The sequence below is a fragment of the Pezoporus wallicus genome, unplaced genomic scaffold (genome assembly GCF_028554395.1).
Source record: "Pezoporus wallicus isolate ANWC-B61680 ecotype Strahan unplaced genomic scaffold, APGP_CSIRO_Pwel_v1 contig_4816, whole genome shotgun sequence".
NCBI lineage: Eukaryota > Metazoa > Chordata > Aves > Psittaciformes > Psittacidae > Pezoporus > Pezoporus wallicus.
Window position 1 is genome coordinate 3,729,336 of NW_026640990.1, and position 508,720 is coordinate 4,238,055.

At 39.6% G+C, this 508,720-nt stretch overlaps 4 protein-coding genes across 10 annotated transcripts in view; 1 reads left to right on the forward strand and 3 right to left on the reverse strand.

Annotated features, from left to right (window-relative positions):
* SLC16A9 (solute carrier family 16 member 9) overlaps positions 1-14,511 on the reverse strand; it is a 17,159-nt gene extending 2,648 nt beyond the window's left edge. The window contains exons 1-5 of the mRNA XM_057421490.1: positions 14,455-14,511; positions 11,063-11,120; positions 9,772-10,000; positions 1,666-1,809; positions 693-788 (exon numbers count right to left, since the gene is read on the reverse strand). Coding sequence (XP_057277473.1) covers positions 693-788; positions 1,666-1,809; positions 9,772-9,967 — 436 coding nt within the window. The 5' untranslated portion in view covers positions 9,968-10,000; positions 11,063-11,120; positions 14,455-14,511. The remainder of the gene's footprint in view (positions 1-692; positions 789-1,665; positions 1,810-9,771; positions 10,001-11,062; positions 11,121-14,454) is intronic.
* Positions 14,512-34,773: 20,262 nt separating this feature from the next.
* Positions 34,774-82,589, reverse strand: CCDC6 (coiled-coil domain containing 6). Its single transcript, XM_057421491.1, has 9 exons — positions 82,287-82,589; positions 62,972-63,121; positions 55,245-55,373; positions 50,289-50,392; positions 48,914-49,074; positions 46,934-47,090; positions 43,645-43,745; positions 39,731-39,855; positions 34,774-37,427 (listed from the first exon to the last, which is right to left on the reverse strand). Exons 1-9 carry the CDS (start codon positions 82,587-82,589, stop codon positions 37,236-37,238), a joined length of 1,422 nt encoding a protein of 473 aa, XP_057277474.1. The 3' UTR covers positions 34,774-37,235.
* Positions 82,590-90,182: 7,593 nt separating this feature from the next.
* On the reverse strand, positions 90,183-468,363 carry ANK3 (ankyrin 3). Of its 7 annotated transcripts, XM_057421483.1 has the most exons (49): positions 468,256-468,363; positions 420,658-420,696; positions 236,318-236,419; positions 235,778-235,876; positions 235,288-235,386; positions 230,374-230,472; positions 225,652-225,837; positions 225,073-225,096; positions 223,764-223,862; positions 210,439-210,537; positions 202,508-202,606; positions 198,184-198,381; positions 195,764-195,862; positions 194,697-194,795; positions 193,315-193,413; positions 191,014-191,211; positions 190,393-190,491; positions 189,565-189,663; positions 185,802-185,999; positions 183,629-183,727; positions 173,916-174,014; positions 173,729-173,827; positions 173,245-173,340; positions 170,448-170,520; positions 170,185-170,247; positions 162,798-162,921; positions 159,770-159,872; positions 153,883-153,989; positions 146,172-146,396; positions 142,995-143,149; positions 136,438-136,649; positions 134,460-134,667; positions 133,740-133,836; positions 132,371-132,599; positions 131,673-131,798; positions 130,799-130,921; positions 130,284-130,310; positions 128,453-128,534; positions 116,799-124,499; positions 116,086-116,160; positions 115,085-115,216; positions 113,908-114,051; positions 110,929-111,601; positions 108,638-109,016; positions 104,905-105,003; positions 96,738-96,821; positions 96,553-96,612; positions 94,640-94,732; positions 90,183-91,569 (listed from the first exon to the last, which is right to left on the reverse strand). In XM_057421483.1, exons 1-48 carry the CDS (start codon positions 468,304-468,306, stop codon positions 94,664-94,666), a joined length of 13,848 nt encoding a protein of 4,615 aa, XP_057277466.1. In that variant the 5' UTR covers positions 468,307-468,363; the 3' UTR covers positions 90,183-91,569; positions 94,640-94,663. The 7 variants fall into 7 exon arrangements, with proteins under 7 accessions (XP_057277466.1, XP_057277467.1, XP_057277469.1 ...); XM_057421484.1 differs by lacking the exons at positions 104,905-105,003; positions 420,658-420,696; positions 468,256-468,363 and adding exons at positions 149,927-149,959; positions 297,980-298,418; XM_057421486.1 differs by lacking the exons at positions 104,905-105,003; positions 170,185-170,247; positions 420,658-420,696; positions 468,256-468,363 and adding exons at positions 149,927-149,959; positions 297,980-298,418.
* Positions 468,364-475,726: 7,363 nt separating this feature from the next.
* CDK1 (cyclin dependent kinase 1) lies at positions 475,727-484,445 on the forward strand. The gene is made up of 8 exons (XM_057421578.1): positions 475,727-475,785; positions 476,955-477,005; positions 478,362-478,518; positions 479,605-479,728; positions 480,087-480,257; positions 480,834-480,997; positions 481,127-481,268; positions 484,101-484,445. Exons 2-8 carry the CDS (start codon positions 476,969-476,971, stop codon positions 484,212-484,214), a joined length of 909 nt encoding a protein of 302 aa, XP_057277561.1. The 5' UTR covers positions 475,727-475,785; positions 476,955-476,968; the 3' UTR covers positions 484,215-484,445.
* The last annotated feature ends 24,275 nt before the right edge of the window (positions 484,446-508,720 follow it).

A 508,720-nucleotide genomic window follows, 5' to 3' on the forward strand; every position in this document is an offset into this window, starting at 1 on the left:
GAATGGAACAACAGCCTTCTTTAACAGTTCCTACTTGGTCCATTAATTTAGCAATTTCTGTGGGTGCAAAGCACAACATCACACAATGAACCAGGGAGAGAATGAGAAAGAGTTTTCAGCATCCAAGAATTTTCCTTGCATTATCAGAGGTTTGTTTTCCCAGGATCCATTTAACATAGGTGGACAAAAGCTGGGATGAACTTTTGAAATATTTCATAATTTAGTCTCCTTTTAGATTGGAAATGAAAAAATATTTAAATATTAGCCCAAACTTCACCTACTCCTTTAAAAGTATAGTTAATGTGAGGTTATGGTGATCCACCACTTATATCCTGCATCTCCAATCTTTTTCACTTATCTTGTGCAAGAAAGAAAAGAAAAAAGAGAGCTCTATGTAAAGTTTCCCCTCTTATTACCCATGGCATTAAGCCCAAGCTACCCATGAGTCTTTCATTTTAGTGAATACCTCTTTCTCATCCATATGGATAACCCATACCATACACCTGCATGGGTAGTTACTATTTTATCTGATGCCTGATTTTATCTGTTCATTGCCACCAACATTTTGACTTAAGTACTATTTCAGGAAACTGAAGGTAACTCAGAAAAATATAATCTGTTTTTTCTTGCCCTGGCAACAGTAGCTGTATCAGAGTTGAGAAGTTAGAGAGAATGACAATTAGAAGTCATACCTGTTGAAATCAGACCAAGTGCAAGGCCTCTGCGTTTGTCAAAATAGTGGCAAGTGATGGTAACTGTTGCAGTATACAAAAGGCCACATCCAAGCCCTTGAGAAAAATAGAAGTAAAACATGCAACATGCTATGGGAAATTTTGTATTCCCCAGATAATACAGTAGTGTATCCTGGGCACAGAGGTACCTTCTAACTCTGGATCAGCATGAGCCACTGTGGCCTCACACTGACAGGGCCATTAGGATGCCTGCACTGTCCCACCTCTCTCTCCCTCTCCCATTCCTGGCTGCAGAACCTGCGTGGAGCAGGCTGGGTTTGAGGAGTTCAACAGCTCAGGCTCCATGCTGTGTGGAAGGGTTACATGGCTTTCAGTCCAGGGGCTGGTTTCAGAAAACAGCAGAGCTGCATCCATACAGCACTGTGCCTGGGCCAGCAACATGCCTGGATTCCTGACACCAGGAATATGATAAAACATCCACAGCAGCCCTCTGCAACACAGGGGCAGGTCACCTGCAAGGACAACAGCACTTTCATGATTCTAGCACAGTGCTTTCGGTTCAATCCTGTTATGCAGAGAACAACATTGCTCCCTAATGATCTTGAATTTACCAAATTAGAATGAGCACATGACAAAATTCCACAAAAATTGTTATTCCTTTAAGACTGGCACTTCATTCATGCCTGCAGAAGACCTTAATTCCACCCCTTAGGAAAAACCTCAGCTTTTCTATCTCTAACAATCATGTCAAAGGAGGACAAACTGCTTTCAAACCCTGATGAACATATACATTGCTTTTCTCTATCCCTACATGGCAAAAGTCTATTTCTGACACCCCTCCCCACCCCAAAATATTCGTTGATAAATCAAGTCCCTATTTCTGCGAATCAGTTTCTCCTTTCAGATTCATTAACCAAGTCTCAATACAATAAAGATTAAGTAAGTCTCTATATGAAGGAAAGGTTTTTCTTACCAACAACAATCCCATATGAAATATACAGAAAGTATATGTTAGGGGCAAAACTGCTCATCATGAGGCCCCCAGCCACCATAAAGCCACTGAAGATTGCCACTGGTCTTGCTCCAAAAGAAGATACACATATACTGCAGACAGGACCTAGTGGAAAAGCAGGAAAAACATTCCTAGTAACTATAAGCATCAGGAAGAACTTCCAAAAAATATCAGTCTATGGAAATGTTTCTTACAATAATTATACAATTCAGAATACTCATTTTTCCAGGCTCTTTAAAAGAGTCAGTTATAAAAACATACAAGATCAGGCTTGCAAGATTTTTGCTCAAGGAGAAACTGACATGAAGACCTCAGAATGGTACCAGGGCTAGGATGGAGAGAGCTAGCAAAACATTCTTTAAACATAGGATGATACACACATACTAGACTACAGCACTGTCACTACACACCGAAGGACTTGTACAAAGATTCTGAAAGAGTCATCTTTAGGTACCAAAAAAAGTTAGACCATCAGCCAGGCTTTAACCAAGCAGGTATTTTTTTGACAAAAGCCAAAAACCATGCTTCAGAAAGACACTATCTGTATTCATCTTCATATAAAATAAGGTTTATAATACTGAAATGGAAAATAGTAACTTTTGAACATAACCATGGTAAGAATGCCACCTGGTGCTTACATAGAGGAAAAATCTGCTGATATAATAGATAAAGACAAACACTATGCCTCCCTGATTTTCTAGGGAATTAAACACCTGTTAATCAGTATTTTACAAAAATAACTGTTTACTACCTAGCTTGGTTTCTGCTGCAAAATGACAGAAAATAAAACGCATTTATTGAGAAAATCCAGAGCAATATTAATGAAGTTCAGAAGTTTCTCCTTTTCTTTACCCCCCCAATACTTCTTGGCTGGTTAGTTCTTCAAAACAAGAACAAAGTGCAGGCAACATTTGTACTCTGACTCTACTCAGCCAGTTCTCCCCTCACAGAAGTGGTAGAACAAGCACTTATTTTCAGTTGTGTGACCTGGAATACACCTTTTAGTCTGAAGCAGCATGCAAGCTTGGTTTCATGCATAAATAAGCAACCAGGAAGGGACATGGCTTGCAAAGGCAATCTCTCATCTGAAACCCTGCAGTTCCAAACACTCATACATCGACTTGTATATTAGCCCCAAGATCCTAAACTCAGCAGCTCTGAAATTAGAAGTTAGACACAGACAAATTAAATTATTTAAACACCAATAACAACAAAAACCCCACCTCACCACTTTTGTGTCTAATTCACAGCAATATACACTCCATAGTCAATACAATCTGCAAAAGCAGTAACTTTGAAGTCTGCCATTTGTTAAGGTTAGTCCTCCCTGACTCACCGAGATTCCCAGCAGATGGGAAGTGAGCCCAGAGAAGTGATAGGTAGTGGACAACAGCTGGAGCTGAGGACGGTGCTTGCCTAGGTTTGCAGATAGGAGCTAGCAGCTGGGAATGCAGGCAAGGTTGTTAAGTGAAACAATTCTCCACAGAAAGGCAGGGCATAACTTTTGCCCTACATAAGAGCTATCTGCCTAGGGAACATGAAGGGAAGCAAGTCGGCATTGGGGCTCATGCAGGCAAAGAGTCAGAGTCAAAGAAGAATCGAGAAAAAACTTATGGGGAAGCAGGGTTTATTTGGATTTTGGAAACAATGAAAAATGAAGATATAAGCATTTACTTCTTCTCAAGAGTCAGCATGCTGTGGAAATGAAAGCTGGCCAGAATAAGTTGGGCAGAGTAACTTGGCAAGAACAAAAGCTAAGATTGTTGCTGATTCTAGAACTAATTACTAGAACTTGCAAATTAAGATTGGTATGTTTCCTAAACTATGAGATTTAAAAATAAACAAAGGATTGAATTCATATCACATAAAATATTCTTCTACACTAAAAGAACATTAGGTAGCGATAACATAATTCAGTTAAGGAATTCACACTCTTTCTGTTCTTTATTTCTGACCCACTACCTTGTTAAACAGTATGTCCCTTCCACCTGCTGTCTGTGTTTTGACACAGCTACTTTCAAGAAGGTCTTTGTCTAACCTGGAGTGATGGTATTGGTACAGAGTACACTGCCTGCTACTAGCAGATCTGAAATGAAGCTAGACCCTCTGACCCCCAAGCCAGAACAAGGGAGACGCAGAGCTGAAAAAACATGTCTTCATAATCTGACAAGGACACTCTCCTCTGGAACACCATCAAAAGCATCCCTGGCAGGGTCCAAGGTGATACTCTTCCAGCTTCTCCCACTTAGAAAAATAATCCCAAAGGAGAACAAAAAGTACAAAGAGATCTTTTAGCTCTGACATGGAAAACAACCTGTGCAAAACTGAAAAACCTGATCCAATAACTCAGTATTAATGTGCCATCTCACACAGCAAGAGATCTGGCCACTCAGCAATGGCTCTGTTTATAAGAAAGAGTGCCAGTATAAGTATTAAAATAGTTATTATGGGTCTCTGGGATGAGAAGAAAAACAGCTCCATCTTCCCCTTCACAATAGGCCCTACTTTCACACTTCCCTCATCATACTGCTAGAAAATAAAAGTCACAAAAGAAAACCCCTGTGACAGCCAGCATCTCTGTTTTTTTCCCTGCCTTGCATTCCTTCTCTTTCTCTGTTTCCCAAAGAGATGGCATTTTTTCTTTTTTCCACCAGGCACAGTACCTTTCTTTATTACCATGGTATTTGCTCAAGAGTTCACTGTACACAAACATGTTATTCTCTACAAGTATTCATTTAAGCACAATGGGTTCGAGGCAGTTAAGTCTAGTTGAATATCCAACTTTCCCAGAATGGGACTGAGACTTACTCTGTGACTCCTGCCCTGTGGATTTTGTTCAAAGTGGACATTCTGAAGAATGTAGGAGCCTATGTACAGGCAGCATAAGGCTTTTCATTAGCTGACTCTCAGAAAGATCCTTCCACTGATAATGTATTTCTCATTGTAATGTGAACAATATAAAAATAAAATCCCAGTGGCAATCCTCAATAGTAAGCATGGCAAATGGCTTTTAAAGTCAGCATTTTGTTCAGTTTACCAAGCAAGTCCAGGGGATACCACTGGTATTAGAATAATATTTAAAGGCATTGATAAACACTTACATCTTTTACAAACAAAAATCCCTTGGTTGCTTTTTTCTTTTTCTTCCAAATGATGTATCTTAAAACTAGACCAAATTCTACAAAAAAAAAAAAAAAAAGAAAGTACCAGCCCATTCTACAAGAATGGCAGCTAACCCTAGGTAGAAAGACTTAGAGGCCAGCACAGGGACAGCCATTGCTCTTCTGCACACAGACTGTCAAGACTTGGCATTCAGTAATATCAGGCTCTGCAGGGAAGCAGTCAAGAAGATCCCTAGACAAGATGGGAAGAAGTAGCAGAAAGAGATGTGCTGTTCATGGCCATGTAAGATCTTCATGCAGAGACCAAAAAGCGAGAACTCCCAGTTGGAATCATTTGTATATTGATATTTTCATGAAGATTGATTTTTTTTTTAAATAAAAGACTACCCTCAGTGAGACCCGGCTATAACAGCAAATGCTTCCTGAGATGTGAAAACCAGCTATCTGCTGCTCTCAGAGGAACTTCATAACTATCGCAATCTTCTGATCCCCTGACAAGCACAAAGTTGTTTTGTTTAACTGGCATTAACAACCAACACTCTCTTCCTCAATCTTCCCACAGGAAGAAAAGAATTTTGCAAACTAGCACTCCCTGTCTCCACTTGCTCATCTCAGGGGTCCTCCCTCCTTCACCTCATACACACATAAAACCTTTTGCTAAACAAACAGCACTTGACAACAGAGTTCTTTTTCTTATCACCTTAATCTGACCCATTCTACTTGTTGGTATCTGTCCGAGCCTGTTGAATCTGTAGAGTAGAAGCAATGCTCATGGACTGTACCTAAAATCCACTGGACAGAACATAAGAATATTTGATGCATATTAAATGCATTGCTAAAATCTGATCATAATAAATATAATAGTCTCCAAATGTTTGTACTTTGGATAAGACTATAGGTCAGAAAAAGCCTTTTTACACTGAGCAGCAACCCATTCCCAACTGCCTGAAAAGACTGCTCCTTTCTGATAACATTATTAACAGAACTGGGCTCCTCTTCAGAGGAATCTTTGGGACACCTCCTCCCCTTCCCACAAATTATGTATACCTTCCATAGTTTACAGTGGGGGTTACCTATGCATGAGGGTTTTGTCTGAAAATGTGTAGATGCTGCAAAGGATTTTTTTTTAAGTTGTAAAAATATTGCTTAAAAAAAAATAAAAATAAGCTTTTAAAATATTTACCTGAATGTCTCAGATCAGCAGAAACACCCCGTTAATTTATCAAGACATGCCTTTCAAGAGCGAATCTTACCTTTGTTCTTTCTCCATTAATAAAGGGGAGTAGGAATGGGGAACATTCTGCTGGTGTCTCCTCCTATGTGAAATACTCTGAAATCAACTCTTACTATAAACAGAGGTAATGGCAATTACAGGCACCAAGGTCTTTATCTGTTTTGCTTTTAACTAGTGTAACATGGATTAAATTTAATTTCAGGCTCCAAATGGACATAAAATTAAGAACACTTGGTGCAGGAGAAACACATGATCTTGAAAAACAAAATAAATATCCTCCTCTGGACTGTCTTAGTAGGGGAAACATGCTAAGGTCTTTCATTTTCTTCCTATGCAACAAGCCCTACATAATCCATCAAGCCACGTGCCCCATCTACTATAGCCTGATCAGTGTTATGCCACCTGATATTGCAGAGGTCTCACCGCTGCCCTGTACAAGAACACTAATGCTTTTCTTTCACTGTTTTAGGAACATTTCTTCCGACACACTTTAAGGTCACATCACAGGAAATTATAACTCAAGTCATTCTGCAAGGAAGAGATCAACCAGGTCTCCGTCTTGTTCCCTTTTCCAGCTGAACAGTCCAGCTCAGGGATGACCACTGGCCTTAGCAACGCTGTCTGTGCTGTGAGCAAGAGGACAGAAATCAAACACCAGACAGCTAGGAAATTAATCTCAATAAACAAGGTGCTGTACTGGGTTTCCATGCCTTGAGTCTAAGTTTAGCTCTCACAGAAGTCAGAAGTAAACACTGGAGAAAGGATATCAATACAGCAAATGTGAAAGGACTCAGCGTCACCAGCTACCTCAGAAAATGTACAGAGGGAAGGGGAGAAGACACACAGAATCTTTTCCTGTGCCAGCTGGCATACATGTAAGGACATTTTCTTCTTTTTGGTGAAATTACAGTACTCATAAAGCAAAGCCACTGGACCTACCTTCCACTTGCTACAGAAGCTAGCTAATACGATTTCCAGTGCTATCAATGACAAAAGTCTTCCTTAAGAAAATGGACACTTATTTTGTGTGCAGAGCTGCAAATCTACCAAAACTGCCATTCTAAGTTGGACAGAGCTCATAGAAGAGCCTTAATTAAGAGTGGAAATCTCTTGTCTCAATGGCAAAAAGACCATATCATGATACAGGCTTAAAAGAAAATCTCGAATTAATTAGACTGCAGTCTCTAGGCATACACCATGCTAATTCAAGGGCACTTCAAAAATATACCACGGAAAGATAACATTATTCACCAGCTGAAAACTAAAGCTAAGCAACTTGTATCATAATATCAAATACTTTGAAGGAAGAAATTAACTACTGAGAAAAGTTACGAGAGAGAGAATGCGCTAAACAAACATATTCTAATCAGTATTTTCTGCATACAACACGTACTGCTTTAAGAGTACCAATATTTGAAATATGTCTTTGGATAACTATATCAGAGACTGGAAACTGAAATAGAGGAGAAAGGAAAGAGCAAGACTAAAAGAGTCAAGTTAAGAACACTAAAAGGCAAGGAGTGTACAGAAAAGCTTTGGGGTAAAGCTGTCCGGTTACTAGCATTCACACAAGCAAAACTGCTGCTGAAATCAGCTTGCTTGGGGAGATTGCAAAATTGTTAGGTTATAGATAATATCTTTTCACATACATAAAAATATGCTAATTAAGAAAAATTCAATTAGCTTGTTCATCTACTTTACATATGCTGTGACACACAACCTGACCGATAATGCTACAACCTGCAATAACAGAAATAAGAACAGAAGCAAGTTCTCTTTCCCTATGCTCTTGAAAAGTGTGTAACTTTGCAATGTGTTGCACCAATACATTTGCACTGAAAACATATATGTTCATTACACTAGTGACTAGGTCTGAAAAAGGCTTGCTATGAACTGCATGAAAAAATTATAACTTGTCAAGAGCATTTTAGTTTGATGTAGATGTTCTGATACTTACAGTGTCCCTTCAATGAGTTTACCTTAAGTTGAGTTATTATTAAGGTCAGATCCCAGTTTGGCAAGACAGTGGGATCTTCCATTCCAGGTAAAGCAGGGAACTTACATTTTGGTTTTAGTCTACTCTGATAACATCAATGCAATTAAAAGGCTCTCACTGTACTTCTTTGAAGGCATTAAATATAGGAATGTCTAAACTAATCCCAAACGGCAAGAATAAAAGTCCACCTGACAGACAACAGTTTTCCTAGACTGTCAAAATTTCAAAAAATTTTGCAATTCTATACCAAAATCTATTACAATAGCAGTTTTTATATGTATTATTCAGTCACAGAAGTTCCTATTTGCTGTAAAGCACACTACTGGCAGTTGCTTACAGTGGCAAGACAGAGGGCACTGGGAAATCTGGAAACTAGCATGGTGCTGACATACAAGAAAGTAAGCTGAGGCTTTTGTCAGAAAGTGAGCCAGAGACTTTTGTCTCCAGGGAGAGGGTTTGCCTTCACCCCTTCTCTTGCAATTCCCTTCTGCCTAGTTTTAATTCAGTAACTTTCTTGTTTTTCTTCTTTCCCTCCCACCTCATTCTCTCTCTCAAGTTCATTTAGGTCTTGATTTGCTAATAACAGGAGTCTATGCCCTTAAACAGGAAAATAAAAAAGTAATAATAAAGAGCAGTCTATAGTCCTTTACCCACTTAAACCCTGGGACTGAATATAGTCTTCTTGTGGTTAATGTGCCACATGCTTTTATCCATTTCTGTTCTGCCTAGTGATACAAAACCTAACATGAAAGCGAGACCAGTACTTGGCTAGTTACAGTGTCTTACAAAGCAGTGGTCTTCATTCAGGCCTGTATCGCTATTTGAACGTCACCTTTCTTTTAAGGAGAAATTTCCTTGGAATCCTGAACTGCATTTTGTCCATTAAGCAACATAATTGTTTTCACCATAGCAACTGCTCTGTTGACAAGCATTTTTTTTCCATATTCAGTGAAAAGATAATAGTTCCCATGGAGAATCTTTGAAAAACAGAAGTTAGTGATATAGTGATATTACCCAGTACAATACATATGCTCAATGTTAAAACAGCAACAACAACAAAACAGACCTATGGACTTTCAAAGTTTTTATTTCCCTAGAACTCTAGTGTTACTCTCAAAGTGACAATGCCTTACTAAAGAAAACATTCCAGTAAAGCTGTTTTCTTTAATGTCACAGTTATCCACAACTTTCCAGGCTTCAAAGGGATAAATTTCCTCAAACAAACAGTGGAAAAAAGCCCGCCCTAAATGGTGGGCTTACTTCTAGAGCTGAAAAATCAATCACTAGTTTATTAATTGACTTCTTATTTAATTGAAATAATTTTTAATCAGTTCAGACTGTTTGCTCTGACTTTTAAAGATACTAATGCAAATATCACATTTAAAGCCTCATTAAAAAAAAGCAAATCCCGTCAGCAAAATTACCATCCAGTTTCCCAGAGATTTTCTGTTTTTTTTCAAATACAGTAATTTTTAATTTTCTAAGGGTAATATTTTTATTGCTTTTTTTACCATTATATTGTTTTGGTTTACATATAGAAGTTCTACAACTATAAATGTACTCTTCCTACTCATCCTCACCTAAAACAAAAATGCAGCATCCTTATTCTATCATTTACAGCTGTCTTTAATACAATTCCAAAAGCACATACAGATGAAAGCGTTTACTAGAAAGAAATGTTCTGATTTAAGATAAGATACTGCTTCTACACTTACTGGCAAGCAATCCGATTCCATTTGCCAGAGATCCAACCCAAGCAGTCTTGCCTTTCCCTTCTCCAAAAACATCCAGCCATTCTAAATACAAGACTCCCACTGCCAGTGGTGATCCGTAACATAAGAACTGAGTAAAGAAGGAAACGACAACAATCACCCAGCCCCAGCCGCCATCCGGTGGTTTCCGAAATACCATCTTGTCAGATGAGTGCAGATGTGAAGGCAGAACCTTTTATAAACAAAAACCAAACAGAACAGAGCATTAGAAATGTGACTGATCTAGGTTTAGAGCATTAGAAATGTGATTGATCTAGGTTTACTAGTACAAGTGAGCTGTACAGAGTAGCACATATTCAAACACAGGCTTATTTCATCCTTCAAGAAATACATGCAGCACAGCATACAGACAATGAAAATGAGTTACTACTTGCTACTTCTACCTCTCCTAAATAACACAGGAATAGTATGCAAAGCCTTAATAAGTCATACACACATCATCAGCACTGTATTACAGAAAGGGGGAACATTTCATTTTGTCAGTGTTAAACAGGCTTTGAGAGGACCTCGGGCTTTAATATTTGCCCTAGTTCAAAGAGAGAACCACATGGCCACCTGCTGTTAAGACCTCAGATATCCCGAGTGAAGCATATAGGCTTGAAGGATAAGAAAAGCTACAAGTACAAAACAATCCAAATAAATACTTTAGGATTAAGAAAAAAAATATAAATATTAGTTCAAGGTTAAAAAAAAAAAGTTTACCAAATTGTAATCTCAGCATAGCACTTTGCAGTTTAGCGAAGTGTCTCAGTGCAGTTTGCACACATCACCCTTCCTGGAACTGGCGATCACTTCTTGACTCCATAAGCACCTTACAATCCCTTGCATGGCAAGATCCACCACCTGTGTATTTATGGCTATAAATAACTTACTGTCCTCACACCTTCTCAAGACTGCTTTGTGAATACAGGGACAGATACCTCTAAAATCTAGAAAAGGATTTAGAGGTTTCCCAGCCTAAATTGCTCCGCAGTTTGGATGACTCCAGTGATACTGTGTCCTGTGCATAGTTAACCTGCCTTCTCTCAGTACAGGGAGCAATCTGCCTGTGATAATTGCAAAACCCATGTCCTGTTTCTGGCTCTGTCACTAACCAGACGTGTGATTTTTTTTCCCTTTACCCTGTAAGATAGAAAGCTACAGTACAGAATTTTGAGGATTAAATACTATAAAGACATGAAAAAGCCCAGCTATAGTTTACATGTGTAATGTTACTTTGAGGGTAGATACTTACAGATGATGACAAAAGATCTTCAGTTTCCTACGAACGTAACTTCACGTGATAAACCTACCTGCAGAGAAACAGAAGCAAAGCAAGTTTTCAGCCAAAGTATCACTGCAACAGGGAGCACAACTCTGAAAAACTGGTGTCTTCATATTAAATCTCTTCTTTTTCATACCTTTTCAGTGGAACTTCAGATGTAATAAAGTTATCTCAGTGGAGAAATACTGGTCCCCCCTCAATTAATTAACAGCTGACAGCAGCCTTGAGCCCCAAAATAACAAAAACATTGCCTACTAATGTAAAAAAAATGTTTGACATTCTAGGTCCTTTAGGAGTGATTTACAGTTTTAACATACCGACAGTCCTTCAAGATACAGTATCTCCAGTTACAATTGTTACGAAGCTGTATGTTTCATTTATACATGTAAGCTCTAGCAAGTGTCCCTTAAATACAGGAGATGCAAGAGTGACAGCTGGGATAGACAGAAATACCATGCCATAAAATATCAAAGTGTTAAAAAGCTGCTTATAGATATTTTCCCACAGCAATAACCTTTATACAAAAGGGGATCCCCATATTTCTACGCAAAATATTTAAACTATTTGAATGCAGTCACCAAAAAAGCTGACACATGCATCTCTGCATAAGTATCACTTGGCTTGTTTCATCCCTGACTGGAGTAAAAATAGTGGAAAATAAGTAACAGCTTCAATGAAAGACACACTGGGACAAAGCAAGGAAGTTTTCAGAAAACCACTAAAATAATGAAAACAGACAGTGAATAAGCCCAACTTATACTTGTTTAAAAAGTAATCTTTAGAAAACAAATGTTTTTGAAGTTATATTGATTTCCACTGCATTGATGCCCTAGAATTTGGCACAGAGACAACTCTGAGTTCAGTTCTGCTATTCTAAACATTTGATGGGGAGGAAGGGAGGGCAGGGCAAGAAAGAAAAAAGTTCTCATAGTCTTAGGTCACGTAGTATTTTCTAAAAGAAAGGCTAAAAAAAGCCTCTGAATCAGTTCCTCATCTGCTGCAAGTCTGCACAAGGTTACTGACTTTAACCAACCGCTTCCAACTTATGGCAGCAAAAGAGCTGACCTTCTCCATCCTGATTTCTCCTATTTTGCACCACAGATCTCTTCCACGTTTTAGATAAATAGCAGAATTTTAGGTACCAAAGCCATCTATTTTCCAAAAACTTCAAACCATTTACAGTCTGCAATTGTCAAACAAGAAGTGAAAAACACTGTCATTTTTCTCCCAGAAATCATCCTCAAAGTGAAAAATTATCTATGAAGTTTGCTTTTAGGAGCCAACATGACCTGACTTATCCTTCCCCTCCTTGCAGGTTGCTCCTTCACCTCACACTACTGTGTATCTTCTACCTAAAATAAGGTGTATTTTCTAACCTCCCTGAAGGCGTGAAGTCCTCAAGAGAGCCCAAGAGCTGAGAGCCCTGTGTGAGGAGCTCGTTCCCCAAAGCCCCCTGTTATGATACACGGTTAAAGATGTCCCAGTCTGGGACTGTGGATATCAATTAATCTTTTGTTGGTACATTATTTAATGCTTCCCTGAAAATGACAAGTTGTAGTATAAGAGCTCAGTAGCACGGACAAGAGCTGACAGTAGAAGCTAAACCTTCGCTACTCCCAGCACTGCCTGCATGGGCATCAAGTCTGAGAATCGACTTGGGAGAGATCCAGAGTGCCTTTTACTATTTTCTATCTGTGCAGAAGGATGGCACAGACTGCACAGATAAACATGATCATCAAAAATAAAGAAACAGAAGCCCACACAGAAGAGAGTGCTCAATATTTTGCTCTCCCTTGGAACCAATCAGGAAAACTGGTTGATCCTGGAAACAGACAAATGAACAACCACGAGTTTAAGATTCAGGTGGGAACCATTTCACAAACCTTATTGTTCACACAATAAAATGCTTCAGACTCCAGGAAACCTAGCTACATCAAAACAAGTGAAATGGAGAAATGAAGCATAAAGAATTAAACAGTAACTTGAGGTTTGGTCAGAAAAAGCTTTTCAGTGTGTTGTACTCACTGAGAATAAGAATCAGAGGAAGAGAGCTGCCTGATGAAAGCCTTTACCAACAACAACAACAAGAAAGCCTAGAGAACCAACTGAACAGTTTTAATGTGGAAAGAGGAAAGAAAGGGGCATCTGGCAGCAACAGTTTTCTTTTACCTAAGCAGCTTTATCACAAGACTGAGCTCTTTCTCTAAAAGAAATCTTAAAATTTGGCTTAAAGATGACAGAGGAGCACAAAAAACATAATTTGTCTAAACACCATGAGTACAACTGAAATGCAAGCCCTCAGCACAGAACCTAGTATTAATCTGAGGCAAAGGGAATCTTGAGAAAGACAGTAGCAATAAGATTGCTTCCAGATTGTTATTTGTGCAACTGGAGTCTGGTTAAGAACGCTGCTTTCTGCAAGCAGCACATGGCTGTGAAGAAAGCCAATGTCAGCAGAATCACCGTGTGATTTACACTAGGCTATTCCAGTTCTGCAAGGCACTGGTACAAATTAAGACACTACCAACCAGAACACTAACATACTCATCTTAAGTAAAATTAGATTTCACATAAATTTCTATTCATTTTTCAGACAACCTCACTGCAATTATCATCTGAAGCTTCTGCTACCCTTAGCGTGCAAGCAACACCTAAAGCATTAGGGTGAAAGTGATACATTAGACTTATTTTTAACATAACTCATTGCATCCAAACACCTACATATGTACTGACATGACAGTGTCAGCACTGTATTAAATGCACCAAAAAAGATGCATCTGTACTTTGACGGCATCAGACTTCAACTGATGTTCTAACTACAGCAGCTCCCACATTTAAACAGTCGTCTTTAAGTTCTTCCACACTGAATTCCTTTCACACTTCTATTTCCCTCAATTCTCAGCATTTGGGTCTACCTATTTCTCATGCTTTTCCACTTTCCCTTTCGTAAGTTATACAAGAGGCTCATCAACATAAATATTTCCTTTTATTTCTGCTTGATAAGGAAGAAACATGAAGAAACAAAACAAAATACCAGAACAAAGCTTACTAACAACACAATAATGCTTTTCCACTGTGCAAAATAAGTTCACATAAAGAAGCATCAACTAGGGCAGCACATAAACCAACCAGCTTTGTACAAATCTGTCAGCCCAGCAGAACCAGTCCTACCTGTTTCCAGAGCCTCACTGCCCCACGAAGGGATGGAACACCGACTTCCCCACCACCAACACAACTGCCCGTCAGACATCCACACAGATAGATGTAAGCCAATGCTGCTATACAACAACCATCCAACAACATTTATCAGAGAATAACCCTGCAAAACAGAAATGCGGTGTATGCTCCTTACACATCCCAACCTGTAAGTGCTCCCCGTTGTGTTCACTCTCTCAACCGGTCTGTGTCCCTTGGCCAAGTCCTCTGGGGGGATGGATGGGCTCTTATAGTCCCGGCTCACCTCACCTCTCTCCACACCCTCAGGGGCCAGCCCACCCCTGCTCCAGAGGTCTGTTACACATTGACACCTACCACCTCCAGCTCAGTTTCAATGGGAAGCACTCATCCACGCGGCGAAGCGCTCCAAGAGGTGACCAAAGGTCGCCCGTGCCAGCCTCATGTCACACACATGGCGAGTCAGGGTCACGCTAGGTTACCCTGCTCCGGAGCAGCCGCGGCCTCCGGAACGCCAAAGAGCTCCTTGCATTGAGCCCGCACCGATGCCGATAGGTGCCCGCTACCGTGTGCCCACAGCGGGCACTGACTCCACTACAATGTTCAGCGCCCGCTGGATATCAACAGGCACCTACAAGGGACACCAGGAGGCAGGTACCTGCAGGCAACACCAAGGGGTGCTCCCAGCGGGCACCGATGGATAGACGCCGATCGGCACCACGAGGGACGTGGCTGTCCCAGGGAGCACCCGCGGGCGACTGCAGGTCCTGGCCCGGCTCCTTTCCCCGAAGCCCAGACGTAGCGGAGGCTCCTCAGGGCCATTGGGGCCTGGCCCGGCCGCCCCCCGTACCGACAGCCGTCCCTCCGGAGACCCGAGCTGAACCGAGCGGCGGCCCCTCCTGACCGCCTCCCCCGGCTCCCGCCGGCTCAGGCCAGCCCCTCATGGCCCGGCCGAAGCCGCGTCCCCCCGAGTCAGCGGCGTCCCCGTTACCTGCGCCCAGCGCCGGCAGCGGCGGGCGGCCTGTGGGGCGAGGGCAGCAGATGGGGCGGGGGGCAGGAGCCGCCCCCGGCGGGCCGGGGCAGCCCCGCATCCCCGGTGCGGCGCGGCGGGGCGGGCCGCTGCCGGCACGAACCGGTTGTAACTCGGGCGAGGGGAGGAGCCGCGGGGGCCGCCACCGCCTCCGCCAGCAGCCCCGGAGGGGGGGAGCTGCCCCGGCCCCGACCCTGACCCTCGGCCCCGCCCCTCCGGGCAGGCGTGGGGCGGCCGCTCGGCGTAACCTCCGCCGCCGACCCTTGTTCTGCGCCCGCTCCTGGCTCCGCGGGCAAACCCCGGGCTCGCAGCCCCCGCCCCGCTCTCGCCGGGCGCAGGCGGACACCGGTCTCCCCAGCCCGGGGTCGGGCGGCAGCAGCAGCAGAGCCGGGGAGGAGCCGCCCTCCCTCCCTGCGCAGCGCCGGGATAGCGGCACTCACCGTGGTGCCCCGCTCCGCCCGTCCCCAGCCCTACCGGGCGGCGTGAGCGCCTGACTCCAAGGCACACAAACCACACTTGCCCCCATCCTCTGCTCCTTTTATTCGCATGCCACGCTGCCGCCCGGAAGGCAGAAGCGGGACCGCAGCTCTTCCAGGCTCACCGCAGCGGCTCGGGTACCAAAGGCAGTGTAACCGCTGCAGGCCGGGGATGAGCCCTGGCTCCCCGCCACCATCATTGCCCAAAGGTCTCAAACTTGCACTGCAGTGCGGGTAGCGTACATACAGTACTGCTACCTGAGCCTGCTAGCTCAGGTAAGAGCCACTGCCACTAGTTTCATGAAAGCCCTAGGTCATATCAACATGCATGGCACATAGAGGGCTGTTAGATGAATGACAAGGTAGTTGTCAATTCATGCAAGTTCAGCCACCGCCAGCTTTCACCCTGCAGACTGCAAAATCTGTTGCAGAAGCTCTTTGAATACTCCAGGTATGAGGCTCTACCCGCTGCTGTGTGTTTGAAGTGACAGCACTGCTGCTGTCTGTGCCCAACTTGGTCAGCTCAGGTATCCACACAAACTGCATGTAGAAATACAAATATTTCCAGGGTTGAGTGAAATTCGGAGAGTTGAAATATTCCTACAGTTGAAATTCTGAAGCAGTCTCAGATGCTTAGAGCCTGTTACAGTATAACTCCCCATTCGGACCCACAGTCTGCATTAACTCCTCCATGCAATATTTAGGAAGGTTCATGAAGTTCAAGTATCTTTTAAAGTGCCTAGATCCACCTCACAGTGTTCAGGTAAATATTAAAATTAATACTTGCTACTTGAAGAACTGACACAAGAATGATACAAACTCAAGACTCACTTTAAGACATCTCTGAAGTGAGAAGACCTCAGCTGGCATACGGTTCAATTTGGGGTATCTCATGTCAAAAAGGGCAGCCAACTGAAACAGATGGGTGGGGGAGAACAGGAACTATAAGAGCTCTAGAAAATTGGTCCAGGGAGAACTGAAGTAAATGACATCTCGCCTAGAGAGAAGGCAGGGGGGGAAACATAACGTTCTCCAAGAACTCTAAGAAATTACTGTAAAAAGAAAGGAATTAATAGCTCTGCATACACTTTAGGTAAGTAAAAGAAGTGAGTGGGCTTAAACTCCATCAGGAGATACTGCTTTTGATATTAGGAAAAGCAAGGCTAGCTTGGTACTGGCAAGTACTTCTTTGGGAGATGACAGCATTTGGGGAACACATATGCACTACATTGCTGAAGTGAATGACTGAAGACAGCTCCCCAGATAGTAAAAACTCCCTGTTTACTTTCATAATTTCTTGGGCTCCTGGACACAAGCTGAAATCAAAAGGCTAACTGAATTTTTTCCATAGCTTCAGAAGAAATGGCTGGAAAGTGACCATTCTGAAAACAGCCATACAAGATGTGCTGCTTCCTACACTCCTTAGGTTCTAATAAACATGGTAAAACCTGTTTGTATACAAGTAACATATAAAGCTCCAGTTCCCATTGCAGCACTTGATGTGTTTTGCTTTTTGAATTCTACAGAAGCTTAAAAAACAATGTGGACAAAATTAAGCACAGAACATTCACTCTAGCATCTGTAAAACCAGAAATGAAAAATATTTGTGTATTCACAAGTACTCATTAGAGTACTGCTACAAGGAGATTGGAGTTCACAATGGGATATCTCTACAGGAATATTCAGAAGAGTTAAGGAGTATCAGTTACAGTGGACATTGAAATACACTGGATCTTTATGCAAAGGAAGAGGTTCTAGTCAGATGCAAAACAACTTCAGATCACAGGCATTGTTAGACCTGAACAAGAAACCCCACCTGAGAATAAAAAATGCACTTTAAATGAATACATATTGATCCTAATTGCTTTGCTTTATCTTCTCTGGATGCCCTCCTGATGACGAGTCCTTGCCTTTAATTAGCTCTGCTTTTCATATGAATATGTCCGTCATCCCAAATTTTGAGAGGTCAACCTGTCTGGAAGGAATCAGGCCCATGAAAACAAGCCACAGAAACAAAACACTAGAGAAAAAAAGTCCCTTCTCTGTGTCTCCTTTGTCTTTGGTTTCATAATAAGCAATGCAGCTCCCTCCAGCTCTTAAGTTTCTGCTCACTTGACCTGCAGTATTTTGGCAACTGCCATTTGGCTTAGGTTTCAAATCACTGGTTAATCCGATTTCTTCACTTCGGAAACACTTCCTACAGGGCCTTCAAAGGCAAATGAATTATAGCGTGCCACAGTCGCATCTTTCACAACCACATTTCTGCCCCACACATCACCAGAAGAATTCTTAGAGCCTCACTTTAAAATAGAAAAATAAGTAAAACACTGAATAAAGCCTATAAATCCCTCCCTCCCCCAACCTCTGAGGTTGAAGAATCCAAAGGATAACAGTACTCAGTTGGCACGGCCAGAGATGAGAGCAGCACCTAGTTAAAAAGTTACCTTATTTTTGGTAAGCCGTGGTGGCAGGATGTGTGGTTCTAGGTTAATAGCAGCTATATCAGCATACAGATAGTCTAGAAATATTCTCAACTCTGCAGACAATGCAGCAGCAGCAGCTCCTGAGGGTGCAGAGCCAAAATTTAGAGGGTACTCATATAGCATCCTGGATGTGGCTCTTCTGACAAGGAATGCGGCTGATGTGCTCAACACTTAAAACTGAGGATGTCACCCTCGGTGGTGGGGAGTTTGAGGGTTTTTGGTTGGTTGTTTTTTATCTTTGATTTTGTTGTGGGTTTTCAGTTGGTTGGCTGGTTGGTTTGTTGGTGGTTTTGTGGTTTTTTTTTTAAGGAAGTACATAACCTGCAATGGAGAAAAATCTCAAAACATAAAACAATTAAACAATTTAAGTATCTGATCAACTACTGACCTGTAAATTGTCATTCAGATTGGGAAGCATTCTTTTGTACACTTGCAGTCTTTACGCAATCCGTGTAGGAGGAAAGACTCCGGAATGAAAGGGACAAACTTCAGAAGTTTGTCCAAAGTTCACTGTCTTCTCAGGTGTTCTGTTAACTTGTTTGTAGAAAACGTCCATTAATGTTTGAAGGAGAAAAAAGGGTTGGAAAGCAGTCAGTAGTTTGACTAGAGTTTCATTTAAGCAGATCTATTAAATATATGTGGACTTCCAGAGTCTAAAGAGCACTCATTTGTCTCCAACAACCTTAAAAGGCAGTACTTCAGTAGTTATAATTTAACCCTTTATGCGAGAGGCAGAAAGAGTGAGGCTTGTCAAGTGCGATTGACCACATTAAGCAGGATCATTTTACCTTCTCTCAGATCTCTCTGAAAGGGGGTAAGATCACTTAAGCTGCAAAGAATACAGATTTCTTCCAAGATGCCAATAAATTGCCACAAACCCCGCTGCCAGCATCACAACTATGCTGACAGGTAACTGAGCCTACATTGTTTGGGGAGATGCAGATCTAGCAGCAGAACTGCCTCCCACAACGTGTAGCAGTCACTTAGGTTGAAAAATTACAATCTATAGCCTCTTTTTTTTTTTTTTACTTTTACATGATTGAAAGGTATTGTTTTGTTTTGGTTTTTTATTCTTAGACTACCCATATAGGTAACGAGGATATAAAAAGATTGTGGGAAAAAGTTATCTAAGAAAAGTAATTTTAGCTACTAATGTAGTTGCAGGGAATGTTCTGGATTTGGTTTGTTCTGGGTTTGTTTTTTTTTTAAGATTTCAGAATTAAACTTGCCTAGTACAAGTTTGTTGTAACAAACTAGGGACTATGACAATTTTTACGAAATGTAATCTTCTGAATCTGCCGTATATGTTTGCGTTCTCTAAACTGATAAAGGAACCATTTGGGTTTAATAATGATGATTTATGTATTAAAGCTTTAAGAAAAAAAAACCCACAGTAATTTAAATCTGTTTTTAACATCACATGTACCTCAACTAACATACAATAGTGTACATGAAATGACAAATAAGTGCTGGCATGAACTGCATCTGCTAAGAGTGTGAATTGCAAATAAAATTAGTCTTGCGTCTCTAAGCAAAGCGATTTATCAGTTCCATTTTTCTATAATATCCACTTTCAGGGAATATAAAGCAGTACATTTTTTTACAGCATAGGTCTCTCATGACCTCTAGGTTTGCCATAAATTCACCAAGATCAGTGCCAGTGCAGACCACAAGTGCTGTTTTTTTAGTGAGATGATACAAATTTTCTGCTGTTCAACCCCATCTTCCCATGCAGCATTGACCTCGTTAACTGTTCCTCACAGTTAAGCCAAAACCCAGTTAACATGGTGCATGTCATACTAGGACAGCTCAAAATGCACTCACTGTTTTAGGGAAAAGATTCAAGTTTCTTTACAGATAGAAAGAAGGTTACTTACAGAAGGCAGGCAAAGGTCAGAGCCATCTTATATAGGAGTGAATCTTGCATATACAAGCAGGTATGTTTACGTTAGAGAGCCAGATTCCAGTGAAAATACCAGCATATTAAAAAAACTCACAAAACATATAAAATCCAATTACTTTGCAGAAAATAACTTAATAAAATATCTTTCCCCTTTCACATCTCTTTCTGAGCTATTGTATATAGAGCACATAAGGTGATTGCTCAGCTAGAGGGAGGAAGCCTGGTTTATGCAACCTCTGCTTTATTCTTTTTAATCAGGACTATCAGATCTCTAAGTCTTATTTTCTATTAATTAGCTTCATGCCTTAAGAGGCTAGCATAACCATCTTTATTAAAGAATATGATGTAAATTGGTTAAACACAGTTTTACTATCAGCAGTGGACGGACAGAAAATAAAGAAGAACTGGACCCTTAGTATTGCTGAAAAGCAGCATGAACTTGACCAAAGCAAGTACCAGAATGTTTCCTCTAGTCCCAGTTTACAAATTTCTGAGTGAAGGCTGCACTAATCAGAGCTGTAGGAGAGGGCATGATGAGGTGGCAAAAATGCATTGAAGGATGTTCTTTAAGAACATAATGACTCATTTGTTACACTGAATTATCTCCAGCTTCTGCCTGTGGAGCACATGACATGGAGAGGGCTGTTAGCAACCACATCATATGCCTGTTAATTTCCCAGTGGGATTTAGATCATACAATACTGTGTCAGTAGTGTGCTCTAGAAATCCTCAGTTCCCCTCCAGTGGATAGTTTTTAGTCTTTGTAAAGACTGGGTAAAATATGCTTTGCAAATGTAGGACAAAGTAGATGACTTCATCTCAGAAAAAAAGATTACAGTCTCAGCATATCAAAGGCAAGTATTTTTGCTGAGGTAGTCAGCAGGTGAAGCAGGAATACTGGAGAAGGCTCCTCAGAAGTACTGTTTGCCTATTCCCCGCTGACAATTCAGCTATTTGCCAGTAGAGAATACTGAGTTCTAATGGCACGTATTTATCAGGGCAGGAATTAGCATAATGCATTCTTGTGAGACTCTGCAGAGTACAGGTATACACTTTCCATCTTGCTTGAGTAGTAAGTTCATTTAATAGAGTTGAGTTAGCTTTCCCCTCCCTTACTTAACTACACTAAAATACTGAGGAAGGTATTTATTTTGTGTCAATGGAGAGGCTAATAGTAGCCGTACGAAACAGCAAGCGACCTAAATTCATCTCTGTGCAACCTCATTTCAATGCAAATGTTGTCATTTTTTTTTTCTGTATAATGCAGTTCTGTCAGTTAAGATGTAGCCTTATTTCCAGTACTGCCCCTGGCCTAGTCTGGGGTCTTCACAGGCTGAGACTGGGATTACAAATTACACTGCATTTTTGTAGGTGTGCTTATGCACCGATCTGTTGGCAATATAGCACATGCTAAAGCAGTTCAGAGTTTGTCCCCAGATGGCTGTAAGATGTCCCAAAAAGCCCACATATATTAATTTTGTACAGCCAAGACAAACTCAGTGAGTGAAGGGACAAAAGGGAAAGGAAGATTTCACAATGGAAGAGGTATATTTTAAGCGTACATTAAGCTGCCACCAAGGCTTGTCTAAATATAGATTTGTCCACAGTAAACACCCTTAGTCTGCATTTAGTGCAGACACACGCAGAGTTACTCAGCAAAGGCAAGCAGGCTTTACACTCACACCCAGGCCCACAATAATTCTCAATCACAACCAATTCCTGAAGAAAGAGTTTGTAAGAGGGTTTTTTATCCAAAGGCAAACATTAACCAAGAAAGGCTTACCTCCTCCTGTTGGCATCATGCCTTTGTCATCTAAGCTTTCAAGGTGAGAAGCAAGCTCACCAAGGGGCTGTAGCTTTCAGACCTAGCTCTTCAACTCACCATAGCTTGCAAAGCAGAGGCAGTGCAGACACATTTCTTGAGCTTCTGCAGCGGCTCACACACGACAAGGCAGAAAACAGCCTGTGCTGGCCAGGTGTGGGTCATTGTTCTGCCACTCAGAAATTCTGGCATCTGTACCTTGGTTTCCTGCTAACTCCTGTCCTCCATTTGTTAATGCTTGCTCTGCCTCCAAAACACTAATCCTTGTATTCTGCAGCATAAATACTGTGCTATACTGAAAGCATGTATCTGAAGTACTGGTAATCTCACCACATCTGCAAACGGCTTGGACAATTTACGACCAATAAATTAGTTTAAAATGTACTTGCTCTGACAACTACAATGTCAATGTATCTGATGTGTTCCACCACTGCAATGCGATACTCTCTCCAAGTTCATGTGAATCATTCCCCCAATGACTGTGAAGAGAACTGAAAACCACTGTCTGTTTACTGATTATTTCAGCTTGTTTACCAAAAAGGTACAAATACAAAAAGTTATGTCATGTCTTCACTGGAACTCCTCCATAACTTCCCTGTAAACCAGAGACAAATGTATAACTGTACCTGCGTTAAAACTTCATTGGGATTTTGGGCTTTGCTACTTACAGAGTATATGGCAAAGCCTGTCAGATGAAAGGATCAACATGCTGCATTTCAGTAGGCTAGCAGCCCAAGATCTGCCAGTGCTGTGTTCTTGTGCTGACCCAGAGTCCGAGTTGTGCAGCATCAGCATTTGGGATAATTCCAGACTTAGTGTAGCAGCTGAACCTAAAGGGGCTTTCATCTCTGACATACATCATCTACCAACTAACTTACGTAATAAGATCTATCTTCGAATAAGGGGTGCTTGTAAAACTTACAAGAGGTACAACAGGCCAAAAAGATACATATGAATGAGGAACAAGAGAACAGCCCCCTGCAAGGATACGAAGCACAGAATAAGCGCATCTATCGTGTGTCAGTTTCCTTTAACCTATTTGGACTCAGAAACTGTGGATGAAACAGTCATGCATACGAGCAAGGCATCAAACAGCAAATTGTCTACCAGTTTGTTTCAGACTAGGCAATTTCACCGTGACAGTGAGATCAAGAGAAAGGCTAAAACCACCTGCTCACTGACCTCAATCTTAGAAAACCCAATGCTATGACATACATAAATAGAAGTCCAACTGATTGATTTAGGTGACATTCAGAAATGTCACTGGAGAACACTGAAGTATAGTCTAGTAGGCATAAACACGTCTACCTTGGAAATCCTGCAGCATGTTCACATCCAATCTAAATTAATTTGGAGAGTTTCTGGCTAGAGGTTGCTTTGATCCTCTTTCCCCTTACAATAGCTAATAAAACCTGAGAAGCTTTCGCCTGATCAGTTACAAATAAAATCACACTTTACATCTAAAATGCAGAGTGAAGTCTCTACCTCGAATTCAAAAGGCTTGGAGGTATTTTTCTCCAAAACAAACTCATGAATTAAAGACAAAGAACGCCCACTTTCAGCATAAATCTAGAATGCTTCCTGAAAGGAGGCAGTCCTACCTTGAACTGTGGGATTGCACCAGTCAGACCCATGACTGTGACATGAGACTCGGGGCCAAGCCAAGACTCCGCAGTGAGGTACAGTTCAAGTAGGTGAAGGCTGGGCTTGGAGTCAGCTCTTCAGAATCTTTTCTACGGGTTAAGGATGAGCCTTGGCTGAGAGAAAGGCTCTTTCTCCATATATTCATGAGGCTTACTTTTAGGTAATGAGAAATCCCTCAGAAGAGGCATAATATCTGCAAGGATGTTAAAAGGATTTGAGAGTCAGGCAAATTAAAAAGCTTTCATTTGACAAAAAAAAACAACAAACCAAAACCAAAACCAAAACCCCAGCCTTATTTGGCAATACTTACTTTTGTATTTTGGAAATAGTTGAGACATTGGAGAAAGTTTGTTTCAGATATCTCTACTCGGGCTTGGAATTCATCACACAAAGCATTCCTATACAGCTAATAGGTGTGCGAACTGAAACATGAGTTTCTCTTTTTATTTTCCTCCTAAATTACTGTTCTCTCCCCACCCCACCCCCTGTGTAGTCATTAAAAGAAGTCTCTATAATTTGCCTAAGAAACCAACTGGCACAGACTTCATATGCAACTAGACAGCATCCCAAATACAGGCCCAGGGTCTTCACAGACAATGCCACTCCTTTAAGTTGTAGAAATACATACTTATTTATTTTAAGTACTATTTTACATATCTGCCACAAAGGAGAATAACCTTACAGCATAACCTTAGAATAACCGAGTTGAGAGTTGAGGTAAAACAGGTAAAAAGAGGTTAATTTTAAATTTGAATAGGTCAACAGTGAATGAAAGCTGCATTTGCAGTAAGTAAGTATTTTCCTTAATGGGAACTTTTCTGCTTTATGGTAGGCTGACAAACCACCTTAAGTTTTTCCAGTTCAGAGATGGAAAACATCCTTAATGGCTTCCTTTAACCTACCTTTGAAGTCCTGCACTAATTATGTAACTGCTCTGGAAACAGAAGAGGCACAGCCAGGAACCCTGCCTCTCAGCAGAGCACTTGGGAGGGGAAAACAAAACAGTCTTTGCTGAATCCTTGCTCTTTACCTAGACTTCCCCCCACCTCAGCCTTAGGCCAACTTGGATGGGAAAGCTGCAGCAAGTGTCAGGCTTTTACTGTCAGCTCTATTTTTTTTGGCTTTATTGTAGAGGAAGAAAGCAAAGCCTGAGCATCTTGTGCACAACTTTAATATCAGGGCATAAACGCAGTGGGAACAGTGCCCTGACTCCTTTTGCTCCTGTGGGAGTTATGCTGTTGTGTCTTTCACTGAACTGTGAGACCTGAGGCTTGGAGGAAGTGTTTGGTTTACAGACTACTGCAAAATGTTCTGGAAGCTGCAGAGGATGTCAAAGCTAATTTTGAAGTCCACTCATCCAGTTGGAATTTGCAACCAAACTCACTTCTCATTTCTGCTTGTCTAAGTACAAAATAACCTGTCTTTATTTATTCATCAGTGTAAACAGGAACAACAGCTCACCCCAATATCTAGATAAGTGTCAATTAAAGCCCTTAAAAATCCAAGTATTTTGGGCAACTGATCAAAGATTCATTGATGTTTGCCAAATTAGACTTAAAAGATTCCTTGCATTAATAGATTTTAAATAGGGTGGCAATTCTTAAATGTAAGTGACAGTGCCTTAAAAAGGCCCAGATCATTACAAACTCTTCTTTCCAGAACAGTTTTTAAAAACATAATGTGAAAGACTGAAAAGCATGTCAGAATATGGGATTTGTACTGTCAGCAGCAGACAAGACTACAACAGCGTAACAGCTAAGCTTGGTAAGATCACAGTCATCTGTACATTACAGGGCATTAGTATTATTAAAGAAAAAAATACCTCTAAAATAAAGTTCTGCAGTGGTAAAGGAAAGCTGCCACAGTGATTATAGGAGATTGGTAAAATGCAGCACAGATCAAACAGCAAGATTTGCAAGAGAAGCAAGCAGCAGGCAAATAAACCCAGCAGCATGTTAACCAAACCAAACCCAAACCAAAACCACTCAAATCAAACAAAGGCAAGAGATTTAAATGCATTTTCATTACACCACACACACAAAAAAAGCAGGCTATCATTTTGGCTGCTTGTGCCAGTACATACTATTCAGGATGTGAATACTGTAACCTGAAAGACTGCCTCAGTCACAATCAGTTCCAACAGTGTATAGTTTATTCAGCATTTAATGGCTTGACCTAGTAAATCCAGCAAATTTGATTACTACCATGAGGCATCCTGACTCTGATCAATTAACCATTAGGACTCTTTGGGACAGAATCTAGATTACTTTTACAGTTTCCTTCAAAGAGGTAACCCAGGAAAATGGAGATACCTGAAACAGGAACCTGAAACAGAGAAAAAGTTGCAAAGTATTTAAAATATTTCAAAAGAACAGTTCTGTAAAGACTGAGTAAAATGAAAATAATTGGAAACCCCAGGTTATTTAATAAAACTAGCAAATCTGGTCTGTTTCCTGTTGGAAAACAAGCTGGATTTCCCCCTCACTCAAATATTAGGCAATGCAAAGCCAAGTATTCTGTTGACATTGTGCCCTCTTCGCCCTTGTTATTCCCCTGGAGCATCCAAATGGTTTTCACGTATTGCACATAATGATTTGTTTCATTATTCAAATCAACGTTCTGTAAAATGGACGGTGGTTAAGTTAAACTGTTGAACACCAGAACAGAAACGAAGTCTTTCTTTCCTTGCCTGACAGTCTTGCCCTGGAAACAGTAGTCCATGTTGAATTTTAAAAGTTCAAAGTGTAAAAACCCTCCAGGGGTTTTTGCTCTTGGTAGACACGGGAAATGGTGTGCACAGAAGCCAATTGTTTCCTTCATGTTTTTCTTTCCATTTTCCTTTAGTACAACTCTCCCTCGGACCACTTGCACACAAACATAGGAACAAGCCTGAACCAGTTTAACTCTGAAATGAGAGCCTATCACGAGCAGTCTCCACGCTGGTCTCCTGCTTGCATGCTGGCAATGCTAAAAATGTGCTATAGCATTCAATCCAAAATGGGTTTGATTTTACCTTTCTCTTAAAGGTCAGTCAGATGAGTAAAGTTAAGACAGGTGGTAAAACTGGCAGGACATTAGTGATACTTCTAACCACATTAGTACATACATGCATACTTCCCCTGTAACATCTCTCTCTAGAAAAAAAAAATATAAAATCATTATGTTCAAAACAAGCTTAGAAGGGTTATTGCTGCCAAGAGTCCATGTTTTCCCAACAATCTAGGTAAGATTTGGGCTGAAATTACAGTTACCATGAATTTTAGGGCAAAGGGCTGTAATTCCAATTAAGGAGATTTCTAAAGTATATCACAAAACAGAAGTCAAAGTTTTGTCACGCAATTTTGACTCACACAAATTGTTCTTGCAATATATCATCCCTTAAATCATGGAGTCTGCTGGAACATGGGTACAACATTGCCAGAGCATCTCTGGGAAGCTCTTGGGTGTTCCAGCTAAAAAGACAGTTTCCTCGCTTAATTCAGATATTCATTTCAGCTACACAGAAACAATATAGATACACTCTAAAGGAGGAGATGCTTTAGTCTATACAGAACATTTTTAAAGAAACTTAATGATATTTCACAATACGAAACAGTTAACTTGAAATTCCTTAGTTACCTTCAGGAACTAACAGCAGGAAAAGCGTCCTTAATTAAACATTCAAGGCAACAGCCAGACTAATCCTGGAGTTTCTTAATAGTGTGAGGAATGCAGAAAGTTTTAACAGGTTTAATTCCTTGGTATGCTGTCATAGCTAGCACTTGTTCTGGAAAGAAAACTCAGGAAAATGAATTTAAATCAAACTCATGCCAGTTACAGTTCACTCAGTTTGCTCAAGAATCTCTGCACAGGAAAAGTGAAGAGGTGATTTTAGAACTATACAGAAATATGTCCTGACAAGCAAAAGCAACATGAGAGTATATTGTGTTTAAAAGCTTTGATCATTTTAGTCAGCCATGCACAGAAACTCATTTCTAGCTACTGTTTCTGTGAAAATTAAGATTCTGCCGATATGTAATGCTGCAGCTAAGGATTTGATCATATTTAGGAGCTTCAATTCCTCTCCTGCCAAGGCTATCCTATATTTTTTTATTTACATTGGAGCAGAGACAATTGATAGATTAGTTCAAGAGGTAGCACTAGATAAACAAGACATGTAACAGCAAGAGAGATGGTGGTCCCAAACCTCACTGTCGGTCTTTTCTTTCCCCCATTTGCTAAAATACACACTGATACATACATTATGACTTAGTTCAGCTAAAGATGCTTCATTGTCAAGGGTCATATGCAGCCTTTGGCACGTCAGAAATGATGTCCTGCGTTCTCATGTCCAGGAGTGGGGGAGGCCTCCAACACTTAAAGAGTACCCCAAACCCGGTGGGCTAACAGCATGCTTGTTTACAAATCCAAGAGCTGCAAACCAACCTCAGCCTGCGCTGCATGGGAAGACTCCAATGGCCTCCACATCTTTGGATCCACCCCACTATGCAGCATGAAACACCTGAAGGCTAAGAAGGTCCTGAGGTCATCAGCCTCCCTTGGGGTAATTGAGCATGATGCAACTGTCCCAGTGCAGTCAGGTATACAGAAAGGAAGTAACAACTCCTAAGGGCAGCTATTAAGAAAGTAACCATCCAACCCTTACCATATCACAACAACTGCAAAAATTCGCATACAAGTGATCCAAACCAATTTGCATTATTTGGTGCTGCAGATTAGCAAATCTGCATATTGTAAAGAAAGTCAGGTACCAATCTCAGATGAACTGCAAAATTACTTCATATTAGTAACCTTTCTTTGTTCCCTCACTAGGAAATAAGCAAAAGTAAATAGCATGTGCTGCAGATCAACCAACCAGGATGATCACAGCAAATAGAAAGATAAAGTACTCATTATTGGCCTCTTCACCATTTATTTTTTGGCTGTTGACAGCCAAGACAGTGTTAAGATTCACTATGGAGTTACAACCTGCTCCATTCAGCAGTAACTGTCAAAATGCACTCAGATCCAGAATGGCAAGAGCACAGTTCACAACACTGTTTTTTCATACTGGATCAAAGAGGCCTTTGGTTACTGGAGAAAAGCAGAATGTTAACTATAAAGACTGAGGGGAAAAAAAAGGTAGGAGCAGCGTACTTCCGAAGTTCAGCCCCAAAAATACATTAAAAATACAGCTGGCTACACACAGATGCTCTGTGAGGTTCCAGTAGTTTCTCCAACTCATCTCTAGTATGACACAAAAAAGCATTCACACTGTCTAGTTTAAATTGGTCCCATTAGACATCAGTGTTTCCCTCCTTGATAGGAAGCATGGAGATGGTCACACAACAGATACTCGACATTCCCACAGATCATTGTTCTGTGCCAGATTTTGCTGAAGCCTTAGAGGAAAACAATATGGGGCATACTGTACAGCATCTTCACTAATGCAAAGGATTTGAAACTAAACTTGTTCCACTCTGCAAACACAAGACGTATCTTGCATCCACTTTTCATTCTTCCTTGTAAATACTCCCAACTCTTGCTCTGTACCACCCAAAGGAAAAAAAGTTGGCCAGTTCACTGGTTCACAGGAGGAGACTATTCCCCATAGGCAAGTAAAGAAAAGCCATAAGCCGATTTTCATGAAGAGCCCTGACGCTCAAAGGCAAGGTTCCCATCTCAGTCTCCCCCCCAGTACCTGTATTTAGTGTTTCCTGCATTCAAGTGAACAAATTGTCAGTACATACCTTCAGTGTCAACCTGGGAAACACAGGACTGACTTCAGCCTCCTATTGCTCCTGGGCTGAAGAATATACTGTATACCTTGAAAGGTATGAAATGGCCTCAAAAGCACATGAAACTGATATCCAAGCCAGCATCTTTACATACTGGGAAGAATTAGGCTCATTAAAATTGCTTGCTTTGCAATGCATCATTCTTTCTCCTGCTCAGCAGTTTACCAGAGTTTCTAATTTAACTCCTGCAATGCTGGGAACTTGCTTTCCCAGCACCAGAAGAAACACAAAGGAACCATCTAAAGGGGAAATCACCTTGACAGTACAACCTGAAATGAAACCAACCACATGCCTAATTTTTCCCTTGTCATCTGGTCTTATGAAAACATTAAGCAACAGACTTCTGTTCAAACAAATGTAGGAAAGAAAACACATGACATGCATGAAGACAGACAGCATCAACAGAACTTATTCATCCAGTTCACAGACCCACTGGCTATGTCATCCAGAGACAGGAACAACTACTGATTGCTCAGCATTTGCAGCACTGGAAAGAGAAGAATCATAGAATGGAAGGGACCTTAAAGATCATCCAGTTCTAACACCCTGCCAAGGGCAGGGACACCTTGCACTAGACCAGGTTGCTCAAACCCCTGTCCTACCTGGCCTTGAACACTGCTAGAGATGGGGCAGCCACAGCTTCTCTGTGCTGTGTGGGCAAACTGATCTAGCATCTCACCACCCTGACAGTGAAGAGCTTCTACCTAGTTTGTAATCTAAATCAACCCTCTTTCAGTTAAAAGCCATCTGCAATGCAGGCTTTGAAGATAAAGACATTTTAGAAACTCTGTATGTGCTCTAGAAACATAGTAACATGGGTCAGCTATATCAGCATTCATTGAAGTATTTATGTGGCCTGGTGCCCAAGAACTTGCAGTCACCATAACGCTGTGATTTTACTGGTCAAAACGGAATAGCATGCTTTACATTGCATGCAGAGGTCTGTGCTGACTATAGCAGAGCATGCAATCACACAGATATGCCCGAGTGGCAACTGAACAACAAGACAAAGAGAAGTGTATTCAACCAGTGAGTTTAGCAAGACTCAAACGCTGAATACTCAAATGCTGAATACAGGATAAGCACAAATAAGTGCTACTGAGACTAAGATCTAACTCCAGAAACTTGGTAATACAGCCAGATACAGTAAGTAATACTTAAAAAAACCTACGGAGTATGTCACACAGGTGAGCTCTGTGCTAAGTTGACAAATGAACGCATACAATAAGAGGTTACAAAACCAGAGATTTCACAAGGGATAATATAACACATTACACAGGATTTTCACGAATGCATACCATCACCTTTAGGCATCTGAAGTGTACAATTCAATTGCCAAGTTTATAATTATATTATAAAGTTTATAATTCAACTATAACACTGTAGTTATAGTACACAATGCCTCCTTTTCTCCTTTCTGTCCAAAGACAGTTAATATGATATCCCACTATCAAGAAAGCACTTACTGCAATTAACAAAAACATCCACAAATTTACATTGGTTAAGGGTTTAATATTGACTATTAAATGCAATAGTTGCTTAATGTTTAAATAAGAAAATATTGCAAAAAACTAGGTATCAAGGTGGATTCTCAAGACAAACCTTCATTAGAAAATGACTGAATCCATCAACAGTAGAAACTATTTCACTGTAATTAGGTTTGGTTACAGGAAAAGCTGAAGTAGACCATCAGATACCGTAACCTTTACTAGTAAAAAGAAATAGCAAAAGCACTCTTTTCTGAACTATAAAATAAACAGCATGCACACAGGCAAGAAAGCATTTTTTTCCTTCTCCTCACTACCTACAGAAAAGCAGCTGTACTGCTGCATACTGCTTTAGACTCAAACACATAGGTTTTCCTGTAACTTTGCACACATACATCTCTGCCCCTGTGAGCTTAGAAAAACTGGAGGAAAAAAAACAAAAACAAAATCTACTACTCCCCAATCATCAGAAAGTACCCTCAAGGTAAGCAGGCACAGTAAGATCAAAAGATACTGCAGTCCTTGCTGTAGCCCTAACTCCCCCTGGAAGGCAGCTGTAAAAGGTTAAACATACATGTTTCATTCAGGGGGAGAGAGATACTCAGGAATTTTCCCACAATAACAGCTCAAGAAATGTAGCTACATTCTTCCAAGACAGAAGCAAAACTGGTAAGTCAAGCATGCATGATTATACTGTGAATAGTCACCTAATCTGAAGTGAGAAGCACCTCTCATACAAACCTTATTATGCCACTCTGATAATCCCCAGGTTCCCCACTCAGCCATTTAAGGGAAAATACCAGCAATAGCCCAACTACAATTAAAGACAGCAAAAATAAAGAAAAGCACAAATCTTTCTCCGATTCCTAGATCTCATCTTCCTCCTCTTCTTCCCAGTGATGGCAGATGAACAGATAGAAGGAAATATACATCCACCCCACAGTCTTTCATACAAGTAAATACAAAAAAATCAAGTGTTTATTGGAAATCTGCGTGAAGGCACAGATGAGCTTGATTACAGACACACCGTAACAATTACAAATATATGTAAACACCTTCAGATATACAACAAAGCAGTAAAACAGCTAATACAGGAATAAAACGTAACCTGCTTCAAAAAAATAACAAAATAAAACCAAATTTCTTTGTATCTGAGGTTCTTTCAACGGTAAGATCCGATTCACACCAACACAGTGTAATGCTTCTGAAGTCACCACGGGGATCCATGCGCAACAAAACTGCATGTTGGCCACTTGTTAACCAGTGGATTTAAATATTTTATCCAAATTTGATCAGGCTTTCTTCACGCCGAAGAGGAAAACACAGGAATAACCAGCTAGCCAACCAACCAACCTGTAATGAGGCTTTGTAGATTTTCTAAAAACACAGGAGCAAGCACCAAGGTACTGAAATGAAATATAAGCTTCAGAAAAGCTCAAGGACGCTTGTTCCGTTTTCACCTGCATTTGAGGAAATTGCTGTATTTCTGCAGGAAAGGAACAGTCCACATCTGTCAGGTGATTTATTTTTTATTTTTCCTTCCTCCACAGGAGGCTTGGATTTCATCTGAAACACCTGCCAAAACAAAAGTCAGCAATCACAAACTAAAGTGCCTCAGACAGCTTAGGTTTCACTACTAGAATAAGATACCCTCGTTCATAGATACAGCATTAATTTCTATCATGAGAAAACCTGCCTTTGCACAAAGAAGACTACTTCCAATATTCCTGTGGGAAAGGGAATTGTTCTTTTTTTTGTTTGTTTGGGGGCTTTTGGTTTGTGGTTTTTTTTTTCCTTTTCTCCAATGCCAGGAACTTAAGAACTGCATCATAGCTTTTTTTGAAAGGAAAACATACAGAAAAATAAGCGTAGTTTTAGTGGAGGCAATCCCCAGGCCAAGCCAAAGAGTACTTTGAGAAGCAATTTAATACAGGGACACAGAGTTTTCTCCAACTCAACCTTCAGCCATCTGTCCTAACTCCCCAGCCCTCCTCCATAAAAGCTTTATAACCTCCGGAGCCCTGTTCCAGTGAGGAAAGTCTCCTATCCAGGTAATAAATGCAGAACAAAACCTAACACAGCTACAACGTTTCTGATGACCCTGCGGCCACATCATCCCAACCTATGTATGAGGTAGGTACTTTTCTTTGGAGCCTAACCAGTCAAATAGGAACAAGCTCTATTCTCCCTAATGTAGCAGCTGTCTGTCAATGCAGTACTAAGCTCCATAGTTTTATCTCTTTTTCAGAGCACACTACTAACGTAAAAACAGCAACAGCTGCTTAAAAACTATATAAGCACACTTGTATTACAACTGCATCATAAAGGCCACAGTCTGCTATATTCAGTGACTTCCTCCAGTCCACAAAGTGGCATTGACTCTTAGCTTCTATTTGTACTGGGACTAGTGGTTATTACCCAAAAGGAACATGAAGGGTATCCTGAGTACTTATTACAGTGAGAGGTGGAACTAAAAACAAACAAACAAACAAACAAAACCAAAACAACAACAACAAAAAAAAAAAAAGGCAAAAACCCCAAACAACAACAACAAAAAAACATTAAGAACTCTAGTCCAAATCCAAAAAGGGCTGGGAGAGGAACTCAGCTCTCTCAGGGAACTGAGGAAACCAGATTGTCTCTATGCATACAGGTCATTTGGTAATTAGGGGCTCTGTTTTCTCTTTTCAAGAGGACAGATCTTCCCCTTCAAGGGGGTTGTTGTAACATATGCACGTATTATAATTTTATAGCTTAGACTCATAAACCTTCTAGTTTCTTATGAGATGGCTTGAAACATGCTCTGCATAGTCCATGCTCTGTAGACTCCCAACGATCAAAAAGAAATTGATTGCCATGACTGAAACAAATAGGAAACATCAAAAAGAGTTGAACAGTATCAGAACTCATGCTGCTTGTAAAATGAAGCATTAGGATTAGAAAAAGCACTACAAGACTTAAACAAGGCCCCTGGATGCATCCTCTTAGTAAGCAATAATCAATGCTGAGGATGAATGAATGAGCTTTTCTGACTGACAAAGTATTTGAAGCTCTTTTATTTGTCTCCATGATCAGTTTCTATTTATTAACAAAATATAGTCTATATTGTCTCCTGTCAGCAGTGCAACTTGCACAGATCCCAGGACACTTTCTCATTGCTCCCAAGACCGCGTTTTTCATCCAGCTGAAGTGTACAAGAATTCTACCCAGGCAGGTGGATTCCCGAATGTGAACATTTTAACAGGAAAGGAATCCTGTTCTGTTCAGCTCTGGAACAGTGACTGGCAATAGAAAAGCACTGACACGTTCTTGAAAAAACTTTGATAGCCCTTTCTGCCCTTGGGAATATGCTCTCAGAGGAGTACATGTAATTAAAACAATCTTCTCAGGCTGTCAGCTGGAATACTATTTCCGAGCAGTCCCACTTCTTCTTCCAAAGAACTTCTCTGGAACAAACCATGGATAAAACACTCAACGCTTTACAGAGTATCAGCTGCATTCCAATCTCAGAGATGGATGCCTTGAGAAAAAAAAAAGTAAAAAGAAAGCTGCTCGATTGTCAGAGAGGACAGCACTGCTGGAACAGCTATAAGATGTGTTGTTTTTTAACCTTTAGCTGTAAAGGGGTACACTCACAAAATGCTCATCACAGCTAAATGTTCTGTGGCCTTACACAACTAGTGATGCAGTGCGCAACTGATAAGCATTAGTAATGAAAAAGATAACAGAAACCCACCCAGGTGCTTCTGCACTAAAGAAGCCAAGCACTTAAGCCTACATAGTAAGCTGGACCTCACTGTCAAGTGAGTTTCTCCAGTTTACAGAAGACTGGATAAAATCACAGCTGCAGAGTTGTAATTCATGAATATAATTCACAAGGAAAACTGAAAATCCATTTACATTTATTAGGAGATGGTTGTGCACAATGTCTCATCTTATTCAAAAAGTCTACAAATAGAGTTTAACACTTCTGATTGCAAGCAAATGTTTGTTCAATGTTCTCAGGTAAGGCCAACTTAGTGCCTTGTTACACTTTCAAGATTTAATATACATTTGTCAGTTCTTTATTTTCCTCTGGTAACAGTCCCACTGAATAATAAGGAGAGTTCATTAAGACACTTTATAGCAGCTGAACTTGGGTTACACAAATTCAGTTTTGGAATATGCTTCAAATGTAAATTATTCTAGGCAATTTTCCATTTTAAGATCTTAAAACGACACTCTCAAACCTCTCCTCCCTCCCCCTGCACTTATACTACCACCACTGAACTTCCACTCTGTAGAGTATGTCCAAGAATCTCAAAGCACTTCAGAAAGGGGGCACCATTTCAAACAGTAGTATGTTTGAGCTAGAATCCTACTTATAAAAGAATATATTTTTTTATTCATCTTATGTTTACAAAAGGACAAGCGGAAAACTAGATCAATCTTATCCTGACCTTAGTCCCACCTCTGACTGCCTGTAATTTTCTCACATGTAATCCTATCACTGATTCAGGAGTTCTATTTAATTACAATGCTCACAGCTGAATTACCTCTCTGGAAAGGTGAGCATCTGCTAGTCAATGATTTTCAGATGGAAGCACTGGTCAAATTTTAGGTAAGTAACAATCTTGAGAATCACTTGTTTAGGGAGTCACTACCATAACTAATGTGATTTGATAATGCACTTGATCCCATATTGGTTGAAGAAGTGTAATAGACTTGATATGCATTTCTCTAAATCCTCTCGGAGCTGAAACTACATAGCTACCATGAAGAAATTCTAGTCTTGCCTTAAGCGTAGCCTTCTGCAACGTTAAGTTACTATTTTGATTTAGAGCACTAATTTTAATAAAGATTTTCAGTTTTCAATTCTTATTGAATAGGTGAGCGGCAAACATGAAAATATATGTACAAGTGTTAGTATACCACCAGAATGCTGTACTTCCTTCTTAAAAATGTCCTTAATAAAGCACTAGGCATGTCAAACAAACTTTTGTAAACAAAAGATAAATTACTCATGTTCTGCTCTGATTATAGCCACATACATATTCTCATAAAATAAACATTCTCTTGTCATTTTCCATGGCCCACATATCCATACATATATGAGGTAAACCACTTCAAATCATCAATAATGCATAAACCTCAGTACTCCACAGGAACCTCAGAAAAAATGTAACCGAGTAAGATGTCAATATCAAGAAGTGACACTTTGTTCCACTGCAAAGTGAAACCAATTTATTTGTGCTAAATGAATGGAAAGAATGTATTCAGAATACATTTCTTTTATACATTGTACCGGCTTAGGCTGCTAAAGAAGCATTCATTAGTGCCATGTTGTGCTACTTTCTTGTACTCTGTTTCTACCAAGCAATACAACATTTTGGCTGTTACGCCAATATATTCCTATATGCTCGTATCTTATTTTCTAACAGACTTTTGAACATTTAAAATACCTGTTCAAACTTTGCTTCAGGGGAATCACAATTAATATATTTTAACAAGGAAAAAAATATCATCAGCTGTTCTCTACAATCACGTTGCCTTCTGCAGCAAAAAAATCAAAGAGCACACTTTAATCAGCTATCAGTAACCTGTGGGCAGGACCACACTTACCGAAGTTAATTGTGACAGATCACACAGTATGGGCAGCTTACAGGTTAACGTAAATGTCAAGTGAAATCATCAAATCTTAAGGTCCACGAATTGTACATTCCACAGACTCCAACAAGCCAGTTCCCTCACTGTAAAATTTTCTGACTGTACCATACATTTGAGGTGCTTGTAACAGAAGTATGGATGTGTCCTGTGTGCTGAATTAAGCTTATTTACTACACAATAAAATGTGTCTTGGGCACTGATTAGGGTGTCTGACTCACTTTTGCACTAGAAGCTGTTACGAAATGTAGTGCTGATTTTCCGTAAGCTTGGTAAACACTGTAATGTCTCAGAATTTATCATAGAGCCCATCATGCCTTTAGTTTTCTGCAAATTGTCATGAAAAAATATAAAAAGGTATCCCTTTAATTTTACAAACCTAAAAGCCAGGAAAATGAAGCTTTGGAGCCAAGCAAAACGACATAATGCCGTATTACCAAACAGAGTAGCAAATGTTCCAGCCAGAGAATGGACATACATGTAGTTCAAGTAAACACTGATGGAAAACTTTGTTAAGTTAGTGTTGTAGACCCACAACACTGGCTGCATTTTATACAAACGTTTACAACACAATTAACAGTGAAGCCTATATAACCTCAGTGCAAATAAGTCAAATCCAAATATGCCAAGTAAGCCTTTGGCTTTTAGTAAACTGCTCCATGTTATGAGTCCACTTCTGACATAAAGACTGCTGAGCACATGCACTAAGGCTGAGAGGAGGGATGCACTGAATGTTGAAAAGTGGCTGACTGCGGTGCTGCGGATTGGACCGTAGGTTGCGCAGGTGGCGGAGGTGGTGGCGGAGGTGGCTGCACTGGGGTCTGCGTGTTTGGAGAAGGAGGAGGAGTGGGACGTTTAAATTTGTCAGGGCTGTTACTTCTTCGTGGTGAAGGCCTCTGCGGAACAAATATTGAAATTATGTTTAACACACTCCTGAACAACATTAGGTGCAAGTCCTCTAATCAATTTATTGAGCTCAGTAAAGGAAAAAACAAGACAAAACAACAAAAAAATAACAAAAATCTGAGCAATTCTGTGGGAAGACTCCATTTCAAAACATTGCAAGAATCACAATACAATTGTTAAATAAAATAAATGCTACTCTGAAATGGAATAGCAAAAGAAAGAGGAAGTACTTCTGACATCAAATGGAACGCCCATTCCTTCCTGCCAGCTTGCAGGAAATGAACATAAGGCATATATGTCCTGAAGATACATTTACCTATGATGACCAGCAACCTAAAAAGAAATGAGAGATGAAGTAGAGACATCACCTCCCAGTTGTGCTTTCCCAACCAGTAGGTGCTGATGAACCTTTTTATGCTGCTGGCATACGAAGTCCAACTATGTGGCACCTGAGCGTGGGTGGAAGTGTTTCAAATGCCAGGAAGCCTGTCCAGAATCAATAGCTTTCTGAAAGACTTTTAGCCTGCACACTGGAGCAAGACCAAAACATAACACGAGTTGTTCTTTGGAGAACAAAAAGTATTGGAGAACAACCCTTTGAGCTGCAGGAGTAAAGCAGTTAGAGAGCTCCCCTCAACAGAAACCACAGATTTTCAACAACCTGCACAAAGACTTAAAACCCATTATTATCTTTACAAACCAGTGGCAGGGGGAGGAGATGTGCTTTAATGTTAGCAATGTAAAAATATAAACTACACTATACAACACTAATTTCTGTGCTTTTGAAACCAAAACACTCACTACTTACCTACAGTTAGCATTAATCAAGAACCGCATGGCATGACAAACCACCCACCCACAATTAGTGACCAACCACAGATGATCAGCTCTGTCGAAAAACATGATTATAGTGCTATACGGAATGTACTACAAGTAAAGACAATTTATTCTGTAATGGAGATTAAAAAAAAAAGTCAAGAATCAAACTGCAGTTTAGTCAAATAATGTACATAACATCTATTTTTCTGTGTAACTATGCGTATAAACGCTCTATGTGAAAAGCCAAGGGATTCTTGACAACTGATTGATGTCTCTGAAACATTTAAAGTCATTTATTGCGTTTGCGTACATCTAATAATACGAAGAGATCCAGTTTCAGTATTGAGACAAAGCCAAAAGCTACTTACCAAAACCCTTCTCAAAACAGTTAGTATTTTGTCCTGAAGACGTTCTTTTTCATAGCAACTCAGTGTGACACCAATTAATTTACAGTTTCAAGAAGAGTACTATTTCACAAAGACTTAACAGAACAAATTCCTTGAAAGCCCTATTTATAAAATTAGGTGCCACGTTTTCCAGAAGCACAAAGACCTTGTGACTAACTCACATGACACAGACTGGGATTCCACCTTACTGCTGAACTCCAGCTTCCTTCCTGTTCTAACCACTACTGTAGAGTTCCAAACAATCTTTGCTAAATGAAACCAACAATCATTCTTGCACATTCGCCTAAGCAATTTTAGAAGCAGTAATATTGTAGCTTTCTACTAAAAATTCTATTGAAACATGTTTTCATATCTAAGAATGACAAGTATATGTAAAAACCCTGCAGGATAGTTACATACTACCATACCTGTTGAGAAAAATAAAACGGTCTTGATACAACTATAAGGTATTTTGCTAAATAGTTAATATTTAGGCTCTGTTCGCTCACTGAGCTCCACAAATACTTAGAATTAACATGATTAAGTAGAAATGCATCAAACATCACAGGTAAAAAGAAATCATTCCAGTTGAAAGGAGAAATTGCCCTAACAAATGCTTATATTATGAGAACAGAAAGTAAGAGTTAACTGCCTGTTACAGTGACATGATGGTAGCATTGTGTCATCCTGAAGAAAACCTGAGCTTGGAGCAACCTCAGATGACTCATCCGTCAGATGGTGGAGACTAGGAGAAAAATGAAAGCAATGCTTTTACTTCCCGGGATAGGCTTAGTAGTTTAGAACATCACTTCTCACACCCTGCCTGCTGAGCCATAAGATGATACCTATTTACTGTCCTTAAGATGATTATACATCCTATTCTTTTGCAGAAAATAAGGTTCTCCAAAAAGAATCAGTTTCTGAGGGGTGAAGAGGAAAATCAGGATTGAAGAAAGCAGCAATAGATATCTTGGAGTAAGGAGACAAAAACAAACATTTACAAAAATGTTCTGTAAAAAAGCTTAAGGACAAGCAATTATAACTTTTAGAAAACAAACTGACAAGTATTTACTATTTTAAATACTTACTGTAATACCATGGGATGGTCCCATATGTTGTACATGGAGGCCGGGGGAATTGTAGTAAGACATTCCAGCTCTAGTCAGTGAAGTTGGTGGTGTGAAACCAACTGTGTGACTTGCATATGACAGACCTAGAAATTGTTAAAACAAGCTAACATCAACATTCTTGTTTATATTACAAACCAATTTGTGAAGGTTTTTTAAATGTTTTAATTTAAAATTAAATCAATGACAGGTTAAGAAATGGTAACCACCACCAGATCAGACATCTAAAAATACTCATTGAACTGAAAACTGTGATGTAGAATTAATTTCTTCTTCTGTAGGTTTACTACGATATGTTACAAAACATACATTACACAATGTTAAACACAATTTTTCACTTAACATAAATGATGTAAGGCTCCCTTGGTAGCTTGGTTTTAGTCTACAAGCATTTCCATCCAGCCTTCTCCTCAGAGGAAATGGCTCCCTGAACACATACAGCCTGAAGAAGTAGAGAGGTGGTGCCTTGAGAAGCCATCTAGCACTGGGGTACTACAAGCTTCCACAAAGAAACTGGATGTAGGTGGCTCCTCCAAGACATACCAGATGCACACCCAGGCTCCCTCCTGTTTTGCCTTGGTGTTTACAGGCAGGGACCCAAAGATCTTCGGGGCTGTGAAGCTAAACCATTCCGGGATTAGTTGCTAGCTGGACTAGGCTAGCAACTAACATTGAAAATTCATTTTATCCACATTACGGAAATCCTAGTATTCAAAAGTGCAAATATCTAATTCTTCCACCTAAATATTTCCGTTCTCTAAGAACTAATTTACAAAAAAGCAGATAAACAGAAACAGCAACTGCTAAGTGTTCAAAGTTCAGACCTGTTCTGAACATTTTGAGTATTTCTCAAAATAGCACATTTTCAAAACCTCTAGCTCATTATTGTCTTCTGATAAAAATATCAGTAAGGTAGGAGACTTTTCCCAGCTGTTCTGTATTAGACACTAGCAACTGCTTTAGAGAACTATGACCAAGAAAAATGTTTAATGGTGTATTAAACTTCTACAGCAGCACACTGGATTTAACAGTTTTTACACTTCAAAATTGAATCAATGTAAAACAATGCCATTGCGGCTACACTACGCACCAACACCCACCTTTGTCCTTAACTACATGTATCCGTGTTTCTGCCTACAACTGATGAGGCGAGATCTTGGAGGATGGGCGAAAAACCAAGCCTCAGGTCACTAATAAAGTCATCTAAGAAAACATACTCCCCTTGCTTAATCAATTCAAAGTTTGATTCTGCTACATCTACAATGCATGCCAGGTGCAAATTACAAGCAACTCCAATATAATCACTGGCCCTTTAGAGTAGTTAAACAATACAAATTAACAAAATTAATCTGATTTTTTTGACTATACAATCTAATCGTATGTACAGCACACGTTTTATTAATAAAGTGTTTTTGTAAGGGCAAGGACAGAAACAAAATAATGTTCAGGGAGGTGACAATCTGTTGCAAGTCAGAGACAAGAGCCCAAGAGAGTAAAAGGCAAAAAATACACTTCAAGTCACCTTCACAACACTACAATTTTAGACTGCTTTGGGATAAACCAGCTCCAAAAGTTTTACAAATGCAAGTCTAGGTAGCAGTCAAAGAAACAATAACAGAGTACTGCATGTAGATCCAAGGTAGCTTTATCTCTGCAGCCCAAAATCTCTACCTAGCCTAGCTGAAGAAGCAAAGCATAAACAGTTTAACTACACTAAAGACTAAGTGGTAATTAGAGTAACTAATTGCCAGCGGCCTAGAGCAGCAATACTTCCACAGTCTTTGAAGTTCCATAACTGTGCTAGAAATCTTATCAGTATCTCAGCTTGAAAGAGTCCTCAAAAGCAGCATCTCAAGCCACACAAGCGCAAAGGACTCTGGAGTTTTCAGGAGTCAGAATCTTCCCCACTACACCTGACCAGCTATCCATATGAAATGACAGCATTTCTAATTGGTTTCAAATTATGTTTTCACAAATTCAGGCACATTATTCCCCAAAAGAAACATGACAAGTCATACAACTACTAGGTGCAAAATACAACTGTTGTATTAATATGTGCTGACACTTTTGATAGTGTCTTACAGTATTAATTCAACTATCAAGTAGTCTCAAACCCTATGTTTTCATCCTTTACTGCATTCATGTATACCAGACAGCTGTACAAAATTCCCCATTGATCTCATTAGGTCTCTAAAAAGATACTGCTTCTACCCGTCTGAAGTCTGACACTTCCAAACTATGGGTATTAATTTATCAGATGTGAATAATAACATAGCTGCCTGTGCAGAAGTGCTAGCCTGGAACCTTTACTGTACCAACATTACCAAAACTGTGAACTCTGTTAGAAACGATCATTTCAGCTGTGTTATTTTTAACTGCTTCAGAATGTGTTTCAGCTTTGTGTTTGACTTTTTCTTCCCTTGTCTGTGGGATGTAATTCCCACTAGAATAAAGCACTGTTCTATCAACTACTGATGGGAAGTCCACAGGCAACAAGGAATGTGCCTTAGCCTCAGTGCAGGAACAAATCAGCAGAGTAACCCTGTACTGACACATCAGAATCTAAATTGGGTCAATTTCTAGGTAATCTAGTGTGCAAGTCTATAAATGACCAGATAGTATTTCCTACACATAACTTTAATTATAACCACTGTGAGGACTGCAGATACAATATGCAGTTGAATACTGTATTATTATGAAGGCTGCACATGTATAACCATGAACGCCCACAGTAGTTACTCCAGAACACTTGTTAGCATAACCATGTTTCTGTACATGCAGTTACAGGACAAAGAAAATATGTATCATTTCCTCGGCAACATACCTTGCAGAACATCGAAAAAATGTTAATCTCTAACAATGTAACGTGGTTTATGACCACAGCTAGTTTTTACATATGCTTAGTCTTTTTGCAACACCTGGATAAAAACTGTTTTGAGTCCTTCTGAAAAACTAAAGTCAATCTTGAAAACTACAGTTTAAATACATTTTGTATGTTCTAGCAGACCTGTGCAATAAAATATCTCAATCCCACCTTGCAGAATGTGTCAATACAGAGCACATCTCATTTGCCCTTACTGTAGGACTCTGTCCAACAGGTTCTAAACGTGAACTTGGGAAAGCAGGGCATGTGGGATTCACTTCTTTACATCCAAGTGAGTTTGTGATAGACATACAACATCCATGGCCATCAACTTTTAACGAATGTCCAAGAGCAATTTTAAGAGATTTTAAATTTGTCAGTAAATGTTAGTAACAAAAATACATTTCCTTTGAGTTAAAAAAAAATATATATATACTAAGTAAGTAAAAATTCAGAAAAGGTTAGTTGCCTTTATTTTATATAAAGTACTAGGGACAGGAATTCTTAATTTTATAGTTACTGTTTTACAATAGAAAATAGAAGCACAAAAGCCACTTCTCTACTAAAGAGAAATGGAAATTGACTTTTTTTTCCAAACACATTTACGATTACACTTCTATAAGAAGTTTTGATTCAGAGCACAACAGCATCCTCATTACTAGCTCATCAAACTCCAGAAATCTGTATGAACTATGCAATCTGCTGGGCAACTTCAGGGGATGGGGGAGAGGAGGAAGAAGAAAGAAAGAATAGGAGAGAAAAAGAGAGAAAAGAAATAAAACTTCAAGTGATAGCTACTTAACCGATGTTTAGTATCTGTTCACAGTGCAAAATAGAACCATCTGAAAACATGCTGCACTAGAAGACATCTAAAGCAAAACTATTCTTACATTTATGATAATTTCTTTTTTCCCCCAGACTAGCTTTGAAAGGCTACTGACCTAAACATATTAATAGGGCTCATTACTGTGTGATGCATACAATAATTTTAGAAACTGGGTTAAATATTTACCAGGTGATATAGGTCTGCTAGAACTTGGTGAGGGTGTATAAGGGATAGGACTGGACACAGTGCGAGGTCTTAATCCTTGTGCAGACATCTCATTAAAATATCTAACAAAAAAAGGTAAAGAATGATTAGATCAAAGCTTTTAAAATGTACCATGTTTTAAATGTTTCACTGATTTTTTCAATTCCCATAAAAATCACATTAGATGAACGAAGGACCAGTCACCTTTACGAAGTCATGACAGGAGCTCTCATCGCTGTTGAAGGCTCAGCTACTAGCTTAACTTCCAATAGAAAAAGCTGGACATACCTTAGTCATTTGCAGTTAAAACTGTACGAGTTGTGTATGATTACAATAGTACATATTAAAGGCCAGAGGTATAAATCATGTCATCCGATCTGACTTTAACTACATTTTTGCACTTTACATGTAATTTCTACATTGAACTATTCAATAGCTTGTCTGGCTGAAGTGTATTTTCCAAGAAGGGCATTCAACACTAATCTGAAATCATGAAAAGGGATGCAAAAAAAATCATTAAAGTATTGATAATTTGTTCCAACAGCTTATCAGCCTCACACTTAAAAAAACCTGTCTGTTCCCTGCTTTAATACCTCTGGTGTATACGTTTAGCCATTTGCTCATCATGCTCATCTCATCAATGGAACAGACAAAAGTTTTGAATCCTAGACTTCCTCTCACTAAAGGTTGTGTTGTAAGACACCTACCACTCTTACAGTCATAAACTGAACAGATCAGAACCTCAGGCAAGGCATTTTTCCCCACCTGTAATAATTCCAGTGGTATTTATTTGAACTTTACTCACTGAATACAGTGAAACTTCACAGCCATCAAGTGCTTTCTAAAAGAAGGTAAAAATCATAGCAATTGCTCCCACTTGCCACTTAGTTTTTATCTCAATAGTAATTTTATGTATTTTTTCCCAAAGCACTAGCCTAGCAGCTTTGAGGTTGACTTGCTTATGCAAGACTCTCCACCTAGATTTTTCAGTCATTGCCTAGATAAGAGGCTCCCCTCCTCACCATCTCCTGCACATCTGGTTGCAAATCAGTGCATCAGGGTTTATATTATTACATTTAACTGTGTTTTCTTTACTGTACTTCGTAGAGCAGCAGGCAAAATTAGCTATCTAACAGCCCTCTGACTTGTCTCCCCTTCTAACACTATGTTCTCAGAAATTCTTAGTAGCTACATTTATTTCCCAATCACAGACAAAAAACCCGCAACATGAAGCAGCATTAAAAATATTCCTATTCAGTGGAACTCACAGTGATGACTACTTCAGGGTCTGTAAGCCATTTCATAAACTATTTGAAACATATTTTGCTACTGTATCTTACTTTTCAAACCAGGATATTACTAAGCCACACAACCTAACATAGGCAGTACACTGCAGTGATACCAAAACTGGTTGAAGTTTGGGTGGATCAGGTAATACAAGTGGCTGCAATAGAGAACACCACAAAATTACCAAACTGGCAAATTAAAGTTTAATAAAATTTAAGTTTTCTGAAGAGCTACCAGTGGCAAGGTTAGCAAAATTGAACTGACTGGACCACCTCTGCAACACTGAATAACTCGTAATGCAGACAGTACGTGTATTAAAGCAAGGCAGTTGTCTTCGTCATTTTATCATATTCATCATATTTTATTCTACATAAAGACAATTTTCTGTAAGTCATCTTAATACCTGGATCAGGTGATATGGAACAGCAGCACATCATTTGCATGCTTCCTGTTTTCAGGTATTTCCCTACTACTCCAGAGAACAGGATGGAGGATTGAGAAGACAAAGTTATTGCTAGTCAGGAGGAGGAAGTTTAGGGAGAGCTGTATTTTGCATTCAGTAAAATAGCTAATCTACCCCCACCTACAAAAAATAAGTACCATCAGCTAACAGAATGAAACTGAAAAACAGATATCTAATCCATCACCACCATCATTTTTAGGATGACAATGTAAGCTGACAAAAACTTATTTTAAAATAATTACTGCACATAGTTCCATAGTTATTTTGTCTACAGAGTTCTCCTAAGACTATCCACTCTAATACCTGCTTTGTCCTTCCCTTTGCTTTGTATTACTTACACTGTGAATGCCTGTTTTGGAGTGAGTCTGTCACGCTTTTGTAGTACCAAGAAAACCAACACAACAATGAAATTTCTTGGAAGTACAGAACAGTTAATCAAATTTTACTGCATTTTATTGATTACCACTACCTACAAGAAATTGACAAAAAAAAAAATAGGATACTCTGCAATTTTGGATTAATACTGATAATTCACATAGATTCAGATTTTAACTGTATTTACATTACAATTTAAATACTGTAAATGCAGTATTTACATTACACAAACACAAGAATCCTGTGTTTCCATCAATTTATACAGCATCCACTACATCTTAATACCAGATGCTACTGCAATATGTGTTAGTTGCCTAGTATTTCATTGAAATGAAAACAGTACCTTGAACTTTCAGTGTGCTCCTTGAAACAAAATATCTGATACTTTGTTTCTGGTAGATTATGGCTTATATCAAATATACTGATGACTCAAGAAGAAATAGCTCAGTATCAGAAGAATACACAGCACAGGGTAACTTTTAACCTTTCTTTTTAAGGGACCAGTATAAATCCAAAATAGTGTAAAACAGTACAACAAAAAAATGAGTATTTGGTAAGAAATAAGAATGTTCTAGTCAGTGTACTGAAAAACCTCTTTCAAGTTACAACACTCATATGATTATGAAGTGAGAAAATACTAAAAGGCATTATGAAGAAAAACTCAAGACTAATCCTGTAAGCAATGCAGCTTGCAGTAGAGGAAAAAAAAAAATTAAAAAAAAAAAATCAAGGATATTATGGTTTGGAAATCAAACACTTCTGCAAAGGACTAGTTAGCCCTAAGTAAGGATGTTGTGCCTAGCTCACGGAATTCCTACCAGTTAGGAACAAAACAAAGGTACTATAATTGACTTATCCTGAATCTCAACTACACAGCTATATTTATTTCAATATGTATTATCAAAACCCTAAGCAATTCTCAGGTACAATATGTCCTTTCTCATTGTTAAAAATAATGCCATTTCTATACAGGTGTGACACAATTCTACTAAAAATATTCCTGGGCCATGGCGAAATCTGATATGTAGATGAAACCCACATACAGGTTATTTCTATAAATACTTATTCTATAATATTCAAAAATAAGTATGACTATTGATTAAGAAGCTGAATGCCAACATATCTGGATCACTAGAAAATACAAACCTTTCGTCATCCATTTCTAAGCTGGATTCACTTTCTGACAGTTGCCTGCAGAGTGCTTCCCTACGTTCCATTTCCCTCTGTAATTTTCTTTGAAGTCTCAAGTTTTCTTCTCTCATATGCCGCTCCTCTTCTAAATATTGTGCCATCTTCTCTGAATCTGAAATTCCAAATTTTGTTAAAATTTGACTGAAATTCACAAACAGGTAAATACATTGTGCCTAATTTTACTCCAGTACTTCAAGAATGAGGGTGTAAAAATGCTTAGGATGGGCCACTCAAAATTCAAATCTCTAAGTCAATAGTTCAATGCCCAATTCGGAACAGTAGCTACTAAAATAAATTACCGATTTTGGAAATAAAAGGTTAAAAGCAAAACGAGTATTAAGTATTTACCTAAATGAATTTGAAAAAAGAAGAGGAAAAAAAAAAAGTAATGAAGAAAATAATAAAACCAAAACCACAAAGAAGGACGACAATGATTTATGCTCCATTAAGATAATGTGGTTCCATGGTTGCAAAGATTTTACTGCAACACGTGGAAGAAATTATTTTAAAGGTGTATTTCCTTTTCAAAGGAGGAAGCACAAAACAAGTTCTGAAACCCAAACCACTCAAATTTGTATTAAATTGCTACCTTATTATGTATGCTATAGCATTCTTTCAATTACACGTTTTTATCATAGAGATTGGCCAACAGGACGTGTACTGATATTAAAAGCCAACAAGTGGTTTACTATGCACACCAAAGTGCAATTTGAGTTTGTAATTCTAAACAAGTTCAGCAAATATCACTTAAACAGTCTTCAATCAAAAGAATATTTGTTTTAGAATATTGCTCCCAAACTATCAACAATACATGATTTCTCTCTCTACTGTGGAAGTATCACTGCTAAATGTAACAGCATCACTTATTTAAAACTACTATTTATCGAAACTGTTCCTAGACTAAAAGTGTTTCAGGAAGACAAAATGTAATTCCAATATCAGAATTCACTAAGCAGATTTTATTAAGTACTTATGAATAATACTAGAGATTCTCTAATGAAAACATATTGCAAACATGAAACTGAAAATGCATTTCGGTTTCACCTGGTTGCCAGCTAGCACATCCACTATTTCTATCAGTATTGCTATTCATATTGAAGCTTGGTTTAATCTGCTCATGCACAGAAGGTACTTTAAAACCTAGATTTTATTTTCAATGAGAATTTGAATTCAAATGCTTCTAAATTTTTACTCTAAATCACAGAAATTCAAAGATAAATCACTTAATAAAGAACACTTGAAATGAAATAATGCTAAATTTGTACAGAGTACTTTGAATCTAAGGCCTTGCTCTCCTCCTGAAGTTCAGCAAGTGAAGGCTGCAGTGCAGAATTGGCAGGTACAAAGATAAGCAGCCCTTATCTTCTTTTAACTGACACAAATTATTAATACCACAAACTTCTGCACAAGGCCTCTGCAAAATCCCATCATCTCTGTATTTAAGGAAGGTGACTGCCTCTGGCAAGCTATTTCTCCTAAACAGCAGTAGAAATATTGCAGTTAGCCTGTCAAGATCAGCACACTAGAGGGGGAAAACACTTCTCATTCCCCACTTACCCAAACTCTTCTGTTGTGGTTAGGTATCTACTCACTTATTAATTGAAATATAATGCCACTGACTCAGAACTAGGCACTAGACAATGAGAACTGATGAAATCCAGATAGAAATTTCTTAAAAAAGATAAACACATTTCTTCTGGCCCAAGATATTAAAGAAAAAATTGATTCTTCCAGACACCTTTTTAGTAAAGCTAAAAACCCCTAAACTGCACCTGAATACATCAAGAAGCAATAATACTGCAATTACGAAAATATTTGAATCCCAAATGCCCTATTTTTTCTACTTCTACCTTAAATTCAAACTCATTGAAGTATATATATATAAATCTTGCATTTCACAAACCTAAAAAGATTTAAACCAAGTTGTTTACTCACGCTGTAACTGTGCAGCCCTCAGTTGTTTCTTCAACCTCTCCACTTCATTCTTTAAAAATCTGATATGTCTCATCATATTTTCTGGAGAATCTATCTCCATTGATATGTCTCTGGGTGATGGTGGAGCAGATACTGGCTGGTCTAATTTCTCCTGCAAAATTCTGCATGAAAAATAGTTCAAACTTCACCTTCAGTTCTACTGAAAATAAACCTTCTTAAAACCCCCAGAAACCCACTGCAAGGATTCTGACAAGTATATAAGGGTTACTTTAACTACTGTCACTGGGGAGAGAATTTTGGGAGGATTTATAAAGTCTTCTTTTTTAACTCAAGAATAAAAAAAGGTAAAATTTGTTGTCTAAGCACAGACAAATTTTCTGAAATATTCAGATACGACACTTCCAAAGGTTTTCTGTTCAGGAAAAACAAATTCTGAACTATATAGGTTATGTCAGTTTTATAATCAAACAGTACTTATTCCACAAAATAATTTCTAATCAAATTAATTTAATCTCTTGTGAATTTTTGTATTTACATTCTTAGAGGAAGAACACATATCCAAGATGAAAACATGAGTAAAGTATGTCTAGGGTGAAACACAAGCTTTTCTGTGTTTCACCGTAAAAGAGGAAACATCACAGACATTTTCTGAAGCATAGTCACACTGTCTTTTTTTTTTTTTAAATCTCCAAACTAAAAGGTATTCCATATAGTCAAGGGTTCAAATACCTAAAAGCTGAAATAACTGACTGTAAATTCAGGAGTAATGAACTTCTCTTATAATAACAATATGGTAGATATTCATTGCTCCAAATGATTACTTTTGGAGTTAAGATATGATGAATTTTTCAGCCTGAAAGCATGAAACTGTTCTTCACTAGAAACCTGTTGACTGGCCATGATGATGATGACTCTGCCCTGAAGAGCAGCGATAGCACTATGCAAGCACAACATGGCCTCTTATTCACTTGTACCACACAACATGGTACTAATGCATGGTCTGACTCCACCATAGTTTCTTGTAAGAAGGCACACATTCAGAGACAAATTAAACCAGAAATGGTTTGGCTTAAATAAGGCTTTGAATCTTAAGATGTACAAAAATGCTACCAATAGCCCATCCTACTATGAATTTACCACTGTCGAATATCACATATAGCTCTTCAGAGCACCTTCTACAGTAAAATAAAACTACAAAACCTGCAGTTCACCCAGGCTCGGGCATTTTCTAAGGGCCCAGTCAAGGTTCAGAGTCACATTAACAAAACTGTCCTTAAACATGAAGAAGAAAGTAAGGTATTAATCATCTCTTCTCCGCCCCAAAACGAGTTCTTATAACATGGCATTAAAGAAAGCACACTACAACAAGACAAACCGTTTTTCTGCTTCAAGTTTATCCATCCTCTTCCAGAGACGATTCACTAGCGCTTCTTGTTCTTGTTCCAAAGTATTTTCAAGGTCAATCTTCTCACGTCTTAACTGGAGATGGAAACAATCAGTTTTTTTGCAAGGAACTGCCGTTTGTAAAGATCACTGTTATAACACCATTTTACATGATGCTTTATGACAGCAAGGAGAAGGCAAAGAACAGGCAAAAATCAGGCTGGCCACAAAGCCAGTGAAAAAAATCCACAAAACCAATCAACCAACCCAACACACTGGTCACAGAGCCAGTGGGAAAAAAACAAACAAACAAACAAAAAAAAACCCACAAACAAACAAACAAACAAAAAAAAAAAATCAAGAAATTCAGAAGTTGCACAGTTGTCATCTTTGCCAACAGAAATCTTTCTCACAGAACTTCTCTCTGGCCAGCATGGGGGCACTTGAAATCTGGACACACTGATGACATGACAAGCCTATTTAAACACATCTCCTGTTCCACATATCTCCAAACTTCAAACTGAATTTACTAGCAACTACACCAATGTTCATTCTTTTGAAAAACTTCAAAAGTTTTTCAGAGTTCAGTGAGACAGAAATTGAAGAGAAGCCATGTTCACGTTGCATTAGGCAAAGCAAAATAAAAATAGTAAAGAAAAAAATGCAAAATGCTTTAAGTGTTACCGTATCAACTCTTACTAGCAGAAAAAAATGTATTTCTATCTTGGCAAAGGCTTTCTAAAAGTAAACACTTGACATTATTCTTATTCATTCACTGTGTGGCCAAACATTCCTGATTCTACTGTGAGTTAAGAAATAGAGATATACTGTAGAAACACACATGAAGAAATCTATTACTAGTATTTTAGTAGAGATACAATGGAAATATTAATAAGAATACATTAGAATACTAAAAGGCACAGATGATATTATTCAGAAACACTGGCCGCTGAACTCCAGCATTTAGCAAGACTGAAAAACGTGGGAACAGAGGAACACCTTTACAGGTTGAAAAGAGCATGGGTATCTTCCCCAGCAAAGCCTTAATTAACACCACTTTCCTGAAGGGCAAATAATGTCACATTACAAAATGGAAAGACTGAAAACAGACTAGGCTATTTCCTCCCACATTTACTGCATCACTGGGTGAAGTGTTTTTACAGCACTGAAAACTATAAAGGGCTCTGTGCTAATCACTAAATTAGTAATGAGATACCCAAACAAAATTTAAACTTGCACACTTCATGTAACAGCGCAAGTTTAATCAATGTACAACTTTAATCTTTCAAGCTTAGAAGAAATACCGTAAGTAAAACCAGACATATGTTGACGAGTAATAGGGAATATAATTAGAAAAAGAAATATTGTTTAGCAAATCTTTCCATGTCTGAGTTTCCAGATGTACATTAACAGCTGAGAGAACTTACACTTCAATAAAAGATGTCAGAAGCGACACGCTTCAGCCTCACACTAGGGATAAGAATTTGGGTCGTGACCTACACTTTGTTCCCCATACCAGCAAGAGCTGGTGCAGTAGGAAGGCAAAGGGCTCAGCTCCTGGAGGTAAAAGGCACTTTGCCTTAGGGCACTGCTCATGAGCCAATTTGGCCAATACTTGGGGCTGACAGCTTTCAGAGGGAAGAAAGAATATAAAACGTTCTGGGAATTTGCACACAGTGCTGCTACACCACCAACATGTAGAACTTCACTACATTGCTTAGCTACCTATATAACCACACGATGAAAAAGGCTTGACTGTGGATCACTACTTCTGCAGCAATGTTTTTTGCGTCACTTCAGTGCAACATAGTTTAAAATTCACCTAAAACTCACAGTCTTTTTTACAACTATGTTATTGATCTAGCACCAAACAAACCCACAAAAAAATACTGGTGAAAATAAAAATATTTTGTTTAATGGTAGAAAGAAGAGCAAAAAGCAATTTGAAAACAGAGTAAATTATTTGTAACCTTGAAACATTTGAAAAATCTACAATTACATTTAGTATTACAGCAACCATCACCAAGGCAGTGGAGTCCATTAATTAGAAATCTGCATGTGGGTGATCACACACAATGGCAAGGCCAAATCATTAGCAACAATATACTGATGAGACTTGTGTAGTGTCCTGAAGGCTGACAGACAAGTTCTGCTGAAAACACCAAGTAAACTGTGTTGCGAAACAGAGATAAAAAATATCACATTTCCAGCAGTATGAAAACACACTGGAAACAAGTATCTGCCTTTTCTGATCTTGAGTGTTGTCCCAGCTCCTCCCAGTGCCAGGAAATTAAAGCTCTGAGGATAAACACCTTGTATTGAACCTACAGGAAAAGCAACTGCAGCATCCTGACCAGAGATGTGAAGTCAAAGAATAGGTATATTTTGTAATAGATAACTTCAGGTGTACTTTGGAAATGCAGTCTAACACTAATCAATGAATTTGTTAGTAACATGATATAGTATTCTGAACTAAAATAAGCAGGATGGGATTTATCTCCAAACCAAACCAGAAGCTGTAAATACTAGCACCATTCTACATGAGTTTAAAGTTACATTCCAATAAAACACATTTTAATTTTTACCATCAGAACAAGTAAACATGGAAGTACTGTTTGCTTTGTTTTTTGACCTTCATCTTCCCTTCAGAGTAAGGGAACCTCTCCACCATAAATTTGTGTTCCTTGTCCTCTCTCTTTTTCACACATACACTTACTTTACTTCAAATGCAGCTAAAATATCCACTGTCTCTGTTCCTGGATTACTGCTTTTTCAGTCCTCTTGCCAACTTACCAACAAGCACAACTGTTCCCTCCTGATATGGAGATCTCCCAAATCAATGAAAGCTGAATATGATCTCTGCCTAAGCCCACTATCCCAAATTTCACCTCTCTGCTGGTCTGCCCCTCCCCCTTTGCAGCTTTAATTGTTTGCAGCTCTCCAAGATTATCTCTCCAAGATTATCTCTCCAGGAGATTTTACATTTCATGTTCTTCTCCTTTCAAAAAAGCAGACACAGAAGATGATTATGGGCAGTTTAGTTACTATTTCTCATCTCCTAACTGCATAAATTCTAGTTTCTCACTGTACTGTATGAAATAGAAAAGCAATTAAAAAGTAGCAGCAAGACTACAAACTTGGCCTCTGTAGGACAACACTGACAGCTACTCATTTTCTATCAAACCACTGAATATTGCTGCTCATTTTAACCGAAAAATTCAATTAATTGAAATAGTCACATCATAAATTTCCTCACCATTAGCCTTCAGAGAAGAAAGTTCTGCCACTTCAAGCTGACATGAAAAAATAAAGTAAGATCACATTCGAACCCTTATATAATGTGAGTTAGTAATGACACTATGCAATCATCACAGCTACAAACTCACTACCTACTCATCACCTGTGGCATGAGCAGCTCTGATGAGAAAAAGCAAATAGGAGGGACACAAAGCACAAATGATTTCTGTTCAATATTTTAAAAATAGCTTAGTGAACATATGTTGTAACTATCTACTCACTGATTACAGTGATAGATCTAGCGATGCAGCCCTTGATTATGTTCAAAGCATTGCTGAAATACTTCTTCCAAGCCCTGTTTAAACATGCGTCCAAAAGGTTATGCTGAAGCATCGTGGCAATATCTCTTACTTAATTTCTTATGTGTACAATAAAGGCAATGTTGCTTTGCTCACAACTTTTGGTTGCTTCTTACTAGGTGTGGCACATGCCCCAAAGGCTGTTGCTTCAGCTGGTTAATGAGCTGTCCTAGTTTAGGCCCAGCCAGTAACTCAAAACAAAAAGTTTTTTTTTAATTTGTGTAAGAGAAGAAATGAAGTTCAAAGTCATTTGAGATATACTATACCTTACTGTAAGGGAAAACAAAGGTATATATTGCGTTCCCTATAAATGCGAATGGAATTTCTAAGTAAAACCGACAGACAAATTTAACATTTTCATTAACTAAGTTAAGTTTTCAAGATCATACACATGAAAGGCCTTTGAATACCCTTGCTTTTTGAACAATCTATCATTGACTTTCAAATGTAACAATAAGTTTCAAATTTTATGATTTCCCAAGTCTGTCTGCCCAGAACAATGATACAAAAATAACTACCATTAAGATTTTAGCTCTGGCTCATGCCAACATTTCAAAGAGAAACCAGCTTTGTATGTAAGCTTACTTTGCATTTTGATTAAGTAGCCACCACCACCACCTTGTGGCTAAGAGAGTTATTTCAATTTCATGTTAATTTCCATATTGAATAAAGATTTGTTGGCAACCGCATCATTCTATCTTTCTGTTTTTTTAATTTGTCCCATAGATCTCTGCATACAGAATGTTAGCATAAGAGTCAAGAAAACCTATTTTTTCATAAAAATAACCATTAATTATTTTACCCACAATGTCAACAGAAATAGGAGTCATATAAAACTGGTAGTAATTTAAATATTTATACCATCCAAATTACTGAGCTTCCACAAGCCAGAAAAAAAATGAAGCTCTTTAACAAGCCTGTATATTTCATCAGTTTGCCTTCAGTCAAAAGGACTTCTGCTAATGCCACTGAGGTGTTTTAATGCACATGCCTAAAATTAACCGTAAGAGCAGTTCCAATGTCTAAACTTGCAGCAGAAATACGAGGAAAAAAAAAGATGGTGTTTTATTTCTGTAATTTTCACAACTGTTTTGGGAGAAAATGAGTTGGACATCGTAAATTCTCAAATCTTTTAAAGTATATACACACAGGTGACATCTCGCGGTTTAAGTCCTATGCGATCCAAGCTGCCACAAAAAGGTGTCCTAGATCACTAGACCACATGCGCATTATCTATTGTAGAGCTTAACCTCCTTAGAAGTAACAGTCTTTCCCACTAGCAGTGTGAGAGTGGAAGCTGATGAATGGCAACAAGAAGCATGACTTATATAATTCTGCAGATAAGGAGTTACCTGCTCCAGGGTGAGCTGCTTCGAAATTGTATCATTTTCCAGTTTTTTGATCTTCTTCATCAGTTTGTTCACTTGAAATTCCTGTTCCTGCTCTAAATGCTGCTCCAATTCAGCTTTCTCATGCTGCAGCTAAAAATTTGGAAGACATGCAAGTATTTTAAACACATAGAAGCATGAAACATTATACAGCTTTTATTTATTTATACATTTATTCTTATTGCACATTAAATTCTCTATTGATAATCCTTCTTAAAAGACTTCAAAATGTACAACCCACCTAAGAGCCCTTAAAAAAAAAAAAAAAAAGAAAAAAATCCATATTTTAAACTGTATTCTATTTTTGGAGTAGATTGAAGTAAACTACATTTCCAAACATTTAATAAAGTCAAATGAAAATAGATACAATATATGTAGCATACACAATATAGACACCTCAAAAGTAAAAAAACCTATATGATTCACAAAAGCATTAATTTTAATCTAAATGCATCATCTCAGGAGCCGCCAAAAACATAAAATGCAGGTCTTAGCACTTCCTTCTCCCAGGCAGCTGAAAGCTTAAAATCACAGAATCAACTAGGTTGGAAAAGACCTTTAAGATCATCAAGTCCAACCTTTACCCAGAACTGCCAAGTCCACCGCTAAACCATGCCACTAAGGGCCTCATCTACATGTTTTTTGAACACTTCCAGGGATGGTGATTCCACCACATACAGCAGACAGCATGCGGATTACCACCTAGCTCAAGGTATTTGCTGCACTTTCCTTAATCTTCACTTTCCTTAATTAAAAAAAGCTAGATGCTTCTGGGTTTTAGGGTTTTTTAATTTTATTACCTAGCTAAAAATTGAGATGAAAGCCAGTTGCTGTAATCAGCTTATATTTAATTAGCAAATTAAGCTGTGTGAAAAGGCATATAGCCAGAATCTCTCACTCTGCCTAAACTGTTGCTAACAGAAAGCATGTGGCTGGGGACTGGTAGTATTTGCAGACAGTCGAGTGAGTCAGGAAAAATCATACAGTCCTGTGAAGGCACCCCAAACCAACTTAACAGTTTCTTGCTCTTGTGTGCTTCATGCAAATGCGAGTACCATATTACGTACAAAAATTGAGCTGCAACTGCACAATCTTGCCTGTACAATCATTCTTTTTAAAACGTGGTGGAATTTCTGTCACACGGGAACTGATGAGGCTGATCTGCAGCTGCTGTGTAGGATCGACTAAACCTTGCCTCAGGAGCGTGAACACACTTGCAGCCAAAAGACCATTCCCACTGATCAGAAAGCTGCTAAGTGAAGCAATGAAAAATCTAAGGAAACCTACAGACACATTTCCCTTGAGTGCTAAAAGGGGTTATAACTTGACAGCCCTCCTGGACATTCTGATGAGCCCACTTTATCGTGCTACTCCCCTTCACACTATTATTCAGAGTGGAAGAAAAATACTAATAATACATCAAAAAATACGTATTAATGGTGTCTGTCACTCATAATTGAGTAAGATTTTTTCTCTCTTATTTGCTGGGATCATAAGAACAAATCAAAATACTAGAAAACCAGTTAATGCTGAAACCCTAACACTGAAAACCAGAATTGCTAACAATGAGAAAACATCCACTCGTAAAATGCTCGTGGACAGTGTTTATTCTACACTTCTATAATTTTATTTAGTATTTTCAAACTGTTTTTAATTATATGCAGTTACAGCAACAGCTGTTTACAGATACACCTACGGCTGCCAGCTAAAGAGAAGGAAAAAGTGTGTTAGAAAGTGTCACCTTGATGACAATGTCTTGCAGACCTTGAAATGCCCATAAAAACTGCAGGAGAGATACTGGGAGAATTTTCAGGTATGTAAGATCAGAAATGGATTAGGTGCAAGAGAGACAGCTGATACTTTAAAGTGAGAATGGGGTTATCAAATACAAAGCAGCAGAAAAAGTACATGTGTTACTTCTGCTAAGTCCTATAGAAGTGCAGTAATGTCCTTCTATCTCCACAGAAATAAGTTTCCTGATACAATGAAGGACCACACTTACCTTACTTCCTTACTATACTGGCTTATTCTGGGACAGCAAAAAGTTGTTTCGTGAAATAACGAAGGTAATAGATGAAGCACCCCATTAAAAATATAGCCATCCTTTATCCCCCAGACTATGATCTTGTACATTGTACTGAACAGCCTATTTTTAGTACTCCAGCCCTCAAATGTTGTCCAATTCCTCCTTTGCTGCATCCTGAAAGTCCTATTTATTAACAAGTCTGTATCAGCAGTTTGCCTCCTATTTATGTCCAGATGTTCATCAAATAAACGACGGATGCGCTGACTCTGTTTATTCTGCACAATCACATTTGCATTCTTGAGCTGACTCATTGCATTTTGGAGATCAGGAAAGGTAATAGCTAATGTTTACACACATACAGTTTTTGCAAGGATTGTCAAGAATTAGACTTGCATGAGAAATAGTTCTGTATAGCCTCCCAATTAATCTGCCTGACTACACATTATGCTATTATCTTGGCATGTTGAAACATTTTACTTTCAAGGACAGACACTTGGACCAATCTGCACTTCCAAAAGTATAAAGATAATGAAAAAAAAATCTGTAGTTGATTTTGAAAAGGCATGATGCAGGATTTAAGGAATAATTGTCTTTAAGTTCAAATATTATTAAAATTTAATTATTCTTCTGAGCAGCCTTGTTTCACAAAAGATAAAATTTTCAAGATATACTACTTTAAATTTCAAAACAAAATCTCAACAAGTCCACATCCACAGATGTAAGCACAGAGGCTGCATGAAAACACTTCTAATGATACTCTGCAAAATATTGCTACCATTCTATAATGACTACGGACAGAGGACTCTAAAAATACTATTCCAAACTTGCCAGAGCCTTCATCAGGTAGACAAAATTATCATTAGAGAAAGTAGATGGGAAAATATGGGGAATACATACAAGGCCTGTAAGAACTTTATCAGGAATGTACGTGATGAAAAGCTTCTGTCTACTTCAAAAGCCTCTGCTGAGATGCATGGGCTCCTTCCTCTCCCTATCATTCAGCCTAGCAAATTAAAAATTATGCTAAACAAAGGAAATTTAACTAGTAAAAGCATAAACATTTACTATAGTGGCAGTAAAAGGTAATGCCACACAGTTATAAACAGATAATATCAAGCAATGGTATGGCACCAGAAAGCCTGGCAGCAGGAAGAGTTTTATTCCAGTGAAAACACCTTCTTTTTATGTGCTACTGTGTATGTTTAGAATCAATCCGTCATACAGTAAAATGTTTCAGAATTAATTTCTTACAATATTGAAAACCTGATGTAACTGTGTTTTATAATAGCAATGCACACCATGCTGAACTGGGAAACTCTTGTTATGCTGTTAATGAGAAGCCTGGCAGCTCATGCTCCGGCAGACGGCTTTCGCATTTAAAATATTTTAACATCCTGAGAGCTCATTCCAGATGCCACTCAATGTGATGCACAAACCCCTACAATTGTGACAAAGATTTGACAAAGCAAGAAACACACAGGCACTCTGAAAAAGGTCCCTCTGCTAGGTGGCTTTCAACTGAATAATATGGCAGTAATTTTGACACAGCCACAGACTAGCAAACATTCGAAAAATTAAGAGACTATAAATCATATGCAGTTTACCAGAAGTACACCCCTCCCTCTGTTCCAAAAAGCAAAGTCCCAGACAAAACAAATCCATATGCATTTTTTTCTCCCTTAGTCATACAAAAAGCAGGAAGCCATCTGATGCACGATGTCTGACAGCATGGATTTTGAAAGTCTAGTTCCAGGTCAGACCAGTGTTGCCTGGCAAACACAAGAGATTAAGAGTTTAACTCCAAATAGCAAAGAACAGTGGAGCAATCAATTACTGTCCACACTTCCACTGGAGACTACTGTATTTCTGGTTTTGTCATCATCCCATGTCTACATCTAATTCAGCTAGAATTCTCTCCAGAGTCAAGATACCAAAAAAGGAAGTGGGCATTTACCAGTTTGTTATTAGCCTTGTAACTGCTTCATCAGTCTCAAATCCTCTAACAAAGACAGAATGGCTACATTCTAGTAGGTAATGGTAAGTATTGGCACACTCAAATCTCAGGAAAAAATAAAGTAAATTGTAATTATTTTAAATTTCTATCTGAAAAACATGTCAGGAATTTAGCACTTCACCTACATAATTGGAAGAGTATTCCGAACTAGAAAAGATATCATAATAAATACTCAGTTGACTATGTGATGTGTGCTAATAATGCCCACAAAATGAGTTTATTTGTAGTATCAGAAGTTTCTCTTCTCAGACATTTTATCTAGCAGTCAACATGGGTACAACTTCCAGAATTCATAACTGAAAAAAAAATAAAAAAAATCAAAATTTCCAAACAGATAAGCTTTCCGAAAACAAAAATCCATGTCAATATTATTTTCAGTTCTATGCTACTTAAGAAAATTGTCTGCAACTCACCAATATTCTAATATCAACTTACTAGATCCATGATCACTATATAGAAAATTATTTTTGTGGAAACATATTCTAATATTCAAATGTTTCCTAATTCTACAAGTAAGCTCTTCAAGGGAAAGGACAATTTCTTTTGTATAACTTATAAGCATGTTGCTAGTGTTTAGAAGAATACATTTACATATAGTTTTTTGCATTACACAGCAAGTTTTTCACATCAAAGACGTAATCAAGCCATGAAATGAGATCTACATTCAGCATACACACAAACAGAATATTAGTTTTAATATTAACTGTTTGTTTTAGAGCAAACAAACAAGTCCTCCACCTGTACTGCAAGTCTTGAGCCAGGTTTGAAAAGTCACCCAGATGTGTGGACTACAAAATCTGCTGAGCCAGCAGATTCCTTTGACACAGCTTAAATATGCTTTGCACTAGAGCTTTGATATATCCCTTAACATCCTCTCCTCTGTGCACTGCAGGTAAGAGGTGAAACTGTAAGCAAGACAGTCCATGCCACTCACCCTCATAGGTACAACCACTACCAACATCAACAGGATTTTGACATCAGTTCTCCAAGTAAGCTGTGTCAATATTTAAACAGAAGTCAAACTCAGAATTTACTTCCAAAAACTGCTACCTAAGATGATGAGAGAAACTCCACAGTTGTAGGACTAACAATTAGGAACAGAGGTGCATTTAAGAATTATCACCTTTTAAAACCTTCTGGTTGACATGACCACATTTATCAAATGCTAAATGAGACCTACAGGAAGGCCATGTGAAATGAAGTGTAAGTCTGTAGGCTGAGATACTGTTTAATAACAGCAGGTGGTGGTCAGAATTCTACCTGCACATTATTATAGTTACAGCTATGTAGTTACTTTCTTTCAGCAGAAACTTGCAGCTTGCCAACTGAAAGCTAGATAATGTTCACAGGATGACATTGAATCCATAACTGAGAACTTTTTTCAGCTGCTGTACAGGAGAGAGTAACTTCATCAGTTTTATACATGCATTCTGTTTCAGATTTATGTGCTTCTCTGAATATTTCTGCCACTAGTGAGAAAGAAGTTACACCCTTTAAGGTGTGAACCTATTCTGTATAATATTAGTGATTTAAGAACTGTTAAAGATACAGCTTTAAAGCAATCTCAACAGACTTCTAGGAAAAAGGCTAAGCGTATTTTAAGCAATTACTAGATATATCAATTTAGCTGCTGCAGAACTTGTGCAGAACGAATTTGTATGCAAGGTCACTACATGAGTTCAAAACTCTTTGGCCAAACCAAGTGTAATTCATGCTTTTACTTTAAAAAACTTAAGTTTTACTTTGCTCTACACAATATATAGAACAGTCCCAGGTAAACGGTTCTGTAACCAGTTTCCACATACCCCTTTCAACTAAACATTAGCTTCAGACTTCAACGCCAAGGCCAGCCCTCAAGAATCCCTGACCCAGGAGACCAGGGAGAAGGGAAATCTTTCCCTTGGCTGAGAAGGACTGGGTCAGAAAATACTTAGACAAACTTGACATTTACAAGTCCAAGGGCCCTGATGGATGCACACGAGTGCTGAGGAAACTGGCAGACATCATCACGAGGCTACTCTTGATCATCTGTGAAATGTCATGGCAATCAGGAGAGGTGCCTGAAGACTGGAAGAAGGCAAATATCACCCCAGTTTTCAAAAAGGGCAAGGAAGATGACCCTGGGAACTACAGGCCAGTCAGCCTCACCTCAGCTCCCTGAGCTAGACTCTTCTTGGTGGTGCCAGGTGAGAGGCAATGGGCATAAGCTAAAAAACAGGGAGTTCCATCTGAGTTCTTGAAGAACTTCTTTACTGTGAGGGTGACTGAGCATTCAAATAGGTTGCCTAGAGAAGTTGTGGAATCTCTTTCTCTGCAGATAATTGAGATCCATCAAGACACAAACCTGAGTAATGTGCTCTAGGTGACCCTGCTTGAGTACGGAGGTTGGCCTAGATGACCAGCAGTGGTCCCTTCTAACCTCAACCATCCTGTGAACATTGCTCAACACACAATTTCTCCCTTTACTCGAAGAGACTTTTGTGGGAAACTTTTCCTACAGCAATATCTACATCTTATTTCTATTAGAAAAGAACACTCAATGTCCCTATTTTACTACCATCTGCTTCTCTGTTTTTCATAAAAATGCATGACTTTGAAAGGAAATGAATGTCTTATTCAGAAACATTCTTGTCAGTCCTCAATAACAGCAAAGGGAAATAGTAATACTAGATGGATAATATTTTATCTTCATACTTAACTTACTATGTGATAATAGGCACCAAACAGACAAAGCCACAGTAAGTATCAGTTTTCAGTAGCAAAAGCATTAGATAGATAGGATTAGCTCTAACATGGTTTACAGTGTATTTCCTAACTGTAGAGATAAACATGCCTCAAGACTCCAGGTGCAGAACATAATAAATGCTTACGACATACAAATTAGGTTCTTTCAAATTGACTAGTTTTTCATGACAAAGCTTGTAAGTAATGGCACAAAAAAATGCCACAGTGCATCACACCAACAATTTACCTTAGTACCCTGTTTCCTAAGAGAGAGGCCAAAAGCAGTTACTTAGGCTACTCTATCAGAATAGGGCAAGCATGTACAACACTTTCAAAACTTACCCACTTTCAAACCATTAGCAACTTTGCTAATGAAAAGAAGTTCCTCTGACATAAATTGTCCCAACATCTTCAACTTTTTACTTTTAGCACACAACTGATGTGTTTTAATTCAAGAGAAGCAACTGGTTTCTTTAAAAGTATGGATAAACTTAGTATCTGTATGTAGACAGTCTCCTTCAAGCATCACTGCATATTCTTGTATATAAAGTTCAATATTTCAAGACTCCTGTTAAATATCAAATATTCCAGAAAAAAAGTGTGTTTCATTAACATTTTAAATTAACCAGTAACTCTTTTCTGTGAGACAGTGAACATTTACTTTAAGCTACATCCATTCCTTTGCACCTCTGTACCAACTTTCAGTTTCTCAACACCATGAGTTTGCAGATGGAAACTTTAAAGCAACATATTAAAAAACACTTACTTACTACACTTCTTGTACTTAGCTTTTATTAAGCATCAGCTTTACAACAGCTACAACCTGACTACATCACTCTGACTGCAGTCACACTAACAAAAAAGTTCAGCCACCAGGCAGTTGGTCCCGAGGCTCTTGGGAGAAATGTCAGGAAAGGCACCACTTACCTGCATCAGTTTTCTTGACAGCTCATTAGTGAGAAATTCCTCTTCCTTTTCATAGTTTACTGCAAGTGTTTCTTTTTCTTTCTGCAGAGCTTGAATCTTCTTAAATAGAGTGTTACTGATGAATTCCTCTTCTTGCTCTGCCCTTGCTTGCTGTGACGTAAAGATACAGTTTTAAGTAAAAAGGGAGCAAGCTTCCAATTAAAAGGTTCAATTACTGCATTCTCCTTTAAAAGCCTGCCCTCCCTCCCTTGCTATTTTTATCTTGCCCCCTATAGTCCTGGAGAACAACAGTAGGCTGAATCTAAGTGCTGTTACCATCCATCCCCTTTTCTAACATAATAGCACCTTTCTTCCTTTTTTATTCCCCATCTTTCAACTTGGGAAACTACAGTGGTGCTTTAAAGAGGCCTCTCCCAAACCAAACGCAAGAACTCCCCAACCTTTTAAGCTTTATAAAAGCACTACTGATTTTCAGGAACCTACTCTTACCTATTCTATTCAAAAAACAAACTCATTTCTAAATGTTCCGTTATGAGCTGAAGCACATCTCTGAGACTGCTGCCTTCAGCACTGTGCCTTCTTTCCAGATCCCTTAGGCTGTAGCCCTGCTTTCTAGGAGTCAAATAACACATTTATTCTTTCACCCAGAGATGCCTTGCTTCTGAGCTGCAGGCAGCATGGGTTTTTCATGAGGATTTCCACCCAATCACCAGACCAGGAAAACATACTACTTCCCAGAACTGTTACTTCCCTACATACAACATTAAAAAATGATATATGGTAGCTCTAACCCAAGGATTTCTAAGTTTAACAAGAGGGGAGCTACTCTGGAAATCTTCCCCAGGAAGATTCACTAGAGAAGACAATTTCCATTTCAGCTCTCCTCTAACACCTAGGCATTGCTCCACAGAAAGCCAGCCTATAAGCTCGCTCCCTCACATTCCCTACAGTTGTTGGGATTTTTTTTTAATGTACATACTAGAAACTTGATAAATGGAACACAGAAGTCATCTTTTGGGATTCTGCTCTAAAAGGCCGCAGAGGAAATTTCATATGGGCAAACGAAAGATCACAGCTACAAATTGATAGAGACAACTCTTAATTCCACAGTCCAGACAGAGCACAGAACAACAGAATGACAAATTCTGAATTACAAAGCCACCACAAATGAGACAATGTAATGCTGAGGAGTGTTTTCATCCCCTGCAATAAAATCCACATCACCTGAACTGCAGATTTGTGATTTGCCCTGATTCTAGTAAAAAGATACAAGTTTATAGCTTACAATATGTAAAGATTAGAAAAGTTTTATTTTAGTGAAATTTGGTACGACGAAAATTTAAGAACTGATACAGAAGCACAACTAGAGTTTTACTGAAAGCTTAGCTTCCATAATCTTCTGCCCAAATGTGCCCCCCCCCCCCCCATCTCTTTATACGTAGTGTACACTGGAAAAATACTCAAAAGATTCCATTATGTCAGTGACTTTTTTAACTGAATTATATATTCACTAGTAATCTAAGAGACAATTAGGCAGAGAAACCTTCCATGCTTACAAAAAAAAAAATTCTTAAAGAACATAAATGTCTTTAAATTTGGTGGAACAATAGGACAATTGTAAATCTTCCATATGATATCACCAGTGTCATAAAACCTAAAGCAGTGATTTGGAACCTTCCCAGTTGAGTCCTCCTTCCATCAAGTCCTTCTCTTCACATCTTTATCTCTGCCTTCTTTTATCTTCTCCCATCTCTATTGCTTTCTTTTCTTGGCTTACTATCTATCTGCCACCAGCTCCCTTCTCCTATCACCAGCAATGCTGGAACTAACCCAGCCAGGAAGAGAGAGGAACCAGGGGCATTTTATCAGTTTAGGAGCTTAGGTCTTGCACAGAAACCCCTCTCTAATGTTTGCGCATGCGAGAACTGCTAGTCCAGCATATTCAGCACTGGTATTATTACTTGTCACATCAAGGCAATGTAGATTCGTTCAACAGCTCTGAAAAATGCTGTCAGCTCACATCTCGGAGGATTAAAAGTCAAGGAATCTAACATGTCTATAGCATCATCTATCACTTTCTAAACGGGGCTTTACTTAGAGCTACTAGCAATCCTTTGTCTTCAGAGACATTTCAGAACAGACTAAATAAGTCAAATTGCAAAGGTTCACTATCCTCAAATTGTTAAAAATCATGCATGCTGTTCCAAACTCAACTCCTCCATTGTCTTCACTACACAGAATTTCTACTACTGTCTGCTTTTCAATGTTCAGACACCAAAGGACAGTGATTCAGACCAAGCTTACCTAAAATTGAATTAGAAAGTGCTTGGTTGTAAGAACAGAAAAGAATCAGAATGTTTCTACTCTGATTTCTGTTCATCTCCAACTTGCACAGATTTGTTCTGCTCAGTCTTTGTACCAATCAAAAACTGTAAAACCACATTATCACAGCATCAACACTTCGTGGCCAGATCCTGGTGTTACATTAATGATGGGTATTAAGGTCAATGAGAACACAGGTTGCCAAGATCACAGCCCACTCCTAGCCAAACAGCGTTGCCCCTCCTTTGTGCTTGCATGGGTGCTCATGTGGCCAGGCAGCAGGCCAGCACAGGCAGAAGGAGACACCCAAAAACTAATAATCCTTTCCCTTCCTCCTCCCATTTTTCTTTCTTGGATCTGCTTCCTCAACTGGCATATCATACAGGCAGAGTGCTGGCACACAGAAACTAAGAATGAACAACCATAATTCAGACCTGCTTAAAAACTGCTCTGCAACAGCCCCCTCAGCCTACACCATGCAGGACACCGCGTTACATTCAAGTGGCACAAAGAAAAAGCCAAGTATGATTTCATCTGCCTCCATTACACAAAGAATGTATTTCTCAACTGAATAAAAAGCAGGAATCATATAAATTTAAGTATGAACTGTAAGTTCCAGACATCCATACATCACATTTAATACACTGAATCTCCACTTACATTACCCAATAGTCAGCAATTTCAACACAAACTTTTTAGTCAAAAGCCATCATACAATTATTAAAACTGGGTAAAAAAAAAATAAAAAAAAAATCACATGATGCATTACTGTATTTCTTCTAAATCCACATTTTCATTCTCAAACTTTCCCTGCATCTTGTCACTCATTACTCTGAGATAGTTCAATTAGCTTAAGTAATAAAATACTTCGTATGTACCTTAGCATTCCCAAAATCTTAAAATCTGTTACTCAGGCCATAATCAAACTGACATTGTAAAACAGTCACTAAAAAATTCCCAGTTTTTAATACTATTTCGTGCACAGGCTCTGCCACTCCAATCTTTTTCTGGATGCGCATACACTGTTTCTATACAGATAATCTGCCTTTTTATTAAGTATCTTTATTTGAAAAGAGGTTCTGATATGATGAGCAAAAAAACAGAAACAGAACATGGAAATCAGATAGTAGGTCTTCTGTGAGGATATAGCATTCTTGTTTCATCTGTTATTCATATCACAGTCAACATCCAAAACCACTAATGGCAATTCACTGAGTTCTGTGTGCCATATTACAAGGTAAATTGCTAAGGATTTGAGTGATATAAAATGACAACACCTGATCGATCACTCTACCTCTGGAAATCTGAAGCAAGCAATCTACCTCCACCACAGATTTTCTGCACAACCAGTCATGTCCACTTGCCTCCTGTGTCTCAAAACAGCATGTATAGCTAAGAACGTTTCATGAACACATCCACTAAGGAAAATCTGCAATTATTGTGGACAAAAGCAAAAATGGCAAAGACTTTGCAAGAAATCAAGAATGAAGAGGGGTGAAAAAGCAACTCAGGCACATAAGACACACAAAACCTATATTCTAAGAAGAAAAAATCCTATTATTCCTAATGTGAAATTTTGATCACCAGGCAGAGCTGATGCATAGTGTTGTAAAAACCTGTCCTTGTGATCTTACAATCCAGTGAGCTAATTTTAAAAGAATTAAGAAACATATTGATCCTAAACTTTATATAGTAACTGAGTATATTAGGAATTGAATCTCATCCAAAGTTATTTTTCCACATGCTGCATATACTAGCATAAACTGTGAAAAGCTTAGTGTTAAAATCTTTTCCTGTTCTCAGTTCTTCCTTCTGTAAATATACCTTTAGCAGACCAAATTCACACTGCTGTCTTTCCCTTTGCCCTCTTGCTTCTAGTACATGCAGCAGCTTCCGCTTATAGTGGGATGCTTTCTTTTGGTATCACTGACCACATTGCACTAGTGGCACTATTACATGAAGGAGCAAAATCCAACATTTCCAGGGAGGCATCAGCTTAAACACAGTAAAAAACAAACAAACCAACCCCCCCAAAAAACCCCAAAACAACCCCGAAAAGCACACACACACACAAAAAAAACACCAACCAAAAAAAAACCCCTCCACAATACCACAGCTCTCTATGCTTCCTTCCCCCCCCGGTTACTTCTAAAAGCTTCACAAACCTTCCTGATACTGCACAGTAAGTAAGCAGGTTCAACTCACAATTAATACCTACTCCTTAGAATGAGTACATTATCAGTGATCTGACATGAAAAAGTTCTTGCATTTCAATTTTCTCACTACAGACACAATTTCAGTAACAACTGTTTCACACACTGTTCCAGTCACCTACATTTGACCACCTGAAAGCCAGATACCAAGCATGCCTGGCTTGCATGGTGACAAAGCATCACCTGTCTCCAGTATCATCCATAGTAGAGGCAACACTAGATTTCAGAGGATCTTGTTGGAAACAGCCTATCAAGTACTGTTTGATCTAATCCACTCTTGAAGCTCCCTCATGTTTATGGAAAGAGCCACCACAACCTCTTCACCATTCATCCACCCTTTCACGGTGCATTTTCTGCTGACAGGACCTTACAGAGAATATAAGCCTGAAGATGGAGCTGAAGAGCAGTTTAATTTAGTTACTGTACACAGACACTCAATCTTAGCTACTGAATATAGACTGAAAGGTTGGGGCAACCTTGGAAACAGATGATCTCAGTTGCTGCACATGTTACACTCAACTAAAGCTGTCACTTCAGATAGCAGCCTTTCCAAAAGTCTTACCAAAAAAAAGAAAAAAAGAAGTAAAAAGGGCACAAAGTGCAGAAAGTTACATGATTTTAGAACATGCACTTCTTGAATAAAATAAACCAAAGTTTCCTAATTCTGAAGTATACACTTCTCTAGCAACACTAACTCAAGTTAGTGCTCTGGCCATACTTTTTGGCACCAGCTGAAAATGGTATGAAAAATTACTGGTTTACAAATGCAATATATATTCCAATGAACTGATACCATAACCTTACAAGAGGAATTTTCACAGTGCAGATCTCTCAGGCTGAAGCAATTTTTTCAGCTGCACCTCAAAAGAGCACACTGCATGCAGTGTGTGTTTTGGACAAGGAGAAACATGAACCACAAGAACATAAGTCGACAGTAACTCAGAAGCGAACAGCTCACGCTACTGCCAACTATCACAACTGCCCAGCAGCAAACTTCAATTTGTAAGGGATGAAGGACAAGGAAGTTCCCCTGAAGTCCCAGTATGATGTGGGTGCAGCTTACCCCCAGATAAAGGTACTTTTTCAGCTGGGTAGCCTATCTGCAGAGAAAAGAGAGTGAATGCTCTTGGGGCTGAAGTGGTGAGCTGGAATTAAAGTTCTGAGTTCAATTTGTAGTGTGATTTCCTGTTTAATCTGTGGCAGCCCCTCCAGGGCCACTGCCTTAGTTCAGACATAAAGTACTCAACCCCCCCTCCCCCCCCCCCAGATGCGCTTTCAGGAGTAACAGCTACGCAAATAGCAGAACTATGCATTTTTATTCTTGGATGTACAGTATCCCATAGAAGCCCCATACTTTTGAAAATAAACCAACAAGCAGTAACACCTAGGTATGTCTCCTTTAGACCCCCAAGCTGCTGGGCTTTTTTCTTTTTAAAAAAACCACACAAATGTGGTAAATGAGGAGGGAAGAGGTCGGTTGGTTTGTTTTCAAAAAAAAAACAACAAAACACAACAAAACAACCCAAAACCCGAATTTAGGGGCTTACCAGATGGTATTTACAAAACACGATAACACGGGGAAAAAAAAAAAAAAAGTATTGAACCTCAGCCTGTTAACTTCAACTACTCCAGATGTTACCTATCATGTAACATTAAAGCCACATGCAGAAATGCCTCAAAACACAATTCCTGCTACATTTCAGCTATTCGGTAGATGAGTCCTGCTGTAAGAGAGGAAAGAAATATCTGGGTTTTATTACAATAATAACAGAATATCTGTATGATAAAGAATTATTTAAAGTGTTATAGTACAGTTCTTTTTAATTTCCATTTATACTTGGAAATTCTCTCTTCCCTTCATCCTCCTCACTCCCTTCCTTTTTAAAAGGTCAATTAGGTTTTGCCTGGACACATCAAAATGCTCCTGTCACAACACTCCTACTGCTAAATCCAGTCACACCAAGTTTTTCACTCAATGCCTACCAAGTGACCCAGCACACTGCCACATGAATCTGCAATGGCCCCATACTCACTACAGAAATGAGATGAGTCAAAGGATGCCAGACAAATATTTTCCTTCCAAGTCCGTTTTAACCATAGCCAGGTGTCTTCAGCTCAACACCCCCCATGCAGCCTTATGAGACTTTCTCTTAAAAAATCATTTAACTTCGAGTGCATACATCTTGTGGTTTGGAAAGCCAAACAAGGAATAGCACTTTAAAAGAGCTCTCAGAATTGACCAGCTCCCTAAACTAAAAAATTTAGGAGTATTAGTACATGTTAAATAATCTCTTAGCATCAGCAATGAAGTAAATTGTTTGATGGTATGCAATTCCATTCCACTTCAGATTTATAAACAATTAAAATAGCTTCTTTGCATTTTGATGCTGATCTGCAAGTCTTGCACAACTGAAACATAAAGTAGTGAAAATGAAATAAGCAAGTTATAAAAAGGCTCATTTCACAAGCATAAATATTCATAAAATTAATATATTTGGTTCATTACTAACAAAATATAACAAGCTATATGAAATTCATAATACAATCAACTTTTGAATTTACTTAAATTATTTTAAATTAATTTAAATCCCTTTCTTCAAAACAGATAACAAATGGGAGTATACTCTATTCAAGGGGGCTTTATTATATCAAACCACTGGCATTTAATAGTTAATAAAAATGCAGCACATAAAAGCCACATTTTCAGTGATAATGTCAAGACAGTCTAGAAAAACATCTCAAACCTCAAGTAACTTTTACTTAGCAGTTTAACCATGACCACACACAGTTATGCAAGTCAATGTAATTAAAGACTATACAGTAATAAAGCACCACAAAGGAAAGATAGTATGGTTGTACAGGCAGGCATAAAACATTTCCTATTCTGAGTGCTCAACATTACAACCTTAACATCAGACTATTCATTAGACACATGTTTTATAGCACTTATTTTTCAGTCACTTAAACATCATCATGTAGAACAAGCTCCCAGACGGTTATCAGGGCTGGAGTCTCTGCTTCCAGTATGCAAGAGCTGTAACCTGAGACAACAGAAGTTAGGGGCCAAGGCAGGAATGACCTAGCAGGAAAATTAAATCTAGCCCACAGACCTTTCCAAATGGCTCTATTTCTATTTTCTATGAGATGGAGGTTGTTTCTCCATTTCATCACTGCACATACACACTAAGTCTACATTTCCTGCACTTTTTACATATTTAGAAGCAGTGGATTTTCGATACATGTGTCTACGTGAGTACAGTGCATACAAGCAACAAGCCCAGCTCCCCCAAGTCCTCAAGTTCACTACATATAAGCAAAATATTTCTTCAAAATACACAATAAATGTTCCTCAGAATGATCATAATGACTGCATGTGCAAGCACAGCCAGGAAGGCATTAAAAATGGTGCCATACTACACAACTCCCTTCTCAGCTCAGCAGAGCCAAGTGACCATTCCCAGCACAAAGGTTACCTCTTCAGAAGATACGTCTGCTTTGCTAGGCTCTTCCAAATTTTTGTAAGTTTGTACCCAAGTGCAGGTTCACAGTGACAGCAAATATGAAAAATAAAACTACACTGTCACATCAAACACTAAACCAAAGTTTGAAATACCTCTCCGAATAATCCTTGACTGATGACTACTTGAAAGAAGTTTTTGCTTTACGCTGCCAGTGACACTGCTGTTCTACTACTGAATTTTTTGTACTGTTAATAGTTCACTAGTTAATCAATGTGAAAAACAAACAGAATACAGAAGCACATGGAACAGATTTAGCTTTTGTTTAGCCTCAATATAAAAACTGCTCAAAACACATCACAAGGATGCACACATAGCTAGATTTGTAGTTTTATGTTTAGTTTGCCTGAGTTTTTGAACCTTCAGATTTCTGGACATGAAAGACATAAAACACAAAACTGCTTTTAGCTACTGCTGTAGGATATACTGTTTTGTTATTTGTGTTTGTTTGTTGTTTTGGTTTGGTTTCTTTTAAACTTATTTTCCATATCCTGCATGATCACTAGAACTAGCTAGCATCCTTTTAAAATGCTGTGGTTTTATTTGACTTGCATGTAAAATACCCAAGTTTAACATAATCTGGTTGTGTTGTGCTACTTTGAAATGGATGATCAACAGCTTAAATCTCAGCAACATCACCACTCAGTACTAGAGCCTACAAGAAATATAGTACTGCAGCAAATCAATCCAAATTAGTCTGCAGTATCAGATGTCTAATGTATAAATGCTTCTTCAGCTAACATATTTTTTTGCCTGCTTTCCACCCAACTGATAAATCATCATTTATCTTTGATGTACCCACACATTAACTAGACTACTTTGCTGGACTGACCAATTCACAAACTCAATTTTGTACACTCCTGAAGTTTCAGAGCAGGAAAAACAAAAAGATTTAGCAGAAGAACAGACAACTAGGTGACTAATTTACTACACTGCTTCTGTTCTGAGGTATACATGTTTCTGCTAAAAAGCACTGAGCTTTGTTTTAAAATCACAAACTTCTGCTTAAAACACAACCTCAGCACACTATTGTTAAAAGCAGCTTTGCTGCCACAACTGTTCCTCTATTCAAAGACAAAAGAGCACAAATAAAAGCAGGGAGAAGAGATTTAATAGTCACATCCCTACCCCCAGAATAACCTTCATTAAAATCCTTCTTCACTTTATGTAGCTCAGGTCAGTCATTTCAAGCATGCAATATAAAAACTTCTTCATCAGAGTATATAAAAGAGTCAAAGTGTAATTTTGTTACACCTAGCTTTTCCAGCTGGAAGGTGTCAGACCACTGTTGCATGGCATTCCAACACAGCGCTACTGGCCTGCCACAGGTATCAGCAACTACCCTGGGCAGAAGACTGCAAGTTTCCTCAGCTCTAGACTGGGTCCTGAGCTGAAACAACTGTGAACTCATCATCCGTCTCTTCTAGATCCTTCGGCACTTGTAAATCCTTCTTTCAGGTTTGTACAACCTGTAGTATATTAGTGTATCAATATTGATGAACTCGCCTTTAAATGTATTGAAACTACGGAGAAGGACTACCCTACCAAAATCCAGTTCTGGAGTTTACAGGAAACCCCGGAATCCAGTTAGCATGAGATGCTCACCATGTCATTTCTTGATTAACTTTCTTTAATTTTTCTTTTTTGCCTGGGGGGTTGGTTGGTTGAAGTGACTAGCTGAAATACGACAGCAATGTTTTTCCCCACACTAACAAGGTGTCCCTAGACACTCAAGGTAACCAGCCTCTCAAGAGCGCTCTTAAAATCTCCCATAATTTCCTCTTGCATACATTCACTTAGTAGAGAAACACTTTCCAGTGATATAAAAGTGCTGGTGACAAAGCTTATTGATTATAATCATACCTTAGTCTACACCAACACATTCACAAAGTAAATACCACACTGTCCATCCCACTGGTAAGACACATCGGCTCTAACTCCATCACAGCAAATAAATGTTTCTACTTATCCTTCCTGAAAGTCACTAAGTGGAGTAATTTTTTTTTCCCTTCTCTACAGCTTGGACATCTTATAGTACATCCATGGTGTTCTGAAGAGCAATCTCTCTTCAGATTTTCAAGGCAAGAAACAAGTCTACCAATTTAGTGTATGAAAATATGATGAGGAATATGGAAAAAAAAACAACCCATCCATTGCTCTGTATCCTCTGCCTCTGATCTGTACAGAGGCTTGTAGGATGGGGGCGGGGGAATACAATAATCCTTGAATAGTCACTCCATACAGAACTGGATAATTAGGCGTAGAGAATGTTTTGGGAAATGCCTACCCATTTTTCTACTCCTGGAGCACGAAATTTCCAGCTACATTGTCTCAATTTTCAGAGAAAATCAAGCGGCTTTGGCAGATCTACATCTCAGGTTAAATTTACTGTTGGAAAAGGACTCTGGAGGTGTCCCTTCTCCTGACACAACCAGGATTTCAGGGACTGATTACACTGCTTTTTGCCTAATGAACGGATTCCTGGAAACACCAGCAGACAAAACTTCTACTCTTCATTTTTAACAGATATGAAAAAACACATACTGCTTAAAGCTCTTGAAAACAGGTGGTTAAACCTCTGTATTTTGCAAAATGCACAGTAACTGCTTTTGTTGTTTATTTGAAGGTGAAGGGAAACAAAGCGTAAATCCCACTACTACCAGAAAAAAAAACTGCCCCATTACACACTGTTGGGTTTTATTACGTCTGACTTGTCAAGAAACATTTATACTTACATTCAGGACCAAAGCATATCACTGTGGGAATTACTTATATATGTGATAGGATTTTTAAATATGATTAGTATCAAGAACAATAAAGCAACTGAAAAGACCTTAGCTTTGTGGCAATAAGCAGAAACAACATTTTTATATAGTTTAAAGAATTAAAACATCTGAGGAAACTTTACAGCTGGCTGAAACAATGTTAGGCTGTTTTAATCTACAGCAGATCTGAAGAGATTTGTATCTACCTCACTAAGCCTACCTCAAACCGAAAAACATTATGTGTAACGTTAATGCACAGAATACGAGTTTTCAAATAAAGTCAAATTCAAAGTTGAGAGGAGAGGAAAAAGGCCTTATCCTAATAGTTTCTGTAGCAATTAGAGCTGAGCTGAGGAAATATCCTCTTTTCCAGGGAAAAAATTCTGCAGAGGAAAGCACGAAGCGATAGAGGACTTTCCATAGCTGAAAGGACTGGCTCCATATGCAACAATCAGCCTACAATGTCTGTATTTTAACTGAAAAGTTAAAACCAAACCCTCAAGTGTCAGGATTAAAAATTTCTTCAACATTTCTGCAAATCACAGAATCTTAGAATGGTTTGGGTTGGAAGGGACCTTAAAGATCACCTAATTTCCAACCCTCCAGACATGGGCAGGGACACCTTCCACTAGACCTGATTGCTCAAAGCCTGGTCCAACCTAGCTTAGAACACTTCTTCCACGGATGGAGCCCCCACAATTTCTCTGGGCAACCTGTTCTGGCGCCTCACCACCCTCCCAGTGAAGAATACCTAATCTAAATCTACCCTTTTTCAGTTCAAAGCCATTCCACCTCGTCCTTGCACTACATGCCTTTGCAAAAAGTCCCTCTCCAGATTTCTTGTAGGCCTCTTTCTAAGTACTGGAAGCTGCTCTAAGGTCTCTTTGGAGCCTTTTCTTCTACAGGCTGAACAAGCCCAACTCTCTCATACTATCTTCACAGGGGAGGTGCTCCAGCCCTCTATTCATCTTTGTGGCCCTCCTCTGGACTCTCTCAAGCAGGTCTATGTCCTTCTTGTGTTGGGGGCCCTGCAACTGAAAATAGTACTCCAGATGAGGTCTCATAAAAAAAAAAACTAAAACACATCTCTCCTTCAAAATGTTTTTAAGTCACTGGAGATTCACTGAGAAAGAATGGCCATTAGTCTCAGTAAATGTTCAAACTCAACATAAAACAGTACTCTTAAAAGCTGACTACAAACCACTTCTGACATACAATTCAAGATACAACCTCAGTGACAGAGTTCACCTAAGAGAAAAGTAAAATTACTTTCTATACATACTAGCATGCCTACGGTAACACCAAGAACTTTGCTTATTAAAAATTCCCAATTGTATTCTACAGTCTCAGTTCTTATTTCACTTTCATCTCCAAAATAATTCAGAGCAATATACCAGTATTCCTACTGGCTGATGACATTCCACCATTATTAAGCACAGGAACATCAATAAAGTAACAGACAAAAAAGGTAGAGCCGATCTGCAATATTTAAAGGCAAGCAAAACACAGATGGCTATCAGTTTGGTATCAACCCACTGACAATACTGGAAACAATTTACTGTGTGAAGGACAGAAATATGAAAAGGGTTATTCAGCATGATTTTACAGAGAAAAAGTTGTGGCAGATCAGCAAAGATTCATCTTTCAGGCAAGAACTGTTTATAATAAAGATAACTGCAAAGGTGTATGATGCATATATGGCACCTATATGACTTCCTGACTTAGCAATACATGTCATACATTATTTAAAATTGGTTATAATCAAAGTATACAGTAGGATTTCAAAAATGGATTATTGACTTCAAAACATTAGTTTTTCACTAGAAATTTCACACCAACATGCACTAAGCATGATGTACAAAATATTCACTAGCTATTAGCCTTCAGTAAGCCATTCCTGATAAATTCTGGGAGACTGAGATTGGCAAGACTGTGAAAAAACAAAAAGAGGACAGCCGCCTTCACATTTTGTTTCATTTGAAACAAATTAATTCCACTGAAGTTGCACTTCTGAAAAAAGGACCAGTCTTGCAGAGAATGGTCATGGAGAGAAGTAACAAACAACACCTCTGTATTAGCTTCATGTGAGACGCTGTAACACATGCGACCCAACACATGCTATCAAAAAGAGAGACAGCTCACCTTCTCTTTTGTACATAGCATTGGTGAAATTGATAATGGGGGAGGGTAGGGGATGGAAGTGGGGAGTTTGGTAGTTCTTTATAATGAAAACCAGAAGGATTAAAGGAGAGAGTCTCAGAAAATAAAAACCACAGATAAAGGCAAAGTGCCTTTTCTGAGATTACAGCTCCACAATAACCAGCACAAAATCTAGCAGACAACCCAGCAATACAAATGAGACCTGGAAGAAGCACAGGTGTGCTACTGTATTTCTGATATATCAGCCAGAGCACACAACAGTAAGTTCATAGAAGACAACTGACCATAGTCGATGAAAAAAAAACCCCAAAATATATATATAAAAAATAAATAAAAAATCAGTGCATCGTATACCCACAGCATATTAATCTAACACATTAGATTTCTAGCATTTCAGAGCCTGTGAGCTTAAGTTTCATTTGTCAAACTAAACTAGAAGATGCCTGTTACAGCCTGTATCTTCATAAGGAGAAAGTAGCAGATCCAGAAGACCCAGTGACCTAGCCAAAAGGCAAAGCAGGAGCCAATGCCTCAGCATTAACAAAGCTGATGAGAAGAACCAGAGGTAGGACACCAGAGCCTTTTCAAGCACAGTGGTTCTTCACTTCCATGAGTCTCCAAATTAAAACTGGATACCCTTCCCAAAGACGTATTTCATGGTAAGGTACGAGATTCAATGCAGAGAACTCAGTAAAACAGGAAAATGTGACACAAACCAAAGCAGATAATTTAGTAACCCTCTGAAGCCTTGAACCCCCTGAAAGAACCCCCCTGCTTACTAACTATTTTAATCAAGTCCTGAAACATTACTGCCTTATCTGTGGTTTTTGTTTGCTATTTTTTCATCCTTACTGAAGGCAGCCCATACCACAGACAAATGGTACTGTGCTGTTTTTTCCATGCTGTTTTTGACAATGTTTACTGTTGAGAACTCAATACATTAGTGGCTGTGCATAACTACCAAATGGAAGCAGATGATAATAGACCTTTCTACTATTAGTCTGCCAGCCGTGCAGCAAGTAGCACTGCTTTCACTATGTTAACCTAAGGACCAAAACAGTTAACATTAAAGTGCATTACTCAGCTTCCTTTTTCCTTCACAGACATTTTGCAGAAGCTCAATAGAAACTTCTTGAGAATCTGAGGCAAATGTAAAACTGAAATACAAGACACTCATTTCCTACGTGCCTGCTCGTCCTGAAAAATTTTGGCTGGAGTTTCATTGTGCTCCTTCACAAAAGCAAGACTGACTTTAAAATAAAGGTAAATAACAAATTTACAGATATCTCCTTCAAAATGTTATCTTTGCTCTCTTGGTTTGCTTTTTACCTCTAGCTGCTACTAATTGATTTCTTTCATTCATACAGGTGCCCTTAAGTGAGCATCTTTTTAAAGGTTCATATTTCAATTCAGTTAGCCTAACCTGCCCTTTCTTCTGCTACTAATAGACATATTCTGTTCTGAAACAGGTGTTCTGCTTTGAAATTCTGGTGCAAACTCCAGGAAAGAAAAAAAGCTGTTAAAAAGCATTTCTGCAGGGGATTTTTGACAATATAGAACGCTCATTCACTCCCCCAAATTATCTATCCAGCCTGACATTTTCCATGAAGACCCACAATAACAAATCTCATGCATACACACACAGAGAAACCCCACTGTGCACTTCCTTGAGAACAAAATGCTAAAATTGTATTTATTTCCAGCATCTAAATCTGGCTGTTTATTAAGAAAACTGTAACAAGTCTACAATGCCACCTAGGATTTTTCTAATCTGCAAGATCCAGAAAGCCTGCTTGTTTTCAGGAGACGGCTGTTACCAAAAGCAACACGCTTATTCAGGTTTTATGAGTAGGGGCAAGGAAACAGGAGCTGAGTAAGGCTTTTTTCCTCCATTGTTTCTCCCAGCTGGTGGGAGGCTATTCACATTGCTCTGCAGAAACACAGAGGAGACTGAGAAACCAGGAGATACAACTGCTCTCTGCCAGTGCTCAAGGAATAAAAAAAGAGGAGGTTAGAGCCAAGGTGCAGAGGCACAGGTTTAGCTACAGAGACAAGGGCAGCAGAGGTCTCACAATAAAATACTGCCACTTGCAACCCACTGCAGCATGCAGCAGTCCGAAGCCCCAGTGCTCCTTGCCAGCAAGTGCTGTAGCAGTCACTACCAGACAGCGATAACAAAAACCAGCATCCAAGTGTTACTTGTGTCATTAGCATTTTGGATAAGACTCTCTCATCTGAGTTGATGATCCTGTTGGGGATGCACATAGCACCACAAATCAGAGTTTCAAGGATAATTCCCTTCCTGACAAAGAAAATTGAAGGGGGGGGAATAGAGAGAGAGAAGCTGGGCTTTTAAAATCTATGTTACAAAGCATTAAAACTGCTATGTCAAGCATTCTGGAGCAGGAACATTTTTAAATTAAGGCTTCTCAAATACAGTAGTTTAATCTTGGTTAAAAAGGATAAACAACAAAATATAGCTTATTACACTTCAATTTTCTAACACTAGAGAAGATGCCTGACTATAGTAGGCCAATTTACACAACTTACTAAATCCAATATCCATGAGTAAACATGTATGTACCTGTAGCAATCAAGGATTAAAACTCTTTGTTATTAAAAGCACATTGTTTGTATGTGGCCTGTCAGTTCAAAACAGTAACAAAGAAATACAAAATGCTTCAGTATCAGTTAAACCTTACATGGCTTTCACTGAAACAGTATGACTTTGTTATGTTACACACTGAAAAGCAGAAAAAAGAAGTCAGAAATCCAAGTTCTACCAACTTCAAAAGAAACGTCCTGACCAAGACATACCTACACCTGACTGAAGCATTTCAGCTTTTGTCACATGTAACAATTCAATCTTTTGAAAAGCAGTCACCCCACCATCACCATTTAGTTTTGAAAGTATCCTTATTTAACTGGAGAAGTTGTGCTGTCCCAAAATTAGTCCATTTAATATGACACCTGCTTGATAGATCTTTTCCACCAAAAAAAAAAGAAAAAAAGAGAAAGAAAGAAAGTTCACACAGGAAATCCACTTCTGGTAATGCAGCACTGTAGCCTCACATCTTGAAACTCACTACTTCACATCTCAAATATACAGCATCTCAGATCTTCAGGTGTGTGATTTTTCCCAGCCTAGGCTCCATCCACTCGGCTTCCTAAAAAAGACCTTGCAGAAACATAACATGAGATCATATAATTAAAGATTGCTAAATACATATAAATGAAAACCTTGCAAATGGGTCAAGTGATCTTAGTTGCTTCTTTTTAATACTTGATCTGAAACTTTGTGTCTTATAATGCGATGCTCTTACACCTCTAGGTAACACTTGAAATGTACCTTAATTTCTCCCGTCTTTGCTCCCTCCCTCACACCTTGTCACCAGTAGTAGCAGATGAGATAAAATGATCACATACATTTACTTAATTTCACAGCCTTGTACATGAGAAGCAGCATAATTTTATTTGCTTTTCAGGCTAGAAGGAGTAGAGTTTGCACATCTTTTTGGACACTTAGCCCATGCTCATTTCAGTAATTTTGTATTAAAGCAGCACCTGTTTTTTCATGGCTTAGATGAATGTGCATATGAAGTTAGCAAGTGTAGAAGCCTGCCAAGTCAACACCTTTTCTCAGTTTTTCCACGTGCGACTACTTAATGTACGTCTCCTATACTTCATTAATGCTTATTTTCAACCCTATGACACAACAGTTAACTACAAAATAGAATAGGATCCTATGCAGTGAGCTATTTAAATAATTCCCAAACTGTACAGATCCATGCTGACGCCAATACTACTATGCACAAACACACACAAAAAAGATGATGATGTCATATTAACACACCAGCACAGACAAAAGAGGAAGGAGGAAAAAGACCATTTTCTACCTGGTAAACCTTAAAAGGAAAATACTCAAAACCATTCAAGAAAAAGGTGGGAGCTAGAGAAAGCCAAGAGTCTCTGCAGCACCCACACAAGGAAGCTCAAAGTATGGGACAACAAAAGAGTCACAGACAAAGAGCTGTCTGGTTGGAGGAGTCACCTTTACCTACAACACACAGGTTTAGTCATTTCACCTTCTGTTCTGGCTACCTGTCGGTTTCATTTGCATTTCGCAGCTCATCCTCAACAGCTGATAAAAATCAAAGCTGATTTGTGACACTACAATGTCTACAACAGGAAACTGTACACAGCACCCATCTGCCAGCACAGCCACACGGTAAGGAACTTGAGCTGACTGGTGAAGGAATAAACTGATAAAGGTTTAGAATAATAATGGAGAAAATCAGAAAGCTTTCTATTTAATTATATTTACATGCGAAAGACACACATTTCAACTTTCCAATAAAGTTCATCTTCAGTCACTTGTATATTAGTAAGCCACACAACAAAGTATTTTGACTGCAAATGTACTTATATTACAGACTACATAAACCACAGCATAAAGTCTCAGTGGCCTGAAAAAAAGTTATGTTTTGCATTTATTATTTCATCGCTTGCTGAATTAGCAGTGGTTTACTCAGTTGTGCACACAGTTTAGCATACCAAAGACAAAATGTCTACTAAATATGCTGGTCTTCCAGACAGCCTACAGGTTGCTATAAAAGTCCACCTTTTCTTTCTTTATCCAAGATGTCAAAAACATACAGACTGAGGTTTAGATTTAAGAAAACATTTCCTTTTTTGTAAATTAAAATATAAGATAATCAGTCCGTAGAGACACCACTCAAAGAACTTTAATGCAAACATTTTTTTCAAGTTGTTTACAAACAATACACCTACCAGGGGTTCAGAAAGATGCTGTGTCTTTCTAACAGGCAGAGAAAATGTCTGACTGACAAGATGTCTTAGCCCTTTTTCAGCATTAGAAGGCACTCCGCTGCCACCTAATCAAGACACATTCTCTTCTTGTAAAGTATTAACAAAGCACATGTTTCCTCGACTAGCACTATATTTGTCATCCTTGAATAAATTACTTCTGTATTGTATTTCATGCACTCTTCCGGCCCACATCCTGCTAGACACCAAATGCTTACTACTGGGAACAGATGAGAGGTTTGCCTAGACAAGTTCTATTCCTTTGCTAGATAAATTGACAATGAAAAATTGATTATCAATTAAATAGCCATTATGCTTGTAATAAAGTAAGCCCTGTGAAAATTCAGGTAAAAAGAGAACAAGCAGAAGCAGGTGGGATCAACCTCTTGAGGCATCTCTATCTGCACTGTCAAGGCTGTGGAGGCCAGTGTATGGAAGTATCAGCATTACCTTTAATTGTACTTTAACATGTTACCTACTTCGTCTGCACACTAGCTGTGACCGTTACACTATCTGAATGATAACTCTACCCACCAAATTAGCAAAAAACCCCTTTGTCTAAACTCCTAACTCCCAACTGACGGAGAAGAAAAAAAGTCGTATTCGTTGCATGTTCATATGTACTTTACTGAGGATTGATGCCTAACGGCATCACATCAAATGATGTTAAATATCAAGTTAACCTCCCAGTGCTCATAAAGCAGTAGCTGAGCCCTTCCTGGGACAGAGTGGTGTGTGTTGCTCGCATTGCATTAAGGAGTTTATTTCAAATGAGTTTTTAAATAACCTCTTGAAATACCACTACTAACAAAACATTGCAAATAAATCAAACACTCCTTGGACATGACTAAGCCTCTAACCTGCAACTTGCCGCTTCTGTACAGTGGCGGAAGAGTTGACGGCTGACAAAATAATCCGTAATCTCCGAAGATTACTTATACTCAAATAACATCTCTACTTTGAGAAACTTCAGGGAACATCCAGCATCGCCCTTCCCCTGCACGACCCTACTGCTCCTCACCTCAAAACCTCACAGTGCCGCCCCTTCCTGAGCCCTCGCCGTTCGGACGGCCGGGCGCAGGGACAAGGGCGGCGGGGCCACCTCCCGGCGGAAAGCCGGGCCGGCCACGAAGCTCTGGGGCGGTGAGGGAACCACCTCGGTGCCTCTCCGGTTTCCCTCCCAGTCCCGCAGGGACCCCGGACCGCGCGGAGGCCCCCGGACTGGCGCGAAGGGCGCGGGGTGACCCCACCTGCCCCCAGCCCCCGGACGGGCCGCGGTGACAGCCGGGCTCTCCTGAGGTAAACTCGCCTCAACCACCGCCGCGGGGGAACCTGGGTGCGGGGAAGGCAAGAGCGACAGGGTGGGAAGGCCGCGGCGGGGCCAGGGCTGAGGGGAGGCCGGCGGCAGCCGGGCCCGCCCTCCGCGGACACCCCCGCCACGGGACACCCCCACACGCCCGCCCGCCCTCCGGCCCGCCGCTGGGCCCGGCGCGGCGCCGCCCGCACTCACGATGGTGACGCTGGCCTTGCGCAGGTCGCGGTTCTCCTCCTGCAGCGCCTTGCACTTGAGCTTGTAGGTCTCCAGCTCGATCTTCAGCACCTTGTTCTCCTGCTGCAGCGAGGCCAGGCGGTTCGTCAGCTCTTCCAGCCGGAACGGCGAGATCACGATCCCGCCCGCCTTGCCCCCCGAGCCGCTGCCCGCCACCCCCGAGCCAGGCCCCGCCGCCGGCACGCCCGCCGTCAGCGGCCCCGCCGGGCCGCCGCCGCTGCCGCCGGCGCCGTCCGTGTCGCTCTCGCTGGCGCTGTCCGCCATCGCCGCCGCTCCCGCCCGCCGCCGCCGCCGCGCCGCCAGGCGAGCAGGGGGCGGTGCCCGCCGCGCGCCGGCGCCGCGGCCTCCCCGCGCGCCAAGAGGGGCCGCCAGCCCCCGCCGCCTGCCCACAGCGCCGCCTGCCGGCCCGCGTCAACACCACCGCCAAGCGGGGCGCGCGGCGCGTTCCATAGCAGCGCGCTAAAACGGCTTTCTGCGGGTGCAGCGGCGGCTCGGCTGGCCCCGACGGCACCGCTTCGGCGCGGCAGGCTTCCCCGAAGTGTTAAGCTACTGGGGGCAAACAGCCTGTACTCAAACCGCGATTGTTTTACGTCAGCGTATCGGAAAACCCTCACCTCGCCCAAACCTTTGACCCGTGTGGGAAAACCTTGGGCCCACGCGGCAGCACTGTGCTCATTTACTCACTGCTCAAACAACCGAAAACCGCTTATTTTTAAAATAATATACCTATACAATTAAAGCGTTGAAGCAGGCGGCGCTGCCCAGTGCGGGAGAGGCCGCCGGGCAGCCTCATGCCTGGGAGCCGTACCTTTCTGCTCCAGAGACCCCTTCGCTCTCGGAGGAGCCGGTAGCCTCCCGTTTTCGGGCACTGCAGGCAGATGGGGCCAGGGTCACCCCAACACGCCGAGCCGGGGCGAGCCTGGCGGTGGTCCCATCCCCGGCCCCCAGCCCCACTCCCCCTCAGAGCGTGCGTGACAAAATGGTGTGTCGATTCAGGCCTCCCTCCGTCTGCAAAACCGCTTTAAATTAAGATACATTAACGTCCATCTCTCATTCCAGAGAATGTATTTTTGGATTAGTATGTGCATTAGTTCCTTTTTTAAATCATTATTACTTTGTGAAGCAGCTGAATAAAGGCGCGAGCTACAGTGAGATAGAGCGTATGCACTGTTCATTATAAAGCATAATGCGGTCCGTATTGCTCCTGGATAAATTAGTCACCAAGACTGTATAATTGGTTTCTCAATTATTTATGAAGGGTCTTCTAACAACAGTAATTTTTCTGTTAATGGCAAGTAAGGATTTCATTATCTCTAGTTGCACTACCTTTTTATTCCCTGCCACAGTAAATTCCAAATTTTACTCTTTTTAATGGCTATAATATATGAAGGAATTCCATCTCTGTAAAGTAATTATTCTTTTTGCCTGCCTGGGAATATAAGTGCAGGTCATTTTACTTTTGGTCTCTTAATCACAAAAGAAGCAGTAAAAGGGCTCTTCGTTCCTAGTTTTCAGCGATGGGTACTACTCTGTGATGTCTGTCCATGTGTCTGACCCCAGCATGTTATGCACGCAAACAGAGCTCGAACTGAGGGATGGGGAGTGGAAATGGGGGTCCCCATTCAGCTCTGTGTCAGCTCTGTCAGGGTGTATCATCTCTGAGCTTTTAGGGCTAGAAAAGGCCCTGCACCACCTTTCTGGGCTTGTGGAAACTGAGCTGTACTCTTGCATCCTGTTACCTCCTCACTGATCCTGCTGAAACCATCAAAATGTAATAACGCATCAGCATCAGCCACCCTCAGCACTGCCCTCAGCACACCCTTGGCATCTGTAACTCCCCCCCGTCTCCACTGCCCAGCTGGATTTCCCATCCCTATGCTTCATCAGGCTGGGATTCCTCCCAAAACAGAAGAGCATTGGCAACAAGAGATGCTGCCATAGATGCACAGGTCTCCACAGACCAGGTAGACGATGTCCATGAGGTCCTGTAAGACAAGTCCTACTGTCCAGGGCAGTCACCGACGGCTCTGCCCCACAACAGTGCCTGGGCTGAGCCTCTCTGCCACTGTGGGCTTTGCAATAAAAAGCCAGAAAGATTAAAAGAGTATTTGACGAATAATGAGCACTGTTTTGGACAGGTCATTACAATTCAATAGCATTGATTTTAAATAGGTCTGCTGGTATTTGGAAAGCTGTCTGAACACAGCCGGGTCACGAGGAAGCATTATTCTATGTACACACTCCACAGCGCTGGTGATGGCAGGCAAGCTGGTTTGCTCTGTTGCCCCTGTCTGCATGCACACGTGCTCTTCAAAGCAAACTCATTTCTGAACAAACAGGTTTGTAACTTAATGTTCTTTCTTCATCCAGCTGCCTGGCTTTGATCAGACTGTTATTTCCATTGCCTTTAGTGGAACTGCTCACGTTTGAGTGTCTTGTTGAGCCAAGGCCTAAATATTTTGAAAACCTGCATCAGCAAAACATGCATCTGCTCCAGGCTAATCTTACCCAGCAAGCTGCACGGCATGCTTAACCCTAAGCCACTTTTCAGACCTATCAATGTTAATCTTAAGTGCTTTGCTGAGAGCACTATAATTTTCCAGAGGACATGGCCACTGCTCCTTTGGACTAGCCTGAAAATGGACTGTGAGTTGCAGGCAACATCCTCAATCCAGCAACCCGGACAGGTCGGCTCAGCGGAGGCCTGCAGCCCCAGGAGCACACCAGTCAGCTGCTGGAGCTGCCTTCAGCAGAACGTTTCCAGAGCAGGCAGAAGGTGCTGCAGATGGTGGGGACGGAGAGGAGGGATCTTAAGGTGAGAGGGGAGCTTTCCCCTGGCAGCTTCACTGCCCCTCTCTGATGGGTTTGCATCAGAGATCCCACTCCCAGCCAGCATACCAGCTTTCATAACAATGAATTTTAACTTGGCACTTCTGTAGCGCTCTCCAGTTCAAAGCCAGGCTGAAACATTATCTAATTAATTCACACAATAGCCCTGGAAGGCAAGAAAGGGAGGTAGAGAGCTGAGGTACTTGCCAGTGACAAACACTGAGTCAGTGGAGGAGTGGGAGGAAAAATCAAGGGCCCTTGATGTTTAGATCTGAGACAGCATCCTTCTTGTCATAACAGCATTTCAGTCATTTTAAAAACAGTGCGCATATACTTAATTACAATTACAGCCAACTACTCCAAATTAATAAAGAGGAGAGAAAATTTTATCCTAATTAGCACCCCCAAAATAATCACCTTCTTTGCACATCTGTAAGACGTTAACCAAACCAATTAAGAAGTGTAACTGTGGTATGAGTACAATTAGCAAAATCCCCTTCTAAAGGCTTAGGGTGTGCAGTAGAGGCTGCCCCACATGGCAGCTTCAGGGCGCCACTGCTGGAGCCCTGTCCTCCACTGCAGCACATGCAGGACAAGGTCACCATCCTCCTTGTACCAATATTCTTTTATTATACAAAAAATAAATGCAAAACTATAAGGGAGCAAGGGGAGGTGTTGGTCCAAATAAAGAATCCCAAAATGTCACCAGCACTATAATAATAGCAGAGCAGCAGATACTCATATCAAGATGCAGCAATAAAAAGGCAGGGTTTTATTCACAGAAACTATCATTACAGGATGTAATGAGCAATTAGAGACAGCGTTTCATAAACTCGAATCAACAGTAGAAATACTTGTGTAAAATGCACTGCTAGGCACAAGGGGTTAGAAGAGGTGCATTCAGAGATTTAATGTAATCTTTAATGTAATTCCAGAGGTCCATTAATCAGCTGGAAGACCTTCTATAACAATACAATTTTATTAAAATATTCAGTAGTTATGGTCTGAAGAGAAAAAGACAAACTGAAGCTAATTAACTCCAGGAAAAATTCTGTATGGCTGTCAGAGTACGCAGCTGGGGGGGGGTGGGGGGTGGGGTGTGAATAAAAGAAAGACAAAGTCGCATTTAAATGCAATTAATGAAAAACATTACAGGAAAAGAAACTGAGGCAGTGTTAAAAAATAAAAAATCATGACCTGAATGCAAGGGAATATTCAAAGGGAAAATGGAGTGCATGTGGAGATTTTACTGTTGTGGAAGGGTTGTTGAAGGAGAAACCATGATTTGAAAGATACTTGTATGAGCAGAAAAAAACTTCAATTTGCTACTATTGTGGATGAAAGTGTCAGTTGCTGCAGGATAGCATGTTTTCTAACAAGCAATTCAGATGAAAATAATGCCATGTGATTTGCTTTTCTGACCAACAGTTCTTTAATCAGAAAACTGTATTGAAAAGAAGCTTATGTGCAGAGTGGAGTATCTGACTATGAAAAGGTGCTGCATGGTAGATACCCAGCACCTAACACAGCTTCAGCTCTGGGGCTTTAGTTTGTATCCTTGTTCTCCCAGGGAATTTTTTTCAGAGTCTGTACTAGGTTGGTCCTGCTGGTCTGGCCTTGCCATAATGATATCCAGCCTCTGGAAGCCTTCCAAGGGAGTTGGTGAACGGGGGATCACTGTGCATTGCTTATTTTATGGCGCAAATGGTTCTCAATAATTGAACATTAGCTTGATGGGAAAAGTACCAGTAAAATTTTTATTATAAATCTTTGCCTTCCTCCAGGACTTATGGTCAAATAAATAAAGCCATACACAATTAGCATACTACTTTTAGCATCAGCAGTTATGAAAAATGTGGCATATACATAGTTTTTCCTTGAGTAGCTCATTTTTCTGTCCTTCACTAACCTTTTTCTCTCCCAGTGACAGACTGTTTTTCATGTCAAGCACTTTATAGCAGCATGGATCTAACTTTCCCTTCTTCCCTCTCCCTACCCTCGGGTCCATCTCTCCATGGGAAAACTGCTGTGCTTTCAATGATGCAAGAATGTTTTTCTCTTTACTACCACCATATTTTCCATCCCTTGCTCACTCTGGGGTTAGAAGGGAGCAGAACTGGGAGCTGTTCCTCCTCCAGCTCCAATTTCATGGGATCCGCCCTGAAAACAGAGGTCCTGTTCGCAGCCACCCCCTCCTGTTGCCCTGGCAATCCCAGCACACCCCAGGGCCACAGATGCAATGGGTCAGTGGTAGCCTTTCCATTTCCTGCGTGTAACTAGGAAAAAACCCAAGCCCCTTGCCGATACCCTGCCCAGCATCCCTGTACCCACCTCAGCCAGGCAACCCACAGCCCTCTGACTTGTACCCCCTTCCTAAGGAGAGGGCTGGTGGACAGAGGAGCTGCCCTGAAGCCAGAATCACTGCTCCTGCAGAGCCCTTCTGCAGCTCAGGCCAGGGCAGCAGCACCTGCTTTCCTCCAGGCCAAGTTTGCTGTTATTGTACATGTTACATGATAAAAATTGCCACCGACGGACTTCAGTGAATTTCATCAGATTTTATTGACTTGATCAGCCAAAAGAAATCCCAGTTGCAAACTCCTTCCATAGGGGGCATGGAAAGGGTTTTTGGGGGCACATGCCCCATATGCCAGGCTGCAGAAGCCCCTGGTAGAACATGTCCTGATTTCCTGCACAGTGTGTGCTATGGATAAAGCCTGTGTTAAACAACCCCCAGGAAATTAGCATTAATTACCAGGGTGCTGCAATCCTGCAAGTGACTGCCATTTATCCCACTAATGTCAGATCTGCACTATGAGAGCTCTTAGAATTTCTGACATTAAAACTATTACCGGCCACAAATAAAATGTAATTGATACTCTTTCACAAATGGAAAATGTATGGTAGGATACTCTCCAGCATTATTATTAGGGAGTGCTAAACCACATATCAAAGCATGAAAAGAACACTGTATTTAGCCATTGAGTTTATTTTGATATATGCAATAAAGTCCCATGACTTACAGTTTTGCCTTTAAGGGCAATGTTCTCACTGGAGAAAATACGAAAAAAAAGGCAAAAGCACAATTTAGAGGTAGAGCCCTCACTCACTCCAGGGCTGTCTGCACTGTTTGCTGGTACTGGCAAGATTTTTGTTTTCCTTTGAAGTGAACATTAATGCTTCAGCCTTGTTTCCCAAATAGCTTGAGCTACTGTTGGAATCAATAACTTCAGTGCAAAACAAAGCAACATCCAGAAAATCCTGTTTCTGCAACATTTAATGTGAAATTTTAAACTCTGCAAATCAAGCTACAGAGTTCCTGTTACAAACTTTGTCATTTCTGCTGTATCAAAGCTTCACAGAAGGCAGCAAGCTGTGACATGACTGACTGAGTTGGAGGACTGGGTCCTGCCAGCAGTGGGGACCACCCTGCCTCGATGGCCTGAGAGGTGCGTCTGCTGTTGCCACAGCCTGCTCAGGCACTGAGCATTACCCATGTCTGGGCCTTGCTTCAAAAGCTTCCTTGGAAGCCTCAAGGTGAGCCAGTAGCTACTCGTGTGTGCTGTCATGGTCAAGACCAACTCTCTGGGCTTGAAGGTGCCACATAAACCACTACCAGTAGCAGGAGACCTGTCTAGGTTCCCCTGCACAGCTCTGCTATGTGCACAGGAAACCCCACTTTTCTTCCTGCATAAAGAGAGCTTCTGCCAGCCAGAACTACCTTTCAACTTACAGTCACAGCTTTCTTCCTCACAAGCATCAGGCAGCGGAGAAAGTAAGTCAAATGGAATGCTGCCCTTGGATGCTGTTACAGAGATTAAGTGAAGCTCTTCTACAGTGCTCCTCCTGCCTTCCTGCTGGTAATCACCACAGCCTTTGCTTCCAACTGTAAAATCATGATACAACATTAAATACATACATCTGCACACCATTTACTGGAAACATTCTTTTTCATTCAGCTGATCTGCATACTTGCAAGTGGGAGAGAGGCATCCTGTCAGCGAGGTTTCCAGGAGTATGATCATTGCTGTTGGACTGTGACCTGCAATAAGATGTGTTTGTTTTCCAGTGGCGTAAGTGGCGTTTGCCCTCCACAAGGACCTGACCATCAGTATTGTACCAGCTGTATCCTGACCTAGGTAAAATGTAAATTGCAACACTGGCTGCTAAAATGATGAAAATCACTTCATGTGCTGTCAGTGCTTCAAAAGCTGGCAGCCCTAAGAACTCAGAAATGCTGACAAACTCTCCTGAAGCCAAGTGCTTTTCAATACAGTCCAGAGCTTTGCAAACCAATCTCAGGTGAGGACCGCTTCCTGTGTGGGTCAGCAGATAAAGCAGCAGACTGAGCTGGATCTGTAGCAGTGGTGTTTCCTCAGGTGCCAAGCTGGGGTAAAATACATCATCGCCATGTTGTCTTGAAAGCCACATAGAACTGAACCCTGAGTAATAAAATGTCTTTACTGCACCCAAGCAGAAGCCTGCAACCCACAGCAGTGCTGCCTAAAACACTCAGTTTCAGGCATATTTATTATATCGTGGTCCATCGCCTATGATATGCAAGAAGTGCATGCCATCTACAGGAGATATACGGTTTATTTATGTCATCTGCAGTGGGTTGGTTACTGGTCTGACTGATACACACTGGGGAGAAAATGGCTTTCAGTAGTGTTTTTCCTGGGTTTGATGGGGCAAAAGAAATTAGAGGAGGTCCAGAGTTATCACATGTTAGAGAAGAAGGCTGCACGTACCCCTGTTGCACAGGTCCCTACCCGACACCTGTGGCATCTTTTGCATCTCAAGAGGAGGGTTTTCCTTAGCTTTGCTGAGGATGTGCTGACTGCTGTGCTTTCCCCCTGTTCCCCCACCTGGGGACAGCCTGCCAAGTGATGGCTGGTCACACTGGTAAGACAAGGAAGTGGGTCAGACAAAAGAAACCAAGAGGAAAAGCAGTAAAAAAACAGGGGTGGTTAACAGCTGGCCTTGTGAAGCCACACAGCCTTAGGGTGCAAGAACACTGCCAAAAACACATTATCCAAGAGTTTTAACACAATTTATTTTATGCTTAAATAATCAACTAGATCATCCAGTGTTTGTTGTTTTCATACATATGTAATTAGAGCTATTATCAATGAATGCTGTTTCCATATGAATATAATCAACAAATTAAAGTATTTCACCAAAACCCAAATAAAAATGCCCTTTAAAACACAGCAGCCTTAACAACCTAATATTACACTGCTAGGATGATTACAGATGATTGGCTTACTGAAAGATTCTACATCTTATAGCCAGTACACAATACAGTAATAATTTTACAGCGTGCTGCCAGTCTATTAGCTAATAATTTCTCTTCAGTTCATTTAAAAATATCCCAAACTTTTGCTCCTTAGAGCACCAACCCACTTCTAAAGCTGCAAGCATTACCCCCGTTATAAAGCGAGAACAGATAGCACCCCCCTCCCCATAATGCAACTACTGTATATGTTATGGGGTTTAGGTCATTTCATTGAAAAATTGGCAACAGCAACAAATATTAGATGAAGGGCTTTGTGTTTACAGATAAAATCTTATTTTTCATGTTGCAATATAGTGTTTGCAAAACTGGAAAAGATTTAATCAAAATAAGGTGAAACACATGCATCAAAATATTAGTACTCTGAAGAAAAATTTTCACAGAACTACAGAATTCCTCATTTTGGGAATCATTTAAATTTGCAGCAGATTTTAAAGATTTTTTTAAAATCAAGCTAGCGTTTTTGCATATACAAACATTATAATTGCTAATATACAAGAATCTGTGAAGATACACCCAGAATATCCCTGTAGGTGCAGCCATTTGAGACACCTAGCTTGCTCAATGCATTTGCAATATTCTGTTTGTGATCGAAAAGGCAGTGCCTTATCAACATTTATTCTATTTTGTTAGAATTTATACAGTGTCATTTATTTACAGCAAAACTATTGATGTTTAAAAAAGAAACAAATAGTGTTTTATACCCTGACAGTTTGGGTCCAAGAAAAATAAGGCGAGCTGTTCTGGATTTTAGTAATTTTAGTGTCTTTCCATGGTTTAACCATTTCGTCTTCATACATCCCCCCGGGCCACAGGAATTTATTTCTTTTGAGATGACATCAAACTGCTTGAAAGAAGCTGTTAACAGCATGGCATCTTGTATATACACTGCATCGGTAACTGCGCACCCTCCGATTCTGTGAATGAACGTGAATTTCCATGCTCTGTAAATTGGCTCATGCTAACTTAATTTTTTTATTTTTTTATTTTTTCATAAAACCCATGCGGTTAATGTGTGGAAGCAGCAAACACACGCACACTTTTATAGGTGAATGCTTAATTCCTGTTGATTTCTCTTCCGTGAGTGTCCCTCTAGAATACTGGCAGTAAAAGCACACAGTCCTATGGAAAAAAAAGATGGCACATATCATTTCAGAATACCTTGTTAGAATCCATTTCCCACCTTTCCCTGACTAAACAGAAAAGTTCTAATTGGTACTGTGGAATTCTGCAATAGGATAAGTCACACAATTTCTAGGTAAGCAGGGACATTAGTGGAGTTCCTGGCATGAAGAGAAAATGCAGCTGCAGATGTCCACGTTGCTCGTGAACTGATTTACAAATATGTTTGCAACACTCTGCATTTTATCACCCCAGACAACGTATCAGCTCATCAGATCCAGTGGTGACAAGGATTAGGTTCTGTCTGTAGTGGAAGAAATATCATGCTTTCCAGAATGAGAACACTGCTGCTTTCACAGCACATTTTTGTTTATTGTGCACAACCATCCCCGCAGTGGTGAGAAAACCCGCAATCCTTGCACGTCCACCTCTGCCAGTTGCTCGGGAAACATGACTGGGAGAGCTAGGAATGTGGAGTCCAGCCTTTAGGAGGCTTGGCGAAGGACAAAACGAGGAAGAGGAGCAGCCCCATCCATCTCCTGTCTGGCTTCTGTGAGTGGCACCAAGGAGACAGGGAGTCCAGCTCCTGCTCTCTCGCCTATCCATCGTGCAGGCATACATGCAAGGAAAGCAAGTTAGTCACATCTGTTGTACAACAGTGATGTCTTGCAGCAAGGATGCAGGAAGCAGAAATAGAAACACACCAGCAAAGAGAGCTGGAAGACCTGCAGGTTCCCCAGCACCTGGGCACTGTCTGGATGTGTGTCTTGCGCAGCGCCTGCAGGATTCAGGCTGGCATGGACATGCCTGTTTATTAATCAGGTCACAGGTCCACACATGCTTCCCAGGAGTGCTCACACTGTCCTTCTATGCTAAAACAATCTGTCCTTGTCCACATCTATGGCCGCCATAAATCTATCCTGTTGCTAAAAGCTGCCTGTTCACCTCGCCAGCTCGCACTGTGCTGTCCAGCAGAACTGCATGCAAAAGTGCTTGTCTTTTTCTTTCAGCCTATATTTTACAATGGATTTATTTGCAATGGTGACAAAGATGTTTTACAGCAAAATCTAGCCAATATTGTGCTATTTTCAAACATACAAAAGAAAAGCAACACCTCTGCCTCCCAAACAGGATTTTTTTTCTCTTTTGTGATCATGAAACAAATCGGTTTTCTATGACAATCTCTTCTATGCAAATACATCCACTTCTGTAGTCAAATAAAATGTTTTCAATAGACTCTTGACTGGACTCACAACTACTTAACACACATTTGGTAATGCTTATCATATCAAAGTTTGGACCACTGAGATTCATCTTAAAGGACAAAGTTTCCCCCGATCAAAGGTTTATTATGTAAGGAAGACTACCCAAGTTCCTCAGGGGCTCTAGCACAGAAAAGTTGCCTACTGGAAATCAGAGGAGAAATGCATCAGTGGTCATGGGAGCAAATGTGTTTCTGAGGAACTCACAACTGTAGCTTTCTGAAGGCCAGAATATGTTTCACATATTAGGCAAGGACTGCCTTATTAATGCCATATGGTGTTAAAATTAAATGCTTCTCCCTTACACCCAATGTGTGTTGCATGATGTTTGTATGCCAGCAGGCTCTTTATCTGCAATGCTTATGGGGTTCAGTGCCCCATCTTGCCTTCAGTGCCTTTGGATTCACAAATTTCCACTGGTCCCACCCTGCAGACTGGCAGTAGAGAAGCACTGGAGCTGACTTGGGTCACAATTTCATACAAGCAGTGCTTTCCCTTTGGCTTGCTTTCTTTTGTTGAGCTCTATGAAGGAGAAAGGTGTGTCAAAAGAATCACTTCCGTTTTCAGAGCAGCAAGTCGCATGAAACAGCATTATTCTATTAGTCCACATGGGAGGGCTCTCAATAAAAGCAGGAATTCAGTGGTCATGCTCGGTGGACGCAGTAGGTGCTTACCAGATGCTGAAAGCATGCCAGTCACCTCAAAGAGCTCGCTCCTTAGGGTTTGATCCCATAATGCCCTCAGCTAGATCCCACACACTGTGTGCTGCTGCTCTTAAATGGCACTACTCATATGCAGAAAGCCTGTACAACCAGGTGTCTTTACATTGCAGCAGTTGGAAGGGACAAATGACACAGGAGAGTCCCTGCTTCTGTCCTTTATCTCCACATCACTATCTGATATCTTTTCCACGTCCTGTTTATCCTATTCTTAAGTCCTACAGTCAATCTTGTTCCAGATGTATAAGGAAAGGATAACACATAGACTTGCACTTCATAAACTCTTCCTCTTCCCAATTCCTAAAACCCACCAAAGTTAAGAAAAGTTCTGAGTAGAAAAAAGACATGAAGGTCCTAAAAATGCACACCTGAAGACAGAACTGACTGACCATCAATGATATACACAGACTGGCTACTCCTTTATTTACAAGCACATTTGCTGTTGACTATAGCTACGTGATCATGACAAAGCAGCCTCTGGCTCCACAGTGCTCTGGCGTGCTGTTACAGAGCCCCTGGTAGGGTGTCTTAGTCTGTGCATTTGGGTTTAGTCTGGGAAACCCTTATACTGTCAGCTGCTGTTTTGTAACAATCATTAAGGCTGGATCAATAAAATTCACAACAAACAGTTGGTAAGGATTATTTGTTTGCAAATACTGAGACACTTCACTGGCTCTTAGAAGGACTTTGACTTGCATAACTGCCCTGAGATCAAATGCCCAACAGCGAAAGAAGCTTTTCTCTCCCAGTAGATTTACTTGTGTCCAGCTCCTTTACTATTTGTGTTGAAGCTGACTTTTAGGAGTAGAGAGTGCTGTGCATTCCAAGCACTAGACTTTGTAAAACTCCCCGAAAACTTACACACGCCTCAGTATTGCTTTGCTTTATGTTCCAAGGAGAAAAAGCCAGTTTCTATATATAAACTCAAGGCAATTTTCTGCTTACAAGGCCAAGGGCCATCTATTCAGCTCAAAAGCAATGTCAAGGTAGGAGAGGTAAGCCATTGTGCAGCCCAGGTGCTAGCCCCCATGCTGTGCAGCGCTGTGCTGGCAGAAGGCTTGAGCAGCAGAAGAAAATTATCACACTGACCGTTCAGTGGTTGGCTTTCAGCTTTCATGAGTAACTTTTCTTCTCCACATGTCTGACTTCTTTCTTTGTCTTAACCTTATAAGCTTCTCCCTGCTTTAAAGGAAAAGTATAAACATTAACATAGTTTTCAGAGAGTGCTCGTAATTATAAACCTGCTTCCGAAACAGGCTCCGCATTTTGCTGTAACAGTACAAGCAAAAAGCAGTTAAATCACATCAACACTTCATTTCAAAGATACACACAATCTACTTATCCACTCTGCTGAGCTGCAAAAGCACAGGCCTGAAATATCATCTTCAAATAGCAAACACAGGTCTACAGTTTCAGTATGACCCTGGGCTGGACTGTCCAATGTCTGGCAGCCCTTGGCAGAGCCCCTGCCATCAACTGCAGTAAGATTCAGCGCCACTGTCAAGGAAAATCACCTTTCCCAACTAGCCTCCTGGGACAGCTGGGATCGGCGGACATTTGCAACAGCATAGGCTGTGGCTGCTCTTATGATGTTTCACAACGTCTGTGCTTTAAAGTGAGTTAGTAACGGAATAAAGGCATGAGGAGGAAAGCCAGCAAAACCCACCACTGTAGCAACACATAAGACCAATGACAGTGACAAGCAGTGCAGGTTTCAATGTCTTTAAACCAGCAAACCCCAAAATAAAGTTCATCTTTGCTCATTAAAAGCAGCTCAATAATTATCTAAAAATAAATACTCCAGTAATCACAAGCCTCATTCACATCAGAGAAAGGCATCTGTTTACGTGTGGTTATCGGCAGAATTTACCCCTTGGGTGATCTGCATTGATGTATTTGTAACTATTTGTAGCTTCCGACTAATCTAATCTGGCGCAGCAAATTGAAAATGTTTCCCCTTTGCTGGGCAGGATTTATTTTTTCCCTGATAGAGGCCTATAAAAGGGGGATGGGAATATGTTTGTTTCAACTCTCTTATTTCTGTGTCATCATCCCTTCCCCCTCGTATTTTCTTTCCTCATTATTTTTTTTTAGTTACCAGCAGATAAAGGGTACTTGTTACCTTTCTATGTTTCCGAATCTCTCTTTACTCAGACAAAAAATTCCATTAACACCAATGACAACTTAAAGGGAGCAAGGACTTCCCAGGGCCATGTGCTGAGGAACACGGCATGAGCTCTCCTGAAGCCATTTGTTTCCAGAGGTGCTGCCCGTTCCTCTGACGCCTCCTTGGGACAGAGGACAGCCTGAGGCACAGCCTACCCTATCTGCACCTGCTCATACACTCAGAGACCCCCACAAGAAGGGCTGGGACAAACAGGCTGCCCTTCCCACTACTCTCCTTTATTGTTAGGGGTGGTAAAGGCTGGGCATAGTCTGGCCCTGGAGAAGGAATTCTGATTTTATTCACCAGGGATGAAATCTTGTCTTGGTGCTTGCCTGTAGAGGATGCCATTGCTTGGATATCCTGAAAACCCTCAGTCACTAGCACACAGGTACTATGCAGGTAAGCGAGAAGCCGGTGGAGACCAAACTGCAGCTCATTCCTTTGGGCTGGTAAAAAAGCAACACGCTAACCCTACAGGTGTCAGGCACAAGTTCTGCAAGGGCTTAAACAAACCCAGAGGCATGGCTCATCTTGATGGCACAAACCGGCCCCAAAACAATGGTTTATGCCTGCTGCCTGTTATACAGAAACAGACCTTAATGCTTCTGAAAAAATTCAGCCAGGCCACCTTGACACAGCCCCTGCGCACACACAGCACTGACAGAGACCCTCCTGCCCCATTACCCAAACACACAACTTGTCAATAACTGCAAACACCGCACTTTGCCAAGGCTTCTTGTTAAATGCAAACTCCCAGCCCTTTAGCAGCACTTTCTAGCAGTCAACACAACCCTCTCCATCTACTGTTATTTCCTCATAGTCCCCGTTCCATTACCATTTCACCAACTCTCCTCTCATGGGGGATAACAATGCGTCTTAATACCTTCCGGGTGATCTGTAGGAAGTAATACATGAAAAGTATTGATTTTTTCCCCTCTAGATTCTAAAGGGAGAAAGTATGTTATGTTAAAAGAGGTTACTTGAATGCAAAGACTCAGCAGTGATGTAATTCATGATTACTTTTCTTGTGATGACGTTGCCTTCTTCGTCGGTAAACTGTTCCTCTGTTACAGATTCACCAGGAATGTTTTTTGCTTCCTCACCCTAAAGAACGTGTTATAAGATTAGCAATACAGCCTATGTTCTGTCAAACCCACACATACTTCCACAGCAATTCAAGCAACAAGCACATTAGTTTCAACTTTACGTAACATTTTTCTTTATGTCACACGAATAGTATGAAAGCCTTGCTCATTTAGCATGCCAATACCTGTGCATTTACTGTACAGAATGTGTCCTTAAAACCTGTAATGAGCTTCTAGCACATTGCTCTTTTTAACTAATTCATGACATGACACTGCCCGGGCAACAAATTGTTTTGCAGTCAGTCTGACTCCTATGAGATGGAGGCACAAATTCCTGACAATATAATTTCTAATCAGACATCCATTAGATTTTCATAGCCACTGGGTGCTCAGCACACACAGAAACATGGCCTAACGCCAAAATAAGGTGGAAGAAATTTGGGACATAAAAAGACAGCCCTGCCTATAGCTTGCATCTTAAACACATGCATAAAAGACTTGTCAGTATTTAAAACGGAGAAAGGTATCTTACGTGACACTTTTCCTGGCACAGTAATGCCTGCTGACCTGCTGAGGAGCCTCAGTCTGGTGCATGACTTATGAAATCAGCAGCAGTTCTTGTAGTACCAGCAATTTATAGGACCAGTGTAAATAAATGCAAATGCAGTTTCCTAACTGCTATGCTAGTGACTAAATACCACTACAAGCATTATTGATCAAATTATAAATGAATGACATTAGAGTGTAAGGCTAGCTGGTGATTGTAAACTTATGTTCCAGAAGACCTGTGGCAGTTTTACCTCATAAAGTCATGCTTCCAAACCTCTCAGCAATCACTGCATTTAATGCTTTGAAAATATCCACTGTCTTGCTTACTTATTTCACATAAATAAAACAAACATAATCATAATACAGCTGGCCTGCATTTGAAAAATTTCCACAAATAACCCTTTAAACAAACAAGAAAAATAATTAAAACTTTTATTCTTCCCTCACCCTCAACCCACTATGCAAGAAATAGCAACTAGAAAGAGGAAGCAGAAAGAAACACTGCATAAAACATCTCAATATTAACAGCAAAATAATATTTAAAAAGAGAGTATTACAGCTCAATAGCAAGCTTTCATAATGCTTCCACATACTAAGTAGCACAGGGTAAATAAAATTTCTGTTTACTGTGGTCTATATGCTACAGTCATCTATATAAGCTCCTAGCACTGCTCTATAATGAACAAGTACAGTGATGCTTTGTTTATTTTTTTATCTATTTACCCTACAAACACTCCTTTTTCAAAATGCACATTACATGAGGTCTGTATGCTACTCCTGAGCTCTAAACTGAATAATTATTTCCTTTTGTTTACAAGCCATTTGTGGTCCTTTCTATTGTCATGTTTTTCCATTTTCCTCACTTCAGAGGGATTGCAGCAGGCAGAAGCCAGAGTGGAGCACTGAAAAGCAGAGCCCTGCTGCTAACCGAGTACCCAGTCAGTGTTTGTCATTATTCAGAAGTGCAGAATTTTTGCTTATTTCATCTTGAACGCTGTAACAAAATCACCATTTGGTAATTAAGTAATTAAACAGTTTCAGACATTTTACATGTCTCTTCCCCTGCATAGGCTATGTAGAAACTGTAAATCTTGAATTTTGATGCTTTAGTAAGCATCACGAAGAGACAGGAAGTTTCCACAGCAAGGTGGACATCATTGCATACAGACATAAGGATGAGGACCTGCACCTGAGAAACATCCAGGGCTGAAGGGACCTAACTGAGGTCCCCAGGCCTGGGAATGATGGTATCCCAAGAAGCAGCACAGCAGAACAAATGGCTGCTGAAACCTTTACATGGGGCCGAGGCTGGTCCCATACAATTTGTTCCTCAGAAGGACTCTTCTGTGGGGCCAGGAAAGGAGAAATTACATACCTGCCTAAGCACTGATGTCAGGAGGAGGGAAGTAACAGGCTGCCCCCACAGTGAGCAGGGCCCCAGTGATGGTGGCCCACTCCTTCCTTTCTCATGAGCGAGACAGCAGAAGTGAGAACAGCACTGGGACTGCTGCTGCGGCAGGCAGGCAGTTTTGTAAAAGTTTTGGGAACTGAAACCTGTAGGGTTTCCAGGCCACAACAAAACAGGGGGAAATACTGATTCTGGAGACTTCATACTTTAATCAGAAACATAACAGATGGGGAACTAGCCACAGAGTTCCTTCCCTGGCCTCACACCCATGGGCTCAGAGACTCCCCGGCAGGGTTTCACAGAGTGCCCTAAAGAACAAGAAGGAACTTTGGCCCAGATGTCCCTCTTACCCCATGGAGCACAGACGTATGGAGGCATTCCCTCTCATGAACAGGATCTCCAAATCACTACAATAAAACCCATGAAAACCAGAAATAAAACATCGTGGCCAGTAGCAAGGTCACCAGACTACCTGGCACAGTAATATTATTTATGTGTACTGGTCCTTTGACTCCTTACTGCTGCTATGAGCAAGGTTATTCCTTAAAACAAGTTAGTGAGAATTACTGTGATCAGCTTCAAAATGAAAAATGTATCAAAGCACTGAAAGAAGTGTCTTGGAAAAAAAATGCAGTTTTAAAGCTATGATGAGTCTTGTTTTTTAATTAGCTACATGCTCCTTTAAGCACGGTTTAAGGATAAATGCTGTAAATACTCAGCAGTCAGCGTGCGTGAAATCCAGCTTTCATAATTCTCTTGCTGGTGGGTAGTTAAACAAATTGCAGGCAGGCTCACAATTGGCAGGAGGTAGATCTGAGTTACTGACATTTGTAATCCTATGCAGTTATAAAGATGGATGTTTGTGAGGAAAAAAAGCCCAACAAAACTACCTTATCCACTGGCAGTTTTACTTGTCAGATATCAAACCAGCTTTGGGTTAGAATGGCACATTAGATGACCTTGTCAACAAAAACTGTTTCTAAACGCAAAGCTGCTGCATCTGTGTCACAGCTGAAGAATAAAATTATTTCTGCTGCATCACACTTATGTGAGCTTTATTTTACCCTTGACCAGTTAAAATCACTGTCACAGTACCAACAGCTTTAGAAAAGCAGGGAGAAAACTTAATACCATGATTACTGGAAGCTCGGTTATATCCCTGGGACTAGACCATACAAAGGCAGTCTGTAAGCCTCAGCCCCAGAACATGCCAGGAAGCTTTGCACAGCAGAGTGCTTTAATGTCACCCTGCTCACTGGAGTGTAGTCCTGCCAAAACCAGCTGGTATCCTCTCTCTGCTGCTCTCCAGGGCAGGAGAAGCAAAGAGCAGCTTCCTCAAAGTCTTCCGCCAGCTCCATTGATTTTCTTAAGAGTTACTTGCAGATTACGGGTGTTCCCAGGGACCTCCAGATAAATGGAGTTATACAGTCGGTGCCGCAGTATTGTGCCAAAGTTCACTGCAGATTTGAGCTCTGGTTTTCTTTCACGTTTTGTTACTAGAGGGATAATAGTCCCTTTTATACATCTAGTGTTGTTGTAACAGCGGAGGAAAAAGGTGTGGCTGGATGTCTCTTACCCAGACAGATAAAAAGGAATTTAAAAGCAGGTGGAAATAAACAAGATGGGAAGATCCTAAATATTTAATTTCACCAAAGACCAGAGGCAGTGGGAACAGAAGCTGTACAGAGTGCTCAGACCTTTTCCCTTACTGGTCTAAGCCACTACCAAGACATAATCCTCGAGATCACATTCCTGTAATGCATGAACAGCAGCTGCGCCTCTTGTCTGTCTCCTTGGGGTCTCAAGCTTCTATGGCAGTGGCAGTAGAAACAAACATCTTTCATTAAGGCAATTTTCATTAGTGAGTTCTGCCTACTCAGGGAGACCTTGCTAATCAGATGCCACAACTCAGCCTGTGCCTGTGCTGAGTCTGGACTTGCAGATGTATTGCTAAAGCCACGGGGGCAGGGGGAGGGAAACCCGACAAACCAACAGGCAAGCCAAGGAGACCTGAAAGGAAATGGTGCTGCAAATGGGGCAGGGCATAGTCCAATACTGAAAGCTGGGTCATAGGTCTGCTGCTTGTTGCATGGAGCATAACATGATGGACAGCCCTTACAACAGCACTTGCAGTCTGCGTTTTAATTTATCTCTGCGTTATTATCTCACTGAGGCCAGCAGCTCTGACCCTACCGGTCCCTTCCAGGGTGAGGGCACCTATGGAGCAGAACAACTCTGTAGCTCTCCCAGCCTGGCAGGGACTGCAGCAGAGAGGTTGTGCTCAGCTGACTACACACTCCCATGTGCCTTTCCCGGGGCACAGGCCCTTCATTCTTCTCATCTACAGGATGGCCACATTTTCACTTTCCATAATTTTCTTCTGAATAAGATAATGAAATCTGCTGGTTCTAGTTTTGACTGACTGCTGCTCAGGCTTCCATGCCACTCCTGCAGTGTGGCTGAAACAAACCCTCCACACAGTAACAGGGTGTTTCATGGGCAAAATGCACGGAAAGAGACAAATCTTTAATATAAATTGGCAAGAAATAATAGAAGTGCAAGGTAGAAAATTGCATCAGCTTTGAATAACCCCTTCTTAGAAATCTATTTTGTTTTCCATTACAGAATTCCACCATAAATGTTTTGGCAAGAATCTGACTAAACAGTTTTTGCCAAAAATTTGTACCCATGAAAGATTTAACAACCTTTGAAAAAGCATGAAAAATTAGACACTGATTTCTGTCATGAGTGAATAAAAGGAGCTTTGGATCCAGCTCTGAATGTGCACATTGTGACAGCACTCTTATTTTTCCCCTGTGTGCTAATTGCTCACATTCCTGCACTACCATAAAACCCCGTTTCTTTTGCAATGCTCCATCCCATCAATGCCATGTGAACAGAAGAGGGGAAAGGAAGAAAAACCAAAAACATCTGCACTACCTTGAGGTTAGAATATGATCCTATTACATGTGGAAATGGGCATCAGTCCTTGCTTGTCTGGTTTTATGGGCTCAGCCCTCTGAAGTGCTAACTCCCATGGGAATGTGCTTGAGAGTGCTGAACACTTAACAGGACTCAGCTCTTGGACTGCTGGGAAAATACCTTCAGGGAAGAGAAAAGCTTTTCTCCATATCTGGGGTAGGACAGAGAACTAAGGTAGCAGTTAAACGGAAATAACAGTGTTAGCAATAATGCAGAATGGCACTGAAAGAAAAACAAGTTGGGAAAGAAGAACAAAGGTAATGAAGCAATTCAGCCCTGAAAGTAGCTGTGGAGGCACATAGCAAAGCCTTTTTTTCCACAGGACTCAATTTACCTTCAAGGTTTTAGCATTACCAAATTTTACCCCTGCAGGCTACATGAGTACCTCTGTTGCTTTTAATGCAACATGAAGGCAGTAATGAATACATGCTATACTAAACCAACAGAGCTCCCATGTGCAGCTCTGCACAAGCTGTCAGAGCAGACTGGCAGCATGGCCACAGCACTGCCATCCACTTGTGAAGCCTGCGCCCAGTTTCTTCAGATGTTCTAATGGTTCTTATTCCAGAGAATGCAAACTCCACACAGATTTCTAGTGCTGGCTCCTAAGTAACAGTAACATGAGACAGTGTAAGACAAGTACTCCCATGGTCAAGGTGTGACTGCAGAAAAGCCTTGGGGCATTTCAGCATTAGTGTTTGGCAAGTTTACTGCTTGGGGGACAGAGGAGCCAGACAGAAAATACCCCTGCCTCCCACTCTGCATCATCACCATAACGACTATTTGGCTAGCCAAGAGTGTCAGAAAACACAGGAGTAGAAGGAGAGTCTGATTCTCCTCTTACTACTGCTCCATGCAAGCAATGCCAGCTATGCTCAGTGTGAGCCTCGGAGGGGGACTAGGGCTGTGGGACCGGGCATAGGACCCACTTGCTAGGCAAGCAGGCACTGGCAGGCAAGAGCCTGCAGCTCCCAACCACAGCCTGGGGCCCTGTGGCAGAAACACAGGAGTTATTTTTACTCAGCAGGCCGAGAGCATTGCTCCATGCCTTTGAGCACTGCATCCTGAGACCTCTTCCCTGAACAAGTTACTGTTCTTCAGCCTGTGCATGCTCTTACAGAGATTTCGGAGTTCCCAAACTGAACCTCAGGGCAGAAAACTGAAGTCCAGATCCCTACCAATGTTAAAGCTACATTCTTCCATTTCATACCACCATTTCAGGAACTTTACATGATCAAAATATATTTACTGAAATGGTTATTTCCACTATCAAACTCTTTCCCTAAAAGGCCTGATGATTGCTGCTTTGAAAATTTTTCTTGTTCTAAGCTTTTCTGGTGATGCAGAGTGGGAGATAAAAAAGAAGCTATAAATCATCAGAAAAATGACAGAAGTGTCACATGCATTTTCTAACCAAGAGAAAGGTACACTTCTAATCCAGTTCAGATCAGACACGTTCTCAACAGAGCAGGTTCAGCCGCCTTCAACTCACCATGCACACCCTCTTGACTGCATCTGCACTAGCTGCAGATTACAAAACTATATACACTGCTTTACCACTGCTCTGTTAAAAGTTCAATCCCAAATTACACCACAACATTTAAAAACAAATTTCTGTGCCTTTCGCTAAACTGTGTGGATGCACTTGGAAAGCAAGTGAAGGCTGCCTTTTAAATACTTTCTGTTTTCTACTCTGACATTTCCTGACTCCAAACCAGCGGACACTAAAATAGTTCAGACATAAATTGGGTGGAGGACCTCAGCCACAGGCCAACTATGCAGCCGTTAAAACTTTCAGCACATGGATACTTTACGTCCTACCAGAAACACTCTTAACAGCATTTGTGGGTCTGTTAAATCACCCACAGGCCACCTGCCCTGTTTGAAAATGGAAACCACATTTCTATTTCTTACTAGTCATGTCTTATCTGCAGAGGGAATTACTGATGAAGGGTTATATCCTGACCAGCCCAGGGCCATTCATGGAATACAGCAGGTTCTGCCTGTAAAGATGAGGTATCGGGCAAAACATTCACTTCTACTGAGCTAATTTTTGCAATTCCTGTCTTTTCCCAAATGGAAGCTTGACTGGTACACTGAAGTAGTTTAGGGTGAAGAAACTCGGAAATGGAATCCTACCTTTTCCAAAAGTGTCTGTATCTTGGACAGATCAGTAGTTGTGTGGAGCAACTTATGGGCCATCCACACCATACACAAGGTGCAGTGCCTGCATTGCATTCTCTTCTCCACTAAGCATGCAAATAACCATAATACAGATACGTGCAATCAGAGTGTCATGTATAACTTAGGCAAACTCAGCGAGTGCTGTAACAGCACTATGGTGGTTGGCTGTCTTTTTCATGGCTTGACTGCATGATTTTCTAGTAAGAATCTAATAAATCCTGAAAACTACTGAGGGATTAACATAATGGTTTCCAGTGCAGAATTATTTTCTTATGCTATTGCTGCAGGCAAATAATGCCATACTATATGAACACAAAAGAAAAAATATGAGGGCAAAAGCAGTTCTTTATATGACTGTGCTATTGTTATCAGTATATAAAGTACATTGTGCTGTAAATAAAGGCCATCTGTAAATAAATATACTAAATAAAGCATATTGAAAGCAATGCAAAGATTCTTATTAACTTTGGTAGGTTTCAAATCAGGATCACATGCTGTTTTGAGGAGGCTTTCCAGAACACATTAAGCACTTAGGGCCACAAGTTTCAACCAGAGCACATGGCTAATACTCTCCTGTATCCCACTCATGTACATTCCTGCAATTTTTAAACTTGTAATTTAGAGATACTTTTTTTTTAAGAAAACGAAAAAGAAAAGTCACTCATATCTGTCTGTAATTCATTTTGTTCTGCATCAGACCAACACACTGCATCTAGCTGTAGTCTTTAAGATGCCATGCAAAACAGTGGCAGTGAAGGGCACAACATGCCATGCAGCACAGTTGTTTTCCAGCATAAGACAACCATAGACTTCTGGGTTAAGCAAGGAAAGACTACCTAGCACTTGGTTATAAATACACACTGGCAATGGAAAGCAAACTACCAGAGGGACTCCAGTATGCCAAACCTGACATTCTGACACAGCACTCCAAACCCATGTACATGCCAGAGTTGCCTCAAGAATTCAAATCACAAAATACCTTCAGAATTAACCGCCGTCGATAAACTCTTGTAGTAATTCTCTGTTCTTCATCTGAACTCGAATCACTCTCAAGCTCACTGTCACTGTCACTACATTCCTAATAAATGCAGTTTTAGTACATTTGAACAGCACATTTGCAAGACAGAACATGCTGATCAGGACTAGGAGAAGAAAACAGAGGTTATAATGGACAGTGTTTTTTCTGCCTCTATTATATACATAATGATTCGCCTTTTTGCTCTTGATGTATATGGTGAGAAGAGGCCTTTTTGTTCCTCAGCATGCTGCAGCTTGATACCAGGTATGGAACATCTCAGCAGCTCTTAAGTCTAAGGAAAATGGTATTTGAAATGCATCTGACCTGTGGAATTCCTAAATCTTATACAGTAATTAAAAATCTTGTGTACAAAAAAAAACCTCTTTGTTTTTTCCTCTTCAAAAATTAACATTTAAAACAGATTTTATAAACTCACAAGGTATGGGAAGTTAGTTCCCTCATAGAGTCACACAGAAAGATTCAGTGGAGCAAGCACCTTCAAAAAGATTACAAATGAGCATTCTGAAGAACTTCTCCATGTAAATGGCTTTCCTGCTCAGTATTTATCTACTTTTAAGTAACAAAACTGTGGTGTGAAGTGCAATCATTCTTTACTTTTTAAGAAGGGAACTGGACCATAGCTCAGGGCAAGGGGGAACAACCTGATATAGGTCTCAGCTTGGTGCCAACAAGTACCACAATTGCAAGCAGGCACCTACTTCATCCTGGGGCCCTCTGACAGCCCCAGTGTTTTCCCCTTCAAATTCCAAGTAGCTCCTCAGCTTTGGGGCTGAGCGGCTCCGTGTGCACAAGCCTGGCAGAGGGCTTTGTACCTATGTGTGTGATGGACCCAGGACAGAGGCTTGTCTCACATGATATTTGGCTGAATCAACCTTTTCTGATCACAAAAATCTGAAAATTTTCTCTGTAACTACTTAATGAAAGCCCAAACCTGATTTTAAAGTAATGAATAGTGGATATTGCTAACTGCATTTCTGTTTCTCTCTTTGAATCTGACCCAAGGCATCCCAAACAAGAAGCAGTTCTCAGAAATTATGTGTAAAATAAGAGTAGGAATAGGTGGGTGGGTGGAGGAAAAAAGGACTATAAAACAAAAAGCACTTAGGGCAGGATGACAGTATTCATCTGCATATAAAATCTCCTGCTGTTCTCTGATCCTAACTAAGCATATATACATGCAAAGAAATCATACTCCAATCCTATCCAGAAGAAGTAATAAAAAGCATAAGATTCCCACAGGGCACAAAGGTTTTGGAGGAAGAGTTCTTTTTAATAAAGAGCTTTAATAAAGAGTGGTTTATTGATGATGGAATTCTAATACTGGAAGTCACCTCAACCACATGGTGGACATCATCTTCTTTGGGGTAGTACAGTAACAGTGCTTTGCTCTGCTCATTTGAACAGACCACTGGAATCTGATGCTTGAGCATTTGCAGAGAATTATATGGCCTACACCATTGCTGCACTGCTTTTGTAAACTCCTGGGCACCTACCTGGACTTGGGACAAGGCCAACAATTTGTTTCATTCACGTCACCAGCTAGCAACCCAGTATCAGTCATCTGAGTTTATCTCTTGCTGCAAACTCTATGCCAAAACGTTGACGCAGCCCTCAGCCTGCAGCTGGATGACTTTTACTTCTTAGCTCTTTCCAAATGGGTCACAGAAAAAATCTCTTACTTGTGGAATTTGTTTCCCCTTTCTTTCCACATAAATAAATCTGTTTCTTCCATACTTTTCTCTTTATTGAGCATTTCTGAAGAACGTCTTGCCAAAAGACTGCAGTTGAAATTCTCTTTTCTATTTTCATGATGGCACATGAAGTGTCTCACCAGGAATTGGACTGTGTTAGCAATTAAACTATTGACTAATTCAAGTTAATTCTTGAAGGAATATCAACAAGATATTAGAACCAATTCTTGTCATTCTAACAAACACTAGTTTGCTACCCATTTGGGTTTTGTGAGAGATCCACTTTAGAAATGACATTATTTTCTGATACCAGTTTATTCAAAGATCATGTCTATAAAAAGACTTGTTATTTAGAAGATTATCAGCCATTATCAGAAAAGCAGGAGTAGCGCAAAAGGCACGCATAAGAAAAGCAAGATCTTGTTCTTCCTAATCCATACAGGGTATCCAAAATTAAAAAGCACACAAAAGGAGATGACAACTTATCTTCTCCCTGATAGGAATCTGGAGGGGGAAGTGCGGCACTGCTGCACACCCTCAGCATGTTAAAGTGTGCATCTATGCTTAGCCCTGCATTTAAATGTAGCATAATATAAGCCCGAGGTCTGCCCCAAAGCCTACTGACACTGAAGGAACTCTGCCATCTGCCTTTAACTGCCTCTGCAGAAGGCTCTTACTTACATTTTTAAAGTTTTCCAGTAATTAGTGAACATTAGGAAAGACCTTTGCTGCTTCAACTGTGTCACAAACTAATAACAAGATAATAGCAATCATATGCTGCATAACTGCTGAGACTGATTATGTTACCATCTAATAAAAGAACTCTTGGTTGTATAATCGAAAATGAACTAATTTAAACCTAAATGACTTATTGTAGCCCACCACTGCCAACATTTTATTGTGCTACAGTAAAAAAAACAACTATATCATGTAGACGCAATTCTACTGAAATATCTAGCCTCCAGAAGTTATAATCTCCTCCTGTATTACACGCAGGAAGAGACAATCTCAGCAGATAGAGGAACATAGAAGAAACTGCAATTCCCTCTTCCAGCCTGGTTCTCTGCTGGCCCTGTGGTCCATTTCATGGCAACCCTCCCACTGCTGAGGTGTGAGGTGTGCACAGCTACAAGGCTACAAGGCATTTTTTGAATGAACTTTGCTTTTAAGCTTCTGGGAAATAAATATAAGCAACTCAGAAAGCTATAAAAATCTTCATTGGCAGAAGAAAACTTATACTGAGGTTCTGAGTTAAGGATGCCAGGCAAGGTAGAACTGAAAGGGAGTACCTCTGCAGAATTTTAAGAAGAAAAACCCACCACCTGGAAAAGTGCTTTACACATTTGGCAATATTTTGATTCCTCTTGGCTGGATGCACCTTGAAGCTGGCATGAATGAGGCCATGAAACAAAAAACATAAGGAGGAGATTATACACTACCCAAAATTTACTTTTCTGCAAATTGACAGAGTGAAAAATGCAGGGGGAGTTGGGGACGAGGAGCAGGATAGAGACTGATGAGTCCCTATCTCTCTTCGCTCACTTCAATGTCACAAAAGAGTGGAAACCAGTGGCATCACCTTACTGGAACAGATGGAGGACAGCTGAGCTGTTTGGCACTGTTTGCACAGGTGGTATGTTGGGGCACGAAAGGGGGCTGCTCCCCAGCAATGTGGAACAGCAGTCCCAGAAGCTGTTCTAACCTCTTCCAGGGCTCAAGGCCAGTCAGGCAGAAGATTATGCAGCCCTGCTTGGCAACTTTGCCTTCCCCAACTGCACCTTATTCTATTCATACCACAGAATATAAATTTCCACTAACTTCCATTTTTCTTAATTTAGCAATAAACAGAAAAGTCATAAAGAAGGATTTAAAAAAAAAAAAAAAAAGGACCCCTGTCACAAACAACGTTTCAAGTCTTACAAAAAATTATGTCAAGCAATAGGGACTCCTCACACAGCTAATTATTACAGGGCACACTGTACCTTCTGTTCAGACATTACTGCTCCCTCCTCTTCCTGGATGCTTGTTCTTGGCTTGCCATCCTCAGAAGTAACCCAGCTCATCTTCTTCACACTGACAGGCACAGATGTTTTGTTGCTTTCTGTTGTTGGCTTGCTAGTCTCTTCCAAAGATTTTTGATATGCTGTTGATGATAACATTTGCTCATCAGCACCAGCTGAAATCTGGGGCTTTGTTTTTGGGGCTTCTTTGTCACTCTGTTTTCCCATATCATTTAAAGATTCCTGGGTGTAGGATTTAGTTTTCGCCTCTGCTGTGGATTCAGACAGGCTTCCATTTGTTTCTGGTTTCCCTGCTTCTCCTTTGGCATATGAGGTAACAGAATCCCTACATTGGTCCGAACTATGAGAAAATGAAAAAAGAATAGACAGATGTTCAGTGCTTATATCACATGCAGAAGGGCAAAGCACCGAGCCTCTCACTGAGCCTTCGTTCTTAGCACATACATTTCAGACAAAGTAAAATTTTAAATTCAGGTTGCAATCATCAATCTATCAAGGCTATTGCCTTGTTTTCTGCATCCTGGCATCTCTTCAGAAGCAATAAGAATATAGTGAACAGTAGAAAAAAGGCCAAATGTTAAATGTTAATCTCCTTCAATTTGGGGGGTGGAGAAAAAAGAGAGAGTAAAATATATAAAACCTACAATTTCAGAGAAGAAAGGCTGCAATTTCAAAGAAGAGAAGGCTGCATGGAGACCTCACAGCAGCCATGCAGTATCTGAAGGGGGCCTATGAGGATGCTGGGCAGGGACTCTTCATCATTAAATGTAGCAATAGGACAAGGGGTAATGGGTTCAAACTTAAACAGGGGAAGTTCAGGTTAGATGTAAGGAGGAATTTCTTTACTGTGAAGGTGGTGAGGCACTGGAATGGGTTTCCCCCCTGGCAGTGTTCAAGGCCAGGTTGCACAGAGCCTAGGATGACATGGTCTAGGGTGAGGGATCTCTGCCCATGGCAGGAAGGTTGGAACTAGATGATCTTAAGGTCCTTTCCAACCTAAACCATTCTATGATTCTATGAAGATAGAAACTTGACTGAAGTTTTTCTTCAGATTAACTAAAGACAGGCTTAACCTCCACTTCTGATACACCATTTTCTTCCCTTTTGCATTTTTGCTTGCTTTCAGATAAGCACTATGACTGTACACATGAAAATACTATAGCTATTTGCTATCTTACAAAAGATAGCAAAAATAATTAATCTAGCTAGAAATTGATATGCTATCTCCTTAAAGAAGCCCTTTTACTTCTAGAAGTGATGTATTTTACTAATTTAGCACCATGTAAAATGAGGAATAACAATGTCTGCTTAACAACAGAAATCACATCAGTAGTAGATCATGTGCTTTGCAATCCTGAAAGACAATGGGTTTACTAACATCAATGGCTGACTTCCTACTAGATTAAATAAGAGAGTATGTAATGCTACCTGGAACCTTAAAGCATCCTGAGTCACAGCTGCAAAGTACGCAAACTGCTGACAGACAAATGATCACTCTGCAGATAATCATTCTCTGCTGATTTACAGCAGACCTAGCTCCTTCAATCAGAAATCACGGGAGCCACATTCAGAACAAAGACAGGCACGAACTCTTCACCCAATGGGTACCAGTAAGGCTGAACACAGCAACACATACTGTGAATGTTGAAAGCTTAAGTAGGTCCGAGGGGAGAATGGAAAAGCTCATGCAAGAGAAATGCATTGAGGATAACTATGTAGAAAGCATCCATCTCAGCAGGTCATTATGCTGAAAGCAAGTGGAACTTGAGAGAGTACTCTAGGAAAACATCATATATGTCCACTCTCCTCCTCCTTTGAGCATCCTCTGCAGTCACTGCTGGGAGACAACATATGGGACTAGACGGATCTGGTATCCCCATTCTTACTTTCTTATGTCTTGTAACTCATCTCTTTAAAAGTCTATTAAATCAGCATGACGCAACAGGCTTGAAGGAAGTGTTGTTTATAAGTTTCAGCCACTTTAAGTCATTTTATCCACTAAACATAATTTAAGCTACTTCTGAAATACCTATGTGAAAAATGAAACCTGATAAATACACATTTTTAAAGACAAATATGTCAAAGGCCAAATCCAGTCAACTATTCTTTTTTCTTTTATATACATACATATATATGTATATATACATATTCTCATAGAATAGTTGAATAGCAGCCCCAGCACTGCTCTTGGAGGTAAAAGCAGCATGGCAAAGCTTGCTTCTACACACACATGCCTATACAAAGGTGCTCACCTATCATCCAAGCGATCTAGCAGGCTTCCCACCATTCTCCGTCCCAAGGTTGGTGGCTCAGTGACACTTGACGAGTCAGGCTGCCAACCTGTAATTGAAGACATTTCGAGTTCTGCTTGTTGAACACCTTTAAGAATTGACCATACTCTTTCTTCCGTCATCTCCTCAGACTCAGCTCCTTCTTCCAGGTGAATGTCCTCAAACAGAGATTTAAGTTTTTCTTCTGTCATCTCCTCATCAGTACCAGACTTTTCTCTCTCAGGCTGTTCAGTCCTTACTCCTGTTTTACTAGTCTCTTCACTCTGCCTTTGTTTAGCATCTTTTGATATCCCGCCATAGCTACCAAGATACCGTGGGAAATCCTTAAGGTCCACTTCCTCCAACTGGCTCTCGCCTATGGAAATATCTTTAGGTGTTCCTTCTCTAGGCACTGAGAAGTCAAGTTTGCTGTCATCCAGTGAAGTGTCTTCTTCAGTCACCACTGGCGGTGCTGCTGCTGTACCATCTACGTGTGCCTGGGAGGTCACTAACACATCACTCAGTCTACTGGGAGTTCTAAGGGGTGACTCTAGGCTAGAGGTGTCGCTAAAGAAATCGTCCTGATGGAAAGGGGTGGGTGGCACGAAGCGCAACCCAGTGGGAGTTTCCAGTTCCACTTGAATGGTGGGATAACCTAAGGAAGACAGCACATTTGGACTGACTGGGATGAAGCATGGAGCAACTAATAAGCAAATGTCACATGATTCATGAGTTACATAAACTATGAAACGTATGGGGAGATGCAGGTGTATAAGAACAAATGCAGTTCTGACAGATTATTTTACTTTCTCCTAGAGAGATGGAAGAAAAACTGAGTACTGCCAGTGACTAGTATAGCGAAGCCAGTACTTCTGACTATTTTGTAAATAGTCTGTAAAGATTTCAGCAATCGTTTTTGCAGCCATATAAACATTTTCAAGCTATAGTAGATTGTCTTATGAACATGCAATAAAGCAAATGTGAACAAGGGTGGTTGTCCGTTTATATCCAATACAATCTCTTGCAGCTGTATTGTGTAAATCTTTCATTCCCACTTTTTTGGGGGAACTTTTTTTTTTTTTTTTTAATTTGGAATTTTAAGAAGCAGATTTTAGAGACAGAAGTAGATCATAATGTATGACACCCCCTTTTTTGTCTAGGTGGGTATTATTTCTAAAAGAGGTCCACAATTTTAATATACTTCTATATAAAACCACACAATACCAGCAATACAATATTACTAATATATATCTCCAATTTAACCATAGAGCCACACGAATGGAACAGTTAAAGAATGAGGAACAGAAATGGATCCTGATGAGGATAGTAAAGAATAGTAGAGCTAAATATACAGCAGGATAAAAACATAAAAACAAAGTTAACAAAGGGATAAGAGAACACAAACACAGGGGACAGCTATATGAATATTTCAGGTACAGTAAAGTTATACAGGTGAGAGGACTGTGATGAGTAAGGAGATCTTGGTGATCTTGGAGAGTGAGGTGATCTTGGTGACATGGGTACAATCAGATACACTGATCAAATAAAGAGAGAAAAGAAAAATGGATGAAAACATGAGAAAACCATAAAAACAGATTAAATTGAATATACACATTAAAATGACAACAAAACCTGAAATTCGCTTTCCAGTAAACAACAGCTTGGCTAACCTACGAACTGAAAAAATACATGCCGTGGGGTTAACTTGGAATTGTGCTGCCTGCAAAGGGAGGTGCATTAAAGGTTTTGGTATTTTATTCCCTGAATCAGCTGAGAGAAAGGCAAAGGTGGTCTGGTCTTGGTGAGGAAAGGAAGCTTGAGGAAGGTTCAGAGAAGAGGAGAGACAGAAAGCAACTGCAGAGAAGCGTATTTTTTTTCCATAGAAACACTGAAGCTACTATTAAAGGCGCAAGCAACATTTCAAGAGCAACTTTCTTAAAATGTCAACAGAAAATTATTTCTGTCATGCAATGATTCAGTGACCAGCTGCTCAATAATGGATGCAAAATCCTACTAGAAAACAGAGAGAGACCAATACATACTTGAACAAATTACAAAAACAAAAGGAAATGCTACTTACGAAGGAAAGTAAGCTATTAAGGAGCTATTTATAATACATGTGACAAAAATCAAAGTAAAGAATGTAGCAACCCAATGCCTGTTAACTAACATTTAAAAGAAAAAACAATATTTAGCATTTTCAACATACTGATAAATATGTATACCTACGACAGCTTTGCTTTACAAGCAGAACTTTATCCTTTTAATTTGGCTTAAAATTAACCTGCGCAATTCTGCTTCAGTTGGTACAGCTTCCATGTGAAAATTACACAATTTTACTCATTAGTAGACTGAAAATGATACTCTGTCATGCACTAATAAAACATTTTCTTAATTTTCTACTGCCACTGTAGAAATGTAGAAAATCCCAAAGAAATTGATGTTCACTTGTCTCAAAGGGACTTGGTAGTAAACTGCACATTCGTTTATTCTATGCAATTTCCAAGCACTTTTCCCCCCCCACTCCTTGTTTTTCCTTTTTCTTTTTCTTTGAAGAATTCTTTCTGTCACTTATCTAGACAGAAAGCCAAATAATGAATAGTTCCAGTAACTTGGAAAGCATGCAATACCAAGTACTTAAAAAATACACATGGGCATACATCAAAGCACAACTATTGCAGGTGAAAAACATTCAGGTCCTTCCTTGTCAACTGACACTGAGGCTTGTGGGAACAAGCTTACTCAGGCATACGCTTGTGGAATCCTGGGCTTTTTTTTTGAGATATTAATGTGCAACCTACACATTGTACCATGAGCCTGATTTATGCCAGAAAAAACCCTTCACATTAAATCGAGTTATTTCTATAGAACTCACAATCTTTTTTTAAAGTCTGGTCTATACGATGTTATTATATTACTGGACATGTCACTGAACTAAATATGACCATGGAATTCAATTACCATCAATGGGATCGTGAAAAACATTATTTTCATCTGCAAAACTTCTGGTGCCTGAAATATTTCCATAATCAAATATTGGTCCTTCCAACAGGGTCACGATATCTATTCGATTAATTTTTGTCAATACAGAAGTTAAGGCATCGGCTGAAAAACAAACAAAATACATCACAAAAATCTTCAGCTTTGCAAACTGGGTAATTGCTTTTCTCAATTACACTCACATTGCATTAATTATAAATTGCTGCCATGTTTCTGTCCCAATACCTTTGGTTCTAACAAACCCCATCATCTACCTAAGCAGTCATTCTGCGGCCTACTTATTCAAGATATACATCTACTAAAGTCTTCCCTCCCCCCAACTATAATTCTATTGCAACACAAAAGGCACAAAGAACAAGGTCATAGAGTTCTTAAAGAACATATTTACTTACTACTGAACCAAAATATCCTTCTACTGGAGCATAAAAGGAGTATAAAAATCCTTTACCATTCTTTCTGAGGAACAGCAGAATAGGCAGTGATGTAGGTAATAATGCAAATAAGGCTAATCATGCAGTACATTGTGATATTTCATTTACAGAAATCTCATTGTGAGAGGACAACAGTACTGTAAATTACTTTTATGGTGAAAGAAATCAAAGTAGACTCAAATACTATGTAGCTGTTTGTGGATTAGAGAACAGTAACAAACATCAATGACCTAACACAAAAATCAAAACCTCTCTTTCAATTTGAGCAATTCAAGTGAAATGCATGACAAATCCAGCAGAATTAGTGCAGAATCAGCATCTTCATCACTCCTTACAGAAGGAGATTTAGTCATTTTTTATAACCTGCAATACTGCAAGAGTGACTACCTAACTTTTTCATGCAGCCTATTTCCATGTTTCATGTTCCTTGCTATTTCAAAGTTTTCCCTAATATTTTCTTTACTGGAGTTTAAGTTCACTACTTGTCCCATCAATTATGGATGTGCAGAACAGATTACTTCCTTCTGCATATATACTGAATAAATATGATGTTTCTGACTTCTGGTAAGAATACAACTGAAGCTTTTTTTCCCACCACTGGTTTGCAAAAGACATTCAAAATGTTTTCTTTATTCAGTTGTTTATATCAGACAACAGATGAAATAGGCTAAAACTTATAAACAACAAAAGTAACTACTTGAACTTACTTGTAGCATTTTTCCCATCTCTGGTAACCCATTTTTTTAATAACATGAAGCTTTGAGCAATAAGAGAATTTGGGTTTTCTACTCGGATTTGGTTTATTTCATCCACAGAAAAATTCAGTTCTCTTGCCAGTTCTATAAAGACAAAAACCAAAACCAAAAAAAAGAAAAAAAAAAAAGGCAGGAAAGAAAAGAAGACAACAACAAAAACACCAAACAAAACAAATCCTTCAGTCATCCTGTCAGGCTTAAAAACACTATCTTTCTTGGATCACACAGATGTCAACAAAACTACCTGACACAAGCTTTACAGATAACAATGAACATGACATTATATACTCATACTTTAATTTCCCAAGACAGGCATAATTTTGGATTTCAGTTGTCTCTGTGAGCTATTACCGTATTTACACTCAGTAAGCCAGTTAAGCATAGTGAAAAAAACCTCCATGGAGACTACCTCATTACAGCTAATTTATAAAATCTGGTCTTGCTGGTGACTGTTACTTCTTTGTGAGCTCACTGTGCAGCTCAGCACTGGTACTATCATCACCTATGCTCAGGGGCAGCTGGCTGCTGCAGCCCTACGTCCATGAAGGCCAGCTCTGCCCATCAACATATAGAAGTACATTGGGCATAGAATTGGACAGCTTCACGTGTAGCACTGACTTGCTGATGCACTGCTGGGCTCCCTGCCACCTCCAGGGCTTTGGGGAAACTGCTGTCCAGATCCAGCCCTGAGCCAAGGTAGAAAGATCCTCTCAAACTCCTTGGGTGAACATCTTGAAGCAAGAGGCATTTTGAGTTTCTGTTTGGTTTATTGCAAGACCATGGAATAATTTCCTATTTGGCATCTTTGCTCAGCAACATGTTGCATGTTTTGGGAGGCTGGGCTCACCGTGAATTCAGAAGAGCCTGATGTGGCCTTGCTGAGGCTTTTGGTTAAAGACTACTTGAAAATGTAATAGTGAAGATTGGTTTCAGTATTAAAGCAGAAAGCTTACCTGTCCAGCTAAGTCCTAGGTGATCGGCTACAATTGCCATCCTTATATCTGTCCGTTCACATGGACTCTGTGGACCTGTGATTTACAATTTCTCGATTAAAAAGGTTTTGTACAGAAAACCACAATCCTGGACAATAGTTTATTATAAATAATAGCTTTAATTTGACTAAGTTGCTGGTGCTTATATTGTTTACTAGGATAGTTGTGTGTCCTAATAACCTACAAAGCAGGTTTTTTTTACAGCTTTTAGATTTTCACCTGTGTAAAGCCGAATGTCAAACTACATGATGTCGTGTGATGAAGTCAAACATGCTCACAGTCTAGCTGTTAAGACTATACACAAGTTGTTCAATTACTGGTGAAAACCACCAAGAGCAGGTTATAATCTGTTTTCTCTACTTTGACAGAATAAATTTGCTGTCACAAAAGAAATCTTTCAATTTCTGAGTTACATAAATTTTTTGAATTACATGAATGTCTTGCATGCTTCACTAGCTTTCTACAGTACAGGATTTGTTTGAAGGAAAAAAGAAGAGTATAAGACAGCACATACAGATGACAATGACAGAATGAACACTACAGTTAAGTCACTCCACAGGCAATCACAACAGTTCATGCACTAGGATCAACAAGTTGAAAGTTTTACAAACTAGGCTTGATCTCCACGAGGTGAGCCATGAGAGCTCCAGAAACCTGACTGCCTTCATTCTCACCAGTCCTCTTACTCCTCCTCCTCTCACTGTCGGCCTTTTCAATCTTTGATTTTATAGATGCTGCCTCTGTTCTCATGTCTCTAGCAGACTTCGATGTAATGGAAGGCTGGTAAACTTGAGTAGCTTCTGATAAGGATGTGTTCCTTGATGTACTGTCTTCTTCATCATCAGAGACCTCTGACTGCATCTTTTTCTCTTCATCAGATAGACGATCCACAAGCTTTAATGTCTCACCACTAATTCCCTTAAAATATTCAATAGAATGTTTACATACCTCCCTAAGCTGATTTTTTTTTACTTTAACTGTTGTCATGGTGACGGAGGTAGATCTTACCTTTACTGGTAATTTAGAAGGAAGCTGTTTTGGTTTTTCTTTCTCTACCTGCTCTTGTTTTGGCAGGGTTGGAGTTCTTCTAGCTAGATTACTCTTATGTGTATTTTTTACAGGAATCCTAGACCTTGCTTCTAGACAGGGAGAAGAATTATTTTGTTTTGCTTTGTCAGGCTTACTAGCCCCTCTCACTTTACTCCCTGTATTGCTTTGGAGATTATTTTGTGCAAAGACTTCTTTTACTGAGCTGGCCTTAACAGGAAGCTTTGATTTTCCTCTAGCCCCTATTAACTTTGTTGACTTCTGCTGTTCTCCATGTGGTTTTTGCTTATCTCTTACTCTGTGTCCTTCTGTTGTCCCTGTACCTTTTCCTGAAGAGCTTTTCACTTGATTAGCTTTCTGGAGGGAACATTTCGGTTCCAAATGTTCTTTTAGCACTACATTATGGGCAATATCATCTGTAGGGACAGCAGATGAATCCAAATTGTTGTTGTTATTAAAGTTATCTTTTGGAAAATCAGTGTTTTCTGTTTGCCTAAAGCTTGTCTGGCTAGAAGCTGAACTTGCAATCACTGCTACATTTTCATTTTCTAATCCCTGACCATTTGGCATCACAGCTTCTATCTTATCTGTCACTTCGCCAGGGCCATCTTTCTTCAGAGTCATGGTGGAAGCAGAAATTCCCATTTTAATTGGTGTGCGCAATTTGGGATCGACTTTAGAAGCGTTTACTGCTGCCGATGATTTTTCCAGTGAGTTACTACCGAGTGTTTGTTCCATGCAATCTCCACTGGCCTGGATGATGGGCTTATGTTCAACTGCTGTTGTTTCTACTGGTCTCTCTAGGTTTGTTTCTACAGTGTTGTCCCCTGCCTGTGGCTGTGTGATGGCAGTGACTGTATTTTTATCCCCTTCCCCCTTGTCCCCTGACTTCCCTTCAGAAGTATGCTCACCAATCTGAAAAAATTGGAGTCTTTCTTCAACAAAATCCCTCTTGCTCATGTCAATTGCACCACTGCGAGTCATCTCAAACATCTTCCCTTCATGAAATGGGAAGGGGTTGGGCTCGCTAGTTGGCGTACTTTCATCTGTTGGAGTTCTGGCTGGAGTTGTATCAGGTGTTGTTGCTTGAGATCTGTCTTCCACTGCCAGACCAAATGGCTTAGCCTCATCATCCCTTGATTTAGTCTCAAATACTTCATCGTCACCTCGGTTACTGGACCACGGATCAAAATCTAGACTCTTGGTGGCCACTGTTTTGAAAGGTGTTGCAAATTCTTCGTCTACTTTGTAGCTGAAATACGTATCAGGAAATACAGTCCTGTCAGGGTGTCTGCCTTCCAAAGTAAAAAACTGTGCCCCTGACTTCTGATCACTCTTATCTCCGGCTTTTTCAGAAGCTGGACCCTTCAGAGGTTCCTTGTCTTCTTCAGGGCCTACCTTGCCTTCCTCCTCAATGACTTCAAGCTTACTCTGGCTAAAGCAGCGATCAGTTTGCTTTAGAATGCCTTCTGTAGTCCATACATCCTTTTTTGTTTCAACTGCCGGACCTGCAAGTTTAGAATCACTCTCAGTTAAACCATCATCTTCATCTTGCAAATCATAACCGTCAAGAGAGTCAATCTCTGTTGCATCAGTATCATGGGAGAATTCTGCAGTGGTTGCTATGGAACACTCTGTGACAGACTGGTCATTGTTACTCCCATTTTGTACTACATCATTCTGGGGTGAATCAAGCCCAACATCAAGCTCATTAGTTTTCCCAGAAGTGGGATGTCCTAACTCTTTCTGTTTCTCAATCTTTTCCGGGGCTCTGGGTTTTGAGGTTTCTTTCTGGTCATCTTCCAGTTCTCTCAGTTTGAATGTATACTTTTTAAGTGGAACAGGTTGATAGAGAGATTCATCATCACTGGAGTCACTGACATCTGCTCCTAGTGGCACAGGAGATGGTGGCTGTACTCTTATGACAGGTTCAGCTAGTTGACATTTGTCATGTTCATCTTGCAAGTTCACTTCTGTCATCTCCATTTCACTTTCAGTGGAATAATGAGGCTTCTTTTCTGAATCGCACTGATCTGCATCCAGTGGTGGAGGAGGAGGGAATTCAATGTAAGCAACTCTGTTACATTTTGGTCTTTTGTTAGAGTCCTTATTTATATGATTAAGTAATGCTTTGTCAATCTGTGGTTCCTCAACCTCTGTCTGTCTTACAGATGTTGACTTAGCATCTGCTTCCTCCTCTGACTCCTCAGACACCTCAGGTATAGGACTGGGCTTGCCTGGAATATAAGCTATTAGTGAGTCGGGTGTTTTAGATGTGAACTCGTAACTCACTTCCTCTGAACTTGGTGTTTCTGGTGTTAAAGGGCTTTTACCAGAACTATCTATAAAGGACACTTGTTCTAGTGTGTCATCTTCTGGACTACCTTGTGGAGAAGGAGGTTGTTTTTGCTGCCTAGCTGCATAAAATGTCCCCCTTGTCTCTTGTACGGTCTTACTCTCCTGACTGACAATTTTTTTAATATTTCCTTGTTGCACCTCTTTCTCATATTGCTTTCCTACTTGAACAAAACTGACATAAACAGGTAAAGTCTTAATTTCTTTTACTCCCTCAGTGCTCACTAGTGGTGCAACTTTATCCAAGTAATCACTGACAGCAGGGTCAACTAACTCACTCGAGGGAAATTCCTTTCCTGGACTACATTCTAAAGAATCTGGTGATTTGCTAGGGGATGTCTCTGTTTCCTCAACAGGAGGACTTAGACCTATTGAGCTCTGCTGCTTGGTAACTTTTCTGATTTCTGAATGCTTTATTTTTTCATCTTCCACATAATCAATCTGCCTCTCAACTTTTTCCTTAATCATAGCTGATTGAGATACTTTGGCTGAAAGTTCATATACACCATCAAGCATAGTTCTCTTCTCCTCAACAAGTCTGACTGGAATATGGGACACAGCAGTTTCTTCTTTCCTCTGGGATATTTTATCAGCCACTTCACCATTACGTTCCCCCTCCCTGACAACAAATTCTCTGTATAAAACCCTTTTTGAGGGAGATTTTACAGTCAGTTCCTTCACTTCTTCTGAATGAATTCCGTTTGTTGCTAGTTTGTGCTCTGTCAGAGTGACAAATTCACTTTTTTGGTCAGTTTTAGCTTCAGCATGATCAACATGGTTTTCTTTTACTGTATCTGGAACCAGCACATGTGAAAGTTTTTCCTTTTGTGTTTTATGATTAGGAGTTCCAGGACTTTCCCACGTCCTATAGATTTTTTTGTCCCAGTGTCCCTTCGTTGTTGAGTCTGAGCCATATGACAGCTCTCTTGCCTGTGGTTCTGGAAAGTATTCTGGAACACCTTTACTCATTTCAGTTCTTTGTTTTTGTGTGTCTGAAGAACGGAAGTCTTCAATAGCTTTCCCTTTACCTGGAACAAAGTCTTCTTGTATTTTCACCTCTCTCTGTAAAGCTGTGCTTCCATCAATGACCTCTACTTGCTTTGCGTGTTTCTCTCTGGAATAATACTGATACACCGGTAACTTACTTTCTTGCAATTTCTTTACTGGAATTTTGGACTGACTGTCCAGCTTTTTTTCTTCTTGAGGTATATCTTTACTCCTTGGACTTATACTTTGTTCAAATTTAAGCCTAATTGAACTGAGCTTTGATTGCTTGAGCTGAAATCCAGTCTGTGAAACCTCAGGTACTCCAGCCTGCTGAGCACTTCCTTTGTGTTCCATAGTTTGTTTAGAGTCCTCTGCAGGTTGCACAAATACCCTTTTTTCAGGGCTGCTTGGCAAACTCGATGCTCTTCTTTCATCCACCTTGGGAAAGCATTTCCCATCATGTGCATACTGCTTCACTTTACTCCATTCGTCAACGGACGATGGTAATTCAGAGAGCAGAACTTTCTCAGGGCTGCTGCTGGCAGAGCTCTGGCTAGAATGTATTTCTTTGCCATTTTTTTTATGATGTTTTTTCTCTGGAGACTGTAGCTCATCATTCAACTTCTCTGTTTTATCCCGAAAAAACTGCGACACTTCAGTCAGTTTTTCTTCTGCCTCTTTAACAGTCCTGTCCACCCTGTCTTCATATATCAACTTTTCTCTACCTCTGTCTAATCTGTCCTCAGTAAAGCGCATCCACATTGCATGTTTTGGACTACTAACATCTCCAGTGTAGTGTAACACTGTCACTTTATCATAATGATCATCTTTAGATATTTTACCTACACCATTTTCAGATACATCTTTATAGATTTTGGAGATAATCTCTTTTTTGGGGGCGGTAGCTACTTTTTCTCTGCATCGTTTATCAGGCCCCTGTAACTCTGCACTAAGGGGTAGAGCATGGTCAGTAACTGACTCCTCAGTATCAGAATGTGACACATCTAGCTTTTCTGAAAGAAGCATTTTCTCAGCAAACCTGTAAGACTCCCCTCTTAGTTCTGACAACTCATCATCATGGTATTCTATTGAGTGCTGACTCAAAAGCTTCAGTGTTTTGTAAGAGTCATCAGACATGAGTTGAGCAGAACTAGGGCGACTGTCTTCTTCCTGGGACACGGGAGTGTTAACTCTAGAGGATTCCAGATAAGAAGGAAGTGACTCTTCAGCCGTGAGCTCCTCTTCTTCTTGCTGACCTTGTTCATCTGAACAAGGAAAAGCATCATGTTTTTCCAACTCTTTTAAGTTAATATCTCCCCGAGGTAAGTCTTTCTGATATACATACATTTCTTTTTCTGGATGCTTTTTGGTTTCTCTAATAATGACTTCAGTAGGTTCAGCCTGATTACCTTGTTCAATATGGACCTCTATTATTCGCTCCAGTTTGGGTTTCATTTTGCTGTCCTTCTCTGCATGTTGTGGTGAAGCTTCAGCAGACTTGCTAACCTCAGATGTTACTGATGATTTATGTTCAAACAGACCTGCCAGTTCTTTGGAAGGGTCACGTCCAGACTGAAAGGCTTTCATTATGTCATGAACAGACATTGTTTCCTCAATTCTTTCAGATGTGCTTTCAGTGCATGGAGTTTTATGATAAACCATCCTAGTTGTTGTAGTGATATGAGTTTCTTCTTTTACTCGAACACCTTTGCTAAGGACACACTTATGGTCATCATCTTCGCTGCTGCTGGCTTTCATTTGAAAAGCTTTAACCTTCTCTTTAATAGACCCAGCAGGTTTTTGCTCCAGCTCTGTAAATGTAGGGGCAGGTTTAGAGGCTGGTTGCTCCTCTGCTTTCTGCTCTGGAACTTCTTCTGATGATGGTTCATAGCTGCGGATAACATGAACTACTTCAGTTCTTGTTTCTGTAATGACAGGAGGGATGGGTACATCATGGAAAAGTGGTTTTGGCCCTGTGCTTTCAGCACTTTGTGGGGCAGAAGGTGTCTTTTCACTCCTTGTTTCAAAGCCACTGTCAGATAAGGGACTTTTATCTTGATCGTGTTGAGAAAAGTCATCTGGAGACTCTAAAATAGTATCTGTTCCAAAAAAGGAATCTGCAATTTTACATAACTCCTTTTCTGACGTCGAAGGCCTCATGGAGGCTGGAGGCATTTTAAGTTTATGTTCCTGCAAAGCAATAGCTGGTTTTAAAATGCGTTTTTGTCTCTCTTCACCTTCTTTTTTCCCCTCTTCAAACTTGTACTTTATGTTTGTTAATGAACTGCTACCGATATCATTTGCTAAGTAATCAATAACTTTTGACAAGCTATAATCCTTTTCCGACATGGTTTTAGTTTTAATTTGGACCTTCTCTGGAACAGGTATAGGAGGGCTTGTCAAAGCTTGCTGTCTCGCTTCATCAATCTCCTCTGTACTGAACTCTACCCAGTCATCCTCAGACAGGTGTCCTTGATCACTTTTGGATACTTTAGCAGACCCTTTACTTTCTAAACACACATCTTTTTTCAGTATCTCACTAACTTTTACTAAGTCCTCTTTTACTTTCTCAACAATTTTAAAGGGCTCTTCATCATCAATTCTACCCTCTTTTGGTATCTCAGGTTGGAACGGTTTCTCCTCTGTGACATCTGTCTGCAATATTGCAGTCATTCTTATTAGATCCTCTTTCATTTCAGCAACATCTTTCAGTATCTCCTGACTGGAGGATAAGGAAGATGGTGTGGACAGTTTGAGAGCAGAGGGTGCTAAAAACAAGGATGATTTTATCGGAGATGAAGTTCGATTAAAGGGAGGCTGTGTGCGTGCCTCTGTAGTCAATGTTTTAATAGGTGACAGTAACGCAGCAGCTGATTTTGTAAGTGAAGATGACTCTGGGAGCTTCTTTAATGCTGGTTCAGACAAAACATTGACTACAGAATATACTGGTACTGTTATTGTTGATGAAGTTACTGATGAGGTAGTTGCAGATAGTGATCCAAGGGCTGTGTACAAAGCACCTGCCGGAGGAGTTCTCATTGACTGGAAAGCTGATGGTGCTGAAGACACATATGACCTGAGTGGAGAAAATGGCATTGTTGTAGCTGTTGAAAACACTTTCTCAGCTGTGTCAGCAGCTGCATTAGCAGCACAACTTGCAGAATGTGCAGCTGCAGTGATCTTGTCTTGAAAAACAGCCGCAGTTTTGGATCCATTGATTAAGTTGGCAGAAGATGGGTATTTCAGAGGTGACACAGAACCATTAAGCAACGGTACATCTGTGTGTCCAGCTACATGTTTTGGTGGCGACGAAAGAGACGAGGCCATCATGACTTTAGAAGATGAAACAGCATCAACTGCTGACTTAGCAGGTGACACCACTGACTTTAGAGGGGACGATAAAAGTGAAGATGCTGATGTGATGACCGACTTAAGTGGCAAACTTGAAGAGTACATGTTAATGTTGGATTTGGGGGATGCTGGAGGCGTCATGGTTATGGATGACCTCTCCAAGAGAGAACCTGCTGTAGTCACTGGAGATGTCCGAGAAGGGAATGTGGTAGTGGATGCCAGCCCTTTTAGACTAGCAGCTTCTGTGACTGCAGGAGCTCTGACAAAAGAACCTGAAGTAACCTGTATATTGTATGGAGACTGCGATACCACAGTTTTTATTGGTGAAGAGATTGTCCGAAACGATCTAATCGGAGATGCTACATCACTAACAGATTTAACTGAAGATGTGGTAGAAGCTCCTAATGTGGATTTGATTGGAGAAGTAGAAGAAACAGACCATATTGATTTGAGTGGGGAAGCTGTAGGAGTGTTAGAGGAAGAACTTGATAAGGAAGTGAAGCCTGATTTAGTTTGCCCAGGCACTGTAATTGGAGCTGTTGTCCATGACTGATATGGCCGTGTTGAAAAGAATGGCTTGTATGAGTAAGTAGCAGGTAGGGATCTTGTTGCTCCTGCACTCCGTTCAACTGTTTCTTAAATTGTTAAATTAAAATCAAACATAAAAATCAACAAAAATGATTGAAAAACAGAGAGACCAGAGAAGAAAATTGGTCAGTAAACGTTGTAATATTACAAAAAGCAAGTACAATTGTTTGTGTGAGTTAGGATGAAGGAGGCAAAAAAAAGACTTAAAAAATGAAAGAAATAAATAGGAATGAGCCATACACTGATGACTGGTCCAAACCAAAAAACAAAGTGAAATGAAAGACAGCACGCAGCAACTAAATCTGCAAACAATGAAGAACAGAAAACACAAAGAAGGAATCCATAAGGTAAAAATAAAGCCACATCAAAATTTCTTCTCTTACTTCCTATTGACTTTCTGATGTGTTACTTCTGAAATATTCATATATCAGTTCTATTTTGCCTGTTTTGGTATGTCTCTGCTTTGCACAACTATTAGAATTATCCTTTTAATAATTTCTGTTGTTGTTGTTCTATTCAGATATTCAACCTATATAAAATATAAACTTGAGTAAAAAGGACATTATGTAGCTAAAATCTTTTTTTCTTAAGCCACTCAGAACTATTTCATGCAGAACCCAAAATTCCTTTAAGTGACAGGCAACTGATGTGCAAACTGTGAAGCAATTGGAATAAATTCAAATCTGTATCTCCCATGCACAATTCTGATATGCTTCACACTCACAAAGCCAATAAGAGCAAGAGCTTTTCTGAGTCAGTATCTTAAAAAAACAATAAAAAGAAAGAAAGAAAAGGAACTTTTGCATTTGTTTCTCATGCGATATTCCTTTTGTTTGGTAAAAACTAAAGTAAAACTTTATATGAAATGATTTTAAGAAGCATGTCATACATAAAATATGTAAAATATGATACATGATAAACGTGAGCAAGCAAAGCAACTGAATCAGTTTGTATTCATGCACAATATATCATGTCAAAACGAGCACACAGATTAATATCTGTTTTTATGCTGTATTAAGCACAAATACGTAAATATTACAAAATTATTTCACAAGAGGCCATTAAAAGAAGAGTACACTTTTTCTACAAGATGTAGTGTCTTGGTACCTTTTGAGGAGATTTCTTGTATCAGCTCAAAGACAGACCTGTTCAACTTTACATTTCTCAAAAGGTAACATTAGAAAAGCAGTTAAAAAACAATATATTATGCAAAAACTTCCTGTCAAGAACAAACCTGTTAACTGTTATCATCCCCCAGAACACTCAGCTTATTCATAGGAGTTTTTGAAGAAAATCATAATCAACCACATTTTGCATCACAGGAGGTAGTAATGCCAGAACACAGTATTTCTGGGAATTCCATTACAGTATATATCCTCTGATACAGCAATAACCATTCAGAGAGTTGACACTGAAGTAACTTAGAGGGCTTTTTTAAAAAAAGCTGCAGAAATGGAGCTAAAATAGCCAAACTTATTCAACATACCTTTCTCTGAAGCTATGCTAATAATTTGTCAAACCTGCTTGACCTGTCTTGTAGACAGACAGCACCTTATAGTGAAAGAAGCTTAACAAGGCTAATACTAAACTGTTAAAGAACTAGCACTCTTATAGAATTGTGAATATTCAGTATACCACAGGTCCATATCCTGCAAGGAGAAATGTGCTAGTCCTATAGAAGCCAATCAAAGCCCAGAAGGCAATGTGGATGGCTGGAGGTATTGCAGTATGAGAACATTTAGGTTGACGAGAGCTTGAATACTAGGCCTGACTGGCACAGCCTATGTCAAGAAACATCCATTTTCCCTTGCAATTCAATTTTTAAGCACAAACTTACTTCTCCCCCCCACCCAAAGAAGAAAACATAGTGTACTTAATTTAATGAGCTAGATGTATAGACTAATAGAATTCATAGACTAATTAGCAGCAGCTGCTAACATTCACCAAAAGTTCATACAGTCCCAAGTCAAAGAAACAAACTCCAAAATCATTCTGAAAAAACCTAACAACGAAACAACTTGTTCAGCAGTTTGTGTTTGGTAATGTCTTTACAGGGACCCTGCTGAGCTGTGATGAGCCAGTCTATCACAAGTGGCTAGTAAGGCAATCAAACCAACAGGCTCCCCTCTTAACTGCTCTTTCTCCTCTTAAATCACGGATTCAGACATGTTTAAGATGCTTTTTCTCTGCTCCTTACTGCAGTTGAGAAGAACCACCAGTACAAAGAAAATTAAGTAATTTACCAGCGTGTGCAGCTATGACATAACTCAAACAGCAGGCAACTGTGCAATTTTACTATTTATAAATAGTAAATATAAATCTCCACAACCACGCAAGACTTTAGAATGGGATAATATTCTAAAGAGTGATTTTCTGTAACAGCCCTTTTTGGCTACTGAACACCGTGGGAGGTGTGCCATCAAATCCACTGGAAATAGGTAGAGGTTCATCACTCATATCCAATCACTGGAGCAAACACCCTGCACAGCAGCAGTCTTGGCTTTGTGTATATATGCTCTCTGAAAGAGTTGCACCTCCAAGATCACATCTTCCCCTCACACCAGCATTGTGCAGATGTAGGGCCAGTTGCTGATTACATGCTATGTGTGCACAGCAGGTGATGCGCAGGCTGATGGCCAAACCCCTATCCTACAATCTTTTCTGGAGAATAAAATCATTTTTGCTTAACCTTTTTAAGCAGCTCACAGCCTTAAGTAACAACCATTGCCAAAAGGGATAGAATAGTTAAAGAATGGTCATGAACTTCTACCGTGTTAACCCATTGGGGTTTTTTTGAGTTCATCTTAAGTGGGTTTAGATTCTTTCCTTCCCCTACACATTTTGAAAATGAAAGTTAATGGACCTTTGGTGAATAAATCAGGCTACCTTTTATATTTTCCCCCAGTAAGGCCAGAAAAACTAATTGTAAGTAATATACACAGTTATCAAACACCTTTCAAGCAACTTCCTTTCTCTCTCTCTCAGTTCCCATCAAGCCTTTGACAATACCTTAACAGTCCATCAAGATGTCTCAGCAGATCTGATAGCTTCTTCAGATGTTATATGCTTGAAGTCTTCTTCCAGGCCTGAGAAGTGTAATATATTCTGGAGCACATCTGATCCAAAGAAGCCACAGATCTTATAGGATAATTAAACAGCAGCCATCCAGTGGGAACTCCCAAGACCCGATGAAGTTTGTCTATGGGTTTTATGGAATTCTATCAAAGGGTCTGTTGCAGGGTAGCAACTGAGAAGTCATGAGGTGAAAAAAAAAGGCAAGAAAAAGCCTGGGAATGAGGAACAACAGCAGTCAGCCTCCGGGAGGAGAGGTGAGGGAAGAAAAGCTAAGCCAAATACATTATCGTATTTAACAGGGAAGGGAAGGGAAGGGAAGGGAAGGGAAGGGAAGGGAAGGGAAGGGAAGGGAAGGGAAGGGAAGGGAAGGGAAGGGAAGCCTTAAGGTCAAGGGAAACTTGAGTTTAAGAGGAAGCAATGTGTGGTGCCAGGGAATAAAAAGCGTCTGCAAGGAATAGAGGAAAAAGGGAAGGGGAGGAGAAAGAAGAGGGAAAATATAAAATATGAGAGAATCCATTTTGGCTAAGCATCTAAACATTTAAGTGTTTATCTGAATGGCATTCTCCAGCCTTGCCAAACTTTTGCATAACATGCTTTTCTACAGCAGCTCTCTCTAATCTTTCAAAGGGAAGAGGAACAGACTCCTTTTGAAAGCAGTTTGCAATCCTCCTACTCTGGAGCTACATGGCATTTTTAAAAATTACTATATTTTTACTTAACTAACACATGTCATTTGCCAGTCAGGATTCTTCAAGCTCTCACAACGCTAGAGTTCACAGCCCATCCAAGAGTTTTGGTTTACATAGCTTTTTTTTTCTTTTTGCCTTTTTTTAAAGGGTGACACCAAATACGTTTATAGAAAAAATGTCTCTTCTTATGAAAAATCATCTATATATGGTTTAGTACTTTGGTAAGAGCAACTCACTCATTCCAGGCTCAGTCAGATAGCTGTAGCGCTTACGTAAAGCAAGGGAAACAAAGTTCTGGCGCCGGTCAGCTTTCTCCGTCTGCAACAAAACATAATACTGTTCAGTGCCTTTTGTATTGCTGTTCCCCATTTGAACAGAACAATCATCGAAGTTCAGCGTGATGGGCTGCATTTTATGGTACATGTCCCCACAAGGGAGAATAGATGTTTCCATTCGGCTTCAGGAAGGCATGCTGAAGCCAAATCTGGACAAGCAGGCAGGGAAGGGACAGAGCTGGTCTCCGTTCCTGTCTGCCATGTAATGAGCATCAGGTGCTGTGGAGCAGGGAGCGTGGCTATTGGAGGTAGCAAAAACCTGCTGTGAATGACTACCTTTCTGAAGCAAGCAGAGGAGGGACTGCAGTCCTAAGAGATAACCCCATGGGTTCATTCCTGCTCACAACGTCTCTGCTTATGAGGTAGAAGAGCTTAGATAGCAGATGTAACTCATGGTCCTGCCTTGAAGTATCTCAATACCATATTATCCCAGTATCACTTAACAAACTGCTTCACACTACTAGAAATGTTATGACATTATTCATTGTCTGTAAAATAAACCACCTTTGGCTAGAAACAGATCAACACAAAAGACTACAGATACAGACATAAAACATTCAGAAGAGTACAACTTAGACTGATCAAATATTTGTCCCCACATTAATTTGTCCTGAAAGCACATACACAACAATGTACACTGGCTTTAAAGTGAATACATTAAGGACAAAAAAAGGTATGGGAGGGGATTTTTTTAATAGGCACAAAATGCAAATATGCAGATTAGAAAGCAGACTACTATTGTTTAATAAATTGCATCCTAAGTCGCTGCATTCAGTGACATAGCTGAAAGTGTGCCAACTTAGATATAAAAAGTCCTTCAGAGACCATCTCATCTTCTTATGTGGCTAATAATACAGTTTGTTTAGAAAGAGAACTATTGTTATAGCTGTATAATAGCACACTGGGAAAAAATCCTGCAGAGACAAAGCAACGTGGTTGCTATTATTTTTTAACATGTAAGGACATTTTGGTTTGGGTTTATTTTTTTTCATCATTATTATTATTATTTTAATCAGCGGGTAGGTACTGCTATTTATTTGCCACCAGGAAGAGAAGAAAACTTTGTAAGTTAGATAAAGGGGATACCTCTATGTGCTTCCTTTCATAAGGTGACCTCATCTATTACTACCTCTAATAAGTAAAACCTACTCAATTTCCTGAAAATCTAATGTTGCAGCATCCTGCAAACAGTGGATTTTTAAGCTGCAAATACCTGAGGTTTATCTGAAAATAGATTTGTACACAATATTTAGAGATGGTCTTGGCTTTTCTGAGTTTTCAGAAGAATCCAGTTTATTTTCACTAGTAAAATATAATATGTCACTACTGTGGCCTCAGCAATACTTTTCTTCTCAGAAACACAGTTTACCAAAGTATTGGCAGTATTATTCCAAGAGGTAAAACCCTATCCACTAAACTCTTCTTGATTTTTGTAAAAAATGGACTTGGTGTCATATTTAGAATTATATCTTTTTTCAGAAAAAAAGAAAGAAGTTATATTTTAGACGGCTATTATTCAGTGCTTGGTTTAATTTCATAATACATAATCATGTTTCTTCCACATATGTGCACTTCTACTGTTTTGCAACAGACTATCAGATGTTGAGGATATAGTTATTCTGTAGGTATCATTCAGTGCCATAGCTGATAGTAGTTGCCTGTTTTTTCTATAACATATTACTTTTCTTCACTAAATCTGAAAAAATAAAAACAGAAGACAGATTTATATTACCTCATCATCTTGATCTGACTCTGTTTCCTTTTGGTCCCAAGATGCATTGCAGAGACAAGGAATATTATAATGGACAGCAGGGAAAAGAATATCAGGATATGAAAAGGACCAAATTGGGAGCACAAAATGCAAGCTGATTTATAAGGCAAAGCAAATCCAAAATGTCAACATAAAAGAAAAAAAAAAATCTTACATCCAATGCAAATCAACACGTGACATTACTGAAAGCATAAACCTATGACTTGCAGGCTGAAGCATGAGCTGTAAACAGAATCATAAAAATTATAGGAACTTGACACCACAGTAACAAGAGACTTTAAAAGCACTCTACATACAGGAAACCAATAAAACATAAATTTAAAAAGCCTTAATCATATTTGAAAGCATTCTCATTACTGTCATTTCACAAGGTATCTTTACCACTAGAAGGAAAAAAAAAAAAGGACAAAAAACTAAAGGAGCAAAAATAAAACCAACCAACCCTAAGGAAAATGTTTGCTTTTCCTAACAAATACCTTTTTGTGTGCTGGCAGAGTGATATTCAAGTTGCAAACAGCTGTTTGTGGCAGTCCTTTTGTAGTCTTTGGTTCTTTCAAAAATGATAATCGACCACAAGGTTCCTGGCTGGTGTCTCTTACCTAGAAGAGAAATTTTAATACAGTGGAGTAACATGTAGCAATTCAGATGCCTAGAGGAGGTTTCTGGAGAGTTTCTTTCCACAAGAAGTGATCTAATGGGTAAAGACCAATGTTACCAAGCTGAAGCTTAGCCTTAGGTGCTGAAGGAGAAAATGTTTTATCTTGAAAGAGGTAGATCAGCCTGAAGCTCTCTGATGGTAAATCCACACAAGACAAGATGTTGAGTGAGTCTAACCCAGAGAGTTTCATACTGGAATATCACCAACAGATGTTTTCTTCTCCCCTTCAAATTTTTCTGCTATGTTTTACACGTGTGCTCACCAAAATGCTTAAAACCATCTTTAGCACAGCAGCTATGATAAGCCTATGTAAAGTGAGCATGCATTCATGGTAATTTAGAGATGAAGAGCCTGCACATGTTTTAAAGGCTGTTCTGCTGTACAGTATGCTACTGAATGCACCTCCTTTGCTTAGTCCCTGGGAGACAGTAATCTAACTGTAATACTCTGGAGGTCTAACTTGAGATACGGTTTTAATAAAAGGCTATGAATCCATATCATAGGTATGAGAGCTGGTCCCAGCTCTTTTGTGGCTTCATGAGAAACACCCTCTCCCTGTTACTCACATATTAAACAATGATACTTACATCCTCAGGGCAAGTTAGTCCTATCGGGCTGAAATAGTGTTATCAAAGGGGGGGGTGTGCAGGGGAGGCAAGCCAGCAGAATTATTTGGCTTGTTTTGCTTTTACCTTTATAGAGAATGGCAGTCTATTTTCTTTGAAAGCATAAAAATTAAAAACAAGTTGCTGTCCTCCTTTAGTCAAAGGGGCCAGATTTCCATAGCAATCAACGTAAATAGGTTTTCCTTCCAGAACCTATCAAAGCAATAAATAAAAGTCAATAAAACCTCTTTTCATAGTAGATTCATATATATAAGTATATGATGCTAAATCATAAGTACTTGCTCAGATTAAATTCAATAACAAATTAGAAAATCACTTCATTGTGGCAAGGTATTGAGTGCAGGCAGTTTGGGAAACACGAGTTACATCAGTGCCTTTTCTGCAGTAAGATGCAACATTTCCCTCAGGAAACCATGTGCTCAGGACTACATATTCACCACAAAACAGCCCTACTCATGACTGTGTCTCCTGGGTCAATGAGATGGCTCCAGGTGAGCAGCCTGCAAAGCCCAACCAAGGCTACTCTACAGCAGCGAGTGCAAACCCCACTGCAGACTGTTCTGGGGCATCCATTTGGAGACAGGTCCTCATGCTCTCCCCTGGCCTTGTCCTTTTTTGACTCCCTTTCAAGGAAATTTTTGACACAGCCTTACTATGAAACTTGATCTTTTGGGGCTTATAATGGTTTTTGCAGGACCTGTTCCCACTTGGAAAACACACTGGCCATTTACAAGGAAGAAGTCAGCTGTGAGTAAGAGAGATACCTCAATGTCTTTGCTTCTTGCAACTTCTTCAAAGTTCTCCTGTTGCTCCAAAGTTTTGTCTACTTTGTCATCAGTCATGCAGAAGCAACGCAAATTGGATTCCACAGGGTCATTCATTTTGGCAAATATTACAAACTTTGCCATATAAGGAACGCATATTAATTCTCTATAAAGCTGTGTTGCCAGCCCAACAGTCTCTAGTACTTGATGACAGTCTGCGAGCCAAAATCTGAGTGGGGAAAAAGCAAATCATTGAATCAACTTTTCTTTAATGTTCAAACATCTCTTAAGCCTTTAAAGAGAAACCATGCCCTGTGATCCTTCCCATTTCACATGTGCTATCCTTGCACACTTCCCAAAGCTGTAATTTTCCTTCTACTTTCAGTGGAGCTTTAACCATCCAAAAATGGGAATACCTGGCAATGAAATACTGATATATATATTTGATCCTTCTCACACTGGTATCTCATAAACCCATCTATTCTTAGACTCACTTGAAGCCAGAGTGGGGGAACTGTATTTCTTGTGACCACACAACACATAAAGTGCTGATGATTCACTGCATATTCAATTTGCTAAAGCCTCCTTTATAACACACTCATACAGCAAAATCACATCTCCCATACAGGTTGAAGCTGAACATGCCCACAGTGAAGTAGCCCAAAGACATATATTCTATGTTACACTGCTATTTTCTCATCTTACAATTAAGTTGGATGACAATTTTGATACAAGTTATAAATATTTTAATCTGCAGTTTGTATGAGTCTTTTTCACAATATTTCAGCTCTGATTTAGTTGGCTCTTTCAGCAATTCTCTCTCTTTATAAAGCTTTTTTTAGGTGTAAATGTTACGTACTGAATGATAAATGCTTTACCTGGCAAATCATGAATTTTCTCCACTAGGACGTGTGAGTTGTACAGATCCTGTTGAATGCCTCTCATCAGCATATAAGTCCACTAAATCCATCAAAATTCATTTCAAACCATGACTTTTTGGCAAGTGATATTTTTGTGAGAGTAATTTTACATAATTTTCAACTAAAAAGCCCACAGCAGAAATGGAACATCTTTAACTTTTTAAACAAATACATTTTTATGAATCCACCCCATTTTTTTAAATTGAATATTTTCAGCTTTCCCCTTCTTTTGCCATTTGCAGAAAAATAAACCCCTGTGTGGCACTACAGCCTTTAGAGACAAAGTATATGTGATTGCCATGAGACATCATAGCAGCAGGAAAGGTGAGGACAAAGCTTCATGTGCAACCCTAGATGTATGGAATGCTGATAATGTAGAGACAAAGAAGCATCAAAGAATCACAGGAAACTACTCCCTAGATGTATTTGGCAAGCTCTGTTGATCATACCTTGCTGAAACATTGGTTGTGAATGAGGCACAGTCATTTGCAAATGTCAGCGGAGTGGTGCCTGTGATATCCTCCCACTGTGCAGGTGAAGTACCTCCTACATAAACATAAACCATGGAGATTTTATTTCAAACACTAAGCACATACACACTACATAAGAACATCCCTATCTTAAGTTATTTTGTTTCAATCATAAAAAAAGAACCTAGATAATAGTGTTCTCCAACAGCTGACCTACATGTTTTTATATATATATATATATATATATATATATATATATATATATATATATTACATCACATGTCACGCACTGGAAAATGATGGTGATGTAAGTGAAGTACATACCTACAAGTCAATAGCAAACATACACATACCTGTTATCAGCTAGGACATAATTATTTCTGCCAACTACTTTTACTGACAACCATGCTTAATAGCTAAGGCTGAAATTCTTTATATGGGCTAAATATAAAATAGCATTTAACATCTGTTGGCAGAGTTCTTTTACAATGGCATGAGAGCAGATTCAAAGCCCAGGGCATCAGTGGGAGCCTTTCAAATTACCTCAGCTGGCTTTGCTCAGGAGAACCAATCTGAACTCTACAGCATCAAGCACGCCAGTATTCCCTTACTGGAAAGCATGAGTTGTACAGTTATGAGAGTGAGCACAGTGGCACGTCTGTCACAGAAACTTTTGCAAAGAGTATGATTTTCTCTAACCTGTAATGCTACATAAGAGTCGAAGGCTGGGTGTCATGTCTCCTTTGTACCCATTGGTTACACCTTCTCCTGATGGAGGTGGCACAGGAATTGTCATGGTTATTGGCTTATGAAATTTTCTTCTTCTTGGCTCCACAGTGACAATGGGACTGAAAGTTGCTTTGTTTCCAAGAATTTTTTTTACAATCTCCTCTGGAACTGGTTGAGCCTGTCAACACAGGAAAAGTATTTAAACTAGGGCTACAAATTGGTTATAGACCTGCAGAGAACTGCTTCCCAAAAGATAATTCAATTTTCCTTTTATTTTCTGTAGATTTTTTTCCCCAGGCAGCCTTCTTCTATAGTTCTCGAGGACGATTACGAGACCAATTGATGTTTTGTATTTTTCTCAAAACTCAATGATTTCCTACTAGCTAACTTGTAGAGTAAAACTATAAACTTCAGAAGGTTGCCTGCAGCATTTGATAGGTTTTTCATAACATATTTGAGTTTGTTCTTAATTTACAGTGGTGGGTGATATTAAATACAATTTCAAAATGCAGAGAGAGGCCTATTTTGCACTTGAGAAGTAAGGACTAGACACGTCTTGAAGATGCTGAGCAATTCTTAATTGTCGGCCAAACACAAATCCATGCTCTCGATGAAAACTGCGCACTCCAACTTACCTCTGTATTCAGTGCTTCCAATACTACTCCAATATTGGTTAGTAGGAAATAAATACTTGTTTGGCTCAAATTAATACAGAATTAATTAAGATACAGAGTTATAAGCAATGTCAGACCTTCCACCTCCATTCTGTGCCTTAAAAGGTTTCCTAACTTTATGCAGCAAGAAAGGAAAAATCAGCCAATATCTGAAAACATGCTATAGAATTTTTGTAGCTTTTGTCATGTAAGATCTGAACTCAAACGTGACGGACATCTTATGGGACACAGGGTTTCCATTTGCCCTCCCTGCCCACCCCCTTTTTTTTTTATCCAAACTTTCCAGTCTGTTTCAATCAGGCTGACCTGTGATTTACTGCATTGTTTGAACTGTGCAAAGTATTGATATGCATAAGTTATGTAGATAAAATCAAATCTCAGCAGTGACAACACTGCCTATGGAGACATTTGCTTCCTTCAAGCTACAGATCTCTGGAAAGCCAGCTGTATAACCATAACAATAGCAGAAAACTTCCATTCTCTCAAGAAAATAATCTTTAGATGTGAAATATCACTAACAGAAATGTTCCAGTGTGAATTTCAAGCACTGGAATCCAAACCAGCATCCCTATTTCATGAACCCATCAGAATTGTCAAATTATTAAATAATTTTAAGTGACAACAGAACTCAAAGAAAAAGATACCTCCTATGGAATATTTCTCCCCTTTCTGTGCAGTTTGTTTAAGGAGAGTTCAAGGTATTTGCTGTTCCCGGATTTCACCCATCACTAGAAACACCAGTGGTGAATGTCCTAAGCTATAACAGATGTATATGGGAGGTCTTGGACCCGGTAACAGCTGGCAAACAGCTGCATGAAACCCTTACCGAACACATTCCTATGGCAAAGGGCAGCCAGGTGACAATAATTACAAGCTGCTACTTTGCTGCAGGAGGCTGGGACTGCACAGCAGTTGTGCAGCTCATAGCAACTGACAGCTGTGGCCAACAGGAAGACGGCAGATAATATCACTGAGGCTACGGTGCGTGACCTTGCTTTTCTCTCCATTCTTCAGATGCTAAGCAATACTCAAGGTAATGATAAAAAGGGTAGCTGGGCTTTTACCACAGGGAGGACTGTGCATCACCTGCACCAGGGAGGCACTGAGAGCCAGAAAGCGTGCCCAGACAGACACACACCAGATCTCAAGTGTGAACGCTGCCCATCTTGCAACCCATTACTAAGGAACAGCAGGCTCCTTAATGCAAGCCTCATGTATTAATACCAGTGATGCACTTGTAGATGCTGCTGATACAAACATAAAAGCATCTTTACCTGGAGCCCCACACGGATTCTTTTGGTTAGAGCACCCTCCGGGAAGGATGCCTGGACACGCGGCACCGTCGTGCTGCTCAGCACTCCACCCTCTGGGCCGATCTGGTTACTCTCCTGTTTGATTCGTGAAACCACCGCAAAGTACTGAGGGAAATCCTTTGTGACGATCCTGCAGATACGCTTCTTCTCTAGCTCCTCAACGCTGTCCAACTCTGGCGGGAGAAAACAGTCAAAACATTCAGGTATTACCTGCCCAGGTTCGTAGCATACATATCTATGAGCATGAGGTTCTGAAAATGCCTAAAATGCTTGAGAAGTTATTTTTTATTTACTACAGGAAAAAAAATATTCACTGCTATTAATTACAAAGCTTTTGTTTGCTCTGTCAACTTTTGAGTAAGTCCTGATGATGAGGAACAACAGCACTGGACACTTATCTGCCAGGACACCTAAGCAACAGGGTGTGACAGAGAGCTCCAATGTACAGAAAACCACAGGAAAGCACAGTCAGTTCTTAAACTACCTAATTTCACTCCAAGTGTGCAATCCAGAGTTGGCCCAGCTAAGGCACTTGAGAAAGTTATCTCCCAAACTGGCATCCATATAATCCTTACCAGGCACTGAGCTCTCCAGTAAATGGCGGATGTGAGAGAGCTCTGTCTGCCAGAACTACCAATGAAACCATAGCAAGGATTCCTTCCCACATCAGGCTTTCAGGCATTCAGATATCTGCCCCCAAATAACCGCATTTTGCTCCCCAGTTTATAGAGAAACCTAATTATCTTCAGACACAACTGGAACAGAAACAGGCCATCAACAATTAGTGTTCTCAGTCACATTCCCAGCTCGTAGGGTCACCAGGGCTCAGAAAGGTGCATGGAGTATCTATCCATATTAACTGATTAATAAGTAGATGACACATATACGCACTGAGGAAAACTGTAATATGTACAAATATAACTCTATGTGTGTGTATATATGCACTAGTGAAACCCCTGAGATATAAACACTATTCACAAATGGAGGTAATAACACAACTGTCATGCATTTCTCCTATAATTTCCAGCACTTCGTCTTTTTAGCTACTGTAACTGGGTTTCATTCCAGCAGTATACGAGTTTCTACACTTATTTTCCTCCTTAAAAAGGGTAGCAAATTCCTAAAGAAGAAAGTGTGTTCCTGGAAAGATGACAATTCTATCAGATGCAGTAAGAGGACTAGAAATGGTACCAAGACAAAAGACACTTGTAAAATTCTTCACTTCATATGACTGAGACATTTTCCTCCTCTGAGCATGTAAGCTCAATTACAGCTTCAAAATAATTAGAATACAAATTTGGTAAAATGTCAGTTTTCCATTTTAAAACTTTCAGCAGGTAATTTGGATTAATTGCACAGTGTTGCTCTGGATACTATGTACCTACCAAAAGAGCATAATTTCTTATCATAATGTCAGCTTCCATTTACTTTGACACAGAGATTGATATCTGAAGTTCTCTAATGAATTAGGTATTCTGCCTGCAGCCTCTGAAAGCAATGGCTTGTGCAGGAGACAAACTGGATACTTAAACTACCAGGCAGGTATAATCTTCACTGGTAAATCCTATGTATTTTCCTGTTGGCTGCTAGAGACTAAACCCACTGTAAAATGCTCACGGAGATGAAGGATAATTAAAATTCTCTTGAAGTAGAAAATTAAGTGTTTTATGTAAGAACATGCCAAAATCCTCTGACCCTGGCAGGTGTTCTCCTTTTGAGGGGGAAGATGTGAAGATCAGAGTGGCATGGAGAGGAGCTGGACTATACAGTGTGAGGTTACGTTTGGATAATACACATGTGAGCTTCTGTGTGAAGCTGCCCTCTAAAAGGAAAAAAAACCCACCAAAAAGATGATGAGCAGTCAAAGCCCCTCTCTGACTGCACTGAGAAACACAACTATAGCATGACAGAGCTAATGGAATAGGGAAAACTAGTTCTGGGAGAAGTCACATTTCCCAAACACGCCTCAAGCATTTTAAGGAAACAGCTATCATCATTACTCTTTTCCGCAGCTTCTGACACTTCATCCCTACTCATGTGTTTCAATTAAAAACCTCGAAGGATGTTTTTTTTTGTTGGTTGGATTTTGTGTGAGGGATTTTTAACCACAGAAAAGCATGCTGTACAGCTCACCTTACAGAATAAGATAGCAAAGTAGAGAGAGGTAAAGCAGAAATGTTAGTGGCAGGATTGGGAAGTCTCCCAGATTTGTGCTAACAGCCCTAAGAACACCTGAGGCCATTAAGAGTAAGGCAAAAGAAAAGTATTGTAAATACTTTGTGCATATGTGTCTTCCCCTGTCACCCAGGTGTAAGGTACGCTTATCCTGAGGTGGCTGGTGGAAGTAATGGAGGAGAGATGAGATGCAGAGAAGGAAAGGAGGGAAGATCAACCCTTCTGACTCTAGTCCATGTTGTCATATGAGCATTACATTAAGGTTTCTGGACAGGAGAAGAAAAACACAGACATGTCCTCCAAGGTCAGTGAGGGACCTTGCATCAGGTGGCTCAGGTCAAGGAAAGCAATCACACCAGTTTTGTCAGGTGAGAGGCAGTTGTGGAACAAATTCACCTCATGTCTAGTATCTTTCTTTTTTCAGGTAAGGTGACACAGAACAAGTATCTTCTGACTGGAAATAGTGTAAGAGAAGTCACTGTACACAGACTGAAATGTGGGATGAGCACAGGATACCAGTTTCCCCCATACACAGATGTGTCCATTAAGAAATTGTTGCAGAAGAAGTGGGGTACCTAGGAGGCAGTGTGCAGATGGAGAGAAGTACAGGACATAGATGCAGGCAGAAAGAGCACATGGGAAGGAGCAAAGAGAAGCTGAGGGCAGTGAGATTTGTCTTAACTAAAAAACTGAAGTAACTAAAACCACTCTCCCAGCTTCAGCAGTTCACATACATAATTAGATGCTCCCAGGACCATGAGGAGGTCTCATCTTCAAATAATAAAATGTCCCTTTATGTGCTTTATTGGCTATTTTTGTGCAGTCGCTTGTCTTGCCATTCACAACATAAAGTTTAACAGCAATATGTTTAAAATTTTTTCTTGGAAATGTGGCAAAATCACTGCAGAGTGATTTATAGTGATATTTTAAACTTCAAGCATAAACAAGGTCACACTCTGGTCCGATCTGTAGATTCAAAGAAGTAGTTACGTAAAAACTCCTGCTTCCCGTCTGAAACCACATTGTACAGCCATGAGCATATTGTAGCCACAAATATTTGCATTTCCTGGCTCACTCACTAGTTTGCAAATGCTTCTCAAAAGGTCAACTACTCCAGTGTATGCATTTTTTCCCACAATTTGTCTGCAGGTACCTGAAAGGGAGCTGGAACATAAAAACCAAACACAAGTTATATCTAAAAGAAGCCTGTCTGAAAATGTAACCAATTCACCAATAACAAGAGCCTCTTCTTAAAAATAAATAAATAAAAACAATAGTTTGTTGATTGGTTTGGTTTTTTTTTCTAATTGATTCAAGTTTAAATAAACAAAATATGTGCTGAAGCTGTGAATTTCTACCTTTGTGTTTGGAACCAAGTTCCTCCTCTTCCTAAAATTTCCAAGTTCCCCGTATTCCCTCAGCTCTGTATCTGCCTAAGCACAGCACCCTCCTTATAATAAAGCACAGAAAAACTGTCTTTTCACACCACGGTTCATTGTTCTTTCATAATAATAAAAGCAAAGTTCTGCTCTTATTTAATGCCACATTTAGTGCCCTGAAGTGTTGCCTTCTGCTCTGGATCGAGTCTGAGACGATTTTTTCCAGCAGATGGTGCTGCTTCCAGAAGAACACACAGGTTTTCAGCAGTTCCCGTGCAGGACGAAGAGCAAAGATGTCACAACCCCACTAGCTAAGCGGAAGAGCAAGAAAGGAAAAACAAAGCAAAGCAGCAAACTGCATCTTAAAAGACTCAGCATATTATAGAGCTGGCAATAAAAGTCTGATTGGCCTCTTTCACTGCACAGATTGGAAAGAATTATCACCGCAGGTCTATCACAAAATGGACCAGCCCCTTATAGCAGAAAAACAGGCACTCCTGCAGCATGTTATGGCATTTAGAGATGACCAGGCAGATGAATTTTCTTGCAAAGACAAACTAAACTGCTGGAAATTACTATGTGACTGCTTTTTATTTAAATAAAGATTGATTCTGCCTGCAGAGTTCATACCTGGAAAAAAAAAACTTCCAAAGTTACGGCTTCTGTGATGCAAAAGACTCCTTCGGAGCCATTTTGTAACAAAACAGGACGAGTTCAGATGAAAATAAAAACAACCCGCTCTTAATTCTACAATTTTGTAATTTTATGTCATTGCTCATTGCTTGGAAGACCTTTTACATAGAAAAGGAGTCATTTAACTGGAGTAGAATTTTGTCAAGACCGTTGTACTATTTAAATGAAGGAGATTTTTTTTGTTTTATTTTCCTAACTAGAAGAGAAGGATTAAGCCAAAATGAACTGAACAAATAATCAATACAACGCTCTGGGTGTGTCTGCAATATTTTTTCTCCTTTCCCTCTCAGAAATGATTGTCTGGATTGGTAAAAGGCATTTCTGCGGCTTGGCTTTTAAGGTGCCAAATATTTTCAGTCTAAGAGAATAGGCCAGTGCCCATCATACTTTCTGTGATTCACTGATTGTTCATATCTACACTAACAGCAGTTCCCCAGAAAGGAAGAACCACCTGAAATCCTCAATACATCAAAAAGTTGTACTCTGGCTCCAAATCGTAAAGCTTATTATTTTAGGCTGTAAGTACTGAGGGCTTCATGCCCACCTCTCTCAAAGTGTTTCTATTTATTGAGTTCTCTGTAAAATGTGAATTTATCCATATGGCACCTCTGGAGACCTCTTTCATAAGTGATGCAAGTTTAGAACACTTTAGAACAGTGGTTTTGTGCCCAGATTCCCTACCCCAAAATTAAACTATGATCAGTTTGTTGCTACATGATCACATGTAGCAAGTAAGCAAACTGCTGATCTGTTCTGACTACCTCACCATTGACAAGGCACCAATACTTCACCCAAACGCCAAATCATAACTTTCTATCTCATGCTAGTGCACAGAGAAGAAGGGGTTCCTAGTGATAATTCTTTCAGAAAGGCTGCAACTACTGCCTTCAATCCTGAAGCAATTCTTCCCCAAGCAATACTATCCTGGGCCATACTCACTCTTTTGCCTGTTCCACTGCTTTCAGGTATCTTTCTGTGATGACCTTTATTGTATTTTTCCAAACTCACTGAGCCAACGTTTGCATGTTTCTGCCCTCCTGCTTGTTTTTTTTTTTTGTGTTTATTTAAAAATACATAGCTACAATAGATCATCATGTAACAAGCAGATCTTTGCTGTTGTTCTGCATTTTTACAAGCTCACATGCAATTCGAGTACTTTGAAGTGAAAATACTACACAGGCCCATCCTGCTGTTCTCATTCCCAGATGACAAAATCAGTAAAAATGCTAAATCTCAGACATTCAGGAAGCCACTCACAACACCACTAACTCTCTATGTTTTCAAAGTGTACCTTTTGCTCCTCTTCAAGTAAGGAGAGGCAAAGATCAACAGAGATCCTGTTCACAGATACCTCTCATAGCTTCCATCTGCAGCCTCATCATTTGCTTCAAATGCTTTTGCTGCTAGTCAACTTTTTGCTGCTAAAGAACTTTCCTCCTGGTTGTATGCCACTACACTGTGACTTTCTTAGGAGGTTATCTATAGAAAATTCTACCAATAAGCCCTTACAGAAAAGCAAAATTCAAACCACAAGCTATTTTTATTCACACTTGGATGCAAAGAGCTCAAGCAATGGTTTATCAGAACAAGTACTGAAAAACACTTGCTAGGAAAAGAAAGCAGTGGTGCCAGCAGATCACTGCAGCCCTAGCCTGGCTTTGCCCATAAAGTGTCTGCCCATGAAGATTTGTCACCGCATCTTCTGAGGAATTACGTAAACCCAAGTCCTCTCATCTTAAGGGATTTTTACATAAACAGCAATGTCCAAGCAAAACAAGGAAGCCAGACTTCACAGATGGGCATCTGGAAGACAGGTTGCGTATTTGTGGAAGGCAACCTCTAACAATACCATTTTAAAGAAGAATGGCTTGTGGGCTGAAGCCTGTATCTGTGGGAAAGTCTAATTTAACTGATATTTACATTTCATCGTTGTTTTGGAATGACCTTCACATGGTCCTTCCTGAGCAGCAGAAACATGCTTACCTCCAGCTGGGATGCTGTACTCAACTTCATGCTGCAAAGCAACTGTGCAGCTTCGCTTAAACTTGGCAAGACTTCAGACCAAAACTTACCATTCACTTCAGGATGTCTCCAGGCCACTGCTGAACAATTTCTCTTTACACATTTTCTGTTAGTTTAATATGTAATGCACACGGTATTTCCTAAAGTCAGATAACCCCTGCCCTGCTTTCCTTTAGGGTGCTTTGGTCTGCTCATGTTAGTAAGCCTGCACACAGGTAAGGCTTGCTAAAGCTTTGGGAAAATGTTTACCTTCATCCATGCCATTGAGTATTTCAGTTAAGTCTTCATGCTTGCTGTCATACTGGTGCTCCTTCCATGTTTCACCATTTTCACTTCGAAGTACGATTAGTTCTCTTTCTTTCCCTCGCATTGACCCAAAATGCGGGATTTCCACTATGACAGGGCTAGAGAAAAAGGAATCATATTATTTTTAAACCTATATCTCCTCACTGCCCTTAATTTCCTATGAGCATTAAGTCCTTAAAAAAACTACAGTCATTTTAAATAGTTAGCACTGTCATGATAAAAATGTTCTGTAAAATTGACAAAGCTACACAATCCTTTATCATTTAAACTATAATTAATAGATAACTTGAAAATATTAATATATATATATAGGTCATTTTTAATGTGAAAACCTGAAACATCTGCCTACATGTAAAAATAGTTATTTGCTAAGGAGTGTTCTCCCTGGTCATTTATCCCAGGGTGTAAGTGATCCAACCTGCCTCTAGCACACACAGGACTGCTGACTTTTAATTGGCATTAGCATAGCCAAAATTCAGATTTGACTCAAGGGATTGGAAGGGGCAAAGCCAGTCCAGCTATCCAAATGCATGCAACAGCTACTGACTGCAGCAGGAACTGCGCATGCATGTAGGTTTTAAACTTCAAACTAAGTCGCAAACTTTTCAAAGCTCTCCCTGGCTCTCTGTTGATGCAGCTCCTGTGAAACACAGGAAGTTGTTTCTCATTAGCTTCACTTTCTGGTTTCCATGCCCAAAATCACAGCTGCAACATCTGTAACTGCACTGTAAACACCACTGGTGAATGTTTAGATCCTTTCAGAATGGACTTCTCCAAGTTAAGCAACATCACAACCACATTTATATTAGTTACTGTCAAACATTTTTGGGGGAAAGGAAAGGGAATGAGAACATGGTTAATAATACACCTACATCACCGGACAATGTACCTTCAACAGAGGACTGCAAGTGCATTACTGAACAGTTATTGTGAACAACCGACAGAAACCACCATTCACTTCATGTGCCATTCCTTAACAAAACAGACAATTTTGCCAAACACTTCACAGGCAGGATATGCATTTTAAAGTATGTTAAGACAAACCGACTGAAATCACACAGTAAGTGAACAATTATGTAGCTTTAAGACATTTAAATAGACAGTATCATTATTTTCCTACAGAGGTTGTAAAGGATTTCACTGCACTGTAATAACTCAGAAGTAGCATCACATGATGGGAGAATTATGCAGCACTTCTATGATACTAGATACCTGAAAGGTGTTGGGTGCATTAACCAATCAATTACTTGAGCACGGAAATCACAACAGCCATCATGAGGGAAAACATAAACTAGTTGCAAGTCCAGTTTTCGCATTCAATACCAAGGGGGAAGAATAAGATAGTATTTTTTCCCATGAAAACAGAAAAAAGACATATTTTAGATGCTTTTAATAATATTCAGGCTATAATCACACCTCCTTTAACAAGAAAGGAATGTGCACAGTAAGTAAATACCAAAAATTTAAATATATTGTTTTAGATATTTACTCTCTGGTTCCAAAAGAGTACAAACTGCAAACTAACACTATAGTACAATCTCTGCAGGCTAATATTTCAGATACTGTCTCTGTAAATATTCAGAAACCACACAATTTTGTGCATGACATTTAACAAGAATACTCAAGTGAGAAGGTATTGAACAGGTTTGGAATGCCAAACACTCACCAATATTTTTAAAACCTAATGCAATAAATTTCACAATATGGTTTGAAAGTAACAGCAGAAAATATATGGAAACATTCTTACATTTTTAGACTACACACTGCAGTTCCTCTGGGCAGTATACTTGGCTTTATAAATTTATTTTAACAAGATGCCTCTTGCAGGTTGAAAAGATCAGTATTTCTCCAACTTCGCTGAACTCACTCTGTAACAGTTTTTCTAAACAAGCTTTCATAAATAACAGACTTGATGCAATCGCATTTTACAAATGTTCTTCCTAAACCAGACTGACTCAAGGCCTGTAAATACCTTCTCTACCACAGGGCTGAAATTAAAAGACTTTCACTGTGTATTAAAATGTATTTGATGCAGTTGAAACACTTTAAATTTAAAAGATTACAACAGCACAGAAGTTATGAAAGCAGAATGCTGGCAGTGAATTTTACATGCCTATAAGCACAAGGTAGTAGCAGAGCTATATTAAATCAAGCCACTATGATTTTCTTTCAGTGACATAAATCAACTGAAAGCTTTAGAAAACTTAAAGAAAAATAAAATGGGAATAACAAAAAATTGGAAACAAAAGAAAAACTGTAGACATTCTGTATCTTTTCCGTACATATCCTACCCAATAAATTTTGTTCCTTGTGGACCAAGCTGCAGGATTCGGCTAACCATGCTCTCACCCTCATTTAGAGGGGGAGGAGTTTTAGGAAGATGCAGTTTACTGAATAACATCCATGCAGCAGGAAGAGAAACGAGAAGGGGAAATTAGGAACAAGCTGTCATTCCCGACAGAACCAGCAGTTTACACCAGGGTGCCACTCATGGTAACGAACAAAATTTATAATTAGGAAAAAAGCGCCGCATCATAGTGGATTGTTTCCCCTATTTTAAGCTTAAAAAGGTCAGTTCCTAGCATGTGTACTACTTGATGCTCTACAGTTAAGTGCTCCACCATTGCTCTCGGTGGCTTTGCTCCATGGGATGGAGACAGAAAGCTCCCAGCAACTCTGGCACGAGCCGTGCACGAGCCACAGCACAGAGAACACAGCTTAACATTTGTCTCCTTGTGGGTGACCTTAGGACACTTTTTTGTGATGTTTCTCTGATACTCTACAAGCAAGAGGGTCAAAACCTCTTCTCAGTTTTAGGTGCGTGACTCCTGATTTCCAAGGCAGGTTGCATGAATAGATGGGGCAGGACCTGGCCTTTTCGTGGCTTTTCTTACCTTCATCTCCATTCTGCAGTCATCATAGAGACAAAGCTCCCCTTAATATACAAGGGTACTTTCTGGAAGGCATTTCAGGTTGGCATTTTTTAATATTTCAAGTTATGAAGCCTATCTTACATGCTCAGATGAAGTAAAGCCAACGTTTAACTACTTAAGTCCATATGATAAAGGAAATGAAAGATGCAACATGAGTCCAAACAATGAAATTCACAGAACAACTTACCCTAAAAATTGTGCCCCTGCTGGCCCCATTTCTACAAGTCTACTTGCTAATCCTTCTCCTTCAACCATCGGTGGTGGGCTGGCCAGTTTATGCCTCTTTACCAAGCGGCAGGTGATGCGGGTTGGTGCTGTACATTTGCGTGGTGGGATAATTATTCTCATTCCATGATGGCGACTGCCCCTCATTGAACCCCCACGGGCATCAACCATAAAACTAACCAGGAAACTGTAGGTAAAAGGAAACATGTCAATGAAAATGGTCACAAAACAAGAAAATCAGCAAAAAGTTAACCACTAGTCTTTAAAACATTATTAGAAAAGTCCTCCCAATCCCAGCTAAACCAAAAAGAACATGAAGATTCTTTTGAAACTTATACTTACATGTTAACTATTCGTTATCAAAAGCAGGAATTGTTAAAGGTCTATGAACATCATGGCGAAATGAGTAGGTGCTACTGAGCAATTTGGATTAAAAGAGTACACAGATAGCTATTAGTAGTGGTTTATTAGAATTTAAAAGCATCCCTCTGTTACTGTTAGCTCTACTGTCCATAGACGGAGTAATTACCCTCACATGCAGAAAGGAACAGTGTCGAAAAAGGAGAATCAAAAATGCTTATTATTTCTGGGATCTCAGTCTTTAAAACCTCCTCAAAGTCTCATTTGTAAAAAAAAACTGATGGCTGACAGAGCAAGTGCTGGCACCATGGGTGACAGTTAAGTGTAGGCTACTAAGGGCTTCTACCGATAGGGAATGAGTGTGTATATCAAGTGCATAACTTTCTTTAGGTTACTAGCACTCTAGAGGAAATCATGACAGTACTTGTGCTTGAAGATGACACAAAGTAGCAAAAAATGACATTAAAGAAAAACTGTGTTTGCCAGAGTCATTTCAATGCATAATTTTCCATTTAAAAATGGAAGGGCAAGCAATTCTATTTGTAAACGGTGAGTGGTAGATTTTAACATAAAATTCTTTTTATTAGCAAAGGAATAATGACTATTAGCAAGAATAACCATTAACAGCCAAAGTTTATGCTATCAAATGCTAAGAAGCTGCATATGTGAAGTGTTACTGTCTTTAATGGAACAGTGACAGGGAAGTGGAGTCTCCTCCCAGGACCAAAATCAGATTTCAGCCTGCTTCAAAACTCCACAGCAAAAATCCTTCCAATTTATGTGGATCAAAACATACAGTTTCCTGCATGTCTAAACAGTTCTGGTGGGTCTCCTCTGGTGCTCCAAAATAACCCCCCTTTTCCTCTGTACCGTAAGCTGCTGAGAGAGAATAGCTTCAGGTAGAAGATGCGGTAACAGACTAGTATCAAGAGGGACATACTGGTGCCAAAAACTTTTGTTTGTTTGCTCCTTCTGTACGATATGCAGATGCTGACATAGCTGGCACATCTGCTGTATGGTTTCAATATTTTCAAGGCTCTTCCCAAAACTTCCAGATCTTAAGAACTAAACCTTCACATGATTAACAAGCAACTCCATTCAATTTCCTGGTTTCCTACTGTTAACTGAACTAAGGTAAAGGGCCAATAATCCAGGGGGCTCATAAAGATTCTTTAAAAAAAAATCCCAAATGTTCTGAAGTATGAATAAGAATTTGTGTAAGACTTTCATATTTGCTTTTGAGACCAGCAGGATATCAAAAGTAACAGCTGATGTGGATTGGCCAGGCTTCCAAATAAGCTGCATTAGGAAGTCCGGCCGACAGGGGTGGGAAAAATCTGCAGAAAAGCGGGACTGTAATCAAAACTTGGTAGTGGTCTGCAGGAGACAGACAGGTAGGGACACAAGCTGTAAATATATGATGCAGGACAGAAAGGCTGTTCAACTGAATTCCAGATAAACAAATTGCTACATTGCCCTTCTTCAAACCAAATTAAAATTATTCAGTAAAGAATAATGGGGAAGTGAAACAGGCCTCAGAGGTGACCCTAACCCCAAATTATAATTTCTTGTGTCCTAGATACTTTATAGTACTGAAGCATAGAATAAAATCCATAATCTATCACAGTAGTTTTCATACAAATAATTTGTATTTACATTTGTCTCCTAGATAAACACACTGTACACTACTGAATGAATCCAAATATTGCTGCTACTATATCCCAGTTCCTAATAAGAGGAATTGGTTTAGTGGGACAGGATGTTTGCCTTGTGAGTAGTCAAGCGCTTTCGAGAAATATTAGTTCTATGTCAAAACCAGTGTGATCAGTCTGAAAATTACAGAGTATATAAATTACATTAATCTCAATATTTATAGATCACAAGATCTTAGATGTCTGTAAAATCTGCTGACTGGCACACTTTTATGTTTGCTAATAGAAGGGTATACCAAGAAGAGACATCAGCTCTAGAGAGCCTGGACCTTTGGTTCCTTTCCCCTCTGCTCACTCAGCACTGTCAGCCTGTCAGCATGTTCCTATTGCCTTTTCTCCCTGCAACTGCTCTATATTGTGAATGGTGAAAGCTGACAGTAAGAGGCAGATGCCGCTGAGTATGTGGAAGGGGAGGCCAATGGCTGGTCTTCAGAGCTGGCAAGTAGCCAGCATGTGACTAGCTGTGAAGAGAGCTCAAGACAATACATTAAAATTTTCTATGAAGCAAAGTAAAATATTAAGCAGGGACCCATAGCCCTTGGTCATCAAAGGGAGAATACTGAAAGGAATCTGTTACAGTCAGTGCTTTGGTGGCCTTTTAAAAATGTTCATGATTTTTGTCTGCAGAGAAAATGAGGCCACTTGAGATTACATGGAAGCAGGATGGAGGGGTAGCTGGCTGAAGCACCCCTTCAGGGTTGATGTGCAGCATCGCTTGGGAGGCACATCTGGTCTGTGCACCACAGAGCAAGGAGGGGCCTCAGGGAAGCTTGGCAAAGCTGGGCTGGGCCCGATGGCTCAGTACAAAGCAGAGTTTTGGAGAACTGCCTATCGTGTATGTGACTACCAGCATGTTAAACCAGCTCAGAATATAAAAAAATAAAGTTTTGATCTACTGCAAAAATGCCAAAGCTTGCACTCAGATAAGATATTGTCTCTGTATCTAAACTATTTAGATGACCATGTAAGAGTGCATTATCAAAAATCTCTAGGCACCTAAATCAACTGACTTAATAATAAAAATCAATGGAAGTTAAAACTAAGTACCTATAAGAATTAGATATTCTTAGGTTTATTTAGGCTGTAGACTTCAAGGTCAGTCTGGCCACTTCAAATTGGGGTTTAGCACTGCTAATGCACACTACTCACAGCAGGAGTAGATTAACCCTTGAAGTGAGTCTATACTCCACAGCAGGAGCTAGCCCATTGCAGCCAGCTTTGGTGTCTATACCACACTGCAGCCCTCAGTGAAGACAAAACCTTTAGCAGATCAGCCTTTATGCATATTGCTCCCATATAAAGGTAATCATTGTCAACAGCATGTTAATTGTTCCCTTGTTTAGTTTTCAAATTAGTAATTCACTGTTTAAAACAGTAACAGTAATTCCAAACAGTATTTCATGCACTTTCTATCAAAAAGATTAGTAGCTGATGCTTACCTAAATTAATGTTGCACTAATAATGGAAACTAGAATGTGATTTCTAAAACACAATGCTAAATGCTAATGAGCATTTCTACTTGAATACATGGAAGGGATGAAGTTGTGGGCGGATGCACTACAAACATCTACACACACTCTGTGGGGAAAAAAATTTAAAAAAATGAAAAGAAAAGAAGGATTCACAGAAAGCACAGAGTTATCACCTTGAATCATACTGGGGGAGTGGAGAGGAATAGCTGCAAAATAATTTAGAAAGCAAATGGGAAAAATTAATGTAAGATAATTAGAAGCAAGCAACAGAAAATATCAATAATATGCGCAAAGGAAAAGTAACAATCAGAAAAATAACAAAAGCAACCCATTTGAAGGCCAACCTTCGAAATTATTTGTCTTTTGCTTTGCATATGGTGACCTGTGTCACATAAAATACGTTACACATGGAAAAAAATCTGAAAGGAAGTGTTAATCTAATCAGTCAGCACAAGTCCATAATTTCTCTGAGAAATGTGCAAAAGCGCATGGAGGAAAGCATTTGCTATTAACTTAGGTCAAGAGAGAAATTACTGTAACATGACTTTTTTATTTAATTCCCAAAGCATGCTCCACTGTGCCATGGAGAACCACTTCTTGCACTTTTCTAGAGTAGTCTGTTTTCCAAAGTATAATGTATAAACAATTTATGTATGGCAGGATACTTGAAAGGAGTATCAGTTCATGCCATTCATTACACTGCTTTCAAAAATAAGTTCTTCTGCATGTACAGGATGTTGGCGTAAATGATAATTAATCTGATGTATTCCACCTTGCAAGACTGCATCCAGTTTTTCCAAGTTTCTCAATATGAAAGGCAGTGTGACATACTGTTTCTTTCAGCTAAGAAAACCAAGGAGTAGAAACAGTCAGCATAAAGAGAGCACACCCACATTTTATTTGGGGAAGTTGCACAAGTAGGCTCACATCTGAAAACCGAAGGTCATTTTGGTGAAGGGCCTCTACCCTCCCAGAGGCCTCAAGATTCATGACACATTTCAATGTACTGCTTACAATGGACTCTGTTCTAAATATATGCTGGCAAAACAACTTAGTGAACTCAAAAAAGAAAACCATAAAATACTTTCTTGGCTTAAAAAGGGGGGAAAACAGAAGACTTGAAATACCTGCCAACAATTCCTTCTTTCTTTCCCTTTCACTGATACATTGCTGGAACTCCACATCCTCCTCCCAAAATTCGCCGTCTCAGTTAAGAAATGGGAACAAACTCTGGTGCTCTCTTCTGACAGTGAGTAAATGGGCAAAAGAGTGGACTCCAGCAGAGCTCCCCTGCACAGCACATTGCATAGTATGCAGAAGGATGAGGAATGCACAGAGCAGTGGGGTCAGGCCCTGGCCACGAGGCAACCTGGACCACGAGGACTGCTAACAGCAGGTGACTCCAGCCCCTAGCTATGGCCACAGAAGTAACTGGGGACAGAGCCAGGGATGAGGCACCACGAACAAGCAGAAAAGGAGTTGCTCTGCAGAAAAAGACTGATGGAAGAGAAGCGAAAACTCATGGTCCTCTGAATATCAGATGTGCTGAGGTAACAGGAAGGTGTGAACGGAACATGCATTGACTGCCTCTAGATGAAGGTAACAGGAAAAACCAATTGCTGTCATACTATAGCATGAAGACAGAAAATAAACAAGTGAGGGTTTTTTTCCCGTAACAAAGGAACTGAGTCACCAGAGCTTCATTTCTGATGAACTTTATCTGTCAAATGAGCAACGTGACTGGTCAGAAAAGCTATACCTGTTATGAGAATATTTGGTGCTCAGATCCTCTCCCTCCCCTGCAGCCCCCTCATTTTCTTCTCTGCTACAGGTCTGCAGCCCCTCCCTCTGGAAAACAGCTAAGGGCCACCTCTGCATTAGTGAGGACTGATGTGCAAAGAGAGCAGATCTAAAGTAGTTGATGTGAAAGAGCCCATGTTCACAGAATGTATTTTGAAGGGTTGGAACCATTAGGGAGCATGCTGAAGAACTAAGGAAAGACAAGTATTGTCCCAGAGGACTGGCAGGTTGCAGACATCAGACCTATTTTGTACCAGGATGAAAAGGAGCTAGAAAATTTTAGACCGAACAGTCTAATCCAAATTACCAGAAATATTCAGGAATAAATTATCCAACAATCAATCCAACAATAATTTATCCAATTTATCCAGGAATAAATTATCCAACAATAAGGGCCTAAAGGATAATCAAGAGATCACAACTCACCTACCAGCCCTCAAAATAAAAACAAGCCAAAATAGAAGTGGCAAGAGTAACTCATGTCAAATGAATTTAACTTCTTTTGACAGAGTAACTTACTCAGTGGATGTGTGGAAGTACCGTCTTAGTATTTCAGTAAGCAATGGAGGTACTGCATGGATAAGATTAAGTGCACCGTCATCTCAAAAGTTGCCTCAAAAGAGATACCATCAGTGCTTTACTGAAGGGAAACTTCATGTGGAGATTACACTGTGCTGTCCTAGGCCAGGTACTAACCTAATGTCTTAATTCATAATTTGAACACTGGACAAAAAGAAGGACTGAAAAGTCTTTGGAAAATAGGATCAGAATTAAAACTGTCTTGCTAAAATAGAAAAACAGTCTGAAACCAAAAAACCTGAAATACTGCAAAGGCAAACACAAACAAAGGGAAGAAGCCAAACACATAACCACAAAACACAAAAAAAAACCAGACTGCAGAACTTCAGAAAAGAACCAGGAAATACCAGATCACAGATATCCTTCAACAGAAACTGCAGTTACCAAATGATAATTCTCACTGTGGGACTGCTCAAGATTGTGTCGTGTCACACTGAAGGTAGCGATCCTGACTTAGAAATAAACTCAAGAGGGAAGAGCCAGAGGACTGCATCAAGAATGTGGAAAGGACCACCTAGGAGGATCCTGCGACATTTTAGTTTATAAAAAATAGGATTACAGGTCTTCCAATACATAAAACATTGTTAAGAGACCAGTAAGATATTGTTTCCCATGACTATTATGGATATGACAAGAAATAGGCTTAATCTTCAGCAAAGAAATTTTAAGTTGCATTTCAGGAGAAGAGATATCATAACAAAGGATAGTGAGCTACTGAAGCTGGGTGACTACAGAATCTCCTACTTTTACTGACTATGAAGAAATTAAACATATCTCCTTAACAGCTTGACTAGATTTTATCCTCCTGTCATGTAAATGGGTAGACTACCAGCTCTCTGAGGTCCTTTGTTGACATACTCTTCTGTGATGACCAACAGACTTATACTGCAGTTGTTGATATTCACCGCTAGCACTGATCATATGCAGTGTTTCATCAGGTCAGGACTCAAAAATCCAGATCTGCATAGCTCTGTTCAGCAGAAATAGATGCTTACATGTATTGTGGGACTGTATCTTTGTGGGACTTGCTGCTCTTTTGGAACTGAAATCTTTTGGTATGTGCTGCACTCATTTTCATTATAAGAATGTAATTAGACACAAAATGGGGAAGTAAATTAAAAAGGATGTGAAATTTTATGTCCTGATCTTGAAAACTAAACAACAAATATTTATACTAGGCAATCTCATATGCAATGATTCCTTTCAGTTACACATTTGTGAATTTTTACAATACACATTCAAATATTACTACTATTACATTTAAATCAAGTATTTGTGGTGTTGTCCAGATGCACCACAACTACAGCAGTGGAGCTTGGACGTATATATAAAGTAAGAGATCAATTTAAACCCCACATTTTTCCCTCTATGAAAGAATAGAAAGCATAACGTTGTATCTCAGATTTCATATTCCAAATAATTTAGTACAATTCAAATAAAATCACTTATGGCACTTAAAAACAAAGCACCGGCAACAGAAAAAGCAAAACAGGACTATTAAAAAGAAGCCTGTGGGATTACAAAGTTTTGGCACTCAGAATAAAAAGTGCAGAAGCAAATTTTTGGTTTGCTATGCAAGAATTTAGACTGACTCCTTGTCAGCATCCTCCTTGAAGTCAGTACGAATTTTGCCACTGGCTTCAACTGGAGCAGGAATAGGCATGTTATCAACCATTACAGCAGGCTGTATTCTTCTGCTAACAATACATTTCCACATTTAAAGATAAAGGAAATCTGTTAAGTGACCTACCCAGAATGGATGGGACTTGAAACAAGGTTAACATTGTCCAAGGTGTCTGCAGCCCAGCTATAGTGCCTGAGAGAATCAGAATCAAACTCCCTTTGAAACGTCAGGTGCTTAAAAACATAATGAAAAAAAAAAAAAGAGAGAAATTGAAATTTAAAATTGACATGAAAAACATCTGTCTTAAATACAAGCTTTTAAATATAACTGTATTAAATTTAGATCTGTCCCCTTTTGTCATAACAGTGCAGATATCCCAGGTTGTTAAATTACTGGAAAATCTGTAACAGAAACACAAAATCTACAAACAAATTAATCTTACATGTCTTCAGCCATTCTTTTTGCTCATTTTTCCCACTTCCTTCAGTTACAACTATGTCTCTCCATTCCTTACTTGCATGTGCAAGGTTAAAAAGACTGAAAACAAAAAAATATTACCTTTGTACTGCAATCATACATCATACAGGCAGGCAGTATAATATCATCCCTCCCCTGAAAACAGGGGGAAGAAGCTGTGAGTAACTTCACTGAGAGTTTAACTGAAGCTGTGAACGCATGACCAAGCTCCTGGTGGGAGGAGGGTTTAGTTTGTATTTATACACGACAACCAACATGAACACTGTTTTGTAGAGTGCCACTGTTCCTACTCATCTCTATAAAAATAGCTTTAACCCTGTGAAGCACTGGCACACTGGTGCTATAATTAACTGTCCCATCTGAGAGACATTGGGGCGTAATTTGTTTCTTGCTGCTGCCCATGGACATACACACTCCTCTGGCCTGTGCCCTGCAACAAGTCTCACACTGTAGGTCCTCTTATCTGCGTAGCAAAGCCATTCCTTACTCTTTTTTTCTTCTTTTCCTAGGAAATCAAACAAATTAAATCTTCAAATACTGTACGCCTATATTTCCAGGTTTATATGAAAGCTTCTAAACAATTTAAGAAGCACTGGCAGAAGTTACATCAATAAAACTAAGTTTCATCATGCAATACACACAGGCTATCTTCACTCAAGATGGTGTTAAACACGTCAGTGTTTCCTGTAAGTAGGTTGTTTCCTGCTTACAAGCAAATGCATCCAGAGAAAACAGTCTGTTAAGACTAAAACCTCAAGGGCTGTTTTCAGATCAAATTCAGTGGGTTCAGTTCAAACCTGAGCCAAGCACACGCTTCTACTCAGGGAAGTTTTACTATTTACACCTTTCTTTTTTTTTTAAATGTACTGGCACAGAGGTAGTGAAAATGAATTATTTTGAATGGGAATATCAGCATTAGTAGTAAATCTGGGAAAGGCAGTCATAAACACATAAAAATACTTATTTTGAAAAGCTTCCGCAAGGTATGCAATTACATTGTACTCTGCTGTTAACCAGAACCTAGAACCCTCCCATCACTCTGGGGTTTCCAAAAAACTCTCTTTAGACATTTCTTTTATTTCAAATGAGCATCACAGGTTTCCCTCCAAAAAACACTGACAGTGTAATTTACTGCCAGTCAACAGCAGTATCTGAAGAGTACAACTTCGCTCTGACCAACTCTGTGGCATGGCTTGATGCCTCCTTTTTTTACGACCTTCACTCTTTCATTAGGATCTTTTTGCTGTAAGATACATACTTGAGGCCTGATGGTTCAAGCACAGACAACAATAAGAATGGACAAACTTGCATATATTAAACACCAAAATACGTCATCAGACATAAAAGATGAGTGTCGTTAAAGCAATGGCAATTAAGCAACAGTAGCGGATTTAATTAGCACCATTTTTGAAAAATGTATCATAATTTAGTTTAATGAAGACAGCTTTCTAACTCCTTCCAGTAGAACACTGGGAATTCTCCTACACTTCCTGAAGAGCCTGCAGTTTAGACAGGAAAGCCATTGCTGTGGATTTCTGCTATTCCAAGTGATATCTAACTTCATAAGAGCTTATACTGAGTACATTATTCCTCTTGACATCAAACAGTCTAAGATCCAGAGAGTTGGTCTTAGATGGTGTAAAAATCTAGATAAACAAAATTAAATTTATTCCTTTGCCTGGTGATTCACATTATCATCAAAAATAGGACAAAACAAAGAAACATAAGAAACACGTAAAAAAGAACAATACATTTTAGCATTTGCCATTCAAGCAGTACCAGTGACACTACATTGAGGTCCAGGCATGCACGAGGACACATACATCAACAAATAATGATGGGATCGTGTTTGCTGTAACAGATGAAAAATGCTGAAGTTCCTTCAGCAGTATGATACAGGAAAAATAAACATCAGGCCATGTAATTTCCAAGGAAATATCACCACTCTAAAATAATTTATGTTAGATAGATATGCTACTATGCTTACAAAGTTGCTGTAGGTTTGCCTGCATGCACACATAAGGCACTTTGGTCTGTTCCTTTGTCCTCAGATATTGCTTGTATATCTGGTGACTGTATTTTTTGATGCATTACTTTCTGACAAAGTGCACAGATCTTTCGGACATATTTAGAACCAGCAAAGGCACAAAGCCTGCAGCCAACAGTTTTGACAGAGAAAATGAGTAGAAAAAGCTAAGAGCCAGACACATGGATCTTACATGCAGCACACATGTGTTGATCTCATTTTGCCTGTCAAGATGCTGGATTTTTCAGGCAGGCAAAAAAAAAATCTTCCTGTGTAAACTGAGGTATCAGCAATTCAGAAGAAGGTACATCATCAGTGATACCAAATCACAGGACTCATTTTGTGTTTGGTCAGGTCCCAGTGTTCCCTCCCTGAACTGAGGGACATTAAATATGCATTGCTCATAGGCGTGGCATCGTTAGATGCAAATGCATGCACAAAACCACTGAAGGTTCTGCTGGCAAGGGTCCTGCTGGTTGCATAACTGAATATACAGGCTGTGTAATATCAGAGTTCAGCAAACAGAAGAATTTATGCTTCCTCCCAGATGAATTTATCCAGACAGAGAGGTTCAGCAAGTTGCTATGTAATGGACAGCCTGATTCATCCTGCCTTTGGCTGACAAAATTCAGAGGCTGATGTAAACTATTCCATGGAGAAAGTAGTTCAAATTTGGTCTGAGTTGCTGCATCCATGGTAACACACCAGGACAGAGAAATTTAAACTTTTCTCCAGCCAGGTTATATGGCCTGGACTCAGACTTCCCTGTTGAACAGGATCAGAAATAAACCACCAAATGAATCAAGGGAAAATACTGAGACTTCTTAAGGAATTATTAGAAACTCTTCTCTAATACCCGAAGTGTCATGCTAGCAGTCAGGTTCAGTAAAGACTGGTTTCAAATCTTCCTCGACCGACTGTTTTTAGACTCCCAAATCTCCCAGTGATCCTGGGGAGAGGTGGCCATGGGATCTTCTATTTCACATGATGAAGAGGTTGACAAATGCTCCTTACTCTTTTATATACTTGTATTTGCGATAACATTAATTCCCTTTACTCTTAGACTTTGCTGTTGACAGGTCTGAGCTTTATAAAAGAAGAGAAATAAAATATACAGATAGGCAATGACTCACTCCTTCAAAGTAGTGTGATACCCCAAACCAGCCTTACCTCACATCAGTTTCCAGATAGACTTTAAGGATATTGGGTTTGACCCACAATGATCTTTGTTTCGTTGAATCCCACTGTTGGAACACAAGGTGTTTTTTTTACCCTGCTTTCAACTGCCATAGCAGAGATTACCTCGAAGCCCAGTAACATGCAGACGGAGGGATGGGAAGAAGAGATGCAGGGGTATTCCCCATTTCCTAAATGCACTTCTTCTGCTTCAGCCAAAGGGCTGTAAAGCTTACCACCATAGGATTGGCCTGAAGAATATAAGAATTCCAGAGGATGGATATACTTTTTCTTAGGACTTTGAGGGTTCCAGAACCCATAGCAGGAAATTTCAGCTGGGTTCCCTTTTTCATGAAGATAGTTTCTTGCTTTACTGTTGTTTGTTTTTCAGGGGATCATGGGTTTGCTAACCTCTCAAGATAATACTGACAGAATAACATTTAGTACTAGACTGTCAGCCAGGCCTCCAGCTTCGCTTCATTTTACACGACAAACTTGAACCAGCAGTGAAGTACAATAACTGCACAATCATTGCTGGACAAAAACTGGAATCACAAAAGCATGAAGACTATAAATGCTATGAAAAGTGTACACTACTGCTCAGCACCAGCACTGGAAGGTTTTCGTATTTATTGCTTTTTCAGCTCAAGAGCCAGCACTACAAGAGAACTGCCAGAAAGCAGAGAAGTCCATGATCACTTGTAGAGAATACAAAGTTTGCCCTAAAGCAGAGTTCCTGTACATGTGGTGTCATTGCAACACCTTCGCGTACTTATAGGTAATTCTTATTTTTCTAGTGCAGTTTTGTAATGCAGAACAGGTTAATGATGCACACTTTGAACAATGCGCTTTAGGAGTTGTTTAGCATAGTGCTGGTTTTAAGTCTTTTTTAGTCAAATGTACCCTAGCTGCTAAATCAATGTCATTTATTTTCTGGTAATCACAAGAATGGCCAGAATCACACATACAATTTAATATGTTCTGAGACTGAAGAGCCTTCCTCTCCTTTGAAATTTCCACCATATCAAAAAGACTTAATGAAGATTTAGGAGTAAGAAGTGTCAAGAGTAACTTCAGGTTCTCAGCCCTGAAATACCATTTCTTGTTTCCAGTGCCAGTAGTTGCAATTTTATTTTCTGACTTCAAAACAAACAAAAGCAACAAAATGACTGCTATGCAATGTTCAGAAACTCTCCATAGCTGGATGCTACAAGGTTATTTGGAGAGTTACAGCATTACATAAAGTAACAGCCTAATAATAAACATTCAGTTGCTAAAGACAGAATCTAATTTCTGCCATTGCCGTAACGCTACCAAAAGCTGTGTGCAAAAGCTGTATTAGAACTGGGTAATTTATACTACACTAGAATTTACAGACTAATACAATCAAGGTTTAAAATGCATGAGTCCTGCTCTGTGAACTCCTTCCTCCACAAAAGCATCCGCTGAGATCAGTAACCCTTGCAGGACTACTTGTCACTGCTGAGAGGTACGTCTGTGAAAAAGGCAGCAGAAAGCCTCTGTTTCATTGCAATCCACCTTATGCTCTTCCAGGGAATAAACAACAGTTCCACTCCATAGCCCTTTAATTCCCAAGTACAGATTTCTATATGAATTTTTATTCAACTTCCTAGCAGATCTCTGGCATCTCTGTATCAAGAAACTCTCGAGTAATTCATTTAGATTTGAAAATCTGAAGCAAGTCTACTAAGCAAAATGCTGACGAGGACACAAACAAAGCCTACAGTGCCCCACCATCTTCAGCATTAGCTTTTGGAAAGACTTTCCCATGCCATAATCAGGTCAAAAGATTCTGCTTTTGTTGTATTAGTCATTGCACAAACATTTAGAAAACACATAAACTGGCTACTGCATAATAGCTTAATCTTTACAAGGCCAAATTCTTCCCCAGGGTGGCAAAACAAGGACAGCAGCTGGAGGTCCCTCCATGCAACAGAGCAGGCAAATGCAATTCCTGGGCTATACAATACAGACAAAAGTTGTTTAGCGTAAAACATATTGCTGCCAGCTTATCAAAGCACTCTAAGGATACCCATAACATTAAGCTTACAGATGCTTCCACTGACTTCAATGGACATAAAAAAGTAACTGGTCCCTTAAGACTGTGTATTGGTGTGGGACCCCATCACCCTGACTCTTGCATATCAAAACCACAATCTGGTAAACCCATGATTTCTTTCTCTCAGCTCCTCTCTTCTCCATTTTCAGTTGTTACAAGAGTAGCAATAGTCTCTGCAAGCACAGCTGAGGGCTTCAGTGTCACCCCTATAAATACAAAGTACGAATACCCGGTGGCAGAGACGCAGCACATACCTGATCCTTTGCTGGTACCAGCAGTTCTTCAATCATCATGCTATCTCGGGCATAAGAACTTCTGTTCAGCGTGTAGGACCTATCCGAACTGAAGGAGCGGAGGCTGTTGTATTTACCATATATCATAGAAAGTGCAGGTGACAATGAGGTGAACAAAAAATAAAAATAAAAAAATTAATACATGCAACTTCCAGGGATAGCATAAGATGGCAAAATACACATAATCTATGAAATAAATACAAGGGAAAAAATGGAATAATAAGTATTTGACTATAGTTAAATATCCACTCCCTTACAATATACATAAGCAAAATCACAACAGATGTTTAATGCTTTGGCAGTAACGCCATGGATTTAGAATAAATCTAGAAAGGTGTATTCAAGTATTTAGATGAACTTTGACAAATATCTTCACAGCCTAATCCTGAAAGGAGACCCATGAGGGCAGGTCCTGGGGGAGCTGTGGGTAGGTCACAGCAAGCTCATCGGGCTCAGATTGCTGAATCTGCTTTAAGAGTGAGCAAGTTTTATGTGTGTTCTCTTTGTGGCTGAACCACTTTTGACTTTGTTATAAACACCCTTATTCATTTAGTTAGAAATAAAAGAATAATAATTTTGATATGAAAGAAGAAAGAGAAGAAATTTGTTTATTGATGGTTAAATACAGATTCCAGTGCTTTGCGGATTATTTTGTGCATGTTAGACTACTTGGAAATAATAATGATCACTCTGAATGTGTTGCAATTAAATCAACGTAGGAGTGTGTTACACTTAACCCTGGAAGATACATTATGGTATGTGCTAAAAACATGCTGCAGGTCTAGACATGCTTGCTACGTGACAAAAAATAAAGTAGTAAAAAACGTGAATTAATAAAAAGCAACATCCAACAACATGTTACACTTTTGAACTAGCAACACTTTTCGGACTCAAAACTCTACAACTTTTTTCATGCATTTTGGAGTTGCTAATCAAACTTTTCTAGTCCCTTAGCACATGTTCCTCCTTGGACTAGAAGCAGAAGTAGGATCTTAATTACACGCTGTAGGCATATGTTAAGCAAATTTTTATATGATAAAGGGCATAAACAAATCAAGTTATATTTGTTACAACAGAAGTGTATTCTCTAACACTAAGCCCACCCCCCACCAAAAAATAAAAGCATGTCACTTTCCAAGGCTGAATAAAATGAAGATGAGCAATGGCAGCAGCAGAAAAATGTAACACGATGCCATGCCTTCTTACCTGACTTTTGGACTAAAGCAATTTACAGTGGAAAAGAAACAGGAGAAATAGAAAGCAAAGAATCAGACAGGAAAAGCAAGATGCTATGGCTGGATGGCTTATATATTTCATGTGTTTATTTCTTAATGTTACACTCAGAATCAGTAGTAAGATACATCCACAGAATACTTTTTGCTAAATTAAATACTTCACAGGAAAAATACTGTATTTGTCTCCTCTGAGCATAACATGTGCAATGTAAAAAATGAGTTACACAGCAACAAATAGTAATGGCACTGCTAAAATCAGAAGCATGGGAATATTAGATTTCTCTCAAAGAAAGGATAACATGTGGTTGAACCCTTAAATCTACCTAAGAGATTTTGACTGTGAAATTCTGCTCTCCCACTTGCACAGGAAGAAGTTATACATATGTAGGAAGAGTACTGGAATGAGTAAAAGGTGTCCTGTAAATCAGTGCCCAGCTCCATACACAAAGTGCACTCCCTCTCCACCATATCTGTAAGTACTTCAGGACGGACCACATCTGACAGTGCTGTATGATGACCTTGCTCACATAAAGTTCTATTTAAAAGCAGCGTATCAGCTTTGTTAATTAAGTTTACAAAGAAATAAGACTCTCCCTTCAGATCTGTTTTGCTGATTTTCTAGCTAATGGACTATTTTGGCATTCCTTGTGAATATTTTATCACATAAATACTTACTAACTTACCTAAAAATTGTAAGTGAAACAAAACATGGCTGGTCACTACTAAAGAGCAAATTTGAAAAGCATGCTTGCATTTCTAGTGCAACCATAACAAGCAGACTGAAGAGTAGACATCTAAGCTTTACCTTTTGGGAGCTGCCATTTGCTGTTAGACAATGAACTCACTTTTAAAACCAGATCTTTAAACTACATCATAGGAAAAAGTCCTCAGGGCTCCAGCTTATGAGGTTTAATTATTAGCTTCAGTACAGTTCAACTATCAGTAAGTACACTGCAAACCTACAACTATGGAAGTAATCTCTGCTCATACAGCTTTAGTTATTTTAAGCAACCCACACTGCAGGCTTTAGCAAGATTCAAAAATGAAATCTAAAACGTTGCTCTAGAAACACCTGAGCTGAAATGAACATTAGTCAGATATTATATTAAGTTTACAATATTTTATCAGATTCACAGAAACTTTGGCCTGTTTCCTGTAACACATAATCTGTTCCCTGTCAAACGAAATCCTGCAACAAATTAGGGTAAACCTACTTCTTTTATTTTTGAGAACATTTTTCTTTAATATTGGCTATCTCAGCTGGATAACTCACTAACACCTTTAAAGAAATAAAAGCACCAAAATAGCAAAATGATTGCCATTCAGTTTTTCTGGTATTTACATTCTTAAGCTGAATTAGTCCATTAAGGAACACTAACGGATCAATCTGACCTGCAGTAGTGAGAAGAAACCTAGTTTTGCTGGCTTTTCTAGGTAAGTTTCTAGACCAGTTGCAAACTGCTAGCAAAAAGGTGCCTGGGAGATGTCTAGAGTATGAGCCGGCAGATACCAGAAAAAGTGAATAATTCATTTTCTGTGTCATTGCCATAAGAAGCCAACATGAACAAAGAATATGAAATAAACCAGCAATGAACATATGCTTTAAAGGCACAGTACTATCATAACATTGAAGCACACCCCCTCTACTTTGTTTCAAAATAGACTTAACTTTTCTGCGTGAGGAAGTGCATTTGGTTTGTAAAAAACTTGTAACTCTGGTGACACGCAAACTCAAGAAACAGCAAATACAATACCTAGCGGAGCGGGCTCCCAGGCTAAAGCCCATGTATCCCTCAGCAGGCAACGAATCGTCTCCCAGCTCCTTCAGATCCTGGGGTCCGAGGTATTTGTCCGTATCACCTGTCATTGCATCCTCACCTGTCAGTACAAAAGACAGGCTGAAATCAGAAGTACTGTAAATGTTTGCGTGCTTAGTAAGTCATAACGCCCTGCTCTGTTCATCAAGAAGCAATCAATCCTGTCACCCCCACTTTCCCTAAGGCTCTTTCCATGTAGCACGTCAATTATCCACCCTCTGAACGGGCCTGAGAAATAATTTTATTGGGGCAAAGCAAAACTCCACCTTGACACAAACCCAATGAAATTATATGAGGGATGACTTTTGCCCAATCATTTAAGCATGCTAAAGGCTTCTTCTGTACTTTGCACCACTTTTGCTTTCTTTACTAGCTGACAAACAAAAGTCAGGTTATTCTCTACAGAAAACAAAACCGAGAAAAACTTGGCTATGACAGACAGCCTGTTTGCCCACCAGTGCAGCAGGCTTGAACGGTCGCAGAGTAAGAGCAGGGGCCCGCCTTTCTCCCTAGATATTTCTCACTAACTTTTGCACGATTTAATGTAAGAGGGATTACTTTTAGGGGGTTGTTTTGTGATCTGCTTCACACCACCAGGCTGGTGTCCGCAAGGAAGCCCTTCGGACAGACACCACCACTCCCCACATTCACAACCCTCCCTCCACGGCCCGGCGGGGCGAGGCTGGCCCGGCTGGGTCCGGCCCGCGGAGCAGAACAAAGCCCTTAAGCTGGAGCCCCGCACCCAAAACCCGCCCAGGCCTTACGGTCAGCCCGTCGGGAAAGGCCATAGGGTGGTGGGATGCGCGGACACGGACGGAGGAGGAGACGATTAGTTTTGTTTTCAGAAAAAATGGGAGGAAGGAGGAAGGAAGGTTAAATCTTCTTGCAGGCGCCGCAAAGGGTTAACGGAGCAGCTCCCTCCGGCTGGAGCATTTGCATAGCATTACATCATGCAAACCTACATTCCTGCATTGACAGAGCAAGTCCAAAATATGCCTTTCCCCCCACCCCCTTCCCTCAACAAGAGGGAGAAGAGCGCGCTCCCCGCAAGCTCGCTCCTCGCCGACATTCGCCCCACCGCCTTTGTCGTGATCGCGCTTGAGGTGAGCAAAAGTTGCACCACCGCGAAGTTTCACAGCGTGCGCTCGAGGTGAGTGGCTCCGCGACCCCAGCTACACGTTTCCCACTTTCATTCAAGGAGTTTAGGCTACTTTCCATTCACTTAACTCAGGAAACCACAGGCGAGCTCTGGTTTTGAACTAGCAATCACATCTAAAAATACCCTTTCAGCTACTGCTCTGCAAACGGCAAACACACAGACCGACTTTTTCCTCCAGCCCCGCAACAACCAGTATTTAAAAGTACAGTTTAAAAGACAAAAAGTTCATAGTATACCAGAAAACATCAAAAAAGAAAAAAAGAAAAAAAAGACCAAAACAAAACCAGAAATAGAAACATTATACATTAAGTTAAACGTCTTACTGTTTTGGAAAGCCATTTTCACCAGCTTGGTCTATAGGAAATATTTCCCTGGTGTTTCCAAGAATTCCTATTAGCCCTATTAGTCCTTAAGCAGTGATTTAAACTCCAAACCAGCACAAGCAAACTAATCCCTGTGGGTCATATTCGCTTTCCACTCAACAACCGAGATCTTCTTAACATCTTGATCTCTTCGTACTTATTTTAGGACATGTGTATCTCCGTCCTCCCAATTCAGATCAAAGTTCGTTACAAACATAAAACAAAATGAAAAATAATGACTACAGTTAAAGAAAACAAAAATCCCCTTTTAATCAGTGCGCAGACATCCCTTTAAAGCTACTGCTGATTGGATTACAGCCTCCCTTGGCAAGCCTCTTGAATGGTGACATAAATGCAGGCACTCCAGTTATTTGTATGTAAATAAGGGTGCTGCGAGGGTGTAGTTTTTCTGTAACTTGATACCGGGGTTGAGCAGGGAGCGCGGGGCTGCAGGGAAGGGCGCTGGGCTGCGCTCCCGTCCGCCCCACCTACCCCCGCGCCCGTCCCGGGCCGTACCGGCCGCCCTGGCGCGACTTGAGCCCCGGCTGTCCCCTGGGTGCCAGCGCCGGGGGTCCTGGGGCTACTCCGCCTCCCCCCTCCGCTTGCCAGCGTGGGATGCTCGTGTCCGGAGAGAAAGCTTCGGGAGCTGCAGAAAAATGGACGGCAGCTTGGGAGGTGGGGAATGGCCCAGAGGGTGAGAGGTACGGGCAACCTTGAGCAACTGCTAACTGGGCCAGTAAATTTAGGAACTTCTGCCCTTACGACACCTGAAGACAAGCACTGCGCCACTGTGCAGGAGCAGATGAGGCATTTTCTTCACGAACATCGTTTGTCAAAGGCAAGGTGAAGAGCGATAAAAAGCTACTCAAGTTGAGCTGCAAAATACATTAGATGTTATCCTGCTCTGCAGCTAATCCAGCCAGAGCAGGATTACTCTGATGAAATGCTCTCATCAAAGGAAAAGCTGCATCTAGGAGTGGTAATTTCAAAGAATTCCAGACATTGTTCTGTGATCGTGGGAGGCTGGAGCAAAACGGGTGGTGCACGTTTCAGCAATCCCGCTCTGTTTAATTAGGTGCCACAGCCTAATCCTCTGCCTTTCAGGTAAGAGCACAGTGTTTGCTCACAGCACACTGGATTCCTGCAGAGAGAGGTCCCATGGAAAAGTGAAGACAAAATTAATCACTGAACACAAATGACAGAGAAATGCCCCCAAAAGTGAAACACTGAGGAAAAAACACCACCAAAGAAACTGCTTTGCTGCAGTTGCCATCCTTCCCTTAGTAATATGCTACCTGTCGGGGTAACAGAGGGCAAACAGAGCTATCATGAGTATCAGAAACTGTTCAAAATCCAGGAAAGAATAGCAGCAGCAGGTCAAAGTAAAGGCCCATCAGTCTGATACACCTTGTCTCTGGTAGCAACTGCACTTCACAGAATAATATAAGGGCATGAAAAAATGGAAGTCCCCTGTGACATTTTACTAGCTGGCAGTGATTTAAGCATGTATTTTCTAAACCTGCAGGTTTTTATACTCATGAACAGGTTTGGTTTTGGGATGTTTTTTTTTTCTCCTTTTAAAATTCTTCCAGTTATACTTAGAACTCTTGTAAACTTTCTGTGTTCCTCACCAAGGATTTGTGCAAGGAGTCATACAATCAACTACCTGTTGCAGAAGGAGCAGCGCTGAACACTGGTTTGCCTCTTGCTGGTATCATTGATGCCCCTTATTCCTGGACTTCTGGAGAGGCTGTAAGCATCACTGCTCACTTTGCAACCCACTGTTTCATACATCCTAGCCTATCCCTCATTCATTTTTTGCTAATTCCCCCCTCTAGAATAGAGACTCCTACTCTCTTTACTGTTTTCTCTCCAAGAAGCTTTTCCATACCTCTCATCACCTTTGTCACCTCTCTTCATGTTTTCCCCATTTTCCTGGTTCCTATGCATGTCTCCCACTGGCAATTGCAGGAGTGCAGGGTAGGTGCTCTTTTTAGATGCAAGTAAGAAATACAGCCTCTCTGGCAGCAGGATAGAAGGCATCGTGTGGCTTGGGAAAAGTCCCAGACAAAATTTAATCATAGCCCGGGATACAAACAGGCATTTGTCATTGGCTTTGCTAAATATCTCTGAAGCTTTTGGCACTCCCTCATCATAGCCTGACCAGAGCTGCCTTATGGCAGAAGAGGTACAGCCACAGGGAAGAGCAAGATACTTTCAGTTGTAATCCAGGCTTTGGTTTCACATACGTACGAAGAAAAGCCAATACCAGACCACTGAAACTTTCATCAGTCTGTAAAATCTTGTGGAGATAAGCTCAAAAAATTGAGCCTAAAAATGCAATAAAGCAACCCCTCCCAAAAGCATCAATAACAGACTTTCATGCATGGGGATGCCCTGACTTGTCTTAAAGGCACTGAAGCTGCTGCATCTCAGCACCTACAGAGGCATCAGGCAGTGGGCACGCATGTTCTGTTACGACATCTGTCTAATCTACCAGGGATTGATCGGCGTGATACTTCCACGTACTGAGGAATCTCCATTAAATGGGCTTAAACCAGTGTCCTTATTTACACCCAAAGGTTTATCTTCTGAAGACCAAATAAGGAAAAAATTTAAAAGCTCAAAAAGAAATGTTTCTTATAGAATCATAGAATCAACTAAGTTGGAAAATACCTTTAAAATGGAATGGCTTGGGTTGGAAGGAACCTTAAAAGTCATCTAGCTCCAACCCTCAATTCTTGACTAAATTCTCAACACCTGAACTGTTTTTTGGTTTGGATTTCTTTCCAGTTTGCTGCTCGTGTAGTCTCACTCCTCTTTCTATCAGATCCCATTGTTTGCTGGCCCTTGGCCTCCAGGACAGCAGCAGCAGTTCTAGGGAGGGCCGTTGTGACAGAGCTCATTGCTGGGTTGCTGCAGTTGCAGCGGGGCTCCAGCTTCCTCCATCAGATTACAGCTCTTGTATCTACTCAGAGGGATGCTCCAAGGCTCAGCATGTGACAGCAGAGGAGGAGTTTCGCTCCAGGCCTTTGGCAGATTGCTCAGGTTGTGCTTTAGCATGGCTGAGCCCCCACTCTCCACAGGGTGAACCGCTGGGGCTCCCAGCTGCACAGGGTGTGGGGTGCGAGCTCACATCTGGAGACAGTAAGAGGAATGACCCGGTTCCTGCAGTCTCAGGTTTCACATTGATAAGATTTGCAATCTCTTTAAAAATAAGAGCAGAGGACATGCTCAGTACACATTGCAATTGCTCTATATTCTTCTACAAACTTTCAGCTACACATGAAGATGAGCCTTCATTTTTTTCCCACAAAATCATATTCATGTCTTTAAAAAATGCCATTTCTTTTTTTGCGGTTTCCCAACACTTAACGTCTTTTGGGCAGATTTGCCAGAGTAGTCTAGGAAAAGGAAGAAAATCTCTCTCCTCTCATCCAGTCTGACTCCAAACCAAACTGTCCTTGCAGGGAAGAGAAATTACACAACTTCCATGTAAATATTTATTTAGTGGGCACTGCAAGACATAAACACAAGGAAACAGTTCCCTGACATTTGTCTACGAGCTCAGAGACTCTATTTTCCATGCCTTAAATTTCTGTTATGAGAGAAACCTTGAGGATTGTGGCATATTGAGAAATCATTAAAAAAGTTTCTCTCACTGAAGAGTTTTGCTTATGACATGAACGTTGGCCAAGTGAGGCAGAACTCAGATTTTGGTGGTAGATTTGAACCCTTCTCTCACTTGGAAATTAGCACCCTGGCTGTGAGAGTTGTCAGACCACATTAGCATCCTGAACATATTTATTTTGACTAATGTAAGTGGATGCATTGTATATAAATATCCTATCAACATTGAGGAGTTGTGGGGATGGGTGTCGGTATATTGTCTTTACAGATGTGCAAGTCAGGAAAGGGAGACAAGCCATTGGTTATTACCTCAAAGCCTGTAATTCATTGGATGTCTTGCACACTGGAATACTTCAGCACAGATTAATAAAATACCTGTTATTTGATTTGAGAGCTTCTTTGCAGTGTTAGGTTTGAAAATAACCTTGTTACATATAAACCAGTCTCTTAGCTCCCCTAGTAACAGCAACATGGTTGCAGGACACAGCCTCTAGGGAAGTAATCGATTGCATTACCTGCTTTCCTAATTTTTGTTTTTGTTTGTTTGTTTTGTTGTTGGTTTGTTGGGTTGTTGTTGTTTGGTTGAGTTTTTCTGTAGACCTGAGAGTTAGTGACTCTAAAAGCCTTCCACAGATTTGGCCTTAAAAATTATCCCATGCATTAAATGGCACATTTTGTAACTGGTTCTAATATTCAGATTCCACATAGGAGTGCTCCTCATCTGTACCTCACCACATGCTATGGAGTGGGATATGGCAAGAGCTACTGCTTTGTTAACTGTCACAATTATGCACCAGTGTTCCAGTCAGTTAAAACAATATATTATATATTTGAGCAGTACAATAGCCTAAGAGGGTTATTTGAAAGACACAGGTGTATGGTAAAAACAGTATCCATTTGGAACTGCAGCAATGGGAACAAAATGGCAAACTGAAAACAAACCAAAAGCCTCAATGCATGAATTAAACAAGAGCTGCACACAATGAACTTACTAAATATCTTTTACACCTTACTGCTTAAATGCTATAAAAATTGAAAGTAAATACATCACTAGACCTAAAGAAAGAGAGATTAACTAAAGAAGCAAAGGAAAATTGAACCCCATCACTTGTTTTCCTACTAGTGAAGAAAAAAATGCAGTTTTAATGCAAGTGAATGGGGACTCACAAAAATGCATTAAGAGCACTGTCCTCTCCATCAGCTCAAGACCTTCCTATTTCTGAGTGCTCACCTTGGAACCTAATCCTTCTGTGGCCTCTGGAAACCTACAGTTCCTGGAGAAATTCTCACAGATTCCTGCACATCCAAACCAGGAAGGTCTGTACTAGCATGGCTTGTTGGTAGAGGGGAGGAAGCAGTTGCCAAAGGGGTTTTAAATACTTGGAGACCACTGAAGCCACATCAAACTTGCTCAGCACCGAGGAGTGAGCTGGGTCAGGCAGGCTGCCTGTAGCTCAGGAGACTTACTTAGAGGCACTGAAAACAAAGGGCTTTATTGCCGCTCACAGATTTCATGTCACTCTGCAGGATGATACAGATAAAATCTCAGCTTCAAGATACTTCCTTAATACTACAAACACCAACATGTTGAGTCCAATGCAGCACCCTCCTTATTCAGCACAAAAGCAATCTGATGTATTTTTACTGAATGTCATGACTGAAATATTATTAAAATAAAAAAAACAAAACCACCAAAAAATCTCTGAAAATACTTATTTCCAGGCTGAGGGACCACTGTCAATGTAAATCAACCATTTCAGAGTTAATTCACATCAGAATTTAAAAAAAACAACAAACACCCTCATTCCTTCTGCCATTCACTTTCACTATCAGCTGTTTCTTCCAAAGTGTTTTGATATCTGACCCTTGTCTCCAATATTTATTTATTCAGTTACAATAATAAAACAATTCTCCACTTTATGGAAGCAGCAGCAAAAGGACTATTCCAGAAAAGTGAAGGTAAGTTGATTAAAAATTTGGGAGTAAGAAATTCAGAAAACATGAGAGGATTATTAGTAATAGCTCGAAGAATTTTTGAAAGCATTCTTAACTGTTAAGCAGAACTTATTGTTAATGAGATAATAAGAAAATGATCTGAAAGGATTAATTCTCAGACAGACGGAGTAAAAGGAAGAGGGTTAAGTATCACTGCAATACAAAAATGCACAAATACCTTCTTCAACATCTGACAAATATTCAGCATCACTGAGTATTTCAGGGGCATTGGCTTTACGAACTGTATGATTTAAATAAACAAAACAATTAAATAAAAGCATAGACTGTCAATGTGTCAAAAAAACAATCAATGTAAAGCGATAATGAATGTGCAAAGACCATATCCAATCAGTACTTTTCGGTGGTGGTTTTTTTAAACAAACATTTCTTATGACAAGAAAAGACTAAAAGAAGCAAGAGGGTTCTTAAATTTTTTAATACCTTCATCATCAGACATATCAAGAACTTCATTCATCGTTTCAGGTACGTTCATTTTGTGCTTTTCTGTAACAGTCTGTCAAAGACCAAAAAAATCATTTCAGAGTACAGGCATAATTTTTCTTAAAACTTACAGGTATTTTAAAAAGTAAATGCAAGGTAGAACATATTTTTATCTGCAGTTAGCAAACCAAGATTTCTTTTTCTGGATTCTTATTAACTTCCCTTTTATCGATGCACTGAACTATATTTAAAAAGATTACAGAAATAGGCAATATTATTTGTGTTTTAAACTATATTCACATTTTCATAACGGAAAAAGCAAAGCTGAAAGCAGAGAAGATGACTATCGACAGAAGAAACAAATACAGTTAAAAGAGTTTCTTGTTAAGGGGGTTAATAAGAACTCTTTAAATAGTCATCAGAATTTTGAGCGGGAATATGTAATCCTATTTAAACTAAACTTTCTGATGAAGTCCTTTGTCTTTAGAAAAATGCTGTAATTTGGGAGCAGGCTTAGTCTATGTGATTTTTTTCAGAGGTGCCTCAGCATGAATTGCGTGGTTTTCCCACAAATGAGAACAATTGCAACCACATGCAGGCTAAATAATACCCTTTAAGGAATGCGTGCACGAAAGACACTCAGAACTGATTGGTTGTTTTTCAGCCTAAGGTTTATATTAATTGAGACTCAGAGACCAATATTAAAAAAAAAAAAAGGGCAGAAAAGCCCAGTTATGAATGCCTGAAGTCTGTTCCTAGAGTACCTGTGTATCCCATGAATGGCACACTTGGGCACGTTTTACTCTCCAGCTGGTGTACAGCACAACAAGCACTGGTGAAGTTTTAGGTCACACCCTTCAGAGTTACTATTCAAGGAGTGCAGCAATTAAAAACCCCCGAATAAAACAAAGAACAAACCTCACACCAAAAACCACTCCTGTCTTTATGGGGGGGGGTATATTATATTTTTAAATATAGTCATATTTTATACTATTTTTAAACACCATTACTTCTCATCCTTCATATACAAATAAGAAATGAGTAACAAGTTCAGGCGGACAACACAGCTTTCCTATTTTCATGTATTTTATAATATTTCAGTTTTTCTCTGGCCTCATGAATATTCATTTGGCAGTTTATGTTTCTTGGGCTACTGCCATCACTTGGTATAGGCAGAAGAGCCCCTGCATGCTCAAACATCAGAAAACTTGTAAAAAGCTTCAGACTTGTTTCATTTTGTGAGAATTACTTGCAAAGATTTTTAACACATTGCCATTAAACTAGCAAAATCCCAGGACTCTTTTCAGGCGCTACTGGATTTTTTTTATTGTTGTTTGAGTATAAATTATAGTAAAATTAGCTGCATTTATCCCTGGCTTCATTAAATTTACCTTTGGGAGTTGTTTAGCCACAAGCATCAAAAAATAAGTCTTAGCATTCAAACTGAATTTTTAAGACCCTTAAGTAAAATATATAAAACAGGTTTCATTCTAGACTTCCAAAGTCTGAAAATTATACACTTGTGACTGATAAGCAGAACATTCTGATTTTAGCAGAAATTATTTCTGGGCTTCTCTTGAAAACAGGTATTTGGGTAGTACAGGGCTTTCAGCATCTAACATTTCTTATAGCATATTTCATAGCCTGACCCACCATCTCCCTATTCTTCTTCATCAACAGAACATAAATGATCAGTCACCTTATGCAGCACAAACTCCCAGGTTTTTGGCTCTACAAGCTAAGAATAACCTTTTGATATTTGGAGTTTTTAGCATAAAAATGTAGTTTTACTTTTCCTGCAGCTACCTAGTTATATACTAAGCAATCAGTCAAATTTCTGCTACCCTTACACATATATATGTGTATGCCTCTGATATGCCTAAAAATACATATGTGCACATACTTCTTATTTTTAACCAAAAAAAAAAAAAAGTTGCAGAAAGGAAAAAGCAAATTTGGAGCCAAGGCTCTAAATTTATGTTCTTAAGACCCAATTTTGGCTTTACTACTATCGTAGTACATGGAGACTCTTCACCTCAGAAAACTGTTTTCTTCATTGAGCAATTTGTCAAAATGTTAGTGAACAAAAGGTCTGAGAAATATTTTGGATTCTGTGAATCATCATTTTTCTGACAGCAGGTAATAATTGATCACTGCTAGTCTCTTTAATCTCTCCCAGCTAACATTTCAAAAAGCCTTTCTCAGGGGCGAGGCAGACAACCTGGACTTCATGTATCTGTCAGTGAATGGTATCTCGGGTTGCAGGACCTGACTGTGGCTGCTTGTAGGAGACATCCTTTCACCACCTTTTGAAAGATGCCATAAACTATGCAGTAAGTTGCTATAAAGTCAATTCCAACCACTTCTTAAATTGGAATAGGTTCTCTCAGTCCAAATACAAACCATTATACAACAGCCCCCCTGGCAAACACTCTGAAAAGGCAGAAGCAACTTCTGTTTACACAAGTGCGTGGGAATGTCTTTTCAACCACAAACTGGCTCCTAATCATGTGGTCCGTGCCTTAAACAACAAGCTATGTGGAAAAACATGACAGCTATGACCAGTCATTTACACTGTTCATTTTTTGCTTGGTTGGTATTTTTCCTGCATACATCCTAATAGTGTCTACTACCTTAAAAATATATTTCGCATATTTGACTTAATATCTACTTTATGCTGCTAAAAGGAAATAGGTGGAAATTAAGCTGGAATCTCAGTAGACATGTAACTAAAAAAGATGAATACACTGGCTTAGGAAAAATTCTTCCATTTACTACCAAATAAAGCTGTACTTACAATTGTAGTCATGGTCTCTTCTGTCACCACCTTCAGTGTGTCAACAACTGAAATGTAGCCAAGCCGTTTTGCAATGGCAAGGGCAGTGTTTCCATTCTAGAAATTGAAATGTTTATAGCAAAAGTTGAATATTAGTAAGGAAAAGTGTAGAAACTGCTAATTAACTGTACAGGAATGCACAATAAAGGCCAAATAAATGTTTGCATATTGGTGACTGAAAGAAATATATTTTGGGTAGTAGGATATATAACTAAGTTTTTAACTCTTTACAGAAATGGGATGAAAATGGAAAGATTTTCAGATGTTTTGGAAGAGATGATGGCATAGAGGACGTGGGAGCGATGGGAATAGGCTTTCTCTGCTCTTTTCATCTCCCACCAGACACATTTTTTCCACATTTCCCTTTCTCAAATGGTTTCTGAGGGGTGGGACAACTGAGCCCGAGAGGGAAGCAGCAGCTTCACAGTGGCCCCTCTGTGCTTACCACAGTGAGCTCGTTGGGGGACGCGCCATTCTGGAGCAGGACATTGATGATGTGGGTGTGCCCCTGCTGTGCAGCCTGGTGCAGTGGTGTGTACCCATTCTGTGGACGCAGGGAAAGGGAAAGGCTGCAGTGAGCACAGTGCACAAGCTGCCTCCACAGAACGAGTGAGGCACAGGCAGAAACTCACCTTTGTTTTGGCATTAACTTTTGCAGAATGTTGCAGAAGGAAGTTAACAATTTTTATGTTTCCGTAGTGGCAGCCAACATGCAAAGGAGTGTATCCCATCTAGAATGAACACAAGCAATTAGTACATGTGAATATCCCACACATCCCGTAACAAAACCCCCCATATATGAAACAGCAAAAATCCTGTTAAGTTTTATTTCTTCAAACTATGCAAAACCCCCTCCAGCCTTGGAAAAACCCCACACTTCCCATGAATGTGCATTCGAGTCCCATTCTTAGTGAACCTCTCTGAATGCCTTTTATTTCTGTAATCTTTCGCTTCCTGTCAAATAGCCAGACTATCAGGTCTCTGGGAGAGAGCCCACTTTTTTCATAGAATGATAGATTCACTTAGGTTGGAAGAGACCTTCAAAATCATCAAGTCCAACCCTTAACTTGGCACTGCCATGTTCACAACTAAACATGTCACTAAGTGCCACATCTACATGTCTTTTAAATACTTCAGGAATGGTGATTCCACCAGTTTCCTGGACAGCTTGTTCCAGTGCTTGACAATCCACAGAGAGTTAGAAGTGGCATTTCATCTTTCCTTTGTACATGCATGTCAGGTGTGGCCAGGTTAGACAACTTTGTCAAAAGGACTGAGGAGGCAAGTCCAAGGTCATCCCAGGGTTCAGGAGCCAACACTACACACATGCTTAAACTCCGAGGTCAAAGCTCCTAGAAAGACGGGGAAAGGCAGAAAGAGAAAACCTCAAATGTGAACTATTTCCGCCAGTGGGACGCTTCAAGTGTCCATGGGTTTAGACATGTAATTTTCTTCATGTCATGTTGCCTCTGATACCACTTCACACAAGGTTACCTAATTTCAGTTGTATTAATACATGCTAGAATATGTTAGCTGTGCCAGTGACTTTAAATTAGGGTGTGTATTTTTTTCTTCAGTTAATTATATACCACTTGCCATTTAAAGAAACTATTAGCTTTGACAACCAGGACGAGTTAATCAGTGCCAGAAACAGCACTGGATCCAAATTCCATTGGCATCAGCAGAATGAAACTTTCCATTGACTTATGTGATCATTTTATCAGATACCAACTGATTATGAGAAACTTTTCCCACAGAATACTTGTGCATAGTGGTAGGAGCCTAAGCACTAGCTAAATTGTAATCATCATGAACTGGACACTGGGACCTCATCTTACAGCTTCTGATAGTTTAGGGTTGGCCTAATAGCTCCCTACCAGTGCCCAGGGTCTGAATTTTACAGCGTTCCCTAAGCTGGCCAGAGTCCTGAATCTTCAGCAGAATGCTGAGTGTACTCACAGCCATGTACTTCAAACACAGCTTCTATGGCCCCTGCTCCTACATGTCCAAAGATAAATTTAGATTGAAACACGGCCAAACTATCAAAATAATAAGTGAAAAAAGAAACCCAAAAAACGCAAACCAAACTGCTGTGAAACCTCCTCATACAAGAACTTAATCCCTTGTCTCCCCCTTCAAAATACAGACCTCTTAACATGACCTGCAAGGTCAGTGAAAATCCAATAACATAAAACCAACCGGTGAGAAGAAATCCAAAGTCAAGGGCCACCTGCTGGGAGCCCTCTGCTAGCAACCCTAAAACATTAAAATCTGAAGAGCATCAGAGAGCCAGGAACAGCTGATATCAACCTTCCCTTTGAAGTGATCTGTAAAGGCTCCTTTCTTTAGCTTGTAACAATGAATATTGAAGAAGGAGCTATCAAAAGCCTGATACTTACTGCAGTACAACATCAATTTCCTTCTACAATTTGTATATACAGAGATTTACATGTAGTACCGTCATAAATGGCTAGAGGAATAATTACTGATGCTGTCACTCCTGTCCACCCTGCTGTTTAAATCAGAGACTAACAAAAAAATTTTCCTCTTTCCCATACAAACGTATGGTTGAAATCGTACATTTTTATGGTGACGTGGTCACTATCCTCCCTGTTACAGTTCTTTGTGTCCCAGAGCTGAAGCTGAAGGAGGCTCCCTCTCAAGCTTTCAGTGCTCCTGGCTTGGTCAGTTACGGCAAATGGAGGAGCATGCACTGAAGGGCAGCTTCTCTGCTACAGACATTACGCATGTCCTGAGTAGCAATGTGGACACCTGCTAGCCTGGTGGCAAAATACCAGTTTCTTGTCTGAGCTCCCTGGAGGGGCCCGAGAGCTTTCTATTAAGTTTGCCATACCCCGTGGTCATGTCACATCACGTTGTGTTTGATGAGGCAGTGCCCAATGCAGCACACGGTCACTGACAGTAGAGTGACAGAGATCTGACATGGCAGGTCACATCTCACTGGGCATGTTAGACCTCATCAGCCACCAGAGGACATCTTTCATGCTTATAGTTTGTAGTGAAGACATTGGTCAAAATAAAATTAATTGGCAAAATGTACTTTTAATGCCCAAGACCCAGAAAGGATATCCTTTGCTTCTCAGCTACAGTACAGATTCCAGCATTTAGCTGTTTCTAGCTCAGGAAGGTATAACGTTTATATATATGTATCCCAACATCCTCATGGAAAACAGATATTCTGTTAACTTTTCTGAAACACTCCAACTGGCAGATTCTGCAATTACACAACCAAATTAACTATAAAAGTAGTCATTCTCACGGATACTTGAGCTTGCTACTTTCATTCTCTACAGAATGAAAATATAGAAATATTTTGTTTCAAAAGCCACTAATAATTTAAACAAAACAAAACCAACCAACCAAAAAAACCCAACCAAAAATAAATACCCCCCCCCCCCAGCCTCACAATTATGCACATTTCTGCAAAGCAGTTTAGGTTCAGTTGTATTTACTGGCAAAGTGCCCAGGGACTTATTAGGCATTTTAGTATGAAAGAAGTTACTTCCAAGAAAATCAGGGCTTTTGTTTAATACAGCTCTAATGTGCATCACCTTCTGGCAGTCAGCTGCCATGCTGCTTCTAGCTGTTTTAAAGAATGAGCAGCAATATGGGAGTTAGCAGCTGGGAACGGCTTATCAAAAGCCAAAAGAATAAGTGCCAAAAAAAAAAAAAAAAAATCAGAAATACTGAGCTTTTCAATTCTAATGGAACACACAAAGACAAAGCATCCCTTATTCTCTTGCCCTTAAATTCCCTTTTTCGAGGGAAATTATCACAAGTGCTGTATATCATGTCGGTGAATTACTTTAATGTCTTCCACTGGCAATAACCATAAATCTTAACAGCTTGAATTACTGCATCTTTCTAGTCATGCTGACTCTCAAGCTGCTCTGCTTTTGTTTCTCTGCTGTAAATGTCAGACAATGAAGCTACAGGATTATTGTTGATAAGGCTAGAAAATACTCTAGATCCAGAGATCACAAAGGCATCCAGCCTAGATTGAATGAAACAGGCAAACCTATGTGTACATACACACCACTGCTTTGCTGAATCAGGGCCTAACATGTTGCAGTACCTTCCAAGGTTCATTATTGCACATTAGGCTGGAAATTTCCATGCAAATGTTCTGGTAACAGCCAAGCATGCACCAAGAGCCAAGGAGAGAGATAATGTACCATGAGGTGCTGGAGCAGGGCCAGAGAAGGGCAATGGAACTGTTGCAGGGCCTGGAGCACAAGTGCGATGGGGAACAGCTGAGCGACCTGGGGGGTTTAGTATGGAGAAGGTTCAGGAGGGACCTTATCGCTCCCTTCAACTGACTGACAGGAGGACGGAGGCAGGAGGGGGCTGGTCTCTGCTCCCAAGAAACAAGGGATGGGACAAGAGGAAACGGCCTCAAGCTGCACCAGGGGAGGTTTAGATGGAGATGAGGAACAATTCCTTCCCCAGAGGGTTTTCAGGCATTGGAACAGGCTGCCCAGGGCAGTGCTGGAGTCACTGTCCCTGGTAGTGGTCACACACTGTGTAGATGAGGCCCTCAGTGCCATGGGTTAGTGATGACCTTGGCAGTGCGGGGGTAAGGGTTGAACTGGATGATCTTCCAACCTGGTTGACTGTATGATTCTATGAAGATATACTGAAGATATCTGTATATGAGTGTTGTGTATGAAAGTGATTCTTCTCTATAGCACTTTCCCACCCTCCCACCCTCCTTTCTATCTCCTTCTGCATCTGAAAATTAGGTATTACAATGGAAAGGTTGGATTGCTCTTAGGAGCCATTATAGCATTCAGGCTGGTATGTATGGGGCTCCTGCCAGAACAAGGCAGGCAGACCTGAATAAATCTCCCTGAATAAACCTGAAATAAAAGGCCCAGCTCAACCTGCAAAAGAACATCATGACATATCAGTCACCATTATCTCCTACCAATACTGTGGTTTTAGGAACAAAAGACAGTTTAATACTGGATTTATTTTCCAGACAGTCATCAACCAGGGACTGTGAGACCATCAATTTCCCCAGCAGAAGCCCAACAGCAAATGCAGTGTAGCAACTGCCTGACTAAAATGACCTGCACTGAGATCAAAGCTCCAAATCCTGCTCTTCATCCTTGAATGAACCAGCACTCTTCTCTCATCAGGCTTCCTTTGCCAGTCCATCACAGCAACACTGTATCCTACAATAACTATCCAATGGGATAAACAGTTGAAAAATGACATGTGGAGACCTGCTGAGCCATGATACAATATTTACCCATGCCAACTTCCTGCAACAAAAACAACATCACATGTACCAGTATAACCTTTAAACACCCAACATGACCACCAGAGAAGGATTATCTGCTTGCAGCCATGGCTTCAGACTGATTTTTTAACTCCCAATACTATGCATAAGATGAAGGGGGCCTTCAAAGGATGCTGGAGAGGGACTCTTCATTAAGAACTGTAGTGACAGGACAAGGGGTAACGGGTTAAAACTTAGACATGAGAAGTTTAGGTTGGATATAAGGAGGAAATTCTTTCATGTAAGGGTGGTGAGGCACTGGAATAGGTTGCCCAGGGAAGTTGTGAATGCTCCATCCCTGGCAGTGCTCAAGGCCAGGCTGGACAGAACCTTGGGTAGCATGGTTTAGTGTGAGGTGTCCCTGCCCATGGCAGGGGAGTTGGAACTAGATGATCTTAAGGTCCTTTTCAACCCTAACTATTCTATGATTCTGTGATTCCTTGTGTTAAGTATGATATTGTATAACACAGAGTTTCATTATTGAAAACTCTTTAACGTATCTAAATTCAGAAACACCAATGGTAATGTCAGAATGGACAAAACCTACTGCCTTTGCAGCAGGACACTAACATGCCTTCTGTGAACACTGCAACACTACAAATGTGAAGAGTTTTGAAGCAGCTCTGAAGCTTCACCACCTGAAGTACATTTTAGTGTTGCTATTTTTCCACCATTCTGTTATTTTCTTCTTGCATATTAAGATAAGGTGGTTTCTCTGGCTTATCAATTGGAGCTCAGTCTAATGTGGCTAGGCCTAAAACCACATACAAAATCTCATCTTCAAGTGGCAGGAGCAGCATTGTGGCCCCTTGAGCACTAGTTCTAGCACACCAAATCACTGTTGTTTACTCTTCAGTGTTGAGACAGACTCCTGCAGCTTTGGGATTAGAGGCTATTTAGTTAACTGATGCAGCAGAACCAGAAGGATCCCATAATGCCATCAATAAATGGACTTCAAATCCAGCAGCTATTCTTCCTTTCATGCCTTTTTCTACAACAAAGTTCAGTAAAAACGTTGCAATTGCTTGGGAGGGGAACTACCTCAAGAAAGAACCACAGCACAGGTCTGAGAGCAATTTTCAAAATGCTCATGATTTTTAGAGCCAGAATTGATCTTAATCATACAGACTAACCTCCCGGTCGAGATTTTCTGTAGTACTGGATTTTTTTCTTCCCTGCAATAGCTTTCAGATGCAAAATGTGTTTCTGTCCAATCTTCTCTAATCACCTGAAAAAACCCAATTTTGTATATGGCCCTCAGAAACTGAGAGGGAGCAAGAACTCCCATGTGTCAGAATTGCAGACTCTAGGGAGTGTAAGTTATATATAAATGATGATTAACGAGCATGTGCCAGAGGGGAATATGATAGCTCATTGGTCCCTACTCAAGAAGCTGAGTGACCTGATGAGATGCTAAGTGTTCTCCCTTTATTGACTGATACTGTGCTGGAGTGACATAACCAATGAACCTTAACTTGGGAAAATGAGAAATAAGATAAGGAGAGAATGTAAACAAAGAAAAAGCTACAACAACAAAAAAGACTACTGAAGAGTCATCCAGACCACAATAATTGAGGCAACAAAAGTGTATGGGTGTGACATGAAGAGAACAGAAGGTTAGTGTTGATGCCGCTGGTAGGGAATATCCCCAGTATAATGCCACTATAAACTATGCAGCTTCACTAACTTTTAAGGCACAGATGGACACATCTCTGTCCCTGTAAGTCCAAAGTAATGAATCTGAACTGGACATGCTGGATAGATCATGCAAACATGCAAGCATAGCAACAGCGCTTCTAAAGCCAAGTCAGCTGTTGCTGTATCTTGCTCCCCAATGCCTCTGGTTTTAGAGACAGCATGCACAGACCTTTTATTCTCATAGAACAGTTAATCCATCTAAACAAGAGAGCTTGTAACTACAGAACTGCTGTTTTACAAGCCAATCATCTAAACTTCACCTGCATAGAACATGAGGTCAGGGTATGGCAGTTCTTACAGCATTACACTTTTCCTCCACTGTCGAAGTTCAGAGCTTGTCAGCTCTTACCCTAGGAACTCAAGATGATCATAAGTTTATCTAGAAATTGTTCTGTCCTAAATACATGGTACTGTATTTGGCACTTCTATCACAGGTGAGTGGATATCTGTCAGACAATCTTCAGGTGTCTATGTGGAGCGTGGAAGGCTTACTGCTGTATGAACCCAGCAGATGGGACTCTCCAAAAGGCAGAGAATAAGCATCAAGCTCACTCCTGACAGAATCTCACAAGGCATGTGGGCACTTTTTTTCCTAAGGAGCAGACAGTCCTCTAGAGCAGGGGGCAAATTAGCACGGTAGGCAGGAGAACAAGTCGTTGCGGGTGTTCTTCACCACAAAGGCCTACCTACAGGATTAATAATGCACATTTTCCCAGACAGGTGGTTTGTCACACTACAAAGTAGTTCTGCTTAAATACACCCTGACTTTGCCTGACCTAAGAGCCCCTGCCCCACTTCCTGAAAACTATGGGGCAGTCCAATGGAAGCAAATATGTACCAGCAAAATATTCTTTACTTTCACTAGTTTCATATTTAACTGAAGAATGAGGGTGAACAACAGGTACTTACTGTTGGCTTCTTTAAAATTATATGACTGTTACTGATGACAGTATTCATGATGCAGACAGTCAAACGTGGCTGCTTTCTTCCCTGTGCATAGTTTTGTCCACTGACTAGTTCAATTGTCAGAGATGCAATTAAGAAATTTAGCTCCCAGATCTGTGAATTACAAACTGAAGCCCCTTTTCTGCATGTCTCTACCATCATGTGCCTGCTCCACCACGTTGCCACCCTGCTGGGCTTAAAGATCAGTACAGAACTTGTGCAACTGTGCCAGGCTGGCCCTGAAACCCAGTAAACATGCCCTGGCTCTCAGCTGTGAAAGTATCTCAGATGTTTCTGCCATGCTAATGTGACTAAAAGGCCACCAGTGGATCCTATTTAGACACTGGAGAGCAGTCAAAGGGAACATGCTACTGCCTGCACCTGTCAATGTAAATGTCTCCTTTAGTCTACTTAGTATTTATGGGACAGAGAAGAGTGGAAGGAAGGCAAACACGCACAAGCAAGTTGTACGGGATAGGAGACAATTCAGCTCTGACCAAGTTAAAAGCAGGTTCTGCAATGTCTTGCTACAGAAACCAAAACCAGGCAGGAACTATCTCCGGAACAGCAACCACATGTATCTGAGGAAATCATGCAAAGAATGCACCAGGGAAGACCTCGTCTACTTCTGGATGATTTAAGAAATGATAAGAACTCAGACTGATTCATCTGTAAAATATAGGCTGAGGATATGTTGCAAAAGTGCAAACCTGTAGAAGCTCCTGGGATTTCAGCAGACCTATTTCAGTTTCATGTCAGAATAAGGGCACTGAAATCAGCAGCTGGTACAGTTGGAATTACACAGTAGAAAAATCACACAACAGTGAATTTTCCCTCTGCCACAGATTGTAATCAGCTGAGCTGCAGCCAGAGATGATGATGGATTAAGCCCTTTCTGAGATGTTGGTGTGATGATAGAATGATAATGTTGCTGGACAGTCTGACACACCTGCACATTTATGGGATGCAAGCACAGCAGATGACTTGTGGCACACACCTAACAGAGTTGTGAAAGCTGCTACTCAGCAAAAAGTGTGGAAGTTCAATTGTGAGACTTGATTAATTTAGCTGATTTGATCATCTACAGTCCAAGTATTTGATCATAACTGATTTATTACCTAGCTAAAGGAATGAATCTGAGATTTAGACAATGCATGAAGAATCAACGCTGAGATCATCATTATTAAACTTGGAGCACCGTATACAACATTAGTGTGCATAAACCCATTTGTACACAGGATCTTGGAATTTACTCATGACATTGCTCTTAAAAACCTGCATATACTGCAAAGTGGAAGGTGTCATTGCTTGGGGTCTCAAAAGCCACCCTGAAGCACCTTGGAAAGCCAGATCTCTTACTTAGAGTTGAAATATTTACTTTAGACAGAGCTATTTTCAGACAAGTAAATTTGAAACAGACTACCATCGCATATATGTATTTCATATTAGATAACGGTGATAAAGAATTTCAGATTTGTCCTCAAGAGTTAAATATTTCATCTCTAATATTATTTTTGAAGGTAGAGTAGAGCAATATTTACTGACAACCTAGTAAGTTAATGTTTACCATCAGGAGAACAATGGTCTAGTCTGAACTTGTGACAACAGAAAATGTCAGTTCCCTAGAATGTACCCATATGATGAAATAGGTCGCCTCACTATGCTTTGCAAAACAAAGAGGCTTAGAAATTCAGAGGCATCCAGCCATAAAGGCTGAGCCAAGCTGCAGGAGTAGGGGGCAATCTTTACAAATGAACAATGGCTTACTTGCAGAATCATGGCTACGGATGGCTATTTAATATCAGCTCACAGAAAGGAGACTACTTCATTTCATGAAGTCTCTTAAATCATGGGAAAAATGTATTAGCTACTTTCTAGCCAGGAATGCCTACATTGCTTTACATTGCTTCTCTTGCTATAAATAAAGATGTTTTAAGTAACAATTCTCCTGTGTTTTGTTTCTACTGTCAGCTGAATGGAAAGTACATGCAACATGTAAAAAATAACAAAAGCAGATGACAGCATGCATATGGTAGAAGATTATATGACTCTCTGTAGAGGGAAATGAAGCTTTTCTGAAAGTTTCCTTTTGTAAAAAAGCAGTTCAACCCCACGTACCTTCAGTAAACACAACAGTAGGATACAATCTAAATCTACATTGATTTAAGTATTTGGCAAGAAATAAGCTTACTCCTCCAAGACTGAGCATAACCTAAACACTCAAGTCCACATATCTTCAGTTTCAGAATGTATTCTATGATATTTTTTATAAGGAATGCTTCTCTGCTGTTATTTCAGTATCACCCTGAAATTGATTATTATTCCAGTCTATAGGCTCATGCATCCCTGAAAGGAAATAATACATGTTGTGTATATAATACATGTTGGTGTTCTTACCTTGGTCTGTGCATCAACAGCAGCTCCTTGGTTAACAAGAACCTCTGCTACGTTGACCCTGTCCTCTTGGGCAGCCAGGTGGAGTGGCGTCAATCCACTCTGTAGATTAGAAGCAGTAAGTAACAATCTTCAGAGGAGGTACATGAATACTAGTATCAAAATTCAGGTATAAGTAAGAATCAAAACATCCTACTGAATTCATAGAAATTATAAATTCCTCTTTTACTGTGTAATGTACTTCCTAATAACATGCAAGAAAACACAACTTGAAAGGCAGTAAGATAATGTTTCCTTTACACAAGGAGTGTTTCTTCATCCAGTTTTAAATGTGGGATAGCAAATTATAACCCTTTCAGAAAAAAGTGACATAGTATGTTTTAACCTTCTGACTAATTCACTTCATTAGAATGAGTGGTAATTTAAAATAAACATTGAATTATTGTTTACACCTCTACAAGTTTTCTAGAAGTAACATTCACTCAGATTTATCATTACCTTTTAGTCCTCTACTTGATTGTTTTCAAACACAGACAGAAAAGGTAAAACTACATTTTTGTAAGATAAGCTCCATTTCTCTCTGCCCAGAAAGTATAAGGACTTGCTAGATGATGCGTACTGACACACTTACTTTTTGGATAGCTTATTATTTTTCTTATCTGAAACTTCAGATATGAAAACCTGAAAACCTCAGAAAACTACGCAACTTTCTGTCACATAAAAGACTTCAGGTAAAAGAGAGGAAGAGCGAATCTGCTGAGAGGATGTTGTTAGGAATGGGAAAGAATATCCTTTACTTGCAAATCACAGCACTTTTGCTCTCCTGTTCCTACTGCCTCTAGCACCAGTGACAGAAAAGCAGGTGGAGCTTGGTTATTACGGGCCATGCCTTCTAAAAAGGTTTTAATAGGTGCTCAGTGCCCACCCTCGAGCTGTGAGCATACAGCTCCCAACCATTCTGTGGGTCCTGAAGAAAATAAATGTTTTTTTTCATTCCTATTGCAAAATTCAAAGTTAGTGTGCTTTAAATATCTGGCTTCAAATGTAGGTGCTGAGCTTGGAAGAAATGAACATCCATCAGTGAATACAGGGGGAACTATTTTCAAAAAGTGGCGTTATCAGCATAATGAGAAACTAGAGATTACAACTGAACGGTAACAGATTGAAGGATGTTGCAGGAAATTAACCTCTGGAGGAACTGAATCAAAATGCCAAGCAGCTGCAATCATGGTCTCTATATTAGCCTCAGCAGCAAAACTGTGATAGCCACTGTGACTCAAATTGTGTACATGGCAAATTGCCATGCACTGCGTAAGCCGACACACTTGACTGAGACTAGAAAGATCAACATGTGCCAGAGAAGTTCCGGAAGGACGGCCCAAAAGTAACCAAACTACAATGTTAGAAACAGGAAAACACAGCAGCCCTGTGCAGCATCATCCATGGCCTCTGAGTACACAGAGTTTTTCTACCTGCTGAGAATAAGAAATATTTTCCATGAAAAATTTGTCCCTTGCCTTTCTACTTTAGCCAAATAAATCCATGCTGTAACTACACTTTACAACATCTCTGATGTCTAGTGGAGCATTTAGAGAATGAAGGCTGCACATTTGCTAGAAACATTACTACAGAGCGGACTTAATAGCCTATAAATTCATACATATAGAAACTAAAATCTATCAACTTCCCTTTTCTGCCCCCAGGAGAAAGGGGGTGCTCTAAGGAACACCCCCTTGGGGGGGCAAAGAATCACTTATAATAATGACAAAAATCTCAGACAAAGTTGCTATCATTATTCCATTAAAAAATTCAGCTTCCCTTGAAAAGTTAGTTGTTACCACTGTTTAATGGGCAGGCATATACTTAGAGGCTCATAAATGACACATGCTAACCCCAGTAACTGCTGGAGAGAGGAAGACCTTTTCTCTCTGGTCATGTTTTGGTAGAAGAGCATAACATGGAAGGAAGCATGTGCTATGATTAAAACCCAAGTACTATGAAATACGGTTCATTCAATGTGATGTGGCATGCTGCATGCTAATCTCTTTGCTAGAAGAAATTATGATGTGTATTCAAACTGTCGAGAATAACAGTGGACAAATTTAATTGCAGGCCCCTATCCTTCTCATCACCATGTCTGTTTATTGCCTTAGCACAAAGCTGGGGGAACACTTACCTTGTTGCCGAGATTTACATTAGCATTTCTAGTAAGAAGCAATGACACCATGTCCACATGGCCGTCTTGAGAGGCAAGATGTACAGGGGCGATACCCTGTCTGGTTACAGCATTGGCATCAGCACCATATTCCAGCAGTGTAGTTGCTATGTCCATCTGGTTTTTCTTGGCAGCTATGTGCAGTGGTGTATAGCCATTCTGTCAACAGAAAGCACTTTATTGCAAGCTACTCATTGAGCAATGTGATAAATCACTTTCCTGTACCTACCCAACTCTATGAAAATAAGTCATTAGTTTTAAAAATCCTGCCAAACATTGTCAAATACAATATTAACTATTTGTACAAATTAATGTATCAGAGCTTTAAGCAATCTGGTTTGGAAGTATTGTTACAGATAAGAGCATTTTGAAAGAAACTTTCAAATTTGGGAAAAAAAGTATCTGTTCAGAAGAGCACAAGCTATTAGGAACAGGAATTTGATTTTCATTTCACAGACATTTGCTACTTTTCCTTAAATGTACATGAAAACTTTGACAAACAGAAGAGCAGGATGTGTGGTCGTAACTCAGAACAGCTGTTATTGTTTGTTTTCTTCCCATTTCCCAGTGTGAATGAAAGCATTATGTACATGAAATATGGCCTTTCTTGCAGCATGTACCTTAACCTTACTGACATGCTGTTTTCATTCAGATCAAGCAAAAATTAAAGCATACGACTCTGGAGTCTCGCATTCTTTATTTTTTTATTCCTTCTAATATGTGTACTCAGTGAGCCCACTACTAAAATAGAAATGCGTAAGTTTTAAAATTCTAAAAATGGATAGATTTGGCAGAAAATAGATAAATGGATATAAATATAAATAATAGATTAACACAAGATAGGAAAACACTAAGGTATGCCCAGCTTTTGGTGCAGATTGGGATGCCCATTTAACCAAGAACTTTCTGTCTTTCTGAAATGCATTAGCCTTCATTTTTAAGCAAATGGCAAATGTATGCATGTGACTAAGGAAGAAGGTCTGGGAGGGAGTGAATGAGACCGTAAGCATAAGCCATTTTGCATGGTATCATAAGTATAATATGCATCTCAGATTACACAGCCCAGTAAAATCTATCTAAAGGCACAAAGGATTCACCTGGAATGGCTCCTCCCTGTGCCACATGGGGCAGCAGGACTGGACTATACAGGAAGACAGGTCACAACAGATGCAGGGCAATGCAGGTAGGAACAAAGAATAAATACACAGGAGCAGCAAATAATTACAAGAGCGCTTTAACAGCAGTCTTGAAGTGAGAAATGCACAGCACTAACTCCATGTGGAATAGTTCGTGTAATCTTCAAAGTCAAATTCAGATTTAGTTCAGACCTTACATACTAAGATACTTCAAAATGATATCCAGGAAACTCAATGCCACAATCAATAGGGGAAATATACGGCCACTGAATTTTCACTTTGAAGATAAAATGCTTCAGGAAAAACAAACATAATCCTCTCCCTTAGACTTCCTGAAAAAGACTGAAATGAAAAACAGCCATTGCCACATGGACAGTTACTAAATCCTAGAAATGACTTGCTAAATCTTGCATATATGCTAAACTGTGCGTATTTTAAATGGAGCTTATGTATATTTTGTAAAATGACAAATGCAGATTTCAAGCTTTTTCCTCAGAAATGGGCATACATTTAGGGGAATGGAAAGGAGCAGGTTGCCAAGAGAAGGCAAAAAAAGAGCTGAAAATAAAAAGCTGAAATTCAGCTCAGTCTCAGACTGCATTTTCTCCTCATAAGGGCTTACACTATGCATAGATGCAGAAGAATAGAGAAGTTTGGAAGGAAGGGTATTGGGTTATTCTGGCTGCCAGGAAATAAGGGGGAAAGGAAAAAGAGTTAAAGATAAAGTGATAGAGAAATATTGAGGTTTCTGGGGTGGAGGAGAGAGGAAGAGAAGCATTATAAAGTGGATGCCAAACTAAAATTAGCCAGAAGCCTAATTTTGGCCTCTAAAAAGAAGAATGGCTCACCAGAATAACTGTTTGTATCACATCACTGTACTATGACATGACCACTTCCCATACCCTTTCACTGATCATTCTTCAAGGCAAATGCTGCCGGGACAGGCTAATGTGCCACTCTTAAGATCAGTGTTAAAACAGGAGTGTCACAGAAAAAGCAACTGCTGATGAAACCAACTGTGGAGCCAGTGATGAGATAGGACATAACAAATTTATTTATCAGACCACATTTACAAAAGAAATGGGAAATCATCTGCTGTTACCAACACCACTTTTCAGATGACTGCACAGTGGGTGCCGAAAGCAACAGACATGTTACCGTTAATTTTATTTAGTATTGACACTCTACACAGTGTGCTGTGGCTCACTTGCTGCAGACTACTAACAAATGCTTCATTTTAGGAAAACTTACAGCTGGCACGTGAAGGCCTGAAGTGGCAGCTGCAAAACTGTTCTGTTACAGATAGGAAAGCTAAGGTGACACATGAGTTTGTGCAGTATTATTCCACAGTCTGTTGTGCTTCCACCTGGGTTTGGAGAGCCCTTGAAAAGTGGCTGCTGCAATCCCTGCCCCTATAGGATGCACAGCTTCCACTGACAGTTTCTTTCGGTCAAAACTAGTTCAGTCAGGCCTCCAGAAGGCCCTTTCTTCCCCACAGTGGGCATTTAAGAGTGCTGTGTTGCAGTAGTAAAAGATCAGAGATCACTCCAGTTCACCTCCTGGGCTCTCCAGATTGTCACTATTGACATTATTGATTTTAAACTGTGCCGTTGCTGCTGGCTATCCGTGTTTATTTAACTTTCCTTTCCTTTGCGCTATAAACTCCAGACCTACCATGTATGAAAGACTCCATCCTCTTTTCTTAGCCATGCAGAAGGCCTCTAGTGTTATGGCTGTATTCAGTCATGTGTGAGAGGAAGGCAATCAAGGGGAGCTGTCTATCTAGGATACTGGCTTTTCCACTAGCTCTCGCTTTTCTAGTGTTTTGGTTGTTTTGTTTTTGTTTTTTTTTTTGTAGTGATTTTAGGAATGTGCCTGGGTTGTTTCAGATGAGGCATTTACACTGCATTTACCTCATCTGAACCTACATGCACTTCCATCCTGGTTTAGTGTTGTTGCTGTCCAACTATCTATTTACTCTTTCACATCCCCTGAAATCTTACACTATGTGTTGTCTTGCCTACAGTAATTTGCAATTAAAGCAGGGCTGTGGCTACCTGTTTTATTTTCTCACAAGTACATTTAGACTGTGGAGGAAGTATTGTGAAGCACATTAATAATTATGTACATTGTACTGAAAAACATATCACGCCTCAGAAGTCATCCTGTGGCATAATACAGGAGAACTACACCCCTGTAGCAAGGCATTAGCTACAAGCTTGCCCTGCACAGAGGTTAAGATGCAGCTATATACAGTTGGGTGGCTGGGAGAGGGTACAAAAGAGACCAGACAAATGAAAGCAAGACACATTATTCACCTAGACTGAACTTTACTTAAACTAAAGATTTTAAATATTTCTATATCTATGTTTGCTTTTTTACTGCTGTTTTATTCACCTGTAGAATTATTCTAGCAGCTTTATGTGACTGTGAGACATTAATAAACAAGTTCCCTGAGCTCCCTGTAATTGCAAGCATATACAGCCTAAAAAGAACAGAAGTAGACAGGGACTAAAATGACACAAAAAGCCTAGGTTCCCCCAGCGTGGCCAGTACTATTGCTCCCCCAGAGTGGCCAGTACTTGTACCTTGGCAGATGCATGAGGTGAAGCTCCCTGGTCCAACAGTAGGAGTGCCACTTTTTGATTATCGTAGTGTGCAGCTACATGCAGTGGTGTTAAACCGCTCTAAAAACACATGCAGAACAAACAAGTGTGTTACAGGTCCTCTCCAGGGAAAACTTAAGAGTTTGGAGAATCAGAGGAGATAAGGTGAAAAACCACATTTGTTATTCATTCATATACCCAGGGTCTTCGATAACTTTAGAATCAAAAACCAAACAGATTTGGAAATCTTACTGAGCTATGAAAGCCTTTTTGACTTTTCCTAGGGAAGATGAACAGAGAAGGACATATCTCTGCTGCCCTCAGGACAGAGTAGGTAAGGAATTTTGACCCTGAGGTCATACCTTGGGTAATGTTTTTCTTTTACTGCAGTGGATAAGTAAACTGTCCCTTGGATCTGTAAAAATCCAAGCTGGACTAGTTTATAAAGCTTGAGGTCCTATTGGGCTTTGCCCTGTGTCATGAGACATGAGGGAGAAGAGTCAGCTGCCTGAATACTCTGATAAAGACTGTAAATAGTCTGGGCAGGAAGGCAGGGGAATGGTTTGTCTCCATTCTCCTGGATGGGTAAAAAGAGGACATGATTTTGTTGTCAATTAATGATAATAAAAGTCACTTTTGTGAAGAGTTTGCTGGCTCCTGACAGCCCCAACAGGGACTGGAATACTACATGAAACCCACTCCCACGCTGTGTATATTAGTGTCATGGTAAGTAGACAGAAGGATATTATTAGAGTATTATGTGCATTTAAGTACTTGCTGTGCAAGTGGCAGTGGCTTCTTCTGTCCTACCTTTCCAGAAGCATCGGGAGATGCATTCTTCTGAAGCAGGAGATTGGCTACCTCAATTTTCCCATATTTTGCAGCCACATGTAGAGGAGTAAATCCTTTCTGTAAGAGAAAACAGTTATATAGCAGCCTTGTGCACTCTTTTTCAAGGTAAGGTTTGTCTCTGATTTACAAGGGTACTGATGTTTCCATCCATTCCCTTACATAGTCCTGAGTACTGGCAAGTCTGCAGATTACCATCTGCCTAGCAGGTCTGGAGGCCCTTCCTTGCAAGGCAAAACCTTATCTATATTAAAACAACCATAAAAAGTGAAGAGACAGTTCCTTTTTTCATACCACCAAAGACCCAAGGACAAGGCTGGGTAACAGTTTATAAATTCCTGCTAGGAATTTTTGCCCTGCATTTCTTTCATTCCAAGAGAATGCATGTCTGATCACTGCGATATGTTATATACATCAGGCTACATGAGGTTAAATCATGAAGATATGTACCCTTTTAATAAAATGTAGCTCATTCTTACACCATTTTCACGTGTGTTCAATTCTCGCAGCATTTAATTCACAAGTAGCACTTGCTACAGGTATATTTTACTATTGAAGCTATCGCTTTTACAACTCACTTACCTTGGTAATGATAGATAAAGATGCACCATGATCCAAAAGAACAGAAGCTACATCTTCATGTCCTTCTCGAGCAGAAAGATGCAGGGGCGTATAGCCAGACGTTGTAGCTGCATTTGGAGATGCTCCTTGTTGTAGCAGCTGCTGTACAATATCTGCTTTTCCCAGTCGGGCAGAAATGTGCAGTGGTGTTTGGTCATCCTAAACCCAAAAGAAACAACAGAGTCCTACATGAGAAAATTGAGGCTCATATTTTGACAGAAAATACTTGCTCTGAGTCTACCACTTTCCAGAATTGCAGATGAGCATTAATTCTACTGAGGTCAATAGTGAATATTGCACACTGTCTTTCTCTTTGTCATATAATAAAGATACCTTTTGCTTTGTTGATGCACCAGAAAATATTCCAGACAGGTACATAACAGTAAATAATTTTTTTTTCTAATCTGGATTTGCCTCATTTTGCCTTGCCACTAAGGTGCATAGAGTTTCCAGTTGAATTTGAGACTTTCCTTAAAATGCATGCAGCGAATGTATAGCTCTATTGTTTACATCTGAATTTCATTTATGATTCCCAGCAACATCTAACAACTTGTTGTTAGTTGGGATGGCCTCAGATGCTTAGCATGTTACTGCCTAGTAACTTGCATTGAGTATTGTATTTTGTGCTTTTTTAATGGTGAACAATTTGTTTACTATTTTGCAGATAACTTTACAGTGGATGTAACTGAAGATAAAGCATGGTGCTGAAATTCACTGTTGTTTTCTTACTGGCCATTCAGAACACAATAACCCTAGTAGTTTTAAGTACAGGGGTTGCCTTGTCATGAGTATCATTGCTTATTTTCCTTCAGTGAAAGCGTTGTTGTTTGTGACCTTGTTCCGAGTATTTTTTCCTGTTCCTCATAAATCTATTCAAACATCTTTCTGACCCCATTTTTCCCTGCTGAACTTCCCACCTTTTAAGCACTGCTACATTATGTCCTGCAGCAGAGTAATTCTGGGGTGTTCTCAGTTAAAGAGACTTCTGCCCATGCTCATCCTACAACAGTGATTTTACACCTTTGGGATTTAGAATGAGAGAGAGCATCAGGATGTGAATGATGCTCCTCTACAGGGAAATTCTCCTCTGACTGGTAGAAACACTTTATGATTCTTAGATGTTTCCAGTTTATGCCTGTTTCCCACAAATTCCTCATGGCTGATGTTAGCACTGGTCTATAATCTATTACTTGCATTTAGTTGTTATTCATGATAACGAACTGATCAAAGGCAATGGTATTTTGCACAAATTAATTAAATAGAAAAGATTTGCACGATTGTGTTTCTGAGCATGAGCTGCTCACTTTCAAGGCTGGTTTTAGAGATTTACAGACCACATGACTCACTTCTGTTGTCAGACTGCTTGCAGATATGAAGTGTATCTGCTACAAATAATTAGTCAGAGTTCCTTATAAGTAGATAATCTTACCAGTAACTTTATTTGTGAGCCAATGCACAGATGAGATTCAAAATAAAAACCAGATTTCTTTGAAACTGTATTAATTTAATCACTATTTGAAAAAAAACCCAAAACCAAATCCTGATTCTACCTAATGAGATTGCTATTTATTGCACCCATTTATCGCCTTTCCTTGTCTGTTTCCTGGACCTCTTTTATTTCCATAATTTTGCATGTTTCTTCAGTGGCTCTTGACCATTTCTTTTTCCTCCCCCCTTATAATCCTCAATTGCAATTATTTCTATAGACTCTGTTTCTTCTGTCCAGTCCTATGTGACATCCCCTTACTGTGCCTTCTTAGGTGTCCTTTAACAGTATAACTATTTCTGAATGCACACAGGCAGATGTTTTAGGATCATGATGGAAGACACTAGCAGCCTAGGATTTACAGTTTTGCAGAAATAAAAGTGGATTTGAGGCATTCCTCCCCCTCCTTGCTTCCCACCCCAAGCCGAAACTCTTCAAACGCGTGATAGTTTATGTTAAAAGCTGACTGCCCCCCCCCCCCCCAAAAAAAAAAAAAAAAAAAAAAAAAAAAAAAAAAAAAAAAAAAAAAAAAAAAAAAAAAAAAAAAAAAAAAAAGGGCATGGTATCAATTTGACATCTCCTATCTTCTCTCTTACATACAGATCACTCACAACTACAGTAAGAGAATACATAACAAAGTATCAGTGGTCATTACTCAAAGACCCTTGGCTTCATCTCATTTTCTCTTGCCGTAAGACACATGCAAGATGAATGAGATTCCTTTCTTTGCTAAATATAGATAACTTAGGGTTATAAGACCTGGACCATCATCTTACCTTAGCTTTAGCCTCCACTTGGGCTCCATTTTGTACCAGGTATCGAACGACCTCTGTTTGGCCAGCTCTGGCAGCCATGTGCAGTGCTGTTTCTCCTCTCTAGCATGCAGCAGCAAAAAAAAACCCAAAAACATTAAAAACACACTGCGGGAAAACAAAGCCCAACACGTTTCATAAATACAAAAATACTGGTGACCCAGTTCAGAATAATCTCCACATCTCCACTAAAATATTTTGTAGTAGTTTTCTGTGAGCAAGATGAGAGATTAACTCAATATTTGACCTCTTAGCTGTACACTACAAAACAGTTTATTTCAGGGTCAGTTCCATGAGACAATAGCGCCTCTGTCACTAGTCTTTTGCTGAAAAGAGACAGTACAATTTTTGTGTTTACTAGCATTACTCACAGTGTTAAAATGGACCTCCATTTAAGTAGGGCCTAGTTTAGTCAAACAAAAAATTTATCTCAAATTTTGTATATACAGATACACATATATTTGACTTTCCTCCTGTGATGCCCTATGCCCCTACTATGATTTGTTATCTAACAAGCACAGAGACGAGTGAACAAGAGAAAAAAAATTCATTACTGAGTAAATCAGTCTAAGGTTTCATGGATTTTATGAAAAACAAATCCATGGAGACCAGAATAAATTCAGGATGGAAACTGCTTTTTATATTTTTGGACATTGATATGTCTTCAGCAAACACCTGCTAACTTAAAAATGATGTTGCATTTTTATACAACCTAATAGTATTAGTAGATGAAAATCTTACTAAAAGATTGTCTTCTAAATGCTCCTGTATATGGAAGGTGAAAGGGAGATTTTAGAGGCCAAACTGTTAAAAAGAATCAACAAGTTTCTACTTTCCTCCTATTTCCCAACTTTCAAATATCCATCTAACAATGACTTCAGTTTTTACACATGCCCTAGGAGCCTTAGGGCACACAGTGCACATCCAGTAGAAAAGCACACTTGTATGGCTGTATGGACACAGGCAATATGTCCTGACAATCTGCTGCAATCTGTTGATAGCAGCAGAACTTTCCTTAAATGGTAGACCCCCGAGGTCCTGGGAAAACAGTGCTCAACAGTCAAGTACACATCTCAAAAATCACATATAAGGAGCTACAGTATGTTCACATTCTTCAGAAAATAAAAAGAACAGAGTCACCCTCTTCTGAGGTTTCCTCAACCTGTTAAGCATCTCCCAAATAGGAGTCAGCAGGCTGAACTTTCCCATGACTCCAGTAGGAGCAATGACTGCTATGGAGGTGAATGGTAAACACCAGATTTAGGTGCTTCTTCACAACAGTGCTGCTCCAAAATATTATAATCAACTCACAGTTCTGCCATGCCAAAAAGAAACCTGTTACTCACCACGTTGGTAGTGTTGGGTGATGCTCCATGATGCATTAGCTGCGATACAATATTTACATGTCCCATGAAGGCAGCGACATGGATTGGAGTTAGGCCCGACTGAAAACCAAACCAAACCAAAATCAAACTTAAATACCTACTTCCACATTTCTTTACTAGAATGCCATAGTGAAAAAATAAGCTATTTTAAAGTAAGTAAACCCCAGTGCCTGCTCTTCTGAGTGGATCCTGTCTTCTCAAAAATGTAATCACATGCTGAAACTAAAGGGCACAGAGAATTGGAAACACCTATGAGTGGTACATGAATGCAAAAAAGATACGGTGTCCACTGTCCCCGTCAAATCCAGTTGCTTTTAGATGAACAAAAAGGTCTATTGAACTTAGTGGTGAACTCCATCCCCCCCGTTTTTCCAGAAAAAAGAGAATTCAAAACTGTGAGAATTCTAACCTGGCTTCTTCCACAGTGGTCAGACATTCATACACGTGACCCTTCCTCCTAACTTAGTAGAATATACATACACACAGACGAACCGAATTTTCCATAGGTGCGTAATTAATCTTTAAATAGTGCCAATAACTGCATGTAGGCTACCTCATGTTGATTGACGTAATAGCATACTGATTTCTGTCTAGCTGATCTGTGATAACCCCTGATGTTGGGTGAATTGAACTTCTGTGTGGAAAGCCAAAACAAGGTCTGAATTAAACCACCTTTCAAAACAGGTCTTGAGTGAAGCACAGTCTTCACCTCGATGTCCATAACAGGGTGAATTTCATCTTCAGTGTATTAAATTACAAGCAAAAATTTGAGAAATTATAGATAGTTTTAATATTTTAATCCGTTATGTTTCACTTTCCCCCCCCCCCCAAGCATATAAATTGGGTGTTATGACCCATTAGGATAACTGACTCTATTATTCAGTTTTATTATTTTGTAATACCTGGTTGAAAACAATTGTTGACTTGATTGGTACATGTTCTTTTAGAAATATTTAAATATGAATCAATATAGTCACAAAGAATTTTGTAGGAAAAACAAAGACAAATGTGAAAAGACTACTTCTTACCTCAGTCACAGCTTGAATTGATGCTCCGTGCTTCAGAAGAAGTTCCATTACTTTCATTCTGTTCTTCTTGCAGGCTATGTGAAGAGGTGTGAAACCATTCTGTAAATGAGAAAGAACATACTTTTTGACACCATAGAAGTCATTAAAAAGTAAAATTGGGTATAGAATACACCATAACACATTCCTCTGTTTTAACAAAACAACTCACAGATTTGTTTTGACTAAATTTTTAATGTAAAAGAGAAAAAAAAAATCTGAAAAGAAAAAGACATATTTCATAGATTCATAGAATGCTTTTGGTTGGAAGGAACTTTAAAGCTCATCTAGTTCCAATCCCTGTTCCACAGAGGGGACACCTTGAACTAGACCAGGTTGCTCAAGGCTTTGTCCAGCTTGGCTTTGAACCCTGCCAGGGATGGGGCAGCCACAACTTCTTGGGATAACCTGTGTCTCACCACCCTCAAAGTAAAACATTTCTTCCCCATTTCTAATCTAAATCTACCCTCTTCTAATTTAAAGCACCTTACCCTAGTCCTTCACCAACTTTCTTGTAGTTCCTCTTTAGGTACTGGAAGGCTGTTCTAAGGTCTTCAGACACAGCCAGTTTTAGTGATGAAATATATTATTTTATTTATTATTATATTATTTTATACTATTTTATAATATTTCCTACTCCAATGTATAATGATTTTTTTTTTTTAAATTCTCAGTTCACCTAAAGCTGGCATAGACTTTGGTTTTGCTTAACATATTCACAGTTAACTGGTTGAGGTTTTTTGTCGGAGTTTTTTGGGGGAGTTGTGGGTTCTTTTTGGTTGGTTTTCTCTTGACCTTTCAGAATGTCGGTTAAAAAAAAGCACTTTACTTTAGAAGTTCTGGTATTAGGATCTTTTTCTAAACTAATCTTACCACATTTTTTTTATTCATTACCTGCCAGTTTATGATAATTAAAATTTATTTGGCCCTTCTTTATAAAAGAACATGTTCCATCTAATTTAGTGTGAGCAGGAAACAAATAAAACAGGAAAATAAGCTGTCCAGAGCATGCACAACTGGTACAATAATATTAGCACACTGAATGCTGATGCTCTTCTGTATATTCACAAAAAAAAAAAATTCAGAATAATTCTGAAAAGAGCTGACAGAACCAATCCCTCAGATCTGATCAAAATTAGCTTTTCTACCTACTATATAATAAAGAATGTTGTATGTTTTTGTAATGTGAGGTCAGTGTAATTGCGTGTTCCAGTTAAGTGTGAGCAGCTCTCAACTCTCTCCTTAGCAGTGGACAATGTCCAGGGTAAGCTCAGATGTGTGTCAAGGAAGAGTGAGCCTGAGCCCCAGACACTGCACTCAGGTTCCTTCTACTTAATCATCCTGAGTAGTGATCAGGACAGAATAGAAGGAAACACTAAAAGATTTAGGGGAAAAAGGAAAATTGTGGCTAAGTTACAAGACCAATGAAAAGCCACTGCCAGCAACTCTGATAAGCTAAACCTGATGATGATTTGATTATGTGAGAAGGTGAAAATAAATATTACAGGCTTACAAGCCTCCCCACTTGCTGGTTATAGTAAACAATCCCATATATCATAATGCCTTGACCAAAGACACCTGAAGACATGTTGAAGTGACACAAAACAGAGGGGCTGAGGGAAGGAAATCTGTGGAGCCTGTGCTGTTTTCAAGACAGTCAATCCCACCTGGTTTGTGAGGGTTTCAGGAGCTCACTTGGTATTTCAGGAACTGAGTAAGTTAGTAGCATCAGGCTGTGATACCAACAGGCAACCCAATTAATGTCAGAGCATAAATCTGTTACTGAAGAACAAATCAAAAAGACATTTTAAAAACAATGGATTGCAAATATAATTTTGAACAATGCAATAATGCCTTCAGTTTGTATTACAGTAACAGATTTTGTTGCTGAAGTTTTTAAAGTAGAAAGGCAAATTACTTCATTGAAACAAAACACCACAAATATTGGTTATGTAACTCATTCCTACTTTTGACTGCTTCACATCTTTGAGAGCTAGTAAAAATTCTCTCAATTTTAAAAGTTACTGCTTATTTTCTCTTTACAAACATTTAGAAAATGAGAATTCTCTCCATACCGAAAACTACAGCAGTTATGCCTGCAGCTGCTTCATCTAGCCAGAATCACAACAAGCTACCAGGAGGAAAGAGAGCTCTAGGTACACTAGAAACTCATAAATCACAGTTGATCATCCATAAGCAAAGGTCTACTCCGACTGCATTATACATTATTAACACTTTGAACCCCGAGCATCCTCTCTTGGTTCTGTAGCAATACAACATATCCTCACGTTAACCATCAGCAGGCAGAAAATAACTCTCAAATAAGTCTCACTGCAACTTTGGAAGAATGTTTAGCTGTGAATAGTAACCCGCTGTGTACTCACCAGTGCTTTGGCATTAGGATTAGCTTTCTTGTCCAAGAGAACCTTGGCAACTTTATAGTGGCCACAGTGGGCGGCAACATGCAGCGCAGTCAGATAGTCATTAGTGACATCATCTACAGGCACGTTGTGCTGAATCAGAAGCTGAACACAGTTTAGATGATCTCCTTGTGTTGCCATGTGCAACGGAGACAAACCATTCTGCAAATAAGAAGACCCAACATTGATGGGTTATAGAATGCTCAGAGAAATGAAACTCCTCTGCTTTATTTTTAGCATATTTGTTGTATGAAGAATTATACGAGCCCAGAGAGCACCCAAAATAAACTTAACATGTTCGGTCTAACAATGAGGGTTCTTACTTTGGCAAAAGCTATGTGGAATTTGGAACTTATTTGGCTGGAGTTTGTAGGCAGTTCAAGGTTAAAAAAACAGTCATACCATACCAGCAATGCTCTATATGTAGCTTATTTCAGCCAGCATAGCTCAGATAAATTGCTCTACTTAGATGAATTATGTAAAGAACAGTATATTAGGACTTTAAATAACCTAGTCAGGAAATTTCCTGTTTTTAAAACTCACCACTCTAATGTAGACTGCATATTCCTGGCATGAGAGAGTAGGTCAGAGCATCACTCAGTAATCACCCCAACCTTCCCGCATCCCTCCACTAAGTCTTTTCCAGAATTTGGGTTGTATGCATGCCTTACTTCATTACACACCTGTGTAGACTATTCTTCCCAGCAGCCAACATCAGTACAACAGCAAAAGTTTCAAGTGTGACTGGGATAAAAATATCTGAATGAGACCACTGTGATGGGACCTATCAGCAGCAGTGGTAAAGCTCTGCTTCATCATGGAAACACCTGAGAAATTCATATCCAGGAACAAAACCTGTACAAAGAATTGTGTCTGCAGCGCTCACAATAGTTAATCAACAAGCTGCCAACATACATTACATTTCCAGAGTAAAACCAGGAGATATTAATATATCATCTGTAAATGACTGACAGTACACTACGTTTGCCATCATGAAGAAAGTGAAACTTTTGCTCACAGATGTAGTGCCCTCGTGTGACAGCAGTTAGCAAAGGAGAAGGAGCAAGATAAAACTAGTTGAGGTCTCAGGCTTTCTGAAACAGATGATTTCTTTCTTCTCCCATATCATAACAAACATTCAAATTAAAGGTGGAAATACACTGTGAAATAATTTTTTAAAGAGACAAGCAAGAAGGATGTTGAAAGCAAGCAGCCTAATCCTGTCAGAATTTGAAAGCAGTTTACATTCAGTACTGAGAAGCAGACATTCTTGTACAAAGTTATTTCTTTCAAGATCATCTCATGGGCATCTCACTTGTGATTTATGTTGGCTTGGATAAGCCTCTCTCCCATTCCCAAAGGCTACTACAGCAATTATCTGCATGGAAGCTTGCTGCTAGCAATGCATTTTAAATGTTTTCACTGTCTTCTAGTGTAGCTAAACAGTGGAATAAAAAAAAAAAATTAATTTCCCTCAGTAACCAGGTTCCCCTGATAACAGTTTATAACTGATGATGGTTTTTAGTTGATAGTAAACATATACTGTTCTGTTTGATTTTTATAAAAAAGATCCTTCAGGTGAAAAGTGCCATTCTTCACAATAACAGCCAATAAAACACACTTACTGATGGAGTAAGAAATTGTGAAGATGATATGGGAGTCCCTTCCAGGACAAACTGGTACAAAAGAGGCTGACATTGATGGGAAAGAAGGGAAGAAGCAGAGCAGCCACATGTCAATTTGGGAAAATCAGCAAGATACTTGACAAAAACCTGTCACAGATGAGAAAAGCGCAGCAGCTAACCAGACTTTACACAAAAGAGCAAGAGATGAGACTGGATGCTGAAAAAGTTAATGAAGATAAAATATCACTGGGATACTGACTTTTGCTATGACCTAAACCAGGCTTGCTCTTAATTCTGCTGCTGTAGAAGATATTCTGCAATCTTACACAAGTCAGTTAATATTTCAGTGTGTCTTCCCATTTTTAACATAAAAATATTACATATAATAATGTTCTCCTGTCCAATATCCTTGTTGCAAGACATAATTTACCAATGACTGACTGTAAGAAGTGATTTGGTACTTCAAGATTGAGGTACTATATAAACACTGTTATCTTACTGCTTTTATGAAGATTGCCAAGAAAATATTAAAAGCTGAAGAACTTCAAGATGAACCAAAGATGTTGACAGTCACATGATACCTTTAAAAAACCCAGCCAAAACAAGCCACACAGAAACAAAAAAAAACCAGAAGATGACCATGGAGATGAAATAGAGTACTGAATGCCTGACTGGGTAAACAACATTATCACTGATACACAACTTATTTTGCAGCTGTACCAAAGGTCTTTAATCAGGGAAAGTGCCATTAAATCTGGGAAGGAAGGAAAAAAAAAAAAGGAAAAGTGCCAAACAAGCTGCAAAAAGCAGTAATAAAAAAAGATGGACACTGATACACAGAGATGTCATTTCTCATACAGAAAATCACTGGCATACTCAGGACTAGAGCTCAAATTCTTTCAAAGATGTGCTCTATTTCCAATAATACATGATTTAATTTGAAGAGAATGGAGCCACTTATTTTTGCAGAGGAAGTACCATAGTTTAGTGCCAAATGAATGGATTCATTTATATCATCCAGAGGTATTGCTACTTCTTAGCTTACTTTCTGAAAACAGTAGAATTAACACAGCAGAAGGAAACTCAGGAAGCTCTCAACTTTCTTCTGTTCACTTTTTGACTCATATCATTATTTTCCTTCTGTCAGAGAGGCTCCCGTTTTGCTGAAGGTGCTTATATAAACCTCTTCAGGTAACTATCCAAAGTGCATCTTTCAGCCCTGGGCTATTTCAAACCCACTATCCCATGTTCCATCTGCCTGATTTTGGCTACTGAACTCTGAGCCATGCTGTGTGAATCTTCTCAGGAAGATGAACAAATTAAAAACCTACACGCCTTGAAAAGCAAGTTAAATTTAGGGATAACACCTGACAATACAAAATCCATATTAAAAAGATATGTAGTTCCTTAGGAGAGGTTCTCATTTATGATGGTGGAAACCAAATCAACACGATTTATGATTTGTTTTTTAAGTAATTAATTGAGCTACCAGAGAGTATGGAAGAGCCTTAGTCCCTGGAGTATGAGCTCTAGGCTCTAAGAGTGGCAGTGGTGTGGAGATGTGCCCGAGGGGCTCCTAGACAGCCCCTTGCTGTCCCCTCCTGCTCGTGAAGTTTGCAAGTCAGGGCTGTGGGAGTTCATGGATACTCCACATGCAGATGATGGGTGGATCCTGTCTGTCAGATTACCCATGACAGCACTTGCCAGTGACTCACTGAGTAGAGGAAAGCTGGTGCCAACCTCCACAAACAAATGCTAAATATATTCCAGTAAGAGAGGGAAAAAAATGCAAAGAAGAGGGAGGAGAACAGCAGAATATAGAAAGGTGCTGAGACAGAATAGAACAGGATGACAGAAGAGAGAAAAGAAATAATATAAAGAAACAAAAAAAGCTGCTGGAAATATGTTGCTTACAGACTGAGAGAAAACATGTAGCGGAAGGTTATCTTGGGAAAGAACCTCAACAAATCTCACAACCCAAATGTCAGCCCTGAATGGGAGAGTCATGGATTGTTGTGGTGCTACATAGGAGGCTGCTGCACTGAGATTTAAAATCAGCAATAACAGCACAGCAGAGACCACCACCAGAAGAGCTCTGGCAAGTATATGCTTTAATGCCAACCCTTAGGTCTAAAGCAAACTGCACACCCTGACAGGTGATTTGAAATTCCCATGAAGAATTTTGTGTGATAAACTATAGGGAGATAGAAATTGGAGAAACTGGTAATAAGGCTAAGTCCTAAGGAAATACGAGCTGTCTCTGCAAAAGAGACATCGCTCTATTTTTATCTCTTGTCTCTACTCTAGCCTTAGGGTAATTTGGTGCAAGCTGAAGTTATATTGTAATCGCCATATATTTATTCCAGGACAGATAACAGAGATTTTTAACTACTGAAATTCTGAGGACTAAGTTACCATACATGCCTTTTTGGTTGGCACAGAAACCTTTTCTTGTGCATCTTGATTTAATACATTTTACATATGCAGACTTGCGCCACATACGGCATTCACTTCAGAGATCTCCCACACAGTTACTTTAAATAGCTATAAAATAGGAAAGTTATTGTCAAATCCTTAAATATATGAGACATACAGAATTACATTAAAAAAAAAAAAAAAGTAGTACAAGGATTATCCCAGCAGAAAAAAACAGTACCAGTTACCTTGGTTTTGGAAAGAATAGGGGCACCACGATCCAGCAGCATTTCTACAACCTGTTCATGACCACTTCTTGCTCCACAGTGGAGGGGGGTCAACCCATCCTGCGGGACACAAGCATTATAATTGGTTAATTTCAGAGACAGCAGTAAAATCTTGGGCACTTTTTTTTTAAGTCCTATGATATCCAAAGGAACTAATTAATTCCTACAGGATGCTGCCCTTACACAACTGAACAGCCGAACCTGTTTATTTAAATGGACAGAGTACATTTCTAGTCTGATTTTCTAAACATGTAAATAGTCATATCAAATTGGTGCTCATGCAGTGGGCTACTTTCTGGCCTCCCTGTATATGCAGTAAAGTGGTAAATGCACACATAAGAAAAATATGAGATTGCACTTCATAGCCTGCATGATTTGGAGAAAACTGGGTCTTTCTTTTGTCAGTATGCATCAAAATCAATGGAAAATCCTTCAGTCTGAGAGAAAAAAAAAATGTTTCCACCTTAGGCTTTTTTTTATTACACTAATTTTGACAGGTGTATATTAGATGAGAAAAACATAACCCCAGGTGGTAAAAGTGTGTTGGATTAACTCTGTCTCTTGTCTTGTAGACTGTACTTGTGTGCCTTCCAGGTGAATAACTGGTCTAGAGTCAAGGCATATTGTCAACACCTCTTTCATATGAGTTTGCTTAGTAATAGTTATCATCATATTAGAAATACATTCCTTAAATAAGAGGAAAATTCTCTTTATGATTAATGAAGTTATTCCAAACTGATTGGATTTGATTATTTTTTGACTTGTACCTTGTTTACAGTGCTCAAATAACCTGTTCTACATGAATACAATGATGAAAGATAGCACATATGCCTTGAGTAACTGTGAGTAAATTCACATGGAGTTTTTCAATGCTGCATACATAGTGATTGTTACCAATAGTGATATAATAGTTTCAAGAAAAATAAGGAAGAAAAATTAATGTTTTCAGAATTAGTAAGAGCAAACATTTGATGCAGTATAAGCAAAACAAATATGCAGAAGATAGTGTGACACAGAAAAAATAGTGCATTTTCACTAAGTATGTCAAAAGAGGAGCTTTTATAAGAAAGGTTGAAACTAATAACAAAGAAAGAGAAATACTTCTTAATTTTCCAAATACAGGTCATAAAGGAAGGGGCCTTTTCCCAGTGCCTCTCGGCACTCTTACAAACACATACATTGTTTAAAACACATATGTTGTATTGTCTAAAATACATATGTCACATCATTTTTATTACAAGGATTATCTAAAATTTCTTCTCACACATCCTGTGCTCACCAATTCATGTACATGCACTCTGTCTCTGTATGATAGCAAATATTATTAAGATACCTTCTTAGATATATTTTCCATGCACAGTTACACTATCCTTTCTTGATAATTGTTAAAGTATTACGATTTGTCAGAACATTAGCTTAAGGCCTGCAAAGTGTAGAGGGCAGCCAGGGAGGAGGAGAAAGACTTGCACTCTCCTGCTGCTATTTTCTTGCCCTGCCCCAATAAGCCTATGAAAGATAGCAGACAGAAATCGCTGTTATTAACTTTTTCTGCTAGTGTCATTTAAAACTTGTATGGTTCTTGGGCATGTTCTTCCATTTAAAGTAAGGCAAATGTTTCTGACACAGATGAAGAAAAGACTTTGGTTCAGACTTAACTTGATCAGGACTCAGGGAGTCATTTGTTCGTGCAAAATGAACACAGTTTAGCTCACTATGCCTGTACTGGCATCTCTGGAATTGACGCTATTGTCATTTCTGTTTCTTTCTTTCAGCCCATGAAGTACAGGGAAGAGCATCTTATTAAAATGATACTAAACAAAGTAAAGACGTATTGCTCAAAAAGTATAAGTAAAGACAGAGAAAAAATTTCAAAACCCATGATTGGTATGTCTATCAGCTGAATTGCAAATGTGCTGCCATAGCTTCACAAGTATTAAAATAGGTAATGCATATTTCCCGTGCCAGTAGTTTCCACAGGCAAGGGCATAGCAAGTACTGAGTAGAACACAAACAACTAACATAAAAATATTGCCTACACAAAAACATGTATGGAAAATAAAATAAAAACCGGTAAAGCTAGGTAACTAGAGAACTGTAGGCAGGGGATGAAGATTGTGTACATTACATTGTTCATTCTTTTTACTTCTAGAATTATCACATTCTCCAGAAACATCAAAGAAATATACCCAAGATGATCATACACAAAACTAGACGTCGAGGAACATTTTCCTGATTTTATGCCCTTCCAACTCATTTCACCAACATACCAAGGGCAGTATATACCAAGCTCACAGAGGATGAGATACATTTGATCATCTTCAAGCACTAGATTAGCTCCTTAAAAATTACTTAATGGTCCCCAGAGCACAGTGCCCCAGCTATCTCATGGTGCCTATCCTGCAGCCCCCAGCTTATGCCTATATCTGACAAGGCTACTGTAGTGCAGGAGGCAGCAGTCATGCTTGGCCAGCTAAAGCTCATTCTGGTCCACACAGTAGTCACTACCACCAGATGCGTCACATGGCATGACACATTACAATGCAATGTAGGTGCTTATTGGGACAGCCGATCTATAGCTATTGTTGAGATTATGTCAGGACTCCCACTGTAAAGAGAAAATACACTTGAACACAGCCCATATAGCTGCAGAGATCTTTCTTTTTTGTATTCTGAAAAGTCACTATCTATTCACCTGGCTTGGTTAATTGCTACATGTCACTTAAAGCATGTAAAGAAATGTGCAGAGGCAATCTGAAGAACAGATCACAGAAAGATTTTGTTTTGAAAAAGAGAATCTGATAAAAGAGACTCCCCTGAACTCAGCAAGGCTTCACTGATTTTGCCAGGAGATTTTCTAGTTGCTTATTTACTGTTCATGTAGACTATACTATGTGAAGCATAAAATGTGGTATGTGTATTAGGCAGCAAACTTGCTTTGATATGATAGCCTTCAATGGCTCAGAAAAACCATTACAAACAATTATGACAATAATCTGCATATTAAGGACTCTGTAAGTATGCACTGACATGACAAATCACATCTGTAATTGTCTACACCTCCTGAAAGCATCTCCAGCAAAGCCAGGAGGACAACAGGAGGCATTCTGCTTAGGCACAAGCTTCCTGTAAGTATTGCACACCCATCTTGGGGACTGCTGCTCTTTCTTTAGCTTTTATTTCAAACACATACCACACCCCTCCAATAAATGAGATCTAAGTACTGTTACTGGCTCCTGTGGAGCCTTGGATACCTGTGTAGTTCCCTGATCTTGTTCCTGGGGTCACAACTGGCTTGAAGTTAGCAGATGATGGCGCAGACAGATGAACCTCCCTGCTGCAGTGTTTCCTTTCCACCGCATGTGGCTCTAAGGGCCCCCTGAGCAGCATGTGTAAGCACAGATCAGCTTCCCTGTGCTTTCCTAGCTACCCCTTCCCTTTCAGTGCTCACCTAGGATTTCCCTCACCTAACGGGATCATCTAGGCTGTACCCCAAATCCATGGCATCCTTAGGTACCACAACTCTCACATCAGCAAGCATCAGCTTCTAACCTAGTCTATAAGCAATGAAATTAAGAACAACACCCAGTAAAATCTTTACTGTGATGAAAATATTCAGCAAGGGCATGTCAGACTTTGAAACAAATCCCAGAGCCTGTCCATTGCCTTGGCAGGAGTGCAACTGGCACTCCACTCTCCTGAGCCAGAGGTAGAAGGCATGCTTCCCCAAGGGACCAATTACTGCTGCATCCAGGGTTCAGCATCCCCGTCGCTGCTTAGTGAGTCTCTGTGCATGTGCTTCAGCTTAGCAGGGCTCTGTATCTATGGTTCCTCCATGCTTTAAGTCTACTGAATTATTAATTTCATTGGCACTATTGCAAACTGCCCCTTCCATACAATAGGGTGACAAATGAGGTTTGCTCTAAGTGCTTTTTGCATGTGTAGGAAGAGTGCCAAGTCAGCATCAATCTTGTAGTTATTTTTTATCTTAATACATATGGCTTTTCTGGAGCAGCTTATGCATGATCTAGTGCACCTAAAAAAGCGTATGACACATGTTTTCATGTAGATATGAGTGTTGGCCTGTAAATTTGCTGCAAAATTGAAAGAATGCAGATTATATACACTGTTAATCCAGGCTAAAATTTGCTTGCTGCCTACTTCAGATACAAATTCACTTTGGCATATACAGTATTAGACAGCCAAAGCAAATCAAGCTAATTTAATCAACCTCTCTAAACTCTCTTCTTTTTAAAAGCCTTTTCTGGAAGACAGAGAAAACATAATCAGGGCAGCATTCAGTAAACATGTTACATGAGGCATTAATAGGTCTTTTAGTTAAAAGCATGAACAATAAAAGCTGCCCCATATGGACAAAAGCAGCACATAGTTTTTGAGGAGCGCCCTTAAGAATTTGGTGCAAAGCCCCAGGTGCCAGCTACTAGACATCTCACACACAAAAAGGACAGATAAACAGCTGGTTAAAATAAACAAAACAACATAAGCATGAACTAAAAGAAAAAAAAAACAAAACCCAAACCCAAAAATCAACCCCAAAAGCACATGGCTGGGTCTCAAATATTCGTAAGTTCATTTCTGAAAAATAACCTCATCTACTTAAACATTATCTCAACTCCAAGCTACAGTTTGCAGATGTGCAATGATATCTGTGGTGCTCATCAAATCCTAGTCCTAATGAATAGAGAGAAACTGGGAGCCCATGGATGACTTTTACAATGATTTAAACAGGATAAGAATTTAGCCCTTCACATTAACCTTTGTGCAGTTCAGCACTGCTGTTTCCAGGACCATCTGCCAGCAGCAAACGCAAATGCTCTTGGAAATGACTAAGGAAAAGAAATAATTAGTCTAACTTATTTAATACTCAGGAAAGGCTTTATGTGTGTCCTGGGTTCAGTAGTAGCTATAAAATATCTATAAGTATCTATAAAATGAGAATATTTGTGAAAAATAAAAATAGACATATACATGGAATGTATTTCCAGTACCCCATATAGAGAATGTATTGCAAGAACAGGGCACAAAATGACAGCTGAATAGCTGAAAATGTCACATCTAAGAGCCAGAATATCAAATCCTTGCCTTGTTAGTGTCTGCTCAACAACACAAACCAGTATCTTCTGCATAATCATTTAAAGGTGAAATACAGACCTCATACAGGAGAAATAAAGGCCTAGCAATTTCTTCATCTGAGCAAAAGAAAGAAGCAATTTTCAAGAATTTTTTGCTTTCATATGGGCACAGAACCTTTGCCATTCATCTTTATGGAGGTATTTTGTGTTCCATAACCAACATTTGTGGTAAATAATATCATGGTGTCCAAGACAAATACTATTTTAACCAAACAAAACAAAACAAATCTGCTCATCTCTTTAAAAACCTCTTTAAAAAGAAAAAAAGAGCATTCTCACATTTATAAATCTGGTAATAGGAGCCTCACTTACTTTCACGTGCAAATCCCACCTGTTTGCCAAGTGTGCACATTTAGCACACACACCGGCCCCTCACAGAACACCAGGAGGCTGGGCTCTGACTGGGTATCCAGCTGATAAGCATGATTTGATACGTGTATCAGAAAGGTAGCTTTTACTGCCCTTTGTCTGTCAATACATTCAGTACTGGTGGTGATGTTGCAAAAGGATATGACTGAAGCTTTTGTCACCCTGTATTCATGTAAGGGCACTCTATGTCAGCGACATTAAAAAAAGAATGGTGCCTAAAAAAATGAAATGACAATGTTGACATACCTCAATTGTTCTGCCCTGGAAAACAACATTGGGTAGGGTAGGAATAACAAGAGAGATTTAGCAGGAACATGTGTTTTAACAGCTCACAATAATCTTCGCTATTGAATATGAGAACTAGGCAGACACTCCTGCAACAATGTCCTTTTTCCATCCAGCACCACATCACTTTCAGCCTTCTACTGCCTCTCCTATTGATTTGTAAAGCCTCCCTGATCTGCTCCAGTGTTGCTCTTCCGTTTTCTCAGCCATGCAGCTGTCTGCTCAGTTCAGTGAGTCTCCTCAGCAGAGGCACACGCTGCCCAGACCACAGGCTGGTAAACCCTTGCCAGGATGAGTCAGTGATGCCAGGAGCAAAACTTCCACTTAGTCACTAACTGCCAGAAAATGATGCCTCTGGTAATGCCAGAGAAGTGAAATGATGAGTGACACATGTACAACACAAGCAGCAGAAGTTATGCAAATCCCTTCTTATTTATAGAGAGGATGGGTGTTTAGGGAAACAAGCAGCCTCTGGGGGAAGCCAGAAAAACAAACCGCCACTTCATGAACCACTCATTCATTGCCTTTCACCTTACTGTGAAGCTCTGCCAGACTTTGGAGCTGTTAATGCTTCTGACCTCTTCCTGGATTCTGCTTCTGCCCCAGCCTATATTTTAAGTCATATAAATTATCCTAATGTCTGACCCATGAGCAATGTGGTACAGAAAATGAAGCAGATCACAGATTTTCATAACTAAAAGAACAAACTGGAGTCCAACTATTTAAAAGTAGTGGTCCCCCATGTTTTGGCTGCAGTGGGCCATATGAATACTTGCGGAATCCCTTCCCATGTCCCTTTCTCCCCGCTCTGGCAAAATGCACATCTGTCATGCTACCAAAATGTGTCCCTCCCCACTACACAGTAGGCCCGTGACCCTCAGCCTGGCAGACCCCATGTAGCCCATAGAAGACTGGTATTTTAGCTCATGTTCACGTTATCCATGAGAAGTCATCTCTCCTATATACCCCAGTTAGAAAAATGAGAAACATTTTACAAAGAAATCACGGGTGACTTCTAAAGGTAAAACAGAAGAACAACTAAAGAAAAACATGTGGAAAGAATGAAGAGATGACAAAATAAATTGACCCAGTTTCTGAATTTGCCACAGAAATTAAAAAACACAACTATGCCTAACAAGCACAGCAGGAAATCTCAGAGACTGCTGAAACAGTGGAAAAGTAAACAAAAACCTGTGGATACAGTAATAGCTGTAGGAGAAACTGTTCTCAGGTTAAACCTTTGAGTTGCTTAGAATGATTCTGGTGGAAGTCTAAAAAATGGAAGATGGTTAGGTGATAAGCTAATTCACGAAAACTAAAATTATGAAAAAGCTACAGGTACAGCTCCTGAAGGTTATCTCACGTGCACAGGAACCTGTTGCAAAGACTGCCATGAGAGCCCACAATGACACCAGTTCTAGCTTTACTTCCAAATATTTGAACTTTTTCCTTCTCTTTTTGCCACTATGTAAGCAAATAAAATACCCATAAATTGTTCTGATTGGGTTTTAACTACTGCAATTAGATATAACCACATACATAGAGATTCTAAGTCACTCAGTGGATAGAATTAGGTGTCAACCTGATAGAAACCATCACTACACCTGGCACATTTGCTGACAAATCTGAGCCAGCACCTGAGCACCCAGTTAGAGAAAGGCTGAGCTTGCAGGAAACTCATCAGCAACACTGTGCTCTGTGACACTGCCCTGTGGATAACAAAAGGTGAACACACACTGCAGTTCAAAGTTATGTTTTTAACATTCAAATTCTGAAATACTTGAATCGAATTCTTGTCTTCCAGTATTTTCCTGTACCTCTACCCCCAAGTAGCTTGAAGTAGCTCCTAATGAAATGTTCTACAGAGAGCATGGAAAATTGTTGGTTCTGAGCTTTGCCATACATGGTGTTTCACACATTGCTTTGAGAGATGTAAATTCTTAGCATCCTACTGCAGCCATTTTATAAAAAACAAATGCAGTGCAGCTATGGCAGCCTGCCAGGAAGATGAATGATTTAAGCTGTACAGCAACTAACAAGTCAGAGGCAAGAATTCCAGTCACTCACAGCATTCACACTTAAGCTTACCCTTGTTTTGGCATCAATTTTAGCTCCTCGATCAAGTAGGAGTTTGACCATATTTGCATTTCCCCTCTTCGATGCAACATGCAAAGGTGTGATATCATTCTGTGGAAGAAAAAAACATGTAAGTAAATATCCATTTATCTTTCTTTCATGAACTCCATGATCAGTTTGCTCACAGAATAAATTATGCCCGATTTGCTAAAGCGTAACACGGTTTTGTTTCCTTGGGAGCATGAAAGCAAAGGAAGTGGTGTTCATCCACACATGTGAATTCCTGGCCTGATACCTTGACACACATATTATGAAGACAAACAATCAAGTTGTGCTTGGAATTGTAAGACGACATGACTGTGCCTCAGTTCTCAGCTTTTGTATAAGGGTTAAATTTATGCAATCTTACTGACTAAACCCTAGTTTAATTCAGATATGGCTGTTTCTGAGCATGTTAGAATCATAGAATCATAGAATAGTTAGGGTTGGAAAGGACCTTAAGATCATCTAGTTCCAACCCCCCTGCCGTGGGCAGGGACACCACACTAAACCATATCACCCAAGGCCTTGTTCAACTTGGTCTTGAACACTGCCAGGAATGGAGCATTCCCAACCTCCCTGTGCAACCTATTCCAGTGCCTCACCACCCTAACAGGAAAGAATTTCCTCCTTATATCCAATCTAAACTTCCCCTGTTTAAGTTTTAACCCGTTACAATAAGGATTCATACCTCACTATTTCATTTGCCTTGTAGGAGCCATGGAAAAGAAACAAAACCATTACATCCGTAGGTCTAATTCAAAAGTGAAATGATGCCAATGCTATTTATTTCTGAACATCATCAGCAAACTCTGAAAACCTTTTAATCACCTTAATTTCAGTTACATCACTAATTTGGTCTAATAAACTTGCTCCTCTAATTGACGTAATACTGTACTTGAAGTGAGACTGCAAAGATGTGTATATGCGGTGCCTGGCAGGCTGGCAGCATGCAGTGATGCCACACATCAAGGACAGTTACATAACCAGTGTGTGCACACTCAAACACACTGTTTTAACAAGATTTAGCTAGGATGTTTCTTCATGCTCTGATGAATCCTTTATCTTATGGTGTATGAAGGCCACATCCTGTATATATTTGATCATACTGAGCCAAGTAAAAGTAAAAAAAGATATAAATAGAGCATGTGGCTACTGTATGTAGACAAATATAATTTTAAAGAACACATTTCTGTGTATTCAGGAACAGGCATACAGCTGTCTGCATAAAACCAGCTTCCCCGTGGCTGAGCAGAAAGCGGTAAATTTTAGGGAGCATGTGTCCTATGGCTGACTGAATAAGAAAGGCATCCATACTCTTGAATAGCTGGAGAGCAGTGCAAACATCTTACCTGGCCAACAGACTGTTAACAATGCTTCCTCAAAACTGCAGGTGAGTGGAGTGACAGAAAGCTAGCAGTGAAAAAAGATCCCCCTCAGATGGGACAAGCTGACTCACAGCTTAATAATAATGCTGAGCACCTAATCCAGTATGCTGCATTTTCATTTACACAAAATTTCACTATGAAGCTCTCAGCTACTAGAAAGTATTAATTAATATTATCACAGGGGTAAAATAATAGCATGATGAAATGACAGAGCTTCTTTCTCCACTATTAATGATCATTACAGCACCAAAGCAACTACTGTTTCAGGATAGCTTCTCATTTCCTCAAAAAATGAGGTAAAACAAAAAGATGCGTAGCACATTAAACAAAAAGTATGCTAAGCCTCGTCCTTCCAGGGATATAAAACTATGTGAACGCTTAACTTATAATTTGTGAGTTGATTTTGAAATAAAGAGTTAATTCGATTTTACTGGGAGATGACACTGGTTATAATATGGGGTCAGTATATTACTGTATCAGCCACAAATAGGACAGAAAAAGAGAGGAGGAAAACAACTATGAGGAGATACTTTCTGCCTTTCCTCTATTCTCAGGAGGAAAGATGTTACTGAGGTCAGAGGAACAGAAATATTAATTCTAGTTTCCTGAGAAAAATACGATAAAGGAAATAACTTTCACATCTTCAAGTAAAAAGAATACTGCAGGTAATTTAGTCTGGAGGATCACCTTATTCCACCAAAGAGATTAACTCAGTCTAATAGACTTTAGGGCCCCCTTAATACATCAAAATAATTTAGAACTAATAAATTACTATATTGTACACAGACAAGAAGTGCCTTTTCTAACCATCAATAAAGAAATGGAAGAGGAAAGGACAGAATTACAAAAGGTTGAACAAATACATATTAAAAGGCTGGTTCTCATTCATCTTGACACTAAGCAAGATCAATCCAGTACAGCACAGGGGAGGGTATAAGTGCATAAGAACGTGCACTTTGGATCTAATTGTTTGCCAGCCTTCTGTTGCCTTAAATGAATGAGGCTTCATTTTAGAGTAGATGGATGAGTGCTGGCAGATAGATACCTCAACCCCAAAAGAGATGACTTCCACCTAGCAGTAAAGTTTAAGTTTTGCAATGGTAGGGTGTGTGTTTGAAAATTAAAATATCACTTTCATGTTTTAAAAAACTCCTGTTCAAATGGCCTTCATATTTCTGGTTAGTACTGAAACTATCAGGGCAGTGTCATTCTCTCTCAGCTTCTGAGAGGGCAAGCACCTTGGCTGGCAATGTAGGGAAATTCTCCAGCACCAAATGAGGATTGAGCTCACTTCTGCAAGATGGAGAGCTACCAATCCATCTTTCCTCTATTTGATCACCTGTCTTTATGAAAAACACATAAATTTAATGTCTCTAGGATCTTGAAGCCTTGAGTTACATTTGGTTGAAAATAGGTAGCAAGTTTGTATTAGGAAGAGATAGACGGACAAGGGATGTGATTACTCATTTGACTGTTAGGAAAAAACAACCACACAAACTACACTGAAATAATAAATTGAACAGGAGAAATCAAGCAAATGAAACCCTATATGCTCAGTGAAATACCTGTCCTTCTGGATGATCACACTCAGCTCCCCTTTCCTGGGAAAAGAGCACTGCAACACTCTCTGGGAAGGAGGATGCATTTTTCACTGTACTCTACTAACCTATTCAGAGAGTTCATAAAAAGAATGAAGAAACAAAGAAGAAAAAGTGTGTTTTAGCCCTTTTAAGCCCTAACAGCTCAGGAAAACACTGTTGGAAAATTACCAGAAAAACAGAAACTGAATTTTGCCATTTAGCTATTTGAACTTTTACTGGTAGTAAACAATATGAAGCAATAATTCTGCAGACTGAGAATTCTGACTGCATGCAGATAAAGAGATGCATTACGTGAATACTTGCATAATTGTACACTGAAGTTTAGGGCAAGAAACTTGCCTTTGGTTAATACTGTGTTGTGGCAAATCTTAAAGAATTATATCTAAACATATTATGCATATGGCCCCTTCCCATTTCTTATCTGACAAATAAGAATGTGAACTGAGAAGTGAATAAATCTCAGACATCATCATTAGTGTTTCTGATGACAAAATGTAAAGCAAGCGATTCAAAATCAAGTTGTTTGTACATGTCACAAGACACTAGAAATAAAAAAAGCTTCATAATATGTGCAGCTTGCATGTAGGTTATTAACACTAAAACTGTAGTATCAGCAAACAATATAGCTGCCAAATGTAAGGTTCTGAATTCTTCAGTAAATCAACAGCATCTGCTGTCTTCTCAGTCTATTTTTATCTGTTTGATCTTCTATAAATTTCTCCCTCTGTTCTTAAGATAGAATGGTAAATCAGGAAACTTTTGAAGATGTTTCCCTGCAGTAACAAAGCTGAAATGCCTTCAAAAAGTTGCCATTAAAAGATGAGGTTCAGATGCAGAATGTCTTTTGGAATGCTTCTTGCCCTCACTGTTGAAGTACCAAATGCTGGATAATGTCTCAGGTAGATCCCTCAACAATGAGATCTGACTCGCCATTCAACTTGAGAATTAACAAATTCTACACGGAATATGAGACCTAACTTGTGAGACTAGCAACCTAAAACTATGCAATAAATGCTCATAGGATTATGAACCAGCATGTAGCCTTTCCTCTCCCTCTTGGCAGATTTCCTGGGGTATATGACTTTAAGTACTTTGACGCTTTATATAGCTCAAATTGTGACAAACTAGATGCATGCAAGGTTGTTGTTTTTTTTTTTCCTATTCCTCACAACTTTGTGGATGGCTGTTTTACCTTTATTCATTGTCTGCTGCAGCCACCACCCTCTCACACAGGGCCCATGCCTTCCTTTGGAGTCTCACACCATCCAAAAATACGACAGGTGAAGAGTGCCCTGCTTTTACATTCAGTGGCTTTGCTATTGCTTGATCAGAGGAAACACTAAGCTCTTTCAGCTGCAGCTCTCTATCTACAGCGTCTCAAGAAAATTCAAAAAACTTTGAGTTATCCTGTCCTAAGCAACAAGCCATCTACTTTTCCCATCTGAAATAAGATCAGCTCCCCTTTGACACAAGGCATTATCGATCACAGTTCACAACAGTAGTCGGAATTACTCCTTACTATTACAAGTTACACAATAAATGGTTAGAAAGTCAAACACAATACATCTTTTAAGTTTTATTTTAACACATTTATAAGAATTCCCCCTGGTTTCTGGTATGCTGTGCTGCCCAAGGGGATTGCATCTCTCTCCCATGGGACAGTCTTGAGTTTGCAAGCATAACGATGCTAGTAAGAAGAAAAGTAAATGTTTGCACTTATAGTAAGTGGGTTCTGAAGTGTATCTTTAAAAAATAGCACACAAAAAACAGGGGTAAAACTTTCCTAGTCATGTGCTGCATTGTTTTAAATGCTGACTGACATTGGTTTAAACGCAGACTGAAGAGGTGGGCCTGTGCAAACCTCAAAGTTCCACAAGGTGAAGTGCAAGGTTCTGCACCTGGGTCAGAGCAATCCCAAGCACAAATACAGGCTGAGTGGAGAATGGATTGAGAGCAGCCCTGAGGAGAAGGGATTGGAGATGTTGGCTCATGAGAAGCTCAACATGAGCCGGCAGTGCGTGCTCGCAGCCCAGAAAGCCAACTGTATGCTGGGCTGCATCAAAAGAAGCGTGACCAGCAGGTTGAAGGAGGTAATTCTTCCATTCTACTGGTTCTCATGAGACCCCACCTGGAGTATTGTGTGCAGTTCTCGTATCCTCAACATAAGAAGGACGTGGACTTGTTGGAGCAAGTCCAGACAAGGGCAAGGAAGATGATCAGAGGGCTGGACCACCTCTCCTATGAAGACAGGCTGAGAAAGCTGGGGTTATTCAACCTGGAGAAGAGAAGGCTCTGGTGAGACCTTAGAGCAGCCTTCCAGTACCTAAAGAGGGACTACAAGAAAGTTGGTGAAGGACTTTTTACAAGGGCATGTAGGACTAGGACATGGGGGAATGGTTTTAAGCTGAAAACAGATAGATTTAAATTAAACATTAGGAAGAAATTCTTTATTATGAGGTGGTGAGGCACTGCTACAGGCGGCACAGAGAAACTGGGGATGCCACATCCCTGGAAATGTTCAAGGCCAGGTTGGATGAGGCCTTGAGCAGCCTGGTCTAGTTGAAGGTGTCCCTGCCCATGTCAGGGGGCTGGAACAAGATGATCTTTCAGGTCCCTTCCAACCCAAACCATTCTGTGATTCTATGACTGGCAGATTTTTAGATCCAGCAATGAGAAGACTCGTTGTCAGCATTATGGGGACTTCATAATCCTTCTTGCTACCAATGTGAGAACTTATTTCCACCTCTGAGATCTCCTCCCAGCCACCTGGTGGATTGTAGTTTTAATCAGAAATAAATCACTTTATTTGATTAATAACCAAACCAAACCAAACCAAAAACCAAACCAAACCAAAAACCAAACCAAACTTTTTTTTTTACAGAAATTAAATTTTCAGATTCACTTAGAATTTAGTAATACTGTCCTTCTCAGTTCTCAAGTGAAAGAAAACTCTGGGAAGAGCTCAATATTGACAAGGTATGTGTGAATAAAACAGAAGCTGAAAATAGCCAGACTGCTAAAGAAAGAATTTCCTATACAGTCTGGAAAATCCCTCTGTCATTAGGGGTTTTTAAGGAAAGGGCATAATGTTGGTTGTTGGTTGTCATGCACTGGAATTGTCACCAACACCACTGTATGTGTATTACCACTATTACCAGTTCCTGGAGGTATGGGAAGATTATGCTCTGCACATTAAGACTGTCGTGTGCAACAGTGCAGCTACATCAACATGTTATATATGAAAACACTCAGTATTCTCTCTTGTATTTTTCTGCAGTTCAGAATTGGAGCTATAACACAGCAGAGCCCCTGCAAAGTCTTATATAGCAGTTACTGGGATCACCAGGACTTGGATAAGATTTTCAGAAGTTAAAAAAATTATAGGTACAAACACAAAATCAGGTGCTTCCCAGGAAGCCTTACAATAGTGCATAGTTTTTCAGCTTTTTTTCTCCTCTACTTAATGTTAGTAAGCCTTATATTGTGCTAATTTGGTTCTTGTGGGCTTATATACTTATCTTTCTTCAGGCCTGAGATGTATAAAATGAATCCTTTAAGAAAAGAAGAAAGAGGATAGCAATGAGCTGTTATGGTAAACTACAACTAGGGAAATAAAAAGAGCTTTTTCTTTTATGTTACTGTCACTTACATATTGCCTGCTGGTTTTGATGGGCTAATGGTGTTCTGCTCCTCCACCTCAGGGCCATTATTAATGCATGTTGTCCTCACACCACTCTCTCAAAATTACCAAATCCTTTTTTAACCTTTCAGTAAGCAAACTTTCTGCAGGCAAAGACCATTCCCAGTGGAACTGAGATCTCCTCTAGAATAAGGAGCGCTGTGTATCAGGAAGGCTGTTCACAGGGTTGGATGAAGTTTTATAGCACAGTGACTAACTATTGCTTGCTTTGGCAAGAAAGACATGGGCAGAGGTCAACTTCATGTAGAGGATTCCCTTGCTACCTGAAACTTCTGACTTGCTCAAGTACAAAGTGGGTGGGGGGGTTACAGAGGTTTCTTTCAGCTGTTGCTCTGGAACCTGCAGAGAACAATGTGTTTCTTCCTTTCCAATCACCTTTCTCCTCAGAGACAGATGGAGCTTCAGAGGCATCTCCTCACCTGGGCTAGACAGATCTTTCCACTGGTAGATAATCTCAGACAGAAGAATGGTATCTGAAGACTCTGTGAATCCCCTGAAAATAGCTTTTTCCTAACCATAATTCACAGAAAATACAGTTTATTCAAAGCACGTTTCTCACCTTCCTGGTCTTCATAGCAGCCTCAGAGAATCAGTGTTTTGCACATTCCTGTTGCTGAATTAACACAGGGCAGTCTGGACACATCTCCATCACAGCTGACTGGGAACTACAGCAGATAAAACTGCCTGCCCTCCCTGTGCACTGCTCAGGGATACATATCCAAGCAAGGCCGGAATGGGAAAGGACAGGCAATCTGTGGGGGCCTGATTTACAGCAAAAGAAGCTTTCTTGCACAGGATACCTTAAGTATAATCAGACTGCTAAGAAAACTGTTTTCTCGTTCCTTGCAGTGACTGTTACTTGCTTTAGCATATATGTGGATACACCTTTCCAAGTCCTAGATATTAAAGTGGAAGGCCGTCTAGACCATATTTGAAGGGATCAGTAGAGATAAAGAAGAAATTCTTCTGTGACCTGTCCTTTTTCTCCAGCATCCCACCCACCCTTAGACTGAAGATGACCTGATTCTGGTACAGAAAGTCAAGCCCATGGTATGAAGCACTTGCAACAGTATCCAATTTCAGAAGCAGCAGCTAAGATGGGAGCACAGCGGTTTTCACTATATGGTCACTGTATGCCACCAACAGATCTCTTGAACTGATAACCTGGAACAAGAGAGCCCACTTGGTAGATTTCACTTCTCATACTAATCACTAGGTTAACAGTTACAGAAGATGGGAAGTAGACAGCAAATTTATTGAAACTCTAGGTAATGGACCAGGTACAGTTTGATTCAAGGGCTAATGAACAATATTTTTATTAAAATAACAATTTTTTTTTTATGTTGAAAAAATGATGAACTAGATTGACTTAAAGGTTTTTGGCTTTCTGTCAGTTTGTAACTAGGATTTATCCACTCCTTTCCAATGTCAGGTGCCATTGCCAGCTAAGAGAATGGTACCTGGAATTGTTGGGATCCTTCAAAACCCAGGTAGTGGCTGCATGCACTTGTCACAGTTTGGCTAAGAAAGAAGACTTACTTCACCCTCAGTTACCCTTTATTCTCTTCCTCCACTTCTCTAGTCCATATGTGATTGCCTCCCAGTTAAGTAAAAGGGAAATACAGTGATGCAATGAAGGGATTTCTTTAGCTTTTACAGGTTTTGGAAAAGCATAGGCACATGCATGAAAATGTACTACAGAAAACAAAGATGATGAACAGAATAAAGTGCCTGTTACCTCTACACTGCATATCCTCCCAGTAACTGTGGCAGGCTTATTGCCAAGTTTGAGCCCAAGAAATCAAGCAATTTGGAATGAGTATTTTTCCTTCATTAGAAAATGGCACGCATCCAGCCCAATAGGAGATCTTGTTTTACTTGGACGCAAGTTATGAAGGTTTTGGACCTGCCTCCCTGAAAACAGGTAGAATCAGGGGCACCATAAGCCAATTTACTGAAATGATCTCCATTCGTCCCACATGGCACTTTCTATATTATGTCATCTTCCCTGCACTTGCAGCAAGGCTAAAGAAGAAAGCACAGACACATAAGCCCCAATGAGATTCAGTAGAGGAGCCGACATGAAATCAGTCACTGGGCTAGAAGAGCACGAACCAAAAGCAGGTATATTTCCAACCCTACCAGCCTCCAAGGTCAGCAAGCACACAGGCTGGCAGGCACTGTAACACCTGCAAGAGCTCCTGGACCTATGCCTATTTTTCTTAATGCAGTGAAAGAAGGGAACAAGTGAGTACATGACAGCTGAGAGGCAGGCAGGTGTACACTGGTGGGGGTAAGGGTAGCAGCTGCTACTGCATCTCTCTGGGGACATCATTTACTTGCAGTACAGTACCACTGCTCATCTCCACACACACTGAAAGCCACCATCAAGCTTATGTCTTTCCCTGCCTTCCTTGTTGGAAGCACTTTCTTCCCTCAGGCCTCTCAGAAATGAACTGAAAACACAGCAGATGAAGAGATCTCCCTCTCCTCAAGTCTGCTCTCCTTTTTCTTAGGTCTTTTCCCCAGCTCCTCTTTTCATCACACTTGCCCTTGTCCTTAAAGCCCAGAGTTTTGTCTTCATTCTACACATCCATTCACATTTTGTCCACCTTTCCCCATGTTCACTGCACTGATGGTGGGAGCTGGCGATTTATCCTGGCCTCTCACAGGTCTGCATGTTGCCCCTTCCACACAAGTATCTTCTGTTACCATAATCTTCTGCTCTTGTTGAAATCTCTCCACAGAACTGATATTTGTCTAAATAGTTTAAACATAAATTGAAACATAAACAAATAGTGTTGATTCATATTCATTTAACAAGAACAAAGGAAAAATGGTTGGTGGTTTGCAAAAGCACAAAGTGCATTTGACCCCCCATCCTGAAATTTGCTCTTTGTACTTCTGAAAGCTACAGTACATACATGTAGTATGTTTTAGTTGGGTTACAGCCCTTCCATATCTTTTCTCTGCTACTTGTTGTAGATTGTTGACAACTCAAACAAGGACCCTTTTTCCAGAAGGGAGACAGTGCATCCTGGATATTCTTTGCAGAAATTAAAACAAGAGGCAATGAAGCGGCAGTGGTCCATGAAGCTGTATCTGTTGGTCATTTTTAGGACCTGTTCTAGTAGTATGGATAGTACCTCTACCTGTTTTGCATTTTGGGGAATCAAGAATGAAGCAACAGCTGTGTTACTTGGTGTTGATAATTGTACTTTACACGCAACTTATACTGGTGCTCTGTTTGCCTACAAATTCAATGCTCTACCAGAATCTACTTAATCTTTCTGTAAATCACTTTCATTACCTGCCATCTGATAAGCACTAAAGAACAAAATTCAACCCCATATTATTGTTATTTATGCCACAACTCCTTCTGTCACTGCTACTTTTTCTATATTTGCAACCACCATACAGTAGAGATGTACTACTCTGTAAGAGATGTGCTCCCTGGATGCCCCCACCCAGTTATCACAAGCACAAACAAGCCGTTCAGTGCTCTGAGTCACAGCATCGGCCCACTGCTCTTTTGGGCTGATGTCATTTGCCCTTCCCTGGCTATCTGAGCAGGCTGCCTTTTGTCTCAAGGACGGAGAACCTGGAATTTCCACATCTTGAGGAAAAGGGGAGGATGGCCTTACTACTCTGGGTGTGGTCTCCATCAGTGCCCCTAATCCAGAACAGAGGTGGCTGCTGAAACCTAAGATTTATTATTTGATTAAAATAAGCAGATGATGCTTAGTGGTACTGGTACTAAGTGCTGCTAATTGCTGATGTAATAGCACTAATCTTGGTTCTGAGTGGAAAAGAGTGACCCAAAACTGCACTCATCTTCCTTGCTCCTGTGATTAGTCTATTGAATACAAATACCAAAGCTTGTGACAATTTGAAATGCCTTAATTTTCTAATCTGGTCAGTTTAAGGACTTGAGAATAAGAGGTCAATGTTATTAGTGAAAGCAAAGTGTGCTTCCCAGTAACCTTTAACCCCCAAATCTATTCTAAGCTTGTGAACTTCATATGGATCTAACCTAGGACCCCTCTCTTGCTAATAACATGAAATACATTCAGTGATGAATGTGATTTGGGAAACATAGTTTCTGGGGGATACATGAGAGTTGATGCTTACCTTTAATACTGAGCTATCAGCTTGAACCAGTATCTGCTAATACTGTTCTCACCAGCATTAGTAGGTACTGGATCATGAGTTATAACAGTGTCATTTAGCTTTGGGAATTTATCTTCATTAATAAATCACTGAATGATGTTATGTTGAATGAATAGTGGCCAGTACCAACACTTCTGATCTGCACTTCCACTTACAGTTTAAACAAAATGTTTTGGGTCTGTCTTTGTTCAAAGTGTCTGTTCCCACTCTATCACACCCTGAACCAACTCACCTTAACAATTACAAACAATCTCTAAAAAAGAAATATTCAGTTGTTTTGGGGTTTTGTGTTTTGTTTTTTTTTTGGGGGGGGGGAGAGAGTGCTGAATGTGACAAGTCCTATGAGAAAATAAATAAAAAGGAGCTGTTGAGTTATCCATGCCACATAATTCCCCTAATAATTAAACACTATCTTGAACACACATTGGGATTTTTTTGCCTTTTCTACTTTAATTGGAAGGTTGCTTCAGAATCTCATTATCAATATTTACTATCAATTATTAAACACTTATTAAATAATATTAATTATTAATACTTAATAGTAAATATCTAAAATTCTAAACAACATTATTATTTATGACCACTTTATACCTATTTACTCTTACATTAGTATTTGCTTTCAGTTTGGATGCCTCTTGCCCCCTTGAATTTTTCTCTTTATTGTCCTAGAGACCACTACCACATCTCCTCCCTGGCTTTCTTTTGGTAAGATTTGGTGAGTCAAATTCTGGCACAGACTCAGGTTGTTTTGGTGTGGCTTTTTGTTTTGTTTGGTGGGGTTTTGGGGTGGGTTTTGTTTGGTACTATGGAATAACCTGAAATCACATTTGCTTTTTTGGGCTTTTTGTTTTTTTTTTAAACATAACCTGGTGAACAACTACTATAGACATGTCCTCCCTTTTCTTGGTAGATTACTGCAGAAACCAACAGGAGAAATATCTTTAGCTAACTCTGACCTGTTTTCTAGTACAAGTTTCAACACATTTTCACATTCTGTTGCATACTTTCTGTACTGACAACCATTCCTGGCTGTGTGTCAGCAGAAATTCCATAGGCGTTTTCTTATTCATACAGCCCAAGCCATTACTGAAGAAGCTAAGAAGCAAACATTTTTTTTTTTAAACTTCCTTAAAAAGTTCTATCTCCAGCATTTTCCAGTACTAATCTATTTTAAATGTTAGCCCCTTTTCTATTTATCTGTACGCACCTAATTATTCTCTCTACTTTTCCCCTCTTAAATCTCTGCATACTTCCATGGCACTTACTCAGCTTTCTGCCCATATCCTCTCTACCCTACCACTCTCTAGCCCTCCATCCCAGTTCATTAAATTTTGTGTTACCTCTGCATTTGCTTTTCTTTTGCCTCTGGTCTTATGTCTGGCACAATCTCTTTCCCTGCCCTTCATATTACTGTATCCTTGTTCATATACATTTCTTTATTTTCTTGCCCTTTCAACGGTATATAACTTCCCTCTGTCATTTTCCATCCTTTACACTTCTGCTTATGTTTTGTTGTTCCCACATCCTTCCAAACCTGACCACACTCCTTCACTCCAATATTCTTCTATGATCTTCCAACAGACCCGACCTGTGACAGCAGATGCAGTCAAACTTTGTCCCAGGCTTTGAGATGAAGCCCTGCTGGCACCAGGCTTATCATTCCTGCCTGTGGAAGGATGGACCCACTTCCCAAACAAAACAATGCAGCTAAAGCCAGCCATCAGCTGCTCCCCACCCAGGCCAGAGTGAACCAAGGAGGCACCAGGAAAGACCATAACGTTTCCCTCCTGGCTCCCAATACTTCTTCATACATCTGAGGAACTACCCTGTCCCTCTGTGGCCTATGTCATCACTTCTGTGCACAGCTTACAGGGTCAGAAGTGTTAGTTCTCCCACTCTTGCATGGCTTCTGCCATACAGCTCCCATTATCAACTCCCCTTTATTTCTATACCTCATTTCCTTTTTTTACCTCTCCAGTTTTTCAGAGCTCCTTTCAATGATACGTGGAATTAATACATGTTAATACATATTATCTGACTCTTGTATATGCATAGAAGGCATAGCTGCTTTATTCACCAGTACACCTGCACTTTATGTTCATTGGAAACTACTGCATATCGAGGACAATTTGTCAGGGACAGCATTCCTGCCATATGTTGAAGCTACAGGTGGAAGCATTTCTATCACTGAATCCCAGCCTACCTTTTGCAACACTGGAACTATGAAAGGAACAGAAGTTTTCCAAGGTGAGGACTAGAGCTCAGGTTCAGTTCAGCAGCCCAGGGAAACTCCCTTTGCACCATATGATAGCGGAGCAAGACCAGTCAGGCCAGGCTCCTTGGCTGGCAAGAGCGAAGTACCTTTCCAGACATTTGTGGAAAAAAGTGTTTTGGAGTGATAATTAAGCAAGCTAAACATAACTAAGATTTCACACTTACCCTTGCGGTGAAGTCCACAGCAGCACCCCGATTCAAAAGCAATGTAGCTACGTTGATGTTTCCATAGTGAGCGGCTATGTGGAGAGGAGTGAACCCACTCTGGAAAAACAAAAGAAAACCAATAGATACTGGGTTTTTATATCTCATTTCTACTTCAAAATTTGTATCACATCACTGACAAAAGCTAGTAATAGGAGTATGCTGCAAGTCACCATTCCAATTATGTACTAGTTTTCACTCACTGACATATATTTATAGATTCTTAAAGAGTCTAAATAAAATCATATTGCTATGCAGGAGGGAAAAAAATAACATAATTATTCTAGAAGACCAGAAATAGGATAAAACTTTCAGATATTCCAGAAAAACAACAACAAAACATTTGAGTATTAAAGCAATGATCTGTCTTCTATAAGAAATTAATTTCTAACTAGAAATACCTAGCTGTTACTGGTATTATGTCAGTCTTGCAAGTCAAATCTCTTAGAGATTCTTTGCAGAAGTGCAGATACAAATAATTTAATGACACTTGCTAACATTTTTTTATAAATTTAAAGTAGATGCAAATGAAAACAACATCAAAGACAACTTTAATAATTAATATGGACTTTTTTCCCAAGGGTTAGTACCATGAAGATCAGTCTCCCACTGTGGGCAATCACACTGGGTTATGTTCAGACACCACAAGTTACCACCCTAATTAGAAGATGCCTTACTGATAAAATTATTCAGCAACTTATTTTCATATGTAAGTAGTTTCACTTCCATTTAAAAAAATGCTAAAACATGCAGCAATTCCATCAGTCCTGCAAAATATGAAACCTTATGGGAACTAGATGCATTTCTAAATTGTTAGCAAGCCATGCTAGCTGCCACTGCCTTGCTTTGGGAGTTTTGCAGGTATAAAATCACTCTCAGATCATTCTATTTGCTGACACCATCAAGGTAAGTGTCATGCAGAAGCCTAAAATCAGACCTGGATGCACAACAGGACAGGGTTGTCTGCAGCTCTTAACACATCTGATAAATATATGCTTCATAAGAAACCCTGAAAACTCCATCTCTCACAATATGGCTTTTTTACAATGGCAGTTAGTTCTCAAGAGTGCTTACTGTTACTTTTAAACAGTAGTTTCAGCTGCAGAAAGCCCTGGTGTCTAAACTACAGTCTTCTCTAGCACATGCTAATTCATTTCATCTAAAGCAGGTATCTATCCTATAAAAGGCGATGCAAAAAGGAGGAGGAAGAAATGATGCAGCAGCACTAAGTCATGAAGGAGTGATGATGCATATATATATTTATATATACCTCTGTTGTTCTATTCACCATCATCTAGGTTAACACATTTGGAAGCAAAGAGGGGGAAAAAATGAACGGTTAGTTCACCACTGGTGGTATGGATGCGAAAAGCTTCATGATTGCTACGTGGCACAGCAGCTCAGATGACAGCACAATCTGCACACAAAGGAAGCTCGACTGAATGGAAGCTGAATGATTATTTTGAATGTTAATTGTTACATGTTTACCAAAGTTCTTAAAGTAGCAACCGCACAAATAACTCATCAAATAACTGTACAATACCTATAGCACACCACATGCTAGTGTCTTCATTTCAGTAGTTTCATCGTCAAGATAATAATTATGATAATATTTCGCTTACTGTTTTCCACCTGCAAAGTTTCTACAGGAGAAATTAACCCCAATTTAAACAAAAGGGGAGAAAGGGCAGAGGAAGCAAATGAAATGTTATTCTCAGTCACACATTAGAAGAGAAAGTCACGAGTAACTCTGCAGCAAAATACTTCACACTAAGGGAGACCTTCACAGAATGCAATACATGTGGTCAGCACTTAATAACATCAAACCTTTTTTGTTTTTACAACTGACCTTTGACTCCACATCAGCATTGTGGTCGTTCTGCAGGAGCAGAGCTGCTGCCTTCGTATCGTCCTTGCGAGCAGCGATGTGAAGGGCAGGAAGACGAACTTTTCCCTTTGTATCATTTTCAAGCAGCAGTGAAACCACCTGGTCATGACCTTGCTGCAAAGCTACTGCCAAAGGCGTGAAACCGTCCTGCAACATACAATGGGGACTCTCAACACATGTTCCAAGCTTTCCAGGGGGTGGAAAGGGGAAGGGTGAAGATCTCAGCATTAGTAAAAGTACTCGCTCAAATTCAACCGTGAAGTGAAAACTGTGCAAATTAAAAGTACCCTGCAATGACACTGAAATTGGGGTAAATTGTTGGTGAATATTCCGGTTTTGATCCCAAATGCTCAAAACACCTTTCTGTCACTCCAGGTTTAAACATAAAATTATAAAACACAAGCAAATGAAAATCACTGGGACTTGAGAAAAAAGTGTGAAATTACTCATGAAATAACAGTTATCTAAATAAGTATGTGACAGTAAAGTGTATAATTACATAAAAATGGATAAAAGCTGAAATATTTAAATTACAATTGTTAATGACATCTCCATAATAAATTATTATCTATTTCCCCCACAGCTACAGGTTATAGTCTATGGGTTTTAAGGGAAAAAAAACCCTCAACACTTCAGCTGTATCCTCTGATATATTTTATATGTGGATTTGAAATCTAATAATAGTTGAATATGAATACCATATTCTCCCAATATATCAATTATTTTACTATAACTTCCTTTTATGAAAATTCATATAGATGTGATGGAAAATCCTCTTAAAAGTAGAAATTATTTCCTTTCAGACTAGCAGAGAGCCAAAATAGTGCAGAAGAAAAAACCTGAAAAATAGAAGATTTTTGTTCAGCAGATATTTGAGTGGAATCCTCAAATACATGAAAAGGACAGTCTGAGATGTTTTTATAATTTTATTTTTATGGATTTTTAGAAAACCAAAGAATGAAAGAGTTGTCATTTAGACTGTGCTCTGTCCTAAACACTGAAGTGGCATTTCAATCCAGGAACGCATTTAGCTTTGCCCAAGAAAATACCCATGAATCAATCACTTAGAATGTCACAAATGCAAATTGCTCTACTTGGAATATTTTTTTACTACATTTGACTCTTGATCAACACATCCAAAGCTTATATTACTAAACTTCATTACAGTTAGTGAGAAACACCTTCTTTGAGTTTTCAACAACTGCTGTCATGGTGAAACTGTTATCAGTGTGAAATAAAAGTGCAGCAATGACACAGAAGGAGGCAGATCCTCACCCTATGTCAAAATTGCAGCGTTCAAGTGTTAACTTTTTGACTTTTGGAACTTCATAGAATAGTTAGGGTTGGAAAGGACCTTAAGATCATCTAGTTCCAACCCCCCTGCCATGGGCAGGGACACCTCACACTAAACTATGCTACCCAAGGCTCTGTCCAGCCTGGCCTTCAACACCTCCACGGATGGAGCATTCACAACTTCCTTGGGCAACCCATTCCAGTGCCTCACCACCATTACAGTAAAGAACTTCCTCCTTATATCCAATCTAAACTTCCCCTGTTTAAGTTTTAACCCATTACCCCTTGTCTTATCACTACAGCCCCTAGTGAAGAGTCCCTCCCCAGTATCCTTACAGGCCCCCTTCAGATACTGGAAGGCTGTTGTGAGGTCTCCACGCAGCCTTCTCTTCTCCAGGCTGAACAGCCCCAACTTTATCAGCCTGAAAATAACTTAACAGAATGTTTTCAATCAGGAATCTCTCATTGTGGCTTACCAAACAAAGAGCACTCAATTTAGGATGAGAAACAGGAATTCTGAAATAGAGCTTTTTTTTTTTTTTTTTCCCCAAACTTCTGGAGGGGAAAAAATAAAAAGAACCAAAAAATCACTGAAATTTCTTTCTTTTTCCCCATGATTTTTTTAAAACACATTTAACCACAACCTTCCCCTTTGACTCAGGCTCACCACGCTTCAATAGCAGGTCAGGGCTCTGGGCTGGGAGTTCCCCAGGCTGTGAGTGTTTCCTGGGGTGAAACAACCATGTTGCCTCAGACTGCAGGCAGAGAGTGGCACAGGGTGTGAGCAATGCTGTGTGGCTCTGAAGGCCAATATAATCCATGAGCACCCCCACAAGAGGGCTCTGGTAATATAGCTACACTGTACCTGCAGAAACAGAGGCTTCTCCCTGGAAAAACGCAGAGTGCGATAGCTTGCACCTCAGTGACCTGAGATGTTAGCTTCCGGGTCTATTTATACAGCAGACAGCAGTAGCTGTCACAAGGAAAGACTGATTTAGATCACAAAAAGAGTCCACAAAGAAAAGTGATTTAGCTATCTGCAATGCCTGTTCTCATTGGTCTTTCTCATCTGCTAAAAATGCTGCTAAAAATAATGTACATAAGTTTAGATTGGATATAAGAAGGAAATTCTTTCCTGTAAGGGTGGTGAGGCACTGGAATGGGTTGCCCAGGGAGGTTGTGAATGCTCCATCCCTGGCAGTGTTCAAGGCCAGGTTGGACGAGGCCTTGGGTGATATGATTTAGCGTAAGGTGTCCCTGCCCACGGCAGGGGGGTTGGAACTAGATGATCTTAAGGTCCTTTCCAACCCTAACGATTCTATGATTCTATATATATATAAAAAAATATCCTAGGAATGCATTTTCTCCTTTTCTTTATGGAAAAGGGAGTGGACAAATGGTGAAAAGAGCACTTCATTTCAGTTCCAGAACAGCTGCCATCCACTATACCTCCAGTTTCCTAACTCTGATGAGAGCTGCCCATCGTTTCAGTGTGTGCAGAGATTACTGTACCAAGGCCAAGCAAACTGCAACAAAGGATATTAACACCAACAAGAATGCATTTTCACCACATGCTCTCTGGAGATGCCAAGTCACAAAAAGCAATTGCAAGCAAGTACCTTGATGTCAGTACTAGAATTAGCAACTGCACTTCAAAACGTAAGGCAAAGCCTGCTCCAGGAAAAAAAAACAAAAACAAAACAAAACCAAACCTCCACAAACTAAAAACAGTGTAAAGAAAATAGTTGGTTCTATTTTATTTAGATTAAAACACCTTCATTAGAGTTTTACTTTTAATGAATATTTAGCTAACTGGCACTTTTTTAATAACAAAGGTTTTTGCACTTATAAAGATAAATCAGATTTATATGAAAACTTGGACCAAGAGAAAATAAGAAAGCACCCGTAACCAACTATCACCAATTAGTAAGGCAATAAAGGCAACACTGTTTTGTAGTCTGGTATCTTCAAAGAAATTCTCCATGGATAAAATTAGATTACACCTTACCATCAAGCTCAGTCAGAGAAAAGCTCAATATACAGTGACATCCAAGGGTCAGGGAAAAAACAATACAAAAAGAAAACCAAAACAAACAAAAGAAGCAAGTACCTATGCATTTTTTTTTTATTTTTCCTTTGGATTTTTTTTTGTTTTTTTGTTGTTTTGTTTTTTTCTCAGAAAAATCATACAGCAGCACGTACATTTTCAGAAGTGTGAATCTATCACACATATGTCGTGGCCCCAAGACTTCATTGTTTCCAATTTTTTGCAAAGAAATGGAAATGTCATGAAAGCTACAACTTTGAATTGATTTTCTGTATTTAAAATATTTAATTCTCATATTTCTTGGCTTTCATATTATTAAGCATTTCCAGAAAGTAATTTCTGATGCACACTTCCAGTTATAACTAAGTTTTAGTCATCCTTGAAAACACAATTTTGATCAATTAGTGATCAATTTTTTAGTGTTGACTTCAGAAAAAGATTACGCACATACACCATTATACAGCAATGTCATGAGCTACAGTGATGCAATCAAGAAATTTTGCTTTTTTTTTTTTCAAGAGGTAGAATTTTTTAAAATAAGCATTATTTCTTTCTTGGCAATAGTTCAAATTTAATTTAATATGTATTAGAGAAAGCACATAATGAATTATCTTTTTTTTTGGTAGCAAGATCTTGGAATTAAGGCAACTGAAAATTCATCAGACTGAAAACCTATCTCAGTGTAGCACATTTACAACTATTAATATATATGCTATTTTTTTTCCTTCCAGGTTGCCTTTTTTGAGTTAGAATTACTTTAAAAACAAGAAATAAAAAGTGTTCTTCTAGAAAGTTCAGGGAACTTTCATCTTTCTGTCAGCTTGAAATTATCAGTGTAGGACCAGATGGAATAAAAAGGTGCGACAGAGAAGATACCAACACACCAATAAAAGCAGTTCAGAAAATACTCCAAGAAGTAAGTAGCCCAGGGTTTTTGCTGGTATCCCACAGCTGGCTCCAAAGTGTAGGTACACAGTTGTTCTCGCTTTATCGTTGCCCTCCACATTATTCACTATTTTTAATGAAAGCTCAGAGAACATTTATGTTATGCACGCAGCTTCCCTGTTAGAGCACTTAACCTGAAAGATTACTAGTTATGACTAAGAACACATCTATTTTTAGAACTGCTTCTAGTTAAAGTTACTTTTTATTTTAGAAATGGAAAGAAGTGGTTTACATTGCTGAAAAGACAGTAACTTAATACTAATTAGAACACTTCATAGAGAGAACTTTTTATTGATCTTTAATTTTGTATTTAAAAGACTAGTTTGATATAAGGTAGAAAAAATCAATGCTGAAGCACATTTTACTTTGGTCATAAAGCGTGAAATTCAAACTTTTACCTCTGTGGCGAGGCTTTGACTGGCACCATTGTCAAGAAGAAACTTAACAACCTCCAGGTGGTTTTCTTGGGCTGCCATATACAGTGGAGTGAAACCATTCTGAAATAAGAAAACAAGAGTGTAAAAACTCCACAAACATTTCATAGACCTGCTAACCTCAGGTAGATTAGGAGGAAACCAAATAAACTGTGTGCTCACATTCTAGATAAGGGCATGATCTCCCCTGATTTAAGTGAAGATAGGAGAAGGGTAATGTTATTTAAAAGGACAAAGTGGAATTCTTCAACTGACCAGACACAATTCCCACAGCTAAGCAAGAATACTTCCATTTATATGTGTTGCAAAGTCAAACTAAAAACCCATTTGGATAGAGTATTTGGTAGAGATGAGTTATGATTCCCGATAAATGCAGCTGCAGCAATGGAAATGCAAAATGGGACAGGAAAATACAAGTCTGTAGCAAAAGCAAGGGCAATGGCTCTTCAAAATACTTTCAATTTTTTTCCTCTTCTTTCTGTTAGCTTTGACTTCTCTTTCACTTGTGCCAATACTTATGCCTTTTGTCTCCCCAAAGATCTGCCTTCTGAGCATAGCCGGCTTGTGGCCACTGAACTACCTCATATTTCAGGCACCAGGTGATCTCAGTAGTCTGAGAGGGAGACTTATCAGTGTTCTGACCACATTAGAGCACTTCTCAAATTATGCTTAAGTGAGTGATTTCAATCAATGCAATACAAGTATTAGAGTCTGCAGAGCTTAACTCATTATTTGGGAAGTGCTTTCCTCTTTCAGTCAATGCTTCTGTCTTTGCCTTAACTGTATACAGATCACAGTCTTTCAGGAATTGAACTGTTGGGGGCTAACATTAAAGCAATGTATTTTTCCATATTGTTCTAAGCATTTCTGAAATCCACAGCTTTAATGTCACTCACAAAAACAAAACAGAAAAATGAAGTAATGAAACCTGTCCTGGGATCAAGATACCTCTAAAGGAATTTACAGAAGGTGCTGATTTGCACCTGAGATTGCTTGGCTTTCGTATAGCACTGCATGTCCCTCAGTCCAACAGAATTGTGAACTAGTGATAAATACATTGTACAGTAAGAACTTAAAACATCCATATACTATTGACTGAGCAGGTTGGTACTGTTGAAGCGACCAAAGCAGCATCAGCAATAAGAGCAACAATCCCTTTCTCCTCTGATCTACCATGATATATGTTTTACCCTTCATACTGCAGCATTACTGTCAAAGAGCCCACTGAGGTTTCAGTGGGCCCTGTCTTTCTTAGTATCTTCTAAATCTCATGCCATTAGCATTTCAGACTTCTCTAAAGTAAGCTTCATGCAAAGCTTCCCTCTCCAGCTACTCAATCCTAAGATACTTCCAGACATCTCACCGTACCACACAACATTTCTGGTGATTACACCAGAGGGTCGGGAGGACAAGGTTGAAAGGAAATAATAAAATAGGAGGTAAGGGGTAGTTAAAATTAATGGGGAAAACAGGAGAAAGATTTCATCTGGCCTAAATAATAGTCAAGTTCAGGAAACACTTCCATATAACTGGGTTTTGCTAAGAGTATCAGCACTGTTATGTCTGCAACGTGGCCAGTGCACAGATTTCGGCAGGGTGGAAGTCACAGGGGGAGCAGCTCAGCAATTCAGCTAGAGCAGTTAAAAAGACACTGACCTAGATTTTGCAGGAAACCAATAGAGCCAGAAATGAGCTGAGAAGAGTTTGGCCATGTATTTGCATCAAAGAAAAAACATCAACGTTCTGGGCTCTGGAGAGATGAAGGAAAACCATAGCCTAAGACCTATAGCAGTTAATTTTGGCTGAGTTATAGTAGCTGCAGTGAAAACAGCTGAGAGACATCTGACTGTCACAGCAATGTGGCAGAGTTGCAGGGCACACATCCAACACAGAGCACACAGGAGAATGCAGCTGACCTGAGGCCGAATGTGCAGGTTTCACTGGCAGCAGAGACAAATAGGAGGTCAGAAAAACAGACAGTTGGAGAGAAAATGGCGTGAACTGTTTGTTTGATCCAAGAGGAACTTTACCATCAACAAGACATCGAGCAGCTGTTGAAGCCACATGTTTACAAGGCCTGCACAGGCTGCAAGGTCTGTTGGTGTTCCAGTATTTTGATGATTTGCTCTCTATTCAGGAAAGCATCCCTACAAGCATAAAGCAGGCTTTGAAGTTCTACTGGAGCCAAAGTCTGAAGTTAGCCATGTGTTAATGCACTCTCCAGAATCAAGATCTTACTGTTTAGTTACCGTACAGCCAAAAAGTCTGCTTAATAAAAACAAAAAAAAAAATCAGAAAACACCTGATAAGGTACCTAATATGTCATGTTACAGCTTGTTATTTTAGTGAACAGCAGTCTGGCATTTTTCTCTAACATTTCATAGCACACTCAGTTACCTATTTACTAACTCAGCTGGAAACAAAGATTATTTTTCTTTTAGTTTCAAACATTTGCATTTAGAAATGAAGCAGGAAATTATACCTAATAATTAGTTTCAGGAAAAAATTAATAGGCAAAAATTCTCAGAGCAAGAATAATTAACATTTGGAGACAGAAGAAAACTTTTTCTCCTATGTTAAATTACTGTATGGTTTTCAACATCTTTTCCCTCCCTCCATTTTTTTTTCCACTCTTTAAAAAGGGGCTAAAACTGACAGAGAGCCACAAGCCTAAGGAAAGCATTGTCTTTCATAGTAATAAATAGCCCTTAGAGGAGGTACAAAATTCAGACTTAATAAAGATTAACTTTTTTTTTTTTTTTAAGACAGGAATTTTGGGTAAAGAAGGCCTCGCAGCCCTAAAACCAGCACCATAAGCAGTGTAGAGCTGTTACCTTCAATGGGAGAGGAGGTAAAATCAAACTCGTAGAAAAGAGGGCAAACATAAAAAAATAAAAAACAAAACTAAGATAACTTTGGCTAGTCTCTTTGTGGGCACATAAAATTCATCTGAACTTTATACTAAGCTTTAGGAAAGCTCAAGTGATGCTCAGTACCACAGACAAAGCTGATCAAGGGCCAGTTTGACAACAGGTAGTTCCAGGGACCTCCCAGAAAGACTAGTCCCTACTTGGGTATCTCACTGCCAGGTACTGGTATGGAATGGCGAATATACGTCTCTCAAGCAAAGATGTCAAAGGCTTCCTTAAAGGAGGAATAAAATTACGATCTTTAAATCTCATATATTAGCGAAATAATAGTAACGTGGCAAAACCTTGGGGTGTATGGACACTGCAGTTATATAAGATGTTTACAGTCTCTGATTATTTTTAGTTTCAGGCCTCAATACACAAGTTCTCAAACACAAGCAGAAAAGATCCTTTCAAAGCCATCTTCATTTCTTGAACAGAAAAAACACTGAAAATATTTCTGCTTTGTTTTACTTCTCAAAAGTCACAGAAAATTTTACTGAAAAGTGCTTTTTGTTGTTCTCTTTAAATTCAAGTTGCGCAGTGCCTGGAACCAAATGTTACTGTATCTAACTAGTATAAAAGAGTAAGAAAGGAGAATTGAGCCACAGGTGAAGGAAACATGAAATTCACATCCCAAGCAACTCACATCCTTGAAATAGACTGTATTGAACATTTTGTTCATACTATTTGAGAGCAATTAAAAAAAACGTATTTCTTTAAAATGCAAATTTTTAAATTTCCCTTTTCAACAAACATTTTCTATCATGCCCATATCTGCATAATATAGAAGAATGGCAATACTGGGCCAGATGAGAAGACCATCTCATAATCTGATCTTTTCTGTGGCACTGCCTGCTAGCCAGCCCCTGAGCAGGGAGAGAAGGAATGGGGCAGGCATGAAGAACATCTCCCATGGCACAGCCACCTACTTGGCTTTCAGCATTCTGTGGTTTATGCATTTAATTAACCAGAGCTTTTCCCTGTTTCATTTTACAGCTTGCTCTTAAATCCAGCTGTTTTCCTTTATTTCAAATTTTCTATAATTGACCCAAATACTCGTTCAAAGGACTTGACCAAATTTAATAGGTCTGCATACACTTGTAGCACAGTACCTCCTTGTAGAAAGAAAGGGGATGAGCTCCATTAAGCCTGAGACACTGACTTACGTGAAACAGTACCCCCTTCATTTGAAAAAATTCTTTCCCACTCTCCCATTCTATCAGTTGTCTTTCTGACTCTGTAACAATTAGCAGCTCCTAGGACACTGGGGTTAGATCTAAGGCTCAAGGTTACATGCTTTGCTGTGCTGTCTGTTACACAACCACATCCAGTATCTTGCAATCACTCCTGGATGTGCCTCCGCATTCTTCATCGCCTAAGTTGTGCCTCTCTGTGGCTTCTGGACAGCTTAAAACATATTTGCTCTGTTGATGAATGAAGTGGGCAACTCAGTTAATCTCAACTGATGGTTAACATTGTATTTGGGAAAAGACCCAAACACACCCTCGGATTTTACTGCACTGTCATGCCTATGGGGAAGGATAAGACTTGATATGTCCATGATGCCTCTTGGTACCCTCTGACCACACGGCAAAGGGTAAGGCAGAAGTGGGACAGCTGGAAGCATTTAAAGTTTTAATCACATGTTGAGTTACAAGGTGAGAATTAACTCAGCACTACATTCACTAAAATGCTGACTTCAGTAATAAACCGGCAGCTGTGTGTTTAAACTTTGTACCTGTTGTCAGCTGCCTATGTGTGTGGAACAACCAAGAAAGAATGTTTCTTAATATGCTCAAGAGATTACATTCATTTTACTAACTCCATCAAACCCGGTTTTCAAAAGTCAGCATTAACATGATGAAATCTACAAAATACACTTACTATCATTATAGTTTATAAGGGAAGAATGTTTTTAATGTCAGCAAAGTTTCTGATAGTACCAAACAGGGAAATATTACTCTACCTGAGACTGTGCATTGACGTTGGCCCGATTTGTAACCAAGACTTTGACTACTTCAGCTTGTCCTGCGAGGGATGCTATGTGCAATGCTGTGTTTCCTTTCTGAAATGACAGACAGTGATATTTGAAAAAAGTACAAAACCTGAGCCTGAATACATAACAATACTATCAAGAACATATTCCACTTTAAAACATAAGATTTCTAGTAATAAAAAATACTCTTACTGGATACTTCTAGTGGGCAAGTTATTCTAGAAGACATGGGCAGAAACAAAGACAGGAATTTTCAATTTGTCAAGTAAATCTCATCCCTTGTAATGTGTGACATTTACTATAATCTAAAAAGTTTCTATTACATAATAATCAAAGACTATTCCACCAGTGGAAAACAGGCAATTACTGCTGCAGTAATGTCTGCTGCAACCAGTTGGCTGACACCTTGTGCCCATGCCATCATTGTGAACAAGAGAACAATTAGATAGGCCTGACTGACCTTTGTTGCTGCATCAACACTGGCACCTCGCTGTATCAGTTCAGAGACAACTTCTACGTGTCCTTCTTTGGAAGCGAGATGGAGAGCATTCAACCCATTCTGATTTAAAAAGATGGAAAAAAGGAAAGCAATGGGAAAGATTGCCAAAAGTTTTTCCAGCATAGCAAACATACCAAGAGACAATTTATTATATCCCAGTGAGAGGACTGCTTCTAAAAATTATATAAACTTTACAAGAACTGCATTATAAGGAAAGAGTATGAATTAAGTCAGGATATACTAGCTCTGGGGTCTCAAGTTTGGTGTGTTTTCCTATGATCTGATGTAATACAAATGGAATGAAAGATAACATCAAATGGCACAATATTGTGAAATGGTGTCTTGGTAAAGGGTAAAAAAATATATATCATTTTTACTAGATAAATATGACTCATCAAAACCCACAAAAGTTATCATTGATATGAAATGCAAATATAAAGAGATTAGAGAAGTAGCGAAAAAGGTACTTATTCAGCAAATCTGAGCAAAATGTTCTTTAACCTGATTTGAAATGTTGATGTCCACTCCATTTTTTAAGTAGTCGAGAGCCTTTTCCAAATTGCCAGCTCGAGCAGCCCTCAGGTAACTTGCATTTGCATCAGACTGAAACAAAAAAAAGAAAAAGTCCCATTAGAAATTACAGCACAGTATAAAAATATAATCCCTTGGCAAAGTTTCTAATGATACGACATATTGTACATACATTTAACTAGACATGAAAGGATCCCAAACTGTCTTATCAAATACGGGTCAAATCCTGCCCTCCCTCGTGTGTAAATAGGCTGTCTGCCTGACTAGGAAGCACAAGATTTGACTTCATACATAAACATGAATTATGCAGCACTGTCAAACATGCAAGCCTAGCAGATGGATACATCTGGTACCCAGCATGGAAGACAAACATGGTGAGGCTTGGGATAGAGCTCCATGGAAACCACTCTGCTTTTTCCAAAAGTGCCACACCACCTTTAATGTCCAACCTGAACAGACTGGACCAGTACCATGAGATCTCACATGACAGATATTAAAAAGTCCAAAATACTCAACATTGAAGGACTGGACTGTATGAATGAAAAAAAAACAAACAACCCAAACCTATGGTTTTACAACTTAAGGCATTTTACAGTCTAACATCTGATTACATTTTGATTTGTCTCTGTCCTCCCTTATTTTATGGCTTATCTTATTTACAATACCGTCCACATTCGGTGAAGTAGCCTGAAATCCCTAGGTACAGTGCTATTATTCACACTGCAATTTTTTTCCTTAGATCTTCCTTTAAAGATAGCTGTGCAAATTTCCCCTATGATGACTTCAGCTTGAACATGAGGATGGCAGAAAAGATGGTTAAGTTATGAAAGAATCACTGGAAGTAATTCCTGTCCCCAGAGGGTTTTAACAACAAGTTACACAAATACCCACCAAGGACAGTTTAGATAATGCTGATTCTGCCTTGGAACAAGTGGAATGAACTGGATTAGCTTTCAAGAGAGACAAATGGTGTAACCTTTCATTTTACCTGTGCTATTGCTTTCCCTGGCACCTTGGGCAGTCAACACTTTTTCTTTTGTGCCGTCTTCTCCTCTGGTACAACAGGAATTGTCTTTTTTTTTTTTTTCCCCCTCACAGCATCATTTCATCACAGGCTTACATCACTACAACCTTAAGTGCTTTATGACCTTCCAAGGTTCTAAAAGAGTGCCACAAATTACTTTTAGAGAAAAAATTAAAGGCAGTAACTGCTGAGAGAAAATCAAAACAGCTTGGCACCAAGAGGCTGTCTGATAACTTTTGTTACTGGATAAGTAACTGAGAGCATAAATACTGTTTTATTTTTTCATTTCTCATTTTCTGGATATGCTATAGACTTCTCTCCTGTCAATGCAGCCACTTCAGTGCATATTCTTTTCAAGCACTGCTTCAAGACCATCTGAAGTCACTTTCATGTGCAGGATGAAGCAATCTGGGAGCATAATGACAGCAAAATGGTAAGTAGGTGGAAAGTCTGCTTTCTTCTTTGCACCAGTACAAGCTACAAGGCTATTTTACTAGTGTTTTCAATACAATAAGTTCTCTCTTCAAAGGAGAGAACCATTACTTACGAACTCTTCATTTTCTCTCGAGTTTTGCACACATGGCATTCCACCTTGCAGGGATAAATTACTGGCTTCTGACTTTCCCTGTTCTTAATGATTATTTTCCAAGCAGGCCACACTGATCATTACAAATCAACTTCTGCAATATGCTTCCAGCAAAACAGCCCCCAAATACCAATGCTTTATTAGGCTTTATCAGAAACAAGGTGCTGCTACAAACTATATAATCAGAACTGTATAGACTATGGAGAAGAACAGCTGTCTTGAGAGGTGCAGCAAAACACTTTCATGTGGAAGATCATCTGAACTGTGCAATGCAGATCATTACAGGAGACAGGTCATATTCTCAGTGCTTAGCAACAGCAGCCACTGGGATAAAAACCAGGTCAGCATTTTATCAGCATTACTAAAGGTATGAGGGAGAACTTAATAGACCGGGAGCCTTTTCTGTCACAGTGTAACGGCATGTCTGTTTGGCACAGTCAGCAGGTGGATGATAATTAACATCAGCTGTTTACAGCTGCGTCTGGGTGGGGAAGGGATGCACCAGAGAAGCTTGCTATGGATAATCAGTTCCTGCCAGTCACACTAGTGCACACCAGACAAGAAACACTGCCCACACTCAGAAATGCTTAAACCTATTTAATCAAAGACAATAGGGAGGGGGCAGGGACAGGGAAGGCAGACTGAGTGATAAATAGCTGATATTCACATTAATAGCTAACTGCTGTTTCACTGTAGAATCATAGAATAATAGAATAGTTAAGGTTGGGAAGGACCTTAAGATCATCTAGTTCCAACCCCCCCAGTGCCTGTGGGTTTTCAAGGCTTCTCTTGAAAGCACTAGCTTGCTAATGGGATGAAGGACAAAGGTCAGCTCATGCTTCCAGCCTCGGTATGTACAAAACTGTTTCATATCAAGCTAGCTCTGGTGCTGCTAAGTGATGCACAAATCTATTCCTGAAATCCCTCAAGCAAGCGGCATGCCCTCCTTTGCCAGTCACCACTCAAAACTCACCCTTGTTGCTCAAACTGTCCAAAACCATCAGTAATAGCAGCAGCCAGGTTGTCTCCTAGGTGGTGGGGCTGGCAGGGTGCTGGGCTCTCACCCGACAGCCTGGGCTCTCACTGCTAGACAGGGACAGGCCTCCAGCATGAGAGACCCCGTATTGAAAAAGCAGTTCCAGCATGTGCAGGCACTACAATAGTAACTAGGAAGCACCCAGAGAAGCTGCCATTTAACAGCACACCAGGAATAACACAAAATCTCCCACACTTCAGCTGAGCTGAGCTGGCACTTCCAGTTTCCACGTTACTGGTTTCCAATTACTTGAACATGATGTGAGCTAGTGTATGAAACTGCAGGAGCTGCCTTAGTAGCCAGGGAGTAACACATCCCTGTGCACTGAGAAGGGGAAAGCTTTTTTTTTCTCTCACCTTGGCTAAAGCTCCCAAGCCCTCACACGGAGTTAACTGACCTCAGGCTGGTTAACTCGCCCTTGCTGGGCCGCCATGCACAACCATTTTGAGATTTGCACAGAAGGATAACAGACTGAGGTTGTACAATTGTGCAGAAAAGTTCAGTGGGGCTTCTGGGATTCTCTCATCCATTACTGTCTCTGCCATAAGCAGAAACAAGCAATACATTAGAGAGAAAGAGAGCCAACATCTTTGCAAACCAAAAGCAATTCCATCATTGCCAGCTTCCACTTCCCCTATAACTAAGGCATTACTTCAGGCCTGCTCAAATAGAGAATAGACTTTCAAGCTCTCTCTACCTTGCAAAATGCCTTGAATTCCCTCATTTTTAAGACATTCCACTTCCAAAACCAGAAAAAAACAACAAATGTTACCCAACTTTTATAAAAGCTAACTGTAGGGGTCAGCAAAAATTCCACATTTCTGAACCTAAAATTTTCTGTATTTTACATTCCTATTTCTATTTTTCACCTTTTTTTTTTTTTTAAGACCACGTTAGAGTAAAAGAAAAAATTACATTTCCAATTGGCACTGTTTTGTTGAAAAGCAAGCCTCTTGGACTCCCTGGCAGAGCCTGCAATTGCCCCTGTATTGCACAGACAGGAGCAGCATCAGAGCCTAGGCTGAAATCACTGAAGGATTTGAAAGATCAAACAAGCGTACCAATAATGTTAATAATTAATCTGGATTGCCATCATGCCTGGGAGCCCATGTCAAAGACCAATCAAGGACCTGTTATATTAAAAGCATTAAAAACACAGTAGAGGAAAAAATTATTTTAGGCTTCCAGCTATCGCTCAGGACACCCACACAGGTAAGTGCTCCGTCTGTGGGCAACTGTTCTCCAGATATACCCACTTCTACCTTCCACACTAGCTGGTGTCTGAAAAGCCCCCAACAGACAATATGTCTACAGGCCATTTCCTTAACAGACCTAATAAAATTTTTCTCCAATAGTAATTACTTAAATCTCAATATTCCTGATAGAGACATTATGTATGTTATCCATGTATTCAGATCCCTTTGTTTCTTTCTCTGGAGGTAATCAATCTCAACATGAAATGAAGATGAAAACTGGCTTTTGATTCTTCACTGTCTTGACAAATACCAAGAGAACAGCAGAGGCATGGGACATACATCAAAGCACCCTGAATCTCAGATGTTCTTGAAGTCAGCCACAAGGACTGCAGCCCTTCCTGTGCATTTGCACAGGGTCCCTGTTGCCAGGCTGTATCCCCGAAGCCTTCCCCTGCTCCCTCTTGGGTTGCCTGGGGATGCTACCTTTTCAATCTCTATGTCTAGACGCAAATTAAAAATCAAGATTCTTGCAAGTATTTTAACTCTTGGAGAGGCAGACCTGAGATCCTGTGCACAGCATTTAGTTCTGTAATGGCTATTCAGACAATATTTAACAAACAATAGACATATGAGAGTACTAGTATTATTTCTAGTTTTAAGAAATGTGTAAATACAGATGATTGACTAATGAATGCAGTTTTTATGCAATGTGTATTTCTTTTAAGTTTGTATGTTTCCCTTTAATGTACCACACTATAAAAATAGACTTAATGTACTGATGATGAGCTTGTAGACTGTGGGCTGCCTTCAGCCCACAACAGGTTTTTCCAGTCTGGAGCTCATTTCAACAGCCTTCATCCTAGAAACATCTCTGGAAAGAGCTGAGGCTGAATAAGCCATGCTGGTAGCAGTCTTCTGTTTCCTAACTCTTCTTTACCCTAAGGTCTACTAGTCTGACAGATGATGGATGGCAGAGCCTGTGACATGAAGAGGTAAGACCCAAGAACTATTTCCCTGTTTTGAGGAAAAGCTACATGAGTTAAAAATATTCCTATTACAGAAAAGATTAACTCCTAAGTCACTTGGGTATTATCTTAAGCCTCCATTTTAAGACAGAAAATGCTGATGTCAATTTATGCTAGCAAATACGGATTCACCGCCATTTTCCCCAAGTGTTCCCAGTGAAGTAAGAGACTATTAAGCAGGAAAAAAGGCAAAAACTACTAGGAAATTTGCACTGACTGTCAACCCAGGGTCTGGCCTGGCTTTTGCATGTGACTAGAGAGACTCCTTCCAGCAAACAGAGAATATGTATCATTTAGTGAACCCCCAAAAGCGCAAAGCCATTATTTCAAATGTGTACAAGTTCCCTCCCATACTGATGGTATTTTTATTATGTTCATCTCTCTCTCTTTTGAGTTCTGCTTACAGTGGCTTCTTTTTCAGATTAAAAATCCAGTCTTTTTCACATTGGGAGCAGGGTTTTGTTTTTCACTCCATCTTTAACAGTAGCTGTTGTGAAGGGAAACCCCCAGCAGATTCCTATTGTGCCAGAGCAGGATGCATTCTGGCTTGAGTCCCAACAAAAAGATGCTAACCATGCCTAACATTTGTTGTGGGGGGAAGCAATGACCTCATTTTAAGGATGAACTTATGTTACTTCCATTTGGAAATGTGCTCAACAAAACTAATCTTGAGGCAGCATGAGATGATCTGAGGAACCAGATGATAACATTTTTGTTTGTTTTCATAAGGGTGGGCTTACTACAACTTACGGCTTTTTTTTTTTTTCTTTTTTGCAGTCAGGCTCAACTCATGGGCACTAAGCACTACGTGGCAAATTGAAGGTCCTTGGCATTACTTAGATTTTGCTCCTATGTTAATTTAGAATTGTCCTCCAAGTAAACTCATGCTCACTTGGTAAGGGGTGAAATTTTATTTCAAGTAAACTATACTGGCCACTCAACAGCAGCGTCTGAACCATGTGAAATAAACCGGCTATATAATTTTTTCAGAGGCACTCTTTATCTGAGACTCCAAGAAGCTGTATCCTTTGTACCTCCCCACTACCTTGTAACTAAACCTGTATTAAAAAAATTCACTTGTATCTTCCTTATTAGAAAGGAGGTTGGTTGCACTGGATTAGAAGGTGATCTTTGTGCAAACAACTACAGCTGTACTCATGCTTTACATACCATATTACCATTTGTGTTTTCTTCTGATAAGAACGTGACAGCCTGGGGCCAACTGCTGTCTGCAGTTCTGCTGTTAATTATCCTTCAGAGAGATGCTTTTGGGATCACAGCCCTAAACACAACCACAGGGCAGCAGGAAAAGCTCCATTCCAACTGCCTGACAATTCAAAGAAAACATCTTTCAGCTAGAAAGGGCCAGTTATTTTGAATATAATTGCAGAAGAATAAATTATTTGATCGAAACATCGAAAACATAAAAAAAAAAAAATCCTTCTATTTGTTTGCCCTATCATGCAACTTAATTATCAGCTTTCTTTGATCATAGTATTGTAGTGGGCATGATAAAGTAGCCAAAAAATATTATATTGTTTGTAATGTCCTCATAACTGGCCATATTCCAACTATGTAATTATGATATATTTTCCACAAGTTAAAAAATACACCGGTTTAAGGCTGTGTGAAACCCCTCTTCTTTGTCACACCAGTGGAGACTAAATCAGCACATATTTCTGAAAAAATTGCATGTGAATCTATAATCAACTGTATTTGCAACAACTGAGGCTCTATCCCTCTACAGCAGTCAATCTTAATGTGCTTGTAGAGAAAACAAAATGTTTCCTGAAAATCGCATATGCAGGCAACTCAAAACAGAGCGGAAAACACATTTTAGATTCGGCTCCTTCTTTCTGGAGATCCTTGATCAAACTAGGAAAACATCCAAGCAAATAAGACTCTTTCCTTGCTAGACCACAAGACAAGGTAAGTCTCTGATGTGCAGGTTTAGTATATACCATTTTTGAGATCACTCACATCACCCTCTGTTACAGTCTGCCTTGGCAAAACGCTGAATCTGCACTCTGTTACCACTGAAAATGAGCCACCTCTGGAGTGCAAGTGGAAGCTGGTTGCAGTGGAAGATGGTTGAAAAGGACTTAGAGCCTGAGATGTTAAGGCTGGTACATCCAAGAACATTTCACAGCTTCCAGTACGAGAGGTGTTTATCAGTGCCTTTAACAGCACCAACAGGTCTAGAGTAAGCCATTTGCTTGCAATAGCAAACATCTGCTGAGAAGCTCTGATGCAGCTTTCTTACTCCATTAGTTGCTTAGATTTTACACATTCAGTCTTCTTTAGCAGACTATAAATCTAGCCAAACCTGTGACTTACAATACAACTAATCCGGCCCTTAGTGTTTTTAAATGCGTGAATAACAGTTCCCTAAGAAAGTTCAAGCATGAGATATAAATGAAAAATAGCTGTTATTCTTTTGACTTTCTACAAAGAGCAAAGGAGGTTGTGATTTCCAAGGCATAAAAAAGACAGAGTTAGATGGGAAACCTTTGCTTAACAGCCACATGTAACATGTATAACATACTGAACATAACATTCGAGTTGAAAATGCCCCTAAAGCTGTTATATCCATGTTATTTACTTATCACTACAGATATCACATAAATACAGAACGATTTGACTTCAATTCTAACAAATTTAACATCTGACAACCCAACAGAATACACCTCAACTGAGAGCACACCCATCCCATAGGAACTATGTTCAGACAGGAGGTGCGGATCTGCACTACACACTACTTCCAATACTCTTTGCCTGTTTGCACAGATGAAGTTTTGCGATTTTGAAACACAACTTTGATATGTCAGCTTCACCTGAAGAATTTATGAAAACAATTACTAGTATGATATATGCTAAATTAATAACACCAAAACCAAGATTCTAATTTTCCAGGACTACAACTACGACACACAGTGTTTCTAAGTATACATGAACAACAAACCATAGAAATCATAGAATCAATGAGGTACAAGACCTTTAAGATGAACCCAAAACCTATTTTCTTTTAACAGGAAAATAAGATTCCTTTAATTCTAACTTCTCAGCTATCAGACTGCTCTGTATGAAAAGACAAACTTGAATGACAAGGTAAATTGAGACATACTGTTCAAGATCCCAAACCCAATAAAATCACTCGTTTCACCATTGAAATACTGTACTTAATTAGAAGACCACAATCACACAAAGAACCAAGCCCTTTATGACCAACTCACATAAAAAGGGGCCCATAAGAAAAATGGGGAGAGACCCAAGGCCTCTATGTTGAAATAGTATGAGGAGTAATGGTTTTAAACTAAGATTCAGGCTGGATGTGAGGAAAATTGTTTTACAATGAGGGCGGTAAAATAGTGGAGGAGGTTGCCCAGAGAGGTGGTAGATGCACCATCCCCGACCACATTCAAGACCAGGCTGGATGTGGTTCTAGGCAAACTGATCTAGTTCAAGATACCACTGCTCATTGCAGGGGAGTTGGACTGGATGACTTCTGAAGGTCCCTCACAACCCAAACTATTCTGTGATTCTATGATAACCAATGAGAAGGATCCAATACAGCTAAAGGCAAAAGATCTGAGCAGCTAAAATTCCAAATTCATTCTTCAGGCTGACAGACTCAACTAGAAGTTTATTTCAAACTCTGCGAAGAAACTTCAGAGCCTCTAATGACTCATCTCTCACTCTAAAGTTTTCTTACTGTACACTTACATATGAAAAAAAAAAAACACTGGCTTTCGTAACTGCTGCCACAATCACAAATAGCTAGAGAAGGGCTGGATGTGCTTTGAGGGTTTCTTCTTATGTTTACATTCACCTGAAGATACTAACTCTTACATGTCATGCTAGATGAGATGCCATTGATCTCTTTCCTGCTATTTTTCCATCAGAAACTGTCTACCCAGTAAGTATGGAAATAATTTCACCATATCTCAGACTCAAATTTAAAGCCATTTCCATGCTAAAGTCACATTCCTCAGATAACTGTATGAATTATATCAGTCGGTCCACCTCCTCTTCTCTGCGTGCATCTGATTTTAGAATCAGGGTCCAGAAAGGAGAGGAAAAAAAATCAGCAGCCATCTTCAAAGCAGTTTTTAAAGTCTATTTATCTGTCTATAGCTGAAAATGGGGAAAAACAGTATAAACTTAAATCAGATAATGTTGGTTTTAGGGAAAGAAATTTTTTTCACTCAAATGAGCTGAATCAGATGTGATGAAGTGGAAGTTACTGGTAGTAACATGGAGCAAACTGCATGTTGGTGGAAGAGTAATAAACAAATATTCCCTAAAAGTACTATAGTAAACAAGCTATACAAACTATAGACAAACTACATAACCTCTTCTGTAGCTAGACAACCTATTAAGAGCTTTCAGTACAGTGAATTCAGAAGTTTTCTAATGTCTTTTTCTGCCTTTCCACTTCTTTCCATTTTTTTAATGCAACCCCCATTCAAAACCAAAATCATTCTGCCTTAGAACCTTGAACATCATTAAATTGAAAGACTGATTATAACCAGTCAAGCCATTTCTGCGGCAGCAAAAATTACATTCAGAAACACACCAGTTTACACTGCAAGTATTGCAAATCCCACACATAATTAAAGTTTACACTTCTGTAGGCTTAAAAGGCACTTGAATGGCTAGTTTTTAAGTTACCTACTAGAGTTTTAATTTTTATTGACACACTGTTCAGGATTCTTACAGGAATTGCAAACTTTTATCAGTTTGTAAGTGCCATAGGTTTCCATAGCAGGGATTATGACCTCTGTCAGAAGCAAAGGTTCTCTGTCAGAAACAAAGGAAGAGGAAGGTTCCTCTTCCAATTTACACACACCTGAATACTTTGTTGAAGAGAGTCTTTTGTCTGCAAAAGCCCATGTGGCTCATGTGACAAATAACAGAATCTGAAGGGTCAGTGGAAATTATCTGAAGAGGTTTTAAGAGAACTCCTGGAGCAAGATTTGCAACACAGGCATAAACCTCTAAACAGTCAATTGTGCAGGGCTGGTTAGAGGCATTACACAAGCTTTGTCATAGCACTTTACCTTAGGACAGCTTGTAACATTAACAGAACAATCTGTCCTGACACTTCTTTGCTTATCTGCTGTGAAATACATTTGCCCTGGTGCAACAAGAAAGAATTGACAGAACCAATAAACCAAAGGATTCAAACATCACCCTAGAATCAAAGACTGTCTGAGGTAGTTTTGGTTGCTCAGGAGAAGAAAAAGACAACCCATGAAGCACTTCCCAAACTCACGAGGACAATTTCACACAACAGAGCTAACAGTTCTCAAAGGCAGGAGCTGAGCAACCTGCTAGGAGACAATTTGAATCTTGGTCTGGAGGTGCATGAGACCTCTTGGAGAATAACATCAGTGAATACTCTGGACTGTGTTGTCTTGGCCATGTTTTTCCACAGGAGCTGAATTTTCCTGATGACCATAACCTGCTGTATATTGTTTTCCATTTGATTCTGCTGTCATGGATATGACCCAGTAATTCCAGATCCATTCTGTAATACACCATATTTCTATAAACTAAAAATTTTCTTTAAACTAGATGTGTTGGGGGAGGGGGGCATCATTCCATCCCAACACAGCCAGTCAGTTGCCAGCACCTATAATAAATGCTCAGAGCAAGGTAGGGATATTCCAGCCAACAAGCCAGCTTCATTTGGAGCTTGGCTCAGATGCCTCTATACAAACACATGTAGCGTGGGGAACAAACAAGAGGAATTAGAGATGTGTGCACATCTACGGGGATGTGATATAACAGGCATCACAGAAACATGGTGGGATGGCTCCTAAGACTGGAGTGGTGGAATGGAAGGTTACAGGCTCTTTAGAAAAGACAGGCCTGGCAGGCAGGGAGGGGGAGTTGCCCTTTATGTTAGGGATAGGCTGGAGAGTATGGAACTCTGTCTGGGGACAGGTGAGCAGTCAACAGAGAGTTTGTGGGTCAGGGTTAAAGGGAGAACAGCAATGGGAGACATTACTGTGGGGATCTGTTACAGACTGCCTGATCGAGGAGAACCCGCAGATGAAGCACTCCATAGACAGATAGGAAAAGCCTCATGCTCGCAGGCCCTTGTTCTCATGGGGGACTTCAACCACCCTGATATCTGCTGGAGGGATGGTACGGCCCAGCACAAGCAATCCAGGAGGTTCCTCCATTGTGTGGAAGACAACTTCCTTCTGCAAGTAACAGAGGAGCCAACAAGGAGAGGTGCCATGCTTGACCTCGTGCTCACCAACAGGGAAGGGCTGGTTGGAAATGTGATGCTCCAGGGCAGCCTTGGTTGCAGTGATCATGAGATGGTTGAGTTCAAGATCCTTAGGACAGTGAGAAGAGCGTGCAGCAAGCCCACTGCCCTGGACTTCAGGAGAGCAGACTTTGGCCTCTTCAGGAACCTGCTTAGTAAGGTTCCATGGGATACAGCCCTAGAGGGCAGGGAGCCCAAGACTGTTGGTATTCAAGGATCAACTACTACAAGCTCAGGAGTGTTGCATCCCAACTAGAAGGAAGTGCAGCAGGAGGGCCAGGAGACCTCTTTGGATGGATAAGGAGCTCCTGAGGAAAATTCAAAGGAAAAAAGAGGCTTATAAAAGGTGGAAGCAAGGACAGGCGGCCTGGGAAGAGTACAGGGATGTTGTCCGGGAAGCTAGGGACCAGGTTAGGAAAGCTAAGGCTCAGTTAGAACTAAACTTGGCTAGGGATTAACAGGAAGGGATTCTATAGGTGCATAGCTAATAAAAAGCAGACTAGGGACAACACAGACCCCTTCAGGAAGCTCTCAGGAGAACTGGCTACCCTGGATTTGGAGAACGCTGAGGTTCTGAATGACTTCTTTGCCTCGGTCTTCACTGGCAAATGCTGTGACCACACCACCCAAGTCTTGGAAGGCAGATGCAGGGACTGTGAGAATGAAGACCTTGCACCCACTGTAGGAAAGGAACTGGTTCGAGACCATCTTTAAAATCTGAACGTGCACAAGTCCATGGGACCTGATGAGATCCATCTGTGGGTCCTGAAGGAGCTGGTGAATGAGGTTGCTAAGCCACTGTCCATCATATTTGAAAAATCATGGCAGTCAGGTGAAGTTCCAACGACAGGAAAAAGGGAAATATAACCCCCATTTTCAAGAAGGGGAAAATGGATGACCAAGGGAATTACAGACCAGTCAGTCTCACCTCTGTGCCTGGCAAAATCTTGGAGCAGATTCCCCTGGAAGGCATGCTAAGGCACATGAAAAACAACAAGGTGCTTGGTGACAGCCAGCATGGCTTCACTAAGGGGAAATCCTGCCTGACCAATTTGGTGGCCTTCTATGATGGGGCTACAGAACTGATGGACAGGGGTAGAGCAGTTGATATCATCTACCTGGACTTGTGTAAAGCATTTGACACTGTCCCACACGACATCCTTGTCTCTAAATTGGAGAGACATCAATTTGATGGATGGACCACTCAGTGGATAAAGAACTGGCTGGATGGCTGCATGCAAAGAGCTGTGGTCAACGGCTCAATGTCCAGCTGGAGACCAGTAACGACTGGTGTCCCTCAGGGATCAGTGTTGGGACTGGTCTTGTTCAACATCTTTGTCAGTGACATGAACAGTGGGATTGAGCGCACCCTCAGCAAGTTTGCTGATGACACCAAGCTGTGTGGTTCGGTTGATATGCTGGAGGGAAGGAATGCCATCCAGAGGGACCCTGCCACACTTGTGAGGTGGGCTGATGCCAACCTCATGAAGTTTAACCATGTCAAGTGCAAGGTCTTACACCTGGGTCGGAGCAATCCCAGGCACAGCTACAGGTTGGGCAGAGAAGAGATTCAGAGCAGCCCTGCAGAGAAGGGCTTGGGGGTGTTGGTTGATGAGAAAATGAACATGAGCTGGCTTCAGTGTGCGGTCACATCCCAGAAAGCCAACCGTATCCTGGGCTGCATCAAAAGGAGCGTGACCAGCAGGTCGAAGGAGGTGATCCTGCCCCTCTACTCTGCTCTTGTGAGACCTCACCTGGAGTATTGTGTGCAGTTCTGGGGTCCTCAACATAAAAAGCACATGGAACTGTTGGAACAAGTCCAGATGAGGGCCACTGTGATGATCAGAGGACTGGAGCACCTCCCATATGATGACAGGCTGAGAAAATTGGGGCTGTTCAGCCTGGAGAAGAGAAGGCTGCGTGGAGACCTCATAGCAGCCTTCCAGTATCTGAAGGGGATCTATAAGGGTGCTGTGGAGGGACTCTTCATTAGGGACTGTAGTGATAGGACAAGGGGTAACGGGTTAAAACTTAAACAGGGGAAGTTTAGATTGGATATAAGGAGGAAATTCTTTCCTGTTAGGGTGGTGAGGCACTGGAATGGGTTGCCCAGGGAGGTTGCGAATGTTCTATCCCTGGCAGTGTTGAAGGCCAGGTTGGACAGAGCTTGGGTGACATGGTTTAGCGTGTGGTGTCCCTGCCCATGGCAGAGGGGTTGGAACTACATGATCTTAAGGTCCTTTCTAACCCTAATTATTCTATGATTCTATAAACCACAAAGGCAAGTCAGAGCTAATCAGAGCATGTGTTACACACACACACGGCTCTTCATTAATATTAGAAACACTGAGGAAAGCTTGTCTTGTTTCTCCTGGACACGATGTTATCTTACATAGGCAATAGCACTGTGAAGCCAGGACAGAGCAGTGGGGCTGGAAACACGAGAGCCACCATTTCCCAGCGCTCCCTTTCTCCTCCTCCACCCTTATTATACAGTGACATTCATTGTTGCAAGTTTGTGCAATGGCATGGAAAGTTCTGTAATAGCATTTGTTGGGGCTATCTGGATGAAATGTATTCAGTGATGTACACAGCAAATGTAAATTTGTTTACAAGTGGTTTCCTCACTCCACATGCTCCAGGTTAGATTAGCTCAGATTCCAAAGGAAGAATCGCTTTTCCCTGCCCACGCACCAAAATCTGTGAGCAAAAACTACAAATCAGAGCCCTGCAATTGCTATCAATAATTTTAAATTTGAATCAAGTTCTGACTCTAAATACAAGATTCTGTTTTGAAACAAAAGGGGTCTAAACCACCACTGTGGTAAGACTAGGACCAGGACTTGCAGGTACAAGCAGGATGACAACAGTAACAGTGAGAACAATATTAGCTGTAGAGGTTCTTTAACAAGGGGGTAAAGAAAACAGAACATAGCTCAGTTTTAAGAAAAAAAAACATTACTAAGCATATAGATAAATAACTGTAAATTTGATGGTCCCATTTTCACATGTTCACTTTTCAGTTACAGAACTGAACTACTATTTTTCTGGGTTTCAAAGCCACTGTGCACTATAGAGATGGAATTCTGCAGCAGATGTGAACATCTCAGGGAGGACTTCTAATTTTTTGCCAAAAATAAAACCAGCAGAACTATTTAAATATTTTACTTCACTACTTCACCTTAACCAGACTTCATAGTTTGTTTTAATCTGAAAATTACCACTGTTTCTTAACATCAGAATGGAGCATGTTTGGAAAACAAATCATTGTTTAATAAAAAAAATAAAATGATGTTTCACTAATGAATTAAGACTTTCCAAACTGGGCTGAAAAACTTTACCTTTTAATTTTAATAAACACAGATTTAGTATTAGTTTTTACAATAACCATTAAAGCAAAGATCAGTTTATCACACACTTAGTGAAATATGCTATGGCCAACAGTACTGCCTACCAGCCCTATAGAGTAAATTCCCCTAGCTTTTGATGGTCCAATAAGCCATTACTATACAACATTAGTTAAATTATCACCTCTGAATAGCAAATTTACAGGTTTACTTCACTACACAGTGTAGTAAACTTGTTTCTCCCTTACACCTAAAGAATGCATGGCAACCTACAGGAGATTTAAATATGCATAGAACAAAACCAGAATTTACCATAAACAGCATTAGCAAGAAAATCTTACAAAACAAATATATACTCTACCCCTTCTCCATTCCTCCACTCCATTTCACAGCACTACACCTTCAATAAACAATATATATACTAACAGAAAGACCAGTTTCTCTGCAACTTCTAACAAACTCCTGTAAAGCAAGAGTAAATACCATTCCGTTGCAACACAGCGGGGCAGAGCATACCACAGACCAGCACATTGCCAATGCCACAACTCCAGGGCAGCGAGATTTTCAGTTTGCTCTACTCTCCAAACTGTTGCATGCAGAGACTAGCAGGGCTGCATCGAGTTCTGTGTTACTGGGGCTCACATAAAGCATCAGCAAAGATGTCTATCAGCCTGAAGGTTGATACTGTTGTGCTAAAAAAACCCAGGAGAGAGTAAATAATATTCTCAGGACTGAAAAAAAAAGACTTTAATCAAGTGCTACAAAACATCCGAATCTAACAAAACCTTCTAGAAGAAACTGTCTCACAAAGAAACACCTCAAATAAATGCTTTTATACTTTTCAAACAACTGCTGGAAATGAATTTATGAACAAGAATAGCAACACCAGAAAATAACCAGAGTTTCAAAATGGTTTTTAACAAGGAACAACAACCCAGTCCTGTATTGACAGCAAGTAAACAACAGCATGTTTAAAAGAACTCACTGCAGTATTTTTTCAGAGCACAAAGCTATTGCTGACATGGAAATTAGCTATGAAACTGCTGGGTCTTAGCATCAGTAATATCTGTAACTAAAAAAAATACTGCCATTAACTGATGCTTCCACAAAGCTTGGCACTCAGCAAAATTAACAACATGATACCACACTTTCCTGGGAACCTGATCTTTTAGTTCTGCAGTAAAGCAGCCTGGAGCACAATTGTTTTAAATTTGTAGGTTTTAACTGATATGAATAAATCAAGCTATTGAAGAACCTCAGAACCTAGTTCACAGAGTACAGGGATGTCATTTCACAGCAGCTTACTCCCTTGAGGAATTTTTAAATCACACAAGGAGCACCATGAAGGTCACTGGGACTATCCCTGAGAGTAAGAGTGATACGGGTCCCTCCTTTCAGGTCACTACTAGTACACTATGCTACAGCAGGTTCCTTTTAAAGTTTAATTGACTTATGGATTGTCAGCAGAAGAGGTATGTTATTTGATAAATACTCCTCAAAAGCATAGATTTCAGCTAGCTTTTTTCAAAGTAAGCAAGATTCACTATAACATTCCAATGAACAAAATTCTCTTGTATATCTAGGTAGTCATGGTCCTGAGCCCAGAAAAAAAAACATTACAAAATGTTTCTGTAATTTCAATCAGTGTCTTCTATAAAGTATCCTGAACAGAATACTGCTATTGGTAAGGACAGAGAATAAATAATTTCATATAATATTTGACTGTCACCTCAGCCTATACCATAATCCAGCCATCACAAAATACACCAAACAAGCTGAAACATACCTCTTCCTACATCCAGCTTTGTCTCATACAATCAACACTTAAAACACTAATACAAGAAAGTTGATTTGCAGATTTCACTCTTATTTCAGTATCCACAAATGCTTACTTGTTCTGGAAAGTATTCTGCCTCTTCCACTGCCATTTTCTGTGGCCAGATATGAAACCTGATGACTCAATTAGTTAACACTTTGGACACTGCAACATGACTAAAAATAACAGCCCCAGGAAGTGGTTGTCTTCCCCCCCCCCAATAAAAACAAAACAAAACAAAAAAACAAACTAAGCACAGTCACTTGTTAGACTTCCCTTGGCTATTTAAATGGCAAAGGACAAATGACTGTAAGACTATTAAGTTAGTAACAGAGTGTGTCCCAGGATTCCTGGCTCACTTACCATATTTGCTGCCTCCAATCATTCCCCGTGTATGAAATCATGATCTGTGGAATACTGAAAATAGCTGCAGCATCAGCTGATCAGAAAACCACTGCTGCTTGGAATCACTCATGAAACAAGCTTTTGTCATTCTGCTTATCAGCTCTTTCTAATGCAGACTACTTTGAACTATTTCTAAAGGCAGGCAACAATAACATCATTTTACACTCTGTGTGTTTTGAATACCACATATGCTTGCCTCCTACTCCATGGTAATTTTATATTTATTCAGATTTTCTGATGACTAATTATGATAGATTTGCGTCGTTGGTTCTAGAGGCTATTTTCCAGAACTGAAAGGATGCTTTCTAAATACTTCAAGTTCCTAAACTTGAAAGACTGAAAGCAGTATCAAGAGCAAAATCATCTTGCTTCAGAGGGAAGCCCAGAGAGATACTCATGATTTCAGTAAAGCAGATCTCTTCAATGGAAGCTACACCATCAGCAAGAATTTTTCGTCACAATTCCCTATAGTTACTTACATTAGGAGTGGCTTTAAAGAATGTCCACCTTCTGAGAAAGGGAATATCGAAATTTCTTCAATGCACCATAGGCACATGCACAGCATGCACTGCCCTTGCCCATTTGTTACACGTCTCACAAACATGAGCTATTCATGGATATTCACTGGTAGAGAACAGCAAAAGGTAAGATGGGTGGGGAAATAAAATCCAGGTCTAGTATTTTTGTCAGACAAGATAAGCCAAATATCTCCTTTGCCTATGAAAGGACATAATGTATATTTAAAATATTATAAGGATAATTTGATTTTTTCAGAAAACATTTCTCCATACTTGGATCTACTGGAGCCCAGCCACCAGCTAGTAGCTCCATGCTTTTGGGTTCTAACGCAAAACTTGTTGCTAATTATCTATGTAAAATCTTTCAGAAGTTGCAAAATTTGAGGTCCCAATATATTACTAAACAAATAATGCAAGCTGTGTACTCAGATGATCTCTCTTGAAATGTCTTCATACACGTCACTGATGAGATACTTTATTAACTGCTTCTGCACATTTTTGCTTATGGCATTATAGTATCTATGACTAAGAGCAACTTCTGCCACTGACTAAATACAGAGAAGCTTAACAGCTGTCTGCAGGGGTGGGAGAGCCTCCCACCTCGATTTAAAGACAAAATGATGACCAAGTCAGTGTAAATGAATTTACCTCATTGACATATCTCTGCAGAGCTTCCTGTAGCAGAGATTTCAATTATCTGCACCACAGCTACCTTGGCAATGTCATTATTGTAAGCTGCTATAACAACAAATAGCACCCTAAAATCTTAAATTTCTAAAGCTGAATTTTGATTTAATGTTACTATTTGTTTTGAGGACTGAGAACTACAACTTCAAAACAAGAAAAGGAAACATCCCAGTTCCAGAAAGCCAAGATCACAAGGTTACTATCCCATGACTGAAGAGAGGTTGGCTCCGAATAAGAACCAGGTGCCTCAATACCTTTCTTCTGCTTTTGAAAAGGTGCTTGAGAACAAAAGAAAGGAAATACAATGATTTCTCTGATGGGATGCAAAGGAATCACATTAAATTTAAAACTTGCTGAATAGTTCTTTTTGTAGAAAAAAGGATTAAATCTTAGATAAAAGGATTAATTGTGAGTTTTATGGAGACTCACAAGAGTCCATGCAGAAGACCAAGCCCATTGTGTGGTGGCGTCCCCGTGCTGCTGGGTGCCCTAAACTGCAACCTCCTATCAGGGGGTAGTGACTGGTGACACAGAACTGACAATTTAACAGCAATCCTAACACTGAATTACTACTTGTTTGGAAAGTAGGAACAACATGTTTAGAGACAAGGATTCAACACAAGGATTCAATACTCTCTGCGTGTGTCTCTCTCACTGGCAGGTGGTGACCCTTGTTCCCAAGGTAGCCCAGGTTCTGTGGACAATGCCAACATGGTCTGGATGAGAGCCTGCTTTCTCTCCAGGAGCTCCTCTGAGACTGCTCTCTCCTATCCACTGCCTGCTCATTTATTCTGCTAGAGCTTCTTTGTTTTTCCAGTTACTGGCTCTTGGCTTTTTGAGTTCACTTTAGTATGATGAGACCAATGGATGATCGACCCAGACCGCTGCCTATTAACCTCCACAAAACTGTCTTGGTTTGGGTTGTGACACTCCTACAAGAGAAGTTGTCCAATTCTCTCTCCATTAATTTTAAAAAGAGCAATGTTCAGAATTACAAAAGAAAAGCACTAAGAAAACTTAAACTCTACCAGCACCAGAAAGTCATCTTAGCACATTCACATTCAGCTCTGATTACTGAAAGCTCACATCATAAATCATAGTGACACTATATTTTTTTTTAACCTTGTGGATCAGTTTCACAGCATTCAGGGTGATTTCTCACATGCATGCTATTAGCAAAGGGTAATAAAGGAAAGACTCAATACTAATAGAAAAATCAATTTGCTGTAGACTTTGTGTAAAATTTGCAGGATCTTTTCGTTATTTTGTATCCTGAATCAGAGTAGGCAAATTCCTTAGCTTGGGAAAGGGAAAGGGCCTTGGATACAACCACGTAATGAACAGGTATGCCGGGGGGGGGGGGGAATAATAAATCTCAACAATCAATCTCCTCCCCAATTTGAAAAAGAAAAAAGAAAAGGAATGGGAAAAAAAAAAACAATCTTTACAATCTCATTAAAATGGCAGATTTGGTACAGATGGAGGATTCTTTTAAACAGAATAGTGGAAACGTCCTTTTACATTACCACTACACTGCTCCCCAAGCAGATGGAGTGCTTATGATTACTGGCTTGGAAGTGACTTGCAACAAAGCAACACATGGCAGAATTCAGCAGAAAGAAAAACATGGTTTGACATGAGATACAAACAATATAAATATCTTCCCAAGAATGGGAAAGACAAGCTGAAATAATTTAAACCATAATCTGGAGTTACTGATCCAGATTTTACAGCAAGAAATAGATTTTTTTGTCTTTTTGTTTTTCCTTGAAACTGCAGTGGGTAACATTTCATACAGTTCAAAAAGCTGAAGAGTCAGCTGAAGCCCACCAGAGCAGGGGATTTATGGCTCTGTGTGTTTCAGGCACCCTTTTCAGAGAGCAAATGGATGACAAATAGCACTAGTACAGATATGTGCCTAACTTACATATAATGAAGGGTCCTCAGTTTTAGAAACTTCCTATATCACAGAAACAAGTGCTAGTATGTGAGATATTTAATATAATTATCTAAAACATTATCCTGTTATTAAAATAATGGCTAACGTGCTCCAACTGAGACCTTGAAACAGCAGTTCAAGTGCAGACGCTGCAAAGGCTACATACATCAACAAGATGTGCGCAAAACTCTTATCTGAGACCCACAGGTCATAGGTTCACATGCAAAGCCAGGAAGGATGTATACTGCGTACAGCAAGACAGGCATAATGAAGCTTGAAGAGACTCCCCCTTCTTTCCGTCCAAGAGACCCCATTACACTTAACTTCTATGGATAGCTACTAGGCTTTTACCAAGCTCCTATCAGTAGAAAACTGCACATTTACTCTTTTTTACTTTAATTGTTAAAATTGTGGATATTGAGCCACAGGAAAAAAAATCCTAGCTATAAAATGCCAAAACAACCAGCTTAATTTGTGTATGACCTTTTTTTTAATCTGTCTATTCAACCACCATCCATCATGAAACTATTATGTTTGCTATACTACACTCAAATGCTGCCAGTTGAGATCGTCGGCTAAAACATCCACAGAATTAGAAACCTATAGTCAGAAGCATACCTTCTCTTTCAATAATACAAAAAAGATTAAATATACTTATAAAATAAGGATTGGAAAACAATACTCCCAAATACTAATTAAGTTGAGGTCACACAGCAAGATGACAATACACACACTTTTTTCCCCAAAAAATCTGCTTTATGCTCCAGTGTAATCTATTGCTGTTGAACAGAAGGTATCTAGAAAATCTGTAAATCCTTTAGGCTTTTTTTTGTCTTAACTTTGACAAGGAATATTCATCTCCCACTATGCCAAATAGTCTAAAACCCTGCAGAACTGGAAAAAAAAAAAAAAAAAAAAAAAAAAAAAAAAAGTAACTTCTGCTACAAGATACTTAAAATTTCTCTTTAAAGGCTTTTCCAAATGAGTGAACAAGAAGCTCGTGGTCACATCCTATTCTCCTTCAGTAGCAGCTAGGATCAAGCCTCAAAGGCTGAAAAGCAATCACTTTTAAAAGACAGCCTGCAGTAATTTTTCAGAAGTCTCCAAACACTTCCACATAGCATGCCTCAAAGCCAGCCCTGCTGTGACCTATGAAATTTAGCATGTTGCAGATATTCAAAGTGTCCATGAAAGACACACACTGAAGTGCTGCAGTGTTTATTCTGCCAAGATCCGTAACAGCTCCTGTTACTTCATCATCAGCACCTAGCTTGCCCACTATATGCTGCTTTCAATAGCAGGGCAAGGGGCTCTTGGGATTACCAACTAAAATAAATGATACATGCATGGTATGAGTGGTATGCCCAAAGCATCTGAACTGCTATCTACAAAACCACTTCAAATTCCATTTCTTAACCCTGCATTGTTCCCTTAAGCTATCAGAGTAGATTACAGATTTCCAGTCTGCCCTGCTAATCACCTCGAGCTTTCTGAAAAGAGCACTTTTTGTTTCATTTTCATCTATTAGCTGTGGTTTTCAGCTCACATCCTCTGCGAATTGAAACAACGTGACCAAGTGGAATACAGACTGCTAGATAAACCTAAGCAACCTGTCCAAAACAGACCATATATCATTCGAGGCTCCCACCACTGAGACTTCAGCAATTTCTCTTTCAATACATCTGCTGTACATGGAAAAGGTGCATCTTCCAGCTGTATCCTAAAGAGAAGTAATTTTGCAAAGCCACTGACACAATAACACAGAAATCATATAATCAGCTGCTGTGTGAAAATGAAGGTTAAGATAATATTTATCAAGGCAACTTCTTGCTGTTAAGAACACTCTGTACTTCAAAGCATAAAGAACTAAAGAACTTTCATTATACCATCCTGTAAGCACCAAGAAAAAAGCAGCTTCACTTAAGCCAACTAAAAGCCCTTGGCTTTGTTAAGATTTCCTTCTCTCCCACTGACCACCTAGAAGACACTCATTCCATTGGTTTCCTACTGACTGCACCTTTGGAAAATACTGAGGTAAAAAAGTTGCAAGGTGGAAGAAGCGTTTACATGAGCATTGTGATGAAATTCACATGATCGACTTCTGAGCAAATTGACTCTATCATGCTTGAAAAATAACTAGTAAAAGCCAATTAGGAAGGCAAAGCCGAAAAGCAAGAGACTCCAGGAAGACCAATGTTTAGTCAAACTACAGACCTCACATGAACTCTCATGGAAAAAAAAGGGAAGAGCAAGGGCGAAGAACTATATCTGGAAAGCACAAGGAGACACAATAGAAGATCTTCCCATATCATGTTGAAGCATTGCTGATGTTTGTAAATTCTCTGCTGATTAATCAGATGGCTTGCTGCATGCCATGCATCGTGTTCCAAGTCATGCTGAAAACTGGGATTTTGTACAAACTGAAGACAGCAACTGCCTTACTCCGCCTTTGACATATCTCTCTGGAGCATAGGATACCAGGAAGTAGAGATTCTTTGGATATGAACAGCAGAGCTCAGCATTTCACTGAACATAGAACATCTATTTGTTAACAGAAAATAATACTAGCAGACTAGCAAAATCACTGGCTGTTGATAGTCTTCATAGGTGTGTAGGTATGTAAACACACAGACAAGGAAGTAAAAAATCACATGCTAACCTTATTATTGCTCCACAGCGCAGGAAAATAATGAACAGTTCAGAAATAACTTTTTCTTTTTTTTTTTTAAGAATATACCAAAAAACTAGTTGAAAGTATCAGAGGAATGTTACATAAAGTATACTATCCATTTGTATATGGCATCCATGTGACAAAAAGTTGGCTCTCAGTCTGGATCTCTTTTCTAGCAATTTTCAATATTCCAAGATTGCCAGGAGCAAAGAATTAATCATTAAGATTCATCATGGCAATAGCGAAGTATTTCATCCTGAAGTTGAGTTAAGCACCAGAAATGTGACTGCTGGCAAATAAGCCCTTCCAAACACTCTCTCTGTCGTCTATCTTTTAGGCTTACTCTGAACATAACTGAGATATGAAGCCATAGAACTGCCAGCTGGTTTCAGAATACTCTGACATGGTTTCTGCACAGAAGAAGAAATTTCTATCATGTAATATGTTCCAAGAACAATATTGCAAAAGGAATAATCTACAGGATACCTGAAAACTGACCATCTCTGCAAGACCTTTGCCAAAAAAAACCCAACCCACTATTAACAAAATACTTCACTAAAGATCTTGACTTTATTCATTCCTCAGGAACAATATAAAGGAACAATTCAAATGAAAACTGAAGTACACTTAATTAAAAGTACCAAGAACAGTATGCAAATGTATCCATTTATCAGAGGCATTTGAGGGTGTCCAATGCTCTGTGAAATAAGCACAACCTAGCACAGCTACCATTTAGCGTATGGTGGTATACTAATCTTCATGGTGCAGGGCATTATTCAATAACAGAAAAATGGAACCTCTGAGCTAACTATAAATAATCCTTTGAATCTGTTCCCAAATGCAATGGAGACAATTTGATGGAACAATATTATGACCATGGCTTTTAAGCAAAGGTTAGCCCGTTACTCACTCCAGCATACAGGATATGATCAAATCATTACACTGTAAAAAATGTGTGCAGAAAAAAGTTAAAACTTTCATGAGAAAACTAACATGAGAATAGCTTGCCTATGAAGCAATGGGATTTCTAACATGTGCAGGGTTTATGAACACTGGACAAAAAATGGAATAAAAATAGGAAATTGTCAGGAAGAGATCAGCAAAGACTTATGGATGAAGCTAGACAAAGGGAATTCTGGAAATCATACCCAACCCTATTTTCTAATGATTCTGTGACATATAAGAGTATTAGAGCTCCTCTACTCAGCATCCAAGTCAGTAAGAGGTTGAAACAAGATGCAACTGATCACAAGCCCCTGGCCATGTAAAATCAAGCTGAGCCTTGCCTACAGACACTGTATGAGAGAACATGCTACTCACACGGGGCCACAGCCTGCTGCTCTTCAAGGCACTATTAGGACTGCTGTACCTTTCATCCTTTAAAAGTTAGCATTTCAAAGTACTCTAAAATTTCTTTAAATTACACTTTGGAAGGACTTCCACGGAAAACTGTAAGTTTAAAATTTCTCATAATCATTACAACAATGTAAAAATCTTACGATGCAATAAACACCGAGAAAAATGAGTGCAACTGGCAGATTTCAGCATCACTCAAAAGTTACCCCCATTCTCAGTAATCACTCACAGTTATAGAGCGCTGTTCCTACTTAAAATATTAATCTTTATTTGCTGTGGAAAATTACCAAAATCTAGTTTTAACCCCCAGTAAGTGTTCTGTTCAGTAGGCTTCTCCATATTAAATTAATCTCATTAATAGTAATCTGTGTTTAGTAATCTGTGCTACATCAGTGAAATAGGTTTATGGAACTTCTGACATCTGATTTCACACCAAGCATTTTGAGCAGATGCACAAATACACCTTGGAATGGCCGCATGAATAATGCAGTCGATTGCAACAGCACACACGGCCACAGTTGGGTTGTTTGTTAGGTTTTTTTTTGTCCTCCTCTACCCTTATTTAGCATTGCATCTCTTTTTCTTGGGAGAACTGCTGTTGAAGCTAGTTCTCACATTGCTTTTCTCTCTGTGAACTGTTATTTTTTACTTGATGTTAAATAGCTTTCATAGGACTTCTAAAATTACTGTATAGCACTAATACTACAGCAGTAGTATTTCTTATATCTCTATCACCTACATGATGCTTAATGAAAAAGCAGTCCCTTGTCAGGACAAACCAGCTAGTGTTCACACTGCATTATGGAGGAGGCAGCAGCTGCTATATTTAGAGTACTGAATATCTTCTCCTGTTATAAATCTATTTATTTTACAGATCTCAAAACACTGGTACAGTTGTGCCTTTTCAGACTGATGAAAATCCTGTTTAACTTTAATTGACAACCCAAACATTAAAAAGTTGTAATTTCACCTTAGTAAACCAAAAAAAAAGCATCCAAAGGAGCTGGACCTCCACTGCAGCAGCATCACTGGCTCATTGCGCTGGGGACTCAAGAGGAGCTATCACAGGGAAGGGTAGCACCCTGCATACTGCCTACAAGGCCTGCGGAGAAGGGGAGCCTCCCAAGCACTGTGCCAACACTGGAGCAGGAATCCTGTAGGGTGCGCAATCTGGCTGCATTCATCGGTAGGAGCAGGAGCATACACTTTGGTTTGGGGAATTCAAGTTTTGCTGACAACACATAGCTAAAATCACATAAGACTGAATACTTTGATCTTTTTTCCTGGAATTAAAAAAAAAAAAAAGAAAAAGACCAACAAAAAAACACACTAGGTTGTGTTGTTTTTTCTGTGTTGCTGTTTTTTATTATAATGCTACAAGAATATAAAATTGAGCATTTGAGATGTTGTCCCAGTAGCCCCAGTTAAATTTTCCTTTGGCAAGTAAATTACAGTTCCACAGGCAAGAGCTTCCTATTTTTCCATAAAAATCTTTCCTTTTCTGAGAAAGACATGAACAATTAACCTTCATGAATAACACAGAGATGGCACTTTCTAATCCCTCCCCCTCAGCAGGCATTGGTATTTAACATAAGTTTAGTATCCAGTAATTTATACTGCAATCCAGAGCTTTATCCAAAATTATTATTGCACCCAAACAGCATGCTGGATTCTACTAATTGAAAATGTAACTATCTCCTGTGAACTGCCAGGACAAACCATCAATGCTGTATTATTCAACTTCTGTGAATAATCCCAGAGTCCAACAGCTCTTCCTTTTTTATTTTACTCTTTGTTTGGCTTTTTTTTAATTTTTTTTTTCCTAGCCTACATTTCCAAATCCTTCTTCCCAAGGGTAACTACCTCTAATCATGCTGAGGTTTTATTAAAAGACATCTAGAATATAATGTATCACCAATCCAGTCTTTGTTTTGAGAAAAGTTGTCTCTCCAATAACTTACCTATGCTTTTTGTAATGTAGGAAATGTAATGGATTTTTCAAAGATTCATTTCTGTGTTTAGAAAAAAAAATAATCTCTCTCTGCATGTACACACACACAGAGTTCATGTTTGTTAGATATCTATAAAAATATTCCCAATACACGCAGACAGACAGCTGCTGAAAACTGCAGAGAATAGAGTTGATCTTAATTTAAAAAAAAGGAAACTATGGAATTAAGTGGAATTTTATTGGCTTTAGCAAAAAGGAATAGATGAATAACATGCTTCTGAGGCACAGAGCAGTATAATCACTAAGTAAAAGATGTCTTTTTCCCCATGAATATATAAAGACTGCTGAGATTTGCACATGTACTGCTCCTGCTCAAAGTTAGAACAAGGCACTTATGAATCTGAATACAAAATATGACCCAGCTCCCACATAATTTATTAAGGAATCTCACTTTTAATTGCCAGGCATTATAAATTATTTGACTGAATAAATTAAAGCTACAAACACAATCCAAATGGAAAATAAACGCACCAAAAACTGTACTTTACTAATGTACTCTAGTCTGTGATTTAAATTCAGTATGTTTTTTCATGCTAACAAATATCACATAGTTTGCAGCATGCAAGTACTCTCCACAGTAACAACGGATGTTATTTGAGATTTAACAGCTGAGAATTTAAGAGGAGGGGAAATACTTCCATTTTGATTTGAGTTGTAAGCACCATCTTGTACAACTACAAAGCCTGGAGAATAAAAGAAAGATGGGTTTACAAACTCCACTCATTAATAACAGGGATTGCTAGCTGGACATAAAACAAAGAACAAAAAAGAATATAGCTAATTCTCTCTCCTCCTCCAGACCCACAAGAAAAATGAAAAGAAGCTCTTCTACCCAAAGCATTAAGGCAATCTTGTACCTACCTACCTGCGTACAAAGCCCTACGGACAGCAGAGCTGATCCATTTACTGGCAAAGAATTGTAGATCAGGATTCCTGGGGCTGTAAAGGGAAACTACAGTCCCTCCATAATGCAGCATTCTGCTCCATTTTCCTCTTCCCTGTCTCATAGTACTATTATAAACTGTCGTTTCTGATTTACAGAGAAAATATCTTTCTCCTTAGAAGAGTGTACTTATCACAAAAGCTCAGCTCAAGCACTTGGCAAAATATTAATCTGGTAAAATGAACCTGCACTGTGGATGCATAAAGCTAACTTTCATCAGGGAATATGTGGTGTTTGGGTTATGAAAGATGCCATTCCACAGACTGGATGGAAAGGCATTCTCCTTTCAGATTAAAATAGCAATATATGTATTGTAAATGAAGGAAAAATACAGGATTTTGTAGAGTAAGGCACATGCAAACTTCTGTGATCTATTTATTTCCTTAGAACTGCTAATGATATTATTAGTAATATTACTGTATCCATCAGCACTCAGCAGACAATTCTCTTGCTCCCACACAATTCTGTGGAATTATTTGAAATGGAAATAGAAAAAGGAGAAAAGCTCTTAAACAAGGGCTAGTCCATCTATGAATATTAAACTAAAATGAACCCTCCTGGGAGCTCTGACAGACTGCTCCAGAATGAAAAACCATGTCATTACTGACACGAATCATATTACATAAAATTAGTGGCAAGAGAGTGCTCTTTTAAATAAGCACCATCTACATGTCTAATATCACATCAGTATGTCTGACAAAATGAAAATTCATTACTCTCATCCTTATTATTAGGATTTTTAGTAGAAATACAAGTGGAATATAAATAACTAGCATTCTGTATTTTTGCTATTAACTGCTTTAGCACTTTGATCTTACCATATGCATATAAGGGTAAAAAATCACTTCTCAAAAGCTTACAAAGGAAGAAAAAGGGATGGGCAGCAGCTTTGCCTCTTGTGACAATAGTGATGGTGGATGTGCTGCTCCTGATGGTGTCCTTCTGCTTAATTTAGCCCATCATGTAAATCCATACTGTATGAGAGTATTAAAATCAGGATATCAGGAAAATCCTCACCTGGAGTATTGTGTGCAATTCTGGTGTCCTCAGCATAAAAAGCACATGGAACTGTTGGAACAAGTCCAGAGGAGAGTCACAAGGATGATCAGGGGACTGGCATGAAGATAGGCTGAGAAAGTTGGGGCTGTTCAGCCTGGAGAAGAGAAGGCTGCGTGGAGACCTCATAGCAGCCTTCCAGGATCTGAAGGGGGCCTACAGAGATGCTGGGGAGGGACTCTTCATTAGGGACTGCAGTGATACAACAAGGGGTAATGGTTTAAAACTTAAACAGGGGAAGTTTAGATTGGATATAAGGAGGAAATTCTTTCCTGTTAGGGTGGTGAGGCACTGGAATAGGTTGCCCAGGGAGGTTCTGAATGCTCCATCCCTGGCAGTGTTCAAAGCCAGGTTGGACGAAGCCTTGGGTGAGATGATTTAGTGTGAGGCGTCCCTGCCCATGGCAGGGGGATTGGAACTAGATGATCGTAAGGTCCTTTCCAACCCTAACGATTCTATGATTCTATAAAATCATTGGAAAGGAATGATTAAAATGCAAAGAGGGTGGGACTACTAGGAAGATACATACAGCCTTCAAGTATCAGCAAAATTTGGGGGTTAAATTGCTATTAATTTGCAAAAAGATTGTGCAAATGCAATGACCATTTAAAAATGCACTGGCCGTTAATTCAGTACGTGCCTTTCACTCTATCACAGGATCGTTTAAGAGGAAACCTTTAATATCATTTAGTCCAACCATTAATCTAACACTGCCAAGTCCACCACTAAATCAAGCACCACATCTGCATGTTTTTTAAATACCTCCAGGGATGGTGACTCAGTCAGTTCCCTGAGCAGCCTGTTCCATTGTCATCACCTCTGTAAGAGCTTGGATGAATCCTAATACCCCTTAGCACCTTGTAGTCTTCAAAGATCCCAGCCTGCCCTTTGGTAAATGGATGCATGCATGCATGCATGACTAAATTCCAGCTCAGAGAATTATGTCCTCCTTAATCCAGTTCCTGAAGCAGTGGCAATTACCTATAGTTACTATCTGCTGACCTCAGCTTAGCTATTGCTACATTTGCTGCTAAACATTACAGGTCTCTTTCCATTTCTTTTACTTTTCATGCATAGAATAATATCAGATATAAACAACATATAATGAATTATTCAGTTGGCAAAGACCTTCAGGATACTTCAAATGAAATTACACAGTTTTTGTCATTAAAAATACAGTGAAATAATGGATAATGGTAGAAACCAGCAAGGAAAGTTGCAAATAAAGACAACAGGTAAATGCTACCATCTCAGGTCTGCCTGCAAAATTCATGCAATAGCCTCATGTGTTTGACTCACGTTTTCTATTCTTCTTCAACTTGCAAAACACTCAGCCTACTTCGAATACATCCAGTATGATCAGAAATTATGGCTGTGTAATTTCAGTTAAAATAATTAGCCAAGAAACTAAATACTAAACTTAAATGGCTTAGATTGTTTTAGCAATAGGGAAGGATGTACTCAGTATTTTTCTGAAAGACATCTTTAAAGCTACATAATATATAGAAGTCTAGGGAGAATATGGAAAACTTGTGAAGATGAAATGCAAAAATAGAGTTCCCTCTCCTTTTGGTACAGTTTTATTAATAAGGTCTCAAGAACTGCAGAATGAAATACAACTTAATAAGAGAGATTCAGTTTCCTCTGCAGAAAGTGCAAAATGGAATTTTCAGCCTCCCCCACCTCCAATATAGTCAGATGACAGTTGTTTAAATAGCATCCTTGCCCACCAGAACTTAGAGTCCTTCTGCACAGGCATTTACTTCTGTTAAACAGGACAACAAAATGACAGACATAAATCACAATATTCTGATAAGCTCTCCCTCAAACTGGCATGGCCATAAAATAGCTCCTGAGAGGACAGGATCTGACTGCATGGCTATAAGCTGTCACAATTTGGACATGGGGAAGCTAAATACCAACACACAGAGAAGAGCAAGGTCTGGCACAGGCAGACAGAACAGATTTATCCTGGACGAGCCCAAGTCAGCTTATGGAGGTGTCACTCTCTTCCCACAGGTTACTGAGGGACATGAGGGTCCTAATTCAGGTGACATGAATCTGATCCTAGTGAAAGCTGAAAGCTAGGATAATCTCCTCAATTTCAACATCAAAGATGTTCAAAACAGCCCCTCTCCTCCTTTTTTGTGTGCATTAGATGAACTGAGAAAGTACCCAGTTTTCTCTCCAGTAATGTTTTACTGGCATCACAACAGCAGCAAATAACAAGTGCTGAACTGAAGTATCTCAAAGATTTACAGATTTTATTTAACAGTCACTTTTAACTGTTAAATGACTAATGGGTTAATTCCCTCTTTGGCACAAAGCCTTTACTCAGAGAGTATGTGAGACTTTGCAAGCTGTTTTTAACAAAAACATATGGAAATAGTAAACTACGCCAGGTTATGCTTAAAAAAGGATGCTCTATTGGAGTATTGTTTTAGAAAGTCCCCTTAGAAAACAAAAATCAATCATGACAGGTTTTAATGTTCTGTTTTGGACAGCAGCAGAATAAATATAATAATGATTCTCTTTTCTTCCCACTTAATCCTGCTTCTTTCCCCACCACTGAATCATTATTCTCCTTTGTTACCAGAATGCACAATCAAGATGCTGATTAGTGTCCCAAATGCTTGATAACAGGAACAGTAATCAATACTTTTGCTTTAGTCTGTGGAGGACGTTTTGTTCCTTTACTTCTGGATACAGGCTCTGCTACTGTGATCCATGGCTTTAATATTGCCTCTAGATTGGATTAGTGCAGAGCACTCTTCTTTAGCTATTCCTTATCTTCTCTTAATACACAGCATCACTGTAACACAGATGTTGCCTATTTGATGAATCTGGAAGTGCTGGTTTAAAAAGCTAAAGCTCTAAAGTGTTTTGGATCCCAAAGACTTCTGCAGCTATCCCACAGCAGTACAGTGAGCTGCAGCCCTCAGCTATGGAGCTTGTGTACTTGAACTGCTGCCACTTGACTTGTCCAATTGCTCTGGAGTTTTAGTGGAGTTTTGTTTTATTTATTTGTTTGTTTTAAGAGCCACAGTGGAAAAACACTCACTTTCAGCAAGTTAAGAGCGGCAAGTGGATTCTCCTTTGGGCAACTGTAATACTGAAGATTTAGATTTTGCCCTGAGTTTTTCAAATAACACCATGCACATGCTTAGCTTTTAAAGACATCTCCCTGAAGCTTAACAACAGACAGGTGCAGGCACACTTCAGCCGAGTCCTACTATTTACTTCCTGGATGTTTAATTTATAAACATATTCAGTATTTGTGCCCTGTAAAACAAAATGAGGCTCTTTAAAAATCTGTTTCATATAGCTTTTTTTAAAAAAAATACTGCACAGTAATAACACAACGTGACTACAGCTAAATATATCTTCTACATTGCAGCGTTTACTGCATTATAACGACAGCCAATTTGAAGACAACGTCAATAATTTAGAAACTTGGCTATGTGCAGCAGCCTAATTAGATTATTTTTACTTGGCAATTTTTTCAGTAAGATATTACCTTCTTTACTTTTATAGGAACGCATCGATGGAGGTCTTCCAGTAAATCATGTAACACACAATCAATAGACATAAACTCCCATGCCATTATAAAACATTTCTTCAGCAAGTGCTTATCTTCTCCTCACGGCTTTGGTAAAAGGAGTGTGCTGTTCAAAATTAAGCTAACATAGTAAATCAGGCTTTGACACAAATATCTCCGGAGACAGAGATTTAGAAAGCCTTCTCCAGAGACCTGCACAGCAGCTGCCAGCACAACCACCTACAGGTACCAGAGAGCTGCCAGAACACAAGCTCCGTGTTTCTGTGATGGAACTCCTCAAGATACTTGCCTTCAGGAAAGGGCACTTTTAGCTCCAACTAGTCGACGAGGTCCTTTTTCACTGGTGAGCAATTGGGTATGAGCAGAGGAAAATACCCTTTTTCCCTATGCTACATTTTGTACAGTGTAAGCAATAAAAGCAACATGATTTTGGACTGAGACAATTGCCTCTTGGTGACTACAGAAAAGGCAGAAGAGGCATTAAGTCCCTAGGCATCATGTGTCAGCCTGGATACAGCCATAGCGAAGGCAGCCAGCCAGCAGCAAACACTAGAATCAGAGATTTAGGTGGGATACAGCCTGCCTGAATAGAGCACAAACCAAGAGGATCTTGTGAAGTGCAAGGTCCTGCAACTGGGTCAGGACAATCCCAAAAACATTTGCACCTTGGCAGAGATTGTATTGAGAACAGCCCTGAGGAGAAGGGTTTGAAGGTGTTGGTTGATCAGAAGCTCAACATGACCCAGAAGTGTGCGCTTGCAGCCCAGAAAGCCAACTGTATCCTGGGCTGCATCAAAAGAAGTGTGACCAGCAGGTCAAGGGAGGTGATTCTCCTCCTCTGCTCCACGCTGGTGAGACCACCTGGACTACTGCATCCAGCTCTGGAGGCCCCCAGCATAAGAATGATCTGGGCCTCCACAGGAGGGCCACAAAGATGGTCAGAGGGCTGGAGCACCTCTCCTAGGAAGACGGATTGAAAGAGGTGGGCTTGTTCACCCTGGAGAAGAGAAGGCTCTGTGGAAATCTTAGAGCAGCCTTCCAGTACCTAAAGGGGGCCTGAAGAAATCTGGAAGACAAGACAATCTGAATCTGATTCTGAAGAAATCTGGAGAGGGACTTTCTACAAGGGCCATGTAGTGATAGGACAAGGGGTAATGCCTTTAAACTGAAAGAGGGTAGATTTACATTAGGTAGTGGCAAGAAATACTTCACTGTGAAGGTGGTAACATGTAGATGCTCCATCTCTGGAAGAAGTATCAAGGCCAAGTTGGATGGGGCTTTGAGCAACTTGGTCTAGTAGAAGGTATCCCTGCCCATGGCAGAGGGTTGGAACTAGATGACCTGTAATGATGTCCCTTCCAACTCACACCATTCTATGATCATTTGCTCACAGAAATGTGAGAGGTGCTAATTTGTTTTTGTTGTTTTTTTTTTTTTAAGAAAGTTGCCATCTCGTTGTCACCAGAAATGGATAGATATTGGGTTGTGTGCATGAGCACCAATGCATATTTTTCTCATTACCCCTGACATTTTCCCCCAGTGCAAAACAGTGGAAACCACCACCAGCTTCACTGGGTGAGTAGCCAGTGTCCACCTGGTTAACTAACAACTTCTTCAGATGGAAGGTCGCCCATTCCAAAGTTCCTGTAAATTCACTGACTCAATAATGAAAACTGCTGGGCCCAGGGATTACGCCACCAGGAATGGACAGGCCTCCTTCTGTCTAAACTGATTCTCTCCAGATTCAAGGCTACTCCATGTGGGATGCAAGCCAGAATCATTTGCCAAATGTGGGGGGGTAAAGCTGTGTATTTCTGGGGGCTGACATTCTCTTGAGCACAGACATGGGAAATGCGGAAAGTCCCTTTGCTGCCTGAATCCAGAAGGGATTATTTGGGCCAGAGATTTTAATTACAACCGACAGTGAAGGAGTCCTGCTGATGGCAGCCATTTTAAAGATGTGATGGCATTTATCCCTAGTGACACGGGCAGTAAGGAATAGCTGCCAACTGACCCACATTTGGAGGTAGGACCTACTGACGTGAAGGAGACTGCTCAAGCCCAGCATCAACTGGGTCAAGTGATTTCAGAAGAGGCATTATGGAGCAAGAGATTTTGGTAAATGTGCTGACCGATGTGTGCTCCTGGAGTTCCCCCTCTCCCTAGCACAAGTGCAAAAGATCAATACTGCCTCCTGCACTAAGCACCTGCAGTAGGTTGGGAGCCCGGCTCCCCCAGCCTCTGCAAGGGAACCACTTGTACTGCCATGTCTGCAGCTCCAGAGCCCTTGCCATTTCAATATGATCCTGACCATGGAAGCAGCTGGGTCTGAAGGTAGTTTTCACTGAAGTCTGTGCTCTCAGACAGGGGACAACGCATGTAACAGGGATTGCACAGTGGGTGAAGACAAATTGTACAATCTGTTCCTTTCAAGCTCATGGTCATGTGATGGTAATCTCCCATTTGAAATTATCTTGTCAACTCTTCTGCTCTTTATTACACAGATACTCCTTAGAGCTCTATGGATGACCCAGCACACAATCTAGCAATTACAGAAATCAGGCATTTTCTACTTATTTTCATTTAAAGCAGCAATGAGAGGGAAAGATCACCGCAGCAGCAAACACCCTGGTTCACAGATGACTGAGTGAGAGTCATTAATCCACAGACTCAGTATGAACTCTGGGTAATGACAAGAAGACATCAGTAGAAGTTTCCACTACAGAGCATTTGCAGATCTGGGCTTGAGACTTCATCTTCTGAGACTGTGATGAAATGAAAAGCCAGAGTTCATACGACAAGAAAAAAGCCTGGTTTTGACAGACGCACAGCCAGCACACAAGGATATGTCTTAACAGCAAACTGCTACCTTACAAAATGCCCTAAGGTGCACATACTCTATACAGTACGCTATTTAAAATGTCTAGCAATGTATTCTGCAGTATCCTTTCTGACTTCCTTCCTCAAGCTTAAGGGCTCACGTGGAATCCCACACATAAACAGCGTTACCAGAAATGCATAAAGAAAATAGGTCTTTTATCTTACCCCACTTCCACCCATTTTTTGGAAGAACAATTAACCTATTTTTAGGAATATGGTTCACTTTGAAAGGTTAGATCTCAATGCTGTTTTCTTGCACAAAAGATAACAGAGAACCATGTACCTAAGAGCTATATGATACTGCTATGTCTGCTATCTTGCCTCAAACCCTACTGGCCCTTTAGAAATTTTAAGATATTTCTTGGAAAGATACTGCAGTGGAAAATTATAAAATATGACACTCACATGCAAGCTGTAGATTAGTATGCCCCAAGACATTTTTGAAGATCGGAAATGAATTCATATTCAGAATGACAAACTCTATTCTAACTAGTAGAATAAATATTTGTAATTAAGCTGTTCACAGGTCAATTACAGAACTTTAAAGAAATAATATTGGTTTAAAAACAAAATGAAGCCAAAAGTGTCTTCAAAATTATACAAGTAGTGATGACACTAAAGCTCCCAACCATTATGATGATAAGAAGTAACCAGCACACAAATGGAGCATTTTTATCAAACCATGCTTCTGAGTTTTCAGTGCCTTGCTGCATTGTTTCTTTTGGGCCTCAATATGGAAATGCCAGTGACATAACAAGTGTGAAAGCCTACCATTTAAATAGGTATGCTCTCATAAGCCTATTAGTAGTGTTTTTCTAAAAGCATTTGACTTGGCATACCTTTTAATATATGATTTAAGTATTCTATTTTATATATAAAATAGTACATAGAGCTAGCATGTAGAGGGAATAAGATCATGCACAACTAAAGAAATTACCCTTGATATTTGCTTTTCCATTAAAGAAGAATATATTCCATGAACAGAAGTGGATACTATAAACCCTGCCACTGACACTGCCTGCTGAGGAAGTCAGAGGGATTCAATCCCAATGCCATGAAGATACACACTTGAAATTCTAACACACTGCTCTCTATCATAAAGAACACGCTCTTCCCTAGACTAAGCCCGTATTAAAATGGAATTTCTAAATTTCAGTGAGAGGAAATATTAAGCTCAAAATATGCATGCTTTGTTGCATGTTCAGCGACCTGAAATCATCCCTCCTCTCTCTTCAAGCGCAGAGAAAAAAATCCAGCCAATTCAAATGCTATCCTTTTGGGCTATCCTTATTACGACTGGAAATCGCCTTCTCAGAAGAAAGGCATTCAATAAAGAAAAGACTGGGAAGGATGTAAAAGAATGTAAAAGAATACTGCGTACTCCCCACACCACTGACACAAGTTTTGGCCATACAAAAATAAAAAGCTAAAGGAAACTAGATAAACTGTGGAACACACACCGTCTTGTCATTGAGATAATTGATATGAAATCCTCAAGATTAGCATAAACCATGTTTTCTTCCCATTTTATTACTACTTAGTGTTGAAAGCAGAAATACTGGCACACCTGCTACACATCCACTGGCAAAATACTAAAAAGCAGCAACAGTTCTATTGTATCCCAGATCTAGTTCTTTTTTCTTTTCCTCCCCAAAATTTCATCTGCAGTCGCTATTTGTTGTAATATGTGTCTGTAAAATGAGCTGGAGCCCCTGCACCAGCCTGAGAGAGCAGGTGTACTACTGGCACACAGGAAAGAATCACATCTGGCACTGCTACAGTCAGCTGTGACCTAGGCAGCCAAGGTGGAAACAGGGGAAAGACTTGACACAATTTTCTGCTTTGCTCCTCTCAGTGGCCTTCACACACAGGGAACAAGATGCCCCTCATGGTCCTAAGTTTATACCTATAAATCTATATAGATGCAGATCACAGAAAGTGTTTGAACACCTGAGATACTAAATTTCACTTTGCAACTACTCTAAAAAATAATTCCAATGTCTATTCATGAATGGCACAGTAAGAATCCTTCTAAGAACCTTTTGCAAGGATTTCTTGTTTTTCTTTAAAGAAATTAAGAGGTTGCTGTCATAAATGTCTTTGGATGCAAATCTCCAAGAAGTAGGACCTGCAATGTATCTTAGAAGACTGTTATTTTGGAAGACAACTAAAATATTTGAGAGATGTCAAAGGCTGATCTCTAATGTGGCAAATGTCATGGAAGGAATACTGTGGAATAACTCAGAAAGTAGGTGAAAATTAAAAAGAGGTGGCAGCATCTTTCCTTTTTCCCTCCCAGTCCAATATTTTCAATAACTAGTAAATAAGTACCCAGATGCACTAATGGCTGTCATCCAGGAAATGCATCTGCTGTGTTTATGAGATCTGCAGTTCATAAATAATTGCCAAATACAGATTTTTTCACTTCAGTGCTATCAGAGGCTGTTTTATAAGAAAAGAGAATATACCAGAATCCCGCTTATGAGGTAGATCAATCAGTTTGATTGAGAATTCATGTGTGTGTGTGCCAAAGGTTAACTTTTGTGGAAAAGGACCATTTACAGATTTTGCATTAACTGTCTGACTGGCAATTGAAGCTTTCTGAGCCAAACACACTGCCACTGGTCCTCCAGACATCAGCATCCCTATGTAGGTGTACCTGTGTGGGTACACGTTAGTCCTTCAGGTTATGAAAACTCTAACCCCATTTTGTCAATGATTTTTTACAACCTTGTGCTGTAAAACAAAGGAGCAGTTTCCAGGTTGTACATGCCAAATACCACATGCTGCTTTTTATGGCTCCAGACAGAAGGCTAAGGCTCCAGTAGCCCAGAATGACTGGATGTTGAGAATCACCTACTGAGGTTAGTGCAAAAAACCCCACTGATTTCCTCTGGGACTCAATCATACCTGAACTGATCCAGGAACGCACAGGTACAATGAAGGTACAGCTGTTTGTATGCTCTTATATTTAAATAAGAAAGAAATTTTCCCAGTTATGACCTTTTATAAGGATTCAAAAGGTAATGATGAAAGAAAAAAATATCATACCAGAGGAGGGGTGGAAATGTACTGAAGGTACATAAGAAAAAAGAATGACAACTAAGAGAAAAAGGTCTAACTGCTTCAAAATTGAGTACTCTGTCCCCAGTTTCCACTTCCAAACTGTGTTCACTTGCAAAAGCTGGCCAATTGCAGGGTGGGCAATCTTCTGCAAATAAACCTGTGCTACCTTCACCTTTGATTTGAACTGGTTGGACACAAATAAACTCCGCAGTGAAGGCCATCTCTTTAGATGCTGCAGTGTTCCTAGCATGGCTCTCCACATGTACACCACCATTGGTCATAGGAACACAACTCTGCCAAGACAAAAAGCCACACAAATATAGTCTACAGCGCAGCCAGAAAGCTTGAGTAAAGACTTTACATGGATATGTTCAAGTTCTGGGCATACAGGCAATGTAGGACATCAGAACAAACACTGTACAAATGCAGTCCATTTGTACCAAAATGTACCAGCATTTTTTTCACTAAAGGGATGGCTAGGAAAGGAGCTGCAACAAATTCCCACATATGAGAAGCTAACTCTTTGCAGAGGCCTGAGTATCTCCAAATGCCTTTGGCAGCCCAGACACCCAGAACATAACATACATAAGAGTTTTTAGATGTGTCTGGCCTGTGATCCACAAGTTTCTGGTCCCTTCCCAGGTACTAGGAAAAAGCAAAGCTCTTAAGTTTTCAGGCACTAAGATGCAGAAAAACATTTAAACTGAGAGGCCAATAGAGGTCAGCCCTCCCTTAGCACAGCACAGTAACGCACCACTTCCACCTCCAACAGCCTGTGGCACAACACAGGCAAAAGCCACACAGGGACTGAATAATTAATGTTGTGAAGTGACTCCAGCCATGAAAAAGCAATGAACATTTGGTAGTGGGAGCCTTCTAAAGGAAGCTTCTAAGATCTCTGACGTTAGTCCAAATTGCTCTCAGTTCTGCAATTTTGTACCTGGAAGAAGCATGGAAGAGATCTGGTGGGCTCAGTTCTTTCTCAAATGCTCACATGCATTCAGAAATAGAACAACGTTCCTTGTTTGCGTATCACATCTAGTGGCTTCAGCACCACCTGGACATGGCAGCTGTAGTACTTGCTGTCTCCCCAGGGATGGGCCTTCCAAGACAGGCTTGGTGTGAGTATCCAAGGTTGCACCTTCAACAGTTGTGAGCCTTACACTTGCAGGATCAGTGCAAGACATGCAGTTTTTAATAAAAAAAGGTCGTAACATGAAAAAAAGGAAAGCAAGAAAATCCTTCCTTGAGGAAGACTGAAGGTAGATAACGGATACGTTTAATACCACCCTCAGTCATCTTCCACCACAAAAAACATGAATGCTGCACGCCAAGGACTATGTGTGGGCCACAAAAGCATAAGTGAAGCTCAAACAGTAAACTTAACACCACAGCCAGCTGAATATACAAACAGTCAAGAAGTGGCTGTGCTTGGCTTGGGTGTCTCTATTGCTGTTCTAATCTCAATGATGAAATGCTTCAGATACAGCAACATGCCTCAAACAGGCACGCACAGCACCCACTGATTGCAGTAGGAGCTGCACGGGCTTGCTGGAGAGGAGAAAGGAACCCTTTGTGTCGTACCAAACACTGGAGCATCCACCAGATGATCTACTTTTTAGTCACGCTTTATCTCATGATCAGATGGGCTGAAATACTAAAGACATTGTCAATTGTTCAGTGACAGAAAAATAAAGCTGCAGGCTGCAGTTGATGTTTACTAAGGTGTTGATGAGCTATTAATTTTATAAGGGCACAAAGCACTGCAAAAGAAATCCTGGAAAATGTAATCAAATGATGAAAAATATTTCATACTATTCCTATGCCATTGTGACCGTGTCTTTTCATTGGTTGTGCGTATACACATATGTACGTGTAAACTTTCACAAACTGTAATTTGTATTTGTACATAAAAAAATACTGTTTTAAAAAACTGGCTAATGCTAACCTTCAAAAAGAGTATAAATATCATTGTTTCCCTCAAACTTCCTTTGCTTACTGAAACATTGAGAACTGAATATTGCAGGTATATCCCATACATTAAAATAACATTGAAGAGAAAGATGAAGCAACCCTGTAAAGAAAGTTATAATCAAGTTTAAAAGAAAACCAAACAAAAAAAACCAAACCAAACCCCAAACCAACCAAACAAAACCCACCAACCAACTAAAACAAAACAACAAACAGCCACTGTACTGGTGATGTGCTGAATTTGATAACAGTTCTGAAGCCAAAATGGTCTCCCAAGATCTGATACTTACTCCTACCTTCTGCTCAGTCTCCTGAGCAGCCACAGGCAATAAATAACACATTACCCACACAAGAACTTCAGTACAACATAATTTCAAACCTTCCACTTTCATTCTAAAATGAATAAATTAACAAACAAACCAAAGCAAACCCAGAAATCATTTTCTTGCATAATTACCAAGAAGACCCTAGACCAGAGTCAATGCAAGAAAGGCTTCCAGATTAATTTCTGTGACTTTCATTTTCAGTTTCTGTAGTCTTTAGAGTTTATACTTGCTTACCCACAAAAAGTTGTCTGATTTTACTGCTTCACTGTATATACACTCAAAAGTGTACATTTGAAAGTTACTTCCTTATGATACTGCAAAAAACCCCCAAACCCTAGCCTACACAATTTTCTTCTTTAAGAAACCAAGGAATCAGTTGTTCTTTTGAAAAAATGTTAATGTTCAGTATCAAAAAAAATGCAACTGGAATGAAATGTATTGATTCTTCTTCATACAGAGAGCAGTCTCTGCAAGCAACTAGTATATTCTATATAAGCAAAATAAAGTTATATGGTTGCAAAGAAATCACACATTCCAATTGATTCTAAATAATTACAAGAAATCTTTGTGTTTGGCTAATCTGGTTCTTCCTTGTCATGTATATGCTGGCTTGTAGATCTAAACGGAAAACTTAAATCTTTGTCTTTGAAACATTAAATGGGATAAACCTGCTTTTCAGGGTCTGTTTCCTGGAGATTTTATACACAGTGGAGCCACTTACCTCTGAATCAAGAGAGGTGAGAGACTAACCATCAACAGAGCTGAATCTTTCAAACAAACATATAAATAACCACATCAAGTATAATGTAAAATAAATTAAGTCTAAACTTTCCTCACCTTTAATAAAAATAACCCGAAGTAGGTGGGATTTTTAAACCACTGCTCATGGTTGTTTCTTTTCTTTTCTCACAGTTAAGAAACCTCAGCCTTCCTTCCGAATATATTTTCAGACACATTCAAACCTTTGCTTATGTTAAAACATCATTAAAGAGAATAGCATTAGTCTATCTGTCAATTTGTCCCAGCAGAGCATTTTCTGGCATTTGGCAAGTCATTCAGCAAGTCATTCCTAGAGGACTTGTTCAACATATGGCCAAATGTTACACAGAATGTAAACCATCATATGTTCAGCATCATGGAGGAAAGAAGCAAAGCGTAAAGTATTGATAAAAGTCAGTCTCTGGTAGCATTCACTTCATTTTCCACAAAGGATCAAGTCTCAAGAGTCTGTCTTTGTCTTCAGCTCTATTGCATTTGTCTGTAATGCAGTAAGAACACTTCCATCTACAGAGTCTGTAGCTTTTTCCTGAGCTTAAACCTCCTGATTAGTAAGCATTCACTGTACAGCCAGCCAACATGTGCATCATACCCTCTTTTAGCTCCTCCCAGCACATTGTTTGTACCTTAGTAAAGGCTTTTATGTTACTGGTATGATGACCCATGTTTCATGTGTAGCAAAAGCATACCATGGTAAAAGCCTTATCAGTTTCTTCTTAAGAGAAAATGAAAGTATTTTAATGTTAAAGCTCAGAGATTTAATGGTAACATACTTTTTAGGGTCAGATTTTCAAAACACATACTGCTTTTTCGAAGTTACTTCTGGGACCAAAAATGCAATCAAGTTTGTGTAAACAAAGATAACTGGGCTTTAAAGTTCTGATACCTGCATTACCCACCACAGGACAGAAACAAAAGAACAGCAGTGAACCCTAAAGCTAAAAGCAAATCACCGGCAAGCTGTGGAGTTCTGGGAACTTGGTTCAGCAATGTTTTCTTTGTTTCCTTATAATTGCAGAAAAAGATAAGCCGGGTGATAGGGTGGGAATAAAAGGAGCTTTTTGAGTTAGATGTTTCCTACTAGCACAGGTAGTAATTTGAGTTTCTGATGACAATGGGGAGAAAGCAGAGCCTGAATTGAGCCCATAGAAGTTTCACTCATACTTCTAATCAAACTGAAGCCACACTGATCACTCACATACACAGTTACAATAGACAAAAAAAGATGTTTCCTTCTTTGAGGTTTTTATCTGTTACCATCAGTAAAACAACTGGGTGCATGCCAGGCACCATTTTTTAATTGGGAAATGTTGTCCTGTTAGTCATGAGGTTATTGAGAAACTGGAGATGTAGAGATGACCACTTAGTAACAAAAATCCCCACAAAACCTGTAGGCTAAACAAAGACACTGAGTATGTGTTTTGAAAACGTATTCTTTTTACCCTACACTTTTACAACTGGAACTACCTAGAGGCACAGCACAATCTGTGATCCAGTTAAGTGTTAGACGTTGGATGATGCTTTTGCTTCCATTCAACAGAAAGAACCAAGTCATAAGAATTTTGAGGGTGCATTTCAATCTTAAGCTGCAAGCCAAGAAAGGGTGCTCATGCACTCTATTCTGCCTCTTCCATGTGCCTCTCATTCCCAGGCACATGGAGTGAGTGCATGAGGCCAGCACTGCTGCACCCCCAAGTCCCTGGTATCGCTCCAAAGGTGAGTTCAAAACCTGCAATACCAGCACACAAATGCTGGGGGTGATGAGATGGAAAACAAAAGATAAGTTAAGCCCTGCAGCATTCAGTGACAAGTGGCAAAATGAGTTAAGTAGCCTGTAGCCCAGAAATGTCAGGCCACACTCCAAGATCACACTGAGACTACAAGCAGGCCTCTGACTTCTTTTCATTCATCTTAATGCCCTGTTGCTTCTCCAGGATCATCAACATGTTGTAGATCACAGCATGGTTACAGATATTCTCTGAGAGCCAGAAGACAGATGAGCTGCTTTGTTGAAAATTAATCTATATTCTTGTTTTTCATCACACAGTATTCAGCTCCTCAATAATCAATGCCACTAGTTATTACTGGCTGAGAAACTAATGTTGCCAGTTTCCTTCAGCTGTATTGATCAACCCTTTCTTGGTTTGGTCTCCAGACATCCATGTTTTATCTGGAACAGCTTCTTACAAAAAGCAAAACACATCAAGCCATGATTTTTATTAATTTTATTACAGAAAAGAGTATTACATGTCATCTGTAATCATTTTACTTCAACTACTAACTATGGTGTTCATCACTTAGAATTAAAAACTTGCATCTGAAAGATACTCCTCCAGCTGATTCAGGAGATTTAGTTCAGTTGTAATACCTTGCATGTTGCTTTGGCGAGTAGAAGCCAAGGAGCACATTCCAGACTTCATGCAGAACTGGATCAAGGACAATCACATCAGCTTTGAACAGCCTAGTGTGTCCACAGTGAACAATGAAAAGCCCTGAAGAGAGCTGTAGAGATCCTGGAAGCAGAACATGTGCATTAGGACAGCAATGTCCTAATTACAGCAATACAAGCCTGCGGGAAAGCTGCTGTAACTAGATTTTAAGGAGCAATGGTCTGATAAAACTATACTGTTTCTGGAACAGCCATATGAAAAGGCAGGAGAAGGGTCTCTGCCTAGTGACCAGTGCGTAACAGACATCTGTAAAGGAGAAGAAATCTTCCTTTATGAAGATTTCCACTTTAAGTTCATGGAAACAGCAGCTTCCAGCTCCCTTCAGAGCAGGACCCTTGCCTTTGCTTAAGCAGACTCCAGAACCCAACAAACCTCCCGTTTTTGAACAATGAACTTTCAAATCTTACTTCTTTCAACCTCTCTGATATTGTGAGATGGAAGAAAGAAAACCTTACTCTCTCTTTCATACCAAAGATAACAAATCATTTCTAATAGCAAGCTGTTACATATACAACCACCGTCAGAAACTGCTCAAGGCAGAGCAGCCAACAAAGCCAAGTGCCTCTAAAACTAAACAGGACATTCCAGACCCAGGGGGCTGCTCTCCTCCTCAGGGCTCGGCCCGTGGAAAGCTGAAAGCACAGAGAAGGACAAAGCCTGCTACCTAGCAAACATATACTCTTGCACGACCCTGCAACTTCACTTAAAGCCTGCTACATTTTCTCCCATCCACTTGAACACCACTAGCTGTCTGCAGCCCGAGCATCATGACCTGCAGCCAGGCTTCTGAGGTGATGACATCCACCCAGGGACTGTGCTCTGTGACCTTCAAACAGGAACATGATCCCCCAGAGGTGCTTTGGCCCCTTTATACTCATTGCTACCCTTTGGTCAAAGCCACTTCATCTACACTCCTATAACTGTTGAATGCCTATACAAATAGCAGGCAGATTTCACACACACCACATTTACCTTGCAAAGTGGAGAGAGGCCAAAGCCTTTAGTACCTAATTATTTATAAACCACTTTCTGATTCTTAGTTTTTATCTAAAGAGAGCACAGTTTCATAATATGTATCTCAGGTTATCATATTAGGGCACAGATAATGGGATATGTCATGATTTAAAATAGAACATACTAAAAGCAAAAGACAATTGGTGAACAAGTCTCACCACAAAATCCATGGTTTTATCTGCCTAACTTGTATTTCTTTCCATTTGTACCTGGGCACTATTCAAAGTAGTTAGTAATGAAAATAAAGAATGGATAAGAATTTGATAATGATCCTACAAACAAAACTATTTAATGTCATGAACATGAATAACTTTGGAATTCTGAGCACTTTGCTAAAACACCTCTAAATCAACAGCTTATTGTTTAACAGTTAGGGTGCACAGTGCCTACCAGCATGGAATGCTAGCGGCAGAGAACACTTCATAAGCATACTACGGGATATCCAAAGTACCATATGAACAAACTATTTTACCACTTCTAGTGCTGTATCTGATTGAGTTGTTTCTAGCTCAGGAACAACTTTTTATCATTTCAAAACAAATTATTCAGACATAATGGTCTCTGTTTAAAGATCTGTTCCATAAGTTCCGCTAAGCATCTCTCAAATATACATATTTTGAGAAATATGAATGTACACACATAGTACACTTGTAAATCTCCACCTCTTCTTATATAATAGAAATTTTGTCTGCTTTCTTTTTGCAAATGAAATTTCACAGTTTCAAATGCATTGCCCTTGAGGGTATCGAGTAATGTGATAAAATAATTAAAGGCTTCTGCTGTTACAATGAAGATCAGTATACAGTGGGTCATTTATTTTGTCTCACTTTTCAGGCTGATCAAAGCACTGAGGCGATGAGAGGGAAGCTAGTGCTTTTTATGTGATGCAAAATCATCCAGCTGTATGTCCAGTCATTGCCTGGTGCTGCAGTGCAGCTCCTGAAACAAATCCTCGCCTGTCCCCAATGACATTAGGAGAACTCAGGGCCTGCTTTTATTTTAAAATGACAGAAGCATTTTCCCTCTGAGGTTGAAAATTTTCTTGATCACAGTATCTGATGTTATTGTTTTGAAAGAATCATCATGAAATTTATAATGGCATTTGTTTATTAAACATAAACATGGAAGTTAAATAAAGTGATAGGAAAAAAGTGTGAATAGTATGCATGGAGCCCACTGTGAATGCAGATGGAATTTCTACGGTTCACCTGACTCTTGTCTCATTTAATGACAGTAAATTGCACAGCACAGTAACTGCATTCCACACTGCATATACCACCATGCAGCCGCTGCTACTGGGGACAGATACTCCCTTCCAGCTTTACAATATTCTCTCTGACTTAATCACCACATGGGATATTGGAGAATAGCCTCTAGGATATGAGAGGAAGTCTGTAACTTCAACATATTAACTAAATGGGTATGAGGAAAATTAGCAGGAAAAAAAAAAATCTTGTTTTTCTCACCCCTACCCTCTCCACACATAGAAGTTAAAGAGCAGATTAATTCTTCGTCTGGTTGCCATGAAAACTAAGAGATGTAGCCTTACCTCAGAGGAAATGATGTTATGCTCACACAACGAACAAGAAATGAGAACTGCATGGTCCTACCTCAGCAACATAAAGCTGAGTCAAAAGAAAGTCTTTCTAAAACCCAGGCATGTGTGGATTCTAATCAGCACTGTTTATAATGTCTGATCATAGTTAATTGTTCATTAATTCCACCATGTCATTTGTTCAGAGATTATACCCTCCACATAATGAATGTTTTGGGGTACTTTCCAGCAGAGGATATTAAAATACATAATAGCTGTGATTTTAAATAGTTGTCTTAGCAAACTTAGGTTTGAATCCATTGGCCTAACCAGTTTTTAGAAAGGTTGTAAAACATCAAAAAAAATGTCTGTTCTCTTGAAAGAGGAAACAGATGTGTAAATCAACATGTCTATAGAATCATGAGTTCCTCTCTAGTACTGGGCCTCACCCTGACAGCCACCTCAACAAAAAACCTTCCCCTGAAGGGGATAGGAAGATGGAAGGCTTCAAACTTCCAGGTGCATAATTCACTCCGAGTTCAGCAGGCAGCCCAGATTTTCGTTGCTTGTAATTGTAATTAGTATTAATACCATCACAAACACTGAATGGAGCAGTCACTAAAAGAGCACACAGCATGAAATACCTGTATTAATGATAATAGAGATGCTCATGTTTCACTCCTGGATTTAGGAAAACACTTAAGTAAATTAACTTACTCCACTTTACAAAATGAGACATATCCGTGCAATGTCACAAAGAACATGATCAACTGAATAACATCAATGAAGTATTTTACTGCTTATTTGAGTCTCCAGAATCACGGATGTGACAAGAATGACAGTACATGCTTAACTGCCATCACCAGGGGCTCATATTTCATTTCACTTGCAGTCTTAAGGGTAAGTTGATCCTTAACAGCTTTCATGAGACTGAATTTGCCATAGGTCATGATGCATTTGGAGGGCTGTAGCAAAGAGAGCAGTGCTAGGGATTGAAATGGTGCCCTTTGCTCACGGGAAAAAAAAGGGGGGGGGGGGGGGGGGGTGGAACTCACCAGATTATACAGAAATTATTTTAGGAATCCCTTGCTGAACATAAATGAAATACTGCGATCAGGATTTCAGCTTTCCAAAACACTGCAAATAAATTTCAAACCAAACAAAATATTTAAAATAAAATCCTTTGGTTCAACATGCCAAAACAAAGCTTTCAAGTGACTGTAGGATTTTTCATTTTCAAAATTATTGGTTTGGTTTTCTTCTTTTCAGAATGTGTTAATCTTGTTATTGACTTAAATATTTTGCTGAGCTTAGATCAAATTTGTGACATTAAGTGTATTAAACTCTGTATTTTTCAAATAAATAAACTCTTAGCTGAAAAAAATGGCCTGAATTAGTTGCTAGGTTTTAACAGTATGTTCAAAATTTACATTAGTATGTGGCATACAAATAAATGCCCAAAGGAGAATGTATATCACTTACACTTTATATATTGGATTAATACTGCTGTACCACCAGCCCTATGAAGACTTAATTAGCTGCTTAATAACCATGATTAAATCAATACAAGTGCAATGATCAGCTGTGACTTAATGGTAGGTGGCCTTCTTTGCCTTATTTAGTGGATTTATTGTTTTCATTTTCAAGGCTTTCTCACTGTCAGTGTTTGGCCATTGCCCACTGATGTATAAATGCTGATGACATGGGTTCTTTAAAAAGCAACCATATAAAGAAAGCAATGTCTTAGAAATGTCAAACTTTGGAGTTGATCAGAGTCCCCAGTATTTCAATGTACTCTTCAAAGTAAATGATGTCATCTCCAACTCACAGGGCTCACACTCAACCTTGTTTGCACAGAGCTGGGATAACAGCTTTTCAGGATGGTTCTTTTCTTGTAAAAACTCTCTCTACCGATGGGTAAGCACCATGGGCCCCATTCAACACATCACTTAAGACTGGACTAGGCTTTAAGCACACAGTGCTCCCTCTGTACTCAACTGAATTACAAATAGACTTAAACTTAAGTGCATGCTTAAGTACATTGTTGGATTAGTGCCAGAATATTTAGCACTTTTGACTAACCAGACCCATGACAAGAGAAGCAAAGATATTGTGAAGTTTACTTAGTCATTGGTCAGCACTTTTTTATTGCCTGATTTTTCTTACTGAAAGCAGAGATAAAAATTAAATAAAAATTTCAAAACCAGAAGCTGCTCAAAGTTTTCCTTTCCTGTCAGCCCAACACATAAAGCTGATCGGCCTACCTAGTTGAAAATATTTTGCTTTCTGAAAACTGAAATCTGCCAGCACATGGCATCATTCTTCCCTGCGCGTTTCAATTGCAACAGCAAATACATCTTTTGAAGCTAGAGGTTTTTAAAACCAAAGCAATGAAACTTAATTCTCTGGAGGGAAAGATTTATTTAATTTCCTCTTTCTGATGAGATAGGTGAGTTCCTCTCATTATGCAGGCTAAACTAGAAGTGCTTTGATTCCCTCCCACGTTCACTCCCATTGCATTTGGCAGCATCATTCAGGAAAGGCAACAATGCTATGGCCCATGGGTCAAACATTTTTAAAAGTCATTCTAAGTACAATGTAACAAGACTTAAGTCACCCAGAACCCTTTAAAGTGCAATCTTGATGCTTTTAATACACCAGAATAGAGGAAAAATGTTCTTTCAAATACCAGCAATACCTTAACAATGCAGGGCTGAAGGACCAGCCTTCCTCCAATAGCTTCATTGGATTGTTAGTATACAGTGCCAGCACAGCCACCAACAGTATCCCCAAAACTATGTTGTCTTCTCATTACAGATGGAAGTCTGAAATCCAGCATTATTATCACTGCTCTGCTATTAAACATTCTGGTTTTGCTATTTACAAAAAGTGCATGTTGTCATTCTGAGGCTGGTTAATACACTCCCTCTGAGTTACCTCTAACCTTGTCCTCTCTTGCCACCACTTGTCCCCTAAGCACCTATTAATGTGTCTTCCTCAGACAGCAGCATGTATCCAAAATAAGGCTGCTATATATTAAACCTAAATTGTACTGTTAGAAAAACCTCCCTAAAGCTATGCAGTCCTAATCTGTAACCACCTAATATAAGAACTATAGACAATCACATTTATTGAATCACAATAACTGGCTACCCATGAAACCAAACTGATTCCAGGCAACCTTCATCCTAAGACTTCATATATTCATTCAATTTATGTTTGCATGAACAAAACTATCCAACAGGCAAAGGACTGAATATTCATCTGAACAATAAATGCATAAAATAGCTGATATTAACAAAATCAACTGTCACTAGCTTCTAAAAATATGCATCTTAAAAAAAAAGTAACTGTTTTGAAAAACTAAAGCAGACAAAGCTGAACCCACAGGAACAACCAATGCATTGCAAAGTTCCAGACAGAAGCCTTCAAAAGCTCTGGAAGGGATTTTGTGAGATCTCCCTCCACTCTTCCTCCAGTTTTGTTTTTTGTCTTTATAATTTCCTCAATCTTTCCTTAAGATACTGTTATGTTTGAATATAAATGTAATCTGCGACTTTATTTTTCCTTTAGGGATATTACCTTTGCTCGTCTTTCACGCAACTCTTTCAGACAATTATTGTCTAGGAAACAGGAATGTAGTTGTAGAGAGCATGTCTTGCAAAAACTAGGACAGAGATTCTGACATGTCAAGAAAATGTGAGAAAATTTTACTGCAAAGGAAAACTAAACACAAAGACACGCACATAGAAACACAGGAAGCTGAATTTTGTTTTCACTCTTAATCCTTAAGAATTAAAATATATATGTATTTTGGTTAGAAGACTGCTGGTGTTGCAAACAATTGCTGTTTTTTAGGAGTAAATGAATTGCTCATTTTGTACTAAAAAGAAAAATCTCAAAACTGACAAGCCCCGATTAATTTGTGGTTACCTCTTTGTATGTGGACCTTGACAAGGCACTAGGCTACACAGTATACAATATAAATTCATGCAACCAGGTAATGGATAAGAGATCTTATCTTTTCAAGGACTTAATCAGATGCAATTTCTTGGATGTCCTCCAATCAATTAAATTTCTCACCCTGCTATATAAAGCTAGAGGGTTTTTATCTTTTTGCCTACTTCCATGCCTGAATTTCTCCCCCTAACAAGCCAGCATCTCTGTTTGGGGAGAAGGGGTTCACAAGGACAACTGCAGTCCCAAAGCACCAACGCAATCAGAAAGCAGCAGACCTGCATGCAGCCCCATATTTGCTTGCTTGCAGTACAGCTAACACTCTCAGGGAAGAAAGCCACCCCTTACCCATCTTATCAGCCATACATCACCATTACTGATCATAGAGAATATCTGCACTGGAGTCAGCAGGATTTGAAGCCCAGTCCCCATTTAGGGACTGAATACTTGCTAGCTTTGTTCTATTCTGCTTCCTCCCCTCCTGGGTTTTATCTACTGATTCAGCCGGGGCAAAACACTGTGGGTTAATAAGGAGCTCCTCAGAATGAGGGTTCATGTCCCAGCAGATAGTTACAGCCAAAATAAAACCAAACTTCTAGGTCAGCTGCCCCAGTCACTCCTCCTGTATCTCCCCCTTAATCACTGCTCCCATTTCTATATCAAGGCCCTTTCTAACACTCTCATTAATTTTTCTCATCTTCTTTCAGATTGACTTGTTTTAAAAATGCACCAGCTTTGTTTGCTCATTTGCATTTAGTGGTAAACAAGGAGAAAGGGGCAGCTTTGCTGTTGGGAACAAAGGGCTACGGTTTTGAACAGCTTCCCTGCGGTTCTTGTTTGGTCACATCTCTTGTGACCAAAGCATCTCTTGGCTTTCCAACCAAAGGCAGATTGTGCATGTGGTCTTTCAAGCTGAATTTATTGCATATGTTCAGTGGTTCTTCTAATTGGACCTATGACTTAACCACAATTCAGTGAGTTTAGCTTCAAGGATAACAGGCCCGTAGGTCAACAAGATGGTAAATATGACATTATGAAATACACTACATTTAGCCATTTTAGATTGAACTCATACAGTTCTAAAAGAGGGTTTGGACAATTTTCCTGTATATTGGGTGGGATAAACAGAAACAATTCTGAAAGAGCTTTAAATAAATCTTTGGTAATAACACACATTTCTATCTAACACTTAACTAGTATGATCAGTCATTCTAAAACAGCCTTTAGCAAACGGCTTGGTGTAAAATATAAAAGAAAATTAATATAAATAACAAATTGGATATTTATACTGAATACCAAGGTCCATAATGAAAATAGTTACCATGCATGTTTTCTCCACACCAAAAGCTTTTTTAAAATCATATACTTCTTTAAAAACCACATTTCTCCTCCAGAATTATGGCAAGACACCAGTAAAAATGTTCCTGGGAGCTGTGGACACAGCCAATAGGTCACACACCAGGGCAGCACTGAGCAGCTCTGAGGTCCTTAAAAATCTATAAACCCTGCACAGGCCTTACTTTGTAGCAATAGTCCTTAGAAAAGGCATGCAAAATATATTCTTTATTAAAAACAGAAAAAGAGTCAGGGCTTGCCATTTGAAGAGAAATCCTTAAAATGCAAGAGAAATATGGAGATATTTTACAGAGAGGAAAAACAGGGATTAAATGAACTGCTTAAGGTCAAACTGAAAGAGTCAGTGAGAAAACTCCCTACCCTTTGCTGCTTGGATGACTTGGAAGTTTGCATGCTTTTATCTTTTGTGTGGGTAGTGTGTGCTGAGTGTGCAAAACATTTCTTAAGCCTTCTTTAAGCACAACCAGACATTCTGATATTACAAAAAAGGTAGACAGGAAAATATCAGATAGGAATATCAAACAACATACACTTTCCCATAACTGCTAAAAAGCGTTGGCTGTTCCTCAGGCTGCCCTACTTAGAAACTTTGATTGTGCACCCACTGTCATGAGAGATGTTTTCCTCTCAACATCTTTTTAATCTTTTCAGACTGGTAGAAAAACAGCAGTCCTTAGTTATCAGAATTTTGATGTTTAACAGCTTCAAAGTGCTGGTGTTTTCAAATTAAATCAAATGGTAGGAAAAACTAGGACTGCAGGTATCCAAGTGCATTCACTGATTCTCCTTGAAGATGTTATATTTGCTTAGAAGGTAAAAATGTATTAAAAAAAGCCTTTCCCACCCACTCCTCAGCAATGTTTCACTAGGGATGTTTTAACTTTTCAGAGTCTTATATAAGAAAAAGGAAACTGTATACAGCCACCCTGCAGAACATCCTGTCTGCTGGCCAAAACCCGTCTCTTTTGTGAGAAGCTTCCACAGTACTACAGGAGAATGATGCATTTACTCACACATAGATTGAGGCTCTTTTTTAACTTGCTGCACCATGAAGTGTTTGGTACACATATCTCTCCTCTTGGAGGATCTTTCTCCTCAGGCATGGAGAGCCCTCCAGACTTACTTACCTATGTTTCAGGGTCCAGCCAGCAGTCAATTTCTGAATAATATCTGCATTAATTTTCCTAATGTCTGTGCGTGAAAACATTAGCCTCAGCACCAGAGATGATTGCTAGAGTCATACAAATCTGAAGGGGGCAGGAGAACAGGTTTTAGACCCAGATCACACAGACACTGATATTTCCTCACAGGCCAAAGGTAAATTCAGCTGATGAGATGGCTGCAAATGCTAAATGTTAAGCCAGTGATTACTGAGTGGGAAATGATTACAATTTCAGAGATACCATCGCAGAGCCCAGAAGAAGTGGTGATACAGTTATGGGAGAAAGAAGAGAAAAGCTGTGTAGGTAAAAATAAAATTATTTAATTTATGAAGGAAGCTGACCTAAAGCTACAAATGTCTATAAAATACTCTCATTAGAACCCTGGGAAAATTACTTGAAAGTAACACATGGGTAGCTACAGTCAGTGGCTCAGTTTCACCTTAGCCTTCTGTTAGTAAAATGCCCTGTAAACTCCTGTTGGGAAGTGGAAGGAGTATCTGTGCAGTGGATATTAGACAGCTCTGCTTTTCTACAGGTTCCCAGAGAACACTGGAGACCCCTCCAGATGAGTAAGCTTGGGGACAACATATAGGACATGCTACTGGGAAGGACAGCTAGCCAGGCTAGCTGTAACAATATTGATTAACTGAAGAAAGTCAACAATAGAGTTATACTATATCCTGACATTTAAAAGCAATCCCCCAGCAAATGAAACAATGTGCTGAAGAGAAAGTGAATTCCACAACTCCATCTTCTATCAAAACCAAATAAGGCAGGTAAAAGTATGCTTTATTAGAGGGTACAGACAGGATAGCATCACTGTGGTGTCTCATTTTAATACAGCCTTTAAGGAAAGCTCTTTAGAATATGCAAGTCTGTGGGAGCTAACTGAAAGGCAGATATCAATAACTGCACTGACTTGTGAATTGTTCTGAGCTTTGTGAGTTCAGAATGTGATATGGAAGTGGATGGTGATGCTGTCATCTGAAGAATTGCAAAAGAAAAGTGACAGAAGTTTAAAAGAGACCATTTAACTTTTTGATTTATTATCTCTAGTGACTTTTTCTTTCAAACTGCTTTTTCATTAAAAAAAGGATTTATAATGCCTTCAGGAATCAATGGCAGCAATGGAACAGAATCACACTGTAGACTGCACAATAAAAAAACTTATTTATATTCACCCACATGGTGTACACTTCTGAAAACACCACTGACAACTCTGCGGACAGCTTCTCCCTAAAGACCCAACAGCACTGGCAGTAGGCTGAGAATGGCTTTCCAAGAGCCTCTGCATGGAAGCAAAGAGAACATGCTTCCTCTGAAATTAAAACCCTTGTAGCACCATGCAACCTCTCCCGATGTAACTGACTTCTTCATCTCCTAACACAGATGTAGAATTGCTGTGGGAATCAGGGACACTTTGGAGGTGCCTGACTCAGGGCTATGGAGCAAGGAGACTGGTGTAAGGCACAGGGAGTCCAGCCTGTGCTCCTCACATCCTGTGTAGGGTCACAACCAAATCCCTGACCAGCATCTCCCCTCCTGCTCTTGCCCTGCACACATACCAACTCATTCACACAGTACATGCATTACTTATATGTTTTGCTGTTTATAAATCTTTCACTTGGAGGGGGTGTGAGTTTTTGTACTCAGGCCAGACTCTTGAGCAATGAGAGCACAAAGATGCCATGCTGCTTACAACAGCATCATCCCCAGCTTGGCAGATCACATCATCATTACAGGAAGAGTATTTGTGTTACACCCCATGGTTACTGCTTGGTACTAGTGAACTACGACAGTATTTGAATTCAGATTGGTTACTAGTTGTTTGTAGTCTATAAGAGTTCAAGGATTTGCATAATCATGGTGCTTATTTTTAAAATGTGATTATGCACAGCCACTTCAGCAACTCCAGGAAATCCTTTCATGGCACTCGGAATTCAGCAACGACCTGTCTCCTGACTTCCAACTCTCTTACTCCAGCAGAGCCTGGATACTTGGTAGCAGCTTACTTATAAAGGCAAAGGCCACACGGTTGAGAACGGGGATGTAGCTCAGAGATAAACTGACAAGATTTCATAAAAAGAAACTTTCCTGCTTTCAAAAATACCTTACATATTCTACAAAAATGAAAACAATTGACATATCCTCATCCCATCTGTGCATATGTACTTAAAGGGGTATTACAAATGAGTGGGTAATACATGAATGCAATTCAAGCTTGTCTAGTCACCAGTGATTTTATTTCAATATGCACCAAAACTGAGAGCTGTTTGGAAATCCACTCAAAATCTACTAACCACAATCTTCTATAAGCCACCATGGACTTCTTTGCAGAAAGCAGGCAGTGATTTCCACTGACATTGGGTCAGGTATCAAAGTCATACTTGCATCCCTTCCTTCACAAGGGATGCAAGTGACAGGATCACAGAAGAATTTTGTATTTATTAAATATTAATTCCATGGGTGGAGCACCTAGCACATCTGCAAGCCTGCCTGGGTCCTGTACTAACAGAGATTTTGCTGAGGTAGCTTTCACTAGGCACTATGTTACATGTCATATTACACCCATGAAATAAATGCAGACATTGTGTCTATATAACTTGCTAATACCTGCTAAGGTACAGACCTTCATATCCTGCTTCTGCTAATGAGCAATCAGTATGTTAACAGAGGCCTTGGATACTACTACTTTTATCAAATAACTGCTTCTGTAAAGTCCTGTTAATTCCATTTGGATAAATGTGGAGTAAGATATATTCTGGATAAACTAGGATACCAGAAATGTAAGTGAACCCCTTCTACCTTGTACTTTTCTCTTTAATTATGTATTATTTTCCACGAAAAAATAGGAAGATACAGAAGTGAAACTCAAACTGCGATTTAAAATTGATACATAAACCGTGATGACACAACATACAACACATTAGACACTTCAGCTGCCCGACAGGCTAAAATCCAAAACAGTGAATAAAACAGAGCTGAACAACAAAAAAGGTAAAATACATCACTCAGGTTGTTAAAACAAACCATAAAATCTTTTCTAAAATAATGTCCAACTGAAGGTGACTATGCAGTGCAATGTGTCTTGTGTCTTTCTGCAACTGCAAAGGCAAAATAGAGTTTTAGTTCTTGTACAGAATACAGAGGTATTAAACTGCTTGTGTACATCAGGGAACTAACAATTTTATATGGACAAAGTTATGTTAAACGGTCATGGCTTCCTAAATAATGGAGAATTCCAGCTTATTGTCAAAACTTTTTTTTTTTTTTTAGCACATATATCCCAGAGTGAATTTTCTTTTCCACTAGCAAAACAATCTTATTCCAATCTAATTCTCCTGTTCACATTTGTCTTACTTACATAAATACTAAAGGAACATTCTGTTGGATTTCCCTTCCAAGTCACCATACAGTGATTTCAATCATTGTAAAAAATAAAAACAAAGCTGACCTCTTCCATGGAGATCAGTAAGTAGTCACCTTGCTGAGGACTGGCCAACAAACCCGAGCTCCACACAAATACCACGCTCAGGCAACAGGCGTACAGGAAACATTTTTAAAAGCGTTATACAATCCCAAACATCCATCAGAGATGCCAGGGATTGATCTGCAAAATGCCCAAAGCTCTCGGCTGAAGCTGCAGGGCTGAAGGATACTCGATACCTTTGAAAATGAGGACACTGCTTTAACTTGCCTCACATACACTGTACATTATCCTCTGAAGGCACCTAGCCTTTTCCACTTAATATATGGGGCTCTAGCCTGACTCCTGAAGTCAGGAACAATGTGGGGCGGAGGTATTATCTTGGCTGAGACCCCCACACATCCCAATCTAACAGGGAGGCATTATTTTGCAAAGTTGCTAAAAGGCCTAAGATGTTTCCATCTCAACAGGTACTCTAGTCCTGATCAAACCCTTAAGGCCCAGTTCTCTATGCCTTTACAGCTCAGTCCAACTCAACACTTGCCTGAGTCAGAAAATCCCTGTTCCCACTCTACCAGTGACCTAAACACCTGTACAAAGTACTGAATAGCAACAAGTCCAGCCCTTTATAGTCCAAAATTCCATTCAAATCAACGTGGGAATACATCAGGCTTTGCATGTGGATTAAGCAATTTTTTCTTTTAAATGCAACTTATAATTTAGACCTTTTTTATCTATTCCTTTCCTTCACCCACATCACAGACACCAAGAGCCCAGTTCTTACACTCTGCTTCGGTCAAACTAAGTCTGATTGAGTCTAACACTCTGTTTTAACAGGTGCTCAGTTAGTTCCACTAGTCCACAAATACTTTGGCTCACAGTAACAAACCTTTAACGAATGGCCAAGGGGAATTGTATCAGAGTATGCACGACTTCTCCTGAAACCATCAATTTAAGCAAGTTAAGAGCTTGAAATTAACAGTGCTTTGACTTTTGGCACAGGGCTGAATATTTATATCCTCATAAGCATATTTATTTATTTTTAAAACACTGTTCACCAAACATCATCTTTAAAGTTTGAGTTTGCTTCAAAAGAATCCATTTTCCTATAGAAGATACATTTCCCCCTCTCCCTCAGCTCTCCCCCCCAAAAAACAACAAATAAAACCCAGCCCCACTGGAAAAAAAACAGAAGGATGAAAGATTCCATTAATACCAGCCAGATAGTTGAAACAGTATTGATTTACACTCTTTGAGAGTCCAGCTCTGGGTCTAGTCAGTGAGCAGTCTTACAATGGCAAGCTTGGCCATACTTAGTCCTCCCTCTTCCCCACCTCCTCCCACTATGAGCTGGTAACATTAAGCATAACATGGTTTATAACTCAAACTGACATTTGCATAATAATAATGGCCATCCGTAGTGTTGGCACAATCCTGAGACATCAAAATGGGGAAGAGAAAAAGGTGGATTCCAAACTTGCCTAAATAAAAATGTAAATGCATAACAGTGTAAAATTTTTCCTAGCCTTGTAAACGACAAAGTAAAACTGAGCAGTGCCCACTTCAAATGATGCTGTAGTGCTACCAACACAATACAAAGTAATCTTTTCATTCCTTTGGGGGTCATCTTCAATGAAGGAATTGTTTTTCCAGCTGAATAGAAAAACCCTTTCATCACCAAGCCCCATGCTGTTAAGAATTCAACACTGCTAGTAGATATCCCATCCACTAGTGCCCATAAATATCTATCAAAACCATCTTACATTTACTTAGTTACATTTGCCTCTGACAGAGCATCATGTCCAAAATCAAGGACACGACTGAAATTTTACTCGCACCTAGGAAAAAATCACTGATTTAACAAGTTTTCAAACTTCAGGCCCTAAATCTACCCAATGTTTTCATTTATGAAAGGTCAATGTTTGAGCAACATCTGCCTGGTTGTGCTTTAATGCTAACAAGCTAAGGAACAATCATTTGTGCCCAACCTATTTACTGCCTACTACTGTGAAATTCAACTGTTCAGAATCCATGAAACAGATCTCTCAAATCTTGAGACATGTTTAAAAATAATGAAATAAAAAAAAATTAAAAATAGAAGGGGATTTGTACTTGTTATCAGAGTTAAAGGCCTTGAAGCTCACATTTCAAGTTTTAATTTGATGACTGGTATAGTTTGCATGTGAAAATTTCACCAATTCCAACCTGAACTGCTTTGTTCAGGACAACAATTCACTGTAGGAACATGTGCCTGTCAGAGAAATAATTATCCCTGTTTTCCTTCAACCTGCTTATCACTGTAAGCCAAGTGAAGAAACCACTCGCATTGAGGCTGGTCAGCACACAACGCTTTTCTCGCGTTAATTGTGTTGGTGCAAATGGTGAATTTTTTCAACCTTACAAGACTTGTACTGAAACCTTGACACAGCTGACTGAGATCCATAAAACATCTGACAGCCCCAAGAGAGCTTAGGCGAAAAGAAACAGTGGGAGCCTCCCAACTAGGATATGATGATGCTCCCCTGGGGTCCTGCTGCCCCTGGGAGGTGTTTCCAGCTCTGCTGCCTTGGGCAGTCCAAGCCATCTCCCACAGGCCCTTGCAGCTGGGCGCAGAGCCCAGCCCAGATGATGCACAAACTCCTCAAAGCCATCTGAACAGACACACACCTACAGCTTGATCACCCCTGACACAGCGTTTCAATTTATACCTACTAGGAAATTGCAGGGCATTTTTTTTCCAGCACACCTGAAAGTTAAGTGAGGCTTACAATGAAATTACCAGATTTGCAGCACTGGCATCCATTACTTTACCTGCTGCTCACAAGTTTGCAGCAGCAGAAGATGTGACAGCAACAGCCTTTAACATCTCAGAGATGGCAGCAGCCAGGTTTTGCATTATGCTCAAGCTATTCTGTGTTCCCAAAGAACATGCTAGCTCCTGAGCACTACATGCAAGGAAACCACTTCAGTCCTACTGAATATTGTATGCAACTTAAATCATTGAGTATGTGCCAAGACCTGCTGTTCTCTTCTACTATGTACTGAACAGAGAACACAGAAAAAATAATTCTGAGATTTCACCTTTATTTTAGGATCAGCACTGAGTAAGCAACTAATTTTTTCCCAGACATTGTTAAAAGACAAAAATTTTCTAGTTTTCACAAACTGAACTATGCATGACAGAGATGCACTTTGAAGAATCAAGTAAGCTATCCTATCAGTCACTTATTATTAAGGGTGACTTGGATTTTTCTATGGTACCATTTAAGGCTTAGATCTGCCCTTGGGTGTACTCAAACTATTTGCAGTGTAGGACACTGCACAACCATCCAGAGGCAGAACTGCTTGAAGCTGTAATATAAACTTGAACAAAATTAATGGGAAACTTGTATAGTGCAGACCCTTCATTGTACTCTGTTCACTTGCTGGCCCCATCCCTTTCTCTTGCATGAGTTAAACTAGGTAAGCTCTGAACCATCAGAAATGTCTTGAATTCAGGCGAAGAGAAAGAGTGTGGTGGGCCCAGACGGCACAGAAGCACAGTGTCTCTACAGAGCCGTTTGATAATATCTCACCTTGAAATGAAATAGAATTACATATAATAGGGAGCTTTGTTTTGTGTGTATCTTTAAAAAGGTCATTTCTCTGGTACAAGTATTGAAGCAAGCCTTAACAGAAACATTATTACACTGTGAATTGCTTAATCAGTCAAAACCAGTGAAATATTACCTTCAGACTGCAATCCTCAAACTAAATAGGAACATAAATCAGCGTGACTGCTGCTGGTATCATGAAGTCTAGGACACTGGGTGCTCCCACCAGCCTTACTTTCTAACCATTGGCTGCCTTGGTCTCCTTGCTGAATAAATTATTCAGAAACATTAGCACTCGGTTGTTCCAATGTGATTGGAAGACCCTAAAGGATATTTCTGTATACTGCTTAAGCAAAGGGTTAGCTTTGTGCAGTATCATGTGATCAGCAAAAAAAAAACCCTGAGTACTGCTTGCTTGTGGGTGGTGCAGAGGAACAAGAAGTGACTCACAACTCATAGTGGAAAAAATGGGGGGAAAATGTTTCAAATAGTCAGGAAAGTACAAAATGTCAAACCAAAATTATCGGACTTCCTATGTCTTATGTACTGGGTGGCAAAACCATGTCTTTGCTATAAGACTGATGCCTAAATGTATAAATTACAGGACAAATTGCTGCTTTATCCACAATTCTGCTAGTAGAGAGAGCCACTACATGCCCTGAATCTGCAAAGTCCTAAGGAAACACAGAAAGAAACTGCAATAAGCTACGAAATTCCGGTGTGACATGAAGGGGTTGGGCATGGGGGAACCCCCAAAAAAGCCTCTGGCGCAGCATAAAGCTCTCTATTTTATCTCATTCCTAAGATGCAGAAAAAAAAACACTGGAAAAAATCTACACATTTGAGATTAATAGGCTGGTATTTCTCCATGTGCCACTCTGGTTGCTAAGAGATTTCATTTCTACAGCACAGTGTCATATAAACAATTAAGCATTTTTGTCCACAAAGCAATTGTCTCACCTCACTGAATCAAGAGCCTCTCACTGCCACATCCCTTCTATATTGTTTTAATTACAAACTGTGAGAAAGCACCCTCACACAAAGACAGTATATGGATATGGCTGGGCATACTATTGTTAAACTTGAGCACATTAAGTACAACATGGTCTTCCTGCATCATGAGTAGAGTTAACTGAGAGACTATACATTTTAGCTCACAAGTCATAAGTAAATATGGGTTGACAGACCAGCTCCTAAAATTCTTAACTGCTGGGGGGAAAAATCCCACCCTGATAGCTGCATTACAGACCTGCACTTACCCAAACCAGCGAACAAGAAAAAAATGTTACTAATTCAGGACAGTTTTAAAGAGCAACACCTCAAAATTGGTCCCAAAGACAGAACCTTATTTTCACACTTTCCTTTATATTGGCAGATGATTCAGAAGTCTGTATGTATACATTCACATGGAAAAAATACCTAAAGTTAACATGCTGCAGTACATTCACTGCAGCCATCTAGTCTCCTAACGTGCTCACTAGAACAGAAGGCAGTGGGTTTCTTGGTGCTTTTCATTATGTATAGTACTGCCATGGCAGAGAAAAAAGAGAAAAGGGCAGAGAAAGGCTGACTCTTACCCAACCAAAAGACGCACATATGTTAGAGGAAATCTACATGTCATTTAAGAGGCACATGCACCACTTCTCTGAGCATGTGAAGATTATCCAGTGCCCCCTTAGGGGGGTTTCACAAAGGCACACAGAAATACTACATACCCAGGTTTCCACTAAGATAATCAGCTTCTTGATGTGTTCTTGAAAAATCATAATAAAATACAGCCAAAGACAAGAAACCATGGCAGTGCCTTATTTCTATGGAGCAGAGTACAAGGTGTCATTTTTAAGGACATATCCACGCAGCTGCCAAAGTGGCTGGCCTCTTTCTCTGTCATTATGCCACAAACTATAACTATTTTGCTTCATACCTTAGAGAGAGAAACTGTAAGGCTGGAATCACACAGAGGCTCCCTGACCTGAACAATGAGCAATGCAGTGCCTGCTGAATTTTTCAGATCTTAGTTAGCTGGAGGATTTTCTACAGCTAAGACAAATCTACAGCAGAGAAAACCAGGCTCTGTGATCTCAGACACATACCTCCCTAACAAAAGAAAGTTGCTAATAACAGATTGTTACAGCTCAATTCTGTAAAACAGCTCAAGTTTAGAAAAAAAGAGAAATATCAAAACACCTTATTTCTGTGACATTATCCCAAAAATGGATGTCTCAGAAGCCAAACATGCGACACAGTCCCAACACAAAGAAAAAAAAATATCTGCCTCCACACACATCCCTTTTAAGTACATGTATGTATGGCTAAACTATTATGCTCTTAAACCTAGGAAAAAGCTCAGATTTAACCTCACATCATGGTTACAAACTATTTTCAACTCACAGACAGTTTGCATATCACAGTAACACAAGTGATTTATCTAGGAAACGAATGTACACCTTCTGCATCATCACTGCAATCAACTAATATCCAATTAAACATTCAATTGCTCTACAAACCCCACAGCCATGGTTATAAATGCTATTTTACAACATTAACAAATTAGTCCAACAGCTACCAAGTTACCTGCAAGAACAAGCCCTGATACTTCAATTGCAAGGTAAGAAAATTAAAACAAAAGAACCCCTGTCAGAATTTGGCACAGATCTAGATACCTTTTTCTTCCGATCCCGGGATCTTTTCCTGTGTTTTCTTTTTTTCTCATTTTCTTCCTCAGCAGCATTAATTTCTAATTCCTTGTTTTTCTTTAACTGTGATGCTGCGTGAGCCATAATGCATTAAAAATCCTTTACAACAATGCTCCCTTGTAAAAGGTGATTTCCTCGGGCACCTTTAGCCAGCCCTTACAGCAAATGGAAGGAAGTCTGTGACCAGAGCCAGGAACACATTCAGGATTCAGAGATCTCACAGAAGCTTGCAGTCACTACAAAAATACATAGTTGCAGATTTCTTCCTATACCTTTTTGTACCTGAGCCTTTACAAAACAGTGCAGCCATCGTAATGCATTTACTGTAATGAAAAAGACAGCTGGGACAGAGAAAGCTGTATTATGGCTGTATCCCCTGCCACCAGCTGGAAGTGTCTAAGTGACTCCACTGAAGGGGGAATGCTGAAAAGGAGCGCTTTCTATTAAAAAAAATCCAGAACAATAACATATGGTGTATTATATTTTCTTCATCAATCCTAAAGCATGTTTTTAAAGCCTATTGAAAAATGCAGTGTTAATGATGCACATTTCTGAGCCGGTTTTGTATAGTAAGCTATTTAACCTATAATGAAATGGAGCAGCTCCTACTTTAGGTTAACTGCTGATGGTGACAAAAAATAAAATAAAAATTTCTTCTTACCATGGAGACCCTGACTGCATTATGTAGAAAACAATGCATGCATTGCCATATCTTAACAGTGTGCCCTTTATACTCATTTTTCAATCCCAATACATTTTGTGAGAGAGGATTACAGAAAGCCCTGTTGTCTCTCCCCCCCCTTTGTTTTAAACATACTTATTACAACACATCATACAGAAAGAAAGATGCAATCACCCTAGTGTGAGAAACAGGCATTTAATTCATGGGAGATTTGAGATTTCCTGGCACTGTTCTTTTACGTGGTCAGAAAGGGAAATCAGCACTATTTCCATGTAGCTGGAAATATACTTTTAGGCTTTTATACCAAGGCTTGCTTCAATCATCTTACTATTTTTGCCACCTGAGTCCTCAATGACTGCAGCTTTTGAATATTCATTATGGGAGGTAAAATAGCAGCAGTATTAAGGCCTGCAGGAGGATCTTTTACTAGGATGAACACAGAGCAAGTATCTAGTAAATAAGGAACCATATTTTTTCTACACAAGTATGAACAATCACCAGCTTGCCTTTAGACTGCTGTTTTTAACCTTTCTCAGTATTCCTAGTAGTATACTTTGCAGTAACGAAGATTAGCAGTCTGATTTCTTTCAGATAATAACCAAAAGTCTCCACAAATGAAACCAGTGTATTTTACAGGACACTAGTGTTTCTTTATAGACAGAAAAAAAAAAAAACAAAACAAACAAAACAAAACAGATTTTGCTGTAAAAATAAAATTCAAATTTGAAATGCAATTAGCCAAATCATATTGAATCTTTAGAGTGTAGCATAAAAACCAGATGTTGAGGTCCAGTAAGTGACATGCATCCATTGCTTTAGTTTTCATGTAACATGGTTAAAAGTAAAATAACATTTTAAATCTCCAAAACAGAAATTACTTTGAACACTCTGTATGTTATCTAAAAGGCAGAACACAGTGCACTGTTTGTCCACTGTTCATGGGCTACCAAACTAGGTTTAAAAAGTTGCTTATTCTGGAATGACTTTTAAGAAATGAGCAAGGATAGAGACCACAGTTATGTGACCTTAGGGACCTTTCTTTCCAATGCAGTAAAATCACAGGTTCTTGTCTGTATCCAAAATGCCCTGTACCTACACACCACCATATAGCTCTCCCTACTCTTCCTCCACATCTGAAAGATTTCAGAAGACTCACATAATTCTGCCTTTGTAAAGTTGTGGACAGAATAATGTTGTACTTGGCCAATACCTAGTTTTGAACAAAGCAGCACCAAATTCCCACTTCCCTATGTGCTACAGAAACTTGAATAAACATATTTCTGCTTTTAAAGACGTAAGGAGTACACCTGAATGACGCCCAGAGCATGCTTTCAACTATGGGGCATAACTGCAAGCAGTGAAAGGCCACATTCAGGCAGGTATCTGGAATTTGGCCCAGCTCTTCAGTGAAGCACAGGGCAGCAGTGAGAAGAGTACTGTACTACAGAAGCACTCCTGGAGAGGGAAACTGGGCAAAGCTGCTGACTTAGGAGGGCTGGGGAAGGTATCTCAAGGAGGTTGGTGGAGAAACTATCCCATTTCAGCAGGAAATAGAAGACTGCCTCATGCCTATCTGAAAAAAAAAAAAACGCAAAGAAAAAGCACCCACGGCTTCACTTTTCACTTTCTAGCTCAGAAGCTGCCTCCATGACCTTGGAAGTTATTCTGTCTGAAGCTTAGTTCTTTCTCTGTAAAATAAAGTTGACATTGGTTCCCCTGTCTGACAGAACCCAGTTATTAGGAGGGAAGTGCTTAGAAAATACAGCAGGACCAGAACTGAAAAAGGGTTTTAAAAAAAAAAATCAATAGTTTTCTTTTGAAAGAGGATCCCCAGCACATCTCCATCTGCATTTGGAAGACCCATGAGCCCTTGCTTTAGGAAACCAACTTCTTAATCTAGCCACAAGTGAAGTGAATGCTGCTATCATTCACTGCTTGCTAGCTAAACCTTTTAGCCATATTAGCCTGTAATTTATGCCTAAATAACCTCATTAGATGGAAACACAAATAATGAATTATAAACTGGTATATGTTTAAAACACTTGAAGCATACTTTTTAAAATGTTAGCACAGAAAGCAATATTCACTTATGCATCTTAAAAGCCCTAATACCACCTTATGCATAGGCCATATTCTATGCAAGTATAAAGCAGAACAAGCTTTTATTAATGAGAATAATTCTAACAAATGAGGATAAGTGAACTCACCCAATCCCTTGAGATGTACATAAGTGCAAGGATTTTATCTGTCAGCCAAGGCTGCTCCATCCCAAGTAACTAACTGGACCTAACATTTAGATGTTTTTATTATGTGGACTACAATCCCCACTTGAACTGCAGAGTCCAAACTCCTTGTGAACCATATTTCAGGAAGAAAAAAAAATTCCTTTTCAAGCTAGGCTTTTGAGAAAATCTATCTTAGTAAAGCAACAGTCAAAAAAAAAAAAAAAGTCTTTATAGTTGGAGCAATACTAGCAATACTAATTCAGGATAGTTTGTGTAGCTTGCAGGCTGCAACAGTCTCAAACAGAAAAGAGATTACAAAAAGGGTGTGATTAAAAGATTCAGATGCCTGTGGCAAAGAGACTGTACAACCTCTGCTTTTGGGGAAACGGTGAACTGGCATCATTCACTGGAAGGTGATACAGCACTGCCAGATGAAAGCTGGATGAAGTGTGAAGGTTTTCATGCCAGAGGGGTCATAACTCACTTCATAGAATCATAGAACCAAGGGAATTAGGTACTGGAAAACTTCATTAAGGGCTACTTTTCAGACTTCAGGAAAATAATTAAGCTATTTGATTTCACCCTTAATTACAAAGCTAATGAAATGCCAATGAGTGTTTCAGCACAATCCATAGGGTCCTGATAAAGAAATATAAACTGTATCTTACTTGAACAATGGGAAATTTACATGTCCTATTAGCACAAAGATAATGTCTACTTAGCTTCATCTACTCATGAAGTTGCAGTAATGGCTGAGAAAAGATCGTATAAACTTGAAAGCGAAGTGTGTCATTTGGTTTAGTATAAACTGCTAGTCCCACTTAAACCTAAATTCTTGACAGACAGCAAAATGGCATTAGCACAAACATTGAGACAGATCTTGAAAAACCACAAGCTACAGGGGGTAAAAAAGTGATCTAATTATTGGAGTTAATTTATCAGTTAGTCAGCAGTTTATGGAGCACAGATAGTACCATCACTTTTACTTTTTTCTTTTCTTTTAAATAATTATACAGCACAAGGAAAAAAAAAAGGTTGAGACAATCATGAAAATACTGGTTTTCTAAGAATATGCCAAAAAAACGGATCTATGAAAATCTAAGCTCTTCTAGAGAAGATCGGACACCATAGAAATGTTCAATATTTACACCGGATCACTATGGCTCAGAAATGGCCTACAATCACAGTAAACAAAGTATCTTTACATTTTCCCAAAGGTAAAAAAAAGCATTATAGGTAGAACAGAAATAGCAGAGAACAAAGGAAAGAAAAACACATGAAGAAAAATAGAGCTAATTCTTTTTAGGTTACACTTAATTTCTGATTTATCTGCTGTAGAACAAATGATTAAAAAGGGGATGGGAGTCTATCTTTCTGCCAATATAGCCCCCTGATGGGGGGCTGGATTATTTTGCTGAGAAAAGTGGTGGAAGTGAAAAGAGAAGAAAGAACATGACATACTAGACGTAAGGGCAATATTGATTTACCAATTTATGAAAATAACACTTTGAGACTTTGGATAAAGAAACAAAACAAAACAAAAAGCTGTGTGAAAGTCGGTGCACCCACAAAAGAACCCTTCAAAGGAATCTCTTAAGAGCTGTCTGCTCACATGTTGGACTAGCAGGCCTTGTGTCTGTCTCAAATAACAAACAAAAACCAAAATTGAGTCAACAACATTAAAAGCTTACTTAGCATCTAGTTTTACTTTTGTCTCATTTTCACACATCTGATGTCGGGGCAGGATGGGCCCATCTCCAAACATGCAGAAAATAGAGGTCCCTAAGTAGCAAATGAATGGAAAATAAGAACTGTAAGGCTTTTTTTGCCTGTTTTGTTGCACTGAGGTAGCACCCTCTCTTTTCCCTCCCCCCTTCCCCCACTTCCCCCCACCTGCTCTTCTAGCAGAATTCTGCTTTGGCAATAATAATCCCAGACAAACTCTGAGGAAAGGTGAGAGTCAGAAAGGGATGCACGCACTACACAGAGAAGGGAAATAACTACATTGCATTTTATAGACCACTTCTACAGGGCTTATCCAGTTTTTGAACTTCCTGCGTAAACTTTGGAATTTTGTTGAGTTATGTTTCATTTCTGATTTGACTTCTTTAGGGCAAAACACCTTAAAAAAAGCTTTGGAAAGGACACAAATTCACAGCCAGGTATTTGAAGCTGAGTGCATTTGTACTGTCCCATGAAGAGACTTACTGCTTTTTAAATGATCTTGCTGCGCTCACTGGGAATTTAAGCAAAAATGGTAGCAATTGTAATTGCAGAAACAAACAAAAAAACCAAACCAAACCAAAAACCAAACCGCAACCTGAGTGAAACAACCCACCCCCCAAAAACCTCACACACACTCGCCCTCAAACATCCACACAGAAAACAGCCATGGAATTTGGTTTTCACTACATGCTCTCCAGACGAATCACCTGCCTTCTGAGCTCAAAGCAGCAGTCACATTCAAGCTCTCAGAATTAAGTGCAAGATTACTATCCCTCTATGCAGGGATGACAAATTTTGTCTTAACTGACGAAGTTAAATCTTCCGCAGTCCAGCATACTTCCAAAACAAGGATGGCTGATGTGTCTGTGAATTCATCACTAACTTCCAGTTTGAGGGATGACATTTAAAGAAAGCCACCGATTTCAGTTTGCCTTTAAGACTTAAGTTGTAAATAGGGACAGTTCAAAAGCTGACTCAAGGCTCACTTAACCCGTGGCCCCAGAGGCAGAAAAAAAAGTGGGACAATAAATCTTCAGCTGCCCCAGGCCATAGAGGCATGGTAAATCTGCCTGCAGAATGGGAGAGGGAAACAATGTGCTTATGCGCCAGCAGATGAGAAAGTGACTATAGAAAACTGCACAGGACCAAGGACCTGGAGATTATTATCTCTGACTTTCAAAACAAGATAATTTTGTTTGAGGCCTGCACAGAAAGAAAGGGAGCTAAGAGTGACAAATTAACTGCTCTGTAAAGATGGTGTAAAAAGTTTCATCTATGACTCACAACAAACTAAGAAAAGGATACTGCTGTGTATTATTTATAGAGGGACACTAATTGGAAGATAGATTTTGAGTGGGTTTGTGGATGGAATTGCTGAGGAGTCTGATGCAAGGAACATGGTAAGAGTAAGATACACAATCTCTAAATTGTTGCTGAGCAAACACTCAAAAAACTTTTTATTCTTCCTCCACCAAGAATAACATTGCTAAAAAACTATGCTTAATGGGAATGACTGAAATCATACACTTTTAGAAAAAGCTTTTCTACATTTTTCTCTGCAATTCAAATAACCAGGACTGAAATTCAGTATTGGTGTCTCAGGGATGCCGACAAAGACCACTCTATGAGATGGTAATAAATTGGTTTCAATTATGTTAAGGGGTGGAAGTAATAGTCAGGACTGATATTAGGTCATAATTAGTGACATATTCCCAAACCTGGTTTGGAACTACTTAGTAATGTTCTGAAACCATAAATTCAGTAGATGAACATTCTTCAGGTTCCTAGTTTCATAGTTACTCTCTATGTATCCCACCATGCTCTCCTAGTTTTACTACTGCACACCCCAGTATATCAGGGGCACTAGGAAGTAGCATGGTGCTACGTGGCACCAAACTGAGAGTTTTGATTGGGAATTGTTAGATGCCTCTACAAATTACACCAACACAACCAGGGAAGTCTATCCCAGCATGTAGGATTAAGTGCAAAAGTAGGCTTTGTATCAGTTTTGCACTTCCGCACACATAATTTGAACGCTGCCTGTGATATGATGGGAGGATCTGTCCCTGCCTGGTGAGCTCCAAAACAGAAATGCAAAAACCCATTCATCAGGATTTTATGGTTCAGCTACAAACTTCACCCTGAGTGGACAATGCCGCTGCATCTGTTAACTTCCGCTTCAACACATGAAAACAGCAGCCAATTTGCTAATACATCCAGTGAAGAATGAGCCTGTAGAGGGGTTTCCTTCAACATAATGAAAGCAGGTATCAAGGGGGTCCGGTGTGGCTTTCAGAAGTGTCTCTGTCAGGTCATCCAGTCCCCAAAGAAACAAGTTATTCTTCCCTGCTCATCTCAGATGGAAAACTCCCTGTCTCAGAGTGGTTTAAAAATAACCCAAACCAGCAGCAGGAAATGTCTTTGTGGTATTTCAAGTTACTCGGTATCAAGTCCCTGCCTGCTATCCCTTTTTTGGAGCACTAGCAATCTCACAATAGTAAAAGCTTTACATAGCCATACCACTGCAGAACTGCAATACCTGCAAAGGTGCCAATAAGCGAATCTGCTTAAGGAAATGAAGCTGCTGAACAAAGAGTGTGGTGGGACTAACAGTCACAAATAGATGTAACACCTTTGCCCATAATTAATATATCTAATTTTCCAATACCCTTTAATTAGAGTTCTTTGGTTTTTGTTAAAAAGGTTTCAGTCAAAAATATATACTTTAGGCTAAAACAGTTTGACTAAGTAAGCCTCTACATAAATCACTGCACAACGTATATCCAGGGCTTGTAAGACTCTTTGCCTTAGGAAGATACTGTGACCATGAGAATATTATTTTACTTGCCCTACCATGACAGCCACAAAAGGAAAAATATGTGTAACTTTGGACAAAGGCAGCACTTGACTGCCTTATGAAATAGGTTATTTCCCTCACCCGCCTTCAACAGTAGGGAGCTGCCCTAAGTGACCTGGTGCCCATATATTTTCCCGTTGCCAAGCTCTGCACATCAAGTGCAGCTTACTTGTTGTTTTGTTTTGAAATAAAAAGTTGCTGAATAACAAAGGACCCATCTGCAAAGGTCACAGAAAAGGCTTTCTTTGAAGTTTCCAGCATTTCCCAGTTGCCCTGAGACTTTCAACTGTATAATTTTTTGCTGAATTTCTGTGGTACAAAAATACAGAAAGTACAAGGAAGAAAAACGGTTCCTTGGCTTGTTTTGTGCGGCAGCTAATTTTTAATTTCTCTGAACTACTTTCATACACAAAAATCCACTACTAACTTGCAATATTCCTGAGACAAAGAAAACAGGTGTGTAGTGAGCCAAAGCGAGCTGCAGTTTTGGTTCCTTCCCTGTTCAGTGCAACAGTTGGATGCTGGACCTAGGGTCACTTGACAAGCACAGAGGACGTATTTACTAACTGACTTAAATTGCAGACTTTCCATTTTAGCAAATCGAAGTGCAGAATTTTCAGTGAAGACCTCAGTTCCTACCAATATACACACAATTTATTAAGTTTTAAGGAAATGTTTAAAATAAAAAAAATTAAAAAAAAAAAATTCCCCAATCTACTCCAGCATAAGAAACTCATTTAATTTGACTCCTTAATTATTCATTATTCCTTTTCCTATGTTCAAATGACCATCTTTGTCTCATTCCCAGAGGATGCTCTCCATAATTAAGTCAGGGAATCATTAAAATCTCAACATGCTGCCCGAGTAAGATTTCAGCAATGTGTTCTGCACAATCTATGCAGCAATGAATTGACTTTTATAGGAAAAAAAAAAAGTAAAAAGCAGGATCATTAGCAATCAGTAACAAGAGACAGAAGGTTATCAAATGCATGGCTTTCAGATGATGCTTTTCTCACTTTCTGTAAGTAAATTCATGTACAAGTCCACACTTAAAACAACGGCATGTGAAAATTTTCAATTTTCTGAAAATAACAACCAATATTATAAATCACTCATTTTACATTTTATTTGGGTGGGGAAGGAACTCCAGCTATCACAGCTTCAGTGTTAAAATTCTGCTGGAACAAACCCTTGGAGCAAGAAAGGTCACTACCAGAGGCTGGTCAAAAGCAAAAAAAAGTACACTGCCACAATAAAGATTCAGAAATGTTCTTAATGCATAAATTTCCCATAAAGCTATTAATGTCCACAGGAGGCCAAGTTCTTTCTTGGCCTGGCAAGAGTCAAAAAAACTACTCATCTGCATAATAATTATAATTATCACAGAATAGGTACATTGATGTGATTCCTGAAAACCCAGGTAATAGTAGTGCCCAATTCAGAAGAACACAGTAAGAGGCAATTCCTGCCCTGATCTGTTAGTAAGCTAAATACACAGTGTACAGGGTGTGAGGAGGAAATACTACTTCAGAAAGGGGCAGCTGAATTGGAGATGATGATGTTGGAGGGGACTTGTTTTGTTTGTATTGTATGGCAAACAGAACATAAGTTAACAGACGACAAATATCATACTGGGGATGTAAAACCAGAAGTAGCAGCCTTGAAGACATAGGAAAGAAGGCTCTCTCTCTCTTACATGATTTTGCCTGGGTCTTAGCTGGACACTAAATTTCTAGGAAACATTCGTCAGCTGGAGATGTGAAGAATTTATTGCTTTAACTCTGAAATCACTCTTCTTCGCAAAACAATGCTGAATGCTTTTCTGAATCTGCGGTTAGTAATAAACAGCTTTGGACATGCACATTCATACACACTTAGTAAAGACAAATACCAGTCAGCACTGCAATCTTGCTCATTTGCCTGCCTCCTCCAGCTCCCACTTTTTTGCCCCAAAACCAGGCAAACCCATATGACTGGATGCAAACCTACAAAGAACTAAGGGTGCTTTTTACTTATTCTTTTTTTTTTTTTTTTCCCCTTTATCTTTCAGTTCTTGTGTTTTGTTTTATTTTACAATAGATTGCGGAGGGGCTGTGAAGGAGAAAGGTTACATGGAAGTTCTATTTGGAAAAAAATACCTTTTCTTTTCTAAATAAAATACCTGTTTCTTTTCTAAAGATAGAATAAATTCTACCTGAAATACTTGATGAACCTAAAATTGAAATACTCAATATTACACACAGCAGAAGACAGGAAAATACAAGAATTGTGATCCTAGAATAGACATGGAACAGCTTAAAGTGCACTAAAATAGATAGGTACATAACAATGAGGTGAACTCCATGTAGTTTATGCTGGCACACTTGAACTACACCAGCTTAAGATAAGGTTCCTGCCAGTATAGCTTTTTGGGTTGTTTTGGGGTTTGGAGGGGTCTTTTTGAGACTTGAGAAATAGGCAGGACATCAAGATTGTTGAAGGGCAAACTTGGTTTTCAACTTGAAAGAACAGGGAGGGGAAAGAAAACTTGAAAGAGAGGAGGTAACAAAATTGTACACTGGTCCAGTTAACTTCCAGTAAAAGAAAACTTCTGTAGCAAGGAATTTGTCATTACCTGGAAGGTAATGGGAAGAACTGCAATCACTGGCTTTGTCAAGAGGAAACTTGATAAAATTAATTTAATTTTGTTTAATGAAAGGGTGACATGTATTTATACAGAAGAAAAGCAATACTTGTACTGGACATTCTCATAAGTAAGGTAAGTGACATGTGTTGATGAAAAGATTGTTAGATTAATCCAAGATCTGATAACTGAACTCCAGAATGAGATACTAGCATTCATTGTCAAAATGGATATTCTGCAAGCATCTGTCCTGACTTTGCTTATCTCCAGTGTTTTCATTAATGACTTGGGGAATAGAAAGGGTTGTTACCAATGCAGACAACAGGAAACTACAAGAAGTATATGCATGCTAAAGACAGATCAAAATGATAAGTGGGACCGGAGTAATGGGTTAGGGGTGAGAAGGGGGAAACACCAAAAGGAAAACAGAGTTTCAGTGAGAATGATAAGAAGAGAAAAGCCCCACACTTGCAATAGGTTAGGCAACAAGACTGCTCTTCAGCAGTCTGGAGGGTATAAAACATTGCAAGTTCAATACGGGACAAAAGACAAACAGCACAGTAGAGTGTAGAAGTACAGCCTGCGCAATAAAACAATCTGCCATTTAGCATTTGCAAAGCTGCAGGTATACTATGACTGACTTGTGCTATTCTGTTTCCAGAAAGATATGAATGTTTGGAAAACAAGAACAGTTAGAAGTCTGTAAAACACATCCTCATTTAGCCTAAAGAAAAAATGACTAACAGAACATGGCAACAGTCCTCAAGTCCATCAAAGCCTGCCAAAATGCAGAAAGAAATAGTCTGTTCTCCAGTATTACTATGGATAGTAATAGGAGTAAAAAGTATAATTTGCAGCAACACAGATTTAGGTAAGATACTATGAACATTTTTTGCCATAAGAATAATGAAGTTCTGCAACAGAATGTAAGAAACTTGACAACTTCATCATAAACCTTTAGGAAAGGTGTACAGGATCCATACAACTACAGAAGCTCATGAAAGTCAGCAGGACAATACCAAAAGCAATAATACATGTGTGCATAGCTCTGATGAAGGCAAGTGCTGCACCCTATCAAAATGGTTCATGCAGTAAGTCCAGAGTTGGGAAATCAATAATATGACCTGCACTTACAAAATAAAGAAAAAAAAAGAGGGAAAAGAAACCACAAACAAACAGACAAAAAACAAAAAAAACCCCAAAAAAAAACAACAACAAAAAAACAAAAACAAACCCCCCCCCCCCAAAAAAAAAAAAAAAACAACCCACAAAACAAAACCAGACCACAAAACCATCCCTGAGTCTGTGTCCTGTGGGTCACATAGCCTGCTAAACAGCACTCTGAATCAAGACCTCCCTGTGCCCTAGATAAACATGGCATCTACCTAATGCAACTTAATACATAAGTGAGCACTGGAAGACTAATGTGTAAGTAATTGCCTAAAACATTAAAATAACAAATAAGTTATCAAATGTATAAATGTTTATAAAAAAATCTCCCTGCCTACCTGCCAGACTAGAAACCTGAAGGAACTACATACTGCATATTTATGAGGCTAGTTATCTAGCTATTGACAGGCAAAGTCTCTGCAACATAAAATTCTAACTATGACCAGAATAGAAACTTTAAAGCTTTCCCTTCTAAAATACATATTTGGAGCCATTTAGCATTATTTAGCTTGGTGACATTAATCCTATGACTACCATACCAAGAGGACCACAGACATCCCAGCTTCCAAAAGTCTGTTCTTAGTTCAACCTTACTGTGACAGCACGAAACTATTTTATTGATTTCAGTGTTGTATGCTTTAATAAGTTTGGACGGTTAGAAATGTATTTTCAGTTCCTAATATAAAAATCTATGACCATTAGCATGCCTGATATTATCAGAAGCATTTGCTGCAGAGCTCCAAATGAAGATCCAAATCAAAAGAGAACAGTGATGTATCTGAATTATTCTGGTGAGCTTGAAAGTCTTAAGAATGTATTTTCAGTGTATCTAAAATAGAATAAAAATATAAAATCTACAGTTAGTTCATAGGTTTAAAAATGAAGAGGAATTAAACACAACAAACTACGTAGAAATATACAATATACTAAGAAGTTTGCTCTAAATTACAGGCACACAACAGAATTCTACTTTCAAGAAAACGATGGGAGCCCATCACTTGTCTATTTAAAACTGAGCTAGAAAAATAAAGAAAGGAATTGTAAAGAGCAATTCTGCATTGCCAGGATAGTGGCTAAGAAGATCTAATAGGCTTTTTCCATATCTTATCATCACATTTTGATTACTTTGGTGTGAAGTCATCTATGGGGTCCATCTGTCAGAGAAGGGAAAGAACATCTTTGGTCACAGGCTTGCCACGAAGGCTTTAAACTAAAGTTGCCTGGGTAGGAGAACCTCAATCCATCCCACTCCTACCAGTTTGATGCCAGTGCCAAAAAGAGATGCCCAGAGCCTGCAGAAGGATCACAGGTCAGCAGGAGAGCACCTGAAGAGCAGCACAAAGGAATTCCAGCCACTCCAGCCCTTAAGTCAGCTTCATCAGGAGCCCAACTTAAACGTCTATATGCAAACACACATTGCATGGGTAATAAACAAGAGGAGTTAAGAGATGTGTGCATGCCTGCAGGGCTATGAACTTATTGGCATCATGTAGATGTGGCTAGACTGTTGGAATGGAAGGACAGAGGTTCTTCAGGAAGGACAGACAGGAAAGATGAGGAAGGGGTGTTGCTCTCTATGTCAATGACCAGCTGGAGTATATGGAGCTCTGCCCAAGGATGGATGAGGAGCCAACCAAGAATCTACGGGTCAAGATTAAAGGGAGGGCAGGGACAGATGACATTATAAGTGGGACAACAAGTTGTTCTGTTTTACCACACACACAAAATTGCAATTTTATACAGATTTTTCGTAGAGTCTATAATATTTTTGGTATTAAATTGCAAAAGCACTACAGAAAACTCCAGCTGTTTAGAGATATAAGATAGTTAATAATGTGTTTCTTCTAGATATATATTACATAACTTATACAAGGAGGAAAAATGTTAAAGTTTGTAGCCTTGGAGCTGCTTTCTAGAGTTAAAACACATATTGTGAAGGGTATTCGCTGGCTGCATGAAAACAGGCTAACCAGCGTGCAAGTTACAGAGGCCACAATTCAGTACAAATGCAGTTTGAGTTGCCGTGAAGTTTGGCAGATGATACAGATACAGTGATACTGAAAAAAACAAGTTTTGGACTGCATTACAAGAACTGTGTGTTTGTGAACAGTAAATGAACAATTTAAATACTATTTGGTGAAAAAAAAAAAGCAGCACTCATCAGAATCAGCTTGTTCACATAGGCTTCAGTGCGTAGGCTGAATAATTGTCTCACCATGGTAATAGCGTTTATGATAACCATGATCTCACCATTGCACTCAAAGATCCAAAATACTGCTGGTAGTCTTACAACCACAACAAGGCACACGGAGTTTTCTGAATTTGAAGAATATCCTACCCTTGGTGGTTAAAGCAGGCAGGGTGTAATCTCGTTATATTTCATGTTTTTGCTTTTAAAACACAGAACCTGTAAATTGTTTTTACTAGACAGAAAAGCACAGACTGGAATTGCTATTGTTATGAAATCACCTCGCATTACCCCATTAATTCAAAACAAATAGCAGTGCTCACAGTAGTAATAAAAACTAGCGGTGTTCACCTCAAAGAAAATAAACATTGAGATACAATTTTATTTCCTGTAGCTCATTTTTTCCACCTACTTTCAGCTTCAGCAGGTTACAGTGTACTCTGCACTTGGACCAGGGGATAAAACATGCCTTTTGTCATCACCAGTTCCCTCTTCATCCTGTCTTTCTGGAGGCCTGGAGCCATCTATTTGTAAGTATAGTTATATTGTTTTATCTAGTTTAACAAAGCAGTGAAAAAATCAACACCAGCCATATGCCTGGTTAAGCATGCAAACCCATACAAAAAGAAAACACCCATTCACCAGTATTCCATCAACAATATCCAAGGCAAAATCCTGGGTATGAAAAAGAAAATCAGATGACAGTTTTCCATTCCTGATGGATAGAAGCAGGAAGAGCACCCATGCTGCAGTGTATTCCTACTATGTACTGACAAATGATCTGCCTTTGTCTCTTCTAAAAAAGGGTGGAAACTACTGTCTCCATGAGAAACGTGTTACAAATCTCTTTTTTGCTTTAGTAAGGCATTTATGTACTTAGTAGCATAGTAACTGAGTTCACCCACAATGACAGGCCAAGGGAGAGAGAAGCACTTTAACTTCCAACAACTTAAAAGCACTGGACAAGATTTTTCATGAGTATAAACTGGTGACAGAGAAGGCTGTGAACTACTGCCAGCTGGATTTCTATCTTACAGCCTCCTTCAACCTCACTCCCACGTGCTTTTAGCACTGGATACTCAGCGTCACCATCCAAAACTTTACAAAAGCATATCCATTCTGTTTAGTTTTTATGGCACATGAAGTCTCAGAAGGCAGAGTCTTACTGCAGAAGGGAACATCTGCCACAGTGCCAGTATGTGCCAGTTCCTGGAAGGCTGCTGGAGCCAACGCCGGGTCAGCCCAACCTCCACAACAAAGGCTGGCTACTGCTGACTGTCTACAGAAAAAAGAAAAGCTCTCTGGCAGTTTGTTGCTGTGCTGTCTGGAGTATAGACAGACCTGCCAGTACATGAAAGATATAAATAGAAGCCACTCTGAAGGATACACTTAAAAAAACCCTAAAATTATTACTATATGTATTACACTTTCAGTTGGATGTGCATGTTAATTCATTCCGCGTGTATTACAGGTACACCATCCAAAACTACACAGCATTTTTCAAATTTAAACAATTCAAATTTAAACAAGTTGTTCCCTGAAAAGCGGAGCTGATTAGGTCTGATTTTCCATAACACCTTTTGATCATATGTCTCCTCATTACTCCTTGCACAACTTGAGGTCCCCACCATTTCTTTTAGGCTACTGCCACTGCTTCCCTGCTGGTTCCTTCCAGCCCTTCCCCAGTTACCAGGTTGCCTACCCTCACCATGCCTCCAGTTTCTTTCCCACATCACTAAACCACCATAGACTGCAGTCCTCTTCCACATTCCCTAAGGCTCTCAAGGTGCCTTTTATGATTGCTTAACCCTCACTTCCTTGGAAAACTAGAGTTAAACTAAATACGCACACGCACAAATTGAAAAGCAGAGGCATCATGGAAAACCTAGATCTTTTGTTAAAAAAGTAGAAAGAACAAGTCTTTCTCTGTACTTTCATACTTCACCACTACAGCACAGTTACAGCAACAGTGGGGACAGTTTCTGGAATAATAGCTCTCTGCATTTTGTTTATTTCTTTTTAAATTAATTAGCCCAGTAATATGTAAACAGGAAGATGAATTTTCAATGTCTTGCTTGGATAACCTTCAGGACATCTAGAAAAGATCACAGTGAGTCAGGCTGCAGCCCTCAGCATTCTCCAGTTAGCAGATTATTGGACAGATCTTCATTCTCTCGGTGGGGCAACTCCTATTTTCCAAGCTCCAACTATGATGCCAGAACTGGAAAGGTCCAAAGGGGATTCTGAAGCCAAAACCTATGGAGATTTAGAGTAACACAATCTCTCTTCTATAGGAAAAAACCAATATATGAATACAGTAAATATTGCCAGGTCATTTGAAGAAGCTGATAAAACCCCCTACCTACAAAAAGGCACTCTCCATGTTCTGCTGCTCTCCAAATGGAAGTGTGGAAACACAGATGACCACTGCCTTTCAGAACATCATTAAAAAGTGCACTTAAGTCAAACGAAGGAAGATTTTATCAAACAGAGCCAGCAAGACATCACTCCCTGACCCAATAGAAGAAAGTATCGATAGTCTTCTACATTGCTTCTTGTGATGCTTTTCTAAGTGATGTTTTGGCATGTCAAAACCATTTTAAGAACTTCCAATTACAATTAGTATTTAGGAAAACCACAAATCACACGTATACAAGAGATCCCAATATACAAAGGGGTCCCACAGAATATTGAAAGAATTTTTAAAACTGCACAATCAGGTATTTAATACATTGGGGGGGGGGGGGGGAAGCTCCAAGAACAAATCAAAGATATTCTTCACCCTTGTTATGAAGTGTTATCAAGTCTACTAAGGAAAACATCCAACTGAGATGTGGTGAGTAGTCACCCAAGTATATTGATAAGGACACAGCTTATTATCCCAGCAATGGGATCCAGGAACATAAAACTAGAATTCTGTGGAATTTTGATTTCCAAAGTTGCAAAATACTTTTGATTCTTTCATATTTGTTAGCATTTAAAATAACTTTCTAGGAAAAAAAAAAAAATCATAAAGCCATGCTTCTCTAGACAGTTTTTGATAATCCTATGCAAAAATCTGTGAGTAAAAGAACTACATTTTGGAAAACTATTTAGAAATTTGGACAATTACCAGCATCAACATCACAGAGAAAAAAAAAAAAGGCTAAATTATATGCTCACTCACAACAGATGGTTTTATGAGCAGCAAATATTGAGGCTTGTGCTATACCTTGGTGCAAAATCAAGACCTTTAAATCAAGGGAGAGGAAGAAAGAGCTAGCTGGCATTTTTGTCTAAATTTCTTTTACAAGAAAAGAAGTAGGTGTCATGTTCAAATGGCTTAAATTCTGTCTACATGCCTGCACCTAGTATGTCTTTCTCTTTAGAAAGCCCTGGCCAAGCATGATTTTATGATTTATCTAGAAGGGCTGGCAACCTTTGGTCATTTCCACAGAAAGAACGTCTAATGTCAATGCTTTTGCTTGGGCGTCTGACAAGCATTTTCATGAAGATCATGAAGATTTGCATGAATTGACATCTATTGGATCCAAAGTGACAAACACATGTATAAAGAAATTAAGTAGGCACGTAAGTCTGGAAGCAAAAACTGCTTTTGGAACCACAGATACTTTCTGAATTCAGAACTGTGCAGCAGTAAAATACACAATTTAACTGTACCTTGCACATGGAAATGGTATTTCCTTTAAATTGTGGAAAACAGCAGTGATTCATTCCCTGATCATGTTCTTCATGTCAGACATGATTTTATTCACCTGTATCATATTCCCCTTTATTCATTCCTCTCTGAGCTGTAGAGACCTACTGTATTTAAATTCCCCTCATACAAGAAGTGATTCTTTCGCTATTTTTTTTAATCTATTCTCATTTTGCATTCTTTTGGTGAGGAGATACGGGTGATGGAGCAACAGAAGCTCTTCTTAATGCAAGAGCAACGCAAAATAATAAAGGAATATAATTTTGGTTTGTTCTGTCTTCTGCTCTAAATTATTCCCAATGTAATTTACCTTTTTGATCATTGTCCTGGTTTCAGCTGTAACAGTTATTTTTCTTCTTTCTAGTAGCTGGTGCAGTGTTGTGTTTTGTCTTTAGTCTACGAACAATGCTGATAACACACCAATGTTTTAGTTGTAGCTAAATAGTGGTTACCTCAATCAAGGACTTTTCAGTCTCTCATGCTCTGCCAGTGAAGAGGGGCACAAGAAGCCAGGAGGAAGCAGAGGCAGGACACCTGACCCAAACTACCCAAAGGGGAATGTCATACCGCAGCACATCATGCCCAGTATATAAACTGAGGGGATTATCCAGAAGGCCCAGATAGCTGCTCAGGTTGGGCTGGGTAATGGTTGGCAGGTGGTGAGCAATTGTATCGTGCATTGCTTGGGTTTTCTGAGCTCTCATTTCCTTCTCTTGTTGTTTCCTACTATTATTATTATTATTGGTATTCTTTCTATTATCACTATATTTTACTTTATTTTAGTTATTAAATTGTTCTTTTCTCAACCTGTGAGGTTTACATTTTTCTGATTCTCCTCCTCATCCTGCCCAGAGTGGGGAAAGGGGATGAGAGAGCAAACAGCTGCGTGGTGCTGAGTTACCAGCTGGGTTTAAACCATGACAATCATACTACCGGACTGTGAGCAGACACATTAAGAAGGTACCTGCATGTTCTAAATCACTGATGCTAAACAAAGAAGAAATCCAAAACACCAAGGCCCTGTTCAATTACTGAAATGTACAAGGATGATATCCATTAACAGATCACAAGTTCAGGAAGAATTGTATGTTTACATTTCACCTGCTTTATACAGGTGTGATTTAAACGACTGAATTTCATTTTTACCCCCAAATTGCAATGCTATTTCCAGTAGTACTCAGACTCTACAAAGGATATGAAATTGCTGGAAATTTGTGTATATTTCTATGCACAAAGTATACAATTCTGAGTTCACTACAAGGGTGTACAAATCAGGAGTCATCCTACTGAGGCCAATGAAGTAATATCTAAGTGACTGATATAAAGTAAAGCAAGCCTAGAAGGATGTTCTGAAAAATGCCATGAAGTCGAGAATGAAATCATCTGCAGAAGTCATATTACAGAAGAAAGGCTGAGAGACAGACATATGAGTGCTCGTTCATTTCAGGACAAGCCTGACTTGGAGTTTCTGGAAATGAAATAACAGAAGCCAGCAAAATCTTGGCAGAGGCATGAGCAACAAGATATTCTCTGATCCAGGGGTCAGGCAGCATCCTAATACAGTGCTGGGACTTGCTTGTATTGTTAAAACCATCAGTTAAATACAAATCAGTTGGAAAGTCACCTTAAAGTTAAAAGGCTTTCCCCAGTGATCATCTGAAACAGGCGACAGGGCACAACATGTCTAAAGAGGAAGGGTTAAGCATTTCAAAAGGTAAACTTTGGCCTCTATTCTACAGACAATCCCCTAGCTTTGCAATAATCTGACTTCTGGATGACTGAGCATAAAATCATTCTAGGTTGCTTCCAGAGACTTACGGTAAATTGCTGCAGTTTTATGTTAATGACTCTCTGCATTCTTGACCAGGTATTTTCTTAAGGTTTGAGATCTGTCTTTTCTTAACTGCAAAAACCAAAGCTAACTGATGCCAATACCATCGGGAGAGGAAAAAAAAAAAAAAGAAAAAAAAGGGTGAAAACAGAAGAGAGCTGACGCTAATTATTAGAAAAACACAGCTATAACTGGGTAGGACCTGCCTTGCTTAAATTAATCTAAATTTTCATCAATGTTAAGAGACAAACCTGAACTACTGTTCTGGCTGTCTTTTAGCCTTTACAACAATAACCAGGTTTTTGTTTCTAAAGTTTTGTGCAGTCACTTCTGATTTGACTGTACGTACGTATCAGCCTGATGACTGCTGAGCTTACCCTTTAGGTCCTCTCTCAGGTACAAAAGAGAAGTCATTCCTTGCAACTACACTCAAAACAGTCTGAACGCAGGCACCTCCCTTCTGCCTTCTCCAGTATGCACACTTTCCACAAGCCTAACTCTAGCCATCACAGGTCACAAGACACAGCAAACTTCAACTTCATATTCAGAATGAATTAATCCAACTCAGAATTTATTCACTACATCAAAGCAAGAAATAAAGTTATTGTCATGATTGGGATTTCAAACTCACTTCATAAAAAAAAGGCACTGCAGCAAGGAGCACATAAAACCAACTCTCTTATGCTCAAATTTGAAGGCAATATTTTGGGCTGGATTTGTCATTTCTTTTATTATTGTTAAAACAAACTCATCCAACCTGGACCAGCAAGAACAATGGTCTTAGGCTTTCCTGATATTTTTAGTATTTCTCAGGGAAATTTTGAATTACCTAATGCCTCATTTATCTTTTCTTTGGCATGGAATAAAGTTCTAGCAGGTGCAAGTCCAGCAGCAGACACACTAATAAATTCAGACAGCCTAGTGACTACCACTATCTTATACACATCTGATAAGGGAAAAAGCTGACTTGACCCTACCCTCTGGACTATTTGACTTTTCAGGTCACTTGTTAGTCATGGTGCTCCTAGGATCAAGAAGTGAACACTGGGGGTCTAAAAAATAAATAAATAAATATATGTGCAAAATTATAAAAATTATATCATATATACTATAAAAATTATTTTATATATATAAAATTTATAGATATGTATATATATCAATATATATATAAATAAAAGAGCGAGATGACGTTCCCCCAAAAGACAAGTCCTCAATTTTCAAGGTGCAAAGCCATTGTAAGAGCAGAGATTAAGTTTCAATTTAGCCACTCAAATCCTGGCCCTAGGCAGAATATTTCTTCCCCTTTTGGATCACACTGTTTTTAGGACATTCTGTTCCCATTGGCAGCTGCAAAGAAGTTGTGTCATACCTGGCACAGATAAAGCCATAGCCAAACAGTCAAGGCCATGTAAGAAGGGAGAGGAGGCAGTGAAGGGAGTCAAGCATGTCAGAATGTGCCCTATGGGCATACTCACTAAAGAACTACATCAGCAAAATATTTCCAGTTGGTATTGTAGATTAACCAAAAAGTAAGAAATTCAGTGTAATTTATGAGTGACTCTGATATAAAAAAATCACCAAAACAAACAACCAAACCTGGTTTTACCACAGAATACTCAAAAAGACATTAAGAATCAGTAGAAATACATATTGCACCAACTACCCTCTATCAATATAGATTTCAAGATACCCGTGATCAAAAGTGATTTTTCACTTTGATGGTGATGGTCACTATGATGACATCTGGCTGGAATGAGTAAAGTGTCTGTTACTATTTTCAATACAGACTATTTTATGCCTCAATTGCTCAAAAAAAAAAATTACATTAAATCTAGACTTGGCAGGCCAATGCTGTAGCCAAACGTGGGTTAATAGAGTTGTCAGAGTGAAAAACATCTAACAAATAAATAAAAAAAAAAGGAAAAAGGAAAATGGAAAAAGCTCACAACAACATCTGATACTAAACTTATCCACAAAGTTTACATTTAATCCATCTATGACCTATTTAGGGAGATACAAAATGGTATTTATTAACCAGCTTTATTGTCGCACTTGTACATTATCCAATCCAACAAGCAATCGTTGCTTTTTCTCTCAAACTATAAATATCCAGGCAGGTATAAAAATTGTTAAAAATTAGCATTCTTGTTCATGTAAAAGTACAGGTAATCATCACATTCTTCAAACACCATGTCCACAGGCTTTGGGATCACTAGGACACTTCACCTCCCCAAACCTGCAATGCCAGCCCAAGCACTTTGAAGACTTAAAAGCTTGTGCCAACCTGTGGCCTTTGAATCACCTGCGGAGACAGCCTTCCAGCTGCTTTCATGTAGTTGTAAGAAAGCATATGGAAAAGCTTTCTCTACGGCATATATGACCCTGTCCAACCCATTGTCCTAGTTTCAGCTGGGATAGAGTTAATTTCCTTCCTAGTAGCTGGTGCAGCGTTGTGTTTTGTCCTTAGTCTGAAAATAACATTCTCAGTGATAACGTCAGTTATAACACACCAATGTTTTAATTATTGCTAAGTAGCTCTTACTCTAAGTCAAGAACTTTTCGGTCTCTCCTGCTCTGCCAGTGAGGAGAGACACAAGAAGGGAGGAAGCAGAGACAGGACACCTGACCAAACTGGCCAAAGGGGTATTCCATACCACAGCACATCATGCTTAGTACATAAACAGGGAGGAAGTTACCTGGAAGGGACTGCTTGGATTGGGCTGGGTATTGGTCAGCAGGTGTGAGCACATGTATTGTGCATCACTCTTCTCTTTTCTTGGGTTTTACTTCTCCCTCTCTTTTTGTTATCTCCCTTTTCATTAGAACTATTACTATTAAAATATTTTACTTTATTTAAATTATTAAAGTGTTCTTATCTGAACCCATGGGTTTTACCTTTTTCTGGTTCTCCTCCCCATTCCACTGGAGTGGGGGAAGTGTGGAGAGAGGTAGGGAATGACTCAGCAGCTGCATGGTACTTAGTCGCTGGCCAGGGTTAAACCATGACACCCATATAAATTCTCTTCTGGAGCAGCAAGCTCAGCTGCTTGGAGAAATTCAAATAAATGGCAAGTTGCTGAGCAGAAGTCAATGCCGCCCTCAGTTGAGGGGAACACTCTCAGATCCCTGTCTGAACAAGACTCAGTAGGACACACTGCTTTAGGACAACTTAATTTGACAGCTCAGCAATGTCAGCCAGGGCGCTGAGAACAGTGAGCACTCAAAGCAACAATGCCCACTCCCACGGTTCTCCAGCAAAGACAGCTGGAGAAGGCAACTCCAATTCAGCGATAAGATGGGATTCCTTTTCTCCATTTCCAGGTTAGATAGAAATCAATGCCACTTAGACTCAGTGGAGGTCCAGAAAAGGACAGAGGTGCATACAAGTCTGGAAGCACTAGCACCTCTAATTATTAAGGAATTCTTCTCCATATGGCCATTGCTGGTATTGTGGGATTCCTTTTCCACCTGCAAACGGGTGCAAGGATCCATCATTATAATCCTGAAGATGAAAGAGGTGCAGACTATGAAGAAAATTATTTGATTCATTCCTTCTAATGATGACCTGAAGCATAACCACCAGCCAGTGACACCTGAACGTATCTGTCAGGAGTATCTGACCAAATATCAGTCAGCTAGTTTATCCCAGGTACTCACAGTAGCTAAAACCATGAATAGGGTGCAACCATAACACCAATGATAAGATGCTGATTGACTTCACTGGAGTCAGGAACCATGAGAAAGCCAGAATTAGCTGAGGAAGGCACAAAAATGTAAGTTTAGAAGAACAGGAGAAAACAGGGGTTTTACATCCAGCCAGCCAGCCAGCACATGGAATGATCAATAGTGTTTCCCTGACAAGTGGATGCTGCAGTCAGCAGAAATTGCCAGTCATTCCTACGAAATCTTTCATGCCCATCTTGATTTCAGGGAATTCTATGAATTTTTTAAAAGTTAATAATTTTGATGCACAATAAAATATATCAAGTAAAAAAATAGATTGTTAATGTAAATATTTCATCAGTAGAGTTCTGACACAGAGAGTTGTAATAGGGGAAAAAGTGAAACTAGAGAGTAACTCTCCAAAGTCCCACCAGGTACCTGGAGCGTAATTCTTAATTGTAAGCTTTCCTTCCAAAGGCAAAAAATGGAAACCCATCTCACATGCATACAGCCTTTCGAAATAATGTATTTAACTGCATGACAAGCACTAATAGAAGTTACCCTGATAAATTCCAGCATATCTACTTGCAAAATTAGGTAGCTAAACCCACAGACTTTTTCTCTTTTTTCCTTCTTTTTTTTTTTGTTGATTTGCCAGCAAAATTAAATGAGATTTAAATAAAGAAAAAAAAATTATTACACAGCATAATATACAGACAAAGAGATGATTCTGATGCACTACCATCTTGTGGACTATCTAGGAAAAACAGTAAATGGAGTTTCATATATGCAACCAATTCACGCTCAGAGTATATACTAATCTGTGAAGAGAGCTCTAAAACTGCATTGGGTAATTATTACACAAAACTAGGAAAGTTTCATGGTTTCATATGGTTTGGCAGATGGCACCACACCTCTTTTTGACAGCTTAGTACCACCGGGTGCTATCACCACCCTTTCCTGGGAGAAAGCTCTCACCAAAACTGCAAGATTACAAAGGGCAACTGCAGAAGATCCGTGAAGCACTGTGCTGAATACAGCTTCCCTGCTGCACAATTCCGGGCTTTCCCCTCTGCATGTGAGGGAGTTTTCGCTTGTGGCTTCAAGGAGTCACTGAAGCCCAGCACTCAATGTCAATAGTGAGGATTTGCTTAGGTTGGTTAAGTTAGCAATGTTTTACAACATATTTTCATGTATATACATGTGAACATATAAATGTAATATTTGTGAAAATGCATTAGGACCTTGTTTACATATTGTGAGTATACAAACACTGTTTGTGTGTGTATGTGTGTACACATATATATACGCTATATATATATATATATATATAAAAACTGTCTCAATCATGCCTGCAACCCATTATTGTGGGTACTACCAGTGCCCCTCTACAGTGTAGCTAAACATCCATGATGAATCATTGCTCTGCATCTCTCTTTCCCATAAGATATTTCTTGTGAGTATCAAAAAATATGCTAACAAATTTTAAACTGTGGAGTATGACATGACCTTTGAATTTAACTGAGTGTAGTGAAACAGGTATATGAAGAACAAACCCACATCAGACTTAGTTCACTACCTCGTGATATTCGAGTTTTCCTGTTAACAGTGAATCAAATAGCACATTTTTTAAAAGTGCTAAGAACATTAAATACCTAAACATTGATACAATCTGCAGAAGATGGCATATTTAAAAACATAGTATAATGCCAGAGTCTGGTTGTATTTCTATAACATCAGCAGTGTTAAAACCACAGCAAAGTAGGAACACAATTATTTGCACTAGTTTAATTCAACTGCTATGTACAATTATGTGGTAGTACTTGAAAAGTACCTTGAAACAATACAGAATTAAGATTTCACTTTTAAGCTATGAAAGATTAATCACCAACAAAATCCAAAGATTTCACAGTATCAGTGCCAACTAAGAGGGCAATTGCCAAAGCTCTTTAGGTACGCAGTGATTCAGCACAGCTCCTCTTTGGGCTTTCCTGACGAGCCCTCAGTAGAGCCTTTGACGCTCTCTCTGGGTCAAGGCTACAAGGATCTCATTGTTACAGGAAAGCACAGCTTACCTTTGATTGATTCACTGAGTCTGGCTCTGAACAAAGCAAAGGCTGAGGCAGATTAATCAATACTGATAAAAAAATACATTAAAAAAAAGCCAAACACATTTACACTATCTTCTTTAAAACTGGCTACATCCCTTTCTGCTGAAGGTTAAATTATTCTTCTTTGTGGTGCATGTCTAAACATCGAGCAACCCCTACGACACCACCATTCAGGCTCACTTCTGATCTCTCACATAAAGATGCAAACAAGTTACTGCATGACTAGATGAATTTTGGTAAATGGCACCAATTGGCTCTTCTGACCAAGACTAAATCCGAGATCAGAGCCCCACCACCTGCGAAGGCAGACCACACACATGCACAGCTGCCTTACTCACTCCTCTGACAGAGCTTGGTGTTCCACGTAAACACATCACAGCCACTACCAACAACCTGCTCCCAACTCAGCAGCCTTAAAAACCAGTATCCCATTCAGGGATATAACAGAGGCAGCTGTTTCTTTTACCAGTGTCAAGGTGATAGCCTAATCCTTTATCCTTCCATGATGATTCCAGATACAAAACTTTCTTATTGTTCCAAGTATCACTGTTCAGTTCCTCATCAATTTTGAGAAATACTCTGTGGTTTCCCTCTCACTTCATTTGTACAAAGTCCATTGCTAAACCTCACTTATCCTACTTGCCACGATCACACTACATCCTTGAAACCCCCTACCACCCCTTCCCTTCCCTAAGCCCCATTTCAGGGGAAGGTGAGATACTGACCTTGAGAACAAACAGAATCTCCAGACTGTCTACTTATATTAATCAATACAGTACAACAGACCTTTTGTAGCAAATTTTATAAAGCTAGTCACCATGATATCTTAAACTACAGCTCCAGAATTGCTGAACACACAGTAGATTCACAAAACCCCCCAAAAAATGTTCTTGTTCAAAACCACATCACCCATTGCAGCAGCACCACAGTTTCTGGTAGCTATAAGACAGACACCTTAAGACACAAGGAATTACTTTAAGCAGAACACTGTTCAGCGCCGGTGTCCCAGACATAAGAAGGGCATGCACCTGTTGAAGCAAAGCTGAAGGAGGGAAAGAAAGATGATCAGAGGAGGACCTCTTCTAGGAAGAAAGGCTGAGAGAGCTTGGTTTGTTCAGCCTGGAGAGGGCTCCAAGGAGACCTTAGACCAGCCTTCCAATACCTAAAGGGGGCTTACAAGGAAGCTGAAGAGGGACTTTTTGCAAGGGCATGTAGGGATAGGACAAGGGGGAAAGGCTTTAAACTGGCAGAGTTAGATGTAAGGAACAAGTTCTTTACTGTGAGGGTGGTGAAACGCTGGCACAGGGTGCCCAGAGAAGCTGTGGCTGCCCCATCCCTGGCAGTGCTCAAGGCCAGGTTGGATGGGGCTTTGAGCAACCTGTTCTAGTGGAAGGTGTCTATGCCCACGGCAGGGAAGTTGGAACTGGATGATCTTTAATATCCCTTCCAACCTAAACCATTCTATGTTTCTATGAAATTCTGATTAAGAGTCTCTGATCAGAAAGGAGTGAGGGGGAGTGCAATACCATCCTCTATAGTTAATATAAATCCACATAGCTTTCCCAGATTTGCATCCCTTCAGACTTTCTAAAAAAGAAAACAATACATAACATAGTTTTAGTAAGAAAGAAATAAGCATTTCTTAAACAGAGTTGAAGCTTGCAGGAAGAAAAAGTTAAAACATTCATAAAGGAACATGATATTGCATCAACATAATGTGGTTAGCTTCTACTTACTACCAAAAATAACACAACAGAAATTTTATTTCAGAGTAAAATGAAGTTTTTCCCAAAATGACATTTAGATCACATTGCAGAAATGTTTCTCAAGGCCAGAAATTAAAGGCATATCTGGCAACCCTTCCACAGTATGCAAATATTCTTCTAGGATTATCATGTGTAACAAGAGCTCTGACAAGTCCTATAACTGATAAAATATATTTAGGGGTCACCACCTGTCACTAAGTTGCACCCATATATGATATTTATAGGAACCACCATTTGTTATTAAGATACTGCTACAAATGTTAACATACAAATGTGGCTTTCTGCTTCTAGTGATGTGCTCAGCAGTAATAAGTGTTAATGATCAGACTAATACCACAGATCAAAACTCAGCACCACCTTACTGATTTTTCAGTTTATTTGCAGGAAAGTGGAGAAACAGCTCAAAATACAACCATCACCATCAGAACAATTCTTTTTCAAGTTAGAAAATGTTTCTATTATTCATTTTTTTGAACAGGAAAACTTTAAGAAAACTTGATATATTGATACTGATAAAGGAAAAAATACAGCCTAACTCCTAAAAACTTACCCAAGGCAGAAAAAAAAATGAACAGCTGACTAACAAGACTGAATCAGGGGAGAGAAAGGGGAATAAAAAAAAAAAAAAAGACATTCAAATCCACCTATTAATGAGCAAGTGCCTACAGCACTTACAGATAAAGACCAGAAAAGATAACCTCCAGACTGAAAATTGCAGCCATGCAGACAATAAAAACAGCCTGTCTAATCTAGTCAGCCTGGTTTTCATCCAATTTGACATGAAATTACTGTTCTTACTGGCAGGTTTATACCTGATCCAAAGTGGAAGACGGAGCTGGGTGTTAGCAGTGGAAGAGAAATGCTGGGTGGCCCATAGGAGTTTTTACTGTTCTTGGATGTCTTGGACCTGTTTTGTGAATCAATGAAGCAAGAGAAGCTGACTTCAAAGCACTGGCTTGCTCTTGCCCATGTTTTACAGCACTATCAACTGAGAATACTTCATGACACGTCATAAAACCACAGTTTTATGGGGGTGTGTTTCTATCACATATGTAGTCATCTAAAGGATATAAAAGCAATTTTTCACAGCTCAGTGATTAATGCAGAGTTAACAACATCTGCTTTCCTGAAACAGTTTCTGAATTCATAAAAAAGAAGGCAGTTTAGGGGCACCATGAACTATCCATTAAGTGAGAGCTATGGCAATGAATGTGATGTCTTGTCCTGTAATAAACCATGTCACAACCAGCACCAAACATGAGAGAGACCAAATATGTGTAAGAAGCCCTTTTTCATTTCAGATGACTGTAGATACAAGTACACACGATCACTAAATTTGATTTAGCTGTAGAGATGTTGGGAAACACCACTGGAATTTAAATTTAGATCTAATGAGAAAATTATATATAAATTTTAGTTTGGGATTTGTACCAGGCTCGTGATTTGATTTCAGATTTTCACACTGTTCTGCTGAGCTTTGTTAATGGAAATGCCCTGAAACAACAGAAACAACTGAAGCAGAGTACGTTCATCTCAGTAGTTACTCTTGTCCCTTTCTATACTAACATAGTTATGGTAACATGGTACAGAGTGCAGACAGCCTTGGTAGTTCCTTAACAATTAGATATTTCAGAGAAAAAAAAAAAAAAAAAAGACGACTTTTTATTAAAAACTGATTTTTGAAACAAAAATATTTGTTGGTTTGGGGCTTAAAGTGAAAGTTACTTTCTCTGTTGAACTTTGCCATTTGCAACTTTCCGCTTTTTTCAAAAATGTTATAATTCAGGCATTAAGTCTGATCTTTAATTTTTTATTTATTTTTTTTTAATTCACTATATTTTAAACAAATACAAAATAAACTGGGAGTAGGGTCTTTAGCCCCAGGGTTTACATTAAGTATCATCTTACAGCAATGAAAATTTTCCAGTACAAAAATTCACACATGGCATCATTTATGCATCTATATTCAAAATAAAGTACCAGCTCCAGAAGACAGAAATTTTTCACCATGAATGCCAGGCAAATACAGATATGAGGATTTAAGAGTTTTCAAAAATGCCCAGCTCCTGTGGTGCTCTGACATTCAAACAAAATGGTTGTCTATTTTTAAAGTATTGATGCATATTTGTAATGGTTTCCTTTTAGAAATATTTTAAAAATATACTTTTAAGGGTTTTAATACTTAGACCACTAAGGGTTTTAATCATTAATATATCATAATACCATTTGAATACAAAAATCCTATAATAATAATTGCCATATTTTTCATGTAATATCTGTCTTTAGAGTAAAAATGAATTTTTGGCTTTCTGAGGCAACAGTAATATAATACCAAAAAAAGAAAAATGTGCTTGATAGTAGACAATGAAAAACAATAAAAGAAATAACTTTCATGTGAAAATTTTAATGCCTTTTAAAACTATTTTTATGAAATATTATCTCACTGTTGAAAAACACAAAATGTTCCATTGCTGATTAATGTCTACTTCAAACCTCACGCAATTAATAATTAGGAAAATCTCCACAGGAAGTACATATGGCAAGCACATCCTGACATCTGACAACCATTCCAGCCAACAGAACACACAGCCTCGCTTACGGATGAAACTATCTCTCCGTTTGAAGGAATATCAGCTCTCAGACACTAAGGGAGAAGAATGGTCGCCAGAGGGAAACCAGCAAAGATGAGTAAGGATGGCAGGAAGCAATACTGATGAATCAGCAGGTGGCAAGCAAAGCAATATGAGCACACTGTCAGCACACTGCAAGAAAGGCAGTCTTTCAAGAAAAAAAAAAAAAAAAAAAACAAGATAATTTAAGGAGCTGTAAGAGAGAAGAGGCTGTCTAAAACCTAGGGTCTAGCTAAGCCCCTAAAGCCAGAGTATTAGCTGAATCAAAGCTGCTTTGGATGGAGTTATCAATGTTTTATTTGATTTAGTTGTTTCTTTTAACATTACTTTTGGATCTCAACAGATGCATTTTCAGTCTTCACCTGTAAGTTCTAACAGCAATTACATTTAATTGCTTGCTGTCCTCTTATAAGTATTTTGGTGGAATTATCATTACAGAAGTACTGTGGCAGCAATCTCACAGACAGCATAAGTTCAGAGAGGAAGCTGTGCATTTCTAATGCATGCAAATAAATCAAACATGGCTTGTTTTCCTGCAGGAAAAATCAGTGTTCCTTATAGCACACCTAACACACCATCACATTACAGAATCCGAACATACAGGGTTTTATTAATGATACTCCTAACAGGAAGTGATGTCCTTTTTAGTAGTAACCAAAAAGCATGACATGACACACTGACAAGTAAGGTAACACCTCCTTTCTAATCAAAGGTGCTCAACATAAATAGAGATTCACTATGTATGACATTTGGTGACAGGCTAAGAAATCCTTAACAGCAAAGGCAATGCTCTAAGAATCTCATCAATACATCTGAAAAATAACTAATGTTCTATTTCCATCAAAGCTCACTTGTTCTCTAACATGACATCTCTGGTTTTCTCATGCCATACCACAGTTCAAAAGCTACCTCTTGCTCCTTAGGTACATGTACAGTCTGTCACTAGAGGGTGCAGTTGTTCTGGTTTTTAAACCTAAATTATTACAAATAATAAAATGCTACTATATGACTAAGCTCTTTCAATTATTTTGTTGAGCCACGTATGTACTGCATTTTTCATTTACATTCAGAGAAATTATTTTCGTTCAAGTTCTCCAAATAACTAAACTGGGAGACAACATACATCCTGTATAGCAAGGGAGATACCTTGGTTTAGATTCAAGCTGATTTTAATGGTCTTGATTTTATACAGAGTGACAGCTAAACAACTGCAAAGGCAGAAGTCTCGCTATGTGATTTACGAAATTAGCCAGGCTCAATCAGTATCCTGTTGCTGTTTGCATCTTTGTTTTTACAGCAGTTATGTGACCTTTTTTCTACTATTTTCACCATTTTCTCTTTTTTTTTTAAAAAAAAATGATGTTTTAATCAATAGCCTGGCTTTGGCCCCAGACCTGAAAACTGCTTCCACTGAAGTGAACATCAGAGCAGGTAGTAAACACTGACAACTGCATAGAGTTAAAAGACAGATATCTAAGCACCTTATCTTTCCATTTCTCTGTCTGGAAAACCCAACAGGTGAATTCAGAGAGTCCGTTCTTTACCAGGATGGGACTTCAAATGATTTGAGAACCAAACCACTGACAACTTTGGGGTGGTGGCAGCAGCTGTGTGCTGAGAGCAGGCTTAACACCCCAAGGCTGCAAGAATGCAGAAGGGGAAGGTTGCTTCCTGGGCAACAGGAGGTCATTGACTGCCCAGCAGCTTTGCTCCAGGGCTTGTAAATGGCACTCCCAAACTTGTGTACTTAGAGGGGAAGACAGAAGCCTCAACATCCTTCCCCAAAAGGAAAAGGGGGTGGGAAACTTCTGCGAACACCTTAATCAGATGAACATCTGTCTAGAAGAGCAGCCCCAGGGCAAGGAAAGGCACCATGACACACAGAAAGTAGAAAGAGACATATCCCAGCTGAAACTAAGTAACAGGTTAAAGTGGCCATCTGCACAAAACTGTTTTCCTCAGTCTTTCAGTGGAGCTACACTCGCAGAATTAATACAGGGGCAACACTTAAACAAAACCAACCACAAGACCTTACTGTGGCCTTTCAATACTTAAAGGGGGTTTACAAGGAAAATGTGGACAGAATTTTAGTAGGGCTTGTTGAAATAGGACAAGGCGCAATTGTCTTAAACTAAAACAAAGTAGATTTAGACTAGACATAAGGAAGAAATTTTTTTACAGTAAGGGTGCTGAAACACTGGAGCAGGTTGCCGAGAAAGGTGGCAGATTCCCTATCCCTGAAAACATTCAAGTCCAGGTTGGATGGAACTTTGCACAACCTGGTCTAGTTGAAGATGCCACTGCTCATTGCAACAGGAGTTGAACTAAATAACCTTTAAAGGTCCCTTCCAACCCAAATTATTCTTTAACTCTAACATACTCCCAAAAAAAGTAAGAGAGCTCCTAAGATCACAATCTGTACAAATGCAGTACCCAAAGGGTGCAACAGAGCCCTACGGAGCAGGGATGAATGAGGAATGAATCAATTAATCTGGGGAAGGAAAACGGAAGAAGAAACAGACCAAACTGTCATAGAATCATAGAATAGTTAGGGTTGGAAAGGACCTTAAGATCATCTAGTTCCCATCCCCCTGCCATGGGCAGGGACACCTCACACTAAACCGTGTCACCCAAGGCTCTGTCCAACCTGGCCTTGAACACTGCCAGGGATGGAGTATTCACAACTTCCCTGGGCAACCCATTCCAGTGCCTCACCACCCTAACAGGAAAGAACTTCTTCCTCATACCAAATCTAAACTTCCCCTGTTTAAGTTTTAACCCGTTACCCCTTGTCCTATCACTACAGTCCCTAATGAAGAGTCCCTCCCCAGCATCCCTATAGGCCCCCTTCAGATACTGGAAGGCTGCTAGGAGGTCTCCACGCAGCCTTCTCTTCTCCAGGCTCAACAGCCCCAACTTTCTCAGCCTGTCTTCATACGGGAGGTGCTCCAGTCCCCTGATCAGCCTCATGGCTCTTCTCTAGACTTGTTCCAACAGTTCCACGTGCTTTTTATGTTGAGGAGACCAGAACTGCACACAATACTCCAGGTGAGGTCTCACAAGAGCAGAGTAGAGGGGCAGGATCACCTCCTTCGACCTGCTGGTCACGCTCCTTTAGATGCAGCCCAGGATACAGTTGGCTTTCTGGGATGCGAGCGCACACTGAAGCTGGCTCATGTTAAATTTCTGATCGACCAACACCCCCAAGTCCTTCTCCACAGGGCTGCTCTGGATCTCTTCTCTGCCCAACCTGTAGCTGTGCCTGGGATTGCTCCAACCCAGGTGTAGGACCTTGCACTTGGCATGGTTAAACTTCATAAGGTTGGCATCAGCCCACCTCACAAGTGCATCAAGGTCCCTCTGGATGGCATTCCTTCCCTCCAGCATATCAACCAAGCCACACAGCTTGGTGTCATTGGCAAACTTGCTGAGGGCGCACTCAATCCCACTGTCCATGTCAGTGACAAGGATGTTGAACAAGAATCATTTCAGTTAATAGTAGGTTTCCCAATACTGAAAGCTGAGTATTGTCTGTGGGGTTCTTTCTGATAGAAGACCCAATCCATTGTTATGATGACAGGTAAAATGCAAGTATTTTTTTATTTGTTTGGTCCTTAACCTGGTTAGCATTTGCTTTAGTAATTCACTGTGTGAGTCTGACAGCCTGCTGTACTCAATCATGTTACTTCCCACCATTTTTACAGTTAAGTGTTTGGAGATACACTTATAATGTACCAGCCCCATCTGAAGGCATGAGAGCCCATTAAGAGAATTTATCAGGTAGACACAATAAACAGCAATATTCAATGTGTTTGGTTTGAACTACATAAAAAAGGTTAAACTTTCACTGTTAACTTCTATATAGAACAAGCTTAAAAAACAACTAACACTCTGAGAGGAAAAAAGGAGGGAAGAAAACTAAACTCCATGCTCTGTTTTTAAAACCAGTATACATAAAGAACAATTAATGACAACACATCAAGAGGGAACATTTTTAAAGTTTTGTGAAAATTATTCACATCTAGAATTATTACAGTTGTCAATTTTAGCAAACTGCCTTTTTCCAGCAGAATTTAATAGTTAATGTGGTCTATAAAATTCTTCAGACAAGAGGTTGTTAATAACTGAGGAAACTAGCAATCCACTGAGATTATATGGCAAGCCTCACTAACCTGTAAACACCTGGTTATTAAGGCATATCCATTAGGTGTGGGTGCTTTTTCACAGAAATGTCATTGGCTTTTGATGAAACAGCTATTGAGAAAAGCAACTGGCAATGCAAAAAGAGAGGCCAATTAACAGGTTTTATCTAGTTTGGTTTTTTTAACTTCTCGATATTAATAGGTGTTTGAATGTTATACCCATGTAGTAATCTAAGCTTTCAAATTATTCCTGATTTCTTTTTAATTGTGAAAGGGGCAGTATAAAACCTGTCACCCATGTTTACAATGTATGGAAGCCTATCAGAAATTTCTCTTTTTAAAAGTTATAAAACACCTTTTAAATACACATCAGGAAAGAGAAAAGGTGAACTGAGAAAAATCTGAAAGCTAGTTTTAGAAAATGGCATAGATGAAAAAAACTATTTTTATCATGTTCAACTTAATACTTCTTCCTACAAAGCAGTAGAGATGAAAGCAGCTGATCAATATTGCAGATAAACAACCAATAAGGAATAATCAGCTTGAATGAGCACAGCTAAAAGAAATGGTGAGAAAACAAGAAACCCAGCCTCAGATATGGAAAACACTGTTACATACAAATATTGTCAACAGTTGTTAAGAAGCAAGACAGAAATGATTCATGCTCATCTAAAAGAAAAAAAAAGGCAGAAAGTCAGTTTCTACTGCTTTAGTTTCTTTTGAAAGGCTGGCTAAACTGCAATGAAAGCTTTCTTTTTTTTATTGAAGTGTCAGAGAGGAAAGCTGAGCTCAATCATCAGGTTCACAAGATGTTGGTGACATGGTTTCTGCCTTCAGAAGACAGCCATAAGGGCTGGTCTGTGGCCTCCTGGGCTTTGCTGTAGTGTTGGAGCCAAATGTTTGAGGGGGCAGGTGGCAAGAGGAATTAACACTAGATTCATTCAAGAGCAGAGTCTATTTGTCTGCCTTCCAAGCAGCACCCTTGATGAACAAGGATCTAAGCCACAAGCATAACTGGAAGGCAAAATATTTAAACTCCTTAAGGTTATATATTTATAATTAAAGTTTCCTCCTCATATAAACCAAAGCATTTGATTAAAACAAAATAAAAACCCACAGTATTTGATGGGCTGTTCCCAAAGTAAGCCACTGAAAGCACAATCAAACATTGGAAGTAGAAACCCCTAGAAAAATAAAAAAAAACACACAGATAAATCAGCCCCAACATTAATTACAAGATAGCTTGTAGAACATAGAAATTACACAGAAAAGTCCATGGGAAGCAGAATCACTTCTACAACCACAATAGATGCACCACATTTTTAGAACCTTTATCTAAAAATGACAGAAAGAGGCTGATAACACATCTTCACATGCATTTTGGGGAATTTTCACAAATGTCGGCGCTTGATATTTATAACCATAAATATGTTCAACTTTATATTGAGCAGGATTAAAACAAAACCATCATTTCACACCCCTGACTCTCAAGAAAGTCATTACAAGCTTACAATAGCAACCAGAAGATGTTTCAGAGATTTTTAATAGAATAAGCATCTGAAACCCTATCCCCAGAGATTATAAAGAAACCTATTCTGAACTTTTTAAAAAGAAAGGGGAAGGGGGAAGTGTTCATGGCACGTAAGGGTGACTTATAAAAAGCAGAGAAATGCAGCTGAATTTGTTCATTCCTTTCCAAACAGAAAGGTCACAGGCTAAGCTGAGAAAAGGAAAAAAGCTACAGAATGGATGACTGAAGGCAATCATGGGCTTTGACTTTCCTTCTAGGACTTAAAATTTAAGATTTAGATTTCTATTCCCCTTTTTGTAAAGCAGGCTGGGTCACAGCTCACTGCATTAAAATGGGGAGAAACTGTGGAAATAATGCAAGACATAAAACAGATGAATGAAGAATTTGTGTCCATTTCTAGAGACTCACTTTCTCTGAAAGAAGTTCAGGACAAAAATCAGCATGTTTTAAACCTAATGCTTTGCTCTGCTTGGGATTCATGAGGCTCGATCATTGAAAAAATAAACAAAACTTTTAAGAACGTGTTGGATATCTAAAGCATTGTACAACTATCTTATGGACTGAGTTAACAGGTCATCACACGTAAGTCTGAATGCTGATCATGTAAAAAATTTTATTTTGGACAATAAGGGTCAGTATGCTTGAAAAAGAAAAGTCCTTGCAAAATCAGTAGATTTAATCCCTCAGCCATATATGCCTTTCCTCAGGAAAAAAGAAAAAGCAGTGACATTTATAACAGGGCAATCAATTACAAAATAAACTATACAGACTAAAAGATCAGCTAAAAAGCTGGATTTCCATAATTTAGAACTTCAGCATTTCTACACCATTATGTTTTCTTGTTTCTGTGAACTATTTATTAACTCCAGCTACAGGTAACCATACATAACAGCTAAAGGCATCTCATTTTTACAGATTGCTCCAGGGAACAAAACTGTTGTGCACAGATTTTCTTAAAGTGATGCCATCACTCATCACCTCTAGCCAGCGTCAGATATTGCAACTGCTGACAGGTCTCTGCATGCTGATATTTTTATTTTCTGTAATAAGTCACATAGAATGTTACTATTATTAGAAAATAATCTTTTTTGATAAATATGACTGTTTGCTACACAGAGCACAGACATCAGTTTGCCTGCTGCAAGAATATCTGTTGATATATTTTCACCAGAGAGGAGTAGCTGCAGGACCTGAAATGACTGGACAGGAACAAAGCATAATATAAATAAGAAATTGCATGAACAATAGTTTGACAAGTGAAATAAATCTGACAGTCATTCTGGAATGATGTGACAGCATCCATGTTTATTAGGTGGCTGTTTTAACCCAAAGGATGATGAGACCCTATGAGTGTGCACTCTAACAGCCAGCCTTCCAGCAGGCTAGATAACAGCCACTTGGTTTTAGATACCAAAATGCCACCGATACCAAATAGTCATGTTTGCACACTAAAATCTACTTTGATGTACATAATACCATTCATACCATTCTGTAGTACATGTATTACTTTACCATTCTGCTTCTGAATTTTTATGAACACTGGTTTAATGCAGGTTTTTGTGTGCGACACTGCATGAGAATACTATTCAATACTTTGAGTTCTGTGTAATTAAACAGTTACAAGTGTTTCAGGTGCACACCCACTGGTGCATAGGTTTTCTTTTTTCTGGTTGCCTACAAGGAAGGGGCTCCTTGATCCCACTGGAATACTTTGATAGTCACATTTTGAAGCGTGTTTGGTTTGTTTGGTTTTTTTACCCAGGAAGTTGCTAACCCTCCTCAAGCTGCTTGCAAGCCAGCTTTACCAGTTACGACTGAATGCCTCGGGCTTATGCTCCAGGGTCCCAGAGGACTAAAGAAGACATTTCCCTTTGAGCTCTGCTTTTGTAGGATAAGAAATGCAACAGTAATTCCTAAAAGCAATTCCACCTCAGCCTCCCAGTTACCAAATTGCTTGTGGCAAAGAAATCCTGTGCTGCTGGTTACCTAAATAACCTATGCAAAATGGGCATGTGTCTTGCAACATTTTTTGTTCTAGTTAGGACTACAACCAAAGCTGCATTTTGTAACTATGAATTCATTACTACAGCTCTTGGTGGGACAGACTGATAAAAGTATTATTCTCACCACCATCCCTCTTTGTATTGTAAGAATTAAAAATATGTGCAAAAGAGTTGAAGTGTAGGTGCCATTTGGCACAACACATTTTTCACTTTTCATATTTAGATTGGTCCACAGCTACGGTTTTTCTTTCTCTCCTTATTAACCAATACGTCATCATCCCAAGACATTTGCATTCATTACAAAGCATGTTTCAGTGCTCTGCCATACTGTTTTCATGGGAATGAATCATCCACAAGAAGAAAGAGGAAAGCAAACCCCAAAAAAATAGCCAGTTGCATTACATTTCAAGAGATACTGACACAGTTGCTGTGATACAGCAATAGCAGAGGTCAAAATTTAAACAATGTGTGCAAAGAACTTTATTAATCTTTGGTTTATTGTAAGAATGTACTTAAGTATGGTGAAGTATCAAATAATAGGCATAATCATCAACACATGCAAACAATTAAATTTAACAGACTGAGATAAGTTGGATACAGCTTTAACTGGAGATAACCTAATGTCAATCCAGAAGTGCTCTTTTCTTCAAGAATGCTGATGGAGTCAAATAGTTTAAGTGGATCAATATAGATAAATGGTCTAAAACCAAAACAATCATAGCAAGAGCACTGTTTTCTCATTTTTCAGATTGGGCTAAAAAAATGTGCCTCAAATGGCATCCACCCAAATGTTGGTATTCTCAAAATGCTTATAAATTAATAAATGGAAATTATATCAGAATAACAAACATAAAATTTCCTTCAGAATGACTACTCTGTTCTCCCTGATTTTTCTAGTATTTCCTCCACATTTCAGAAAAACTGAGAAAAACAGGATTTGCCTTCCTTTTGTTATCCGAGGTCCCTTTGCTTTCAGGCAAGATGCAAAGCTGAGATCCTGTCTGCTGATGATCCGTAAGAAAAAAAACCAACAGAGACATCTGTCAGGACAGGATTTGCAACCAACACTCCCCTGTCAATTTGAGAATCAACTCTGTAAAGGACAGCAATCCAACAACTGAAACAGAATGGACAGTGTTATGAGTACAGAAAATGTTGTTGTTTCTTTGGCCAGGGCCTGGGCAGGAGGTATGAGCAATGAGGTCACTAGCACCAAGACAGAAATGTGTTTACAATACGTAATGCTTTAAGGTTTGTCAACCTCAAGCCCAATCACCTCCTTCATATTTTTTATTATGCTCACAAAGCTAGACAGGCAAATAAGACTGCCTCAGAGTAAGTCTGTTTTTCATGTACAAACATCGACTTGAATGCCCTGCAGATAACCGGGGAAGATGAAAAATACTATTGTTATAAGACAAATGAACTGCAGTACAGGAGCATTAGGGGTGGCTAGAGGGAAATCTGAACCCCTTCAACAGAAGCAAACTCAGAAAAACACATGTGCACAAGGCAGCGACAGTAACCCAGCCACGCAAAAGCCATGTGCCTTAGCAGCCATGGAGCTAAGCTCTGGCCTTCCCAGCTCTACACTGCAGGCAGGAGGTGCACAGCAGAAGCTGTTACACACATCTGCGATCAGTTCTGGCTCTTGGGAATAACACCCTCACTTATACAGTGCTGTTCACAGTTAATTCGTCACTGGGTTACTTTTCAATAAAGACTAAATAAAGAGTTCCTTTTTCAAACAGGTAGCCTGTTTCCTCGGCTCAGTGAAACTTCTAGTTAACACACAGACAGCACAGTAGGATACAGGCTGCTCACATCTGGTCCCCAGTCAGCACACTGAGCCAGGCATGGCAAAAAAAAACAACCCGTACTCAACGAATCATTGCTACTCCATTTTATAGATTGGGAGGGTTGGAGGAGAAGAGGTTGGTGTGGAGGTTTTCTTGGGAGAGAAGTGGGGTGGTGTTACTTGGCTGTGGGGTTTTTTTAAAGGGAAGTAGGAAAAGAAGGAATAAGAAAAGAGAAAAGATGGTGTTTATCAGCATTTAACCTGTACCTCCAAGGACAGCTCTACCGGTTGCTCGCAAAAAAACATGGCATGGAATTGCCCTCAGTACTGGACCGACAAGAGAGCTTCACTGAAGTGGTTACTGAGAACAGCAAAACGCTGATCTCAGATTTTCTTCCCCCTTTTTTTTTTTTGCCAGTGCAAATTTTAACTGTTTAAAATGCTACAAAGTCTATGGATTTGTGTAAATCACTTATTTTCACTGATTTCAGCCTCTCCCGTTGAAGACAAAAAATAATCGTGCCATACATTTTCTGTCCACAAGGGGGCAAAAATGAGTCGCTCTATAGAAAAAATCCTTACATTTCTAAACAAGTCTGTAATTGTATGCAGCTTTTCTCCTCCTACTTTATGCCCTTTATTTCTAATCAGGAGAATATATTATCCAATTTTCAAAAGTACCCTTGGCTCTTTTATATTTCATATAACAGTATGATAATACTCTCATCAAGCTACTACAACTAATTCAAGTGTTCTTTTTCTTTACTCCTCACAATGCTACTTCTTCTTCTTTTGTCTTTCGATAACTCCTGTGAACTAATAGTTCATGGATAAAGAACAGACAGGATTTCCTGAAGTTGCCTTTAAAGTGCTTTAGCAACAAGATCTGTTTATTAAAGGCTTTAATAACCCAGCAAGGGTGCAACACAACATAAACACACTGGTTTTGGTAGAGCCTGAAAAATTACTGGACACTGCTGTATATCCTGTGATCCAGTTCAATCAATTTCACCCTATAGAGTTTAAAGACTGCAAAGAACACTTCTCCTCAAATGTCTGCTTCCAGCAGGCACTGGTATTTTTTAAATTCTTTTTATTTCAAAAAATAGTAGTCTGCCCAGCTTTAATCACACATCACACATAGCTGCACAAAAAATAAACCGGTTAGTATCCTAGCTATTAGAGTTAGAACTGATCTACTGGGGTTTCTGTCCACTCTTACGGAAATGAAAGAAGCTACTCAAGAACATAATTACAAGCCATCCTTAAAGTAATTGTAAAAAATTGTTGCTGATGCTAAGAACCAAAATAAAAATAGGTTGGATTTTAAGCCATTCATGTTTTTCACTGCACACTGCTACCTGAAACTGGCACTGTATTACACAATTCTAGGTATAATATGTTAACAGTCCACAATGTTGCGGGATTTAACAAAGGATGCTGTCCAAAGATCTCAAAGCATAAAATGCATTGCAAAGTCGAATGAAGAGCACGAAATTCTGATTAGACAAATAGCGGTTTGCCTATTTACAGATGAAAGTAACAATGCACTGAAAGCCACAAGCTGAAAAGAAAACAGTCAACCTCTGACGAAGAGGAGAAAATTCCAATCTTTTCCTGCAGGAAGGTACTTCTCATTTTAGGAAAGGAGGATGAGATAGCCAGAGGTGAACTTGCTTGCAAGCCTATTTATCAGAATACAAGACTAAGGGTGCATTATTCATGACTGATTTGAGAATTACACCAAAGTAATTCTCAAAGAAGAAAGAGAATATTCCTTCCCACAACACAGTGACCTTAGTGTTCAAAACCCTTATTAATTGTAAAAAACTTGCACCAACCACTTGACCACTTCACCAGGTCCTAAACTGGTATCCAGCCTGAAAGTTGAGCAACAGCCCTAGAATTAGGCACGCTGCTTTGTAGCTGGGAGCACAAAGACCAAAATTCGAATTCATAGAAACAGTTAATTTATCATTCTGCCATGAGCCCTTGTCCACATACAGAGCCAACCTGTTTCATCAGTGACTGTTCACAACTCAAAAGCTCTTCCTCTGACTAACCTTGGCCACTCTTTGGACAAGCAAATCCTTCTGGATTGACCACGTCTATATTCCCTGGAATATTTGTGGAACCATCAGGAAATCAGCAGCAAGGGCTTTAAGACAAAACTAGCCACAGTCAAGCCCAAGAATCCCCATTAACCAGATCTCCAAATCAGGACAGCTAATAGCAGTCTTCTTTGGTGGCAGTAAAAAGCCAAACAGAGTTGAGGCATTTTGTAAGACTGAGTTTCAAACACATCTGCAGTCACCATTATTTCAGACAGCAATATTTCATTGTATTGTGTCTCACAATGAAACATGAAGATGTATTATCCTAATCATCATCTCAGTAAACTACTGCTGCATCTTGTCAATTTACATAATTTTCACTGACATTTCTGGTTAGCAAGTAGTCTTCAGGCAAAAAAGCACACTCACAGAAACGTCGGTTATAACAAGCACGTGGCCATTTTCCCTGAAGACCTAGCACTATCTAACCATTATATTTGTTCAGAGCATCTTTTCTCTGAATTTGCTTTAAGGAAAAAAAGCTTGATCTTCTTAGTGACTTCTCTGATCAAGTGACATCTAGATAATTTTTATATGATGTGTAGCCACTAATTTTACTGGATTGTTCAACATCAATTTTCAGGACATTTCTTCAAAAACAAAAGAAAGCTCACTTATCTGAAATGTGTCCTACAGCATTTTGACTCTCTATTGCAATGCTTAGTAGCAGTAAGATTTAGCACTAGCAGAAAAACAGCATTTCAGTTGTAAAGCACAAAGTAAACATTTTAGACATGGCTCTGCTAAAGTGAGCTAAGGCATTACTGTACACCAATACCAGACTGCACTTCAGTGGCTTACCTTTGACTAGTCGCCTTTGTCGATTTCTGCTCCTTAGGAAATGAGGGTTGAGATATTTTGTCCCATTTCATGAGAGTTAAGCGATTTCTCTTGTTCTCTAACTCTATTTTATATCTAGCAAATAAGCTATTAATTCTTTGCACCACAGCATTACATAATTAGCTGAATCCTACAGTCAGACTAAACTGTGATACTAATAAAGAAGCTACATAATATTAATTAAAGTGTTTGAACAAATCCTGTTCTCCAAATGGTGCTCTCTCATCTATCTTTGGTATCAATAAAACATATCTGAGTTTTAACAATTCCTGAGTTGCAACTCACTCAACTGAAATTTTACCAGTATTTCTGGCCTCTCCCATTTAGTACCTGAAAAAAAATGGATATCCTTATCCAACACAGGCTCTACACTGAGAGCAGCTAACAAAGCAGTCCAAGGACTAGAATTGTTCCCAGTAGGCCATCTTGAGTGGGACGGGTTGCCCCTTAAAAAGGTACCAGGAGAAGGAGAATCCAGAAGCATCATGCCTGACATCCATAGTTAAAGTTATCCCTTTGCAAATCAAATATCAGTTTCAGAATTAACTGAGCTGCCAATCTCTCCCTATCTAAACATCCCTTATCTTGGAAAGCAAAGTACAGTCAGAAGAGATGACAGGCTTCCATGGAGCAGAAGCTAAATGCAGCCTTGCAGCTGCTTAGCTTGTGCCCTGTGCAGTACCAATAAGGGCACATTCTACCAATAAGGCAGAAGTGGCAAAGGCTCACCAGGAAGGTGAGACTTAGAAATATGAGTTGCAAGACTGCACTCTGTTCAGCTTCTTACGGACAGCATAATTTCTGGGTTTCCTTCCATAAAATCTATCAATATATTCCTAAAGAAAACATTGTCTTCCACCCAACACTCAACATCCCTTTTTTCAATCAGAAGCCACTGGCACAAAAGAAAAATCATGCTTGAGGCCACTATAGTATATTGGGTTGGTTTGTTCAGTCTCTGTGCAACTGCTGAAATATATCAAACTGAGGAACATTTTATCACTTGGACACAGTGGATTAAGACAATAAATTACAGAAATAGTGTCTACACACCTGTAAACTCTGCAGATATCCAGTAATACCCTGACAAATCATTTTCTTACCCAACTTGGTCCTCACTGATACCTTTGTTTAAAGGCCCTATGGGATGTTCCATGGAAAATATCAGACATGCAAACCGGGCAGGATCAAATTCCAATCCATCTTCTCCCAGTAGTCAGTATCATTTTCAAAGCTGCATTTGGCACTGCAGTGTCCACAGAAGAAATTAATAGGAACAGGCTAAAACACCTACATTTGCAGTGGTAAAGGCAGCTGGACTTGGCTTTCCCACGTGAATAAGCTTTCAGTGCTAAATACCAGAAACAGAAGAAGTGCTCCAGAGAATTTATATCAACAGCATGACAGGTACAGCACTGCTGCTTGGGCCAAACAGCTGAATAGGCAATAGAGGGCACCACTGGTAAAGAGGAGATTTCAAGAAGTCTAGATTTCTCCATTTCTCTAAGCTGCTAACTTAGCTATGACTTGGTTAAATGATTTCCAATGCATGCTCATCACAGTGGTGAAACCTTGCTGTGAATATAACAGGTTAGCAGAAAGTGAACATTATTAAAAAAACAATGCTGAACAGTGATCCTCAAAAACTGCTCACAAATAAATCAGCTGCTTCAAATTCACATTTTGTAATCGCAAAATGGTAGAAGTACAATCATTTAACTTACTTTTTGCTTAGGCCTTTTTTTGCCTAAACACAGTTCAGGGACAATTAGAAAGCAAATTCTACATTACATGTTTTGAGGCAAAAGATGCAAATATGGTTAAGCAGACTTAGGCTAAGAATGTTAACAAACACTGCTTCTGTGCAACTCACGTGCAGTTATAGGCAAAAAAAAAAAGAAAATTAAATGGACTACCCTGTATCAGAACTGAAGAAAATCCACTTTCAGCAACCTCACTAAAAGAAGACAACAGCAGGAACAACAAAAGAAGATTTCATGTGCCTCAGCATTTCACAGGATCAACAGTAATTTGCAGGACCACTTTCACAGGGTCCTTTCTTTAGGAAGAGTTAGCTCTCCAAACCCAATTTTATTAATTCAGAGGAGCCACTATAAGGAGAGGAGTGTAGAAACTAAGGTCAATAACAGAAGGATGTTTTGAAGTTGTTATGTAGTGAGGGAAGAATGTTCCACTCAAAAGCTGCAAGGAGAAGGGACATAAGAATTTAAACATGATTCACATTAAATATTATACACCTTATTTACTCATCTTGCTACATTCATATGTATCCATATTTTAAAAAAAATTAAAAAAAAAAACCAACTTGAGCTTATTTTACAGTTATTGTGTGTCACTACATCTTTTTCATATACTAGTAGCTATTGGAGATGGGTGGCATTTGCTACAGATTTACTACAGATACATAAGGGAAGCCACATATAGCATATGAAAGTAAATTCATTAACCTTAACTCACAGATAATACTATATGCTGAATCATAACTGAAGTCTCGTCAGTAGTTATGGACCTCCAGGTCCATATTCACTAATATTGTGGCTTAACTCTATATTCAGAATGTATAAATGCTAAGAATAGGAAAAAAATATCTAAGCTTCAGGCATTTTCATTATTAATGTTATTTTCTATTGAGTTTGGTGCTACTATATTACTTGATTACTTGAGACACTGATAACAGCTATGCATGACAAGGGTATCACTTTCCAGCAGAATCATTTTGGTGCTCTTCCTTTGACTTTGGGGTAGGCCCAGAAATCCCAACGGCAATCACTTCTAACAAGCTGTCTGAAACAATCAGAAATCCTGGGTGTAGTGCAGTGCACACATCACAGCTGTGTCAAACACAACTGTCTGCAGAGGTCTCCAGTAGTGAGCTGTCACTTTTACCAGGACAAAAAAAGATGGTGAAATGTCACAATTATTCTAAATTTGCCTGAAAATTAGTTCCTCTCCACACTACCCCCATCCCCTCCAAACAAACAAACAAACAAATACACAATAAGGGGCTTTGTCCTCCTTCCTGCCCTCTGTTGCAGCCTGAGGCATGCACTGAGCTGGAGCAATAGACTGATTAATTGAAAATTAAGCAGAAAAAAAATAGGGTTTTTTGTTTTTTTTTTTAAGCTGGAACAAAAAAATGAACTTTCAGCCTGATCAATTCCTTCACCCAATGCAGTGAGTGCACAAAGAGTAGTAACAGCATAAGAAAGGCAGGAATGAGTGGTTGGGAGGTGGAAGAAAAGTAAGGGTAAAACTGCCTTTTTCAACAGTAGCCAAAACTAGTTAAAATGATGTGAAACCCCAACGTGAACATGTTTGAAGGAGCAGAAAGACTGAAGGTTCTACATCTGGGATAGCTGCAAGGAAGCAATGCACAATCATAATGAGTGGTGTCCCTCAGGGATCAGTGTTGGGACCGGTCTTGTTTAACATCTTCATCACTGACATGGACAGTGGGATTGAGTGCGCCCTCAGCAAGTTTGCCAATGACACCAAGCTGTGTGGTTCAGTTGATACGCTGGAGGGAAAGAATGCCATCCAGAGGGACCTTGACACGCTTGTGGGATGGGCTGATGCCAACCTCATGAAGTTTAACCATGCCAAGTGCAAGGTCCTACACCTGGGTCAGAGCAATCCCAGGCACAGCTACAGGTTGGGCAGAGAAGAGATTCAGAGCAGCCCTGTGGAGAAGGACTTGGGGGTGTTGGTTGATGTGAAAATGAACATGAGCCAGCTTCAGCGTGTGCTTGCAGCCCAGAAAGCCAACCGTATCCTGGGCTGCATCAAAAGGAGTGTGACCAGCAGGTCGAAGGAGGTGATACTGCCCCTCTACTCTGCTCTTGTGAGACCTCACTTGGAGTATTGTGTGCAGTTCTGGTCTCCTCAACATAAAAAGGACATGGAACTGTTGGAACAAGTCCAGAGGAGGGCCACGAGGATGATCAGGGGACTGGAGCAGCTCCCGTACGAAGACAGGCTGAGAAAGTTGAGGCTGTTGAGCCTGGAGAAGAGAAGGCTGTGTGGAGACCTCATAGAAGCCTTCCAGTATCTGAAGGGGGCCTACAGGGGATGCTGGGGAGGGACTCTTCATTAGGGACTGTAGTGATAGGACAAGGGGTAACGGGTTAAAACTTAAATAGGGGAAGTTTAGATTGGATATAAGAAGGAAATTCTTTCCTGTAAGGGTGGTGAGGCACTGGAATGGGTTGCCCAGGGAGGTTGTGAATGCTCCATCCCTGGCAGTGTTCAAGGCCAGGCTGGATGAGGCCTTGGGTGATATGATTTAGCGTAAGGTGTCCCTGCCCATGGCAGGGGGGTTGGAACTAGATGATCTTAAGGTCCTTTCCAACCCTAACTATTCTATGATTTTATGATTCTATATCGAGCTGCAAGAGAAAATCATCTTCTGTAGGGATGTGACAACCTGAGTTATGGACTTTTCCCCTCTCACTAGGTCTTCAGGTTTATCAGTAGCAACTGTTAAGAGTATATCTCTCAGTCCCGCCTCCATAAGCAGAATGTCATTCACAAAACCTAGAGGAGAAGCATAATACTCCCTTGGCAGATGTCAAACAGTACCTCCCACAATATCCTACATATATGAGCTCCTCTACATTTTTAATCCTATTTCAAAGTAAGCTTCAACAGACAAAACACCCAGGAATTGTTAAATCATTACCTGTGTAACTTTATTCTATGACCTCCATAGCCAAAGTATTAGGTAAAACACAAAGGAACTCTTCCCTGACATAAAGTGTTATTCATCATTCAAGATGTCCTAACTGCTTGTTAGCCACAGGCTTAGTTCTCCAAATATGTATTCACTATAATGCAAACTGCTTCTTTAGAGCTACTGGACTGGGCCAGAGAAAGGGAATATATGACTTCATGAGCTCTCAAGAGTCACCATGGGGAAGGCGAAGGTGAGCTAGCTGGAGCTAATGAACACAAAAAAATATTTCAATATGATGACCTATCTTTATATTATTTAAATCTTTGACTTCTTTCCCTCCCCAGCAAATTTTAACAAATTCCCACCTCATTCTAGAACTAGTTAAAGGATGGAAACTCCTTTATTTTATTCGCACAGACTCTTAACAGAGTGCGTGTCCACAAAGTTTTCCAACCTGAGCAATATTCAAAGAGGAAAAACAGATTTGCCAGCCCCTGAAAATTATCCTTTCCAGCTCAGTCACTGCAGAAAAGAAATCGGATGTATTATAAGCAAGAGCTCAAAAGCCCTAGATAAAATGAACTAGAAAAGAGCAAACAGAAGGCATAAAACATGTGACATGCATTTCTGAAACAACTCTGATGGTAGAACAGTGGGCATATGGGAAATAAACCCTGATGAAGAAAGAGAACAAGAGGAAAGATAAATGCTGCAAAGAAGAAAAAAGAAGAGCTAAAGGATTTGCATCTAGAAGACAGTATAAGAGAGAAGCCTCAGGCTATTGCAAAACACAGAGACAAAGCAGGGTGGAGCTTAGCTAGGCCACAGTGAGAAAGAGAAGATAATTCAATTTAAGAAGAAGGAAAGAGAAAGGAAGAAAAGAAAGGAAGGAAGGGAAGGAAGGAAAAAAAAAAAAAAAGCCATCAGGCCTTCCAAAACAGACCTGGATTTTATAGGGCACAGGAAGAAGCAGGACAATGAGCAAGTGATATGGGAGGATTTTCTGAAACTGAAGATAAATTGGGGTCAAAGGAAAACATTCAAAGGCAAATGGTCAATGTTTAAGATTAGACAAGAAGCAGGCAGTTCTTGCAACTTGCCCAAATTCCTATTCACAGACAAGCTCCCTGAAAGAAAATTAGAGTTGATTATCTGAAACAGCTTGCCTGCCCATTTGCTTATCTGCCTGATTTGTGGTGCCCACAGTGTCACCGTCTGAATATGTTTCCCAGAAGTCCCTGTGAGTCATAGCCCTTCTATAGGGACAGCCCAGAATGATTCGCAGGCAAGTGTTTGGCTACCTTGGCATTCAGGAGTACGAGTATTAGCTTCCGACATCAGCTATTTTCTCCTCTTATTTGGCAGAAATTCTATCCTTGATTTTCAGTCACAGACACTATCTTCAGTTCAGAGGTGTCTCTGTTTAACTACTCTGCTAGGACCACTAGCACTGCTTCAGTAGAAGGAAGCGATCACACATTTCTAATTGGTCTGGTTTCACTTGCAATTCTGCTTACTTTTCTTGCTTACTGCTGAGGAAGGCTTTATAGCATAGTATAGTCATGGATGCCCTACTGTGTCTTTGGCATTCAATTTCCTGTTTGCTTGCATGTCACTGACTTGTCATTGAATCCGATGCTAATCTGAGCTTGACAAGTCATTTACTTTTGCTGTTTTGAACTGCTTTCATGTCACATATATGCCATCTCATCCTTGTGAGTCACTGCTTGCCTCCTGAAAATAAGGCAGTCCTCAGTGTAATGATTTCTTCTGCCACACTCACTCTACTTTTCTACTCTGACGGCTATCTTCTACTATAAAATTACTATGTTTTTCTCTGCTGGACCCAGGTTCCAACATTTTCACATTCTTCACCTGTTTTGCTATGTACTTGTACTTTCACAAAGAAAAAAAAGTCATGCAGCAGCACTTTCATCCTCATCCCGCGGTATCTTTTGAAATTCCTGTCTGCCATATATACTTCGTGTTTGTTTGTACACATTTTTATACCTAATGTGTCTGGTTATAAATTAAGTCTATAGCTTTACTCTGGTCTTTCTCAGGAGCTTCAGCAGGATTTTCATTTACTTTCTCAGTCATATTCCTGAATTTTTCATCCTTGTTACAGTTTTCTACTAATTACCTCAATTTCATCAAGATGTAATTGCCTGAAACACTACCCTGTCCAAACCAAGCAATATAGTGATCCATTTCTCAGTTACAGATTACAACATTTCAAAAGATACCTGTCATGTTTACAATTATATAGAAGTGTATATTTTGTCATGATTTTTCTACAAAACTATTTGAACAAAATCTCCTTTTTCTAATATTAAGACATTTGCTGAAAGCTTCTTGAACTTTGTAAAGCTTTTCCCAGCCTACTGCTTGTGAATCATGCACCAATTTTAATCTATCTCAACCAACTAACTATTCTTATTCCTTCTCCTCCTTCCAATTCACCAGAACTTCCTAGTTTTCCTTGCAGTTTGTATTGCTCACTCAGCTATCAGGGACTGACCTACAACATGCTGCCTGCATTAATTTCATTCATTTGTTTTGCAAAATTATCCTTTTTAATTTCACAAACCTTTTTGGGGAGCTAAGCAACACCTGAAAAGAGCATTTGCTGTGCTGCAGCATAAAAAGTTCATTACAGCAAAGATAAAACGTTCCTTGACGTTAGTTAAGTATTAGTTAAAACTTTTCTTCTACTGGTTGTTACAAAATCCCCTAAAGTGGCAACAAATGCAAGAGAATGAGTATAAATTGCTTCCAAATCACAGCAAAAGCAACATTACCAAAAGTTTGTACTTGTGCCAATAATCCAAATTATTATGTTTCTAAGCAAACATAATTCCCACTGATAAGCCAATTACTTATAAAGGTTTAAGCATTACAAATTGCAAGTTTAGCTAGTTTCTCCATACGACAACTGTATCTACTGTCGGTAGGTACAATATTACTGACTATGCTAACAAACACTGCTCAAAATAGTGATTGGCAGCCAGGAGGACAGTGTTAAGGATCCAGCAGGCTACCTCACCGCCCATGCAAGGCAAGCAATTTTGATTCACAGTCACCATTCTTGGAGTACAACTCATGCACTTGTCGAGATAAACATCAATGTATTCTTAGCTCCATGCATAAGTTATCACCTTCTGTACAAAACCTCCCAGTGTTACAGAGATTTCAGTGGTTAGGAATTCATGGCTCATCTCTACTTCCATCAAAGGTCATGAGGAAACTGAAAGTCTGAATGAAAACAGAACCAGATCAACCAGGGAAGCATATTAATCTAAAATGTACACAAATCTTTGGGGAATAAGTCTTTGATAATTAAGAATATGGCACTGAACCATCATTAAATTTAAGCTAATATGCTTTGTGCTTACATTGTGTTGCCTTTTGAATCCTCTCCCTCCCCAGATTATATTTGGTCCTGAAGTAGGCAACATAGACATTTTAACACAAAAGGGGATGGCCTAAACCTCTTGTAACAGTACTTAGGGAAGTCCAGTACCATTTCCCCTCCACAGACTAATGGAGACATGAAGACACAAATCTGAACCTATTTTTAAAGGAGCAAATGTGCCACACTGATAACCATATTCATTGACTATAATCCTTATCACCCAAATACATATGGTGCAAACTGAGACAAGACCACTCTCCCGCACTTGTGTATAATTTTGTGCTGAAAAAATTCATCGCACAGTAGCCATGGTTACCCATAGAAGATAAGAGCAGCATTTTTCATCCAACAATGTCAGAAATGTGCATAAATTCAGGATCTGCACTTGATGTTTTTTTCAGGCCTCCCCATCTGCACATTTATTTTCTGCTGCCTGTGTATATCCTTTGACATACTAGGATTCTAGATATTTCAAGGAATAGCTCTTTTTTACTCGGCTTAATCTAAAAAGCAGTTTTCAGTTATCGATAAAGCACAAATTAACTGCAAATCTATTCTGAAAATCTGAATCTAAATCTACTGAAGAGCTTTTAAAACAATTGCCATTCTCATAATAAGACGGCTGCATTTAACATTTGATACTTATTTAGTGCAAAAGCTACACTGTCAGTGTACCAACTGGTACAAAACAGCTTCCTTAAGTCTTCACATTATAATAAATTAAAAAATAAAGACGTGAAACAAAAGAACAAAAAATGCTAAAAGAATCCATTAACCCTTTTTTCCACCCAAAAATCTTGTTGCAGTTCATGTTCAAATTATTTAGTGAAACTTAGTGAAACATGCTGTTTCATGGCCAAACTCTTCATACAGGTAAAATGGAAACAAAGCATTTGTGAGAGATTAAAACCAGATTACTTTGCAGCTAAATTTTACAGACACAAAGTGTGAGTACCAAGTCAAGCACAGCACTGCCTTAGTTGTGCGTGCTGTTTGCAAACAAGGGACACAAGGTCATATGCTATTCACAGAACTGCTGCATTTGCTCTGTAGAGCGCTTCCCCTCAAAAATAAAACCTATTTCACCAAAAGTGAAGGCATTTTGCAGAAATGAGCAAACGGCAGTGACCACTCTAGAGACAGGTTAGAGACTGTCTACTGAAGAAACATTTAAAATATTACCTGCCAAGGAGATCTGCTACCAGCTCACCCCAAACAGATCCCCAGTTGAATAACTGGGAAGATCACCTCGAAATTTAACTCCCAGTGTTTCTAAGAATCTCTCATGGAAACAGGATTCCCAGGTTTTGCTGAAAGATCCCAGTTGAATAACTGGGAAGATCATCTCAAAATTTAACTCCCAGTGTTTCTAAGAATCTCCCATGGAAACAGGATTCCCAGGTTTTGCTGAAAGATCCCAGTTGAATAACTGGGAAGATCATCTCAAAATTTAACTCCCAGTGTTTCTAAGAATCTCTCATGGAAACAGGATTCCCAGGTTTTGCTGAAAGATCCCAGTTGAATAACTGGGAAGATCATCTCAAAATTTAACTCCCAGTGTTTCTAAGAATCTCTCATGGAAACAGGATTCCCAGGTTTTGCTGAAAGATACCCGCAGTCCATCAGCATGCCAGCGACACATACGCAGCTGCCCATGGTGATGGATACAACACACAGAATAGACTACTTTGCCAGTTGCAGGAAGAATCTCTTCCCTGCTCCCACTTTCAGATGGCTTTTGTAGTTCCATGTGCTACATAGGTGAGCATGGGCTCCTCTGCAAGTATTTTAGGATCCCTGTTACAATGAACAGAATATATTTAGCAGTGTAGTACCATGCAGCTAAAGGATTTAAAGCTATTTGAAAGACATGGTAATTTAAATCCAAACAATCCAGCTTCAAAGGGATCCTTATCATACACGCATTATTCCATGCCTATATCAGCCAACACCAGCAGAGAACTAAAGAAAGCCACTGCCTGAATAAAGAAGTATTAGGAGTAAGAAAAAAAAAAAAACAAATTTTATGCCTTATCTAAGCTTGACTGAATAATTGTAAGTACTGGTGGGAATTCAACAAAAAAACACAAACAAAACTAAGCTGTTTCGGTGAGATACACAAACATAAACTAGCATGTGACTTGGACAAGGATGGCAGTATCCAATTAATAAAGAAAGTCTATAGTCAGTATCATTTGCCAGAGAAAAAGGGAGATAGCCCAGTTGAGCCAAGATGGAGCCTTATGTGCAGCAAAAATATATCAGTGAGATGTATCACACACCTCTGGGAACCTAGCATGCAAGAGGGCCTCTAAGGAGATTCTTTCCAGTGGAGAAAAAGATGTTGTTCTCACTTGTGCAGGGGTGAAGATGTAAGCTCTGGATGTTTTGGAAGCCAAAGACTGAAATGCTGACTTGACAATACATATTAGTAGAATCTCACCTCAGAATTTTACCTTCAGGAAAGTAATGATGATTATAGTACAAAGCTGCTCCCCTAGATGTGGTGATGTTTTCACAAAATATTATTTTCTACATCCTTTTGTGTGGCCTTCTGTTTGTAAAAGGCTCTGAATTCTTCCTACACTGCATTCAAGTACATATGGTTTTATTAGGCCTACTGAAGAAAAATAATTTTTTAGGAAGTCAAAACAAAGAATATTACAAAAAAAAATAATTTCCATGTTTCAGACATGCTGGGGAAAAAAAAAAAAAAAAAAGAAGTGTTTCAGGCCTACCTACTTGTATTTTAGAATAATCATTGTCGAAAGAGAAATTCATCCCTGCACAACATTCATTGTCCCTCTCAACAATTTTGAAAGCCAGGCTCACACAACCTATGGGATTTTAAGATATTCACAGGTCTAAGTTTAAACTCAGGCCTAGCTGCATTCTTATCTGGCAATAATAAAAATGCAGACAAATACAGGGTGGATAAGTATGACTGTATTCATATGTACTTCAGTTGTGCTATTCACGTATTTTCTGCACAAAATAAATCTTCAGCATAGGAAACCATTTACATTGTAATCTCTACATCAAATAGCACGATATTGTCAGAATGTGGAACACAGCGTTCACAATAATTGCTCACGCACACTACCAACTGCCTTAGTCTTTTTTCATTCATACTCCATTTTAGGCAATGCCTATTTTAGATGTCTGCAGAGATCTCCTATATACCTAAGGATGTCAGATATTTATAATTCAAATTACCTTGTGAGATTTTTTTTTCTCCAATTATAGACCTTTTATTTCCCCCTAAAATATTAACCTGTAAAATATTAACCCCCTAAAAAAAAACCCTGTACAGGTTAACTGTTCAGTTACTTAAGCAAATTACTTTTATTATTTATCATTGTGCTGATCTGTACAGTGCTATAATAGGTCTGTACTGGAAATTATGTAGGAGACAGAAAAACACAGCTTATTGAGGTTTTGGTAGACCAGAGCTCTTAGCAGCCTAAGCACCTCTCTGTAAAATGCCAGAGGGATATCAAAACACATTTTCGCTTCTTGAAACCTGACTAATGGTATTTATTACTGTAACAATGGCATTACGCTACCGAAATCTGACAAAGGATACCTAAGTGAAACAATGACGGTACAAATACTACTTTTCTTTCAGGCATAGCTCTTTAAGGGATGAGTCAAATGATTAGCTAGTCTGAAGTTTTCAGTGAACAAAAGGCTCTTTACTGGCTCCCATTAGAATCTGCTGCCTGTGTCTCAACTGTACACATGCAGGCACACAACAGTGGTGGATCCAATCAGTTGTCACGGGCTTTGGCACAATACACTACAGAATAAACTTTTTTCATCTGTAACAATATGTGTATATTAGAACATGCTCATCCCCCAAAATACATTATGTGAGCTGAACAAGCAACTTGTATAAGGCACTAGTTTGCAGCAACTAGAAAGCAGCAAAAATACCAGCACAGCTGCCAGCTCCAGAATCAAATCCTACTGGCTGGAGGTGGAGAGAAAGAAAATATTTCATTTATTGTCCTGTATAAATGGCTAGCATAATAGCTCTAATAGATCCTAAAATAGTTTGACGATGCAACTTAACACATCCTTTAAAGACCAACAGGAACACAGTACAATAAAATTGTGGGGTTTTTTTTCTTTTACTTGATAATTAACGTCAGTTTATCTGAGCCTCCAATCAACTTAGGCTTTCAATCTCATGTTTTTGTGCTGCCTCAGTATTTTCAGGTTTCATATTTTTTTTTGTACACTTCCTCACTAATGGGTGTTTATTCCTACAATGTTCTTAGAAACATGGACTTGTCCAAAGTAAAGGTGATCACTGAGGAGTAGTTATCCTTTTTCATTAGTGGACAACTTTTGCATATATCTTTTCTCACAAACACTGCATATTCTCTCTGGGTACTTAGCAGGTCTCTAATCTATTTAAGCACTGCATAGGTATTCGTATCAGTAGATATTTTACTTAGCATGCCCAGTAGATTCTGTCCCTGCTTCAAAGCATGTTAACCAACATTACAGCTCTGAAAACAACCTTAGGAGACTTTATCACTACACATGCAATAACGATGTTAAAATGGCCATCAAAAATATAATCACAGAAGTTTCTTTAATTCGGTGTTTCTAAGACTGCAGTTACCTAAAGGTGTTTCAGACATGTATTGAAAGTACAAGGCACTTCAAACATGACTCATTGCTATACATCAGGGTTTACTGCTTGTCAAGCTTTATTTGTCAGAATCTGCAAATACAATAGCCACAGTAGAATCAAAATGTTATGCAGGAATGAGTCATGATAATGCCAGAGAGAATGACCTCAGTTTTTCTGCTCTACAGCAGGTCATATGGTGACTGGTTTTCATCCTGAAAAGTTATTTCCGGATGATCTGATTGTTCGGGAAAGCAAAATCATCCTCATCAGAAATGACTGAATTGGGAATAAGATATCTGAAGGTTTACAGACAGAGCAATATCTGAAAGACAAAAATAATGATTAATCAAATATGCTTAAAAAACATACTAATATGTGTTGTGCCTCTGCCTCCCTGAACAGGGTTATGCTGGGTTGGTACTATAACATGGCTTGGAGGAATGCCTGGATACTCAAGAAAACTGCAAGTTAGTGCTGAATCAACCAATTATCCAGCGTGTTGTCAGCATAACTATCCTGCTGCAGTGGTAAATTAAACACATGATAAGGTCCTGACCATTGGTGATCATTACAAGTCCTATGATACTAGTTTCATTAACGCAAATAAATTCCAGTTTGGGAAATTTCAACTGAGTTTTATACATACTGCAGTTTAATTATAGTATAATATTCTTTTTCCCTTCTTGTTTGAGATTAACATGTTTAGTGCCACACAAAGTAACAACAGATGTTCCATTTTTGGGGTTAAGTCACTACTATATATAGCTTGCAATCAGGATGTACAGTATCTAGTCAAAGGATGATACACATAAGAGGTGTTACAATGATTCCATTTTTGAAGTACCATGGAAAACCAGCATGATAATGATTTAGCAATTTTCTTCTTGCCTCTATTCTTCACAGAAGAATCAGTCTATAATTACATTATTCAGTTTTATAAATCTCTGCTGATGATTTTCTAGATTTTTTCTTTTTAAACTGGATACATACAACTAAAATGTTCAGTAACCACCTTCTCAACATCATGCACGAGTAATCAACTATAAGGCAGTTTGCAGAAAAGTAGTTAGTTTTCGAAATACAGCATACAGCACTTAGCAATACAATTACATATAGAACTTGTCACCAAAAAAAAAAAAAAAAAGCCTGCAGAAAGCAGCTAGAAACATAAAAGTGTCTTTTCTTCTTTTGTTTTGTTTTCTTTTTTCCCCTAAGAACCAGAGAGCATCAGAAGGTACTAAATACTTCAGGGCTCAGAAAAAATACACAGGGCTACAAGACAAAAGAAAAACTTGAAAGGTTGGCAAAGGTTTTATAGATCAAGAGCAACACCTCAAAGCCACTCAGGCCAAGCCTTGCTGGCTAAGAACTTGAGTCATACAATTCCCATTTGTACAAAGACGTTTTGCATTTATAAACTGCAAAAAACTGATTGAGAGTAATGGGAAATGTACACTGAAGGCAAAAAGCTCTAAAGTAAATCACAGCAAAACACAAATCAAACATATATACTGAAACATCAGCCTTCATATGAATCCACAGTCAAGGCACAAGATCTCTATTAAAATGCCCTGACTTATGCTAAGAATGTGATTCACATCCCACCTTACAACTCCAGGACACTGGAGACTGTCTACTAGAGGAGACACTGTGGGAAAAAGGAACAGTAGCTGAACTAGATTTTAATGTATACACTAAAATGTTTCCACATAATTGGCTACATTAAAGTTATATCCAAACAATTTCTACTTTCAAAGGAAAGTAAGCACTGAGATGTTGCTTCACCCTCTTGATTACATATGCCAGACTGACCACATTCACATGCTCTAACAAATATCTCTGTCGATTCTTTTCCAGTTTATTTGTCTGTAATAATTAAGGTGCTTTCTCTAAGCCAGTAGGCCCAGGAATTACATGGAGTTATGGTCTATAGGCTAAATAAAGGACATTGCCACTGATCTGGTAGCAAATTTTAAGAGTGGATCATCCTGACCCAATTAACATGTCCTGTAAGACTGATTGTTTTTGCTGAGAGATGCAGACAAGAATAGCTTAAAGCCAAGCTGCACAAAGCAACACGTGCTGGCACCCTTAGCAGTAAGGATTAAGAAGAAATGCAGAAAGCTCTGTGTATTTTACATGTCCCTTAGGGTCATGAAGGGAATGTCCCACTCAGCCACCTGAATGGTAGACATTATAATAGGCAACACCAAGGCTGTATTTAGTTTTGCAGCTCCACAGCAAACATGCTTGCCCATCCTCCCTTCTGCTAACCACAAGCAGGTTAATCGTACACAGCACAGTTCTGTTACACAATGATAGATGTGAGAAAGGGAGGCAGCTAAACAGTTCATTGTGCTCAGCATGACATCCTGAAGTCTATCTGAAAAACGTACACAGAAACATTAGTATTCACCGGCATGAAAGCAACACTCAGGGTTTCTTATTCTGTGCGTGCATATGCAAGAGAGATCTGCTGTACATTGCTGAAGTTTGGTTTACATGGAATGTTTTCTCCTGCAGATGTTTCAGCCCAAACTGTGAGAGCATGAGCAAGAGTCACAACTAGAGTGGTTGAATGGGCTTAAAATGTATTTTCATGCAGTATCAAAGGGAAGAACAAAATCCTAGGACAGATTCTTAACTGCTATAAAGTTATCTTTGATCAACTGACTTCACCCATCTTGCACTGATTTTAAGCTTGATTAACTCCTGAACCTCCTCCTGTTGCTCTCAGGCAAAGAGCAGTTTGGTAACACCTGTGGAAAACACCACTGAAGGAACTAAGCACAACCAGTGCCACCAGTCAGGTAACTGCTCACATATAACCCAGAAGTACAGTAGCCTAGAACACATAGATATGTGATGCTCAGCTATGCTGATCGGACCCAAGATGAAGCTACGTAAGTATCACAACGTTGCTGTTTTATGGCAAAAAAACAGATTTCAGTCTTGCTTCTACCTACTCCATGCTCTGATGCTGCAAGCAGTGCTGCAGAATGGACATACTGTGCCCGTGCAGCCCCGCTCACAGTCCTACTCTTGCCCATGTTGCACCACTCAGACAAGCAGGATCAAGAATTTAATGAACTTTGCTCAAATCAGATGTGGCAGATCACATGCAAGGAAAAGGAGATCTGACTCCTTTCCCAGATGCACAGGGTGCCTGCTGGACTGAGGGGGGTCTCTCTGAGGAGCAGCTGGGGCTGGCCCAGGCAGGGCATAGTCTGTTCTGGAAGGTTCCAGCAGCACCTCAAGTGAGCAGAGACAAGAGGTAAAATGCCACCAGGAGTAGGGGAGAGGCAGAGCTTCTGGGAGCAAAAGAGAGAAACCGGGATGGGGAACAGTGGGATCCACAAGTGTAGTCTGTCCACCCCTGCCACTTCAAGTACCATCAGGAGAGTCGTTACAGACAGGTAACAGGAGATTCTGTCTCTATTCATTTTGAATCCAGGTTTTTTCAAAGGCAAGTGGCATATGCCATTTCTATTTTACATTTTCAAATACATTTCTGAACACCAAATGGAGTACGCAGGAATTGCTGAGGGTGGAATTTTTCTTTCTGGAATAGAGGCCTATTTTTAAGCAGTGAGAAAAGCTCCTTGTGGATTCATACTTACATAGGGGACCTGAAAATGAGTTTCCTAAACAAATAAAGCCAACCCCAACATTAAAAATACCTTATTCAGCATGTAAAAATTAGGAAGCAATTAGCTGAGCATTTAAAGCAAAAGCAGATATTTGAGTAAAATAATACCTTTGAGGTGGCAAACATTTGAATTTCCCTTGTCCTTTTTTCTCTCAAGAAAAACCTTGCCAGCATGCATACTACTTTTGTTTCCAGAGTAATAAGGCATAGAAGATAGTCAAAAGCCTTTGTGTAATTTTGATTAATGATACCCCTTGTTAAACGTGTCAATTCAGAGCACATGTGCCTGCAAAATTATAACACTGAGGGTATTCCATTAACAAAATAATTTACCAAAACATGTAGTGAACACTCCATCACGTAAAACTTCAAATGAAGGTTACCAGTCTGCATAAAAAATGGCGTTGTCTACAGCTGTTATGTTCTGCTATGCAGAAAAATCAAGACAGACTGAATACCATGATCCCTACCAACCTTAAGAAAAGCATTCAATCTTCTGAAGAAATACTGCATCCATTTTCCAACATCAGCTGACAAACTTTGGATTTTGTAAGGTTAATAGACAATCCTTTTGCTGTTGCCTTCCTTCTCACTTTCTGCTGTGAACTGTTGCCCGCTTGGTTTGTAAGCTTAGATGTCATTCCATGTCGGTTTCAAAACTACAGTGGCCTTCCCTCCATGAGAGGGAAGCTGTGCAATTTATAATAAAAACCACAAATCCAACTTCTCACCACCCTGGAAATCCCAACGATGCTCTTTTTGGGTGGTTTAAGCCTCAGCATTCACAAATACAGATCTCTCAAGTGAAGATCCACTGCATTTTACCTTCTGTGCAACTGTAAAGGTTATTTTCACATCCACTGCACTTACACCTTACAGAAAATGAACCTTTTACAGTATTTTAACTCCTTCCCACAGCTAAGGAGGATGATTCAGAAAACACAATATTCTTCCTAGTTTTGCATAAACCTTCTGTTCTGGATGACATCCCTCCAAATCTCACTGTACATCTTGCCCATTACAAGTTTAGTAGTAACAACGACAGAATCACATTAGTCTAAATACCCTAAGGCTACTTACTCTAGAATTTTCCCTCATGTCTGATCAGTAGCTTCATTCTGCTAGTCCAAAAGAATAGCCATAAATAAGCATGTTTCCAGCACCTTCTCGCAAAGGACTTATTTTTGGTATGAAGTCAATAGAGGATGTTTTGCAATGCTTTTCATGACTATTGATTCCCCTGTTTTGTTATACTAGCTTTCTAGCAACAATGAAGAAACGCTGCTGTCATGAAAACAATACCTTATAAGAACAATTCCTTGAACTTACATTTTTCCAGCTAAGCTAACTAAAGCATCTTACTGGGATAACAATACCACATACAAAGCGCTGTAATACTAAAAATAAGACATCTGTATGGATATGCCTCCTCCACTTAGTTGCAAACAAGATTAGCACAGTGTATAATCAATATAAAATTGTGTTAGCTGTACAGTCCATTTTCTACCAAAATGTAGCTAAATGCAAGTACATGTTTCATTTTAAAATCTGTATGCTTTTATTTTAACACAATAGAAAATGCTATGCCATCATTACAAAACTAAATTCTTCTCACAGTCAGAAACAATGGAATATGTAACTGAGAAGCTGCAGCAAAAAGACAAACAAAACCACTTGCAGCCTGTAGTTGTGCTAATTAAAATCAAGTTAAAAATCACAAATTAAGATGGTGTGATACGGTAGCAAGACAAGAACTGCTTTAATTAAATAGTTAATGGTGAGGCAAAATTCCACAAAAACTGAGAATTAGAGTCATAGCTGTCCCCATTACTGGAACTGAATGCTCTTCACACATTTGATATTAATTGACTGGATTTTTTTAAACCTCTGCAAGGGAGTGCCTACTGTTCCACTCTAGTCGTGGTTCTCCTCTGCAGGGGATCCACCAGGGAACCTCCCAAGTGCGCACCCTGGAACAGAGCTTTAGCCAAGAACAAGTCAGCATGAAGAAGCAGAAATGCAGATAATACACAGCCTTCCCTGCTAAAAGGAAAGATCGAGCATTACTTCTTCTTCCATTAAATGCATTTTCAGTCCCATTTGCCATTACACCAAGGAAGCCATTAGCACTGTGCCTCAGGAATGAGGGTAAAACAGAAGATAGAGCCCCAGTGGCCAAACATCAAGTTACAAGTTCTCTAAGCCTTGCCTTGAGTTTCACTTGGATCCCCAACCTACACAGCACAACACTCACCTTATCTGCTCCCCAGTCTCATAAGGTTAAGGGAGAGACTGGAGAGTTTGTAACCTTGGTCCTGTCCTAATTGCCACCAAAGAAACACAATGAAGAAAATAATTTACATCTACTTTTCTATAATTATCACCCAAATAAGCACAATATACACACACAAGTTTCTGAGAATATGCAAATCATACCATCATTATGGTAACTTTATAGCCAAGATTTTCTCACTTCAAAAACTTCAGCAAACACCCACGTGATTCACAAACAAGGATTTGCCAGTATTTTTATCAGGTGCTAGAAGCTTACTGGAAAACATGCTGAATTGCCTACTTTCTGCTTTTATCCTACAGAAAACAGCAGGATTGAATTTTTAGTATGGGCATTCCCCGAGTGAAATAGACATGGTACATCGTAGATCTGATCATAAATCATGACAATTTTGTATAGAGAAAAATCAATATAGTGGAAAATAATCATGAAGTAACTAACTACAGACACACTTTAAAACATAAGATTACAATTAAATTCAGCTAAATGGAACATTTTCAAAATACATAACCAGCCATTTCCACCTGGAGAGGGCTGTGTGTTATTTTTCATTAAAATGAAATTTAACTACTGATTTATTCACTTATCTTTGAAAGATCAGACTCTGGGATGGGGTCTGGTTTTCAGTCTGCAAACTTTGTTCTGGAACTCCAAATTGAAAATAATAAAAGACTAAAATAATGAATCACACAAAACCTAGCCTTAAGGGACATGCATGACCATACCTCCACAGTAATTCACCAGGTACAACACCAAAAGTTTCAGGTAGGATACATACTGACCTCAGTGAATTTTCCACTCCTGAGACAGTGTTGTGTGTTTGTGCATGTTACCATACAAGTACACTTAAAGAACAGATTTATGAATAAATTGGTAAATTCAGAAGCAAAGCACCTAACGGGTATCTAATATACAGTTATAAACCATACACAAATGGCACCCATAAGAATAGAATATGACATAAGTAGACAGCAGGTGAGCAGGTGGAGCTTCAAAAATAAATTCGTATTTACGATTCTCAATGTAAATAGTAGCTTCTACTAAGCACAAGTTAATTAGTAAAAATTAAAGCTAGGCTAATAAATAAGCTAAAAATAAAGCTAAGCATAAAATAAGTCAAAGAGGATGAATGCAGACTCATTTCCAATCTAAGTAGTATGTTTGATTATATATTTAGCACTAAACAGATTTCAAGTGCATTTATATATATATCTATATAATGTCATAAGGCCAAAGCTATATGCCAAGTTCCTATGAACAGAGCAGATTATCAGAAAGCTTATTTTAAAGAACCGCTAGCACTGTTCTAGAGGTAACTAATAAATAGGTCAATAAGATACTCAATATATTTATCTACTCTAACTTGTTACAGTGTACCAGTCATACCGCAGTTCAAGAGGCTTTAATTTGTACATATTAATAATGCAGCTACTTTAGGAAACTGGGGGTTTAGTAACCTGTATGTAAGCCACACCTCCTGACAATTACAGATTCCCCAAAGACCTCTGACTACAGAATGGAAGACATGACAAGGGAAAACTGCAATACTGAAGAGATATAAAACCATTTTAGGCCTTCTGTAGGAGGATCTCTTTGCAGTTTTAGACCTACCTGCATGTTGTGGAGGTTACCTGACAAGAATGACAATTAATCTTTAACCTGGTAATATTTATAATAATTCAGCCACAGTGTTTACAGGAGCTTTGCAAAACTAACACAGAAATTCAGTCCCCACAACATCATGTCAGCCTTTATTTTTAAAAGCTGCAGGAGAGTATGTTACTTAGCCATTCAGCCTAAAGGAAATGTAACCTAGAAGAGTAGGGCATTCATGCAATTTTCCAATCTTCATATTTCCCTAAGTTCTTGTTTTAGTTGTTTCTGATGAGCACAATTAATTGTGCTTACTGCTCGGGGGAGAAAGGGAAGTGTTTCTTGAAGGAGCTAGAAGTTTCCTTGAACAGAACAAATCCAGTAGTTCACCCATCCCTGGAGATTCAGTGAAAGTTTGGACAGACCAGTATAAAGTTTTGTTCAAGTGATCTATCACTTTGCAATATCCTAATAAGAAAAGCAGAGTACATGTAAGACATTGTGACAACTTGGACTTCAAATGTGACAGCTTGACAGGTAAACCAGTGATGCTCGCCAATGTAAGCTATCAAAATAAGCCTGAGGTACAACTCCCTGCAGCTTGTAAAACAGTCATGTCAGCTTGAACAGACACAGATGACAGTACCTGAGTAATAAAGATGCTCTGTCAGGCTGGACCTCACTACAGGTTCCACCATTTTTTTCCATTTGCTTCTCTCCCTTACAGTACTAATTTGATCTTCTTTATGATGCTCAAGCCAGCTAGTTTTCATCCCAAAGTCACTCTCAAATTGTCTCAATACTTAGGTGTTTCCAGCTGGATGGTCCCAACACACCCGATGGTGAAACATAGCTCACGTTTCATTGTAAACCCTCCCCTTGGCCTGAAGTACACGCCAAATAACAACAAAACAGCTTGCTTTGAAATCTCATAGGAGAAGGCAAGGGAATAACTGTTCCTAGCTATGTTTACTTTTCTCCTCCCCTCCACTCACTCCCGGTTAGAATATTAAAGAAATAAGCGTAATCCAAGCTTCAGAAAAAAAAAATCACGGTAACTTTACAAAAGTGATAAAATCGATTTTCACAGCCACAGTCACTCTCCAAATCTTTGCTGTTCTCATAATTCTGTCACAGAAATTACTTATGTAAGCAATACTAAAAACAAAATCCCAGACATTTTATAGCATTTTGTGAATCATACCAGTTTTGAACAAGGATAGATCATAATAGTGAATACCACAACCTACCATGTAATGTAAGCTACCTATTCAACAGATGCAAATGATATTTAAATATTCTGGAACTATGAATATTATTTCTTGTATATCCCAGAGAACAGTTTAAAGATCACATTTGTACAGAAAAACTAGATTATGTGAATATATTCATACATACATATATATGTATGTTACAGCAAAAATAATTTTCATAAAACAAAAGGTTTATGAATAAATAACTATCCCAAAAGAATTGCTATAAGGCATTAAGGGGCAATGAACCCCGGTATTTAGTGCCTATACATTTTTTCTTTATAATCTTGAACTCTGGACAATTGTATATTATATTTGATACTCTGGTATTTTAACTCTCAAAAAGCTTCTGGAAAATAGTTATGTAAGCAGTTTTAACTAACATTGTAAACAGGTTTTCAGCTATTTTGCCATATGTTAAAGATGGCAGAAGATGTTACAAGCAATGAAATTCATTCACAAAGAGAAAGCCCAAGAATTCATGGCATTTTATGCTCTAAGGGTAGGATATAATTTTGGCTCTCTCCCAGAATGAACTATTTAATCAGAAAACATGTTGCACTGAATTAAGTAGTAGTTCTATGCAGCATAGTTCACTGATTTTTCCCATCATCAAAATTCTCATTTAGGGGATACATCTCCCTTAATTCAGAGAAATATATGAATGTGCAGTTGTGACTTAAGGCTAATCAATATTGTAACAGAAACTAGTGTACCCATGTTAACAGGAGTTTCTTTTAACCTTCTGAATATAGCAGGAAACTCATATTTGCCATTGCCGTTAGACTGTGGAGAAAGTACCACAGTAGTGGGTAGACTGGCTTTTGGGTCCTCTGCAAACATGAAAGGCAGTGAGGATCTAGGAGTTTGTATCCCTTTGAAAGTATTTTGAAGCACCTAGAATACCTATGAGAAAGCAGGAACTAAAGGGGACATTACCTTTTAAAGGCATCCACTCAATATTAATGCTTGTAGAGATACTTAATGTAAAATACATTTACAGGACTTTAAGTAGACCTGCTCAAAGGCACTCAGACTATGAATAGATGCTTCGGTATAAAGCAAAATACATTTTGCCTTCTCTGAAAATGCAAGATAATACAGAGCTCACTTGGAACTCCATCTGCCTTAACACTGAGATGAACAAGCTCATTCTTTTATTTTTCCTTTAAACATCAGCTGACAGTGTTATATTTCCATTCCACTGAAAATTTCCCCTGCATTGTGCATCTCCTTGAGCACAATTAAGTACCTGTAACCTGACTAATTTCCAAATTATAAAAAGTAATGCAATTATCTTGTTCAAATTAGATTTAATTAAAAACCCTCTGAGTGGTCTAAAAATATTTTCTTGATACATGCTCGGCTAAAAACTTCCATCATTTTCAACAGTGTACACAATATCCATTTCTGGTTCTGTATCTCTCCTAGCTTGATAATCTATGGTTAATTGCACCATCCCTGGAACATCTCTTCAAATGGTATCTGCTTTCCAAGCTGAAACATCCAAATCCAAAGGAAAAATGCTAATAACCTTTCAGAGAGAAGCACATTCAAACCCCTTTCAACCCAGGGGAAAAAAAAAAAAAATGCAGAAAACTAGCATCCACCAACCCAACAAAGCAGCTCCCATTTTATCCTCCTTTCAGCAATGCCACGTAAAGCTGGTTTCCAAGAGCACAACACCCTGCTGCTAGATGTCAGTAACAAATTAGTAAAAATGCTGTCATGATGTATGTGAAGATGGAAAACATCCCACTTACCATCTTCCTCAGAATATATACTCCAATAGCATCCACAGTACCTGCATGTCAGTATTCTCCTATTGCCTTTATTGTTTTCATCCCATTAATTGGCATCAGAAATTAAGAGCCAAAGAAAGTGACAATAATGTAGATATGGATGCTCAGTGCCACATTCACTTACCTGCAAAAGGAAAAGGACAGGGTTTGAGCTCACTAATCATAGAAGTTAGCTAATCTTATTAGATGGATGCTAATTACCTGACACAAAGAAGGATTACATGAAGCAGGAAAAGAAACATTTTTTAATAGACATTGATTGGTTATATTGGGGAAAGAAACAAATATTATAATTTATCCAGAGATTATAAACATTCCCCTTTCTGTTTGCTGAAGAGCAGATGTGACAATGAAACAGGTGGTGGAAACATAAAACCTTCCAAAACCTCCAGGGTATTTTCTCAGGAAGTGTCTAATGATTGTCACTAGATCTATTGCAGCGCTTACTTTATAGGCTAACATGGTGCAAGTAGTTGCTGGGGTTTTGCCAGTGATCTCCTAGGCAACTGCCTGCTCACAGGAGCCACAAATAGAAGCAGTAAACCCTGCTCCTGATTTCAGTCACAAAGCAGTTTGCACTTGTAACATTCACCATGCAAGAAAATATACATTCTAGAAAGATATGGGTGATCAGAAAAGCACGTATTCTCTGTCTTAACATACTACAGCCACAGATTCTGGGAATAAGAATCAGATTTGTGTGTTAGTTATGAGAAAATAACTGAGTAGCTTATAAAAAAAATGTTTCCAATTTGACATTTTACAAAAAAAAACAAACCAAAACCTCAATTAACAACAGTGCAGTGCTCACACAGACGACTTAGCAATATGAGGTACTTATTTGAGCTTCTCAGGCATCAGAGAAAATGAAAATTTATTCTTGTTTATTTTAGAGACTTATTATAATAAATTTATATGGTTACTTAGTTCTCTTTAGCCTACAATACAAGCATAAATTTATTAGATTTAGGTCACTCATGCATTTTATTTAGTAAGAGAATAAATAGCAAGTGAAAACCTAGAAAGAGGAATTTGCTGTCAGCTATTCTGAATAACTCGTTCATATATTATTTAATTACATCTCTCAAAGAATAACAATTCATCATTCATGCTTGCTTATTAAATAGAATTTTTAATTTCTCCAGAAATATTCCTTGCAACTCATTTGTAGAAACAGTGAGTATTTTCTTTTCTAAAGAAGAATCGAAATAATTTAAAAATTATTAGAGTATCTACACAGCAGGCTTATTTATATCTTAGTTTCCTCTGTATTTATATAAAATTATAATATATTAGAGAGAAAATCAGCCATTTTCTGGAGAAGACTGTGGAAACAATTGAAGTTCTCTTGACAAACTGAATGAATTCTAGTTTTAAAATACATTTCAATATAATAGGTGGATGTTTTCAGGAAAAGGTATTCCCTGAGTATGTCAAACACAGAGTGCAGACGTTGGATAAAAGCAGGTGTAGATTCACCAACAAAGTAAACACAACCAAAACATAACCATATCTCATGCTCCTAACTAATGTCTTATCAGCGTCCCACTGATAAGGTCAAAATTAATTTTAAAGCCTCCTACAATTTCTTAATAGAGAAAATATCCAGGAAATACATAAGTAAATACATTATATTACTAACAAAGAAACCTTTATAAACAGTCACAAGGGTATACTATTTTATTGGTTTTATTTGAATAAATTCATATTTCAATTTTAAAACTTCAAACAGCTTTGCAGTTGTATTAAAGGTTTCACTATATAAAAAGTGTCTTACAATGTCTTGTTTAGGCTAAGTTCAGAATTTTACTGTAACGTGGAATGTATTGTTCACATACAAAGATATCTGGTTGAAAAGGGACTCATTATATACAGTTCATACTGCATGATGAAAACAAGAAATTAAGATGTACATAAGCTAAGTATCAGAAACAGCCTAGGTACATCACACAAACCCCAAGTTTAGTACAATCTACTTTTCAGCTTTGTTGCTTCTGAGGTAAAAGCCAGGAATCCAATTCTAAGTAGATACAGTCTGTCTTCAACTGTTCTTCTGTTGGAAGTGTTGTGCATTAGGAGCCCCATCCTTATCCAAGCAAATTAGTTAACAGTCTGTTACTGAACAAGGCATCTATCTCTTCAGCTGATGGGGCAATCAGCATCTCATAAGGTCATTTTCTCCCTTCTCCTGAAAACTCAATTTTGTTAGGAATCCTAGTGGCAATGCACAATTAATCTGTTTAACAGCTCATCCGAATGCTCTTGCAGCTGCTGATCACATGAAGGATATGGGTAGGTTAAGAATGGGGACAGCCCACTGAGCCTTTGAAAAGATCCTATAAAAGGTCTCAGCTGGACAAAAGCAATGGCTAAGGGGTTTGCAAGCTTGGCCTCAGGTGCACAAGATGGCTGGTAGCAATTTTGCAGGTATTTCTGCAAAACAGTATGTCCTGGTTCAGCTGTAGCAGTTATTTTTCTCCTTCCTGGTCCTGGTGCAGTGCTGTGTTTTTGGCTTTAGCCTGAGGATAATACTGATAACACACCAATGATTTTAGTTGTTGCTAAGTAGTGCTAACACTGATCAAGGACTTTTCAGTGCCTCATGCTCTGCCAGTGAGGAAGGGCATGGGAAGCTGTGGGGAAGCAGAGACAGGACACCTGATGCAAACTAGCCAAAGGGGTATTCCATACCACAGCACATCATGCCCAGTGTATAAACTGAGGGGAGTTACCCGGAAGGCTCAAGCTACTGCTTGGGTTGGGATGGGTATCAGTCAGCAGGTGGTGAGCAATTGTATTGTGCATCACTTGTGTCTATTGGGCTTTTTTCCTTTCCCCTTTTATTTTTATATTCTCTTCCCTTGTTGTTTCCATTATCATTATCATTATTAGTAGTAGCAGTTTTATATTATACTTTAATTATTGGATCATTCTTATCTCAACCTGTGGGGTTTACATTCTTTCAATTCTCCTCCCCATTGTGCCCGGAGGGGGCAGGAAAGGGATGGGGTGAGCAAACGTCTGTGTGGTGCTGTGTTATCATCATTAAACCATGACATAATAACAGACCTTATCCAAGACCTTATAATCAACAGCGATAGCTAAGTAAAGGACAAAGTGCACAGATATTCCCGACACCCTTTCTGAGAGGCAATAACAGCAAGGAAGGCTGAAGTGCAGAAAAAAAAACAACACAAGAGTAGCAGCTGTGATGAAGGACATAAGGCTATTAGAAGATGGGGGCAAATGGCCTTCTTCAGTATTGATTTTAACCAGAGTGTAACACACAGAATAAATGTGAAGCAAGACCTCCTGCGTTAGGATTCTTCCTTGCATGAATAATTTTTGCAGTATGTTGTTAGACTGGAGAGAACAGCTACCTGGGCGAATTACAATACAGCATACCTTCAGTATTTAAGAACAAGTCCCTGTGCCATTTCTACAATGAGTTATGAATGGTAAGTTGTTGTTTGATATCAAAGTTCTGCTGAGGAAAACAGAAGCATTGTTTAAAAAAAAAAACAACAAAACAAACAAAGAATAAACAACACATACACACACACAAAAAAACCAAACAAACACCAAAAAAAAACCAACAAACCTACAAAAAACAAGCACTACAAACAAAAGGACTACTGACAAAAGATGTTCTAAAGGACAGAAGAAAATGTACTAATTAATATAAGCAGAAATTTATTAAGAGACCTTACATTTTACATTGTAAGAGACTTTTACATTTCCAAAGGCACCAGTAATGAAGTTATCTGCAACTTCTGCATTTCAGGGAACAAACTATATTGCAATTTTGGTAGGAAATTATAAAAACTGAGGGTCTCAGGTTTATTTCTTCAGCTGCAAGCAAATTACCACAGTATAAACAAACACACTTCCCACAAAAGACAAATCGGGAATTTTCCTTCGCTTTCCAATGCCCAGTTTTCCACAGAAGGATGACAGTGAAAAATTACATGAAGTTTGTCATATGAGTTCACCTGCCTGAACATGTACTGTAGAGGAGATGAGGAGAGAAATCAAAAGAGCTGACCCCTATTCTGAAACACAGCCAGCAAGATTAAGAGGGGAGGGGAAAAAAAAGGGAAAACCTATTCAGTTAAGGCTTATGCAGGAGACTTCTGCTAAGATCCCTGAAGGCATGAAAAACAGAATAAAAGATATTTCACCAGCTAAAAAGACAGAGAATGGGATGGAGGCAGTGACTGAGCTGGTCAAAGGTCTTAGAAATCAGGATGCAGAATATTAACTCCATGCAGAAAGGGAGAGATGAAGAGAGCAGCATGATAACAGCACATGCCGAAGACCAGGCAATTCCGGGAGGAAAAAAGGTAGTCAAAGCTGACGAAAGAGGGATGAGCTTACAGCAAATCTAGCCAAGAGAAAACCATGGCATAAGCCAACTTTACATCAGTAGAAGTGAACAAAAAGTGACAGATTTTAGAACTCTGCAGTATGAAAAGCCAAGCCAAGAGATGATAGGAGAAGGAAATGAGAAGGAGGACTTCTCAAAGCATAGTGAAGGCTAGCAGAGGATCGGTATGAAAAAGGAACACATTACTCTTCCCCCCACCTCCCATTAAGAGTTGAACCACTGGTTTGTAACGTGGTAGTATTAAAAAGGCAAGAAAATCTGCACCTGGATAGGCAAAGCACAGGTTTTTTAAGGAATTTAAATAAGAGAAAGACTAGTCGGAATAGAATTAAGGAAGAAAACATCAGAATAGAAGGAAATCTAGGTGAACAAGTATGAAAAAGAACCAAGTACTTTACAGGATGTGAAACTAGGGTAAGCAATTTCTGTAGAATACGGTAGGATATAAGGTGAGAAGGATGGAATAAAACAAGGGTTTGAAAATCATGTAAAAGCAGCATAAAAAAAGTCTGGTCAAGCGACAAAGTGTCCTATCAACATTCAGTGAAGGACTTCGAGCTCCATTTAGGTGCTGCCTTCAAAAGATAAAATGATGCCAATCGCATCGTACCTTCTCTGAAAATGTGTAGGATTCTGAAAATTAGAACTTTCAGCAAGACAAACTGTTGCTACCATAGACAGATCCTTTCAGATCCCTGAAGCAAGAAAAATTAAAAAGAAAAAACCTGAATCAACAGTTAGAATTTGAAGGAATCTAATTTAGGGAAATACATTATCAGTCCCCACTCCATACATGTCCAGTCAAACTTTGCATCATCTCTATGCAGCTCTTCAGTTATAAACCTGTGAAGTGCTGTTCTTCAAATACCTGTTACCTTCTGCTGTTAAAAAATTCACTAAACCCAAAAGACTGATTTTTCTCTTGCATACAATGAAAAGGAAACTAGAACAAAAAAAAAAAAAAAATCATTACACTAAATGCAGCAAGATACTTTTACCAGCAAACCAGTAATTCCACACATTGTGTCTAAACCAGTCTATAAAAGAATATGAGGTTGTCTGGTCTGCCAGGAAGCAGGTGTCAATGCAAGCTTGCATCAGCACTTCAGCTGAGACTCCAGACACCTCAGAAGAGTCACGATCTGCTTTCCATTCAAGTTATCTTAAAGGAGCAACGGTTCTTGTTTCACAACTGGTGACACTGCTGATAGCCACCATCACCTACAGGAGCTGATCACAAATTCACAAGAACTCCTCTCATTCCACTAGTAGGCTGGGTTAAGGAGACAGATGAATAGAGGCCTACTTGAAGTCCCTGAAGGCAGTTTAGATCCTTCATCTGAACAAGATTAACCTCTGTCCCACAGCATAAAATATTGCAAATACCAAGGATCAGTGAATTCACATCGCTATGCATCAGCTCCTGCTGTCCTATAGGTAAGCTGAAAAGAGGCCTGGGGTTTACTCTGGCAGGGCAAACTGTAAGAAGGCAACTACTAAACCTTGAAGCATTGACTCTCACACAAAATTTGTCACATGCTTTAATGAAATGGAACAAAACTGTTGATTCACTAATTAGATTTCGTATCTGATTTCCACCAAATAAATTACATTTCCTTTGTTCACTCTTTCTGATATTATGACATCAACAATATGGCTCCAGTTTTTAGTGTCTACAGTCTGGGAAAGAATGTAAATCTGGGAAGTAATTTTCTGTACAGAAGTGAATACCAATACTGTGAAATGCCCCTTTGCTCCATTTCTATTTCAAAATTTTAGAAAAGACCTGCTACACCTTTCAGGCATTGTTTTCCTTGCCCTGAAATTCACTGTTAAGAAACAAAGACAAATCAGGGATGTCTAGAAGACTGCAAGACAAAGAAAAGAAAAACTTTCAACGTTTAAAATGACACATCTATTTTGAAACAGCAATTTCCATCAGTAGTGGAAGACTTGCATTCTTCTGAAAATAAAAGTCTATTTTACTTTTAGGAGCAGGTTTATCTATAAAATATGAATACTATTTACCTCAGGAAAGAAACTTGGAGGTCATGTAAGTCATCCCTGCCTGAAGAAAAAAATAAAAATATCTCTAAATAGTTGTGTTGCAATCAGATGAAAACAAACAACTAAACTGAAAATGACTGAGGCAGCTGTTCTAAAAAAACTTGTCACCCACAGTTAACTGGTCTCATGCCATTGAACAGCTAAGATAGGCTGCAGTTAAAACACATTTCCACCCTAATCAGCCTTCTTAATCACACATGAACATGTTCACACGAAGACAAGGAAAAACACAAAGGCTCTATTAAAAATACCTGACACAACATTTTATCCTCTGAGAATATAGGTTGGTAGGTCATGAACACTGTAGTCATTCTAAAGGCAAAAAGTGCCCCCCTCCCATAAAAAAAAAAAAAAACAACAAAATAAAACAAATTAACCTAATCCAAACAAAAAAAAAACAACCACCCCCCCCCCCCCCCCCCCCCACACCCCCCCCACAAAACCCCATAGCACCGCAACTGAAGAAAATCTAGAATAATTCCTGGAAACAAAAATTCACTGCATAATATCTGAAGGGGGCCTACAAGGATGCTGGGGAAGGGGCTCTTCATCAGGGACTGTAACAATAGGACAAGGAATGATGGGTTTAAACATAAACAGGAGAAGTTTAGACTGGATACAAGGAAGAAGTTCTTTACTGTAAGGGTGGTGAGGGACTGAATTGGGTTGCCCAAGGAAGTGATGAATGCTCCATCCCTAGCAGTGCTCAAGGCCAGGCTGGACAGAGCCTTGGGTGGCATGGTCTAGTGCAAGGTGTCCCTGCCCACAGCAGGGGGTTGGAAGTCAATGACCTTAAGGTCCTTTCCAACCCAAACCATTCTATAATTTTATATATAAGTACTATGGTAGGGGGAAAAAAAAAAGAAAAACAAACAAAAAAAAACCACCCAAAACCACAAACCATCAGCAAATGCTTTTCTGGAGGAAAATGCTTTCATTCCAATTCACAGTGAACAATGCAGATAGAAAAATGGCTGTCCTTACTGTCTGGCAAAAGTGAAATACTTTTTCTGCCCAATAATTCTGTGAAGGCAGATCACAGTAACAATGTACAAGCTAAACCACAATGTAGTGGTTATCTCCCTGAGTTTAATTTTTTTAGTGACTGCAGATGGCTCCAACTTTACTTTATGCAAGGTTTTAACAAGCTGGAACTATGAGAAATTGGGACACAAGAAAATTTATTTCACAATAAGGTCCCTGAAGCACTATGCATTAATTTCCATTTTAACAGAAATTCATCATCTGACCCTGTCATAGATATCCCCCACCCACAGTCTCTCTCTTCTCTTCACTCTTGGCTAATTATCTTTAGGCCAGGAGAGATGGAGACATTTGTTAAGGTTGGACTGAAATTGAAAGACTGAAGATAAAACTGCTGCTAAGATCAGTTTTTCTACGTGATCACTGCATATATGGCCTCAATCCCAAAAGGTTTCTGAGCAAACCTGATGCATTTTTACTAGGTGTCTCTTAAGGACAGTTTGAAAAGGTAAAGACTGAAAATGTAGTGTGGGAGTCATAAAGGTTTCTCCAAAACTCACATGTTGCGCATGCTGACAGCAGCCCTTACCTGAAAAGGCTGATACAAAACACAGTTCAAAATTTGATGAAAAGAATAAATTTTGCACATTTGTTAAAGTTTTCCCTCCTACACTCTCTCTTAGCAATTTTTCAGAAAAACAGTGGCCCTATAGTTGTTTTAATGCTTTTGATCCACTTCTTATTTAATGAAAAGAAGTACTTACCCTTTCAGTCACAACACTGGCATTGTTTTCCATGAAGTACTATGCCTTATTTGGCATCAGGACAACACTTGGCACTTTATCCAGAAGTACGAAAATTTACCTCATGTGAACTGGCATTCACAAGTGTTATATATCCCACAATTATTTCAATAAATACCAAGTCAACCTCATTAAACAGCATGCACAAGCACATCATAATAAATTACACTACTGCCAGAATACAAAAAAACACACCCAACTGACACTTAAGGGAGTTACTTAGTGGAAAAGAATGATTAAAAAGCATAATACATACTTAGAGAATTCTCAAAGGAAAATCAGACACCTTTCTAAAAAACATACTCCTGTTGAAGTTACAGAGCTGATCAAAGAAATCACAGTGAAATTCTCTGCCTCATGCTGTGGAAGAGTTTAATCACCATGATTCTTCCTAGCTCCATGTGCTATGAATTTATGAATGTCAGATAAGCACGCTTTGCAGATCCTGGAAGAGACTGAAACGCTTGCAGGTATTAGCCCTAATACCAGGGGCCAGTGGGAGCTCTGGCAGTTGCTGTACCCACCTCATAAGCTGCAATCACAAAGGCACCAGACAGAAAGAGTGGGTTGATTTTAGGTGGGCGCCAGCGTAAGGATCCTGCAAAACTGGATTTTGGCATCTCTCTACCTGAGTTTACAACAGTCTTCCTAAACATTCCCCAAAAGATTGCAGCAAAACATTTACGGGCATCAAAAATCCTGTTGTTATGAAGTATACAGTACTTGTGGTTTTGTGCTATTGTGAAATACACAAAGACCATTGTGCAGCATACTAACAGTGGGGTTTATAAATTATTGACCATATTTTGCCCACGTTTACCTGGATTCACAAACTATGGGAAAGGAAGTATTTATTTTGACACTGTAGGAAACTTAGGAGAGTAATACTCAAAACTGATGAACTGGATTAAGTAAGAGTGTTACATGAGGACACTGGGAGCTGCTTTGGGAAGCCCAGTACAAAAAAATATCACAAAAACAAACCTGGAAGAGCTGTGCAATTTACTAGGAATTTTGGGGTACCTTTAACATAACCGTGTTGGAAAAGTCATTTAAAAATAAACCAGTGCTTACAGTTGCTACAAAACCCAACTTAAGATCTTGTATTCTCAACCATGATATATATTCCCACATGCGTGAAAACCACAGTGGAATTTTTGTTATTTCCTGTACTTCATGTATCAGTTTAATGTTATTTATTCTGTGTAGATTAATCAGTAGTTACACAGTTCCATCTCTCAATTCTCATCTAGGTTGCTATCTGGTTTAAGTTATTTAGGCTGTTACTCATGCTTACTTTTGTACAATAGGAGCAACCAACACAAATTCAGCAATAAAAGCATTCTTCAAATGAGGTTCAAGCTATTAGCACTGTAAATAAAAGGCACCACCATATTCACTGTGCAGTGTGTCACTGGCAAATAGTTTTTGAGTGAGTCAATTAAAAGCTCAAGTGATCTCCACCTGGAAAAAGAGCACACCTCCCTGGCCTGCCAGACACCTTCACAAAAGGATTTTGCCAAAAGTATGGTTTGAAGCCATTGGTAGAAATTTTACTGAAGTAAAAAGATAACTTAAAAGTTACACCAGACTGCACTGACATAGCTGCAGAAGTTCCACACTAGAACTGATTTTCCATCAGCCAGCTCTGACAGAACATAGAGCTAGCTGTCTGCCCTACTCTGTGCAGACATACACATGGAGTTCTAAAAATGAATTATTTGAGAAGAAGAAAAATGGGAAGATATTGAAGGGTAAGAAAAATCATGAAGCTGCACAGATTCAGCTCTCTATGTCACACTCTTATTCTGAAAGCTGCAAAGGCTATTTGGGAAACTTCGCATCGTGTTCAAGACTTATGCTTATATATACCAAACCCAGCCTGTATTGCTTCTAGAGAGACCTGGAAATACAAACACAAGGATACCATTGCAGTAGTCAATTCCAATTTATTTATAGTAAAGAAGAAAGTGTCATGGCTTTAAGAACTAACTTTCATTCTCCTAATAGCTACCATTTCACTGATCACAGCTTGCGAAACAGCTTGCTTTTCAGTTTATAGCGAGAATGTAATTCAAGTAGGGGTAATGTTAGATTTCATATGAAAAGCTACAGCAATGACAACACAGGGAAAACTTCTGTCCCCCATTTCCATCCTACCTGGTGACAGAAAGGATAGAGCTTCCTCAAGGGCTCTGGAGATCAGGTCAAGGTCTGCCAGGTAAATAGGAGCAGACATTTGCCTAGAAACTGCATCACAGATGGAGAGAAAAAATAAAAATATCTAGGGAGTTCCTCCATCCAACAGACTCCCTTCAAAGAGCCTAACATAATCCTCAGCATTCTGAAGGAAACAGAGCTGCCCTCAGCCTGTCAAAATGCCAGGATAGCAACAGCACCATAGTGGTCATTTTACCCTGAACTCAGCCCTTCCCAGCTGCTGGTTGACAGTTTGCTCCTCCTGATCCATAACTGTTCCACCAACAGGTCTTCTCCCTACTTGTTCTTCATATTTCACTTTTGTTACTATTACTGCCCCCATCCTAATAGGCCTTCTAAATTCACGTCTTCTACACAAAAGAGAAATAATTATATGAAAAAATATAGAGACACATGGAACCATCTTCGTCATTCTACTCCCCTTGATCACATATTTTGCTCCTCGATTTCTTACTGTTTAGATGGTGAAAAGGTTGAAGACAAGGACCAGGTCCTTACCTCATGCAGTCTGCAGCATAAAAGGGCTCTGATTATAATTGTGGCTTCTGTGCTACTATTGAGAAACAATTCATGATTATACTTTCCTGAACAGGAATTTCTCATCTTAGATTCTTCCACATCCCAAAACAGCAACCCAAAATGAAGGCTGTTATTTTTCAAACTATCTTCCCTGTCTTGACTGTTTTCTCACTATAAACACACAACCCTTTCCTCCCAAAAAACATCCTTGAACTATTGATGCATTCACATTTAATATTTCATGATGGCTGTCCAGTGAATGGCATGTATGCTCAAGATAACCATGACAACAAATAATTAGCAGTTTTCAGCTGGCTGAATGCCACCTGTAAAGAAAACAGCAATTCGTCTCCTTACAAGAGACAAAGGAAAAGACTGAAGGAGCTATAAGACATCTTGCATTAAACCATTATACTCCTTCCTACAGTGTAATTGCTTATTTAAACACACTAAGAGAACTAGGAGTTTCTGTAAACAGAGACAGTGCCCCTTTCACATGGTTTTAAAATCAGCTGAAATAATGCAAAAGTAATTTGGTGATAAGACAGAGCTATGTTTTATTTCTTTTTCAAATTAAACAGTTTCAGCTTTAACTAGTGACAAAAAATGAATTGGATTTTTCAATTTCTTAGATTGTCATCAGTTGCTTTTTCACTGTTGGGTCTTTAGCGGTCTTCCTTCATTTTGCCTGGACATGATTGAAAATTAACTGGAACACAAAATTGAACTGTTCTTCCACTTTATTAGGAGCATTTGCCTGTCTTAGCTGGAAGTTTGCATTACTTCTCTGCCTGTTACCCCCACACACTGACAAAAATGCTTTTATCTCAGGCAGGAACGCAGCCCTTCTCCTATGAAGTGGTATCAGTCCCTCATCTCCCTTTATTGCATAGCAAAGATCTAGAAACCCACTCTCAGATCCCACTGCCTTGTGGAACTGACAGAAGGAGAGGACCTACGAGGCAACCCATGGCTTGTGTAGTATAGTGATCCCTACTGTTTATTCTGTTTATTCATGGACAAACATTACTGAAACTGAGTTTTTTCAAAGCCATATCAGAAATACCAGCAGAAAACCATATAACTGACTAAATTCCAAAGGTCTTCCTATCATCTTCTCACTCTGGAACCCCAAACCCAGGAAGACCATTCAGTGCTACAGTGGGATTGAGCAGGAGGGAAAACATACCCTGAATAGAGAATTTTTCTGAAATTCAGCCTGTGCTGCCTAGCTCAGTTGATGGAGTAAGTGGTTGCAAGCCAGCTGGGCACCTCCAAAGGCAATGCACATAAAATCAGGAACTACATTTGTCCACAGAGTCAGGACAGGCAGTCGCTCCTCTGTGCTGATAGCACAACAGCACCAGCTTCCACACCAGCCCTCTCCACCTCACAAAAAAGTGCTGAGTCAATGCATCTGAGACAAATAATAGCAGAAATTTTGGAGGTTTTTTTTTTGGTAGGCAAAGAACACACTTCTCAAGATTTCCACTCCACTGTTAGGAAACTGTGTGTCAGAGAGACCCAGTGAGGTCTGCAATTCAGAGTTGGTAATTCCAGTTTCTCAGCAGCCATCACGCCTACAGCATCATATGTTATAAGTTCTGGCATGTCAGCCACTTAGGGACTGTTCACAAGTCACATGTGGATCTAGAGAGCCACTTTCCCTCAACAGGAAGGCTAAGATTAGCTTCCTGAACCTAAAATGCCTGCCTCCGAGATAAATGGCACGCTTTAAGACGTGTAAATGAAGAAAGAGGCCAAGTTGCTATTTAAATGCTGAAATCTCTTCTATGAACTGTACTGAAAAGCATTACCTATACATGGAAGAAAGAGAGGTGTTACATGACATTAAGACTACACCGAAATTGTGTGCAATAATAAAAAAGCAAATGGAGGAAGCAAATCAGGGAAGTGAGAAGATGAGCAAATTGTTAACTGAATACATAAACACTGCAAAGTGTTAATAAAGCGTGTTTCTCCCTATATCAAGTTCATGGCATATAATACAATACAGCGTGAAAGTTTTCACACTAAGTGCTCCTCATTGTGAAGAGAGAGCAGCAGATTTTGTCTCCAACGAAGCATTTACATCTGACAACGTATCAGTCGGAAAGAACAAAATTCCTCTTTCCATCCTGTCCCGTATTTCCATACTTACACATCCCCAAAAACAGTCATTTCAAAATGTTTCCAGCATTAATGTACCTGACTCATTTAAATAAGAAAACACATATGTATTAGTCACATGAAAAGCTTTAAAACTATACATAAAATCTACAAAATCTATAGCAACCCATGCTTATTAGCATATCTGTGCCAGTTTAAGTGGATGCTATTGATTTAGTTCATCAGATAAACACATTTACCACCAGCTATGCTTCTTTTATATTTCCAATATGAAGCTCAACCAAAAATACATAACGAAGACAGAACAAGCACTGATGACTTGTCATCTATGATTTCATGCAGAAGCTTCCAGTTCTAGGCCCCCATTTACATAAATTCACTTATGGATATAGGAGTTCTAAGACCAACTCCTTCAAGAATCATAGAATTGTTAGGGTTGGAAAGGACCTTAAGATCATCTAGTTCCAACCCTCCTGCCATAGGCAGGGACACCTCTCACTAAACCATATCACCCAAGGCTTCGTCCAGCCTGGTCTTGAACACTGCCAGGGATGGAGCATTCAGAACCTCCCTGGGCAACCCATTTCAGTGCCTCACCACCCTAACAGGAAAGAATTTCCTCCTTATATCCAATCTAAACTTCCCCTGTTTAAGTTTTAACCCATTACCCTTTGTCCTATCACTGTAGTCTCTAATGAAGAGTCCCTCCCCAGCATCCCCTGTAGGCCCCCTTCAGATACTGGAAGGCTGCTATGAGGTCTCCACACAGCCTTCTCTTCTCCAGGCTGAACAGCCCCAACTTCCTCAGCCTGTCTTCATACGGGAGGTGCTCCAGTCCCCTGATCATCCTCGTGGCCCTCATCTGGACTTGTTCCAACAGTTCCATGTCCTTTTTATGTTGAGGACACCAGAACTGCACACAATACTCCAGGTGAGGTCTCACAAGAGCAGAGCAGAAGGGCAGGATCACCTCCTTTGACCTGCTGGTCACGCTCCTTTTGAGGCAGCCCAGGATACGGTTGGCTTTCTGGGCTGCAAGCGCACACTGAAGCCAGCTCATGCTCATTTTCTCATCGACCAACACCCCCAAGTCCTTCTCTGCAGGGCTGCTCTGAATCTCTTCTCTGCCCAACCTGTAGCTGTGCCTGGGATTGCCCGACTGTTATCCTCACCTATCTCATCACAGTTCTGAGAATGATGTGCTGATTAACTTAAATATCCTGACAAAAAGGTATAATTATCCTAAAGTTTGTTTAAATACATTATTTTTTCCTTTGTAAAGTCCACTTGAAAGTGACAGACAAAATACACAGGTAAGTAGTACTCAGAACATTCAATGAGTTCCACATTTTTCATTCAACTTTTTCTCCCCTTTGAAAAGACCATCATCCTCCAGCACTTCTAGATTAATCTTTGAGATATCAATGCGGGGAAACAACTAATACCCAACTTTATCACATGAGTGCCGTTGTCTTACAAATGATGGAACCCGCAAGAGAAAACAGTGGGGGCAAAACCAGGCAGTATGAGTTCAGTTATTAACCTGCCACAACAGGGATACAACAGGGTAACTAAACACATCCTGAGCACATGCAGCAGGTCATTTTGCTGCTAGTTCTGAGATGGTGTCAGTTTTTGGTAGCTCATGCTATGAAACACATCAGTGCTTGAAAGGCTTTTGTGTCTGGCCTCATTCTATTTTGCTGAAGCAAAGCTAGACAACAGTCAGACATCCCCCTTACCAGTTTTCTTTCACTTCTGTTACCCTTTCACTTACCCAACTCAGCCTGTTCAACACAGACAGGATCAAACGTACCTGTCTACATGGTGACATCTAAATTATAAGGGGCTTGCTGCTGTTAAAATTGTATTCTTGCTAAACCACAAAAATAATCAACTGCTTTCAAAGTATACTCTTACAACCCTATTAAAGACCAAATATTTTGGAAATATAAGTATTCTTTATATTATTTATATTTTATCATCTTACTTTAAGGCCAGCAAACTGCTTTTGCTGCAGATCTCAGATAAAGGAAACAACTTCACTACAAGCTCTGAAATACATCACCTACGATATTCTGCACTACCTCTGAAGCTGTCAATCATGGAACATCTCTGGTAGTTGGTTACATTATTTACAAGAGTGGTGCAGAAGTTACAGTATGACACTACAAATTGATCATTCTTGGGTTTATTCTCAGCTTTGTTTGTGATTTACAGTGAAACAAGTAGTAGTACTAAAGCAACTCTACCCAAGACCTAGAGTACAGAGACCGAGAAAGGTACCCAAATCGTGGAGCACTAAGAATTGTAGCAAAACCAGCATTTAGGTATCCTGGCTACTGGTTACCATATGAGCCTCAGTCAAGCTGTGTAAGTTGAAGTCAAGCACACTGAAATGTGCATTTTGTTACAGCAGTATAGAGACACTCATCAACAGCAACTTTACACCACTTGGTAGAAAATTACTAAGCTTATGCATGATGTGTACTGCTCAGTTCTTTGACAGCAAGTAGCACCGTACACTTTATATTAATGTAGATAGGATGCAAGTTTCTTCAAAATTCTAACCTTTTTCTGTTGTTGCCGACTACTATTGTCTCTGATTGTGAACTGGATTATTTTTATTTCTACCACATCAGCTCTAAGGTTCCTCTTGCTGATCAGTCTTCTTGTCACTCCTGTATTCCCCTGATTCTCAGACCCTTAATCTACTGCCTATTCCCTGTTACTTTAGGCTGTGTTCTGCTGGCATTTTTCCTTCTTCTATTCTCCTGGAAAGAGATCTGCCATATTTTCATTTCTCTGTGCCCTATCACCTCTATCTGAAAGTCCAATCTTTCATAGTCCAATCTTTCAAACACAAGTTAGGGCTAGTAGACTGAAGACAGCAAGGTAACTAGTTCAAAACTGTGACATTTAAGCTCAGGCAATTGTTGTTCCACAACTAAACAAGTCATACTTCATTTTCACTTTGTCTTTTGTTAACTTTGCTGTCACTAATGCATTTGGCAACTAAGACAAAATTTTAAGGTTTTTGTAAATTTTCTATGGAATGAAGTAAGTATTGCCATGGAAGCACTCAGAGAAGGTAAGACTTTGGTAATATTAACTCAGTAATACTAAATACGCTTAAGTCCACAAAGGCAATACCTGACATGTAATCAGAAATAATTTATGCAACTATTTAGCCAGTATGCAGAAACTTCACTTGAAAACACTGTTTCAGGCTGATTACAGATGCATCTTAAATTTGTCAAGTAACTCAGCTGGAAAAATAGTCATAATGGTATACAGACATGCTTTTCTTGCGCTGTCTCTCTTTGACCTTATAGATCTATGTCCTACTCATGAAGCTCCTAAGGTAATATATACAGGAAAAAATCCGCACAACCCTTCTTTTGCAGATTTATATTACCCCAGTCACACCCTGTAATGGCATCTCTCTGAGGCAGATTAATCAGCTCTGCTTTCTGTCTGCAGTATATTAGGTCATCCTTCCCCCAAAAGCCCTGTTCTTTAGTCACACAGGGCACTTCAGACAGACAGCAAGAAGGACAAATTTGCTGTTCTCCAGTCAATCTATGTTAAGGGGCTCACACTGCAAAGCAAAAGAAGTGCCAAAAGAGGATACAAATAGATTAATATCATTACAGCTTGTAAACGATCTTAAGAAACTGTCTTCTTGAAGAACATAAAGAGACAATGTGCTACAGACATCCTCCACAAACCTCACCATAGTAACCAGAATAGCCAAAATGTCTGCATCTGTTAGGTATAGCATTTATATTCAAAACATTTTCCTCCATTTCTGTAACACATCATTTTGCAACTGGGTGAAGGACTTCTAACAGCAGCAAAATAGTAATCAAAGCCTAAAGAAAATATCTTTCTTTTATACAGAGTGAAGGAGAGAGAGAGGAAAAAAATTGAGTCCTGTAACCTGGTTTCTTCACACATTAAGACCTTCTTGCTACAAAAGTACCTTAATAAATTAGTTACTCTGAACAATACAAATCTTGCATTCTATCACAGATCATAGCTATTTCTGTATCTGTGTGTAATGAGATCATTTATTTTGGTAGATAATTTATACTAGCAAAAACACTAGTCTATATTTAGATATTATACAGAAACACTATTTCCTCAAAGTTCTTGTACTTGAAATGTACATAAATAATCAACAGCCAGTAGCCAAAATAAACAAGTTACAAAGAACACACAAGTGAATATAGTTCTGATTTGTTTTTTTCCTTCTTTTCAAGCTTTGTGGTAAGTTTTCATTATAGACCAAGTTGAGCAGAAATGATACCTGCTGTTTGTAACTCTAAGCTGAATACACTCTTTTAAGCTCACTCTGGAAGGTGGGGCTTCAATCACATCCTCCAGCTTGCATCTTCCTGGCACCTTGTGCATATTACTTTGAATTCTTAAAAAATAATGCTCTATTTTTCATTCACAGTTCTTTAGTGATACTAAAGCTAGCAAATGTAAGGATGCACATTAATAGCTGTACAACAACCCTGTGCAGCAAAGCATAAAAAGGATCACCCTCTTCATGTCAGGCAGGAAACAAATCCCAGGCACCATCATCAGACTTCCTGGATGTTACAGTAGATGCTGTACATCAGAAATGCCATGCTGAGGGCTGAGACCAATGCCAGGCCACCCTACCCACTTCTTGCCTGAATGTAGCGAACACTGTGGCCGTACATAGGTATGCAACTCGAAGCACAGCACATTTGCATAAAAGATTACTGCAGTCCAGCTAAGACATTTTGCAGTTAGAAGTGGTTTTATATGCTTGGGGGTTTGGTTCCTAAATTTCAACTGAAATGGAATGTACTTTTCTTGCTTCTCCATAAGCATAGAGAACTTACCCTTTTTCACAACATAATTCATCATAAAAGATGCTGCCAGTACTGCCACTTAGTACTGCCACAGAAGATTTTGCTGAGATAGCCATTAGTGCTAATGCTTATCCTGGCAATGGATCGTGCTACTGAATAAATTTGCTTGCTTTAATTACTTAAATTACTTAAAATTAGTGAAGTGCCAACCATTTATTCAGCTCAGAGATGCATACATTTCCTAGCAAAAAATCAAAGCAAAACTGTCATAGTCAACCAAAATGGATTCTTGTCTTTTAGTTCCTGTTATGATTACAAAGCATTTAAAATTAAAAGCCACTTGGGCCTTAGTTAACTAGTTATTTAAGAAAAGTTCTAAGGGATGTGGTTTTAAAACAGTGATTATGAAAAACTCTTATAAGAATGAATAGGCAGCAACTGTAAAGAAAGATGTGCAAGTACATAACTCATACAATTCCCCCAAACTACTATAGTTCACATAGCACTATTTAGATATTCAACAACCATTGGTATGTACTAAAAATATAATACCTGGAAAGAGTGACTAAGTTTTGCACTATAGTTACCATCTTTCGCTACAGCCTGCATTGCCTAGATACACACCCTTGCCCCTGTAAAGCAACGGAAGTGTTGGAAATAAGTCAAAAATGTAAATCCTCACCGGATGAACTATCAGCTGAGTTTAAACTCACTCTTGTTATACACCCTCATATCATGTTTACAGGTCATAAGAGGTCTGGCTGTAAGCAAGCTACTGTTTCTTGGGTGTTTATAGAACAAAAAAAAACTGCAAGGGAAAACCCACAGATTCCTCAGCATACAGTGAGTGGTTGTTCTATATTCATAGCAATCATTGAATTCTCACTTTTACAGACGGTTCAGATATGAAGGCACATAAATATTGCAGCATAAAGGTTGTAAAGAGTTTCACTGACCCTATGAATTTCAAATGAACACAACTATAAGAAGGAAAGCTTTGAAGCTTTTGTAGTTTGCAGGGTTTTGAGGTTTTGCGAGACCATCACAGTTCACCTGAATTGACAAGTTTGTTGCACCTTAGGTTATACACCACATATATTACCAAAACTAGGGTATTTTGTGCCTCAGTAGCACAAATAGAAAACTGTTACAGACAAGGACCACTTAAACTCATTCTGTAACCATGGGATATTGCAATCAGTTTCTTGTAGTCACATTTCTCTTTTGGCAATGGAAATATGACAGTTGCCCAAAGTTTGGATTTAGTAATGCTTTACTACAGGAAACACTACAGTCGGATGCAGGTGAAGAATCAGTTCTTCCATACTTTCCTCCATGTCCATTGATTTTCTGAGCATCTGAGCAAAGACTGAAGCAAAGTTTGAAATCCAAGTGTCTACTCCATTCCATTCATGTTGTTTTTTGTTGGAGTTTTTTGTTTGTTTTCTGTAGGAAGTAAAACAAGGACAGACTGCCCATTGCTCATGTTGAATCACAGATAGAATAATGGCTCTGTATTTATTTTGTTGATGATGGTAATAATATCCACATATTCTAGACATGGTTCTTGCTTAAGGATAAAGACACATTTTTCCTTTAAATTATGTGGTAAAGGACTGAAGGAATGATGTGTTTATTTGCATCACACTATCATTTTATGAAAACCTGACCTTAGGGAAAACGTGTAATAATAATATTGAATGAATAAGATGACATTTGCTTATTTTTTGGACCACTTTAATTTCTGCATTAGTGACTAAATCCAAACAGTGTAGAATATGAATCAAGATATGATTCATCCTGCCACGAATTAATATGCATTAACTTAATGAAAAAATCTAAAGGTTGCTTAAAAATCCCACCATGGTGTATATGTTCCAAGGATAAAATTAATCAAACTACATAAAATTTCAAGACAGTCTCAATCCTGCAACACAGTTGTTTTCAGCTCTTCAATACTTTGGTTGAGACACAAAAGCTGAGTGCCTACTAACACTTCACCTGGCTATTGCGCCCGTTTTTTACAAGGAGGCAGTAATTCTCACCAGAACAAAAGTCAGGATTTCTCTATCCAAATCCCTGAAGGTCTGATCCAGATCAGTAGCACAGCATGGCTTGTTTGGATCCTTGTACACATGGAGTGATACTGGCTCCCACGTTCGGCCAACAGCCAGCATGTGACCCACATTCATCTTCATGAGGCCTGGGTTCCCCTTGCTCAATCCTCCCACACTATCAGTAGCTTACCAGTACCTTAAGCTCCTCAAAAGTAAGAGAAATACTCCTAAAACATTTTAATATAACATCATCTTTACAGTTTAACAGTTGTAAGTAATTCAGCACAAGGTGGCATCATTTTAAATACCAACACTAGGGAAAAGGCCACAGTGTAACCAAAGCTGAACTTGCACTCTGCTTAGTGTGAACAGCCCTCACCAATCACCATATGAACTACAGGCTCATTATTGTCATTAGTAAAGCACCAGGAAGTTATTTACTTAGGAAATATAAGAAAATAATGCAAGAGGCTAGTCCCTTCTGTACAGCTGTGAATTGGCTACTTATATCCTTAGTCCCTAATTAACCTGCAGAATGAATTAATTATTTTGCAGTTACATTTCATTATACATTCAGCATCATGCTTACAAAATGGGAACAGTTCAGATATGCAGTCCTTAGCATAGCTTGGTTTTTTTAATACACTTTATAGACATGTTTAAATATCCAGGCCTTTAAGACACTCTCTTTTCTGCTGAAATACACACCCCAGTACAAGATAAAAGTAGTGTTTACTTACAAGACCACATGTGATAGTGGTGGAATACTTAAAAAAAATGTTGTTAAAATTCCTGAAAAGATCAAGCCAACGCTATGACTGAATTCCTTCAGCCTCTTCTACTCTTCACAGGTGACTATCTCTTAACTGCAGTCAAGATCCTGATTCAGTTTATGAGACAGAAGACTGGTACAACAGAGTACGGGGATAGTTACTCCAGGGATGGGAGCCGCTGTGAGAAGAGGCTTGTCAGAACATTCCATCATGCTCTTCCCAACAGACTGAGCACAGATACTGCTTTATCACAGGTTTTCAGAAACAAAGACATACAGTGAAAATATGTTCCAAAGAGCTGCTTTCTCTACTCCTTCCCCCATGCACTAATTATAAATCCATTCCTAGTTTTGTTGAATTTATCTCTGCATGCACTCTGCAGTATGCCCATCATTATGAATGGCAAAGAATTGCATGATGGCATTGTCAATAGTCATTCACAGAAGTGTGTTGTAATGCATTTAAAAAACCACACAGGCTAAGTCGGGCTAAACAAGTAGCCTGATTTCAAAACTGCTGAACAGACAAGCAACTCCCACTCTGCAGGGAAGCTGCTGGAGTGTTCAACACTTGAGAATTAGAGCACTCTGTAATCTCTGCTCCTAGTCTGCCTTCGGAAAATGTTGGCTTTAAACAAAAGTCTATTGACTACTAATCCCTTCCATGAGAGTAAAATAAACAAACACAGCTTTTGGTAGGAGTCTGGACTTTGTGCTAGTTACAGAGCTTTGACTGGAAATGTTATAGCAGGTGCAAGGGGCAAAGGTTTGTGTGCTCACTTTCAGTAACCCACAGGACACACCTGGATTTTGCCTATGTAACCCTACATCATATTAAGGTAACCTTTGGAAAAACCATTGTATACTCCTGTTTCACTAGACCTCTTGACTACATCCTTTTAAGTTCCTGATCTTAAACAGTACTTTAACAGACTTTTTTGACATTTTGCACCACAATTCCAGCCCCTCATGGATTAACATTTTGTTTCCTATTTTAGAGCGAGTCCTCTCCCTCCCTGCTGTGAAACAGCTTCAAGCAGAAGTAGCAAACATCAGAAGACAAAACAGTAACTGCATTTGACAAAGCCCTCGAACTATATTTTATAATCTCACAGGCAAAGTGCTATTGTGTTATTTATTTTCTAGATTTTAAGTTTCAATTAAAGAGATGATATTCCGGATAACAGGAAAACACTGTTCCAGAATTCCCAATAAGACGACTGTACAAAATATTTTATAAACCTAAATTCCCTTTCTTATTTCCTGACTCAGGAGGACTTCTAAAAAATGGACAAACAGAAAAGATTGCATGTACCTGCTTAGTTCCGGTTTCAGTTAAGAGCACGAACCCCTGTTTTATGAACTTTTGGTCAATAAAAAGCAGTAGTATTATCAAGATAAATATGAAACTAATAAAATAATGCCATTCTTCTGAAGTAATTTTATAAGATCAAGTTCTCTAAAGGGAGGGAAAAAAAAAAACAAAACTACATAAAGCTTGAATGAGTACAAAGAAATGGTGACATTAATAATTCAAAGTAGTCATGCTGTTTTCTTAAATTTGCTGTCCTTCCAGGTTGCCCTTGAGAGACTTGGACACTGTAAGAAAAGGACATTATTTCAGGACCACTAAGACTGGAATCAATTGCAACCTTGTAATTTTGATTTCTCAGTGTAATCACAGTAAATTGAAAAGGTGAGAAAAACACCTAAGAGGCAATACACAAATTTATTCCTGAACTTGCTGTAAACCATCTTATTATTACTTTGAATAGTTTTTTTATACATATATATACTTTAAACCTCAGAGAATACAATAACGTTCCAAACTGATCTAGAAGATCTTTTGGTGTCTGAGACCAATAGAGTCCAAAAAAGACTATAAGAGATAAGGTGACCGCTCTATACTCACATCCTTTGCAAGCAGATTTACCCTTCTGTTTTGGTGTATACTACAAAGTAAATGATTCTGTAGTATTAAAGTATATGCAATACCCAAGAAGGAAGAGCAATAACAAAAGCAGTGAGTTGAGCACTATGAGCGCAGAGGGCTCTTGTCCATCTACTCAATCCTATTACCAAGAACTGCTTAGTAATTTTAATAGGTGATGGAATCTTTAAAAAGCACAAGGATGAGGGTAGTTGTCTAGTGTCTATTCCTCCTTTTCCACACTGCCCTTGACTGGAGCCAGAGCCAGTAGCATTGCAGGTCAGAAAAGCACCACTCTTCTCATACTGCATGGCCTGCCAAAACATGCAGTGACATATCTCCTCCAGTGCTTTTAAGATTCAGCCTAGGCTGGCTCTCTTTCTAAAGACAGCCAGCTTGCCTGCTTTATACTCAAACTTACCTAGATCAGTAGCCTCCTTTTATACTGCCACTGACATTTGTTGGTATGCACTGGAAGTAATCTAACAGTATCAAGGAGATAGATTCCCTTCATTAAATATAATTTCCAGAAGATAAGCCATGTTTAGCCCTAGTTTACAATTAAGTGTTGTAAATACCATGCTTTGCAATCTGCTGATAAAAACACCCACTCCAGAGGTTAGGCAGAATCTGCGCTGCCTTCTTCTCACTCTCAGAGCTTCCACTACAGGGAACAGTTTGATGCTGCAGCCACAGAAGTTCTTCCCATCAGGGTCATCACAAAGGGCTGCTGACTGCCCCTCTAAACTGGCCCTGCCAACTTTGCATTTAATTTGACATTAGAGTCAGTTCTGCCACACTGGATCTTCCTTGCAAATACATACGTATGTGTTTAGAAATGAAAAATATGATGAGCCACATCTTAATTTTGTTTTCAAGATATGGTAGGCAACACCTAAAAGCAGAATTGTGAGTAGAGAAGGAAAAAAAGATGTCTCGGATTGAAGTATTTCATCATAAAGACAGCTTTTCATTTAACAGAATTGCAGGTTTTCATGGGATTTAAAAGTTTGAAACTTGAGGAGGAATAGGAAGGACACCATTCCTGTTAAATACATGTTTGTGTAATACAAAGAAAGGAAAAGACATGGAGTAAGACAAAATACCTTCAGTAGTAAGTCAAGCCATGGATATGACTAAGATGCCTGGAAAGAGTTAGGTAAATAGAATATTTGTAGTTATGGGCTCCAACTTTATATCTAACTTAATAGGAAAGAGAGGGAACAGAAGCATGCAGTTAAATTCATTAAGTGGCATAGACCTAGGACTGGGAATAAATACGAAGGCTTGGCACACTGAGAAAAAAAGATAAGGTAGAAGCAAATAACTTTTCAGCTTTGTTACATTTGGGTTTGTTTGAGTTTGGTTTAGTTTTTTTTTGTCTTGGGGTTTTTTGCTGGTTTGGGTTTTGGGTTTTTTTTTAAATGACCGCTAGGGGGCAATGCAGAAGGAATCTGTATCCTGCCCAAGCTGGGATTGTTTCACAGTCGTGTTCACGCAGCACAAGTGGACGCGTGTTTCTAGGGCTTGGGAACTTTTGACAGAAAGTATCAAAACTCTCTCCTGAAAGATATTTTTACCGTTTCCAGACGATCATATGGATTTTGCTGGGCTTTGGGTCTTTTTTTTTTTTTTTTAATAGCAAATTTTTTTTTTTAATAGTAAATTGCCAGTAATGCTAACAGGCTCGGCATAAATCTGGTTAGAGTAACACATGGCTAGTCAGTCTGAGTGGTACATTTGAAAGCTGGGTTAAAACAAAGGCTGTAGTTCTTGAGTTTAACTATACTCCTAAACTAAATAATTATGCTCTATGCTCTTGTTTAAGAGTTACCCCAAGCAGTCAGCCTTGGATTTTCTCTTCAATTTCTGTTGAATAACATCGTAATTAGGATGTTTCACTTCTAAAGTTCAGCTTTCAGACAAATCACATACAGGCTTTACTACAAATATGATACTTCATTACTCCATATAGTTTCATTGATATGTGTGGATGAACAGACATCCTGTTTGGGGTGTTTTTAGTTGCCCCCAGTTAACTTCAAATACTTTCATTTATTGTGTAGCTAAGCTTATTGCATTAGTGGGTACAAGGTTCCATAACAAAATGTTCATACATTTTTAAGAGCTCTTCAGAATTTTCAGGTTTTTAGAATATTTCTCTTACACTGTATAAAAAAACGCAAAACAAAAAACCCAACCAAAACCACCCGCACCCCACAAAAAACAAAACCACCACACAACCTGGTTGCTGAAATCTGCTTTAAGAACAAGACTGTGAAAACCCTATTTAACACAAGCTGCTTTGAAACCTTTTCTCTCAAATACTTTGCTTGTAGGCAATTACACTATTACCACAGTAAACACCACCCTTGCACTACCTTTTAACTTCCTGTTATAAAGTATCAGTAAAATAAGCTATATTTTGATTCAGATACAGATCTTCCTTGTTACATACATTATCTGGTTTTTATTACTTCAAACTATCACAATGCTTACCTTCACATAGGACTTCCAGCTTTTCTTTGAAAAAGGCCAATAATATTCTTAAATATAAAACTTTATTTCCAGCTGGGACTGGAAATCCAGTCATCTATATGTCCCTCTGCATATATGAGGCACAATTCAGATAATTGATAGAACAACTCTCCTGACTATAAAAGCAAAACTATTTACTGATTTCACCTGCCTAGGAAATACTACTTTTTATTTTTACCTTCCAAAACTATTTCAGCTGATGTTCCTAATGACAGAAAATTGTTTATTACCAGGTGGCAAGAAAATGCCAAGAACTTGTATGTGACTTTTGTGGAAGGAGCTCTAACAGGAAAAGACACAGTGTAACATAGGTAGAAATAAACAGAAAAAGGATAATTGTTTCAATTGTCACTTGCACTCATCACTTCATTCATTCTTTTGAAGAAGCTGCACAAGAATTATGTAATGAACACATATGAAGCACATTAAATATTCCAAACTAAACTGGTTTGAAAACTGACTGTTAGTGGAAAAAAAAAAAAAGTAATTATGTCAAGAAACCACCCTGTACCCAAGCAGCTTACATTTGTGGTCTTGGGATGACTGAAATCCCACCACGGTTTAGAGTGGACTTACATTCCCTTTTTTAGATTTTTATGTAAGAAAAGGACACTTAAATAAACCTCCCTGTGATGTGTCCTTCAGACTCAATAGAGTATGAGTGGAACCAGCCGCCAGAATTACACAGACCATCTTTAATAATTTTCATCTGGAAAACCATTCAAAGTGACACTGCTCTATTTGCTGAGGCTTTCCCCTTTGGTAACTCCGCACTGGCACTCTATTGCAAATATTAATTACTAATTAGAATGATACTTCCTCCCAACCACACATAACAGTAATCAAGTAAAAGAAATTACAGGTCCATTTAGGGGAGCAGGGAAAAGGGAAAACAAGTCCTTTGCATCACTTGCATCGCATTAGCCCCATCTGACCAGGGTACATGTGAGTCCTACAGCACTCTGCCTGAGGCTTGTATATCTTGCATTTTCATCCTTCACACACAACTGAGATTTTGCCTGAAGACGGCCGTCTCCATCAGGATAAATTTCGTCCTCACCACACAGAGCACCTCCTGGTTTAGTGTGTTTTTGCAAACATTATTCTCAGAACCTGCAAGATCAGTACATCCATATGCTTTTAATATGCCAACAAGCCCAGGCACAGCCCCAGAGATAGCCAGCAACAAAAAGAGGAAATGCCCTGCCCCTGCTTCTGCCCAAATAAACACAGCCTTGGACAGATCTGAAAAACCTCACTTCCTTCACCACCTTCTACTTTCCCGGATTCTCCCATTCATTCCCCTTATGCAAATTCCAAGATAGTTACAAATTTCCAGCATACTAAGGAAAAAAAAAAAAGGAAAGAAAACAGGCAGATTCATAGGGTCTTACATATGTTCAAGATCTTCTCAGAAAGATTCTTGTATTCTAGTTTAGAAGAATACACAAAAATACGATTAAAGAAATGAGATAAATACCAGGTAGTACAGCAAAACTATTGATCTTCTTTTTAACTTTTGTTTTTCGTAATATTTCATTATGCAAAGAAAAAAAAACCAACAAAATAAACTGTCAAATTGTTCACTACAGATTACTCCATGAACAACACATCCAAAAAGGGGAGGAGGAACACAGCTTGCAGTGATCAGTTCATTTTGACTTTGATATAAGCTTACACCAAACTAGAAGAAAAGGCCACACACACAACAGTAATACATAAAGTTTATATAATCATTATTACCCCCCCAAAAAAAAAGACTATTCCCCCTAAACTGCAGTTTTAAACAAAACTATGAAACAGGATTAATGGTGAACATCATGAAGCACTACATTGTTTTATATTATTCCCTTTCACAATATAATGACACCTTAAAAAAAAAATTCAGATAAATCAATCCTTATTTACATTCACAAATTGCTAATGCCCTATCAAGAATTCTCAACAACCAAAGTCTTTCTACAGCACATACCTGAAACAAGTCCATTATGGTAACACTTTAAATTGTCTTAAATATACTTAGCTATGCATTCAATTTAGATAAGATATGGTGCACATTACATATGAAAGAAATGCTGAAGAAAATTTACCATGTGTAGTTTTTCGCCATCCATACAGTCCATTGCGATTCTTCAACGCTAAGAGAAACAGGCTAGCTTTGCCCACTGCTGCTTTGGGAAGGAAAGTTTGGGATTGCAAAATTCATGCCTGTTTCAGTTTATCCAGCAAATACTTTCTGACCCAGTACCTGGCAGTCAGTGGAATGCAACAACCTGCACCTCCATTAGCAAACTAGAAAATAACTGGAAGACAAATAACTGTAAAATAACTGGAAGACAACATGAAGATTACTATTACTTCTGTAAAGTATTGCTCATATTCCAAACTTGAAATCTGAGATGTTTAGAAAAGTGACCAACGAGAATTCATTATATTATTAGTTTGATCAGATGCTAAGAGATTCCTCACTTGAAATAAGGATCTAATAACTAGTAATTTAATAAACTCGTTTTATATAGCATTAAGATTTATAACCTGAAGATGAACCTGCTTGGCAAGTGAAAGATCCAACAGCTAGTCATGGTACCCTGGCTCCAGTGTTTGTAATAAATATGGAGCTTCAAAATGGTAAGAAAAACAATTTCTATTTTTTTCAGATTAAAACCCTAAATTGCCTACTTTGGTAATCTTCTCTTCCCTGTTAAGATACCTTGGTATTTTCAACAAAAAATGTGATTGAGCTAGTTCCCTCCTAGCAGGGTATTCGTTTGCTCTAGGCCCTGAAACCCTGCAGAGCAGCATCTCCTACTCCTGCCTGGAGTCATCCAGAGGTGAAGAAAAGCTGCAGGTTCTACCACCACCTCCACAAAGTGGAACTGAGATAAACAGACTGAGGAGCAAGCTCATGCCGCGAAAGGGTTATGCAGATATACAGGCTCTTGTTGGAAGTGAAAGGGGTATGTCCAGATGCATTTGGTTTCCTCGATCTAATTGATATATTGATCAAAGTATTTTTAAGACATAGCCATTGCATAAATATGATAAGCATTTTAACACCTAACAGACCTACCTAGGTGCTAAAACCTACTGAATTCTATAATTGCATCAGTCACAGGGTTTGGAAAAAGGAAATCCCTGATGCTAAACAGAGACCTTCTGGGTTCTAAGGAATTGAAAAAGGCTTCCCTATAACTGAAAATCAGTTGAAGTTGGAGCAAACTGAAGTTTACAGTGGTTTAATAAAAGCACTATTACGGAAACTTTTATATTACTTCCTGTCCCTCTGACAACTGCAAAACTGCAATATGTAACTGAAGCTGATCCACTGTGTGTCTTGTAGCTTGAACCCACTTTCTGTAATCCAGTCTGACTGTAATCTAATTATACATAAAGCAATTTACTGCAAAAGAGACAACCTGACCTGGACTGTAAGTGTCCAGTTTATGGAATAGGAGGCACTGAAAGTCCTCCAGCTGAGGCACCAGACACTGGCAATGACTCACATGCAAGCCAACCTGGAACACTGCCCTTTGCACTCATGTTCTGCCCCACTTGCACCCAGAAGAGGTCACCAAGGTCCCAGACCCTGTGTAGGCCCTTAGTCCTTTGGGTAATGGGTGAAAACATACAGAAACGTAGAGATGGAAACCCGCTACAAAGTGTAGAGTTAAACATAAATGAAGTATTGAAAAAACAGAAGATTCAACCCAAAAACTGACTCAAAGCCGTCAGCTTCATGACGGAGGATACATGGTAACAGTATTCTGTTGCCATTTAAGGGATTCAAGGGAAGAAACAGCTCAAAAACAATGAGGAAATGCTGAAAAAGAAATGGAAGGAATAGCCTACACAGGCCTTAAAAAGAAGGCAACACTGGGAAATGACTGGTTCTGTAACAACTGGGAACCTGGCTCATTGAAGCAAGGGGAAAAACCCCAAAACAAGAAAAGCAGAATTTGGTAAACAGGAAAAAAATAAATAAGCTTAAGCCCTTATCCACAATTTTACTTCTGCTTCCTAAAGCCATCCTTCAAAAGGATGAGAACTATCCACACCTGAATTTTCTAGAAAAAGCTCAAAACTGTAGGATGAACTTATGTCACGGGATCCAAGAAATCTCCCCCAGGTTTCATTTTCTCACAAACTGCAGGATTCCTCTGTTAAAAATCATGGTTAAAAATAATTAAAAAAAAAAAAATCATTGTTCTTTCAGCAAGAGGTGGTAATTTCACAGCAAATGGATTGTCACTCATGTTGCAAGTTCTGTCACTTATCTAGAGTGAATTATGTGCAAAATTCAGTACAATAACCTACCTTGCTGTTCCACTTAAGACAAACTATGACAATAACATCTACTTGAAATTTATTAACTATGTATCTTTAGGAGATAGGAGCTATTACTAGGACTAATACTACTGAAACTAGGCAATACCATCAGAATTCTTTTTCAAGAGAAAACGAACATTTGAAATGGCTCATTTCAAAACAATAAGATGCTTAAATCGTCATTACATATGCTGCATTTCATTCCAGTTAAAAACAGGAAAGCATTTTAATTTTCTTGTGTAATTCAGAAAACTGTCAATAGCAAGAAAATGTAAATGTGTTTTATTCCATGGGACACTATGTTAAAGCCTGAAGTTTTAGAACAGAACAAAGAATAGTCATTATCATTTGAAAACTTCTTTATTCTACTGTTCTTTGGATTCTAGTATTTGGACATGCAAACAAGAAGTATCTTTCAGAAGTTCCAAGGTCTTTTTGTAATTTGCTTTCTATTTAATGTATTTGCTCAAAATGTGAAGTGAAGAATCTTTCTCAACAACAAAATGAACATTAAAGCTGAAGGAGTAGAAACTGGCAAACGAGGCCAAAACAAATCTATATCATGCCACTAAATTAAATTTTCAGCATAGGATGTATTGACCTATGAAGGTTTAAGACCATCAACATACAGTTAAATTCAAATCTGTAAGAACCACTTCTCATCCGTAGAAACAACGTAACATAAACCTTATTTACCAAGATAAAAAGAGAGGCAGTTTCCTTGTGGAGTATTTTCACATTTTATTTCACAAATCCAAAAAAAAAAAAATTTCAGCTTGTTAGGAATAAACCAGATTTAGAAATCAATTTACACTCCAAGTAATAAGTTAATTTCATGAATAAATTAAAAGCTACAAAAAAATTGGGAAAAGTCTACCATGAACATTTTATCTACCATTAGCGATGAGTATATTCTTTGCTAGGAGCAAACAGCAGTGAACATTCTCCCCCAGCAACCATAACGTGTATGAGAACTGAATAAAACATGGTTCATTAAAGCAACCAAATCAGTAAATCTAGATGGTAAAAGACAGCTTTGAAAGAAGTAGATATCACCATGAATCTCAAACAAAACGGCATTTCTTATTTTGTTATGACAAAAGTTAGTCTTCACAGGTGCCAAGGCATGATCACCAGAAGTCTCACTGTAATTATACAGACACAAATGAATCATGTGACGATATAAAGACCTCAGACCCCTTAATATTTTCCCACTGAAAGCAGTGATGCTATTTCAGCAGAGGCAGGTTTTGTCTATAAAGGACCTGAGCTGGCCCCTTCAGAAACAGTGACAACCCTTCTCCCAGACCACTACTGATACTGCATTTTTACAACAGCACAGGACAGTTCAGCTCTGACCTCTCAGCATGTATCCACACGCAAAAGCTCCTTGAAGTTTCTCAGCCCAGTAAAAGACACACTTCTGACCAGATTTTCAGCCATGTGCAATGATAGACAAGTCCTCTCTGGAGACAGCCACTAGTCCTGCTGAGTTGAACCTTGGAGTTCAGACAAAGCAAATACTCACTGGCAGAAATTAGGAAGTGTGTTCCCAATGTAGTGAGCCCAGGCTACTGCCTCAACAAAAGTGGATTGAACTAAACTTCCTATTACTCAAAAAATCATAATTTTGGCTACCCTAAACATTCTGACCCCAACCACCAATTTTCAATCTCTGCACGGGCGGCTTGCTCCTTGCACAGCATATTCATATTTTACACAAAGCAACGGAACACAACACTGAAATTATACTACAGTGATCAACTAAGTAAGGTGAAGTGGATTAATAACCAGATTACTCTAGAATCACCTGTGTACATTTAAGAACAAACTCTTCTTACACGTTTCTGTTAGGAGTTTCCGTTACTGATTTATGCTATACATATTCTAAGAGATACATCAGCAACATTCATTGTGCAGGTTGTCTGAAGACCTTGGAGAGGGCAGGGAAAGACAGAAATGAAAGAATCCCCAAACCAAAAAGCATTTCCAGCAAAGCTTCTGTTAGAAGAGTTTAATGTGACATTTCCTACTATCCACAAGTGACTAGTGCCCAGCAAGTAACTGTAAAATTAAATGGGGGGGGGGGATAAAACAATCTTTCACTACAGAAGTTTTGAGCTGGTTTAATTTATTTCTTGTTCATACACTTCTGATCACCTTTTAAAGCTTCAGAGGTCCACAAGTATTTTCATAGCTAATTTCATTGTAGTAGTTTGAAGGAGAAGAGGAAAGAACACCTCTCTTTTGTTCAAAATCAAAGCGTATCTTACATCTCTAGTGACAGCTCAGTTCAATGCTCTTCTGTAACTGAGATTCCAAAATTTACTGAAAAGTGATGACACAAACATACAAGAAAGCCACTCCATAATGCCTAGGGAGTAAACCTGACAGTTTCAAAACACTGATTCTGTAAAAGCATGGCTAGAAGTTGCAGGACAACTGAAGCTCAAAAGCAAGAGGCACAGGCTGCTGGCAAAGAGGAACCCTTAAGGATGGAACACAGAAATTTAATTAGGCTTCCTAATCCATCAGAGCTAAAACCCTGTTCAGTGTAGCCTTAGCAATAAATATTGACACAGTACCTTTACCATCCTTTGAAAGCTGTATCTATGCTTACTATCACAGTGCTAAACACAGTCTTGTTCTGCTTTCATCTAAATTGTCCATCCTTTAAAAAGAAATCTCAGCAACACCTCCCAGTTTGCTTCTTATCTTCATCCTCTCCATCAAATGGATATTTTTCAGCATACTTGTGGAAAATCTTCTCTTTTGGCCAGTCCATTCTGAAAATAGTTATTGCATACCTTTGTGTTCTAAAGCAACACGCTGTTGAGCAGGTTAGGGCTTTTTTTGTGGTACGTCTTAAACATACAACTCTGGAAAACTGAGCACATGCTACTGACTGTGGTTTCCCTATAGCAAACTGTGTGACCTTTCCATCACTGTCCTCCTACTCTTTCTGTATCCTTATTTCAGAAATTGTGTAAGCACAGAAAACCAAGAGTTGATGAAGAACAGGATCTGAATGAGTAACTCAGCAGTCAAAGAGCAGAAGGAAGACTTGCCACCACTCAGCTCTGAAGATAAATGAGACAGAAGGCGAGGGAAAGGCTAAATATGGAGAAAGCACAGCTGCCAAGAAAGGAACTATCTAAAGAGAACAGGAAGGCAGCCATGGAAATACCCGTTTCAGGATACCTACTTTTAGGATGGGCAGGTGGTGTATCTCACTGGAATCCCAGACCCAGTTAAGCTTTCACCTGGCTCAGGAGTTTACAGCCAAACACCATTTGTTTATCAAACTCTTCTTGGAAAGCATTCCTGAGTTAACTAAGTGTTTCTTCATTGCCCATTCAGAGATTTATCTTCTGCATCAAAACAATAAATTTAAAGCCTTCCCCCAGTGAGCTGTGAAAAGCATGGGAAATCTCTACTAGGACCAGAAAAAATGGTTGCTTCCCGTTTAAAAGAGCAGTTCCCTTTCCACTGGGCATATTCTGGCCAAAGCCTGTACTTAACACTGACATATAAGCAGCATTAATGTGCACTAGTCACAAGGGACACACCTCAGCGTGATGCAGCATATCCCAGCAGCCTCAATGATTCCAAAAGCATGAAGAAAAATCAGACAAAACAGTGAACACTTTCTGCAGGCTTAAAAAGCTCTAGCCACTTCATGTTGAAATGCAATCATTTACAGTCACGCCCTGGTGCTGGCTACAGCTCATGTAGCGAAGGCTTGAGGCACATAAGGGTAGACTTCACCATTACCTTTCAAGACATCAACTGACTGTTGTGCCACTGGCCTTCTATGTTAACAGCAATAGCTCACAAGGATAAACACATCCAAGAGTTTCCTCCAGCCACCTCCCCTGAGACCAACAACACACTGTGTTAAGTCAATGAGAGTGGATTTGGACTGGCCAGCTGCAGCCTCCTGCCCACATAGAATATCATCTTTAGAAGGTGAATATACAGGTAGGTGGCCAGCAGCCATTGCTGGAATAATAGATGAGACTCCAAACTTTGCTTAATTCTAAATCACCTGGGCTGCTCTGTCTTTTGATTATTGGGTTCATCCTCTAGAAGACACGGATCTGTATGAGCTTAAGCCATAAAACTTGAAGTGTGCTGTAGAACCACAGCTAGATCATTGAATGCAATAAAAAGTGTTTGTATAACATATTAAAAATATTAACATTTTCAAAATTTAAAACACACGCCAGAATTTAGTTATAGAAACATCTTCTAGTCCTGAAGAAATCTATCATGCCTGACAGAAGCATTTTGTCTTGCAGGAAGGTATCCTAATTTACCATTAAAAGTGATTGTAATTACATTTTTTTCTGCTCCCTTCCAAAGCTTCTCATTGCAATTATGGGAGCATAGAGGAGCAGATCTGGTTTAATTTGCCTTTTCAACAATCTTTACCGAATCCTTCACCAAGAATATGGATTAAATATGAGTCTGTCATACACTTTCATATGGGAGGAAGACAAACATACTCTCAGAAAATAAAGGGTGGGAGTCCAAATATATTCTCTACAATAACAATAAACCTTTTAGATGTCATATTCTATAGTGGCTCAAGGAAATTGACATTATAACTTAACATACTAAGTTAATATTTAAAATAAGGGTTAGAAAAACCTGAAGAAGTCAGTTTCCTAGATTTAACAATCTGATTCTTGAGCGTAAACACATTAAAATAATCCATATCAAAATCAGAGGGGGAAATTACATGGGTATCAGGAAAGCAAAAAACTGCCACATAAAAGGTAATAATCAAATTCATCTTTTTAAGTACAGCCTCAGGTCGAAGACACTGTAACGTAAACTAGTTCCACTGAAACTGGAATTTTATTCCAGAGTTTAGTTTAACCACAGTATTTCCAATCCCCAAAATACGTAAAACTGATCAAAGTGGTATACAGTAAAAAAAAAGCTGTTTGAAAACAAAAGCTTATTGCAAAACTTGCTTTTCTTAGCAATGTCCATAATATTCACTTACAAGAGCACATGTTGATTACAAGTCTCTCCTTTAAAAAAGGCTTCGTTTAGATACCTGTTTACTTGTGTTTGGAATACACTACGAAAACTATAACCACATTGAAATTCTGGAACTAACATATATTTGAACACTGGCATATTTAAATAATGCAAAACAACCGAGTTCTGATAGTATTACTGATTCTAGCAAAGAACACACCCATCAGCATCTAGCATAAACAAAACCATCCTGATTCTACCATTATCCTTATTCTAAATAAACTATCAAACCAAAGCCACTCTACATCCAGAAACAAACTGCTAGAACACAAAATGACTAAAAACAAAAAGGCATTGCAGCAGACTGTCTATACAGGGAGTTACCTTTTTTCCTTTCTTTTTCCTGTGAGATGGTTTAGTATTCTTCTCCTTTGCTTCCTCACTCATTTTTCAGCAGGTAAATATACAGGGGAAAGGGAATAAAAGAGATCACTGCTTGTATTCCAACATGCAATGCCACAGCAAATATTCACAGCACTGAAACCAGTCCATCTGCTGCCGTTTCTCAGATAAGTAACAGAATAAGTGCTGTTTGAAGGCAGTCTCTGCTCTTCCTGCACAGCCTTGAATTGCTCAAAGCCTTGCTCCTTTTTCCTCCATGAGAAACCGTGGGTTCTCACATCAGTCTGATTCCTCTAAGGAAAAGAAAAACCATTTTCCTCTCTCATTTCTAATCAGTCTTTACTCCCGAGATAAGATCTTGTCAATGATTTCTAGCTTGGTCATCCACGGCGCTTCCAGTCTCTTAAATGGGGTTGATGAGCCACACAGAAATTAGCTGCAGACAGCTGACAAGTCTGAGAAGCATTCACCAACAGATGATTTGCCGTTTCTAGCAAACAGAAAAAGCGAGCCTGAATTGCTCTGATTGCCAGTCGCGTACAATACCGACATGTGTTGAATGCATCAGGGCATACCAGAAAAGGAAGCCTCCAAGAGTGATAAAAGATCAGGTTACTGGATCTTAAAGCCACTCCCAGGCAGATTCGAACAATAAAAGGCACAACATGCTGCTGAAGAAATTGCTAGATGAGATGTTTATGTTTCCAACAGCTCTATATCCCCATCCAAAGGACCTGCAAATTGCCACTCTGAATAATATGGTTTATAATATTAATTATTCATCTCATAAAAGCAGCAACAATATTTCAGCAAAACACATATTTACAACTACCCCTGCCTGTGAGAGCTTGCTCCTCCCTTGTACGCCGGTTCCTATGACAGGATTTCTACAGTCTCCCCCAGAAGTGTTACGTGCCTCATGTATGTGCACAGCTAGCAGGCTACAGATCATGTTTCCACATGCTATGACCTACTCCGCAGAATGCTTTGGCTACTTCCCTACAAGTCTCATGGAAAAAAAAAATAAATCAGGAGAGGTCAGATAATTCATTGCAATAATTCTCTCCCCTCTGTGCCCATTAGAACACGTTACGTGCAACCCACACATTACCAGCAGCCATGACAGCAGTCATGTAAGATGTGTTTAAATTATGTCATTACCACATTTAAGACTGTGCACCTCTCCTTAGGTACACCCACAGATTGCTATACTGACCTTGCCCCTTAAGAGCAATACTCCCCCCCCCAAGCTAGCTGGGGGAGGGTAGGTGAGAGGGTGGAACAGGTATCAGACATCATGCAATAGCCCCACTACAGCACTCATACTGCAGACCTGAGAAAGCAAAACACTAATTTGCCCATTTCCAAGGACATCAGTCACATCAGAGGTGCCAACTGACAATGAGGGGGTTTCTTTTGTTGTGGGGTTTTGTTTGTGTGGTTTAGTATTATTATTAGTGTTATTATTGTTATTATTATTATTAAACAGGCAACCTCCAATTAATACATAGTTTGTTTGGGATGGGAGGGGAGAAGGGAGAAGGAGGGTTGAGGTCCATATCAGGATCCTCCTGCCTCCCTCCCATCTCTTCACATCTTCCCACCCTTCACCTTCATTTCAGTAGCATTTCACTCGTGACAACCAACACACACACATACCACAGACTAAGAAAAGAAGATGCAATGCACTGATTCATAATGCTATTTGCCTCAAAGCTTTTTCCTTGTATTGTTCTCGACAAATGAATTTCAGTGAGCAACCACAACAGCACCATCACATGGAAGCTCTTTTTCTATATGGGGGCAACAAGTCCTGTCCCTTGCTGTCTTCATGCACCGGCAACAAACCAGTGCCACCTGAACCTGGGGCTCCAAGCTAGGGAGATAATTCTCTCTGTCAGCCTGGTAAGGTTGATACTTTGAGGAACTGTACCTCATAAGGTGCAGAGTTGACACTACCAAGAGACTACTGATATGTACCTTGAATCTTCACTTAAGTCATTGGCATATAATAAAATTTATACTTATAAAGCATTTTTTTTTATTTTTTTTTAACAAAACACACTGTCGATAATGCACAAACCCAGGCATTTAATTTTTAGAGGCAGTTTATTTGTAATGGCTGTCTCAGAAAGAAAAAGAACCCCAGCCTTTCCCAATTTCACATTTGTAATAGATATGTTATAAACTAAAGTGCTCTCTGCTGGTTAACAGTGGGTAAAACAATTCTTTAACACTCAAAATACCATCCTATCCTAACACACATGCAAAGCAAACCTCTCCCTTCAAGATGATTTTTTACTACATGTGCATCCCCCTGGACAACACATTGCTTTCTTAAATAAATCTGAATAGGTAGAGTTCAAGTATGATTCAAGCTAAAGTTTGGACACCTTAAACTGGCTAGCTAAAACAAAGCCTCTGTAGTTTGTGCCATGCTTAGCTGATTGTGTGAATATAAAGTCATTTTGTATTGCTTTTTAAATTAAAAAGTAATACAGAATAGTCATGCTTCTTAAGGAAAGTACAAAAGATGCCTCTTGCCAGGGCACCCTGTTAGCTGTCAGGAAGCCAATACATTCAAACCATTCACTGAGTTTAGGCATACAGACAGATGACCATCACAGGCTCCCACTGAAATTTCGCTATTTAGCTGTGTACCTCTGAGTCCCGTCTACAAGATGGAAACTGTTTATTTGGTTTTAGGACTCATGTCCTGTTCCTAACTCGCAGAACACTTAGTTATTTTTGAGCCATCAGTACCTTCCATGGCTACCTATTTCAGAACCCCTTTAATTTTTCCTGTTTTCTCTCTCATTTTCACAAAAATGAGTAATCTCCCAAGCACTGGTATATTTAGAACATGAAGGAAACATCCAGATAAGCAATAGAAGAATTTTATAGTCACAAGATGCTCTGAGAGGTAGGGAAAGCTCTCACACTCCTCTCCCCCCATATTGCTCAGCTAACCATAGCAACCCTCCTGAAAAGAAATGCAATGAGTCTATCTTCTACCATTTGAAGTAATCATTCATATGTCAAAATTTAGACCGTTTCATGAGGTTTTCTTAATTCCCTCCTTACCTCAAAAAAATTACCAGGCTCTTTTACTCAAAGTGAAGCCACTATGACAGCAGAAGCTAAGTATTAGATATAAAAGTACTTAACAGAAACACAAGAAATTTCTTTGGAAAGGCTATTAGAAAAAAATAAAAAAATTAATTCTTCAACTCATGTCTTTCAATTTTATTCCTCTGCAGAGCCCACAAATTATCTTTGATAGGAGTAGAACTTCTATCAAGTCTATCTGATTGCTGACATCAGTCCATCTCTAAATTATACTACAGAAATTAATCAGATTAACCTTCATCCATCCCCAGGCTTTCAGCATACTCAGTGCAACCCTGCATATTTAAATGCCTGTCGTAACTGAGGTGGAAAAAAAGTCAAACAAGACTGCCTGAAAAAAATTAAGATTTTTAAACATCCAAGAAAAGTCTCTTATGCATATTAAAGTGCTTCTATGAGCACAAAACCTGAATTAAAAAACAATTATCAAAAAAAAAACCCAACCAACCAAAGCCAAAACAAATAAATACAAAAAAAAAAGCCAACAATAGCTATCAAGGCAGATTTTGAAACTTTTAGAGGCAAACTCCAAGGGAAAAAAAAAAAAAAGAACAGAATTAAGACAGAGCAATTCCAAAATCACTGCAGAGCACAGTTACCTTAAAACATGCTAAGGAAGCATTGGCATTTAGAATCCATGCTTAAACATACTACAACATTGCTATAAGCAAGGCAGGAGTTCAATAAATTACACATTACAGTTACTATTTACTATCTAAGGAGTCCTTACAAAAACATTTTCTTTCTTGCAACGCTCACAACAATTATGTCTTTATGGATGTGCACACATGTATTATAGGTATGTTTTGATAAGGTAGACCAAAGGAACAACACACAGAAGTGCAACGCTTTTCAATTGCATAGCTCTTTGAATTAGAATCAGATTAACACCACTGTACTTTAAAATCTTTGGATTATTGATGAGAATATGCACACTGCTCCTTACAACTTACTGCTTAATTATGGTAGTGTCTAGAAGTGAACTTTCACAACCTCGTTGGTACATATCAGTTCTAGGACAGTTCTATTTTTAAAACAAAATAACTCGCATAAGAGGACAAGAGGATAGGCCAAGTTCTGTCTATCAGTACAGTTCTATTTATAAATTAGAGTGACTTGCATGCAAGAAGCAAGGGGTATGCAACTTGTTATTGGTAACCTGTTTTGCAACTGTGCAATGGGTTTTAAAAAGAACAGCTCCGACAGCTACTTCTTTACTTAAAAAACATCCAAATCCAAATAGCCAAACAACTTCAAAGACTAAGTAAAGTCTTTGTGGAGTGTGGAGAAAGCAGGGCAAACAAAAAGCCAGCTTGATCTTTATATGTGTAGAAGTTCACAAGCTTAATTTAGCAAAAGCTTGTTGCATTCAACGTTTACTGTAAGACCACTTTGCAGATGGACCACTTAGTACTTCCTCTTGCACCTCAAGCAGTATTCTACCCTATCATAAGCCAAAATTCAAGGTTAAGTCAAGTATTATCTAGACAAGAATGTAATTTGTGCTGAGAGGGTGGAAGGCAAATTAATTCCTCTTTCCCTAACAAAACTAAAAACAAAAGGCATCCCCCTTTTATGTACATTTTCCTTTCAAATATGATTGTAAGCATTCTGTGGAGACATTAAAAGCTAGGGGGAAAAAAAGTTTTGAGGTCAGTCTTGATTCCCTTTCAGATTCCATAATTAGAGAAAAAAATGTCAGCTTAGGAATTCAAATACTACCATTACTGACTTCATCAACTTATAATAGGCTTCTAGCACAGCCTATTTACCATCCTGCTCTTGTTTGCAAAGATGCATTTGTGCAGAAGTGCATTATCCCATGCCAAAATAAAAACAATCCAAAACTGACTTATCTTTAGGCTAAGAATAGAATAGTGGTTACCACTTAGCAACCATGCCTGGTTACTGGCATGGTTCATTATCGAGTCAACTATCAACCTGAAGATTTTTTGGCTTAAAACGTGTCATAGGCTAATATTGTCCTGCTTGATCTCTCTCCTCTTTTGATATGGAGGTATATCATGAATGCAGACCTGGAAAAATAGTCTAGGGTAGAAGCAGAAGTCAACTTACAGCCATAAGAAAGGAAAGCCACCTGATGAAACCCTCAACAAAGAGAGCTGCAGAATTTTCGTGCTGTCAGAAAAGAGCTTATTACAACTCCTTCAGTAGGACAAATATCTGCACTGAAAAAAAAAGACTAATTACAATCTTAGGCTAACTGACAATAAAACAGAAGTAAAGACAAGGCAACCCAGGTTTTAACTAAGGTTAACATATTAAAATTAATTATTGAAGTCCACAGCTGAACATGAGATACAAACACAAATCAAAACCAACCTGTGTTGTCCTCACAATTACTTTAACATATGTTAGCTAACTGAATTTAGGAGCCTCAAGGACAAACATCTCCCTTGAGGATGGAACTGAAGGGAGTCTGGGAGTGAAGCTCAGAGTGGCTGAGAGGGTAGTGTGAGGGAGGGAGAAGGCTAAAAATTAAATTCCTTCCTTCACTCCCTTAACAAGGTAAATTAGCTTACTTTCAAATATGCCTCAGCAACTGAAGTTTGTAAGAATTCCAGTTCATTAACAAGGTATACAAAACAAAAAGTAAGGTGAGGAACAAAGTCATACCATCAAAATCCTACAAAATTTGTTAGTGCAAAGTTAACACTCTGCCAATGGGTTTCAAAACAGTTACAGAAGGAGAACATACTTTGTATCCAAACTCTATAAATTCCTATTTACCTGCCGAGATAGAATCTGGTTTTAAATTCACTCCTTTAATGTTTTGCAACATTTCCATTTGCCCCCCCCCCCCCCCCCCGTTAATTTTATAGCGGATAAGTTTAAACCTAGAAAAACAGACTGTTTTACTAAACTAAGATGGCAGGTTTTATACTAAGCACACATGTTGTTGTCAGTAAAACTTTGCAGAGGAAGGATTGGAGTAAGGGTAACCCATTTTGGACAAACTTCCACAGGACCAGGGTGTCCTGTGGTCAGAGAAACCCCGCAGTCAAAGAAATCCCACCCTACAAAGCAATAGTTCAGACCATGTATTTCAAGGTCCTTTTACATCAGAAACCAGGGCAGGATTTGGAGTTTTACCTGCCAGCACAATGTGCTTCCTAGCATGCAGTGTCTTCCCAGGTTTACATTCAGAATACAAGAGGACACAAACCAGCCGGGGGGCTGCCTCTCCCAGGGCTGGTTTTCACCAGGCTATGTAGCAGCACCATGGCCAGGGGCAAGTGTGTATCACCCTTCTCCAGTGCTTCCTTCGCAGTGAGACATCAGGCCGGGTCTTGTCTCATTACAGGGGTTCACCAGTTTGGTTATCAGTCAACAGTGCCCCAGAATAGCACATCTCTGTGGTTGGTGCACATTACATCTGGCCTAACATCAACCCCATTAGGAAAAGTATATGGAACAATGGAAGGCAAGAGACAGAAGAAGCAGGTCTATACATAGGTGAGTGTGCAGCCTTTTTATTCCCCAGAATAATGTTTGTTTTGACAATCACAGAAAAAAGGACAGTAGCTTCACAAGCCAAGAAAATGGTATAAGTCTTCATGACAGATTATTCACAACCTTAAAAATTCACTGAAGTAGTGAGTGCTGAACAAGACAAATTTAGCTTTGATTCTAAGGCCTCAGGCTGCAGGTTTTTTTAAGCCAGACACTCATCTGAGTTTTACTGCTGATATCACAGCAGCAGAGGTAAGAAAAGCTGTTCTTTTAAACATGGGGGAAAAAAGCTTTGTTGGAACAACTCTTATGTTGAAGCTTTGGGACCACATCTGGAGCATAACAACACAGTAAGAGTATCTATCAACTTTTCTCCCTATTTGGGGAAAAATGTGCTTCATGGCATTTTGGTGAGGTGACAATTTCTTCATTTCTCACCTTTTATTTTAAACCATGATATCATATGTACCCACTGTAAACACCGGTTTAAAACTGCAAGAAAAGCATGACGTCATTGCCCTAACTGAAAACTGCGTAACATGCAAACTTAAAAGTTTCCACTGAAGAACATAAAACCAAAAAATTGTTTCTAGTCTCATGACTACTATGCCCAACAGTGCCTTAAGTCTGTACAGGAGCTGATGTTTAACAATCACCTGCCCAAATGTCTTCTAAAGAAGAAAACCCCCATATATAAAATATACTGTAACAGTTATTGTAAAATTATCTGTATAAATCTGTTTATACTTGTATAGACAGCTATACTGCAATATATTCTTGAGGCTAATCAGTTTATATAAGATATCAAATAGAATTTTTCCCCTCCAGAGGGGAAATTTTCAAGTTCTTTTGCAATTCTGACAAAAATATCACCCAGAAAAAAACATTTGGGGGCAGGATTGGGGAAAGGGAGGGGGCTTTCCCACTGTTCTCTCTCATACCCTATCTTTCTCCTTCTGCTCCATGTTTTATGAAGGAGAAAACGTTGAAAAACAAAGCTGTTTTCATGGTAAACAAATCACTGCTTTGTTTGGGAGGATTGGGTTGGAGTTGTCAGGTTTTTTTAAATCTCCAGCAACAAAAGCAGTGATTTCTTTGCCCAGATATACCACATGCAAAAATAGGTGAAATGATGGTCATAATTATTTCTGAGCACCGAATGGCAAACCATATCATAGAATCATATTTACATTCAAAGCTGCATGCTGCCCATAATTAGATTTCTCTCATTAGAAGATATGTGACTGAGAATAAATTCACAGGTAAAGGAGAGACAAGAGAGATTAGATCTGAGAGACAGTGCAAGAGGGTCAAACAGGAAAACGCATTAAATCTGATCACTGGGTAATATAAAAACAGATACGTGGTTATATTTGTTTTCTCTCTACCACTGTGCCCATAACATAGTAATTGAAGTGTCTCAGAGACCTTCAGCATTTAATAGCAACAGATTCTTTTTGCTTTGGTGTAATTTTATTTTTTTTTAATCTCATGTAAGCAGTAGAAGCAGTTTGGAGTTTCATCTCTTCCCAAAGTGACAATAAGTATTGTATCGACTACAAAGATTTTTCTTCACAAAAATCAGCACTTTGAGAGCAAACATGCTGCTGTAGGTCAGCATCTGTCAATTAAAAATGTTCACTTCTACTTGCAATTATGAAAGCAATTTACATACAGCTCCAAAGGAACAACTTTAATGTCTGTCAAATGTTTGCTTCAACAGAACTGAATCAAAATTAAGTTTCTTTCTACAATTTGTTGATCTACAACCCCATAATAATGTAGAGCTTTATACTTAAAATGCATTTAAAGATTTAAAACAAAGACCACTTGTACTTTTGTACAGGTTTCCTCTGTCTATAGAACTTCCAAGAATCTATTCAAACCTGGAACTACGTGAAAGATTGCATGTTAAAAAATACAAATAAAAAACACCCCACAGGATGAGCACCAGTTAAAGCTGCCTTTCTTTAAAGCCAAGGCTAAGGAAAAAAAGCCTACAAAAAGATCAGTGAAGTACTGAGATGGCACACATGACTGTATTATTGTCCATTTTCTGTAATCAGAAATCTAATCTGTTATGCAGAATGTTGGATCTTCAATTCTAGCCAACAACCAATTTATGCTTCTAGGTTGTTAGTAAATTAGAATAGCTTTAAAAGAAAGGGACACTTTCAACTTCTCGCAAAATGAACAGAAAAAGCTTCATAATTAAGTAATTAATTCATGAAGTCTTATAATTGATGCTATGGCAACTGCCAATGGCACTTGGCATTAAATATAAAACACAACCAAATATAGTAGAAGGTATTAAAAGTATCAAACTTCCAGCTTCTTGCAAGTTCAAGGCTCCAAAACTGCTCTCTTCTATTCAACATAATTCAAGATAATATTTTTTTATATCAGTGAGAAAAAGAAACACCAAACAAAAGAAAAAAATGTCTCCAACTGAAATAAATTCTAGAAATCCACATAACCTTTACCTATATGAGTTGAACTCACAAATATAAAATATTTTGCTTCAATATAACATAGATTTTTCTCGTATTATATATTCAAGACCCTGAAATTTGTGAGTAGTTTCATGTTACTATTATATCAGATTGAAACAAACCATTTTGGAGAGAGTCTCTTTCATTCTCAGCACCCAACTGTATTTCATTAGTTGGCAAGAAACTAATTTTCCCCAGCTCGTGACTGTTTTACCTATGATGGTAAGTGGCAAGTCATCTCCATATCTTTATCTTGCTCCACAAACTTTCTCACCCTAGATTGATCTCTATCCTATTGAGGAGGAAGAGTGAGAGAGTGGCGGGGTCGGCATCTGGCTACTAGCACAGAAAGGTCAAGCCACCACACCAGAGAACACCAATTTACAACAGTCACTGCTGTCTGGAACCACTGCACAGACCTCATGGTAAAAAAAGAAAAAAAAAACCCCAAAACACAAAAACCCAGTTACCTAAGCTGCAATAAGACACTTTTTAGAGATGCACAACAGGAAGAAAAACTAGTGTTCATTTAATCCTTATGATGAAAATTTCAGATTTTGCAAATTAGGAAATACTAAGGAAACAAACCAAAGAAAGACCCTTAATATTTGGACAGATCCAAAAACTGGAAGGAAAACAGTCAGTAAAAGATGATTATCACTAAAATGTTCTCTTTATCCCAAGTATATTTTCCTATTCCTCTCCTCAGCTGAAAAATGAGTGGGAGAAAGAAGTCACCATTTAAATAGCTAAAACGTAAGATGTACTTTGTCATTATGACATATAAAGCTTACATATGCAAAGTGATGCTTAATGTGCACTTAAGGCCTAGAGTTCCACATCTGCAACTTCTACAGCGATACTGCAGAAATGCTTAGTGTCAGTGAATGTAAACAGCAGAAAAAGAAAAACTTGTTTTCCTGAAACCATGAACCAGCTTGCACAGAACACAAATGAACAACTTGTAATGATTCACATCTAGCAAATATTATGGCTATGAGTTAGACAACTTAAAGGGACACTGAATATGATAGCTTTGCCAGGCTACTGGAAAGAAGCTTACCTGTGCTGTGCTTTTAATGTACAGCCTGCCCTCTTCCAGAAATGCTTATATTCAAGTACTCCAAAAATTTGCTGAATACAGCTGAAAAGCTATTCAGAAACAGAAACCATAGAGCTTGAGGCTGCAGAAGAAAGTCCCTGGGGAATATCTCCTCTCACATTATCCACACACAAGAAATAAACCCTGTTGCTGCTGAACAGCTCTTTTTAATTGTTTGGGCTATTCTTCATTTCAGATTAATCTGTAAGATTACAAACATTGAAAAATACAGTTATTTTAACATAGAGGAAGAATTTAAAAATACAACTGAGCACCACAGGATTCAATAAGCCTTGTAAATTATGCCAAAGAATTATAACTAACTAACTAAATAAATAAATAGCACAATCCCTGTAGAGTAGTTACAATTCACATCTCTCCAAGAGAGTAGAATAAGAAGGATACAGTTTCAAAGTACCCTTCATGATATTGTATTATTTAAGTGTCAGTGATCAAAACTGACATTAAGTAATATTGATGCATTATTGGTTTACACATCCAGAAACCTTACTGCTGGGATTCCAGACTCTGCAGACTCTGAAAAGAATCCAGCATTCCTTTTAGAATGTATATACCTGAAAGTATACAGCAGCATAGCCAAAATCTGAGGCAGGAAAAGGTCACAGAACCAGTTCTTACAATCCCATTGCCAACTCACTGTCAACTCACTGTCCTATTAAGGGATAATTACCTCCTGTTTCAAAATATGTTCAGGGTTAAAGAAAACTTGAATATCTCTGCTGCAAATGCTAGGTAACAACACAGTAGATAAAGAAAAACTAACACCGAGGCACAAAGAGATGTTAAAGGAAACCCCTTCTGGTCAGGAATTTCCACATAAAAACACTGTTTATTTTCTCATACACAATCGTACACAATGGAACATATTCTTTTCCCTAGCACTTGAAAGTGTATTTTACTTTACTGTTTACAATGTTCAGTCAAATACTTTTCAGTGCTCACCAATTATCCAAGGGATAAGCACATGAAGCTCTCTTGGAAATTTTCTGCAGTGACAGTCCTAAGTCAAATAGAAGCACTCTTCCAGTAAGAACTTTCCTCCATTGGCACCATTGAGTATATTCTTTTAGCCTATATATTATTTCATCACACTTTTGTTTAATTACACACCATTTGCAGCATTGTTAGCCTTCTGTAAGGCAGCTCTTGATGCTTATAAGCACTAGACAAACACACTTCAGCACTTTCTTTGTTGTTGTTTTCATTAGGAGTTTTTGTTTGTTTATCCAGACATCATTCTTAAGCTGGTACTCACATCTTCTCTTTTCAGGCTCCCATTAGCAGTTCCAATGGTATTGGTCTAAGAGGAGCTGCTGGAAGAACAGGCACTTTTCCAAAGTACAGAAAAAAGAAAACAAAACTGAACATGAGGATGATATGCATCATCTAAGCCCTCAATGGGCTAGTAGAAGTCAAAGGTCTGCTAAAGGAGTTACACAACAACCACCATCTCCCAAATAAGAAAAGGAAACTGACTGGAAAGGTAAGCAAGAAGCTGAAAGGCTTTTTCTTTCTCCCCATCTCAGGATCCTTTGCTTTTTTGCCTCCAAGGGTTTTACACTATCTTGCTTCTGTATGAAGAACTGCTAACAAATGTAACTGCCTGCACCTCCTTAGCCATACCAAACAGGATTCAAACATGCAATATTCCAAAAGATCTGCTCCTCTAGCCTCCAAACAGCATTTTCCCACCGCATTTAGCATCATTTTCCACCATAGGTAAGTCACAAGGGTGCCTAGGGCATGTGTGAGCATAATTTTCAGCTTCCTAGTCAAAACTATTAAAAAGCTGTAATTCACAGTGCAAGTGACCTATACGATTACATAAATGAAAACACTGGTATTAGTTCAAACACCATCAATGTAGACTGAGTTTGTAAAACCAACACAGTTGAACTGCTAAGCTTTAGTGCTGTCCAGTATTTCCTTGTTAAACCAAACAGGTGTGCTCACTTTCCACTACTATTATAAACAGCCTCCTTCTCTAAGGATGTTTAGCTTTGCAACTTAAAACCCCCCACATTTGGTCAACTTTCAGATTCAGAATTAGTTTCCTCAAAACAAACACGACTTTTCTAAAACTTTAAATCCAGGAAGTCAGCATGAAGTTTTTCCAGCTCAAAAGTAGGTGAATTATTATAGCCATGGAAGCATCTTAGAGCAAAAAAAAAGCTCTTTCCATCCATCAACTGAAACTGCCAGAGACCATTAAGAGACCTACAGATATCATTTTCACTACAATAATGATGAATCAAGTAAGTTCTTAAATTTATTTCCCTATTTTTCTTGCCTCTATTCACATTTTTGAATGATGCTATCATTAACCTGAAAGTTCTCAAGAGAATCAGGCCCAATAGGAGCTTTGATCTCACCAAAAAAGTAGAGATGTCAAATGAAAATCTCAGTAAAAGGTTTAGTTTATGTTCTTAGTCTAATCAGGAGAAACAACTGCAAGAAAAGACTGAAAGCCCTGACTTTGACCTTAACACAATTTGTTTTAGTATTAATTTTCATTTCAGTCACTAGTTAAACCCTAATGATTGAGGGGGGTCATTACAAGAAAAAAAATAAATAATCCTGCTCCCTTGATATTATGCTGCAGCCCACTAACTAGCATTCCTGCTCAAAGAATCTTTCCAGCTCAGTAAACATGCCCTCTGGCTTTTTCTAAGGACAAATTCTTACATGTTATTTCCGTATTATCTATGTAGCAACACTTGTAGCATCTTCTCGCTGCAAGGAGGACCACAGGAGCCTTCAACAACAATGTCAATACTTGTTCTGAGAACAGGAGACATTAGCAGGAGCAGCTTCCCATATGCTGTGTTAATAAGGTTCATATTTCAGTAGCTGCATGTGACCTTGTTCTTCAGAACAAGTTTCAGCTTCTATTTATACAATTCTGATAGCCAGAAAAGCAGTTTAACTTTCATTACTATAGCATGCAAATATGAATGACCATTACCTAGAATTGTTAAGAAGTCCATTTTCAAAGTCCTAACGGCTGACCAAGTGAGCTGATTTGCCCCATCTGATTATTAAACTCCAGGCACGCCATAAATGCTTCATGAAGATATTATTATTATTAGCAAATGTTTAAAGAAAAGTCTGAAGCACATGCAGTGTATGTAACACTTTTTAAGCACAGAAATAACTCCAATTTACATAACAATTCAGTTTCAAGCTGCAAGAATTAGCTATCGCTGTTTCAAGCTGTCAATATTTTTTTGTAATTTAAAAATTAAGGACAGCACTGTTCACTTTCTGTAACAGCTTACCAGCTGATGGGATAATTCTATCATGCCGAGCACAGATAGAATAACTGATCAGTGCCTGGCAAGATCATGGAGCAGAACCTCCGGGAAACATGCTAAGACACATGGACAGTGAGGATTTGCTTAGTGACAGCCAACACGGCTTCATGAGAGGCAAATCATGCCTGACAAATCTGGTGGCCTTCTACGATGGGATTATACCACTGGTGGATAAGGGAAGAGCAACTGACATCATCTAACTGGATTTGTGCAAAGCATTTGACGTTGTCCCACACAGCATCCTTTCCTCTAAATTAGAGGGACATGGATTTGACAGATGGACCACTCAGTATATAAGGAATTGTCAGGATAGTAATGCTCAAAGAGTTGCGGTCAACAGCTCAATCTCCAAGTGGAGATCAGTGATGAGTGGTGTTACTCAGGGGTCAGTACTGGGACCAGAGCTGTTCAACATCTTTGTTGGTGACATCAACAGAAGGATTGAACACTCAGCAAGTCTGTTGATGGCACCAAGCTGTGTGGTATGGTTGACACACTGGAAGGAAGGGATGCCATCCAGAGGGACCTTAACAGGCTTGAGGTGGGCCCACGCGAACCTCATGAAATCAAAAGGCCAAATGCACTGGAACAGGCTGCCCAGAGAAGCTGTGGCTGTCCCATCTCTGGAAGTGTTCAAGGCCAGGTTGGATGGGGCTTTGAGCAACCTGGTCTAGTGGAAGGTGTCCCTGCCCATGGTGGGGGGTGGAACTAGATGATCTTCCTTGGCCCATTCCAACCTAAACTATTCCATGACTGTATGAATTACTCTCAATGTACTCTCAATGTACAATCCCATCTTTCACTTTGTTATGCTTATCCAATTACATTATATGCATACGGAGTTATATTTGGCATCTCAGTTTTTATTGCTGCATAGTGAACATTCTATTCTTTGCAAAAGCAGCTTAAAAGAAACTTTGTCACTTTTTCCTTTTGCTCTTCCTCCACATCACTCTCCTTCATTTTCACTTTGAACTACTGTTACTTGCCACTCTCTCTTCCATCACTTCACATGCCTCTTCCAGATTTGTGTGTGCAATGTTTTACCTCGCAGTACAACCATTGAAACCTTATACTGGCCTGTGAATTTTGACATGAACCCCCCCGTTTTCACCCAACTCTTCCATATATGCCTTCTATATGTACACATCAGCTTCTTCCACCCTGCCACCTTGCTCACGTATCTGCCTTTTGCACGCATACCGGCCTCTGGGATCATCCATCCTACCTTGAAACACTCATGATTTTGTCTCAAATTCTCCACCTGTCCACTTTTCAGCTTCTTCTTCCTCTCTTCCTTGCAGTTTTGAGAGCTTCAAGACTTCCCTTTCAGAACTCCCATTTAATTTCATTCTAAGGACAGATGAGCACCTGCTCACTTCCATTTTTGGTCTCAATCTCATTCTGTGTAACATAACAGCTAATTCATGCTCACACTGCTAGCACCCACCCTAATTCAGATAGTGTCTTCTACTGTCTTTTGACAGTTGCTTTTTCACTTTCTAGTCTAATGTTACCCTCAGTTTCTTTCTTTCCATGTTTTCTGCTTCCAAGGTCTTTCTTATCATCCTCACCCATTTAACACAGCATGATTACTTTTTCTGAGTTTAGTTTCCAAACAGCCTAACCCGTTCCTTTTATCCCATACTCCGTATCTTCCAGGTCTTGGGGAATTTTTATGGCACCCCTGGAAGAGACTTGAACACAGGTTTGTGCTTAAATAAAAATAAAAAAACAAAATGGGACAAACAATGCATTGGACTGCCATAAGCACTTCTACAAGGAACCTGCAAAATGTATCAAAAGCCAATTCCTCATATATATTTGCATCAGCACCAATCCTGTGAGCGTTGCCATGGGACATCGCAGTCTAGTGCTGGGTTCATTCCTTAATACCAGTTGCCAAGTACTGTCATTACATGATCATTACAAGACAATGTTGTAGATGATTCTTCTCTCATCAGCAAAGGAGACTTCACTTCTCTACAGGGAGTTGCTCTGTTTAGTATTCTAGCTTCCAGCCAGTTCAACTCCTTTTGCAAGCGGACCTTCTTGCCCTCCACTACAGATCATCCTGTGGTCACATTACCATTGCCAAGCAGTTACAATTTGAACTCCCCCTTCATGGCTTCCAATACTTTTGGTTCATCCTCTGCTAAATCCCTCTGGGCCATGCTCCTTCAGTTTCTCAAACTCTGGATTACTAGCAATCTTACTGCTCACCTTTGTCTTTGAGGAACAGCAGGAAGGGATGAAATCCTTCCACAGTTCTGACCTGACCAGAAAAAATTTCCAATAAAAGTTACACCTCCTATCACAAAAGCTTCTTCTCTATGCTTCAGCAGAAAACTTCCCATTTTCTGCCCCAAAGAAGTCAGGCGGTTCTGCTACTGGCAGGATGTTAGAAAACAGGGTGATTTTTATATAGACAAGAAGAACAAAATCAACAGCATTTCCAAAGCAGACAGCTTCAAAAAAGTGACCACCACCCCAGAAGCTTCAGGCATAATTCCCTAGTTTACTTCTTGTTTAAACTCTTGATGTTGCTAAAGTTGCGGTCAATGGCTCAATGCCCAGCTGGAGACCAGTAACGACTGCTGTCCCTCAGGGATCAGTGTTGGTACCGGTCTTGTTCACGTCCATGTCAAAGATGCTGACATGGACAGTGGGATTGAGTGCACCCTCAGCAAGTTTGCCGATGACATCAAGCTGTGTGGTTCAGTTGATACGCTGGAGGGAAGGAATGCCATCCAGAGGGACCTTGACACACTTGTGAGGTGGGCTGATGCCAACCTCATGAAGTTTAACCATGCCAAGTGCAAGGTCCTACACCTGGGTCTGAGCAATCCCAGGCACAGCTACAGGTTGGGCAGAGAAGAGATTCAGAGCAGCCCTGTAGAGAAGGACTTGGGGGTGTTGGCCGATGAGAAAATGAACATGAGCAGGCTTCAGTGTGCGCTCGCATCCCAGAAAGCCAACCGTATTCTGGGCTGCATCAAAAGGAGCGTGACCAGCAGGTCAAAGGAGGTGATCCTGCCCCTCTACTCTGCTCTCGTGAGACCTCACCTGGAGTATTGTGTGCAGTTCTGGTGTCCTCAACATAAAAAAGGACATGGAGCTGTTGGAACAAGTCCAGAGGAGGGCCACGAGGATGATCAGGGGGCTGGAGCACCTCCCGTATGAAGACAGGCTGAGGAAGTTGGGGCTGTTCAGGCTGGAGAAGAGAAGGCTGCGTGGAGACCTCATAGCAGCCTTCCAGTATCTGAAGGGGGCCTACAGAGATGCTGGGGAGGGACTGTTCATTAGGGACTGTACTGACAGGACAAGGGGTAACCAGTTAAACAGGAAGTTTAGATTGGATATGAGAAGGAAGTTCTTTACTGTAAGGGTGGTGAGGCACTGGAATGGGTTGACCAGGGAAGTTGTGAATGCTCCATCCCTGATGGTGTTCAAGGCCAGGTTGGAAAGAGCCTTGGGTGACGTGGTTTAGTGTGAGGCATCCCTGCCCATGACAGGGGGGTTGGAACTAGATGATCTTAAGGTCCTTTCCAACCCTAACTATTCTATGATTCTATGAAATAGAATGGTTACTTGAGTGCAGGACTTTTCCTTGTCCTTAGATGATTGTTTCTGTTAGTAGCCATTACTTGAAGTGACATTTCATTTATTGCCTCCAACAGGTTCTGTCCAGATTTAACATAGCAATCGCATAATGGAAAGTTTGGAGATATGCCCAAAAGGCTTGCCATCTTCTACCAAGGCATCATTTTGGCTTGTCACTTTAGAAGTCAGAAAAACATAAGGTTGGAACCAAACCTTCTTCCCAGCCCTCTGCATATAAAATTGCTGCATTGAGAAAAAACTTTGTGTGTGTGTGTGTCTAATTAAAACAGAAAATGTCAAAAAATGTAATTTGCTTGAAAAGCAAAAAGTATTATCAACTAAACTCACCATTCTTCTACTGAGGAAAAAAAAAGTAATGAGAATACATAAAGTAACAATCAATAGAAAACAGTTAACTTAAAAGAAGTTGTGTAAGTAAGAAACCCCAAAACACACAGTTCACTGATAATAGGAGAAATTAAATAGGTATGATTTTACTGATTGCTGATGTTATTGATAACTACTGCTACCATTTCTGTGGTCCTTGATTATCAAAGGACTTTAGTGATTTTTCTTTGTATTTACTATTTTATTGTCTGTTTGCATGTAGTAAGACAAAACTGATCTAACTAAAATTTGAAAGAACAATCTGTCTTGCTGAGAACCATTATTACGATTTAAGTATTTATGACAATGTTTTAAAAGGAAGCATTTATAATAGGTTCCTAGCTAAAGCAATATTCAACTGCCAAAAATAACTGTACTAGCATACTGGTTTGTATTCCAGAAGAAGGGAAAGAAAAGCTTACTCCACACATGGTTATGAGTTTTCACATTTATACAGCAGACAAAACTAAAATTGGAAATCCCTATTATGATATGCTGTTTAAAAATACACAATTGTGGAACATTCTCATGCTCTACCACCTAGCACATTGCATCCAAATTACGCTTCACCTGTCCCAGTTCTCACACATTTGATTTACGTACAATTTTGTAAAATGTTTATGTAAATTGTCCTTTTTACATCAAGTGAGGCTCAGATTTTTAAATCTAAATGCTTAACCTTGTCTCTACTACCTACCAATCAGTACACCTTTGTCTTTTGACTGCAGTGCTCTGCTTAGAACTTTATGGTTTACAAAATAAAGGTTTATTTTTACAACTGAGAAACTCAGGTGTATTTTTTTCTGTATAGAAACATGTGAACACCCTCTGTGTTAAAATAATATCCTGGAATTTCTAATAAGCATAAGCACAAGAAGGGTAGCAAACAAGACAGAGTTCACTTGACATTCATCCATTTTCTGTGTAGTCAACATTATATTTTAATCTTCATAGAGAAGCTCAGAAGACTTCCGATGTGTATCTTGATGTGCATCAAGGGTAAATGTGAACATAGCTAAAAAGTCAATGCACAGTGCACACTACTATAAGCAGTTTTAAGTATCAGCTGAAGAACCAAAGCTGACACACTGATTTTTATTTTATTTCCTCCCAACTGGTTGACAGTAAAAGTCATTCTTATCTGGAGATCAAATTTTGGAGGAGGGACCAACTATTTCCCAGGCACAGATCGTAGCTGTAAGACATTAAGTGAAAAATATAAGAGCCAAATCCTATGTTTTCATTTAAGTCAACATATTTTCCTGAAAAATTTTTGGAGGAGTAGGGATGGAGAGCATGCATGCATGCCACAAAATCCTGCACAAAGAGATCAACAGGATCCTCAGTTACTCCAACATCATCTGCTAGGTGCAAGATTAAAAAAAGTTTTGCACACCCAAAATTCAAGGATCAGGGAATGCATGTACATGGATCAGTAAACACCATGTAATGGATGGTTAGTTCTGGTGTCCTCAACATAAAAAGGACATGGAACTCTTGGAACAAGTCCAGAGAAGGGCTACAAGGATGATCAGGGGACTGGAGCACCTCCTGTATGAAGACAGGCTGAGAAATTTGGGGCTGTTCAGCCTGGAGAAGGCTGCATGGAGACCTCATAGCAGCCTTCCAGTATCTGAAGGGGGCCTATAAGGATGTTGGGAGGGACTCGTCATTGGGGACTGTAGTGATAGGACAAGGGGTAATGGGTTAAAACTTAAATAGGGGAAGTTTAGATTGGATATAAGGAGGAAGTTCTTTAGTGTAATGGTAGTGAGGCACTGGAATGGGTTGCCCAGGAAAGCTGTGAATGCTCCATCCCTGGCAGTGTTCAAGGCCAGGTTGCACAGAGCCTTGGGTGACATGGTTTAGTGTGATGTGTCTCTGCTCATGGCAGTGGGGTTGGAACTAGATGATCTTAAGGTCCTTTCCAACCCTAACTATTCTATGATTCTATGATTCTATGATGCAGTTAAGAGTACTTAATCATTCTACATGAATTCTGTAAACCTCCTGCAACTGCATACCTACCATGTTGTGCACTATTGACCTAGTGTTACGCCATTGTCTTCCAACTGAGAGAGTCTCAGCCTCAGAGTTTGGTTTGGGTTTTTTTCCAGTCCTTACCTCTGGCTATTTCTATTAATTCAATTTAGCTTTAAACAAAAAGGCCTACAGATGCCGACTTTAATTTCCAAGCCTTTATATCAAAGTCCTGTCCAGACAGATAACTGGCACATAAGACTGAAGCAGTGAACTAGATTTCTAAAATGCTGCCATCTGATTCCCATCCCACACAAATATGTAATTTAAGTAATGAAAAAAGCTTTCGTCTCAAACATCAGTTTGTTCAAAGCTCTTGAAATAAGTAAAATGTTGGAATTTGGATTGAGTCATGACATGTTAAAGCTATAACAGTAAGAAATAACCTTCTGAACAACAACAAAAAGAACATTCTTAATGTCAAGCAGAAGAGAAAGTAATTACATTTTCAGACAAGGACTGTCAGTATATTTTTAATATATACAATGTAAAGAAATAAAGTGAGTTTAGCTCTCCACAATTTCTTGGATTCTTCACATATTTTTAAACTTCACCTTATATACTGTGTCTTTATATTCCATTTTCCTTTCATCACCAAAAAAAAACTAGACAAACCAACTAATTTGTTAATGTAAACTATTGCTGACAAAATCTAAAGGAACGTGTATTTGCCTCAGCTATTAAGACAACATAATTCACACATTTGTGCAATTGCATCTAAGTGCATACTTTAAATACGAACTACACTTTATGCCTTTAAAGGAACAAAAATAGGAACTAAATATTACAACAGAGCTCAGGAGGCACAAAACACCAAGGCCTCACATGTGGTGGCAATGTGGATACAAGACTTAAGGAACATGGTCATCATTGGTCACTACAGCTTGGTGATTCCCTTTATGTGTGCTACTAGCCAGCTGTCACCACTGTTCAGTGATAAGAGGGGATAAGCAGGAAAGGCAAGAAGAGAATTTTCAGCTGAACAGGAATATTTCCTGCTGTTTTCTGGAAAATCCCACTGTTCGTTCCTTTCCCCACCACTACCACGTGCAAGGCAGGGTTCAGTTTCAGGTTGGGTATGAGTGCAACCCAACAGGGAAATAGCAGCACAACTTAAATACATAGCAGTTCAGCGGGTCCAAAGCTAACAGCTAAATTCCGGTTTCTTAGATCAAAATCTTTGTTCCATAGAATCAAACAATTAGACAACTGGCCTTGACAGAAAGAATAAGGTTTTCCCCTTTCTTCCATCCTTTCTCATGGGCAGTGGATTACCAAAGCACTCAAAGAGTCTTCCAGTCCCAAGAAGATTAAAAACCAAAAGCCACACTTCTTCCATTAAATATCTTAAGTTCAGCAAAGGCCATCTGAGGATGTCCCAGTAGGAAAAGGGATTAAAGGCAGAATGTGCCAGCTTCAGCCATTTACTTCTCTACCCTCTTATAATTTCAGTGTAGATTTTCTGCTTTATTTTAATTTATTACACTTTTAAAGTTCTAATGGTGTTGCCAAGAGACTTCTGTATCAGTTCATGTCCTCGGTCACTGGTCACAATGTCAATGTGAGACCTTAGCTCAGCCATGTGGAAGATTTGGAAGTGAGTATAATCAAAAAAATTTCTTTTCTGCCAAGATGATGACAGTTTCAGGACTGTTGTTCTCCATTGAATCACAGTAGTTTTGATGACAACAAATTACAATGCTTGTAATATCAAAATTCAAAGCACTTATAAACCTTGTTATTTAAAACACAAAAACATAGTATGGAAAAATGGGTGATTTGTCTACTGAACCTTTTTGCACTATTAGCTACTTCAAACATGTCATAAGGTCCAGCAAATCTGACACTTAGGAGGGATATGTTTCTACCAAATGCTTTTACTGGAAAAGAAAAATACAGAAGTGAGCAATAAAAAGCATTTGTTTTATTAAACAACTTTTTATACATCCAGAAAGTTGAATTTCTACACTGTAGAGGAATAAAAACAATGCTGAGATATGCAGTCAGTGTAATGTTCTGAATAGATGATACCACAGGTCTTCAAACAACTGATGCCAGTATCCCCAGTGCTCCCTGTTGCTTCCACAGATGACAGTAACAACCAGGAGGAACAACTACTGTCCAGTTGCAGTACAAAATCAGAAAAACTTAACACAAAGTGAATTATTCTCTCTGCAATATCTTGCCTTGTAATTTTTCGATGACTACATCTAAGATAAATGCTACCCAGAGAGGAGGAAATAAAAAAACAAACCAACAAAACAAACAGATGAAGGAAAAGAAAATGACAGTGGCAGCAAACACATTCCTGTCCAAAACTTCCTGGAATCTGGTTGTTTACCTTATTCTAACCTGATGCAAGATAAAAAGGTATACACCAGAGCATTACGGGACTGAAACCAAGACAAATAGGAGGAAGCTGTACACAGCTGGTAACATCTGACTGCTATAAATTCTTCATGCAGGTTTTGGGTGGTATTTTAGAGGGAAAAGAAATATGATTCATATGCCACCACTATATACTGCTAATACAGGCATAAGAGTACAACATATCTTAATTTCTCATTGAAGTGATGCATAGTTGAAGAGTCAGCTCATGAGGACATAGCTAAATTCTAAAGTCTGCATACCTGTTATTTTCTAACCAAAGTCATGGAACAAGATTGTTTCAACCACAAGTAAGCAAAACTCAAATAACTGACAGATTTTTGTTTTTTAAGAATAAGCAAATTTTGTAGCAAGTGGTCTAAAAACCACCAGGCAATCAGGAAGCTCTTGTCACATCAAAAATGTGTAAACTAGCTAACCTAAATGGTAATGCCTTTCATGTGATTTCACCTGAAGACTTACTGTTTATTTGCTCACCTAAACGAAGCAACACCTATGATAAGGAACACTGAAGTGCACAACAACAATACAGATGCTTACAGAAACAAATGAATTAGAAGAGGCTTCAAAGCAGTGGAAACAAAACTGTAAGACTGGAGATAAACACATTTTCTACAAATGCTCAAAAAGATCACAGTCCCAAAGATTTACAGTACAGCATTCTCTGTTTTTTCCAGTGGCGAGGTCAGTATTGTATCAATACATTCAGAATAAAAACACAACAAAAACTGGCATGTAAGCCCAGGGAATGAACAAAACCAGAATTTTTAAGGTTTTACCTTTCTAGGGCTTCCTGGAGGGTAGCATTTATGGTATACCTAAAAACAAAGAAATTAAATTGAAAATAATTAAAACTGGTAGGTAAAACAATCTCGATAGTAGTACAAAAATAAACATAACGCTCACATGAAAAGATAACATTATTAGTGAGCAATTTGTGGAGCAATCCAAAGACCATCATCACTTTGTAGCAAAGATATCAGGAATACACACACTACCCTTTATAGAAAATACATCGTACAGCATCAGCATCAGAAGTATGAAGTCACAATACAGGCTACAGTTGACTGATGTCACAAGATTTGTTTCATATCCCATAGAATGATGACGTCTCGCTACCTCAAGGGGATATTACACGTATCAGTTGCTTTCAACCCAGGGTCTTACATTAAAAAGTCTCTGTGTCCTAGGAATCTGTTCATACAGTTTTTCTAAACAAATCCATTTTGCCATGAGGCAAAAGATTAAGTCCCTCAAAAAAGGGAAAAAAGAATAAAGGCTGTGAAATATTGAGATGCTAAGCAGAAGGAAATCACAAACTGAAAGCCTGCAAAACATCACAAAGAGCATGATACCCCTCCAGTTCTGCTGAAACCTACAGATGGGCAAAGAAACAAGAAGATGAAGCCTATGGGGAGAGGAGCGGAAAAAGACACACACAGAGAAACACCAAGCAAAACAGTAGAGGTATCCTCTTTGCCTACTTGGAAAATAACAAGAATAGAGACAGTGTTCTTCAGCACACTTTTGTTTTAAACATCTTGGTGGCTTAGCATTTGAGGTGACTCCCACAGTGCTCAAGCAAATGCTTTTCAGCAAGGAAAGTAGTCAGAAACATGACTATGTAAACAATGACTTTTTGGCAGGGGTTAGGAAAGACACCAGCAGTTTTCACGGAGTTATGACACAAATCCCCACAGTCTTCCTTAGATCTCTACAAAGTTAGGACTATCCAACTTGAGAACTGAAAAAGAAAGAATTAATGCCAACATGACTCAGTAAAGAACATTAGTCTACTTGTTCTCTTAAATCTATTTGAAATTTTTAAATATTGAAAACCATATCTATTTCTTGTGCATTTGAATATATATGTATATGTATGTATATGCATATGCATATGTATATGTATGTGTATATGTAGTATATATGTATATGTAAGCTGATCAATCCCTCTGTTAACATGAAAAAGCAAAGTTTTTTGATTTAAGAAGTTGTTTGGGGGTTGGGTTTATTTCTTTTTTGTTGGTTTGGGAGTTTTGTTTTGTTTGTTAAATTTATTTTTCAAATAGAATTGATGTCTTCCCACAGAAGAGTTGCTCACCTTGGGGTGTTTAATTTCCATAACAATTACAGAACATTTTAGCTAAGCTTTAAATTGCAGCCACATCTGCTTTCTGTATGAATAAAGCATGTAATATCACAAAATTTAGTTGGAATATCCATATATTTGTACTGTCAGTGACTGCCCAGACTGAATATCAACAAAGCAAAATTATAACCTTCATTACAGAAACAGTCCCACTGAAAGAGCACCACATAGAACTGCTCATTTTCTACTGTTCTTACACAGGTTACTTAAAATCTCTCTGAGAAATTAAGCTCAAGAGGCATACACTTTCTTTTCAGTTTTTTTTCACAGTGGGAATGTAACTTTTTTTTAACAGTATCTATGTAAAGCTCAATTAATTCTTCGTATATCATATTAAAATACAGATTCCCTTTTCCTTTCCCAGATTTTTCATTTCCTTTCCCAAATAAATGTATTTTGTCCAACAACCTCAGTAATGAAGAATAATTTTTTTCATAGCATAAGTCTCAAGTTCTTATTCCAAGATACTTGAACACGAAACACTTTTCTAATAATCAGAAACACCATCCCCCCCCCCCCCAAAAAAAAAAAAAAGGAAATAGCATCGTTGAACTATGCCTTAAGTTTTCTCACCATACAGTCAAACCACATTCCAGTTCAGTAGCTATTGGGCTATAATTCTAAACAAACAATAGGTTCTGCCTCTATAAATACTGTTCCTGTTCTATGGAAGTTTATGCAGAATTATTTCACAGATCACTCAACAATTCATCGTTAATGCACCTGGGTCTTTACAATACCTAGTGAATAATTCATGTTTCCATTTTCCCATTCTCTGACAGCATAGAAGGAGGAACTTTAATTCATGTATGGCTCTAACTTTGAGATCTGAACACCACCAAAGAATTAGCAAAAAGCTCTAGAAGAAATCGCTTTACAAGCCTGATCTACTTCCCAAATGCAAGAACTAAATTGCCCTAACTATATCTGAAATAACAAACCAACATCTGAAGGGACTGGCTATATGCTAAACTGCCACTCTCCCATACTGAGTGATGAATTAAGATGTTAGTATAGCTAGCTGCTTAGTACAACACTGTTCATGTCACTCACATATGTTGCTTTGGCAGTCATCACAGTTTTTTGTAAACTAAGCAGTACATTAGATTTGAGAACAAAATACAAATGAGCTAAAACCACCCGATTCTTGACCAATTTCCATGGAACAGGAAGAAACAGTACAAGACTGGAAAGATATGAAAGGTAACTGCTGTACCTTTGCTATCTGCATGATGGAATGCATTTTAAGAAAAAATCAAGACAGCCAGAGAAGAGTCCAATAATCCATGTTTTTTTGTAGTCAGCTCAATCTGTGCAGTTTTCTGTAATCTGTATGTGATACTGTAATGCTTATGGTATTGTAAAGTGAACGGGCAGAGGGAGGAGAAACATTCACCCACAGCACTTAAGGAATATATAACATTAATTTAGCTAGCTAGTTAGTACAAACATCTCATTGATGTAAGCACTGGAGCTTTTCTCCATACTTAGCATATAGATAAATTATTTAAAGTAATTAAAGAATTGTCACAGTGGCCTAATAAAAGAAGATACTAAGAGGCTGCATGGTAAACTACATGAAGAAGTAATTAAGTGCTTATAGTAGATTTGTATGCCTAGACAAGACTGTGGTTACTGAAGAATTTTGTCTCAACAAAACCAAACAAGTCAATGCTTGAAGCATTGGTATCAGAGCAACAAATTGTCATTGTGTGTCTGTAGTGGCCAGAAGGACAAGAATACCTTGTATCTTATTTTTTACTGTACTTCTTACACTCTGCAGTAATAGCAGTCTCCACACTCCCCAGAATATGCATTAAGAAAAAACTGTTACTTTGACAAGAACTCTTGAATTTACAATCAAGATTATCACATTCAGGCACTTACAAAATCTTTTCTGATTAGTTACAAGTTGAGGGATTTGGGTTATAGATTTGTGGTGAGGGAAGAAGTGGAATATGTCTGTATTTTCCATAAACACAGAAGCACAGAAGTATTTGTAAGGTACAAAGCATCCTCTGAACAACGACATTTTTAATAGGCTAGACTCTTCTTGTTCTGGATTCATTTTCTCATCCATTTACCTTTAGGCTACATTGACATTTCTATAAATGATATTACTATAACACTCAATTCTTTCCACAGCTTCTTGTGTGTCTAATATACAAGCAGAGTTTGACAGAACACAGATGGACAGCATCTTGGCTGCCATGGAAATACTTGGCAGCAGATGGTTAAAGGAAAACATCATAGTACATGTTTATGCCCATGATTATTCTATTGACTGATGACCTAATACACATGTGCGCGTGTCTAAATGAAAAGCTTCTATGTGCATATATAGAGCTGCACATAGTTGTATGCATTGTTTTACACAATACTGATTTTAGGCTGATACTCATGAGAGTGCATCTGTAACAGACATCAGTGAAGACGTTAGGCTATGTCATTAGGTCACATAAAGAGCATTTTTGAGGAAAAAAAAAATATTATTTTCCAGCTTTAGAGAATTTGGCTCCAGGATAGGCATAATGAACAAGGTCTACCCTGTCATTTACTCCATTATCAGAAGGGATTAGAAATATCAGGTGTTTCCTGTTACCTGGAACGGTTGCTACAACTTCCATATGTGCCAGCCACTATCAGTTAAACTGGAGTATCAATGAAAAAAATTAACAGAAGTTCTCACGTACAAAAATTTGGGTCCTACTAAAATACCATGCATACCTCAACAAAACCTGCCTTGGTAATGCATTAGGCAGGCAGTACAAAAGATCTGTTATGCAACAGAATTATTCATTTTAATGAGTTGCCAAAGAGAATCACAAGATACCAACAGCAGCAGAAGTGCATTACTACAGGGCAGTCAGAAATGTGGTGACCAGTAAGTACTAACTAATGATATGCAAACTGATATAAATACTTTCAGCAACAACAGGAGTCCACTCAGTCTCTCACACTGAGGCAGAAATTTATTTTCTGCATTCTCCAAAACACTAGGTTGAACTATATGGACTCCACTCAATAGTTCTCATGAGAGAGAAGGAGAAAAGGAATATATTAAGGATTATTTTATAACTTAAACAAAATACAACAATATACATAGCCACACATAAAAGCTTTGCCAATCCAATGAGAAGACCAATTTGATAAACGTGACGCTTCAGAAACCTCTTAAGACACAGACAAGAAAACATTCACCACTTTCAATAGTGATTCAAATTTAAAACAAAACAACAACAACAAAAAAATCTGTGTTGTTGGTAGAACTCCTGAATTTTTATGCTAAAGTTTTAGAGAACCACTGAGTTATTGTTTCTGCATTTCAGAAATAATAAAATCCAACAGCGTAACACTGCTGGGAGATGTTTCAATATTCCCAAGTGCCTTTTCTCAGGGTCACACCTTCCAGCCCCATACTCCATCATGCACCACATTCTTTGTGCTGAAATCACATGAGAGTCTCAGGGCCTCAGATTACTCCTACTACACGCTGTTAACCAAAACACAGGAAACAGGCACAGATATTAGCAATTCTTCCTGAAAAATTTGCATGTTCTACAGATTACTATTTTCCTGATAAATGGGTAGCAGCACCTTCAGCTGATCTATGAATTCTGAGAAGCATTTTATCACTCAGAACTGGTACAATGTTTAAAAAAACATTGAAATGATGTACCTAGTCCCATGTCAACACAGACTTTCGTAGCATTTTAATGACTTGCCATTTAGTACCTTGAATCCAGCAAAAGGGATACAAGTGTTATTACTGGTAGCTAATATATATGCTTCTTTAGCTCAATTGCTGAGCTACATTTTGAACAAAGCACTCGATTCCCAAAGGGAAAAACCTCCTTTCATTACTGTCCAATGCTCAAGACTAAAAGAGAATTCTCCACAAAGAGTAAGTAGGGGCAACATTCATATCTGTATTTCTAGGTTTCCACCTATTAGAGGATAAAGGCATTGCAGAACTTATTTTATGCAGGTCACACCTAATACCTCATGTTCTATAGCTGGACACATTTCAAGATACAAGCCCTTCCTGTTCCCATTTTAAAACTACTTTTTAGTCAAACATTCCTCTAGAAAAAGAAACACACTTAAAAACTACATAAAACCAGCAGATTTTACCTGTTTTAAACTGTCCCACTCAAAAGGGGCAATTACCTCCCAGCTCTGCTAGCATGCTCATACAGTTTGTGTCCACCTTGGTGACCTGTGCCACATGCTGCTGCACTCCCATTGCTTTCGACAGAGGGCTGCAGCACACAAACAGAACAATGCTGGATTTGATTCAGATACCTGCAAAAGCAGTAAAGCCCCCCGTCTTCTGTACGTAGCTCAAAGGAGCAATATTAGCTCCAGAACCAAAAGAGCATATGCTGTAGTTGGCTACCAGACAGAAGTCATATCCTTGCTCAGTTTTCAGAGTTCTCTCAGTAACAACAACAACAGAAAAAAAAAAACCCTTAGATGATTATACTCTTTCACAGATGTAGAGACGCCTCCACAATGCAGCTGAGCACTGCTTTAAACCAGGACTCCTGAAAGATTATAATCACTCCCACTGTATCTCTGTATCCATGCTTCACCTTAAGAAAGGGTAAAAAGCAGTGTTGGCATGGCACATACCTAAGCCGCCACTGACTGGAATCAGAAATGGCAATCCTATTAAGACTAACTTCAAAGCATTGCTCCTCTGCCACATGTATGCAAGTCTGCAACTACTGCCACAACAGCAGAATGCAGAATATTTTTACTCAACCACCACTGCTGAGCACACCAGCGTTACTGGAGATACATATCAAAGTTATGAAGATGAGTCACCCATTTTCTGAATTCTCGCTACATAATCACATGCTAATCAATGACAGATACCCTCAACCCTTTCTACTATGCCCCTTGTGTTCCTTGAAAATATGGAGTAGAACGCTTCCACAAAAGTCAGAGCCTGAAGTCCAAGTCTTAGAAATTACTTTAATTTTTTGCAATCCCCAGTGCAAGCCACACTTTTAATCTCATCCCAGCAAGGACTTCACAAGATCTTGGCTTGTTAAGGTCACACATTCCGGGGAGGGGGGAGGAATCTGTTTTGCGACTGGTAATCTGGGAGACCACACAAACCATTTGAAAAAACCACTAGAGACACCTGTATACTAGCCACTATTTACAGGTGTTGATATCTATCTTCTAACTTGCATTGTAGCAAGGCTTTTTTAAACATGATTAGTATTGTTAAGACTGTTGGTGAAATGGCATTATTGTCTTTATTACCACTTGACTAACAGAAAGGATTTTCTCTTATTAAGACAAACAGCAGCTTCTCTCCCAGTATCATAACAACAATACACGCATGTAATACTTCTCATTTAACATATCACAAAATTACATTTCTAGATGTTTTATGGTTTAAGTTGCCTAGCTTGGCTTAAGCTCTGTACCTTTTTCTCTTTCCTCATTTTAATTCACTACAGCTCCAGTATATCAGCAAACAACAGAACACAGTACTAACTTGGATTTAATAGCTCAACTAAAAAAGAAAAAACTTCAAGATTCAAGCTGTACCTTCCTTTGCAGTAATAATTCGTACAGAAGTGTTGTGTGTATTAAGCAGTCTACATGTCTGCTAAGTTAAAGACCTGTAAGCAGGCTTAGCATCCAGTTTAATATTTCATTGCAATCTACTGGCATATTAATTAATGGCTCATCAGAAAGCTCCTAATAAGTACACCAGATACTACTTAGATTCACACTCAGTATTTTTAAAAGCTAATGAATTACAGCACATAGAATGGTGAAAATGAATCAAAGTCCTCTCATGCCGCATATTTTTTGCGGAAAAGAGGAATTAGGTTCTACTTGTATGAGAGTATCATCAATATTAAGACAGCAAAGCACAAAATTCCACTGGCATCATTGCATAACATATATTTTACCAAACTCCTTCCCTGACACCCATGTATAAAATCTAAACATTTATTTAAAACAAAGAGCTTACATAGCACATTAACAGACTATGTCTAATTTCACGCAATGAACCCTGTACTATCAGCAACTGAAATTTCTGCATTTAGAAATGAGAAGAATAAAGCCCATGGTTCATTTATTGCTGTAGGGAAAGGAAAAAAACCACATCAAGAAAAGCTGGAATAAACACAGAAAATGGCTTGGCAAGTAAATAAGCCACAACTGAACGTTGAGCACTTCTGTCAAAGATCTGGATAGTGTATTGGTCACATACAACTTTCAGCTACATTCATGACTTGCCTAAAGAGGCTTCCAAGTTCAAATCATGGTTGTCATTTCCCTCTCTTTAACAGTAACCTTTTTGCCACCCACTGGGGAAAAAAGTGATAGACAGAAAAGAAAATATACAAAAATGAGCTTCCTATCACTTTTTACTGCTCAGTTCTAGTTTTATATAAAAGAGCTGCTTAAAAGTCTGCTCATGTTAGCAGTTCTTCACTGTGCAAATCATACTGCACTTCCTGCCTTTACTTTTTTTATATATCAGTATTTAAAAAAAAAAAATCCTTTTCCTTTGATTACAAAAATACTACCTAGAAGAAGAAGGGACTCCATGAAGCACCAGCGGCAATCAGGACAAAAGGAAAGCCCATCCTGGTCATTGCAGATGCCAGTCTCCACACTCACTGATTTAAAGGAGCCAAACTGCTGCTACACCTACATACAAATTACAGTTATAAAAGCTAGCAAGTGCTTACTGAGATTCTTAAGCCACTGCAAAACAAAACTGCACCAATGCTGAAGATACTTTTAAAACGTATTAAGAAATCTATAAAAAGTACATTCTTTTTCCCCTTACATAGTACTTTTTTTTTTCCACCAAGTGCTTAAAAGCATGCTACTTTTATTCAAGTTTAAGAGTACTGTGAGATAGCATTTTCATAACTACTGGTGTGATTCAGGCCATGCAGTCTGACACAGTTTGAAATCAAACTGAATTTGAAGAAATGTAGATAAGACAAAAAGCATTAGCTTTCCTGGCTGTCAGCTTTCAGTATGTGAAAAGACAGTGTTGCTGGAAAACACGTAACTCAGTTGTTTGATTATCAATCCACATTTAGGTTTATGGTGTTCCCTAAGCAAGGGTATCAAAAAAGGCTTTTTCAGCACAGACATCTGAAAGTGCATCAGCTTACAGAAAAAGGACCCCAAGAAAATGTGTAATTCTAAATGTAGTTGGGAAAGAGACCATGTTATCTGTGCAAAATCACTTTATCAAATTAAAGCAAAATAATAAGCATGAGCTGGTAAAATGATTTCTAACGTTTAAATCTTTAAATAATTTCATTAAAATTAAAGGGTTTAAGTCACTGTTTTTATCTGCTAACCATAGCAAGGAAACAATCAGCACCATGACAGAATTAACATACTCTCTAGGGCTGTAGAAAGCCTTATGCATTATGGCTGAGCAGAACGGATTTCTCCAAGATGTATCAAGTCGCCACTTCTCAGGAATACTGCTTTATCATTATCATGTTTTGTTATTTTATTTTTATAATTGAACAGATTTCTACACTCCATCCAATTGCATATTTTTCTGCTTCATTTCTATGACTAAACAACAGACACTGGAAGAGCACCTGTGCAGGGACCAATCAAGCTGTCCTGTCTAAACAGGCTACATAAGCATATTCAACTTCTGAATGCATAGCGCTCCACATGTTAGAGCATGTAAATAAAAATTTCATTAGCTCCTTGACTGTGTACATTACATAACCTAAAAGACATACAAAGAGAGAACAAAATTTAAGAACAAGTAAACAGCCTGTCATTAGCAAGGAGCTGACAGATGTTATTTGTCTTTCACATTTCTAAACATCTCCAACATCAAAACAAATTCTCCAGCAACAGACAGAAAATTTTAGTGATCCAAAGATAACCATCTACAGTACTGTTCCACACCAGCAATAATACCTTGCTGCTGTGAGCCAGAAGGTAATTTGCTTTCTCTTCCTAAAAGAGACAAACAAAAACCTTCCAAAGAGCTTCAAAAACCTCAGATGTACACAGAAGGGTTGTTACTGCTGAAGGTTATTCAAGGCAGGAGCTGCAAGCTCTGAAATGTTTTAGTTTCAAAACCAGACACACAAAAAACATGTGAAAAATGTAAACAGCTTCAACACCATAATTTTGTCTTAACCTCTTCCGAGGTCGAGCTATCCCCTGCTGCTGCTTTTTGAAAACGATTTTCCACAAGTCCAAATCACACCATGTTATACAGACGCAATGCTCCTTATTAACATGTAAAATATGTTTGCAATGCTAATCACCTAGGGGAAGGATGGTAATGTTATTTAAAACATTAATGCTACCACAAGATCATCTTAGATTTACCCAAACAGATTTGCTAGCAGATCTGCTGAAGGTACCTAATGGTGGAGGTTGCCATGGGAACACGGTACAACTACACACTTCACCATGACAACCAGGCCTCCCTGGAATACTAATGAGTGCCCATGGCAACACAAAGCTAACGACAAGATGTCTGGAGACCAAATATTTCATGTATCATTTATAACAAAAACTATAAATATATTTGTACATTCCCTGTGCGAGATTCAATGTTTTTTGGAACCCTGCAAAACATTACATATGCAGAAATATTGCAAAGTGTAAAAATTATATGGCTGTGGCGTAAGTGGAAAATCCTATTTCAAGGCAATGCTAACCTTGAAGTTCAATTCCACAAAGCACAAGAAAATATCTGTAGTCAACACACCCAAAGTTTGCATCATCTTGCACATAAACACTATTGTCAGCCCATGATGTAACAGAATTATCTGTACACAGTGCTTGGTGTATTCAATGTATATCAAAAAAGGGCTGTTCTTACCCAGTGCATAATATAGTACTGAGCATCTATCTATACTCCATATGGCAACTACTGCAATTCATGTCACAAGGACAGAAAGCATTGCTTTGGTATTTCAGAAAAGGCTCATGACAAGAGATCCCTGTAACTTCATAGGAATGTTACAGCAACTCAGTGTGTGAGAAGTGTTTTTCATTTGTTTATAGAAAAAGGATCCACTTTTACAAGTTACACAGAAGAAAACATTGTTATTAAGAGTGATAAAATTATCGGTTAAGTGACATCTGGTGCAGGTTTTTGGTTTGGGGGGAGGGATGGTGCTGGTGTTTAGTTTGTTTTGGTTTTAATACTCTAAACATTAATTTCAGAACACTTTCTAGATATTTTATACAGATTATTGAAGTCTAAGACATTTTCAGGTACCCTGCCAGCAACCACCTATCATTTAAAAAAAGAGGTGGCAGCAGCTGGAAAGCCAGTGCTTCTTGTCCCAGAAGCACTGTATGTGATAAGTCACATCAAGGGACAGCAAAATTTAGGTCACAGAAGACCTCCCAGGGATTATAAGTGCCAGGATTCACCTCACACCAGCAATGAGGAAACCAAAGATTTCCCTAAGGTTTTGACTCGTGTCTTATTATTTGCTTTTATAACCTAGACTTTCCTGCATGAGCTCCTCCTCAAAAAAAATGTAAAAATCAGGTAAGCATTAGATATAAGATTTATTTTCTTCTCTCTCTCAGTATCCATGCAACAATATCCAAAACATTATCTAACATGTATTTATTAGCCATCGTCCAGGCGTAAGTAGATCAGTCGTTGCATTTCCTAAATGACAGAGCACTGAGATCAGCAATAAGGGATAAAGACATGTGCTTCCTGTCAGATATTTCACAATAACCTCATGATTGCAGAGCTTCCTAGGTGCCAGATTCTCACCGCTTTTGAGTGACTGCAACAACTGATGCGATCCCAGTGGTAAAAACCCCAAACCAGTCTCCTTTGAGCAAATCTCCTCAAGCCTAAAAGAGACAGCCCCACATGACAGAAGTTATCTTTCTGACCTAGAACAGATACATCAGTTATACTCACCCATCTTCTATTCTGCTTTCATCTTGCAGAGGTCAGAAAGAACCACAAGTACACACACATAGGAACTTCACAAGACAGGATACAAAAAAGAGGTCTGAACTTCACAAGATAGGGTGCAAAAAGAGGTCTGCATTCACTGACAGAGAATTATCTCACAGCTGCAACCCTAGCACAAGTCATTCTCCAGTTTGCTGCAGGAATGTCAAAACCAGGTAAGCTAGAAAGACTTTCATCATCTGAGGCCAAAGCATTACAGAGTAGATGTATCTCAGCAGCAGCGTAACCTATGAGACTAACCTGGACTAATCTCTGACATATTCCTTTTCTGCTTCTAAATATTGCTGGCTGTGGCCACAATGAACTAAATACATGCATACAAAGACCTAATATTAAATCAGTGTAATCACATTCAGAATTATCATATTAGTGTAAGCACTGGGTATGATTACATTAAGAGTTTTCAGTGAATTGCAGAAACATGTTCCTTGGCACATTTGGAGAGACCTGAAGAAAAGGTGTGGGATGAAATAGCAACACAAAATGCAGGCCATGGCACTGGTATTGAATTTAGCATCTGATTCCTTGAAATAATATCACAGGACAACAAGTAAGTAACAAATTAAATGAACATTTTTGTTTCATAAGCTTCAATTAATATAGATTAAAGAGAAAAGGCAAACTGGGGGTTTTTAAGCAGTTTAATACACTACAAATTAGCAAGTTGCAATGAACATAACCTATGGTAGGCCTTCAGGCAATAAAGCTTTCCACAGAGGAACAGAGCTTGCATTATTTTTGTGATAACACACAGCATTACTCAGTGCAAAATTTGTGCTCTTCTATTTAACCTGGTTTCACAAGACTGAATCCAGTTATTAATTTTTAACTACTTTAATATCACTAAATACTGCAGTGACTCATATACAACCCAGCCTTTCTTCTGTCAGCACTTAAGAGATCTAGTTTTAACAGAAACTATCAGGATCAGAAAAAAGCATTTGCATTAAATGTCAATATTATACAACAGCACACCTACATATATGTGCCAAAGACTTCTTTTTTATTCCAATCCCTGGTTTTCCATGAAAATTTTGAGTTGCTCCTCTCCCCAAACTGATATTTGTCACTATTACACTCTTGCATGCCTCTTTCTTTGAGGACACTTTATATCACATGAGGGGACATGATGGGTACTTCAAATTATCTTCTACAAAGAAAAATACAGTATTTAATTGATCTGGGGTCAGCATTGTCAATTATTAACTGGGAGGGGGGATGAGAGACGTTCACTAGTACACCTTATGTCATTTTCTAGTGAATTAAAGGAAGAAATGTTATGGGGAGAAGTATTGCTGGGTTGTTTAACAGACTGTGCCATGTGGTCACAAAAAGTGACAGCTCCCCTCCAGCAGCAATAAAAGAGAAACCCTAGGGAAATATACAACATAAACCTTTTTCACTTAACCTAGGAAGACCATTAGTCTTGAAAGCACTCCTTAACCTAAGAAGGTTTAGCAGGACAGACATCTGCACACAAAGCTGCAAGACCAACAAGCAAGAACAAGCTTTATTCAATCAGTGCTCAGTACAGCACATTTCCTCCTCTTTTTCTGGTTCCCTAGTCTGAAGCACAAAGTCTTCATTCACACTAATGGCCTAGCATACTAGGATAGTGTCATGGTTTAAGCACAGCCAGTAACATAGAACCACGCAGCTGCTCGCTCACTCCCCTTCTTTCTTCCCCCTGTTGCTTCCAGAGGAATAGGGAAGAGAATCTAAAGAACATAACTCCAGGTTGAGATAAGAACAGTCCAGTAACTAAGGTATAACACAAAACCACTACTGCTACCACCAAAAATAATAATGATAAGGGAAATAACAAGGGGAGAGAATATAATTGCTTACCACCCGCCAACTGATAGCCAGCCTGACCTTAGCAGTGATCCGGGCCTTCCAGGTAACTGCCCCCAGTTTATATAGAGGGCATGACGTGCTGTGGTATGGAATACCTCTTTGGCTAGTTTGGGTCAGGTGTCTTCTCTCTGTTTCCCCCCAGCTTCCCGTGGCCCTCCTCACTGGCAGAGCATGAGAGACTGAAAAGTCCTTGATCAGGGTCAGCATTACTTAGCAACACCTAAAACATCGATGTTATCAGCACTGCTTCCAGACTAAAGTAAAAAACACAGCACTGCACCAGCTACTGAGAAGGAGAAAAATAACCGCTATGGCTGAACAGATAGGCACTAAGTGAAGAACTCAGAACATTGTAACAATGGATACAGCTGTCCTAAGAAAAGCCAGTAACTTCTGCATGTCTGAGGCTGGAGGCCTAGTTCCATATCACAGAATCATGGAATCATAGAATGGTTTGGGTTGGAAAGGAGCTTAAGATCACCTAGTTCAACCCCCTGCCATGGGCAGGGACACCTCCCACCAGACCAGGCTGCTCAAGGCTCCATCCAACCTGTCCTTGAACACTTCCAGGGATAAAGCATTCAAAACTTGTCTGGGCAACCTATTCCAGGGCCTTACCACCCTCACAGTAAAGAATTTCTTTCATATAACTGGACTTTCAATTTCTTCACAGTAATAGATGACAAGTAAAAGTATTTATGCTGTTTTACAAATCAAAACAGTTTATAAACCAAACTTAGACAATTCTTGTTGCATCTAAGAATGTGAAGAGACTCTCCACTTTCCAGATGAAAGGCAAAGAACAGTATTACTTCTGTGTTTCCACCAGAACTGGAGTGTCCTGCACATGGCCTCTGATCCAGAATGCTTTTCCACCCACAACCTGCTACGTGGCACCACCTTTATCAGGAACCTTTTGACCCTCTCCCACTGCATGGCACTGAGCACACACCACCACGTACTGTTCATTTCAGTTCTTGAATGTGATGAACATTAGGAGGGCCTTTGAAAAGTCCCTTGGGTCAAGTACATGCAGACTGGAGCACACAGAAGAGCAGTCTTACATATGTGGAATGCACATGCATGATGTGACTAGTAGTCTGTATACTTCTATTACTCTGGAAAATACAAGTATTTGTCTTATACAAGAAAGACTGGAAGGACTGCCAAAGATGGTAGTCAGGAAAGCAAGGCAATTTAAGAACATTAACATTTCCTCCTGAAAAAATTGACCCCTTTCTGCATTATTTTTAACTTCCTCTATTCAGATAATACACTTAGTTTTTGATGACCTCTTACTTCACTCCTCCCCACCTTACAGGTATTGAATAGCTGTCTCACTTCAAGGACAGTCATAAATGTGAACAATGCTACTTGAACCTGTTAAACTGATTAAATGCTGAAAGAAAGAATCAGTTATCAGAGAAAAGCAAGCTAAGGGACCATACATAACACACTGCAGCTAGAACAAAAACTAGTACTGCCCCTGCTTAGACACGTGCTGTATCACAAAAAAAAAGGTGAAGAAGTATTATTTACAAATGCTTTCTTCATTGCTGCTGAAGGTATTCATCTTAGAGCAATACCTACTTGCAAAATAAATTTCTCAGAAGGAAGAGGAAAAGACCAGCAGGTTTGGGCGGAAGCAGATGAGCTTTGGTCTTTCCAGTGTTTCATTAAACACCTGTCTACCTGTCTATTCATTAGGACATTAAAAGCTTATTAGTGATGCATTTCAGATAAAAGACATTCAGTTTCAAATGTCCTTGTTTAAATGCATGCAAAGGAAAGCATAGGAGACCACATAAAGATACAACCTGAGCGTAGAGTTGCCCATTTCAGCAAAGCACTTGAAAATTACACACATATTCTGGTTTTAGCTGGGATAGAGTTATTTTCTTCCTAGTGGCTGGTGCAATGCTGTGTTTTGGCTTTAGTATGAGAACAATGCTGATAATACACCAATGTTTTAGTTGTTGCTAAGTAGTTCTTACCCTAATCGAGGAATTTTCAGTCCCTTATGCTCTGCCAGTGAGGAGAGGCACAAAAAGACAGGAGAGAGCACAGCCAGGACACCTGACCCAAACTAGCCAAAAGGATCTTCTATAACATAGAGCATCATGCCTAGTATATAAATGAGGGAGATTTACCTAGAAGGAATCGATTGCTACTTATGACAGGCTGAGTATCAGTTAGAGAGGGGTGAGCAATTGTGTTTCCTGTCACTTTTGCTGCATTTTCATTTATCTTTTTTCACTCCATTGTTCCCTATTTTTATGTTCAGTATTGTTACTGTTGGTATTATTTCTATTATCACTATACTTTAGTTACTAAACTATTCTTATCTCAACCCACAGGGTTTACATTCTTTCAATTCAGAAGGGGGATGTGGAGCAAGCAGCTGCATGTGAGTTACAGGCTAGGTTTAAACCATGACAATACAGGAATAGCCCTTTATTAGCCTAGCATATGCTTTAAAAGCAGAGCAACAATTTCCTTATTTTTTAGACACAGTGTTTGGTAAAAAAACTTAGCCAGTGTAAAAAGCATACCATTTTTAAGCTGGAGCACAAAACAAAACCAAAAACCAAACAAACAAAAAAAAAACCCCAAACAAAAAGAACCCCCCCAAAAAAATAACAAACACAAAACCCAACAACATGCCGAACAAACAAACAAAAAGAAAAAAACACCCCACAAACTGACAGAAAAAAAAAACCAAACAAAACACCACAAAATCTGTCACTATCCAAATGGAATTTCCTGATTCTGTATAATGGCCTGATGTGATTCAACAGCTTTTAGAAATAAAACTGTGTCCCCTCTGAACTACTTGGTATGACACTTACAATATACTCCTTTAATCAAGACATGCATCTAAGCATGCAAGTGTCCAAAGTGGAAAAATACAGCCAGGCCACCTGATTCTGCAACTCTAACAGCACACGGGATTTTGACAGGCTAAGGTTTCCGAAACTGCGGGGCCTCAGTGCCATCTACTGGCCATTTGTACTTTCTACTACCATCTTTTTACAAGCTAGTAGATGCTAGGCTGTCACAGGAAGACACACTCTCAAAATGTCTGAACGTGGGCAAGTATCTTATAATTAAGTAAAGCGCGATTGAAAACACACTAGTGTTAAACTTCATTCCTTTTCACAGATAAGGATGTATTTAAAATAAATCTCTGTATGCCTGCTCAGAATTGTGGTAGTACAAAAATCCTATGTAAATGTAGAAATGACAATGGTTTATTGTCCAGTTCTGTTCCTACTGTTTTTACTCATTCAATGAATTATTCTTTCCCCTACACTTTTCATTAATTTCCCAATGATACCAACTTCAGACCCATTATGAAGTTATAAGCTTCAACAATAAACCAAAGAGGTATTATCTTTTATTAAGCTAACATATAGATAGGAGAAGAGAAAATGAGACATTTCATACAATAAAACCCTTGTACAGTTTCCTCTGTTCCTGACATATTATAAAAGCCAAAGGTTATACAAGTTTATGTGACCGTTTCTTTTTATATCTTGAAACTACTACTGCTAAAACACTATCACTGGAATTACTACCACCATCCACCCACGAGGAGCACCAGGACTCAGGTTTCCTTTGCTTTTTCTTAGTATGCCTCCCAGCTCCAGGATATTTCTTTTGAGTGGCTGGCATTGCCATCATACAGAGAAGTGACAGTTGCTGTGCTTGTGACTCCAGTTCCCCACACCCCCACACCCCCCATTCCTCCTTCTCCCGGCTACTCTACCATCTCAGAAATTCCTGTAATTAACAACTTAGGTTGTGGCCAGAAAGGAAATTTACAAATGGCTAAAGCAAATCATCTTGCAACCCTATAAACAGTGGTCCTAAGTCAGACCCTTTGAGCTCTCCTGGACCAAAGCAGGGAAACTCCCTTACCTTTGGTGCCTTTGGTCTCTGTATCAATCATATTTAGCTCCATTTTACCTCAATTTCCCTTCGTATGCAGCTGTGCAACAACACATCAGTGATATTTAGCAAAATTAAAACTGGCCTGTGACACTATAAAAGGATGATGCAATTTATAACACTGTTACAGCCACTGGGGAGGGGGTGTTGGTAGCACTCACTGGCAAATATGACTCAGAGCCTCGCAGAGAGGCGTAGAGTTGGATTTTTTTTTTTTTAAAGCAAAACTCAGGGAATTACAGACCAGTCAGTCTCACCTCTGTGCCTGACAAAATCTTGGAGCAGATTCTCCTGGAAGGCATGCTAAGGCACATGAAAATCAACAAGGTGCGTGGTGACAGCCAGCATGGCTTCACTAAGGGGAAATCCTGCCTGACCAATTTGGTGGCCTTCTATGATGGGGCTATGGAACTGATGGACAGGGGTAGAGCAGCTGATGTCATCTACCTGGACTTGTGTAAAGTATTCGGCACTGTCCCACATGACATCCTTGTCTCTAATTTGGAGAGACATCAATTTGATAGGTGGACCACTCCGTGGATAAAGAACTGGCTGGATGGCTGCACACAAGGAGTTGTGGTCAATGGCTCAATGTCCAGCTGGAGACAAGTGACGAGTGGTGTCCCTCAGGGACCAGTGGTGGGACCAGTCTTGTTCAACAACTTCGTCGGTGACATGGACAGTGGGATTGAGTGCGCCCTCAGCAAGTTTGTTGATGACACCAAACTGTGTGGTTCGGTTGACACACTGGAGGGAAGGGATGCCATCCAGAGGGAGCTTGATGCGCTTGTGAGGTGGGCTGATACCAACCTCATGAAGTTTAACCATGACAAGTGCAAGGTCCCACACCTGGGTTGGAGCAATCCCAGGCATAGCTACAGGTTGGGCAGAGAAGAGATTCAGAGCAGCCCTACAGAGAAGAACTTAGGGGTGTTGGTCAATGAGAAAATGAACATGAGCCGGCTTCAGTGTGCACTCGCAGCCCAGAAAGCCAACCGTATCCTGGGCTACATCAAAAGGAATGTGACCAGCCGGTCGAAGGAGGTGATCCTGCCCCTCTACTCTGCTCTTGTGAGACCTCACCTGGAGTATTGTGTGCAGTTCTGGTGTCCTCAACATAAAAAGGACATGGAACTGTTGGAACAAGTCCAGAGGAGGGCCACGAGGATGATTAGGGGACTGGAGCACCTCCCATATGAAGACAGGCTGAGGAAGTTGGGGCTGTTGAGCCTGGAGAAGAGAAGGCTGCGTGGAGACCTCATAGCAGCCTTCCAGTATCTGAAGGGGGGGGGGTATAAGGATGATGGGAGGGATTCATTAGGGACTGTAGTGACAGGACAAGGGGTAACGGGTTCAAACTTAAACAGAGGAAGTTTAGATCGGATATAAGGAGGAAATTCTTTCCTGTAAGGGTGGTGAGGCACTGGAATGGGCTCCCCAGGGAGGTTGTGAATGCTCCATCCCTGGCAGTGGTCAAGGCCAGGTTGGACAGAGCCTTGGGTGACATGGTTTAGAGTGAGGTGTCCCTGCCCATGGCAGGGGGGTTGGAACTAGATGATCTTAAGGTCCTTTCCAACCCTAATGATTCTACGATTCTATGATTCTAAAAATGGAATGAATCTGTAGCACACGCTACATACTTTACGAACAAGTTGTAAAATGCTGTTAGGTAGAGGGAAAAAACAGTGAAGTGAGGACTTGTAAACATGAGTCACTGTCGTGGTTTAAACCCAGTCAGGTAATTCGTTCGCTCACTTCCCCCCCTTTCTTGCCCTCCCCCTGCTCTCAGAGAGACGGAGAGGAGAATCAAAAGAATGCAACTCCCACGGGTTGAGATAAGAACAGTTTAGTAACTAAGGTATAACACAAATCACTACTGCTGCCACCAATGATAATAATGATAAAGGAAATAACAAGGGAACAGAATACAACACCTCACCACCCGCTGACCGATAACTCGCCCCCCAAGCCCGACCAAGCTCCGACCGATACCTCCTCCAACCCTGCAGTCTCCCAGCCCTTCCGGCTAACTCCCAGTTACATCCTGGGCATGACGTGCTGTGGTATGGAATACCTCTTTGGTCAGTTTGGGTCAGGTGTCCTGTCTCTGCTTCCTCCTGGCTTCCCCTCCTCCCTGGCAGAGCATGAGGCTCACAAAGTCCTTGGCCAAACCAAAACATCTCTATCAGCTCTGTTCCCGAGCCGAAAGTCAAAACACTGCACTACACCAGCTACCAAGGAGGAGAAACATGACTGCTACTGCTGAACCCAGGACAGTCACCAAATTCAAATGTATCTTTCCACTAGTTTTTTTTTCTTCATATCCACCAAATACTGACCAAGGGTCGTGGTAGTCATACACATTTTTTCTTTGATCTTTCAAAAGCAGGAAGCTGGCCACAAAAAGCTAAATGTCTCACGGGGAAAAAAAAAAAAATACTAGAATGCTTGAAATAATAAGTACAACCAATAATTGGGACACAACATTCAGGATAGATTCCAGTTCTTGTCTGGAAATGGGTATACATCTTTGTAGTCATTCTGCTTGACCAGAGTCAGTGAAACATGACAAACCAATACCATACAGTGATTGCTGGAAAAGTGATATAATTGGCAATTGCTCCTAGCAAATATGCAGGAAATAAAAGTAGCACCCTTCCTCCACTCCCAAAAATGGCCTGAGTACATAGAGCATAACTTAGAGGAAGTACTTAAGCAGCAAAGATTGTTACAGGATGCTTTGATACTGACAGAGAGCAGAAAATATACAGAGGTGAAAGTGTTATGAAGGAATAAAACCAGGAATGAACTTGGTCTCTGGCAAGTAAGGCAAGTTACCCATGTAATTCATAAAAGGAAATTTGGATCTCTACAGAAAAAGCATTATAGAAAAAAAAAAGTTAAAGGAAAAAATGACCTTTATCCAAGCTTTGCTCTACAACAGCATAAATAAATCCTAAACACAATTGCAGTAAGCATATTCTGTTGTCCCATACTGGGACAATGCAGGCCAGCATGCTTTTTAGCCATGAACAGTAAGTGCAAAGCTTTAAGAGAAGCCCTGCTTCATGCATTTTCCCTCACTGGTCTTTGCACGTACAATGGCTTTGTGCTTTTCAGAAAACATTAGGCCTTACAGCACATACTAAGAAAGCTTTCCATGTGTACAGCAAATCCAGCAATTTTGGTTTGCATTAAACCTTATCGCACATTTGCAGAAAGGTGACAAAATATGCACTGCAAGTCTGCTGCTTCCTAGAAGCACTGAACTTACCACATAAATCTATAAATATACGTATTTATATTTCTTCATAGAAGACAGTGTTCTACATATACTCCTGCTGGAGAGGAAAGACATGCATAATGCACAAGAACCATCATATCCAACAAGACAGTTCACTGGTTTTGACATATCAGGTTGGATGGTCAGTCTCCAAGCAACTTAAAGCTCTTGGCCATCAGAAGCTTCATAAGCTTCTCACAGACTTTTCCACAGTTTTGAGAAGACATGTCTTCCAACTGAAAAACAGCATAAAAAACTGAAGTCCACAGTTTTAAGTATACCATTAAAAGACTAATTTAGTCAGGTCAGCTAAGGACAACTAACTGACTGTTTCAGTGAAGGTTAAAAATATAACACCTCGGGTCATGATGCAGTAAGCTTTGTTGCTGTGACCAGGCAGGCACATACCAGAAAGTGTAAAAGACCTGAACGTCTAAAAGCACAAGAACAGGTGAGTAATGACAATATGCTTATAGCAGTAAGAATTTGGAATTAAGGTATTTCTGCTGACTACCATTCTCCAAGACCCTTCTCATTTCCTGAAGTCACATGGTATATAACAAAGCTCTGCAACATAATTAGTCTCTCAAATATGTTTTTAAACTACAAAGCCCATTCAGTGCAGAACACCACAGAATGGTCTAGATGACCTTTAATGTACCAACATATCCATCTTACGTCTACAAACAACACCTTCTGCCTTAATGCCTTACGGTTCACTAAAACATCATGTTCCAGCACTGTACACAGAGAACAGTGTATTGGTTATTGGTTTTGTGCAATCATACTTAGAATGCATGCAAATACAAGCTTAGCAGGACAGCCACCGTTTACTACTACTAGCACTTATTGCTGCTAATAACAATTATCAGAGATCCAGGTTTTTTCACTGAGTTCTATATTCTGTTATTATATATTGAGTTGCATATTTATGTTATTGAGTTGTATATTTTCTTAATATTTTCTCAATGGACAAAATCCTAGAAAAGCCCTTCTATGAAGTTCCTGTGTATTTAATTATGTCCCTCTCTCTAATAAAAAAATCGTGTCAATCACAAAATTGCAAGTTTCCTGCAGAGGAGAACTGCAATATACTCTGTTGGGATGATGCTCAAGCATATGCTTATGACTATTTAAAAAATAATTTCAAAAATAGGGAGTTAAATACCACTTTTAGCAAAATGAAGTTTTCTGAATAGTGACATCACTGCTGAATTCATAGCCCTTACAAAACGCGAATATGCTTTTGGGTATATCCACTGATGTATACTTCACATAGCAGGACTAAATTCAACCATACCCAGTATGAAAAGGGATCTTTGGTTATTTATTTCACAATTCTGAAGGCCTCCTTATACTAAACTAGTCAAATGTTCTGTTTGTTTTGTAACGCTATTGCAAAACAACTGTTAGCCCCCAGGCTAGTAGTCAAGACACTAGATAATTTGCAAAGAGGTCTATTCCTTACACACAGGAAAGGAAGGATCACTGTCTTTCAGATTCCTGGGAAAATGAAGAGAGAAGCGGCTCTGAGTGGAACTGTAATCAGGAGGGAGAGGTCCCCCTTTGTCTTCCCCTAGCACTTAAGCAGATGCTCTGCAAGCTTTTTCAACTCATTAAAGCAGCAGAGCCACCCCCATTCCACCCCACGCCCCCCCCCCCCCCCCCCCAAAAAAAAAAAAGAAAAAACACAGAAACCCCACAAAAAAAAACTCCATAACTTTCTGCTAGATTTGTTTTCTGTCATTTTTTTGTCATATGCAGCTAGCAAATGCTGAGATGGCATAAGGGCATTAGGCCAGATGCATAAAATCCTCCCTCCAGCAGTGACTCTGGGTGGTGATCGACTCTTGAGAAGCTTTCAGCTGCACGGTGCTCTATTTTTTTTTTTTTTTTAACTTGATCACTTTAATGTCAGGCTGAAGTGGAGGATGTAGCTCCTACATCACCACTGAGACACAAGGAAAACCTAACCCAATCTCTGCACATCTTGCTCTGGAAGACACATACATTCATCTACCTCACACTGTGCAAAGCATTTGATGCTGTCTTGCATGACATCCTCGTAGCTAAACTGGAGAGACATGGATTTGACAGATGGACCCCTTGGCGGATAAAGAATTGGCTGGATGGTCACGCTCCAAGTTGGGGTCAACAGCTCAATGTCCAAATGGAGACCAATAACAAGTGACACTCCTCAGGAGTCAGTGTTGGGACCAGCACTGTTCAACATCTTTGTCAGCAACATGGACAGTGGGATTGAGTGTGCCCTCAGCAAGTTTGCCAGTGACATCAAGCTGTGTTGTGTGGTCAACACACTACAGGGAAGGGATGCCACCCAAAGGGACCTGTTGAGGGAACAAGCTGGAGAGGTGGGCTTGCATAGATTAGACATTAGTAAGAAGTTCTTTTTTTGACGGTGGTGAGGCACTGGAACAAGTTGCTCAGAGAAGCTGTGGCTGGCAGTGCTCAAGGCCAGGCTGAATGGTGCTTTGAGCCACCTGATCTAGTGGAAGGTGTCCCTGCCCATGGCAGCAGGGGCTGGACCTACATGATTTTTAAGGGCCCTTTCAACCCAAACCATTCACATTTATAGATTTATTTTTTTTTTAATCACAGCATCAGAGGGAAAACCACCAAAAAATATGCAAGTGAGCATTCTACCATGTATACTGCACTAGTGTGTTATTAAGTTTTAAGACTGAACTGGTAGAAAGTGCAAATAAAAGTTTAAATCAAGAGTATACATCACTTTCTTCATGTGACAGTTTTTTTGCAGTGGCTGCAAAGATGGCAGAGGTGATTCTAATGAAAATAGTGCCTAGCAAGTTTGTAAGGCTATGTAGTACTGAAACTCAGGTTATGGATAAAGTTAAAGAACTAGAAAAATATTTCAAGTTAGGCTTATAGAGGGCTTCCAGGGAAGTAATAGAGAAATAAGATACAAAAAAAAAAGCATGTTTAGCAATATTGACATTAACATGCTCTATAAAACCCTAGTGCCTTATTATCATTTGTAGTACAGCATTTAAATTAGGCTTTTGAATCCAAACTTAAGGAAAACGTATTCAAGAATTCTGACCAAGAACCTATAGAAGTGTCCATTCAATAGAAAGGCTACAAATACATTTTAAAACAATCATTTAACTAAGTAACTAAGTTTTGGCATCACCTTGACCTACCAGGTAGAGCTATGGACTTACCTAATGGAAATTGATCATTTAAAGTTTAAAAAGCATGTTTATTCTTTTTTGCTCCCATGTGTTCATGAGAGACTGAATAAATGAGTGCAACCAAAACTGCTGGAGGCAGAAACTCATACCATAAGTTGTTCTTAAGCTACAACAAAAAAGTAAACCTAAAAGGCATGATGAATCTCTTATTCTTTTTAAGACTGTGTACAAAAAAATGCCTGTATTTTATGTAAACATCTTTGGTTACTGAACATTCTTACAGTTAATTTTAATCTTTCTCCTTGGCAAACGATCACATATAAACACACTAATCAAAATGATCACACCACTGTATTAAGTATCAAATGTAGATCTACACTTTTTGATGTTTCCAACATCTTTGGAATTCGAAGTGTCATGCTTAATTGTTATTATAGCAGCTGACCACAAAAATGGACTGCAACCGCACAGGTGATAGTTTTATTTAATGGCCATTTGCCGAAAAAAGTAGTAAACAACACATTTTTTTTCAGTTCTGCTCATGCATTTAAGTATAGTTTTAAGCTTTATCTCTGATATGCATGGTTGTACTAGGAACAGTGTAAATACATACTATTCATTTTCTAAAAGCTCAGTAGTAAGCACATCTGCATCTCAGAGTACAGCAAGATGGTTCCAAGCCTATCCATTTAACATAAAACGCACTGATCTTTACTGCTGTTCTCATGAGTTCCACATATACATTGCCTTTACGTATTTTAAATATCCCATCCATATTCTAGGATAACATTCATAATGTGACTCAAGACACAAAGCCTGTTGCGGATAAAACCAAAAGTTATGTTAAAAAAATGCAGGTCCTTCAACTAAGTTTTCACAGCAGCCTACAATAGGCTTAAAGGAAAGCTCATAGTGGACAGGCTTCCCAGCTCACTAATAAACAATCACTGTTTAACAAAATATGTCTTTGTAACAAATATGCAAAGCCTTACGGCACTCCAATTTCTCTCTATATTAAAATTCACTTCTGTTCTTTGATGGGTAGGAGACTGATAATTGGCCTTTCACCCAGAGAGAAACTAAGAATTCCTGTCCCTCCTCCTGGCACACTGCATACTTGTTTCATTCCAAGGTCGATAACCTCGGAGACTTGGTATTCTCATTTGCTAAAGCACTGTGCCAGTTACTCCACTTGCATGTTCCTGCTGTGCATCCAAAGGACCTAGTCCAATTTCTGAAGCAACCAAAGGCCACCCTATTTAAGGCCCTACGCTTACAACATCAGTTACTAATCACAGCTTCACTTTCCCCTCTGCCCACAGTATAAAAATCACCTCCCCAGTTGTATGGATGGTAATTGAACTACCAAGCCAAGGGGAAAAAAAAAAAACATAAAGGCAATATTCTTGAAATACTAACAAAAGTAAATTATGCTTTCATTGACACAAGCGGAACAAAAGCACAGACAAGAGGGAGCAGGAAGTAACAAGCAAGGAAATGCAACCCTTGGCAGGGGAGCATGGTGGAAACACACACACACCCCAAAACAAAATGTTGATCTTCAGATGCTTGTTGCAAAGCACCATTAGCTCCCTATAGGGGGAGGTCTGCAATCTATGGGCAGTACAGGCTTAAGTTCTGCAATGGCAAAGCTAGAGGAAGAGAAGTTCACAGGCAGGACCATGAAGAACCCATTATTTCTGTTTAACTTGTTAGGGGCCCTTGGCTATGCCATAACTCTAATTTCGTGAAGATAAGAAATGTAATCCCATTGAGCACACGGCCCTAGTAACTACACAACATAAAAGCAACAAAAAAACCTCTTTGGTTCTTAAATATGTTTTGTATCTTTGAATAGAGCCTCTGAGCTGGTTCTCAATTTTCTTTTTGGTAAACTTTAACAAAGGCTGGTGCTAGAACTGTTTTATAAGCATGTGACACAACTATGCAAGCCATTTTTGTGAACACTGGAACTTACCCTGCCTGCTCCCCCCCACCCCGTTAGATTCTTTGTTGTGTAGCAATATGGCTAAACTCATACTACAGTGGATAAACCAGGAATGTGAATTTGTCTGCTAACTTATTTTCATGAAGCTTGTGGAAAACTAACTTTGAACTGTTTCTGCTCTGTCAAAGTTAATCAAAAGCAACAGAGAAGTTCAAAATGTCTTGAGTGTCAGTAGGGAGAGGCTGACAGAAAGGATTAGTGTGCAGGAAAAACAAACTGAAAAGTACATTCTCTCACAAAAACATTCTGTCAACTCATTGCAGAGCTATGCATTTAATAGGTCATACAGTAACACACTCAGCTGATGAAAATATATACATGGTTTGACTAGGATATTCATCTTCTCAACTAGCTATCCCCATATGATTACATTCTGTTAGCAGAATGGACAGGTTCAAGATTTAGGCTTTTTCCCATACTTGGCTCTGCTCACAATTTCCATCTCACTTTTGCACCTGGCAGCTCCTGCCAGAGTGCTTACCAGCCAGCAGAGGCTGTGAAAACAAGAATAGGAGAGCAAGTCATCGTAACTCAGTATTGCACACTCCCCTCTCCCCACCACCCCCCCCCCCCCAGCTTTCACAAGCTCCTACGGCTGTGGCTGCTGCCTCTTCAGCCAAGCTGATGACAGCAGCCTGGTGAACTGGAGGAGGCTTCAGGAAACAGCAGATTGGACACAGACAACAGGAACAGAAGCAGCTACCAGCCAGGCTCACAACTTTTCCCCTCGACCGACTCTCAAAGAGCTAGGTTATCAAAACTCTTTATACCTGGCAAAACTTCAGCCTCTGTGGGTCACGTAGCAAATAAAGATACTTTGCATCTCAGATCCTGTACATTAGATCAATCCATACTAATCAATGCAAACTAATGTTTAGCATCAGTTTTAGAACTGAATCAATTAAGTGTACATGGAAATGAAATAATAGTCCTCCTTCGACTAAATACAAAAGCTTGAATAGCTACAAACCACACCCTTCCTCCAATACCTTCACTGCTTTCCCAAAACATGTCAACAGTATAAGCTGTTTACACTTCAGAGGCAAGTTCATACAATAGGTACAGAGCTTGTTTTCAACACAGTAAAAAAATAATTACTCTGAACTTTCAGCCTCCCACCTGCAATTCCTCCCTAAAAGAAACAATTGCAAGGCTAAACAGTGATTTAGCTGAATGGCTGTATGTTGGCACTGTGATTCAACAGCCTACAAAGTACTCACATGAAGTAATTCCTATACATACTTAATGACCAACAAAACTCATAGCAACAAACAACAATAAAAGGAACTTGTAATTTCCTAGTCCTGGAGCTGTTCAACCTGCTACCTCTGGAATCATTTATGCTTAGAGAATAAAGGGTAAATTCTTTCCTTTCATTCTCTGCTGGAGAGATTTAATAGCAAAAATATAGTAGAGACTTTTTCGCGCCTACAGTACTTAGTTGAACCAAACTTCCTTATGGTAACTGATTAACAGACCTATTATTCAGTAAGTGAACTCTGCACAACATTTGTGTTTTGACTTCAGCTTTAAGACTTCAGTTTTATACATCTTACATTGAATCTTTCAGGAAGACAACAATTCACATTTACAACACTGCTACTATTTTCTACGTCCAGTTCAGGAATATATCCCTGTTCTGGAGAACAATTCATCAGGAGCTACACTCCAATAGAAAGCAAATATTCTCTGGTACCTTCCTGAAAGACAGGCAAAGGCAAGAAAACAGCACTATATTAGTATTAATTGGGTAGCAATTCTTTTACTCTGCTGTTCTTGTCAGGAAGTAAACAGCTATTTGTACTGCAGGATGCTGCAGAAAAGAGTAGAAAGTAATCCAGAAGCCATTAATTACAGTGTAAAATTAAGCATCCACTCCAGGCTCTGAATAGTTATTCAGGAAACAATACAATAAACTCGAATGAGAAAAATAAGGTTAAAAAAATGCAGCAGCTGAGGCAGCATTTATCCTGCAGTTGATGTTTTCACCTAAAAACTTAACCCTGCAAGAATGCTAGGCTCTGTGGTTGATAGCCCATACCTGATGGCTTCTGTAGTTGATAGCCCATACCTGATGGCTTCTAGGCAAGATATCATGGTCATTAAATTTACACATAAAAATACAGCTGAACTGTTCATATGAAATTAGCCTGCAAATAAAACTGTAAAGAAAAATACAGTATACAGAATTTTCTTAGATCATAAGATCTTCAGTATACAGAACTGTCCACACAGGTCCTGAAAGAACTTACTCTATCTCCCACGCTTGGGCACCTCACAGACATTGAGGTCTGTAAACCAAATGCAAGACATTATTTTGGCTTACATTTTATAAGCATTATCAACAGACCCCCAAATAATTTGCTTCTCAAATCCCTCTCTATATTGTATTCCTGTTTGCTCACTTTCTCAGAAGAGTGAGCCTCAAAATCCTTTGACTGAACAGAATCAGATAAGCCCAAATTAATTAATGGGGAGGTGAGAATAGTTAGCAAGTATAAAAATGGATATATATTATCTTTTTCTTTCATAAAAGCTGATTCTTGGAAGCCTGACTTGAGAGAAGTGCATATAGCGTTCATTTGTATCACTTCTGGTGATACGCCATTTCATGAAGCTGCTGGAAAGAACTCTCAGCCCTATTTGGAATTAGATTAAATTAGATGAAAAATAGACCAGACCTAATTTGGCAAGATCCACACAAGAAACAGCTTAAGGCCAAAGTCTTAAGTTTAGGGCAAAATAGCTGTTGCCATTTTTGCAGTTTTATGCCAAAATACTTCCCATTTCTGATTTAAGGAACCTTCCCTCACTGGTACATAATGAGCATTTCCCATTTTTTAGCTTCTGTGGCCTCTGGAACAAGCAAGCCAATTTCTGGTTTCATTTTATTCTCAGCATGCAGGCAAGCCCCTTCATAGAAAATTAAATAAACTAAAAATACCCTACAGCAGCCCAAAAGAAACAAGGCTTTGTATTTGTCCTCTCACTTCAAGATGTACACTACAGAATTGAGTATAACTGTTTACATAAAAAATTAGCAATTGCAACTTCCTCTTTGGTAGGTTAGATGACTAAGTTTTTAGTCCTTCCCCACCCACTCCTTTCTTTAAGCTAGCATTCATCAGTGATCATGCTAAGTTTCTATCTCTAATTCAAACAATCCATACACTGCAGAAACATCCAAGTATTTTTTCAGGCTCCCTTCTTGAGTTCTTCCTTATCTAATTATTCACCAAGAAAGTGCTCAAGATTTGCCAATGCTAACATCACTGGTGTTCTTTTGTTTGGTAATACTACAGAAATATTAAGAAGATAAGGAAACCTTTTACTTTGTTTCTCCCATCCTGATGACATCGAACAAAACCACTTATTTTGAGTAAAGGAAACAGTTTTGGAAACACCCTGGAGAGAAATCATGTAGAAGATTACTAGAAACTGAAAACAGACTAACAATTCATATTTCTGCTATTGTATAAAGATCCAAACTACAGAAGAACCTACACGCACACACACAGAAGATTAAATAAAAAAATTTCTCACTACTCTATAAAAAGGGTGTGATGGACAAGAAGTCTTGGAAAAGAACAGACTGTCTAGGTGTGCATGCAGGAAAAGGTCAGTTTGTGAAAACTTCTGCCTTCTTCAAAGATCCAAGCCCACCTGCAGCAAGTCATAAATACCTGATCATGTAGCATGACTTTGGATTCTTAAAATTCAAGCCTAATGGTCATTTATACTTTAGGAACAATTAGGAGTAGTGTATGCTTACACACTTCAATGCACACATTCACTTCGCCATATCCAGTGATGTCTAGAACCATAGGACAAAGAAGAAAAGGAGGGAATTCACGTTACAGAAGTTAACAGTGGGAGGAAGGATCCTACCATCCCCTCTCCTCTAGCAAATTTGTATTGTGACTTTAAATAAAACAAACTTACTAAATAACAGTCTAGGCAAAGCTTTAGTTCCATACCAGTTTTCAGAAAGTGACTCCAGAAATCTGGAATCAGGTTCACAAGTACAATTCACAAAAGTCTTCTTTCTGCCCACCATGATTTTAAGTGTTTCTTTGACCATATTTCACCTTTGACCATTTCATATTTGACCATTTCACCTTTGAAGAGGAAGGTCCATTTGCAAAATAGGACTCTAGTCTTTCTTCCTATTGACCTATTAGATAGGGTTAAGGTCAGCAAACAACTTTCTTAAAGCTTGATAAACCTTTTAAGCCAGCAGTCTCTTAGGCATCTGTCCATGATACAGTTGCAAAGTTCATCACAAGACATCATTTAATGTTGCTTATTTTGTAAATTTTAAGGCTGAAATCTACCATGACCTGATTTACCTAAAATTGCTGGTTCTTGTTTTAGCCCTGCTCCATAGCCGGTATCACACTGGCTCTTGGATACACAGCAGATTTTTTTTTCTCTGCCTGTTCGCTTAGGGCTGCCTGAATGTAAACAGACCATTGAGACAGAAGGAGACAGAAAAAAGCAAGCCCTAGTTCTATCCCCCAGATCTGGGATTTTCCTGCTTCCTTTGGGTTGCAGGTACCTGGAAAGTTCCTCATTAACATCACATCCATTGTGTTTGTCACTTCTAAGGAAGTGAAAGCACCCAAAAATTGTCAGACCCATTTGCATTTGCTTCAGACACTAGTTAAACATCAATGAGCATAGCAAGTCTATTCTTGCCACAGAAATTTAAAGTTCAAGGTTTGCAATAGGCTTACCAAACAAGAAAACACAAACTGAGGCTGTGTCTGATACCAGCTGTTCTTTCAGTTTCTTTTAAGGCATCCCTCAGAACATTCAGCCTGGATTCTTCTCACCACGATACATCCAGGGCATAGGGGTAGCTGTAAACTATGAAATTTCTCCGACGCAATTTGCAGGCAAAATTTTACACTTCCCACATTCACGTTACCACAGGAGAAATTCATTGTATTCTGCCTTTCAACTCCAAGTGTCAGCAAAAATGCAAGTAAACAATGTTGCAGCTTCTCTCAAGACAGCACCTCATTTTTTGATGTGGAAACTCTAGAGTTCCATCACAGAAAGGAATGTGTAGAACCTCCTGGTTCCTCAAAGAACAAAGTCCATCTGCTAATCCTGAAGTGTTCCACCTTGGCTGACAGCACATCCTAACACTCTATCAGCTAGACACTCCAAATCCACTGGTATTTGGATCTGACTTACACTGCAAGATGCTAGCTAGGGTGGGGGGAGTTGCAAATCTCAGTATTGCACATGATCCAAAACCAGAATGTAATTAAAACATTTCAACAGGAACATACCACAATCAATAGCTCTACAACAGAATACCATTAAATTAAATCTTATCTCATATATATGTTGGCGACTATTTTAAACTTACGTCAAATAGAAGAAAATTCCATAATGTCAGTGATGTTAGAGACCAAGTCACATAAAAATAGAACCATGTCTTTAAAGGGTTCAAAAGACCTTGACCTTGTCTTTCTTACCCATGTTTCTAAAGGTCCAGATAAGTGTCAGGCTTGCCAGATGCTATCTGACCAATTTGGCCATTGGCAAACACAGGTGCCAGGAGACCAAGACCCAGCACATGAGCGAGATCTAACACTGAAGGACAGTGTAGGTGAAGGAGCACTATCACGTACAGTTGTGCTCACAGGTCTAATCTTTCTCCTCCCTGTTATAGTTCTGCACTCCCTCACACCAGTCACGCCGTGATTGCTTCCCCTGCACCCCATTTTGAGATACCAGCTTTGCCATTTACTAGTCTTTAGCTTTGTTTCTAATCTTGCTCTTGCCTGGCACATAACAGGTGCAATTCCTTCAAGCACTCCAGTTCCATGCCTACACTCTTAAGTCCCATGCCTCTGGCTGACTCTTTCCTAAGCCTGCCTCTAACCAGTTTGCTCTAATCTGTTTGGCATGAGCATCCACACACCAGTCAAAAATCCCTGTAGGCACCTAAAGAAGCATTTCTGCAGATGAAGGGCTCTCAGTTATAGAAATCAGTTAAATGCAGAGATGCACACTTTATCCCTAGGAACCCTTAGACTTTGAGAAGTATTGGTATCTCTATGACAGTGTGGGATATCTATTAAGACAGGTTAAAATTGATCACTAAACATTTTGCACTTAAAAGTAGTAATTTTGATTTAAGACAATCTCTGATCACAGGAATTTACAGTGCAGAGACCACATCCAAGATCATTCTCAGCTATCAGGCCATGCAGTGTGATAAATTTAGCACTGAGATTAAGGTCTACAGTAACAGTAATCTTCAAAATCCTTCTGAGGAATAAAAACAAGAATACTTGACCTAAACATCCAGTGTTCCGACACAAATTGTTCATATTGCCCTGCAATCATGACAGAGTGAGGATTAGCGGATATACCCAAGCTATTTGTGACCATAAACATGGTTGTGTTTAGACTGTTGTAATTTGTGCCCCAAGACACCCTGAAGTTATTTGTTGAGAACTGATGTTCAGCAAGTCCTAGAAGCTATGGAAAATATGCCAAAATTAGTGCAGTCCTGCATAGTTTATAACTCCTACCAAAACTATAAAGATCCTGAAGAATCGTGAAGAGACTAGGAAAAACCTAACATGCCAAAAGCATATGTTTGAATGTGATACTCTCTAGTAACTGTTGGAGTGGGAGGGGGTAAGCAATAAGAAGGGAAAGAATACCTAGAGAATATTTGAAGTTCATACATTTAAAATATTTTTCAAACCAGAAACTGGGTGCAAGTCTCTAAACATTCCATAAATTCTGAATTGCAAGACTTATTTTCACTTGTTCACCTAATTAAACACAGGACAAGAACTGTTTGTATACAAATGCAAATTGGAGAACTTTCTGCTAGAGTAAAACACATCACAAAATACATGTTTCTTCCACTTCAAAGCATTTTATTACAATTTAGTGAAGATAAATATTACTATGTTACCATCTTCAATTTATTTTTCTATTGAGCATGCAATTTTCTACTTGGCTAATCATTTAAACATGAATGCACACATCACTGAGCCCCAACTGAAGAGCACCGAGTTCATTTATTAGAAGTTAGCCATGCCAAAGACGTGAAAGCAGATGAACAAGAGCTTTACTGCTGACTAACATCAAAACAAGATCAGTTTTCATACAGGTCCATCCCCACCCAAGCTCTGACAGGGCATGGGTAAAGAAGAAAAATTAATACAACACATTCTTTTCTTTAGTAATTGTTATTTGTTATTTATAGTAATTATTATTTAAATATAAATCACAATTTTCATAAGGAATAGCCACATCTGAGTTTGAATACAGATTAAAAAAAATGCCTATACCACATTAAGATATACATTAAAAAAGAACAAGCAATGTATTGCTACCTGATTTCTTTGCTTGTAAAAGGTTTAACTGGTAGTGAAGTGAAACACCCCGGATCTATTTTCAAATTAAAGTAATTTTTTTACAACTAGCAGGTGTGCAGCATGGTGGCATCAATAAAAGCTTTTGCTCATTATTAGATATCCCAGCGAGTTTGTCCTCTCAAACTACTGTGTACAAGCATACAAAGATCTGTTTATCAGCATGACTGAAACAATACAGACATTAATACTTGTTATAAAGCAAAGTAATAATTAACTGGAAGAGTTACTAAACATAGAAAAGAATACATTCAGCAAAATGGAAGAGGTTTTATATTTAGCATGATGAGAATATCACAAAGCTCCAGGCAGTGCTTTGCGGGGATCACTGGTTCTTATGGACAAAAGCACTACCAGCATTCAACAAGCTTTCTGACCTGGAGAATAATCAGGCACATGGTAGGCACAAGGATCTTCCAGGAAAGCAGAGAAGAAACGTTATGACAAGAGTGGCAAACATCTACCCACTCTTACAAGCCAGAGAGATCACAAACAAAACAGCTGGCAAGCTGCTGGGAGCAGCTATATGACAAATCTAAGTTAAACAGCAAGGACATTCCTTCTATCAGGGAAACTGCAAGACACTTAGATATTGGCAGAGGACTTTGGAGGAACTGTAGTCCTAAAAGCACTGTTTGCAGTTAAGTGACTGGCAATAGAAATTCAACCTCCACGTTTGCTCAACTGCCCCCATCATTAACCCCACTGAGAGATCTGGAATTCTCTGTGTTGAGTTCTATTTCATGTTGGGAGACTTGGTTACACAGGACACAATGCCAAATACAAAAAAAAAAAAAAAAAAAAAACACGAAAACCCCCCAAAACAAAATGCAGAGATAGGTATTTTTGTTGACAAGTGCCAAGAGTTAAACAGGCACAGTTAAAAACAATACATACGTACCCAGGGAATAACAGACCAGTCAATCTCACCTCTGTGCCTGACAAAATCTTGGAGCAGATTCTCCTGGAAGGCATGCTAAGGAACATGAAAATCAACAAGGTGCTTGGTGACAGCCAGCATGGCTTCACTAAGGGGAAATCCTGGCCTTCTATGATGGGGCTACAGAACTGATGGACAGGGGTAGAGCAGTTGATGTCATCTACCTGGACTTGTGAAAAGTGTTCAACACTGTCCCACCCGACATCCTTGTCTCTAAATTGGAGAGACATCAATTTGATGGATGGACCACTCCGTGGATAAAGAACTGGCTGGATGGCTGCAAGCAAAGAGTTGTGGTCAATGGCTCAATGCTCAGCTGGAGACCAGTAACGAGTGGTGTCCCTCAGGGATTGGTGTTGAGACCAGTCTTGTTCATCATCTTGTTCAACATCTTTCTTGCTGACATGCACAGTGGGATTGAGTGCGCCCTCAGCAAGTTTGCCGATGACACCAAACTGTGTGGTTTGGTTGATACACTGGAGGGAAGGAATGCCATCCAGAGGGACCTTGACACACTTGTGAGGTGGGCTGATACCAACCTCATGAAGTTTAACCATATCAAGTGCAACGTCCTACACCTGGGTTGGAGCAATCCCAGGCACAGCTACAGGTTGGGCAGAGAAGAGATTCAGAGCAGCCCTGCAGAGAAGGACTTGGGGGTGTTGGTCGATGAGAAAATTAACATGAGCCGGCTTCAGTGTGCACTCGCAGCCCAGAAAGCCAACTGTATCCTGGGCTGCATCAAAAGGATCGTGACCAGCAGGTCAAAGGAGGTGATCCTGCCCCTCTAGCCTGCTCTTGTGAGACCTCACCTGGAGTACTGTGTGCAGTTCTGGTGTCCTCAACATAAAAAGGACATGGAACTGTTGGAACAAGTCCAGAGGAGGGCCACGAGGATGATCAGGGGACTGGAGCACCTCCTGTATGAAGACAGGCTGAGAAAGTTGGGGCTGTTCAGCCTGGAGAAGAGAAGGCTGCATGGAGACCTCATAGCAGCCTTCCAGTATCTGAAGGGGGCCTATAGGGATCCTGGGGAGTGATTCTTCATTGGGGACTGTAGTGATAGGAGAAGGGGTAATGGGTTAAAACTTAAACAGGGGAAGTTTAGATTGGATATAAGGAAGAAGTTCTTTCCTATTAGGGTGGTGAGGCACTGGAATGAGCTGCCCAGGGAAGTTGTGAATGCTCCATCCCTGGCAGTGTTCAAGGCCAGGCTGGACAGAGCCTTGGGTGAAATGGTTTAGTGGGAGGTGTCCCTGCCTATGGCAGGTGGGTTGGAATCTTAAGGTCCTTTGTAACCCTAACTATTCTATGATTCTATGATTCTTATTTCAGATGAGTGACTGACAGCATTACTGCAAATGTCTAAGGGCAGAAAATGCTTTTTCACCACAGATCTTTCTGAAAAATTTTAGGATTTTAGAAAATCCAGTATCAGTGCTGTGGATGGTCCTCTCTGGCTTGGCACTGAGAACAAGACTTCAGAGCATGCAGCAGTCCCAGAAATCACAGAGCTCACCCACTGCAGTATTCAGGAGTTCCCTGTAACACTGACAGGAAGCGTCAAGATCTCAGAAGAGAAAAGAAATATTAGTTTTCATTGTCTGGTTGGAAGGGGGGGGGGGGGGCAGGAGAAGTGTTGTTTGTTTAGTGTTTGGTTTGTTCATTTGCCTTCATGTGTGTGGCTTTTTTTTTACTGGAAGAAGATTCAGTGGGCTTAAGAAGGTAAGACTGTATCTTACTCCACTGGGCACAGGTCTTGCATTTCACTAGAAGTTGGGGCATTCCTAGTAAAGTAAATTCAATATTGTCTTTCTCAAAGAGAGCACCACCAAGCAGTGCAAGTTTTATCATTATCTACCTAATCATTATAAAAGTGAACAAAAAATTGATGTTGAAGTAGAAAAGGTTACTGTAATGTCAGATAAAAAGAGACACTCTAGCACCAAAATCAGCTTCAAAATTTCTGTCAATGTCAGCAGGTTTTTGAGCCCATCTATATCATAGTTAGTTAAATATAAGGCTATTTCTCAATGACCAGCTTTCTATTCCAGATTAATTGTAATCACAGCCAAACACATTTAGGTATACAGGGGAAACCGTAACACCTGCATCACAAGCAGCGAAAATGATCAATAAAGCTTTCATGCAACCATGGAAGACAGCATCTGTATGGGATGCCTTGCCAAAACCAACAACTGAACACCTAGGACCTGCCTGAAGTGCTAGCAAAGGACATACTCAGAACTGCTGAAGGTACCTCTGACGGACAGGAAAAACTCAGATTAATTGCTCTTCTACCTCTTCTTTGGCTGAATCTCTCATCTTCCAGAGGTCATGCTACATAGGCCCCCTCCTTACTTCATTAACAGACACCAGTATTCTAGTTTGAAGCTCCTGCAGAGTGGCTGCCAAACATGCAAGCCAGCAGGACAGATACCAGCACCTGGAGTCAGAGTTTCAGGCACCAACATCATTATAGTAGAAATAATTTGGCTGCTGAGACCTCTTACCAATATTACTCCCCTAGCATCTGGCCATACGTACTGACTGGTTATCTGCTCCCTTTGTTTCATATCTCTGTGACACTTCTTTCCCAGCTGTTATTATATAAAATTCAAATATATATACACTTTAAAATCAGTTTTTACATATAAAAAAAGCGAGAGTGTATATATACATCAATAACTCATTCTTCTAAATATTTCAACTCTAGAATTTCAGCTCTTGACAAGTTGCTCTACATTTCATCCCAATCTGTCTTCCAATCAGCTCTCAAAACAGATATGAACTAAAAATTAAAAAATAAATAATCTGTAAATTCGCCATACTGCTACCACTCTTTTCCCTGGCCATTACATCACCTAAATTAGTATTCCACAATAGGATTGCATAGTCTTAAGGTCTGTTATTAAGAGGAACTGCATTTTTTCCAACCCTGGTGACAGCTCGTGCTATTCAGCACCCAGAGGTCAAAGCAGTCAGCAGCTCTGCACACACAAGGGATAGAGCCAATTACACTTCCTTAACTGTACAGACTCTGCTACGGTACAAAGAGTAGAGGAAAACAAACTATCGAGTGACAGTGGTGAGTATGGATGACAAGAACTAACAGCTGTGATTCCATCCAATACAAAAATGCAACTTTTTAATAGAAATATTGGTAAGAAATTACAGCAATGTAGTTTTTGTTTCAGCCAGTAGAAGTGATCACATATAGCAGCAATCACACAGCGCTTTCATCCTCTAATTAGACAGAGTTGCAGTAGAATTGATTACTATTTCTTAACTGTTGCACTATTATTACTTTAACAGAATTTACTATATGAAACTCAGTATAATGTGTGAAGGTCAAAATCGTTCATACATTATACTTAATACACAAATTATATCAGTGCTTTCCAAGGTTCTTAAAGTCTGGAATTCTGCAGAGCACTGTATATTGTTTTAGCTTAAAAAAAACAAACCCCTAACAATGACTGAGTGACTAGTACAGCTGGATTTCCTATACTCACATCAGCAACAACTGTCACAAAAACAAATGGGTTCTACATAATAAACCAAAACATTCAAGTGGTTTATTTACACTAGTATTGAAGGTTTTTTTCAGATACTAGTGTCCTTCATGCAGAAGGCATAACATGCTTATCATGCTAAACTGCCAAAGTCATCTGCAGTATGTGGAATTGGCAGAAAAATAAGCAGATGATGAAGTTACAGGTGCCCAAGACAATTCTTCTCCTTTCATGGAGCAATCTGAATGGTATTTCTTTTTGTTGCTTGAATGTCACAGTCAAGTTAAACGTACCATGCAGCTGACTAAATAAAATTACTTTAGACTCTTCCATTACAATACACTGGTTTTGTTAAAAACCAGTAAAAGCAATAACCAGAAAATGCACAAGGTTTATGGAATTTGCTGTTACTTATTAGTATCTTTTTACACATTACACATTCACATATCCTCTTAATCTTATCTGTATATTATCTATAAAAAGTTCTGTTTCTAAGTTTTTTTCTCCCCAGTGTGTAACCTTGCAATAACCACATTTGGTATATTCTTCCCCTCCCCCCCACGAGCAGGGAACTTATTTGAGCTCAGTATAGGGTTAATGATCTTTGTACATTTGCTTTTTAAGCTGAAGATCACTACTGAATATTATATTTTCTTTTGTTACAGTTTGATCAAGGGAATATTGTTCAACAACATCACATTCTTTAACAAGTTCTTTAGGAAGATGGACACATTAAAGACAAGGGAAAGAGACTGCAGGGAAGAGACCGTAATTTCATTAGAGTTATGATGATTGGAACAAATGCAACCTAAAATGAAAGGTTCTTAATCTCTTCAGAGGCATGTTGTTACCTACTTGTATCACTGTAACAAGCAATTCTAAACTGCTTCTAACAATCCAGTATAACTCATTTGCAGAACAAAGGGCATTTCCATTTCAAAGCTGTTCAAATCTAGCCAAAAAATGTAGTTGTTTGTATCTCATAAAACCAAAGCTGTCACAGTGGAACTATAGGAGTATCAAAACAAGTGAGCTACACAAGAAAGAGCTACACAAATAAGCAACAGTTTTAAAGCTGCCAACCAGGGCAAGACAATCTTTAAAGGACAGTTACAGAGGACCCTGCCTAGAATTACGACTCTCTTGGAGAAAAACTGTTTTACCTGTGTCAGACTTCAAGATGAGCACAAGTGCTGATAAAATCTGAAAATACCAGTATGCCAGCAATGTCGGCATTCCAATTAATAAATCAATCACAATTCATAATAATAATTAAAAATAGGCAGCTGAGTTATTGTCCAGATGAGATGCAGATTGAGCTAAATGTTTGGAAGAGTGATTATAAGCAGCACAAGATTCCACTGTCCTCTCCCACATAAGCCCAAAGGACTGATGTCCACAGAGAGCTGCTGATGGTGATGGAGAGGGGCAGGAGGAATGTTAACAATCTTCCCCTTTTGACCCACATCAAGACTAAGATCACAAAGCAGTTTTGCTGGAATGGAGTCCATGAAAAGAAACACAGGCCTCACACAGTAAAGTACGCTGAACTGACAGACTGATGCATGTGCATTCTTCCCTCCTCCCCACCTTTTTTTTTGGGGGGGGAGCTTGTTTGATTTATGACTCAATTAGAACAATAGACTGTATACATTATCTTTATATCGAAACTACTGCCGTTTTTCATGAGAATTGATAAAGCAACTTCATTCAGGACTTACTGAACCTCTTACTGCTAGTCTCAGACATTTCTAACCAGTACACCAAACAAGGGGAAACACATCACTATTTTTCAAACCCTTTCAGAAAGATACTGTTTTCCAGTGGGTTTCCCTAGAATGCCATATTAGCTTGTACATACTGATCGTTGGCAAAGTTTATTACTCTTCAGATGTGTTACATTTTCTCTGAATTTATTTAGCTTGCTACCTCTGACATCTGAGTTTTAAACAGCACAATGCTTCTTTATGAAACATTACATCACTGAAATCACAGGAAAGTCTCAATGCATTTACATAACATCTTCTGTAGCAATGAAAACAAGTAGCAAAGCACCTGCCCTGCTCCCTGCCACAACTTTGCTACAGTCCATCTCTCCCCAACTACAGCAACAAAACACTTCTCAAAACTGTGCTGTAAGCTGCATCACCAAAACTACTAAAGGCTGAAAAATCTGTATCAATATAGGGAAAAGCAATAACTTCAAAAACGAGAGAACTCTACTGAATTAATTTCACAGAGTGATATCAACGGGAAGGAAGCCAGTAAATAAATGGTGGTTTTTTTTTCCCGACAAAGGATTGCAAGGAAAACCAGAGCATGGGAGATTTGATGCAGCAAAGGAGGAGGAAAGCGGGGGACAGCACAACAGAAAAAGTACTCTACTGTTTTCAGGTATTAAGGCACTGGAACCAGATGTTGAAACTATAAGTTGAGTTCCTAACCAAGGGTACAAGCACAAAGTCTCAGACTAAGCAAGTCTCAGGTTAAGCCCTGTGAGCTATATATGCTCCTGAATATAAAATCCCTGCACTGTTTGATGCTGTTCTACACAGAAAATTTGTAAGAGGCGAATGCCATTTAGAGGTTCTTGCCTTTTCCTTATTCACTGTAGCTCGTTCCCACCAGAGGCTCCTATCCCAGAGTAAGTCTGACTCACACATTTGCAAAGTCATGACCTGTGAAATTTGCCTTCTCAGACACATCCTTACATGCTCTTTCTGAAGCATTCTTTGAACAGGAGCAAGCAGAATCAAGGCATAGAGGAAAATAAGAGAGGAAATGGCCTCTGCCATCCTACCAGATACACAAAACATTGAATCACACCTATAGACCTTTCACCTACAAAATGGGGTCATGTCTGTGGCACAACAAGTCATTCCTTGTAAAAATGAATGCCACAGAGCAAGTCCATATCCTAAAACATACTGGATTTGTACCCAGTCTTTGTCAGGTTGCAGGTACAATAGCCTGTACCCTAACAATTTGACATGAATTCCCCAAATAAAGTAATGTAGGCTTACGAAGCTGTGCAGAAAAAGAAGCAGATTCTTACACAACAATATGAATGCAATGAGGCGAAATATGCCATTACAGAGGCTGAGGTTAAATAAAAACCAAGATGCTTATGCTACCTCAGCCAGAGCACAGAGCAGCTGATCCACATTATACTAAAAAGGACATAGAAAGCAACAACTTTAGACTCAGTACAGATTAAGAAAAAAAAAAAACACATAACAAAAGGTTTAAGGCAAGTTACTTAGAAGCCACATGAATATTCAAGTTTTCCTAATTTAAAGCCCAGTGAAACTAACACAATGTCTTAGTAGCTGTTACACCTAAAATCTCCAAAAACTTCAAGAGCAAGGCTAGGTGTGTATTATATTCTCAAGTGAAGCGTTTTCGTTTTAAGAGGCTGTTAAGAATATCTTCCATCTTTGACTTCCTTTGCCTCACCACTTACCACACCTTAAAGGCAACTTGCCTTTAAGGTTCTGGGTGATATATGTACCAGTTCATGTACCTCAGATATTACACAATGGAGTCATATGAGTTGAGATATAGGGCAATAACATAATTACTGTGCCTTAAATCTAATCTCTGATGAGATAGTCACTTACAGAAATGGCCTAGGATATCTATAAAAACAAAAGAAAATCAAAACCACCACCAAAATAAAACATACCATGCACACCTTGTAGTTTCTCTTTTGAAATGAATTTTTAACACTCACACCGAGTTATGTGTTCTTCCCCCTTTTTCTTTTTATTGTTTTCTACAGTTTTTCCTTCAAAGATTATTGTAAAGTCATTGCTACTCTTTCTGGTTTTGCCAAGTTAACCTCTCCCTTAATGTCCATCATGTGATAATTACCATATATTAACTGTGGGGGGAGTTAATATTGTGGAATACTTCTACCTATCATTAGAAGACTCTTTCTTTTTAGAAGTCTTTTTCTCTTTCCCTGAATACAATATTTATATTAGTACAGAAGGCTGGCTGACCCACCTTTTATGTTAAGATTTTAGTGTTTTATTATGCCCCAAAGATAAAATTTAAAGAGCACATTAAGGTCACTTGGCCTTGTAAAATTCTCCCTCCCCATTTACAAGACTTATTCTTTACCTCCTCACCCAGATGCCTCAATAAACTTTACACATCAAGCAGCTTCATAAAACAGTCAGTCCTGCAGTACAGAAGCAAAGCTGTCTGCTTCTTGGGATTCCTCCACAGCACAAACAAACAGAAGGCTCCAAAATAAAAGGAAAATAGTATAGAAACAAGGAAAAGTTTTAATGACTCAAATTAACTGTACTCAGTAAGCAGCAACTGCAGTTCTGCTGCTTACCCTGTCCCCCATAAGCCTTGCTTTCCCATTGAAAGAGATGGACTTTTCTGCTTTTAAAATCTGTCATAGGTTCATACATAGACCAGACTTTTCTCTCAGCAAGAAAAGTGAAGACTAAAACTAATGATCAATTTTTCAGCTTTGTCAAACCTATTCTCTGGCATGACTCAGACTTCTCTGCACATTAAATCCAAACAGTTTGAGGATGAATTTTCTTTGACCCAGTCCTAAAGCTAAACAGGTGTTTTGAGGAAACTGAACCTACACAGAAATTGGTCTGTTGCCCAAGGCTCCACTAAACTGTTAAAGTGACAGAAATGAGTCTGAGCTTACAGCATGGAAAAGAGAAATTAAGTAAAATGTCCCTCCCCCTAAAAAATGAGGGCAAGAAACAGAAAAGCAGATGATGTTTTAAGAGAGAGACATGCAACAAAAATCTACCAAGCAAAACCAAACAAGTCATTTACATATAATGTTTGCAAGAAAATGGACACTTCCCACCACAGAGCACTTCAGACTTTAACTTTCAAACTCAGAAGAAAAATAGATGCAGCTGCCCAAACATCTTCCTAATGCTAGGTAACTCCTCACCAACTGCACAATCAGTACCTCCAACACAGAAACAGGCAGAAATTCTGAAACAAAAAAATAAAAGCAGAACTACACCTCTTGATCCTTAGGTCAGCGTGGGGTCATTCATAACCTTTCCAATCTCTGCTTTTTCATAGAGCAAGCTAATTGTCGTGAAAGCTAGAGAATCCATATTCCTTTATTTAAAATAAAAAACCCACACACTTAAAAATAGTACTAGTAACAATAGCAAGCAAATATCATAACTTGTGTAGAACCAAAGTAAGTTGGTTTTATCTGAAAATAACCTCTATTAGGACTGCTTAAAAAACACTTTCCAAATATGATTTATCACAGAGGCTTTAAAGCCTGAAATCAAGACACTATAAAGACTCTCAATAAGAAACGAGTACTTATATTACATGCATGTCACCAACTACTTTGCCATTGCAGAATGTTACTTTAGTTTCTCCTACCAAAAGGAGCTGTCATCATACCTGTTTAAAATAAGACAGAAGGTCAGTGGAGAAGCTCAGCCAGCTCTTGCTTTAGCACTAGCACACAGGGCAGATGGGAAGGTTTCAGCCCATGAATGCACCTGACTACAGGTATACTACACTGAACTCCTTTCATTAGCTCACAATGTTTTCTAAGTTATTATTATCAGATAGACTCAATAATCCCTACTAATAAAGTCATGATGCATACATCAGATATAATATGGAAACTTTGAACAATTTCTCCTTTAAAGGGCACCAAACTAGCTATGCCCTTGGAGAATAACTCTAGATTTTAAAGTGATTGAAGGGAAGTATGGTACCTTTTCCTCTTCAACAAGTCAGTAGGAACTGAAGTGTTACACAGATTTAACAGAAGAAATTGCAACATCATTAAGTAGCTAATACTAGGTTCATTTTTGTGGGATATCACAGGACAGTGTAGAAGGATCATCCACTACTCCAAGAGTAAACACGGCAAGTTTTGCTCAAACCTGAGCAAAGACTGTAAGAGTAAAAAACCTTTAAGTGAACAACAAGGCAACGACTGACATGAGCAAAGCAAGATTCCTCAGAATTTCACCATCACCCTAGTCAATATTTTAATAATGCAATTTTCTTTGCTGTTGTCTTCATCCTCCTCACCCATTATTGTCAGCCTGCAACATGCCCTCTCTACAGAGACATACTGCATCCCAAATGGCAGGTACAACAGAAACAGACAGTGCAAACAACTATTATTTTGTATGTATTTTATGTGAATGCTAATGTAATTCAACAGTTGAGAGAAAAAGTTAATCAACACCAGCCATCAGACTGTACCTGCAAGTTACCAAAACAGTAGCAAAGTTGTGGCATTTCTTAACTACTGAAGATGAGAGTAACAGGTTGGGGTTCCTTCTTTTTCCCTTCTTCCCAAGATTAAAAAAGAAAAAGCAACATTATTTCCTATTTTGCCTAATTTTTTTCAGAGAAGAAAGGAATGGAATTAAAATTAGTTTTATGACATTAAAGAAAAAATACATTTGAAGCCATTTTGAAGTATTTGTTTCAGAAAATTCAAACTGCAAAACTCTTATTTTCCTTCTCAGACATATCACCATTATAAATACCTATTTAACATTATGCATTTCAGAATTCAAGCATAAAACCTGTAGAAGTCTAGAAGTCTTTTCTATTACCCTCTTGCCCCAGGTTCTATGCCACTCTCTGCCTCTCTAGAAAAAGATACCAAGTGTCATGAGCTTTGTTTAAAAAAAAAAACAACACTTCCTTGAGCAAAGTCACCATTAAACTCCCTCAAAGAGTTAATAAAACTTTGCCCAATTAAAGATTGGAAACCCATGTTTTTCCCAGATTAATGCCACATGCCATGCCCTATTTTGTCATACTGAGAGCCATGCCAACAAGAGTTAGTGTACCATTGTCAACAAAACCTGATACATAGGAAATGTTCACACTTCAGACAACAGAAGAGTGGCAAAAATTACCTTTAATAGGTAATCAGCCACTGCATTATTATGTCAACAGTTTCTACATGGTGTCAAGATCACTGAATTTTGAGAAACAGAAATCTAAAAAGTTTGGAGTAGAGGAAATAAAAAAAAAAACCTGCCACAAAAAAACAAACACCAAAAAACGTAAAGTTAAACTGGTAAAAAAGTAGGGTAAAACCAGAATAGGGAGCAGTGGCAAGAACTTGCCTATACTGAACTAGAATTGAGACTCAGGTAGTCTGGTCTGTATACTATACAGACAATTTAGGGACTTGGGGGTTGATTACTTTTGGGTTGGGTTTTGAGGTTTGGTGGAGGTATTTTTTGTTTGGTTTTATTTTTTAGTTTTTTTTTGTTTTGTTTTTTTTTTAACTACAGGAATACCTCTTCCCACATTTTTCAATGACTGAAGAAACTTCAGGTTTATTATTTTTCAGAGCACCCACAGTTGGATTTGTGGTCCTACAGATCACACTTGAAAGCTTATTCTGTGACATAACTTTTACTTGAACAGTAGATTTTTACATGAGAATAACATGACTTTAATATTTGAACACAGTTTGGGTTTCTTCTTCCCCTGCACAACCATATGACCAACCAATCTCTTCTCCCCACCAATGTCCCCCTTAAAACTAAGTTGAGTTTTAAGTGGCAAAATATAAAAAGGTGTAAGTTTCTTATTTCTGAAATTCAAAGTCAGATCTCCTACAAGCCACAGACAACCCCTTTCAGTACTGTAAGTTGACCACGCATAAACACTTCAGAAAAAGCAGCACTGTCAGTGACCTACAAGGATAATGCTGGAGGGGAAAAAAATGAAAAAGGCATAGGGCCAATAAATTAGTATCTGGAGAAGATGGAAGAGGTGATAACTTTTTCAGTAACAAAAACCCCCAACCTTAACCTCTGGCAAGTATCAACAGCAGCAGCTCATAGTAGTACAGTATCATTTTGTAACAGAAGTCAAGTGATGAGCGTTAGCAATTTTCCCACAGGAAGTGTCTAGGACATCAGAGATTTGTGACAGCAGAAAAGCTTCTTGTGAACTCACAAGAAACACTGTTTCAAAACATGTCCCCACTTACAACACTAGACATGAATAGTGTCTGAAGATCTGCATTTTACACACCCCAAAACTTGGGGGGGGGGGGGGAAGAGGGGCTGAAAAAAAGACCCCACCACACAAAGAAATACCTTAAAAATTGAAAGCCTGACCTAACAGTCTGCTGAAAACAATGGGAAATCTGCTGCCCTTGATGGTCTGAAAGGCCAAAGCCCAAAGGACAAAGCTGAGTCTCCCCAACAGTCCTGAAGCTACTCCAAATCCAAGACGTAACATCCACAGTTTGGAGACAGAACAGCTTCTTTAGGGACTCAATGCTTCAAGGCTTTCAACATGGCCTAGATTACAAGCTTCTCAGAATAAGCCTGGAAGCTGCTCACTGTGAACACACAAGAGGTCACATTTTCTCCATTTATCCTTGAGCCAACTGTTTAAAAAAAATGAAGGGAAAAATGTCTTTAGTGCTGACACTACAGCAAGAAGATCTGTCTTCAAATCCTAGGAGCTCTTCTTCAAACACAGGTCTCGCAGAATGAAGTTATGAGTAGGGGGAACAGCAGCTATCTGAGCCAGAACTTGAGAGGACCTGGCTACCAGGACAGTGCTTTGCTTCTAGACAATCAGTCCTCTTGTAGCACTAATTTACACTCCATTTTAAAGCATGAACACTAGACAGATTTGAGGGAGAAACATGAGAAATCATACTGCTCTACAACAAAGGAGGTAACTGCACAAAGAAGATGGGATATTAAATGTTTCAAGTAATAGGAAAAGTGGCATTAAAAGAAGGGAGGTTTAATAATTCAAAAGATACCAACTTCACAGACACACACACAAGAAAAGGGATAAAGCTGATGCAGCCCTGATCAATTATAGCTTTAATCTTAGTTTTCAGGTTTCGTTTCAGTAGTTCTAGGCATATAGCCCAAAGAAAAAAAAACAAACAAAAACCTAAGCCAACAAAAAAAAACAAAACACCCCCCCCTCACATTTATCATACTTTTGCAATCCTTTAAAACTTACTTTTACTGGGAGAAGTGTCATTTTGCTGGTCCGACATTGTGTAACAGGCCAAAATATGCTTTTTCTTTGCCCTTAGAACACAGTTCTTCACAGTTAAAACTGATTGTGCTATTTGTGTTCAGCTGGAAAAATGTCAGACCAGTCCACTCGCTCGTGACACAAGGAAGCATTTGTCAGCATGACAATCAGAAAGTGAACACATCAAATACCTAAGGGCATACAACACAGTGGCAAAGCTCCCTTCACCTGACCCTGGGACTAACCACTGTGGAGGAGGGAGGACAGGGAGAAAAACAACCCCCATGGCCACCCACACCACACCGCAGCGAAGCCTTCCACAGCACCTTCTCTTCACCTGCCCTGCTGCTGGCGAAAGCAACGCTGGTTTGACACAGACATCCCTCTGTTGTCCCCCAGGCGACGGGGTTAAGCCGGCCACCACATTCCCACCAGCGACTCGCAGGACTGGTGTCCAGGCGCCAGGTAAGGATGGAGACTCCACCCTCACCCGAAAGGGTTCTCAGCCTCCATCCCACAAGCGCATCGCCGATTCAGGACTGAGGTGTGAAGAACAAGCAAGCCAAGCACGCGCCATGCACTAACTCGTTATCAGCGAGTTGAAGTGCTTTATTCCTAACAGCACGAGTGTTAACGTATGGTCATGCCGCTGCCTCACGTTTTCGACAGCTTTTAGCCCAGGAGACGCAGAGCAACGCGCTCCTCCCGCCGGGCACAGCAAGCAGGCCGGGCCCGGACAGAGAGCTGCGGCTTCAGCCTTCACACCTGGCCGAGGCGGGGGCCGCGCAGCGCCGCTCCCCTCACGCCGGGTTGGCCCAGGGAAGGCGCTGCCAGGCGGCGCCCGTTAACAACCGCGGCAGCGCCAGCCACCCATCTCCCGGTGCCGCAACCGCAGCCCGGAGCCACCGTCGGTGTCGCCGCTCGCAGCCCGGCGGGTTCTGGCCCCTCTCTGCCGGGAGCGGCGAAGGGAAGGAGGAGAAGGGAGAAGAAAAGGAGGAAAAGCAGAAGGAGCCGCCGGTACCGGCACCCCTGCCCTCAGCCCGCTCGACGGCAGCCGTGCGGGACTGAGAACTGCGCGCTCACCTGGTCTCTGCCGCCCCGTCCCGCGGGACGGGAGGAGGAGGCGGAGGCCATGTTGCAGCGCTCCCAGGCACCTCTTCTCACCTCGCCCAGCGCGGGGGCAGAGCCGTCCCGGGCTCACCCCCACCGGCGGGCGGGCCTGCCCCTCGCCGCCGCCACCGCCCCCTCAGGTGGAGCCGAGCCCCTCCGGTGCCTCTCTTCCTGCGGCAGGCAGGGCAGGGGCGGGCTCGCTCGAATCCCAGGCCCGGCCGTTCGCTCCGGGGGCTGCCGTTGTCCCGCCCCATCTCTAGGCAGCGGGGCGCGGCCTGGAGGCTGCGGCCCTCGACGGTAGGGGCGGCCGGGCACTGCCGGCAGTCAGGACTTCCCGCACCGAGGTGCCCTGCAGTGGGGAAAGCGCTGCGCGGTCTCCCCTGCAGGAAAGCCGGAGAGCGGCAGCTACCAGAGAGCTCAGAAGGACCAGGGAGCACCAGCGCCGCGCCAGAGCCCCTCAGGTGTGGCCGGGCCGCCCGCACCTGCACTGTGGCTTACCTGGGAACGGCGGCCTCCAGCTACAGGCGCCAGCCCCGAAGGCAAATGTACTGGCTGCTGCCCCTTCCTGCCCGCCGATCGTTCTAGAGGATGAGGTTTGGGGAGCCCAGCTGAAGTTTGTTAAGCAAAATCTAAAAGCTAACCAAACCCTTTAGTTTGGCACTAATGCCTTCTTTACCATGGTTAAAGCCGCTGGGTTTCGAGAATGAGCGCTACAGGTGTAGTATATTTACAGTAATGCAAATCCAAAGTGGCTTAAAGCAGCAGGAGACTACCTCACTCACTGAGTGCAATGGTGAGCTGCTTCTAAGGATAAGTTCATACTCATAACGCTCTTCAGCCTCGCTGAGGCAGTCTGGATGGTGTTCCCCCCATACCAGTTAAAGTTGATGCCTATGCAAACCCCACATATGAGCTGCTGCATTGATCAAACCAGTAGTTCTACTTGTACTTTTTCTTAGCACTGAAAAATCTTTGAATTATTCTTATTAAAGTGTGCTTTATCAGGACTTGAAATCATGAAAGTATTGCAAAAGTAATGATTTTAGTTTTAACTTAAATTATCCAGTCATCTTACTTCTCTTCCCCTCCCAAAAGCCTGTTCTGGTGCACCAACCTATTTTTTGGTTTTCATTAGAATTTAATTTATCTGTTAGCAGCAGCTAAACACAACAAATACTATTAAGCACGAATTTACCTACAAATATTGCTCATAATGGCTTAGTCCAGTTACTTTTTACTACCAGAGGTCTTGGTGTTGTAGATGCAATTTGCAGAGTGAATACCCAGCTGTATAAACTGACTATACACATCTATACATCTTCTGGATACTGTGTAACTAATTGCTTGTCGCTTTCTCTATAAGATGTATGTTTTTCTCCTTTGTATACAGAGCCAAATAAAAATATTTAACTACAGAACTTGGCTGCGTCTCATACGGAAAAGTTAATTCCCCAGAATGTCTTTATCCCTCTTATTTTGGATGTGACTCATTTCCTCAGCCCACTCAGGGAACCAGGAGCCAGAGGAGATGGGGAAAAAAATGGATCACAATCCCCATACAGGCTAAAAGAAAGCATGAAGCAGGGCTGGTCATATTTACTGGCAAGCAGTACTATCACCGGTAGCGGCGATTAACATGTCTGTGGCTAGGCCATGCACTATTTCTATGTGGCTCACATACCACACCATCACTGTGTACCACCTTCCACTGCTCCTTAGGAAGGAAAATTGTAAAGATTGAAAAAGAGTTTACAGATTATAAAATAACACCTTAAGAAAAAAAAATCATTTTTACTTGAAAAGTGTTTTGTAATTCTACTCTCACAACTGATAGCAGGAGGAATTGTTAAATAAATTCAAGGCTGACATGTAAATCCAGAGTCCATTTCCGCAGGCTTACATACCTCACTTGTCTCATCTCCATTCTCACCTGGAAAGTATACCTTCATTTTTGGCAGCTAGAATGATACCCAGAGGGAAGAAAAAGTTAACTTCCCTTACTTCAGGAGAGTTGTCAAGTCAGGCTTCCTTACTGAAGGCTTGGAATTTAAATGTGTTGTGGTAGTGCACTTGATCTCATAGAGCACAGTAGCAGGTGGTTGTTGTAAGACAGGAAAGGATAAACAGATCAGGAGCACAGAGAAAACCTGAGGTCATTGGAAAAAAGAGTATTATTGTTGAAATTAAACAGCTATACCAGCAATCAGATTTTTAGCTAGCATAATTGTCTCCCACTGAGGAAGGCTGCTTTGCTGCAGCTGTACTGGCCTTAAGTTTGGACAGAGCCTAAGTGAATGGGCCTTGAAATTGCCTGTTCTGATTGAGGGCTTTGCTAACCAGACCTCAGTGTTTAACTCATAACGAGTCTCCTCCAGCCTGGTCAGTCCAGTGTGAGACTGCTTGCCTGTGTGAGGGCTGAGAGATGAACTCCAAAAGGAACTCTGAGCACACCTTTCCTGCTCTCATGCATCCACACAACAATTAAAAAGCAGTTTATTGGCTTCTGCCATTTTTCTTCTTGGCATGTAAGCCATGTGAAATGCAAAAACTAAAATCAGGAAGCAGACACCTTTTCCTAAGGTTGGTTTTACAGGGATCAGGAGTGAAAGCTCTGCCCAGCTCAAATTAATGGGAGTTTTGCCAATGACTTTGGTGAAGCCTGGCTTTTTGCCCAGATGCTCTAGAGAAACAAAAGACACTTCCCCACTTTCCCCCCCGGCTTGGTACAAATGCCCTGTTCACCTTTCCCATTTCATTACAATTATTAAAATCCAGGTTGCGTGTTTGTAGGTATTTCTCCAGAGTTTGCATGCAACCAGCTGTCCCCACCACAGTAAAGGCAGATCTGCAGTGACTGAGTGATGCATTCCCTACAGTGGGGCAGGAGTTTGGCAAAGCTGGAGCTGAGGGAAGGTTTCAGACTTTACATCTAGTGGTTGCACGTTTTGGCCTCTGGATGCCAACCCCAATGCACTCACTGGGCTCCCTGCACATCCTTTTGATCTCTGCAACAAGCTCCCTGGACACAGTGCTTTCGTGTCGCTCCTCTTCATGTGATGCTGCAAAGTTCACAGTAAAACTTCTCCTGATTTTAAATTCAGCCAAGGTTTCCTCCAGGAAAATAACCTGAATAACCCATGAATAACCACCACACTGACATTTCCTTCTATCTACAACCTCATTATTTGCAACGAAGGGATGGTTTATGACATTTTCATTATTGTAATTATATCAATATTGGGGTATTTTTAGTAAAGTGGTTTAGTTCATGCCAGACAATATGCAACAAAAAATGATACTTTAAAATAATTGGAACCTAAATTCAAGTACTTTAAATGCATTTAAAATATTTATATTCATGCATTCGGGAAACAGTGACAGGGGTTTTTTTTTGTTGTTGTTGTTTTGTGTTTTTTTTTTCTCAGCAGCTTCCATCTTTTTGCTTTATTTTCAAATAGTTTGCAGGAGCTTTTTGCTTTCTTGCATCCTGTCAACTCAGAATAGGAACAGCAGAAGGGTTCTCCATGTTTCTTGACGGAGGGAACTATCCTGCATTTAACAGGTTAAATATATCATCTGAGCTACACATTAAAGAGATATCATCCCTCTAATATTATCTTGCTTTTCTAAATGCTACTAAATCTCTCCTACTGTACTTCTGCATTGTAATATTAACAAATTAATATTTTGGTTTTAATAAATGGTAAAAGAAGCCAAACAATGTTTGTATTCGTCTGCTTCTGAGTACAATGAACACAACCTATCTTAGATACCCTCATTGGTATTCACAAGCCAGCTGACCTTTATTAATCACATCATTATGTAAAAAACAAAATACACTTTCTCTTCCTTACAGTGATGTTGTTGCTGAGGAGAACGTGATTAATATACAAAAGACAAGATAATATACAAAAGACAAGACTCTTGCAGCTGCCCTTTACTCAGCACAGAAGGAGTTGTTCAGTTTTACACTGGGTTCTTAGCCATGAATACAGTTGTAATACTATTATCCAGGCTAGGCATTGTATGTCTGATCCTATATGCCTTACCCAATTAACACTGCAGTTCAAGCAAGCAGAAGTTTTTGATGTCAAAGAGGTTTTAATATATGGGCCCCTTGCCCATTTACATAAATAAAATTACAATTAATGGTGTCATTTGATAATTAAAATAATTTGTCAATGTCATCTAGATTCCTGTGCTGTTTGCCTTTGAGTTCTTCCTTGGTTTTGCACTTGGATATATGCTTTGCTGTAAAGGGGAGCAGCAGTTTTAGGGATTCCCACATCCATACATCTCTGTTCATCTGTTACTCAGTTGTCAGCAGGCTTACTGCTATTATTCCTTTAAGCAGAACAGTAAATCCCTTCAAACACAAAAGTCAATACAAATGTAGTTTTATCACCCGTCTCAAGCAGTATCATTAGCTACTGCCATGTCTAAAGCAATGATGAACCTGAGATAAGTACTATCTAGTCAGAAGACATGATTTATATCCTAAGGATAGGCAAACAACAGCAAGAGGGAGGAAAATGCTAGGCAAACAAAACTGTCAGACTGATATTTGACAAATTAATACCACGATAGGTCTATTCTCATGTGTACTCTCCCTTATAAGTAAGCTGTCTAGAGCTTACAGTTATATGAAGTGGGACAGAGAAAGTGCAGGTGGAGAGTGTGGTTATGGAATACATAGCACTCTGTCAGTGTTCGCAGAGTTCTGTTGTGCACAGTTGTGCTATGGAGGGACAGGACAAGCTGAAACTGGTGTCAGCTGCCTTAGGTCAATATGAGCCATCATGGCCACTGAGCACTCTCAGCATGAACTAGGGGCAAAGCAAGCTCTGCTGTTCTTAAAGGAAACCACTGGACACAATGGCATTCTCCATTGCTATAAGATGTTGGTACACAGCTGCTAAATCCACCCAACATGGCATAGCAAAATAATTTCCCTCTGCTGCTTACCTGTGATTAAGCCAGCACAGTTTGTGTACGGAGGAAGAGTCACAAGAGCAGACGCAAAAGCACAGGCAGTCATGGTGGGCTTTGGGTGCAATGGAAATCAGACAGATATCAAAGCTTTCCACCTAAAGGTATCAGAAAAGGCTAAACAGCCCATCTCAGGCACCGGTCAAGGGGATCACTGCCTTGCACAGATCACAGCAGTGTATGCCGCTGGGTCATGGAGCAGTCTCCTGATGTGTAAAAAAGAAGTAAGGCTGCTGGACTCCTGTGTAGGAGAGTTATTCCCTTTCAGCCAGCTTTGCTTCTGGTGCTTCCTGGTCTTCATCACTCAAAACTCCTGAGGCAAAGGGAGATATGGAAAAAGACGTATTCTCAAAGAATTTGAAAATTCAGTGAGCACTCTGAGAATGAACAGTTAGTGTCCAACAGAAATAACTGTATGAGCACAACTAAGAAATATTTGTGTATATTTAAACATAAACTAGTTAAAACCTGGAAAAAAAAGAAAATGTCACTTGCAAGAAAATTCAGATATGTATATATTTTAACATAAGTTTATAGTACTAGAAGTTCATGATACTCCAGTTCCTGCTTCCCTCCTTCCTCCCCTGCCCTCCCCCCCCCCCCCCCCCCCATTACTGTACATCTGGGTTTTTCCAGACATATTTTCTTTTTATCTGGAGGAAAAGGCAGACTTTGGCCACCTTCCTAAGGTCTCTGGACAAGGATTAGTCCAGCAGACTCAGCAGCAGAAGCTCTGCTCCTGTGCTGGCTATAGAAATCAATCCCTTCAAAGTGTGCACAGCCTGAAGGTGCTGCTGGTCAGGCCTAAGGGACATCACACACACCTTGCTGAGTCAGTTCACATGCATTACTGAGCCTGGGATGTTTTGGCTATGTTGGACTTGATACGTACATGGGGAAGGGTTTCTCTATGGTTGTGCAGGGTGGAGCACATCAGACATTTTTCCTTTGAATTGCACAAGATGTGAAGCTATATTTCCCTCTGGGATTTCCCAGAGGTACAAAAGCCTTGTTATGTGCAGGTAAATGCCCTGCAAGTGCTGGGAATACACGATTCAAGGTAAACAGAAACCTGAAAGCATGCGCATCCTATGCTGCAAAAATTCCCCAGGAGGGAGGGAAAAGTGGAGGAGTTTTACCCCTGAAATGTATACGTGTTAGGGGGGAGGAGCTGGACAAGCCGTCTCTTGCTTTTGCCATTGGCTAGGGTAGAGAAGGAAGTGCACCAGAAACAGTCCTGCCTGCTGGAATCGCTCTCCCAAATAAATGCTTTTAGGGAAGAAGCTGCACGTTTCTGTATACAGCAGCCTGCCCTGCTTACATTTAAGGGAAGCAGCAATACTGTCCTTCAAAGATGTTGTAAACTAGTGCAATGAAGTAATTAAAAAACGTAGTTACTTCACTGATGTGGTGTGGTGTTTGTACCTCACTCCTGCCGGGACTGCAGGTTTCCACTGGAGTGTGTTGGCGCCGGCCTATCGGTGCCAATGAGAATGGGTGCCAAATTGTGTCAGCAGCATCACAGAATCCAGTGAAACTATCCTGTAGGGGGAAGACCTATAAAACTAGAAACGCATCTGCTTTGCAAATCTATTTCGTACTGAGGTTTCAAAGTAGCACTTTTTTTTTTTGCAATGTTTGGAATAGTATATTTCCAGGCTATGTTTTTGTTTGGTTGGTTGGTTTTTTTTATATGTGTGTTACATTACTACTTTCCCAAGTACTGATGGAGCAAGGTTGCAACTGCTAGAGGATTTCCTGGGCAAGGCCCACGTTAGTTATGTCCCAGCCCTTCATTTGAAGCCATGATAGCATAGGGATTAATTAAAGGTTCTTAATCTGGGAGCAGTGATACAAAACTTTAATTTGCCTGCAGATGTTATGTCTTGGCTTTGGGGGAATTAAGTCACCCAATGACATTTTATTAATGTCTGTACTTTAAAACCAGCTTCAGAAGTCACAGTGATACTTCACAGGTCAGCATCCTTACAGCCAGAAATAACTACTTTATGCTTTGGCCCACCGTGGCGTCCAAATCTAAAAGACTTGCTTGATTAGGAGGAGCAGCTGTAGTCACAAGCCTAGCTTGATCCAAATATGGTTATATTCCCCATACCATGCAAACAGTCTAATGTGTTATTCGAGCAGCGACCAGTTCACACATCGGCGCAACTTGGCGCAACCTGCTGCTCCAGCGCCCTCGGTTTTCGCCACTTGGGCAAAAAGGCTTTAGCCTACACTACACTTTAGCTCGCCCGCACTGACCGCGAACCAAGCGGACGCTCGGCGTATCCTCAGCTTGCCGCGCCCGCCCGCACTATCATTGCAGAAACCGCCTCTCGGCCTCGCTTTGGCGCCGCAAAAGGGGTGCGTGCTGATTGGTCGCTTTGAATCATCTCGGCTCGGCGTCATTGGCGGAGCACTGCGGCGGCTAGTTCGAATGCCCCGTGCCCGCCCCTGAACGAGCCCAGGATACCCTTGCGGCGGGGAGCGGGGAAGGCGGTGGCTCCTCAGGTGAGAGGGAGTGGGGCTGCGGGGGGCTCCTCCTCACCCGAGGAGAAGGTGAGGGGGCTCTGGCCCGGGCAGGCGGGCACTGGTTCCGTAAGGAGCTGAGCAGTAGCTTCTCTGCTGCCGCTGGTGTGCGCGGCCGCCTAACGGCTGGGGTGGTGGTGTTCTCGTGCTTTCAGGTTGGGTAGCGGGCTGGGCCCTGTCCCCTGGCCCTGCAGCGGAGCGAGGGGCCGACAGCCTGGTGTGGGGTCGGCCCTTAAAGCGCTTCTGCCGCCCTTAGCCCTTGTTCCGCCGGCTGGGCGGCGGCGGGGCCCCCGCTTCGGAGTGGGATCGCGTGTTGGGGCACGCTGAGGCCCCCATCCCTTCCCGAGTGGGATAAGATCGCCCTTGAGACGTGGGAAGGAAGAAAGATGCAGGGTGGCCGCTCCTCGAGCGGGTACTTGAAGTTTCTGCCTTTGTTGGGCTCGGCACCGGGCGCGGTTTTGAGGTGATAGGACCTGTGGCAATGGGACAGGAGCTGGACCACTATGGGAACGTGCCCCTGACCTCGCTTTCGCGGTAACGGGCTAGGGGTGAGCGCTCGCTTTCCTCTCCCTCGCTTAGGAACTGCCTGACTCGGAAACCTCCTGTGGAGCTGTAGGTAACTAACTACAAATTCGCTCGTTACCTCGTAACGGTTCAGAGCCTGGTAATAAAGCTCAGCTGTGCTGAATAAAAGTGGTCAAAAGCAGCATTGAAGGTGTGAAGTGCCAGTCCCACGAGGTGATAATGCCCCTTTAAGTTTATAACTCCTATGTAGCTGTCAAGTAACATGGAGCTGGTGTTCCTTTATCTTGCTAAGATCAAGCCGTGTGATTTTTAGGTATTAGACTCCTGCTAATGAGTAACTACGTAGAACTTATAAATCGGGTGTTTTTTCAGCTGCTTGGAGGAGCTTTTTGTGCAAAAGCATCATGTTTGTGTCCACTCATACTTTGCGATGTAGTTTTTCTAGTTGGAATCCTGAATAAAAACTTGTGTTTCTTGAAGAGAGTGGTAAGTCCTTCGTGTTAGATTCTAAATATGTAAGATAAAAGTAGCTTCTAGAGACTCGGCATAATTTCAGTGACTTGGCTGTGTTCAGGACAGCGACTGTTCATGCTTATGGGTTCTCCTCATTTTCTTGTTCATTTCAGGGATAACCACAATAATGGATGATTACACAAAAATAGAGAAGATTGGGGAAGGTAAGTATACAGAATGGAGCCTTGTAATGCTCCACTGTTTGAGTTACCAAGTGCCACAGAAGCTCTCTGCACTGACTATTAGGGGAACTACTGATGTTCAACTAACTGGAAAAATAAGCTTGTGATTTACTGCAGTAATTATGTCTCTGTAAAAACTTCCAGACTGCCTTTCTTCTGAGGATGACATGATCTACTTGAAACAACCAATCAGTTGTTGAGAGGTGTCTGCCTTCATATTGATGGCTACTGGTGTAATTTCCCCCCAAGAAGGAGAGAAAATATGTTCTGAGGCCTGAAACTAGATTTTCAACTTGGGAAGCTTCTCCATTCCTTTGTGTAGAACCCTGCTTATTTTTCTTGGAGCTGCTGGTAGGGAGTAATGGTTTGAGTATAGGCTGCTCTGATTACATCATTACTGTGATTGTCAAGGAAAATAGCAGATTGTAAGCCTCTGGAGAAGTGAATTGTAACAATTAATTTACTAAATGGCACTAAGAAGTGCCATTCACTCCTTCAATGCAGGAGTTAGTCACACATACACCCCCCCCTTCACTGGAAATCCAGCCTTTGTTATATGTTGAAGTCTATGTTTTAAAATGCTTTCAGAGAATTTGTAGTATGCTACTCTGATAAGGTACCCTCAAAGGTAATAGCAAAATGTATGGGCTTGGATCTATTAACAAAGCTTTGTAACTAAAGCCTTGTGCAAGGATTTTTCTTGTAAGAAACTAGATTGATTGAGTTTAATCTTGGGGATAAATGCTTCAAGAATGGTAAAAAGAATGTTTAAGCTGCCTTGGTTTGTTAAGAGTTCTATTCCTGTTGTCATTCCTCATGATAACACTGATCATTAAAGTAGATTGTTGATTTGGAATTTACTACTGGTTCCAATTTTAGCTTCTGCTGAGACCTACAGCACTATCCTCTCTCCTGCAGTGAAGGTTGTGCTTAGAGGTATTTCTATAGATTTGACTAATGGATGGCTAGATCTCTTCTTGCATTACGTATCAATGGGAAAATCATAACTCCTTGAGGACGAAGAGGTATAGTGATCTTGCCTGAAAGTTAACCAACTTGAAACTCAAACAGTATCTGATTTTTATAACTGCATGTTCCAAATATTCAAGTTTCACAGTCTGGCTACAAAGTACCCTGTCCTAACAACCATACTGTTCATGGATGGCATGCCTAAATGTTACTATTGCTTGGTTCAACTGCCAGAACTAAATGGTAGTTCTTGATCAAGCCAGAGACTTACATTGCAAAGACTCTTGCCTATGTTAACAATTCTTGTGTGCAATGACTTATCTGTACCTAGAGCTGGTATGCCTATATGCGTTTCACTGTTTTGTTCAGGTACCTATGGTGTTGTGTATAAAGGTCGGCACAAAACCACAGGCCAAGTGGTTGCAATGAAGAAAATACGTCTAGAAAGTGAGGAGGAAGGTGTTCCAAGTACTGCTATCCGAGAAATTTCTTTGTTAAAAGAGCTGCATCATCCCAATATAGTCTGGTATGCATACACTGGTATTTAGCTAAACTCTTTGAAGAGCGCTAGGTCCCTTTACATAAGAGAATATTTTTCTGCAATTCAGTGAGGTGATAGCTACTCTGTTTAATACACTGTCTGCTTTGCAGTAAATTGCTGTAGTCCCAAATCCCATGTTTATGGCAGTTTTCTAATTGAGATTTCCTTATGCTGCCATTCCCTATTCTAGGAATCTAAAAGTTTTTGTTGATTTTTGTAACTTACGTAGATTATCTTGAGGGTTTTTGTCAGAGAGGAAAGAGCATCCCCTCATGAAAACTGGCTGAAGCTGTTACTTTGGTTTCAGTTTTATTTGCCACCTTGGAATAGACCATTTGACTTTAGTGTTATAACATGAGCCTCTGTCATAAATCACCTCTGCTGTTTTCTTGCAGAGATTTACATGTTGCATTAGGATGCTGTCATAGCTGACATCTGAGCTATTGGTGAAACTTCCACCAGTGACTACTTGACATGTAGAATTGATTGCAGCTGTTGTCTTCCCTGCAAAATATTTATTCTTTTGGTGCTGCAAATTACTTTGTCTAATGTGCCTCAAAACTGAACAAGTTCCAGCCACGTAGTGTCTCAATGTATATATGCTTGTGTTTAGGAGCCATTATAATCTATTAAGGATGAAGGAAATACTTGGACCTATGTAAATCCTTTTGTGTCTACTTGGTTCCTATTATAATATTTCCTTAAGCCCTCCTAGTAATTTAGGCTCTGCTGTAATAGGCCAGCTCCAAATAGAGGTAAACACCAACACTGGGTCATTTTTTTAAGGCAACAATGTTTTTTCTCAGATTTTGTGTCCTGTACTAGGCATGAGGGAACAGAAGTTTAAGAGGGAGCGTTCAGGTTTTTATTTGTCTGATACTGTTTCAGATATACTTGGTTTTCCAGATGACAGTATAGCTCACCAAGTCTGTTACCTTTTTTTAAGGTTGAAAGCTAAAGACTTTTATAATAGGAACCTGGAATTGTCAGCTTGTATCCCTGTTGAGAGGGGAAATGCAACTCTGAGTCCATGCATTTTGCAATGGAGTTGATCATAAACTCAATTTTTAGTCTTCAGGATGTTCTTATGCAGGATTCAAGACTGTACCTTGTCTTTGAATTTCTTTCCATGGATCTCAAGAAATACTTGGATACTATTCCATCAGGCCAATATTTGGATCAGTCACGTGTAAAGGTAATGAGGACAATTTCTTAATTTAGGAGAAGTTAACTATAACCTACAAAGCTATAAGCAGCCCTTAGTTTCAGTATAATTAACTCTTTGAGGTGAAATGAAAGGTTATAGAAGCATCTGTGGGCAGTAAGATGAATGAGTTTTGATTTCAAATGCCACTTCAAATTCTTATAGTTACTGAAACTAAACTGCCTTGAACTAAGCTTAAGCAAAGAATTAATTTGTGTGGCTTATCTGCAATGCTTTGAATCTCCATTTCTTACTACTATGAAGTGGGACAATGTAAGGGAACAGCTTTATGTTGCAGAACCTTACCTTGTACTAAAGGTTACTCCATTTTCTCTTTCATCCTTTCTAGAGTTACTTGTATCAAATCTTGCAAGGTATTGTCTTCTGCCATTCAAGAAGAGTTCTGCACAGAGATTTAAAACCTCAGAATCTCTTAATAGATGACAAAGGAGTGATTAAACTGGCAGACTTTGGATTGGCTCGGGCCTTTGGAATTCCAGTGCGGGTATACACTCATGAAGTGAGTTGGAACATCCTCATGGTGATTTGGACTATGCTTACTAGCTTCCTGATAATAACTGAACATGAAACGCCTAAAAAAGAATCTGAGTTCTTGAAGTTGTAAACTAACAGTATAAAAAAAAGTTGTATCTCAGTTTTGCTTTATTCCATGGCTTTCCATCTCCCTGATGGTGGTTTGTTCTAATCTAAGGTTCCAAAGATCACAAATTCTGCTATTACCTTGACAGTGAATCAGATGGCCCAGAACTTGTTGCTTGCTGTCTCATAAGGGCATTTTTTACCTCACAAAGTACTCAAGTCTGAGAGTTTTAGTGGCTAAGTGCAAAAGCCTTCCCATTCTTTGTGAAGGTAGTGTATGTAACTGCTTCACCTTCAGCAGAAACTACTGCGATGGAGTTTAAGATATTTGTCTATAAGTGGAAGTTTGAAATTAATGTTTTCACTAAAACTTCTAGGACCAGTTATTACTTTAACCAAAAAACTTGGAATGCTGCTTAATAATGAATAAGCCATAGTGTGTGCAATTAGATGGCCTGATTCTTATAAACTTATAAAAAATTTCCTTGTTCAATAGGTAGTAACACTGTGGTACAGGTCTCCAGAGGTATTGCTAGGATCTGCTCGTTACTCTACTCCTGTAGATATATGGAGCATAGGTACCATATTTGCTGAGCTGGCAACTAAAAAGCCTCTTTTCCATGGGGACTCAGAGATTGACCAACTCTTCAGAATCTTCAGGTATGTTAGGCTGAACCTTTCTTCTGACTTGTGCAGCGTTGCACAATGGTGCTCTGTTGGTATTAAAACCATAGTAGTGCATACATATTTCAGACTAAATTGTTTAACATGTTGCTTATGCTTACATAGAGCTTTAGGCACCCCCAATAATGAGGTATGGCCTGAAGTGGAATCCCTGCAAGACTATAAAAACACATTCCCAAAATGGAAACCTGGCAGCCTTGGAACACATGTCAAAAACTTAGATGAAGATGGACTTGATCTGCTGTCTGTAAGTAGTCTGTCTTAAACTGCTCATTAAGAAACTGAACAGGTCTAAAATATGTAAAAGTTTACTAATCAGTGTTTTCTAGAATGAAGATACAGAGATCTTCTATCTTCAGTGGTATGGGCTGTCCTTCCTGTAGATCTGACAGTTTGACATTCACTCACTACTTTCATAAATAATAAATGATTTGACTTCCATTCTCACTAAGCAATTATTCCTCAGATTTTTTTATCATTTTTTTACTCTAGTAAGCCAGGTACAACTTGAAAGTGAAGAGAATGAGCTTTTACAAACAGTCTTAAGTGAAGGCTCCTGCCCATAAACCGTAGCTAGTGCCAGCGCCTTCCTGGTGCCAGCACTAATTACCTTATGACAAGGGGATTAATCTTGCCTTTAAATTAAAGATTTTTGGCTGTGGTAAAGTAACTTTTTAATTGGTATATTTTGTGTCTAGTGTAAGTTTACTTTAGTTCTGTGGTCATGCAGTTAAACTGTCCCACTAAGCTTTCCTTTGGCAAGCTCTTCATCAGGCTTTTTCATTTGGTGCTCTCCCAGCTCATGTGCTGCTGCTGTGGCTTAATTTGGATCACAACTTAGGTGTGATCTTAGATGCACTGAAGTATAAGAATGTGCCTTCATGATTTATCCTTTGGCTTATCTCAAGCTGCATTTATGCAGTGCAGGCTTGCATATAAGGGTGTGGAGAGGGTGCTCTACAAGCCTTTAGGATGGCTGAAACTTCAGAAGCATCTTGGTACAAGGAGAATCTTGTACAGCAGTAACCTGTGTAGGCAGCTCTTGTTTTTAAGCAGTCAAAGTAGTTTATTGCCATGTCTGTGGCAAAATGCTTTGAATGAAGTGGTGGTAACCAAGTAGCTCAAATGACTGCAATTTCTCACAAGTTTTCTTTGTGAGAACTGTGCCACAGTTCAGACAGAAACCTGAACATTTGTTAAACAGTTGTCCTGGATAGCTCTCTGAACCTTGCAGCAGTGTCGTCTTACAGAGTTAACTGACTTAAGATGGGAATACCTCTTCTGTGTCCATTGACAGCACTATTATTAAATCGCTTTGAAGCAGAATTGTAACTGATTGTATTTACAAACTAAAATCAATTGAACAGGCAAGTGAATCTTGTTCATAGTCATGTAACTGGTTAAGTACTCATCTGAGCTTAGATGTGGCTTCATTGTGTAATACCAGTGTTTTGGGATGCTGCTACTAAAGGAAAAATAGTAGTTCTGTAAATGGTGTTAACAAAATGCTAATCTCAAACTATATTAAATTCAATAAAATTTTATAGTTTTACCTTAATAAATGTTGAAATTTTACCTTCCTGTTACTGCCTGGTGATGGGTATGACTGAATTCTTAGGCATCTGGAATCTATTTAAGCTTCCTATGGCACTTTCAAGTTTGAAGAAGTGATAGAACTTTTAAATGCAACAAAACTGAATATCTTGTTCTGTAACACAAACACAGCATTTCAAAGCACTTAATGGTTTGCTGCCAAAAGCTTTGGTATGTCAGACACTAAGTTCCAGGAAAAATTGTCCCAGACTGCTCAGGGAAGAAATGGTCACTTGCTCTGTCAGCTGGAGTACTGTAGTCTCAATATGCAGCATTCCTTTTCAGAGAAACTTGCCCCTTCTTGTCTGACTCAATTTTAAGAGAACTTCTGATATCAGTATTAACTATAGGATGCTGTTGTTCTGGGGTATAGCTAATAGGAACCTGTCTTAAGATGAAATTGGACATGCAAGGGTAAATCTAGAGACAGTGTTGCATTTAGCAGGAGCTCAGAGAATATAAAAGCAAATTCAGTGATTTAAATCAGCTTGGAAGACTCGCTGTAGGGTGAAATCTAAAGATAGTTAACTGTCAAGACTGGTAGGGTAATACCCTACTGGGCAGGGTAATACAGGTTAAGATTATTTTTTTTTCTGGAAGGTGTTTGCTGGGGGCATGGGAAAGAAGCAGGTGGCAGAACCTTGATTATGTGAATTTGAAGTGCATTTTTCCTTTAGGAAGGAGAAATAAAAGCAAAACCACTTTGCAGAGACAGTTTTCACTGTAGTACAAAACTGCTAAATGCTTCATTCCTATATTCTTTTGGCCCCTTGTTGCATGATAAAAACTGTAGGTTTTTTTTTTTTATTATTATTATTTAACTGCTGGGAAAAATCACTCGCCTTTTCTTAAGTTCCAGTGTGCTATTTTAGTGGCTACAGCGTCCCTTTTATTTGCTGTAATAATCTGAATCTAAACTTTATTATTGAAGTCTTCAGCCAAAGTAATTTATGAAAAGAAACTGAAGGTTTTAAAATGCTGTGTTTATTCAGTTCTGCCTGCTTCTAATACTTTCCTCTTTTGATTCTGAAATAGTGATCACTCATACTTTAACTATGAACTGCTGCACCAAGCTGAGTAGAAGCAATTTGACATTGGTTTCTTCAGTGTCAGTGTAATAAAACAAGCATATGACCACTTGCCCTTATAAGCATTTTGGGCTTTAACAGCCTGAAGCTTATTTATTTCCCTTAATTGAGAAGCTGAGACTAATTACAGCCACTGACACATGTGTGAACTGTCATGAACTTGGTTATTGAACAGGAGGAGAAATGTTTCTTTACTTTCTGAGATGCTATGTGCTACTACTGACCTACTACTGATAGGTAGAAATAACCTCTCCATCTATGAGAAATCATGGAATGTAGGAGAAAACATAGTCTTTATGGCTACTTGATTATTATTATTATGGTGAAATAGCTACCTGTTTAACATGGTTTTAATTACCACTTCATGAGGGAGTAAATTTGTTTCTTTTCTCTTCCAGAAAATGTTAATTTATGATCCTGCAAAAAGAATTTCTGGAAAAATGGCCTTGAACCATCCGTATTTTGATGACTTGGACAAATCCACTCTTCCTGCTAATCTGATTAAGAAATAATAGGCCTTTGGACTAAATCAACCACCACAGTGAAATAATTGTGATTACTTTTACTATTAAGTCTGTCTGTAACTTTTATGTTTGTCTAAAACTGTGGCTGTGTGTTTAGTTTGTTTTGGTTTAAATGTTACCTACATGTAAATATTAACCTATTAGTACTGAGTTCAAATACAATGCAAATATTGCTGCCATTAATGCAGTGAACTTCCTATCAATAAAGCTTTAAATACAGTGAAGGACTGAACTCATTTCTAGACTATGGCTGATTAACTACTAAATTGCTGGTCCTGATATGACAGGAATATACAATAGGAGATTTCCCTGAAGTTTCAGGTGTTTCAGTATGTCAGTTAAGATTTTACTTGAGCATGACAATCAATTTGCCAAAGGACATGTAAATCAAGGTATTTTGAACTGAAGAACTGCAGCTTACTAAAGCAAAGTTTTGAACTTTGATATCTTGAAGGTATTTGAAAATAAGCATTTGGAAAAAATCCTTGCTCTGTATGCTTTTCTGTTATATTAAAGGCCCAAGAATTTAACTAGATGTTGGCATGTTAAGTTTTGAATTGGCATAGTTCCACCTTTTGGACCAGTTAAGGTATTATACCTTAAATTTTACATGGACAGCCTATATACCAGTGGGCAACTGCTTAGTAGGCCCCCCTCCCAGTTGCTGATAGTAATACAGATCTCTGGTTCTTGCTAAAGTTAGAACACCCTGGATTATGCTTGAATTTGAATACTAGTCTATCCTCATACAGGAGTAGTCAAGTAAATGTTGACTTAAATTGACTGCTAGGAATTGTAATTATAGACTGAGATGCCAGATGTCTAGAGACTCTCTTATGATTAAAGCAGGAGCTTTTAAAAGCTCCTCAGCCGTTTTCTTTACGGGTAAGAGTATTGTAAAATGTTGAAACAAAATTCAAAATAACATGCTAATAATTGATTGCTTATTTGATTTCCAGTTATCTCTATTCTTGGCTTTCAAATATGTCGATAGCAGCAGGGTTCAAACTGTGGTGTTACTGGATCTAAGCACTATGATGCTGCTTTACTTCCTGGTTAGAGGTCAAAGCTTGCAGCAAAGCATAGAACAGTAATGAAAATATTTTAAGTTCTGAAATCAAGCACATGACAGAAAATGAACTTTTCATAAATGGTGAGGCTTACAAGAGCCCTGCCCTATAGCTGCTGAAGAGTGAGACTTTGAAACAAAAGCAATGGAGATGACATCTTGTCCTTCAGCTGCTTATTGATGAGTAGCTGAAAGTAGTAGTGTCAGACCTAGTTTTTGTAAATGAGTAGCGTTTTTAGATGTAAATACAACTTGGGTTGTTAGCATTGTTCTCTGTAGAGTGGTTCTTAATCTCTAGAAGTATCTGGATACTGTCAGTTTAATGTAATCACTTAGCAGCTGAGAGCCAAGTAGAGGTTTTTTTGAAGTTGCTTATACAGGAAGTTACTACTTAATTGAAGGCAGAGGGAAAGAAGATTGCTGTGGCTGACTCCTTTCTATTATAGTATTTGCAATTAAGTTATTTATTAGTACCAACAGTTAAGTGGGCACTTGTTTTGGGATAGAGATTAAACAATTGATAGGATGCAATTTCAAGACAAATTAAACTAGGAATCTAATTGATCTGCTTATGAATGTAATAACTTGATATGAACCTTACAGCTCGAGGGATAGTATTGCTGGTGGTAGCTGGTACCTTGGTGTAGAAAAACAGGAGAACCTGCTAGCAACCACTTTAAATATCTGATGCTAATCCACTCAAGCAAATACTGGGGGTTATTTGATTTGTCTCTTCATAGTGAACAAACTTAAGTTCTTTGTGTGGGAAAGACAACTTCAGCTAGGCAAAATCAGATTTTTGCAGTTTGCAAGACTGGCAAAGCCCTATTCTTGTCACAGAAGTACTGGTGTGTCGTGGTTTAAACCCAGTCAGGTAACTTGTTCACTCACTCCCGAGCTGACAACAATCGAGGTCCGTGTCCGTCTCCCCCCCCCCCCACCGGGGCTCTCCCCTTCCCCGCTCCCGGAGGAACTGGGAGGAGGATCGAGAGAGTGCAACTCCTACGGGTTGAGAAAAGAACAGTCCAGCAACAAATCACCACCAGCTACTCTCAGTTAAAACAATGAGAAGGGAAAATAACAAGAGAAGAGAATACGATACCACCGGCCAAGAAAACGAGTTCCACCCGGAAGCCCCTGTCCTTCCAGGTAACTCCCAGTTACCCCCCACCCCGGGCATGACGTGCTGTGGTATGGAATACCTCCCCGGCTAGCCCGGGTCAGGCGCCCTGTCTCTGCTTCCTCACAGCTTCCCCTCCTCCCTGGCAGAGCATGAGCCTCACAGAGTCCTTGGTCAGGGTAAACATCACCTAGCAACAACCGAAAACATCGGCTTCACCAACACTGTTCTCAAACTAGAAGTCAAAACACAGCACTGCACCAGTTAACACAAAGGAAAAACATGACTGCTACTGCTGAACCCAGGACATGGTGTCTGTTTGATGCGGTCTGGGGAACGTAGCTTGTCTTAACTAAAAGACTTTAGTACTGAAATTTCAAAGGAAAGTTGCCTGAACAATGATTTACTTCAAGTCTGTAATCTGTCTTGTTTACCCAGGCACTCTTATGGCTGGTGGTGTAACAGCTAACATTGTAGGTAGCTCTGAATGAGCTATTATATTGAATTATGGTACTAGATTATTAATAATACAGATACCTAAACAAAAGATATATCCTCTATGCTGTGTAACTGCCCTGCTGTCTAGATCTAGTATGTGGAAGCTCAAGCTGAGCATCTTTGTGATGCTCAAGTTTTGGCCATCTGAAACTCTCATTTATACTGGTAGAAACATGAGGTGCCTTGTACTTCTGGGATTTACCTCATTGCATAATAATTGGCAGCTCTATTTATTGATAGTGTTTTGATTGTGTATTGAGAGTTGAATTGCTATAGCACACTTGTCCTTAGTTGAGGACACTGGTGCTTGGCTTTGCTGGTTCCTAATTTTTTATTAAGATGTTTAGACAATTGAATTGTACCAGACCAACAGCTGGATATGGGCTCACCAGGTGATAGCCAGCATATTTTTCATAGCTGCAGATGGTGAATGATTAGCTGTAAATAGAAAACACTGTAACTTTCCTGAAGTGACTAGAAGTAACTTGATTATGAAGTGCCCACTTAACTGTTATTACTAGTAAATAACTTAAGTTTAAAGTAACCTTTATGGGCTTCTGTAGTGATAGTGAACATCTCTAAAAGCTCCACAAGTTTACAGTAGCTTTCTTCTGAATGCTGGAAGAACTGGGGTTGGAATTACTTTATTTGAAACAGTCTGCTCTTTGTTAAAGTTCCATAATGTTGTATCAGTATTATCTCTGGTGCTGTATCTGTTGCTCAGTAATGTGTATTCTACTGCAGCAGAGGCACACCCTAGCAGGGAATGATAAAATTACTGTCTTACTTAACTTGCTTGTCTTCTATCCCATTAAAAAGTAGTGCAGATGAAAGTTTGGTGTACACAAGAATAAGATTTTTACAAAGGATCAGATCAGGGTTTCAGTGTTTCTTTAAGTTTCCAAGTGCTAGCAAGCTTTATTCTTCTCAAAATAGCCAATCACCTACTAGATACTTGTAGACTGAGCTCAGTTGCTTTTATTTTACTCATTAATTTTACTTAGAACATGGTATTACCCTCAACTGCTTTTAAAATAGGTGGTTATTAAAAATAGAGATTTTCACAGGGAACAAAGAAAAGAACAAACTTGACTTTTTAAGCCCTTGAATGGGGGTAAATACTGTAAAATCTTGTGTAGAAAGAAACCTGTACCTCTTCATGTGCTCATGCAGATGGTAGGGTCAGAGGTGGTCCTTTCTGGGCCAATACTTCTAGCATTGCCTTTGTGCATCTGTACTGCAGGTGCTTGCTCCAACCAGATTTCTTGTTCCCAAAGCAGTGTCTGTTTGAAGCTTGGTCCGACATGACTGTTCTGAGCCTGGTCAGCAAGTTCCAGCTGCTCTGTTGGTTCTATTAGGCTATCTGGTAATATTTGGTTTAAAGGAGAGAAACAAACCACCCCCAACCCACAATTTACCTATCTACCTACCCACCTCTGAAAGAGTAAGGCTACACATGGTAACTTGTAACCCGTATCCATGTCTCTCACTACGTGGATTACAGTTGTACCTAGAGGCTTTGATAATATCAGCCTCAGGTGCTGTCTGTCATAACCCAAGTTATGACTAGGGCTAATTTGTCAATACTGGGAAAGGGCTGTCAGTACTAGGGAAGGGGTATTATCAATCTGAGCTGCTAAAGCTCAAATAAAACTGTTGCATTTCAGTGCTTAATGCAACTGCAGTTACTAAAACCGGAAGAGTGTATTGACTGCAAGCATCAAACTAGTCCACTGAAACATAACAGTTTTCCAGGAAATAAGAACATTACCTGCAGCTTTACACTACCTGCAGTTAGTGACAGAGGGACTAAGATTATGATGTGTGTGACAAAAGGAAGGTAGCTAATGATTTAAAAAAAAATCTTATTAAATGGAGAATGCTATATACCTCTGAACAATTAAAATGGAAAATGTCCCTTATGCATAAGTTGTCTTCTGACTGAAGACTAAAACTGCTATTAACTAAATCACTAGAGCAGCTCAGGGAGGCATCAGGCTTTTCAGGGCTGATGAGGCACTGACCTGGGATGGTCCTGCAGTAGCTGGTAAATGAATGTTTGATCTAATTCCTACTGTGCTAAAAAAGGATTGACTAGCTTTTCACTGCTGTGTGTAGATCTCTTTTCAGTATCTGTATAATCTGTTTTCTCCAGGAGGGAGGGGATGTCAACTTACTGTGACACTGCTAAAAAGGATCATGTAAATAACCTCCCCTTCTAGTAACTACCTGAGAAACCTCCTGCTTGTCCTGGAACATGCACTACAAGTGCTCCTTTGCTACTTCCTCTTTTAAAGCATGCAGTAGGTCTAAGACTTACATTGACTTAGACAGGATGGGAAATGTAGCTGCTGGAGTCATAAAGATGTCTATTCAGCCAGATTGCAGTTGTATATTTGCTACACTTAAAATTACTTTTAAGCAGCAAATTAAACTTCTGCAGCAAACGATTGAAAACTTCCTAGTGTTCCTGTATCAGTATCTGGCGTTACTTCTTGTCCTGGGTTCAGCAGTAGCAGTAATTTTTCTCCTTAGTAGCTGCTGCAGTGCTGTGTTTTTGACTTTCGGCCTGGGAACAGCGCTGATAACACTGATGTTTTTAGTTACTGCTCAAATGTTTACCCTGACCAAGGACTTGTGAGTGTCATGTTCTGCCAGGGAGGAGGGGAAGCAGGGAGGAAGCAGGGACAGGACACCTGACCTAAACTGACCAAAGAAGTATTCCATACCACAGCACATCATGCCCAGGATGTGAGAGTTACCTGGAAGGGCTAGGTCGCTGCAGGGTTGGAGGAGGTATTGGTCAGTGCTCGATTGGGTTTGGGGGGGTGGGGGGGGAGTTATCAGTCGGGGGTGGTGAGGTGTTGTATTCTCTTCCCTTGTTATTTCCTTTACCATTATTATTATTGGTGGTAGCAGTAGTGATTTGTGTTATACCTTAGTTACTAAACTGTTCTTATCTCATTCCATGGGAGTTGCATTCTTTTGATTCTCCTCCCCATCCCTCCGGGAGCAGGGGGAGGGAAAGAAGGTGGGGGGTGGGGGGAGAGAGACTGTTTGGCAGGGTTTAAACCGTGACACTTCCGAATAGCCAGTTTTGAGCAGCAGTATTTCCTGCTTGGTGTCTACAGACCTGCATGAAGACAGAGCACTGCTATTGGCTCTTTGATTTTATTTTGCATCAGCTTTGTAAAGACAGAATAAGTAAATGCTGATACAAAGGCCATACTTCATTAAGCCTGATTACCTGTTCTCAACCAAGTTCCTTGCATTATTTTCTGATGAGCTGCATCAATTTATGGGGTAATGTAAACACTTCCTATTGATTTTACCACCAGTTGCTCTGGTTTGCATCTGCTGTGTCAATGACTGATTTCAGGTAATGACTTTTGGTTTGGTTCCCACTGTGTGTTCCTGTATTGTCTCCTGACATGTAGATGTCAGCAGGTGTTCACCTCTGTTGTTGGGCATATTTTACTTGAGCATGATCTGCTGATTATTTCAATATATTCTCGTTGTATTTGAATCAATAGCAGTGTTTATTATTGCTGCTGCTGATTAACTGACTAATTTCAAACATATATAGCCAGCCTATAGGTGGCTGGTTGTCTTTAATAGAAGACTTAGAAGTCTGGTCTCTTCTAGTTGCTGAAGTGACAGGTATTTTGCCTTTGGGCATAATTAGTAGCTTTACAGGATTAGTTATATTCAGTTCTTTGAATTTAGTAATTTAGTAAAAGCCTTTCTGTTGACCTCTAGACTGTTGGAGGGGGTTGTTAGCAAATATGTTCCCAAACTATTTTAAGTGGTAACCTATTGAATGAATTTATAAAAAGTCCTGCCTAAAGTCTGCAGAATAACCAGTATGTGCAAGGCAACGTGTTTATGGCAGAGTCTAAATCTGTGATCTTGGTGATTTCCAGCAAGGATCCTTAGTCCTGGGTGCACATGCTTTGACTTGCTTGGCAAGCAATGCCCCATGGGCTCCTAATTCCAGTGGAGATAAAGGAGCTTCCTTGTTTATTTTCTCTGCACCTACTGCTTGTCTTTATACAAGACCCATTAGCCAATTGTCAGTCTTTCAGGAGAGTCATTTTTGCCTAAAAGCAAAAAAAAAAAAAAAAAAAATTATAAGTCCTCCTCGCTATTCCCTCCATCCCCCCTTCAGTGCTATTTTTCTTCCCTTCTGTTACCTGAATCTATTGACTTAACAGGCATCAGAGATAGACCTTTTTCGCTTTTGACTGATTAGAAGCAGAACATCATAAACAAACCAAGGGCTGGCTGTGCCTGTCTTGCTTCCAATGGGGACTAAAGACAATGAGGAGGGTTATCTAATACCTGAGGTTGTCACATTTTGACAGGAGAGATCAGGTTCTAAAATGCTCCCAATTGGTGTCATGGGGGGGATAAAAGGAAAGGTCAGTCCTTTTCACCCTGTATGCTCTCTTAATGGATCATACTGTGAGGAGCTTACTGCTGTGACCTAGTAGGTCTTGAGACCTGGAGGGATCAGAAAGGATTTGACTACTTGAAGGAATGCACAGAATAGACCAAGTGTCCTTGTATCCTTCATGGGTCATCTTTGCTCCCCACAGGATCTTGACCTTTTTTGTGTTATTGCAGAACAGTCACTCATCACTCAGCGTTAGCAAGCCCCCGAGCTTCTATGCTCCATATCAACCCCTTGCTGTGTAAACTGTGGACAGTAGTGTAAATATTTCACAGCTGTTTTGCTGAACCATGTTTGCTCTGGACTCTGAACATATATTGTATTTCAAATGTGCCTGACACCTGCCATTTCTCACCACCTACCCCCCCCCCCCCCCCCCCCCCCCTTCTAGTGCATATACTTGTTTCTGAAATAACTTTTAACTCACTGGCTGCAAAAATGGACGAGGAATTCTGTTAGATTTGTCTTGATTTTATTTTTAAACTATAATCTGAGGATGAGGAGTAACAGCTCCTAAGAATTACCTCACCCAGCTCAGAATCTCATCCTGAGATATACTGGGACTATGGACTTGCTGGGAAGTTAGGAGTTGCTTGGTATCCTCTGGTGACAGGCAGAAGGATAAAAGAAGTGAAACAGTGTAGAACATTTAAAATACGCAGTTGGACAAGAAAGTTCCAACTATTTCATGTTCCCAAAGAGAAAAAGACTTATGGGGAAGCCTTTCTTAAAAGTTTTCTGAGAAATATGATTTTAATAGTAAAAGCTGACAAAAATTCGGGGAAGTTTGTTGGATTTTTTTCTTTTCTAATCTCATTGCAGAAATCTGGTGCTTTTCCTTGCATCAGTAATGAATATATTTTATTTTCTTTCTCAGTATTTGGGGCTTAATACAGAAATGGGTGTAAATAAAAGCAATGGAGCCGTAAGAAATATTATTTTAGTTTAACTATGACAAAGTTGTCCTGGGTTCAGCTGTAACAGTTTTTTTTTCCTCCTTCCTAGTAGCTGATGCAGTGCTGCTCCAGTAAACAATTGGGTTTACTGGACTGTGTGGATCAGATGGCCTGGCACATCAGTCCCACAGAAGTATAAGGCTCTAGTAGATACCGGTGCACAGTGTACCCTGATGCCATCAAGCTGTCAAGGGGTGGAACCCATCTATATTTCTGGAGTAACAGGAGGATCCCAAGAGTTGACTGTGCTGGAGGCTGAAATCAGCCTGACTGGGAGGGAGTGGCAAAAGCACCCTATTGTGACTGCTCCAGAGGCTCCATGCATCCTCGCCATAGACTACCTCAAGAGAGGGTACTTCAAAGACCCAAAAGGGTACCGGTGGGCTTTTGGTATTGCTGCTTTGGAGACTGAGGAAATTGGGCAGCTGTCCACCTTGCCTGGTCTCTCAGAAGATCCCTCTGCTGTGGGGTTGCTGAAAGTTGAAGAACAGCAAGTGCCAATTGCGACCACAACAGTGCACCGGCGGCAATATCGCACCAACCGAGACTCCCTGATTCCCATCCATCAGCTGATCCATAGACTGGAGAGTCAGGGGGTGATCAGCAGGACCCGCTCACCCTTTAATAGCCCCATATGGCCAGTGCGAAAGTCTAATGGAGAATGGAGACTAAGAGTAGACTATCGTGGCCTGAATGAAGTCACACCACCATTGAGTGCTGCCGTACCGGACACGCTAGAACTTCAGTATGAACTGGAGTCAAAGGCAGCCAAGTGGTATGCCACGACTGATATTGCCAATGCATTTTTCTCCATTCCTTTGGCAGCAGAGTGCAGGCCAGAGTTTGCTTTTACTTGGAGGGGTGTCCAGTTCACTTGGAACCGACTGCCCCAGGGGTGGAAACACAGCCCTACCATTTGCCATGGACTGATCCAGACTGCACTGGAACAGGGGCAAGCTCCAGAACACCTGCAATACATTGATGACATTATTGTGTGGGGCGATACAGCGGAAGAAGTCTTTGAGAAAGGGAGGAAAATAATCCAAATCCTGCTGAAAGCCGGTTTTGCCATAAAGCGGAGTAAGGTCAAGGGACCTGCACAGGAGATTCAATTTTGGGGAATAAAATGGCAAGATGGACGTAGACAGATCCCCACAGATGTGATCAACAAGATAACAGCAATGTCTCCACCAACTAATAAGAAAGAAACGCAAGCTTTCTTGGGTGCAGTGGGGTTCTGGAGAATGCACATCCCAAATTACAGTTCGATTGTAAGCCCTCTTGTTCTGGGTTCAGCAGTAGCAGTCATTTTTCTCCTTCTTGGTAGCTGGTGCAGTGCACTGTTTTGACTTTCGGCTCGGGAACAGAGCTGATAACAATGATGTTTTGGTTTGGCCAAGGACTTTGTGAGCCTCATGCTCTGCCAGGGAGGAGGGGAAGGTGGGAGGAAGCAGAGACAGGACACCTGACCCAAGCTAGCCAAAGAGGTATTCCATACCACAGCACGTCATGCCCAGGAGGTAACTGGGAGTTAGCCGGAAGGGCTGGGAGACTGCGGGGTTGGAGGAGGTATGGGTCAGTGCTTGGTTGGGCTGGGGGGGGGGGGGGCGAGTTGTCGGTCAGCTGGTGGTGAGGTGTTGTATTCTCTTCCCTTGTTATTTCCTTTATCATTATTACTATTGGTGATAGCAGCAGTGATTTGTGTTATACCTTAGTTACTGGACTGTTCTTATCTCAACCTGTGGGAGTTGCATTCTTTTCGATTCTCCTCTCTGCCCCTCCAGGAGTAGGGGGAGGGCGGGGGGGGGGGGGGGGAAGTGAGTGAACGAGTTGTCTGGTTTGGTTTACACCACGACACCTCTCTATCATGTGACCCAGAAGAAGAATGATTTAAATGGGGCCCTGAGCAACAACAAGCCTTTGAGCAAATTAAGCATGAGACAGTTCACGCAGTAGCCCTTGGACCAGTCCGGACCGGGCCAGATGTAAAAAATGTACTGGGAGAGAACGGTCCTACCTGGAGCCTCTGGCAGAAAGGTCCAGGGGAGACTCGAGGTCGACCCCTCGGCTTTTGGAGTTGGGCATATAGAGGATCTGAGGCCAGCTATAGCTGGGAAGATCGCAAAGTCCGATGTGTACCTCAGTTGGATTTAATTTTGGGTGAAAATAGTCAATGAACTCAATTATATGCTGTGCCTGCTATATAACACTTCTATAGCCCATCAGCTGGATGTCTATCTCTGCCACTCTAGGCTTTGAAAAGAAGATATGTGCTGTGATGATCGCCAGAAGAGAATAAAATCATGGGAAAAGCTGGCAGCAGCAGCAGGAGCCTCCCACAACTGCCCTCAGGTCATCATCATTGACTGAATCTGACTTCCCTCTGATCATCATCCCGACAAAGAATGAACTTTGGAACTAGTGTCGTCAGCAGGCAACAATCCAACACTAAACACACTCTCTCCTGCCCTGAAAGATAAGAAATTGTAAGAAATTTATTATAAGAAAGATATTATAACAGATGAAGGCCGACATCATGGACTGACTGAACTCAGTGAACTTTATAGGGGTGGTCCATGGACTAAGGAATGGTATCTCTGTGTGTGTGTGTATGCATACACACACACACACATATATATAAAGAGACAAAAAGTGATGGTATATGAAAAATGTAGGACCTGAGCATAATGTAAATCATATGGAATAAGGGGGTATGGAATAAGCGGTTGATACTGTCCTGGATTCGTCTGTAGCAGTCATTTTTCCTCTTAGTAGCTGGTGCAGTGCTGTGTCTTGGCTTTAGTCTGAGAACAACACTGGTAACACACTGATTTTTTTAGGTGTTACTAAGTAATGCTTACTCCAATCACGATCTTCTCAGTCTCTCATGCTCTGCCAGTGAGGAGGGGCACGGGAAGCTGGGAGGAAGCAGAGATAGGACACCTGACCCAAACTAACCAAAGGGGTATTCCATACCACAGCACGTCATGCCCAGTGTATAAAGTGGGGGGAGTCACCCAGAAGGCCCACATCGCTGCTCAAGTATCAGTCCAGCAGGTGGTGAGCAATTGTATTGTGCATCACTTGTGTTTATTGTTGGTTTTTTTCCTTTTCCCTTTTTAGTTTTATATTCTTTCTCCTTGTTATTTCCTGTAGTAGTTTAATATTATACTTTAGTTACTGGACTGTTCTTACCTCAACCTGTGGGGTTTATATTTTTTTGATTCTCCTCCCCATCCTGCCCGGAAGGGGGAAGTGAGCAAATGGCTGCGGGATTCTGAGTTACCGGCTGGGCTTAAACCATGACAGCAGTAAATCCTGATGTGTATTCAGTACGAGAATTATATTCTCATTACTCCTAAAGTTTCTTTGTTTTGCCTCCCTCTTGACCACGAGGTGTCACTCTGGTACCTCAGCACTGACAACCACTGCAGGGGGGCAGGGAAAGGAGAAAAACTGTGACTCTCCTGGCTCCATGAAAAATTGAAGGGTATTTATTTTCTGGTAGGCAGCCAGGCTGAAAATACTGTCTGGATTGAAAGCCTTTCATGAAACATCTGGGCAGTTAAATTTTGCTAACTTCAGAGATGTCCGTACTGACATACTGATTTCTCTCTTTAGTGAAGAATCACTTAGGCTAACACACAAAAGCCTCTGTAAAACTGATTCATGCTGAAATTAATGATCAGAATGACTATGCTTAATATAGCAAATATCACAGAAGTGCCAGTCAATAGTTAAACTACAACAGGCTCATAATCAGTATCACAAATCCCTATCAACTTTCCACAGTGGCCAGTTTTGCAGTGGATTTCTTCAAGTCTGCATGTTTAACCTCTAGATTTCCCATTTGGTATTTGATGGGTATGCATGAGATTGTGTCTCTCTTTGTTTTGCAACCTGTCACTTTCTAAATACCTTTCAAAAGTGCCACTAGATTCTCAGCTGGTGAAAAAAACAAAAAAAAACAAAAAAAACCCCAAAAAAGACAAAACAACACAAAAACCAAAACAAAACCAAAAACAAACAAACAAAAAAAAACCCAACACCAAAACCAGAAACAAAACCAAAAAACCACCAAACCAAAAACCCCAACCAAACAAAAAACTAAAACAAAAAAAAAAACAACCCCAACAAAACTTCAAAACAAGCCAACAGAAGAAGAACACCCAAACAGTCGAGTTCATAGCATTTGAGACTGTGGTTCTCAACACTGATTTACTTGTTTGTACTTGTTGATATGGTGTTTTAAGTGCAAAAGCTTTCGGCTAAAAGCAGAACTATGTAAAATACTTCCCAGATGACTCAATATGCTCTCAAAGGCATGGGATTATACAGTCACATGCCTAATAAAACTCACCCCAGTGCTGGTACATGAAGCATTAGGGTTGTTTTTTCCTCTCCTCTCTCGATGTACAGGTACATAACTAACAAGTTTACACTAATAGTTCAGTTCACTGAGCTGCTTGAGACAGAAGTGCAGGTGCTAATATATAGGAGATGTACTTTGATAGTTATCCTTGGAAATGGAAAAATACACTAATCATTTCCTAGTTCTCATTCAAGTGCTTATAATATAGTCCAGGTTTAAGTGCATTTTACACACAGTTAAAGAGCATAAATAAATGTAAATACATAGCTGGTGTCCTCTCCTACAACAAGGCTCTGTCAATACTTATTTTGGTAAATGGGGAAAAATACCAATGCTGCTGCTTTATATAATGGGGTGATTTTCAGAGATAGATAGGTAAAATCATATAACATACCCATCTCCACAAGTAACATCAATTCTAAGGACAGAGAGTGAGTACAAACTAGACGAGAGTCCATAGTATAATCTATCATTGACTTAACTCAGAGAGTTGCCATACATCTCTCTGCAGCTCTTGGAAACCCTGCCAAGGATGGGCTCCATGATTTAACTCTTCCTGCACATCTTCAAAAACCCAGGCCATAAGCCAGATTGTGCTTCTTTCCAACAGGAATGCTTAAACCTTGCAGCTTCAGGTGTTCAGGTGCGGAGATGTGCTCTCAGTCACAACAGGTTGCAGTGTGATGAACACCACACACACCCAGATGCAGGTGAGGCACTAGCAAGCACTGTGGGTGGGAATAACCCTGTGTTTGGGGACCTTGATTTCATAATGAAACTTCATACTGAAAGGCTACAGGGGAAAAAAATATCTATGGAAAATGTTTTGGGGTTTGGTTTTTTTTTTTCCCTTAGGAAATTAAATGAATCACAACTAGAGTCCTCTGATTGCTTGTGACATGTACTATAAAGCTAGGCTGGTCTCTTCAAAGCAAAAAACTTTAGAGAAATAATATGGAGTTTAATTTGCCTTCATGTCAGTAAAAAAATAAATAATCTGGCTCTAACATGGTCTTCTGCAATTAAAAACCATTCATGGAGGTGAGTAAATTGCGTTGTATAATTTTCTCATGTAATGCATGTCACAGAGTAGTCCTGGCTTAGAAAAAGGCAAGTTTATGGATAATAAGAACCAGTGCTTGTCCAGGTTTTCCCTTCTTCAAGCTTTGAACAAACATCAACTGCTTTAATCAACTTTCAATGCCTCTATATTGTCTTTTGAACTGAAATAGAGTGAATTCTCTGTATATAAGTTATTTTAAAATAGAGAGTGTTTGCAAAGCTAAAGATTGTCTTTTTCAATCTCTCTACAACCAAGCAACACTAAAAACGCTTTTGCTTTGGTTCCATTGTTTGTTTGATTTGATTTCCCTAGTTCTTAGGATAGGAGTAAGTGGACTTAAAATCCATTTGGTACTTAGAACCCTGGTAAATATCTTTGAGCTGTCAAAGCCAATAGTCTCTGTAGATGTGGTTTAGGGAAGCCCCTTAAAGCCTAGGCAAGATTTACATTAGCTGTGGCTTTGGTGTTTCTAGCACCATTTCTGCAATGAGTTTCATGTGAACATGACTGTTTGCCAGGGGAAAGCCAGAGCCTGGGGGAAGCCAAAAGAAAACTGCAGGCTCTGTGCCTTCTATTTATAGACCACATATGCCAGTTTTCCTCCCCCAAATGTGATTATTACATTCACAACACAAATTGGAGCCGAAACCTCAACAAAACTGGAAACTAAGCTGTTCAGTGTTACCTCCAGCAGAAAGCAAAATAAATACATTCCTGCAGTGTGCTTTTCAATGGCCAGCCTCAAACTTCACATCAAACAAATGTAGCGAGTGACAGATCATAACATATGCCTTTAAAATACCAGGGAAAGGAAAGCTTCTTCAGCAGCAACCAGATAAACAAAACCAAACAAAAGCCCAAAAATTCTGAAGAGCCTCAAAGCGTGTTACTGACACGTTCAAGGCAGCTGTCAGTTTGGTAGTTAGCCCCATTCAGCAATAGTCATTCTTTCAGTCATTCTTTGTGTTTCAATAGGGACTGTCTTGCTGCTTAGCTCTTAAGCCCTGTCCTGAAAGTCTTGTTACTTCAAGTCTCTTGGGGGGGTGGGGGAACCCCAAATGAAACCAATATGCCACTGCATTTCGGTTCTGGCCTGCTAAGATTGAGGAGGCACACAGAACAAGGAATATGCTCTCAGGCTTCCTTAATTTACCCAAGGCATGACCAAATGAAAGGGTTATTCTGGGACGTGATATTCCCATGAAGCAGCTGGCATGGTGATACATGCTTTGAAAAGCCCCACCATTCCGGTAACTAATTGTACTGGATTCTGGCTTGTCAACCTGGATCTGCTGGCAGGACACAGCTGCTGCCTCGTGAAAAGCGCCTCAGGTACCGCACTGATGAGCAAGCCCACAGACCCATGCCAGCCCTCTGCAAGGGCCTGAAGAGGATGGCATAAGGCTTGGCCCAGCTGTGCTTGTGCTGGCTTCCCCAGCACTCTTGCTCTGAGGCTCATGAGCAGTTTGCTCCCAGCTGCCACCTGCAACTATCTCATGTTTGCAGCAGCATTGTGCTCTGCAGGTCACTGTCCCCTTGCAAACCCCACTTGCAGTAAGAAATGCTGGCAGGAGCAGGTAAAGGGAAGAGATCCGGACAAACCCACACGTACCTGTTTCATAAACCACCAAACCATCACTTTCATGGTAGGAGGCATCTTTGCTACACTGAGTAAAATTACAGCATGAGGAACATTTACCTAGACCACATACCAGATTGACAAAGCATCCCTGAAATGCATGCTAAAGAAAGCATATAGCATCAAGAGAGTCTCAGATGAACACACTTAAAGCATGTGAATGTACGTAGTATTTTCTTCATGTATTTAGTCCCATGCATATATCCCCTGCAAAACCATAGACTGATAACAAATGCAGAGTGTAAGATACGGGTAGATAAAACATCAAAGGAAATGCTTTGCCAAGGAAATGGTGAACCCATCACCTGTGCAGTAGGTCAGAGAACACCATGAAGAATTATTTTTCTTTTATTGTGCAAAGGACAACAACACTGAAACACACTTTTCCCTCAGAATTTGGTGCCTGATAAAACCAAGGGAAAAAGGTTATACTTGAACACTTCCAGGAAAGCTTCAGCTAGAGATTGAAGGATAAGCAGCAGCACACAGAACAAGATTAAACATCACTATCTCTTTCTTTTCTGGTCACCAGAATTCCCTGACCTTTTTTTTCTTTAAGATCCTGTTTGAGGTCCTCTTTGAGATCCAAGCTCCAAACTTTACGTAGTGCTGTGGTAGATGACTCCTTGCAGAAGAACACATCAAAGCTTATAAGTAGGTCTCCACTAAGAAATCAGTTTAAAAACATTTTTTTCATTGAAACTCTTTCACCCTGCAGAATGAAAGCAGGAAGATATTCCTGTGCTCAGTAGAACGATATCCGAGCAGAATAAGATAGATGTAAACAATAATTTAAAACCATGCTAGACCTAAAATAAACCTACTTTCCCAGTAGGTTAAAGCCCACTGAAATAAAGCCCATGGGAGGAGGAAGAAGAAGGGAGAAGGCTGCAAAGGCATCTGGGAGATGGGAAAGCTATGGAAGCTAAGCAGCAGCAGAGCTGGTACTTCAGCACTTGGTGGGAAGTAAGGGTAGTACTGAGAGCTAAAGGGAGCAAAAGGTGAGCTGCTTTACATGCTTCACACTTACCTGGTTTAAACTGACATTTTTCTCCTGTTGTTTAAGAAGTGTAAACTGGGAAATGAGCTCTCCCTTTTCTAAGGTCTATAGGAATCTTCCTTCCTTTGCATGAAACTTCTATCCCATGGCACACCAGTGGTTACATGCTGTTAGCAGTTTCGGTGTGTGTATTTGTTTAATCTTTTGTTTGCTCATGGACTGAACTAAATGCTGCTTTACAGCTTCCCCTGTCCTGTTTCAGCATCCAAGACTTTGGTCAGCTAGAAACCTTCTTCTTGTGGTTTCATTGGGGTTGGCTTGTACTAGTTAATAACACTGCAGGATGCCTCTTGTAAGGAAATAGTTGTAATCCTGTCATCTTTAGACTTCAGTCTCTGCTCCCTGCTGCTATGCTACACTATTGTGCTAAAGAAAGAGGTGTTTAATTAAGGAGAAAGTAGTAGAACATCTAATAACTGTAGGGATGAGTTGCCATGTGGGATATCTTGACCACAAATCCTAGCTGGTCACTAATAGCAGGGAAAATGCCTTGCTCAAAGTTTGAGGATATTGTTGCTGTAGCTTCAAAAAATGAGCAAGGACAAATAGGCGTGGGGCTCTGTGCAGCTGATGTACTTTCAATTAGCTCCCACACAGTATTTTTATCTCTTACTTTTTCCCTATTCAGTGGGGTAATCTACCTATTTAAAAGAGGTGTTATGATACTAAATTAATTAATCTTAGTAATATGCTTTTATAGCAGTGCCTCATCTGCTACAGAAAAGTTAATGATCAGCCACTCCTCTTGTTTGAATTAGTCTTTCAACAGCCTACTCAGCTTTTAATTTCCCCTTTTTAGATGTTGTAATGCATTTTTTGTTCGACACATTTTCCTCTGCTCCTGGCAACCTTCAAAACCCTCAGCAGCTGGGTCAAATATCCCAAAACAGGGGGAAGTGAGACTCATATTTATGAGGGAATGTGATGTTCTTTTACAACTGGCCACACAGCTATATTCTAGCTAGCTATGCAAGGGCAGGTTTGATTCAAGGCAGGCTCCAGTTTGTACAACTCAGCGAAAAGCAGAGCCAGAAAGAAGCCATCTGTGCAGCTGGCACGTTACCACAGGGAACAGTATAAAGGTTGTCCTAAAGGCTCACCTGTGGTACTGCATAATGAGCTGCTCCAGAGCATTCCAGCAGCTGTGAGGCAGAGGATGATGGTACAAGAGGAAGGACTGGGAGCTGAGCGCATATATGAGGCTTGCAAACACCAGACTTAGCTAAGGGGAATGCAGGTGAATCCACTCATAGTGATGATTGTGCATCTAATAACAAGACTTGCTTTCTTCTGGCATTGCCTACCTACTCTTCAGCCTCCTCTCTGTATTTGTTTTTTCCTCTCCCCAGTTCAAAAAACAGTGAAGTACTCACAGTATTTCCAAGGGCCTAGTCTGAAAAACAGGATGCTACAGATGCAGGGCAAGAACAAAAGATGTTATTCTCTCTGCACTTTAAATACTCTGGACCTATTTTTAGGAAAAGCTTGGTTTTTATAAACTAGCTTAGTACCAATAGACTCAATGTTTACTCTATTGACCAATATAAGTGTTCTGCCTAAGGTTTGGATATCTAGTAAAAAAAACCCTGTCCTTAAGCCTCACATAAACATAGTTCTTAGATGAACTTGGGTGTTTCCCTAAAAGCATATTTGATAGACCAAGCAGTGTGCTGTGACTGCAGTCTAGTATCAGCATATCTAGGAAAAATGTGTTGCCCCTTCTTTCATTCAAAGAAAATGGTAAGAACTGGATGGGGCTTTGAGCAACCTGATACAGTGGAAGGTGTCTCTGCCCATGCAGGGGGATTGGAACTAGATGATCTTTAAGGTTCCTTCCAGCCCAAATCTTTCTATGATGGCTCTGACTGTGCCTTCTTCTGTCCTACCTGAAGTGCTGCATGAGCTCGCCATCACTAAAGGCACTTGTACAAAACTTAGTTAAGTTTTCCCTGTGCTCTGATGTGAGTACATCTACAGTTATCTTTAATCACACTTAATGCCCACACTTTGCTATATAGCTTAAGAAAAGCTTAAACTACAAGAGGGAGAAGGATGTATGGGAAGGAAATAAACATTTCAATTTTAAAGGTAACAGCAGGCAGAGCTTAAAATTTTTAAACTATATATATGAAATACATGGATAAAACATGTATTATTTTATTTATTTATTTATTTATAACTGAAACTAAGGGCATGAAGCCGGAAAACTGAAGGACAGCAGCTGAGAGGGACAGTTGCAGCTTGCTGTTTGAAGGGTCCTCGGCTGCTGTAAAGTGAGAAGCTCCCACTACAGAGAGGATGCCAGGCTCTACACTGTCTATCTGTAGCTGAGAATTGAACTGGTGATTAAAGTGGCTTGAGGTGGCAAAAGCCAGCAGTTTTGAAGTCTCATTTTTAGGTGAAAAATTGCACTGTGAAAACAGAAAGCTCCAAGAAAAAAAACCCTCCACAGCACTGTTCCACTAGCTAGCAAAGAACTCATCAGAGACATATAAATACAACTTCACACACTTTAATGTGTAAACCACTCAACAAAATAAATTATGCTACACTGGCAAAGTGGTAAAAAGCCTTAAGAAAATTGAAAAAGCTTATAGTAATGAAAGATTATTCCCAGAGCAATAGAAGAAATGTGTATCACAGTAAGTGACGGTGCTTTGTCAGCCTTGTGTGTGAAAATGAGCAAAATGAGTAAGAAAGAAGCAAGACAAAGAGGGTAGGCAGAAGTGGTGGCTGGACACAATATTTACCTTGGCATTCTACATTTAGCAGCAGGCTGATGGTTATGCTTAAGGTAAGACATATCTACACACTAGACATATCAACACTACCACTGTTCACATCATTCTGTTTATTTTTTTTTAACATAGTATTGTGCAGCTCCAGAACTGGAAATTGATTCATTCCCAACAGGCAAAATGGCCTCCTAAAGAGCAGGTAAGTGTAGGTGACTCTGGGGATTACAACACAAAGAGCTGAATCTAACATGTTACTTAGATGCTTGGTTAGGTGAAATGAACCAAGATGCTTTAAAATGCCTGGCAGACACTGTATTCATACTGTGTATCCTCGTGTGATTTAGCGTCATCCAAAACAACCACCAGCATTTGCTGTAGGCTGTGAGGCCTGATTTCATTTTTAAGTATATTGGTCAGGATTATATCTCACTTACAGGAGTTGGTGCCTGGGTTTGACTCCTGTGCTCAAAGAGGTACCTGTTCTGCAGTCTTTTTGTCTGTAAAAACAACCGCTTCATGCATCTGACCTCTTCTAAAAGGCTCACTCGTTGCTCAGGACATTGCAGGAACATTACAGTCTTCCAGGAATACAGGAAGGATGAATCCCCCTGCTTTCTCTCCTCCCCCTTCATGGGTTGAGCTTATACTTGTCAACAGGCAAGTGATGAGCTCTCTAACTGACACCAGGCAGGAAACCAACAAGGGACTGCCTGCAGCACAGAGGGGAAGAGCAGACATGGGTATTTCTGCAGTGAAGTAGGAGTGTCCTTACCCAGGGTCACAGGAACAGCCATGGGCAGATCACCAAATCTCTGCTCAGTCCCAAATCATGCTTCTGACAATAGCCAGCAGCAGACACTTTGGGAAAGATAAAGCAAAGGTAAGTATGAAATGGTATTTGGTAGTATACTGCCAACTTTCAACACCTTGGACTTAAGTCCCCAAAGCAGAGGTGATGATCTGTTTTTGACAGCTTTTCTCCCCAGAGATTTATTTTGGGAGCTGTGTGAGCTTCCAGTGTTCTCTGGCACAAAATTTTGCTGTTCAACTAACACTGATGTGGAGAAATGGTCTTAGTAGTGACCCTGCCATGTGCTAGTTTCATCTGATGCCATTCAACCCTCATACTATGATATTGCTTAGTTACTTCCCGATAGCCTTTCTGCCTGGAGTTTGGGTATCTCCAGTTGTCCCCCTGCCCCAGGCTAAACACAGCCCTTTAATGTAATACACGTCTGCTTTCTTAGCAGGCTGGAAGTACTAACTCTTCCTGAAGACCCTTCTGCTTTCCTAGAATATGCCACTCTCTATAAATGACAACTCGGTGCAGATACAGTGTTTGTGTCAATCTTCCCTCCCTATGCCCAGTTATAGCCTATATCAAAGAATGAGGCTGCTCATGAAATATCAAGTACCCATATCAAAGGGTTTTGCCTTGATTAGTACTTCACTCAAATGCTGCCAAATAGGAAGATGACTGTAGTGGGCTGCTAAAGGGACAAGGGGAAAATGTTGTGGCTCCCTAGGTATTGCACTTAAGACCAAAAGGGAATTCAAAAAGAAGATCTATCTTATACTGATGGTTCCCTGAAAGAAAACAGCAGTAAATGAAGCAGTGAAAAAGAGCAGATTAGTTGAACTGTAGCTTACACCCGACAGTCTGTTCAAGAATTGATTATGATTAGCTGTGCACCTAAAGGAGAGAGATCAGGGGCAGATCTTGAATGAACCTAGCAAAACCACTTCTGTTTCAACTCTGCTGCAAAACAGATAACAGTCCAGAACCAATGTGATACAGCTTTTGGATAAATATCCAGGAGAGGTAAAGTGTGCTAGAGTGGTTATGGATTTTTGTGGATGGTGTAGAGCCTGCTAAGATGTGGCTTAGTGAAAGGGCAACAGTCCCATTAAGTGCAGGTGGCACAGTAAAGGCATATTGAAAAACTGCATATTAACCTGTAAAAATCAGACAACTGGTTTTCTTTTTTTCTATGCATGCTACCATCAATGCCACCTAAATTTGTTATTAGCATTAATAACAGCTTAAAAGCATCATGGGGACTTCCAGTAATGGAAGGTGATCAGGAAGATAGACCCCTATTAGTTAGCTCATTGCAAAGGAGCATGTGGATAGGTGGGAAAAGCTCCCCCACTACACTGAATCCTTCATCCCACTAGTTTTGATTGATTGATTGATGGTTAGGCTTCGCGAGTGAAGATTTGGGAAGGGCTTTAACCACGCTTACTACAAGCACGATGACCAAGGGCAAGTGGGATATGCAAATCTGGTTGGAAAAGGGAGCTTAGGCAATCAGGGAGTGTCCGACCACGACTGTCATCTCCTGAGTAATCTCAAGCTACCCATGCGCTGGTCCGCCCGCATGCAAGGTTGGAGCTGCAGCTTCCCATGCACCTTGTCACCTACCGTTTCGACCCTCGCCTGTCCATGCAGACAAGTGAGAGTGAGCCCTTGCAGCCTGCGCAGTGGATTTTTTAGGTGAGGCGCAGCTTGCGCAGAACTGGTCCCACCCTTTACACCTGAGGTTTAACTGCCGCAGCCTAGCTAGTTAGGACGGTGACAGCAAAGTCCGCAGGTCGTAGGTTTTGTAAGAGTGTCCTTCTCTATGATGGAAGACCTTACAAGGCTAGACGAGCTCCATCAGCCTGGGTTTGAAGATAGGAGTTTTCCTTCTGCTATGAGGCAGGCCTGTCATCGCCAACGAAGAGTCAGGAAGGGCTTTAACCCACACATTCTGAGCAAGACTGTCATCTCCTGGCTCAATCTCAAGCGACCGATGACGCAACAGCACAACATCAAGTGTCTAGGCAGGATTCTGACTTAGAGGCGTTCAGTCATAAGCCCGCAGATGGTAGCCTCGTGCCAGTGGCACCTCAGTCAAGCACATGCACCAGGGGTCTGAGCCTGCGGTTCCTCTCGTACTGAGCAGGATTACTATTGCAACAGTACATCGTCAGTAGGGTTTTAGAGCATAGAGATCAGCATTGAATTCATCTGTCCCTTATACTACCTCTGACAGTGGCCAAAATCTGATGCCCAGAGAAAAAAAGAGCAGCATGGCTAGTTAGAGATACCTCTTCTGAAAAGTACCAGCTATTTGTTTGCCTTTGGAAATTACTCAGCAGGGCATATTTTTCTATGTATTTATTAACTCCCAGTTAACTTCTTATCATGGGCATTTCCAGATTACCTGGGAATTTGTGCAGGCTATTCATATACCCAGTGTCATGGGGCAGGTTCTGCAGCTTGATTGCTCTGCATGGGCAGCCAGGCTGACAGGGGCTGAAAAACAGCTTAGAAGGAATAGCGGTGCAATGGGCAGAACTGCTTGATTTCTGTTTGGTATCTGTGTGCCCAGATTCAAGAAAACAAGATTTTGAAGCCTGAGGGAAGAATGTACTTCTAAGAAGTTACCTCCTGGCCCAAGTCTCACCCTGTGTTAATGCACTGGGAGGGTGAGCAATGTCAAAATAAAAGCCAAGGAGCTAGAAGAGAATAGCAAAGTTCTCAAATGCTGCCCTTACAGTTGTAGGTTATGCATCAAGTGCCTGCCTTTTACAGGTGCATGGCACATGTGCTCCGTGTAGGAATCACTACACTGTACAGGGCACAGAGCCATTCATAGAGCCCCACAGCAAGCTCAGACCAACACCACCTATTGTAGTGTCTAGCCAATGGGTAACAGAAAAGACTGAAGGTAAATCATTTTATAGCTTCTAACAAACTCTGAGGCACCAGCCTTCTTGCCAATATGCTCAGCTACGGAGGAGCAGCCAGTTCTATTAACTGTGAGGAAAATTCTGCCCAGCCTCCCTGCACTGACCTTCAGTCCCTCCTCACCTTCAGACATACTGGAGAGGCCTCAGAAGAAAGGAAAACAAGTCTTTAACCTAATTACCCAATTACCTTTAGATAATCACCCAATTATCTTTTGCAGCCATTTTTATTTCTTATTCCTCCTACCTTCTTAACAAATTATCTTCCACAAAACAAACCTTGCTGTGATTACAGCAAACAAACAAACAGACCCCCCCCCGAGCAGATGATAAAACCAATTAAGCACAGACATCAGTCTCTACAGCTCATTACCTTTTCTAGCCTTGGAAACCTGAGAAAGGAAAGGCTGTGCAGCTGTGGGAACTGCAGTCCTTCACTGGCCACAGCACCTGCCACAGAAATGCAGCAGGCCAGGAATTAGTTCTGTGTATTCAAACTTTACTGCTCCTGGCCAGCTAAAACGAAAGGGGGACAAAGCTGGGAGAACCTGCCTCAGCAGACCAGCCTGAGGGAGGCAGGAAAAGCTCTACGTACCCTCTGGAGAGCTAGAAAGCAGAGGTGAATCTTGAGCAATAAGTGTGTGAATACTTGGTTGAGGTTGTTTTACAGAGTGCTGTTGGATGTCTTACAGACCGCAGGAGTAGTGACACTTGATCACATCCCCTGCAAGCCAATGCAGCTCTTCCCGTGGGCTCTGCTGTGCAGGAGCAGGGAGGATTCACAGAGCTTCCCTGGCCCCAGAAAGTCTCCAGGGGCTCCTTAGAAACCCTCTCTCTCTATATTGCTTGTGGGAAAAGGCATCACCACCTAACAGAGTTTGATTACAGGATGAGATCTGTTAAATATTCTAAAACTAACCCCAGAAATGCTACAATTCAAAATGTCGATGTGATATGATCAGCATAGAGATCCACAAAAATTTGCAAGCAGGCTCTAGGTCTAATTAAGGACCCAGGAGAGAAATTTAAAGAAATTTCTTTGTAATATGTAGTGCACAACTAATATTTATAACAGCCAGGAGGTGGGGGTAATCACATCTGATCATCCAGTCAGAATGAACAGCTTATATTTAATGACTAAAATGCATATTCAATCATATACTTTTAATCTGCTGCTAATTGTATGTTTTGCTTTTAACCTATGAGGATAACTTGACTACTCAGAACTTATACCAGGGACGCCGTGTAATCCTTATTATACAGCCATAATAGAAAAAGTATTAATCCCCATGGGGAATAAAGAAACCTTTTTAAAAAAAAAATGTTAAAGGCAAGAAAATTTCTTAAGAAAAATCTTCCCTGTGAGCTGTCATCACATGGCTGCTTATCTGAAACTTCAGAGCAGCCAGAGTGGGGTGGGGGAAACAGACAATCCTCCAGTGCAGCTGTTCAGACCTGTGCAATACAAAGGCATGGTACCCAGCTTGCTAATTGTATCTAATGGTGAAGCCTGCTTTTCTTTAAAGCTGAAAGCCAGAGCTTTCCACAAGGAATCTGCCCCTCCCCAGTTTAACATCTTTATAATGGTACCTGAAACAGTGCTGACCAGGCTGTCATGCAGCTTTTTCCTGTGTATTCCGTGACTTGTTCTCCGGCTGAGTGTTTTTTGAAAGTTATTAACTTCAATTTCCTTATCTTGAAATCCCTAGACAGGCTGATATCTGGCCACCACAGACCTTTATTCTTCCATTGTCTGCTGTCCCAGTGAAGGAGACTGGCTGGAGATCCTTC

Bases quoted from the DNA above. Each gene is read 5' to 3' on its own strand.
- CDK1 (XM_057421578.1), top strand. From the start codon at position 476,969: ATGGATGATTACACAAAAATAGAGAAGATTGGGGAAG. The intron at 480,998-481,126 runs GTATGTTAGGCT...ATGCTTACATAG, and splicing joins CAACTCTTCAGAATCTTCAG to AGCTTTAGGCACCCCCAATA. The intron at 481,269-484,100 runs GTAAGTAGTCTG...TTTCTCTTCCAG, and splicing joins ATGGACTTGATCTGCTGTCT to AAAATGTTAATTTATGATCC.
- ANK3 (XM_057421483.1), bottom strand. From the start codon at position 468,306: ATGGCCTCCGCCTCCTCCTCCCGTCCCGCGGGACGGGGCGGCAGAGAC. The intron at 130,922-131,672 runs GTAAAAGCAAAA...TTTCTCTTCTAG, and splicing joins GACTGCCATTCTCTATAAAG to GTAAGAGACACCAGCCAGGA. The intron at 96,613-96,737 runs GTAATCATGAAT...TACTTCCTACAG, and splicing joins GCAACGTCATCACAAGAAAA to ATCACCCGGAAGGTATTAAG.
- CCDC6 (XM_057421491.1), bottom strand. From the start codon at position 82,589: ATGGCGGACAGCGCCAGCGAGAGCGACACGGACGGCGCCGGCGGCAGC. The intron at 43,746-46,933 runs GTTTGTATTTTC...TTTTTTTGTTAG, and splicing joins TTAGAAATGGATGACGAAAG to ATATTTTAATGAGATGTCTG. The intron at 39,856-43,644 runs GTAAATATTTAA...AACAATTTCTAG, and splicing joins TAGCAGACCTATATCACCTG to GTCTGTCATATGCAAGTCAC.